This window comes from Scleropages formosus, chromosome 3, assembly GCF_900964775.1.
Source record: "Scleropages formosus chromosome 3, fSclFor1.1, whole genome shotgun sequence".
Classification (NCBI taxonomy): Eukaryota; Metazoa; Chordata; class Actinopteri; order Osteoglossiformes; family Osteoglossidae; genus Scleropages; species Scleropages formosus.
This window is the reverse complement of record NC_041808.1, coordinates 11,041,717-11,612,392: the sequence shown is the minus strand read 5'-3', so window position 1 is coordinate 11,612,392 and position 570,676 is coordinate 11,041,717. Positions and strand designations below refer to the sequence as shown.

The following is a 570,676-nucleotide window of genomic DNA, read 5'->3' as shown; positions in this document are numbered from 1 at the left end:
TTATTTGATTATCCTCTTACTTAAGAAGCCATACTTCTTCCCATTCCTGCTAATACTTACTATACTCTGGCTCATCATGCTTTTTAAGTAACTGGGTGCAATAATTCTTCCGCGGCTTTTTGGCAGTGTGGGACTTAAGGTATAATCGTATTTTATCCATGACCTACCTTTCAACAGGAGCCAAAGCACTATCTGCGGAAGTGGCTCTTCGTTGCATTAGCGGGGTCCTACTCCAGCCGCCAAAAAAGTTATTGTATTTGCTGAATATCCATCTGCTTGGCCATAAACACATCTTTTTTTTGGGAACAGCTTCCCTGATGCGGTTCTGAGGCGTCCTATTTGAACAGTGTTGACATTCCTGCAGTCGACCGCTGTGATCTCTCCTAACAAGCTTCTCAGTGTCAAATTAAACCCGGAGCTGCGATGCAAGCAGCAGAACGGAGGAGCAGCCGCCATGCTCGCAGGCTCTGATCACAGCAAACAAGGCCTCATTTGATCCTGTCACAAAGAGTAAAAAAGTAGCTCAACTGATCTTTGATGAAATTCACCTGGCGGTCCCCTACCTGATGTTCTGGGACTTTTTTTCTCCATGACAATATGTTGGAGAAGAGAATTTTACACCCAGCTAAGAACCTTCTCATACAACCTGACTCTCGTTGTTGTGTCTGCATGAAAATAAATGATGTTGGGTAACTGCGGCTCTAATTATGGAGACAAAAATCGCTCCAGCTGAATATGATACTGACAATGAACCATTCTGAGTGTGTCGTATTCCTATCTGGTCAGTGCCGGTGTGCAGCTTCCAGGTCCCTGGGTGTGTGCATACCTGTCAGTGTCGTACACCAGCATAATGTTGACCTCCAGACATCAGCAGACCCCTCTCATAGTGCATCTGCTTCATGTAAGGCCATGGTGCCCATTTGATGTGGATATCAGGATGTTAGTAGCACAAATGGAACAGTGCCGCTGCCAAAGGCTGTTGAAATGGGACAGCCTGGCTGGGCCCTGTCACAGGCCACCGAGTCGCTAAACTGATGGTGCTCAATGTGATCTAGCAAAGAGGGGAGAGAGCAGACGGGAAGAATTGAGCATCAGCTTAAAAAATAATAATGGCATCAGCAGCCAATCAAGGGCGAGATACTGGTTTAATGATCAAGTCGTGGCATCGGCAAGGAAGCAAACACAGGGAAGAAGGATGGAAGTCTTCTTTAAGAGGGAGTCAGATTCATTTCTTCGATAGGGAGAGTGGAGGACAGCTGAGAGGAAGCCATGGAGGATGCAAAGGAGGCAGACGGCGTGAAGTGAACTGCTGGAGCGGGGGTGGCGACTGGAGAGGCGGGGGTGGGAGGGTGGGGGCGAGGTGCGCGAGCACGAACGATGCAGCGATGGGAGCTCATTATCCGGGCCAGGGAGAAGCCTCCGTTGTTCGTGCGAGGACTCGAGGACTCGTGTCAGGCGACGCCCGCGCAACTGTAAACAAGCCGTCTGCCTAGCTACCCACCCACTACCCCCCCACCCAACACCACCCCCACTCCCACCTTCACTGCCACCGTCTCCCAGATCTCAGCTCAGACAACAAGCTGTCCCCTCAGGGCCTGCGGGGCCCCCGGGCCCTAATCGGCACGGCGAATGACACATGAAGCCTCTGCCAGCCCCCACGGACTGCCTGGCCTGGCCCGCTGCGTCGCCCTGGACGCCCTGGCATGTTGACTAACAAAGTGGCAGGTTGGTTCCGGCCTGGCGCAGCAGCTCACGGAGATGCTGCCTGTCAATGACGTGCACGCTGTACAGCATGTCCTCCGGTGTGTTAGATTTCAAACCGTCGCTTCTACAGGCAAGGTGTTACTACCTTTTTGTATTGGATGACTTACACTTGGTATTTTAGAGGTCACGCAATGCAGAAAGCACCGGAAAGGCACCAGCACAGATCTGCCTTATTTTAAAAAACAAATCCCAAGCTGTGTGTTCAAAGAGACAAGAGCGAAGGCTACAAAGACCTCACAAAAAGGTCCTGTAGCCAAGCACAGGACAGACACCTCATAGCAAGGCAGATTCAATTAAAAGAACGTCGGCTATAAACATATATTCCTCGATGCATGTGTTTGTTTCTCATTGTTGTACAAGAAGCACCATTAATAGATTGTATCATCACTAACAACAGAGTTGTTGGCATCAGGAGAGACTAAAGTCAACTGTAAAAAAATGAATCACAGCAGCTTTTAGCTGTTTAGTTGTGGTCGCTCTCGCCACCCACACAGATCTTCTGCTCTCTGACAGCAGGCAGAAAGCACACGTCCATTCCGGTGACCCATCCTCCCGCCCTGCCCGCGGTGCGGCGACACAACGCGGGCTGTCGGATGCGTTCAGAAGTTTCATTGCGTGCCATCTGGTTGCGTTCCTGAATGTCACAGGCAGTCAGGACAAAACAAAAACAGCTGATTTACTGTCTTGTACCGATCGGCCGCCCACCCCTTGCGCCCCTGGGGTGGCCAGCGGAAGTCTCACAAACCCACCAGGGAGAGAGTGAGAACTTCCTCTGCAGGCGAAACTGCCAAGAGCGTCGACGCCGAAGCTCGCTCCCCGCGCCGGTCCTGTGGCCCACTTGATCGTGCCCCACCGAGGAATATGAAAGTGTGTCGCATGACATCTCGCAGCAGGTCCGGAGAGATACGCCGATTCATTCCGCAGCCGGCGATTTGACAAGCTAGACTGCTCCCGTTGAAAGGCATCAGTCAAGCTCTCCGCTGTCGCCCAGGCTTTTCTCTGCCCTCCCTCTCTCCTCTCTCCGTTCTTCCTCGCAATCTTTAAGCCTCGCCTCTTAAAATTGAAAAGGGTTCTAGCCGATGACAAAAAAAGGAATGAAAAGAAAGAAAAAAGGTATAGCACAAAAAAATGAAGGCAGTTTTAAGTATTGAAAATAAAAATGATAAGTGCAGAATATGGGGGCTACCGAAGATAACATTGTGGATATTACAACAGGACCGGAGAAGGAGAACGGGGGTGGGGGGGAAGGGAAGAGATTGGTGCCTTAAGCTCACGGCTGAGCAGATGACACTGCCACTAATACGAGTGTTTAAATATTTGATGCGCCGGGATAAAGGAGGATCGCCTTTGAATGGAATTGAGTGTCTGGAGGAGAATCTATTACCGAAAATCTGGCGTGATTTGACAGCAGCAAGGCAGGCCCCCGCGTGTTATTCTTCAGTAGTTCCTGCAATCTCCTCTCCACACTCCACTTAAATGTTCCTCTGCCTTGCTTGAGTAAACACTGATTATCCCTCCTTTAGCAGGAGGGCCAGGGTAAGAGAGGAAAGGAACTGGGGGACATGTGTGGGGGGGTTGGAGAACGAGATGGGGGAAGAGAAGAGTCTAATGGTGGAATTTTGGCCCTTATGGACCTAGAATGAAAGCAGGAGGCATAGCTGAAGTGCTACTTTTAACACTCCTCCAAAACATTTGCTCTCTGATTGGATGATGGAATCGCACGATATACATTTTTGTTGACCCAAGTAAGGGGCGCGATAAGCAAATGATTAAACGTGAATATGACGTAATGTAATGCAATGTAAAATCAATTCAAAAGCCCAGGGATGATTACATTGGAACTGATGCTACCAAATTTAAACCACATTTCTGCAAAGGTGGGGAATACATCATCTTCACCGCCTGTAACAATTATGCCTGTGCTACTGAAAGTCCATTAGAGTGGGTCATTGTGATGCCTGAAGTGTTTCTTTTGTTCATGTCCAATGGTCGGGGTTCTACATATACTTCATGTGCCCTTTCTATTGCAGCAGACATCAAACAAAAGAATTAATTTAGCTTTTGACCTGGACCGAAATGAAGCTGAGACCTGAAAAGGTGAGAATTTAACACAAGAAAACAGTTCCTCACCCCCAGTAAATGAAGGTACATTGCAGGATCAGCTTCGTTCTTGGTTTTCAATAGAGGTTTCCACTTCCGTGGGGTTAAAAACACAGAAGTCTTTGTTTCCAGCAGACACAGCCATGGCTGCGCATTTCCCACACTCCACTAATAGCCCTTTTTGCGGGTGATGCCGCAAAGATAAGTTAGTAACTTAACAGTCAGCTCTGACATCACTTCCTCTCCAGACAGGAAGTGTGGACGTTAACACCTCTGACATGGGAGTTGTCTGCATTTGAGGGCTTTTTTATTTATTTTTCGTTTGGTCCTCCAAAATTCTTGTGATTTTTTATACTATTAGTCTCTCATCTACCCCCACCCCCCACTCCTGGACCTGTTTAGTCATACACACATAGTATGTTTCTAGAGGGAACTTATATTTATTCAGCTGACATCTTCCTCCAAAGTCTACCTATACAGCTGGGCAATTTTTACTGGAATCACTCAGATTTAGTTTTTTACTCAGTGGTAGTACAACAGGAATTACACTTGTACCCTGTGTCAGACTATGCTTCCGGTTCATCTGGTAGGGCCTGAAGGGGGCTTTACCCATTAATTCATTACATTTATTCATTCAGCAGACACTTTTCTCTAAAGTGACGTACATTTTCGAGTGCAACGCAGAAAAGTGCATCACACCAACAAAACTTTAGTTTCAATGGCATATGAAGCAAAGCTGAAATGGCCTCATTTGACTTGTCTCGAACACTGAGGAAATACATTCCTGTGCTTATTGAAAGAACTCGGCTGTGGGATGGAGAACACCTTTGGTTCTGCTGAGACCACAGGAGACCTTAGCACTTCAAGGGGTGCCTCGTGTGGGGTCCATGGGCTGCGATCACTCATCGTGTCTTTCCCCTGACTACCAGCCCACAGTCCAGGTCCCTGCTTGATACCGTCGTTGTGTCCGCGCCAAGCTGGTGTCCCCGTGCGGCTGACGCGTAGGTGGCCTCATCCCCAGTGGATCGATGGCCGCTGGCACTTCCCTTCCACCCGCCGAGGAAAAAACAATTAAAACCCATCGATCCCTCGCCAGCCCCTCACCATGAATATGCAAGGCGCTCTCCTTGACCTTCACAACCAGGGAAGGCCGAGTGACATCATTCCTCATGTCGCTGGTCCTCTCCCTCTTCCTTCTCCCCCCGTCTGCCTGTGTCTCTCACAGCTCGCCCTGCTATGCAGTCATACGTGCTTATTGGAGAGTTAACAAATATTACAACGGGTCCGCTGTCAGTGCCACATGACACCAAGGGGGCTGGAGCGTAGTCTTTATCGTATTCCACGTATGTACCTTGTCTGACTGATACACATTCCTGTTTCTGCCTCTTAAAGCATACTAATTGGTAATCAGTGACACACATGAGGTATGATTTAATTTCAGGGGGAGGTTGCTTTGTTTACATTTATTCATTTAGGTGACACTTTCCTACAAAGGAACTTATAACGTTAGTCTACCTGTAATTACTCACCCCTTTGTACAGGTGGGTAATTTTTACTGGAGCAATTTATGGTAAGTAGCTTGCTCAAGGGTACTACAACTGGAGGTGGGGACCAAACCTGCAACCTTTTAAGGTCAAAGGCAACAGCTCTAACCACTACACTACCAGCTGTTGCTTTGTTCAGACACATTCCCAGAAGACCACATGTGAAGACCTGTTATGATGCAATTGATCAGGTGCTATTATTGAAGTGGACAAACAACTGCATTGTCATTTTAACAGGAATCATGCACTTCTATGCCACAAATGCAATGAAGACTGTGAAGTTTTACATGGATAAGATGATGTTCTCTGATTTCTGACTGAAGTTAATTTGATCTGGTGGTCCTCCAAGAGCGCTAGTGGGGGGATACTGCTTACACACTGCTTACTGAACAGAGACACACACACACACACACACACCCATGGGAATCCCTCCAGCCATCTCCAAAGGTCAGCCCATAGCCCAACTTTCTCCATTAACACATGCTCTCCTGCGTGCGTCGATTTTGTTTTTTGCATATCAGGGATGAAAAGAGGACCACTCTAATGCACCTCACTGTGAGGTAGCTACCCAAACTTTCCTTGAATTATTTAGGACATTCCATATTGTGGTGTCCAGATGTTTTTCTTCCATGAAATTCATCGTACCTGCAAAAATTTTAACTTGGAAGCTGCTGATATTTTTTCTTCACGGAATAGTTCATTTGAGATCAGACCAGTGAAGGTGCTGTAGTGTTTCGGGCACCTCCTGTTGACTCAGAGGTTGTAGGTTTACACTCCATATGTTGCTGTATTGACCTTAAGATATGTATTTACCCTAAATTACCCAATTAAACATTATCCAACTTTATACATGGGTAAATCATTCAAAGTGTCTTGACACCTTAACTTTTGCTTTAGGGAAAAGCATTGGATAAATGAATGAATGTCAAGAAACCAAAGGCTTTGACACAGTTTGCACAGTCAATCCATCTGCAAACATGTTATTATTAGGAAATTATAAACTGAAGCTATATGAAAGCTCCGAACAAAGTTTGCAAACATCTAAAAAATTAAATGTTCATTCTTTTAAAGTATTATGTGGCAGTTTCCTCAGGTAGTATTTTTAAGCATGAAACACCAACTCAGTGGCTGTTTCCCATTTTTTGAGTACGTACTGGGCCCCTCGAGACTGTGCCGGAGGAGGTGTAACAGTGATCCGACATGAAAAGTGTGTAAAGCCATCTGTGTCTCCAGAGTCTCACCATCAGAAGAGATGTTCAGGTAAAATCAGAGATTGCAGTAATTCCCAAATACATTGTAAGTGTGTTGTCAAGATGTGCCTGCAAGTTTTCCGTCCTGGTGTTTACAGGTTGTGACCGTGGGCAATGTCAACTGTACTGCAGGGAGGGGGGCTTACAGCACCGTGGTGAAGAGGATGGGGGACGGGGGGTAACGGCGAAATGACAGGACTGTGCAAGGCGGGTATCTGTCGAGAAGCGACGGGGTGCAGCTGTGCGAAGAGCAATGCACGAACCGGGCGCAAGCTGCCATTTATCACTTTTTCTCAACATCCATTGTGGTCCTAGCGTTGCTGCCCTGTGCGCTGAACAGATTAGTGGGGGCTGAGGGTGGTATGAGGAGGTGGCGTGGGAGAAGGTGTGGTGCAGGGTGGTACGGTGACAGGAGAGGTGTGTGTGAGACGGAGTGCCTTGAAGGAGTAAATTGAGGTGCTGTGGTGTGGTATGAAGAGGAGCAGTGTGAGGTGTCAGGTGTAGATGTTTTAATACATTTTTTTATGTTGCTGGTATTTTTTATTACAATTATATTTATTACTTAGGGGGGCGCGGTGGCGCAGTGGGTTGGACCGGGTCCTGCTCTCCGGTGGGTCTGGGGTTCAAGTCCTGCTTGGGGGTGCCTTGCAGCGGGTTGGCGTCCCGTCCTGGGTGTGTCCCCTCCCCCTCCGGCCTTACGCCCTGTGTTGCCGGGTTAGGCTCTGGCTCCCCGTAACCACAAATGGGACAAGCGGTTCAGAAAATGTGTGTGTGTGTGTGTGTGTGTGTATTTATTACTTTGAATATTACTGGGCTCTTGAGTTCCTGTTCAAACTCCAAAGTGTTACTGCCCTAAAAATCATAACTAAATGGTACAGGTGAAACACACACACACACACACACACACACATACACACACACACACACGCACAGGCATTATTTCAAGAACATACCACTCCCTTCTACAAAGTAAGTAGTAGTTCAAAAGAAAGACTTCAATTTGTCTAAATCCAGAATGAAGAAGATATCATTGCAGGAGCAGCTCTTCCAGAACAGACTCAATCATGTAATCCCCACTATCAGAAGTCATATTTCATTTTGCGTCACACAGCTTGACAGCGCAACCACGGAGCATGGTGGCAACGGCGTGTCTGGGAGCTGAGGGCGCCAAACCTATTGGAAGTCTGCTGGTCAGGCCATCCTGGAATGTGTCTAAATCACGTCCGGTAGTGGCAACCCTAATGAGCCCACACATCAAACCCAGGCCCCACCGGCAGTCAAACAGATCATTTGACTTGTTTAAACCTCAGCTCCGGACTGGCGCTGTAAACATCGCTGGCGTGGTCGATACTCCTGCAATTCTTGTCGTGAGGTAATTTCTCCTTGAGTGGCCTAGGTCAGGCGATTCTTATTCCGTCCCATGCCCTGCCTCCCCAAGTCCGGAGTGCTGCACCATTCAATATTAGTGGAAATCGATGCATATTGAACTGGTCGGACGTACGGTTTCCAGTGCTTTCCCATGCGCAGGTGTGCACTTCCTGCTGTTCCCGCGGAACTCCCGTGGGCCAAAACCGGCACTTACTGTGTTTCTTGGCTCCGTTGTCCTATGTCCGAGTTGGCAGCACTCAAATTGTTAGATAGCTGCATCTGAAGGATCGTTTTCACGGAAGCATCGCCTATCGCATCTTTGGTAAAATTCCTCAGGACTGTCCGGCATAGGACGATGACCGTGTCGCACGAGGCATGTCGGTCGGTGTGTCACATGGCACGCAGTCCAGAATCCCTGTCTCATGCAGGTGTGCTGACCAGTCTCAGGCTTTCCACATGGTCAGGAGATACACTGGGAGTTCCTGCTAAATACTCCCTGACCACAGGCATATCAAGGTACTTCTGTGTAACTGCAGTGGGCGTGAATGTAAATATTTTTGTAGTCCACGTCACCATGTTGTTATGGCGCGGCATTGTTTATTACTGTCTTTTAAACCCATTAGACAGTTGAGCACCGTTGCTGGTCTGGATAGACATTTTTTATAGTACTTAAAAATTCTTTCAGTGTATTTGTGCAATAATAACTGAACTCAGAAATATAGAGCAGCACCCTCTCCATAATCCAGGGGGTAATCCCAGGGTTAAATTGGAATTTTATGTTCCGAGTAGTTTTATTCTTACGGTTTTTAATATTTAATTTATAAATTAATTGCCTGTTATTACTATAAAGCCCTAGTGACTGTAAAGTATTACCAGTTCAATTCAGTTGTACAACTTTTGTTGCTTAATAATTCATGTCAGTATTTTGGAATTATTGGTTTTGTGGAATGAGGTCTTTTTACTGAGAAGAGCACAAAAATGACTTGTTTCTGCAAAAGTGGCGATGTGTAATATGATTCATATCTGGGAATTTAGAGTTTGCAGGCTGCACAGAGAGAAGGCAAGGAGAGAAAGACTCAAGACAGTGCTTCCGATACAGCAGCGATCACTGAAACAGACCGTTCGATACTGAGACGTCCACTCAATAACAGGATGGTAAGACTCGCCGGATCCAATTCAGAGGCCGACGGATGAAGAGTTACCCGTGACACGCAGAGCGCTCTCGCAACACTGTCAAATGTTGTAGGAACATAATCCGGTCACTGCAGTATCAGAGCAACTAGTGACTTCAAATTATTTTTTGTTGCATATGAAAGAGTTTCTGAGACACCAAACAGCAAATCCTACGAGTTTGGCTTGTACCATGTCGAAAGAGGGCATATACCAATGGGAAAGGTGTGTGAACGTACTTCGTGCCCTGTGTGCGTGAGTATGAGCGTGTGTGTATGTGTGCGTGCCCGTGGGTGACTGCAGAAGACCGCTATCTTTCCAAGAGATTCGGTTTTACAGCTCAACTCATACCACTGAACTGACAAATCAATATAAGTTAAAGAGATAAATTATTTAAAGGTAACTCTAATTAGTTAGCTACTCCTGCGCTATGGATCCCCCTACAATATTGATGGAGTTCTGCTTTATGGCAGGATCGCAGCTCGCTTTCAGTGCTGCACAACTTTGATTGTTTCGGAACACAAATCAACAATTCCTACCGAGCCGCAGACAGGCAAACTCGCATCTCCGGCCGCCTCCTTCACTGCACGTCTGACCGAATTTGTCATTCGTGGAGCCGCTCTGGAGCGCAAGCTCGAGCTCTTACCTCCAGTGAACTTCTTAAGACCGCGTTTTTACAGCCCCTCGGAAGATATGTGCTCTAGGGGGGAATGGTGCTCTTAAGCTTTATGTTCCCAGTGTTTGTACCTGGTCTCAAAATTCACTCTTAATCTATTCCAGTTTTTATTTCTTCTGTATTCTGGTTTCCTTGTTTCTCAAGTTTACCAAATGTCATACGGTGTGGAAAAAATGTCACGCATCATATGCAAGATGTATGATACATACAGGAAACATGCAGAACGTGATGTGTTATTTATACGAGTACTAAGACACGAACATGTGGAATACGACAGATTTTTATCTAAACGAGTGATTAAGACGATAATGTGACATTCAGAACGGTCTTAGTGAATAAATCTGGAGAACGTCTGAATGCTTGAAAACGCACGTTAAAAAAGAATATGTAAATGAATGTGGTTCATCTAGCGATGGTTGTATCGTTTCCTAAAGATGAAATCTGGCATATTTCCTCCTGCCTTCCAGGAAGCCATGTCTTCTTTTGTCAAAAGACAGCACTTCTCTGCAGAAAAGACTGCGTGTGCCGCATCATGGGAAACCTCTTTCGGTAGGACACGTGAGGGGCAGGTATCACGAAAGCCTCGGAGAGCACACGACGTAGACTATTCTAAGTCAGGTTTGGGCTTCCGTGCAAGTGTACTTCCGTTAGGCCCGCAACCGGCCCTCGCGAGGCCGTCCTCGTTCTCCCCCCAAGCCTTCTCCAGCCCCCATTGCTCCGAGTGTGAGCGGGAGCTGTTATCAGACAGAGGTGGAGACTATTGATCATCTCTTTTAATTACCCTCAGCACACCGAGAGGGGGTAAATTAACTTCCCTCTCTCCTGAAACGCTCATGAATATTTCAGCAAGACGAGCCCATTGCCGTGTCTTTCAGATGCGCTCTGGTCCACGTATCTGGGTTATTTATCTTCCCCCTTACAGCAACAAACATGTGAGGAGGGGACAAGGAGCCGGTGCGAGGTTGTCCCCCCGCTACTTAGGGCTATCCGAGGAAGGAGAACACAGGCACATTAGCCGCGTCTGTGTAACAGGCTCTCGGGTTTGTCACGGCCGACGTGCTCGGTCTTCGGGGAGAGGCCCCCCGGTAGCGCGGTTTGGCTGAGGAAACGCTGCTCTTTCTCAGCATCTAAAAAGAGTGTTTAGTGGGAGCAGACGAACCCCTAAGCGAGACCTTCCCTCCTAATTAAAGGCATTAGCAGGGAAGTGTGCATGGGTTCGGGGATGGGAGGGGCCGTGAGCTGCTTCCTTGCATTAACTCACTGTCACGCCGGAGCCCGTGGCCCCTGCCAGGCCTTAGCAAGGACAGCTCCGTCCCGCGTCACTCAGCATTAGGGGCGCAGTCGGGGCCGGGGCCGCCACGGGGGTGTGGGTGGGAGCGTGGCGGTGCCAAGGCCCTGCCGATGCTGCTCGGAGACAAGTTTCCGACGCACAACCTCGGTCCGTCCGCTCCGAGGGGAGAGATATCGGCGAGAAAGCCGGAGAGCCCTCGACAGCCATCGACTTCTGAGCGTCGGGGGCGGATCGCTGGGGCACGTTGCATCGTGGGACGCGGCGGTGACCCAAACAGACGTCTTTCGCAGTCGCGGCCGCTGTGTGAGTGAACAGCCCAGGCAGAACACGGTCTGCGTGGATCATCTCGCAGAGCTGACAGAGATGTTCGGGAAAGCTCAGAGGCATCTTGGGTAATTGATAAGAAAAGAACATCTCTAACCTTTAACTTGGAAACTGTAATTAATTGGACAGAAGTAGATTCTGGCAATAAGACTGTTATAGCACACGGCATAACAGATACCACTTGTATTCAGCTGTCAAGTGTCCCTAATTAACTTCAGGACGGAACATTCTTGTACCGCAAATGAACAAATTACAGATTAGTGTACTTGACAACTTGAGGTTATCCTGTGGTCAAATGAAAAGTTTGGCATCGAACCCCCAGCCGAATGAATGTAAAGTGGCCATAAACTGTAAAACACAAAGATATCGCAACCTCTTCCATCGGCAGCTGTTTACACACTTCCCAAACATTGCTATTATTATGACTCATTCTGAGATCCTTTCGTGGTTCCTCTGTCTTCAATAAATTAAAAACCTGTTTTTAAAAACCAGTTATCATAGTCATGCAGCACAAACTACAGGTGTTCGCATTACTTTCCCTCCTCTTTCGTACCCTCAGCGATCCGTACCCTGTCCACCTCTTCATTTTCCATTCATTGATTTTTGGAATGTGGACCTGCTCCAACTTAGAGAATAACATTTTTCACCGGAGGCCATATTTCAAGTCCTGTGCTCGTTCTCACGAGAAACTCAAAGATACTGATGGGATTTTCAAAAAAAGGTTAGGATTCCGTTTAACAAACTGGTTATTTTCGCCGCAGCCTTCATCGAGCCGCAGGAAAAGCGCGAGATTCACGAAGATGATTTAGACTGTAGGTTCAAAGCAACATTAATCAATAATGAAAGTACTGTAGGTGTAAAACACAGTCCACTTTCCCTTTTTGCACACATGCTCTCAAGCAAAGGAAAATGAAATTACTTTTCATAATAGATTTTATTATAGCATTTTCATTTACGTATTATATTTCCTGAGGGTAAACCAAAAAGGATCCGCAATAATGTTTGTAAAAAAAGTGAAAACATTATGCCAAATACTTTTTGACCCACCCTCATATGTATTTATTCTTACGTACTTTTCTAAATGTGATTATTTCCTCGAGTGAAATGCTGGAAATTTATTGTGGTGTAGCCTGATACAATTCCCATTAGGATAACAGAAGTTCATCTTTGAAGGGTCAGGTCTCGCTGAAATATGTTCTTATGAATTATATTTGAAATCTATCTATCTATCTATCTATCTATCTACATCCTGTCTCAAACAGCCCAGCGCCACTGATTTCTTCTTTTGTTACTTTCACAGAGGTACAAAACAAGGTTGATGGAGAAGAGTCAAGGGAGTAGACAAGGACACAGGATGGCCCAGCCCCGCATTCGATGCAAGTGAACACGGGATGGGACCAAGCGGGCTCCGGCTCTTCTCTCTGCCCTCTAATTGAAAAAGAAAGGAGCGCGGGGAGGTGCCAGGGCGAGCGGCGCTCGGCGGAGTCAGTCAGTCAGTGCATTATTCCGCAGTGCTGGCTGGCCTCTCCCGCCTGCCGTAATTTGAATGACTGTCAGGTCAGCGCCGAGCGAGGCCCCTCTCTCGCGTTAAAAGGGTGGCCGCCGCCGCCGTCAGAGCCGCGCCGCCGCCACGCTGATTGTCTCCCCGGACGCGTGGCAGGAACGGCAACGGCTGTCACCCCGCCGGTCACGACGCATTTACTTAGTGACAGAATTCTAATTAGTTGCCAGAGTGGTGTCACCAGACAGTGAGACCAGGAGAGACAGAGTGGAGAGGGGCATGGGGGAGCCATCCTCCTTTCTGTGTAAAAATAGAGGCTGCGGTCTCATCTGGGTCTGTCACAGGACTTCCTTTAAGTACAATTCTCATTGCCTCAGGCCACTCTATTCCCTATAGCAGGCCTATTTAACTGGACCCACCGCTACTCAGCAGGATCCTCCGTCAAATAGGGCTGAACCCGCCCCAACGCTTCGCTTTCTCGGGCCGAAACGTGCGCAACATAAAAGCGCGCGCGTTGATTTGCTCCCGTAACGTTCGTGACGCCGAAAATTCAACCCCATAACAAAAAAACACGTTTTGAACCTTCTGTTTTCCCACCGTTCCAGCACATCAGGAATATCTTTGTACAAGTGCTTTAAGGACTGCGCTTATTTCAGCAACAAACACTCGGAATAAATTGTTTTTTAAGGAGAAATCGGAACTCTTTTCGGATTTCCGAAGGGCGCGGGTGCACATTTTTGTCTTTTCGCGTACGCTAGCCATACAGGTTGGTTTGAAGGCCCCCGAGTATTCATTTGAGGACAGCGGCTACCTTCGGTTTTAAGGCACCTGAAAAGCTAAAACAAGCTGTCTTTTGGACCATAAGTCATGTAAGAAATGAGCTTCCATCCAAAGGAAAGAGTGAAAAAAGATCTTCGGAATCCAAATTTAGAACTGGATCAAAAAAAACGTGTGTATGCCCAAGGAGCCGGCCTGGCGCAGGCTTAGACCACTTGAAGCGGAGAGAGTGTTCATTCATGAAAAGAACCTGCCATGAGTGGAAGAGTCTGTGAAAAGCTTCCCAGATTGCCTGCGATGAATGCCATGCTTGTCAGTGTGGCTGGCAGTTTCAGAGCTGCGTGTTTCCTTGGCGGTGGGCAATTCGGGCGAGCAAGGATTTCAAGACCTTCAAGCTGTGCGGTTCAGGTCCCATCGGAGTCCCCGAGAAGTGGGCCAACAGTCCTTCGGAGTGGGTCGGACCTCCTGGAAAGTAGGCGAGGGAGGCTTTTTCGCACGTCCCACCGGCCCCTCAGCGCCCCACGAGTGCCTTGGCGAGGGTCCCCTCCAGGAGCGCCTGACCGCACGCTCGAAAGGGTCAAGCAGAGCGCTGGCGACGGGCCACATCTGTCGGCAGCCCCGGTCACAACACATTTACTCGGTGACACCGTTCTAATTAACAGCCGCAGTCGCGCCGCCGCGCCGCAACGATGGGGCCGCGCAGGGGACAACACTGCAGGAATCTCAGACGTGGCCGTTCCGCCTTCCCCGCCTCCACGGCCTTTTTGTTCCTCCGTTCCTCCGTTCCTCCGGCCCCCGCTCCTTCTCTCAGCTTCCCATTTCCTCCGCCGAACCGAGTTAAATGAATTCAATTCAATTCAATTCGGTTTCGGTTTGATCAAATCCTCCCCAATTTGGTTTTGTTTGATTCGGTTTAATTTAATTGAACAAAATTTAATTTGGTTATATTAAATGATTTTTATTTATTGATTTGGCAGTTACTGTTCTCCAAACTCTAGCGCATAGCATAATTACAAATTACAGAAAACGCTAACGTACATCTTAATTATTGCATCTGTATATGTTTGTACAGTACGCAATATTCGTACAAAGTTGCTCATTTATAACTCTGTAGTAGAAATTACAGCAAGTATTTAGAATTGTTGCATATTCAGATGATGGGGGTGAGCCACCAATAAGGGCCCGGAGATGGAGATGAGCCCCCAGGGCAGTGCAGCGGTTGGGGACCGGACAGATGGTTGCTGGTGCTGGACAGGAGGGACCCCCAGGGTAGGGCAGTGCCCAGGAACATAGAGGTTTGTCTCAGGTGGGACACCGGGGCCGGCTGCCCACATCCCCGCGGTCCGTACCGGACCCTAACTGCGTGCTCCCGTCTCCCCTTGCGTGGTCCTCACAGCAATCATTTAGTCGAAGGCATTAGCGTGTTGCAACGAGAGCTCAAATCCCACCACCGATGCTGCCCTGGCCACCCATCTACAAGAGAAAGCGTTGCCAACATTATGACAAGGAAATCAGAGGCAAGATCAAACTGGGTCGAATTAACACTCGCAGGACTGGCCATTCCAGGCTGACCCCACTAGATCCGTGGGGAACGTGCCGGCCACATTATGTTAATGACTTTCTGCCCAGAGACATGACCAGATGGGATAATTGTGTGTGTGTGCGTGCGTGCGTGCACGTTGGCGTGTGTGCATGTACACGTCTGTCTGCAAGGGAGGGGAAGCATCTGATAGACAAGGCTGATAAGGTGATGTACCAGGATTCATTTGGACTTCGGCATGAGGATTAGGAGGAGAGAGGCTAGAGATGGAAGATAATTGGACCCCGTCTAAAGGTTTTCTCTGTCCCTCTCTCTCCCTGTCCCTGTCTCTCTCCCTCTCTCTCTCTCTTTTAATTTGTACATGTGTCTTGTCCTTCTTCCCACCCCCTCTTTTTTTCGTCAATAAGTGCAAGTCATTAGCAGACCGACAACCGGTTCAAGGTTAGAAACAAAGTCACCAGGAAAAGATAAAGGCTTGGGAAATAACACAATAATGGAAAGCACAAATTAAAATAACTTAAGTCGAGTCAGGGGATGGAGGGGGGGGGGGCTCGGGGAGTGGGGGGGGTGAATGAAATGGGCCCTTTAATGAGAGAAATATGGCCAACAGTTTGCGAAAGGGAGGCTTTTTCAGGTCTGTCCTTTTGAAGATCATGTATGAATCTGGACTGAGACCCAGAGATGAAAGCATGACTGAAAGTTTAAATAGCAAGTGGCAAAACACTGGGTGACTTTTGGAATACGAATTAAGCAGTTTATACTTGGCTAGCGGCTACAGCACAGCATCGCTGTTGACTTTCGTTGAGCCACCACCATCTGCCTGGTTTACATCTGACCATGCAACTTAAGGAAGTAGGTCAGATTCCACTCTCACAACCAGGACCGTTACAATTCTGTTGAAAAATAGCATCTCATGTTTTTTCTCCACGTTGTCATGGAGATCGTTGCCACACGTCTAATGCAACTACTAAAAGATTTGGAGTGGATGCGATTTATAACCTCAACAAACGCAATGAAAACAAGCAACCGTCTCGAGAAGGAAGAGACGTGCAGGTGACACTGCAGCCGCGTTCCTGAAGACGTGCTAGAAATTTATTTGAGTGTTTTTGTTTGCGAAAACAAAGCTGGAAGCATTAATAATATGGAGACAATCATGAGCTATTGATCCCCCGTACAAGGAAATAGCCAATCTAGGAGTTAATCTAAGACTGCAGCTGCTTGGCAAGATTGGACATGTCCCATCATGACCTGCCCTGATGATAGGTCTCCATCAGTGAGGAGGGTGAATGACGTGCCAGAAAAGCAGCAATGATCGCACCTCTTTTTCCGGCTGAAACTGGTCGTGCTCCAAGGCAAGACGATAAACCTCCGCAAGGGGTATTTAACAGGAAGTGGTAGGAAGGTGCGAGAGAGCTCCCCCTTAAAAGGGGGCACCGCGTTCCAGTGAATCCAGTTCATTAGCCTGCCCCTCCGTTTCCACGGCCTCCTCTGCAGCCTCCTGCCTCCAGCCATGGAGCGATTATCCCCGCGATAGTGCCGCCGGGCTCGGGATCGCCGGTTTCCGCGAAGACCCCCCCCCCCGCCGCCAAACCCGGTTGGCCCACGGCATCGCTGCAGGTGACGACTCAAGCAAAGTGCCGAGAAAGGCGTGGACGTCCCCGTGAGGGTTCCTCCGGGACCCGAGGAACGGCGGGTCGGCGAGACGAGGCCCAGATTGCGATCGGTCGTTGACTTCTCGATATGACAACAAAAGGCCGTGCGGCACAGCAACCGCAGGTAAAGTTCAGAGCTGCTTGGAGGCTTACGTACACCAGCAACGCTTGTCACTTTTCATTTTAATCTCGAGCGCTTTTAACCAGCATTAGCATCAATGTTGTTGCTGTAATGTGAATATGGCCAAGGGTTGAAAAATAGATGCAGTTTATAAAAATCAATGAAGCTCTATAGAAATTAATACGTTTTGTTGAGCTGGTTCAATCTCCATCGAATAAATATTCAAGAAGTGAGTTGACATATAACGTCACGTCCCAGTACTAAAAATCTAACTCTGTTGTGTTTTACCCTGTTTTCAACCTGTGCATCTCCTTTTAGGAGAAAACAGTCTTCCCACGATGCCCATTAGCCCCTTTCAGCTGAGCAAGGAACCGTCGGAAGGACACCGCGCGTCTTTCACCGTGCCTGCAGAGAGCGCGCGGACTCGTGGACGTCTGTGTGTCACCTATTTTACGCCCGAGAAAAAAACGAAGGAGCGATAACAAAGGCGGACGGTGAATTCTTTTCACAGCCGTCCCGTTTTAGCCCACAGCTGTCTGTTTTTAATGAATGGTTTTCCGAGTTCCTCACCGGCCCTGCCTATGGCTTAATTGGAATACGTCTGATTTTTTGACCAATTTATGCTATTAGGTAAATTCCAGAAATAAATGTCAACATTCATGTTTAGTTTTGGTAGGTAGTTAATTTTTTATTTTATTTTTTTTCCCCCCCCCTCTCTTACTTCACAGGAGCGGATGAATCCTTGTCGCGTTCGGTTCCGGAGCCCGGCGCGGAGGTGCCGCTATTTGTTTCTAATGAGAGGTTGGCGCAGGAGCTAGTTAGCACGGAGGAGTGTTTGGGCAGGGGAGAGCGGGCCTGATTTAAGGTGGGGGGTCAGGGGGCAGTCCAATTACGGCCGCCGAGAGCGCGCCTCCCGCTCCTTTGATTTTCCAGTTCTAAGTGGCAAGTTGGGCACCGGGGGCCCCGAGGCAGCCGAATTAAGGGGGTGTTAATTTGAGCAGGCTGCTTTTTTTCCCCAGGAAACGATGGGGCCGCAGCGACTTCCTGGTTCCTGTGTGTACGCTCCCTGTCTAATTGCAGGGGCGCAGAAGAGCCCTGTAAATGCGCTACAAGTAAGTCTTGCTGTGAAGAAACTGGCCACCGCCATGCAATCAGGAGTCCGGTCATCACAACATGTAAATTGTCATAACTATTATTATCATTGAGGTTTTGCCACTTATACTGCTTGAAATGCTACTGAAACGGCTCACGCAGAAATGTACAACAGACGTTTTTCTTCGACGCGACTTCCGATGAACTCTATGTAGCGTTACCAGCCCACACACCTTATTCACCGTGGTGACTTACACTGTTAGATACGCTACTTACAACCGATCACTCATCCATACATCAGTGGAACACACTCTCTCTCTCTGTCACTCACTCACTTGGGGTGAACCTTAACAGCATGTCTTTGGAGTGTGGGAGGAAACCAGAGCACCCAAAGACTTACACTGCTAGATACACTACTTACACTGGGTCACTCATCCATACATCAGTGGAACACACTCTCTCTGTCACTCACACACTATGGGGGAATCTGAACAACATGTCTTTGGAGTGTGGGAGGAAACAGGAGTACCCATTGGAAACCCACGCAGACATGGGGAGAACATGCCAGCTCTACATAGACTGAGTAGAGATAGAACCCACATCCTCTCGCACCACCCAGGTGCTGTGAGACAGCAGCATTACTCACCATGTCACGCTGGTATAAATAAACAATTTATACCAACAAGGATCAGGTTAAGGTTACAAAACCATGTCTTTAACCACTGTCCTTTCTGCCATCCTACTACATACTGCAATGTCCTGCCCCAATGTGTAGGTGGACGGCATTTGGTGAGCACCTTAAGAAATACTGTAGCTCCAGTTCCCAGTAAAAAAGCCATATGCCTGTGGTTGGAACCAGCATAAATTAAAACATAAATTTGGCTTCTTTTTTTAAAATTTGGATGCAAACATCAACTGATGTAGCACTTAAATGACTGAACCCTTTGACCCAAAAATTCCAGATTGAGATTTACAGAGGTAAAGCGCCGTTGTGCCTTTCAGCAAGGCTCCTAACATGTTTTGCCAGAGTGAAAATGTGCACAATTATGAGCGTACACTGCTGTAGATGCAAACCTCTGCTAAGGAAAATGAATAGTATTAATACTTGTAATGTTATTTCCGGGGGCCGTGTGCAAGATGCGAGGTGTAGATTTGGACACATTAAGAGAGTTAGGAGAATTCGACGTGTGTGGAGCAGAGTTCTGGGGCCTACAGTCTGGTCTGGGCCTGCAGTCAAGGGCACTCACTCACACACACACACACACACACACACACACACACACAGACACACACACACACACACACACACACACACACACACACACGCACTGCCCTACACTATGGCACAGTGTTACCTCATTGTGCCGGTAATTAGCTGAGCCTCCTGCTGCCCCCCTCCTCTGCCACCGCAGACAAGCTGTAATGTTTAATTAGCAACTAAACGGCGGTCAGGATGGCATCACGGGCCGCCTGTCGTCAGGGCAAGATGAAGCTGTCAGCTGCACAGGAGCCAGGCCCCTGCCAGCAGGCATCTGGAGCAGCTGCCCATGTAGCTGCGCAGACAGCCGTCCGCCCACAGACGTCTGCACAGGTACACGGGCTGCCATGTGTGCGCTGACTCCGACAGCTTGTGTCATGATGATGCAAGAAGGACCAGCGTTTGAGGTGCTGTTGCTCCTGTTCCTGGGTTCCTGGGTTTCGAGCCTGGATGAGACGCAGCGATTCCCTGGCACGTATCGCGGAGGAAACGGATCACATCACAGCGGTGAAATGTGAGTGTCGGTGCCATAGCACAGGCAGTGGTCTCAGTGTTCAGCTGTACAAAACTGCAAGGCTGTAAGCTGCTGGAAATGAGTGAAAGGCATTGATTTATAAAACAGGGAATGCCAGATCATTTCCCAGTGTTTCCTGAGTACTGTGAAAAAAAGACGTCAGATATTAACATTATGCCAGATACCCAGAGACTGGTTCCTTTGGAAATGTCCACACCGTTCACATTTTATGTGGAGATTTAGTTTTTGAAAGTCCATCTACCACAAGAGTGTAACCTGAAATGAAAAAAAAAATTGATTTATATTCTCAGATATTGGCTACCTCTGTATACAAGTGCGACACGGTTCCTCTCAGAATGTCCACCCATACACACGCGCACACACACACACACACACACACACACACACACACACAGCAATTCGGGTGAGATGAAGTATCGAGCTGCCAGAATTAGACAGTCGTGGTACATTTTGTCTGTCATAAAGCATGTCCTCTTTATTGGCCAAGTCCCCGATCCCTGTCCAGTCCTCTTTAATCCAGTGCTAAGAGCAATCTCCCAGGTTTTGACGTGCCGCTCCTGTAAAGTGTGGCCCCGGATCAATGCTTGTCAGGAATGTATGTATTCAAAGTGCAAAGCGGCAGCACTGATAGGAGGGGGTTATCTGGGGGAATTTAGCGCCCGCGATCGGGCTATTGTTGAGTACGGTTTTCACATTCCCTGTCAGAGCTCGTCGGACTCGCGATTTCTCGACATGCCTTCTGCTTTTGTCTCAGCGGACAGTCGGCGTGTGAAAGGCGAAGTGACCGTTTGAGCCGGTCAAGTGAGAGGCACTCATTACGGGTTAAAATCACGAAAACCCAGGGACCGTGTCACGCTCCTAAAGAGGAGGAACAGACGGAGAGGAGGTGAACCCAGAGCTAGCCAGGAGGAGGCGAAAAAAGAGAAAGTCAAAAATCGGCTGAGCAAGAGGGAAAGGAAGAGGGCCGCCAAAAAGCAAAGAAGTGTGGAGTAAGAGTGAAAACGGGGGGAAGGGCATGCACAACGAGTAAGAAAAACTATGTAGGGATTGAAACGCTGGGAAAGCGGCTGCGGGAAGAAGGGAAAATGAGAGCAGGATTTGAAGAGAAAATGAGAAAGACAGAAAGAGATGGAGAGCGAGAGGAAGCACTAACTCACACTCAATTCCGCATTTGTGGTCACGCCGAGCTCGGAGCGGCGGGCAGACAGATCGCTCTTCCCCCCGGCCTCCCCTTAAAACGCTCGCTATTCTTTGAAATGATTCAGCCCTCTTGTCCACCTTTGAAAATGAGCGCCTGAGCAGAGCTAATGCCTTCAGTTTTTAAATGTATTCTGCGTTATTGGGTAGCAGAAGACATGTGCTACAATAAGTGTTTGCTGAGGTGAAACTTGATTGATCAAGCCTTTAGCGAACAGCGCAGCCAGCCGGCCGGCCGACGTCGTCCGCAGGTGTATGCCTTTCTGCTGAAAAATACTTGTATTAAACTGTTATTTATCTTTTGTAAAGCTGCGGTCGCTCAACTGGGAAAAGAGTGCGTGGGGTGTTTGAAATTCCACTTGCAACATAACACGGCACTGTAGTTAAGGGTATGATGCCCTTACTAATGAACCCCACTTAATGCATTCCTGGTTACCACACTGTAAATTTGTATTCATTACTTTTAACTTTAAAAGAAGAAGCTGAATCATGCTGTTATGTGATTAAACACACTCTCGCAGAATCTCCTAGTTGTTTGGCTGTCGGACACAATTGTGACTGGTTTAGGATGTTTTTGGATCTTGCCTTAGATTATGAGCATCACGTTGCGACGTCTGACATTGATACAATTCGTTTTATTCAAAATAGAAGAATTACCCCTTATAATGCAGAATATGGGTCACGATGACCCATACATGCTATATGTTTATGTTTTGCTAAACATGGCATTTAGAGAGCGAGGTGGTGCAGCGGGTGTGGCTGGGTCCCGCTCTCTGGCGCGTCTGGGGTTCGAGTCCTGCATGGAGTGCCTTGCAATGGACTGGCGTCCTGTCCTGGTTGTGTCCCTCTCCCTTCCAGCCTTACATCCTGTGTTGCCGGGTTAGGCTCCGGTTTGCTGCGACCCCACTTGGGACAAGCAGTTTCAGACCGTGTGTGTAAACATGGCATTATACGTTTTTTTACTGGTCTGTGGCCCTTTAAACAAAGGAGCATACAAACTAGCATATTGCAATGAATATGTGTTATTATTTTGCAGTTATTCTTCTTAAAAGCATGGAATTGCCTGTTTCTGTGTTACAAAATATGAAATTTTATATTTTGTGATGTATCACCCTAACCATGTACTTAGGGTCACATTGACCAAAGTTATGTATCTCCAGTACCATAAAAAGGAAAGCCAATCTTTACTGTGAAGAAGAGATGTGCATCGCTTTGGAGAAAAGCGTCCGCTAAATGAACAAATGTAAATGTAAGCGTTCCATAAAAGATATGTTTCCATAATCCATTCTCACAAAAGCTCAACTCTGAGGTCTTTCTAATGCCCACTTGTAGCATCTCTTACCCTTCACTTGAAGATAATCTCCCACTGGATTAACGTGCTAAATCTGGTTTTATCTCATCATTCTCCTCTAATTTGTATCTTTAGAGATCCCTGCTCTTGTTGAGACACGAAAGCAAGCACAGGGGTTCCATTGCTGCATCCATTTAGCTCTGTCAATTTCCCGCTGAGCAACAGAAGAGCAACCAGCCCTAGAGAAGCCTCTTCTAGACATCTGTGTTTTCTTTGCTCTGTTGTATGTCTTTGCTCTCATCTTGGTGCTATCAGTTGATGGTCCGTGTACCATTCTTCAGGTGTGTCTGGTAACCTACACAACATACTTCCATGTGATGTGTTGATTTGCCCATGATTTTACTTGCACATGATCTCTCTGGTTTCACAAAAGACACATCACCCTAGCATCCAAAATGGCAACACCTGGCTAATCCCTGTGGTAACATCTCACCATGACTAGAAGGATATGGTATCCGTCAAGTGGATATGGCCAGCCAATCTTCTCAGATTGCGAAGTGTATGTCTTGGGTGTCTCATTAGCTGCTTAGCTTGTCTTCTTAGCAGCTATTTTCTGTCTTCTTCATTGCTTTCCCCCACATCCTCTCTTAGAAGCATGTGGTTACAGAACACCTTCCACCCATAAAATCGTACGGTTCCTCTTTTTTATTTATAAAGCAACGGACTGGTTTGCTTTAACATCTTTAGAAATTCACATTGCAGAGCAAGCAACTTGTGTAAAAAATGGTCTTTGCACTTCATCTTCACTGTGGCTCTTTTGCCTCTCCTGCCGCTCCTCCCCAGCAAACACATAACACTTTCACAAGGCTCATGTGGCCTTGTACCTGCTTATTGCACTCTTACAATATCAAAGCTGTGTTAAGTCAGCTGGTCACAGCCTGCCGTTTACAAACTTGAGCCTCTAGCCAACAGGCAACCAGCAATTGTGGATGAACTGGACCATGGTGGATACTTACTTTCGGAGAAGTGGAGCATGAGTGTGCCTGCAGATCGATAGCGAATTAACCAGTGCAGTGACTCTGGAGAGCAAGCACGGCAAAGTGTTGATCAGCTGCAGTGTTAGGAAAGGCATGGGCACTGACAAACACTATCTTCTGTCACTAAACCAGTGTTCTGTGGCTCCAAGGTCCCAGAAGGACCAAATAACCAGCATTCTTCTTGGTTTTCACCAAGCTCCTCTAGCCTCTGTAGGAGTTAGCAGGAAAGTACCACAGCAGACTTAAGCTATGGTAAGATGTTCCAAGCTGCTTCCTGAAAAAATATATTGCATAATGTATCTCACTCGCCCACACACACACACACACACACACACACACACACACACACATTGTCTGAACCGCTTGTCCCATACGGGGTTGCGGGGAGCCAGAGCCTAACCTGGCAACACAGGGCGTAGGGCTGGAGCGGGAGGGGACACACCCAGGACGTGATGCCAGTCCGCCGCAAGGCACCCCAAGCGGGACTCAAACCCCAGACCCCCCGGAGAGAAGGACTCGGTTCAACCCACTGCACCATCATGCCCCCCTGCATAATATATCATTTTGTTTTATTGTGTTCTATTGTATTTTTGTATTTGCAAAGGCCAAAAGTCGAAGCTGATTTTTGGCTTCTGAAGCAATACTGATATTGCACAAAAATTCTGTTGAGCCTGCAGACATAGTTACTGTTCCGTTCGGTCCTTCATAGGTGTTCTTTTCCAGTACGTGTTTTTTTGTGTAATAATACAGCCTAGTTTTAACTTCGGCAAGATCCTCTAACTCGATTTAATGCTCTGACTGAATGTGCCGCCACATCCCAGAACGCTAGGATGTTTTTCTACTCTCGCATCTGAAAACTCAAGTTGTTGAGCATGCAGTACAGCAAGGAATATGGCTAAGAACACTTTCAGTTTTAAGTTTTATGAACGACAACATTGGCTCTGAGACATGTATAACATTAAATCGGTAAAATCTACAGTTGAATCCACATGTACAAATATTCCATAAGTGAGACCCCAAAATCCAGGACTGTATCCAGTGTTCTGTTACACTGCTCACGGAACACTGCTCCAACGTCGCATCTGCAGCAGTTGCCTGACTCCCAGCATGAAAAATCTCGTCGTCTCTTATGTTGAAGCAGCCACCAGCAAGAGATCCTCCTCTCTCCGTCAACCAGCTGGTCGCACGAGCACCCGCCCGATGCCCCAATTGTTCATCCCAGCCCTCCCCTGGTCCATGGCCCACGCCACCTGATGGATGGCCCTGGTTGCCGTGCCGACACCTTGATGAACACTGCACCTGAAGACAGCTGGGGAAGGGGGCCGGGAGGCGGTTCTCCCCAAGTCAAATCTCTTTCCAGCAACAACCCCCCATCTCGCTAACACACAGGCACACTGCCGCACCATGTGATCTATACCTCCATCAATCCTCAAGCTCTGTTCATCAATCCGCTCACACCCTTTTTGTTTATTAAGCGAGACAATAAAATAAAACAAGGCGAGGTGTCTCATCCCCATGAGGTAAAACAGCAGATTGTGAATCACCACAGGCAGTTATACATAATACAGGAGGTTACACAGTGAAGATAATTAAAGCTTTTGAGATGGACGTAGGCGACAGCCTGGTAAATATCCAACTTGGGCAAACTTAGTTTACATTCTTTGCTATAGTGGAAAAATACTTCTGATATACCGAGTTACTGATAATGCAAACACTCATGAGCCATTAATGCATTTTTAGTGTACGTCTGTCTGTGTTCAAAATTTACCATTGATGTCAGCGTGCACCAGCACACATGACAGTCTGCTGTAATGGCTCCATTACCAGCTTATAATGGGTCGAATTGTTCCTTTCCTATGGTCTTGATCTTCAGTACGGCTTGACTGGTAATTTGTATAGGCTGTGTTCAGTCTCCAATTGGTATCTTCTCTGTTGTCAAGTCTCAATCACTGCAGAGGGTTTCTTGTAAAGTCAAAAGTGTGAGCACGCTTGGGGAGAACTGTTATTTTTCTTCATGAGGTTTACAAGTTGGGATCAAGAAATGAGCCATTGTGTCTTCTCAGTTCTTCTACAGCAGGTCCCAGAGATGTAGGATGCTTGTGGGTTGCTTTGCTTTCACTCTTTGTCTGTTCCTCCCATACACATACTGTTCATAATGCCTGTGTTTACTCCACCTTTTCATCAGAACAGTAGGTCAGCTGAAAAGGACTGTTATCATAGGAAGGTGGAACAGAGCTCAGAAAGCCTTTGTGAGACCACAACATTTAAGTCACCGTCAAGTGCAATTGGTTTCCTACGATGAGGAATTGGGTTTTTGGCAGTTTAGAAGTTTTTGCCAGGTATGATGCGGACTGGGCATCTCAAGCTCAGTCCCTGGTAAACAGAGCCCTGTTGCGAACTCATAACCCGCACATGAGCTCGTTGATAGTAAGTCCCATCTTTTCGGCAGAGGGACAAAAATAGGATCTTTCAGTACCACGGACAGCAATCTATTCCTACTGGACCTTCTGGACAGTAACAAATACAGCATTAACTGCCTAAACAAACACTGAGAGTGGAATTCTGTAGGCCAAAAAGCGGGTAAAATGTTACCATGGTTAAGCATCTGAGAAGTTCAAACAGCTTTCTCAGTACTGAGGTGCCATCCCGCTGCTCTGCCCGCTCCTGCCGGATCGTCTCACGGATCAGTCCTCCAAAGCAGAGGGGCCCGGCAATCAGAAAGGAGTGAGCGCTCCAGTCTTGGAGAAGAAAAATCCCTGGAGTGTAGCTCAATAAAGGGGAAAGTGTCATGTTGACAAATGCACACGCTGAGATATTATTTATAACAGACTATGTTAAACAGCGAGTGTTTGTTCTGTGTACTTTTCCCTTTAAAAAACGACTCCGGTAAATCTTCTCTGCGGGCAGTGATAAATAAGGGCAAGGAGACCGCGGCGGCTCCCGTTGGGTGTTGTTGTTGATGTTCGTATTCGTTTAAACACCCCCCAACCCACCACCCTCCCACCTCCTGCCCTCAACGCAGCCCTCCTCTCTCCATCAGCCCGAGCAGTAGGGAACTACAGGAGGAGCGGCAAATGAAGGTGGTGGTGGTGGTGGTGGGGAGTGGGTGGGGGGGGGGGGTTGGCAGCTGACAGAGATCGCAGGCTTTAATTTTGTCTCGGGGTCCCTTCCTGCTTCTGGAACGAACAAATATTTGTCCTCATTACTAATTGAAGAGCAAGCGGAAGAATAAGGAGGCAAATTGACAACCACCGCCACCCGCCCCTTTCCAGAAAAAACCACCCCCCTATATGATTTATGGGCCTAGTTCCACACGGGCCCAGGCCTCTGCTAGCTTGCTATTCATAAACAAAATCCCACAGATAATGAATGGCCCCGGCTGCTTGGCTGCCCTGCACGGAGCTGAAATTAATAGGGATTAGTACGGAGGAGTCCAGCAGGCTTCGTGCGAGCGTCTTGTTTATGCGTGTGCGCGAGTGTGTGCGGGTGGGGGGGCATCGTTTATCATCCCTGGGGTTGCTTGTGATGTCTTATGTACCCGAGTCAAGTGGCTGCGGGGATGCGAAGCCTGGGTGTTCCTGGATTGCAGTACATCAAGACCCCTCCCTCGGTATTACCCCCACCCCACCCACAGCCGACATCATCTGCTGCGAAGAAGGACACGGACCCGTTAAACTGGACCTCTCGTGAAAATGTAGCATAGAAACAACAACTCTGAGATATTTTAAGGATGAGACTCGACGAAAATCGTGCCGAAAGTATTGACGGGAGACAAAGGCAGTGAGAGAAGCTCCCAAAATATTTGATATGAGAACCCAAAGCTTGTTCTCACCGGCCATTCTGTCCCACGCTGTGGGATTTATAGCCCACGCTACAGGTGAGAAGGATTAGGGAGCTACTGCAATCGGTATCTTCTGGCGCACGAGAAGGAGGAAACTACCCGCGTGAAGGGATAAGGAAAAACGGTGCAAGCAATAAACTTAAATATTAATTTTTGGCAATGCTGTGAGCTTATGAAAACTGAATTTTGTTGTATTCCACCCTGAGCACAATAGTAATGCAGCCCTTGTTTGAGCGTGAAGCCCTGTGATCTAGAGAGTTTAACTTCTTTGCAGATCAGCCGGTTCAGGTAAAGGGTTAACCTGCACCCTGTCCGCCGAGGGCCGCCCGGAAGAAGCCGTCGCTCCGTGACCGAAGCCTGTTTCGAGGCTAAGACCTGTCAGGAGAGCGAAAGGTCAGCGGGCTGCATGATCTAAGGGCCACCGCTTGACACCGGGGCCTTGGGGAACGCGGCTACCGTCACGAGCGCAGACGGCGACTCCTTGGGCCGACGCGCACCTCTGCATCCGGGCGAGCTCGTTGCTCCTTTACAAATACGCCTTTCTTTCAGGCGCGTGTCTGAAGCGGGTGAGTGTATTTACATTTCCGGTAGCTCAGGATTCCTCTCGCGTGCTTTTGCGTCTGTTGCGCGAGGTCGTCCTTTCCGTTTAACGTCCCGGCGTACGGACACCCCGTCAAACACGAGGCCGAAACCCGAGCGCACCGGGAAACACTCGCACGCGCGAACCAACGTGGAGAATGAGACAGCATAGGAGCCCGAAAAGAAAATCTCAGCCTTCCACAGTCAATAAACAATAACGCTGGGCATTGTTATTATGAGGCAAAAAATAACTACAACCATCAGTTAAGCAGAGCTGGTCGTAAGTCGACTTTGTCCCGTTATGCTCTACTATATGAACCGTAAGGATATGCCGTGTAACCATTTAAAACGAATGAATCGGACGTTGGAAAATAGGCCTGTTATATTTTTTCAATAATTTCTCACGTTATTCGTGTGAAATTAATTCTATTAAAAATTAATCCTAATATAGAATACTAATATAAATACCATACAGTATTATAAATAGGGGTGCGGTGGCGCAGTGGGTTGGACCGCAGTCCTGCTCTCCGGTGGGTCTGGGGTTCAAGTCCCGCTTGGGGTGCCTTGCGGCGGACTGGCGTCCCGTCCTGGGTGTGTCCCCTTCCCCCTCCGGCCTTGCGCCCTGTGTTGCCGGGTAGGCTCCGGTTCCCCGTGACCCCGTAAGGGACGAGCGGTTCTGAAAATGTGTGTGTGTGTGTGTATTATAAATATATTTTCGTGCCAAATCTGTCTTCATCTTTTTTTTTTTTCAGCATCGCCGGAACACCGCTCTTCACTTTCTGTCCAAATTAAAGGTACCTTAGAGGTAACGACAAAGGAAAAGTTCTGTGAACGACACACACAACTGCTTCTAGACACCCAAAGAGCGGCTGAAACCCAAACAACGACAGACGCGGCTCAGCGTGGCGGCAGGCCCGGCCGACGCTGTCGCACGGCGGATGGAGCGATGCCCGTTGTTAGGTGTCGCGACGGACGAAACGTGAAAATAACGCAACGAAGTTAACGGGGCGGCCGTCACTGTCGTCCGACTCGTACGCGGAGGACTACCTGTACTACCCCAAATCGTGACAACATCGCCGATGTGCAAACTTTATCATTGCAGGTATTTTCTTTCTTGTTTTTCCAACCCGTTTATTGTGTCACGGGTCCCGTTTGAGAATGTTTTTTATAAGCCGAGAAACAAGTTATATACTTAAACGAGAATTACATTACCTAAAGGGCAACAACCCACCACAGTTCCAATTAGCAGCCATCAGTCTAAGCAGACCCCCCCCCCACAGCACCCCCCACCCCTGCCATATTGTTAGGACCCTCCCTGTCACTACCTATTGTGACACCCAGAAGATAGCAAGCAGCCCCAGGCTTTGCTTTCACCTCCGCTGACATTTAACTAAAAACCCATCTGCCCGTCTGCATGCGCTCACCCTCACCTGAGGGGTGCTGTGTGCGCGCGTGTGTGTGCCTGTGTGTGTGTGTGTGTGTGTGTGCGTGTCTGTGTGTATTTTGCAGGTTGGTAGAAGAGCTCTGTAACCAGAGGAAAGGGGGGGGGGTCAAGGACCTGGATACCAGGACATCATCATCTCCATCTTATCAGCGCTGTAATAATTTGACAATAAAATAAGATAAATAATAAAAAACACCGTAATCCCGGCTGCCTGGAATTGGAAACTTATACAAGGGCGAGGCGGATGATGCCCTTGGGCCTCCCTGGTGCGCGGAGGGGGCCGGGGCGGCCCGGCGAGGGAGGGGAAAAGCCCTCACGGCACCGGCGGGTCCGATATTGCGCGGCATGTCGGCCCTTTTTTACAGTCCCGCAATCTTTAGCGTCTCGCAGAGGGGTCTCAGAGTGCAGGTTAACTAGTAGCCGGGGGCGAAAAGAATCCCGCATGACAAATGGTATAGTCAATTGGAAAGGTAACGGTTGGTAGCAGGAAAGGCAGGGGGTGGAAGGGGGGCTGAGAGGGCAGGGGAGATGGAGTGGGCAGATCAGTGGCCTGTCATGAGGGGAGCTGAGATGGAACCCAATATATCTTTCCAGTGGCAACAGCAACAATGAGTCAGATGGGGTGGGGATGGGGCAACGGTCGGGGCCTCGCCTTCGCACCGGAGGCCGAAGTTCCAGCAACGGGGCGAGCGAGTCGACGCTCGCGGCGCCCCGGCCGGCGGCTCCCGCCGACTGCGCCGCGGTGTCGGGCAAACGCCCCCTTTCGAACGGGATCCCAGTTACAGCCGCTCCTCGGACTGCGCGTTCACCCGCCGCGGCGCCGATTTAATGGCCCTCGGTCACTCTTAATCGGAATGAGCTGAAGTCAATCAGAAGTTAATCCTTTAGTCCACCCAGCGTTTGGTCACCGCGCGTGAGACGCGTCTCTGCCGGCCACCAGCTCTGCTGTACTGCGGGCCCTTTACGGAGCTAGGACTGGCACGCCTCTGCCGAAGACGTGGTCAAGGAACCGAACGTGCGAACGAAAGGGCTGTCGGCTCAAAGCCCAGGTTTAAGCATGTTCTTACAAAAACTGCTTGACATAAAAAATAGTTCTTTGTAGCGTCATTAGAAGACACGCTTGACATTGCTGTAGGTCCCCAGGTGACATGAATGCTTCCAGGTCAGGTCCCATGAGGAGCCCTGCTGTTATACCCTTGAGCTTGGTACTTAACCCGAATAGCTCCGGTAAAATATCCGGTGGGTCGCTTTGGATAAACGCGGCAGCTGAGCAACTAAATAACCATAATAACATACTCAGGGGGCTGTTTGAAGGCGTTGGAGTGCTGGGTGGAGATCCTCCACCCCCACGAGTACTCGACAGCGGTCACACGAGTCCCCTTGAATAGCCCCACGTCGCTCATGTGAAGTTTTCAAATATCCTTGCCACCTCGTTCTGCACTCACCCCACCCCCCCCCCACACCCCGCTTCACAAATGCTTTTGTTCAATACCTCCAACAAACAGATTAGGGCCCTCTTATCGGAGACAGGGTGGACGTGATAATGGTTTTCACCGCATCCAGGCCCCGTCACAGATTAAAGCAGCCCAGCCGGAGAGTATTAGCAATCTGTTTTTTCTTCTCCCCGTTTTTGTCTCTTCATGCCATCGGATTTCCCGGCCAATCTATTGTAGCAGGTCTGCTAAAGATACAAGGAGAAGTCGGTTCCAATCCGACAGGCGATTGTTTTTTTTTCTTCTCCCCATCACCGATTCCCGGTTCCGCCATCGATCGTGGCGACCCAGGCGCTCGTCACCTTGGTGCGACTGTGTGCGTGTGTGTGTGCGAGCGTGCGCGTGAACGTTAACTTATGTGTGTGGCCGCGCTCAGATATGTGCGTGTGTGCAAGCGTCCTCTTACGCGCATCTCAGGTGAGGTCCCGTCCCTCAGCTCAGCCTACAAAGCGCCAACGCGCAAACGACGGACGGCCCATCCGAGGGCTTTCCCTGCGCCGGTATTGGGTCACGACAGCCGCACCTTACACCACACCTCGGAAGCTCTTCACACACACGCAACTACAGCCGGTGTACAGAGTCACACCCAGCGCAGGGACGGTCGCTGGACAGGACCTGCAACGCAATCCTCGTCACAACGATGGAGAAACACATCTCTTTCTAGCAGCACTATTAAAGCAGAGCATCCTCAAATAAATGCTTAATACAGTCCATTGTGCTTCATGCAGCCTTACATGTGTCATAAAGTCTTTTATGAACAAGTCTAAGGTCCAAACAGACATATGGCAGCGCTGGAGAAGATCCGCGTGTACAGAAGGACGGATGGGCCCGGTGCGTTCGGATGTATTCGAGAGGGTAGCTCTTTAGATGTTTTGGCTTAATTACAGCTCCCACTTTTGATGACGACCTCTTTCGGGGAGGGCGAAGGTGCCGGAGTTCTGAGAGGCACCTCAGAGCAAACGCTGTGTCCTGTCCGGTAATTTTATGTGTACGGTCTCATCTTCCTCTGATCACCTCAGCCGTGTCGGAGGCAAGAATTTACTGCCGCCAAATAGGCCTCAATATGCAGGCAGGGTGGGTGATGAGATATACATATTTAATGAACTGAAATGAAACACGGGCAAAGGCGGTTGGTGGGTGGGTGGTGGGGGGGGGGGGGGGGGTGCCCAGACCCCGTTTGCTGTTTTTATAGACTTGTCCCTTACAAAGCAGCAAATGTCAAAGCTGTTGTTAATCCCAGTACAACTGGACTAATGAAGCTGTACTCAGACAGGGTGGGAGGACAAGGGCTGGGGGTGGTTTAAAGGAGAAAACTGCTGGTATAAGTGGTTCCGCTGTATCCCCAAAGGGGTTTTGGAGACCTTGTTCTTTTTATCAGTTGCACAGATGATTATGTTGTGGGGCCTTTCAGCAAAGCGGGCTTCTAACTCCCAAAGGCAGCCGGGACCCACCTGGACCCTGGGGCTTCCGGGGTCTGGTGACTTGGTTTTGATGACACAGAGAGGCAGCTGGGCAAGCTGGGGACGATCGCAACCAACACAGCTTGAGCCTATCCCCTTTTTCTCAGAACCAGCCTCTCCGAGGCCCTCGGCCGAGTCGAGCCGGGTAAATGTGGCAAGGCAAGTCCGCATCTGGTAGGGACGCGTGAACGGCAGACGCCAAGCCCCCCACGCTTCGTAAGTTTGTCCGTTCTCAGTGTAGATCGCCGTGTCCTCGCGCTGGGGGTGAACGGGAATTGACACGAGCTCGCCGCCGGCCGCGGGTCACCCAAACGAGTGAGTCTGGAATACAAATTCCCCCTAACGACCGAATTACGATTTGATCTATTTTTTGCGGTCGCCCTGTGCGGTTCTCGCCTGGACGGCGAGCGTTGGAGGGTCATGCGGGGCGGGGCTCGAAACGCTTGTTCGTTTGTGTGCGAAATAATTGCGGCGTAGTGGGGAGAAGACGCCCGGAGAGATTCAGACGAACGCCGGCCGGTCCGGCCCTGTGTGTAAATCAGAGGGAAAATTGGATCCCTCCTGCCTGATTGTGGTGGTAAATGACTTGGGGAGGGGAGGTGGTGCGAAGGGGTGGGGGTGGAGGTGCAGGTGGGGGGGGGGGGGGTTCGCTCTTTTGTCACAGCAAAGCGGAATCTATAGCGTGGACCCCGGCGCCTCTGTTCCTCATCTGCCCTGCGCCGGCTGCAATGAAAGCCATCATTCTCTCCATTTTTCTTACGGATTCATACAGTGGCGAAGGCTCGGGAAGCTCAGTACCTGATGCGAGCTTCCTGGGCGCCAGACTCACTGCCCCCAGATTGATGGATGGCAGCTCTGCTTACAGTTCCCAAAATAAAAACCATGAAAAATGACCGGGACTCTACACGTATCCCCTTCCGCCGCCTCTCGGCCCGCTCCCGTCACGACGACGGTGTCCGTGACACGGACGTAATTTCGATCCGGAAACTGCCAAGTTCATAATTGCGATCGCTGCGGTGACAGACACATTCGTTTCTATTAAAATACAGACGCAACACACGCGATCCGTGGCCGGCTCCGCCGTCGTTCGCCGTTCGGTCGTCGGCGCGGTTTGCTCTCCGCACGCCGAGGCCGCAAAGAGGGGCGTCGTTTTGCCGCCCGCGGAACGGGGACAAACTTTGCCCGAACGGGACGCCCCAAGGGCCAACTTTTATAACGACCCAAAGTGGGATGTTTGCATGGAGCCTGGCGGGGGGAGGGGAGGGGAGGGGAGGGAGGGAGGAAGGTGCCGAAATGAGCCGACGTTACGGCCCAGACGACTGACAGCGCCGCCTATTACCCCAAGCCGGGGGCCGGCCACGGCGCCTTTGTCACTTCACTATTATTATGAATAGTGAGCATAATACATAGCCGTATGAATAGGGTTGTCGGCCTGATTGTGATGTATAGTTTTTCATTACCGCTCCTCTGCCCCCGCCATTCCGCATGTGGAAAACTCTATTTATCCCCTAATTTGTAAAAATCCCTTCCCTGTCTGATAGCAATCACAGAGCTGTAATTGTCTGTGCAGCTCTGACGGCTCCGGCCTGATGAAGAGCTATGTGCACGAGCGGGCGGTCGCGGCCGGCCCGGCTAGCTGTCCCCCCCACGGCAGCCCACCCCACGCGCGCACCTTAACGCCGGACCGCGCCCCCCACCCACCCACGCGCCGCACACTGCAATTAATACCTATTTGCAGGCGGCAGAAGTGCGACAATAAGGAGAGGGCGGGAGGCGGGGTGGAGGCCACGCCCCCCGCAACAAGCCCCGCCTCCTTCCGGCCCGGGTCGGCTTCCGTTTCGCCCGCGATGTCGGCGAGGCGAGGTCCGGCAGCAGCGCGCATACAGGTGCGAGAAAAAATAGGAAGAAATCGATAAAGGCGGACAAGAAATTGGCATGGGCGCGCGCAGGGTCCCCGTCCCTACATGAGGTGAATTAGCTTGGTTATTCACAATTTGCAAGAGCGCTGGCCTGCCTCTCCAGGACGGAGCAGGAAACAAAATAACATTTTAAGTACCTTCATGAATTATGATTATTATTTTTATCGAATCCCAATGTTAATTTTCTGCGAAGAGGACTGTCAAAGAAGCCGGGCGGAAGATCCGGCTTTGTTGTAATTTGGCAAATGAGTCCATCTGTCAGGCTTCGCGGCCTCTCAAGGTAAAAGTAATAAAAACGCGAAATAACATCAGCGCGCGCGTGCGGCAAGCAGGTCCTTTGCTCCCGCCCCGTAACTCGTTTGAGTTTTAATAAGCGCGCGGCTAATTTGAGGGGATAGTGAGAGATTTGCTTTACATGTTAACTCGGTTATCTTGATTTATGACGCGACCTTATGCAGATATTACTAAATCATTTCTTTATTTGAGGACCACCATCAACTCCCCCTTCCCCTTTCAAATCTGCAGCATATTGCACTTTTTTTTGCGGCCCGTGCTGTTAACTAGCTTAGTATTTTATTAGATCCCTTTTAAGTGGACGGCTTTCTTGACAAACACTTTATGCATATCATCCCGCACTTGTATGCTGGCTGTGGGATAATGGATGGCTAATTGACTCATTTGGATGCTTTTGTGCCTACAGGAGGGCCTAGCATTAAATGTTTGATTGCCCTAATTTCCAAACACATCATTAGGTCCATCTTGGCCCTTCCTAATAAGGACTTTATGAGGCTGTTTTAAAAGTCCTCGGCTCTTATCTCTCCGATTCCCGCACATAATTAAGTCAAATATTTAAAAATATGGTAATGCGGACCTGTTTGAATAAGTGCTCTCTATTTCCATAATTTCATTATGATGTAAAAAACACTAATTATTTGAAAGTATTTGCATTGCAAGGCAGGAGCTGTGGCCTAATTAGAATTAAAGTGGCCTTCGGAGGGAGACGATGTGTCAGAAACCTCTCCGGGGTAGTGAAAGTTTGACAGGACCCGTGCCGCGGACAGGGGTGTACGTCACCGTTCGGGATCACGTCGCGGACAGCGAAGTTCGGCGCTCGCCGGCCCCGCCCGTTTCCGCTGTCGCAGCCACGGATGGGTCTCGCAGCAAGATCCGGCGCGGTATTTTCTGTCCCGGCTTCTTCCCGCCTTCAGCAGAGGACGTGGGGAATGTGCTCGGCGGGGCTTTTCTCACGAGGCTTCCCCGGTCGGATGAGTAGGACGGGTCCGATGCGTCGGCCCGGCACGTATCCACGAACCGTCGCTTCCTAGCCACGTAGCACCGCAGCCACCCCCCGCCCCTCTCCGGACGCTTCGACAAGGCGCGCTGCCGCTTCGCGTCACTCGGCAGCTGCGATCAGGGCCCGCGGTTCCCCCGCCGTACACACTTCCTCTATCGGCAGATGCCCACGTCCCGAACGTTCCATCGTCCGTTCGCACGTCGTTACTCCACGGGACATTTCTAACGTTCTTTTTCGCCTCTTTACGTTTCTAGCAACGTGCAGGAAATAAATGTATTCGCGAACATCTTGTAGCTGTTCTCCTGTGGAATTTCCACCCTCTACGGTCTTAGAAAAAACAGCTCGGCAACAGTGACCGTGAAGTCCATCAGCTTGGTACCGCTTGCCGGTAGGCGTCGCTTACGACTGCGAAATACCTATGTCAGCGGTGCCAATGTTTTCGCCAGACATGCCACCTGCGTCAAAGTGCTTCCCGTCCCCATCCTGACCTTCACCCAAAAAAGCAACGGAATAAACACGGAGAGAGGTCACTCATATCTCTCGTAAACCTCCTTCTTTGAGTTTTTTTCAAAGGAAGAAGACCGTCGCGTCCGTTATGCGTTTTGCGGGAGGACGCGACGCTCGGAGGACTCGGAGGCTGGCGAACGCGGAGCGGGACGAGATCGATGCCCGCGCCGCCGCGGCGGGGGTCCTCCGCCCGCTCGGCCTTAATCATCGGCGACGCGGCGTAACCCGAGGGCCGCGTTTCTCACTCCGGGCCCCGTGGACGGATGGCGCGACAGAACAACGGAGGCCTCCCATTAATTCCCTCACATGTAATGGACAAGTACGGATAAAAGTAATAAGACACAACAATCAGGTGTGATTTGTAATCAGCGGGCGATCCTGTCGCTCCGTTCAGCTTGCCGTTACAAAAGCCGCGTCAAAACATTTTCGCTCGGCGGCAAATGGGAAAGTCGGAGCCTCACGGCCCGCGCATCTGTAATTAACCTTGAGGCTCCGTGCTGTTGTTGCCATTGATTTTCCTGTTCCATATGTGGGTGAAAATTGCACTTTAAGTTACCTTAAGTGCTGAATTAATAACGAAACCGCAAGAGCGGCCTGTTCCTCTGACTTCCAATTAGCGCGATCGGGCCTGTCGCCCAGCGTGAGAGATGAACTCTGGCTCGGCGGACACGCGGGCCGGAGGTGGAGGAGCACGCGATCGGGGTCGCGCGGGGGCTCGACCGAGCTGGGCGGCCCTCGTACGCGACCGGAGGTAGGCTTGCGAAGAAAGGAGGCGGAGGGCGGGGGGGAGGCGGCGGCGATGGGGGACATAAACAATGGGTTTCCGGAGGAAACAGGTGCCGGCTGCCTCGTGTCATGCGCTCGGGAGAAGCCCTCGTAGGCAGTCGGTCCGCAGATGCATCCGACCGGGGCGGCCAAAGCGTTCGCCGTCGAACCCGCGCGCAGCGCACACGTGACCGGGATCGGGGCGGCGGGGGGGGTGCTGCTGAGGAATGAGTACAGGCAATTTTCAGAAGGTCATATCCACACCTGGTATTGGACCACTCTGCCAAAAAAAGCAATGGGACCAGAATCAGAAAGATCTTAACTTCAGTATAGTTTTTCAAAGTCCTGGAGTCGGAACGAACCGTCAGACGTTGTCGTCACGTGTGGAAGTGCCGAGAAACCCGCGAGCTGAGTCACGGTCACGGTTAAGATTTGTGCCGCCGTCTGAAGTCGGCAGTGTTTAGCATCTGATGGCTTCCCCTTCCTTCTCCAGGAGCTGCACGGAGTTCAGGAGCGCTGACTGGCACCGTGGGGGGTGGGGGCCATTGTTCTCTCCGCTTGCCGTAAGCCGGGAGGATGTTTGCGACCGAGGAGAACCCTCGACTTTACACCTTTGCTCCCCTTGTCAAGCCGTGCCAAGGGAAGTGCCAGCGCGGTGAGGTCATGCTGTTTCCCAGAGGGCTACTGAGCGCTGCGGTTAAGCGCGACACAGCCACCGTGGTAATTATGCGCGCGGCGCGTAATGCGTGACGCGGAAGGCACGATGGCCGGGAAGAGCGACGTGGCAAGCGCGGCGGACGGTCCTGCCGGTTGACCGGCCGTTCAGAGGGGCGGCGCCCCAACAACACAACGGCATTTCTCTCCTGCGTTCATTACAGGCCACCGGTGCTCTCGTAGGGAGCGTGTTCGGCGCTCACCGCTCCCACGCTGTGTCAGGCGATCCTTCATCCCGCTGTCGAACGGCACAGCGCTCCTTCCCTGTCAACGTACACGAAATGAGTCCCCGGTCCGGATGCTGCGACCCATTTGCTTAAGGGTGAGTGACATCTGGTGGCGGGGCCCGTCTCGAGATGAGCGCGAGCGTCCGTCATCCTCACGGCCTGCGGATTCGCTCACCTCTGCCGTCACCCCCACCGGACCTTGTCTAACAAACCCCCGCCACGGGGCAACGCAGCCAGGTCCGCGCTGCGGGTCGGGGTTTGATGCGTCGCCGCGACGCCCCGCAGACGCGCGCCTGTCAGCGAGAAATAAATGTTCCTTTGGGCTCGGGGACGGCCCCTGAGTAGCGCTAACGTGATTTAGGGTAATGATGGGACTTACAGCGCATATTGCGCCTCTGCTTTGTCACTTTCGATTGCTCTCTGCCCCCACCGCAGGACACATTAGATAAAAAGCCCTCGCGCCCCCCCCATCCCATCCCCCCTGGGGGCGGGTGGGATTTCTGGATTGATGGGATGCCAAGCCCGGTGCCCAGGGCCCTGCGGTGGGACGATGTGCGGGAGCGCAGCAGACTGGCACCCCCTGTTGGAAGCCGAGGATCTCGAGATCCTGCCTGCAGACGACGCACCGCGGGGCCTCCGTTGTCCACAGGCGGCGCGGCGTCGGGAACCGGGACGGGACTGTAAGTCTGGCTCTTCCAACCCGTCCGCTCAATTCCCCACGTTTGGAAGGGCGGGAGAACCCGAGAACAGGCAGGCGAATTATACCGGGAACGAACGTGGAGGTGAATTCAGATGAAGGGACTCTTCATGCAGGTATCGGATTAGGATATTTTGCCCTCGACTGTCTTTCTGAATCTGAAACGATTATTCAGCTGAATGGTATTTCCCCATGCGACCCTTTCCTGGGATATGAACTACCAACCTCTTTTTGGTCATTCGAGAGGCCACCAACAGTCAGCACCTGAGGCTCAAAGCCAGATGAGCTTTTTTGTTCGTTTTCAGATACGCGAAAGGTGGCACGTTTATGTCGGGGGTTGAGTTCGGTGTTCGGGGGGGCGGGGCTGTTTTCGTGAATGCCCCTCCTATCGGACAAATTCGCCGAGCACAAATATCATTCGTTAACAGTAATCTGCCATTTTAACGCTGATATATGGCCCCCAGGCGCTGAGCCGCTGCCCTGCATCCAGGGCTATAAAACACAGGGACAGTTTTAATATGAAATCAGACCCCCCACTCAGCCTGCTTGCTTTGCCTGGTGCCACACTCTACAAACGAATGCATTTGCGACACCTTCGCCGCTGCAATGCGTCCCACGGGTCGATGTCCGGAGCTCTTCTCTCCACGCTGCCCGGAGCAGACGGGGAAGCGAGAGGGTCCACCTCTCGTCCGAGGGAGACGTAAATGTCAATGTATGCAAAAACGCAAAATCTTCAATAATAGGAGCATAATTAGAATACATGTAAAATGCACAGCAGCGTGTATTTCGAAGTAAATGTATTATTTCTGCTTTCATACAGGTAATTCTGCATTTACGTTTGACAGAGCATTTTATTTCATTGTACGTTATTGTTATTTACTTATGTGCATAAATACTTGAAAATTAGAGTCAAATGCACCTCAATTTATTGATTCTCAGGAACCACTTATCCACTTAGGGTCGTGGTGGTCCACAGTCAGTCCCAGGGTACATCGGCTGAAAGGCAGAGTAAAGCGCTGTTTCACACACACACACACACACACACACACACACACACACACACACACACACACACACACACACACACACACACAGAGTCAGTCTGTGACTTCAACACTGTCACTTTGGAAGGTGGGAGGTTCGCTGACATGACAACTTACAAGGGAGATCAGGTCAATTCAAACCCGCAGCCCTGGCATTGAGCCCCTTCCCCAATAAACTGCATGCACCACAAATATTTTGCTATTTTGTACGTGCTGGTTTGGATTCCATGCAGCTGTTAGTGTAGAGCTTAGCGCTGCTACCTTGGGATCCAAAGGTTGGGGGTTTGATCCCCACCTCTGGCTGTAGTACCCTTGAGGAAGGTACTTACCCTAAATTGCTCCAGTAAAGTTACCCAGCTGTATAACTGGGTAAATAATTGTAACCTTAACATTATATGTTGCTTTGGAGAAAAGCATCAGTTATAAGTAATACGTCCCTCTGTATGGACATCTGTTAATTGTATATTTTTTTCTTCTCATCTACCATATCAATTATTCAAGCAATACAAGCATTAAGTTTCCATGTACAGTTCACAGGACTGCTGGTGTTAAGGAATAACTTAGTAAGAACTGTTGAGGTTGTGGGGGTGCGGTGGCACAGTGGGTTGGACCTGGTCCTGCTCTTCAGTGGGTCTGGGGTTTGAGTCCTGCTTGTGGTGGACTGGTGTCCTGTCCTGGGTGTGTCCCCTCCCCCTCTGGCCCTATGCCCTGTGTTACTGGGTTGGCTCTGGTTCCCCACGACCCTGTATGGGACAAGCAGTTCTGAAAATGTGTGTGTTGAGGTTGTAGTGCTGCAGCAGGTTTGGCTGGGTCCCACTCTCTGGTTGGTCTGGGGTTCGAGTCCCATTCATGAGACGGACTGGCATCCCATCCTGGTTGTGTCTCCTTCCCCTCCAGCCTTGCACCCTGTGTTGCTGGGTTAGGCTCTGGTTTGACACAACCCTGCTTGGGACAAGGTGTGTGTGTGTGTGTTCATTTAGGCGCGGTGGTGCAATGGTTTGGACCGGGTCCTGCTCTCCGGTGGGTCTGGAGTTCGAGTCCTGTTTTTGGGGTGCCTTGCGACGGACTGGCGTCCCGTCCTGGGTGTGTCCCCTCCTCCTCCAGCCTTACGCCCTGAGTTTCCAGGTTAGGCTCCAGTTCCCCGCGACCCCGTATGGGACAAGTGATTCAGAAAATGTGTGTGTGTATGTATGTATTCATTTAGCAGATGCTTTTCTCCAAAGCAGCACACACTGGCTGAAGACACTTGTCCCAAGCAGGCTTAGGGCAAACCAAAGCTTAAGCCGGCAACACAGGGCGCAAGGCCGGAGGGGGAGGGGACACACCCAGGACGGGACGTCAGTCCATCACAAGGCACCCCAAGCGGGACTTGAACCCCAGACCCACTGGAGAGCAGGACCCGGTCCAACCCACTGCACCACCACACCCCCTATCTCATAGAAAATACAATGTGTGCATTACATTAGCAAGAAGAGACACTTAGATGCAGACACATGATTCTAACACTGTTAATTTGTTACTTTACTACTGTAATTTGTTTTTTTGATTTTTAAAAATCTATGTTGGGGTGTGGAGGGGGGTGTGGTGGTGCAGCAGGTTTGGCCTGTGCCTGCTCTCTGGCGGGTCTGGGATTCGAGTCCCGCTTGGGGTGCCTTGCGGAGGACTGTCATCCCGTCCTGGGAGTGTCCCCCGTACCCTGTGTTGACGGATTAGGCCCCGGTTCGCCGTGACCCCGCTTGCGACAAGCAGTTCCAGACCATCTGTGTGTGTGCGTGATGGAAAAAAAAAGCACCAAGCCCCCCCCCCCCCAAATTTACCACTCAAAAAATGGTTTATTTTCGCACTGCTGAGCTTTTTCCCCTCAAAGATTCGTGGTTCCTTTTGCATGAAAGGAGCGGTGACTGCATGCCCGTCTAGTTTACGGGCAGCAGCTGAAGCCTGGGGAGGGATCAGTGACTGAGGGCTTTAGCCTCGGGCCTTCCGCGCACTACGTCCCCACACTTGCCCCGCTTTATGGCCATTCCATCTACACGTGCCGTGAGACTGTCAAACAAAATGCCCAGTCTGGTCTGGGCAAGCAAATCCCACTTTTCCCCTACGCTCTCAGCGCCGCGTTTCCTTGCCAAGCCTCTGTTACACAGCCTGTTGTAATGGGCTTTGGTGTGGGAGGAGCAACGGTGTTGCTGGGGCTGCTGGGGTACGTGGAACACAGAGTAATCAAACGGATCTGCGGATGGTATTTGGTGATTTGGATGATGAAGTTCTTTCCCTAATCCAAAACAGTGTGGTTATAGTTTTTTTTTTACAGAAAAACTGAGTAACAGGACTTGGAATAATTCTGTAACATTTTTAACCCTCTCCTTTTTCAACCTTTGTAATAGTTTTTTTTCTTATTCTTTCTCTCATTATTATTATTATTATTATTATGGCTGCTTTGTTGTGTTTTTATTCTATATTGCTTAAAATTATTTTACGAAAATTATTGTTTAGATGGGGGATGCGGTGGTGCAGTGGGTTGGACCACCGTCCTGCTCTCCAGTGGGTCTGGGGTTCGAGTCCTGCTGGGGGTGCCTTGCGACGGCCTACCGTCCCGTCCTGGGTGTGTCCCCTTCCCCCTCCGGCCTTATGCCCTGTGTTACTGGGTAGGCTTCGGTTCCCCGCGACCCCGTATGGGACAAGCGGTTCTGAAAGTGTGTGTATTGTTTAGATTTACCATGTCTAAGTGCAAGTAATTTTAGATTTGAAAATCCTGTAATCGAGTACATAATACTTTATAATACTAAGTAAATATTTGCGAATGACGGCTCTCTCTGTGTCCGTAAGAGTAGAAGTGGTGTTTTGAATTGTTGATACTGTGCTCGGTGAATTTTTGTGTTCATAAATACATCTGTAAATGTTTCCCTGAGACCCGTATTGAATTCTGCATTTGGGCTCCTGTACCGCGGTACCTGTGCGGCTGTGTGGTGGGTTCGTGCTGCTGAAACGGACACTGAAAGAGCACTTTAAACAAGCACACCTGTCAGTTTGGCTGAGCCTCGAGTCGATGCTTTGTCTCGTGGATCTAAGGGGCTCACTGGGTGGGGCCGGGGCAGGTGTCACTCACGGCTGTGTGATTTCGTGGTTTGCGTGACGCGCTGTGACTGATGGCTGCCTGGTGCGCTGTCACCGCGGTGCTTAGGGGGGTGCTACACCCGGCAGCCCCGTGTACATCACAGCCGCTCTCTTTACGCCGGGGTTCCGGATAGTGGCGTTATTCCGTTAACGGCCGTTTACGTCCCCCAGGAAAAGTCAGCCAAATGAATAAGAGAATAAAGGTTAATTTCTGTTGGATTGTGAACAGTTCATTGGATCGAGATTGGCTTTTCAGGAATTTCCAGAGCGCTGATGAACTTGGCGGATAAACATGACCGCACGTGGCAACTCTGAACTTGAATCCATTGTAACGGTCTCTCATTGTGTCGGCAGGATCGCAATGGGCACAGGGGCCACGGGCAGGTAACAGAGTTGCAGGCGCTCCGGTAAAGCATCCTGTGTCGGTGGCCCATGTTAGAATTGATCCTTTTTCGGACGGTTCGAGGGTCTCTGAGGTCTCAAAGATGAGGCGCAGTAAAGCTTAAAAATTGTTCGCTACACTCCTGCAGAAATCTCGCCAGGTGTCATCTGTCACAGACAGACAGCTCTGCACATCTCTTCCCTATCTTTTAACACTCCCGAAGGTTGCTGATCTACCCGTGCCCAAAAAGAGACAATCCGAAGTATCCCTCATCACATCTCAGTTAACAGGATTTCACCATTAAGTGAGGTGTTTCCTTCCAGAACCTTCTAGAGCAGGTTATATCGCAGACATATTTGCACCAAAGGAAAGAAAAAGCCTACAAGTAGTACCTAATGGGGCAAAAACAATAAAGGACATAAAAATGAGTCCCATATGGTGAATTATATCATAAGAAAAAGTAAGTGCACTCCAGCGCTGGGCCCACGTCAGGATCCGCTGCCCAACACAGGTCTCCCTCCCTCCAACCCGCAGTCCTGGTAAAACCTCACCGCTAGAATGAATTAGTCAACGTTTTAATCAGTTTAGCTCCCGATCGTTTGAGGTAAAGATAAATATCGCTATAACACAATACCGTCTCTGTGCCCTATCAGTACAGCCTAATAAAGAGCCTCACGATATCGGCAATGGCTTGTGGGACGGCAGCGGTCACGTTTCCCCTGTCGATAGGCGTTGCCGAAAAGGGGGCACCACGGCCAGGCGATTTGCCCTTTTTTAAAGCATTATAACGCATCATTCATTGAGGTGCAGGAAGATGAGGATTGATGAAGTTAGCGCTAATCTTCCTGCTCCCTTTTTACTGCCGCCATTGTGCTCCACGCAGCGGAAATCCATAGCCGCTCATTGGGCAGTTTGTCCTCATTAGACTGCCATTGAATACAGAAGTACCATGTTTGTGTGGGACACCACGTTAATCTGATAACGCAGTGGCCGAGAGCAAAATCGATGCCCCTGACAGGGGAGAGCATTCGGAGACAGTGGCCCCCGGGTTCCGGTATGAGACAGGGATGCTCCGTTGCCATGGTGAGGGGTGTGGCCCCTATGACACCACACAACCGAGGTGTCACCGTGCTACGGGAACACTCCCCGGAGAAATAAATGCACCAGAAATCTATCAGATCCAACAATCCAGTTTGGCAGAAGGAGCTGCAACACACAATATCAAAAATAGCACTGTTCCCAGCCGTACACTAGGTTTATATTTACTCATTTAGCTGACAGCAGACAGTTTCTCTAACAAACACAGTACCGGCTGCCCAAAAGATCGGCAAAGCTATATTGGTAATTGTTTCTCTTCGTCTTCTGCACCCGTGCTGCTGCCGCGTGTAGCAAATGACTGTGTTCTAAGCATTCGTACACTGTTTTTAATCCATTGGATCTTATCCCTTTCCCTGTCTGGCCAAGAAACCATGTTCAGCAAGACAAACTGCAAAAACCTGCATGAAAAATGTGAGGGGTACTCCTAATAAAATTCGAATAAAATGGCACCAGTCTTTGCTTCCTTTTACTTCCAAATTGCTGGAGTTTCAAAAGCAGCTGAATCGAAAGGTTTTTCATCCGTAATGGTAGCTGTCGCACGGAACCGAGGACGCCGGGATGGCTGGACCCAAGTGCAGGATCGTTCGTCTGGAATCAAGGGGTCAGGCGAAGGGTCGGTCGATCGGCGGTCGGAGTGAGAGCGAGGATCCAAGGATGGGGTCAGGGGACGAAGCGAAGGGTCGAAAACCGGAGAACGGATACTGGAAACAAGGGATGAGGAAGAGCGAGACATATCGCAAGAGGACGGTTGTCTCAAATGAGATTCCGCAAGTGTCCAGGAGCTGAGGAAGGTCTTTCAAAGGTGAGTGGTTAGTCAGGTGCTTGATTGGTGTCAGGTGCTGTCAACTGAGGTGCGGGCGTGGACGTGACAGTAGCGGAACACCTTCGGGTTTGGGAAATATGCACCGCCTTAACCACCGTACTCCTGACACACGTCCCATTTCCCAGAATTCCCGTTCCGAAATGAAGTCGGAGAAAATGTGCTCAACTAAGACCAATTAAGTAAACGGGCTGGGTGCTCAGAACACCCTAGATTTACGTGAAACGAAGCAAGGATGGGAGAATGCACAAAAGCTTAGCGAAAACTTTTTATTTTTCGGGACGGATGCGTTTCGGCAAGATGTCTTCATCGGAGTTACTCGGTAAGCTTCAATGCTGTCTCCCATCGTTCCTTTACTTTACGTTCCAGAATGAATCAATCGTTGCCCTCCCACATACAAACGCATTGTTATTCCAGTACCGCAGTAACTCGGCACAGCTCTCAGCGGGCTAATAGCTGCAGCATCACAAGGGCTCTGAATCAACAGGAAGGAAAGAAGGGCACGAACCCAGAGCTGGGTGTCGACGTCAGGAAACAAACTGCAGGCTCCTCCATCACCCGTGCATCGCACTTCCCTGGAGTGGTGAGCGGTGATGAATACCCCGGTGTCGGCAGGATAATTCGGCTATTGTTCGTCGCCGAAAAGTTTCGCCACAGCACCGCTACCCAATTACTCGGACTGTTCGGGAGATCATCCCTGGCGCAGGCCGAGTCCGGTCGCCTGGACCGTAATGGGAGCCTCGGCCATTTCATTAAGCCATTAGCTGTGATTGTTCCGCCAGGCCTTGCTGCTGAGGAAAACACTCGATGGCGCTACTTAACCTCTTCCGCAGAGCTTAGTGCGTAATGTGTGGAACAGCGATTACGGTAAATCAGTTCCTGATCAGAGCGCTGGAGGTTCAAAGAGAGAGTCAGACCATCTACAGTCACTCAAGTAGGAGCACGAATCTGTTGCTGGTGTTCGGGCGAAAGCGACGGGGTATGAAGTTAACAAGGGGAAGGGCAAGATGTGAAGGCAATGAGGACTGCAGCCCTGCGGGGCCACTCCACCGTCCCTCGAGGCACCTCAGCTACCCGCTGGCCCCGCTCCTGGCTGCCACTCAGCTACTGTGACAAATCGCTCGCAGAATTCCCTGCGCGGCACGTGGTTAAGGTGCGCCGAGCTCAGCTTGGCTTGAGGACAGGATGCGGACAGGATGCGAAGGGACTGGTGACCCGGGGTGAGAGGACATAGGTGGAAAAGCAGAAGGAGACTAAGCCCGTGGGCAGGGTGCCCTCCAACTGGTGCAGAGTAGCCTAATTTACTGGAAATGCTGCCTCTGATGAGGTCAACAAGAGAGGGGCAGCGTAGTGGTTAAGGACATGGACTTGTAAGTGCTTCAAGCACCATGACGGGTCCTTGCTGTAGTGCCCTTGAGCAGGGTACTTAACCTGAATTACTCCTGTAAAATAATTCAGCTGCGCAAATGGAGGAAAACTGTTAGCTGCTCATGGATGAAGCAACAAAATAATAACACTTTTCCACAAACAGCCTGGTACACTTCACTTAATGTTGTTGTTTTTTTTTTTTCCCCCCCTCTCTTTCATTTCTTCCGCAAACAATGTTTATGCCTCCATTGATGAAATCTGTATTCTAATATCCCTTGAGCTCTGCCCCTAACTGCCTTATTAAATCAATCGGGGAATGATCTCACATGAAATCAATGTCGTCCCGTAATTGCATATTAAGAGGTTATTTTCCGTATTGGCAGCGATAATGTGCGTGTTTACATTTCGTATGATTAAAATCAATGTGGTAAAGTAAGTTATTGCACTCCCCTCTGAAGAAACACATTTACGGAGCACGGTTAATAGGACGGCTGATGTTCCGACCATCTTCCTTCACGGGCTGGGGGGGGATCTAAGAAGTACCTAAAATGCCACCACCTCACCACCTCACCCCCCCGCCCCTCATCCCCCACACCCACAGCCGCACGCTAAGCTACATTGCCATTCATTGTATGTCATTGTCTCTCGAAGCCCAGGTCTTTCTCAGCAGAGGCGAAACACCGAGGCAGAGCCCTGATCACCTTGCTGCAATGTCAAATCGTTACTTGCAAGCTATTTGTAATTATTATTATCATTTGAGCTTCGCAATCTTCTTACTGCTCTGCAGCCTCATTTAATCAGGACACTCCCTCTTGTTTATGCGCGGTATGCGGAATAGGTATGCGAGGCCAGGTGATGATGTCGCAGTCTAAATGCGGACTTTAGGCTGATCATTCCATCGGAAGCTAAAGCGCAGCTGTCAAACTCAATTCCGGACGGGCTGCGTTTACACAGGTGTTTGCTCAACCACCTTTTTGATAATTTTTCAGGTAAAAAAATATGTCATGGGGCAATGGGTGGCATAAGTTTTTGAGCCTTTACCTTTAAATCGGCACGGTGATGCAGTGAGTAGCACTGCTGTCTCACAGCGCCTGGGTTGTGCAAGAAGACACGGGTTCAATCCCTGCTGTGTGGAGCTTGCATGTTCTCCCCATGTCTGTGTGGGTTTTCTCTGGGTACTCTGGTTTCCTCCCACAGTCCAAAGATATGCTGTTCAGGTTCCCCCATAGTGTGTGAGTGACAGAGAGAGAGAGAGAGAGAGAGAGAGAGAGAGTGTGTTCCACTGGTGTATGGATGAGTGACCCAGTGTAAGTAGTGTATCTAGCAGTGTAAGTCACCATGGTAAATAAGGCGTGTGGGATGATTACACTACATAGAGTTCATTGGAAGCTGCTTTGGAGAAAAGCATCTGCTGAATAAATAAATGTAATGTAAATTGAAGGAGCTGGGTTCAAATCCCACCACCTGTGGTAGCACCTTTGATCAAAACACCGAAGCTGAATTGCTCCAGCAAAAAATTCCCAGCCTTATGAAGGGGGGGAACGATTGTAAACAGCTTCATATACAAAACGGACGTCACAAGCGTGTTCGGAGAGAAGCGTCAGCAAAATAAGTCATTTTAATGAGTAGCGCAACACATCAAAAAACGTCAGTCGCGTATTAAGAAAATACACGAAACGTACGGATAAGCGCACCGTGCAGCGGATGAGGTCGCGCATCTGTGACAAAATAGCAGAATGTTCAAATATCCAGACGGGATTCTCGCGTGTTGCCCTCGACTCCACCCGCACCGCTTTGGAAAATACACAGCTGTAGAAAACAAGCGGCTGCTTTGTTTAAAAGCGGCTACTAACTAATAAATAATGTAATGTGTTAGTGAGTGACACACCGTTGTCATCTTGTTCCCCGTGTCTCCTCCCGCCGGGGGATCTGAGAGAGACCCAGCTTCGGAGCAACACGGGCTCGGCGTGTCAAACGCAGCGTCGCTCAAACAGCATCCTCTTCAAAACAGACCCGCGCTTCATTAGGGAGACAAGATGAACCAAAGTTCCTGCTGTCATTTCCAGCACTGCTGACACTGTCAGGAGGGATTCGATCTGATCACACCTGTGCTGGAAACAAAAGCCAAAGGATACTTTTTTTAACCGTGAAACTGTACTCCGCTACTGTATAGAAATATAGGAATATATATCGATCATCAAAAATTTTCACTGACTTAATAGGTGCTTGAAGTTGGATGCAGGATGAAGGCTGGGTGATACCAGTTATTTTAAGCTCCTGACATATTACCTGGAATTTTTTGTATGTCTCCGAAATGTCAAAAGCACAAAGTTTAGGCCATTTTTAGCAATATTTCAGGTTTCTGGCTTGTATCAGCTGAAGGGAGGGCAGCGCGGGAAAGGAAAAGGAGTGCGGCTGGACGTTGCGAGTATGTCGTGTGAAAGACAGAAAGGGGAAGTGTATCATGACGGAAAGGGGAGTGTGAGATCATAATGTCACGGGGAGAACACCGGACCTGTGTCGGTTCTGAACTGTTAGGGCACCGGCACCTCCTGTCCTCCACCCAGCATGTGACCAACTCAGCAGGCATTACTAGGGCAGGGATATAACAGGAGACACCCTTTGGGGGGTGGGGGTGCAGGGGGATTCGCTCATCTATATATTGAGCCGTCCGTCCATCGCTGGTTATTGGGGACGTAACCTCGTCCATTAGCTAAAACTCGAGGAAATTACTCCTGCTATCCGTCGGCTCCGTGGCTCGACCGCGGGGGGGGGGGGGAAGGTGCAGGCCAAGAAACGGGGAATGCGAGCTGTCAGAATTCGACTAACCTTCCCCGGGCTGCTTCCGCGGGTTCCAGGCAAGCGGTGGAGCTTTAACTTTAATTAAAAGTTTTCTCTTTGTGGGTGACTTACACTGCCAGCCTGGGAGAGGGAAATTCAGGGCGAGACACAGTACTTATTACAGGGATGGCTGGGGGGGGTAGAAATGGAAGTGAGGGAGAAGGTGAGTGTGGGGCGCCGGTAGCGGGTGGATATCTCACTATATTTGACTACAGAAGATTGTTCTTCGCTATGAGGGCGTCAGGGTGTAGCGGCCGACGCAGGACGGGCATCTTCATAAACAGAGGTTTACTAGTGCCTGCCTTCATTTGTGAGATGCGGTGCCTCCTTTTATTTGCGCAGTCAAATTGTGTTGCGAACTGTCCTTGACCAACTTATAGACACAAAAAAACAGATGTCGACACGCTCAGGGCACTTCATTTAAATTTCAGAAGACACAATCCTGTCTGAACTGGTTTGTACCTCTTGCTTATTTTTTCTGCTTGTACAGCTTACCCCTTGCTGCCCATCAAACATGCCAATGAAGCAGCAGCACAAATATCTAATCCAATGGATATGAGCACCTGGAGCCTTGGGTACAAGGGGTACACCCTGGACAGGCCACCAGTCCATTGCAAGGCTAAACCCACACAGACGTGGGGAGAACCCATAAACTCCATACAGACTGAGCAGGAATCAAACCCACGCCCTCTCACACTACCCAGATGCTGTGAGACAGCAGCACTATTCACTGCACCACCACGTCATCCTTGCAGCACCCCTATGAACTACTTTAAATACATTTCATGGCTACAATGAAGGCCGATAAGTGCCGAAAAGCCCGGATTTCTTTTCCTCCGTTAGCGTTACATCAGGATTCCAGATGGACTATTTAAAATAAAACATTTCCCCGGACATTCAGACGAATTACACTGTCCCGTGCAGTGTGTTTTTTCTGAATTTGGTGCCAAGGAGGTGTGCGCGCGAGCCGCCGAAGAGCGTCCCAACTCCCCGCGTCTCCCAGCTGAGGCCTCCTCCTCCCTCCGCTCCGCCCACGCTCAATCACTGCCGCTCCAGCAGGCCACGTCCGCCGCCAGCCGGGACCCCGGACAGTGAAATATGGCTACAATTAGCCCCGGCCACAGTTCAGCGGCGGTAAAGAAGATTCGCACCCTTTAGACCGTGATTAAAAGGGCCGCCCGCCCCGCCTTTGATAGAGAGAACTCGTTTCCCATTATCATCACCGCCTCTTGATAATGAGGCGGCCTCCCCTCCCCATCGCCGCCGCCCAAACTCTGACGGCGGACAACGGGGAGGTATCTTTATCATTTACACATCAGCGGTGATGTGTGGCCCCCGGGGCTGCACCATTGAGCCAGGCTCTTTCCTTGCCACGGATACCTGTGCCTCTCCGTCTTGATTGCCCTCGGATGGCGGAGCGGCGCTCGGCTCCGCCCTGTCGCCGCAGGACCCTCCCACACTGGCATTAGGTGCACAAGCTGGGGTCTGGTACACCAGCTCCGACATCGGTCCCCAAAACCGCAGCCCCCTCGACCGCCTTCCCTGCACCCACCAGCCACACACTCACACCACCTCCCAAACATCTGCATGAGCAAAGTCACCCCTTCTGGTAACGGGCTACAGGGCTGATAAATGGAAGGGCAGTAATGAAATGGAGACATCAAGGAGCATGAGGAGGAAGGGGGGTTGGGGGGGGGCGCAATCTGGGAGGAACAGTACTGTCCTCTGAATGGAATGGGTGAGAAGAAGAGGGGAGCGACGGAGAACTGAAAAGAGGCAAAGAAATAAGAAGGATCGCCTTTCGCCTGTGTTCCATCAAGGGAGAAATTACACATTTACCAAGGTTTTTTCTGAGGACGACGGCCCCCATAGATCAAACCGCTGGATTTACGAGCCAATTTTCAACATGAAATATAGACACTGGGAATCAATTTTACCTGTGTTTTTTTCCCACCTCTTCCGACAGAACACTGCTCCTGGCTCTTTTAAAGAATGCATCTCACCCCACTTTGTAATGTATTACCTTGTCAGCGCACACAGACTGCGTTATCTACTGATTTGTTGTAAGCATGCAGGATTTATTGATTTTAAATAATCTATATATACCTTCTATAGGTCTTTATTCTAAATTTTGAACTGCGGGAGAGCCCGGCACCCACGGAATCACACGGTATGGCACAGATAGTCTCACATGACCACTATTTCAAAATTCTGCTCTCTTGCTTCTGGTGACATTGCCCATAATTCCTTCTGGTGTGGTGAAAGAGATAAGCAGCACAGTATGACCTCAGATATATTTATTAGCGAACAGGCTCCGGTGTTCCATTTGATGTGTATCGAATTAGCCAATAAAGCATTTTATCATGAATGGAAGCAGTGCCATCATTGAAATCGATAAGCTGTAGGATTCTATATCTGCGGAATAAAGGATTTGATCCTCTCCAAGTGTCACCTTTGATACAGTTGATCATAAGATTCTCCTGCATCTTCATAACTGAGTAGCGAGCCAGTCTCCGTCGCATCTAATGCGGTATCCATCATAAGTAAAATCTATACTAATATTACACGCTGTGTTGCACAAGGTTCTATCATTGGCTTTTGGGTAGAATTATCCATTAACATAGTGTCAACTTCCTCGGCTATGCTAATGATACACTCTGAAAGTAGGGGTAGAGGCCATTAAGGATGCAGTTAATAGTCTGGCCCACGTAAAAACTGGGTATCCAAAAATAAATTAATTAATGAAAAGGAGATTAGACCACTTTCATTATCAGTTTTAATTATTAAAAGATCAAACTTAGAAGTGATGTCCTGGCTTCTACTGTCAAAACCGTGGCAAAAATCCATTTGGTCCAAACTCCGAAACTTAGTTTGCAGTCGCACCTAAAAAGTACCGAGGCATCTTAATCATAAAACGATTGGCCCCGAGCCGTGTTTTTCATCTTAAGAAGTCCTTGATATTTATTTACTATTCAGGTGCATCTGTTTTATCCACAAGGATGAGCATGGCTTGCACTCCAACGCGTGTAATCATTTACGGAGCGTTAGGCGGACTGCTTTACATAGGAGTACATCTACAGGGACTTGACTCTGCAGCCGCTTGAACACAAGGCCAGAAGACTATGATATTTTATCGCGGCCTAAACGCATGCATGAAGCTCTTAGATTTGAACGCTCCAGCTGTCCCTTGGCTGTCCAAGCCTTGTCACCGACAATCTGCAAACTTGCGCAGGCACAGCACAAGCGCAAGGCTGTCAACATAAACAACTAAATACTGCATACATTATCCCCTTCTCCAGCTCTTCAGTACTGGCTGCTGCAGTATTTAAAGCGTATTTCGTCTTAATATAACGTTCTTAAGTTTGCTTCGTCTATTTCAAGTACGTAAGGTTGTAAATAATTGAAAAATATTATTTTATCATCTCTTTTTGTGCTGAAAAGCCTTATAACGTTCAAACGCTCTTGTCTGCTCTGAACAAAAGGGCCTCTCTTTACATATTTACATAGAACTAAATCCAATTAAATGTTTGCCGACGGTTTTCATGCCTCATAATCAAACAGATTCTGGCATCCTGTTGTATCTGGAGAGAACAACCAACAGGATTTGTGTCGTCCAAAAGATGATTAAAATAAAGATGCTGATGCAAGAGGCCCATCTGAGCCCAAAAGGAAGAAAAAAAACTTTCAAGACTGTTTGGGAAAGGACGGACCCAGCAGGAAACGGTTCCGGCGATGGATGGTGCGGACTGGCTGAGAGCCCTGTGGGTCGCGAAGGGGATTGTTACGTGAAAGACAGAGGACTGTGTCACACAGATGGCTTCGCTTGTACTTGGAAGCCAGGAGAGCCAGTGCCTGAAAGAGCAGGGCACAGATGTGGGGAAAGGGGTGGCATCGCTCCGATACTCCATGGATCGTCGCCCTTTGGACATCCTGGGGCACTGGAACACCGGGTCCAGCAGTATCACAGCTTGATAGCAAGCCAGTCCAGCTGGCAGCGCAAGGGCTGCTGAACTTCCCGTAGACTGAAAGAGGTCAGGTTCGAAGAAGTGTGGTGAAACACATATTAAGATATGATTCATGTGGAGCCAGAGACTCCTGCAAGAATCCGCAGGTAGGAACACAACAGAAAGACAATCCCAGACTGATTGTTATCCCATTTTCCTATGTGCGCAGCATCAAATACTGTCCGGACCATAACCGTCACCACTGTCACGAATACAAGGATACATACAAATGAATTTCGGAGAATCGCGGTCGGGAGAGAGTGGCCCGTCTCCGTCTGCAGCTCACCTATCCGGGGAGTACATGGACTAACCTTTCCGCCGGTTCCCTGAAATTACTGATAGTTGGAGACAGACAACGCACATCAACCCCTGGCCTCGCCATAGGAAGGCTTAAATCTCAGATCAGAGGCACTTTTCTCCTGATGTTGGCCCAAAAACACACCCGCAGGTTAGGGATGTCGCACGCAAAGTCTGCACGCAAGCTGTGGAAGTCGGCAGAGAGGCTTCAAAAGCCACCCTTCTTCCATGCAGTCCGTCTGAGAAAATCTATTTGTCCATACCTACGCCCAAGCTCGGACAGAACAAACACGGCCGAGTCCAAATTTCCGACAGTAACGGCCAGACCCGCAGAAGGGTTCTACTCCAACTGATGGTCCAAATGAGTTGACGAAGTCAGGCTTTGCACTGTTTTACATTTATTCATTTAGCTGGCACTTTCTCCAAAGCAACTTACAATGTTAAGGTTATAAGCTTACAACTAGACTATAGAGCTGGGTAATTTTACTAAAGCAATTCAGGGTAAGTACTTTGCTCAAGAGTACTACAACCAGAGGTGGGGATTAAACCCATAACCTTCAGAGCTAAAGGGAGCAGCTCTAGCCACTACGCTACCAGCCATCCTTTCACTCGGTCATGCGGGAGTCCATGAGGCCAGGTATAGAGATGAAGAAGACTGCAACGAAAAGCAGGTTTCTGGCATTCTAATGTAGAAATGTGTTCTCTGACATCTACATCATTGTGAACTGGTCTTCTCTCCATCACACAGTCCCTCAGCTCCAGGTTATATTTTGCAGATAGTCTGTAACCTGCCATGTCTGTGCGTGCTGTGTTCTTTAACCTTTACCTCGACATGCTTTTAAAATGTAGCCAACATAAGAGTGTTTTATTCGCCGGCGGAATCACCGGAGATTCAGCGGAACGGCGGTTCTGCGGTGCGAACGCTTTGGTGGGTAAGAGGCGAACGCAGCCACCGTGAGGAAAACGTCACCGAGATTCAGCTCTAATGATTGTCACAGTCAGAACACAATTATTACCGATTCAGTCAAGACTTGCCGTAAGTAGGGGGTGGATCTTCGTGTAAAATTCACTTAGGCTCCATATTTTTCTTGCTCGACAAGATGAATTGCATTATAACCTGTTTCGAGAAGAAAAATAGCACGTTGGCTGTCCCGCTCAAATCCTCGGCACACGCCGTCTTTTTTAATAGATCTTGCAAAATTGAGGTTAAGAGGGGATCCCGGAGGTTGTCTGGATCTCCTCACGGAAGGGGAATGAGATTGATGCGTTAAAGAGATTGGTATGGGAGGGCCGTATTCATATGGTAATGCTTCCATTGTTTAGGACAGTCTGGGGTTTTCACAATCTCAATCTTGGCAGAATTCGCACTTGACCTCCACTCCCGGCGATGTCGGGCTGTTAGCAAAAGGGGGCGACTGGGAGAAACTGGCGAAACTGGTCCGTAACCCCCATTTAATCAAAACATCGATTTGCATGAAAAATGACAAACCGTGACGATTCATTCATCATGTAAAAACTTTGCTCGTTACACGAATTACCGTATCCTCTAGGGACCTTTACGAAAAACCACCATGAAATAAAAAAAAAAAAAAAAAACAAAAAAACAAAGAGGAGCAGGAAGAAGCAAAACGAGAAAGAATGACCAACATTTTTGCCGTTTTGCACGTATTGCCGCAGAGCAAACCGTCATAGCACACTGGAAGAAGTTTAACTTGTTTAGTTAACCAACACGGGGTCGGATGCATAGCATCACTGCCCCAAAACAGCAAATCTATTCCACTACGGTCCTCACATGATGGGAGCCTCGGTGTCAGTTAAGAACGAAAGGTGCAGGTGACAGCTGACATAACCATAGGCCACATGTGAGCTGTTAAAATAGACGCAGAAACGAAACTTCGGCGGAAACCAAGGGTTATATCACTAGAAATATTTCTGCACGTGACACGAACAGCCCAGCGAAGGGAAGGTGCCGATTATCACACCTCTACAGCGGGCACAAGAAATCTGTCTGCTCTTAAATGTTGCACTCTGTGTGTGCGTGCGGGCGGGCGGGCGTGTCGAGTGTCCTTCCGGGGGTTTCATTAAGCCGACTGCAGTGTTTCTGACCGCCGGTCTCTCCGTAAGTGGCCATCAGATTTTTGTATCCTAGTGCTTGTGCGTGCGTTTTTCTCCATATTATCCGCACACTTCTCTCGCCCTAATCGATAGGCATATTAATCATTTGGGAGAGGGGGGGGTTGACAAACCAATTATTAATCTGCCCTGTCAAGTCCAATACAGTAATGAATTTACTAAAAATGGTCTCAACTTCATCCATTCATTAACTGCTGATGGGTGGCAGACTTCACAATGTCAGTGGATGTTCTCCATTATTGACGCCGGTGCTGGCAGCTAATTTACAACTGTGCTTCTTGGGCAGAACCGTGCGGCACGCTAATCAAATGGAGCCTAATAATGGTTTAGGTGCTTGACAGAGGGGAAATCAGCCTGCCCGGGCGTGCGTGCGGCTGGCTTTCACCTTTAAAAATAACTTCATCCGCTAACAGGGCACGGCGGAATGAGTGACGGCTCGCGCCCAAGGCATTCAAACCCCCTCGCCCCCTTTTTTAAATATTCCAGCCTAAAAAGTGCTCAGCGCGGGTGAGCGAGTCTTGAACGGAGCAGCCGCAAAGTGAAGCTGTAACAGCCGTCTTCACGAAAAAGTGCGGGGAACATGCTTGGCACATCCCTTCAGAAAACACACGAGGGGAAAAGTTTTTTTTAATTAAAAACTCAGGGGGGTCGCAGGAGCAGCGTGCCCTCGGTCAAGTTCCTTCCCTGCGGGTGTCAGAAACGAAAGCCTCGTTTTACGTCTGAAAACAAACACCGAGGTTAACCTCTGGAAAGCGGAAGCGTTGCGGAGAGCCCAGGTGGCGGCACCGCCGAGAGTGACAGAGGGCCCCGGGTTCGTGCGAAACCCCCACCCCTCCCCCCGCTTTCCAGGACGATATTAGAACCTGACGCGGCTGCGGTCCAGAGCAGGTGGCAACTTCTGCCCGCAGCTCGAGCCCCTTTGGGCCCTTGGCACACAAGGCGTCCCCTGTCCCGCCCGCCTCCACCAGCCCTGGCAGGCCAGAGCGCCGAGGGGCAGGCGGACGAGCAGGTGACCGTGTATGACGCCCTCGTTCACCGACAGCTTCGGTCCAAACTTTATCTCCTCCTCCTCCTCCTCCTCCTCCTCCTCCTCCCCTGGCCTCTGTAATCCCGCGTCTTTGTTCGCGGCTCAGCAGAGAGGAACGCTGCGACTCGGAGCCCGTCGCCAGTGAACGCCCTGCTGAGCACAATCCCACACGACACTCCATTCTCGCCATGTCGCGCATGGAAAATAAAGCACACTGCCTGTTGTTTAATGCCCCAAGCCCTGAGGATTTAGAGCATCCTGGGCGATGGCGAGCCGGACAGAGACGGCAGCACGTAAAGTCGCTTCTCGAGGGCACGACGACGGGATCGCCCCTACTGCGTCGCGGGGCACAATATCTCAACATCTGTGTTTTACTATTATTATTATTAATATTATTATGAAGCTGCGGGGGCTTCATTCAGCTCCCCTGAACAGGACCACAAGAGGGCACTGTGCCTACGTCTGGAATCCCCGATCACGCCGTTCCGTGTGACCGATCGCGATATTGACAAAAGATCAAAGCGTGTTGATGCATCGAGAAAACATGCACTGCTCCCTTCTCCTCGGGAACTGTCGTTTATGATCGCGGGACACGTTTGCGGGCTCGCGCTCCGCCGGGTGACCTTGCGCGTTCTTGTCCGAGCAGGGCCCCGCCGGGCGACGACCGCTCGCGACCCGCGTTTAACGCGTCCGAGAATGCGGGGGAAAGCGGCGGAGGGCCGCGGAACGGCAACCTCTTTCAAATCTGAAAGTCAGAGTCTCGCCAGCAACAGCGGCAGCGGCAGCGCCGGCTTCTCCTCTGTACTATTTATACATCTTGTGTTGTTGAAGGGAGAGCCTTTTCGCCTTCTTCCTCTACACCCCAAATTTGCATACAAATGAAGTTCTAAATGGGCTCAATGACATAATTGACTTGCAATTAGAAATATTCTTGAGACTGGTCACTTTACAGTGGCCAGAGCAAATATAAAATGGGGAAAAGGCCTGCTTAGCATATTAATGAAGCTTGTTAGCTGTCACTTAACTGCTCTGACAAGAGGACTTGTGCGCGCGACGGCCGAACGCCTTCATTTGAAATGGGAATTCTAAACACTAATTGTTTCTGAGTACATTTGGCCTAATTATCATAGGAAGGGTGTTTGTAAGGGGAAAATACAAAATATGAAAATGGCAAGCCAATTAAATTATTCCATTACTACCTCCTCACAGACGTCGCCAAAAGACCGGTCACGGAAGCGTGCAACTCTGAGCGACTCGGCCGAGGCCTGCAGACGGAGGGTTCCGGCGCGACCGCCGATCCGAGCGAACGTGAGAATGCTCGAAGCGTCACCGAAACAAGGGAACGGTTGCGGCACCAAAATAGGGCGCTTCCCTCAAAGAGCGAGAAATGCTGCACCGAGAGCCTCGGCGCGCCCTAAGTCGGGGATCGGGGCTCCGGTCCTCGACATGCCCCGGGAGCACAAATCGGCCCGTGCTCCCCAGGCCGGCCCACGCGGCCAAGGTCCTCTCCCTCTCCTTGTTCCGCGTGACACTTAGAGTGAGCCAGATGTACGGAGGGCTGCATGTGGAATACGGTGAAGAGCCTTTTCCTCCAAGAATTTAACCTCGCTCGATAGCGGGCGGGGCTCCGTATGACTTTATTTCTAGTTTGCACAAGGGTTTTTACAGCAGGAGGTGGGATTCGAACCCAGGTCAGCTAAACACAAGGCAGCGGCTACCATGGCGGCTGCTCCCCCAAGTCAGCAGTGGGCATTTTCTGTTTCAGATGGGCACGCAGGCACTGGGTAACTGGGGACTGCCACTGGTTCCCTGGGCAAAGGAGTTTACCTGCATGTACGCGAGTAATGAGCGAGAAATCAAGTAAAGAGCGAAAGAAAACGGGATATGGAAACTGGAAGGGTGAAGGGCAAATAAAAACACGTTGTTAAAAACCTGTGAAATACAGCGCGATACGGAATGTGGGGAAACTATCTGTTCATTTTAACAACTGGACTTTGCACCATTTCCTTTTTTTTTTTTTGCTAAAACATAAAGTATTTTACAATATCTTTTGAAAATCACTGTAGGGAAAATTTCCCTCCAGATCACCGATGTTTTCATTTGTCTGTTTATCCGAACAATTAGATTTTCAAGGCATTCTTCCAAAAGTAAAGAATTTTCGATATTTACCCAGGTGGGGGGCGAGACTTTAATTTTTCCTCGGAGCTACTCGGAGCAGTCGGGACCCGGCCCCGGACCCGCGCTCGCAGGTTCCCCAGCTGCGTGGCGTCGCCGTCCTCGTGTCGGCGGGATGTTTTATCGGCGGGACAGCTTTAGCACCGGCGCACTGTAAACAAGGGCCCCGGCCGCTCCTGCCGCTTGTTAACATCATCTCCGTCACTCAGCCCGCCGTTACTGTCAGGCCTCTCGCCGCGCGCCGTGCAATCACCATTAACCATGTCAGGCCCTTAATGGGAGGGCCGTAAAGCAGCTGACAGGGCCCGGGCGCTCTGTGCCGTGCGCAAGACAAACTGCCTCGGTAAGCGCACCCCCCCCGTGCCCCCCCACACACACAGCCGCCCCACGCGCACCCCTCCAACCCGCAGGTCCGGGCAGCGGAGTTCCACTCGCAGGAGTCCGCAGGAGAAATGGCCTTGTCAGACGACTAAAAACAACTACTCGGAAATGGTGATTTTACAAATCTCCACATTTTTTACGTGGCGGACTGAGACGACAAGGTCACCGCCTCTCTGCTGGAAAAAAGGTTTTTCTTTTTTTTGAAGAACAAATAGGCGTTGTGTGTGCTGCAGTCAGGCTCATATTCACCGAGCTCGTTGTGCCGCCTGGGGTTCGACTCTCCCATCGACACGGCGGTCCCCGCACCATTAAAGGGCTTTGCCTGCGCCCTCGTACATAAATAAAGGAAAACTACCAAACGCAGGACCGCAAACACAAAAGACATTTACTCCAACTTTGGTGACTAACGTGATATTGTCGAGATGCAGGAGCCAGAGTCTGATTCTGTGCGTGTGCGTGCGTGCGTGCGTGCGTGCGCACACCCGCCGGGCGACACCGGGATCGGGGCACGACTCTGGGGCCGAAGGGGCGGAGCGCGGCAGCACGGCCCGACGAGAGGCCACGCGCTGCTCGGCAGCCCTTCCGAGCGTCGCCCCTCCATTTAAATGAGACGGACAGCTCGGCTCCCCGGCTGCCGATTAGCTCCCCGGCGCCAATTTACCGTCCACGCGACTTCATTTCGGCAGCGCCGGTTTACTGAGGGGCGAATAATGGAATGGGGTGTCAGTCAAGGCGGTCCTTGCGCTGCTGGTCCGGACGCTTCGGGAGGGTGGGGTCCGGGGTGGCCGTGACGCGCGTCGCTCCGCGGCCACCGTGTCCGCGGGGCCAGAAACACGAGTAGCTAGTCCCTCGGACGAGGAGGAGATCCGTGCTCCGGGAGGCCAGCCGTCGGCCGGGTCGCAGCGAGCGCTCCGTTCCCTGTCCCTCCGCTCAAACCCACACCCGGCTCTCGCCGCCTCGCTTTTCTTGACGGATGAAGAGCTGGAGCCCGACTCTCTTCGTTTCCGCCGCAAACGGCGCGAGAGCATAAGTGAAATGTCAGCGCCGCGTTCCCTTGTTGCTCTTGTGCATAAATGAGGCTACAAACTACGGTGGCGTTATGAAGCACTCGCAGCAGCGCTCGGCGTTTCATCACTTCGAGGCACCTTTTCCGCACGGCAAGGTGGAGGCGCCGGTAACGGCCGCGAATGTAAAATCCGACCTCGGCGCACGAAGATGCTCCCGGACGAAGAGTCATCCATGGGGAGACTAATGAAAAACAGGGGAACATGCGGCCGATCTGAGACGCTGCCCTTTGCGCAAATGGCTCTGGGGGCGCAGAGGCTAACTGCCTCTCTGTTTCCAGCCGAGGGCTGGATTTCAGTGGCTGCCTGGAAACAATCTCTCCCAGGTAGACTCAAATGGCCACAACTGTGAATGCGCTTGACCTTTCCCTCCCAGGACTAATCTGATTGTGCCTCCTTTATGTAATCAGCCGGTAAAGGTCGCCGCGCTATTTAACATGGGGGACCCTATAGCTATGGAATTTGCCTTTCAGTAAATTACCTTTATTATGTTTCAGTCACATGTTATCCCTACTGAAGACTGTTTAACTCCTTTGGTGTCAATGGCAATTTGATGGATCCTTGACAGTTAATTGCGGGGGCCGTAATCTGCTGTAACTGGAGGTAAATACCTTAATGGGCTCAAAAGTAATACATAAGTAGTTGCATAAATAACCAATTTGCATGAAAAGCTGTTTTTTGCGGGTCCTACGGCACAAGCGAAGCCACCCGCTGAGACCGCTTGTCATCGGGGCAAGAATTCTTCTGCATCCGTCCTCCCACCCCCCCACAAACGGAGCCCGCTCTTAAAAGGCCGGACTGAAAGATGCGTCACCCTTCAGTTATGGTCCAACACTGAAATTGACAGATGTAATCAATGCTCGGTCAGAATGTTTTTCCTTTCATTTATTATGGTCACTGATCAGGTGAACGAAGACAAGGCTTTGGGCAAATAATGTCACAATGAATGCATGCTGCCTTAGCCGGTGTGGACAAAATGCCAAGACCTCGGTTGCTGCACTGCATGCGTTGGCCCGAAACAAAAAACGAAACTCCCGTCAGATAATTCGGAAAAAGCCGCTACCGCAGCCACACATAAAGCTAATCTATGGAGGCACATATTACTTGGTGCCATTAGAACTTCTGCAGAGAAATTTTGCAAGCATTAAGCTTCGTCTCAATTATATAGTGGACATGGCCCTCGGTAGCAGCTTTACTGTATGCCACACACACACACACACACACACCACAGGAACAGAACATTTACAGGGTTTGTTCCACACTCCTCACCTGCTGTGCAGACAGAAAAATGAGCAAAACACTAAAATGATAGGGGGCAGCGGCGAAGGGCTCAAGAACCCCCGGATTAAATAACCCGGCCACGCGGTTTCCGACCTGTTGCCATTTACACGGCTCAGCTTTGTGCACGGGTGAAGGGCATCGTCCGACCAACTCCGAGGCGCATGGGAGAGGGCCTCGTCCGGCCGTGAGAAAGCGATCGGTGGGCGTACCGGTCCCTCGGAAAGGACGCCTCGCCCCTCGGGCGCCCGAAGCGAGGCCCCAGGGATGTGCGAATGACCCACGGTGAGGAAATTGAAAATCGGCAGAGGATCACGCTCACCCACTGGTGCAAAGTGCTACCCCGTCGCATGACAAATGGACCGAAACCGCACTTTCGATTCCGCTCACACAGCTCCGAAAAATATCCCTGAAACATTACCGCAAAAGTGCACTAAATGTTGTTCCGTATGGCCCTTGTTTAAAAGCGGCTGTGAAATAAAGCTGAGGTTACAACAAATATAAAAACCGACATGGTGTGGAAGGTCAGGTGAGAGCTTAACTCATTTGTCCTTCAGGTTGTCGCTGGTAAAAAAAGGTTCGAGTTCACATTTACTCAGTGCCGCAGAGTTGCCGAGGCAGTAAAGACAGTGGCTTAGCGCAGAGGCACCTCTCTGGGTAAAGTCCGGGTTATGTCATTAGCTAAATGCGACCCGAAAGCGCACCGCACTCCCCCAGTGTAGGAACGGAAGCAACGGCAGGTCGCCCACACTTACCGGTGTAAAGAAAGTGTTCGGCCCGGGGGGGTGCGGGGCACACGCCGAGGACGGCTAAATTTGAAACATCTCGGAAACACTCAAGTGGGGCGACAATCAGAGAGAGAAAAGTAGTCACTCAATCTTCAAATCGAACCCTGTCCTCAGATGGAGGTATGAAATGAGGAGCTCGTCTATGCATGAGAGCACAATCACGGCCCCTGAAAACAATTGCCAGCGATATAACTCACGTCTGCCTGGTCTGAGCGGGAAAGCATCGTTTTCTAACAGAATCATATTTCACCGGGGCTAAAAGCCTCCCCAAGAACAATTAAAGATAACAAATGAACGTGCCTTTGTTTGAACAGTTCCCATATGCTCCCATAATTCTCAATTGCAGAAATTGCAAAAATGGGCTTCTTCGGAATGCGCTGCAATGTTTAATATAATGTTTTAGAGCCATTAGTCAAGCGTTAATGAGATTGCGGCCGTGGGTGCGGATCTGAAAGGAGCCTCGTTTGCTCAGGTTTTTGGGAGATGAACGTTTTTACGCTACAGACCAGAACTCCCCTTTGCCACTGAACCTGGACCAATGGAGAGGCTCGGTAACTCAAGACATGCTTTGGCATGCATTAAATACCACAAGAAAAATCCAAACAAAATCATTTGTTGTAAAACATAATTAAAATACTCAACCGGGCATTCTGTACAATTTATATATATGTAAAAATGTGTATGTATGTGTGTGTGTGTGTGTGTGTGTGATGATGTGTAAATGTTTTATTAAAAAAAACACAAAAAATGCATAGAAGTTCCAGACAGGACTACAACCTAAAATAAGATGTGCATATTACAGTTAACAGAATTTAAGTTAAAGAGGCATAATAACACAATTTTGGGAATGATTTCCACTACTGCAGTTGTAATTGCATAATACAGCACAGGTTAGATGGCATTTTAATATTCTTTTGTTTATTAAAAGATCTAAATCAGCTTTAAGCAGCCTTTATTTTGAAGAGTTTAATTTAAAAAAATATATACAGTGGCCTATTCGTGATGATGTAGACGGCAAGACGACAATGGGGAACATGTTGAGGAACCTCCTCAGTATTGCCAAAGGAGACACTGGGACTTGCTGAGTTGGGCATGAGAAGCACTCTAATCACATTGATGACCTGCTCCTTGGTCTCTACTTTCACACCTTCAGTCCCCAGCCCAGGCCACCTCTCAGCTCCTGGGTTCCCCCCAAAGGGTGCGCAGGGTGGGCTCGCGTTCAGCAGGGCCTCGTATGGATGTATGAGCAGCTGTTCCTTCTACTCGCAGTTGAGATGCACCTGCCTCATGCAACAGGACCAGGTCAGTCACTGTGCAGCTCACCGAACATCTGACCTTCCTCCACCGTGTGCATGGGGTTCAGGTCTACAGGGAACAGAGAGGAGCAGAGGGATAGAGGGCAGTGAAAACCTGGAGTTTGGAAAAGGAGCTTGCGAAATTTAATGTGATAATTATTAAATATTAATTCAACAAATTCCTCCTAAGGTATCAACCAGGGCTCTTACAGTCCCTCCACACAGCATTGCCTGTGTGCCAATTTTTCATTCTAACCTTTTTCTCTGGCCTTATTGGTCCAATCAGTAGTTAATGATACCGATTCCTTCCACACGTTATTGCTGAATTTGCAGTCTGGGCCACATCTGTAATCACCAGGTAAAAATATCTAGCCGACTGTGCCGACACAGTAAATAAGAGAGGCATTCACACTGCTTAGATCTTCCACAGGGTCAATGACAAACAAACATCTGGTAGTGAGATACCGAATATTAGTTGATATTAGTATTAGTGAACAGATGTTCAATTGTTCCTTTAAATTTACAGTCACCTCTCCACCTAGAGGCTGGTGAAAAATAGCAACAACTGAAAACTTAATATTAAGCTGTAAAGGTAGTAAATACAGTCTCAGGCCATTTCTTTAGGTATACCTGGCTGTATTTGCAATTATACACATGGTTGTGACATAAAGCATGCAGACATTTATTCACTTTCCTTCAAAGTGATACCAATGAACTCTATGTAGTGTCATCAGTCCACACACCTTATTTACTGTGGTGACTTACACTGCTAGATACACTACTTACAGTGGCTCATTCATCCATACATCAGTGGAACACACACACTCTCTGTCACTCACACACTATGGGTGAACCTGAACAGCGTGTCTTTGGACTGTGGAAGGAAACCAGAGCACCCAGAGGAAACCCACGCAGACTGAGCAGGGATCAAACCCACGTTCTCTTGCACCACCCAGGCACCGAGAGACAACAGCACTACTCGCTGTGCCGCTGTGCCACCATGTCACCCAGACAAATAAAGAGTTCAGTTACTGTTCAAATTAATGTTTGAACGGACAAGACGTGATCTATGAGATCTCACTTAGGGTGTCGGTGCTAAAAGTGGTGGTTCTAGCATCTCAGAAACAGCTAAATTCCTGGGATCATCATCCACTGCAATCTCAAGAGTTTACAGCAAATGGTGAGATCAACAAAAGACATCCACTCAGCGGGCAAAAGCACCTTGTTCATGAGGGAGGTCAGAGGAGAATGACCAGACTCATTAAAGCTAACAGGAAGTCCACGAGAAAAAAAATAACAGCTCAGTACAGTCAACTCCTGTCAGCTAAGAAGAAGAACATGAGGCATCAAAGGGCACGTGATCATCAAAACTGGATGAAGGAAGAGTAGAAAAAAACATTCTTTGGTGTGACGAATTTCAATTTCTGTTGCAACAAGTTGGTCGCAAGATCAGAATTTGACATCAACATCACGAATCCATGTATCCATCCTGCCTTGTGCCAAAGGTAAGAGCTGGTAGTGTACCAGCTGAGCATCGTTTGAATGTCACAAAGTACCAAACCATTGTTGAGGACCAGGTTCATCCCTTCATGGCCACTCCAGCCTTTCTCAAATTGATACTTCCAGCAGGAGAATGTGCCATTTCACAAGACTGATTCCATAAACATCGCAGAGCTTTTACTTTACTCCAATGGCCTGCAGAGTTTCCTCCTCTCAGGCAAAGAGAGTATCTTTGGGATGAGGTGGAACATGATATTAGCAGAATGAAAGTGCTGGCAAAAAATCTGTAGAAACTGTGCAGCTCTCAACCCTGACATGCAACCAGAACCTTGTTGGTGAATTCATGTTGATCTGGAGAAAAAAGAGGGTCTTGATAGATAGGGGTACATAAATAAGTGGGTAGTTAGAGTACATGAACAAATCTGAGGCTGATGATGCTATGTTTTCTGGATCCTTCAGAAACCGTAATCTGAGCCAAGAAGTGATCACAATAATAGGGAGACTTACAAACTCAAGTTGGAATTTCATAATTTTTGCTCACGTTACTGATTTGACATTTTTACACTGAATAAATCTTTTCGGAGAACAGAAAAAGTTTTACAGAAAGGTCATAGAGCCACACCAAGCCATTGCAGTCTTAATAAAAACACAATGAGCACTGACCAGTGCAGATCAACAGAATGATAGCCACAAAAAACATAAAGCTTACATGTAGAAGGTTCAGGAATGTGTATTAGAATACTAATTGCCAAGATAATTAACCAATAATGCGTGCTGGAATGAGGCTTACAATTTAATTTAATGATGCCGTTTAGTCTCAGTAGGACGACTCTTCCTCGCGGCTGGTTTGAGGACTTTGAAGGTTCCGAGGACGTCTCTGTCACAGCTCTCAAAAACGACACCGAGTGCTCTACGACGACCACGTTTCACAACGTCGCTTTCTTGTTTGACCAAGATTATCAGCAAGCTTACAATTTGTTCCTGCATGTCTGGAAAGTTCTGAAAAAAGTATTATAAAAAAACCACACATGCTAGTCTGAGTATGATCATATGAAAGTATAACAGAACAGCTTGGTTACAACACAGCATGGATATAAGACAATGAACAAATGGAAGAAAGCTATTTACGGAATGCAAACTTCTCCAAGTGCAATTTGGAAATAATGTGATCCTGTTCCAAAAATTCAGACTTGCACACTGCATGTATTTCATTTGGTATTTAATTTTAATCTGCTCTACTACAGTTAAACATGGCAGTGGAAAGAAGCATTCCAGTGGGACAAGGGTTCTATGAGATTGTAAAGGTTGTAATGCTAGAAAAGAAGTTGGATGTTATAAGGAATTTTGACAGAAACAAAAGAACAAACATTACAAACTGAGCATTCTTTCATTGTTTTAATTTCCTTTGTCATATATTTGCTATACACTATGCTTTTGGTAGGTTTTGCACATTTCATTTTGGGTGTGCTATGAGGTGTTAGGAGGTTGTGTTTACTGAATTTAATCTGCTCTGCCCCAACCACATTTTCCCCACTAAAACGTATTTCCATTATGTAAACTGACATAATGCAATGTTTCATAGGATCACAACTATTGTGTTGTGGCAAAAGTTACAGTACTGTCATACCAGCATGCCAGATCTTCACTCCTAGAGAAGAGACTTTACAACCATAAGTGGTTTTCCTATCCTTTATTTTACCTCCTACAAACACACACAGGCCGAAGCAGCTTGTCCCAAGCAGGGTCGAGGCGAGCCAGAGCATAACCCAGCAAGACAGGGGCAAGGGACACACCTAGGACGAGACGCCAGTCTGTCAAAGGCACCCCAAGCGGGACTCGAGCCCCAGACCCACCAGAGAGCAGGACCCAGACAAGCCCGCTGCGCCACCGTGCCCCCCTCCTACAAACAAACACACATTGTCTGAAACCACTTGTCCCATACAGGGTCACAGTGATCCAGAGCCTAACCCAGTAACACAGGTTGCAAAGCAGAAGGGGGAGTAACTGTAAAACCTGATGAAAAAAAGAACAAAACATATTATTGTAATAGAAGAATAATACTTTAATTTTAATTTTTTTTTTAAGAATTTTTTGTGGAGGGATATGCTGCCATCCCAGGCAGGTTTCATTTAGTTACACTCATGAAAAGAGTAAACATACAGTGACGCCCGAAGGCGTGTTGCTGTGTTCTGAGAAAGGCCTGCTACCAAGGCCAGGGAACCCAATTTTCCACCTTGTGTAAAGTCCAGATTCTGGGCACAGCACCAGTCCCAGGCCCCACATTTTGCATTTCAATTGGGTTTAATTGATGCCTTACATGTGGGGAGGCAGTGGCGGGGGTCCTGTGGTACTGATAATCTTTTTGCTTTACAAGAGAAAAATCGTTCAAAGCCAACGCTACGCTCCTTTATCTGAACCCCTCCGACAGCTTCTGCGCTTCCCCGAGAACAGCCCTTGAGGAGCTCGGCTTAATTAATCAAAAGCAGAGAGCAGAAAACAAAGGCCTGCCTAGGAGCAAATGGGGAATATCCTGTATGGATGTCGTGTTGAACAGCAGCCACCATTTAACATGAGCACACAGCCTTTGGAGATCACGCTCTACTGGTGCTCCCTTTCCCAAGGTTCTGCTCTGGGAATGTGTGATGAAATACACGTTATTTCAAGCCTGGGTTTGTCTTTTAGTTATTTAGCTGACACCTTTCTGCACAGTGGCTTACAATGGCAGGTTTATATAATAAGTTCCTACTGATAGTTTACACATTTATGCAAATCAGCAAAAGTTCATTGATCAAAGGTACTACAGCAGGTGGGATTCAAATCCAGAGCCTTCGACTGCAACTCTTAACTACAGGTGGTACCCGATTTATGATGGGGTTCTGTTCTGCGAAACCCATTGCAAGTCAAAAATATTGTGGCACGCAGCGCTGTGGGTTTGGATGGGGCGAAAGAGGACGCGGAGGCAGCATTCATAACGAACGGTTTATTTGAACACCAGCACAAGGGAAATAATGCTCTCGGTCCAAGGACCCCTTTTCCTCCAGGACCTGCGCTGACAGACAGCCCACCTTAGCACCCCTAAACTCCCCCTAACACAGTGGGGGGACACAGTCAACCCACCATTTCCCCCCGACGTAGCCCCAGCGGTTACGGACATTATTTACAGATTTCCCATAATGCAACTATTTACATTAAATCAATAAAGCGGGTCGTTACAATATCGTAAGTCAAAAATACATTTCATACACCTAAAACACACCTGTGCGTGACAGACTGGGATCACCAGAGAGTTTCACATGGCATATCGCTTGCCCAGGGAAAGAATCAAAAATCACAATTCGAAGTACGGTTTCTACTAAATGTCTATCGCCAGCTCATCATCGCAAATTCAAAAAAATCGTAAGGCGAACCATGGTAAATCAGAGACCATCTGTATACTATTTGCTGCCTCCTTTGTTAAAACCAAAAGACAGCACTGTATCCTTCATTTTTTTGGTTTTTAGACTGAAGATCACCGACCTCCAAACTTTCAGTAACCCCAAACTTTAATGACAGAGTCTTCAATCTCGAAAAAGCAGAAGGCAGTCATGATGTAGAAAGTGGATGTGCATAAACTGACAAATCATCAGACTTCAGCGAAACTATGACAGTCAGAAAGTCTCATTTAGTGCCCGATGGAATAGTTCCAAGACACATAATGATGTTTTTTTCTTTACCGACTCCTTCACAAGGCAGATGGACACAGATTTCCTTCTTCTGTACACACTCCAGAGTTAACCGGTGGTGGAAAGCAGACATCCGGTCCTTCAAAACGTAAGGAAAGGGTCAATGGCATTCTACCCATGTTTGAGCCCGCAGGTTAAAGAAATCAAATGAAAGCATTTCAGGAATCCTGACGTCCGGACGGGCCTACGGATTAGGCCAGCTAAATCATCCAAGCAAACCTTGAGCCGTTTGAAGCAAAATGTCAGAAACCAACTCGTAGCCTCCTGGAGGGAGCTGCCATTACACTGCAGACGTGAACCTCCGGATCACTTTCCGAAATGAAAGACAGACTGAAGAACTCTAGTTGTGGGGCAGAATTTTAAGAAGATGATGGGGGGGCAACCACAATTTGTTAGGGGGTCAGGTAAATAGTGTGCCGATTAGGTAATGAAGCCCTAATATTTTACAGATCATGTTGCTATTATTTAAGTGTCATCTGTGTGAGAAGGAAGGTGGGCTGGCAGCTGGCGGACGGCCGAACAAGGTGATTTAGTGTAATGGGAGGAATAAAGCATCATTAGTGCAAATTAACTTTTGTCTGCAGAGGCAATCACGCTGGATGCGACCGCCACTGGCAGCCGTACAGGTCGCAAATTACGCTGAGGGCTGGCGGTGAGAGTGGGGGGTTAGGGTTAAGTGAGGTGCGCCGGGTGCGGCGTGTGCCTGGGAAATGGCACCCGCTGTCGCCCGGCGTATTTTGAGTGCAAGCCGCGGAATGAAGGACGCCTATGTTTAATTCATGCCGAACACATTTTAATTCAAGGCCGTGGAAAAAAAGTGAAGTCCATTAATTAGTGATGGCAGCTATTCCAAAATCAAATCTGCATCGTAGGGGTCACCTGTTCAGAAGGGCTGGACTGTAGGGGTTCTGCTGCCTGTCCAGTTGATCGCCCCTTATACTCTCTGTGAGGGAAAGAACCCAGGGTGCCATTTGAAGGATGCTCCAAATAGCGTGGTGATGCTTAACAAAGGAAGCATGTCTACCGGGGGGAATTGGTCTTCTGCGACACATGATGGGTCATTATTTAACTGCAGCATTTTATTCTTCTGACAATATATGAATAACAATATATATACAAACAGTAGAACATCAGCAAAGGCTACGGCACCTCAGTTGTGTTTCGCTCCATGTTTTGTCTAATCTCGTGAACTCCTTGCAGATTTATTGACTGTGAGAACATCCATCGCCAAGAGAGTCCAAAAAATGGTGGCTATAAGGAAAGAGACCCCCAGTGGAGAGGAAGTAACAAGTGTCCCCATGGCGGAGAGAGGCTGTAACCAAGAAGACCCCCCATGGATGGCAGGTTCTAGTGGACAGAGGCCAGTGTCAACGTTCACTGGTACCTGGCTTTTCAGTTTCCAGCTCTGCATCTGTGTATGCCCCGTGTACAGATGCTCTGTCTCCAGCTGAATATTCACCATCTCCCTGCTCCATAAAAATTTGCTCCGTAGCTTTGACCTTCTTTTGAAACACTCAGCTGGGCAGCTTCACCACAAATGCAAACAAACAGAACTGTCATAGAGAACAGCTCTTCAGTAAACCATCAAAGTACCCATATACAGGTAGTCCTCGACTTATAACGGGATTCAGTTCCGACAACCTCCTCATAAGTCGATTTAGTCAAAACTCCTCTTATAATAAACTATGCAAGCCATCAGGATATATAAACAATTAATACACTTGAATGCTATGTTGTATAATACACACACACACACACACACACACACACACACACACACACACACACACACACACACACACACACACACACATTTTCTGAACCACTTGTCCCAGACAGGGTCGCGGGGAACTGGAGCCTACCCAGCAACACAGGGCGTAAGGCTGGAGGGGGAGGTGACACACCCAGGACGGGACACCAGTCCGTCGCAAGGCACCCCAAGCGGGATTCGAACCCCAGACCCACTAGAGAGCAGGACCCGGTCCAACCCACTGCACCACCGTGCCCCCTGTTGTATAATAGGATTTCGCAATAGAATTTTTCCCAAATTTCAAACATTCATTCATGTTAAAATAATACTAATGTAGAATAATAGTAATATAAATACAGTATAGTATTATTATTATATTTTCATGCCGCACTATTCTTTTAACTTTCATTTCTAAATCTGTTTTGTTTCGCATTTTCTTTTCCGCACCACCATAATACACACATGGGACAAGCGGTTCTGAAAATGTGTGTGTGTGTGTGTGTGTGTGTGTAAAAAAAGGACCTCAAATGGAATCACGGATGAAAAGTCCTGTTAGTAAAACAATGTTTTTGTGACTAAAGTGATAGACACAATGACCGAGTAAATAAACATGGGTGTCTTGCAACAGCATGGACAGCTAATGTTTTCAAACAGCAGAGGGAGCGGTCGTTATTAGACCTTCACGACCAAACGTCGGGACTCGGAAATAGCATAATAAGGCTGATGGGATGGCTATCGCAAGTCTGGGTCATTGTAAGTCGCATGGGTCGTATGTCAGGGACTGTCTGTATGCAGGTGTCAGAAAAGACCCATTCAGATAATCAAGCTTCTTCAGCATATTAAGCACGCTTGTACACACAAAAACTAACATGCATTTTCACCCACTCCTAAAGTTATACTTTAAAAACGAAATGAGAAGACATGAGCTAAACGAAAAGGGTGTAACTGCATTTCAAAGACCCATTTTTTCTGAAGAGCGATAACAAGACGACAATCAAACTGCCTATTTTGCACAAATTCTTTTAACATTTTTTCATCCTGAGCAGCAATAAATGTAATGAACTATTGCACGATTTAAAAAAGTAAAAGAAAAAAGGCTCAGCAGTAAGTTATGAAGATGGACCACCCCGGCGAGGCTCTTCAGGAGCGCAGCCAAATTGGAGCAGAGGATGTAAAGTACCATCCATCCCTCGCCATATCAAACAGGGGACATCTTGCGTCAAGGAATTGGCCATTACCACAAAGGAGCCCGTGGACCTTTGAAAACGACTTAGGCGACAGCGAGGCAAAAAGGAAACACGGAAGTCATCGGTTTAGGAGAAAACTTACTGCACGCTACAGTATTCCTCCTCACTATTTCAACAGAAATGTGCTACAAAAATTGAAGTAACTGGATATTGGAAAAAAATCTCGACATGCTTGCATATTTCAAAAATGCAGCAGAAATGTATCTGCAAGATCTGTTTATGAGGCTTTCAAAGGGCGCAACGGTGGTAGAGGAAACGCACAGATTGATAATAAAGTGGAAATTAATTCTATAGAAAGAGGAGGTTAGGAAATGAGCGAGGTGGGAGGGGTACTTGCAACCACAAAGTTAATTCCATGTAATGCACTCAAGAGGCGGGGCTGTCACCATGGTGACACATCTAAATCTGTTTAGTTAGTGGGGTCTAGCAAACGAATAATCAGGCAGATTTGAGTAATAGACTCCTCATTTAGCTCTAATGCGTTTTGCATTGAGAGCAATCTGCCCTCATCACTCTTTAAGATAAATCGGCTTCCCGGGCTAAATTCTAACGATATTAGTCTGCCGGCAACTGCATAAATCATAACATTTTACTAATGAGCGCAAAGTAAAACTCACTCCCAGCCTTCTTAAGCGCGCGGCTGGGATGATCGTGATGTAATATTTCTGTGTTTTTAGAGCTGATGCCGGCTGCTGGGACAAACTGCTTTTGAAAGGCGGAAAGCCCTTTGAGCACAAGACCGGATCCAGTTCCCCTTGGCCTTCCTCTGAGTGAGAAAACAATGAATGAAGAAGTGCGGCCAATCAGTTCACTGGGATCCTCAACTCCTTAAGGTCTGTATTTGAGAATGAATCTCTGAATTTACACTTTTTCCACTTTGTCTCTTTGTCCCCTTATTGGTTCAGAAGGACAAGTGCATGTAGATGATAGAGGCAGCCAATAGTGTAGTGGTTAGAGCCATTGCCTTGACTCTAGAGAACCTGGGTTCCACTCCCTGCAACTACTGTAGTGCTCTTGATTAATGTACTCACCCTAATCTAAAACAGTACAAATAAGCCAATTGTACAAGTAAGTAAATAGCTTTCAGTAATTTAGCATATAAACCTCCCATTGTAGGTCACCTGAGAGAAAAGGATCATCTAAATGAATGAATGCAGGAAACCAATGTCAACTGAACAACTTGGGGCATGAAGGTTTAGGGTCCTTCCTTTCAAAAGAGCAGTAAGCTTAACTAAGCACTAGCTGAAATGCTACCTGATCAGGTGACCCGGACCTTTTTTGTTTCCATGGCCACCATACAATGACTGACACTACAGAGGGCTGGTGGAGCAGAGGGCTTGATCAGCGGGCTGCAGTTCACGGCCTTGTCCTGACCCTCTGGCTGCGTACCGTAACGCCCGCGGACTTGAAGTCGGCGAACTTGCAACAAGAGGTCTCGGGGAGAGATGTCTGCAGGAGAGAGGACAAAGGAGTGGGTCAAACAAAGGGGACAGGGTTAGCAATACTAACATCACACTCCAATATCTTGCTAGTATTTGAATATCATCCATGTGCCTAGGAAGCCATGCCACTGGGCAGCGGTCAGATAAACAATGAAGCATTAACTGTTTATATTTTTAGATATAACTGTACAACACCTTAAATATTTCCTTTTTCTCTACACTTTTATAAAGAACATTTCACTGTGTCCTTACTGGTGTCCTTATTTTGAAAATCTCTTGACAAGAATCCGTCACACCAGAATTGCTCCCAGCAGCAGTATGAGCAAAACGTGCCGCTCCAATGGCAGCCCACCACCGAAGAAAATCAATTGTGATTCTGACAGCTATAAAATAGCCTACACAAAGAGATGTGTTAGATAACACCGAGAACATATACCCTGCACATGTTTTTAGCAATGACACACTCTCATGGGTGCACGTGTACAAAACACCTGCACTCAACGCTAGCGCCGTGATGTTGTTCTTAGAGCTTCTTCGGTCCTTGTTTCAATACTTCTCTGAATGATGACGGAGAATCGGTACGAGCACGTACGTGTATGTCACGGTTACGCTGCCAGCAAACTTGAAAGGAAGCAGAACCTGGAGGTGTGTTTAAACCCTGCTGTGGACAGGCCCGAAAAGCAGATGTCTCGGCTAATGACGAGCGCCCTTTCCGGCGCCCGCCGCACATCTTCCACCCTCAAAGACATCCCCGAGGCCGGGCCACTTCAGGCCTCCTCGGGATCTTCGCTCCACACCAAACTTTTAATTGCCCGGTCGAATCACGCGGGCGCCTGGATGGAGCTAATCCCCTCTGCCTGCTCTGCAGAAGCAAGCGAGGCAAAGCGACACAAAACGCGCATAGGGGACCGGAGAGAGGGACCAAGGGTCGCTTTCATCTCGCCTTTGTGCCGCTCGGCGACGAGACGAGGATTTGGCACAAGCCGTGGCGGCCTCGCCCCAGCCGGAGGACCTGTGGGCCGCCCGCCACCGGCCGCTTTAAAGGCAGAATCTTCAGATAAGGAACGCTCTGCTGAGACCTCAGATTCCCACTTGAAAAACCTCCTCAGCACAGGGAGGTATTAGGACTTAAAGCACGACGGTGGCCCTTTGATGGCAACTCCTCCGACTAACGCGGGACGGCAAGCGAGTGCGCGGGGGCCAGCACGCCGCAGCCGAGGGCAACGTACGCAAGGACGGGCTTCGCGAGCGGAGCTGCACCACCTGCCCCAAGCTTGTGTTCAAACACACAGGAAATCAAGTCAAAACTTGTTTCTGCGGCCTTTTTCGCGCAAACTGAACGCCGTAAACAACATCATTTTGTTGAAGCCCAAGCGACAGCTGGTGAAGAAAGAAAGGAGAAACAGGAAAAAGTCCAAGAGAAAGGGTTTCAGTAAAAATAAAACAAGTCAGCACTGAGGGGGAGCCTTTCAAGCAGAGGCCCAGGCGATGACGCCAGTGCTTGCATCAAAGGGCCCCCCGGTTGATATCCGGGGCCTCCGCGGAACTGCGTGAGCCCTCCTCAGGAAAGCTGTCAGATTCCCTGGCTCAGTCCCCCTCATTAGCACAGCCCCGCTTTCTCAGATCCCGCCCCGCCCCCAGCTCTGAACCCGTGAGATTAAACATCCCCCGACACACATGCACGCGCACACTGGCCCGAGCGCAGGGATCCCACACTGACGCCACGGCGACGCGAGCCCTGTTTTGTACATCTAATTTGACAGCCTGTCAGGGACCCACTGCTCACCAGACGCGACAGCAGCCGAGTGGGAGGTACTCGTTTGAAGGCGTCTGCGAGGGGCAGGGGTGGGGGGCGGTGCTTTGAACCAAGCCCACTCGGTGCTATGCGTGCACACCGGGCTTCTGTTCTGTCGCCTACTTTCTCTACTTCTGACTAACAAGAGGAGGATGGTGTCGGGGGTAGGCCTGGGGTCTGATCAAAACCAAATATATGGTTTGATTTGTAATTCCCCACTTTAAACGCAGCCAGATCTTCTCGAGTCACTCTTCGGTCCCGTGCCCTGACTCTGCCAACAGGACAATCGACACTTTGCAGAGAGTGAGGGGTTACGGGATGACTGGACGATGTAGCGCAGGGCGAGGAAAGGAGCGCGACATCTGCTGGAGACCCCTTTTCCAATGAGTTTGGCAACCAAGTGAGAGGGCACTTCACCAGGACTTCCTGTGTGCAGAAAAAAGCACGGCAGGTTCGCCATAAACAGAACCGGGAAATGCCAAGGAGGCGGGGGTTACCTGGGAGGACAATCTGTTTCCTGCCTCGTGGAGAATCAAGGCTGAAAAACAAAAAGCCCCGCATGCTCCGAAAGCAGATGGACAAATTTAGAGAACGGGGCGACCGAGCCCAGCAGATGAAACTCGACCTTGAAACCTTAGAGACTCTTTAAAAGCCCGCTAGTTGAGGCCCAATACTGAGACTGGCGCAAGAGTGCATGAAGCACCTTAATGGGTGCACTGTAAGGAGATTATTGCATTCTTGTTGTAGTACTAAGTACTTCTTTTAATCTTATTAGGAAAGTGAGAACAGAACTTGGCGTGGGTTCATGTATTTGGTCCTGCAATACCCATTAGATATTGACCATCTCCAAACAATGACTCAGCAGTAATGCGTTTTGAGGAGTGCGATTTAAATCCAATTAGACTCTTCCCATCTGAGGCACATAAAGGAAAGCGAACAGAGTGAAATCGGTTGCACGCGAACCCAGGCGGCGAGACGTTTGAAAGAACGCCTAGTAAGATCACTTGCCCCCTTAGGAGGCTTTATGGTTAGCTTGCCGAAGGGGGAGAAGAGGATTACATTACATTAGCGCAAAATTAACCTTGGATGTTGTAATGACATTCAACATGAGAGCAGGCCACAACACGTTGACTGCGTAGACTCTGGAAGTGTTCTGTGTCAAAGCTCAGCCTCGATACCGAAAGTGGCGGCTCCAGCCTATCCTACTCCGTGAACCCAAATTCTGGCTATATACTCAGCTCTACTGGGCGGAGTAGCATTGGCATTCTCCAGTAGAGCTTTCATCCTCACTGTCTCAAAGAAAGGCGGTCAGCCTCAGTGAAAGGGCCTTATCCAGAGTTTGACAGATCCTGCAGGAGCAGCGATAATGACTCGGACCCCATGGGGCATCTCCAGCCTAAGAGGATGAAAGCAGTGAGAAGGTTGGCTGGAAAAGCAAGAGGAGGCTCCAAATCTAAGAATCATGTGCTATGACACTGTTCACTTGGCAGGCCTTCTTGTCAGGTTCCTCACACAAGACTCCCTTGTTTTCTCACACTGTTGTCCCGTACCTGTGCACACCAAACTAAGAGGACAACACTGAGGAGAGTAGGTTGTGCGGACGTGCAAAGGTAGCTTCCAGTGTACGGCGCACAAACCAATGAACAGTCCTCCAAACCAGACTGAAAGGCACTCGCCACCACTCTGCACGATTCGTCCCCAGAGGCAAAAGGAGAGAGAGAGAGAGCAATACAAGTGTGTGCACTTGGATCAAAACAGTGCAGCAGCTAAGATCCAGACGTTGAACATGCATCATTATTCTAATGATGGGGAGAGGTGTCAGGTGAGGGTCTACCTTCAGGGTCCTGCTAATTATGAGTGTGTGTGAGAAAGTGTGGCAACAGGATCAAGGAGATCTGGGCTGATCCATGGGCTCTAATTAGAGCCATCATGTTTAAACGAGAAACAACAAACTGTCTCGGAAAAGGACACCTGCATTCCAGTGAAAGCCCGGACTCAAAATACGGTAGAACGAAGTTCACTTCCTCCCAGCCTATACGTCAAGGTGTGGAAAAAAAAAAAAAAAAACAGAAAATATATCCAGTAGAAAAGGTCATACCCCAGTGAATACTTTAACAAACAAGGACCTTCTCCAGAAAGGCTCAAGGCATCCATTATTTGTTTTTCCTCCAAATATGACCGGATATAAATGCAGACTGAATGCTTGTGGGTTTCTCTTCCTGGAAAGGTCCCTGTGACACAAGTAAATCCACACCACAGCTCTAACCGTTGTATCAGCTAAACCAGGGGATGGGGATTTACATTTACATATTTAGCAGATGCTTTCCTCCAAAGCAACTTCCAATGAACTCTATGTAGTGTTTGTTATCAGGCCACACACCTTATTCACCGAGGTGACTTACACTGCTAGATACACTTCTTACAATGGGTCACTCATCCATACATCGGTGTAACACGCTCTCTGTGACACTCACACTGTGGGTGAACCTGAACAGCATGTCTTTGGACTGTGGAAAGAAACCAAAGCACCTGGAGGAAACTCACACAGACACAGGGAGAACATGCAAACTCCACAGAGACTGAGCAGGTCGCAAACCCACAACCTCTCACACCACCCAGGCACTATAAGACAGCAGCACAACTCACTGTGCCACCATGTCACCCATATAAGTAGGGGATGGGATGAGTACCAGGTGTGGACAATGAAGCTCTGAATTATATAAGTGGACTTCAGGGAGAGGTTTCTTATTTTGGTATATGTGATTTATGCTGCAGCTGAAAGCTCATTTTTGTTCGATAACATTGGAATTTCTGCACTGCTTGCTTTAAGTTATGACAAAATTCTCCCTAATTCCACGCTATAAAATGTATTCCTAAGCTATAAAATCGACATCCATTTATACAAAAATATCGCCAAATGCCATCAAAATGGGCACAACTGCTTCAACAGTTAGCATTAATTATCATAATGAATTATTACAAGGCAGTTTTCCTTCATTGATTACTCTGTAACACTGTATGGCTGCCTTCGTACGTTCATTCAGTTCTTTTGTTGGCGTCACATGCCATACACTTAACACTAGCAAAGAAAACATACATATGATACTCAGTGTTTATGGATCATTCAACCTTTAATGCAGCAACAGAATAAGAAAGAGAAAAGAAATCAATGAACACAATGCAAATGGACTACACGGCTGGACATGGGTTCAATCCCTGTTCAGTCTACACACTTTGCATGCTCTCCCTATGTTCATGTGGGTTTCGTACCACGGTCCAAAGATGTATTTCAAGGAAAATGGGGAATATAAAATGACCAGTTGTGTTGGAGAGTGTGTGTATGTGTTACATTGCTCTGCTGTATAGTAGATTGAATAATTGTAGGGAGATCAGTGCTGTGTGATTAGCGCTATAAGTCACCCTGGATAAAGGTGCCAGTTAAACACTACATAATAATCACTGTATGTCAATTTCAAGACAGATGCCGACGAAATGATTAAATGTAAATATTGTATCTTGCATTGCTCAACTGCTGCAAGACACACAAAATCCAAATCCCATCCTTGTAAATGTGCAGAAATGCCTTGCAAGCCAAAGTATGGGTTGAACTGAAACTTCCTGTAAAGTCAAATATAGCTCGAGTTGGTGTATCTCAGGCTGTAACTGTATATGTAAATTGACAATAATGTATAATAATGGTTGGGGGGGGCGCAGTGGGTTGGACCGGGTCCTGCTCTCCAGTGGGTCTGGGGTTCGAGTCCTGCTTGGGGTGCCTTGCGGTGGACTGGCGTCCCGTCCCGGGTGCGTCCCCTCCCTCTCCGGCCTTACGCCCTGAGTTGCCGGGTTAGGCTCCGGTTCCCTGCGACCCCATATGGGACAAGCGGTTCTGAAAATATGTGTGTGTGTGTGTGTGTATAATAATGTAGTAGGACCATTGTCGACACATCTAAATATCTAAAACTCTGTTAAAGCTGTTCTTGTGGTTGTTTACTTTTCTCCTTTATGCAATTGAAGTAATCCACATTAAATACCTTACACAAGGGTACAACAGAGAGGACCACCCCTTGGCCTTGAACCATTTGGTTATAAATCCATGCCCCATAGGACTCACCCATGACATGGACCTCACCCACATGAGGTAAAGACTTCACCAATACAGTAATATACTACAGCTGCCTCTGCTGGGAGCGGGGAGTGGATGGTGGCTCACCAGCCTCTACGCCTCGCTACCCTATGACAGCCTCCTCTTGGTGACCCTCTAGTCAGTCCAGGGCATCTCCCTGCTGCTTTCGCCAGCCATGATGAGCCTCTGCACGTCTTGCACCTTCAGCTCGTGTTCCTTCTTGCGGCTTTCAATACCACACAGCTCCTGGATCGGGTACGCCTGCTCCACCACCTGCAGGCGAGAAGGGGAATCAACCCAACCGCAGGCAGAGTAGGACGCGGTCGCGCTCTACGCCCTGTTCGATCGCAGCCCTCAAGCTCACAGATATGCAGCTCCAATCCAAAGTCACAAGAATAGCCATCATGGTGAAAAACTATAATCAAAGATTTAAGACCTAAAAAAATAAGTACCAGCTTAGTGCTGTATTAAAGGCCCTTTGAGATGAACTAGAAGACGACAAACCTGGACAGACCCCTCCTATACTGTTACTGCTACCATGATTAGGAACTTGAGTCAGGAGAAACTGCCCAGTCAACCTATTTACCTCTGACCTATTGACATCTCAGTTTCAAGTTCAGTTTTACCACTATGGACTGATCTTACACCCTCATTTGGAGGCGTCTTGGACTCCTGGAAGAACCTCAACAGAGAAACCCGCAGTGCCAGCATCATACCTACACCGGACACCGGTTTAACGATGAGTGAACAGTGCTGCTTACTGGATGTCACACAGCAATAAACAGTTCGCCAAGATGTTCCCTGGAAGACACCGATATATTTAAAAAAAAAAAAAAAAAAGAGACAGTTATAAAATCAGGTGTGTGTCATATGCCCAGAAGCTTACTATGGTGTGATTGTTTCCTGGGATTTTAAAAATAAATTCTGTTCATACAAAACATGCCCGGTCATTTAAAAATGAACCGGCATTTTGGCATTACTACAAATATTTTATAATTTTCGTCAAGCCGGTCCCTCGCTTTTACGGTTAAATAATTATCAGACTGACACTGATATTTAACAATAGGCATTTCAAAAGTATGCAATAAATTAGGAAAGACAAGGCTTCAGCTTGGAGTTATATATGTCAGTTCCATCACAGCGGAGCCACTGAGCTGAGACAGGTGGTAAAATGCTGATGGAGGCAGTGAGGGTACAAGGACTGACACAATGAAAAGTCTTCCGTCTCTGCAGTCAACTGACACGGGCTCTTCTATTCCTGTCCCCACCTCCACGGCTGCCAGGGCCTGAGGTTCGAGTCAGCAGTGGCACAAACATACAGAAAGACAACAAGCAGGCTCACAAAGCTCTCCAAGTCCCAGAGGAAGACCACCTCGCTTTAGTGACACTAGACTGCACATGGCTGTCGATGGCAGACGGGCGGCGCAGCGGTTGAGCATCGCAGACTAAGACTGCCCTCTTGAGGTGAAGCAGCAGGACCCCCGCGAACCCGACTCCAGATTCGCTTATCTCACATAAGGCTGACAAAACCCTTTAACAGGTTCTCATTTATAGTACATTTAACCCATCAATAGTCTAATTATGGAAGCTCTGGAAACCCACTTTAAACTGGTCGTGTGACGACCCTTTTAAAAAAAAACCCCAGTGTTCTGCAGGCCTGATGGGGCAGCAAGGATGAATTTTATGCCATCGGGCAAGTATTTTGAAAAAGTGGAAAAAGGAGAAAAAAAGAAAAAAAGAGAGGCAAACAAAGCAAAGCCTGCAAAACTCTAAATTGTGGTTAATTTACCTTTCGGAATAAGTGCCTGAAAACAGTACAGTGGAGATATAGGAAGAAATAAAAGGGTAGTAAACGCTGTTTCTAAATGCATGCTGTTTACCACCGATAAAGAAGTGACGGTGAAATAAATGTGTCAGGAGCCCGGTGTTATTTTTCCAACAGCTACTTCCAGAGTCAGCTGGTGGGGTGGGAATAGGCCTGTCCTTGTGCTGCTATCAGACAGGAAGGAAAGGGCCAGGACGGCAGGGAAAAGGGCACACCTGCTCAGGCCTGCGGTCAAACAGTCTCTCCAGCTGGTCCTTGCTCCGCTTCTCGTGTTCCGTGATCCTGGACTTGCTCCCATCCGCCACGGTGAGGGCTTTGTCCAGTCGAGCACAGACATTGTAGAAGCTCTCTTTCACGTCCTCCATGGAATCTTTCTGAGCACATGGGACGGGAAGACTAGTCTGTGCTTGAGGACAACAGCCACATCTCCCTTCTCCCCAACCCCCTCGGTGCTGCTGCTGGTCACAGCGGTTGTGGACTATGACTAACAGAGGTCAAACAGGTGATCCGTTGTGGCTTTGGTCCAGCTGTCATCACAATGGTACATCTGCTACTTCTGCTCCAAGTCCAGCAGAACCTGCAGAGTGAAAAAGTAAGAATTTACAGAAACCTTTGGCTGCTCATTTAGCTTAGAAAGTAATTAATAGAAGAGTAACTTTCACAGCTCCCCAGCAGTCATTCACACCAACCATTCATCTAAGACCTGAATATCAAATTAAGGTCCTCTCGCCACTGCATGAACACCGTGGGGTCTGTTTGGAAACAGAAGGATGCTGAAATGACTACAATGCTACATTTATTAATTTAGCTGACACTTCTCTCCAAAGCAACTTACAGTTTTAATCTAACTACACTTATTTACCCATTTAGACAGCTCAGTAATTTTACTGGAGTAGTTCAAGGTAAGGACCTTGCTCAAGGGTACTAAAGCTAGAGGTGAGATTTGAACCTCTACTCTTTCAGGTCTAAAGGCAACAGCTCTAACCACCCCAATGAAACCTGCACTGTCAAGTCAGCCCTGTTCTTTTCACAGCCTGGTAAATTAAGCCTAGTTGTAATGGTAGAAATACAGGTGGTGCTGCAACTGAGTTCCTGAACCGGTCAGTAGTTACTGGCAAAGAAGAGCAGAAGAGAGTGTCAACCCCCTGCATGAAAGGTGGTGCCATTGCATCGCACAGGGTCGGTAAAAACATTCTTGCAATCTAGCTTAGATACCTAAGGGTCAGTAGGCATTGAGGAGGTGTCCCTCAAAAACAAAAAAAAAAGCTGTCTGAGCTAACCTCCCAAACATAACTGCGTGTCAAAGTGGTTAAGGATAAGGAATCCAAAATGTCTGTTCAAAACCCAGGAGGCTCTTAGAGTGGTTGCTTTAGCAGGAATATAATATGAATTCAATCATCCATCCATTCATACATTATCAGAAATAGCAAATGCAGGGTTATGGTGATCTGGAGTCTATCCCAGAAGTAAAGGGTGTGGTGCAAGGCACACTCAGGATGGGACACCAGTCCATCGCAAGACAATTGCACGCACATTTATTAACACTTAACCGCCAAAGGCATATGAGAGTCATTAGTTCACCTGAAACCCCTACCTTTAGACTGCAGGAGAAAACTGGAGCAACACGGGAAGAAACCCATGTGAACAGGGGAGAAACACACAAACCCCATACACTGAGCTGGGGAACAAACTGACGTACAGTCACACAGCCCACTATGCCCAAAGTGTGCGAGTAAAACACACACACTTTCAGAACCGCTTGTCCCAGACGGGGTTGCAGGGAACCGGAGCCTACCTGGCAACTCAGGGCATAAGGCCAGAGGGGGAGGGGACACACCCAGGACGGGACGCCAGTCCGTCACAAGGCACCCCAAGCGAGACTCGAACTCCAGACCCACTGGAGAGCACGAGCCGGTCCAACCCACTGCGCCCCTTGTGTGAGTAAAACATCCAGATGTATAATGTGTAAAAATGAAAAGTTGCTTGGAATGAAACTGTCCTGCAGACAGTGAAATAGAGAAATAAAAATGAAGCAAAAATAAGAATATAAGAAAGTCAAAGCAACACAGAGACTAAACCCCTTTTTAGTGGAAATCCTGGTTTTGCTGCACAGACATCCTTCCATCCGTGCCATCGTGGTACAGCAAAGTGTCACTGCCACATAACACATAACTGCAGTACACACTGTCAATAGGACTCACAGCTAATCTAAGCACAGCAGGGAGCAGACCTCTTGATGCATTCTCTCCGGTCGCTTGAACGCTACCGTTTCCGTAGACTTTGCGGCCTCTTTCTAAATGAGGAAGACGAACGAGGATAAGCGAACATGCTGCAAAGCCTGAACTGGCAGCTATTGGTCACAGGTTGAGGTCCATGCAGCTCTGCTGCGGGTTCTTTCTCTGCCAACCTCTGCTTGCTTTCAACACAGGGAACACACAAAACGAAAGCTGCCAGAATGAGCCCAGAGGTAAAAAAGGTACTTGATCAGAATTTTCAGTCCGGCTAAAACCGTGCAAATATTAATCTTTAGTTTTACACTAACATAAATGATTTTAACAAAATCAAAAACCACATAGTTTCCATCCACTTTCTTCCATCCATTTTCTCCATATCATTCACACAAATCAGTCGACTTGTCAAATAAGTACGTTATTCGTATTTCGTGTTTTATTGTCAAGAGAAAAACAATATGGATGAAGTCTCTCTAGAGATAACCATGGCTCATTTTAACATATTGCAAAGACCTGCGTTACTGAAAGTTTGAGCGGGAAAACGATTTATTGTGAATAGTTGAATTGTGGGTAAAATGGAATAAAGTGTTCAACCGCGGTAGGGACTCATGGGGAATATAAGGGAGTGGATGTGTTGGGCAGCAAAAAGGGGAGTAAAAAGCTTGAGGGGTGCTAAGGAGCCTGGCTTGAGATACAAGTTAAAAAACATCTGAAACAATGCATCTAACATCATTTGGTACCTGTGTGTGTTTTTTCTTTTCCTATAAGAACTAAAAAAGGTTGTTTGTAACTCTAAACCTCCAAGCAGGGTCAGTTGGGTTTAAACCAGGCCACCTGGGCAATTGTTTTCTTTCTTCTGCCACTGCGGTGCGACTCGGAGACATACGGCCGATCAGCACACACTCCGCTGAGCGATGAGCATCTGCCTCAGCAAATCCATACACTCCCCCTTCTCCTTTTCTTGCAAGTGGCTCTAAATGATATATGAAGTACCAGGGCCAGCTTTCTGGAGAGACAAATGCCAACGACTCGCTCCCAAATGTCAAATATGACAGTCAAGAGACATTCGATAGAAATCTCTCCTTTCGGGGCCCAACCAATTTGAAGCACTGGTGCCCACGCAAATGCTGCCCGCGGAGAAAGGTAAAGGCTAGCTTCGCCTGTCCAGAGGATACATTAATGTCTGAGACAGGGGAAAGGTAACTATTTACAATCCACCTTTGCTCTATAAACACTGTGGCTAATGGAAGACATCTCTTTGCCTGGCAGGCACAACTGAAAAGTTGGCCTCCAATGTTTTTTCCTGGAGCAAAGCGATGGCAATTCTCCTGGACAGTTATCCATTTGCTGATCTATCTTGGCCTTGCTTGTGCCAGATGTCTGAAACACTTTCGGCTCCTTGTACATCACTCGTAACAGATATCGGGTGCCCTTTTCAGAGCATGTCCCATTCTTTCAGCCCACTGTGACCATATACGCTGTCAAAAGACGCTCGGATACATTGCATTTCCCCTTGTTCCGCTCTGTGTTGTGACCAAAAACGGGATGTATTACTTTAATGTAGGGGAACAGAAAAAATCATTTTCTAAAACATGTCATGTTTACAAAAAAAAACAATCAAAAGCTAGTCTGCACAGCCTACGGAACTGAAGTTTGAAGGGATACCACTGTCACATTATTTGGTTCTATCAATCATATCACTGCTTCACATTTCCATTTCTTCATTTAGCTGATGTTTTTCTCCAAAGTGATGTACAGTGTTAAGCTCACAATTATTTACCCATTTATACAGCTGGGTAATTTTACTAGAGCAATTTAGGGTAAGTACCTTGCTCAAGGGTACCACAGCTGGAAGTGGGGATTGAACCTGCAAATTCTGGATTTTTAATTCTAACCACTACACTACAAGCTGTCCCTAAATGTTTAAAACTATACTATCATAATTACTATAGTATATGCTGTCCTATAAATACTACTGTTATAGCATCAACTTGTGTTTACATTCAATAAAAAGGATGTTTATACTTATAGTTACTATTTAACATGCTGGCCTTATAATATTTTATTTTGTTTTCTTTTTGGAGGCTTCAGTACCTGTTGTAACAGCTTCTCATGCATTTTGGTGAGCGCATGTTTAGCTTTCCGTTATTATACTGTTACAACTGTTACTGTGACTCTTAACGGGGTCAATGATGTCCTCATTGGCTTAACATCACTTTAACCTCCACCCAAATCCCAACTCTGGCATCTGCACCCATTGCCATCGGGAATGTCACGAGAAAGAGCCATCCAAAAAAAACAAATTACATTCATTTTTCTGTGTTGTTACCATATTTTGCATGTCGCTGCTGTTGCCATTAAAAAATTAAATTGACTTAGTTCAGGTTCTTTTAAGCACTGAAGCCCATAATGGATTGTAGCATGATGTAGCATAAAATACTGGGTTTAAAACTATGTTGCTTTTATTAAAATTGGTCAGACAAGGTAAAACTAGATTTATAAAGAATTTCATAAACAACTACTATATAACGAGACAACTGGAACAAATAGTTGGATAAGTGACAGGTCACAGGAACAGAATTCATACAGACTTAGGTTCATTTTCACAGTAAGAACAAGTGAAAGGATAACGTGATGGGAAGGGAAGTGCGTGGCTTTAAAAAATCCTTAACACAGATCCACTTTGATTGAATAAGGAATCAGTTGTGAGTCAGTAATTCGAACTGAGTGTAGGTCCGAGACCATTTCAAATCAGGATCACTTTCCAACGACCCGCTAAGTCTGAAGTCTCTATGGCTATTAACATCGGGTATCAACCAGAATTTAATATAAATATGCGTAAATGACGATCGCTAGATTAACGAATTAAAGTAGATATTCTACCATGTACCCGTTCGCAACGAGGCAGCGATGCAAGTGTAGTTTTAAAGCTACGTTCGTTATTAAACTACAATTCACTCCGTCGCGCAAAGTGACGTCACTAACCCCAGCCTCTCTCTTCAACAAACGATTCTATTCAGCTAAATTGGTTAAACCGATTTTACTTTAATTCACTACCTGAATGCATCATATTACTTACAATTTAATTTTAACACGGCATATTTCATTTCCTATAATCCAGAATTTTATGAAAGGTGTAGATATACAGCAGTTCATAACTAAGATGTACACCACAAACAAAGTCACAAATAAATTGTTTATTTCTAAAGACACAGGACAAACAGAAATCCTGTGAAACTTCTGTAAATTAAATGAACACTTAATTTTCTAAAGAATACAATTTCAAGTACAGTAAAAGTTCATTTTACAATGACTATTTAGGCATTTATCAACATTTACATTATGTGTCACGTTTAACCATTACCCAGAAACATTTCCAAGGCACAGGGTTCAGTAGTACATTCATATATCAAAACATTACAGTGAATTACAATGTTTGGCTTTTGGACCCCATATCTGCCACTGTGTAACTTTAAGATGGCACAGAGAGACGCTTTTTTGGTCTAGTCTCTTCTCTCATGCAGTTGCCAAGAAAAGCCAGACATCGACGCGGGTACTCCTCCGGAAAGTCTCGAAAAAGACACACATGAGCAGAAGTATCAAAAGCAAAGCTCTCCACAGAGATACCCTTCTCCTGCACAGCCTTCACCATCTGCTCCACATCCTCATGTTGGATGATGTTGTCCGCCCTTGAGTAAAGATACAGCTGAGGCCAGGTTGCAGGATGTTCTCGCATGGCATCGTAGTGGTTCTTGTGGATGTACCTGGTCAGCGGGTACAAGATGATCCTCAGGAGGACCACCATGCAAGCAAACAATACCAGGAGGATGTAGACCAATGCTGCATTGGACTTGGGTCCCAGGGATGCAACAATCGCCCGCAACGCACCTTTTAAGTTCCGGTTACCTGGGCCACTGTCCATCACGGCACCGACAACCCTGAGGGTGCGGAACTGAGCATCACTACGCAGAAGTTCCACCATGTACCGGTACAGCATAAACCCACCATTGCTGAACACATGGAAGAATATGGGGTTGTTCTCCACCTCATATTCATACAGCAGTTCAAGCAGTTTATTGGCAGTAGTGCGCAGCTCCCTATATCCCAAAGATTCGGAGATAAACACCGATCTCAGGGGCGCCGTGTAGCGAAACGTAATGCAACCCTGTGTGGTTTGAGAAAAAGGAGAAAGAAGATCAGTTACTCACACTGGTAAACAATGTACAGTATATCAACGTGGTAACACCCAAAAAAAATGCTGTACTCAGACCTGCTCATTGTATATAGAGCTATACTTCACCAGATGTCTATCCTTACACCCAGCCCAACCCAGTAAAATGACAACTGGTCCTTGAGATCCCTTCCAGTGCTTCTCTGGAAAAGAAAGGGGGAATAAAAAAAATTTAAAAAAAGAAATCACACGTAGATCAGGGTGCGTCCTTTTCATACACGTATTTTCTACAAGCTTATAACAAATATAAAACTATACAATTGATACCAGCAGTGTATTGTTAAGTACTACTATTATTAAAAAAAAACCACACATTCAGTCACTGTCTACAAATACGCTTACCAATACGTCTTTTGTAACGTTTTCGGTACAAGGAACAGTAAAGCTAAAGGCCACTAACGATTACATGTCATGTACCATATTATTATTTCAAAAGCTTACACGCATGCTGATATGATCGGTGATTTTCGCGCAACTCGTGCGACTTACCAGAAATGCTAGACTGGGGAAATACGACATTGTAATCAAGGCAGACATCCCCCATATTTCCGTAGATTAAAACACTTTCCTGAAAATAAACACTTGCTGTCAACTGACGGACTGATCGCGTGCTCTGTGTCTCACAGGGTACAGGTTTGTTTACTAATGACCAGTTACCAGTGTAGAATGAAGTGGACAGAAGGGATGCGGTACACTTCCGGTGAAACAGTCACTCGGAAACGGGAGACTATTTTTCCCAAAGAATTTGACAGGAAGTGCGACAGATAGTGCGATATGGTGAACCCATCGTCCCATTGCGCCTCCATTTCGCATTTTTGATCGATTGGATAGAGAAGGGATCTACTTCCGGGAGCACTTCCGGTGCAACTTCCGGTAGCAACAATGATCTTTTTATGAATAATCAACAGTTAATTGAATCGATTAACAATATAAGCAAATATAAATACATTCCCAACAGTTTTTAGTAAGATGTATCATCATTTTTATGTGTTTTTTTCTTTTTATAGTTTTCCTTAGTTATTTCTTAGCCAAAAAAAGTTTTAAACTAATATACTTTTTTAAAACTTAATCTGCTCTCATTGAAAAGTGTTTGTTGTTTATCTTGACTGATACAGCTATAGCTGCTCCAGGCACTGAAATGAAACAAGTGTTTTAACATGTATATATAACAGAAATACAGCTGTGTCAAAAAAAAAAGTCCACAGGAATGAAAATTTAAAAAAATGGTTATTTTTCTGTCACGCCTAAAAATTGGACTACAAGTGAAGTGTGACCAACAGGAAAGGTCCTAGGAATTTAAATTATCACTGATTCGCAGTTTTTCATTCGTTAATTTGTATTATTATTACAAATTAATTTAGCGGTGAGCTTTGATTAACTCAAGCTCACATTCCTGTTAAGAGAAGATAAAGTCTGTACGGAATAAACATTATAATGCCAATGCAGTCCACAGAGATGATATTTTATGTTTTCCAAGTAAAATTATGGTTAAAACTGTCCTTGTTACAACTTTGCAACCCCGCTCAGTCATAATAAGAATGCATGAAAATATGGTTGTAGACTCGTATAGCATAAACCCTGCTGTTAAACTCATTTCAGACGAAGTTCACCTGCATTTGCGTGCGCAAAGAAGGACGTACAGATGCTGTCAAAGAGAAAGAAAGAAAGAAAGAAACTGCATTTGATCCAGTTTTTTTAATCAAACTTTAATACCATAAGAATACAAATACTCAAATTAAAAATCATAAAGACACAAAAACATATCCAGACACAATCATTACACTATTTAAATGCATTATATTATCATTAAAATCTCTCATCATAAGCATGACAGATCATTCACTCATCTAAACACCATTTTACGGTTTTTCTTCTAACATTCTTAGAGCTTAAGGGTTTTAAAGTCCCAAGTCTTGTCTTTAAAGTGTATGCACATAGGTATTACACATAAACTTTCGCGAAAGTTGGGCAGGTGTTTATTACTGTAATAATAATGCCGTTTTATTTTTAAACAGTAGGTGGTAGTAAAGACAAACGTTTGTTGTGTGCAAAGGGCGTGACTTCGGTGACAACATAATACAAAGTAAACTATATTTATACACATCCATTAAAGTAAAGCCACTATACTGTATCTACTCTTTACTCCACTGAGAAGGCCCTTAAAGAAAGACTCTGTAGATTCTTTTTACACTTATGTAAACAAGCAATGGGCAGAATCATTTCAGTGCCATCTTGCTCTTGCATATTTACCTCAAAGAATTTAGTTTTCTCCATAATGTTTCAAAGAAATAATACTTTGAGCCAAATCAAAAATGTTATCATTAGAGTATTTTTTGTCTCACAAGGGGTGAATGTCTCAAGTAGTGTCTGTTTAATAAGTTTTATTAGGTAGCAGTAAAGTTTAGAAAGTTTTGCATGGTAAGCTAGATATGGTGTTCTATTATAACTTTGACCTGTGATATCAGCTGCTCGACCTAGAACTGCTTTATCTCACCCTTAGTAATCAAATGATGAACCCAGTGACATTCCATTTATTCAGTGAGCTGATGCTTTCCTTCAAAATAACTTACAATGTTAAGCTACTTACAACTGTTTAGCCATCTGTACAACTAGGTTATTTCACTCACACAAATTTAAGGTAAGTTCCTTGTTTAAAGGTACTATGGCTGGAGATGGGATTCAAATCTGCAACTTTTGGGTCCAAAGGCAGCAGCACTAACCACTATGTTACCAGCTGTCCCTATACTGTATGTTATATTTCATATTAGCATAAAATTAAACAGACTGAAAGATAGATTCTTACCTCACTATTCAAATTGCGTATTTTGTCCAGTGCATGAAATGTTGCAAAAGAACGTGGCCCTGCCTCATTGCACCTAGGCCGATCGGACGTAGGTTCAAATCCAGCTAAGCCTGTGTAGAGTTTGCATGTTCTCTCAGTGCCTTGGTGGGGTTCCTCCCATGTACAAGGTGATGCAGTTCAAGTGAACTGACACCACTAAATTGCTCACATTGTGTATAGGTGAGTGTGTGTGTGGTTACTCTGTGATGGACTGGAACCCCATCCAAAATCTACCCAACAGCATTGCACCCAAAGATTCTAGGATGCGTTCTGGACCACCACAACCCTGCCTAGGACAAACAGCTACCAAAAGTGGGTGAATCAGGCCACTGGCATGATGGATAACGCATCTGCCTATGGATCAGAATCTCTGTATTAACCGATTACTTTTTTAATCAAAACCTGAATTTCAGTTATATGAAGTGTATAATTATTGTCGTAGCTATTAAGTGACACAGTGCTATAGTTTTCGCTATAGTTTGCAAACATTCCTAGATGTAAAAGTATTTATAATTGTACTACTATATATAGCAGTGAAAAAACTAAAATTGTGTCCATTTAGTAATCTGTATGTCTAAGCATTTTTTTAGATGATATAATTTGTGATGTTTTATTATAATCCACATGAGGAAAACGTTGGTATGGCAGAGAACAAAGTAATATTAGATGCTTTATCTTTTATTAACTGATACACAGAATAATTCATACCGGGACAGACATGAGGATAATGACAGACTGGTGAAATCCTTACAATAATAAACAATGTTTTCGTTGTCTAAGTCAGCGATGGTGTAAAGCAGATCTGTGATTCGTTTACATTAGTGTCACTCATATGGGCCTCTTCAACCTCATTTGGCAATATGTCTGTGCGCTGACGTTTGTGCTTACTTGATTGGTTATACTGGCTGCCAATCACGAGCAGAGTCAAAGGCGGGACAGGCTGTGAGCCCGCTCCCTTGGGAGAGGCAAATGTTTGGAGAAGGAGGCTGGACGCGACGTTTTTGCCCGACCAGCGGAATGGCGAAGCGGACGGAGATGGACGGTACGGGAACGTCTCAGTGTTTTAGTTGAACATTAATGCTTTAACACCGAAGTGAAAATGAGAGTTTTTGTGGGAAATCGCACAGCTCTGCGCAGGGTAGTTTCCCAAGAAGGACAGAAAAAAAGGCGGGTAGTAACTAAGTCCGTGTTGGACATGTCATGATGAATGCGTCGGTCGCGACGTCGTGTTTTGTTAAGATTTTAAACGAAAGGTTTTGTAGCTAAAATGTCAGCAGGCGACTCGTTGAAAGCTGTCCTGATGATGGGCGTAAGTTGTGTGAACTGGACGATTTGAATTCCCGATACATAGCTGGGCCAGCCAACAATATTTTGCCTGTTTTTTTACACGTTTTTTTTGTAACACTACCGAACTTGGCTTTTCGTATTTAGGCACTTAATTCGTGTTGCCGGAATGTTTTTCAGTCACAGTGTTTTTGTTGAAAAAAAATAAATAAATAATAAATAAATAAATAAAAACTACTACTAGTTACTAGTAGCTGACGAGATTGCGCCGTGTCGTGTGTTCGGCGATTCGGAAAGTTCTAGTGCTCCGGTTAAAAATGTGAATTCGTTCATGTTACAAACTATTTCCTCCTTAGACCCTCCTTTTAGAAAGTATGTATCAGAGTTTTAATATATAATGTTTTATGGAAAGGCTCCGTTTGTTACTCTTGGTAACTGATACAGGACCTGCAGCATCCTCCAGTTGTACCCATTACAGCCGTCACAGTTACCGTGAAACTGATCCAGGGTCAGTTCTCAGTGCCGTCTCTTACCAGGACACACCTTCGCTTCGGCATAAAATGACGCGCTTGCTTTTTTGTTTTCTAAATACAACTCTGCTATTACTGTAACCCTTTATTTATCTGGAACTTTTGTTTAAGGCCACTGTATCAATTCAGGGTAAATGTATAAACTTCTAGCAAAACAGGCTAGCTGGTAGCATAGTGGTTAGAGCTACTGCCTTTTGGACTCAAAGGTCATAGGTTCAATTCCCAGTAGTACCCTGGAACGAGGTACCTGCCCTAAAATCTGACAACACATTATTGAGACACCTTGCAACATGGCTTTATGAGTCACATATTTTCTTAAAAGATTTTCCTGGGATGCATGGGCTTTGTAGATTCCCCCCCCCCCCCTACTTTTTTTTCCTCCCGTAAAGGTAAACACTGGGTTTGTGTGTTTTTTGCTAGACGGTGTAGATTCACAACAGTCTTAAAGCTGAAGATGTAAGAATTAATATGGGTTGCAATATTTTCTCAAAAGCTTCTATTAAACCTTGGGTTTCCCTCAGGTGATGAGAGATGACACTGCAGTCCATATGTTTTTACTTTCTGCAGCTCCTTAACTGAACTTTTGTCCAGTTAAGACTTTTCTGTTATTGTTGTTTGCAGACTGGAACAGTGAATCCCACACTCATCCAGGTCTCTCTGCTCTATATTTTCTCCTGTTGCTTTTAAAGATTCATTTGTTTTTGTGGCCTTGGGCATCAGAAATTGACTTTCCTCTATTTGTAATGTTTGTGCCTTATTTGAAACAGTACATTACTTGGAACTTTAGTATTTGATTGGTATTCTTCTGCTGTACCATTATTTGCTTCCCAGTATCAGTGGGGGCTGCCTTTAGATTGATGATCAAATATGTTGCCCAACACTGTTCCCCAGCCCTGATCCAGATGTAGTAAGTGGAGATGCCATTGACTTGTACTACTGGTGGTTTTAGCTAGCAGTCTGGAATGTAATCAGTCTTGAACTGCAGTCGTTACTATGGTTTGGTGGTTGTGTTGTTGTTATGGCACATATTTGGATGCATCTTTATTTTAAAAAACCGTTTCTTGAGAACGAAACTGTGGATAATGGCAGTGCGGGGTTTTCTGTGTGTAAACCACGTGCTTGTCTGGAACAAGACGGTGCACGCAAAAATGTTTTCTCTTCAGGGAAGGCACCTTGAACTTCAAATATGAATGTCTGCCCTGGTCATTATTTCTAATCTCTGGAATGTCAGGCATGCAGTTTTGATGTTCTTTGCACAAAACCATCTCGACTGCCTGTTCTTTGAATTGCAGATAACCAGCCTCTTTCAGTAATGAAGGGAATGCATAGCTACCCTCTTGGCTTCTGTGATTTCCTAAGACAAAGAATTGTTTACCCTTTATGTAAGGTTTTTAGCCATACTGGTATTTGAGTTATACAGTACCTGCAGCACACCAGATGGCCATGATCTATGTCCAGCAGGTTGCATTTACCTGCTGTGTAGAGCTCGATCCCTGAGTTCTGGCAGGAAGGCCAAAACAGCTCCGTGCTAGAAATAGCCACAGTGGAGGACCAGGAAGGAATTGGGGCAAGAGCTCTCAGGCCTTTGCCATTTGTTTGCAGGAGCCAATCTTTCTTTTTGATAGCGCTTGTTTTGCATTCAACATTGTGCATTCCTCCGCAAAGTAATATTACAAAACAGCAGGACTCGTGACTCCGCCACTTTTATTTTTTTAAATAGTTTTGGCTGTGATATGATGTTCCGTTTTTCACATTAATCTTATAAGACACATCAGCATTTTTGACTATCTTCATCTTCTGTTTCACAATTTGTGGTGAGTGTCCCGTGACCATCAAGAGTGCTAACTTTCATTGCCTTGGAGACATTTAATTTTTCCTTTGACAGGTCTGAGTTAAGGAGATGTGCATGTACGTATAACAGGAAAGTGAGAACTCATGTTGTGTGGCCTTCCCTTCTTAGTAAAAATGTTGCAGTAGATGACAGATACTGTGCTCCAAGTGTAGTATGTGGAGAAAGATCATTTATGGAACTTCTGTTCCCACATTGTTATGATATACTAACCTAATCATGGTTTTGGTAGCCAAAAAATAAATGCCTGAGGAGAAAAGTTCACCCCAAGTAATATTATTGTTTTAATTACATGTGTTATCCAGAGTTGCTGTGTGCGTGTTGGGTCTTGTTTTGGTATCTTCACAAAAAAGTGTAAAATTTTGGCACATATCTTAGCTGCATTTGGGTTCTCTCCAAACCGGTTTTTGGTGAAGATCTAAAATAACCAGAGTAAATTGCCAAGCATGTTTCATCCTCTAGTTGTATTTTTTTTCTAAAGGCATGTGAAAGGTGAAAGATCTGCTGTCCATCATTGTTCTTCATCCAAAACATTTGGGTCCTGTAGAAGGAACAGCCTTCAGCAGCTGAGGATATCTTTGGAAGGCTGCCAGGTGGAACACCTCTGTTCTAACTTGAGCTCACCCCATTTTTCCCTCTCCCCCACTGCTGGCCAGTTGAAGTGTTTAATTTTCCACAGCTGAAGGCAACATTGGAGAATCCCGATTTGTGAAGGGGGGGGTGTTATGAATCACTTACTTATGACAGGCGTTTAAATTACTGATCAGTCGGCTCTCAACATTCGCGGGGATTAGGTGCGAGGGACCACCGCGAATGTGGGAAAAACCGTGAATATCTCTGGGTGCCCGAAACCTTAACTCTTAATACTGTTCAACATATTTCACACACAAATAAAGTAAAACAATACACTGTACTGCAACAGTATGTTTTATATGTTGGGCATCCCCAAAGAGAGTGCGTAGTCCACAGTTCTTTAACGCACTGAAATTTTTTACAAAATGTAACTTTTTATAATAAATTTGTGTGTATATTTATGGTAGTAAATGATAAAATAGATTAATACATATATTTTATGCATTTATGACTTACTAAACTGTAAGCGAATAATCAAATTCTTGAGGTTCAACTGTATATGTAAATGAAAGCTTGACATGAAGATGTTTAAGTTCATGTACGTATGTTTTTATCCAGACTTTTCAAGATCGAGTTCAGTAATCTTGAAATTTCCTTTCCAGGGTTTCCCCAAGCTATGTGTTGTTTTAGTGGTATGCCTCAATTTCACATCCAGTCAGGGCAATGAACTTAACAAAAAGAAAGTGCAGCTTACTTTATAGTTGGTTTACAAAATGAACAAAGCAGTCAGTGGAATTTTAAACTGTAATTATAGTACAAACCACGTAACGCCTCCATCACTGCTGACATCTGTTTTGCAAAAGTCTGTACTTTTGGCTACTCCCGATTACAAATGGCTTATGACAGTAGCTGCCTCCAGCTATACATTGACCCTCTCTGTACTTGAAACGCCCAGCTCAGGGAATAGCAACGTTCAGAGTCTTGGCAACAGGAGACTTCAGAGCGCAATGGCAAAATGAACTGTGGATGAAAAATACCCTTTTAAGGATTTTCCTGGGGCTTCAAAATTTCCCAGAACAAGTCTAATCAAAGAGTTGGCATGGTGTGTTGTATATGGGGAGGGTTTTTTTTGCAACATGTATTTCTGTTCACTTTTTTATTGAAGTTTAACTTATCAACATTTCATCTGATAGTTTTTACATTAGTGTTGACATTCATTTCTACATTGTCTTTCGAACCTTATTTGCTTTTTTTCTTTGTGAAGTTGCATACTGCAGACTGTAGTGCCATGCAACAGTCTTTTGTTTGTGACAATGTTTGAACTACAGAGCTAACATTTTTGTAACCTTTAATATTAATTGTATGTGAAGAATAATGGTTGGCTAGTTACTCATATGTTCTGTATGTATTGAACCTGTTTCATGAGTCTGTTGCACAAGAAGTGTAGAGAAGTGACCAAAATCTTGAAATCAGTACAAATGTGGAAGAAATAAATTTGGCACAGAGCCAAACAGATTATCTTCCCTTGATACTGGGAGCATAATTTCTTGTTAAAAAGTCACAGCACTCAGCTTCTGTGCCTACAGGTTAAAGTTTGCATGATAAAGATTGAGGAACGCAGCAGGCTTGTATAGGTTCCGATCCAGAATTTGTACTCTCATCTGATGGTGCTGCTGCATGAACGAGAATAGCAGAGGAAGGATGTCATGAAGGCTGGATGAATTGGGGCTCTGTTCTATAAAAAGCTTGTTAATGAAAGTGCAGGGGCCACGAAGGAACAGTGTGGCTGTAACCAGGTCACTATGCCCTGTATGAGTCACATGCAGCAGTAGCAGGAAGCCCTTGAATTGGAACATCAGTAGAGAACCAGAGTCACAGGCACAGTGTCCTGTGTGAAAAGTCAGCCACATTCATCCATAATGCACGTTGGGAAGCATGAAGCAATTGTTGAGTCTGGAAGCTGCTCGGTTTTCTGTAACTGAATACAACCTGCATTCTTTGTTATCCGCCACAGTCTGGCTGATGGACTCTTTACAGGGAGCCTCGTGCTGCCACCTCCATCTGTTTTTGCTGTCATGGCATCTGGTGCTAGCTGAGTTACGACCGATAGGCTATTGGTTTGGCCTCCTTTGTTTTTTCTGACATGTTGAAAAGGTCAAAAAACTTTTTGCTCGTCTGCAATGGGCAGATAATATCTGTGAAACTGTAATTTTAATCATAATAATGGATTAACAAACTGTTGTTCCTTAGAGAAACACTGGAATTGTGGAATTAAGGAGAATTTCAGAATTTAAACAAATACTTTTAGTTTGTATTTGTTTATAAGTCAGAGTAATAACATTTATTTTTTTCCCCAGGTCTGTCAAAAATTGTCACACACACATGCCGAAGATGTAGAAGGACAACTGGCTGTTCCCGTCCAGAGTCCATTGTGAAGAAGTAAGCAAGCTGTTGGGATGGACCGGAACAAGCGCAATTCTATCGCTGGCTTTCCCACCCGGCCTGAGCGTCTGGAACACCTGGATGGCGGGGGTGGGGTTGGAGGGGAGTCATCGAACACCCAGCTGGGCCGTGTCTGCCCGTCTTCCTACCGGGCGCTCATCAGTGCCTTCTCCCGCCTCACACGCCTTGATGATTTCATCTGCGAGTGGATTGGCTCCGGCTTCTTCTCTGAGGTCTACAAGGTCTGTGGCCTTCAGCCTGCTTACAGATGTTTGCGCAGTCATCTTGAATAACAATTCATGGCAGTGGTATGGCACTTGACGAAATGTTCTTATAACCAGAAGAGCTGTAATTTCAGGGCCCAGAAGTGGCCCTGCGATTGTACTTTGGCATGGGCACTATTTAAATTGCTCTATAAAAAAAATTCCAGCTGTACAAATGGGGGGAGGATTGCAAGTAAATTTGGATGAAAGACTAAAATAATATTGCGTACTTGATTACTGAATACATTATTTCTATATTCGAGCTTATTACTAGAGCACAGCATTCTCAACAGCTGTAGACAGATATACCAATTCCACTTAGCAAGTGGGTTTAAATATTCTTTGTATGTCTGTGAATTGTACTGTGTTGAAGCCCATATCTGTCCCATCAGCTCAAACAGTTCATCTACCGGGAAGTTATTTTTTACACATCAATCTTAACTGAAATAGGAAACAGTGTGGTTCAGAGCACTTAAGCAAGCAAGCAAGCATGCATGACTTGTCTGTTTTCAGGTGATTTTTTTTCTGTTGAATTTTGAAATTGAACAGATATGTATGAACATACACAAGTCAACAGAGAATTTGGACTTGCAGAACCTGCAGCACTCTGAGGATTGTATGGTTACATTACTGATGATATTTTTGTCATTGTGAACCTTTCAATTTTTGTTTAAAAAAAAAAGTTTCACTCTGCTGTAGTTACTGAGTAAAAAGGAAGTACTTTCCACGAGTTAATCCTAAAAGCTATGAGTGATCGGTGTATTTCGTTTATGCAAACATTCGCAGCTACACAAATCAAGAGAGCAATAGGGGATGACTTTTGCCTTTAAAATGTCTGTACCTCTGCCTGTCTGATATGCAAAGGATTTGATAGAGAGAGCAAATCAATCATCTTTTAAAGCTCTAGGCATGCTGTGGAGACAGTGGAGCGCTGCAGAGGACTCGGGCCTGCCCATTAAACTGGCTCCCTGCCCAGTGGCTTAATGGTTTTTGCTGTAAGAAGCTGAAAGCTTGATGTCTTGTTCATCTCTTCTTTCTGAAGCAGTGGTCATCTTCCCCTCTCCAGGTTGTCATCAGGATGGATATCAGTTGGTCTATCAGTCTGTTTTTAAAAAGAAATTAACTAGTCTTTCTGGAATTTGTGTCCAAGGTTCAAATAAGGAATACTGGGTGTAGATGTAAACCTTCTTGTAACCCTATTTCTAGCTTTAGTTGCTATAAGTGGCCGTAATCTGCCCCAAGATGACTTCATGTTTTTGTGATCATTGATTTTGACATCCGTTTCAAGTAAACACTATAAATCATGTTTCCAGCCTGGCTTGGCCCGATAATCAGTTGTTAGATTATCAGAGCCGTTACTTTGCACAAGACACAAAATTTTATATTTAGCTTTATCCTTAAATCATTTTCATGGAAATTATGCTGCCACCGTTACAATTTTGTTTTAGAGAAGTCTGACTTGGTATGTGCTGCAGCAATGCAAATCTTTTGCTTCTCTCCCCTGTAAGTCATATATAAAAAAAAAAAAAAATTGCTTCATCTGAAGTCATGTGACAAGTTATTTCTTCCCTTTGTTTCTTCTGTTTTTTAGTTTTATTTTTTGCCGATACTGCCTTAACTGTGATACTCTTGTCTGATATGTCAACTGTGTTCAGGAGCTTAGAATTTGAGGTCAGAATGGCCTAGGGAAGTGGTTTCCCCACCTCATTGGCCAGGGTCATTTTCACAGCTCAGTGCTTCAGCAAGCACTAAAAGCCCTCAAGCAAATGGCTAGTAAATGGCCTGCTTCCGACTCCAGGAAGAGTGTCATGCCTTCACTGAGGTCAGTTGAGGTTGCTGTAATATTCTGGGACACGGTTCAAACACTTCAGCTGATTTCATTATTACACCAATTAAATGCCAGCGGGATCTACTATCAGTCCAAACCATTTAAGATCAAATCTCTTGAGTTCTGTAGTGCTGCGCTTGGAGAACATGTCTCCAAATGCTGTGAGGGGGTGTTTTGGCTGTGCTTTTCCCTTAAATTAAAAATAAATAAGATAGGCCTCCTTTTGATCCCCTGAACAGTCATTCCTGCAGACCAGTGTGTTGAAAATAGTTTATGATTTTAACTTCGTTTATTATGTACTGTTATGTTCCTGTGTTAATTATTCATGACAGGCCAGATGTAGCAAGCTGAAATCTGATTAATTGGCTTTTATACTTTGTACCTCGGTTTAACATGGTGTTAAATTCCCTTTCTGATCACTGAACAGTTTGATTTATGTTGGGAGAATGATTCTGATGATATGACTCATTCTCAGCATTTTTAATGATGTTACACTTGTTCAAATAAACAGATAAATTGACCAAGGTTAATTATATAATTCATTTTGTTGAAGACATCCAGCTATACATGTTTAAGAAGGTCATACTGGAATTAACCAAATACAAAATGATTTTGGCATTTTTAACCCTCTCTTTTGCTAAATTTAAGAAATGCCTTGTTCTTTCCAATGCAGATTTCAACATTTGCAATGCTGATTAGAAGTGGTGGGCTTGGAGCCCAACCCTGTGCTCAGTATGGCATGAGAACAAGTAATGGCACTGATGCTGGTGCTGTCTTCATCACAACCGCAAAGCATCACTTCAGTGTTGATGTGAAATTGGCACATTGACTGTCCGAGCCCATTAGTGTGTGGCTGTGAGGGTGTGCAATACCTAAAGGGTAATTGTCGAAGGGGAGTTGAAGGGGAGGGTCACTGCTGTAGCTATACAGATGCAAAGTCATCTTTGCATTGATGTGAAAGAAAAGGCTATCATTTAAGCATTACTTTGGGGGTATTCTTAAATTCATATGAAGCATACTTTTAGCTTTCAGTTTCAGGCTTTCGGCAGTGTTTAACTTGTGTGTTCCTGACAACGGGTAGTATGCACGTGTAAGAAAGATGGTATTGCTACTAAAAGCACTGTTTATTTTTAGGTGGCAGATGTTGCTTTAGGCTGTCAGCCTGCGTTCTTTTTTTCTTATTTAAACAATGACCTTCTAAATGTGTAGTCATTTACATAATTGCAATCAGCACATTTACTGTGAAAGTTTGTTAAACTATAACACTAAAACAGTACTGTTTAACTTCATTGGAGTTAATATAAAATTTAATTACTAATAATATTAACAATATTTTTTACTTTTAAAAAGTAAACTAATGTGTTTTTGGTCATTTACATTGAGTGCAATGTGAATTAATTGTTTTGTTACCAATAATCCATGTTCCTTCCCAGCCTGCATGGGTGGGGGTTTGGAGGTGGGGTGTGTGAGTTAGTGTTCAGAGCAGCCTGTGTGCTTTCTCTCTCTCTGTGTGTGTGTGTGTGTGTGTGTGTGTGTGTGTGTGTGTGTGTGTGTGTGTGTGTGTGTGTGTGTATACACACACACATATATACATTGTCTGAAGCACTTGTCCCATACGGGGTCACGGGGAGTCAGAGCCCAACCTGGCAACACACGGCATAAGGCTGGAGGGGGAAGGGACACACCCAGGAGAGGACACCAGTCCATTGCAAGGCACCCCCTCAGACCTACCGGAGAGCAGGTCCCGGTCCAACCCACTGTGCTCCTCGTGTGTGTGTGTGTGTGTGTGTGTGTGTGTGTGTGTGTGAGTGAGAAATTTTATAGAGGCGTGTAATGATGTAGAAAGGAGGGAGGTATCTGTAGCAGGAATGCACAGCACAGAAACATCTCTTGCGCTTTCATTCTGGTGCACTCACTTGCACATCTCTTTAGGAGTTGTATAAATAATTGAATATATGAATAATTTTCCCTGCTCCCCTCTCTTCATAAGCTGGATGTTGTTACTGAAGTGACTCAAGTCTCAAGATGGGTGCCTTGAAGAAATGTCTTGGAGCCACATCTGGGACTTTAACTGCCAACCCTTTGGTTAACCAGCTCTTTACCTGCAACCAGATGCAGATGCAAATCCTGTAAATTTTCAGCCCTCATTTCTTACCCAATTTAATTTTTCTTGACTTTTTTTTTTTTTAATTTTTCTTTCACCTTCCTCTTCACCACAAGCTCAACTATCCACTCCTTTTCGCTTACACATTGGCTGCTACGTACTCTGAAAGTGAACACTGAACAACGAGATCAGCTTCTGTTTCCTGTCATATAGCTTCATCTGCAGCTCTCTGACATCACTGATATTTGTTCCTTCCTCCTGGCCTTTTATTGTGTAGCAGCATTGCTTTGTGGCACCTGCAGGGTTCTGTATCGTAACTTTTGGAGGAAGTTAGCCCAGGCAGATAGAACAGGACATTTTTTTTTTCTCTCTTCAGAACATGGGCTTCTTGTGGTCATGTTTATTTTTTAAGCTCTTTGCAAAAAATGAACTGTCACTGCTGTAATTACCTTCAGAATCCAGTCCTGTTGCATAACTAGGTACATCTGTGTCCAGTTTTCTTCCGTATTCCAGTGTAGCTGCATGATATGTATACTCACCTCAGTTTCACGTGACTGCAGTGTATCATTTTTCTTCATCGCTCTGTGTAAGCCTCTGTGAAGCTGTTTAACCACTGTTTACCTCTGTTACAGAAGTGCATGCAGCTGCTTTTATTTTAGTTTTGCCATGAATGGATTGGCCACATTTTATTGAATATGACTGCACAGTTAGTGTCTGCACTAGTAGGGGAAGAGGGGGTGTAGTGAACGTGAGCATGTGCATGCACGTACTTTCAACTCATTGACCACAGAAATGTTACCATACCTCCTCTGTTGTCTGCAAACATACGTTAATGTAGGCCTTGTTCATAGATACAGCAAAATAGGCCAGTTTAACTCTGTTTTTCAACTTTCCCTGTGACAGTTTGAGGAGATTGGATGAACTGTTGCATGAGTTTAGTGGTTCTATTTAATCTCAGCTTTAACAGCCACCTGCTGATGAGGCTATTTAAGGGCTGGTTGGACTGAGGTATGACTGGAAGCACCCTTGCTGCATGTGATGCACTATGAGGTCCCTGTCACATTGTTCTGGTGTCTCCCTGCTGTCTAAAAGGCTTTTTTGTGGAAACAATGTACATGTAAATGAAAAAAATATTAGATTTGCATTAATGTCATTGTTTCACTCTATTCATATACTTAAGTAATATTGCTGCTAAATATGTACTTTATATTTTTCTGTGATAATTCATTATTCAGCTTATACCCTTCTCGGAGGTGACTTAGAATTTTCGGTTTGTCTGCTAAGCTTCTTAGAATCATTTACCCAGTTAAACAGCTGGGTAATTTTTACTGTATCAAGTAAGAGTAGATATGTTGCTTAAGGGTACTACCATGGGAGTAAGGATTTGATTCTGGGGCTTTCAAGGCAATGGCTTTATCCACTATGCTACTTTCTGCTTTGAAATGAAATGTTTTTTATTATTATTGTTAATAATAATAATAGTAGTAACGCAGTGGGATGACAGATGTCTTCATCCAAAGCCCCATAAGCACAACAGTTTTTCACTTTAACCATTAGTAGCACTTGACATTTTCCAAAGTACTGAAACACTAGTTAAATATCTTGTCCAAGGGCAATAGGTCACCAGTTACCAGTCAAAGTGATTTCTATGACAGATCCCTCCAAATCAGCCTGCGTGGTCCTGTTAATGAGAACTGTGACCTGGGTTGACGGTGGAGGCATCAATGGAGTATTCCCTTTCAATGATCACCACTGACATTCCATCACAGGTGCGCCACCGGGCCTCAGATCAGGTGATGGCCCTAAAGATGAACAAGACGAGCAGCAACCGGGCCAATATGCTGAGGGAAGTGCAGCTGATGAACCGACTGTCGCACCCTAACATCCTCAGGTCAGTGCTACCCTATACAAATGGCCGGGACCTTATTGGCATGCTGAAATTTGTACATGCAGTCATTACAGAATGATTTTAGGAGTTCAAAAGTATCATAGGTTAGCTGTTGCAGAAAATAAGCTGTGTTGTCATTGATCTTAATGTCCTTATAAGTAAAAGTGGTGCGAGTAATATGTTTACACCATCCTTGTTTGACTATTTATGAGGAGTGTTTGCCTTCCAACTCAGCACTGATGTCTCTGCCTGTTTAGCTCAGGGTGTCTGAAATGTCTCACTTTTCTGTAGAGTGATTGCTTTAAGACTAACGAGAATACACGAATTATAGGTTTTGTATGTTATGAACAAAATATCCTACAGAGAATGAACTGGTAAATTCCATATATACTTGAACTTTGGTCAGTTTAACTCTCTTCCAAGACTAAATACATAGTGAAACTGAAATCAGTATGACCTGTTGGCAGCTTAGGATGACTCAAAATGGGCTTTGGTTGAAGTAAGACTTGTATTTCTTTAGTTTAGTGGTAGCTTTATTGCCACTGTAATTATTCAAATTATTTCTTAATGGGGAAAAAAGTTTGGTAATTTTGTCAGTGGTACATTTTGTTAGCTTGTAATACTTGATACTTTTTTGAAGTACCTCAGTGCCACTGTTATTTCTAGGCCTTTTATTGCTCGGAGGCTTGTCAACACTGCTTTCGCTGTAAGTCATGTAAGTGTCTTTGTGTAATGGAGATGTCTGCCCCAACTCGCTTCCTGAGCCTTCTCAGAAAACAGGTCAGATGCCCATTAACTATGGATCAGTTGAATCAGTTTGAAAGCTTAGGTTTTCACAATGTCTGTCTGTTTTCACTTTTCTCATAAGTTTCTCGTCTCCTTTTTCTTGTAAGCAAATTTGTTGGGTTAATTGTCCCTCCTTGTTTCGTTCTGTTATTGTCCAAACTCTCTCTCTGTGTGCAGTTCTAATCTGTCTGAGCTGTGGGCTGAAAAAAGCCAGAAAACAACCATCTAAAAGATTCAGTGATGTCGAGCGTGAGCTTTTGTTTGAGCAGTGCAGTCTCCATAGGTTCACATTTACATGTTATCCCCTGCCTCCAAGTACCAGTGTCTCGCACTGCCCTGAAGTCAGCTCTCTAGAAAGACTTATTGAAAAAAATAAACATAGGAAGAAAAAAAGTTGCATTTTTCCTTAAAATGATCAAATTTGTAGCATTTCTGTATGTGCAACTCATGAAATGCAGTCTTTGAAGAAGAGATAAGGGGTCATAATCCCCATTACTAAATCTGTCATTGCAGTACCAAAGGTGAAGCCTCCTCTTGCTGTGGAGTGTTGCAGAACTGAAACTTTATCCAAACAATATTTATAGTGTTAGTGTTTTTTGTAACTGGTAGAGCCCCATTAGATATCTGTGGTTTCACTCAGCTTTGGGCTCTGGAGAGGGACTCTGGAAATGGCCATCTGGAGTCTGCCACTCCAGCATGTTTACCCGTTGGACTCTCAACCATAAACACTGAAGTGAAGCGCTCAGTTCTCTTCCCTTGGCTTGCACCGGTTTGACCCTCCGACTGGAGTTCCAAGCAAGATGTCGTCATTCACTTCTGACGTGTGTGCGCGCACCTGTGGGGGGGGGTTTATATGTGAAATGATCACTGTTGCATTTGGGTCAGTAGAGAAGCAGTTAGTTCTGAGAACCCTGCTGTGACAGGAATACTAAAAAGTAGTTTTATGCACATAAACTTGAGTTCTGTGTGAATGTTGGTCTACATGACTGGGTGTTTTTAAATTAGTATTTACACTCAGTGTTTATTATGTGACCCACTCTCTGCTTGATTAGTAAGCAAAAAATAGGTCAGGAGGAAGCAGACTCTTATATATTCCCTCTTAAAATGGCATTTTTGGACAGGCATTCATCTGTGGGGGAAAAACTTAACTGTCTGGGTGCAAAGTACAGCACCGTTTTGCCCATAAAAGGAAAGCTAGGCTCAATATTTTTTTGCACAGCATGCTCTCATGTCTTACACTGAACAGAAGTACCTCATCATTCTGGAGCAGAGTAGAACTGTGTCTCTGAGCTCTGGGGAAAAAAAGTATTTGGACCTCCTTTTTTGCCTTTTTGTGGAAGCAGATTTGATGTGATCTTGTCTGCTACTGTATCATTGAAGCCTAGGAGATAAAAGTGGCACCAGTGTTGTTTTTTTATGCCATTTCGTTGATGTGGAAGTTTATTAAATGTGCAATCATAGGTGTGATGCTCTCTATTGTTAGTCACCCTACTTAAAGGGGTGATCGGAATCATGTGTGAATACAGTTTGGGTATGGTTTAGACTAGCATTATCCAATATAATTTTCAGTTCCTTAAACCCTTTCCAGTGAATGTGAAGTTTCCAAACAAAGATTTATAGAGATATATCATGCTGCAAAATAGAGAAAATTGAAAATATTTCACCACTGTATAGCTAGCATCCATGACTAACCTTGTGTGATCAAAAGATATGCATTTGCACATTCACTGCAAAGCACAACCTCTCATTCTCTATTGCTTGTCCATTAGTGTATATGTATTTACATAAGTGGTAGAAGATAAGAATGCAGTCTCAAGATTGTGTGCACACAGCATTGCCCTGCACCTTGAAATTCATCACGTTCTGTCATGTTTTCTTTAAATGCAGATGAAGCCACTAAACAGAACACGGACAGAGTACTGAATGTTCTTGTTGCATTTTGTAATTTGGAATTGGGGAAAGTCTCAGTAGAGCATTTTGGTCAAGAAAACCCTGCTGGTTTATCAGTGTTCACATGCTAGATGACTGATATTCCCCTTTTCCTTGCTACTAAGAACCAAGTGGTCTGCATACTCCTACAGAACTACAGTGCTTTGAGAGGAGGGGGAAAAGGCTGGAGTGGAGACAATGGGAGGAATGAAGAACACTTTGTTGCTAGATATGCATGGTTTCTCATGCCTCCAAACACCTTTTAAGTCCATTTTATACCATTTCGAAAACACACATATTTTAAACATCGATTGTAATTGATTAATGGAGAGACATCCTGTGTTGAAATTGTGATATGCCCGGTGCTTTCAAAAATGGCCAACTTGATCTGATATGGAAAAGAGGAGTTATGCACAGTGAATTAGCATTGAGTACTTCTCTGCTGTTTGTGTTGTTTCTTGCCTGTGTCCTAGAAAAAATGTCTGCTTGCTTAGCTGAGAGTTATCTTTAAAGTGCACTTATTCATGCTGTTTGCACTCTTGAGGGTACAAAAACTGGAACCCCTTGAAGTAGAGTTCAAGTTGCCAGTCTCTTATTCACTGTGCAACCAGCATTCCTATATGTAACTATCCTGAGCAGCTGTAAATGTGCAATAATGCCTGTCAAGGCAAAGCATATTTATTGCTGAGATGTCTGTTATCTTGCCAAACTCACTTCCCTTTCCTGCCTCTTTCCCCCCCTTAACATTGGTGCTTGATTTTGGCTAGAAAGTTGTCTCTTTCTGTGTGGTTGACATTTTGGCTGTCACGTCCCCCATTTACACACAGGTCTGTCAGAAGCTCTTAACTGCTTAAATCCTTATTTCCGTGAGCCATCCAGCAGTCTTGCGACTTGCAGTTAGTCTTGACAGAAACGTAGCCTGTGAGCCAGTCCCTGGATTTGATCGTGAGCACTTGTTGAAGCGGCAATAAGCCTTGGGAAGCATTTCCGCACACATGGTGGAGGGATGGGCTGTAAAGACAGCCTGATCTGAGACATCACAGTGGCCCAGCAAGTAATGCTGATGACTCGCAGCAGTTGGGTTGAGGGTTTGGACATGGGTTAAAATTCAGCACCGTATGTGTGGAGCTGTCATGTCCTTCCTGTGTTTGTGTGATTTCCCAGACATAAGTGTCAGATGAATTGATGACTCCAAATTGCTCTTTCTGTGTATGTGTGAGTGAATGAGTGTGTGATTCTGCTGCCATCATAACCAGGGTGTAAACTGCCTCAGGCCCTATGCTTCTGGGATAGGTTCTGGACCACCACAACCCTGTATTGGACAAGTGGTTGTTGGTAGTAGATAGATGGATGCTAAATAGTGTGTGCTCAGTGCAGTGTTGTCAGCTTACAAGTGCATGCATGGGGGCTTTAATTTGACCAAGATCTATTCTGGTTATGATTTTAATTGTCTTCTTGAGCTTTGTGAAGATTTCCTTCTGGTTCTCTGCTTTTCCCTCACATTCCAAAAACATGTTTGCTGAACTGGTGACTCCAGCATCTATGTGAATGTATTAGTGTGAACTTTTGTTTAAATGGTTTAAGTGTCTTGCGGTGAAAGTGTCCTCCTCTGACCATATTCTAGCCTCTGTGTGACTGTGACCTTGACTGAATAAGGAATTAATGGAAATGGAAAGATGATCATAAATATTCCTGGAACATATGGAGACTGCATAGCACATACATTTAAAACATTGTTCTTGTCTAACGGTATGACTTTCTCTGTACATTTCAGGTTCATGGGTGTCTGTGTTCAGGAAGGTCAGCTTCATGCTTTGACCGAGGTAAGAGAAATTCTTCATTCCACACCACTGGATAGGACCTGTGCTTCTTAGAGACCATCTTCAAGAAGTGCAGATGATGAATTTTGGATTACGCTGCACTTGCTATTTTCTGTTTGGGGAAAAAGATGGCCTCATCAGTTTATTTGGTGTTTTGTGAAATCCATTAGAAATGTTATTCCAAACTTGTTGTTTAGAGGTTAAAATCAGTTTTGAAAGCTTTTTTTATGTTTCATATAGAGAATTTAGTTCTTGCAGGCAGTGGTTATTTAAAATGGATACCCACAGCTGCAAAGATTTCGTATTTCCCATGAGGCTGTGGTGAGCTGCATTTTGTGTTTTGAGGTTGTCTGAGGAATCTTCCCTGCATCCAGTGCCTTCCTAACAAGGTGAAGGTGAAGACTGCAGAATGTTACACAGGGTCATTGGCTTCAGGCAATAGTTGCCTCCAAGGTCGTGTAGCACTGTAAAATAGGGGGTCATGCAGGGACTGTGGCTGCTGTTAGGGAGGGCAACAGTAGTCAAACTGGTCCAGTCTCCAGATTAACACTGGGTTGATGCAGTTTGGGAGGTTTGATGGGGTTTCTTGTCGCATTGTTTACATATGGAGAAAATACAAATGTCTTGTGAGACTATGTATGAATTATCTTGTACGTACCAAGCATATACATATTTCAGGCTAGTTTTCACATGCATCAGTGTCCTATAGAAAATATTAGCATACCTGCTGAAAATTCTAGCATCAATTATTTTCATCTGTATTTTGTTTTATAACTCATTTGTTTCCAGCCTGCTTGCTTGTTTGGTTGATTTTAATGTTAATCACTCTTGGTCTTGGTCATGAGTCAAAAATATACTGGCTCAAGCTAGAATAAACTACTAAATTATTTCAGATTATTGCTAAGTTTTTGGTTTAACTTTTAGTTTTTTTGGGGGGCAGTAGACCGCTGTTACTTCCTTATTGGAACTTTGCTGGTTTAAATCCTTGCACCTGCTGCAGTACCCTTGAGCTGCTGTTAGGACTGGCATAGACATAGACATTTATGAGGACACCTGCAGTTGTATTTTCAGCATCCAGTGCATATGGGGGCAAAGGGTGCTTTCAGATATTCATCTTCTTTTGCTTCACCCTTTGTAACAGTTCTTGCAGGAAAGATATGGTGTAGGCATAGGTGGTACTTCAGTGATTCAATGTAATAACATACATACTGCCTACAACCACTTGTCCCGAGCGGGGTCGTGGCGAGCCGGAGCCTAACCCGGCAGCACAGGGTGCAAGGCTGAAGGGGGGGGAGGGGACGCACCCCGGACAGGATGCCAGCCTGCCGCAAGGCACCCCAAGCAGGACTCTGAATCCCAGACCGATTCAGTGCAATTCAGGTGGTAAAGTCTCTCCTCACTCAGGAGAAAAGACACGGTGAAAGTGAGGCACTGCAACTGAGCAGACATCTGTTATTGTGATCACATTGAAGTCTGGAGCCTTGTGTCAAAGCCTTGAATAGGCTGCTCCCATAGAATATTGCTCTACATAAGAGAAAATCTCTGGGATACAGCCGACAAGTAACTGCCCTCAGTCTGTTCCCAAAAGTAGCGTTCAGAATGTCTTAGATGGTTTATTGTTTGGAATCAAGACAAAGGACGTTTAAGTGGCCCATTGTGGCCAGCCAGCACCCTACACAGTTCCAGAATGTTTGAGTTTTTTTCTAAAATAAAGGGCTTTGTAAAACTGTCAAAGTTCACATTCTAAAAAAGCTTTGACTCAGTCTTCTGATGCAAGCTATTATACACTATGGTTTTGGTCATCAAAAAGTCCAAGTGTTTTTCACCCACATCATTTGTTGGGTTATTCTTCTCTTTGTCTTCCATCCTGGTTTTTTTTTAGTTCTTGTCAACACCCCCCCCTCCTGAAATGCTCTTGTCACCACGCTGCCTGGAGCAGATCCCTGAGTCTGTTGCAGCAACACAACCCTATCTGTTTTTACGGGCGTCCCTCCTGTTCCTCCACATTGTTTTCTGTTTTGCGCCTGTATTTTTGGCCTCCGATTCCTTGCTGTCTTTGTTGATAATGTTGCACCCCATCCCATCCACCCCCGCATGCTGACATGACATGATGACAAGTGTCAGGGTGGCCGTGTACGCAGCTGCCCTCTGCTGGTGGGGGTGATCAACTGGTGGACTGGTTAATCTTCAGCTGTGCACTGGGTGTGGAGGGCATTTCTAAAATCCATATTTTTAAATGTCTAAGAAGAAACTCATCTAAAATCAGCTCTTTAAATGTGTGTCTGAAAACACGGAAGTTTTTGAAGTCTATAGTGTTAAAATGTTGCATATTAGTAAAACATATGCAATTAATGGGTTTTTTTTTCCAATGCAACAGAGCTCTTAAAATTAACAAAACATACTTTGTCTGCTGCAACTTCAAAATGGATCATTAAATGGCAGTTGCCTGGCTTCCAGGAGATACAAGATCATCTCTGCGATTTCACAAATTTTTAATTGTGTGTTCATTTGTTTCGTGTTCTGTGCTTTTTTTTTTTTCTCTGTTCTGTGTTAAACTGAAGTGACCCAGTGTGATCACTACTACTGAAAAAAGTTGAAAATTGAGTGTAAGCAAGCTATTCATGACAGTTTCTGAAGACAGAATGCATATGTCTATGTTCTCAGTGTCCATGCCCTTTCATCTACAATTAGTGATGATTTACTTGGAGATCAGCTCTTAGGATGCCTAATCTTAGCTGAGCGGATGATCGGGGCTGGGGGGGAGGGGTTGTGGGAGCAGAATGTCAGCAGCTTTATGGAGTGGGGCGAGGAGCAGGATTCCTCTCCCTCACTGGGAGTTGATCTGCCAACGCTATTTTGAGGACACTTATTTACTGTAAACAGTTAGTGTCCTTCAGTTTGCATGGCTTTTTTAACTTGTCCTTTCTGTCACAAAGGGCTTCATGCTGCTAATGTTTGGAAGAAGCATGTTTTTGTGAATGCAGCTACACAAAGTGGATCACATTAAGAAAATGACCCCAAGCCAAGAGGTTGTCTGTCACCTGAACCGCAGTCACTGTTTGGTTAACTGATAGCTATTACTGTAGGAAGGGTTGTTCAGTCGTGACCTTGGGTAATGAACACCTTTCAGAGGGTTACACTGTTATGTTCAACTTTAAACTTCCCAAAATTGTTTCAAGTTGAGAGGAAACTGATGCATAGAATTAGGCATTTTGATGGCAGTTTTAACAGCTTGTTATTCCACTGAGTTCATACAAAATTGTTACAGAAACTGTATAACTGCAAGTGACTATAGACTTGTAGCACAGTTGCCCATGTCCCAGTCCTGCCTGCACAAAGTTGGCTTTTGCTTTTTCCTCCATATGTGGGTCTTTGCCATGTCACTGTGACAGTCTGTACAGGTAATTTCCTGCAAATTTTTGTTTGGAGGGTTTGGATGGCCAGCATGTGTTTCTCTCATTGTTTTGCCTTCATTGGTCTGCAAGATGCTAACTTTAATTCCTGTGAGGGTATTGGCAGTATAAATAACTGAGTGGCAGCAGTGAGCATCAGTTTGCAGGATTCATTCACCAGGGTGGATTGGAGTTACTCTGCCACACGCTTGCTCCAAGGGTCTGCAACTCTGGGAAATCGATTTGGTTGGCATCCAGCCATCAAAGACTAGACCCAGGATTTGTCTGAGCTTTAGTTCATCTGGAATGGAATAGGAGGCAAAGCAGCAGACAACAGATGCTGTGGAGGAGAAGTTAAGGCAAAGATGTGCTAATCTCCTCCCAATTCTAGGAACATTTTTGGAAATGGCTCCAGTACACAGACCACAAGAGAGCAGTAGAGTAGACAGGAATGACAGAGTCAACTTTGACCACAGTTAAACCGCACACAAAAGAGCCAGAGTTTCTAACCAGTATTGGCATTGTAAAAGGTTGCATTTTTCATGCATAATCTGGCCACCATCTTGCATTTGGGAGACAAGTTGTTGGCCTTTTTAGCCCTGCATGTGATCAGCATAGTAGACATGAACACACCCTGGAGTACAGAACTTGGGGGAAAGGGGATGTGTACCTCTTGTCCTCTACATTAAGACTGACTGTGTTTGGAAGCTCCTACCCACATCTGGCACCTGCCCTACCCAGAGAAGAGCCATCCCTCCACTTCAACATGAACACTCTACTAAAGCCAAAGAATGTGAAGAAATGTGAATGTCAAATAAGCAGGCAGATTACTGGTTAATGGTGCCAACATACCTAGCTGTAAAAATGGGTAAATCATGGTAAACAACATTAGAAGTTGCTTCGGAGGAGAGCATCAGACAAACTGTTATTTTCAGAAGGGTTTTTTTTTTTTTTTTTTCCCCCCTAGTCCTGGGAGGGGATCCTGTTATTGCACTTGTGCAAGATAATTAACTGGATTACTCCAGTAAAGCACCCAGCTGTACAAATAAGCAAATAGCTTTGTATAAAGTCATTGGTTAAGCAGCACTTCTGAACTGGTTTGGACTGGTTAATGTCACTGTTGCTGGTAACTTAGTTTAATGCTAAAAGCCACTCAACAGCCACAAACAGCAAAGCCTCGTAAAAGCTATTGCACATTTCCCCCCCTGTGTTTTGCAAAAGCCTGAAATGTGCCAGAGTTTCTGTTTTCTGCTTTTTCATATTCTGGTATTAATGGGGAATTAATTGTGCATATGTGTGAAACATTTCAATCTTCTATCCTAACAAGCCTGTGTTTGAATTGGACTTTCATGGATAAGATAATTATGCACTACAAGTACAAAACAACATGTAAGTTTTTGGCTAAATAATTGTGTGGTAAAACTACCCCTGTCTTTTGTCAAATGAGTTTCCACCATCTCCCTGCATGATGAGATTTTGTACCGTGCGGAGATGGATGTGCAGATATGTTTGCCTGTCATGTGGCTAAGAGCTTCAGCATGACTTTAGTCTGACATGCTAATCCAATTGGAAAGATTAAGCATAAAGGCTGGGTCTACACCATAGGGCAGAAATCATGTTTTTTGTGCCTTTTTTTTTTTTTTTTTTTTTTTTTTAAAGATCTTTTGTCAGGTTTTGTTCATCCTTGCATCTGCATATGACCCCGATCCAACTTATGTTCACACGGATATGTTTTGAAATGACAGGTGTGCCCAGTTAACCAAAGCATAGATTCATGATGACACAGAATACTCCCATAGGACAGCATAATCTTCATGAACAAATGATTCAAGGATTTTCATTTATTGCAATTACAGATATCGCTTACATACCTTTTGGCAGGGCATTTTTCCTTTGGTAATGTTTAATTTTGGTAACATCCCTGCACTTCCGTTTTCAGAAGCACCCTAATGGGGGAAATTAAAGACACTTTTGGTGTAGCTTCACTGTCCTGGGTTGTCAAAGGTGTTTGCCATTCTGCCATTGCAATTTGTGTTTTGAATAAAAAAAATAGCATATTTAACCAGCCATGTTGTATGGAGGGTGACAGTGGGGGAATAATTTGGTTGCCATCTGAGAATCTAAAAAATCATTTTGGCAATGCAATTCAATTTGTCTCTCAGTTCCCATGTATAACCTACATATGGGCCGTTTTACTAATTAAACTAATTCCATGAGTTCTAAGTCTGAGTAAGCAGCTGATTTTTTTTCCTGGTTGGATCTGTTAAAGAAATAAATGTCTAGCATCTTTGTAGTTAAAATGCATGTAAAAGTGTGCGAAACTTGGTGCATGAGGTCTCTAAATGCCAGGTTGTTGGCAGCATGTTTGGGCTGTCATGCTGTGATGAATGCGAAAAGACATGGATCTTTAACATGCATCGTTACTTTTAAAGTTGCTAAGTAAATTCAAAGTGTTTGCTCGCTCGCTCACTCCCTCCCAGCAAAGAGAACAAGGTGATGTTTGTAAAATGCCCAGAATAGCTCTGTTAATTTTATAAACCAGCTTTGCCTTAGCCTAGCATCTCAAACCTTCTTAAATGTCAAAAGAACACTTAGAGGAATAGGTGTAACTCTTCACCGGACAGGTTTGTGAAAGTTTGATATGAATGTACAGTGATTTCAGATGTCTTCTGGTTTGTAGTTTGAACTCTTAAATGTGTTTACTCAGTGATCATTCTCTCTCTCAGTACATCAATGGTGGGAACTTGGAGCAGCTGCTGGACAGCAACAAGCACCTGAGCTGGGCGGAGCGGGTCAAGCTGGCATGTGACATCGCCATGGGCCTCGACTACCTGCACTCCAAGGGCGTGTTCCACAGGGACCTCACCTCCAAGGTGGTCCTTCGCCACATATTTAACAGACTTGTTCAGGCTGGTCCAGAGGGTGGTAAATGGGGTGTTGCAGGAGTGAAGAGACTCAGTGCAGCTGTCATATGACCTCTGACCTGCCTGCCATAATTGGTCGGTAAAGTTTTACACCACTGGTTGTATGGTTGCTGGTTTAGTAATTGATCAGCTGCATTTAGTCATGTTCTGTGTTTAGGCTGTCAAACCTCTATTCAGTTTATGTGTGGAAACACATAATTAATGGGCAGTGATAAAGTATAAAGGTGTAAGGTGACAGAAGCCAATGTGCTTTTAAAGCTGTAGTTTTTGCAATGTTGTTTGTGGTCAATGGACATACCTGTGATCCATTTGTCCACAGAACTGCCTGATTAAGTCCGATGAGAGTGGCTACACAGCAGTTGTTGGGGACTTTGGCTTGGCAGAGAAGATTCCCAGTGAGAAGTGAGTCAAATCCTAAAGATTCAAAAAATGTAACCATAACAAAAATCATGGAATTAATGTTGTATTGCTGTTATATTGCAGCATTTCACTGCTTGAAGGATGAAAATAAAGTTGTGGAAGAGCTGGTTAACTTATGAAAACCCATTTGTTTTATGTGAAAATTAGTATTGGGAACAGTGTCAGTGATGCATCATGCAGATTTGTAATTCAGTATGTTGGTTTTACTGTCAAAATTTAATTTTTTTTTTTTTTTTTTTTAAAAAAGCTGAATAAATGCCGAAAGCATGCAAGTTGGAAGAGAAACCATCTCTGCATGCTGTCACGGTTCAATATTGTCAAGCACCAAATTCATTTTAAGTTTTAAAAATATTTGTTGTTCTCTAGTTTACCCAGTATACATAAACACATTTTGTAATTAGTTTTGAGTCATATTTATCAAGAGTGTATCCTATCCTTAGCTGTAGTTTACTTGTAGCATTAATATTTGCATTAGAATGGTTATTGCAAAGTTACCAGTACTGGGTCGTACTCTGATCGTTGAACCTGAACATACATACTTCACATGAACAAAGTCCCAGAGCCAGAATCAGGAAGATGCTCGAGCTCCCTGCCAAAGGATTGGAACTCTTATCTCGGGGCCCAGCCCTAGATGACGCATTCTCTATGTTCGTGCGAACATTAAAAAGGATGATGGAAGTTAACAATCTGTCAGCAAAATCTTAGTCCTGATCTGAATTCATGCATTCAGTCCTTATCACAATGCTTCATGAAAACTCTGTGTGAAAAGCAGAGGAAGGGTGGGCAACATAGCAGAATGGGGGGAGAGACCTGTGAAAGCATGCCAGTTGGGGTAGGTCTTCCATGTAGTGAGGAACATAGCGTTCAGCACAGAGCTTCAGGAGTGCTAATGACACCAGGGCTGTCCCAGGGTCAGCAAGTCTCCCGGCACACCAGAACCTGGCAGCAGACACACTCCTGTCTATATGAATGTTTTGTTAGTCACTAATGTGTATGTTACTTATGGGTAAACCACCACCACTGGGGTAACGAATTGTTTAAAAACAGACTGTTGTTCAAATCCCATAAGAAACGTGTTGATTGCTGTGCAAATGGTGGAACACGGACACTAACACCTTTCTGCTGCCGAGTTTTGTTTCAAATGAACCGACTTTATAAACTGATCATTCTTAATAGTGCTTAAATTTGTCAGTCTGAATCAGGAAGGGGGATGGGCACTGAGACATCTGATAGAATTTTGACCACAGATTTGTCAGTCTAATTGCAGTCAATTTTGTTGTATGTGAGAGAGTAGTAGAAATTAGTGTTTTGGAGGTGGGGGGGTGACATTGCTATAAGGTCTGTTTGCCCTGCTTCTTACTCTAGCTCTGATGGAGATAAGCTGGCAGTGGTGGGCTCCCCCTTCTGGATGGCCCCGGAGGTGTTGCGTGACGAGCCCTACAACGAGAAGGTAAGTGTCACGTGAGCGTGGGCCGTTGACTGAAAACATCTCACTGTGTTGGTACAATTTAAGTCCATCAGTAGTATCCTTTTCAGAAACAGCTACTGTAAATGAACAAGGAAGACAGAAAACTTGTTCCTGTTTTAGGTGAACAAGCTCGCAGAATGGCACTTCAGTTTTATGATAAAACCTTGTGCAACTGTTTATATGGAGCTTTAGAGTTGCTGCCTTTTTGGTATTTATACACTGTCTGCATTACACATGGACTGCCCTTTTGTGCTGTTATGAGACACCCCTGTGCACAGTGTATACTCTGACAGTTTACCAACACGTTGATCAGTACGTACTTTCCCTCTCAGGCAGACGTCTTCTCGTATGGGATCATCCTTTGTGAGATCATTGCACGGATACAGGCTGATCCAGATTACCTTCCCCGCACCGAGGTGAGTCTTAAACCACACTACTGCTTAAGCAAATCTGGACATAAAAGAAAGCCTGATTGTTCACATTCACCACCTTACAGATTTTAAGCACTGGATCGTGCTAAGCCTGAAAGCTGCACCGAAAAAGATGCAAGATGGCTAATTTTCTAAATGATTACTTCAGTCAGGCTGTCACCAGCAAACCCTCTGGCCCTCAGTGGAATGGCTCAGCAGCTCTTCTGTGCAGTGACATTTTATGTTTCTTCAACAGCCCAATAGAATAAATCCAGTATAAGACCTTTTTCTACTCATGGATCCAATCATGTTTCTTGACAGAACTTTGGCCTCGACTACCATGCCTTCCAGAACATGGTCGGAGACTGTCCACATGATTTCCTCCAGCTGGCCTTCAACTGCTGCAATGTCAGTATGACCTGGATTGACACACAGCAACACACACAAACGTGGTTCATTTACAGGCACTGGAGAAACGGGAAAGCATGAAGGAAAACGGTTTCGTGTATGCTCACTTTAGAAACATGAGCATGGGGTTGAACACTGTGCTGTCACTGCACAAATAATTAAATGATGTAATTCTCTGTTCATATTTAGTGTTATAAAGTGCTTTAATCCAAAGTCTGTGGAAGCTTGCTCTTCAGTGGCTGTTCTCCTCAGACCTTTCACTCATGATGTGCGTTCTCCAGATGGACCCCAAGCTGCGGCCCTCGTTCCCCGACATTGTGAATAAGCTGGAGGAGATCCTGGCTCGGCTGCAATGCCAGGAGGTGGAGCGAGAGCGGATTCACGCGGGGGTGGCGGACTCTGAACGAAAGGCGGTCTCCAAAGGTGCACCTGCCCCACCACCCCCTTTGATTCCCCAGTTGCCTTCTAGCTTTTCTGCAGCTACTGAAGGCCCCTGCAGCTGCATTTGTACAAGTAGTGAACTTTGCCTCCCCTGTCATTTGCTGCTCACAGTCCAAACAAAACTGGGGGCATTTTGGACTTCCCAGTTTTCTCAGTGCTCAGTTTTATCATTCCAGTGTTTGTGTGTTTTAGTGTCTCTGCACTTAGTACACTACTCAGTAACATGTACTTTTGTTAATGATCATTGGCTGTTTTTCCTCAGTGTCTCTATAGCCTTAATTTTCATTCTCCCTGAAGTTTTTCAGTTCATGCTGATGTGGTATTGTAAAATGTTTGTTTGAAGAAGTTGTTGGTATGCACCTTAAGCATGTGTAAAACATATTTATAGGTGTATAAATTCAGTACTTGGCAGACCAGTAAGGGAGTGTTTAGTTTCAGCTCAGTCATGCGTGCGGGAGATGCAGGAATGTGCATATGATCGACCTGCAGGCCACACTGCTCCAGGGGCTGTAAATCATTGACAGATTCACTGTTTTTTTTCCATCCTTTCGGCTACATTTCACTGCTGGAGAGCCGCTATTTTTGTTTCAGGTTACATAGGCCGTATAAAAGCTAAAATTGTATCAGTGCTCAAATGGGACTCCTAAACATTAAGTTACTGTTAAAGTTTCCATTTGAGGGAATTATATTTGTTTTTATTATTACCTATTTTCAGTTATTAGTTTGCATTTTAGTGGTTACCCTGTTATATTTCACTTCTGGCCTCTAGTGGAACTATGTTTCCTGTACACCAAGGGTCTCAGAGTCCATCTTGGGGGGGTATGCTCACATGCTGGGTTTCATTCCATTCATTTGTCCTTAACATCTGTTTCTCTAGAATGAAGTATTTGCAGCTGTAATTGTTAAATGCATTTTTTTCTTTAAATTTTTCATGTCATAATGAAGATAGAGGTTGGGGTAAAATCTTCCACAAGTAACGGCTTTCTGCGATGGTTTCTCTTCTCTGTGCAGGCCCCAGCGAAAAGATTCCTGGCATGAAGCGATTGAACCCCCTCGGCCTACAGGATGACAAAATCCCACCCAAATCTCCCCGCCCCCGTCGCAACATCTGGCTGTCACGCAGCCAGTCGGATATCTTCTCCCGCAAGCCCAGCCGCAAGGTCAATGTGCAGGACCCATACTACAACCCCATTCCCAGGGTAGCACCAGGAGCTCGCAAGATCAACCCCTTCAATGCACGCGAGGACCTCAAGGGTGGCAAGATCAAGTTCTTTGACGTTCCCAGCAAGTCCGTCTTCTCACTGATGTTTGACCTGCATTCACCCTCTGGTATGGCCACCTCGCACCCCTCGAGCCACTGGCAGCTGCCTGGCCGCCGCTGCCGTTCACTGCCCGTGTCCCCCCAGTTGTCTCGCCTTGACCGACTCTGCCCAGCACCAGGACTCCTCTCATCCTGCTGCTGCGAACAAGCACAGCTAGTGGTGGAAGGCCGGCCCAAGGCACTGGCCGGCTGGGCCGGGAAGTACGCTGTCGCAGAGATCCCACCCTACCGGTCCAGGGTGGAGGAAGATGAGGACAGCTTGTCCCCCCTGCCTAGCGACCGGGGCGAAGCCATGGACTGCTTCAGCAGCCGCGGAAGCCCCGACAGCAGCATCAGCCTGGGGGGCGGGGAGTTCCATTCGGCCGATGTCCACAACGGCCTCCCTGAGCACGCCTGGGCCTGTGAGGACATGGATGCTGAGGATCAGGAGACCACCTTGAGTCTCTGCCTCTCCATGGAGCCAGACAGCTCCCCGACTCAGTCAGACTTGGGCCCCATTGTGTTGGCTCCCTGCATGGGCCCGGGGTCGCAGGCCGTCCCCACCAAGTGTGACATCTAGAACGCTCCAGCACATACAGCTTAAGCAAGAGAGGCCATTCCTCTGCTCCCAGTTGAAACTAATATGACCATTTTAATGGACAGCTTGCAGACACAGGATTTTAGTATTTAACATACAGTGGAAGATGTACATTTTGTGTCTTGAATGGAATAATCTCATAACTTTAAAAGCTGGTGTTCAAGAGAGGAAAAGCACATAGGGGAGAAAGGACCCAGCTCAAAGTGTGTGGAACAGATTCTGGTCTCTTTAAAGGGCTATAATGGGGGAAAAAAGAAATTGCCACATGGATGTGACTTCAAGTGGCCAGATTTAAAGAATGTATTCAAGAAATGCATCTCTCTGTCACGGTGTGAACACCCTGATTTAGCAACCACACCTGCAGATGTGTCCAGCGCTACATGTACAGTATTTAGTTTTTTTGGGTGTTTAGTTTGAACGCAGTGGCAGTCATCACATCATCTTGGAATTGTGGTTTGAAATGCCTGTCTTGTGTCCACACAGCAGCACACAGGTTTATTTCCCTTAGAGGCATTTCGACTGAGCGCAAAACATTCAGCTGCTGCTCATCTTAATGTCTTGTACCCACCATAAGTTGAAAGGAGTTATCTTGTCATTTTTATGTATCCCTAACGGAGGTTTATCCCAAACAGGCTATTGAACACTCTTAGCACACAAAGAACTGTGAAAGGCACAGTTGTTTTTCTTTATACTGCTCTATTGACAAAAAATCTGGTTTTAAAATCCTTTCTCTCTTCATGAATGGTAGGAAAAGAAATTTCCTTTACAGGATAATGGCAAATAAGCAAAAGAATAGGTGATTGTTGATTTTGTAGCTGCATACTGCCATTTTCTGCCCTTGGAATTATAAATGACTAAAGTGTTCAAATGAAATGACACAAGTTTTATAAATTATTTTGTAAAATGTTAGGTGCACATTCCTTAAACTTTTAACTACTAATGGGGTTGTCTTATGTCATTATATATGGAATGTTTTCAGCTTCATAATTTATAATATCTGTTAGGGTGGCATATGTAATCCAAAACCTTTTACAATAACAAATTTGTGTAAAAACAAAACTGTAAATCAGGGCAGCTCAGCTATGGTCCAGAAGGGCAGAATCTGCTTACTCAACTTAAGTGCTTAGAATGAGAGATGAAACAAGTTCATTCAGGACAGTAAGCCAGCCCTCCTGAAACACAGCTGACTTTTTTTTTTTTTTTTTAAGAGTATTTTAGAGATTCATATTACATCGCTCTGGTTTTATCGATTCTAGAGGACAGAGTAACAGAGGAGAAAATCAAGATTGAAACCTTAGTTATTCCATTTTCAAACCGTCTCCACAGCACTGCAGAAATACTCGTATACATTGACGTGTTCATTTCCAGGCTGTCTAGGTAGAATCATGCGCAAGGGGATGGGTTCAAGTCAGTATTTCTTCATTAACCTGTTATGCCCTAGATCTTTTTCACACTTTGACAAGCTCCTCATCAAGCACACTGAAGGCTACCGAAACACCCAAGCCTTTTACTACTTAAATTGCACTTGACAGGGAAGTTTAAATGTGTATTTAATCATGTCTGCTTTCGTCCAGTTTGTCACTACGTTTCTATGCAATAATATAACTGCAGCAGGATATTTGACTTAAGAATTATACAGAGAGGATCTATTTTGGTATTTATAAAGTTTTGCTACGTCTTATTTCGATTATTGTTCAGAATGTTTTGTGTTTACTTTTTTGTAGAATGTTGTCTGCTTTTGGAAACATGTCTTTGGTAGTTTTCTCACCATATTCCATGCAATTCTTTGTTCTGACGTCCTGGTTGTTTTGGTGAGCACACTGGTTTTAATATGTGCCAGAACAAGTGTATATTCAAACCAAAGACGTAGCAGGACAAAAAATTCATACATCTAGCTTTTCACAAATTTTTTTTTTTTAAAGAAAGTTTAAGCAAATGTATGTATTCAGTTGCTTTGAAATAAATTGAGAACTCTTGTCTAAAATTTGTGGTGTGTAGGACTGGGCCTTTTGACAGCAGTTACATTCATTCAAGGCCAAGTTGACCTTCGGTGCAGCCATTGTTATTTGCCACTGTTTCATTGTGGCACCTTCTCACTGCTGCTAACTCTGTCCCCAGCTGGATTCCACCTGTGGATAAATGTGCGTAAAATGTTTTTACTGCAATAACACTTCAGTAAATGAAGACTAAGTGCAGCTGTGTATTTGACTGCTAAGAGAGACTGCTGTGTTCACTAATGTCCATCTACTTGGAGTTTGTTGTAGGGATCAGATCTACGCAACTCACGATGGTCACCTAAAGGAAACTGGGGCAAGTCTGTTTACAAAACAGATTTGTGTTTCTGCAGAAGCAGCCAGATTGTGGATTAGTATCTGTCTCAACACTTTGAAATATACTCCCACAAAAAGTTTATTACAATGTATAGAAATCTCACTCAAAATGATGCTTACAGTAAAGAACTCATCAATATGGGAAGGGACCATCTTTCATAAGAATTTCATAGTCACCACCCTTACAGTTGACCACACAGCCAATGTAGAGATGACATGATTGTCCTTAAGCAACAGAGAAATTCTTCTAACTGCTGCTGGGGAAAAAAGTATTGCTTGTGTACAGCCATACTGCCAAAGAGCAGTTTCCTTTGTAGGCAGCACATTTCAGAATCACTGAGGGCTACTCCTTTCATTATTTCACCAGGGGAAGGGATGGAGCAGCGCTCCACTGTACAGGCACCTTCTCCAGTGTTGTATGGGAAGCTTTTCAGGCCAGCACAGTCCCCTGGTCCACTTTCCCCCACACCAGCTCCATCTTGTGTGTGTGGGCCTTAGAGGACTTGGAGAAGGTGCTCTTGGTGACATGTAGGGGGACAGTCTTGCCGCTGAGGTAGAGCTTATTGAGACAACTAGCCTCAGCATTCCGCTCACCCGGCTTGCTCTTCAGGGTGCCAACGTATGAGAATATGTAACCTGTCATGAAGGCATCGAACCCTGCACGGTGCGTCCCACCCTCAACTTTCTTGACTTTGGAGTCCGTCTTCCCCGCCGTGGGCACAGAGTCCGAAGCCCCACCCCGCGGGGTTCCATTCACACCACTGCAGTCTTCTGAGGTAGTGTGCTTATCAAGCCCCTCCACCTGATCGGGAGACAACACCTCACCCACCTCCAGACACAACTGTTTTTTTGAAGGACCATCTTTCTCACCAGCCTCTGCTTCCCTCTCAGCAGCCTTCTGCTTCTTCTTACGTTTTCGCTTCTTCCTCTTGTCCTCCTTTGTCTTCTCATCCTGCTGGATGATGAGGTCGGTGTTGTGTGACATGGGGCACGCAGATCCATTAGGGCACCAGCCATAGGCCTGTCAAACAGTACATATGAGCTGAACAGCTGCAAACAGCACAACGTTCAAATAGCACTTTTTCCACCCATGCTGCTCTCATCTATGTTGACTGTCCCCTGAAGGACGCAATTTACAATCCCTGCAACTTGTTGGATCCAGCAGGTGGTGTAGTGGTTACAGCAGTCACCTTGCACTCAAAACATGACTTGAATTCTACCTTTGAGCAAAGTACTTGCCCAGAATTGCCTCTGGAAAAAAACCCCAATTTTAAGAAGCTTAACGTACGAATTTCATGGTAAGTTGTTTCGGAGAAAAACCCTTCAGCTAAATCACACACACACATTTTCAGAACCGCTTGTCCCTTATGGGGTCACGGGGAACCGGAGCCTACCCGGCAACACAGGGCGTAAGGGGAAGGGGGGACACCCAGGACGGGACGCCAGTCCGCCGCAAGGCACCCCAAGCGGGACTTGAACCCCAGACCCACCGGAGAGCAGGACTGCGGTCCAACCCACTGCGCCACCGCACCCCCGTTCAGCCAAATCAATTTATTATAATAATGTCGGTTTTTAACCCAGAAGGTCAATAAGACTCCAGATCCTGTAGAGCTACAGTATTCATAGCTTTTCTTAATTATCAATCTTAACACTGAGAAAGTTCAAATTTGTTTATTTAAAATAATAACTGCTTTATAAACTGGTAGTGTTTTTGTGGTCAGAAGGAAGAACCTGCAAGTGTTGCCACCCTTTTATTTAACCACTGAACAGTGATCTTTGAGATGTCGCATTCCCCTCAAAAGGTCACGAGGACAAATGCTCTCGCATCACTCACCGAGAAGCGCTGGCAAATGTTCTGCAGGGCCTCCTCACCAGACTCTTCTGAGCAGAACCGGTAGTCCACATAGGTGCTCAGTGGACCTGAGTAGCTGCAGAACTCCAGAAACAGGTGAGCACCACCCTCACCAACCTCCTTGGATCTGGAGTTCTCCAGTTTACTGTACAAAAGGACAACAACCAACAAAGCCTTTACAAGGGACCGATTACAGGATTTACTCAGCATTTATAGCTAACCTTTTTACAGGAAAGACGACAAAATGGTTAGAACACCTTGAAATACTGCTGATCCCAAGAGGTTAACAGGGTCTTCAACAAAGCCATGGCCTCTCATTCGACAGAGAGTCACACACACACAGACTGAAACTGCTTGTCCCGAGCAGGAAGCCGGAGCCTAACCTGGCAACACAGGGCGCAAGGCTGGAGGGGGAGGGTACACACCCAGGACAGGACGCCAGTCTGTAACAGGGCACCCCAAGCGAGACTTGAACCCCAAACCCACCAGAGAGCAGGCACAGGCCAAACCTGCTGCACCACCACGCCCCCCTCCAACAGCAAGTACTAAAGCTATTTTAATAACATGGACAAAAGCTCAATTGAAATTTCAAATCACTACAAAAAGACTACCTTCAGCTAGTGGTTGAACATTAATACCGTTTCTTACAGGAATCGACAATGAGCTCCAGATCACTCAGGGTATTCCAAGGAACCATATGCACCCACCACTTCTTGTAGGCATACTCCAGGTACGAGGCAGTGAAGCGCAGCTCATACTCGGTGACGTACTTGGTGTCAAAGACACCGGCAGGGAACATCTGCGAGAGGTCAGCTGTGAAGGTAGCCAGGCGCTCGGGGAGGTGGGCATAAAAGCACTGGTACAAAAAGACCATGTCGATGAGACCGTTGTGGACCACCAGTGGCTTGCGTGTGCGCAGCAGCTCCAGAAATAGTGTCCGCACGTTCTGTCCGTGGGCATCACCACCCTGGGGAAGGCAGGGAGGAAACCCATGAGTACAGACAATGAACAATCTCGCTGAGGATTAGACAGGAACAAGATTTAAGCAAAACACCTTCACCTACTGAAAAAAGGTACTAATCAAGGAGATTGTTCCCACTTTTTAGACCACACAATGCTTAGTAAAACTTGAGAAGAGACACCGCCACGAATACAGTGTGAAGACCCTATATTATCTGGTGCAGAGAAGCACATTGTCCTACAGATAAGTACTGTGCTCTTGGCAAGATAGTATCAATTATCTTACCTTGTCATTGCCCTTATAGTAAGGTATGCCTTGGGCGTACTGTTTGTTGAAGTCAAACCCGTGCTGAACCAAAAACTGCACAGACTGAGGTTCAATGATGTACTCCTCCATGCAAAGCAACGTCAGGTTATACACTTGTACCAGGTAGGTATAATCTGGCTGAAATCAAAGATCCAGACAAGTGCAATCTTTAAAAAACAAAATTTAAGTACAAATAAACATTGTGTGTTATCCTCTTGACTTTCCTAATTTTAAAACACAGATGAAAACTTACCTTATCCTCAACTTTCTTGTAACACGCAAGTCCTAGCGATAGTATGGAGCGCGTTCGAGCAGCGTGGCATATAGCTTTGTACCTATCTTCAATGGACCTGAAACAGAACGCTAAATTGAGGTGCCTGTCAAATGCGTCAGCAGCTGCAATTTATGCACATCTCCATCAACTGTGCAAGAAAAACATTTAATCAATCCAAGGACAGCAGGTGGCATAGTCTTTAGGGCTGCTGCCTTACAATCCGACAGCTCCCTGTTCAAATCCGCTGTTGCTGTTGAACTTCATCGAGATACACCCTTGTCCTTGTAGCCAAACCTACTTTGTTCCGAAAAATTAATCGGCAAGGAGGGGAAATGCTCCGTGGGGCCTGAAAATGTAATGGTCGCTTTCGTTTACGTTACTTCACTTAGCAGATGCTTTTCTCCATAGCGACTTCCAGTGAACTCTATGTAGTGCTACCAGCCCACACACCTTATTCACCGCGGTGACTTACACTGTTAGATACACTACTTATACACTACTTACTCATCCATACATTAGTGGAACACATTTTCTGTGGAGTGAACGTCAACAGCATGTCTTTGGAGTGTGGGAGGAAACCAGAGCACCCTGAGGAAGGCCACACAGACACAGGGAGAACATGCAAAGCGGCCATCGAACCCACGCCCTCTCGCACCACCCAGGCGCAGAGACAGCTTAACTTCTGGCTCCGCTCCAGATGTTTCACACATCTGGATAACTATGAGGTGGACTCCACAGCAGGGTAAGGAGCGGAGTGCACAGTGCTAGGCTGAATAGATGAATATCCATAAACAAGGATCTAGTATGAAGTGGGGAGGAGAGTACCTTACATCTTAGCTGAACTGGCACAGTAAGAACATCCTGAAATTAATACTCGCGCGCGCGCACACGAATGATGAACAGGAAAAAAGTAGAAAACTCACTCTGCAAGCAGCGCTTTTCTGTTTCCCAGTCCACTTAGTTCCTGCGGAAGAAGAAAAGAGTTTTTTTTACACGAATTAAGTGAAACGCCTGCATCCAAAGCGTGCGCACAGCAGGGAATTGGTGACGTGCCTCGTTTCTCCGTCTCTCCCACTCTCTCACACACACACACACACACACACACACACACACACACACACACACACACACACACACACACACACACACACACACACACACACCGTGTCCAGGGCGATGAAGGACGCGCTCTTCACAGCCAACACCATGGCCGGCCACAGCTCCTGGAAGTTATTAGTCTGAACGTCCACCACGGGAACGGTGATGGACCGAGTCATTCTGTGAGTCAGCGATAAAAAAAAAATATGTATGATAATAATATTAGGATGTAAAAGGGAGAGCCGCGCTCATACACAGAACTTCTTCGTGTGAGCTAAGCTACCGGGCTAACACCACCCACCGTAACCGCTGCTAGTCTGCGCCTAACACATTAATAACACAGATACACACATTAGCTAAAAGAGCTATTCCATCGACTTTTTAGATAAGGGATATCTACACTATTCCGAGTTTCTCAAAGCAAGCTTTGCTTTCAAGTTTACCCAACCTCACGATACAGTATTTGCTAGTTTGTTTGACCTTTTGCAATTGCGCAGCCGGCCGGGTCCTTACACAGTGGTATCCAACCAGGTTGCCTGAATTAGCTACACGAAGGAATGCATTTTTTTCTGATGTCATGCAATTTTAGAATGTGGGTTTGAATCGTGTAGGCCTTCGCAGTACGAACAGAACTCTGCGTTTTAAATACAACCCAAACTGCATGTAGGTAACTTCTCGATAGCGCTCATTTCACACTGGCACCCAAAGGCGGGGGCTCGTTCTGATGACGTCAATAGTTTACCGTTTCGAACACAATCGCCATTTTGGCTCAAAACAAAGTCATGTTTTCACCGCTTTGCTATTAGTGATGTTTTTTGTCCGAATACATTTTTTGTACACACTTCCGCGGACACGGGGACTAAACGGTGCAGCTGCAATACTTAGTGTTTGCTCCGAACTGAATTTGCGCGCAGCTTCATAAAGGAAGACGCGAGGGACGCGGCAGAGGCGGTTAGCTGCGGCGGCTAGGAGGAGCGCCGAGGCAGAGCCAGAGCAGAGGCCGCACTATGGGAGGATGCTCGGCTCCCAACTGCTCCAACTCGACCACCATCGGCAAGCAGCTCTTTCGCTTCCCCAAAGACCCGGTGCGCATGAGGAAGTGGGTCGTTAACTGCCGCCGCGACTTCGTCCCGACCCCGTGCTCCAGACTGTGCCAGGTCAGTCAGTCAGTGCGTCCTGTCAGCGAAGTGAAGGAGAGAGAGAGAGAGTGTGTGTGTGTGCGTGCGCGCGCGCGGCTCAGTCCGTCCCTCATCTTCTTCTTCTGTTCTGGTGTCTCACATTTGTGCTCGTCTCTGGCGAACCGGGCGCGGGCCGCCGCTGCTCAGGACCACTTCGAGGAGAGCCAGTTCGAGGAGGTGGCCCGCTCGCCGGCCGGCGGCAGGAAGCTCAAGCCCAACGCCGTCCCCACGCTCTTCAACGTGCCCGACCCGCCGTCCCCGATCGGCGCGCTCACGCTGACACACCCCAAGCGCGAGCAGGGTGAGCCGCGCGATCGCCTTGCTTGCTTTACCGCCTTGCTTTACCCGTGATTGACCCGCCGCCGCCGCTGCTACAGCCTCAGCTGAGCTGGGCGATCTTACTGTATCGGTTTCGCGGAGCACTGAGTACCGTCACGCGGTGCGTCACCGCGGCGGGATTCGAACCAACAACCACCGTCGTCAAGGCGACCGTCCTTATCGGGACACTGCCTCCGGGCTCCGACCCGTTTCCCTTCGGGACAAGTGAACAGGTGTCAGAATGGTGATCACTGCATGTCATGTCAGACATTGGTGTAAAGGTCACTGTGGACTCTGTCTCACAGTGAGTCACAGTTTGTTCATGCACAGGTTCTTCTCTCCTCGCCAGGTTTTCCAGGGTTCTTACAGTGATCTCACAGCTGGGTAATTTTTTACCGTATCGGTTCAGGCTAAGTACATTGATCAACGGTCTGCGGCAGGAGTGAGATGCGAAGCCGCTGATCTTCGATTTCTCGGCAACAGCTCTAACGCTGACGCTACCTGTATGACAGTGTCATTTATTATTATTATTAGGATAACGTGGTTAGAGTTGCCCCCTTGCACTCGGAAAATTTGGGTTTGAATCCCGTCTCCTGTTCCCGTACCCTCGATCCGGGTACTCGCCCTTAATTGCGCCACTGAAAATTAGCCGGCTGCGGAAATTTTTAAGTGGAGTCCTCGAAAGTCGTTTCGGAGGACAGCTTCAGTCGAGGCGATTAAATGCGAATGTTACGAAGTCTTGATCGTTCTCTCTGAGCTCGTTTTCCCGTGTCTGTGCAGTTGAGAAGGAGCAGAACGTGGGCGATCATGGCTACGCCCGCAGGCAGCCTCGCGGCGAGGCGGAGGAAGGCGAAGGTGGGCAGCGGCCCGACGAGGAGCGCTCCTGTTCCCTGTGTCAGCAATACAAGGCACAGCTGGAGCAGCAGCAGCAGCAGACGGCGCGGCTGCAGAAGGAGGTGGGTCCGCGGAGGAAGGGGGGAAGAGATCGGTACTTGGCCGATCTGTTTCGCTGTTTCACGCTTTCCTTCCTGACCCTTCGCCATCGAGCACGACTGACTGAAAGCAGTGTAAGTGTCACACACCGCCAGCGATGGTTCTGCACAGAACCTGCAGCCAACCCTGGTCTGCTGGATTTCTCGAAGAAATTGAGTAACATTAATGGTGGCTAATCGTGACAAACTGTCTAAACCACTTATGACTTGAGTAGGATTCGAACATGGGTCCAAGGCAGTGATTGTAACCACTAGGCTGTGTGTTGTGTTTGAAAGCGACGCCAAAAACACACCAGTCTTATCCTCGTGGTTTGACTGCTCTTTGTCGAGAGTGTCGTCTTTGTTTGGGAGACACTCATCCCTTTCTTTCTTCTAGGCCGAGGAGATGAAGAAGAAACTGCACAAGCTCAACAAAATAGAGAAGGGCCTCCAGATGTTTCTTTTCGAGGACCAGATTCGGGCCCTGACTCTGGCCAAGCGGTCACGGAGGGCCGTCTGGTCCCAGGACACGGTGCTGACGGCCCGCAGGATCCGGTGCGCCGTGGGCGTGAAGGGCTACGAGTTCCTGCGTGAGCTGGGCTACCCGCTGCCCTCCTACAGGACCCTGTGCAATCGCTTGGAACCCAAAATCATGGTGCCTGCAGCCATGCAGGAGGAACTGGCCGAGCTGGGCCTCGGCATCATATCCACCTGCGACAGTCCTGAGGAGAGCGGCCCCGGTGACGATGCCCTCCTCGGGGTCATCTCGTAAAGCGCGGGAGGACTGCTGGCCTCGTGGCTTCGGGAAGCACTGTGAGAAACCCGGGCTGTGGGTGGAGGCGCTGAACTTGCACCGGCTGCTAACGCGGCCAGTTAAAGGTCCCTTTGCATTCAGGACGCCATGAAAGTAACGCGTTACAATAATATTGAGCTCCGCGGTTCGAGCGCTTGTACCCTTAACATGGCTTCTGAAGGTGTTTCCTAAAGACCGTATATTTGTATCTGTGCTTAAAAGATAAGATATTTTTTTATGACCGGGAACGTTCTGAGTTCCCTTGGTAAACTTTGTTTGCTTTAGTCACTTTTGTTTCCTTAGTCTCTTTCTTAATTCAAGTTTCTTAGGGGGGTGTGATAATGAGTCTGATCACATGTGTCAATTTGCATAAGAATATTTCACATCATCATCTTGGATAAATAATAAGAGAATAAGTCGGTTGTTTGATTACTGTGAATGTGTACAGCATTACCAGTGTGTTTTGGAGATTCCGTAAGGAGCTGCAGCGCTACAGACCGAAGTGCTCGGATCCAGTACGTTAAAGGCTCCCGTATGTTGAACACTATGTTACTTGTTGCAATATGTCCCCCCCCCCCCTCCTTTATTTAGCCTCTTTTGTTAGAGTTATCCAGCACAATGTTGTTTGTAAATAGTAGGACTGTCGATATCATGCTCATTTAGGGTAAAAACACTTCTCTCTGAGTTCTCCTGTGTTTCATCTTAAGTCTGTTCATTTTTCTGCTCGTCTGTGTGGGCACAGGTAAGGTAATCCAAAGTGAAAAGGTTATGGAAGACAAACATTTTGCAGCAGGCTTAACAAGGAATTATACTGTGCAGAGTCAAGCATGTGGTAACAAAAGCAGTGGTAGTGTATTCAATGAAAAATAAAATCTACCTTTGACAGTGGTGGTTTTTTTACCTTTTACCTGTGATAACTATTTAATTGATTTTAGCATCTAGTGACAATGTTATTAATAGCTGTAAATTGACTTAAGTCCCTTTTTTTTTTTTTTTTTGAAATCTAGAATGCCCAGGAAGAGTGGGCAGCCACTGGCACTTGGACCCCTGGAGGATTTTTTTCCTCCCTTGCCTTTTGATTTGAAATTGTGTATTTTTTTTTTTTTTTTTTTTTTGGTTCCTTTTCTCCATGGCCAGTAGGCTTCCTTACAGCTTTAATAATTGCATAGTTACTGTAATAATTTAATGCATAGCCAACCTTTTATTTGTATTATGCCTTTGATCCTTTGTTCAGCGCTCTGTGTCACTGAGAAGAGTGCTCTATAAAAATAAATTGAACTGAGTTCATTCTTGCCAAGCAGAAAAGTTGTTTCTGCATTATTTTATAATGAAAATATTATATTGAATAATATTTCTGAAGGTCACTGAAAGACAGCGACAGATGGAATTAGAAGCTGAGCTGAAGCCGAGCTTCCGAATTTAACAGCAGCATGAACAAACAGGTTTTTAGTATATGCAAAAGAAAAGTAAACCAGTGCTTTGATTTATGTGTTAATAGATGTTTGCTGCAGCACAAAAAAAACACAAAGTTGCATGTTATCAATGGGTTGCTTTGGGCAAATAACAGGAGGGCCTCTCCAGTACAGCATTTTCATACGCAATGGGAACTGTAACAGTTCCAAAAGGAGCAGAGAGGTGTGAGGGTGGGGATGGTTCTTAATTTTAGAACGGACAGAGTGATTAGACCATGGAGGTGCCCCCCCCATAGACCTCCTGCAGAAATAGTATGTGCTGCTGGGGAGGTACAAGACAAGGTAGCAGTTGGACTCCAGGTGTCCTTTGGGCTCGTAGTGCAGTTAATGTCCACTGGAGGGCAGTGTAGTATTACTGCACTGGAGGGAGAAGAACATGTCAGTGTTGGTCCTCATTGAACCATTGAACCCCAGTGTCTCACACTGCCATCTCTGTATGAAGAGCGCCTCTTGGATCCACCATGTCTACAAATAATCAGCATTGACAACAGGATGTCCTGTCTTGGTTTTGTGGAGTTATTCGCCTTTGGATGTGCACCTTTTCAATCCAGCTGCACACTTGGCTGAACGTTTGCGTTCACCGATCGAACCGTTTTTCCGTGATGGAGCTGAGGTTGCTGGCTAATTGAAGAAGGTTGACTCTCCACAGCAGGGCTGCTGAGGTCAGTCAGGGTTCTGCTGATCGTGTGTCGCCAGGGCCAGTCGGAAGCCTTCCAGCCTTGGTTCCTTCTCAGAAGAGAAGAGTGTTAACCAAAAACGGTGCCAAAATTACCCCATTGCTGTACGCGTCCAGCAGGGGCACGCAAAGAGGCACCTGCGCGGCTTGCAGTTTTACCGTAGTCTACGGTCGGGGTACTTTTTCCATGATAAAATGAATGTTAATAACTGCACATAAATGAGTGTGAATTATTCAGTGGAGACTTGCCAGAAATGTATTCTTTCAGCTGAACCACCTGGCATTCCACCCATTTTTTTTTTTTTTTATTTTTTTTATTTATTTTTTTTTTTTTAAACCCTTAGAGCGCTTCGTTTAGTTTTGAAATTAGACCTTTGTAGCATAACCAGGGAAGTCAAAAGAAAAGTAGAACAACCAAAAGGCGTACGAAAACGTCAATGTTTCCCCAGAAATGCGAATCAGTGTTTTGCAATCACGTTCTCCCGTCCTTCTCTCCCAAAGTTGGGTACAGGAATCTACCGTGTTTGTTTCACCCAGACAGGTCAGACAGGTTATCATGGGCCTCAAAAATCGATATCCGGACGCAAGGTTGTATAAACAAGGCCGAAAACGAGACGCGCTTTGAAGTGTTCTCAGTTTTCAGCTCTTGCCAACGCTCTAGTTTTCATGGCTTTGCCAGAAGAGCCCCAAAGAGGTGTTGTTTTGATGTCAGTTGGGGTCACCAACGCGTACCTTTAACTTTTGACCCTCTTTCTCGAAAATTCAGAACCACAGTCAGCGAACTTATGATCACGTTAAGATTTTGACAAATGCATCATTGCTTTTCTGTGTACCTTTAAATGTCAAAACAGACAAGAAGTTAATGTGAGGCAGTAGCTTCCCTTTTATTATTATAGTTGGGACAGCTGGTAGCACAGTGGTTAGAGTTGCTGCCTTTGGACCCGAAAAAAGGTTGTAGGTTCAAATCCCAGCTGTAGTACCCTTGAGTAACCTACTTACCCTAAACGTTGCTCCAGTAAAATTACCCAGCTGGATAAATCAATTATTGTTTTGCTGGGAATTTTATGTAAGAAGGGTTGCAATATTTGAGCCATTCATGCAGGTTGGTATTTTTACTGGCGTAATCTGGGGTTATTAGTGTTCTCAAGGATATCACAGCAGTGGTGGGAGTAGGACACCAACTCTTGGCGTTATAAGTCAACTGCTGTGCTATAACTGAAAGTATGTAAGCAGGAAGTGCCGGTGTGGTGTCGGTTGGTGCAGTGCTGAAAACGAAGGATTAAACGGAGCGTTTAAAGCGTTCGTTCAGAATTCCATGCTGGATCGCATCACGCAGACAGTTCATTCTGGGGACAGATGGTTTATTAACGCATCACGGAAAGACTGGGCTCCAGGTATTGTCCGAGACGAGCGACTCGTGTAGCGCTTGGCTCCTGTGTGAAAACATGCAGAAAGTACCAGAAACAATGCCCTGTAGACAGAGAAACTCTTTACTTCCTTATTCTTTCATTTGAAAGGACACCGAACCAGCGCTATGACTCCATGGTACCCTTGTCTATTGGTCACAAATAGTGCCCATCTTAAGCTGTTGTCATGGCAACTAGTCGGCTTCCCAGCAACAGTGCACAAGTGCAGAAACGTCGGGAGGGGCCCCGTGTGCAGCCAGTGCCCCGGGTTCGGGTCGCTCGCCTGCAGGAGGTGAATAACAGAAATGAGTAGAAGAAGAAAAATCAGAAAGGGGAAAAGATGCTGGCTGTGTATTACTCAGTAGACATTATCATCTTTGTGGCCAGTGCATGGTGACATTTCAGTTGTATCTCAGTTTGAATTCCATGCTTGCTGTAGGACCCATGATCAACATCCTTAACTTGAATTAATGCTGTAAGAACATTTTGTTGTATAAATTATCTTACATTACAAATCACCTTGGACAAAGGAGTAAATGATGAAAGTTAATAATAATAATAATAATAATCAACAAACAGATGTAGATGTCTGGCCATCCATCCATCTCTATATGTTTGGTAGCCACTAATCCGGTGCAGGTTTGGGTGGTTCAGACCCTAATCCCAAGAATCATAGGACGTACAGCATAATACCGGATGTACCTTCTTTATATTCGTTGGGTGAAACGTGTCTGTGATTCTGAACTTAAATTTTGTGATAATGTCTAGTCAGTAGCTTGTTGTGTCATTCATAAATGCCGACCTGCTACTAGTTAAACAACATTTATTCATTTAGCTAATGCTTTTGTGCAAAGCAAATTTTATAATTAGTTACCCATTTATACAGGGGGGGTAATTTTACTAGAGCAGTTTAGGGTAAGAACTTTACTCAAGGGTACTACAGCTGGAGAGGGGATTTGAACCTCCAACTTCTGGGTTCAAAGCCAGTAGCTCTAACTAGTACTCTACCAAGTGTGGTTCTGTAATGGGATGTTCTAATTCATTTGCCCATTTCACACACAGTACATCATCAGCTCATGCTACAAAAGACCGGCGTGAGGACGCCGTCTCTGACCCTGCGATCTGTTTCGGCCGCTGCGACGCGTTACCGTCCAGCACGAGGTTTTCGCTTTCCATCGACGGAGCCTTACTAAATGTTACAAATTGCTGCTTCGAGCGAGGTTAAATCCTGAAGATACGTGCTGTCATTTTATCCCATTTAAAAATGTATTTATGAATAAATACGCCATTCTCTTATTCGTGTTAATTTTAGTTTCACCTGCTTGTTTATGGATGCACGTAGTGTATTAAGCATGGGACTGTATTTAAAATTTGCGATGCAATCTGCTTTCTGTAAAGTTACGTTTGCGTGGGTGAAATTTGCTTTGATTTTGTTTCCAGCGCGGTGAACGTCGGGGGATAAATGGCTCTCGGGTGGGAAACGGAGGGAACGGGTTGTGTCGGTTTGCCGCCCGACTCCTGTAGGCCAAACGCTGCTTGCCGGGTGTTGACGGTGAGTTCGAGAGCCTTGGTCTGTGCGGGACGTTGCGCTCTTGGTCAAGCCAAGTCGTCAAAAGGTGTGCTGTGGAAGATTTTCGGGTGTTAAAGCAGCGGAAAGAGTTCAGTTTGTTGTTTCCTCATATTCAGGGAGACCGAACCCCTGGTCAGGTGCGAGGACAGTGAGGTCAACGAACCCTTCCCAACAGCGCTAGGCTGTTTTCATCAGAGCTTTGTGTGTTTTAGTGACTAAATAACTCCAGTATTAACAGCAACTAAGCAATATTAATAAGTTCAGGCTGTAATAAAACAGTTTTCAGTGCTATTTTAGTCTGTTTTAGTTTTAGTCACTTTCAGTCTGTTTTAGTCTGACCTGTTCACATTATACAGCTACCACCACACAGCTGCTGTGAGGCTTGTTTGCTGTTTTTTTTTTCAGCCTGATGGTCCATGTGAGCAAACAACCATCCATCCATCCAATTTCAATAACAGCTTGTCCTGAGTAGGGTCATGGTGAACAGGAGTCTGTTCTGGGAGCACTTGGTTCAAGAGTGAGAGGGGTACACCCTGGATGGGATGTCAGCCCATCGCAGTAAGCAAACAACTGTCTATATTTAAAAAAAAAAAAAATGTTTGGTACTGAATACTAAAATGTAAACAAAACAATTTTAAATACCATTTCTTAAAAATATGTACTTCAATTGCTCAGTTAAAATGTTCAATGATATTTTTTTTTTTTTAACAAAATGGAAATTGCACTGAGATTTATGCATGATGTGAAACGGAAAAAAAAAAAAAACACAAATGAATTGCAGCTTTGTTTATCTAGCCTTTGTAAACATGCAAGAGGATTTTTTTATAGGAGCTTTTATTTGTACTTGCTGTGCGGTGCCCTTTCTGTGGGCTTTTAGGCTGGAGAAACATTCCGAGTCAAGCTGCACTCAACCTTGAGCTCACGTAGGTAGCTCATCTTTGTTCGAATTTGCCTTTTCAGTTGGTCGTGAAAGGGATTTTACACAAAATAAAGAACGCATAAAGAATATATTTTAAACCCACAAACAAAACTGTAATGAAATATATGAGCGTGGATCTTCATTTCGGGAATATGTAGCAAGTTGAATTGGTGGCTTTTCTGGCTGGAGAAACAAGTCTTGTGCTGCCTTTCACTTGTGTGACAGTGTAAGACCCCATTGAAAGTGTGAATTACCGTGGTGAAGGCACAGTGGTGTAGACAGGGGCTTTATTGTATGCCCGTCCTCTTTACTGCTGACACTTGTGGGCAGTCAGACCACCAGCGTGACTTCTGATGACCCCATGGTCTCAATAGGCCTCTGTCACCTCCACCAATGTGCTTGTAGGAAGCTGCGGAGACAGATCAGATGAAATGAGCTGAAGACCGAGGCCTCGAAGTGTGTCCGCCTGTTTGGAGATGGTCAACAGGGACGCAACCGGTGTCGCAACTCAGCTCCCTGCTGTATCCGTCCCATCCGCACGTTGGGTGTGTGTCCCAGGTCCCGCTGCTGGCCTTGAGCACGGGAGAGGTCTTTGCCCAAAGGTGAGCTGTGTGTGAAAAACAAAAAATAAACGTGACCTCGCATCACTCAGGCTCGTTCCATCAGTGTCCCACTACAAGTTCTGCACCTGGCGGCTGCAAAGATAAACCTGCTGCGTTATTCCTGTTTTGCGTTACCCTTGGATGGGCCTTGTCACTGTATTTGTCGACACTCATTAGCATTGTTTCAACATAGCCTTTCTTCTTTGTTATTCACAGCCACTTTGCAGGCGCCAGGACGTCACCAGAGACAAGTGGCGCTGACAGCTGAAGTGTTTTGGGATACTTTGACTGATATACCATGTAAACTGAACAAAAGCTTGCAGTTTATACATATATATTTTCCTTTTGTAAGTAACCCTGGTATTTTCTGCTCAGTGATATGCCTGGTCCATTTGGTTTGAGATGCAAAAGTGAAATCTGTTACAAACACAAACTGATGCGGTGCATTCCATTCACATTTACATCACCCACTTTGTTCGGTGCAGGGTCATGGTGGCCCAGAGCCTATCGTGTAAACTAAGGGTGTAAAGCAGGGTACACCCTGGACAGGACATCAGTCCATCACAAGGCAATCGCACACACTCGTTCACTTCAAGGGAAATTTAGAGTCACCAGTTTACATGAAACGCAGGTGTTTGGACTGCGGGAGGAAACCAGAGCACCGAGGGGAAACTAAAATGAGATCGTGCCACACATTCGAAGTTCTATCTGAACCCATAGTCCAGGAGTTCTGAGGCACTGCTGCTGTACACCACAATGAAATACAGACCTTCAATAATCACCTATTATTGTGAGTGACAGAGAGAGAGTGTGTGTGTGTGTTCCACTGATGTATGGATGAGTGACCCAGTGTAAGTAGTGTATCTAGCAGTGTAAGTCACCACGGTGAATAAGGTGTGTGGGCTGATAACACTACATAGACTTCACTGGAAGTCGCTATGGAGAAAAGCATCTGCTAAGTAAATAAATGTAAATGTAAATTATGGGTTGGAGGCACAGAAGTTGCAGTCTGCCAGAACAGAGTTGGTATCTAAAGTGCCCTTTGCCCCATCCTCCACCCCCTTCAGCCAATTGGCCTTTCCCACAGTGCGAGGGTGGCGTGTCTGGGGGAGGGCTAGAACTTAAAAACAAAGTAAACTGTAGTAATAGTACTTTCAAGAGAAAAACCGGGAGTAAAAAGCAGAAAAGCACAGGTAAGTAGTTTAAATCTGTCAGTAAAGTCCAGTCCATCCATACGTAGTATTTTACGTGAAACGCAGCTCAATCAAATCTGTACGAAAAACTCTTTATAAGCCCCAGCTAAGTATCTCGAATTTTTCTAAATGTTTAATCATTCCAGGTGTCTTGTGTGGATGGAGATTGCTGGGGATCCCCTTGTAGCCCACTGGTCCACCTCTCTCCCCAGGTCAGAGGTCACTCCAGACCATGCAGGGTCTCGGGACCTTGTGGTTCTCGGTCCTGCCAGCTCTCTTGACCGCATCTTCGTTGTTCATTGAGGGCGACAGGGACCCCTCGAAGATCTGCGAACCCCCACCGCAGTGGGAGATCGACGGCCGTGCCCCCATGCAGGAGCACCTGGGGAACGTTGTGGTGGTGGCCCTGCTGCAAGCCAGCTGACAGTTCTGTCTCCAGCAGGCCGCCAAGTAAGAGGTCCGACACGCGGACCGCCGCCCGGGAGGCTTTTTATTTTCTGGTAGTAGCGGGACGAGAAAGCTGGCTGGAACTTCAAGCGTCGCGCAATCCGGCATTAATACGCTTGTTACTTTTACAGCTTCGGACCAGCTGGTCTGTCAGTTAAGCACACAGCTGTCTCTGCGTATGCTGGCCCTCGGTGGGTCATTAGAACAAGAGGAACAACATTCATTATTCAACCAAGATGCTGCAGACGGATGTTCGTAAATACACTTTGGATTCCAGAAGTGACACTTTAGTGTTTCACATTTCCAGCTGAGTGCACTTTTTAGCGTTATAGCCACGAACCAGGCATAAAAATCAATCAATGCTTTGCAGAGACTTGATATGACTGATACTGAGATACTGCAGCTGAGTCACACATATTGACACTAAATTTTTATTACTTGCTGCAATAAGCCCATATCAAGAGCAACTTACAAAGTGTTACACTAAACGGAATGAGGGCTACAGTAAAGATGAACCATATGGGCAGCTGGTAGCGTAGGGGTTAGCGCTGCTGCCTTTGGACCCAAAGGTTGCAGGTTTTATCCCCACCTCCAGCTGTAGTACCCTTGAGCAAGGTATTTACCCTAAATTGCTCCAGTAAAGTTATCCACCTCTATAAATGGGTAAATCACTGTAAAGTACCAAAACATTGCAAGGCGCTTTGGAGAAAAGCATCAGCTGAATTAATAAATGTATTGTAGGTAAAAACATATGAGTCACCAACCAAGGTGAGCTTTCCAGAAGAAAAGTCTTTCATTTTAACTCTTTTTTCTGAATTAATTGCTTAGTGGAGATACCACAACTTTGTGCTTATATCATACGGAACTTTTTAAATTACCCAGAATACATCCAGTGCTTTGCAATGTAGTCGATCCATGCATCTAGTTTTTTGACATTCGGTACCCTGTTTCGGGGGGGTGCGGTTGCACAGCAGGTTTGGCCAGATCCTGCTTTCTGGCAGGTCTGGGGTTTGAGTCTTGCTGGGGGTGCCTTGTGACTGACTGGCGCCCTGTCCTGGGTGCATCCCCACCTCCGGCCTTATGCCCTGCATTGCCAGGTTAGGCTCCAGCTTCAGCCTGTGTGTGTGTGTGTGTGTGTGTGTGTGTGTGTGTGTGTGTGTGTGTGTGTGTGTGTGTGTGTGTGTCTGTACCCTTTTTCCACACAGGGAGGAAGAGTGACATCTAGTGGCCGGGTATGAATGACACTTCAGGTTTCCACCACCATTTATCCTGGAGTGCTGCTTTGTATCCTGGCTTTTGTTCCAGCTAATCTCTTTACAAATTACATCTGTCACAAAATATTGATCTACAGCTGTACTAACCACATCTATTAACCGCTACAAGTGACATGTCCTTAAACTCTGACAGATCTGTTTGCGCTAACAGAAAAGCAACGTCTTTTACCTCAACGTGATCCGGTTAATTCATGCTCCTCAGACGTGATATTAGAATTTATAAATACGTTTAATCCACCAGTTACTTATTACTTACTGCTTAAGGACACAAGTAAATGAAGGATAGCAGAAACACGTGTACTTTAACTGTAGGTACAGACAGGACTCCAAAAACACGAACACAGGAGTGTTGGGATTTTCAAATTGCGGAAAATAATCTGTGAAATTGAGTTTGACAAACTAAGATGGATCCAAAAGGCGTCGCAGTAAATGGGTCCCTGTGACCAAAGTTGTAGCACCACTGATTTACAGACAAGCGTACCAGAGGAAACACAGAGTCTTTATAGTCTTCTCTGAAGGAAAGAAGATGTCAGGATGGGCCATAGTTGGTGTGTGACCCAACTCTGATGATGCTGTTGTGTCACCCGGACAGTATGGGAGTCTTACGGAACAAGCTCTTGAGGTATGGCCTGCAGAACGTGAGCTATCTGATCGTCAACCAGCAGGACATCTCGTCCAGACGCCAGTACCAGGAGCTGAAGAGGAGGGCACCAAAGGAGATCCCAGTCTACCAACAGGCCCCTCGACAGCAGAATGTCTGGAAGCTCCTGAACGGCGCCAAAGATGACTTCCTCATATACGACCGGTACAGAGCCCCTGCTGCAGGACCGTTAGCTGTTGGCGACCCCTTAATGAGATGGACCGCTCACTCATTTTAGAGAGGACATCCCAAACCAATGAGTCTATCTTCACCAAAAACCAGTATGTGGCATCCAGCCCATAGCCACAGCCTATGTATCTAAAAGGAATAGGTAATTGCTTAATCTTGAAAGAGAAATATATTTCCCTACAGATTCAGCAATCAGCAATTCAGTAGGACGGGTGACTTCATGCAAGTTTATTATAGATAAAATTCAGTAGCTGGTATGAACAATGTGCGATACTCTAATTGAAAACCATATGTAAGGTTTAAACAGGCTCTGTGGCTTTATTGGAGCCAAAGGTTGTAGGTTCAAACCCCACCTCCAGCTGTATACCCTTGATCAAGGTACCTACCGTAAATAGCTCCAGTAAAATTACCCAGCTGCATAAAGGGGTTAACAACTGTAAGTAGCTTAACACTGTAATACGCTTTGAAGAAAAGCAACAGCTAAATGAATAACCTAAAGCCTCCTAAATAACCTTTGACCTAAAGTGGGGTTCCGAGGCTTCGGAATCGGGGCAGCGCAGCGCCAGCCACTGACCGAAGATCTGGTGCTCCCTCCCACAGGTGCGGGAGACTGACCTTCCACATTGTCCTTCCGTACACCTTCCTGCAGTACCCCTACGTCGAGGCGGCCATCTGGGTGTCCTACCGCAAGGACATCTGCGGCAACTGCTCCGTGAGTGACGCTGCGCACTGACGCCACCGCACCGTCTCCCGATACTGTCAAAAACACTGGGATGGGATGGTATAGGACTCTAACTGTCAGTGGCCATATGTTCCTGCACATAAGTACTCTACCGCAGTTCCTTCTCCAAACATCCAACTGTGTAGAAGGATTACAAATTAAAATGTGTAAGGCTGTAAGACACTTCAGCCACATTTTCTGTATTTGTTAGGGGTGTAACCTGGTAACCTGAAGATCCCTGGTTCTAATCCCACTCCTGCTTTAACACCCTTGACCAAGATATTCACTCTGAATTGACACAGTGAAAGTACCGGGCTGTATGAATGAGTTGTAATTCATACCTTGCATGGGTTTCCCTCTTAAACACATGTTGTGCATGTTAAGAAATGCTGAGCCTGCATTTGCGTGAGCATGTGTGTGGTACTTCACGTTTTCATGAGTGTGCTCTTCTTACAGTTTTACTCTACAGAAGCAGAAAGCTTGAACGGCACCAAACTGACAGAGAATAATGGCACGGCTAACATCACGACCAACGTCACGGCCGACGTCCCGGGTGGCGACGCTGCAGGGGAACCTAATACTGAGATAGAGGAAGGGGACACGGAAGAGCCGTTGAAGAAGGGTTGGGCTGCTGAAGTCCCTGAGGGGCAACACCATCATCCACACAGCCATGGGAAGAGGCTACAGAAGCAACATCTTCCACATCACCATAATGACCGCCACCACACCCAGGGTGGACACTAGACTCAGGGAAGATTCAATTGCCTCTCTCTCGGAAATATCTAAAATGTGGACCATGGCGTCCATTCCATTATCAGAGTCCATCAGAGTACCCTGTTTACTGTGAAACTTTGCTTTGCTGTAGTTCACCATCTGCTCTCTCTTTGTTAGTTATAATATGCTAATTCCCCTGGGTGCCGATCAAGACCATGGGACGGGAACTAAAACAAACTGCAAAGATGTAAAACACCCTAAGTGTGCATGGGATTAGCCTTTTCATTCTTCATTAATGGCAACCAGAGCAAAACTGGGTAGCTCTGGTATCTCACACCTCCTCAACTGTGCTTTGAACATGGGTTCCAATTTGGCTAGGTGTATCTGGAGCCTGCTTATTCTCCCCATGTTCACATTTACTCTGGTTTCCTCCCACAGTCCAAAGATGTGTTTCAGGTGAACTGGTGACTAAATTGCCCATTGTATGTGTGCGTGTGCTTACCCTGCAAAGAACTTTTGTCCCAACCCAGGTGCACCCTGCCTTCTGAGATGCAAATCTGGGAGAAAAATTATTTTTATTAGATGTATAACTTCAACCACATATCTCTTATCCTAAATATTTCTTTAAATGGTCATGGATGTATGAAATACTTGTAATTGTCTATATGATACAGTACTGTGCAAAAGTTTTAGGCACTTGGTTGTGGAAAAAAGCTGTAAAGTGAGAATGCTTCCAAAAGTAATGCTCTTAATTAATAAACTTCCTACAAAGCTTAGTAGCCATCCATTGTCAACAACAGCTTGGCACAGCAGGTTTGGCCGGGTCCCGCTTTCTGGCGGGTCTGGGGTTCAAGTCCTGCTTGAGGTGCCTTGCGATGGACTGGCGTCCCATCCTGGGCATGTCCTTTCCCCTTCCAGCCTTGTGTTGCCGGGTTATTCTCCGGTTCACCGCGACCCCGCTCGAGACAAGCGGCTTCAGTATGTGTACTTTCTTTAACAAAACCCTTACTGTAATACTGTAACTTTTTGCAAAAGGAATGCTTGGAAATCTAAAATATGCTCCATTGACACTAAGGCAGAAGACATTAAATAAGCATTTAAAACTAATATTTTTGTGAAACATCGAAGTGCCTAAGACTTTTGCACAGTACTGTATGTAATGTGGGCTGTTTATAGCACAACCCCTCCACCTCCCAGTAGCTGCTAATAGCCCCCCAATCCTTCACTCCTCATTTGGAACCCCAAAGTAGTTGATGCGCGCCCATTAGGGTGTTGGGTTAGCTCAGTGATCTCCTGTCCTCTGCTTGAAATGAAATCTGTAGTTTAAACCGCACTCAGGAGTCTACAGACGGATGCCCAGCGAGACAAGAGTTGCAACATGTAGCACAGCCCAGGCCGAGCAGCACTGAGGGAAACGGATGGAGTTGGAGCGGCGGGGGGTCTCCCAAGTGACCAAGTACAGCGGCCGTGATGTGTCCCAAAAACAAGTCACAAATTCAGTTTTAGAAGCAAAGCAGGGAGCCTCAGATGTGTAACTGCTTTTCACTACACTGCATTATTCTCAGACTTTTTGTTCTTTCTGTCAACAAGCAAAGTTGATTTTCTTAAAAGCTTTCTCATTTTCAAAATCTATTTTTGCAAGGACGATTTTTTTTTTTTAGGTCATTAAAACGTAATCTGTTCAAAACATGATTATGATTTGTGACATAATGAGAGCTTAATAAACATGAATAAAAACTTCTGCAATACACTCAGGAATATAGACAAAGCGTGGCAAGAAATAGAATTTGTTGCAATTCAGTCTTTGGTTATATCAATGTTTGTCTTTGTTTTATATAGATTTTACGTCATCTATTGAAACTTTTTCATTTCCGAATCTCTTTTCCGACATGGAAGAGAAGTCAGCAGCTAGAAAATCTATCCAACGTGGAGAAATTTAAGAAAGTGTTTTTCAAGCTGTTAATTGTAGGTTCTTGAAGAGAGCATCCTGGCGATGAGCTGGACCTGAGTCTCTGAAAATTGACTCACACTTTTCTCTCTTACAAATCATACTGACCAAAAATAAGTCCCACCACTTAGCTTATAGTCTGATATATAGGAGTGTTCTTAGAAGGAAGTATAAAAACTGTAAAGCACCTTGTCCTCCAGTCCTACACAGTGGCGTAGTGGGGGTAGAAGGTAGTGGTAGTATTTAAAGCTGTTCCCTTATAATCTGACACTGGACAAAAACACACACACACACACAGTCTGAAGCCACTTGCCCCATACAGGGTCACAGGGAGCCAGAGCAACACACCCCAAGCAGGACTCAAACCCCAGACCCACCAGAAAGCAGGACACAGTCCAACCCACTGCACCACCACACCCACCTTGGACATTTACATTTATTCACTTAGCAGACACTTTTGTCCAAAGTAACTTACAACAGATACTATGTGGCATTCCTAGCCCACACACCTTATTCACCAAGGTAACTTACACTACTTACAAGGGGTTACTCATCCATGCATCAATGAAATACACTCACTCTGCAACACTCACACACTATGGGGGAACCTGAACAGCATGCCTTTGGACTGTGGGAGGAAACCAGAGCACACAGAGCAAACCCACATAGACACAGGGAGAACATGCAAACTCCACACAGACTGAGCAGGGATCAAACCCATGTTCTCTCACACCACCCAGCCACTGTGAGACAGCAGCACTACTCACTGTGCCACCGTGCCGCCCAAAACAGCTGGATAAAAACAGATAAAAAAAACAGTCAGATAAAAATGAGTATGAAACAGTGAACTCATTAAGTAGCCTGTGCAGACACATTCAGTCATTTATGAACAAACAATGTACATTATTATTTTGGTGTCAGACAATCAATGAGCTGTTCCTTCTTTTATATAGTAGAGTATTCTTTCTGGTTGAATTCATGGTAAGTACCTAAAGCAAGGACAACACAGGAGGATGGAGGATTCGAACCAACAACCTTCAGACTACCTGGTGAAAAACACTTACCACAGTACTACCTACAGGTGGTAGTAGGAGAGAACAGTGTAGAGCGGGGCGGTCAGTAGGAAGGAAAGGCATATAGCAGGGCGGTCAGCAGGAGTAAGGGTGGTCAGTAGGAGAGAACGGCATAAAGTGGGGCGGTCAGTAGGAGGGAAAGGCGTATAGTGGGGCGGTCAGTAGGGGGGAAACGGTGTAAAACGGGGTGGACAGTAGGGGGGAAACAGCGTAAAGCAGGGCGGACAGTAGGGGGGAAGAGCGTAAAGCGGGGAAAGGCATATAGCGGGGCGGTCAGTAGGAGGGAAAGGTGTAAACAGTGGGGAAAGGCAGGGCGGTCAGTAGGAGAGAAAGGTGTATAGTGGGGCGGTCAGTAGGGGGGAAACAGCATAAAGTGGGGCGGACAGTAGGAGGGAACGGCGTATAGCGGGGCGGTCAGCAGGAGTAAGGGTGGTCAGTAGGAGAAAACGGCGTAAAGTGGGGCGGTCAGTAGGGAAAGGCGTAAAACGGGGTGGACAGTAGGGGGGAAACAGCATAAAGCAGGGCGGACAGTAGGGGGGAAGAGCGTAAAGCGGGGAAAGGCATATAGCGGGGCGGTCAGTAGGAGGGAAAGGTGTAAACAGTGGGGAAAGGCAGGGCGGTCAGTAGGAGAGAAAGGTGTATAGTGGGGCGGTCAGTAGGGGGGAAACAGCATAAAGTGGGGCGGACAGTAGGAGGGAACGGCGTATAGCGGGGCGGTCAGCAGGAGTAAGGGTGGTCAGTAGGAGAAAACGGCGTAAAGTGGGGCGGTCAGTAGGGAAAGGCGTAAAACGGGGTGGACAGTAGGGGGGAAACAGCATAAAGCAGGGCGGACAGTAGGGGGGAAGAGCGTAAAGCGGGGAAAGGCATATAGCGGGGCGGTCAGTAGGAGGGAAAGGTGTAAACAGTGGGGAAAGGCAGGGCGGTCAGTAGGAGAGAAAGGTGTATAGTGGGGCGGTCAGTAGGGGGGAAACAGCATAAAGTGGGGCGGACAGTAGGAGGGAACGGCGTATAGCGGGGCGGTCAGCAGGAGTAAGGGTGGTCAGTAGGAGAAAACGGCGTAAAGTGGGGCGGTCAGTAGGGAAAGGCGTAAAACGGGGTGGACAGTAGGGGGGAAACAGCATAAAGCAGGGCGGACAGTAGGGGGGAAGAGCGTAAAGCGGGGAAAGGCATATAGCGGGGCGGTCAGTAGGAGGGAAAGGTGTAAACCGGGGAAAGGCAGGGCGGTCAGTAGGAGGGAAAGGTGTAAACCGGGGAAAGGCAGGGCGGTCAGTAGGAGGGAAAGGTGTAAACCGGGGAAAGGCAGGGCGGTCAGTAGGAGGGAAAGGTGTAAACAGTGGGGAAAGGCAGGGCAGTCAGTAGGAGGGAAAGTGTATAGCGGGGCGGTCAGTAGGAGGGAAAGGTGTAAACTGTGGGGAAAGGCAGGGCGGTCAGTAGGAGGGAAAGGTGTAAACTGTGGGGAAAGGCAGGGCAGTCAGTAGGAGGGAAAGTGTATAGTGGGGCGGTCAGTAGGAGGGAAAGGTGTAAACCGGGGAAAGGCAGGGCGGTCAGTAGGAGGGAAAGGTGTATAGTGGGGCGGTCAGTAGGGGGGAAACAGCATAAAGTGGGGCGGACAGTAGGAGGGAACGGCATATAGCGGGGAGGTCAGCAGGAGTAAGGGTGGTCAGTAGGAGAGAACGGAAAGTGGGGTGGTCAGTAGGAGGAAAAGGCGTAAAATGGGGAATGGCAGGGCGGTCAGTAGGAGGGAACAGCTTAAAGCGAGGCGGTCAGTAGGAGGGAAAGGCGTGAAACGAGACGGGCTGTGGGAGGCAACGGCGTAAAGCGGGGCGGTCGAACCGGCACAACCGCTTTTACATTCGCTCCCACTGAGTCCCATTCACTGCGCTGCCTTCGCTTGACACAGTGAGTGTCCCTTTCGAACAATATCGCTGTGTATAAAACCGTGTCGCTCTCCAGTTATCGAGGAAAGAGATGCGCCACGGAACAACAAGTTTGAAGTTAAACCTTTCAAATTCTCTCCGTCTGGAAAAGGAATAAGCCTTAAGTAACTATGTTACGTATGTAACACTGAACCAAAAAGAGTCAAGTACATGATCTGAAACAGCCTGTTTTGTTTCAGGACGAAACTTAAGCCTTAAGGTTTCAGATGTACTTGACTCTTGGTTCAGTTTTTAGTTTCTCGCGGCTCGGTGTCGCTGACAGTTAATGTTTCACTGGGTCCCGCACATACCTGCCTGGTGACCTCTGCTTGCGTAAAGGGATTTCTGCTAAGACACTAGACTAGGAGCTCCTAAACCACTTATCTGTCCTTAAATGGCATTCTGCCTCTCCTCTCCTCCCCTTCAGCTGCCGTGGGACCGTTGAACTTTGCTGTTTTTCGGCCGCAGACTGAGGCACAGCGAGGCGGGAGGTGAGGAAGCGGCGCTGCTTGTTATTCCAGTTGAACCTCGAACGGAATGGACTTCTTATCTTTCTCTTAGCTCAAATGACATCATGTGAGGGGAAAAAAAAAAAAAAACCTCTCAATTTCTCTTTCATAACATCAAACGTAACGCTTATTTGTGCCATTATAATTCACTATATTCAGTTTACTCATCGATTGAACGCCGGCGGTTATTGCATCGTGTTCGCACTCACGGCGTGTACGAATGGCTTTGCTGACAAAAATGTTGTCATCCAGCGCGTGTCGCGGGATCATTTACGTGCGTGCAAAAATATCACAGCTTTGTGGTGTGACTTTTGAGATTTACACCCCTCCCTCACGTTTGCGTGCGCATCACACGAGCAGAAGGAGGGAGGCGGACGCTGACACGTGATGCCTGAGTTTTTTTTATATTAAAAAAAAAAAAAAAAGGCGCGAACGTTCGCTGTGCCGTGACCCGGATTCGAACCGGGGTTGCTGCGGCCACAACGCAGAGTACTGACCACTATACGATCACGGCGAGCTACAGCTCTCGTGCTGCGCGCCACCTGCAGGGTCCCCTGTTTGTGCGAAGAAGAGCCGCGCGCGGACCGGCGCGCGCTCCCCCACCGCAGCCCTTGTTTCTCATGGAGAGAAAGAAATACCTGCTTCACATCACCTCACCTGAAAATGAAAACAACCAAATGCGAGTAGCCACACGTGGTTTTGTGCCACACGATAATGACACACAGTGCATTTTTTTAGTATTTTAATTAAAAGCAAAAAGTGAAGTACTAAAAGTATATTTTTATTGTTTTTTTTTTTTGTTTTGCATGTTTGGTGGTGTAGCGGTTGGAGCGGCTGTGTTTTGGACCCAAAGGTTGCAGGATCAAGTCTTACCTGTGAGTAAGGTACTTACCCTAAATTGCACCACTTAAAGCAAGTAAATGTAAATAGTGTAACATTGTGAGTCATTTAGGAGAAAAGTGTTTGATGAATGTGAACAGAAGAACTGGTAGTACCATGGGTAGAGCTCCAAAGGTTGCATGTTTGAATTCCTCAGGGTAAATGTTCACACAGCTACTCCTGTAATGTAAATGTTTATATATTTTTTTTTCTTTTTTTTTTTTTTTTTTTTTTATTTATACAGTTTGGGGGGTGCGGTGGCACAGTGCGTTTGACTGAGTCCTGCTCTGCACTGGGTCTGGGGTTCGAGTCCCACTTCGGGTGCCTTGCGACGAACTGGTGTCCCGTCCTGGGTGTGTCCCCTCCCCCTCCGGCCTTGCGCCCTGTGTTGCCAGGTTAGGCTTTGGCTCCCCGTGACCCCATATGGGACAAGCGATTTCAGATGGTGTGTGTGTGCATTTAATTTACTAGAAAGGAATCATCGATATTCGGATAAAGTTTCATACAGCTACTCATGTGAGGTACTGTACATTGTACAATCGATAGAAATGGTGGTAAGAAAGTGACGGCACTTTAGAATCACGCGTCCGCATCTAAGTCTCTCTTCCATCTAATGTAATGTACACAGTATTTTCTATGAGATGTACGTCGCTTTCGCAAAAAGCTTCTGCTAAATGAATAAATATAAATGTAAAACCCACCTGTAGTGCCCTTGAGTAAGGTCCTTACTACAAATTGCTCTAGTAAAATTACCCAGCTCTACAAATGGATAAGTAGCTGTAACTAGCTTAACATTCTGAGTTGCTTTCGACAAAAGTGTCAGCAAAATGATTAAATGTTACAACTACATTCATTTTCAATAAATGTAAAGTGAACTCATAAAGAGCAGGTTGACAGCCACTGTTCTTTACTGTACCTTGGCCGCCAGTTCTCGACCTGGTCATCAGTGAGGAATGTGGACCTTTTGTTTCCAATCTGTGCCTCTTTCTATACTGTTTTATGAGGTGAGTGCTGATATAGAATAAACTATAGAGAGCAGCAATCACAAACCCTGCTCACGAAAATCAACAGAGTTTGGACACATTGGTCCCAGCCCTCATAAAGGAATTTGTTGAACATGTGATTATTTTCTTTGCGTGCTGCAAATTTAGAATACCAGTGATTTAAGTTCTGTATAAGAAAAGCAGCAGTGGAATGATGCTCATGAATATTATTTTATCAGAAATGTAATTGCATTTCCTGACAGTGTCTAAGGAGGTAGGTGTTGGAAAGGCAAATATTAGTTGATAGCAACTGACTTTTGGCTCGTAAAATGTGTAACTTGGGGTCATCGTGGCTGGCAAAATAAATATTTGAATACAAGGCGCACAACACAATAAAATTAGAAATGCTGGACCAACTTAGAAGGGATCTGCCAAATGACCAAAATCTTCCCACTGTCACTGAGTATTAACAAACCAGTTGGTGGGTAGGTAGCTAGGTCAACACAGTGAGGTTTTTCAGTGGGTGGTCTACCACAGCCGTGTTGGAACTGCTATGATCTTAATAAATATTTTCAAAATGTTGTGAAATGTACAAACATTAACAATGCATATTATCCCTGCATCCATCCATCTGTCCATCTTTACACTTGTCCAGTACTGGGTCAAGGTGGCCCAGAGCCTATCCTGGGAGCATAGGGAGTGACAGAGAATACACCCTGCATGGATGCACCAGTCCCTCACATACACTCCCACTGTGACACAAAGACACACTGAGGGCAATTTAGTGCCACCGGTTCAACTGAAACATTATATTTGGACTGTGGGAGGAACCCAGTTTGAACCCATGTCTGAACATGCAGTCCTAGAGCTGTGAGGCACCAGCACTACCTACTGTGGCACTGTGCTACCCACGTTATGTGTTATGATCAGTATAATTCTAAAATAGTTTAGGGACCCCCCGTGCATAGCTGTCATTGTGTACTAAAGTCACAGTTTGTTCATCCCTTTTCGTTGCACTCAACACTGTAGAAACTGTACACTGAACGCTAGTGTACAGCCAGGGCACATAAAAGAATCTTCAGTATCAAAGAGAAGCACATACTATTCTTAAAAAGCATTTCAATGAACTTGTACTTGATATTTTGATAAATGACAGCAATAATTGAGAATAACAACTACCCACAAACAATAAAACTGGTCTAACTTGATCACTTAAATCATTAATGAAGCAAGCAGTATTATAATCGGATAGGGCATTAATAATTATTTGGGAGAAAGTAGGGCAGTCTTCAGCATATTAGTATGCAGGTTTGTGTTTGTGTGGCATTTTGACAGCAGTGTATTAAGGGGTGTAACAGCTTCATTCATTTTTTTGCAGCACTTTGGAATGGCGTTGCTTGCTCAGAGGATCCAGACCTTTTACCAGTGGGTTCTAGACAATGGAGGTAAATATTACACTTTGAGTCTGAATCTCTTTCTTCCCGAACCTCTGCATTACACACTTACTGCCATGCATTTTATTAAAGAGACTTTGCACTATACACTCAACTCCTAGCAGACAAATTACTATGACCTTTGAGTATATAATGATGTAATGTACAGTAATGATATACATGACAATATTCCCAGTGAGCAGTCATACTCCTGAAAGCTGTCTTTGATCAGTGTTCAGATTCAGCTGCATGAAACTTTTTTTGGGATTACATGTTGCCTATAGTGCGTGTTTCAGACCCTTCCATCAAATTATTGCTGAAGCAGATACACACACACACACACACACACACACACACACACACACACACACAGTAGCAGATCTGCAAATGGTTAAGGTCACAGAGCTGTAACCTGAAGGCTGTTGGTTTGAGTGCTTTAGTCTAAGTTTTGGCTAAATAACAGTGTAATAAAAAAAGTTGTTCCTTTACACCATTGTGGGTTCCTTCAGGGTATTACTGCTCCCTGGTTGGACACACAAACTAATTTCTCTCACTAATCCAGCCACAGCATGGCTTGTAAGGATTGTTACATACCTAAAGTTTGATTAAGGACATCCCTGTTTTCCTCAGACAAGAGGACGGACTCATGGCTGCTGGTTTACTCCCCAGTGCCCATCATCGGGATCTTCATCCTCTACCTCCTCAGCATATGGGCTGGGCCCAAGATCATGAAGAACAGGGAGCCCGTGAACCTCAAGGGTGTGCTCATAGGCTATAACTTTGCCATGGTCGGCCTCTCGGCTTACATGTTCCACGAGGTAAAGCAAGTGGACAATGGAGTCGGCTACTGGTCATCAGATGGGGTGATGTAGGGTCCAGACTCAATGAGGCGGTGCTGCTGCAGTAACATGGGAAATACTGATTACACCTTGAGCCGGTTTCCATGATAATTCATAACATGTAGAATAAAAATGAGTAAAGCATTCCATATAGAGTCATGCTGTTGTACGTCTTCGTATATCTTATTAATGTAGAATTTTTTTTGTTTTACCAGTTTTTGGTGACTGCCTGGCTGGCAAACTACAGCTTGCTATGTCAGCCAGTGGACTATAGCAACAGTGCTCTCGGCATGAGGGTAAAACTCAACTCACTCAAATCATTACACATCTACAAGAACAGCATTGTGCATTACACTAAATGTTTTAAATGTTTTGTAATTACAAAGGGTGTAATTAACAAGAAAATCTCTTTAAAAAAATGTAAAATGTAATTTATTTGTACTTCTTAATTCGGTGTCTTATTTCCTGTAACTCGTGATTACAAATTCAGCTAAAGATTTTGTTTTCTGAACTTTAACAGATGGCGAAAGTCTGTTGGTGGTTTTTCTTCTCCAAGGTCATAGAGCTCAGTGATACCGTAAGTTCACTTGATTCTTGATTGCCCAGTGTACCGCAGTGTGTCTCTTCTGACCAGATGTGTGAACTGTGGGTTTCCCTGCAATTCTCCAGTTCTTCTTCATTCTGAGGAAGAAGAATAGCCAGCTGACTTTCCTACATGTTTACCACCATGGGACGATGATCTTCAACTGGTGGGCCGGGGTCAAGTATGTGGCAGGTGGTCAGTGTAAGTCCTTCTTCTCTTCAGGGACATCAGCGACTCTGTGGGCATATATTGAAGCTACGTTAGGAACAGACTGGTAAAATTAATTTCCAAAGTACTACAACCGTGTGGGGGGCGTGGTGGCGCAAGGGGTTGGACCGGGTCCTGCTCTCCGGTGGGTCTGGGGTTCGAGTCCCGCTTGGGGTGCCTTGTGATGGACTGGCGTCCCGTCCTGGGTGTGTCCCCTCCCCCTCCAGCTTTATGCCCTGTGTTGCTGGGTAGGCTCCGGTTCCCCGCGACCCCCCATGGGACAAGTGGTTTTGTAAATGTGTGTGTGTGTGTACAACCGTGTGTGTTAGCTGGGAAGCAGAATGAGAGGTAACTCACAAATGCCGTTCAGTGTTTTTTACCATTTTAAAATGCTCAGAATTCCTGCCATTCACTGCTGCTCTGGCATGTTTGCACTGCTTTAAAAATTCTTCAGCACAGCTTTCTGTTTGCCTTTTCTTTTTTTGCATGTCATGGCAAAGTCATCCAAAGTATTCAAGCCTTTGTGCTTTTCATCCGTTTAATAGTATAGCTGTGAAGAGGGCAGTAGAGCAGTATGTAGTGTACCAGTTAAGGACATGGACTTGTAACCTGAAGGTTGTTGTTTCAAGTCCCACTGCGACTGTAAGACTTAAGAGCAAGGGATCGATGGTCCTCTGCTTACTGCTGACTTCATTGCTCATTGACCATTCTCTTATATTGCATTATATAAACAACATGGATGAATGCTATGTTGTATTACAGGGCTTTTTTTAAAACTAATTTCACACATTATTTTGTTAAAACTAATACCAAATAGTAACAATATAAATAGAGAACAGTAATTCTAAAATGACATACAGTAGAGGTAATTGTGAATAATGTAGTTAATGCCGTGTAGTATTGATTAATGAATAATGAACACTCACTTTCTTGCCTTCTAACCATTTTAAATAAAAAACAACTTAAAGGTAATCACAAACAAAAAGTTTTCTAAACAAAACACAATGGCTTCTGGGCACCCAAACACTCACTGAGACACAAACAATAAGTAATGTGACTTTCTTGTGCAGCCAGATGATATTATCATACAGCAGGTGGAGCGGTTCTCATTGGACGTAATGACCAAATGTCGGAACTCAAAAAAAAAACAAAAAAAAAAAAAAACAAAATAAAGTTAATGGGGCAGCCGTTGCAAATCTAGGTGGTTGGCATATGTCATAAATCGAGACTACCTGTACTTATCCTGAGTCACTCTGGTAAAATACCCAGCTATATAAATGGTTAAAATTGTGTAAACTGCCTTGGATAAGAGTGTAGGCTAAGGGGCAAGTTGAGAGGGTATTGAGTGAACTGTGTTCAGCTAGATCTTCTGTGTGTTGTTTGCTCCACAGCATTCTTCATTGGTGTGATCAACACATTTGTGCATGTGATCATGTACCTGTACTATGGGCTGGCTGCGCTTGGGCCTCACATGCAGAGGTTCCTGTGGTGGAAACGCTATCTAACTTCCCTTCAGCTGGTGAGTTGCCCTCCTCATGAGCATGTAAGCTTTGGTAGCACGGTGGCACAGCGAGTAGTGCTGCTGTCTCACAGTGCCAGGGAGGTGCGAGAGGATGTGGATTTGATTCCCACTTAGTCTGTGTGGAGTTTTCATGTTCCTACCATGTCTGTGTGGGTTTCTTCTGTGTGCTCTGCTTTCCTCCTGCAGTCTAAAGACATGCTGTTCAGGTTCACCCATAGTGTGTGAGTGACAGAGAGAGTGTGTTTCACTGATGTATGGATGAGTGACCCAGTGTAAGTAGTGTATCTAGCAGTGTAAGTCACCACAGTGAATAAGGTGTGTGATCTCATAACACTACACAGAGTTCATTGGAAGTCACTTTGGAGAAAAGAGTCTGCTAAATAAAGTAACGTAAGTGTAACCTTAAGAGGAGGACTGCATTCTGGATTGTGACCTCGCACAGGGTATCACCACAGTCTCAGCGGACAACTTAAAACCACATAGATGTGACATGACATGACCTCATTAATGCAATTTAACAGAGCTCGAAAAACACTTTTTTCCTTTTGAATAGCCTTCAGTAGGGAAAAATCTGAGTGAGTGATTGTATTAGAGCTGGAAAATGAGGGGAAAAAAAGACCTTGCAAGGTTAGTAAAGGTTATAGGTGTGATGGACTAATTGAATTCCAACCAGAGTCACTGACATGTGCCCGGGTCACTTTCCTACTCTGCGTTCTCCTCTCTTCTCTAGTGCACTATTATGGATTCCATGGTAGTCAGATGTGCTGTGATGTTAAAATGATGTTCATTAAAATGATGACAGCTGAGGACTTTCATGTTCTCCCAGGACAGTGCTCATATATTAAATAAAAAGGAAACGGCTTGAAAGGTATGCCTTAGAAACTTCTTTTTTTCCTTGTGGACTCGATGAATACAAAACAGAATTGCACAGCCCGAGAAGGAATATTTGAGGCGGTAAAGGTTGATTTTTTTTAATGCTAAAGGTGAACATGTGTGAACCAAGGCTTCTTGTCCGCTTCCTCGCAGATCCAGTTCTTCATTTTGACCATCCACACGGGTTACAACTACTTTGCCGAGTGCGACTTCCCTGATTCCATGAATGCCGTCGTCCTCGCCTATTCCATCAGCCTCATCTTCCTCTTCAGCAACTTCTATTACCAGAACTACCTCGGCAAGAAAAGCAAGAAGACATGATCACCTGCAGTGGTTGCACTGTTTTCCTGTGGGATGTCACTCATTTAGGACGTCCCACCTCATGACAACCACTACAACTAGATGGAGTATTCCGGTAGAGACTCCCCCATCCCCCCTATCGGACTCAATCATGGCCTTCGTGTTTGTCTCCTTTTCCATTTCTGAGGACTGTCCCCCTCCTCCCCCCCGGTCATTACAGGTTGGGTCCTCGACATGCTCTGTAGATTTTGCCAAATTTATATAAACCGGCCTGGGCCTTTCGCTCTCTACTCTACTTATTTATTTAATCTCCTCCTGTGGCAGTTCATTTATCTTATAAATTACTGGCTGCACAGCTGCCAATGGCTGGTCAGCACACGCCTGCGAAAGCAGCAGATCGACGCCCACAGAGACTGCAGTAAACCCCCCCCCCATGAGTCCAACGCGTTTGCAGCCTTCCTCCCATGGGGGGCAGTGTTGAGCTGCTGCAACCATCAAAGGGACTTCACTTCCTGGAATGTATGAGTTTCTTTCCCAACAACTAGCAGCCTCCTCATGTGTGTGCCATGAGTCAAACATGAATTTTTAACTGCACGTTATCAGTTTTTTGTGTGTCATATGGTGTGTGCCCCCGCTGAGTGTTACGGTGCCAGTGTTTTGCGGGACCATCCAGCTGTCACATCCTGCCCCCTCTTCCTCACAAGCACCACTTCCAGATCGTCTCATTTTGTTATTATTCAGCAGTCCCTCTGCACGAGGCACACAGTTATTAAAATGCAGCTTTTTGATACGAATCATAGTCTCATTCGCATTTCAAAGCCACATTTTATGTTGGCTGGTCTATTGTAGTGGGGGAAGGGGATGGGGGAGTAAAACAATTGCTGACTGTGTAGAGGAGGATCGCTCTCTGAGTGGAGCTCTCGCTTTCGTCACTCCGTCACCACGGACCCCCGCAGGGGAGCTTGTGTCCGGCCGTGCCTGGACCTCCCACCCTCTCTGCCCATTCCGAACATCGGGCTCCCATTCACCCTGGCACAAATGGATCACCGCAGGGCGGGCACAGTGGCGACCGAGTGGCAAATACCGTAATGAGGGGTGAGACAGAGCGGCTTTGTGACGCTTCAAACTGCACACGCCGGGTTTCTCTATCGCGCCCACTTGTAGGCAGTGGCCCATACCATAGTGGTCATAGGCTGGAGAGCCCTCTTTCAAACTCACCGGGCAAGACTAGCAGAGAAGTAAGCAACATTTTCACAGAACTGCAAAGTGTAGGCCCTTATCCAGAGCTCTTTATTTAGACAGATTGAGACCTCAGAGTTTTCTCCCTTTTGCGGACGGTTATTTGGCAAACGAAGGTCAAGAGTATAACATCTGTGTCGTTCACAGGACTAATCCAGCAGCTTTCTGCTACGGAAGCTCAGTTCCTAAGCTCTATATGACTCGATGACCGTTACTCCGTTAATAATATTTCCAAGCTGTGTGTGAAATTGAACAGCCTTGAATTTATTTGTTTGGATCTGGTCGGTCTCCTTGTCCTCCGCAGACAGTTTCTCCCAGTCACGGAGACAACAAACAGCTTCTGCGGCACAGAGGCGGGCGAGTGCTTTTCGAACTTGTCTAAACAAGTGTCATCCAGAGCTTTATGCTTCTGACTGAATGCCGTGGTCACAATGATTTACCGCAGCACCCCCCACCACCACCACCCACCTCCCATCCAGTTTTCCATTGTCTTCTGCAGCCAGCAGCTGACAGTTCCTCCGCGCACCCGGTTCAATGTCACTCCCCAAATCGGGAGATGAAGGCCTTCCTCTGCCATCGCTGTCACTTTGAGTGCGGCCAGCCTCCTCAGCTGATGGCAGCCGATAAGGCTCGCAGAAAGCGCTGAGCTCTTCAGGATGAAAGTGGCAGCTCCGCTCAGAGAGCTCAGCGAGATAGGAGGGCTGTTATTTTGTGTCAATCTTGATCATTCTCAAATAAGAGGCCCCTGTTAATGCCTTATGCTCTAGCAATGTGTGTATCGTGCTCTGGCTGCAACAGGGGACAGGAACAAGCGTTTGAATAATCGTTTCCATGGCATAAATTTAAAAAAAAGAAAATCTTCATTGCATTCTGTCATTGCAGTGGTTAAAGTACAAATAGTCCCATTAAAGTCACTTGCCAGCCACTGAGCAGGCCTGTGCTCACAGTATGACTCCCAGTTCAATGGCCTTGAACATATTTGCTCAAGATGTAATATGCCTTAACCATAAATTAATCACCTTTTGAAAACCTATTGACAGAGCCCGTGCGGTCATCGTATGTGCCGCCCGCTGCCCAGAAGGTCCAACCTCCCGTCGAGTCTTTCCTGAACAGAGCTAGGAACCAGTCAGCTCTGTGCCTTGTAGTCACAGCGCTGGCTTGAACCGCATTTTTTTTTAAAAAGGAAGATTAAAGTTTTCTTTGCACAGTCAACAAAGCGAGTCAAAATGGTTTTATTCAGAAGTCCACAAAAGGCCCACAAAACCCTTTAGTGCCTTGTTGGCTATTCACAGCATCCATCCTCCACCTCATTCCCACCTCTATTTTGTGGTTTGAATGTCCGAACAGTGTGATCCGTCCAGCCGACTCCGAGCAGTTCCTCAGTACAATACCCTGGATGAGCATTAGCATGCCCACATATCTTCTGAATGCTGAATTTTGAGTTCGCTCACAACTTAAGGTATTGTGTGGGTGGAATGGACATCAGGAAGCTTCTGATTGTAAGTCATTATTTGAACAGAAATATTCTTAGCAGGCATTGTAAGATTAGATTCTTTTAGCTTCTGCTGGCTGTTGTGAAAGACCTTGTTCACATGGTACTGAATATTATCAGTTGAAGATAATCGCATGCAAAATTTTAGCCAAGGCAAGAAGTCATGTGTCTTGAAATGGCACCGTGCCTCGAATGTGAGACAAGTGCAATGTGGCAGAAAGGAGACCTGTGTTTACAGTGTTTGATAACCTGGAGTTTTCACAGGCAGATAGGCAAAATGTCTTTCAGAATAGCTTAATTTTCTCTTTGTTGAGCCTCTACAGGCCACAGCTGAGGGGAGGAGCAGCAGGTCGGAGTCGTGCCTGGATTATATCACGGGCAGGAAATCACAGGCAGAGGTTTCCAAGACAGCCATGTTGGCTTTCGGTTCTGGTTTGCAACATACCTTCTCTTTTGAAGAAGAGAAATCTTGCCGCTGAACAAATCAAAGGCAGGATGGGGTGTGTGGGTGGAAGGGCGATGAGAAGGGAAGTCCTGCGATACACTGAGAGCAGGGTGAGGGAGAGCAGGAGAGAGGAGTCAGTCGGAAAGCTGTGAAAAAGCTAGGAAGGATGACTGGCCAACTGCTATCATTTACTTATTTTGCTGACACTTTTTTTCCAGACTGTTATACAGTGAATTACACATTCATAGAGCAGGGTAACTTTTACTGCGTCAATTTAGAGTACGCGTCTTGCTCAAGGGTACTGCTGCAGGAGGTGAGATTTGAATCTGGGCCCTTCCATTGCATGGTGGCAGCTCTAAACACAACACCGCCTCATATCCCGTCACTGAATTGGCTGCACTGAATGCATTGTCTTCCATCAGAACTGCCGAGTCCCCATCAACATTAAAGAAGAGTTACGAAACACATGTCTTTCGGATCCACTTCAACAAATAACCTTGCATTACATCACCCTGTCACAGTCATTTTTGTATTTGCTATCAGAGTCAGTTCTATATGCAACTACTCTTCTAAATGTGGGTCAGCAAAAATGGTGGTGTTGGACAAACTGTGCTTACAGAATTGCATGTTTGCATCTAGAGCTCTTTGTTCTCAAATACTGTGTATACTCTGAGTTACGTGTTTCTTTGGGGAAAAAAGCACCTGCTAAATACACACACATTGACTGAAACTGCTTGTCCTGAGCAGGCTCGCGGCGAGCCAGAGCCTAACCCAGCAACACAGGGCAAAAGGCTGGAGGGGAAAGGGACACACCCAGGACGGGACGCCAGTCCATCTCAAGGTACCCCAAGTGGGACTCGAACAGCAGACCCACCAGAGAGCAGGTACAGGCCAAACCCGCTGCCCCACTGCACCCCCACATGCTAAATAAATAAATGCAAATGTGATGTCTCTGTGAGTGCAAGGAATAGGCAAATATGCTGTTATGATTAGAGAAAGTATCATATTCACTACTGATAGATGCCGTTCTAGATATTCACTTGTAATCATTTCATCGTAAAGACCTGAGATTTAACAGCTTTTAGTCTGACTACAGCATATTTGAGAAAAATAGGAAATAATGTCATACACCGGGTGTTCTAGGACATTGTAGCAACTTGCAGATATCCTCAGTGGAAATTACAGATGGTTTCAAATGGATTTTGAAACCAATAAATCTCTTGCTTTGGACTATGCTCATGAGCTGGATTATAACCAATAACTGTACTAGTACCCTGTTATTAATTTGTTGCTTAGCTGATGCTTTTATCCAAAGAAACTTGCATTATTGTGCATATTTACTGGGTATTTTTACTAGCGGTTTAGGGTTCAGCAATGCTTTGTTCAAGTCCTTACAGCAAAAGAAGGGACTGGGCCTGAAACAAGCAACCTTCATCTTTCCAGTGCATGTCTTTAACTGCTACACTGCCAGTAGATTTGTTAAAGGTAAAAACTAGCTGGGCTGCAAATTCCAGCGCTACTTCCAAGTTAGGGGTTTCCGCACGCGCTGCTTCGATTTCACCCAGCTGATGTCCTGGACGGGACTCGTTCGCGTTCAGATCTCACCTTCGGTGACGTCTCCACTCCAGGGTAGATGGAAGGGGTGAGGCGGGGGGGGGGGGGGGGGGGGGGGTCATTTTTGAGGCTCATCGCTCATCTATTGATCATGTATCTCAACAGCACGACCCCTGGCTTGTGCTGGGGGCCACAACTCATTTGTAAAAGAGGGAGTCACCATCTGGTAGAAGAGCCCACCCATTAGCAGGGACATTGTCTTCTGCCAAAAGCGCTGAGGGAAAAAAAAATCACGAGTCATTGTGTTTGGCAAGTGGAATCTCCTCAGTCCCTATGAGTAGACTCCGGGACTGAATATTGGCAGTTTATTGAAAGCTTTATCACTCGCCTTGAGAGCTGGCCAAGTAAGATTTATGTGCTTGGATTTTTGTATTTCCCACACTGGGGGAGAATTAATTAAATGGGAGAAGAATGACATTTTGTGGACCAAAACACGTGAAAGGGCCAGGCTTTATTGACAAGGCTATCTTCCAGAGACTGGCTGGGGCAGACAGCCATATGAATGTCTTTTGTGAGGCTCTGTCTCGGCGGCCGAGCGTCCCTTTATGCGTTTACCTGCCGTTTCCGCCACACAAAACAAAATGGCTTCCCAGGAAGCAGAATTCCCTCGTGCCCGAATTCGGGTGGCAATATCGGGGACCCAGGGGCCCCGTTCTGTGGAACTCCCACAGTGAGAGCGTGACGGTGTGCGGTGTTTGAAGTCTCAGCCCTGCGCCCGCACCCTCACCTCCACCCCCCCGCCCCTCACAAAGACAACGGGGAGGGAATTGACCTTTATCTGGGGCGCTCTAATTCGGTGCACCGGTCTCCTGATGTGTTAAAATTTTCATCAGCAGATGCGCTGTCAAGTTCAATTCCGACGTGCACATGGACTGCCTGCCAAACGCCCCCCCCCCCCCCGCCGCCATCCTAGTCCCCGCCCCGCTGCTCCTGCAAGCACACGCACATATGTGTTTCAGGCACTCTGCATTCAGACGCACATATAAATAAATCAGGCTCACATGCAGGCTGTGAAGCAACAAGGCCCAACTTATCAAGTCACAAGGCCTTTTTATACAGCCACACAAATGCAGACAGCATGACACCATTATGTTACCGCATTCTTGCCCACCTCACAGGTGCAAGAAGAGGACATCCCCCAGCCCTTGTGCGTGAACACTCGGAAACACCCAGCCCCCATGTTGGAGAACTGGAAAATTAATGCACAGTGAATTTATATCTCTGAAAGCACCTTATGCCTCTGACGGGAATTTACCTCATACTTAACTGTTCGTAATGGGTTTTTACACTGAAGTTGCTCTAGGACTTCTGATGTCTGGGCCTGTACTTTGTGGTGATTCAATTTGAATTTGTGGTTTGTGCTTCCAGTGTGACTCCTCTCTTGGTCATTGCCGCATTGCAACTCCTCTGCAGAGCAGGGTGTCTGCATCATTTTGGAGGCCCAACTTATCAAGCCTAAAAAATGTCCCCTTACTGCACGGTAAATGGCAGGAGAGGAATGTGAATTGATTTACGGACAGATACGTAAAATGTCTTGCAACGGGCCCTCAAGTGTCAGCGCAAAGAAGGTCATCAGAAGGTCAAAAAACCATATAACCGCTGCACCGGGATCCGAGGAAAACGGTGTTCCTGTTGGACAGGATCCTGGATCTCACCTCGTGATCTCTGTGCCATTTAGAGAGGATGACCGTTTCATGTGCATTTAACTGGGAAGCGCTAAACCAAAGACCAGAAGAGTTGGTGACATGTAAGCCATTTTGAGGAAACTGCTCCTGTCACTAAACCGTTCTGCGAAAGCCGGCTTCCCTCTCGCCCCGCCTCTGCCACAAACTCCTTTCCATTATTCACCATGTCTGAAATTGCTAAGGCGCCACATTTTCGTTTGCTGAAAATGGGTCCATGGCATCCAAGCGCGCTGTTCGGATGACACAAAAGACAAAGCCCTCTGCACGCAGGTCTCTCCGCCGGTCCCATAGAGTATTAAATATTAATGGATGCATAATTTCTCAGCCGCATAAGGAGCCTGCAAAACTGGCCTTCCCCTGTTGAGTGAACATTGACTTAGTGGAGACCGTGGAAAGGAAGTCCTGAGGCCCAGATGCACAGCAGCAGAACGGCGTGTCCGTCCGTACTACCGTATGACGGGTAGGAAAGCATTACACCAGAGCAGCACTTCACGCTTAGCTGCACTGTCAGCCCCCTCCCCGCCTCACAGTGAAGCCACCAGCTCCCATCACTGTGGACAAGATATAAACTCATTTTTTTAATTCTCTTGCCCTCATCTGTGGCGTCAAGTGCTTCCCTTGTCACTCCCTGGCCATAGTTGCCCCCCACACTCCCCCCCCCAAGGGTCACCTAAAGCTTAAAATAACCCAGCCGAGGGGCCCGACGGGCTCAGCCTGTGATGGAAGTGAATTACGGAGCCGTTCCACGTTATTAAACATGACACTCAGCGCAGATAATGGAGCCTTTCTTCATCTCAATTCAAAATCCTAATCTCATCTCTTTGATTAATAGGCAGAGATCTGCATATCAAGGGCCCTTGTTAATTTACTCGGGCAAATCCCTTTTTGTGATGCGTCTGCGGAAAAAGATCTGTCTTCGCAATCTTTTCTTCCTCTTCTTTTCCTCCTCCTCCCACCCCCTGTGTGGATGCAGCTGAAAGGAGAATGTGAAGGAGAAGGCAGGAGAGTCGCAAGAGGTGCGGTGGGGTTCGCCAAGGAAAGACTCCGCCCACTGCCGCCCGGATGACCAATGGGAGGCAGATCAGGTCCGACAACGTGGAGTCTCTTGGAGCCTGCTGGGGGTCGCTGTGAAGCCCGCCATTCCTTTTTATGTGCCCATCATTGATGCCGCATCCCAACCCTCTGAGAGGAAGGAGAACGAGAGTCAGACAAAGGACACTTCCCTTCATGCTTTGTTCCACCTGTTCCCTGAATGCAAATGTCCTCCTCAGAACTCGTCACCTTCCCACGTGCTCCCCAGCTGCGTCCCCACGGCCCTGCTTCTCCTCTCCTCTCCTTCACGTTCACCAAGTTGTTGTGCTGCTCTGCAAGGTGGTCAACACGAAAGCCTCGATATTTTTTTTTTTTTTTTTCCCCTCTCCTTACCATCTCGTATCCCGTAATCACCTCATCCTATAATTTCCCTTCTCTGTGCCTGTAGAGCGAATTTGTTCTGGGCACGAGATTTTGTCACTATTTTGCCCCTGCAGACTGTTTGAAGAAGAGGAAATGTGAGGTCTGCTACCCTGCAGACAGGATGAGAGACGTCTGGTCAAGGCAGTTCAGGCTATAATGGGCCCTTCCTGCTCCGAGCGCCTGGCATTAGCTGTCTGTTACTCTTCCTGTGTGCAGTACTTCCAGGTTTCCATGCCAGGAAGAGGAAGAGTGGACTGCAGCTGATTAGATCCATGGGCCACCTTCTGTAGCCACCGGAATCCATAAACATATCACTTTCTCACTGGAGTAGTAACCCGGTGTTTTTTGTGCCGAGCAGCGCTGCCTGTTACCATATCTGATTATTTTTAACAGGCAGTTAACACTGAAATGAGCCTGGGAGGGTGGGGGGGTTGGGGGGTTAGGGAAGCTATTTTTCAGCCTGATTAAGACCCGCTTTGTCAAGCCCTTCGGAGCTCTGGGAGGCGCTATTTACCACTTCACTTGCACAATGGAAGTCTGCAGCGTGTGCAAGCCAGCAGAAGCGAGGCCTAAAATGTACTTCGGAAGAGTGTGTACCGATGCTTGCTGGTGCTGGAGATGTGCTTCAAAGGGGAGGCTGAAGATCTAGGAGGAAAAAGGGGTTTGAAGAAGTCAGTTGTCCCCTGTCAGCACTCTGTCATACAGATTATTCTATCTGGTTTTGTAGATCTCTCTCAGTCCTCACATGGCGATTAATCATTCCCAGGATCCCCTAGAAACCTTCCTCCTGCTCTATTCACGTGAAGAGAGTGACGGACCAGCGTGTGTGGTGAGCGCCACGCCCGGCTGTCCATGGGTTCTTTTTCTGTCCAAGGCATGATTGATAGCTTAGTGGCCCCGCCCACTCCCTCCCGCAGCATTGACCACACCACGTCAAGCACTGTTTCTTGACCTTTCCAGCCCAGCGGAGGCAGCCAGGAAGCTCCCAACATCCCACCACCACCACCTCCCCCTGCACACCACATCTTATCTCAGGGAGACATACCCACTTCCTCCGAGGGGTGGGGTCGGGGTCATTATTTAAAGTCATCACTTCTAGGGCGGGGCCTTACTCTGTGGAGGGATAGTTATGTGTCATTGTTACCCTATTGCCCCAGGTCTCTAGGCTCCCAAAAGGCATATCTGGTATGAAGTTGGTGGGAAGGGGTGGTTACTCGAGAGATTTTTGGATGGGAAGGGAATAAGTTTACCACCCACCTCCCATTGCTTAATGTTTAAGAGTAGGGTATGTACTGAAGTCCATATGGCTGTTTGGTCATCCACTCCACAAGATGCTGTTCTCAAGTTATTTCTAGGAGAATGGCCACACGTGGCTTTGAGACAACTCCAAATGGCATGAAGAATGTGTCAGATTTTTCTATTTTTGTCGATTCAGAGGTCGTTGCAGAAAACTGAATAATTCACATAGCAGGAAGTTTTTTGGCTCTTTGGAGGTTAACAAATTACAAAATGGTTCAGTTGTTTAAAAGGGCTTATCAGTGACTCCAGTCTTGAATGTCCTGTCTGAAGGACTCTTACTAAGAAACGGTGTCACGTAGATCAGTAAAGGAGTGACAGACCTACCCTAAATAATTCCATTATATTGTATAAGGAGAAGGGGGGGCGCAATGGTGCAGCGGGTTTGACCGGGTTCCACTCTCTGGGGGGTCTGGGGTTCGAGTCCCGCTTGGGGTGCCTTGCGACGGACTGGCGTCCCGTCCTGGGTGTGTCCCCTCCCCCTCCAGCCTTGTGCCCTGTGTTTCCAGGTTAGGCTCTGCTTGGGACAAGTGGTTTCAGACTCTGTGTGTGTGTGTCTATAGGAAGACCCATAAAACATTCCAAAGTCAATGGTGCTGTTTGTTAAAAACCACACACACACACACACACACACATTTTCCGAACCGCTTGTCCCATATGGGGTCACGGGGAACCAGAGCCTACCCGGCAACACAGGGCGTAAGGCCAGAGGGGGAGGGGACACACCCAGGACGGGACGCCAGTCCGTCACAAGGCACCCCAAGCGGGACTCAAACCCCAGACCCACCAGAGAGCAGGACCCGGTCCAACCCACTGCACCACTGCACCCCCACTGTTAAAAACCAGTCATACTCAACAAAAGATAGAAAATTATGTTTTTCCTGGTTGTTTTTACACTGACCACTTAAAAGAGTAAAAACGCATACATTTTTACAAACAGCGCAGCCTTCTTCATGTGAAATTGCCAAGTCATGTTTCAAATGACTTCTCACAGATAATAGCGCTGTCCAGTTTGCATGCTTTGGCTTATCGTATTGCCACATTTTGCACACGAGAGCTCAGAAAAGAATTTCACAGTGGATTACAGAGGAGGCAGGTGACAGGTACAGCCAAGCCTGCTCCAAAACGTCACCGCGACGCTCTCCCGGTGGGAGTTGCACCACACACACCCTACACACACCTGCAGGCTCCCTGATTCTTCCTTGCACTGTTTGCCCCGGGTATTCTCATCAATACGCTCCCCAATCAGAAATCAGCGAGGCTTTCTGTTCATCCGCCTTAACGCCGCAGTCAGCACGGAGGGAAGCTCTCAAGTCCCGCTGTCTAGCTGCGAAGGAAAGAGGCGTTTTTCTCCAGCGCAGCTCCAACAGCATCTTATGATCTGTGGCGCGTGGCCAGCAGCGCAATAAGTTAATTAACCAACTAATTTCCAGTGCACCTCCAAGGAACTTAAAAAGCCTGCGCTCCCTAATTTATGGGTTAATTAATAAGACGGGGAGAAAAAAGTAAACATTTTAAGAACTCATTTGCCAGCCTAGGAACCTTCGGCGCACACTCCGGGATTGTCAGTACGCCAGTAGCCGGGGAGCTGTAGCCATCGACGGCGCAAGTGAAGCAGTCGCCAGCAGAGCTCTCGTCGCTGTATTAATTTCGTTCTTCCTGGCTAACCATGTGCAGAGCGATGGGAACACGGCTCCTGCGCTGCTCGCTGAGATGCAGAGGCCGGGATCTTTTCCAATCCCGTGTGATCCGTGCTGTGCCGAGCCGCTGGTGATAGCGTTTTCATTGTTTTATTAAGTTATGATGTTTGGCTGGGTCCTGCTCTCCGGAGGGTCTGGGGTTCGAGTCCCGCTTGGGGTCCCTTGTGATGGACTGGCATCCTGTCCTGGGTGCGTCCCCTCCCCCTCCAGCCTTACACCCTGTGTTACCGGGTTAGGCTCCGGTTCACTGCAACCCCTCTTGGGACAAGCAGTTTCAGCCAGTGTGTGTGTGTGTGTGTGTGTGTGTGTTTAGCTCACCCTTTTGTCACGTTACATTTTCATCCAATCACATAACTGCATCTTTCACTGGAGGAGGCCATATAATGTGTCTTACTCAAGATTACAACGGGAGGGCTTCTGTTCGTGATCTTAATCATTTAGCGATCATTTATCTTTGTAATATTTTGTTTCATTAGATCCTGCCTGTCTCATACGGGCCTGGAATGCGGACGTGTCGGAGAGCTTTGTCTGATGTAAAGTCGGGCCTGTGAAAAATTACTCGATGGTGTCGTTCCCTCCCGGAACTGCAACCCCAGTAAAATTGCTCCGGCTGTTCTAATTCCGGGCCTCCTGAGGATGCTTTGTCAGGTGCTGTCTAACTGCTTGGCTCAATCCAGAGGGGTGTTGGCAAAGGAGCCACCTTGCCTCCGCGCCGGACCCTGCCGCGACGCAGTAAGCACAGCAGCCTGTTTGACGCACTGCCCGCTTTCCCTGAACTGACAATTCAATTTCGTGATGAACCACGGGATCCAAATTGTGATTACAATCATGCAAGATAAATCACTTTGCTGTTGGAGAAAATAGCCGGGCTAAGATAATGAACGGGTGAAGCCGTCGCCTGATTGGCACTCGGGGCATAAATAACCTGAAATTATCCATAATAACCATGGTAACAGAATGGTAATTGCCAGAAAGTTCTCTTGTCTCAAAAATAGCGGGAGGAAAAAAGGAGACAGAAATTAGTCCTTGCACAGTTAAAACTCCATTAATTGTATGCATTGTGTGCATTTATTTATGTAACAAAGGACTGCGCGGGGTTCTTTCTGTGAGGGTTTCTTTCAGTTGCCCAGAACAGGAACAATTAGCGTTAAGGCATGTAAAATGCATTTTTCTCTTTGAAATAAGGGAATCCAATCCCAAACAAATTCGCCGTTGAAACCTTACCGTGCTGTTGAAATGATGGACTCGCGATACATTTAATCCTTCAGAAAGAACCAGTCCAGACCACAAAAGGCCGCCTTCCCATAATGCGGCGCGGCACCCTTGTCTCGGAGTTCAGCTCGAACACGGAAAATTTCCGCTTTCGAGCGCACGGTTTTGTTTGAGCCTGGGACAAAATGTCTCACCTGGAAGGGCCCCGTGCAGTATTACGCCATCCTGGTGTCTACTTTCTCTATACTAGAGACATTTGCCTGTGGGGTACTTGAAGGGAGGTGGATGCAGTGGGTTGGACTGGGTGCTGCTCTCCGGTGGGTCTGGGGTTCAAGTCCCGCTTGGGGTGCTTTGCGACGGACTGGTGTCCCGTCCTGGGTGTGTCCTGTGCCCTGTGCTGCTGGGTTAGGTTTCAGCTCCCCGCAACCCCATATGGGACAAGCGGCTTCAGACTCTGTGTGTATACTTGAAGGGATCTATAACATCTTGCTTGGTACAGTCAGTGTGGTTACGAGAGGCTGATTCACCTGCAGTTGCAAAATTGACCCGGAATGTCCTTTTCTCGTCCTCGGGGGCAAACTTATGGTGTTCTTCCTTATTAATAAGGCCATGACGCAAGTGTGCATTCCCAGTCCCTGTTCCAGCTGCACCGGGAACGCCCGGCATGTGGGGAGTGGGACTGGAATGGAATGGTGGAGTGGGAGGGCGGAGACTGGAGGAGGGGGAGGGGCCAGACATCTGACATATTGTCTCTAAGGCCCGGCCCAAGCGGTGATGCCTGTGTTCTTGTGCATACATTATACATTGATCTTTGGAATACTAATCATGCTACTAATAATCAGAGCTTTCATGGAGCAGGAATGCGGTAGTATGCAAACGAACGCAAAGGACTTCGGATCACAGTAGCGAATTGTTCTGGGCATTTTCTGCTGGAGAAGAGCTCTGAGATGAGGAGAACAGAAAGGAGAGGTAGCGCGGAGGTCCTGTTAAGTGTGCTTTGCCGTAATGGTGGTTTTTGCCTTACTGCCGGGAGACCACCCTCATCGCAGCCGCGCATTTCAGAATTTTTCTTTCGGCGAGAACAAAATCGCACGCTTGCAGTAGAGCGTTTGTTTGTTGTTTATAGTTATTGATTTGGGATCCAACCCAAGAGGTGGACCCAAGGACCGGAGGCCCATCGGCGTTATCCGTCCTCAGAAACACACTGCTGTCAAGGATCCTTCCAAAGCTTGAAGAAGAAGAAGGCCTTTGGTGCAACAGCAGATATGAGAGCAAGTGAAGTGAGGCGTTTCTGCTGTTGTTTATCTGCTCACAAAACGCATGCTTCTAAAATTGATGCAATTAAGTAGCAGCAGAGGCCTTTCAAGCTGCCATTTGGGATGAAATAATCTATTTTGCCACTCAGGACCAATTTATAATAAACTTTGATGTTTTTTTTTCTCTGGTTTCTTTGTTCTTTATTCTAATCCAGCCCCCACCCCCCGCCCTCCTCTCGCTTTCCACTTGAACAACACCGTTATGAAACTGGGTGCTTCTAACTGCCATGCCAGAAAGTTTATGCCTGGCTTTTCAATCGTTCCGCGGAAGAAAAAAAAAAAAAAAAAAAAAAACAAAAAACAGCTTGGGTGGTTAAAAGACCGTGGGGGCACATCACGTCTGGCACAGATTCTCCGCTGAGTCAAGCCCCTCCCCCCCTTATCCACCTCTTTCTGCTGAAAACAACAGAAAAAAAGGAGAACGCCAAACAAACAGTGGAGCCAGGGGACTGCAACTCACGTCGGCCGGGGAGCGGAGATGAAGGACCTACACGCCTTTGCTCAGACACAGCCAGATGCCAGATGCCACCTCTCAACCCCCCCAACCGAAGGCCGTACCTGATCCGCGGCCGCGCGCCATCGCCTCCGGCTCGACTAGGAGGAATGGCGGCAGCGAACATGCTGGGCCAAGCTCTCTGCTCTTTCCTTCCCCTTAACGCTCAGTCTAGTTATTACTACCCTCCAACACCCCCGCTCCAAAGTCTGGCCCCGCTTCCCCCCCGAGCCCATCGCCTCATACTGCCCAATATGAGAGGGGACACTGAGTCCCATGCTTGAGATGTGCACGGTTTCCTCAGCGAAGGACAGTGGGGCACATTGTTCCCGTTGCCTCCCCTATGACTCCATGGGTAATTCCTCACATTCTCAAAGGGACCAGCGTTACCCAAGGGAACAGCTCGTCTTCGGGCGGCGTGGGAGGGGTGTGGTTTCTTACAATTCTCTGCATTTATTACCAACTTTTCCCCACCTTCACGCGTCCCGCTTCGCAGTTACGTCGGCTTCTGATCCCTCGACAGAAGTTCTCTGAGCGAGCGGACGTATGAAGGCTCCGCGGTGGGTTCGCGCTCCTCGTCCGATGGACTCAGGCTGCACGCGTGCTCGGTCCGCGACGGCGAGGGTGGGGTCTGCGATCGATCCTTGCCGGATCCGTGCAGAGCCTAATGCTAATCTGTGCTAATCGGTGTTAAATCTGCACTAGTCTGAGCCGAGTGCGTGCTAGACATAGTCGGTGCGATTATAGGCGAGCATATCCTCATCTGACTTATCCTCTCTGAGATCTGGCCCCAGCAGTCATGCCTGTGTATGAGTACATACTGTTCTGCGCTAAGTCTCTAATAAGTCAATCCTGTATTTGTGCTGGTCTGTGCGTGCTCCGTGCTGGCCGCGTGCTCCAGGTACGATAAGGGCCGCGCCACAGCTCTGCCCGGTCCTTCCGAGACATTATGCGGGGTCCTCAGAGAATTCTCCGGGAGCAGACGTTCGGAACATCCTCTTGGCTCGTCCATCAGCATTAATGTAATTGTGTCCCAATATCAGCGCGCAGAAAACCAGACAAGAACATCTGCAACACTTGGTTACCTGCAGTGTATTACGGACCCAGATCAGGAAGCAAAAAGCATAAGCATCAGAACAAAGGCCAGAATTTTGAACTGTAAGATGATAAGATGTGTAACTTGCCAATCAAGCTTTCAGGGTGATCATTTGTTTATGTGCTGTAGTTAATATGTGCAGAGCACCAATTAAACAATGTAACAAAGTGTTATTATGTTGATTTTTTTTCTTCGCATTTTCCATTCAGTTTTGTTAGATTAATCGTACTTTTTACGTTAGTTCGTGCTATAAGTCAGTTTTTAGAAAAGTATTCCACATGATTGAAATAAGCAAATTTTCCTGAATTTTGGCATCAGGTTCCAAGCTCTGAATATTCCAGTACCTTTTAGGATCTGATGCTTTCTAGAATGTTCTGGTGCCTTCTATAATCTTCCAATGGGTGTAAAGTACCAAATTAAACTGACACTCTAGAAGAACTAGGGGTGTTTTTGTAATCAGTAAACTTCAAGGAATCATAATCAATGCAAAAACCAACATAACTAAGAACTCTGAAAAATTTTCTTGTGTTATTGTCACTGTCTCCTAAATAGTCCAAATTACTCTTTACTAAGTGCTGTCAGTGTGATTATTAGTATTGTTGTTGTTAAGCAAAGTTGCATGTGAAGATAACATATTTAGTGCAACCGCTTAAATTAAGGTCTCTAGTTAGAAATAGATTCCAATTAGGAGGTGGCATGGTGGTGCAATGGCTAGTGCTGTTGCCTCAATGTTCCTGAGATGTTCAGGTCTAGGTTCTAATCTGCCTTAGTCCATGTTGAGGATGAATGTTGTCACCATCTCTGTCTGACTTTCCTCTCACAGTTCAGACTGTGCATTTCAGGTAGACTGGGGAATCTAAATTGCCTGTAATGAATGTGTGAGTGACTACCCTGCAATGGACTGGCATCCTATCCAGGCTGAACCCTATCTAGCCTTGTTCCCTGTGCCTCTGGGATAGGCTCCAGAGTGCCTCAACCCTGACTTGGGCAAGTAGTTAATGAAATTGAGAGTGATTACCACTAGGAAATTCCAACATGTGGATCTTGAGTTCCTCTGCGGAGTGAACGAAGCTCACGTGGCTCAAGTCCACTTCTAGATGCTTGATTTAGAGTAACAGGAGGATCCCCTTCCCATTAATATAATGAGTTTGGGCTAATCGATGGACTGTTGGGTGTCAGAAATGTGACTGAAAATTTAAGTTAATGTTAGTCTTAAAACTACAGCTAACTTTGCATTTGATTTTTTTCCTTCAAGCTGTGTACGTAGCTACAGATGGACAGTGAATTGGACCGGGTACCGATGAAGCGAAAGCGGGTACGTCGCCTCTGCAGTGACTAGAAGAGCTCTAGCTGTGGGCTTGCTCTGGTTTAGCTGCGCTAACTGTATTTCTCTGCATCTGAGAGCGTGTGTGGGTGTGCAGGGACGCCGGGGGAATCCGATACTGCTTCCCGTTGACTTTGGTTGCGATCCCTATCCAGAGAAATTGGAGCAAACGCGTCGGGATCAGCCCCGGCGAGCTTCTGAAGCGTTTGTTTAATGGAAATTCGGTGTATGGTATGGCTCCCCCGGGGACGCAGAGCCGCCACGGATCGCTGGGACCCACCGCTTCAAAATAAGAGGTTTACCCTCCGCTGGCACAGCAAATCACTCGCCCCGGGATCTGCGGGTGCATGTAGGCCGCCTCGACCCTCCTCCGCAAGAACTTGTTCCACGTTCCTCCTACTTTCTAAGTCCCGTTTGGGAAGCTTTACGTACGTATGCGGCGCACGAAATAACAGCTATCGACTGACCTGAATCTCAGCTCATTACAGACGATTCTTCAGAGCGCCATGCATTATTAGCCATAGCGAGGTGCTGCTGAGGAGCCTGTATTTGTACACGGGAAGATCCAGCTTCACGTGTGAGTAGCTGTGTGCCGGGACAGCTACTGCGCTAAGGTAGGGCCTGCAAGTAAAGCGGTGCTGGTCAAACAAAGCCACGGGGCTTTGCGTAACAAGGCCGGGAGGAGGACAGGTGCTGGGTCTGGTCGCGCTGCCGCACAGCAGCGCGGTGGGTCGGCAAGCCTGCTCGCGTCCCTCTCGGGTGGCAAGAGGCTGCTCGCGGCTCCAGATGGGCGGGTCCTCCTGACGTGGACAGGAATGAGTTCCGACAGCTAGATTAAGGACGAAGGAAGGAGCCTATTTCACGGCTGATTTGTTTTAATATCTGAGCAACAGCAGGAGAGCGCAGACGAGCTTACCCTCCAGCGAGGGAAGGAGGGCGGAAGGGAGGAGGGAGAGAGGAAAGGCAGGGAAAGCAGAAACGGGAAAAAGAAACAACGAGGAGGAAAGAATGCAGGAGGAAGGGAGGCCGCTCTGGTAAGACGTTCCGCGTGAAGGTGTGAATGCGCTTCGGATATTCCCGCTCGGACCATGGACGAGACGAGATGCAACGCGGTTGAAATGTGAGGAAATGATGGGCGAGGACACTGATTTGGCTCAAGGCAGAGAGATTTGGCGCTGGGTCAACCCTGCATCGTGTCAGCTTGTCACTGGAGCATTTTGGCTCTTTGTCTCTGAGTGACAGTATTCCCCTTGCCTCAACTCCTCTTCACCACACTTTGTTCTCACTTGGAAGTCTTCAGCCTCCTTCCCTCTCAACACCCCCATCAGGTGCTACTGTACAAGCAGTATCTCCCAGCGGCTTGACCCCCTCGCCTGACACTGGGAAAAGGCTGTTCTCGGTCCTAAAGTCTCTGCGTGGTGAATTGGGGTACGGGGAACCCTTCACGACTTATGCAGACCCCTCAGGGGTTGCCTGTCTTGCTGAACCAGCAGAGGGGAGCCTACCAAACCTCAGGCAGCTCCAGCAATTCTGCAACTTGGCCCATTGCACCTGTGTAAATGTTTTGGCCCCTAGAGACAGTGTGGCCTTTCACTGTTATACTCCTCCTTCTCTTAATTCCATATGAGCAAGTCCATCTAACTTATCCCTTCTTTCTTCCAGTTTCTCTTCCATGCTCTGCAGCGCATAAGCAAACCTGTTGAAGACCACATTTGGCCGTTTAATGTGCCAAGCCCTTCAAACATGGCAATCAGAATACTGATATGAAGTATAGTACAGCAGAGCCTAAGTGACAGGCTTGTTCACAAACAGCCCTCAAAAAAGCTCTATAATGGAGGGAGCCGCAATACATAACCCTCTCCAATCACGGTCCAGTGCCATTGCTGTCAGGCAGATGCACATGTGAATTCTATCACATTTTTGGGAGGGAACAGGGCTGTACCATATTGCTGTGTGTTTTTAATTTTACTTGGCAGAGGAATAAATAGCTGGAACACGGCTGCACGCGCACTTATCGTAAAACGATGGCGGAGCCTCGCTCACCTTTTCAGCATCGCCAGTCCCACCAACGTGAACCGCTGAGATTCTGCGAGATGTCGTCGGTAAGAATCGCTTTGAAGAAGTCAAAGAGAACTGCAGCCCTGAGGCTTCATGCAGTACACTGTCCCTTCTCCTCGCCCCGTCGCATGTAGTCTCCCCAACATTATAGGGTTTGGATGGAGAGGATGTGAGTCATTGTACAGGGGTGGGGGTGACGGGGCTTAAGGGGCTGCTTTGTGTGTAACTGTTTTCTCATTGACAGCCGCGGAAATAATTACCTCTTTTCAAGGATTGCTGAAAAAAATCGCTTAAGAACTTTTTTTAAAAGAAATTGCACAGTACAGCAGACTCCCCTCTCCCCCTCAGGGTCTGCGTGGCTCATTGCGGGAATCGGCACAGAAAGGTTAAAAGAGCGGGGAGGCTCGATCGGGGGGGGGTGTCAAAGGATATGGGGGTGGGGAATGACATCATTGGTCCTCCTTTAGGAACTCTGAGGCCTTTACACTGGTACTTGTGTCTTCCGAAGGATCCCGTTACGCGGGTCGTCTCTGAGGCCTAACCACAACAGGCGGTCGGAAGGACCGCGGGGTGAAGTATGGGTGTTAAGTGGACACGGAACGAGAGCTAGTCACCAAAAAGGCGCCTTGGTCGTGTTGTCGTCGGTGCTCCAGTTAGCTAATCATCCCTGCATTCGCCCTCGGTGGTGTCATTATAGAGCATTCCACATGGCTGCTCGTCTAATGCACGTACTGCAGAGGCATTAGGGAATTGCAGGCATGGAAATGCAAACGGTTTTGCTAGAAGTGCTCAGCATGAGATGGTCCTCGAGCTTTTTTAGATTCTGAAAGTTTATCCGATCTCAGCAGTCAAAAGAAAAACACCCTGTAATACCAAATATTTTAATACGTCCCTGTTAAATAATTAAATATCCCTTTTAAATATTGACGAGATTTTCGCTTATAATGACCGAATAGTAATGTAAAAGGCTATGTAAAGTCATGTAAAAGGACTATGTAAAGCACAGGATTAATATTAATATCACACTTAATTTCTCACTGTACAAACAACTCTCGTAACGCACTCGAGAAAAATGAGCAAAAGTGTTTACTTGACATGTTAATTTCTTTGAATTGCTCAGTTGCTCAATTTTATTGAATGAGCTCCAAGGAAAAAAGAAAAAAAAAAACATTGCATTGTACATTTCTGAACAGTTAATATGCAGTGAATGAGGTGTGAAAAGGCATTCTTGTGATGAGTTAAATCACTTAAATCACTGTTTCGCTTCAATTTCAATGTAATATTTGAATGTGACTTTATATCCACTTTTATTTGGTTGAAATTGGGTTGTTTGGTTTGGAGAAAAGGTACAAGCCGATTAAAAGTGCTACGCAAAACGTCCGCTGCCGGGATCGTACAAATCCGTGTGTGTCCTACACGCCGAACGTTAGGCGCGTATCGAAGAGGAAGAGCAAGAGTAAAACAACTCCTACATCAGAAGGAAAGAAACTCCCACACGGAGCCCTTGTTCCAGAACTGGAGGGGCTGAAGTCGTATTTCTAAACATATGTTAGTTTTTTATCAGTAAAAAAACTAGTTATTCTTGTTACGACTAAAGAACCATTTGGGCGCTTTTTATAGGACGCCTCCAGATGGAGGCTCTGTGAAACATTGCACCAGTAATGAGGCGACAATGTAGTCATTTACTTCTGTTAAGTCCAGTAAAAACAGTGCAATTTAACAGATGGAATCCATCTCTCCCCGTTCTCCATGAGCCGCACTCCCGTCTCTCCTGCGGGATCTCTTCATCGCGTCTCCCGCGCTTCCAGGCCGTTTGTCGTGAGGCCGGGCTTTGACCCAGGGTTCCGCGGGACGGCCCTCCTCGCGCTGGGGAGGCTTGTCGGGCCTCGGGCCTCGCTGACAGGACCCCGCGGTGCTCTGTTTGCCGTCGAGGCGGCGGGCCATCTTTCACTCCGGCGTGCTGTTTATGTTCGCCACGGAGAAGGGGGGCGAGCGCCCTGCGGTGTGAAACGTCTGCGCTGCGCCAGGACGTGGCAGCCCCCCCCGTCACTACCATGCCTTCGTGCCTGCCGTTACCAGGGGGTAACGCATCATTTCCAGCACGCATTCTGAAGGGTTTTGTTTTTTGGGTTCTGCGGTTCGGCTTGTGCAAATACTGTAGAGATGGTTCACTTTGAAAAGAGAGCATAACAGAAGGATCCCCATCTACGCGTTCCTGAAATCCAGAACTCACCGTGGAGTCTAAATGCTACGAAAGGAACGTCAAGAGTGGAGTGCGTATGAATCAATTCAGGCAATCTGAGGCTGAAACGGAAGTACAAGAGACCGTCGGGGTTTAAAGGAAATACGTACGCGCACGCAGACCGAAACCACTTGTCCCAAGCAGGGTGCGGCAAGCCGGAGCCTAACCCGGCAACACAGGGCGTAAGGCTGGAGGGGGAGGGGATGCACCCGGGACAGGACACCAGTCCGTCGCAAGGCACCCCAAGCAGGGCTCGAACCCCAGACTTGTCAGAGAGCGGGACCCAGCCAAACCCGCCGTGGCCTCCTGTTGAGGAAATACAGACCAGTTATATTGCTGTTCGCCGAGATACTTTATGTTTTATATTACCCGCTGTTGAAGGGCTCTGTAGAATGTAGAGAATTTTCTGCTGTAATGTTCATGCTGCCGATCGTTCTTCGGCGATCACGCCTCCTGCCTGTGAAGCCACGGCACCGGAAGGCCCTGTGAAGCGATGACCCTGCAAGGAGCGGTGGTGTAGTAAACCTGTAGTACTTCCGCGCACAACCGGTTTGGTGAATAAATAAGGATGTCCTCTGCAGCGCTCAATAATTGACTTTAACCTTAACTGGAGCTTCAGACGCAGCGGCAAATTGCCTTTGCCGTCCATTGATATAGCCGGAATGGAAGAGCACGCCGAGATGGGGTCAGGGACTTAAACTGTGTCTGCAAACACACAGAGCCGGAATAGCAGCTATCTTTGTTTGCGGAGTGCTAATGAGTTTGGTTGCAGGTGGCGCCGACCCCCTCGGACTCAGTCCCCACCTCTCGGTAACCTGGAGAGCCGATCGATACGCCGTTCCTCCTCTCACGACACCAAAACCAGACACCCTGCCGGTGGAGAGCGGCCAGGGAGTCAAGTTAAATACCATCCACGGATTACCCACTCACCCCCCCAGCCTGCTCAGTTAATTAAGTGGGGTCAGGCAGCTCTCGACCCCCAGCTCCCAAGAGCCTCTGGGTGGACGTGGAAAGGGAGTCTATGTTGTAAACCCAGATGAGGGCCTACCATACAGTAAATTCACTGGGTAATTAGTGGGGTCAAGTTCCATAATTCCATAGCCACTCTAATGTTTTGGTAGGATTATTATTGGAGGGATAAGCACACAGATGTGCGCGCACCCCGTTGCTTTTGGTGGTATTATTGTTTTTATTATTAGGGGACCAAACTGCAGAGGAGTCTGGGCACCCTACAGTTCTTGGTAGGATTATTGTTATTATCAGGGGCTAAGGACTATAGGTGCTTAGGCGCCCTATTATTCATTTATTCATTTTTCAATCCGCTTATCCGTTGAGGGCTGTGGTGCACCATATTGAAGTTTTAAACTGAACTTCGGGAGAGTATTAGACCGCCCCTTCACTTGGTGAAAACCTGTCCGTCAAAAATAAAGTATTTTAACGCTAACAAACCTTTGCAGTCCTGAATACGCCGCTCATGGTCCTCAGCCTCATCATTTCACCTCCTTTCTTGGGTCCAAGATGGCCCTGTGTTGGGGGGTGGGTCTCATATACCTTGCCCAGCTGTGAGTTGGAGGCCTTCAGTACATTCCGATCTGAGTGTACTTCAAGCGTCCTCCTACATCCAGTACCAAGGTTTGAATTGTTTTCATACTATCTTTAAAGCTCCAACAATTACAGGTTCTGTAACTGTAGGTTTCTAGAAAAAAATCTATTGAACTATATATCCGATTCAAATGAAATTTGGAATGCACACAATTTTGTTCAAAACCGTCTGCAATGAGAAGGAAATGATGTACATGAAAATACTATGAATTCATACTGTGTGATTATCAATATGCATAAGAAGAGCTTTAAATATAGCAGATCATATAAGACAGGAAGAGTGTTATAAATCTCTGGGACTTGATTTCATGACCAGGCCCCCTGAAGGAAAATTGCTCAGGCCTCCTATTGTTTGGGTCCCAACTTGAAGGAATATGCAGCTATATAACTTTGATCAACTGAATTTGCTGATGGGAAAAGCTTCCAGACAAGGGGGGGCCTGTTGAACAAAATCACTACTGTATAATTAGATAATTTGTAGGCCCCCTCTAGAGTTATCCACAGCCCCGCACATGACTGCCAAAATTTAAAGACACAAGTGGACAAAATGGGTAAAATGTAAATATTGTGTCAACTGTGTGCCAGGAAAATATTTGATATGATTGATCCCAGCTTAACCCTTGAGCCTTATTTTAACATCCCCAATTGAAATTGTTTAAAAAACTGATTGTACTCAAGAATCATATGCCAGAATTGAAATCTCTCCTTTTCAGCTGTAATGCACTTTAGTATTGTTTTCTGAGATGTATATTGCTTTGGAGAAAAGCTTAATTTGTACATGTAGTGTAAATATACCAGTAGCATATTACTATGTAAATAGTGTCCATAATAGTATGTCTCGGTTGTATTTCCAGCATTTTAGAATGGGATCTGCTGTCACTGTCTGCATACAAATTTAGCAAACACATTGGAATGCCAACAACATACTACTCCGTAGACATGACCATTACGTACAGGTGAACATGAGTGTAACTTGGCGTATAGTCATCAAATACGAAGGACTGTTCCTTGAGACAGTGTCTCCACGCAGTTCTACAGATTCATCACGTTAACAAAATTTAGTGATCTACGAAGGATGGGTATGTTTGTTCTCGTGCTGCCAAAAACACCCACTGATCAACATGTGCCCTGCAGACTTGTGGAAATCCATCATCGAGGAATGAACTGACCCAGTCCGCAATTGCAAAACTGGCCCGGCACCAGCATGAAGCTTCGGGAACACTTTTCTGCTGAAACCGGACACTTGGGTGAATCTCTTTGTGACCACATCTGCTAATGCCCATTTGTCAAGAACATGAAGACAGATGCCTTCATCAAGCTACATTGCTCTCTTTCACTGCTCACCATTTCCTTTGTTTCCTTCACCACTGGAACCAGTAATGACCACAGCCAGGTAGAGTGCGTACTTCTCCTCTCCTCTGTTCCTACCAAAACAGAATCCTCATCGTCCACATTTGATTTTGCACAGTTTTTTTGGGCCACTCTTTCAGTTCAGTTTATCATAGTTCTGCTTTTCGGAGCCTTTTTCCCCGATCATCACTTTTCTATGTGTTCACCCCAGGATGACATTGCCATCAAGACAGTGCCATCTGATACATTAGCAGCTTCCGCAGCCACTGGAACATCTGCCAAACATGCCATCTGTACACCCTGTTCGATGCACCAAGGTCTCGGTTTCACGGCGCATGCATGTTTTAAGGCCCTTGTGTCGTGGCGTTTCTGCTGTTTTGTTTTTACCAGAATATTCTGCGACTCATCCTGTCGGCATCCCTTGTCAACTTCGTTCAGCGCTCGGGAGAACTGGCTTAAAAGGCGAGTTCATGTGGGAGTTGAATGAATGGGATATAACAGTCTTCAGGGGATGTAATGTCTGAGTTTGCGATAGCTGGGTGTGTGTAGGAATTGTAGACAGATATGCTCTCAAACTCAAGGTGCAGTTGACAACAACAGTGATAGGAAGTTGATTCTTGTGCAAATTTCAGCTCTTCCAACAAATGATCCATTCATCCAACATACGCAATGCCTCTTGCGTATGAAACGGAACAAGCTGGTGACAGCGGTGTGCAGCGGGTTTCTTCCATATAGCAGGTGCACCAGCACTGAAGCTGAAAAACAGAGACGCTTGACACTACGTCAAATACTGAGACTAACTGGTCTGTGAAATCTTTTTCACCGCTCAAATGACAGAAAAGCAAGAGAAAAAGAAAACAAGAGAAAAAGAGTTGCTGAGACAGAAGAAATAGGACAGGTCTCTTGACCCCTGGCTAACGCATAGCACATTAGCATGACCTTCTGGCGACATTGAGAGAACGTTGACAGCAGGGCCTCGGCTGGTGTTCGCTCATCCTCGGGAGGAGCACGCAGCGATGTGTCACAACAGCACAACACGCGGGCTGAGCACGGTGGGGGAACGAAGGCAGGTGTAGCGAGGGCCTAATTTTCCATACCTGCCGCAGCTTGTGCTCCTCCACCGGTCAGCAGGAAGCCCCTCGCATCTCCACTCCAGATCTAAAGTACTCCGTTTCTTGATACACGGTGTAGAGATAGAGAGATTGAGAGAGAGACAAGGAAGGAGAAAGGGAAAGGAGAGAAGGGAGCTTGAGATGCGGGCACATATAGCAGAGAAAGTCGGAGAAACAGGAACACTGCAGTTTAATAAGGGATAACATTATGAAAATTGAGTTGTCTCTCATCTCAGTTAATAAACTATGATTAATAGCTATATTATGCTTTTATGTTCTGTAAATATTTCAACCAATTCAGAACACCAGCTCTATGGGTAAAGTCAAAATGATCAGATATTGCCTTCAAAAATAGCTTAGTTTACACAAAGATTAAAAGCTGCATAAATTCAAATATGAAATGCAGTTAAGGACGGTGTTGCCTGGCCATTGACCGCTGAGGAGTGCAGGTTGAATAGACAGAAATGTAGATTAATGTATAGATGATGGACACAACAGAGTGATGTAAAAACAGTTGGACACTAGACTTACAAACTGGTAAGTGGGCACTGAGGTGTGATATATGAGTAGTTGCTCAGTCTAGAGTGATGTATGGGTAATGGATAGCATAGAGCGATGTATATGTGTAATTGGAAACTGAGAAGTGATATACTAGCAGTCTTGGCACTATAGAGTGATATACGAGCCTACGAACAGTGTAGGGTAATGCATGAGCCCTGTAGAGGGCTCTATGAAGAGTCAGGACATTACAGTGGAAAGTATGTGCAATCTGGACATTGTACAGGCGGTCTGGATACTACAGAAAAATTTCTAAGCAGTCTGAATACTATAGGGGAAGAGGTAGGCAGTCTAAACACAACAGAGGGGTATATGTGCAGTCTGAACGCCATATTGATGGTCTCAAAGCGATATGGCCAAGGCCTGGTAGTCTGGTTGCTTTATGACATTTACATTTATTCACTTAGCAGACGCTTTTCTCCAAAGCAACTTCCAATGAACTCGATGTAGTGTTATCAGCCCACACACCTTATTCACTGCGGTGATTTACACTGCTAGATACACTACTTACAATGGGTCACTCATCCATACATCAGCGGAACACACTCTCTCTCTCACTCACACACTACAGGTGAACCTGAAGAGCACGTCTTTGGACTGTGGGAGGAAACCCACACAGACACAGGAAGAACATGCAAACTCCAGACAGACTTAAACAGAGATATGGTGGCAGTCTGGATACTGTATGAGCAGTGTTGGCCCTGCACAACAATGGATGTGTAGTCGGGTAATATAGCAGTTGGGAGCTCCATGGTATTATGTGGAAGCTCCCATTTCCCCGTGTGGCGTATGAGCATTTCAGTTCACCTGCACATCATCCATTCTTTGATGTGTCAAGTAGGTTAAGGGCCTGAATGGAGAAATTTCTGGTTCTCCACTCTTGGCCATTAGCACCAGCACTGCGGATCGTACGGGCCGTGACCCTGCGTTGATGTGGGCCGCACTTCTGCTTTCTCTCCTCCTTGTCGCCCTCAGACTTGCTTTCTCTCTCCCTCAGCCTGGGCTTTGGGGACAAACGTCTTTGAAAACTTGCCATTTCTGGAAGATTTAAGGCTGAACGAGCACTTTTTTAGAAACAGGAACAATTGATTGCTGTTTGAAAGAAAGCGCAAACTGCAAGCCATATTGTATGATAGGAGGAGCGGAAAAAATGCATTCTTTTGATCAAACTTTGTGTTTTTTTCCCCCAAAAACGGTGAAATAAAAGCCTTTAAAATTGTGTTCCTCTTTTATCTTCTTTCTCCTCTCATCCGTCCTGTGTTTCCCTCTTTACTGTATCTCCTTCACCTTTGGCTCCAAGCAAATCCTGTTCGTGTCACGTCATGTATTTTTGTCATGGAAATGCAGCTGAATAACTCTCATGTTACACAGGGTCATTCTTTCTAATTGGAACAAAGTCTTCTCTGTTAGCTGGCATTCTGGGGTTAAAAACAACGGACGATCTCTGGACTCATATTCACTCTCTTTTCCCTTTGTTGCAGCAGACAGAGCAGAGATTTCAGCGGCCTGAATAGGAGACTCAAGAGGCTCGGGTGGAGCAGACTGAAATCTTCTCTTCGTTGGCTGCAGGACACCGGGGAAGAAGTGTTAAGATGATTTCTTCAGATGGAAGCAAAGCTGAACGTCCTGTTCAGTCACCATGAGCACCGCTTAGGCCGAGCCTTTACCCTTCAAGACGTGGTGCAAAACCCCACTTTCAGGTACTTTAGCATTTCCAAGCCTGAGTTCATCAGCAGCTAACGTGCTCTCCGGCCCTGTTGACAGTCATAAAATCAATTTTCCACCAATTCCCAGAGAAGCTTGTCCTGGCCTGAGAGTAGAGGCAGAACCCAGCTGGTGCGGAGCAGAGACAACGACCCAATCTGAGACAGCCGCACGCTGACGGAGGGAGGGTGACCCTGCTCGGGTCTCCCCCTAATAAATTGGCCACAAGCCTGCATCTTATCTCGCTGCTCCACCTCCTGCGGAGGACAAGGTACATTACCTTCCGTGGAGAGCCTTTCTGCAGCTATCGCTCCTCGTTCCATTAAAGGGAGTGTGAGGGCGGTCCTGTCGGGCTCCGATGCCCGTTTGATTTATGAAAATTGATTCATGCCCTATTCCACAACGTTAAACACATGGGAAGGCGTTCTTCTGCGGAAGAAAAAAAAGAATCACGGTAGCTGCTCGTTGGTCGCCACGGTCCTCGCTGTCCCACCGTTGGCAGTGGCGTCTCCACTGTTTGTCTCAGTGCGGTCTCTCATGCAACAATGCACTGTTGGTATGTGGCTTGTTGAAAGTTTTCTCTTTCCCGTAGCATCTGCTGGAAGGCAGAGGAAGTATTTGAGTCCAATTTGCTGGAATTATGAATTATTTAGGAGTGTTGTGTTTTTCCTTAATGGAATAATTTTGGACCAAATATCCACGTTTCTGTTATGTTCTTTCAGTGCACAGAAAATCATAACTGAATTTTCCACTGATGTAGTCATATGCATATCAGAAAATAAGTGTAGTGGGATACTGGAGAATCCCTTCTTGGTGTTGGGTGAAGTCATCCACAATGAGATCTTGTTTGTTTCTGGTGTTCTGCCCTCTGACCTCAGTAGGAATCTGGCCCGTAAGAGTCATGTTCTTCTGCTGATAGCCGGAAATATCACTGCCTGAGGAGCAAAGATATGGCAGAAAAAATCGAGATAAGTACCCAGGAACCTCGACTTGTGGCCCAAGCTATTTATGGCAACAGAGAGGGGAAAATGTGGGTAAACTCAGGTGAATTCTAATCCTCGAATCACCATTTGCTGAGGATGGAACTGGGCAAACCTGTTACTCCCACTGTGTATTCTGTGATGCCCCTTCTCCGACACTTTGAAACCATGTTTATTCAAGACTGCTCATCACTGCAAAACAAGACAAGGCGCTAATACTCCTGTCCCTTTTGCTGTGGTATGTCAGAGGCATAACTTTTGTGCACATAGGCATTTTAAAGAACACTGCCCAAGAACATCCTGATGTTTGAGTGGAGATTCCACGTATATATACAGTATGTTGATGTAATGCACTCATTGTATTTCTCTGTGAGATGTGCATCACTTTGGAAAAAAAGCATCTACTAAATGAATAAATGTAAATATGGACAGTGATTTCGGTAGCATCTAAGCACAAGGCCTACATCGACTGACGTTCCATTCATATTTTCTCTGGACATGCTATATAAAGCATATTTTTGTTCTGAATGTCAGTGCTGTGAGCCACTCGTGACCTTGTATAGGATAACAAAACAGGACCACCATACAAGCTAAAAATACTTACTCAGGCATTTCATATCAGTTATCTCTCATTTGGGTCTGTACAGAAAACACAAAAGCACAGACACGTATTTAATAACTATATGATGACAGATAGTAGGTTTCAGCAGACATATTCTAGCAATTTACCACCATCACTGGATCTGAACAGGGTTACACTTCATCCTTGAACAGAAACTGGGACACATACTTAGGGGAACTGGATATCAATACAGAATCTAAAAGCCATACTTATGGAAGAGCCTTTTACTAGCTGAGCTCATGCAATACCGCATTTTTGCAATGTATTATTTATATTTATTTATTGGATGGAGGGTGCGGTGCTGCAGTGGTGCAGTAGGTTGGACCGGGTCCTGCTCTCTAGTGGGTCTGGGGTCCGAGTCCCGCTTGGGGTGCCTTGCAACGGACTGGCGTCCCGTCCTGGGTGTGTCCCCTCCCCCTCCATCCTTATGCCCTGTGTTGCCGGGTTAGGCTCCGGCTCCCCGCAACCCCCGTATGGGTCAAGTGTTTCTGACTCTGTGTGTGTGTGTGTGTGTGTGTGTGTATTTATTGGATGCTTTTATACAAGAAACTTTCTCTTTTTTATGCATTTACATTGCTGAATATTTACAATGTTAAGTACCAGGTAAGACACCTTTCTAACTACATTTTGAGTTAGCTGGGTGATAATTATGTCCAGTGGAATATTTCCATTACCTGTACAGCATATGGGTCAAAGACATGGATTTATAACTTCATATACAACTAACATTGAAAAAAACATTGACTTATTAGTAAAAACAATAATTATAACATCCTACCAATACATCTTTTTGGAATTTAGAAGACATACAGTATTATTTATGCTGTATACTTGAGTCTCCCATTGGTTCGATGTCGTCTTAAAGTACAGTTTCTCTTGTCTTCACTTTGCTGTGTTCTGTTCGCTTTAGCTTTATCATTTGACAACACACAGGGCAATATGGTCACGCCAGTCAGGAGGGGAGTGGGCCTTTACATCACTGGAACATAAGCATCCTGTTTACAGCAATCAAAATTCCTCCCCCATTCACAAGTCGGTGGAGCTGCTGTACAGTAAATCAGCTCTAATGCCATTAGAGACATCCCACCAATAAGGCCCAAAAAGGCCAGGGACAGAGAGTAGGACCAAATGAACCCATTAACCCGGTGAAGATGCACGCCTGCTTGCAGATCATTTAAGGGCACCGCTGGAATAGTCCATCTTGAAAGATGCTGGGGAGCTTGCCTGCTATCTGCATTGTCATGACCTCGAAGCTACATATTTCTTCTGTGAGCGTGTTTGGGTCACGGAGAAACAGATATTGTGCCAGTTCTTTTCTTTCCATGTCCTCTTACTGAGGTCTTGGAGAAAAAGCTGGACGAGTGAAGTGCTGGAGATGTCCTACCTGCAACACAACCCTATGGCCAGCTGCTTCCTAGCCCAGCAGCTCACCTGCTACTGCTGGCCACTGCTGCCCCAGAAGACACCTCAGTGCCTCGCCTGTAAATTCAGCTCTGAAACCCAAATGAAAGCAGTGTCCTTTAGATAACACCCATCCGTCAACAGAGATTACTCCCAGCGACTGGATTGTTTGCACTCGGTCCTCTCCAGGGAGATGGCCAACCCTCCTTCCTTTAAAGAGCTCTGAACCACGCTGGAGGTGGACAAGAAGGTGGGATGAAGGCGAGAGAGAGAGAGAGAGAGAGAGAGGAGGAGATTCAAGAGTCTCCGGTACAGTGCCGAGGGAGATGGACAGGAAGAAGAAGAGACAGATGGGGTTCGGAGGGAGAGATGGAGAGACACAGTGGAATGGGAGAGTGAGAAAGAGCAGGAGGGGCTGTGAGGAATGGTTAAGAGCTTTGTCACCTCAGGTGTGAAGATGCCGAGAAAAGGACGTGGCCATGGGTGTTTCAGGGGGCTTCTGCATTGGCAGCTCTAATAGAGGACCAGTGGACATTCCTCTAGGTTTACACACCAATGTGCTTTCATAGGCATGTCACCCTGATGTGCAAACACGGTTCACCTTCACACTCTGGAGTGCTGGGGCGCTGGAATTCAGTCAGCCAGTCAGCATGTGTTTAGTATGGTAATGTAGATATGGCATATGTTCTATCATTGATCTATTGAGATGACCACTTAGCACGGTTTTCTTCAATTCCAGTCCTGGAGACCCCAGAGACCACACATTTCTATGCTGGGTCGCGATTCATCTAATCAGGGCTTCATCTGACTGAACTTATCAAGGCTTTGTGATTAGCTGACTGGCTGAATCCTGAGTACAAGCTGAAAAAAAAAATCTCTGACTTAGGAGATGTTTTCATCCTTATATTTTTTTTTCTTAGACGTCATACATTTACAGCTAATACAGCCGTGCCTTTTGAGGCACTCCAGGTTAGGCAGCTCTCTCAGGGGTCTGGGAGTAGTGCGTCTCCTAGGCCTAAATGGTGACCTTTTGATTACAAGTCCGGGTCCTTACCCACCGCACCACCTGCTGCCCATATAGACCATTGACTGGATTTATGTGTTATATTGATCAGATGGATCTATGTTATAGTTCATCGATTTCGTCCCTCGAGATGCCCTGCGGCGGACTGGCGTCCCATCCAGGGTGTGTCCCCTCCACCTTCAGCCTTGCACCCTGTGGTGTCGGATTAGGCTCCGGTTCGCCTTGGGACAAGCGGTTGTAGACAGTGTGTGTGTGTGTGTGTGTGTGTGTGTGTGTGTGTGTGTGTGTGTGTGTGTGTGTGTGTTACCTACTCCTCTCAGAGGGGGTCCACCAAGGGCTTGAACTAACAACCATCAGGTTTCAGTGTCACATGCCTAAATATTAACTGCTGCAGACAGTGCGTAAATCAAAAGTGGACCCGCCCCCTCTCCCCGCACTCGCAGCTGAGCAAAACCATGCCTTCAAAACTGTACCCTTAACCGTCGCAGTCTGACCGATGATCGGGGCCCGTTGCGTCTTCGTCTGACTTCCCGTTTCGTGCTGAAACATTCCTAGGCCAGAAAGTGCTCTCCGTGTTCAGCGGAGCTGGCAGAGGCGCGGAAAGACAGGGCCCCCGAGCGTTTACCTGCAAATAGTTTCGGCTCCGTGCGTAAAGAGTTGGGAGCAGGATTAGGGCTTGGTTAGCTGATCCCGGATCAGCCCCAGGGGTAGTATCTACCCGGAGTGTTTCTCAGCGGCGCGAATAGTGGCCGCATTCACTTTTGTCTCCAGCTGGAGCGCACCTCTTTATAGAGGCTGTTGTGCAGTTGCTAAGCAATGAAAGCTGGGGGGCTATAGCCACAGCCGAGGACATTGTTGTGCTATAACAACAATCATATCCAACCTCCAGTCATGTGGGAACACGGCACCAATGTAATGGGATATGTTGCTGGAAAAAAGAAGCATACCCTTACTCGGATACTACAATGGCCTTCTTTGAATTACCCTATATTAGGTACACATGCATCGTTGGATACGTGAAGACCTGTTCCTCCTTAAGGGAAAAGCCAGGCTTGCAGCAGCCATGAATGGCAACACAGTGCAAGCGCTCAGCCAAGCATTGCGAGACAAAAGGGAGCAGATAATTCCCCCTTTTTTTGTTTGCGCGGGGGAGTCGCGCTCCCTTCCTGTGAAACTCTGACTCAGTCCGTGACAGGCTAAGCCTACCGCCGGCGGCTCTCCGGATTGGCTCAGAGAGCCCTTGAGGGTGAAGGTGATGGGGGTGGGGTTCCTCTGGTGCCTTTGTGATAAGGATCAGGCCCTACAGGTAGAGCTGGGTGCCCGCTCAATACCTGCATTGTTCGGTCCCGCCATCTAGAGCGCTGCACAGCGGCACCGGCCAGAGGAGAGCTGACATCACGGTGCGGCCAGAGATGTCGGAGACAACGCTTCGGCGCTTCGGCACTCCGGCACATTCTCAGACACAGTGTCAGGGGCCCGAGAGCTAGCGCCAACTAGCGCCAACTAGCGCCAACTACCACCAGCTCATGCTCGTCATGGGCCAACGGGGCAGCTTCTTTACGTCCTCTGCGATCGGACCGCTCTCGAAGTGGTAGACGGCGGAGGGAAATGTTCAGTCCCCGATGGGGGGAAATGCGGGCGTGAGTCAAACGTGAGCAACCATTGATCCCTCGAGCGCAGGTGACAGCGAAAGGAAGCAAATACCCGAACGCTATGCCGACTTGAATGCGCTGCGCTCGTCACACTTTGGCCGGCAAGTGAATGCACGTCTCAGCCCCAGTGATTCAACCCGCTTCTTCCTCGCGTTTCTACTCGGACCAGTGCCGTTGAGAACGGGCACGGAGGGAGCCGGTGAAACAGCCGCTTGACTCATTAACCCCCGAAGGCACCCAGGCCTGTTTTCTCCCGAAGGCGCACGGGCCTGTTTCACGCGCTCCTCTCGGACGTGACCAGACGTGCGAGCGCACGGGAGGCTTTCCTTCCAAATTCGCGTCTCCGTGACGACGACGGGTAGCCCAGCCGTCCACGCGGCCCAGGGACTTCTGTTCTCCGTGACCCGATTCCGAGTCGCCAGCAGTTGGGGGTCCACCAGTCTGCACCTCGGCAAAACTACAGCACACCATTGCAGGACTGCGATTCCTAATAAGCCCTTCTCCTTTACATGGGCTTCTCTGCTCACTCGCTGCCCATCAATCTTCCTCCAATTACCTGTCTACACCCCCCCAATCCACCAACCCGCTAAAATTCATCATAATTGTTGCCCCGGCAACCAGATGGTCCCCCACCACAGGTTGTGTCCGATATCCACCTTCTGGCGCGGCTGCGTAGCCACGCGACTCGATCTTGCCCAAGCAACCACATTAAATATTATAGGCCATTGTTTCGTTTCAGACACAAGGTGTTGTTTTGGCGATAAATTGCTTTTAAATAGGGAAGGTCTGTAACGCGTGCATCCTTCAATCAGGCAGGTAATATCACAGCGAATCGCGATGCTTCAGCTCAACGACGGACTTCTGCCACACAAGTGCGCCGTATCTCTGATTGTCGTAGGACTTTGGAGAACAAAATGATGGTTGATTTGGTCAACATCGCCTCGAGTGCTTTTGTAGCTGGGTGATTGTCACGGAGGCTTTGGATGAGGCTCTGTCTCCGCCCTCATGACGGACGGTCTCCGCGGGGAGATGGAGCCTGTAGCTGTTGGCTTCCGAGGAGCGAACGGGGTCGTGCGTTCCCAAACGGCGAACTCTGAACCCAAAGAAAGGTGTGGCATTTAGCTCATTAAACGATGAGCGCACGCATCCTGGACATGCGACGCCCTCTTGTCGAAGGCAGCTACTTAACCCATGACATTTGCTGCACGGCATCCTGGGAGACGGCATTCTGCAACCAGCACTCTTGAATGGACAATCAAATCCCCATAGAGTGACTCCCAGCCAATTACAAACAGGGCATCGGGCACTGAGAGTATAGCGGCGATCGCACACTGGGCTGCACTGCAGCCTATTCTCCCGTGAATAGAAAATCAAGTGCCATCGGAGTGGAACGATTTACCCCCCCCCGCACCCCCCCACCATCCCCTTTTTCATTTTCCTCCCTTCATGCTCGCACCTCTCAAATCAGGGGGAGATTCTGCACTTGAATGGATAGTTAGCTTGCTGTTTTGTCTGTAATGGAGGGGGTTCCAGATTGTCTGGGGGGGAAATAAGGCCAAAATGTTAGTCGCATTCATCAGGCAACAATTTAAAAGGGTTTGTCTGCCAGCGGCTGTTGCGCCTTAGGCTTCCCGGTGCCCTGTGAGGAATTGTTGATCAATGTTTTCTTTTACCTATCCCTACTTTTTTGTTCAAGTCACCGTGTTAGTGCGTGCGCCGCTTTTGTGCTACGTGGCCTAGGAATAAAGTGGTGAACTTGGGTGTTCTTGAATGACCGCACATGTCTAAGTGGTGGGTATGGCTGTCAAGCACTGATTCACGTACTTTTGTGATTAACGTATAGATGTCATTGTGGCCCAGCCTGTAGCGCTGGTGCTTCGCAGCTTCTGGGCTGTCGATTCAGACATGGGTTCTAACGCAGCTCGGTCTCTCTTCAGTTTGCCCGTTTGCGTTTCTGCTGAAGTAGTGACTCTAAATTGCGTGTGTTTATGTGTGCGAGTGCCCTGTGATGGACTCGTGTCCTTTTTGGGGTGTACTCTGCCTCACACACCAGACCACCCAATCAGAAAAGCCATCATTGATGAAGGATAGATACCTTTTTAAACAATATTGTCTTTTTATTAGGGGGTACGGTTGCGCAGGGGGTTTGGGTGGGTCCTGCTCTCTGGTGGGTCTGGGGTTTGAGTCCCGCCTGGGGTGCCTTGTGATGGACTGGTGTCCTGTCCTGGGTGTGTCCCCTCCCCCTCCGGCCTTACACCCTGTGTTGCCAGGTTAGGCTCCGGCTTGCCGCGACTCCGCTCAGGACAAGCAGCTTCAACCAGTGCGTGTCTTTTTATTATTAAAATTAAGACTGTAACCATACAAACAAAACAGCCATGATCCTTAGTTAAGAATTTTATGAACGAGGTGGAGGAAGGCACTAAAGAAAGAAAAAGAAAAAAATTGACAAATTAAGGGGGTTGTACAGGTGCAAACCACAATCATGACTTTAATACATTTTGGACTTATCTTGCCAAAAAACGCAGTTCTGAAACCCATTGTCCATAAAACTTTGAGGTACGTGGGGAGAGGGAAGGGCTGAACCACCGAAGGAGTCTGAAGGGTTGGATCCCAGTTCCTACCAGGCAGTCCAGCGAGAGGGGCTGCAGACAGGTGCTGCAGACAGGTGCTGGACGATTCCGTCTCACACTGGCACATAAGTGGTATCGAATAGAGAGGCAAAGTGCATCCCTCAGCAGTGTGACAGAGGACACTGGCCCCTTCGACTTGGGGCAAAGCGGCAGAGCATGGGAGGGGGCAGAGAGAAGGGATCAAAGCTGGGCAAGGTGCGTCGATCCCAGGAGCTCCCCCCAGACCTGTTGTTCAAGTGGGCTTCGAGTTGCTCCGTCAGCCGCCAGCGAGATCCGAGTGTACTTTAGGGGCTCCGGGAGAGAAAGAGGGAGAGGAATGCCAAGGCCGGGCTATCTCTCCCTATAAAGCCAGGCAAACAATTACCGAGGCCGACGTCTCTCAGAGGCCGCGTCTGCTCGGAATGAAAGGAGAAATGACAATGCCAGCATCCCTTATTGACACTGGAGTGTCTATCATTGTCTCTGGAGGGTATGAAGGTGAGAGGGTTAGGGTCTACCCACAAATGGCGTCAGCGGTACGGGCGGATAATTTGACCGTTCTCCCTGCATGTGTGTACAGTGGATGCGGGGGTGGGGAGCAATGCAAGGCACCTTTCTTCTAGCACCTTCTTTCGAATTTCAGTTTGTAGAGATTAGCGCTCTGGATGTGTGGCTGTGCGACAGAGGAACGGCAGTGGAACGTGAACTCCGGGGTTGCGGTTTTGTGCAAGTTCATTTTTTTGGTAATTCAGGGCTTCGCTTCTCTGCCCTAATCCCACTCACAGTTCAGATAAGTTCTTTCATTATTTAAGGCGCCGGGGCAGACCGTCTGAAAAAAAAAGAGGGAGGACGTTGACATTCCCTGCTTTTCATCACAGACCCAATTAGTAACATCCTGCCTTTCTGAGGCCCCTGTGAAATATTTAGCAACGGGAATTGATGGGAGGAAAGCACTAGCCAAAAGTACAGCGCTGATATAATGTAAAAGTGTGACTGACTGTCACTTGAGTTCTAGCTAGAATACACCAGCCTGACATCGTGGCCGTTCTTCTTCAGTTTCCTGGAAATTGGTAAAACGTTGAAAGGAAAAGTATAAGCAAGTCAGAGACTGCTCTGCATAAAATTATGGACATTCACCATCTGTAATGCCTCCATGTGACTGACAGTTATTAATATGGTTATGAATTATGCTGCAGCAGTTCCCATAGTGGCCAGTAGGAGGACACTTCACGGAGAGTCCAGGGCCGAAAGGATGACCCCAGTGAGGTATCTGTTCCAGGGCTGCTCTGTCAGGAACCGGCTATTGTATTTCCTCGGGCGAGCCCTGTGCGGTAACAGTTGGGAAGCCGAGCTCCCTGAATAGCCGCTTCTCCGAAATCTGCTCCTCTACCTTCATCCGGACCAAAGGAAGACTCAAACGCCTGCTGTCCATTAACTATTGATGCCGATGCAAATTAGAGCAAACAAACCCCACTCGGACGGGGAGCAACTGGACTTGGGCGACACGTTTTCTCAGCAGTTTCTGTCAGTGAGGAGTTTGCGTGTGCTTTGTGTGCAACAGATCCAAGCTAGCAAAACCTCTCCTGAACAACATGGGGTGATGCGCAGTATTTAGGTGTGTGGAGAAGCAGAAAGGGCCAAAATGTCTCTCTTTATGAGTGGAGTACAATAGACAGTGCTCTTGGACTGCTTACATTCACTCTTTCACCTTTTTTTCCTGTGGAAAACCTGCTTTTTATAGCTTTTAGGTTAGCTCATCCCAGACTTTCCCTTCAGGGCATTTTTTTTGTTTTTAATAACGGTCCCCAATGTTAGCCCGTCACTTCCCAAAGGAGTCTCTCTCCCCCGTTAATGGTTTATTTATTATTGGGTAATAAATAAAATGATTGTCTTTTGAAAGACGTGTTGTATTCCTGTATACCTCCAAGATGTTGTTACTCAAGTATCTTCGTCAATTTGCCTTTTACAGCTAAGGATTTTGGGCGCAGAATCTAGGTGCAGACATGTTATGGTGATGGTGCCCTGAGCCCACAGAGACATTAGAGGTGCACCCCATTGGAAACATCAGACCATCATACATTACCTATGACCAAAAGAGTGAGAACAAAGTATTACTAGTGAGGAAACTTTTTGCCCACATACCACAGAGCAGGAACAATGGCAACATCGCAATAAGATTTTATAACAACGTTCATACAATCAGCCCCTCACAACTCGGACTCACACTCAGAGAAAGAGCAATAAATCTGCTTTTGCGTCACAAGCTGACTTGTGAATTTAAGTCGAGGTCAGATTTACTGCGTACCATGTGTCCGTATTAAAAGGTTTGCAAAGCGATTTGTATTAACTTGAAGTTGAGTTACTTCAGATGGGTGCAGAAGGTAATCTCTTAACATCGTTGCTTTGCAATGTGAAGGTATTTGGTTTGAATCCCACTCATGCTGTAGTTCCCCTGAACAAAGCATGCGCGCGCACACACACACACACACACACACCATCTGAAACTGCTTGTCCCATACAGGGTCGCAGGGAGCCAGAGCCTAACCTGGCAGCACAGGGCATAGTGCTGGAGGGAACACACCCAAGGCAGGACACCAGTCCGTCGCAAGTCACCCCAAGTGGGACTCTAAATTATTACAGTAAAAATACCTGTGTATAAATGAGTAAATCACTGCAACGTTGATTATCTGACATTGTAAGCTGTCTTGGACAAAAGTGTCAGCTAAATAAACACTGATAATGACAACAGCTATATAAGTGAACTGTAAGGTTATGAAGACACACACACACACACACACACACACACACAAATACAAATACAAATACAAATAAGGCCTAGGAAGCGCAGTGAGATTCAGAAAAGGTCCATTAACACAACAATGCCAACCGACAACATGGGAGACAGTTCAGGTGAGCTGGTTCTTTTAGCACGTGTATTGCCGCTTTTCAAGAGCCATTTTAAACTAAATGGTGTGAAAGGGACGTGTAAATCAAGAGCTTTGTGATTCCAAGCCACTTCAATAAGCAATAACAACTACGAAAAACATTTCTAAGTCAAGGAACCAGGAGAGCCAGGCCTGTCGCTCTTGTTGGTGCAGCAAAGGGAAAAACATCTCACCTGTGCCACACTGTGCCTTACAGAGAAAACACTACAGCTTACATTTTTACTTTTCCAGTTCCAGCACAAAAATAAGTATTACATGATTATTACAACTTATAATATGAGCTATAAGTTATTTACCCACTAAGTGGGTCAGACAGAGTAGCAAAAAGAAACGAATTATATAAAAATGGTAATAATTCATTCTTAATAACACGATTATCGATAACTTCCCGCCAGTACTACTTTGCAGACCATAAGAACGACATCGCCTTTTTCGTCGTACAGTGCCAATGTAAAATGTACGATGCGCGACTTTACACGCCGCCACCGCGCGCGATGTCCGTGCACAGTAGTGCTGAAGTTCGCGCGCCTCTGCTCCATATTATTCTCCCCTGCGCCGACGCTGCGCTGCGCCACCCCCTCCCGTCCTGTGAGCTGCTCCGCGCGTGAGTGTATCTCTCGCTCTCTCTCTCGCTGTGTATCTCCGTGCTTCCCGAGCCGCTCTCTCCTGCTCAGTGTTAGTCTGCTCGCCATGGCGGAGGGACGCGGAGAGATACCGCCTCAGCCGCCGCTTCACTTCTCCTTACCCCCGGCCAGCAAGCGACCGTGCTTGCGCCCCGCTCCCCGGGGGCCCGGTCCGGGGCCGGGGCCGGGCTTCCCCAACCCGCGGTTCCAGTGTCCCGAGTCGCTGCTGGACTGCGCGGCTAAGGCCGTGGCGGAGAAGTGGGCCTTCGAGAGGGTGGAGGAGCGCTTCGAGCGGATTCCGGAGCCGGTGCAGCGACGCATCGTCTACTGGTCCTTCCCGAGGAACGAAAGGGAGATTTGCATGTATTCGTCATTTCAGTGCCGGGGAGCCGGCGAGGACGGTCCGGCGGCGGGCGCCGGGGCTCCCGTTGGATCTGGGGCTGTCCCTGGCGGGGTGTCCGGCGCTGTGGGGAATGCGGTGGCAGGAGGCAGTGGAGAGGGACTACCTTTCCGGAGGGGGATCCGGCTCCTTGAGAGCGGATGCGTTGAGAACGTGCTGCAAGTCGGTAAGTGGACCGGACTAAACGGGACCGGATGTTGACCGGACCGGACCGGACCGGAGCGGACCGTCCCTCCGTCGTTCCCCTTCAATTACGAGCCTCTGCTGCGCAAACTTGGCTTTGTTTCCCAACAAACACAACTTTGTCGTATCACACGAAAACTTTAACGTATTTGGGACACCTTCCCATATTTAAACTCACTTAATTTGCTCAGAAAATGCGCCTTGTCTCAGTTGTTTCCCCGCGAACACGTTAAATAATCTCCTTTAAATGAGCGCAGCTCGACGGCGCTGCTTGACAAATCTGCTTTTTAAATTTTAAAAGGCTCTTTTCAGATGTGATTCGCGGTTCCTAGCTTTGGCCACAGGAACGAACTGCTTTTCAACTCACTTATTCGGAGATTGTATTGTGTTCACAGGAGTACCTCGCATTTTTCTTTTTTTTTTTTGGTTTTTGTTTTTTGTGAATAAACTAGCCGGGTTTGTTTTTCCCCATTTCGGGGTTTTTCCTCAGTCTCCTCGCTCGGACGCTGTAACAATAGCGCTGTAATATCGTTATATCCCCTTTTTTTAAACTTAATTTTGTATACACAAAACGAATGTGGCGTTTTAGTCGGCGTTTGCTAGGGTTTCAGGGAAAGGGCCACAGTTTTATGTCTTTATTAAAATTAAACCCGTGTAATCCGCTTTGATCTCTGCGTGTCCGTCTTTTGTTTATTTGCTCTTGTTAGACGAAGACAAAGAGAATCACGTCCCATTTCAGTCCCTCAAACACATGGCTCTTACCTGGCCTCTTAAGTTACGAAATTGTTTTTTTAACCTCCCTTTTTGGGATAAAAATCGCATTTTTTCGCCTATTTTTGTGTTTTGCCCACAGCTGACAATAGAGCTACTTAACGACAAATGATCGACGGTCCGACGGTCGTCTCTGAGGCGAAAACGGCTCGTCAGGCCGTTTTAAAGACATATGATATTTCACTTAATCTTAACATTAATTTCTTCTACGTTTTATTGTGGTAAAGATTACGGTTTCCTGTAAGATTATTACCTGTGAATTTCTGGTTTATGTACAGTGACAAACTAAAAAATACTTGGATCCGAAGACGGTCTGTGGTTACAAAAATATGCTCGAAATTCTATATTTTAGTTGGGGGAGGCGGGTGAATCTGACGAGAAATGCATTATATTTCGTATTGTGTCGTGTTTTGCAGTATTATCTCCCTTTAAGCAGTTTATTCGCCTTGTGTGTGTTCATGGGATGATTGATTAAACCAGCGCGCGCGCGCACACACACACACACAGCAGTACCTACAGTTCTTTCTCAGTCTTAATGTGTAACTGACGATCTGTGAAAGCGCAGTACATATTTTTCCAAACAATTTACTGACTTTTATTAAACAGCAACCCGCAGAATAGGCCAGATAATCTCCCCAGCCCAGCTGTCTGTGGCTCTTGTTTGCCAGCATTTGTGCTCTTAAAAAAAAAAAAAAAAAAACTTTCCCGTGAATAATTATTTTGTACATGTCAGTACACCTCACAGTCCTGAAGAAGTGCTGCACATGGAGAGGGAGGGCAAAATATACGTATAATCTAATAATAAGTGCCCATTTTGTAGGCACAAAGATGCACTGTGGCCCTTTGCTTTAAAAGGCTGCATTGGCTGAAATGTGATAACTTGGCTGTAATGAAATCACTTGGACACACATTTAGAAACCTTGAAACACTTGCCTTATGAAAGGGCCTTCTATCTCAGCGTCTGGATTAAATTTAATATTTAAAAGCTTATTTTCTCCACCAAAAACTTGCTCACCCTAATAATATAATTTACGGCGCAGGCGGGGGGATGAAAAGACATTCCCCTTTTTGGACATTGGTACGATTATCCGCAGGAATACTAACAAAACCGTGCGAATAGGTGGCTCTGAAGAAGGTTCCACTTTGCTGACGTTTTTTCTGCTGATGACCAAGTTTTCATGTGTCAGAATTGAAATGCATACTATTTTGATTTTACATGTGCTGTCTTTAGTGCTCATTTTGAGAAGAAGCTAATATGTTTAATACGAATTAGTAATTAATATGTAATACGAATTAGACATTCTTTCTTTCTTCATAGGCGTTGTGGGGAAAATCTCTCCTTACATGAGCTGCCATGTTGACGTATCAGTCCTCATGTTGCGTGTCAGCTATCTGATTAGTTAGCAGTTTTAATTCCTTTCTGTTTGATTGTAATTGGAAAACTTTTGTGTTGGATATTCATTTTGTTATTATTCCATCTTGCTTTATTTCTGGCCTGTACTTACCTTACCTTAAGTGTACTTGCTAATGCACATGAGTGGTCAGCTGAGTCTACTGGTGACGTGGTTTAAAAAATAATTGACAGGATGACATTTCATTGGTTTTCCTGGAGTTTGTGGCATTGTCCACGTTGGTAGCATGGAGCAGATTTAAGTGTAGATGGGAGGCCTGCGGAGTGCGCTTCGTCAGTGTTTTATTTCATTAATACTGAAACTGTGTGATTATCACACGAATATGTAATATTCATGGAAGGTTTTATGACTTTAATAGAAGGACATGGCTCCGTATCTTTCAGTTTCCCATTTCCTGGCCACCAGCCCAGTCACAGAGTTACATGAGTAGAAAAAATATACAAATAGCATGTTGCCAAGGTCAATTGGACTGCAGAACCCTCCCAAAAATGTTCCATTTGTAATGACCAAAGCGAAAAGCAGGTTAATCCTGTGTGTGTATGTGTCATCTTGTTTCCCATAACAGCTGCCTCACCTTCCTAACTAGGCTAGACCACAGAGGCCTTTTGAAGATGGTGTGTACAGCACATGGCCGCGAGATGAAGCAGGAGAGCCAGGGACACATGGTTGCCTTTAGGCCTCTATTCCCCAAACTAGTCTTTTGTTTTACTTTTAGTGTTTAACTTTCCAAGCGGTAACGTTAGCTATGGATGGCAGGGGCTTGAGCCATGCGTTGGGAATTTTGACAGGAAGTGGTATACAGGGCTGGGGGTGTACCCAAGGGTATGTGCCTGTTTGAAGTCAAATTAATAGGGAGGCATACCCCCCCCATGCGTTTCTGGCTTTATATTCCGAGGGTCTGACCACAGTTTTTTTTGGTTATTCTGACCCTTCAATGTGGCTTCTCGACATCAGTAGTTTCTTTTCTGGATTTGTACTTTACCATTTCCCAAAAGTGAATAATGCAGATTGAAATGAATAGCAAAAATGTCTTTTAGTCAGTTGGAGTGAAATGTCTTTCTCTAATTGGCAATTATGGTTGCAGTTGCAGCTGGAATTGCATACTTTTAATGTGACATATAAAAGAGGGTGTACCAGTGTTTTTTTTTTTTTTTTTTTTGGTTTTGACAGCAGTGATATTTCCGTAAACCTTTACACAGAGAATATGGATTGTGCTATTAGAGGACAAATGAACTGGAATTTGTCAAATGCTACTAACAGCGCAGGCCTGTACTTACATTTCTGATATTTACAGAGATTTTCAACTTATCAAGTTCAAGGCAACGTATGTTTTCACAAACGTCTTTCTTCTTTCGCTACCTTTGCCAATCAGAGTTTAACAAGTAGTAGCAAGTAAGAAGTAAGTTGTGTTGTGGCCAAACTGCATGTCATATTTTGCCGGATAAACCAAGTTTCAGGGGAAGAAGCAAGTTTCAAACTGTGTAATTGGGAACTCTGTAATGGCCGGTATGTCGGAGTGGTTATCATGATGCCGTTTCTTTTGCATATCAGCACTTTGCTTATTTGTAGCTGTGAAAATGACTTTTATGCTTTTGAGTCACTTTGAAATGTATACATAAATTAAGGAGGTGCTGTATATTTTTTTTGATTATTGATATTTTCATAGTGCAGCGTGGTTGGATAGTGAGTAGCATTGCTGCCTCACAGCACCTGGGTGGTGCGAGAGAATATAGGATCGATCCCTTCTCAGTCTGTGTGCAGTCCGTATGTTCTCCCCATCTCACTGTGGGTTTCCTCCCACAGTTCAAAGACATGCAGTTCAGGTAAATTGTTGACTGTGTATTGCGCTTAGTGTGTGAATGGATGTCTGTGTGTGTGTGTCTGTGTGGGGCTGCCTGTAATTGACTGGTCTCCTGTGGAGATGTACCCCTCTCATACTTGTACCCAGTGCTTCTGGGATAGGCTCTGGATCACCACGACCCTCCTTAAGACAAGAAGTTATTGAATGTCCTATTTCCATATATTAAACTTTCAAAATTTGAAAAACACTGCATACACTGCACAAACATACCGCAAAAGACTTGAGGTTGTATGTCCTGCAAGACAGCAACCAAACATTAAAAGACAAAGGAGAATGAATAATTGTCAAAGCTGAACTTTTCAGTTTTGTATTTATCTACTTTTATACAAGTGATCATACGCCATCATTATATTAAGTATGTTTTGTTAGCCATATAACTTTGTTATAACACAGCAAACTGCTCCCACTGTACCTTCCCAAGCTTGTAGACTGACTGCCACATTAGGAGCAGGTCAAGAGTTGTGAATCTTCCTAAGAGTCTGGTGGCTTCGTTTTATTTTAGGCCTGGATTTGACAAGCAACAAGGAAAACAATGCTGGCTGACCTCATGTAATTGCTTTGGCCCCCCTCTGTTAAACATTGCCTTCCCATGTTCCTCACAAGGTTAGTTAAATTACAGACTAACAAAACCAAAGACAAAACGTTGAGCTCCTTGGCGCAGCCGTGGGAAGGGAAATACAGGCCTTATTACGGCACAGACGCAGGAGAGGACATGCTGGAATACATGAAGGCTTAAGGGTCTTTTCTTAATAACAGGGCTCTTCATATTGGCTGAAATTAACAGTAATTTCTCGCCACACCTCTCCCTTCTTCCTTTTGTTTAGTGACTTTTGTTGGAAAGTGTCAAAGTGTGAGAACGAGCCTATTTTCGAAGCAGTGCTATGAGGGCTCTGCGTGAACCGTACACACTTTATGGCTCTTCTGGGGACGGGCGCTGATGTGGAGTAAGGTCCATTCAGACACGTGTGCGCTGCCGCTGTGGGTTAACGATACTTTCCGCTCCTGTTGAGTCATAAATGAACAAGTGGCGATTACGCTGTGGATCTTTCGTTTTTCTTTTCTTTCTTTTTCCTCTTTTCCCCTTTTTTGTTTTATCCAACACTAAAGAACTTGTCAGAGATCTGAGTGGGGCCTGACTTTAGGGATTCCACCCAATACATCAGACTTGGGAGAAGGCATGACTTTTTTTTTTTTTGCCATCGCCTCATGCCGGTACTCCTTTGTCTTGAAACGACTGCAGTGTGCGCCGGCTTAAAGCCCTGCTGTGACCTCTCTGCCTTTTCACAGTGTGACAATGACTCCCGTTGGTGTAAATGCTTGTTTAGATGCCAGGGATTACTAAGTAAGTACTAAACTGAGGAGCTTGCAGTACTGCTGTTATTTCTCATCCACGTGTAGTATTAGGAAAGCCTTAAGGTGTAATGGCTTTCTCAGGTACATTGATATTATTGGATGTCTGCTATTTTGTGGGAAGTGGTGCTCAGGATCGTAAACGTTTTGAGGTTATCACAACAACTCCGATTAAATGGTTGTCCAACCTGGAAAGGACTTATTATACATCTCATGCAGTATCACGGTACACCCTCACCTCTACTGTATCCTCTGCTGCCCTGACACACGCTGACCCGCGTGAGGTCATGCGCACGCGCGCACACACACACACATACACACACACACACACACACACACACACTCACTCACTCACTCACTCACAATCTGCTTTGCCTTCACTCTGCACAGACTGGGCTCTTATGGAGTCTTCAGAGAGACACTCCTAGGTTTGAGTCAGACTTCAGGATTAGTGGGTCATGCTCTGCTGGACAACAGTGTCCTAAGAGAGGGGTGGGGGCTGGGACTTAGCATTGCTTACCACACATTGGGAGAAGTTTGGTGGCCCCTTAGAGAAGTGCCTAACTTTAGGGTCAGACCTTGAGCACCTCCCTCCATGAGAAGGAGTTACATAGTGGAAGCCCCAGGGTGTCTCCCAGCCAGACAAGCCTCAAATCAACTGCCCATTGTCCTGGATTGCTGAGGCCAGCGGAAGACTTAAGACTAAGAATGAGAAGACCTCACCTGGGCAGGCCTTCTTCGTTCCCACCTGTCCACATGGGCTCTTGTACAGCATCGGTTTCAACACTTTGGCACCCCTCTCTATAGCCTTTCCAACAAAGCAAACTTACATCCTGCCCTTTGAAAACGTGTTGGAGTAAAATCCCAGTTGAAATATTTTTGGTTTCTTAACATCTGGTATTGCTCCCCCCCGCCTTAGACACGCCTGTGCGAAGCAAGCGCTCCAACTCTAGGTGCTCGACACTAGTTTTCACATTAAGGTAAAAGACCTTTGAGATACAAACAAGATAAACTGCTGCATTTCACTCCCCAAGCTTCCCCACACATTTTTGTTAAAGGTGAGTGCCAAACAAATGAAAATCAAATCCATTTGTTGTGTGTTTGCATAGTGCATTTGCTTTCAGCTTTTATTCATAGCACAGGCCTTGCATAGTCAAATTTTATAAAATGCGCACCTGGCCTCACACAGCCAGTTTTACTTTAATTTAAAAAAAAAAAACAACAATGCACCTAATTAGATATTCAAGTTTGTAATTGGATATTTTTGGTTGTCAGATCAAATTACACAATGGTGCGGATGAAAGTGGCTTCATCCGGAAGAGGGTTCCACTTCATTACGTTGTTATTGGGAACGGAGGGAGGTAGCTGGATGGTCGTTCACGCCGTCGCTAGTGAAAGGCCACAAGCCAGGAGCTTGAGATTCATTGCGGTGTATAAAAAAATATGTATATCTTCTGTTTGCAGCAACAGTGCCTCGTGAGGTTTTTCTGTTGCGATGTGGCCATGTGGTTCTGTACTGACCCCTATAATGCAGGAGCTCTCATGTTCCGGTTTGTTGGGGTTAAAGAGTAGATTTCTGCTGCAGAACGAGAGCGACTCCTTTGAGAAGAGTGTGCTGGTCCAAACCAGGTAAACAGACGAGCCTTATTGCACTGTCCAAGATCTTCAGAGAAGTTTATGTGAAGGGAAGGTTTTGTAGCAGCTTTGCATTTTTGTCGCTGAAAGGTGTCCTCTCATGTCTCGCTTGTGGAGTGAATGGAAGGGTGTCGGTTACGTGCCTGAAAGGGCTTCCTTTGGCACTCCGCATCCAGAGGCAGTTGTGGGGAAAAAAAGATATTTCAGGCATGGAGTGCTTCGAGCGCTAGTTAACCCAGGCTGACCTGTGCACTTATTCCCTACTGCACTCTTTCAATGGTCTCATTCACAGAAGACAATTATCGCTTCCTATAAAAGTGGTTAATAATTTCTTTGCCCCTCATCCAACTTGGCTCTGTGTGGTTCTGCATGGCTTGTGGTTATGGATGTCTGCTGCTGCTTAATCCTGGGGGGCATTAGGGGCCATTATTTAACATTCAAAGGTGAATGTGCCCCTTACTTATTGTTTTGGTTTGATGTGGAGGGTCTGTGTTTAGCAGCCAGCCATTGTTACCATGGTACCGAAGAAACACCTCTGTGCATGTATTTTGTCGCTCATTTTGAGCATTGGCTTTAACCTCGTTTATCCCAAATTGCGTACAGTTCACGAGCAGGAAAATATTCAGCCCAGTTTATACAGAGAACACCAGTTGCATTCTTTCTGGAAGCCATTAACTTGGTCAAAAGTTAAATGCTTTCTCTAACTTAAATAGTTGGGGCCCCTACTGTTGTAACAGCTTCAATGCCTCAGAGAAAACAAAAGATAGGGTTTTGTAAACCCTTCCCCCAACATTCATTGCGAAAGCAATTGTTATTAAATCTGTTTGGTGTGCAGGGTTCTGCTGGGGGGGTATAGCATCCCATCCCACTGATTTGCCATATAACACCTGCTATTGTTTCTGGATGCTAAGATGTGGCCCCAGCCCTCGTCACATCCTTCCCCCACCTTCCGACTCTACTCCTGTCTCGCTTTGCAGTGCCGAGTTTGCGTCTAACGGCAGCCTGCGCTCGACAAGCTATGAGGCCAACCTCAAAGCGCCTGGGGGGGGGGTGTCAGTGTGTCACTCCCGTGCCTCTGCAGTGCCGCTACCTTTTTTTTATTTCCGCCGGCAGTCTCCCACAAATAGAACAGCGGTCTTTAGAGTCAGAACACCACGTCCATATCACGTTCAGGCACTGCCTGAGTCCACCGCGCAAACACTAATTCTTCTCAATCTTTCATTGCCCAGACAGACAATATTTAATCAAGGTAATTAATTCCCTGCCAGGAAAGCTCAAAGAAAATCAGTAAAACAAATCTTTCATTGTTCCCACATATAAGCAGCACCTGTTCTGAAGGACGCTGTCATAAAACCTTTGTTATGTTGGGGGAGACGTACGAAAGGTGGGCGTATGAGTTGCTCTGGGGCGAAGGGTGAACGGCAGCTCTCCCTTGGCTCTCGGCCACATGACAGTTCCGCGGGGCTGAGGGGATACTGTGTTTTGGCTCAGTGATCACACGCCTGTAATCTGAGACTTTTTTTTTTCCCCCTTCCAAATCTTTGAGACATCAAGGTGTTCTTGTTTGTTGTAGGCTACCTGGTGGTAAGCAGGTTAGGCCCTCTGCTGCTCTCGCCGTCTCTCTCACACACACACACACACACACACACACACACACACACACACACAAATAAATCCTTCTTCCTCCACGTGGCGGTGTCCCATCCTTACTGTCACCTGCTGCATTGCACCTCCGGCCCAGTGCTCTCCGAGTTCCGCGCACAGCAGTTTACGAAACCCAGACAAGATGGCGGCCTCCATTTCAGTGCTCTGAACTGAGCGGGAAATGAGTCGAGATTGATGCTCGCGTATCTCTGCTTTGTTTTATTCTGATTTGTGGTGAAGCAGTTTTTATGGGCAATTTCATCAGGCTGGGACAAATGATCGTTCCGGGGCTCTGGCGGGTTTCCAAGGGTTGGAAATCAATGGCACCCCCCCCCCCCCCCCCCACTTTTGGTGCATTGCAGCTTGATACCTTCTGATTGAGTTTATCAGTAATTCAGTTAGGATTCCGCTTCCCCTGCCTGTCCTAGGAGTGCAGGGGAGGGGATGTTGGGGGTTGGAGCAAGGCTCATGGGTGGCAGCAGCAGCGTCTTGGTTTAGCTGTCACGGCCTTCCTCCATAGTGGCAGCTCCCCCCCACCAGCCGGGGGCGATGTTCCCCTCCCCTGCCTCCCCCTTTTCTGCAGTATCACACGTGTCAGTACTCCTGTTGCCTCTGATCAGTGTTCTGTTGCCCGCTTGCCGAAATGGGCACACGCCCCGTCTCCTCGTGTACCGGACAAATGCGCTGTCGGTTTGACACGCGGCGGAGCTCACACCCGCGTGGTTTAACCTCCCCCCTTGTTTCGTTCCATCTCATAAATGAGGCATATCACCCCTTTCAGGTTGAGCCACTCCCTGGTTTTCAGTCTCATAAATGAACCACGACACCCCATCCACTCTTACACGCTAATCTGCTGCTCTGTCCAATGAGCAACCAAATCAGAACTTTACGGTTGCAAAGTCTTGAATACCATGAAGCAGGACATGTGCATCCAATTTGTTTTCTCAGTTTTACTCCAAAGCTAGTGATACAAGACCCCCACATATTCAGACACTGTTTATTTGCTTGTTGGCTTATTTCCTTATTTAAATGAGTACAGATCAAGCAGCCTGGTGAAGCTTGATGATGTGTGGTGGCTGGAGTCATGCTTTTTTGCATGAGCTCTTCATCTCTTTGGTATTCACTTCTTCATGAATTCGTGCACATTGTAAGTGGATGAGTTACTGAGGAGGGTGGACTGGGGCTCAAAGAAATTGGGATCTCCTGCTTACATTGTAGTCCAGCGAAACGCCTGACTAAAAAAGGACTCCAGTGGGAACGGATCGGGTCTTGTTTGGTTGTAATTGCTTTACAAATGCAAAGTAATGTCACAAGAAACATGAAAGAGTGGTAAAAATAGAGCCAGTCAAACAGCAGGAGCAGAAGAAAGCTGACTGTGAGATCGAGTGGACAATGGGGATGCCAAATCACATTATGGTGGCAAAATTGTGTTTACGCGTGGAAAAGGCCAAACACCCCCCCCCCACCTCCCCCACATGCAGGCATATTGTTTGGAATGTGTATCACAGAAAGACAGATCTGGGGGCAGTAACACTGTGCTGGTATGGCAGCAGTTACTGACAACCAGCAACTGCCCCCACCCTCCAGAGTCTTTACTCTGCTGAGATTCCATACATGGGGAAGTGGTGACCAGATCACACGGGGGAGAGTCTCTCATTGAGTGTAAGAGACATAAGGTGTGTGTTCAGGGGGATGGGTGATGGCATGCTCCCAGAAGGCAAGTCTCATTGAAAGGCCTTGTGAGGGAAGCAGTGTCTGTAGCGGTTGTTTTTCCAGTTGTGCACAGTCCTTCACTGTGTTCAGCTGCGCCTTGTCTTGTTGTGCTGCTGTTCTTCTCAACACTTATGGTTTATTCTTTTTCTGCATTGATTTCAGACCCATCTCATTCTACCATTTCATCGTGTTTTTGAGTAACAATATGACTTTTTGTTTTATTTCAAATGGTAAACAAAGGACACCACTCTCCCAGGATGGCCGCTGGTGTTGCTTATTTTAATTCTGGCAGGTAGTACAATGAATTTGTATGAATGAGACCTTAGTTTTTACTTTGAGAATAAAACATACTTTAAACATAGAGACGCGTGACGTGTCTAAGAATATAACTCATTTTTTGTCTCGATTAATGCCTGACAAGTAATAGTTAAAATGCTCTGCATTTCAGAATGCTCTTTGATGTTGTGATGTGTATGTCTTGTCTCCTGGTGAACATGACAACATATTAAAACCAGGGAAGAGTCACATCTTTAATTTTGTGTTCATTGCCTTTCTTGACCTTGGCATTATTTGTCAGGGCAGCTTTGGCAACCCTGTCGTCCCTTGTGGAATATGTAGGCTTCCCCCAACATACTCCCATCCAACAGACAGTCCAGTGAGGAATTAAACTTTGGTCATTCTGTTGTGGAAGGTTTAATGAAATAATTGAGTCTTTCGATTGGGAGTCAACAGAAGCAGCTGTCGATCATGAAGAAGTTCCAGCTGGGAGGAAAAAGAAACTGTAATAGCTTTGGGAAGAGCTGGGATAATTGAGGGCTTAATCTTTATGCAGCTGAGAAAATGCACCTTGGAGATGTAGGTTTGATCAACTTCGAATAATAAACATTGTTGCAAATACTCATAACGCTTCTGTACAGCTTTTGTCGTTCTCAGTTCAATGGTGTCTTAAGTTTATCTAATTAAGAAGGTGTATTTTTTTAGTGAGATGTGAGTAGTGCTGGGGCTTCAGCTCTTGGGGCAACGGGTGTGGAATTCACGTGTCATGTGGGTTTCCTCTGGGTGCTCTGGTTTCCTCCCTGAGTCCAAAGGTATGCTTCAGGTGAGCAGCTGACTCTAAATCGGCCATAGGGTGAGAATGTGTGAGTGAATGAGTGTATGTGATTGCCCTGTGATTGACTGGTGACCCCTCCAGGTTTTACCTTGCTATGTACCCTGTATTTCCTAACTAGGCTAAGGGTGTGTGGTCGGCCCCCTTAACCACAGTTCTGAATTGTGTAAGCAGGTATTGGTAATGACTGAATGGATATTTCAGTGAAACGAAAGTTAAGGATAAAGTTTCAGGTCATCGTTGAGGGCCCGAACACACCTTCGGGCTTTAAATGTCACTCTGGGTTGTTTTATGTACCCTTGCCCAAAGAACAGCAGTTAAAAACCATCAACAAGGTCAGCCGGGCTCTGTTCGGCAAGTAGCATAATCTCCGTTGATTAACCTAGATGGACTGTTGTCATAGTAGCAGTGGAACACAAGCTAGTATGTTCCATGGCAGCAGCCATATTGGTGGCGGTGAGCACCATGCCCGTACTCTGATAGGCACACAGATGGCAGAGGTTCGCCCACATTATGAATATATCAGTGGCTGCAAGGAGTGCTCAATTAGGCTGCTACCCACTGTGTCAGGTTGGGGCTCGGGGTTGAAAATACAATGTCTGATTTGATTAAAAAGAGACTGTTAATTAATTTTGGATGCAACCCCCCCCACACACACACACACACACTGGCTGGACCCCCTCAAGATGCTTTGCCCCCAATTTAAGCTGCATCAGTGAGGCGTGCTGCTGAGGAGCTGTCCACAGGCGCTGTGTCCCAGGTCTGGAGCGCAGCCCCTTAAGAAAACAGTTTCTGATTCTCTGTATGACCTCTGTTAATGGGGGGTTTTGTGCTCCTATACTGTGTCGCTTATAATTACCCATGTTTACCCTCCTTGTTCTCCGTTGCAACGTTTGCCCTTCACCCCACTGGATCTCTTATTCACTGTTGATCTTAGCAGTTCTGTTGAAAAGGCAGAGCTGCATGTGTGTTTTTTTTTTTTCTCTCCCTCTCCCAGTTGTGCTTGTCAAGAAAGCGAAAGAACAGTACTGTTGATGGAAATGCATATACCTGTGTTTCTGAATAATTAGTAGAACAAAGTCAAATAAGTTTTCGTGATATAAAGTTTTTGGTAATGTCGCAACCATTTTCTTACCATTTTGGGTAAACTGGTGTGGAGCAGTTGCAGAAATGCCAGTGAGCTCCTCCACTCAAGTAAGGGGGTCTGATTTATGTCTCCAGCACCAGAGGCATTACCCCGTATCTGCTCAGCCGGCAGGGCTGACGCATGCCACGCTACCATGACCCGATCTTCTCCGAGCTGCTTCTGCTCCTTTCGATCCTTTGTTGTGGCTGGAAGGATGTGAGGGGGAGGAGAGGAGCCCTATCCCCCCCCCCCCCCACCCCCAGTGTGCTGTTCTCAGTCATTGAGTCGGCAGTTCGTCTGGGCTGGATCAGCTGTCTGCCTGCGACTGCTCGCTGGGCTCCAACTGGGGGGTTAGATGTGGGTGGAGGGGAGGGTGTGATCACTGTGACCCAGATTCCGTATGGACCGAGGGGATGGCTGTCCCCCATACTTCCCTCCTGCTCAAGTACCCCTGTTCAGGCTTGCCTGCTCATGTCACAGAGCAGCAGCCAGGATTGGGGAAGCTGGCTGGAAGCTTAGAGGACATTCTCTACCCCCTCCTCCTTTTGAAGTACAAACTGCATTTCAACCTGACAGCCGCGATAGGGTGAATATTTCACCAGGCATTTTGCTTCAACAATTCCCCCCCTCCCCTCGAGTGTGTCCAAGGGTTACAGCGAAATATTTTCCTCACGTTGAAAAATGAATGAGCGCTTTCCAAAAACATGTTTGAAAATCTGTTTATCTGTCCGCTACCAAGAGATGACATTCCTCGACAGCTGAGAGGGGAGGAGGGGGGGGGAAAAAAAAAAAAACAGATTAGTGGATTTGTGTAGACCAACAACTTTCCACACGGGGCCCTGGAGCATCTGTTCAAACAAGAACCAAAGTAGAACTGGGCCGTTCCTTCTTGGAAAATCCCACTCCATAAGGTAGTCTCAAATCACTTGCTGCAAGTTGATACGGCCGCACCACCCACAATACCTCGCTGTACATGGCCATTTCACCCACAGCTGTTTTGACGCAAGACGTGGCGCACGTTTCCCAATATTGCAGCTCTTACAGCATCTAATTCACGCCTGAAACAAGAGAAACCTCTCATTGTGGCTTTGGGCAGGTGTGAACACTAGACATTGACTTTTGAACCCTGGCAAGGCCTCAGCTGGGCTGTGAGTGTTTCTTATGTGTGCTGGGTCTCATCGGAGTGCAGCCTCTGCCACCGCAGCCTGTCACGGCCCGTGCCCGGAACACAGGATTTCTGCAACAGCGCCGTGGACGTTCCAAAGAGGAACAAGGCATTTTATTTATAAACCTCCCAGTGTGTGTTAGGCAAGCGGCACATCTCCGGAGAGGCCAGCGCATGCATGTTATTGCTCAAGATCACAATAGAGTATGCAGTCACCGAAGGTTTTATTTTCCACCCAGCTCGCGGAACGGTGAGTTTGTGCCTAGGCCTTTCCGCAGAGCTGTCCGTACATGTTGCATGTAAAAAAGCTTGGCTTTCTACGTCGTTTGAAGTCTTTGCACCCAAAGATTTTTGTGTTGAGACCCACAGCAAATCGAGAACATTTAAAGTTAGCAGAAGGGATGCCGTGAACGTTACCAAGGTTAACCGGGTGTTTGGATCATGGGAGCTTGCGGTGGAAGCGCAGAGTCTCAATGTTTGGAAGTTCTGCAGTGATCATTTGGTATTTCTGGAGATCAGGGTTTCCACCAGTCCAGTATGGGACTTGGTCATGGGAGACAGGATATCTGTTCAATCTCTGTCACGTCCCAGCAAAAGAGATTCCTCATCTGAAACAAAGTTAAACTCTTGATATTAGTAGTCTTTTTCAAAAATACTTTTGTTTCGTGCAAACAGAAATGATGTCGCATGTTAAATATTCATCTTTTCTGGAACTATTGTGATCTGGAAGCACAGAGGATATTTTTGTGTGGAGGACTTCTTTTCAGCTGGCCTCTTTCTAACAAGCACGCACAATATAAATATCAATAGCGCAATCCCTCCATGCCTCCTGGCTCTCCATTTCAATATGGTATCGTAATGACAGGCCTCTATTTCCCTTCTGTGGCCATGCTGATATGGCCCATTAGGCAGTGGGAGCCATTTGGTTCTTTCAGGCAGCTGAATGAACAGATGACTGCTGGGAAAGCGGTAGGAGGAGGGACTGGGGGGGAAAAACAAGGGTTGGTGTGGAGGGGGGTAGCAAAAATGAAGCACACAAACATAAAACAACCTGTCACCCCCCCCCCCCCCCCAACCCCTTCACAACACGCAAGACAGAGAGGGGAGGTCAGACTCCTTCATTGGTCTTTTAGAACTCCAACACGCAGCATGATGAGGACCGTGCAAGTGTGGCCGCAGACATGCAAACATGCTGGGAGGGGCCACCCCATCCCACCCCCCCTTAGAACATAATTAATGTGGACAGCAGCCATGGGCAAGGGGGAGCGCTTAGTCTCCCTTTTCTGTAGCCTGTGTCTCCCCATCCCCCCTTCATACTTTGTGTTGTGTTCCTTGTCTGATTCAGACAATGCAAGTGGGGGAACAACTGTGGAAATGGTCCATGGACGTACCGCCTTCATGGTGGTGCCTGTACGCTTAGGGTGTCGTGCACGTGACAAGGTAGGCGTTATTCACTGATGGGGTATCGGAGGGGTGAGTCGCTGCATTCGTTGGCAGCCTTAGTCTGTCTTGTTTTGAAATGAACTGCTCTCACTGGTTCTTCTGTGGGTTGTCTTGCCCATCGCAGCAGATTGTGCCTCCGATGCATGATTCCGCAGGTCTTGAACGCTCCCTTGTCTGCCTCTCGAAGCCCCCACCCCCACATTTTTTCATAATTTATTTTAGATAACAGCAGGCCACACCTGAAGGCCATGCAGTCTGGTGCACTTCAGCAGAGCGCTGCTCTCACTCTTCGTTTTGCAACACTGTGGCCGCGTGACTCATTTCGCAGCATCACATTACTGGCAAAATTGCCACCAACCCCCCAGCAGTCAATACCGCCCACAGTAATTAATCAGGCAAAGAATTGACATTTCTATGGTTTGGATTTCTTCCGCCATCCACACAGATTGTCAGCGATGCTGTCATCAGTCTATTGACTCCGTCTCCGCGAGCATCCTCTAACTTAGCAGCGACAGAAAGGTGGCGCTCTTGATTCTGCCTGGTGGTGAACTATACTGACGTACACTTCAGACTCTGTCCTTCCTCTCCCTCACCGACCTATCTCTCTCAGCTGTAGCACTGGGGCTAATGTAAGTACCAGTGATCAGGTAAAGACTAAATGTACTTTTTAATAGCCCAGCTCAGCATCCGAGCATCAGCAATGGGTGGACTCAAGATGTTGATAACTGCAGGCTTTTACAGTCCCTTTTGTGGGAAGTGCAGTCATACAGTTAGTGCTGCAACTGAAAAAGGAAGTCCTTTTATGTCTGCGCTTCTAGACGCGACATCATATATCAGTGGTAAGAGTTGATTCTTGGAACGCTCCTTCCGCCAAGGAGGTCTGTACCAAGAAGAAGAGCAGTTTTACAAAACTCCAGAAAGACATGTGCAAGTGCTAGAGGGGGTGAACTAGCCCACCCCCATGCCCAATTGGAGGGTTTCTTCTTGGCGGTCACGGTGTAACAGGATCGAGGGGTATGGCAACACAGACTACGTGAGCCGGCACTTTTGTGACCTCTGGGGAGCAGCGGGGAGGGTGGACCTGGTATGTCCGGTTAAGATGTCTCCCACTACTGGCCCTCTCTTGCTTTGACAAGCCCCCCACCTGACACCCCATCCATCCATCCAACGACCCATTTGCAATGTGGTCAATCGCGGACTCCACGGCAGTATAGAGGGACCGAGGTAGAGCATCATTACAAAACCTGTAATGATTTCTGCATCGAGTTGTGCTTGTCCAGCAGGACAGTAGGAAGAACTTCACTCGTTTGCACCGTAGATCTTTTCTGGAAGTGACTTGCGTTGCTTACAGGTTTACACTTTACTCGGCTATACAGTTGTATATTAACTGAGGCAATTCAGGTTAAGTGCCTTGCTCAAAGGGAATTTTAGCATGGCTTGTTCCAGTTAAAGTCCAGCCCCAGCACAGCTGACACACTTAAACAGTACTGCTATTAGTGTGTATTAGGTTGATGGTACTGTGAAGCAGCCTAAGCTGTCGGGAGGGTTAAATTGGAGCGACTGGTAAAGCAAAAGAACTGGGGAAACACAATCGCATCAGAGAAGAAGAGAAAGGAGTCCCCACCTCTTCTCATGGCATTATCCCCTCATTCTAATTCAAGAGCCTCTAGATCTCCACCAAGAATGCTCCCTTCCCTGAGCAAGTTCCAAGCTGGTTAGCCCCCCTCCCCTCCTTCCCACTTATTCTAGGTTTCTTTTTAAATTCTCGCCTCCTACTCCAAAGGAGAAGTGGCTTAGAAAGTTTCTCCTCTTTTTTGCTGCCACAGCAGAAAGCGGGAGGTGTCTTGAGACAGAATTCCGGGTTTCATTGCAGCTAGCCTTCTAGGCTGGAGCTCACGGGGTGGTGAGGCTGCCTGGAACCTTCGATCTGGAGCACATTATTTCCCTGATTTTGTGTTTCCTGTCCAGTTTTCCTTGTACATGGTGTTACCTGGTGTCCTTATGTGAATCTGTTTGGAGAGTACTCTGGTATACAATGCCTTCGTAATGTCAACTTCAGTTGACTTACATGCTGGGAGTTAGAGAAGCTGTCTGTCATGCTGGGTGAATGCCATAATGCAACCATCATGTAGATTTTCTCTCCTTGGAGAAGTTTAAGTTTTCCCCTGACATGCTCCATTTACATCAGCCCAGAGGGGGGCGAGGCTAAAAGACTGCCCCAGATCTGCATCACTGTATACTTCCTATTTACCAAATTTTAGGGTTCATAACAGTATGCATGCCATGTATTAATGCCTTGACATTTCTTGTTTTCTCAAATGTACAGCAAGAGAGACTTCATAGTTGCTTTGTCATTATTGTTGGCTTTCTATTCAGGTGTGCTCAATGTTAAGGTCTTTTTAGAGTTCTTTAACAGCAAAAAATGTGCCCTTGTAAAGGAAAGCAATGCTTACACCGATATGGTATACTCAATACATTTCCATGAAGAAATGGTTAAGCATAGCCCTGCTGTTACCAGATGTCATATTTAGTTTGGAAATTGTACTGTTGATCCGATGCAATGCTGAACTTGAATGTGATTCAGTTTGGTTTTGGGGAGCTATGAATGACAGCATGTTCCTAACACAATACAAACCTAAAGCCCAGCTAATGAAATGGTGCAGCAAGGGCTTCACTCACTCTAAGAGGCAGGTGTCTCTCTCTCCCTCCCATCGGAGGTTTAATTTAGAAAGTAATTTAAAAGAATATTCATGACGTCCATCTTTCATCGTTTTTTTTTTTATCCCTTGATTCAGGGGGCTGAGGAAGGTGGGGGGGGGATTTCTGCACAAGTGAATGGGTGGGTGATTGAAGAGGCCTTTGCTGGATAATTCAGTGTGATTGGAGTTTCGCTCTCTCATTACCGGCCCTGAACCGCAGGGGAGGGGGGGTTTAGGCCCTCATGTACGCTCATGGAGCTCCTGGGAGTGAGGTGGGTCCCCCACCTGTATGTCCCCTCAATGGGTTCCTAATCCGTGGCCTCTACACAGATAAGAAAGCTGTGATTTTTGCCAGTGATGTACGAGGGGTGGGAGGCAGCTTTGAGTACATTGCTTGGGCAGGGAAATTACATTTACATCCCAAGAGTGCCCGAGAACACGGCTTCACGTTGGTGTTTTACAGCCATTCTAAGAAAAGGAGATGATTTTGTTTTGTTATTTTTAAAGTCTTTCTTTGTGTTTTGTATAACACTGTTTCTCTAGTTGATACCTTATGGATATTTTCAGCCAGTCAGGTGCATCTTAAGACGCAAAAGTCCAAATTAGTTTCTGAGTATAGAGAGATGAAGTAGGTACAGTGGCTTTATGATGTATTTTTTTTTTTTTTTTTTTTTTTTTTTTTTGCTGTTTTGATTGCATTGTTTATACCAGATTTTGCGAAATGTCAACTCTTCAAGCGACAGTGGTCAGTGAAGAGGTTTGTTGACAGGTACATCACAGCGACCCTTCACAATGCAATCCTACGATGTACCAGCTTATTTAGGTCCTTCAATTTCTCTTGTCTCCCAAGAACAATACAGTGGGGTTACACTTATCCAATTAAACAGCTAATTAAATCAATTAGACAATTAAAGTCTCAGGTGGAATTAGAAGCAGACAGCTTCAAGCCCTCCAGCATGGGTTGTTCTAACCGCATATAGAACGAATTGAAATAAGAAATTAGTGCTGCTATCCTTCAAGTGGTGTCCTTCAAGTCGTCTGTTGTCATCTTAACTGAACCACTTTTCCCCTTTGTGGGACAGCCTGACCAATCAGGCACCAGGACCAGTCAGGGCCCTGTCAGCATCAGGCTCCCTGAAGTCTTGGGGATGCATAACCTACCTCCGTGTGGCCTGGCAAAGAAGCAAATTTCAAATCTGACTCTGCTTCAGCCTGTCGTCGTCCCACATTTTACTTTCTATTTGCTGGGACAGGATTAATGGAACACTTAGTGGTACAATACATTGCAAAGCTAGTGGCAGTATTTCCTTACTTCTAGTGTTCATTGCATTTATATTTTTATTTATTTTTTTTTTTTGCTAATTAACACTTAACAAGTATCCCTAAAAGATGTAACATGACAGAACTGCAATGTAAATCAAGAATGTTAGCATGTACAGCTGTCTTTTAGGTTTTCTGGTTCTGTAATCTCTGCTTTAGACCAAAATCTGAAGTTTGGTTTGCCTCGTCTGAAAGGGGCTGGATTTATGTTTAAAGTGGAAAGCTCACAGACAGTCTTTCCGTCTGAGTACATTGCAAACACTCAGCCGCCACCCTTCTATGCTTGGGGTTGGCAGGCACACCGGAGAGACCGAATGGGATGCAGTGCAAAGCGAAACAACCAAAGGAACATATTTGGCTACTTCCTATGGCTCCTCAACCAGCATGCACCTGGACATCAGCTGCTGTGCAGACGAACCAGTGTTGTCAAGACCAGTTCAGCAGTTTCAAACCATAGCCGGTTTGGACTCTATGAAGTCTGGCTGACATTATGGAAACTATTCAGTTGTAACTTTACCAAAGAGGTGGGGGTTTTAGGGTAAGTAGATGCAAAGTCCAAAGAGAATGTAACTGCTAACTTGAAGTATGGGTGCCACACCTGGTTAATGATGGTAGTTAAACACAGTGGGATTCTGAGCACAGAACACAACAGTTGGTGTTATTAGTAGTGGTTTGTAGCTGTGCACATACTTGGTTGCACAAGTCGTGCTTACGGCGGGTTCACAATTCCAACACTGACGCATGTGACCTTTTTCATGTACTCTGCCCACCACAAACACTGCACTGTCAGAGAACAGTCTTAAGACCAAGTCCTTGTGTAGTCGTTTTAACTGAATTACAACTGATTGTCAGTGTTTCCTTGCTTTAAGGTAACGCATCTTTTGTAGAAATTGACACCTCTTTCACATTTTTTTATTTATTTTTTTTTAATGTACATGTGCACATACACATGTGCACACTCACATTCTCCATTAGTTCCGTCAAAGAGAATTGCCAGCAGAAGAAATTATGTGGACAGAAGCGGAGGGAGAATATTTCTGTGTGGTCACAGAGCAGCGAGATCTGTAAAACGGGTTGACTTTCCAGCCGCCCCCATCGTTACCTCCAGCAATGATTCAGAAGGCCTCAGCCCAGCTGCTGTGAGCATGGAAAGAGGTGTCAGGTCTGCACTGCTGACTCAGAGCCTGTTAGTTTCCACACATCACAGGAAGGTGGCATTTTTTTGTTTTTTGCGTAAAAGGCCAACTGTGATGGTATGCTCTCTCTCACATGCCCTCTGTATCATACACACATACAGTATATACAGTTTTTACGGTAAAAGTGGTAAAGGGATTTGTAATGTGCCTAATCGGTAATCTTGTAGACTGACTTCATTGGAGCCTGTAAACATAATTTCCAAGGCATCTCTTATATTGCCTGTGTTCCTTTGGTCATTGTGGCTGCAGTTAATCTGTCAGTCTGTCGTCTTTCCTCCTCAGTCTTGGAGCAATGGAAATTCATGCATTGGAAATTAAACTCGAAATTGGGAATTTCTGTCATTCATCAGTTCTAAAAGTAGATATACTGTTATGCTGTTACTCAGATGATCTTTTGGCCAACCCACTAGTCTTAAAAAATGGAGAGATATCATGCAAGAGATCCCTGTAACACCTTTACAATAGTAAGTGAGCTATATTACAGTGATAAAAATGTATGCGGTTTCGCCCTCAAACACTTACTTAAGAGCCTCTCTACTGCTTTGTGTGTCAGTGTGTTTCGCGTGCTGCTATAACGAATCAATTCTCCCTGCTTCCTAAGCAATGAGATCCTAATAAACCATGAGAACTATTTTAGGAAAAAAGGCAGAAATAAATCATGTCTTGGAAAGCCTTTCCAAATGTAGGGTTGGAGTTTCTTTCACCTTCATCCAGCCTTGTTAAGCTGGGGATTTAGTTTGAGTTCTCATGGGTGGAATTTTTTTTTTTCTTTGAATCCAGTTTTAAAGGCATTCCAGCCTTGGACCATGGAGAGAATTACAATAGCTAGTCAACGGGGGCTGAAGACAGAGTGTAACCTCCTAATCTGTTTCAGCATTTTCCTCATGGGCTGGCCTCCCTCGCTCCCATTCTGACCCCGGACAAGGGGTCCTCCAGTGGCATTTGGACTCGGAGGACTCGGGAACAGCATGCCCGTTCTTTGAGAAGACACCCAGTGTGGATTTCAGGGTTAATCAAGTTAAACAAGGGCCTTACTTCTGTGTAAATTGAGACTCAGTTTTTAGAGTTCATCGGGTGCCTGGTCATTTCCTTTGTGGGTTTGGAGAGGTTGGGGGTTTCATACTTTGTAACCCCTTTTATAGCCCATCCTGCTATGCAAGCAGAATTTTCCAGAAAATGTTGTGCATGTTAGACCTGCACCATATATAGACATGTGTATTTTATTAAACTGTAGGTCACATGTTAATAAAATATTAAGTTTAGATGCTTTCTGTAGTATAGAAAAAATGTGTGTTGTGAAAAAATCATTCTCTGGGACCACGAGTTAATGTGTTAAAATGTAAGAATTTGATCAGAGAGAATATTTCCTGAATGCGGTTGGACTGTCAGGAGTCGAGTCTGCTCACCAAAGCAGCATTTCCAGTCATATAATACAGCGTTTCTGCTGTAGACCAGGCACAATCATCACCTAGACCTCCTGACATTTCAAGCATACATCAGGCACTCAAAGCCTTCAGACAGGCGTGCCGGCATTCTGGCCGAAAGCACAACCCCTCTCATAGACACACACACAAACACACACACCCGCTTGTTTGTGCTGACGACCTGGAAAAGGTCCCGTGCATCTGATCCCGCTATTTATGGCTTCGTGTGGAGAGGCTCTCCTGCTGGATTATTGACGACACCTCGTCCAATGAGGACGGATGAGCCGGCTCCTAGGGGCGTGTGGTCAGGTGAAAGTCCTTATTAGCATATCTGATGGATCTGCCTCCACGGGCTGATTAAACCTCCTCCGCCCCTGCAGATCCCTGGGGCAACTTTAAAGGAAAACTGTGCAAATTAGACCCATATATCACATAGTGCCTCCAACGATGACCCTGCCAACCCCTGAATCTCCAACACCATCACCGAGAACCATACGCTGACTGCCCTCCCTCGGTTGCCCCCAATGAATGGTTTTAAAATGCATTTAAGTTGAGGGCAGTTGCATGACAGGACTAGTCTTCACTGTGAGAGGGAGAAGGTACTCGAGGAGACCTCTTCCTTAGTTGCTTTTTTCTGCTTAAGGAGACTCCAGGGTCTGTTTGGCCCCTCTGGTTTCTTTGTCAGCTCGTTTGAAGTTCCAGGTGTTGTGCCGCATGGGTCTACCCCAACTAATGAAAGCCCACCAGCACCCACGGGGGGCGGCAATGTACACCCAATTATTACTTCGGCACCTCATTACAGTGGTGGGAGACAGCCAGCCTTACTGCTCCTTGCAGGGGGACTGGCACCTTGATCGCTAATTTATACCCTTTGGTGAGGGCCAGCCAGAAGATGTTGGTTTAGGGAATAAGGAATCTCCCCTTTCCTGGAGTTACAGCAAGCAGAGGCCAATTTGTGGAGCCAGAAGGATGTTGTATTTGCTTGGGAGTAATTGAAATGAAATCGTGGAATCCTGGTTTATAATGAATAACAGCGTATGGCTGCATCTGTAAGTGAATGATTTTCCAAAAGAAAAGAATTGGATGTCAGTTACATCAATTTCTCCTTTGCTCGCGGCCCTCTTTCTCTGTGCAGGTTCCCGTCGGCTGCATTTCCGCTCTCGGCCGAGGCAGCTCTGGCACTTCTGCTACCCCTGTGTGGCAACCATTGTGCCATCATTCTTAAACTACTACATTTTAACCAGAAGCCCCCACCCCCCATTTCCCCATCGGCCTCCCCTCCAACACTTTTTTTTTTTTAAACTTGGTGTTGTAATTCCAGAGTTTGGCTCGGTGCCCGGCTGCTTGCCATTGATGTCTGTGTCCCTCCCTTTCTCTGTTCCTCCGCATCTGCCTTTCTCCTCTTCTCTTCTTCCAAGGGAGTTATGTCTGTGTCTGTCTCCTTGGATTGGGCTGGCCCCTCCCTCTAACCAGTCTCAGCGCTGTGGGTCATTGTGTTTGGCACGTGGGTGGTAGATTGGGGGTTGGGCCAGGGGCATCTACCTTGGAGGGGGCTCAGATAGGATTGTCCTGACTACCGTCTCCTCTTGTCACAACTGATAATTCTCATATGCTGTCTGCAGTGGAAGATGTAGCGGTGTGCAGCAGAGCAGTGATGTGCATTTGTCCCTGTAATAAACATCTCTTACCATCACTCCACGCTTACTTTGTGATCCCAAGACAGGCCTCCCATTGTCTTAACGGCAGGACAGTTGGGTGTCACCTGTTCACCCATGGCTCCCTCTGAAACCTTCATTGCGTTCCTTTTCAGAACCATTTTGTCTCATTGCCCCTTAGCTTTCCAAAGGTGAGACAGATGACCTTTCTTCTCTGAGCCGTAGTTTTGTAGCCTCAGCACGAAGCACCAAATAGTTTACATTGGTGAGAGGGCTGCCAGACATTCCAGCCCGCTTGCGGCCGGCACAGTGAGGGAGCGGCCGCTGGGAGCGTAACTGGGGTTTCTGTGTTGTTGCTGGAGTGCCCTCTGTTTGCCTAAGTTACCGCCAAGGAGCGCAGGACCCCACAACCCAGAAAGCGGAGGCTCCAAACCGCACTTTTTTATGGGTTAGTGTTGGTGATTCCCCCTCCCCCCTTAAGTTCACTTTATTTATTAATTTATTTCTTTTACTCACTGTTCGTGAGCATGTATTTCTCCCATGGCTGAACCAGAATTGAGGCTAGTTGTCCTTCCCTTCACCACCGCAGCCTGTACTGCAAGGATGCTGGTGCAATGTGCCAGGTTAAGCGGATCCAGCTGGCACGGCCCTGCTGTTTTGTTTTGAGGCGCTCGGTATTCAGGCCACGGCACGTGCTGTGGAGTTTGTGCCCCCCGTGTTTCTCTGCGATAGTGCCGTTTCCCCATGCCTTCGTGGAGAAGGTGACACATTGCTGCCATAACTATCCACATCGGCCTCCTGTGTGTCCGTGCCACTGTTGCGTGGAGCACGGGGTTAGAGGATCTCGCATTAATTACCTTATCGACATTCCTCAATGGTTCCCTTGCGTGCTGAATGGTGGAAGGTGATTTTTGCAATACATGAGACATACTCAGGCGCTCTACCGCCTCTTACCCAGAATCCCTTTCCAGTAGTGGCTGTAGACCAAGGGTCTTTTTGTGTTTCGGGGCAGGAGGACCACGTCATGAATATTCACACCCGAGCAGCCGCCGTGACCAGCACAGCGCTCAAATCTGCATCATTTGTATTTAAGGGCCATTCAGACGGCCTCCTCTTCTGTGCCGCTCTCTGAAATGTGGGCCTCACTTATTAATCAAGCCCCTTTAGCGAGAGGAACCAGAGGGGCCTAATAGCTACTTAAATGTTCCAGCCAGACGGAGGCAAAGGCCAAGTTTTTAAAGCACCTGTATCAATTTCCAACCTTTTAAAGCAACATTTGATGAAGGTTTATGTCTGCATTATGGAAGTCTTGGGAGAACAGAGGGTGGCATTTGCACGGAGCAGTGCCGGTTTTAATTACCCATAAAAATGCTTCTGACATTCTGCCTGGGCCCACGGTCGCGGGGATTTTTTTTTTTTTTTATATCTCTCATCTGAGGCGCGCACACAATCGCCACAAATCTAAAATGCGCTAATGCGAATCTCACGCCCGACCTAGAGGAAATTATAGCATGCATTCTAAATGAAGCAGTTTTGCTTTGTGTTTTCCCCCCACTTCCTTGTCTCCACCATCCTCTCACACATTTGATGTGGAGTTGCTGTTGGTTTGGGGTACTGGTGATTGTAGGAGAGGATGTGGTGCTTAAACCGAAACCCAACTGCAGCAGGGTACACTTTTCTAATAAAGCTGTTTCCACGGTTTCTTTACAAAGGCAGAGCTGGACTGAGAGTGGATATGATGCGGTCCCACCGTGTAGCTGTGTTATAAAGGGCTCCCTTCTCTCCACAGAAAGTGAATCTCCACTGTGGAGTCAACACATGCTGTCCCCAGCCTAGTAACTGCAATGTGACTGGAAACTCTGGGACTGAAGGCAGCATAGTGTCACAGCAGGTAGTGCAGGTGCCTCACAGCTCCTGGGCTGTCGGTTGAAATCTGGTTCAGTCTGTGTGGAGCACATGTTTTCTCTGTGTTTGCGCGGCTTCCCTTCGACAGTCTAATGATGTGTTTCAGGTGAAGTGTTAGCTAAAAAGTGTGTCTGTGTGTGTGTTAGATTGCTCTGTAGTGTGGATTGTTGATAACTGTAAATAAAAATAAGAATCATAACAATAATAACGTAGGCCTTGTGTCTGTGGACAACTCTCATTCAACGTGATCTTATATGCAGGACCCAAGGCTTTCCTGGGCTGACAGTGGTGATGGAGCACCTCTACTTTCCTCGTTTTAAAATAGTAAAAGCCACAGTGATGGTAGAAGGAAGTTGGAACAATAGAAATCCATGTGGAAGGAAATCCTGGAAAAAAATCATGGATATGTCTGAAGAGGGGGTTCTGGAAGTGAGGTTCAGCAATTGGTTGTCACACTTGGAGTGTGATGCGCTGCTGCCACACCCAGAGTGAGCTGTTCGAGCTGCAGTCTAACACCTTTTTGTCAGTCGCCAGTCATACTCTGCAAACCTTGCCTTGAAAATGAGATGCAAATCCAAGAACCCACCCAGCCACCAGCTGAAAGGGGATGGCTTGTCTCAGCCCCTCCTCCTAATGCCTGGGAGGGGCCCATGTGGATCCCCTCCTTAGCTCCTTTCAAATCTCCCGATTAAGATGGCATGCACATCCCCCTTCCCCTCGGGGACTTTGCAGCCGCGGGCCACTGCTTTATGCGAGTCTGTCTCAGAGAGGGATCTCCTCATGGAGTAGACTTGTGATGGAACCCAGTGACTAGTGCTTATCACTACCACTAACGCCTCCTTAAACTCACTGTGATGCTGTTCTCCTTCACATAGGAGAAGGAAGTAGGTTAGGGTATGTACCGTCAAGTCAATTGTGACTCGTTGGCAGCCATCGTATGATTTCCGTCGTAAGGAAGTATATGGAAGTGGTTTACCATTGCCTTCTTCTGCATATGTCTGGATTGCAAATACAAGGAGAATATGCACATTCAAGATTCCACACACCCTGAGCCAGATTCGAACCTCCACCTGAACGTGCAGCCCAAGCACTGTGAGGCAGCAGCGCTATGTTCTTTGTGAAAGAAAGATCCTGAACCCAAGCCAGATGATGGCAGCTTCAGCCGTGTCTCTCAAACTCCTCTGTAGAGGTGGGTCTACTTGCCACGTTAACTTTTACACAAATGCAGAACTTTACATTTGAGCTGTGATCTCCTTTCATCCTGTTCAGACCAGCATTCCTATGCGGTGACCACAATGAGATGTTTTTTAATAGCGCTCATAAGGTGACATCCAAGTCCTCAAGCCATCCCCAGCCCACTTGCTTTGTGTGTCCTTCGTATAGCGCCGTAGAGCGACTGTCAGTCAGGGATACTGGTCTTTTCAATGCATTCAAGGCCTGTGAATGAACAGCAGCCTGGCTGATGTGCCTTTTCTTTATACACAGAGCCTGCTGTGGAACGCCCGGCGGTGTTATATAACCAGCGTATCCCCTTTCCCTGATTGCGTGCGTGTGCGTGTGTGTGTGTGTGTGTGTGAGCGCTCGCGCGCACCATATACATTAGATGGACTCAGCCAGAAGTTACTTTCAGTTTTACTACGTTATGCAAATGGTCAAGTTGCCTGTTTTTGAATAATTGTGCAAAGAAGTTCAACCATGCCAATGCAGTACAATGTTCATTTGCAGGTGTCCATATATTCCTGCATACAGGTTTATTTATATCTGTTACTGGTTTTATATTTGTTTCGCTGGTTAGATGTATGTTATAGTAAACAATTTGCAAATTAGTGTCACAGTGACCCTGTTATTTCTGCCACAGTTTTGCCAAAAGTGGCAATTTAGCATAATAAGGCAATGTTTATGGTACATTCTAGATATGTCAGAAGGAGGTTCTGGGGCATGAGAACATTTCCCCCCCCCCCCCCCACAAAAAAAAAAAAAAAAAAAAAAAAAAGACGAGTTGTATGTCATTGTTGTAAAACACATCCCAGGACTAAGTAACCATGGGTGATCATTCCCAAAGCTGCCAAATCTTTGACACCTCTGACATCTGATTGCCTCCCTTGCATCTTTCACCTGCCATCCTACACACACACACACACACACACACACACACACACACACACACACACACACACACAAACAAAATTTTCTCCCCTTGAGCGCTTCCTATGCAGGCAGCCGTGGTGTCCAGAGCCCCGCTTCCAAGCTGACGCCTGCTAACCGCTGTTCAGCCTTTGTGGGCCACAATGGCAGGCCAGGCCCCTGCCTGAGGCCTAGACGGACCCGCAGAGAACAAAGGGGGCCTGTGAATCCGGGGCCCAGTGGGCAGCCGGTGTGGGGAATAAAGCAGGTCACGGGCAGATTAGGAACGAGGGAGGGGACTGCAACGCGAGGGCATGCCAGCTCATACGCTGCCATGTACGAATGGAGAAGACTGGGTCCACTGGGGTGCTTTTGGGGAGCGTAGCAGCGGGGGAAGGGGGCAAGGCTAATATGGCTGCCGCCGATGAAGCCACAACGGAACGCGCCGCAGGTACTTTGTTCTCCGATGAGGCCGCGCAATCCCCGTATCGATGTCTGCGCTCTCGTTCAGTGACCGGGACCGTGCGCTCGGGCAGAACGATGCGCATCCCGACCACAGCGCGGTTAAACACGACCGCTTTCCAGACCGGGGAGAGAGAGAGAGGCCACCATGCTTCGCTTCGCTTCGCTTCTGCCAGAGGAGGAAGCGGCGATATGGGAACGATGTTGGGACAAGCCCTGGGTACATATTGACATTGTTTAACCTTGTGGTTATACACAGAAGGAGCGCACCAGAGCTGCGCTTTTGCAGCGTTTTTCGAAAACTGCTTTTTTTGAAAGTCAATTTTTATAGCTTAAGGGCATATTTAGTCCAAAAAAAAAATATCCTCACAGGGGATTGTTTGAAATTGTAGAGGAAGAAAGGCACATCAAACGTAAATAAATAAATAAATGTATGAATAAATAAAGCTGAAGTTGCAAAGTGCAGTACGTCACGGCGCCAAAGCTGAGGAGACGAGATTCTGTAGGGAAAGCCGGTTGCGAACGCCACGTTTAGCATAGCTTTAAAACGTCAGTTTGTTGCAAAGGAGCCGCATCCTAAGCTTTTTAATTATTATTTTTTTAATACAGCCTTAAACAGCATTAAGTTCCCCCCCTACCCTCTAAAATTTGGTTGTTTGATGTGAGTTGGTGGAAGAAGTAAGCCTCTTACCACACACTTATTTATCTCCTTTCACAGGCGTGCCTTTAAGAACAAACGTGCCTAAAAGAGGTATTATTTTTGCTTAGTCTGTTCCTTTTCACCCGCCAGATACCAGATGGGCTCATGCATGCCCTTGGCATAAAAAATGGCTTCGTTACCACATAGAACACGCAGGCATCAAAAGGCTGTAAAAATGACACAAAACACCAAAACGCCTTAAAAATGAAGAGCGTGCCAAAGCCGGGACCTTTGGTTCAGTCGAGGGTAGAGGCGGGGAGGTGCAAATGCACAATGACGCGCTGTCCTCGGTCTACCTGTCTGTATGGCGACACACACACACACTCTCAGCTCTGTGCCCTTTCTGTCATCTCGCTAACAGGAACAGAGTCCCATGGAGACCAGGAAAATAGCACTATGCAATAAAAATAAAACAGGAACCGACACCAACCCTTGGTCCAAACAGTTCCTCTTACAGGGCCAGCATGGTGAACGTGCTGCATCCACACTCCTGCTGCGTGGGGTTTTACTTCCTGTGAGAGGTGTTCCGGGCTACTGAGAACGATCGGCTGTGGATGGAGCTCTCACTGGAAGGGCCTTTCTTTGTTGGGGGCAGAAGGGGGTGGAGTCAGTAGCACTCTTAAAGGAACAGCATGCAGCGATGAAGGCCTCGTGGCTTCGCCAAACACTTCGCTGTTCATCCCATATTATATTATTCGGAGCCTTTAGCTGCATTCCGGCGTCACATCCAAGGCCTTACGTGACGTGGTATTGAACCTTTCACCAGAGTGTACTTGTGCATCTGTGGTTCCGCATTCTGTTCGCGCCCGTGGGTATTCTGTAAAGGACATTCAGCCAGCAGTCAGATCAAGACCTATCAGAACTTAGGATACGGCTGACAAAACGGGCGATGTTGATGACCTCCACTGTACTACGGTACCAGTGTGTTTCTGAGTGTGCATACTGAGTTTTGAGTTTCTTTTTTTAAGTGGCGTTTGGTACCGGCAGAAGTACACTGCACATTCCTGGTGAACGGGAAGAAAGGAATACCTTATCAGCCCCTCGACAGTGGTCCACCCTGACGATGCATGTGGAGGCGGGCCCTATTAGAGCCAGCGTCTATCAGCTATACCGGTGGATGCCAGATTATTCAAATGGGCAGGGATCAGTTTGATGGGATCATGCCTCGGTCACATAATGAAGCTGGAGCAATGCCAGTGATGGGGTCCTGCATTAGCCAGTGAGCGTGAGGAAGCCTGTCCCGAGCTGTGGCCACTTTGTGTACCGTGTATCTGCCGAAGAGGATGACTGCTGGAGCATTGTGTGAGCCGTAAAGTTTTCCCACAATGCCGTGTTAACCGTAATGACGCCAGAACAGATGGAGGATGGGGGAGGACCGCCGTGCGCTCTGCGTCAAACCCAGCCGTCCTCAATAAAGAGTCTGGCCCAGCCTTAGTGGATCATTAGAGGTTGATGGTTTCGGGGCCTGGGAGGAGCTTTGCTGTGATTGGCCGGCCGGTTCCCCACTGGGTGTTTCCAGTCAGAGAAGCAGATGGTTCCTGTAGAGGCACACGGAGATGGAGAAGGACCCCAGGGCTGGTAGGGGGCTCAGCACAGGGGCCCCCAAGCCTTCGTCACACTGTCTGCAGTTCTGCTCTTTGCTGATGAGTTAAGTTTTGGAGGACCTCGTGTCTCCTCACTCAGACAGATGGCTGGTAGAGACTAAATGGCTCTGAAATGCTGGGCCACACCAGAGCGCACTCGCGCCACACAGTGTCATCCACAGATTAATTTAACGTATAAAAAGCTTAAAGGGAGACTTTGGGGGGGGGGGGTCTGAGCCACACCTGAGATCTCTCTGCTTCCTCTGGCCTCTTGCAGCACTTTTTCAGTTACAGCTGAAGTCAAGAGCGATCATTACACCGTTTACTTGTCTGCGCTCAGCTCTAACCCGAGGCCTTTCGAAAACCCATTCTCTCGTGGCTGTTTTGGCCTTCTTCCTGTGAAGACCACCTCCAGATAAATAGGTTTTGTAGGGGTGATGAATTCTCAACCTTCAGTGTCACAGTGGGCGTTGTTACGTGAGCACTCTGAGCAAACAAAACTGATAGACTGGTGCGTCTTCCCGTTAGGGTGTTCCACAGCACAGCGTTGAAACGCATATTTGTTATGAAACCTTCCATTGTAACACCGTTGCCAGTAAAGAGAGGCGGAGAGCACCTCTAACAGTCGTCTTTGCGTGACACCAATACTGTTCCTGCCTTCACCACACTGAGGCCAAGGAAGGGGCTCCAGTAACACATTTCGGGGTTGAAGCGTAGGCCACCGGCTGAGGGCAGCTGGGTCACTTCCCCTCGCTACTGGAGCATCATCGCTGCCCTCGTTTTCCTTTTTTTCCTCAGTCGTCATCTCAATGCGGTTTCAATTACCGCAAGCTTGTGTGAATTGAGCAGGATGCGCTTCTGCAGACTGTCATCCCCAGCCCCCCCCCGCCTCCTACCCTGGAAGATTTGTCCTTTATTCCTGCTTTATCACAGCAGGGGTGCTTCTACAAAACAATTGTGTGAACCACATTAACCAAGGCGGCATGGTGACCCCCCCCCACACACACAGATACACACACCACCCATCCCCCCACCCCTCTTTGGGATTTTGCCTTGTGGCTATGAGCACCTCCCCATCTGCCTATGACATGTAGTCTTCTGCACTCCTCCCTGTTTTGCCTGCCCTCTTCACTGGAGGTCATCCCCTGACCAGGTGACGATGCAGCCCTATTGGATAGGCAATGCTTGTAGTGAGAGCATATTAGAGGAGTAGTCTGAGGGCAGAAAGCTTCTCCTTGGTGCTGCGTAAGCCAACTTAGCGGACGGGGGGGGACAGATGGGGGCTCAAACCCTTCAACCCCATCAGCAGCAGATGCCCTTGTCTCCTCTGCTGCATTGTCATATGCAGTTGAGTTCAAGAGTATCCTTCTTATCCCACCCCCCTGCCCTTTCCTGTCCACATCGGGTCAGATGGGATAACTGTCAGCCTTGACCTCTGCCATCAGACGTCTTCCACTCCCCTGGCATTGCAGAGTCACACCAGCTCTTTTTGATAAGCTTAGTGATACTTTTGCATAGCAGAAGGAGGAAAGAGCAGTGTGTTCAGTCATGCTCGGTCCATGAGAAGCTCTGTTTGGTTTCATTAAGGCACCAGAGTTAATAAAACACACATTCTTTAGTATTCAGAGCTGCTCCTTGATTTTCCTGTCCCACGATAAGACTTCCATGTGTTTTTAAGGAGAGTCTGTGCTGGGTGGGTGCCCTCATCCAGAGTGCAAGTGTGGTAAACAGCAGAATAAGTACAGTGACTCGATGTATGTGCCGATTGTCCTGGAGCTTAAAGCTAAAACCTCGTAACACCGGTCAACAGACACAACTGTGTGTCACGTGATTAATAGGAATCAGCCGGAGCTCCATTTTCTAGTGACTCCACACAAACGGCAAAACATATTAAGTCCAAGCATGACAGAAAGTCTCTGTATGCTGGAAACTAGTTTTCTTTGGCTAGCACATTCGATCAGGACGTGAGGTGCTGTGCCTTCCTAGGATTTCTGCTGTAGTTCCTATAGATGGAGGACGCTTGAGGTCTTGGTTTGCTTCACTGTTTTTTCCTGTCCATTTCACCCCATACAAGTGTTGCCCAGCTTGCCTACATGTGCTCAGACTTTACACCAGTACTATAGATGTAAGACAGCTTACTTGTCTCGGGATTCCACAGGTATTTGCAGGTATACGCTATTTGCTGTCTGCATCTGTTCCTTTTTGAAGAGGATGAAATCGTCTTCTGCTCTCTGCGTCACTGAAAGACTTCCCTGCAGTTTTTCTTTCAGTCCCACTCAGAGCTTTGTACTTTTAAGATCTGATTAGTCACGTCCAAGATTAATTAAGGAGGGAAAATGGGCAGTCAGCTTTTTTTGAAATCATTTAGCCCTCCTGGATCTCAGGCTGGCAGGTGGATGGGAATGATTTTACACTGTTCAGTTATAAACTCCTTGGAGACAAGGAAATGTCCTCATTGAGGGTACCACTGTCACACACCCTAGGATTCTTCAGTCGCATTCATTACCCTAGGAGGACAGGGTCATGCATATTGTCCGCTCCACCCCCATAGTGAACAGGGCGTGTAAAGTGAGGCCTCGAGTTCTGACCCAGCCATTTTTGGGAGGGGGGAGCCAACGACAGCCAGATCTTTTTACACTTTTGAACCAACTTCACTTGGAAAGAAATACTGACCCCAAAACTCAGGTTTGCTTCGTTTAGCAGGCTTTATTGGGGCAGCACCGTGGTGCAGCAGGTAGCACTGGCACCTAGCAACAGCTCCTTGGCTGTAGTTTAGACATAGGTTTGAATCTGGCCAGCCTGTATAAAGTTTGCATATTCTCTGGTTGTGTGGGTTTCCTCCAGGTGCTCCAGCTTATCTCACAACCCAAAGATGTGTTTCAGATGAATTGATCACCGAGTTGCCTGTAGTGTGTGTATATGTCCGTGAATGAGTGTGTGTCAGATTGCCCTGGTGTTTGGTGTCTTCCTCTCCTGCTGGGAGGATGGGGGTTTGTTGGGGGCAGCCATGTGCACTTCCCACGGATGCGCTGCATTGTGTCAATAAGTTGCAGATGTTGGATAGGATCATGGGGTTCCTTATCAAGTTATCATCAAGTGGGAGATGGAATGGATCTCCTGCAATGGCAATTGCAATCATTTTTCTGCATTAAAAAAAGACAAACTTCCCCTGCTTTTTGTTGCTGTCAGCAAATTTACTTTGAACTACGCTTTGTGCCGCGACTAATTCACAAGGCATTGGGGAGCCCACCTCTTCTTTTCTTTTCTTTTTATCAAAATGAAAACAGACATCACCATAAACTCCCCGTAATCAGATGGGCCTGAGGTTTTGGCTAGGCCTGAAAGGTTTTGGCAGTAAAATGGAAGTCATTTTCCTTGAAGAGGAGAAAAAAGTGTGGGGGTGGGTTGGGGGTGAGGGTGGGGTGTCTCGGCAGAATTTGTCTGGAAAGCCTTTTGTGGGGTTTGGCAGCGGGATAGACTGCTTTACACACGCTCACTACATAGCCCTGCCCTGCTCCCCTGACCCTCTTAAAATCATAATCACGCCCGAGCGCGTGTGCAATTGCGGGAGATCCTTTTGCACGTGCCTCATCGTTCGACGTCTGCGGAAAGTGACGTCTGTCTTCATTGTGTCAACTCATGCCGCACAGGACGCAAAACGAATGTGTTGCAAAAAAATGCTGCTTGCTGCATGTACTTGATATGGAGTTTTTGGTATCTTCCTGTAGAGATTACCCCCCCAGGCTTGTGGGTGACATTTGGACCAGAGCATCAGTGCTCTGGCAGACGGTTGAGCAGGATGGTGAAGAACCATCAAGGATATTACATGTACATGATGAGAGAAAAACAAAATATCGGGCTGCATGATATGATGTGCTCATCTATGTATTAGCGGATGTGTGTCAATTCTGCCCTCGGTCACCTTCAAGGCCATTGGCTCAGCTATATGCCCCCACCCTGCAACAAAAAAATCCACCCCCACCATTAGCAATTGACTACTTCAGGCAGTGACACACACTCTCCTTTGGACACAGTGGCTGCCCTCTCCATCTTGGCTCAACACGGTCCACTTCCTCCTTCATGCCTCCTTTTACTTTAATGTCTTAAATGTTTCTGAAATTAGCTGGAAAATTCCCCTTTAATTACACCCCTAAACTACTCAAGCACAACCATAAAATAATTGCTTTTCTCTTTCCACTTTCAGAATTATAACCCCCCCGATGGGTTGTTTCATATCTCACTGAAGCCTTTTTTTTTTTTTTTTATTTTAAATCTTCATTGTTGACGTTGGAGGGTTGTGCAATATGGCTGTGTATAAATATAAATATCATTATGTTGAGCCTTTCTGTAATGTCTTATGCGTTCAGGAGTGTTTTGTTGCGTTCTGTGTGGATAGGAGATTTGGCTCAGTACTTTGCAGTCAGAGAACCAGGGTTCAAATCTCTACTCGCACTATAATACTCTTCTTACCCTGAATTGTGCCAGTAAAAGATCAGCTAGTTGCATAAATTGGTAAATGATTGTAAACAGTTTAACATATAAACTGTACAAGGCTTCTTGATGTATTTGATTGCATCATTTTCTTCCTTGACAAACCTTCTTAAAGAAATGACAAACCTCAATCATATTTTTTTTAATTCTGCTGCTGTATCCTACCTTTATGCTCCATTTGAATTTAATGATTAGTCTTTGTTTGTTAAAGGTGATGTTCATTTTGAAAATACTTTTTATAAATGTAAATTCTGAGTCCAGCACACGAGATGTAGTGCTGTACAGGCATGTTGGTGTTGAATGCATTTTCACTAACTGGTCATTTTCTGTCTCCCTCTGTGTCTCTCAAGGTTTCCACCTCAGTGGCACAGTAACTGAGCCAGCCTCTGGGTCTGAACCCGAGACCACCCACAAGGTGGCTATCAGCTTTGACCGCTGCAAGATCACGTCTGTGACCTGCGGTTGCGGAAACCGTGACATCTTCTACTGCGCCCATGTGGTGGCCCTGTCGCTGTACCGCATCCGCAAACCCGACCAGGTCAAGCTGCGGCTGCCCATCTCAGAGACCCTATTCCAGATGAACCGTGACCAACTGCAGAAGTTTGTACAGTACTTGATTACAGCTCACCACACTGAGGTCTTGCCCACTGCACAGAAACTGGCAGATGAGATCCTTTCCTCCAACTCTGAGATCAACCAAGTCCATGGTAAGCAGGTGGCCTGGTGTGTAGTCATTGTGTCTAATGATATGACCAAGCAGGATGACAAGATTATAGACACCACTGTTGTCATTAATTGTAGCATTCCATCATGCTGTAGTAATCTCAAGTGTTATCAATAACTTACTAGTAGTTATTGGGGCAGCTGGTAGTATAGTGTAGTGTAGTAATTAGAGCTGCTGCCTTAGGATGCCAGACTTGCAGGTCTGAATTTCACCTCCAGCTGTAGTACCCTTAAACAAGGAACTAAATTGCTCCAGTAAAATTGTTCAGCTGTATAAATAGGTGAGTAGTTGTAGAAAGCTTAACATTGTAAGTCATTTTGGAGAAAAGGTGTCAGCTATATGAATAAACATAAGTTTAATGCAGAGTCATGATTGATGGGAGCCTATCCTAAAGCATGGGCTGTGCGGCAGAATACACGCTGGATGGGACACTAGTTGCATCACAGGCCAATCACTCAGTAACTTACACATGCAAACTCAACACTGACAGCAAGATTCATAGCCACATTGGAACACACAACCCAGGAGCTGTGAGGCACCAGTGCTACCTGCTGCACCAGTGTGCAGGCTTCTTTTTCAGTAGATGTACCTAACTTGTCTTTTCTCCCTGGTGTTTGTTTTAATTGCACTGTGCTAGGTGGGCCCAGCCTCATGTAGAGTAGCACTCCTAGTTACTCAACACACAGGCCCCTTTCCTCTCCTACTTTTTCCAGCACCTTGTCTTATTCCACCTCCCCCTTTACTCTTATCCTCCTCTTGCTTCTTGCAAGCCTTATAAACTACAAGGTGCGCTCTGCTTCAGCTGTTCTGATTGTCTTCTCTTTTTTTTTTTTTTTTTTTTTTCTTTTCCCCCCCCCCCGAGCAGCGAGTAGGCTTCAAACACCATGTTTGATGGCTAAGTCTCTCAGCCTTTGCCGCGTTTTGCATTTCTGAAGGTCGGAGAGGAAAGCCAGCCAGGGCCGCCTCTGCACCACTGCCTCTTGAAAGCTGCTCTAGCTATATTGCGCCTCGTCTGCGTTTCCAAAACCCCTGCCTTGAGTCAAATGCTGTCAATTAGGCCCCAAAATGTTTACTGAGGCTGTTTAAAGTATGGAAATGCGCACTGGTCATTGCTCTGCAATGTTTGAAATCGCTGGTTGGTGGGAGGATGGAGGTGGTGTTGGTGAGTTAGAATTTTAGTACAGCTGCCAGGCAAACCTTTGGCACATGGGCTTCAGAAAGACCTAAAGAGCTGTGGCTTCAGTGGGAAACTTGGACTCTGGTCCTGATGGTTTCTATTGTTGGGGAAGAGAAAATTCCATTATGCCTGTCAATAGACATGTCATACCTTTTCCAATTCATTATTAATATGGATGGGATGCTAAATTTCCCATAGTGTGATTGTGTGAGTGTATGCTTGCTCCTGCTTTGAAACACGTCTTTGGACTGTGGGAAGAAACTAATCGGAACATTGGGAGAATCTGCAAACTCCACACAAGCTGAGCAGGATTTGAACGCACAGCTCAGGAGCTGTGAAACACCAGTGCTACCTGCTGCACTAACTGTGCTTTTTTAAATACATTTATTAATTTAGCAAACTCTTGCATTCTGAGACACTTGAACAGTAGTCACATACAGGCAGTCAGGATAAAAGGTGACCAAAAACAGTAGTATCTGAAAAATAAAAGTTCCATAAAATGCTCTGTTGCAACTCTCGCTGCTACCAGAGCGGGAAGAGATTAGAGTTTACCCCTCAGCAGTGTGAGTTTTGAAAACGCAACATCAAAGGGGCAGCATCTTCGGCCCGTTTCCAAGCAAATGGGCCTTTTGACAGATGCTGACTCCAGTCCGTGTGGTACTCCACGCACAGCTATGTTCGCTCTGCTCGGGTGAAAAGATCACATCTGTGTACCCTCGTTGCATTTTAGTCACTTTTTAAAAGTTAGTTTTAATCCATCATTGTTGAAACGTGTCCTCTCGCTCTACACAACATGCAGCTTAGGACGATGTTAATCTCGCGCAGATACAACTCATTATTACCCCTTCTAAGTCCTGCCGAGCCTATTAAGATATTATCTTTATAGCAGGACTGCCTCTAGAATATAACACAGCGCTGCGATTCCAAGGGCAGTGTAATGCTGAGGGGGCATGCCACGTCTGCTCCTGCCTGTCAGCTCTCCTTGAGCACCTGCATCTGTAATGGCCCAACACTGAAGGTTATTGTTTTCGATCCCTCGCCGCAGCCCTTTGGAAATCATATTTGCTAGTGTGTGTGTGTGTGTGTGTGTGTGTGTGTGTGTGTGTGTGTGTGTGTGTACATGTGCGTGCGTGCGTGTGTGCATGCGTGTGTGTTTTAAACAGCTCTTGTTATTCAAAATGTGCTGAGGTCCTGAGTTCTCCCCCTCGCTCCCTTTTTCGCTCTTCCTCTCTCCTCCTCTCTCTCCCTTGCTCCCTCGTGAGGGGCGGGCGACCGAAAGAGGATTTTCATATCAGCACTTTTGTAAGACCTTTTGCAGCCAAGTGATTCCTCCTAATGTATTCCTATCTCCTTTTGAAACGACGGCATGCCGCACACCAAAATTATCCAAGTCAAAGCCCAAGGATATGAGGCCGTTTGAATGCATCTCTGTTGATTGTAGATTTCACATCAACAGCTTTTCATCTTTAAGAAATATATCAAAGTTTATGAATATAGCAAAATAGCCCCCCCCACGCTCTTTCTCACACGCATACGAATGCACACACATTTTTTATGTCTGGAAAGGTTTAGCTCAAATACAGATTCGTTTTGCTCCATTCCAGGTTTTATTATTAGTATTATTATGATAACAATATCCAAAGCTACTTACAATTTTATCCATTTATACAGCTCAGTATCTTTTGACTGGAGCAATTGCCTGGCGGACGGGTACAACAGCATGGCCCTTGATAAGCCTAGAGCTGTCACCCTTCAGTGTATATCTCCTTGTCTCTAACAAGTATGCTCCCTGATGCTGTTTTTGGAAGCATGCATTACTATTATGAAATCCCACACACTTCAATAGCATGAAGATTGTTTCAGGTGGGTTTTCACACACTAGTGTCGTCCTTCCAGGCTCACTGTGTGTGTGTGCGTGTCCAGGTGCTCCAGACCCCACAGCGGGTGCCAGTATTGATGATGACAACTGCTGGCACCTAGACGAAGAGCAGGTTAGGGAACAGGTCAAGCAGTTCCTCTCCCAGGGTGGCTATTACGGCTCGGGCAAGCAGCTCAACTCCATGTTTGCCAAGGTGAGCAACAAACCCCACCCATGGCAAAACACCCCCCCTTCACTCAGCAACCCTGATAGTTAACCTCTCACCCATGCACCTCACTGCATGGGTATCTTTGATGCTCATAAGAGTTAATCAAGTAATACTTCTTTGTAATTACACCCCAGGAATGGTACCAGCAGTTTTCTGCTTCCAAAAAGCATGATTTCCAAATGACAATTTTAATATTGTGCAACATCAGAAAAAGGCAACAGGATATTGAGCTATGTAATCAGAATATAACCTGTCGTGAAATTTGAAATTACTTGATATTTCCTCACAGTGGCATCAGTGTTTAAACTCATTAACATATTTCAGGTTTACATCTGCTGGGATGGACGGGGCACTCCAGCCCTCAAATCACTTCACTTTTTGCAAACTGATTGTTGATTATAAAATTGGAAGCCTTTGCTTGGATTAGTCATGTAAATTGACTGGTTATGTTAAAATGACTATAAATGTACATGGATTCCCCCTGGAAACTGTGATTGGGTCAGCTATTGCTGTATCTAAGAGCTCCGTGAGCATCAGTGGCAATTCTAGAAGGGATGACAAGGCTCCATGTGTGGCAGGTGCGGGAGATGCTGCGGATGCGGGACTCAAACGGGGCAAGGATGCTGACTCTAATCACAGAGCAGTTCATGGCAGACCCCCGCCTTTCTCTGTGGAGGCAGCAGGGCACAGGCATGACGGACAAGTGCCGGCAGCTGTGGGACGAACTGGGTAAGCGTCCTACCGCTGAAACCTCACCCTGACCCCTGTAGTGGATCCTGGTACTGGAAAAGAGAGACACCACTTTTGCTGTTCGTGAATATTCATGTCATGCAGGCCTGAAGCCTGTTTTAATTTTGGACAAACTGTTGTTATTACAGCTTTAAAGCTTTTTTTGGGGGTTGCAGTTATTATCCAACCAACACATATGATCATCCCATTGACATATTATTCTTGTAAGCTTTTGACCCCAGTGAAACCTTTTAGGTTCATCTCTAAAAACAAGGACTCTGCTTTGGTGACTCATTCTGGCAAGCTGTGTGTGTGTGTGTGTGTGTGTGTGTGTGTGTGTGTGTGTGTGTGTGTGTGTGTGTGTGTATATATATGGCCGAACACTCACCTTCGTTAGGACTGTACAAAAGGCTTTGATCGATTCAGCTTTTAACCTCGGCAACATCGATTTGCCTGTTTGAACAAATCGATGAGAGAATACCCAAAGGAGTTTTATATGGAAAAGTCCCGGGCAGCTGACTTTGGGTGGAGAGTGCACCCGTAGGACAACAATGCAGAGAGGTGGCTGCCATAGCAGTTCCCGTGGCCTGCCATACGCATCCACCACTAAGTCGGGCTTTAAATGACAGCAGGGAGGAGCCGCTCACAGCCAGGCCATCTGGTACCTGGCGGAGCCAACACCGCACCCAGCCAGTTTCCAGCATGGTGTGCCAGATCCTGCTGAGGCTAGTGGCATTGTCAAGAAATACTGTGCTGCTGTTGAATACCTTCAGCTGCATCTGTATTCAAAATATAGTCTATATTAAGTTTATTCAGTGCCTCTTCCTTTTTGAATTACCCTGATAGTGGTCAGGAGATATACTTGATCTGAAGAGTAGTGTTTGGATTAATGCTTGGTTGATGCTGTCTCAGGGCTCTGGCAGGTAGAGCAGTCTTGCTGAGAAGGCTTACTGCACCCCTCTTGACCTGGCTTGGACCGTTTCCCTCTGATCTCTTCACCCCACCCCACAGGTGCCCTATGGGTGTGCATTGTGTTGAACCCGCACTGCAAGAGTGAGGAGAAGAGTGGCTGGCTGCGGCAGCTCAAGAAGTGGAGTGACATGGACGTGTGCCCCCTTGAGGACGGGAACTATGGCAGTGAACTGCCCAACATCACCAATGCCCTGCCGCAGAGCAACCTCAACCAGGGTCAGTCCTCCCTTATCTCTCTCCCCTTTGTCACGTTGTCCCTGCACCTCGTGCCCTAACCTAAGCTCCACCAGGATGAATCCTTATCATTATTTTTGGTACTTAGATGAACCTTAAGAAGGAGATGAAGGCAAGTACAGCAGTCCACGGGATTCCTTCGACCAGCCAACTGTTACAGTTCCAGGCTTTGGTCTAAACATGGCACAAACTTCAAATAATGTAACTCCACTGATTCCAGATTTCTTATCCTTCAACCTGGTCACACATACACTGAGGATAACCAAGGTCTGAGACATTGGGTTTTTTGGGTTGTTTTTTGCTTATCCACATTACAATGCGTTATAATTAGCTGTTAAATAGGTTGGAATAAATAGAAATCACTAAAACATTGACCCTGTCTTTGTTCTAGACTTTAAGGTCTGAGTCATGTAGGTTTTCAGATTCAGTTACTACCTTATTTAGAACTAAGGTGAATTAGTGGACAGTATTGGATTCAGCAGGTTGTGGTTAGAGCTGTTATCTTGCACTTGAAGCACCTTTGTATGAGTACCCCCTTCCACTGTGGTTACCCTTGACCAAGGTGCTTGCCTTGATTTGACAGAGTAAAAATTACCCAGCTCTATTAATGGGTACATAATTAATAGCTTAGCATACAGAAAACCACCTTGGACAAAGGTGTCAGCTACATAGCTGTTGTTGTTGTTGTCGTCGTCGTCACCACAAATAAGAAGAATACAAATTTTTGAGTAAGAAGTTGCATGCATGGCTCTGGAAGACCATTATGGCGAGATGTAAGCAGAGGGTTTCGCACACCCTTGGTCTTTAAGTGTCAGGTGTGGTAATTCAATATAAGAAGGTGGTGATTGCCTGACTTTACCTGTCTATTTCTACTATTTCTTCATCTGGGGCTCCAGGTACAGCAGCTGGCGATACGAGCGACCAGCAGCAAGAGCCTAGTATGCGGCAGATCTGCTGCCAGCTAAACACTCCCACGTCATCATCCATCACTTTTTTTTCCTATTTGTTTGTTTTAATCGGAAGCTCCAAAATCACAAATAGGCTTTAAGTGCTTTATTTCCCTAGCCTGAGCCCCCCCATCTTCCCCAGTCGTTCCAGCAGCAGCCATGTGGATACTTTTCTCCTGGAATGGGCTGGGAGTGAAACTGAAGTAGACCTGCCACCCTCCTCCATCTGCTATGCTCTAATTGGCCTGCAGTGAATACGCCAGTCTGCCTGAGGGGGGCGGTGGGGGGAGGTGGGTTAGCGGTGTACCCAGAGAGAAACGCTCTCGTCTGGGGCAATTATCCTTGTGTGAAGGTGCCCCCTCTCCCATGTGGGCTGAAGTGAAGTTCTGTGGTGGGGTGGGCGGGGTGGCGGAGCTGCTTACAGCGGGCTGTAGCTGACAGCTCCTCACAAACAAAGGAGACGGAAAACGGCTTACAGGACTGTGTTATGGGAACAGCTGATGCGCTGTTGGCTGGGTGGGATGTTTAAACTGGACCAAGGCTCTGACTTCTCTCCCACCCCTCCCCAGACTCACTGGCTCGACCTAGGAGAACGGTCTTCACCCGTGCCATGGAGGCCTGCGACTTGCACTGGCAGGACAGCCACCTGCAGAGGATCATCAGCAGCGACTTCTACATGTCACCATCATACCAGCGGGAGGGCGAGAGCCTGCTTTTCAACCAGCAGGGCCTGCCACTGTGGCTCGGTGAGGAAATGCAGACACACAGAGGCTTCTGTACCTCGGACTAGTTAGCATGTCTTACCATGGACCTAAAGCCCTGACAAGTAGGGTTTGCTGAAACCACATCTGTAGCATTTTTGATCCCCCACTTTCTCTGTTTACTTCTCTGGTTGCAAAGGGTCACTTTTTCCTTTCAGTGAGTGTAAATCTGATGACCCCGCAATTTTAGCAGGCAGCAAAGAAAAGTTAATAATCTAGCTAGCGTGCCCCAGTCTCTGGGAGGAATTTCCTTTGCTGTAGTGCTGCTAAGCTGTTCAGCATTGTAAGCTCTCTAATACCACTTGGACAGGATCTTGGATCTAAATTAAGCAGTCTTTCTGGAGATTTGTCTGGCCCCTGTAATTTACACAACGTGCCGGGCTGTCAAAACTGAGACGAGGTGTCAGTCACCAAACGTGCTAAGGTGCAAGTGACTTGGACAATCAGCAGGTTGTCCCAACGTGTTTCGCGAGGGGTTGAACTATTGCTGAAAACGGAGCTCTGCTGTCTTCCAGACCATGTGCCCACAGCATGCGCACGAGTCGACGCCCTGCGCTCCCACGGTTACCCCCGCGAAGCCCTCCGCCTGGCAGTGGCCATCATCAACACCCTGCGGCTGCAGCAGCAGCGCCAGCTGGACATCTACAAGCACCAGAAGAAAGGTGAGGTCTCTTCACTCCCTTTCTGCCACATGTGGCATTACACTTTCTAACAGTTCACGAGACTCCACAAACCATGGGTGTCAAACTCCAGTCCTCACATGTCATGGGGGTTTGCTGCTTTTGCCCAGCCTTCTCTCTTTAGCCAATTAATCAAGCAGTTATTTTAAGACTACATTAGTAATAGATGTAAAACAAGCACTTGTTGAAATGTATTTTGAAACCTGCCGGACTGTATTCCTCTTAAATAGATGTGTTCTCTTCCAAAACATTACACACTTGGAAGTCCTGTGAAAAAGCTTAGTAGCACAATTAAAGGGAAGCACATGTATTGGAGAATCTGCTCTTTGTTGTATTTTTTTGGCCTCCTTTAGGGTGATGATATGAAGGAAGAGACTCATACAGTACTGTCCGTCTCTTGGGTCCCACAATGACAAGCGACATGGCCACTTAGGAAAAGCATTTGTTTATTCACACGTGCAGTATAATTCAATATTTTCCAATGGTGATTTGGCAAACATACTGGTTGGAACACAAGGCTCTGAGCTGTAGCATTGAAGAAACTGACACGTATGATAAATGTATCAGTCATTATTTCCAGTGACAAAAAAAAAAACGCTCTTGATCTCTGCTACCGGAAGATAAACCAAGGATGTGGATGGCACGAAAATGCAGCGGATGTCAGAGCATTGCTGAAGAGGGTATTCTAATCAGTCGGGTGAAAAGGCAGTCGTGAGGGATGAGAACGGACATGAGAGTGTGTGTGAAATGACTGCTGCCTCCCATGCCTCTCCAGCAGCAGCCCCCTTGTTTAACCTTTTCTCCAGAGTGCCCCCAAGGATGGATCGTCACATCAGTATACAACCATACAATCATGACATTAACAAAAGCAAAATATCCTGACATTTCCTGCCTTGACATTCTGGTATTTGAGTATTTGACAGCAGTTTGACATTAATCCTTTGGATTTTTCACTTGCGCAGGGTGAGAACTCGGATTGCTTTCCGAAATGGGCGAGTAATTGAAAGCCAGTCCTGTAATCAAGGCATTTCCATTTAAGCTAATTGTTTAGTAAGGAGGGAAGGTAATTTTCTACTAAGGCAGTGCTCACTCTATAGAATGCAGTATGGTCTCCTTTGTTCTGATGGATATAATTTTCCTAGCTGAACTGGCTTTAGGCGGTGTTAAATGGTGAAACTGTGTGCGTGTGGGTGTACTTACGTGGGCTTGCATGTGCATTGTGAAAAACGTCCAATTTGATCCAAGCACATGTCGGCATGGAGAGGTGACTAAATTGCTGGCTGCTCATTGCAGAGCTGCTACAGAGAGGTGTGACCACCACCACCAATCTGGAGGGCTGGGTGGGCCACCCGCTGGACCCCATTGGGTGCCTCTTTGAAACCCTGACTGAGACCTGCCGCCTGGAGGACGACAACGCCATGGATACAGGCGGTAAGCTCCCATCGCATCGCCTTGTTCTTGATGACATCCAAGGCTGCACCATTTCTGCCATGGACAGAGAAGACAGACAAATATGGCAGCCTGTCACACAAGAGCACAGATAATTTAATTTACACTTGAGTGAATAATTGAACAAAACTGAAGTTGTTAGGGGGGGCATGGTGGCGCAGTGGGCTTGGCTGGGTCCTGCTCTCTGGTGGGTTGGGGGTTCGAGTCCTGCTTGGGGTGCCTTGCAAACGGACTGGTGTCCCGTCTTGGGTGTGTCACTCCCCCTCCTGCCTTGCGCCCTGTGTTACCGGGTTAGGCTCCAGATCACTGTGACCCTGCTTGGGACAAGCAGGCAGTATGTGTGAAGTTGTTAGTTTACAAAACATGACAGCGTCAGTACACCGTGCTTCTTGTTTGACAGTCTAGTCAACGTCGAGGGAAGGGCAGTTTTATTTAATATGAAATGCATTAAATCAATATCACAATTAGTCTGTCAGTCAGTCCTCGCTCCTGACCGCCCCCGGAAAACTGACAGCTGGGATGTTGTGTCCCTTCTGCGTGCAGCCCACAGGCTACCAGCATGCTGTGGAGGAGTCCTAACAAGCGGTACCCACATTGGATAGCCAGACTGGCACAAAGTTCTTGCCAAGGACAGCTGTAAACATCTGTCTCTTTCTACCTCAGGCACAGCTGACGGGTCTGAGCTTTGTGCCACAGCTCGGTCCCCCCAGTCAAGTTATTATCAAAATCTGACTACAGAGGTAACAGAGTTGGAAGTGAAGAGAACTTAAGAATGTTGCTGCTCTCTGTGGGAGGGGAGGTTGCCTCTGTGGAAAGCTACAGTGTCGTCCATCATGGGTCATTTGCCCTCATGGTCAGAACAAAAGCCGCTGACTCCCAGCAAACTGGGCATTTAAATTTTTTTCTTTTCTCATCTGTGTACAAGAATAAATCCCTGAAACAGAATTACATATAACCTTTGAAGACGTTTATAATCAACACGGATGTTGAATCAGCAGGAAAGGTGGACTTTAGTTCAGAGTTTTTGATATACTCTACGGTTATGTCACACTTTTGCTTTTTATTAACCCCGTAAGTCACCGTGGGTAAAGGTGTCAGCTGAAGATTGATAAATATCTTTTGAAGATATATTAAGAAAGTTAAGCCTGATCCTGTGGTGTAGGGGAGCACAAGCCATGGTGCTTCCATGTTGAAAGGAATTCCAGGTTGCGATTGGCTGGCTGTGGTGGAGGACTTCTGCTTCTGAAAGCAGGCTTGAGGCCCTGTTCTGTTCTGTTCCTGTTTAGTCAAGGCTGACCCTTTTCAAATGCATTTTGTGTGCTTATAAAGGCAACATCCCCCTACCTCCCCCCCGCCTCCGATCCTTCCCTCAAATAAACAGGATTGCCAGTGGATAATTTGCCTAGGGGATTTAAGCGCCAGCAGCACCAAGTCTTAGTCCTCGTCGGCAGATGTTGGTGTTTTTCTCCTAGTCCCCTACCCCACCCCCCCCAAGCACTGGCATGCAGGCCTTCCATCCTTTTTCGTCTCAACGACACCCATTCCCCCCCCACTGCTGTCCACACTAAACACTGGGGCATCAGGCTGTGTGCAAATCTGAATCCCAGTGCCTTGAACAACAACTGGACTGGTTTGTTTTGAACATGTTAAAATGTTAGGGTGCCATGTTGGCACAGCAGGTAGCCCCTGGGCTGTGAGTATGAATTCAGCTCCATCTTTTCATGGGTTTTCCTCCCAAAGTCAACAGATATGTCTCTGGCAAAGTAATGACTCTACCTTACATTTGGTGTATGTATGTGTGAGTTAGTGCATTTGGTACATTGCTATATAAGTGGGTGAATGATTATACAGATATCAGTGTAGTATATCTAACATTGTGAGACACCTTGGACAAAGGTATCAGCTAAATACTAACGAACAATAATTCACACACAAACACACATCATCTGAAACTGCTTGTCGCATACGGGGTTGCGGGGAGTCAGAGCCTAACCAGGCAGCACAGGGCAAATGGCTGGAGGGGGAGGGGACACACCTAGGACGGGATGCCAGTCCATCACAAGGGACCCCAAGCAGGACTTGAACCCCAGACCCCACTGGAGAGCAGGACCTGGTCCGACCCGCTGCGCCACTGCGCCCCCAACAATAATTCATAACAAAGTAATGAATCTTAAGGCCCTCCTTCAGTTACACTTTAGGTTTGTAATAAACCAGTACTGTTCTCTGAGAGAGTAGTGTATTTTGAATCATCAGACATTTAGGTTTATGAATTACAGAAATTGTTTTGCTGTGGACTGCCATGCTAGCTTCCTCGGGTATAATGTGTCTCTCCTATAATAATTGAGTGCTGATTCTTAAAACGATAAGCATGGAAAGGTCAGTCTACATCATTGTTTCCTCTCCTGAGTCCTTGTTTCGTCATATGCTTCCAGACTCTGAGCCCAAACCGCCCGTCTACCATCACGTGCCCGTGTGGGGCAGCCCGGATGGCGGGGAGTCCTACCTGGCACTGGCCCTTGAGGTGGCGCTAATGGGCATGGGGCAGCAGCGCGTGATGCCTGAGGGTCTGTATGCTCAGGATAAGGTGTGCCGCAACGAGGAGCAGATTGTGGCCCGCCTGCAGGAGATGGAGCTGGACGAGGTGCTGGTTCAGACGCTCCGCAAACAGGCCGTGCTCCTCCTGGAAGGTTGGCCCCGCTCTCTCACCCTCTTTCCTTTTAGTTCTTGTACATTTCCTTTTACTTTTTCTGTCTATCCTACCTCCATGTCATACTCTTGTGCACTTGTTCCTGAACCCCTCCCCCAGCCCAGCTCCCGATCTCTGTTCGTCCACTCCCCGAAAACTGATCTAAGTCCTGCCCTTTCCACCATTTCTAACCTCTTTCCCAAACTCCCACCCGCAGTCTTGACAGCACATTATCTGTAACCCAAGAACAGTACTGATGGCATGAAGAGATGGATTCTGTTAAATCTCAGGAGGCTCTCTCTCTTTATGCTTTCATAGCACCCTTGACTGCCCCCTTCAGGTTATCAGTTGACATGACTTCCTTATGACACAGTCAGGGAACTGACTTCTTTATCTGGCCAGTAGTATTCTGTGTGCTGTGGTGGTGGTGGTGGTGAGTAGTATCCAGATTTCTGTTGCTCTGAAATGAACTTATGGATCGCCTTTGTGTTTGAGCAGGGGGTCCCTTCAGTGGCCTAGGTGAGGTCATCCACCGAGAGAGTGTCCCCATGCACACCTTTGCCAAGTACCTGTTCACTGCACTGTTGCCGCATGACGCCGATCTGGCCTACAAGATAGGCCTACGAGCTATGAGGTAAGACTGATCACATGATTGCACCAAGTCCCCCTCCAGAACACCTTTGTTTGTAGAGAAACCTTTCAGACTGCAAAAAAATCTGTACAAATGTTCTCATTAGGAGGAGTGTATGATTGATTTTTCCTCTTGCAGCATTTAATGGGACATTGTCCTTTGACTCCATTTAGATTTTCTTGATGAGACCTTTAAGACTGCATTAAAAATGACATGTTTAATGGCATTTTGGAAAATGTCAGAATCCTTAATCTGAGACAAATTTTCTAAATTGTTTTGCACTCTCAGGAGTGTTCCTTTTAAAATTATTTTAAAGAAACAAGCCTTTATTTATTGTCAAGTCCACAACAAACACTCTTGTGTAAATGTGTGATAATCCTAGCATGAGAGAAGTAGCACCACCAGCTCCTCCTGACCTTGCAATATCTACAGAATGAAGAAACTTCATTTCATGACCTTCGAGTTACTCCCTAGGCCCTACCATGCAAAGCAACAGCAAAACGTTATTGCAGTGTAATCCCTGTCTGAGCCGAACCATCATCCCTGCAGGGTTCCCGGGGGGTCTGGGTAATACGAAATCAATAGCCAAGCTTTAGACCCCACGTGAAAGAAGCAGTTCTGTCTCTGTAACTGCAGGGGTGGGCAGTTTTAAAGCTTGCTGCCAGTACTTCATGTCACATGGAGACCTAATAACGCTACACTTTCTCATTCTGTGGAGGATGGTTCCTATATGGTGGCCTTAAGCTCTTGCAGCAAGGCAGTGGGAATTACAGGTCTCAGATGAGCAACTGTGACCCTATTTTCTGGGTTAGCAATGCTGGCCCAAGTAACCCAGTCAGTTCTCTAGTGCTGTGAGATGGATACTATGATCAGATGCCTGCTTGCTTTCCTCAGGTTGTTTTAAATAGGAGAGTCAATTTCCAACAGTGATGTCACCGCCATAGACTCCAGAGATCGATCAGTTACCTTAGAATGGGATTTAGGTCTTTTAGTGATGCAAACATGTCGTGTTGCCAATATGTTATGCAGACTCTGTGGCTGCTGCAAGGATGAGCTCAACCCACGGTTTGGTGAGCACTTGTCATTTTGGTTCCGTGACTCCGTCGCTGAGGATGCCTGAAGGTCAGCGGAGATCACTGCAGTGTCTGGAAGGATAGCCAGCTGAATGAGGATCACAACCTTCGTTGTCGTTTTCCTGCAGGCTTCCCGTGCTGGAGTCAACAGCCCCATCAGGCGACGTTGGCCACCCGCACCACGGTATCTCCATTGTGCCCAGCCGCTACCCGCGATGGTTTACATTGGGCCACCTGGAGTCACAGCAGTGTGAGCTGGCCTCCACCATGCTGACTGCCGCCAAAGGTGAGGCCTCGAAATAGAAATGAGGTTTAGCTGGAACTAGAGAAAATGTGGCACTTTTTCTTCTCTCTCTCTCTCTCTCTCTCTCTCTCTCTCTCTCTCTCTCTCTCTCTCTCTCTCTCTCTCTCTTCCAGTTCTGTGAATGAAATCACTGAAAACACATGGGACAGGTGTTTAATCCTGTTGGTTTGAAGAAACTTCAGAGATGAGGTTAATGTGCTCCATCTGGGTTCTGACCTTGCAGGGGACATGCTGAGGCTGCGGACTGTGCTGGAGGCCATCCAGAAGAACATCCACTCCTCGTCCCTCATCTTCAAGTTGGCTCAAGATGCCTTTAAGATCGCCACGCCTGCTGAAAACCCTCCGGACATCACGCTGCTCAACGTGGCATTGGAACTGGGCCTGCAGGTGGGTGGTGCTTCCGCCAAGGCCCCTGTCTTTTGTAGAGGAAAACAAGAGGTGTGTGTGTGTGTGTGTGTGTGTGTGTGTGTGTGTGTGTGTGTGTGAGAGTACCCCCCCCAGCACTTGTTTACATTTATTCATTTAGCAGACGCTTTTGTCCAAAGCAACGTACATCTCAGCAAAAGTACAATTTATGCATTACATTGAGAGAAGACATAGCTGCAGACATGAAAGTCTCAAGCAAACCTAGTTTGTTCCCTACCACTTGCTGCACCGAGGTTCATCATTCAAGTAGGTGCATAAGACACAGACAAATCCCGATACCCACACCAATTTTTTCAAAATTTTTTTTTATTTATTTTTTTTTTTTTTTTTTAAATTAAATATTATAAGATACACAAATGAGCAGTACAATACCAGAGTAATGGCTGAATAAAAGTTGTATCTGGGGATGCTTCTGGAGTTACAATGCGTGAATGGTTACGCCATAGATGATCTGAAGAGATCTTGGGCAAAGTGGATCTGGAAAAGGTGGGTTTTCAGACCCTTCTTGAAAACAGACAGAGTTTCCGCAGCTCTCAGTGACAGGGGAAGGTCATTCCACCACAACGGACCCAGAACTGAGAACCTCCGAGCTTTGCCTTTCGTGCGCGGGACCACCAAGCGAGCAGAAGTAGATGAGCGAAGAGGCCTGGCTGCGGTGTACCGGTTGATCAAGTCCTGTAAATAGCCGGGAGCAGTTCTATTGATGCATTTGTACACAGTTACACAGTAACCAGGGTTTTGATTTTGATACAGGCAGTTATAGGAAGCCAGCGCAGAGAGATGAGTAGAGGAGACACATGGGAACGCTTTGACAAGTCAAACACAAGTTGTGCAGCAGCATTCTGTAGAAGTTTGATGGCATTAGCCGGAAGGCCACGCAGAAGAGAGTTGCAGTAGTCCAGATGGGAAGTCACCATGGCCTGGACAAGTAGTTGGGCGGAGTCAGTAGTGAGGTGTAGGGACGGATCCTACGAATATTATGCAGGATGTATCTGCAGGACCGGGTTGTGGCTTCAATATGTTGAGAGAATGACAGACTGGCAGCAATCATTACTCCCAGACTCTTAGCAAAGGAGGTAGGCGAAATGCGTGAGTTGGCCAGTTTGATTGTGAGGTCATGACAGGAGGACAGGCCAGCTGGGAGGTAAAGAATCTCTGTTCAGGAGAGGTTGAGTTGGAGGTGGTGATCATATATCCATGAAGAGATGTCCGACAGACAGGCAGCAATGCATACGGAGATGTCTGACGCACCAGGTGGAAAGGAGAGGAAGAGCTGGGTATCATCAGCATAGCAGTGGTTGTTATCAGCTTCACTGTCAACAACCTTTTGTGTCTCCACAGGTGATGCGAATGACACTGTCCACACTAAACTGGAGACGCAGAGAGATGGTCCGCTGGCTGGTTACCTGCGCCACCGAAGTCGGTCAGTATCAATCCTCCCACACATCTGAGAGCTGCACTCATCTCACATCACATTTGCCGCAGTGATGTATGAAAATGCTGACAAATATGGAATGACAGGCTCAGTTGGTTACAGTATTTTTAAACAGCAACCTGAGCTAAAAGCGTTTTTGTCAGTTATCTTACAGCAGTTCAGAGGAGTGGTCAGTGGAAAGCCCTATTTAAGCAAATACTTTGGTAAACAAGCTGAAATAGCCTTCTGCTTTCCAGGGTTTGGCCAGTATGGTAAAGCTCTGCGTACAAGTGTATCAGCTGGGTGACAGAGGAACGGACCTTCTCTATTGATTTTCTGTGAATGGCTCTTTCCCCTTCAGGCCTACGTGCACTTGTGAGCATCCTACAGAGCTGGTACACCCTCTTCACCCCCACTGAGGCCACCAGCATTGTCGCAGCTACCGTCATGTCCCACAACACCATCCTGCGACTGAGCCTGGACTACCCGCAGCGTGAGGAGCTGGCCAGCTGTGCCCGCACGCTGGCCCTGCAGTGCGCCATGAAGGACCCGCAGAACTGCGCCTTGTCAGCCCTCACGCTCTGTGAGAAGGACCACATAGCCTTTGAGACAGCCTACCAGATTGTCATCGACGCGGCCTCCACGGGCATGACCTACTCACAGCTCTTCACCATCGCCCGCTACATGGAGCACCGCGGCTACCCACTGCGAGCCTTCAAACTGGCCTCTCTTGCCATGACGCACCTCAACCTGGCCTACAACCAGGACACACATCCAGCTATCAATGACGTGCTTTGGGCCTGCGCCCTCAGCCACTCCCTGGGCAAGAACGAGCTGGCTGCCATCATCCCCCTGGTGGTGAAGAGTGTGCACTGTGCCACGGTGCTTTCGGACATCCTGCGGCGATGCACCATGACAGCACCGGGGCTCGCCGGCATCCCTGGTCGGCGCAACTCCGGGAAGCTCATGTCCACTGACAAGGCGCCACTGCGACAACTGCTGGACGCCACCATCAGCGCTTACATCAACACAACCCACTCCCGCCTCACACACATCAGCCCGCGGCACTACGGCGAGTTCATAGAGTTCCTCAGCAAGGCCCGGGAAACCTTTCTGCTGGCTCAAGACGGACACATCCAATTTGCCCAGTTCATTGACAACCTCAAACAGATATATAAGGGCAAAAAGAAACTGATGATGTTGGTGAGAGAACGATTCGGCTGACCTTTCTCCTCCCACGTGGTTTGGTCAGCTATAGGGGACAATAATATTTTAAACATTTATTTAACCTTTTCCCTCTTATTTTCTTCGGGAATGGCAGTTCTTTGAAAAAGAATCACTTCATTCTAATGTTCTAAAATTAGAGAAAATTGAACAAGTGAAAAGAATGGATGTGTTTTTATTGTTTTCTTTTAATAATTGAAATTGAAAAAAGTAAAGTGGCACATAAAGAAAAACCAAAATAGTTTGAGGGGATGTGGTGAGCCAGGGACGGCTCTCCCTCGCTGATAGAAAGCTGTTTCAGGGGGTTCGTGATCGACCGAAAGTTGTCATACCAAAACCTTGGCGGGCAGAGCACAGTCGTCATACCTCTATCGTATTCCAAGGATCAGCTTTAACGCTCAGCCGAAGGGCCAAGCCTCGGCACGACGCGCGGCCTGAACGAGGACCCAAAACCACGACACTTCAACGCCTTTACCACCAATCCCCGAGTACGTGCGACCTGACCTGCAGAGATTTCCCCACCCTGGCCCCGGACACCCAGCCAAGCCACACGTCAGAATTGTTGTTTTTACTTTTATTTATTCTAGATCTTCTGTCTTTTCTTTTAATGAAGGTACTTTTCAGAAAAGGAAAAGAAAATGGAAAAGGAGTACCGTATTACTTCAAATTAGCACCTCCCTTGAATATGTATCAGGCCCTTGAGGGGACAAGTCCCAGCATCCCCTGTGTTGGCGCAGATACAGCAGGTCCTAAGACTGTAAAATTTGAACAGCATTGGATGGAGGTTGTAACGATGTCTGAGTAACTGAAGACTGAACAAGAAAGTTTTTTTTTTTTTTTTTTTTCTCCCCCCCCCCCACCTTTCCCCTCCAACTGGTTAAACATGACATGCTCTTATTGTGTACTTATTGTTTTGGAGGATGTAACTTCTGAGCTCCGAGCTTGAAGCTAATTATATGCAATCAACCACTCAGATTTAAAATATTGTTTTATATTGCTTTGTGCGGAGATTCCACTTTTATTATTAAGTGATGATTGATGATAGCGTTAGGGAAGAAAATAGGAGTATTTTGTGTTCCCCAAGCACTTCACACGTTATGGTCATGAATCCATTTGAAACTTAGTCGAAAACGCAAGTATTTCTGCTCATTAAGCACGCAAGCATAGTTAAGTGTGGTATTCTTCGTACATAGATTGATTTTTTTTTTTCCAACCCCAAATATATATATATATATATAAATATATATTTTTTGTAATGCCACTGATGAGCAGTTCTGTATTAGGACAGCTACACAGATGGTAACTGGTTTCATGAACATCAACTCCATAGAGACCCCATCCAGTATGACCCCTTCATACGTGTGCATGCCACAGCCTTCGTTTGAAGTAATACGGTAAAAGCGAAAATGAGAATAAGAAATGCTAAAAACTCCGTTCTCAGGGAAACGCATAAAGAAACGAAACAAAAAATAGTAGCAAAAGCATTTATGATATTGTAAATATGAAAGTGTCAATTCAGAAAATTGTAAAGTTATAATTATTTATAATAACTGTATGTCTTTTTTTTGGGATACTTGAATTTGTTGTGAGCTGGGAATGTGACAACATTAAGAGGAAAGATTTCAAGACATTTCTCAGGTGCTCCTGTGTTCATTTCTTTAGATTCAGTTTTTTAAATATTTTTTTTATTATTTTAAATTTTTTTTGCAATATTTTGTGCAAGAGGAAGTATGTGACCGAGATTGAGGAAGGAGACGTTAAATAAACAAAGATGAACAGAAAGCACCAGACTATGCAGAACCTCTTAGTCTTTTTGGATGCTGACCTTAGTCGCCTCCCCCAGCCGTGTCGCGCAGAGCGGCGCCGGGGGCCGATCGACCAGGCCAACGTACTACATCCAGCCGAAGACGGGCAGCAGCAGGTCCGTGTGTGTGTGTGTGTGTGTGTTTGTGTGTGTGCGTTTGTACATAGATTGGGTTAAAGAGACAGGAATTGGTTTTTTGTGACTTTAGGCCTTGGCTTTTTTGCCCCCCACCCCTCAAAAAAAAGTTTTGCAGTACAATATGCTTTTGGGCTAATTACAGAACTGAGGTCTACCAAACACTTTTTTCCCCCTTACGCTTGAAGAATAAAAGAAGATCAGAGACTGACACCCACACCATATTGTCCTCGCTGTATTGGTGCCCCTCTGCAGCATAGCGTTCAGGGCAGTGACTGCGCAATCGAGAGAATTCGCTCCTGGGCTCATGCTCTGCTGACTGGAGACGGGATCGGGAAACCCAGGGCAGCAAATGAGGATTTTTCCTTACTCCGCACCCCCAAAACGTGTAGCTTTTCCTCTTAGTTCCCCACCCTCCTTACCGTTTTGTTGATGCTCTTGATGCACACTTTTAAACACTTCATGCTGTTCCTATCTAGGACCCCATCCCTGCCTTTTTTAATTTTTTTATTTTTTTAAAGTGTCATGCAGTTGCTGTTTACTCTGCCATACACAAGCACAAATGACACTGCTACCAATAGAAAGGGGAGACCTGCTAGCAAAAGTGGGAGGAGAGGAAAAAATCTTTTTGTTTGTGGGAGGGGAAAAGATATAAAATCTTGTCTTTCACAATCAGCATATGACGTAGGACTTCCCGATTACATAAAGTCAACCTCGGCAGTCCTCTTGCTACGCTTCCTGTTTCGCCGTCAACTTTCCGATAACACTGCAAAAAAAAAAAAAAGAGAATAATTCCTTTTCTCGTGTTTTGAGTTTTCTCTCCCACACCCTAAGTGTCTGTATGTGTTAACTGTACCAGTGTTTTTGACCTGTCCCTAGAGTTTAGACAGAAAGCATAATGAGCGCTGGTTAGCGGTTGTTCACTAGTTTATCTACTGTTTTAGAGTTTTGATTTAAGAGAAAAGTGTTTTGCCTCTTTGTGCTACTGACTTTTTTTTTTTTTAAAAAAAAAGGTATCCAGTATTTGTTGCCACAGAAGTATCGTTCATCAACACTTTTTTTTGTTTGTGCAACCTCTTGAGCAAATGTCTATGAAACAAAACTTTAATACTATTTATGTAATGCTACTACCATTTTATATGACTTGTGTTGAAATCTCAGTGCTTTTCTATGAATAAAGTGTGAAACACAGACTTGCCTTGTCTTTCGCCTCAGACGGGAGACCTCTCTTCCTACTTTGTGAGCCACGAAATGCCAGGATCCACAAAGTGCTGTACGTTTCAACCACGTGACCGTAAAAATGTATGAATTCGATCAGTCGTTTAGCCGACACTTCATTTTTCTAACTTCCACGCTGGTATTTTTTTCTGCGAAAAGCCTTGTATGTTTTGGGACAAAGAAACCAAGTGTCTCAAACCTATAAGGTTTTTGTCCCACAGTGGTGTCAGTCTAGCTGTTTTCCTTCAATTTGTCACACTTTTGAAATAACCAATATATTATCTTCCTTCTGAACCAATCGTAGCCATCGATTAAGGTAAATCTAATATTGCAATGATGTTAGTTCAGTACTGTTACTTTTCTCAAGTCGATTCACGATGTTAAGCTGTTTTCAACGATTTACTCATTTGTACTGCTAGGTGTTTTTCTGTATTAATTCAGGGCAAGTACCTTGCTGAAGGGTACAATAGCTGGAGCAGGGATTGAATCTGAAGGCAACACCCTAACCACTACACTACCTGGTGCCCCCTGCGGAGTTGGGCCAGGTAGGTTGGGGCCTGGAGCTGGACTTAAGGGAGGCTTGGAGGGAGTGCGGAGCAAGGAGCATCAGCATGGAGCTCCACACACTCTCCTCCCGCTGAGCCCAGGCAGATTGATTGCTTCTGTAAATGAGCCCATTAATTATCTGAGCTGCAGCAGCCAGAGAAGCCCTGGCTCCTTCCCCTCCCCCCACGGTCTGCTGATGTTTGTGTGTATCGCAGGAGTCGCTGGGCGATGCTATCTGTCCTAATCGAAGGGACAGAGAGCAAGGTCTCCTGGGAAAGGAGAGCGACTCAACTGGCACAGGTATGTGGGTTTGGATGGAAAAGAATTAACCTCCCACTTCAGATACGGAGCGCCGTGTGAGAGAGAGAGAGAGAGAGAGAGAGAGAGAGAGAGAGAGAGCAAGTGAGCGTTCCTTACTCATGGCTGAAAAATGATCATTTCAAGTGGTATAATTATTACTAGTGACATTATGAATGGTTGTGCTCATTCTGCAGTTTGCAGGCTGCTCGTTCTGAGCCTACAATCTTTTCCTTGTGTCAGAGTCTTTTATACGCAGCATCCCTCAGAGCGCGGGTACTCTCAGGAGGGCTTCGGAACAACCCTACCGTAGTGTTTCGGGAACGCCTGCCCGTGTATGGACAGAGGGTGACATGTTGGGGCAGACAGGTGAGTAATTGACTTTTACACCTGTTTCCACTGCTCTGGGCTGCTGTCGCAGGGGGGCGGCGGGAAGCCAGAGCGTACGGATGCCCGGTCGGAGCCCAACGGGGCTGGGGGCTTTTTCCTTCTTTTCCTGGCAGCACAGCAAAAAGCCTGGGTGGAACCTTGCCTTTGATGGAAGGTTTGAGGCTCTCGTCGTGGGTTGCTATGGCGATAACGGACCCCAGCCCCCAGTCCCCAGTAGGAGGCCGTCCATCTGTGTCAAAGCCAGCATCGGCCTGCCAAAACGGAGCAGCGGAAGACGACAGCTCGCCTGCACGAGAGCCTCGCGAGGAAGTCCTGGCGGCACCTGTGAAGGGCAGTTGTCCTGTCAGCGCGATTATACGTCCCGCTCTTCAGGGAGCAGCTTTCCCAGCAGCCTCTGGGATGTCAAGACAGACAGGACAGGAGGAGCTGTGTCACAGGTGGATCCCTGAACCAGATGGGTTTATACATAATGCCTCCCTGCTTTCCTTGGTGTCTCTAGGTGAGTCGGAAGGGGCTCCTGCCCCTAGATCCCACGGCTGAGGTTGAGCTGATGTAACTAACCAGCAACGAAGGTAATTGTTTGACGCCCACTTTTCTGGCTGTGTCACAGAAAGTTGGTCCCCGTGTGACCACTGGCCAAGGTCTTCAAGTCCTCGAAACAGTTCGGTATTCTTTGCCGTCAGAAGGCAGCCAAACAAGGCGGGCCCTCTGTGACAGACATGCTTTTTATTAATGGCTTTCCGGTGTCCTGCTGACGGCTGACTGTTGTGCTCGGTGTGATATAAGGTCTACAGCAACATCCATATTTTCTACACAACCCTGGACACTTAATCACTAATTGTCGAAGTGGCGACGGCCATCGGCCCCTGAAAAAACACTGCGTTCGAATGGGGGCAAGGTCATGCTGGACAAACTGTGCTCCTATGTATGTTGCATTGAGCACCGTTCACCGTTGTGATTCTACGTGTCGGGTGTCATCGTTTCCACTCTTCTGGCCATTTCATCCTCGCTTACCCGCATTCCCTCACAGAGTGCCCTGTGCTCCTTTGTCCCGAATCTACATCGCAGGCAGGCCCTACAAATCTCGCCCGCCTGGCGTTAATATGTCCAATCAATCCCGGTCAAAGCCCCCAAACCCCCTCCGTCTGATAGAGCAGAGATAGCGGCGGCCCCTGACAAATGATGTACGGCCGCCTGTCTCCAGGAGCAGATTGGATTTTCAGGCCTGCTGATTCGCTGAAAGATTGAGGCTGATTTTGCTCCCCCCCAGCTCTCTCCCCCTCCGCATGTTTTTTTAAGGAGGCCCCAGGGAGTTTTAAAAAAATGCATTTAAAAAAAAAAAAAGTGTGAATTCATTGTTGCAATTAAAAACATCACCGTTGAGGGAAGGCGTCTCAGGCACAGAGACGGCAGTCTGGAGAAGCACGCGGCCGCAACTCTGCTTTACGCTCCGCCAACCGGTAAAGACGGAGCGGAGCTTTAAAAATCCCAGAACGCCAACTAAATTGATTGGAGTTGGGTGGGTTTCCGTGGCGTACGGAAGCTCACGCTACAGTGAGAATGTGTTCTAGCCCGTGTTGAGGAAGCATACTGCTTGTGGATCAGTAGAAGGCAACAGCCGTGTGCAGGACAAACACACATATTAGCACTGCTGGGGTTCGAAATGCCAGCATTACTTAGATATTCAGACGAGGGGGTACAAATCCTTTTCACCTGACATAAATGAAGGATGAACAAAGGATGTTTCATGAAGTATCCTGCCTCACACAGGCAAAATAGCCAGAGCAGGATGGTTAGGAGAAACAGGTACAAACCTGTAGAGACGGGCGTGCAACAATGTACCGATCTGGACGCAAACACCAACTCTCATGAACTATTTTGTTTTTGTCAAATCCCAGCACTATCCCTTAAGCACAAACGCAAAGTCTGGATTTAGATGAATCTACTTATCTCAGCTGCTTGCTTTCCACAAAAACATCAGACAGGATTAAACTTGTTTTGATTCTGCTTGTGAGATACAGCAAACAGTGGAAGAGACAAGAGATTTTCATGGGAGCCTAAGAAATGAAAAAAAAAAAAACTGATTTCCAATAAATTGCCCCTGCAGTGGGAAAGAAAAACAAAAGATGGGCCTTCAGCAAAAGTTTCCCCATCTAGAAATGTAATGTTAGAAATGTCATACTGTTTTAGGTGGATGTTTTTACAAGTTGTTTTTTTAAAAAAAAAAAAAAAACAACCCTGTCCAAAATAATTTATTCTGGTAAGTATAAAATTTACAATGCACACATGCCACACTCATTTTTCACTCACACTAGAGCAGAATGTCAGTTAGTCTTGAGTGTATCAAGGTGCCTTTTTTTTTTTTTTTTTTTTTAAAAGATGTACCAAATAAATGCTCCAAACTGCTGGGAAGGACAGAAATGTGCTATTGCTCTCATTTGTGTCACAGAATAATCTAAAGACAACTAGTCAGTTACATCCACTAAACAGTCTTGCTGTGTTGCCAACAAGTGGTTTATCACACCCTTGGCAAGCATGAGCTTTTGGTTGTTGACCTGAGTGAACAGCAGCTACATGGGTTTTTGACCTGTCTGGTGGAGATCGTGTGGACGAAGTTTATTTGAGCTTGAGGAGCCGCTGGGAGTGGGTGTGGACGGCTTCCACGAAGGCCCCCACGTGCTCCGGATCCATGTCGGGATACAGTCCATGGCCCAGGTTGGCAATGTATCCGCGGGTGCCAAAACCTTCCAGCATCCGTTTCACAATCTCTCCAATCTGCTCCTGCATTCACACATTTTTTTAAAAAAAAAAAAAAAAAAAAAAAAAAAAAAAAAAATCACCGTTGTAAAATTCAGATTGTGTTGCCAACAAGTGGTTTAATCACACAAATTCAGATTGTGTTCAGCTCATTATTCATAATGCTGTACACTGTCAACTTACAAGATCTGTCTTTATAACACAAAAATCTACATTACAACAATATGCATTTTCTCTAACCTTCACAGAGCAGATCTTAAACTGAGAAGTGGATAAAATAACAATGTTTTCTGTCACAGGAGAGGTGCTGCTGGCATGCCTTTTGAGTGTTGAACCTCATTTGCAGTAAATGTACAGCTGTATTAATCAAAAGGGTGAGAGGGTGGTGCAGTGAGTAATGCTGCTGCCTCACAACACATGGGTAGCCCAAGAGGACATGGGTTCGATCCCCACTCACTTTTTGTGGAGTTTGCATGTTCTCCATGTGGCTGCGTTGGTTTCCTCCCACAGTTCAAAGACATGCAGTTCAGGTGAACTGATGACTCTAAATTGCCGTGTGTGTGTGTGTGTGTGTATGTATATATATATATATATATATACACGTACTACCCTGCAATGGCCTGGCATCCTATTAAGGGTGTAACCCCCCCTTGCAGCCTTGTGCCACATAAGCTCTGGTTCACATGAGCCCACTCAGGACAAGCAGTTACTGAAATTGGATGGAAGGATGGATTAATGGAAAGCTATAGATGTTGACTTGGATAAGCCTGATCAGCAAATTTTCCCTTCCATTACAGCCATTTTTTAAAAATCAAAAAGCCACTAAGAGAACATGAACATTATTTTTGTGATAATACAAAACAAAATGTATTATGCCTTAAAGGCCTGAAAAATGTTTTCCAGATTAGTTGCTGCTTTATTTTTTTTTTTGTCATCCTCCCAGCTGTAGCTTCCATGCCAGACTATAAACATGTGGTATATATCAGGGGGCAGGTGCTGACCTCCTCACAGCAAAGCTCAGCATTGGACCACAGCATGCACACACAAATACACACACTTTTCTTACATCTTCTCATGAATAGCATTTCCATGGAAATAGTGTCCATGGAAGCAGGCCCTTTAAGCACCTAATCTGCTACATGAGTCATTAATGGAGGAGATGAAGCACAAAACAACCCAGGGCTTTGGAGTGGCACAATGCTTCCACTGATGTAACCAACGCATTAAATCCATGACAGACATTTGATCAAGATATCCACTGACTATCTGAATTTCATCGTTTTCAAATATCCTTATTCCTGTCATTCATACTTATTTGTGCAATATGCCTTTAGAACCATAGGGGGCACATTCTTACCTTGGGGGCATAGAGTGCACAAGGGTCCATGTTACCCTGCAGGCTGACTTTCCCTCCTGTTCGCTCCCTAAAAATAAAGCCAGAACACAAGTTGGAACTGCCTTCATCATGCTGAAGCGCTGCAAACCAAACAGTTGAAGGCAGTCCATGCATCTCTGGTCAACACCTTCCCTGTAACCCGAGCAACAGTCTCGCATGGAAAGTGCTCATTTCCCCAGGCAAGCCTCAGGAGCTTTTAATTATTTTCAACAATCTCCAGTTTTCTGTAAAGGACAGATGGGCAAATGACAGATTACCTTGCTGACCGAGGGTCAATGGTCCAGTCCAGACCCATCACCTCGTAGTGCGACTCGGAGAGGTCCTCCAAAGCGTAGTGACCATCCTTTGCAAACACAATCTAAGACAAACAAAAGAAAAAGGACAGCAACAAGAATGTAACATACAGTACCTTTTATCTTCAGCCTGTTGCTTAGTGCCACTTTCTGGTCATATAGTGAATTGCAGTACCATACACTGGCACTTTATACAGCCCCGCCTCAGGCTACAAGTTATACCATTTGGAATAAATGGTACAGTATACAGTCACTTAGAGACTGCATGAAGCCCTCCAAGTTTGCATGGTGCTGCTCTCTGAACCATGTAATTTGATGGCGTGAGGAGCACTAAGACCTTGATGTGTTCAGCACCCAGTATTACTGGATCGTGCTGCTGGATCAAGAGGTGAACCCTACCATGGGTACATTGTCCAAGCCTGAATCCTTGAGTTTGTCCTTAACTCTTCGTGCAATATCACGAAGATACGGCAGGGAGAATTCCTTGAACTCTGCAGGCCCCAAGCAGCCTGTATGGGACTCAAACACCTGCAAAGCCTGGGACAAAACAGAGACCAGAGTCCATTTAATGAACTAAAGAGACCCAGAGTACAAACCTTCCATGATTCAAAAATGTGCACATCCATACAGTATGTATGTAGCACACTAAGCACAACCATCAGCTGTTGGATCTGATTAGTGGTTAACAGGCTCCAGTTAAACTGAGCTGCATGATGACAAACTAAAGAGTCATCATAAAGTTCAAGTTTATCATAGATAAAAGTATCATGAAATTCTTCTTGAATGCTAAGGAGTTTGTCTCTCAAATGTACATGATTCTCCTGATCATACACATAAAATGTCTTCACCTTATCCCATTAATATTTATTCATCCTTTACCAGTAAGTTCTTGTTCAATGCATGATTGCACAAGTCTGCAGCCCAGACACACCGTAGGACTAGAAGTTCAAAGACTCAATGCTCTCCTCACTTACCTGTGCCCCAGCTTCCACCTGTCCCAACAGGTACTCGACAATGATGTCTGTCAGCTGCTTCAGCAGCTTGTGACTGGCCTCAGGGTAAAGGTAAAGCCAACGCTTGGCCTTGGAGTGGGTGGTGGAGCCACCCCCTTCAATCATGTAGGTCATGAGGGTCCACTGCAGTGGTGGAAGAGCGATGCATGAAGGATCCATTTATGCAGCATATGCGGTTTATGAAGAACAGGCAGCTTGGACCCAAAGGGGGTCTTAGACAAACTACAATTCCAGACACAAGAAGCATGTATGTGAAAAGCAGCTCGAGCATCTCACCGGTGCACCAGTGAAGCCAATCAGTGGCACCTTCCCCTCGATCTTATGCCGAGTAAGCGTGATGGCCTTGAAAACATAGTCTAACTCAGTGGCCACGTCCACCTTGGCCCTCAGGCGCTGAAGGTCATCTGGTTCCTTCAGGGGCTCTGGGAACGTGGGACCCTTTCCAGGGACCATCTGGACGTCCATCCCCATAGCCTGGGCAAACACGTGAATACATCCAAGAAACTTCAGCAGAAACATACCAAAGATGACTAGCTTTTATTTTCCTTATAAATTCTGACACCGACTGCCCTGAAAACAGTTCTGCTTATGAAGTGCAAGTGTTGCGTCTCCTGGTGTCCGAATACGAAAGCAATCTAACATGAACTGGATGGGCAGAACAAAAACTGAACCACAAACTCGCCTCTCTATACAAAGAACCATCACCTGTGGGACCACCAAGATGTCAGAAAAGATGATGGCAGCATCAAGCGGGAACCGTCTCAGTGGCTGCAGTACAAGAAACACAAGTATAAGAATGGGCACTTCTACTCTCCAGTTTGTTGACAGGCTGCCTCATGAGACAAATGTCAATCCAATGTCCTTCTCTGTGCCTACTTGCAAGGTGAGCTCACAGCAGGCCTCCGGCGAGCGACACGTCTCAAAGAAATCCTTGGCGGCCCTGGTCTCGCGGAATTCTAGAAATGGACATGATTCAGATTAATGCAATACAGAGACACCTCATTATAAAGCTGGGGTTTAAATTATAATTAAGGCACACATTTGTCTGTCCCAAGAACAGTACACCTGTTCATCTTATGAGCCAGAACACTGTTTGTAATGCACTTCGTCACTTTTACCAAAATCAGTAAAGCATCTTTTTCTTGAATTAGGTTTTATGAAAATCTCTGCTGTAACAACAAAAATTAAAAATGACCCCCAAGACTATTTACATTTTATTATTTTAGAAATACTACCTGCATTAGAATTTAAAGTTACTGATAATACATGGGGGGGGGACAGCAGGTTTGGCTGGGTCCTGGTCTCTGGCAGGTCTGGGGTTCGAGTCCTGCTTGGGGTGCCTTGAAATGGACTGGTGTCCTGTTCTAGGTGTGTCCCCTCGCCTTCCACCCTTGTGCCGTTAGGCTCCGGTTCGCCGCGACCTCACTCGGGACGAGCGGTTTCTGACAGTGCGCGTGTGCACGTGTGTGTCTGAGATAACACATCGTCTCCCTAAACTCATATTCAGTCCCTATTGTTCACAGTTTCATCCCATAGGAATGTGCAGTCTTCATCTCTACTTTCAGTTTTATTCATCTCCATTATAGTCTCCATGGTAACAGCTCAGGTAATTTTACTTGCACTATTAGGATTCTTTACCTTTACGAATACCACATATGGCAATTAAGCTAAAGGTGTCCTATGCTCCACTGCAGTTTGGGTGTGCTGTTCTACCATCTATTGGCTTGATGGGTGAACACAGATCTTGTGTTACAAAGAAAATTTTTAGAAAACAGATCGTTCACAACTTGAAAACTCAGGATGTCTTTCATTAATCAATGGAGCTGTAATAAGGCGTGTGGGCTGGTAACACCACAAAGTATCTATTAGAAGTCATTTTGGAAAAAAATATCTACTAAATAAATAAATGTAATCCCATACTTACAGATGCCTCAATTTTTGAGCAATATATGTGTGCACGGGAATTTGAGACTGATAAGCTGCCTCCCATTCAAAGCACTGCCGGTATGTGTGCTGTCATTCTAAGCAACGGTGCAGCATTTAAGGTGGGCAAACAGACCCAGAAGAGCTTACCGGGCAGGTAGCGTCCCGCCTGCCTCATGCACCACACAGGCACGTGCTGGGTCTCTTCGCCACACGCGGCACGTAGGAACGAGTCGTTCTTCAACTCTGGGAAGTCCTTTGGCCTAAAAGCAAGAAAGAGGAATTAACCAAACTGCTCAGTCCATCTGAAAATGTATCACACTTAAGTATCTGAAGATGATTAATGTCATTTTAGCTCCTGAATACTGTTCTAAGATGGTGAAGTGATTAATACTAAGATGACTAAATGTTAATCAATTGTACAATGATTTACACTTTTATACAGTTGAGTAATTTCAGCAGTTAGAGCTGTTGCCTTTGCACCCAAAGGTTGCGGGTTCAAATCCCACCTCCTGCTGCGGTACCCTTGAGCAAGGTACTTACCGTAAACTGCTCCAGTAAAATTACCCAGCTGTAAATGGGTAAATAAGCGAGTGCCTTAACATTGTAAGATGCTTTGGAGAAAAGCAAGCTCAGTGAATAAATATAAATACCTTCATCAAGAGTACTACCGCAGTAAAGTTACTAATAAAGCAACAGATAGCCATCTGCATAATTATTATTAAAAAGAAGCCCAGTAAAGTGGGAAATAAGGTTATATAGCTCTTGAAGTGCAGCTATAAGATTAAATTAATAATCGTCATTTAGTTCTGTGAAACAGCAGTTTTAGACAGAACTGTATAGGAATTATATGAATAAAGAGGCAGACGTTTTATCAGGGCTCCAAGTAAGAAGAGCCCTTCCCTTCCCCTGCCGTGGGGTATCACCGTGGTATCAGCAGGCAGTGTGGTATCGCTGGGGTGTCAGTGCCCCTCCAGGGCCGCCCAGTCCCCCCCCCCCGACAGGTGATCGCCGCCGATAAGAGCACAACAACCGCCCGCCCCTCCACCACGTGCGCACCGACATCATCACTAGTATTCGCACATCTGGAAAAGTCGAAACTCTAATATGGCTTAAAAACGGCAAGACTTGATTTCCTCATTTCGTAAGAAGCAGCGAACCCAGCCACAGTGACTTGATTCACTCATTTAGCGGGGCTACTGAGGACAAGCGGTGCCTCCATCAAGGCTCCTACAGCTGGGAAGGGGGGATTCGAACTGGTAACCTTCATCATGGTGAAAAGCCTGGCAGCAGCGCGAACCACTACGTTCCCAGATCATGTGCGCTTGAAAGTGTATTATACACTGCAAACTAAAAACGCTGGAATTAAAATACCAAGAAGATCAAAACTGATTTAAAAAAAAAATAAAAGAAAGACTAAGAAGACCATAAACAGCACAAGAGAGAAGCGATCCGATCCGACCGATCAACAACGGAGATTAAACGCAGACCCACAGACGACGAACATGAGCGTAAGCATGTCTCTAAATAGGTTACTTAGCACCACCAAGTTCAACAATATTAATAATTCTTACAGATACAGGCTGTCCTGAGTCATAATTCTGCCGCTGGCCTGTGACTCGACGTTCGTCTTTCTATGAAGCTGCTCACCGTTGGATGAGTCGTTGTAAGGTTTCCTAATTTAAATACCGTCACAGATCGTCCACACCCCTTTTTCACCGCCTCCTTTATGTGCGCAGCCATATTTCCGAAGTCATATGACCGGTGGAAAAGGCCCCCATTGGTGCCTTCGTAGTTGCCCGTAGGACCCGCCTCAGTATTTCTGTGTGTGTTACGGTGGCCTTAATTACTGAAGTATGAGGACAATAGAAAATTCGGGACTACTAATGGAGGGACTGTGCAAATCCCAAAATGTACATTTTACATATAAAGTTTATAGGAATTGCTATATGTGAAATTGAATGTTTAAAGATTAATGTGCAAAATAATAAGGATAAGCTAAGCCCATGTGTATAAAAAAAAAACTGTAAACTGGCACTTTAATGGGGAAGGGATCTGCCAGAGCAATGTGAGAAATGTAAATACTCCTGCCGGAGGCTCGCTGGCTGCCCTGTAATGAGGAGTTCCTGTAAATGACACAACGGGCGGGCTGGACAGCTGCGCTCTGCGGGGCGGAAGTCCAGCGGATCCGAGCGAAGCGCGCTGCCGAACAGAACGGCGCTCGCGGACGGCGGGTACGGGAAGTACAGGGAGCGGAGCGGAGTAGGGGGCGTGTGGGCGGACCGGGTGGACGGGCTGCCGCTGGACACGAACCGTGGAATGTTCTCGGTTAAACTCTCCTCTACTGTACACTTTGGAAGACAATTAGGGGCGAAAAAGAAAAGCGTAGTGGGCTTTTGAGGAAACAAACAAGGGAAAGGAAAGAGAAAAAGTGTCCTGTCAGATCATGACAGCGGGACTGCTGCTGCGGATGTAGCACAGGCAGGCAGTGACGTTACGTTAGTAGCTCGCTGCGCTACTTAGTTCGCGAGTTCAGTTAGTTTCGCTTGGGTCGCTCGGGGCGAGTCGGGAGGCGGTAGTTTAGCTCTTTTGCTGGAGTCACTGACTGAGTGAGTCACTCGGAGGCCATGTCTCCGGCCGACAGTCCCCACGTCCTCCTGGGGCGGATCCGCTTCCTCAACGAGTGCATCGAGTGCCTGCGGAGCGGCGCGCCGCTGCCGGAGAGCCTGTGCTTCGTGCCGCGCCAGGTGTGTTACAAGATCTGCAAGGACTCCGCGCACGGTTCGGCCGGCGCCGGTTCCGGTTCGGCCTCCGGCGGCGGCGTCGGCTCGTCTGGCAGGAGCCCCGTGTCCGTGTGGGAGAGTCCGTGGCACGCAGCGCAGGGCAAGAGACTGTGCAGGTTCACCCTGGAGCCCCGCAAGGGGACGTGCATCCGCACCACCGGGGAGGAGTACTGCAACAGCCAGGGCCTGTGGGTCAAGATGAACAGGGTATGCAGCTCGCGTGTGTGTGTTTGTGTCTGTCTGTGTGAGTGTGAGAGAGAGAGAGAGAGAGAGAGAGAGAGATTGTATGTGGCACTGTGTATCAGTCCCTCTGTGTGGGGGTGGGGGGACACTGTGTGTGTATCAGTCCCTCCGCACGTGTGTGTGGCACTATATAAACATGTGTGTTTGAATGGGGGGGCGCAGTGGGTTGGACCGGGTCCTGCTCTCCGGTGGGTCTGGGGTTCGAGTCCCACTTGGGGTTGCCTTGTGACTGACTGGCGTCCCGTCCTGGGTGTGTCCCCGTCCCCTCCCCCTCCGGCCTTACGCCCTGTGTTGCCGGGTTAGGCTCCGGCTCCCCCCGACCCCAAATGGGACAAGCGGTTCAGAAAATGTGTGTGTGTGTGTGTTTGAATAGGCCAGCAGGTGGTGTAGTGCTTAGATCGCCCATCTTTGGACTCAGAGGTTACCGGTTCAAATCCCTGCTCTTACTGTCACACCCTTCAGTAATTACCTTAAATTGTTCCAGCAAAAATGACCCAGCTGTGTAAATGGGTTGATAAGTGTGAGGCACTCTAACACTATGGAGAAAAGCATCATCTAAATGAAGACATGTGAGGGTAAATAAATATGTGTATATATGGAATGTTTATAACTGTATTTACTGAAGAGCAAGTTCCAAACTCTGGTCCAGTCGAAGAGCCCTTCTGGAACGTTTTTATAGCTAGTGCTATAACAATTTACTGAATAAGTAACATACTGACAGACATTTGTGAAACAAAGCCTGTTTTGAACACTCATCTTTACCTGCAGTCTAATGTATGTAGTCAGTGGTTTTATTATTATTTATTTTGCTGACACGTTTGTCCAAGGGAGCTTAGTGTTAATCATCTTTACAGTAATTTAACCATTTGAACCGCACTGTATTCTTACTGTATCGATTCAGAGCAAGTGCTTTGATCCAGCAACCTACAGCAGGAGTAGGGTTTGAGGTCAGAACCTTCAAATTACAAGGTGGCAGCTCTCACCACTGCACCACATACTGCTCCATTAAATCTTTCCTGTTATACATTTTACTAGTTTTGCACCCCTTCTTTGTTAAGAGTTGCATTGCTCTCATGGGATAGTGAAATAAGTGTGAACAATACTGCGTGTGTTTGGAAGTAGCCTTGTCACCTGTTGTCACCTAACATCTCAAAGCTCGTCCTTCATTCCACTTATACAGGAGCAGCTGGAGGAACACCGCAGTGGCCTGGATGTAGAGGAGGGCTGGATCCTCGTGTGCAAGCACACGGAGGGGGGCGACAGGCTTGTGCCCGTCGAATCTGCCGACACCATCAACAGACAACAGCAGCTCTTTGGCTATGACCACAAACCTTGCACCAGGTTTGCATGTTTTGTAGATTTCTGTCAGTGTGACCTACTGTAACATATGCGCCACTGTAGTTACAGTCAGTGGCTGTCAAGTGTGTGACATATATTAGCTGTTAACAAACTCTTGAGATGACATCCTGAAGCAATTTGTACAGAAATGTGCAGTATTTAAATGTGCACCTATTCAATGTTTACTTACCTCGTACGAAAATATTTCCAAGGATTACCTTAATCAGTCCTGTTCTTTTACCCCAGAGTTATCAGGGGAAATCTGAATATGAAAACTTTTGGTTCAACTTATTAGATGTGTTTGTCTTCACGGTGCTCTCACTGTTCCATGGTAGGTGGGAGCAGGTGGTTGATGCGGAGTACTCCCTGCATTTAGGCTCCAAACCCAGGATTGCAGAGCGTGATGAAGCAGCTGTTCAGAGACTCAGGTGAAGTTCACATCATGTCTTTTACACCAGATTTCTGAATCACAGCACAAAATATCGCTGCACTGTGGATCACTGTAGTAGTTGTAGTTTACGCAGCAGACAAGTAAAATTGCTTTAACGCTGGAATAATATAAAAAGGATTCTATTGTATATGAATCAATTCAGTAAAAATTCAGCTCTAAGAATGGGAAGTATGATAAATAATTAACCTAATATGATCTCCATCAGATATGTTCCACCCACATGGACATTTGAGTGTGATGAAGACTTGGTTCACTACTATTACGACCACATAGGGAAGGAGGATGAGAACCTGGGAAGCGTCAAGCAGTGTGTGATGAGCATTGATGTATCGTCCTGTTCTGTGAGTCAAGGATTTACTCCTCCTTCACCCACTTCACAGGCCAGGGACACACACATTGACCTGTGCCTTGCATTTCAGAAGTGACACGATATGCAGTTGATTCTTAAATGGGGCAGTAGGTGTTCCTCCACTTAAAATTACCCCTCAGTATAAATGGGTAAATCAGTGTAAGCAGCTTAACATTGTAAGTCACGTTGGAGAAAAGCATGAATGAAATGAACGAAAATGTACTGTAAATGATGGTTTGTGCTGAGACCCAAATTCATAGGAAATGGGTTGAAGGAGAAAGAGATTCCTTTACCACCCACAGAGGTGATAAATAAGAGGTGTGAGGGACTGTTTGTGCCGTGACTGTAGACATGATGATTGTCTCTCCAGTGTAGCTGAGCCCACATGTCTCTGTGTGCGTGCCCTTCATTGTTTGCTCACGCTTGTCTCTGCCTGTTTGTGTGTGCACAGGAGGACCCCAGCGGTGGTGCAAGCTGTCTGACAGATGGGGACACGGACACGTACTGGGAGAGTGATGGTATGCAGGGACAGCACTGGATCCGCCTGCACATGAAGAAAGGAACCGTGGTCAAGTGAGTGGTTGCATCAGTGGATGTTAGAGGGCCTGAAGAGATATGTATCTGCTTAGGTTTTAAATAAACATTACACAATTTTTGGTGATTTGATGCTGCAGCAGATGGCACTGTGGGCTCAGACATGGTTTCCAGTCTGTCTCAGTTTGTGTGAAGTTTGCATGTTGTCCCTGTGTTCCTGTAGGTGCTCCGTTTTTCTTTCACAGTCCAGAGCCATGTTTCCAGTGAAATGGTTACTCTGATTGCCCTTTGTGTATTTGTAAGTGAAAGTGTGTGTGACTACCTTGCTGTGGATTTATATCCCCCCAGAGTGTACCCCACCTCATGCACTGTGTTTTCAGATTAGGCTCCAGACCATCACGGCCCTGCATTAGGACAAATGGTTGCTGCCAATGAATGAAAAAATGAATTATTGAGTTTTGCACAAATTACACTGAGTACTCTTGCAGATGTGGCATACCCTGGTATTGTCAAAACTATAGTTTAGGCTGTATTAACGTGACACCAGAAATGATGCCGTGGACCCATGATGGAAGATTTTGCACTTCTAACAGCGTGGTTTTGTAAATTGTACCGAAGAAGGACAGTGTTGCTCTTGAATGAAGGTATGTTTGGGGGTTTGTAATTCTCTGGCGATGTAAATTTTTTGCTTTTCTTAAAATCAGGAAGCTGATTCTGACGGTGGATTCGGGAGATGAAAACTACATGCCCAAAAGAGTCACAGTGTACGGTGGGGAGGGAGACAGTCTTAGGAAACTCAGTGATGTCACCATAGACGAGTAAGAGTCGGACAGCCAAGGAGCAGAATGGTCCTGGCTTGTTATCATCCTTGTGAATGTTATCACTGTTTCAATTATTGTGTGATTACTAGTCAAGTTACACTTTTCCCAAGCCGTAGTGTAAAAACACCGTTAAAACCTGTTTATACGTGTCTCTGGGAACTGAAGTTCTGCAGTCAGATACAGAATTCTGAATGTTTGAGGGCTGAATATTGGCATGCGTTCATTTCCATTTTCTTTTTTATTCGGTCTTTACTCAAGGAATTTGATCGGAGAAGTGTGTGTGCTGGAAGACATGACATCACATTTACCAATCATTGAGATCAGGATAGAGGAATGCAGAGGTAAAAAAAAAAAAACTTTGACAGTCTAACGCTTTTTGTCCGACTTCAGAAAATACTGATATGAGTTGCATGAGATATATATTAAATTATAACTAATACAGTCATGCGCCACTTAACGACTGAATGCATATACAACTGTGGTCCCATAAGATTATAATGGAATGAAAACTTCTAATCGACTAGCAGTGCCGTAGCGCAACGTGTTACTCACGTGTTCGTGATGGTGCTGCTGTAAACAAACCTACTGCTCTGTCAGTCGTATAAAAGTATTGCACATACAATTATGTATAGTACATAATAATTAATGATAATAAACACCTGTGTTACTGGTTTATGTATTTACTATACTGTACTTTGTTATCCTTATTTTAGAGTGTCTTCTTTCTACTTATAAAAAAATGTACTGTAAATGTACTGTTACGCCAACAGCAACGTCATAAATCTCGTGTTTACCGTGTCTCTTGACTGCATAGAGGCTATACCATCGAGGTTTATATATTGTAAGTACACTCTATGATGTTCGTACAACGACAATTGTCTTACAACACATTTCTCAGAACGTATCGCTGTCGTTAAATGACGCATGTCTGTATATCCAATTAAAATACCATGTTTTCACAGTAGTTTGTTGTTAGATTATTTTGTTTTTTGTTTGGGCCCATTTAGTATCTTTCCTCATCCTATGCTGCGTGTCACAGATGATGGCATTGACGTGCGGATACATGGGCTAAAGATTAAATCATCCTGCGAGCGAGACTTGGGCCTGAACGCAGAAATGTTCCAGTCAGCCAACCTGGTGCGCTATCCACGTCTGGAAGGCACCCCGCCAGATGTTCTGTACCGTCGAGCACTAGTCACCCAGAGGTACAATGTGCCGCGAGCAACAGGACTGGGATCAGGGCCTCAGATGGCATAGTGGTTAAGCACATGTGCTTGCTGTTGTTTCATGTTGTTTGTGTTTTTTATTGTGTTCCCCACTGCAGTATACAGCTCTTTTAAAGTCCCTCTCTTTACTCTGTAGGTTTATCTCACTGCTGGATAGTCTGCTGCCTCACCTGGTTCCTGCTTGGGACTACAGCCTTGGCACCTTCAACCAGATCAAAGTAAATTGAGTTTTCCATCTGTCATATTGTGAAGCTGTGTGGTAGCCTGTGCCCCACTTCCCCTCTCTCTCATGCTTTCTCTCTCTTTCACTACCCAGCGCGTGAAACAGTTCCTGCTACTGTCAAAGAGACGCTCAGCCCTGATCACCCAGTGCCTGAAAGACTCAGAAACAGTGAAGCCCAGCTTCATGCCCCGCCTCTACATAAACCGCCGACTAGCTATGGAACATCGTGACAACCCCTCACTGGACCCCACCTGCAAAAACACAGTCTTCTCCCAGGTAGTCCTTGGTTCTGTCAGTAGATTGTTCTAACCTGCGTTCTGCCTCTTTCTTTTTTAAATTGTGCTGTATCATACAATGGCACTTAGATGACAGAGCCAGCTATATCTAAATGTCTTTCTTGTTATGAAATGTGACCATTTTAAGTCAGGTTGTAATTTTTTTTTCAGGTATATGAGGGCCTGAAGCCTTCGGATAAATATGAAAAGACTCTGGATTACAGGTGAGCATACCTGCTTCTCTTGAATTTCTCAGCAGTTTTGTGGGGTCTTGGAAGTGGAAAGTGAGAAATGTGTCGTGTCCCAGGTGGCCTGCACGATATGACCAGTGGTGGGAGTGTAAGTTCATTGCAGAAGGAATCATAGATCAAGGTAACAATCCAGCCATAAGAACTGTGCTGGTTTCACCCGCTTTTCAGTACTGCCAGCCATTCTTCTCCTTGTGTCAGTCTGTATTCTTCTGACCTACCCATGTGTTCTCCTTCGCAGGGGGCGGTTTCCGTGACAGCCTTGCCGACATGTCTGAGGAGCTGTGCCCTAGCTCATCCGAGTGTCCAGTGCCTTTGCCGTTTTTCACTCATACCTCCAACCAAGTAAGCTGCTATCAGTCTTTAGAGGACCTAAGGAATCATATACCCATTCTCTTGTGTTTTTTTTTTTTTTGTAACGTCCTCTACCCAGTCTTGTCCAGTCCTGTGCTAAAATGTAAGTAATCACTGTACACAGAACATAAAACTACACAGTCTGCATGTGGTATGGATAAGATCTGGTTTTACTTCGTAGCATTATCCCATGTGAGACCCATTATTGGTATTAGTTTTTTGTGATGTGAAGAACTCTTCTGTCCGTATGTTAATATCTGCCATGTTGTGCTGTCTTTCTAGGGCACAGGGGAGGCCAGGGACTGCTATGTACCGAACCCCTCCTGCAGAGAATTTCAAAAGTATGAGTGGATTGGTCAACTCATGGGTGCAGCTCTCAGGGGAAAAGACTTCTTGGTCAGTGACGTCCTGCTCATATTTTAACTAAGTAACAATTTATCAAGCACCTTGCATTTGAAGACTAACAGTATTGAATCAACACATTCCTCAATGCGAAGTATTCATTCATTCTGCAATAATAACCCTACTTTTGGTGTGTGTGTGTGTGTGTGTGTGTGTGTGTGTGTGTGTGTGTGTGTGTGTGTGTGTGTGTGTGTGTGTATACACACTATTTATATAAATGCAGGTTGTATATTAATGACCACTTTGATTATTCCTTTTTCGGGTGTGAAACCCCTGTGCAGTGGTGACCAAAATTGGCCTGCACATGGTGTGTAGTTCCAACGATGAAGAAATCCTACTTTCTAAGGTACTGACTTCTCTGACAACTGATTACTCTGATAACAGGTACTGGCTCTGCCCGGGTTGATATGGAAGCAACTCATCGGAGAGGAAGTCAGTTGGAGTAAAGACTTCCCAGCTGTGGACTCTGTGCTGGTGGGTCCTGAGCTCATAAAGTAGAAAATATCAAATCTGGTACCCTTATACCACCTTACTGGGCTGTGGGGTTTGGCATCATTTCATGTTTAACAGCTAATGGGTTTATGAGCCTGAAAAGTGAAAGTCAAATAAATAATAAATTCGGTGTTATTCCATTTCATGTAGTTGTGGTCTGTTGACTTTACTGCTAACGTAGAAAATGGGAAATGGTAAAATGTATAAATTGTCTGGTTAATGTGTGAACAATCTGGCTAAGTTTGACATAGATTGGTATTGTAATATACAACCACACAGTTCTCCATTGCAGCTGACAACAGTTGAGGGCTACAGTTAAAATGTTGGTTTACACTGGACAAGGCTGCAGATGCATGGTAATACATATCATTCCACGTGGCCTTTCAGGTGAAGCTGCTTGAGGCCATGGAGAACATGGATAAGGAAACTTTTGAGTTTAAATTTGGCCAGGAGCTGCGTTACACCACAATGCTGAGTGATGGCCGTGTGGTAGAGCTCATCCAAGGAGGAGCCAGCACTGTGGTCAAGTACGAAGACCGCAAGGAGTTTATCCAGTTGGTGCAGAAAGCCCGCCTGGAGGAGAGCCATGAGCAGGTGAGGAAACTAACCATGTTTGGCAGTAGTTTTAAACAAGTTTTTGAGCCAAGTTTAATCAGAGCTGCACCCAAGAAACATGACTGTGTACCAGAAAGTTAAGAGGAAAACAGTTGCCATAGGGTGATCAATTTCAGTTAAAGTAGTTTGCCTACAAGCAGCATGATTACACTCTCAACTGTCTTTGTCTTTTGTGAACAACTTTGAGTTTTGCAATACACTTCGATTTGTTTTTTGCATAAGTTAGGGTCAAAGTACTGAAAATGATATGTATATTTGGGTATGTGTGTGTGTGTGTGTTTCAGATTGCAGCTATGCAAGCAGGTCTAGTGAAGGTTGTTCCACAAGCTGTTTTGGACCTCCTTACCTGGCAGGAGCTGGAGAAGAAAGTGTGTGGTGACCCAGAGATCACTGTGGAGGCACTGAAACGCCTCAGTAAGTCCCCAACACTGCAACTTTTTAATCTATGCCATTCACAGACAAATATAATGGATAGCAACACATATTACTGATTCTTTTTTTCCCTACTCAGCACGTTATGAGGACCTGGAGCAAACAGACCTTCGAGTGCAGTACTTATGGGAAGCCCTGACCAACTTCACAAATGGTCAGTGGGCATTGCTTCCTAACTGCTTCATTCTGCTGAAAGACATACATATTTCCTGCCCTGCCTGTATGCTTTGATTTTAACTTTCCCTCTATTTCCCACCCAACCAGAGGATCGTAGCAGGTTTCTGAGGTTTGTGACCGGAAGAAGTCGTCTTCCTGCCCCAATCTACATCTTCCCAGATAAACAAGGGTAAGACTCAAGAAGTCATAAGGTCTATTTTGCAGTATGATACATCACAGGAATTAATCTACATTGTGCGTGGTTGTCATTGTGACAGTTCTGAAACGACAGATGCACTTCCGCAGTCATCAACCTGCTCTAGCACTCTTTACCTACCCAACTACCCTAGGTAAGACTGAACTGACCCAATATGTACACCACATGCTCAATCTTGATATGTTCTCTGTAGTACATTTGCTGGAAAACTATTGGGGAGCTTAACAACAAAAGAAATGTCACTCTAATGCTATGAAATTAATATATCTAGATACTTTTTATAGTTTTCCAGTTGCATGCCTCGTATTACCATATCAATGGTGATTATTGTTTGGACAGCAGTTAGAGATATGCTTGGAAAAATCAGCATCCAGACAAAATGTAAAAATGTGACAGTTCCAAAGCTTATATGAAACATAGTTACACAAACAAAGTTTGGTTTCAGTAAAATTGTCTCACATAGCAAATAAATCTTAACCATTTTTAATGTGGTTTGTTTATTAAAATAAAAATGTGTATTTTGTTATAGATTTAATATTTGGTGTTTAATCAGACACGAGTTACTTCTGTTTAAAGTGCAGTGACCCTGAATGACTCACAACAAAACAATCACGTCTCTTTCAATCACTGTCCACAGTGCAAAGGTCTGCGAGGAAAAGCTACGCTATGCTGCATACAACTGCGTGGCAATCGACACAGATATGAGCCCTTGGGAAGAGTGACTCTAACCCCCCTCCTGGAACACTCAGACATCTGGATTTTATACTCACTAGCTGTGTCTAATTCTGTTCACACAAATACAGAGATCCACACTATTGCCAATATCGCCAATATATAACTGTATAATAAATTTGTGCGAAGTTACACTGTGTTTTTCTTTTTTCGGAGCTACAGCCGCTTCTCTTTCAAGGGTGCAAATTTAAGCTTTATTTCATTATAAATTCATCATTGAGGGCCACTAGATGCCACCTGTTTGAGGTGTTTCCGATCAATAACAAATGCAAAACTTTATTCTTTTGACCCACAACCCTTAAGCCTTAAGAATTTTCTCATCACATTTTCCAGGAATGGCTTGATAATAATAGTAGCTCAGTACTGTGCTTTGTTTTGTAGACAAACATCAGCTACATGAGAAATGTAAATGTAGCTGCCAATGAACAGTTAATTTAGGTGTGCCATTCCACTTGTGAATCTCCATGATTCAGCATTTCTTCAAACCGGAAAGGGGAAGGTTGTGTCCCCTGATAAGAGTTCTCTACTTGATGGGTTTTATTGTTAACTAGTTAATGGAAGAGCGCGAAGTGGCAGGAAGCCAGGATATGACACATTCCACTTGGCTGATCTGAGAGCCCCAGAATGTTCCATACAGAGCCCAGTTTGCCAGGTTATTGTGCTTTTGTATTTGTTCCTCCTGAATGCTGCTTATTCCTCTGTTAAAACATGTTTGGCTGCTAACCTCTTGTGAGCTGATTCTTTCAAAATGTATTACTGATCATATACTTTCAGTTTTAATTCTTTAATGCTGTATGCGAAAGCATGGGACTGTGCAAAGCCAAAGGCCAAGTAGCATATTAGAGAAATAATACCAGCTATATAACAAAATGGCCATATTATGAATAGAACGTCTAACTAGAATGTATATTTGCTCTTATTTTGTATACGCTGACAATATACATCCAGGAAATCACGACACAGAAAAAAAAAAAAAAGAAAAACTGTTCGTGTTTCAACGTGAACTTCACACTCTGCCATTGACTCTGTACCTACAGCACAGTTCACTGGCGCCTCTAACGGCCACGCTGTGAGATAGCGCCATCTCTTACCGCTCGCACTAATCTCGTGTTTTCTCGCGATGAAAGGGTTCCTCAAAGCCGTTCGCGAGCGCTGTGGTGCTCTCTTTGCTTGAAGGTTCTGCCGCGGGATGTCGTGTTCGTCTCTGATCTCCAAATTAGTAGGTACGTGATATTAAGAATATGAAATCAGACGATGATTAAAAATAAAACGTATATCACCAGTTTTCCCAGTATAGAGGGACACATTTTTTTTTAAACTTAAGTTAGCAAGCATAGCCGCATAAGCTTACGGTGAATTTCTTCTATTTATGCATTCGTCGATCTTGCTGTGCAAAGGATTTTGGATGTGAGAAAACAAGGTTTGCAGAATTGATGCTCCAAAAAAAAAAAAAAAAAAACGTTACTTTAGCTGCACGTGGCTGCACGAGTTATCCACGTGGAGATGATCCGTGACTTCCGGAAACTGCTTTATAGTTTGATGCTGAGGAATTGTAAGTCTACAGTATACAAGCCAGGGCGTGAAGTATTTTCCCCCAAGTGCGGGTTGGTGTAGGTCTGTGGAGTGTACATGACTTAGTTAATGCAGAGTCTGATACAGACTGTGGAGGAACCTTGGAGAACTGAATACTCCCTCACCTCCTGTACACACATGTACTTTACTTCCATGCATATGCGAATATACCATTATCTCACTTGTCTCTCTAACGTTTCTCATCCGTTTTTCCTCAGGTATGTCAAGGAAGTGGTCGAATAGCCACATCCAGTGGCAAAGAGAGCCTCACCCTGCAGGCCTGAAGGTGTCCTAGTGGAGCAGGTACTCTGTCTGTCTGTCTACAGCCCTCTTACATTGTAACCTGAATTTTGGGCTTTACTGGGCAAGCACAGTGTGGATGATGATGATAACATGACCTTAGGTGGGTTTGTTTTGACTGTTCTGAGTCGATACTTGGAGCCTACCGGTGCTAGGACTCGTCATAGTTACCCTGACACATGTCCTTGCTGAACTGTAAAAACAAAAGCAGCTATATGGAAACTCCAGTGGTGGTGGTCCAAGTGTTGTGATGGGAAATGATGGCAGCTTCTCTGTAATCTTCGATAGCTACTTATTGATCTTATGACCTGTTTTTACCTTCCTAGGTGGCTGATGGATCCCAGAGCGACACATGGGTGATGAGTGCAAGCATGCTTTGAGACTGCCTGTAGGATGGGTCCCCTGGATTGCAATGCATTAATAAAGTAAGTCTGTTCTGCCTTGTTTTTAAGTTTAGTTTGAATGGCATATTTCTATGCACAGAAGTGCTATGCATTGCATTGATACAAAGTCTTTCAATGATGATAACTTTCCAGTTCTGCTACTGAATGCAAGTGATGTAAAGTGAAGACTGAGAGAGACTGATGGACATGTGTCTGTGGATACTACAACTGGGAGGATAGGGAGATATTAGATTGTCCATTAAATTCTTTCTTAGACCCGCCATGTGGTTTAATTTCAGCTCATGGAGAATGTGGCATCCAGGGCAATATGGCTTGATCCTATGAAAGGACACAAGCATCAAGATCTGAAGGAGTAGTTGCAGTAGGTTTGCTCGGTAAGTCTTTAATGTGTAGATTTGCAAAACATGTTTTCTTACCCTACTGTTTCATCAGTAATGTCTTATTTTCCATTCTATGCTATGTAGCATGAACTGTAAATTATGTCAAGCAAGGGGAATGCACTGTAGAAGGAGCTCTTATAATGGGGGGAAAAAATTTTTCTAAAGAAAATATCATAAAATTAGATGATTTAAATAGTTATGAACATTGTTCTTCCCTTCCAGACTCAAGACTGAAGAGTACTGCAACCAGAATGCCTTAATTCTGCCTGAGGAAGACTGACTCTAGGCATAAGTTGTACAAAGTTGACAGGAAAATAAAAGTTCATTAAAGAAAAAAAAACTTTCATTCATATAATTGATTGTGGGGAGTCTGTTATAGGTTTAATGTCTGTTTAACTGCACTGTCAAGTGACTGAATGGCTGTTCAGTTGGCTTTTCGGTCTCATTCCAGTGCTAGATCAACCTCAGTTTGCAGAAGGACTGAGCTAGACAGCTGGCTCCTTCCTTTCGAAGGCTGAGCACAGATGTTTCCAATAAAATCACTTTCCTTGAACAAGGAAATACACATTTGATTGAATGAATCTATATTAAGCCCAGAGGAAACTTGTATATGAAGGCATCAGTGTACAATGCACAACATGCAGTGTATTGATTTAGTGGTATGGTGGTCATGCAATTTTTTTAGGAAATTAATCTAGCATTACTACAAATAATTTGGTCTAGTTTTAAAGTTTTTCATTGAACCTTTTGCAATTTTGTGTACATTTAAATTTTTAATGCTATGAATGAGAACTGAAAGGGTCAGATTGTATAACTGCCCCTTCTTGCTGCTCCTTGAAGAGGTTAAGGACTCAGGAGATGAACATGTACTGCAGTGTTCTAGGTGCAAACACTTACTAATCTATACTGAAATGCTGTGAAACACAAGCACATGTAGGTGGTCCCTGAATTCCTAAGAAGCCCTGTTAGATATTGACGTACAAACAGCTGATCATCATTAAGCTTTAAAAAAAAAAAAAAATGCAATATTTAATATGAACTGGATTTCCTCACATTGAATGTACAGTATATGTCACTAACCAAATGACTACTGTTAAGCAGGCAAAATGTTGACATACTTTTATGTCATGAGACTTTTAATAGTGGGTACATAAATACATGTGAATTATTCACAAGTATGATTAAGGCATGTGTATGTTCAACAGCAACCCTTTATTTTCTTTTAAAAGAATATTGAATAATATTAGTGATAGTAACTGTTTAGACTTTTGCAGGTATGTTTAGTACATTACTGATCACTGATTTTTTTGTGTGAATCCATCTAAACCAGGCACTTAATGTGTTCATAAAAATGAAATTGTGACCCTAGCGACAGAATACTATTTGAAACTAACCTGGTGGTTTCTTAATCTTATTCTTGTGTGTTGTATTATATGTAGTTTTTCTAGGAGTGTTGAAACTACTGACCTAATTTCTGGAAGGGGAATAGTATATTGTACTGAATAAATATATTATCCCAATTTGCATAAAAATTAGTTACAACATAAGATTCTCAGCCTGGGCAGCACAATGACTAGTGCTGCCACCTCACATGCCTGGGTGGTGCAAGAGAATGTGGGTTCAGTCCCTACTTAGCCTGTTGAGTTGGCATGTTGTCTCTGTGGCTTTCTTTCTACAGTCTGAAGACATGAAGTTCAGGTGAACTGGTGATGCTAAGTTCTCCTTAGTGTGTGAATGTGTGTGTGACTACCCTGCGATGGACTGGCGTCTGTAGGATGTACCCTCTTTTGCCTTGTGCTCAATGCTTCTATGAAAGGCTCTGGTTCACTGCAACCTTGCTCAGGGCAAGTGGTTATTAAAAATGGATGGATACTAAGACCAGAAGTCAGCAGATTGTTCCATCTGCTAGAACAAGGATTGAGAACCATACATCTTAACAGCCTTGTTATGAAAGGAAGCTAATAAAGAGATGTTTCTGTTTCGAACAGAAGTGGGCAGGTCTTATGCTTTAGTTCTGTATTCATGTAAACTTTTTAAATATTTTAAAGCTCATTTTATGTGATTTATTCATTTAGCTGACACTTTTCTCCAAAGCAATTTACAATGTTAATCTACATATAGTTATATACCCATGTATACATTTTGGACGATTTTACTGCAGCAATTTAGAATAAGTACCTTGCTCAAGGGTACTACAACTGGAGGTGGGAATCAGACCTGCAACCTGGATCCAAAGGCAGCAGCTCTACCACTACACTACCAGCTGTCCCCTGAGAGTTAATATATAAGTTAATAATAGTCTCTTTACAATCATTATAATATTAAGGAAATCTCCACTATGTTATTGCTGAGGAACCCCACATGAAGAAGGGAAGTTTGCAACCAACCAACCAGCCAATGTCAACAACTGCTTGTCCTGAGTGGGGTTGCGGTGAGCCAGAGCCTATCCTGGAGGTACAGTGCAAGGAGAAACATCCTGGATGGGATGCCAGTCCATTGCAAGGACTCAAACCCTGGGCCCACCACACAGGAGGCACTGACCAAGCTTGCTGCACCACCACATCCCCCCTAGGAAATGTGCAGACGTTGCAAATTTTATAAACTTGTGTAGTCACTTTCAGTCTGTTGCTTTTTGGTTTTAGTCACTTATAGTCAGTTACTTTTCTGGAGTAGACTACAGAGAATTGAGCTCATCACAACTAGGTTGTTGTGGTTAAGGAACCTTTCATTTAGTTTCAGTTTCATTCAGTTTAACATGCTCTTCTGAACAACAGTGATGGATAGGCATCATATCTAGGGTGTACCCTAAATCACATCCCGTGCTTCCAGGATAGGCTCCAGACCACTACAACCCTACATTTTACAACCATTTACTGATAATGGATGGATGGAATCTTGCAACAGTGACAAAAAGCACTGAACAAGAGAGCACAAACTGTTATGGCCACATATAAAGGGAAAATAAAAGAAATCAAACTAAAGAGGGGAAAGATCTGCCAAATAAATAAATAAATATAAAGGGAGAGCAATTTGTGTACTGTTCTGAATTGAGACTTCTGGCAACTGAGAAAAGGAAAAAAGAACTCCCAGGCCACAACAATTCAAGCAACTTGAATCTGTTCCCCCAAATTTAATGTACAACTACACTAAGAAGTATCGCTACTTCTCACTTTCACTTGTCGCTGTCTCACAGCACCTGGGTGGTGCGAGAGGACATGGGTTCGACCCCCACTCTTGTTGGTGTGGGATACCTCTGTGTGCTCTGGTTTCCTCCCATAGTCCAAAGACATGCTGTTCAGGTTCTCCCATAGTGTGTGAGTGACACAGAGTGTGTTCCACTGATGTGTGGATGAGTGACCCGGTGTAAGTAGTGTATCTAGCAGTGTAAGTCAGCTTGGTAAATAAGGTGTGTGGGCTGGTAACACTACATGAAGTCGCTTTGGAGGAAAAGCGACTGCTAAATAAATAGATGCAAATGGGACTATTTTCTCTACCTAATGCATGACAAGTTGTTATGCTTCTTCTTTTTGTAAAAAAAGATAATATATATTAATACACACATGGGAAACTACAGTTGAACCTTTGAACTGGTAACTGCTGTGCACGTAACTAGTAATTTTTATAACTGACTTTAGATAAACTGTAGCCTACTTTGCTTTTATGAAATTGCAACAAATACAGTGTCATTTTTGTGCCTCTCAACTTCCTTTTTATAAACTTTACTGACAAAAAACAGTAATTACAAAAAAGTCAGGATCACAAAGAAAACATGGAACCAGGTCCAAATATTACAACAAACAACAATGCCAGGGAAATAAAGAAAGAAAAGAACATTTTAAAATAAATAAATAAGTACAGAAAATAAACAAATTAAAAAGAAATATAAGAATATAAATATGCAGAAGAAGTAAATAAAGACTTATCACAATTGAGGTAAGACGGCAATAAAAGCACAGTTCTCACAGCTTGGGGTTTTTAGAAAGAGAATAGTGTTCTTATAATGTTTAATTTCTTTTAAAAACAGGGGAAAGAAAGGCTTTGAGTTACTAAATTTACACTTATGTATATAATAAAAGACAAGGTTAATTTATGGTATCGTCGTCTCTGTCACATTTGATTTGTGAAATCCAGGCAAAAAAAGGATGTTTAATGAAAGGTAAAGGAGAAATGAGAGGAAACCAAGTTTCCACTCAGTGGATTGAGAAGCTCCGACCAATATTTTTGTACCTATCGACAGAACCAAAATACGTGGAGAGCTGTTTCTGAAGGACATTCACAGTTCACAGATGAGCGCCTCGTCTCCTGTTGATGTCTTTAAGTCCTTGGATAATAAAAAGCACTTACGATTTTGTGACTCATATCCGATTCTCGGCAATTCTCGCGATGTTACGTCCATTCAAACCTGTCCGTGAGCCTTTGCGTTTCCTTTCTCCAGCCAGAACCTGAGAATGGGTATGTGTTTTTTTGGCAGAGCTGGGTTGAGAATCTGTGTTCATCTTTTATTTTACAACGGGAAATGGTACTAAAAGTATCCGTACCTGTACTATATGTTTTTAAAGACAAGTTTTTCTCACTATTGGACTCTCTCGTTTGATATTTTTTCATTGAAATATAGTATTTTAAATTGCTGAAAGCTGCCATGTCCCAAAATGGCCGCCTGCATGCATTGCATTGCTTATGTATTTCATATTAAATGTGTTCTTAGCCCATTTAGCTTTATTTGCCTTTAGTATTTCTCTAAAACGAGATTATTTTAGGAACATTTTATATACGTTTAGTCTGCGTATTCGGTATTGTGACATTTTCGGTATTGAAGCTAGGACACTTGATCACGACCTAAACTAGGTTTCTGCCCTCGATTATTATGAAGGTAGTAAGATAGCCTATCATCGAATAAATTTAGAGTGTAATTTAACTCTTCTTTGTTACGTTGCTACGTTCCTCAGCATTTATCATACACTTTTGCATGGAAATTATCGTGATCGTGGAGGAACACGTTGTTTTTTTTCCCCATGACCCTGGGCTTTCTTGTAATATGATTATGTTACTGTACTTGTTACTAAATCTGCACATGTATTTCCATGTTTGAGTGTGTATGATGATGTTATGTATTATCTGATGTTAAACTGCAGATAAATCACCTTGGAGAACTGAGCACTCAAACTGGCTACTTATTAGTTTCATTTATTGTAGAGAATGTGTAGTCCACTAACTTGTTGTCTGTTTGTCTGTCTCGCAATCTCAAGGTATCTCCAGGGACAACTGGCATAAGCGCCGCAAGACCGGTGGCAAAAGGAAGCCTTACCACAAGAAGAGAAAGTATGAATTGGGGCGTCCTCCTGCCAACACCAAGGTAAAGTGAACAGAACATGTGCCATCAGTCTGTTGTCTTTGTTTTATTATTATGCATCATACAGAGTTGAAGATGTGTGGATGATGAAATTATGACCTTAGGTAGGTTTGTTTTGGCCGTTTTGGCTAATGCTGTGGACCTGCCAATGCTAGGATTTGTCATAGTTACACTGACACATTTCTGTGTTTATTGAAGGTGTTTGTATATTCTGTTAAAGTGTCTAATTAAAACCTCAAATTTGCTTAATTTTTGCTACAGATTGGCCCTCGTCGTATCCATACCGTGAGGGTACGTGGTGGGAATAAGAAGTACCGTGCTCTGAGGCTTGACGTCGGAAACTTCTCTTGGGGATCAGAGTGTGAGTTCCTGGCTGCATTGTTTGAGTTCTCGTGATGTCCTGATGACAAGGATCTGAAGTTGGACTTTGGGATATATGTGAAATTAGGGTATACCCTGCAAGTGTTGGAATCTAGGAGGCAGCTGGTAGTGTAGTGGTTAGAGCTGCTGCCTTTGTACCCCAAAGGTCACAGGTTCAAGTCTCCAGCTGCAAGTACCCTTGAGCAAGGTACTTACCCTGAATTGCTTCAGTAAAATTACACAGCTGTATAAATAAGTACTTGTAAGTTAACATTGTAAGTTGATTCGGAGAGAAGTGTTAGCTAAACAAATAAATGTAAGTCTTTCAGTGATGATAACCTTGACCAGTTCTGCTACTGAGTGCAACTGATGAGATTTATAACTCTGAGGAAGACTTTACATTTTATAATTAAAGTAGTAACAGGAAAACTGTAACAGTTGTTACTCTGGGAGGCATTGTATGTTAATTTCTACAGAAAGCCTTTTGCTTGTGAAATGAAAAATGTACTAGGTGTTTTAACTCTTGGAAATGGCATTGAGGTTCACAGGAAAGCACTCAAGCATGAATGCCTTTTTTGATTTTGCAGGCTGCACTCGCAAAACCAGGATCATTGATGTTGTGTACAATGCCTCCAACAATGAGCTGGTTCGAACGAAGACCTTGGTGAAGAACTGCATTGTCTTGGTTGACAGCACCCCTTTCCGGCAGTGGTACGAGGCGCACTATGCAACTCCCCTTGGCCGTAAAAAGGGAGCGAAGCTGGTATGTATTTGATATATGTACACGAGATTCAACTTTAATGCTTTGCTTTTTCTTAGAATAAAACTTTATATGTTGATAGATTTTCTGTTTCTGCTATTGAATGCAGCTAATGAGTGGCAGCTGCTTTAGGGTGACCTGAGTGTCGAGCCGCTGAAATAAAGTGCTTTAATGATGCCTCTTTGTTTTTAGACTCCTGAGGAAGAGGAGGTTCTAAACAAGAAGAGGTCCAAAAAGATCCAGAAGAAATATGATGAGCGCAAAAAGAACTGCAAGATTAGCACCATTCTTGAGGAACAGTTCCAGCAGGGCAAGCTGCTTGGTGAGTTAGTTTTGGGTTTTGTTCTGCTGCTGAATGGCTTTGGGCTTTTTGGGAATTTTGACCCTTGACCTTGATGCACAGATTTCTATAATGTACATGAATTATTTTTTCTCTCTCAGCTTGCATTGCCTCAAGACCTGGTCAGTGTGGCAGGGCAGATGGCTACATCTTGGAAGGCAAGGAGCTGGAATTCTACCTGAGGAAGATCAAGGCCAAGAAGGGCAAATAGATGTACAAAGCTGTTTTCTTACATCAATAAAAACATCTGTTAAAACTTTATTGTGTTGTCATTGTTCTTGGTGTACTTTAGTCACTTTTCTTGGGGTTGAGAGACATTTTAGGAAGGAATAACGTTTGCAGTTACACCAGTTAATACAATTTTGTTTAGATGTTTAATATCACTTTTGACATTTTATGTGTTCAGTTGCAGGATTTTCACAAGATTCCTTGTGGAACATGAAAAAAATTTTGAGATGGAGTATTAGATTTAGGCTTTGTACCAAATACTTGAGTAAAGATTGAGAAGTGTAGTAGGCATTTGTCTTAAACTGGTAACATTGGTGTCCAATTTGGTTACATGCTAAACTGCAATACAAGAAGAATCAGGTTTAGTTGAGTAGGTTGAGTAATTCAGACATTTGTCTGCTGACTTTCATCATTGGGGGGGTCACCTGTAATATTAACTTGTACCCCTTCCCGCTTCTTCTGCTGCTCTGAGGCCTCCAGGCGCTTGGGCTTCTGGGGAGCAGTGGTGAGTTCCTGGTTTTCCTTGGCTTCGTCCTCGCTGTCCTCATCAATGCGCTCTCGATCCGAGTTAAAGCTCTCCCCTCTGAGCCGCAGCAGCGGCTGCCCTCGCCCCCCACGTGCAAAGCTCTTCAGGCTGGGGGCTGGCGAAGCAGCAACGGCTTTGTAGTAGCCCATCCTAGGCGTCTGGATGCGGGGGGTCATGGGAGTCTCTACCATCTGGTGCTGAGCGGGGTCCTCACTCATCCTGTTGTGGAAAAGTAGAGAAAACTAGCCATAGCATTCATGTAACAGCACTATCCACAGCAGGAAAGTTAATATATGATGGAGTTTTGAGTCTTGGCCAAGACTTGACCAGAATGTTCAAATGCATGTCCATAGCAGTATTGTGATCTAAATAACAAAGCATACTCACTGGATGGGGTGTGAGAGTCTGAGTTAGCTAGTTAGAGAGCACTGTGGTGCCTCACAACTCTTGGGCTGTGGGTTCAGACATGGGTTTTTAAATCTGGCTCTGACTATGAAGTTTGCCTGTTCTTCCCATACTAACTTGAATTTTCTCCAACAGTCCAAAGGGGTGTTTCAGGAGAGCTGGTAAACAAATTGCCTTTAGTGTGTGTGAGTGCCCTGTGATGGACTTATATCCAGTCCAGGAAGTGTGCTCCCTGGAGCCCTGTGTTTCCAGGACAGGCTCTGCACTACCGTGATAAATTGCTGTGACTAGCTCAGTACCTCATGTCAAAGGCTGAGCCCATGAAGGCAGGCTTCAGGGTCTCTTTGGCTGTAACTACAGTGTATGGCAGGGCAAAGCACTCCTCTGTCCAGTATTTGTCTTTCTCAATGGAGGGCAGGTTCTGGTGCATGTCATCTACAGCCAGCATTGACACCTATGGAAGAGCAGTAGGTCCTTAACCTCACAGAACATAGAGGCAAAACTGTCATCATTTTCCCCTGTGGAGCATTAAAATTTACAAAGTGATTCTGATTCAAACCTGAATGTTTCGGTCAATCAGTTGATTTGTTTCAAAGTCGTCATCATCCTCACCAAAAGGATTGATGATCTGTTCCCCAACCTATTGAAAGAAAACACAACAACACAATGTTTAAAAGGTTTCTCACCAATTTTTGATGGGTGAAAACTTGATTTAACAGCGTTTTAGACATACCTTAAGCCAGCCAGCATAGAAGAAAAACTGCAACAGTGTAAAAACAGGAACGTACATGTCCAGATCGTGACCTTTGTAACCTTTACTGGGGTTGAGAAATTGTCGCCCTATCAGACAGAAAGCGAAGAAGGAGTAGACTGCAAGTGTAACAACCTGGAAGAGAAGCAGTGGTGTCAAAAAAACAGGAACCTCACAGAGTTTCACTCAAGATTACTCATGCATACATCTTTTACATATATTTAAGGTCTATTCCTCTTGCATTTACATGTATTCATTCAGCAGATGCTCTTGAGTCTAAATTGGGGCAGGTTTTTATGAAATCAGGATGAGCTATTTCACAATACCTGAGTGTAGACAAGTGGAATACTGATCCAGTCATAATGGAAAAGCAAGCTGCACTTAGCTCTGTAGTTATTCAGTTCCTGGGGGAAGGAGAAATGTCTTCAGCAGCAGGTAACACTGTGAACATATCTACAGCTAAGCACAAGCTAGAGATACAGGAGTGGTGGAGGAGCAATGGCTGAGAAACAGGATTGTGAATAGTTTTAAATTGCTTTATTCTTTTCATTGACTAAAACTTGTAAATAAACATCTTCCACAAATCAAGTACGTATAATATTTGGGGGCCCAGTGATTTTATCAGTACTGAAAAGTCCTGCAGTGGTTCCCCTGATTTGTTCTCAAAGTACATAAGCTGAATTGTTTCTATAAAAATATACAGCTATATAAACAGATAAAATGGAAGCTGAGCAAATTAATATATTGTGTACAAATGATTAACTTACATCCATGAGAAGTCTCAGAGCCACATCATCCCTCACGCGTCCTTCTTTACGTGCCTGCGCCGCAAGGTTTGCAAACCATGCCAACGGCATCCAGTACTTATTGAAGTCCGAGTGCAAACTGTCCAACTTTGTCTGCTCTTCTCGTGTCATAAAGCCTGAACGTTGAAGGAATTCATTTCAGCTTTAGATAATACATGTCGGTTAATCACACAACATCAGTTCTACCTAAACGTATGTCAATCATGAAGGAAGAGTTAAAAGAATTAAGGGCATGAAAAAAACCGTGTTCACCTGCATCCACTACATGGTCTAAAGTAGGGAAACGCTTGCGCACTCGAGTGCTAATGGAGCGCAGGATGAGGACGGACGACAGGTTTGCATATCTCATGAGCGTGCGGCGTAGCATGCGTCCTCGCTCGTCTGTTCCGTGCACGTTCCCAGACACAACCATCATCAGATTGTCCGGCAGGGGAAAGCTGGTGTACTGACCCCACCAGCGATTAAAGGCCAAGGTGACATAGAAGCCTAGAAAAAGAACCCCCTGAGATGTACTGGATCTCAGAATTGATCAACAAAATACGAAAGACAATTACTGATCTGAGGTGAACCTTCAAATTTTGTCTTACCTAAAACAAATGACATGGGAATAAGGTTAGTGAATTGATTGCAGTAAATGGCCGTTTTCTCAAACAATTCTTGCTGATATGAATTGAGTAAGCACCTGTAAAGTTACCCAAAGTCATTTGTAAAAGCCTTTCATCACAAAATTTCATATCTCTATATAATAAAAGGGGAAGTTTTTACCTTCTCCTTTTATTATATTAAACACTTAATAGCATGCAAAAAAAAATATTACACAACCTGTATACAATACTGAAGAAGCCATATAGGAAACTGAAGACCAAAAATTCCTTGTACAGTAACTTGTAGATGCTCCCTTTCCACCTGAAAAGCAATTTGGAGAAGCCAGCAAACCTGGCATCTGCCACCTCAAGTGTGTAAGAGATTGTCATAGTTCACAAACACACGGGGTCCTGTAAAATAAAGTGTCATCATCAATACACTGAATTCATGAAACATTAATCAGAGTCAATAGCATGTTAAAAGGCTAAGATAGTCAAAATTTGAGCCTGTGAAAAACTCAGGACTCTGGCTCAGGACTACCAAAATTGTCGGCACTGTCAATTCAATTACTTGTAGCCTTTGTCCTTATAAACTGACACGTTACAAAATACTCATTTTCAAACGGTCTGGAAAAGCCTCCATGCACCATGGTACAATTACTTACCTGCAAGGATGAGATAATCTAATGTTCTCCCCTTCCCATTCTGAGGTCTTTCAAGTGGAACTCTTTCTCTCACTTCTGCTTTTCTCTCTGTCCTTCACGCAGCTGGAATTCATCACTCTTGATTTATGGAATGGGAATGTTGATAGTGCTGTAAAGGCATTTGAAAATATAAAGATACCAATGGTCGCTAGCTTTAGGGAACAATGTCCAACACCCTGTAATGACACGGTCCACTTTCAGTTGCTGGGAGACATTTTCATGGATATTTTCAGATGAGCATTCACCTGTGAAAACATCCACAAACTCCGGAGCAGGAAACCAGTTCAATGTAAGGAACATCTACAGGCCTATGTCATTTAACAAAAACTTGTGTCCTGTAACCCTGGACAGTATAAAATATACTATTGATGTGTTTGCAATACCAGAGTCCACAGATTTTCCCTGTGAATATAAATGAAACTGTGAACAACTGCATGTTTCTCCATGCATTTCTTTTCTCCCAAGTCTCAAATATAAACAACATCCTTAAAGAATGTTTTAAATTCTAGCCTTTAATATGGAAAATCAGTTTAGTTTCCTTGTCATCAACTTTGTTCTCTTTGCTAGATGTAGGATTTACTGACATTATGCAATAGCTTGTTCTAAGGTGCATAAACCTGACAACTTTAGGAGATACTTATTTATTACTGTGCACAGTAACTAGATTCTCATTGAAAGATATATTCAAGTCTTAATAATTCTGAGTTAATTTCTGATCAGACCGGCTGGAAAACTACATCTTTCACATATGCTGAAGTCCAAAAATTACACACTTTTAGTGTTTTCTCATTTTCAGACTATTGATAAAGACAGACGACACATCTTACAATATCACTGAGATTGGAACAAGGCAATATCCACAAAATGAGGAAGTATGATGGATGCTAGAGGTTATCACTAAAACTATCAATCACTCTTTTGAATATTGCATTCAAATTCACAAGAGCCTTAGTGAAGGATTCTAGTTTGTCGCATAAAACGTAATTGGCAGAAATGATAACATCTTAAAGTGAGAAATACCAAATACTCGTCACTGGCAAGAAATTAACTCAGCGTCACACAGTGCCTACATTTTATATTTTTTCATTAAGCTGATGCTTTTCCCAAAGCAAATTACAATGTTAACCTACTGACAGTTATTCACCTATTTACACAGCTAGGTCATTTTACTGACGTAAAAGGCAGAAGCTCAAACCACTATACTACCAGCTGCCCTTAAAAAACTTTTAAACATTGTTTAAAAAGGGCTTAAACACAATTAAATGTTGAGACTTCTTGAAAAGACTATGTTTTAATACACTTCAATAAACATTTTCATGTCACCGTTTGTCACAGAAAAAAATGATTAATTCTATTATTGGTAAAGGGGGGCGCGGTGGCACAGTGGGCTTGGCTGGATCTGGCTCTCTGGTGGGTTTGGGGTTCAAATTCTGCTTGGGGTGCCTGGTGAAGGACTGGCATTCCCATCATAGGTGTGTCCCCTCACCCTCCAGCCTTACACCCTGTGTTGCTGGGTTAGGCTCCGGCTTGCCGCGACCCCGCTTGGGACAAGCGGCTTTAGCCAGTGTGTGTGTGTATTAGTGGTAAAAGGATTCCACTACCCATTTATGCAAAAAAATCACAGAATTTTAGATAATCTCACTGTCAATTAACATGCACCATTATATTGTCCAAATTGCACAGATCAACCTTGTACATTCAATATTTGTTTTGTATCAGTAAAAACAAAGAGCAATAAATCCATTGACTCAGCATTTGCAAAACTACATAACACCTACTGGATTCAAGTCAAACTTGTTAATTTTTAAATGAAGTGATTTAGTGAAGAGATTTAGTAAAATAAAATGGAATTCTCAATTTATTGCTCTTGGAAAGGGGACTCTTTTTATGAATCAGGAGTAAAAACTGGAACTGCTTAAGTGCTGCACTACCTTTCAATACATATTTACTCACACTCCCTGGTCAACAGGGGGCACCAGTGATCAAGGTCTTCCCACCACCCTGCCCAGCCCATTCCTCAGAGCTTCAGGAAGCCCAACACGGAACCCATTTCCGCCCATTGAAGACACAGCTTCTCATCATGTTTTCCAAACGTCCTACCAGCTCTGCAGTACTGCTTCCCTGAGCTGAACTCCTTCAACACTCTGCATGACTGCATTTAAGTTGACGCAACGCAAAAACAGACTTTTCATAAACATTATTTGCAAACACCCATTAACTGTTTAACAGTATAGAAATACAACTGGCAGGTGGCCCATTGCAAAATCCCATGGGCTTCAGAGGAAGTGGAAAACTCTGGGGTCACAGGAAGCTATGCAGCTGGTCTTCTAAACGTTCATACAACAATACAACAACGTTATGTGTTCCTAAGGACCTTCAGAAAGAAAAACATAATAAACTAACTAAACTGCAGTTTAACCCTTATGCTGTGTTTGAGACAGTTTTCTATTTTTGGTGTTCCCATCCAAAATTGGGTAGCCCAATGTAAGTGTTTATGAAGCAGTCCTAAAACACAGACTATTGCTGGATGTTGTTGTACTTCCAACTTAAATCCTACTCTTTGTAACAAGTTAGACATTTCTTTCTGGAATTTATCATCTACAGATCTGTCTTGTCACAGCACAGGTGTACAAAATTTGAATAAAACACGTAACTCATTCATTGTATGTGTTCAGATGCATAATATGAGGGATGTCATAAAACCTTTCAGTAATCAGAGAAACTATACTTAGCCTACAATATGTAAAAGTTGTAAATGGATCAATTTTCACCGGAACACAACCCGAGGGTTATATTACAAGAGTTGAGAAAACATTTGGAAACGGCTTCTGTGGGACATTCCTTAAGACTCACTGTTCCTTGGGGAGGTTGTGCTGGGCCCCCATTGCCTTTGTGTTTGTTTACTGGCATTTTGGGTGGTGGGCACTGGGTGCCAGAGCGGGCAGGGGACCATGAAAGAGCGGTCCATTGTGGGAGGTAGACACAGAGGTATCTCACACAGGGGACCCACACAGGAGATGGGGATTCACTCGAGGGTCGGGGAAGAGATCACTGTTACAGGGGAACAATGGCAGGTTTTCACAGTAGCACCAGCCATTAGCAAGCCTGGACTTGCAGGAAATCGCTCGCCAGACAAGGTTCAAACTTGTTTCCATTGGCTGGGAAAAATGTCCCCACATGGCTTGTGCTGCCAAGAGTCGTTTCTTGAACTTTCTTTAACGTGCCAGCGGCTACACCCCCGCACTTTAGACACAAGACTCACAACTGAGTTTTTCTCTGCAGCAGAAAACCTGCAGCAAGGCCAGGCACCAGTCATCTGCTTAAAGCCGATGGAGCAGCATTGTTAGCGTGCGCACATCTATTGAGGAGAGGGAATGCACCTTAAATAAATATTTTCAGATGTTTGCTGCCTGAGCTAGGGGGTGTGGTGGCGCAGTGGGTTTGGCTGGGTCTTGCCTTCTGGCGGGTCTGGGGTTTGAGCCCTGCTGGGGGTGCCTTGTGACAGACTGACGTCACGTCCTGGGTGCGTCCCCTCCCCCTCCAGCCTTATGCCCTGTGTTGCCACATTAGACTCCAGTTCACTGTGACCCCCCCATGGGACAAGTGGATTCAGTTAATGTGTGTGTGTGCTGCCAAGCTAGGCTTTGCTAGGCCTTGTTGTCAGAGCCACTGGCTCTTGATTCCATCAGACAAGCTCAGGGAAGCAGTTTCTCTGTGATTGCTGGGTGAATCAACTGTAAATGTCCTTATTGGTGAAAAAAATGGCATTAAGTCAGTCTCAGTGAGGCAGAAAGAGGCAGGACAGTGACAGCCCCTTGACTCAATCTCATCTCCTTCTTCCCCAGCTCCCGCTTACCTCCAGCAACAGTGCCCTTATCCCCATCTGCACCGTGTCCCTGTTAACGGCTGATTTCATAAGGGCTGGCTCCTTTCTTCAGTCCTTTATCTGCACTTTAATGAGCACCTCTTTGTCTCAAGTTAAAGCAGAAACAATCAATTTTTGCAATTTCATCATGTTCAGGAAAATTCTCACATACTTTTGCTTGGATCACAACAAAAGACAGTTTACATGTGTTGTTGTATCACTGTGATCACAGTGACCTGAAGACTCAGGTCAAGAATGTGACAAACAGCAGAAGTGTCTCCCTGCAGACAGGAGAATGTGCAGAAATTGTCTGGCTAAGTGACATGTGGTTAACGCAGTGGTATGTTTATTAGGAAGGCAGTGTGTAAAGAAAGCTGCTCGACTGGAAGGGCCCAGGCATCTGGTGTGAATGGAGACAGTGGAGGTCTGTAGAGAAGTGGGTGTCCAACAGTGAAGACTATCCTGAAGACAAAAAACAACCAAAATGCAAAAAAACCATCATAAGGAGCATTTGCAAAACTGGCACTGGGGCAGTTCCAAGGTTACAAGTAAGGTGCAGTAGCTATGGTTCAAGATAAACACAAACATAAAAAAGTTAACTCAAATACTGTAACAAAATATACATAAGTCTATGTAAATCTGTTCAGTTTTGATAATATTGCTTGTCAGTAAACTAAAACAGTTCTCAAATCACGGTGAAAGTCGCACAGAAGAACCAAGAAATGCAAGAGCTCATCACAAATCACAAATTTAATATGAATTTAAATCTCATATGGATATTTAAATACCTATAGTTATGCGTAATGGTAAGTATTGCCGATTTAACGAGGAGTAAGTCGCACACACAGATTAAAAAAATGCGGTAAATGTACACAGGCGTAGCGTAGAGTTTGGCGTTCGCTCGTGGCGGCAAACTGGCGCTCTAGTACTCGACGCCCTTTGGAGTGTTTTCATTTGTCTGTGTTTCGACACTACTGTACATTAAGAGGACCGAACTTCACGGCTTCGATTAACTACAGCATCACGTGCTCAACCAATAACAATTATTTTTGTAGCACAACAGAAAATAAACTGTGAGAAATCGCACCGCTCCTGCGCACGAGGCTGAGCCAGTGTCCGCGCGCGAACCGCCAAGAAACGAGCGCCATCATTTGCGCGGGAATCCGGGATCAACTGTCCCGGCAGAGCGAAGGACGGGCGCCCGTACCCTGCTCTGACGTTCTTTCTTCCCCCCCAAAACATAAGTACGGTGCTGTGCTCATTCGGCTGCTCGGCAAAACCTGAAATACAGGACCCACCTTCAAGCACAGACTGCAAAAGAACATTAACCGCTTACTAATGTGTCACACACAGGCTACTACTGTGCCTTGTGCTGTTGCAATTCGCAGCGTCCACTAGACCCCTTTAATACATTCCCTTGACGTGTCAGTCTACAGTGTGCACGTTTCAGTGGAAGAGACATGTCAATAAATGCAAAAGCATGTGTAATTATAATACGTACATACAAATATCACTTGTGCTGTTTGTAGGGGGGGCAGCTTCACGGAGCTCTACAAGCAGAAAATTTTGTGAAGAAACGTTCACCAGATTCTAGAAACATCTATGTAATATGTATTTCCATTAGCAAAACATGAAAAGTGCTTATTTTTCAGTGGTGTGTCTGTTGCAATCATTGTTCTGTTGCAAAATCACTGAAACTCGCCTAGCCCTTGGAACAGGATGACTCACGTAGATGGATGAAAAAGTAAACTTTTCCTCTTAAAGGCTAAAGAAACTCCAAAAGGTTTAAACAAAGAGGATTTGTAATTATTGCAGTGCTATTCTATATCAAGAGGAACGTAATTATTGGTTGTTGCTGTACATCGTCCCTGAGATACCGCAGTGCCACAAGTTACTCAAACCGCTCATTAGTTGTGTCACCTAAGCCGCTTTAGTTCTAATAATTAATAAACTGGTACATCTTACCACACAAACTCTACATTGTGACGTATAAATAACTCAGCTGTACTGTACTGCATTTTCTGGTATCAGGCAATCTACATTAATGATCACTACTCATTAGTGCATGCAACAACTTAATAACAGTCAAAAGCTGCAATAACATCGCATTTAGAAAACTTTCAGAATCTGTCCAGTTTTATTTTCCTTGGTGCATTTTTGCGACAAAAGTGTACATAAGAAAATCCTCCAGTGAGAATAATACTAAACAGCCTCATTTAGCACAGAAAAAAAATCTGAAAGCAATTCCTTGACAGTTTACTAGGTACAATGAAATATTTTAGCACATTTAAGAAATTAACATCCATTTAAGTCTTTAATAGATAGTAGTGAGGGGGTGTGTGGTGGCGCAGTGGGTTTAGCCAGGTCCTGCTCTCCGGTGGGGCTGAGGTTCGAGTCCTGCTTGGGGTGCCTTATGACAGACTGGCATCCTGTCCCGGGTGTGTCCCCTTCCCCTCCAGCCTTGTGCCCCGTGTTGCCAAGTTAGGCTCCGGTTCGCTCTGACCCCCGCTCAGGACAAGTGTGTGTTGTAATGCAACACAACAATCTTGGATAAACTGAAGAAAGTTTTGCAGTTAACTTACAAAAACAATGGAGTGGCACAGCGAGTAGCATGGCTGTCTCAGCACCTGGGTGGTGCGATAGGATGTGGGTTCGATCCCTGTTCAGTCTTTGTGGCGTTTGCATGTTCTCGACAGAGTGTGTGTGTGTGTGTGTGTGTGTGTGTGTGTTCCACTGATGTATGGATGAGTGATCGGTTGTAAGTAGCATATCTAACAGTGCAAGTCACCACGGTAAATAAGGTGTGTGGGCTGGTAATGCTACATAGAGCTCATTGGAAGTTGCTTTACAGGAAAGCGTCTTAAATTTGAATGTTATCCATTTTGTGTTGAAAGTAATGAAATTTCCATGTGTTGATGGGGGGCAGGATTCCAGGGATAAGAATTAACCCTTTGTTATGTGTCCTGTCTAAGATGTATAGCGTTTGCATTTTTATGTCCCTTGATAGTAGTGCTATTCTATGTGCTTAGTTATGTGAGGTAGTTTGCTTGGTTTTGTTAATTAACAGCTGAGTATAATCACTGTAACAATGAAAGCTAACTTAATATTTATGAGTAATGTCCACATCTCCCAGCATTTATATAGAAAAGCACTAAACTGTTACACAAACAGGTAACTGACAGTTTAGTTTTCAAATATACACCAAAAAAAAAAAAAAAAAAAAAAGTCAGGATCAAACTTAAGTTCCATATGCAGTGCTTTTTTACAATAATCCAATGAAAAAGAAAATGTTCATAGAAATCAGTTCTTGGATTAAATCACACATATGAATAGGTCTAGTTAAAATCCTTTTCCATCCAAGACTGACAGGTTTAGACCTGTGTCTGGAAATCTGTCCCAAAAGTGAGGTTTTAAATTTTAGCAATCACATTTTAATATTTTTTCATAGAATATGGGAATCCTTCATAATCTTCAAAATGAATTTTATCCAGAACATAAAGTCTTTTCTATTAAATATTATAGAGATTACCTGAAATTTCTAAGAACGGGAACATTTTTGCTCTTTTATTTACTTTCATTATTCATTTTTCACAAGGTCTATAAGTGACTTTTGTATCTTCAATGGAAATGAAACTACAACAAATGGATTCTCCTGCCTGACAATTAACTTGGTTATTTTCACATTCTAGGAACTTCCACTCCCTAACTGTCCAGTCAAATGAGTTTCCAGAACATTCCCCAAGTTAAAGGGCTCTTCTGTCTCAAAGCACAGCACAGCCGATGAATGCTTGACCACCTGTTTCCTAGGAGGTGACATTTGCTGATCGAAGTTCCAGTGATGCAGAAACATTTTTGTTTACCTTTTGAGTAGGCAGGTACATCCCTTTTCTTTGGTGCTTTATCTTCCATCGGCCTTTTCTATTCTTTGCATTTCAGTCAAAGTGGACAGAACAAAAAGATTTTGTCTCACGTTAGCAGTGAGAAAATTGTGATATTCATATTGCCCTTTCCTGTCATTTACATTAAAACAACTAAATCCACTAAAATATAATTACATCTATGAATGTGTTTTAGTACAAAATTATTCACGCTGCATTTTAAATAGGATGTGTATAAAAACAGGTTTGTGACTTACAGCTCAACCAAAACTGGTAGTTTTTGCTAGAACAACAGTCTTAAATATTGAACTGGCAGCAGGTTAGACTGCTTAGATCAATCAGTAAAGTAATCCACACTGTGCCATGGTAAACCGTGCATCTCAAAACTTTATCTCGAACGGTCACGTTATTGTTAAATTTCACACAGCACACTTTCAGAGTGTTGATGTGAAATGATAAAGCTGTTCGTGGTCCTGACAAGCAGTAGGAAACACAGGTTCAGTCCACCAAATACCTCAGTGTTTTCACTTGGACGTCCGCAATACAGAGTTACGGAAAGGCAGCCGTCAGCCATCATCAGGAGAGCGGCACACTTTCGTACTCCCCGTGGTCCGAGTCCTCCAGGTCCATCCCCGGCACCAGGCTGTAATACTCTGTGCTCTGTGCGAGGTAGGCCTTCTCCCGATTGGTCGAGTCCTGCATCACCTCAGTGACGCTCACCGTGTCGAGGTCGGCCTTGCCGTCCTCTGCCCCCTCTGCCTCAAGCCCAGGGTCTGCAGGGGGCTCCTTGAGAGAGGCTGGGGCGAGGGAGCCCTCGGAACCCACCTGCACTTCCACTTCCTCGTAGAGATCCCGGCTGCTGCCCAACAAGGCAGAGGAGGGCCGTAGCATCAACTGGTTCTTCAAGAGAGCATCTTTCCCGCCCTCAGCGGGCTGCTCGGCTTGGTGATGCTTGGGGGTATGTCGCCGGTCACGTTCTGCCCCTCTGGGGCCACTTGCTGGAGGGGATTGCAAGGGCTGTTTGGTAATGTTGAATTTGCCCTCCTTCCTCTTCCGCTTCCTGCCACAGCAACAGTACAGCACCAGAGCCAGGAAGATCAGTAAAGGCAACAGGACGCAGAGGGCAGTCAGGCCAGGTGACCAGCAAACCTTGCTGGGCAGCACAGACCACAGTACCTGACCGGCAAGGCTCCTGGGCGAGGAACACGTTGGGTTTCCCACCTGCCAGTCAGTGCTGTTTGCTAAGGAAAACAGGTGGCGCTGTCCCTCCAACCCCTGCATCAGGACACAAGAGCACTCCCAGGGGTTGTTTGACAGATCCAGCCTCTTCAGTCTCATCTGGAAGATGGAGTTTGGGAGGGTGGAGAGCTGGTTGGAGTCCAAGAGAAGCTGCTGGAGGAGAGCAGAGCCTTGCAGGAAGTCCTCAGGCAGCCTCTCCAGTAGGTTCCAACCCAGGTCCAGCAACCTCAAGTGCGAAGCATTGCGCAGGAAGCCCACCGGCACCGCCCTCAGCCTGTTGGCCCCCAGGTAGACCTCCCGCAAATGAGGCGGTGACGCCGTGTCGCCCAACACCTGGCTGATGTTACAGAATGACAGATCCAGGATTTCCAGGTCCCTCATGGCAACAAACATGGTCCACGTCACACTTTCGAAGGAAGAGCCAGAGTAGTTGAGGCAGCAGGTCCCAGGAGGGGCCGCTGAGGGCAGCTGGGTCAAAACTGTAGCCGGAGGACACTTGCACCCGTCAGCTTTCCCATCCATCACAGACACACGGCACAGCATCAGGAAGAGGCACAGAAGAGCAGCTCCTAAAGGGCAAAGAAGCACGACATAAAACCAGAGAATCACTATGTAGTGACAAGTTAGTGACCTGTAGGCCAAAACGATGGCCGTGGATCTGCATCAAGACGGCGGTGAGCTTTCTGTGGCATTTACAGAGACCTCTGCCTCCGCACAGTCTCCAGATACCTGCAATTAGTAACCTCACCAAAGGTGTCAACAGACCTTGGTGCCTAGCAACCTCACACAGGTTCCCGGGCAGCGGTGCCAAGCTTGGGGCAGTTATCATGGCAACGCTGAGAGACCGGGGTCAGGGCTTTCCCACCTGTCTGTCACAGGCCCCCGCAGTGCAGGGGAAGCAGTGACATTGTGTGCAGCACAGCACAACTGCAGAGAGGCCTGATGGGTTTGACTGCCGGCCCAGCAGCTACCAGGTCCTCAAGCCATCGATGATCACACAACAGTATAGCACTTTCATTCAGTTTCAACACCAGCCCCTGGCAGCATCACCTCCTGTGACTGCAGGCTTCATAGACTGTTAAACGGTTTCACACTATCCCTCTACCGCTCCCCCATTCATTGTTCTGCCAACCGCTTCTTACTGTAAACTATGGTTATGGCACCTTTTCACAAAGCTCTTTAAATAGCTTGCGGTCTTTGTGGTTTTTTCCCCTTCTGCATTTAACAGTATCCTTGTCGCACCTGTGAATGCATTATGATTATATAAATACTAAGCTAAGATGAAGTGAACATCTATCGAGCATATAGCTTCTTAATTAAATGATAGGCCTAGAAGTCAATGTAGTTTACAGATGAGACTGGAAATATTACTAACTGTATCAGTAGCTCTTATACGAGAGTTCTTTGCATATTGCACTGCAACGTATTTGGATATTGTATTGCTCGTTCATTTCCTTCACGTATACCAAAATTTGCATTCATATTTCATTATTTTCTCTCAAGCTCATGCAAGGTGTAAATGTTCATGCACCGTGACTTTATGGTTATGCCCAGATAAGCCTTTACACAGTAGCTACTCCTGTATTGTACGTAAATGCTTGTTTACCTTTTTTAATAAAAAAAGAAAAAAAGTAGGAAGGTGATCAGGATTAGTCTATCCTGAATTTTATGCACCTACTCATGCAATAAAGATCGGTGCATAATGGGGAAAGAAACAAACTAGGTTTACTTAATCACACATCTGCAACTATTTATCTTTCTCCTAATGTAATGCACAAATTGTATTTCTCTGAGGTTTACATCACTTTGGAGAAAAGCATCTGCTAAATGAATACATGTAAATGTAAATTTTGCGGCCCTATGGACACAAGTAAACCAGAGAGGGAAGGTAAAGACGGAGATCAACAATAAAAACACCATCAGTCCGTCCGGTAAAACGTACGGTAGGGTTTTCTCCGAACAGTGCTAGAAAAATTGGAGAGTGAGCTCCTGATTAAGTTCAGGAAATGTACGATTAAAATGCAGCGATGAATAGTACGGCACACAACAGAAATACAGCATTAACAGCGATAGTTCTGCAATTAGTGACAAGATAAAATTGTGTTGGATCCCAGAGAAAAGGAACCGATGCAGTAAAATCGTGGTAAATATGTTGACAGCGTACAGGGAGAAAACATGACCGGGACCCTGAGCAAACTGGCAAACGCTGTTTGGGCTCACCAAGCAACGACGCCGTCTCACGTGAGGAGGAGGTGAAACCCTTTCGAAGCCGACCCGCAAGGGTAAATGCGGTCCGTTTGTAACCATGGTTTCCACGATCCTGCTCCATGTAAACGAACAGCTCACGAAACAAAGAGGGACTATTGACTCGTACACAAATAAACGGTGCGAGTCTGAGAGAAGCCGAGCGGACGGCAGCTCAAGGTTTGAAACGCGACGCCGAAGCCAGGATGAGGTCGGGCCGCCCTCCCCCCGCCGGCAGGCCGCTTCCACTGACTTCCATCTAGGGCAAAACTTGGGCATCCACAGCGGAATGTGGGGGGCGCTCCAGACAGCGCAGGAGGTCCACAGAGACACTGGCCCAGGAAGCACCATTGCTACATATCCACACTCATCCACACACCATCAACGCTCCAACAGCCCATCAACGCACCACCTGCGCTCCCTCAGCACCGACTTCCAGCTCAGAGTGTAGCTGTAACCACCGACGTTGGTGAGCACGGTCTCTAAAGGAAGGAAGGAAAGAACAAAGAATACACCTTTCCTCGCTACACAGCCCTTATCTAACGCACCCCTCGCGTGGACGTCTCAAGGAAACGGCAGCAGCACGAGGGTTTCTTTTTCACGTTTTATAAGAGGAGCAACGGAATCGAAGAAGCAGCGGAATGTGGAGCCCTGCTTATGGACCTGAACCTCTTCCAGTGTGGAGCAAACCTTCTGAAGCACCTAGATGTGTCGCAGTCCCATGGTGCCGTTTGCTCCGTTGCTTAAAAAAATACTGTGCCTTGGCAACTGAGAAAAGGGTGCGACACAATAAGGCTGATAAAAGAAGTTACATGTCTGAAAATAGTGTTATCTGATGTGGCTACTGATCATACTTGAATGAAAGACTTCACACCCATGTGCTGCTGCTGAAGGCTGAGCTCCAAGTCTCAGGCAGCGCACAACCTCAGGCTCTATTTGCTCAAGTCTCACAAAAACAGACATACAGTGCTTTTTATGCATAAGGAATAACAATAAATCTAAAAAAAAAAAAAAAAAACAGGGCAGCGCAGTGGCAAAGAGTGTAATGCTGTCGCTTCACACAGCGTGGGTAGTGTGAGAGAATGTGGATTCAATCCCCGTTCAGTCTGTGTGAAGTTTTCATGTTCTCCCTGTGTCTCTGTGGGGTTTCCCCAGGTCCTCTGGTTTCCTCCCTACAGTTCGGGTATGTGGGAATCGGTACGTCTAAATTGCCCTTAGTGTGTGTGTGGCCTTCCTGTGATGGACTGGCGTACCGCCTGAGGTGTACTCCCCTCAGCCCAATGCTTCCGTGACTCACACACTATGGGGAACCTGAACGACACGTCTTTGGACTGTGGACTGGATCGCTGCAACTCAGACAAGTAATGATTGAAACTGGATGGATGGAAGATGATCTAAAAATGCTTCCGTCATGGTCTAGTTTACAAGTTGGCACTGCGGCATGGTGGCACAGCAAGTAGCGTTGCTGTCTCACAGTGCCTGGGTGGTGTGAGAAGACATGGGTTTGATCACCGCTCAGTCTATGTGGGATACCTGTGTGCTCTGGTTTCCTCCCACAGTCCAAAGACATGCTCTTCAGGTTCACCCATAGTATGTGAGTGACAGAGAGAGTGTGTTCCACTGATGTATGGATGAGCAACCCAGTGTAAGTAGTGTATCTAGCAGTGTAAGTCTTTGGGTGCTCTGGTTTCCTCCCACACTCCAAAGACATGCTGTTCAGGTCCCCCCATAGTGTGTGAGTGACAGAGAGAGTGTGTTCCACTGATGTATGGATGAGTGACCCAGTTTAAGTAGTGTGTCTAGCAGTGCAAGTCACCGCGGTGAATAAGGTGTGTGGGCTGGTAACACTACATATAGTTCATTGAAAGTCGCTTTGGAGTAAAGCATCTGCTAAGTGAATAAATGTAAGTGATTTAGATGTTGCTATTGGCTATGGCCTTTTTGAGGTTTCTCATCTGTTAGACGCTATGGTATTAAATTGGGTTTCACCACTTTTTATAAATCTTTAAATTTATACCATGAATGTTTCAGGAAGAGGTTGTTTTGCCCAAATGGGCTGGTTTCAGTTAGCGTGGGAACGGTTCATTCATTTCAGTTCTACTGTAAAAAGAGTGCCGGAAAGTCGCGTTCTGAGCCAGATGATGTACTGTTTTTACTCCGTTCTCACAGGACCAGAACATGGGGAAAGCGAAAATATCAACAAAGGATGCAGTTTGGAGAGAAAATCTGGAGCATGTTGCTAATGCAGGTGCATCTTTGAAACACTAACAAAAATGTAAGCAGCTTCCTCAGGAAGGACTAGATTTATAAATAATAACGAAGTAATAAGGCCAAATGGGAATGAACGTAGAATGAGGGGCACATGGGTTGAGGGGGGCATCCTACAAGTTGTCCAACACAGTGCAAGGATATCAGGAGGAGGCCAGGCATGTTTTACCTCTGAAATGTTAAGTCCTAATAAAGCATTTCAAAATTATCAACGTGTGGAAGTTGTACAATAAGAGACAAGCTGAGGGACTGTGGAGACAGAGAAAAGTGACCCCTTGATAATTCTTCCTGCTGAATCCCTACAAAGGCTCTACTTCTCCTTCCACAGATGGAAGCCAGTTCTCAGATTGGTTATCATTCCTATTCATGACCCTCTACCCAACATCCACCCTTTTCGGAACTTTCAAAAATAACAAATTCAGGAGTGAGTTACTTTGTTTTTTCTTTCTTAAATCTCACTGTCCAGACAGTAAATCATTTTTATTGCGTTCTGACATTAACACTTCTATTTCCGCACTAAGGTTCATTAAATTCATCTCTGAAAATAACATGCCATCAGTTTAAAAAAATTACTTTTTTATTTAAAAAAAAAAAAAAAAAAAAAAAATATTCTCACAGGCAAGTTGAACCCACATCCCTGAAAGCACATCTGTGTGACCACATGAGCACCTGATCGTGTTCCTCCGAACCCCACACGAGTGGAGAGTCTATTCGGAGAGCCGGTGTGGAGTCCGAGCCCACGATCAGTCCACGCACACACTTTTCTCAGCAGGTGAGACCTCAAAACACACACACACACAAAGCGCTACGACCGAACCAGTCCCTCCTGGAAGGGATTTACACTATTTACCTACCTTGTGCTGCCATGACTCTCACCTGGCTGCTCGCTCCCCACGCAGGTGATCTGCGTCTCGAGGCGTTCAGCGCAAACACCCCACGCCTCGAGATTCGAAATCACAGCCCCGCCCTCCAGCCTGCTCCGGGGGGGGGGGGTTGGTTGGAGTTGGTTGTGTGGCGGAGCTCAGACGCAACACGCGAGGAATGTGTGAGTTGGACCTCCGACCTCCGCGTGTCAGCGCCGTTTTCACACATTGATAACAAGATACGACATAAATAACAAGTAAAAAGTACCACAATAATGAATAACAAGAAACAAAAGAATAACACGAAAAGAAACCCTCTGAGCGGTGAAAGTTTTGAGTAGAAAACAAACGTATTATTCCACTTCTGTTTCTCATTACAAAATGGTAAAAATCCACATGTAACATCTATACATAAATTCTGATTTTTGAAAAGTCGTACAAAGCATTGATGAAGTTTAGCTGCTTCATATTTGTATATTAACAGACTATTATTTTTTGATTTATTAGTCCTATAAAGTTAGTGAAAGTAGTAGGTTTATTGTTGGGGGAGAGCTAATAGTGTAGTGTTAGCGCTACTGCCTTTCAACCGGTTGCAGGTTTGATTCCCAGCTTGAGCAAAAAGACACCTCCCTTAAATTGCTCCAGTTAAATTATCCAGGGGCATAAACAGATAAGTAATTGTAAGTCGCTTTGGAGAAAAGCGTCAGCTCAATGAATAGCTGTAAATTTTAATCATATAGTGCAATGATTGAGACATCTTGAGAAGCCGACATTAATAAATAGTGTCTGAAGGTCCAGGTCGCGTTGGACTGAGTTGTGTTTTACGGCGGACAATAGCGCCACCCAGTGGTTCTTTACTGCAAACGCTTTCTCAGCGACGCTTGAAATGACGCTGCTCTGCTTTATATTACTTCTGTTTAGGTCTAAAATGATTTTACCGTTTCCTTTTGAAGGCGCGTGCTTACTCTTTTTCAGCTACATTTAAAATTTTTATATCGGGTATGAAATTAAAAATATGTGAAAGAATTAAGCCTGAGCATACTGATCATTTTAGAATATGCGTTAGGCTTAGCGTTACGCTGTAATAAAATAAACGTTGACAGTGTTTTGGAAATTTAAAATATTGAACATATTCTGAGAATGCTAATTAAAGTTTAAAATAAATTGCAAGTTTTAGGAAAAATAACTGATGTTTCAAAATATAAAAGTTTAAAAATACTGAATGACGAAGAGCGCGTCTGCGACAGAATACCTGTGTAAACTGGTGTAAATTTTGAAATTTGTACAAATGAGTATGAATCTGAAAATACAATGACTAAAGACTGACAGTATGAAAACTGAGCTTGATATTTACTCAGTGAGGTTTGAAAATACTGACAGGATTGGAAATGTTTATTAGGGAATATTTTGAGGGATTGTTCATTGACTGTAATTAAGTAACAATCGAATTCTGAGACTATAAAGTGAAGATAATAAGGAGGCTCTGCCGACTCGCACGTGGCTTTCGGGGGGGGCGTTACGGTTACGGTTATCCCTTTACACGCAGGTCTTTATTAGAGGGTGGGAGGAACTCGCGTGAACATGCAAACTCCACAGAGGCTAAGGTGAATTCGAACCCACAGCCTACCAGCTGTGAGGTACCAGCGCTACCCGCTCTGCGCCACCGTGCGATGGAAAGCTAAGTATGTATTTTGAAAATATAGTGGAAGTTTTGGTTTTAGCTTTTAGAATATTCTAAGTTTGAAAATACACAATGAAATTATCTGAGAGTTTTGTTTGAGGTTTGGGAAAGCTGGTCGAAATTTAAGAATGTTAGAACCCATGAGGCGTGATTAAATTTGGATACACTATATTCACATATGATATATATGTCGACTATGTTCACATGCGATGTGATGTATGTCAAAATATCCACTTATCAGTTGTTCCGATAAAATTCTCTCTCAGTAATCAATAATTTCGAATTATTCAAAATCATTTTCGAATTCCATTCAGTATTTACCATTTTTAAAGCTCATTTAATATTTTCAGTTCATCCTAAATCTTCCAGTGAAAACCCAGGTCTCGAACCCAAACCATTTTGGCCCATAACTTCATTCAATGCTCCAGGCTATAACCCATATTGCACTTAGACTGCTCTGTGTTTCCAAGCACTCGTGTTACTGTACTCCTTTAGTACAAGTAGAGATCCTTAAAGATTGCTCCTGTTCTACTTTTACACAGCAGTTGGGCTCAGAGGTTGCATTACTGCCCATACCATTGAGCAAGGTATGTACAGTAAATTGCTCCAGTAAAAATCACTCGGCAAAGTGGAAAAAATGGAAGTTCACCGGAAAGCTGTGATTCGCACTACTTTCCGCTAGATGGCAGCATTTGCAAGAATAGACACTTTCTCCTTGTACTTTGTGTCAGGTTTACATTTTTTTCCACTTATTTTTTTTTAACCTTTCATATTAATAGAAAGTACACAGTTTTATTCCAGAATGCAAGTGTAGGCACACTTTTGCCATTACTTGGTCTGAAAAACATAAGTTATATTGCATTCGAACAAGGGATAGTTTGTACCTACTGGCTGTAGACAGATGATAGTCTAGAGGTTGGTGTTGCTCGCTTTGGCTTTTAGGGTTGCAGGTTCAAACACCACCTACTGCTCTAGTTCCATTACCTTAAATTCCTCCACCTATATAACTGTAGGTTGCTTTAGAGAAAAGCATAATTTGAACAAGTCATTGTAATGCTGGAGTTTGGATACAACTGAGCTCATGTTGACCCAAGTGTAATGAATTTGAACACCGTGCATAAGGAATGATACTTCTGCATAAATTCCTATCGGTTTCTAACATTTACAATCAAATACGTGCATTGAGACATTTTCCAAGAGAGATCTCTGGTTTTTGGAAACATGATTCATAAGACGAAGAATGAGGTGTAAAATGTCTGGTACCGCAAGCATAATACAATACTGCACAAAATGAGCGGAACCGATTGATGTTTTTGAATAGGAATTTATTTAAAACATGAACATATATGAACAATTTAGAATAAATGTTTTAAACAAACTGTACATTTTTTACACTTTGTTTTTGAACCTTGACCAACATGACTGAGTAGCAGTAATTGTTTCCTAAAACCACAGACTTCCAATTTCAGCTCTGCAAAAACAAAAACTGTATTCAAAAATAAAAGTGTTACAACAACGGAATGCAAACACATCTTTCTTCATCGACAAAAACACAGCAAAATGATAAACTTTCAGTACGTACACATGCAGTAGTTCCAAAAGCAATGGGAAGACTGGAAGAGGGGCGAAAGGAGAGTAACATTGCTGGCATGTGAAAACAAAGTGAGAAAACAAGGCTTTTCCTCTGGAGACCATGAATATGTGTAACCCTGGACCCTTACTGGGCCTCATGTCTCTGTGTACACCGAGGACATCTGGTTCAGGCAGCGGTCGAAGCTGCCGACCTGGAAGAAGACGCTCTCCTCGGGGCTCGGGGAGAACTCCTGGATGTCCTGAACCATGTTGAAGCCTGTGAAGGTTGTGACAAGGAGCAGCGTCATCCGAGTAGTTGAATTTGAACATGTACTCTTTTTACAGAATGAGTTCATTTGTAAAAATAAAATTCAGTTTCTCTCACTTTTTCAAGCTATTTCAATACTTCTTACATTTTGCGTCGTTATTTTAACAGTATCTTGTTGCTTTCGCCAGTTGAGACTTGTTGCTGTTTTTATCCGTTTTGTTATTTTTTCATTTACACTTGAAAGACTGCACTCCTGATTTCCAGGAGGGATCCATTAAATGACAAAAGTAACTGTAAACTTCCAAAACATGAAACGCAGGAGTCCACATTTGATTTTTTTTTTTTAAAATTTTTAAAATTGTTTTACCATCGCCCCATGTTTGGCTGCATACGCTCACTGTTTTCACCGTGGGCTCTACGCTGTGGTCCACAGGCTGCCACCGTCCACCCATGTATCTCACCCTAGACTACATATCGCACCCAGGTCACGAAGAACAAAGGTACATTTGCTAGATGTACAACAGCGATGCAGGCCCACTCTGCGTGATGCAATATTCAGAACAAACTGAAACTCTGATCCTCTGAAAGCACGACAAGCAGAACCTGTGCAGCTGTCGTGGGATACATGGGGGGGAGCAACAACCGACCCAACCAGAACCATTCTGCCCAATGCAGATCTCATATATGTGAGTAACACATGGTATATATACACACACACACACACATTTTCAGAACCGCTTGTCCCATACGGGGTCACGGGGAACCGGAGCCTACCCGGTAACACAGGGCGTAAGGCCGGAGGGGGAGGGGACATACCCAGGACGGGACGCCAGTCCATCGCAAGGCACCCCAAGCGGGACTCGAACCCCAGACCCACCGGAAAGCAGGACTGTGGTCCAACCCACTGCGCCACTGCACCCCCTATGGTATATATATTGTTTTCTTTTTTTTTAAAAAAAAAGGCCTCAACTTTGAATTTTAATACTGATTTTCTTGGATACATGGAGATCCGGGGACACTCAGGTATAGGAACAACTCCCCTAACCTGCAGAAGAGCTGGTGGAGATGGATACGGGATACCCATTCTGCCGATGCGGATTGAAAGAGTGGGAGTCCCCAGATAAATGGAGTTCGCTGACAGACTGTTCCATTCTGTAATTGTCTCCGTAATGGAAGCAGCTCTGAAAGCTGCCTTGGTAACCTGGGGAGGAAGATGGAAGGGACAGAGAGAGACACAGAGATATGAAAAGAAATGATTGGAAACCACGAATAAGTGGCCACTAGGGCTAATATATCATTTTCAAATATTTACACACAGCAAAATTGAAGACGCAGCGGTCTTCACACACAAACTCTGGTCATATTCAAATTCGCTTTCCACATTCGGAAGAGCTGAGTAAAGATCCCTGTCGTCACACGTGCTCCAGTTTGAGAAGGATGTTCACGCACTGTAGGGCTTCTCTGGCCATAACTTGTGCCGCTCAGGCACGGCTGAGGTGCTGTCGCAGGTGTGAGTGGGACATGCAGTGAGGAATGAAGGATCTGCACATGAGTATGGGACTCGGTTCCTTCTCAGATGAATGCAGTCCAGTCTGGGGAAGCCTTCTCCTGTAAACAGGAGTATGGGGGTTCAGCCGAGTTTGGGGAAGCGTGCTCTTGTACACATTAGCAAGAACGTCTATTCCTTTGCTGCTGAGGGTAATGGCAGTAATGGCAGTCAAAATGATGTAAATCTAAAAAGTACAAATAAACAAAGAAAATGCATACAAATAAACGAGAAACTCTTGAAAAAAACATTGCCGAATTTCGTAATCAACAGTTAAAACTATGTTATGTTGCTTTCTAATAGAGAACATGGAGAGAAACTTAGTTTGTGTTCCAGCCATTGTAGGTGTTACCGGGGCAACCGAAGGCCTGTGCAGTCGCGTGGAGATGTGAGGGGATGTTTATTTTGCAGTGTCGTGAGGCAGGGCAGGCACGTGAAAAACAGTTTCCACTGCCGCACATCACCCCCCCCCCCGCCGACCCCCCACCCCCCCACACACGGCTTAAAAGCACTGGGCCACTGCCAAGCTCTGTTGCAAAACCCAACCCTCGGAGTCCAGGCTTAGCGGTTACGAAAGCCCCCTGTAGCCCTAATGTTGGCCCAGAGGTCCCCAGCCTGTGTTGTATCTGTGTGTATGCGTTTCATGTGTGTGCACGCCTTTGCTGTCCAGGAAACACACCACCCTGCGGTGAAGGCCTGCATTGTCAGCACCTGTATCCACACGGAGAGCGGCCTTATGGACCAGGAAAGCATGACAACGGTCACGAGACTGTAAGGGAAACAGAGAGACCTACTCTGGGGCCATAGATTAATACATCATACACATCATCTCTATAAAGCGCAGATGATCTAATGAGGGATCTTTTTTTTTTTACAAGTAACACGATAGCATTCTTTAATATCTTGAATATCCCTCCCAGAGAGCTGCCAGAAATGTAATATTCTTATTATGAGATAAGCACCTCTTAGCTTATTTTGTCCACATTACGATCTTTCAACACAAGCGCAGAGTGTGAGAACGCATTCATGCATCACGGTTCTGTGTGTACGTGCATCTTCGCGACCCTCGGTGAAGATCGACATCTTCGCAAGAGGTCACTGGGTAGCTCTCATGCAGACAGCCTGACTCTGGCGCACATTTCGGTGGCTCCTACTGCAGGAGCGCCCTATTTCCCTCCTCTGATCTGATGCGGCAAGATCCTTTTCACATGCAAACGTTTACAAAGACCCTCGATACGGGTTGGGGGGGATCCGCATTAAATGCTAACAGGAACAGGTTGAAGCCATTACCCTGATTCGACCCATGTGCATTCACAATAGGAATAACACGGCAAACACAATCATAAACGGTTAATAAAATAACAATAGGCTACTTTGTGGAGGCCCACTTGCGTAACTGAGGGCTCGGTGACAGGGTCTGTAATAGCGGTTAGCCGAGGTTCTGCCAGGGAGACAGAACGGGACGGAGCCTCGAGCGGAAGTTTCCTCCGTGCGTTACGAGTCTGCACAGGACGCTGGCCGCCGCAAAGAGCCGTCTTTCAAAAGCGTTACAAAACGGTCTTCATTGATACAGGAAACCCCAGCCCCTAATGCCTTAAACACTGCTTCCTCTTTTCAGTATGAATACTCACATTTTAATGTGGTTTGTGTGAGCTCCAAAGATATAATTTGAGTTGAAAGCCATTTCTTTCTAACAGGGTTCTCCTGCCTTGGCCATCTGGGGGGGGGGCGGAGGTGCTCTATTTCATGTAGTTTAATATATCACCTTAAACGGTCCGTTCCTTGGCTACCGGGACCACCTGTCAACTACTGACAATTCAAGAAGTTACTTGTTGAACTTAACCGGAGCATTTTATTAACAACACCAGAATTACATTCAGATGTCCTTCGCCCCCAATGCTCCAAAAATCCACGTAAATAGCAGTGATGAACAGGTGGCTCCAATCTTGCTGAACTTTGTCTGAAGATGCAGTGTGATGTGGACCAACGCGTCCCTGTTGGCCAGGAGAGACGCACTTCTTAACTAACATGTGAAATGTTCTGCACAATAATTCTGCAGTGTTCATCAACAACACCAGCGCTTCATATGTAGATCCTTCGCGTTTTCCAGTATGGTGGATTCAGATTTTTTTGAGCAGTTCTACTATTTCATTCAGGAATTGTAATGGGAATACATTGAGCACTGCACACGTCAAGCACTCTGCTATATTCCAGCGCACTCTACGTATCCTGACAATAACCTGCCTTGCACTAGTCATCCAATTAAAGAACTACGGTAGAAAATGAAGATTGCTATTATTACTTTATCGGATATTAACAAGCGGCATAGTGGTGCAGCAGGTAGGCCTGGTGCCACGCAGTCCCTGGGATGTGGGCTTGAATTGAGACAGCCGGTAGCGTAGCGGTTAGATTTGCTGCCTTTGGCTCCAAAGGTGGCAGGTTTGATCATCACCTCTGGCTGTAGTACCCTTGAGCAAAGTACTTACCCTAAATCGCTCCAGTAAAATTACCCAGCTGTGTAAATGGGTAAATAATTGTAAGCTTGTAACTGTAATAATTGTAACCTTAACACTGTAAGTTGCTTTGGTGAAAAACTCAATGAATAAATACAATGTAAATGACTCCAGCTTGGGTGGTGTGGAATTTGGGTTTATTCCAGGTGCTCTGGTTTCCAGCCATGGTACAATGATATGATATTTAGGTGAACTGGTGACTAAATTGTCTTTACTATGTACAGTGTATGTGTGAGTGATTTAGTGTGTTATTGTCCTTTGTTACACTGGTATCCTATCCAGGATGTACCCTGCCTCATTCGCTATGCTTCGAGGTTCCAGGACAACCAGAACCCTGCACTGAACAAGTGGTTGTATGATAATGAATGGATGAATTAAAAGATAACATTTGCAAGATCCAGTGTGAAACAGCCCAGCAAACAATCAGAATATATGAAAAATCCACGTGGAAATGAAATTTATATTTTGACAGCATTTAAAATACTCAAGTACAGTCATTTCTGCTATTATACATTTTAATCATGACATTTGTATATAACACGTTAAATAAATAGAACACAGTTTACAGAACATAAATTTTGGTGAGACTAATGTAATCCCATTCCAAAAATGTCTTCACAATTCAAATTCAGCACTTGAGAAGCTGGATGTTATAAAGAGCTTTGAAAGAAACCAAAGAGCAAAGAGTCAAAGGCTATATATTCTTTTGTAATTTTCACTTGATTTATGATATATTTGCAACAGATTATGTTTTTCGTAGGTTTTGCACTATTTTCTAATTTAAATTTGGGTGTGCTTTGAGTTTTCAGTAGAGGGGTGATTACTGTAATTAATCTGTTCTGCCCCAACCCAATTTTTTCCATTGAAACATTATTTTTATATGATGTTTCATAGGACTACGCTCATCGCGGTATAGCAGAACTGACTGTACGGCTTTAATGCTTGCTTGTAGACCTTTCCCAGAGCGACGCCCCATTTTCCCGCTACCTTCGTGTGCGGGTGGGTCGTGGAAGTGGGCGTAGGCTTTGTGGTGGGCAGGGAGGTGCTGCTGCTCAACTGGGGAGCCGTGTTTATCCAAGGGCTGCGGAGGAGGTCCCGAGGTCCTGATGGACCCGATCCCTGGGGACAGGATGGGGGCTCCCAGCCTGGTAGAGAGATGAAGAGGTGGGTTGTGATGAGGCGGAGGAGAAGATTAATTCAGCACTCAGTGGGGACACTGACAGCTTTGCCTCCTCGCCAGAACAGCTGAAAAGTCGGTTCTGCGGACATCACAATATGGATCAGACATGCAATTAAATCTTCTTTCTTCTTCTGGATTCTGCTGTTTTACTTACCACATAAAATTATCATATTTTGTATCTCACATTCCACATCTCACAGGGAAAAAACAGAAAATCACGACAAAATGGATCAGTTGTTCTTCTATGAAAACATTTATGTTAGGGATCTGGATTTCTTCCCTAAGGCAGTAAATTCCCACAGCTCCTCCACTCACACTCATTCAGTCTTTTTGCACACAGTGTCAGCACCCTCCGTGGGATACCATACTGAGGTACTGTCACACTCTGCAAGAATCACCATGGGATGCTACACTAGTGCATTGTCACACTCTGCTAGTACTATTATGGGATAATACACCAATCAGCCAAAACATCAAAACCCCATGCCTAATATAATGTAGGTTCCCCTCGTGCCACCAAAACTGCTCTGACCCGTCAAGGCGTGGACTCCACAAGACCTCTGAAGGTGTCCTGTGGTATCTGGCACCAAGACGTTAGCAGCAGATCCTGTAAGACCTGTAAGTTACCTCCATGGATCGGACTTGTTTTTCCCAGCACATCCCACAGACGCTCGATTGGATTGAGATCTGGGGAATTTAGAGGCCAAGTCAATACCTTGAACTCTTTGTCACGTTCCTCAAAACATTCCTGAACAATTTTTGCAGTGTGGCAGGGCGCATTAACCTACTGAAAGAGGTCATTGCCATCAGGGAATAGCATTGCCATAAAGGGGTGTACATTGTCTGCAACAATCTTTAGGTAGGTGGTATGTGTCAAAGTAAAGTCCACATGAATGCTAGCACCCAAGCTTTCCCAACAGAACATTGCCCAGAGCATCCCACTGCCTCCGCTGGCTTGCCTTCTTCCCATAGTTCATTCTGCTGCCATCTCTTCCAGGTAAACAATGCACACACACTCGGCCGTCCACATGATCTAAAAGAAAACGTGATTCATCAGACCAGCCCACCTTCTTCTATTGCTCCATGGTCCAGTTCTGATGCCCACGTGCCCATTGTAGGCACTTTTGGCGGTGGACAGGGGTCAACATGGGCACTCTGACCGGTCTGCGGCTATGTAGCCCCATACACAGCACGCTGTGATGCACTGTGTGTTCTGACACCTTTCTATCATGGCCAGCATTAAGGTTCTCAGCAATTTGTGCTACAGTAGCTCTTCTGTAGGATCAGACCAGACAGGCTAGCCTTCGCTACTCACATGCATCAGTGAGCCTTGGGTGCCCGTGACCCTGTTGCCGTTTCACCGGTTGTCCTTCTTTGGACCACTTTCAGTAGGTACTAACCACTGCATACCGGGAACATCATACTAGAGCACCATACTAGCACACCATATTAGAGTACTCACACTCTGCTAGTACTACTATGGAATACTGTTGTGGGCCACTGTCACACTCTGCTAGGGTCATTCTGGGATACCATACCATACCATACCAAACCATACCATACCATACCATACCATAGTCTCACACAGAGTAAATATTACTAAGCTGTCATCTACTATCACAAGCTTGATTTTTTCAAGCAAGAAATATGTATTTTCAAAGTTTGCTCTTAATTCTACGTGCATCATGTACAAGCCAGAGAAATTCAAAGAAATTCAAAAAAGTGCCATTATAAAGTACAACTCATGGTGGAAAACAAAGAAACACTTTTCTGATCAGCGATCTGGGTACTTTGAATAATCTCTCTCGCATCAGACACTTGTGGCTGAGTAACTTGCATTACACACACACACATATTCTGAACCACATTAATTAGAAATAAACACAAACTGATGAAATCTGTTAAATATCAGCTACATTGTTCTGCATTGATCTAATGCGTCTAGCAGAATTTTGTATTGTTCCTTTGATGGAAAAAATCTAGTATCGTAACTCTTAAGAACTTGCACTATGCCAATGTTAAATATAAAAAAACAGGTCCCTGTTTTATTAATAAAAGCAAATACTGTAACTGAAAACAGTGATTTTATGTATTAAGCACTTCTTTGAACAATTCTACATTAAAGCAATTTCTAGTTTATAAAAATATTCAAACTGGAAAAAGTTTTCCAAACGTCTTTGAAGCTAAAGGTTTTGCTAGATGACGCATAAGCAATGCACGCAGACTCATGTGGTTTTCGAAGCTCACACTGCGCTCCAGCAGACAAAGACATCATTCATTTCCTCACACAAGTAAGATAACCTCGCAGCCTTCGTTGGCATATTATAGCTCGTTCGAAACGCTGCTTCGAAACCACAGAGAACGTGTGACTTGCAGCACCTTGCACTGAAACTGTGTCGTGGAGAAGGGCTGTCAAAAGGGATGGCATTCTGGGAGAGCGAACAGGTACTGGCACTCCAGTTTCAGCCTTTGAAAGGGTGCACATCGGCGTCATATGTGAGGCGGAGACCCTCTAAGGACCCGAACGGGGACTTCCGTTAAGGGGTTCTGGTTTCGTTCGTCAACAAACTGGTTCACGTCAGCAGGGTCAAGCTGCCTTGTGCAGACCCAGAGATCCAGGCCTTTCTCCACGAGGGCTCTTATCTTACACTTGCCACATCAAAAGATTATAATTTGAGTAAAACATTCCACAATTCATAGGGAAAACAAAACAAAAACAAAACAAACTGTGATGAAGCAATTTTATGTCTTTAAAGAAGATACATTATGACTAACAGATGGGAGCTTGTGGCATCAGAGGAGAATTATAAAGCTGAGGTTTTGCACAGTGATCTCTGTTACAGAATGGTTGCTTAGCTTTAATATTTGCTTCGTGAACATAATCATTTTTTTCCTCTCAGTTTTATTATTGTTGTTTTAAGCCCCATGACACCGTTTGGAAAGACTATTACTAATCCAAGTCAAATCTGTCAGCATTTGAGTGGTAGTCACAATTTCAATTAGATTTCTAAGCCTTAGCGGAAACTTCAGCTATATTGGAAACACACATTATACAAATTGACCTTGAACATTTTGAGGCAAGTTTCAACTTTCAAAAAAAAAAAGAAAAAAAAGAAAGTGGCACTCGATAATTTTACTACGTAAAACCGACAGCAGCTAAATGCTAAAACTGTCACGGCGTCACGGTGACATTACAGCGGCGTTGTGTTCGCCGGCCAGTCCTAGCTCTGACTCCGTGTCCCTGCAAGTGTGGCTAATCCTGCTGCTGCTGGCGGGGGCCCCGAGCCCGCTGCCATGTATTTCTGCGGAGAGCTGAGGGCCTCCGGGGAGCTGCTGTCAGCACAAACTCAGGAAACAGTTATACTGTTCATATTTTTACAACTAGCCTCTATATGCAGCTAAAGTGAATCATAAGCTAATCACTGCCAGCTGCCCCGCACCGAAGCAGTAGGAATGAGTGGAATCTTTCATATGCAATATAAATCCTGGTCGAGGTATTTACCTAGCTGATCATCTTCATGTTTTACAGCCCTGTTCCAACCTAGTCCCACTGACAAGCAGCTTTTGGTGCTGTCCCCTGCGAGGGGTTTGACGGCTGGCTCGGTGTGCCAGAGCTGGTGTGCGGAGGCAGTCAGAAACCTCTGCTGCCGCAAGGGGGTGGGTTTGAGAGCCCACCGCGCAAGTGCCTTGAGGGCCATTAACCTGGAGCTTACATATGTGCTCCAGCCCTCTGAATTTAATGAGAGGGGCCATTTTGCTTCACTCAAACAGCCCCTCGTGCATCTCCCGTCGGTTTCAACCTGACATCTACGGACAGTGAGCAGAGACACTGATTAAGGTGCAGCGGAAGCCTTCTGTATCTGTATGACTGCAGACACTCTGCCTCTTTTAAAGAACGTGACATGAACCAGTACTACAGGAAAAAAAACAGTGTATAAAAAACATGCTGTCTTCAATACTAAAAGGTATCGCACAATACCCCTTGCTTTAGCTTCAAGTGTGTTTCAGTGCAACACTGTGGCCTACTGATGAGGGCACTAAAAGGGACCTGCTGTCGTGTCCTTGATCATGCCACTGTAATATACCTGCGATGTTCCAGCAAAACCCAGCTGCATTAACAGGCAACGGAAGGTGCAAGTCATAAACGCTGGAATCTGCCCTGCGCGAGGGGTTCTGGTAAGCTCATATTATGTCAGCAACGAAGCGCTGCTCCGTCCGCTCCATGCTACATGTTTATGTCAGATCAGCCTGGCCAAAGAATGGAAGAGCCAGACATGCTAAAGCAGAATCTGCTGTAGGTGGAAGATTCATGAGGAAAAGCACTCAGATCCCCATCCATCTTCCTTCACCTGCGCATCCTGGTCCTTTGGGCCTGGCCTGCTGGAGCTCTGGGATCCAACCCTTCGACAGAACAGTGATAAAGTCTTGGCCTGAAGTGGTGGGAATATTTTTGCTGGGGTTGGACTTCTGGTTCTGCTTAGTGAAGCAAAGCTCTTCAGGCTTCGGTGAGCTAAGTCTGGGCTCAAGGAAGAGAAAGAGGAACGAGAGAGCCGCCTTTCTGAGCAATGGTCACAGAACTCCGGATCTCTTTTCAGATCGTTTTTGATTTGGGAATTTAACCTTCAAACGGATAACATAGAGTAATACTTCTTTAGTCAACCATATATAACATTTATCCCTCTTTTTCCAGAAAAACACAATATACGTGATGGATAGGGAAGGCATGGAAACACTTATCTCTCACTTAGCTGACCTAGAAAATGGCTAGTACAGTGAGGAATTAAAGAAAGGCTATGTGTTCAGTACTTGTTGAGAAACATGTCTGACTCTCCAGCAAGAGCCAACATAATAAACAAGGATTAATACAGGGTTTATGAATGAATGGTTTATTGCTCAATTTAAAGTTGCCTGCAATTAGGGCAACCGGTATGCTTATGAAATGTGAAAATAATTTGAGGTAATGGATTATAATCTAGGAGAAATTTCTGCATTTCCATCCACGTGATGTATATACCTCTCAGTATATCTATTTTTAACTCCAGATATAACACTAGTCCTTCTCTGGCTGATGTTTTTTGAAGATGAGTCTTCTTTAGTCTGAAGAACATGTATAGAAGGTGCAATTCCTGGTGGGAGGCCCAGTCCAACTGATGGCTGAATTTACCTGAGTGACAACTAAAGCACAGGCGGTTTTTACCCAGCATCCACAACACAATGGCTCAAACCAACTAGATTTAGCCCCGGACAACACCAAGGATGTTTGAATGAGGTCAAGAATCAAAGGTGAAGGGTAGCGCAGCGAGTCAGCGGTATAAGGTGGTAAGCAGATCACAAGAGGGGTAATATAATGAAGACTAAATGATAGTCTTTTTTATTTTTTATTTTTTAACTGTCAGGCTAATGTGTTGACTTAAATCTCCAGGCAAACTAGGACCCCGTGCGTTATGTATAACTGGGCTGAATGACATATGACCTTTGTGCATTCAAGGACAGAACATATTTTAACAAACCAGACAGTGAGTTAAAAGGAGATATTGACTGTAAGGGGCCTTACATACAATAGAGTACCCATAAAACTTCTACTAACTGCCCTGTACTATTTTTATATTTACTCTGTCTGACATTTGTACAGGAGTAAATGGTGAAGCTTGGCAGTTCGTACTTCCTTTATTGTACAACCACAAGTGGGGCTTTTGTTAAAGTGGGCATTTGGTGCCATGTCTCAACATGTTGACCCATTCCACATTTATCTAAACATCATCAATGGCCTGTCAAACGTCATCTATAAAAGATTGCTAAAGTGAGGTGGACTGCTTCTCTTTTCCCTAAACTAGAGCTGGAACCATAAAGATGATTGCAGTCCTGTCAGCGGGGCCATTTCTAACCCTCATCTTGCTGAGGTTAAAGACAGCAACAAATTACATGCCTTTTGAAATGTCAAAATTAATTAAACTGCAGACCTGGAAAGCATTATAATACAGTAATATATTCTACATATACTAAACCAGAAACATACGATTTTTACGGTTTTGAAACACTCTGCAGGAGTTGTGGGCTACGCTGTGAAGCAATTCCACATAGCAAAGTGGCATTTGTTATGCATCTTGTAAAAGTTAAAAAATGGATGCCAGGAATATAAAATAAAATAAATGGATGCTGGTATGTAAAATAAAAGTTACACTAATACTATGTGTAATGCGTGACAACAGTAAGATAAGTGGCAATGTGGGGAAAAAGGTGCGGAGAAGGGTGCTGTAGACATATGAAACGAGGTTTGGTTTCATTTACTATAACCGATAAGTAAGACTACGGGAAAACACATCAGGGAGGTCCTTACATGAATGCTTCTTGATTTTTCCGATATACCGAAGAATTTGTACTAGTAATCTCGTGGAAAAATAAGTTTCACCCTTGAATTTTTGTTTCTTGTGTGATTTTATTTGCAGTTTAAAGTATATTCTTTGTATCACCACATTTAAAGGATATTTTGTGTATGTCACGTTTGCCGAGACCCGTCTTACATTGGCACACAAAGATACGGTATCAGTGAGCTGGGCTGAAAGTCACTGCCACAGGCAGCTGTCCCGAGTGCAACATCATGGTCTAAAACTATTGCTCACTGAGGAAAAGAAAAGAATGACAAGAGCCCAAAATTTAGATTAGTAATGTACAGGGCGCTGACATATGCTGATGCAACCTTTAATCAGTTTAATGGTTAACTCCGCAAAGACAAGGGAGGGAACGATTCATAAAGCGCAACATTCTCCAGATAATGTCTCACCCTGGTTCTTTTTACAGCGAAAAAGTTTGCAATTTGCTGAGAAAGGGTTTTAAGGGTTATAAGAATAGATTGTTAGGGGAGGTTCAACTCTTCTCTAATTTGAAGCATTAAGAAAGCTCTGGCCTCTGTGAAAACGGGGAGTGTGTTGCAAACTCTGGGGCAAGAAAAATGTTTTCATTGGTCACGATAAACCATCTGCGTGACAAAGGAGCCACAGAAAGCAATGGCAGAATTTCTTGACTGTTTACATCAGTCAGTGTACACCAAGGCTTCAGAAATCGCCAATTTATATAGCACGTTTTCATAAAAGATTCACAGCCTGAAGCCCGTTCAAGTCTTTTTTTTAGGCTGAGCTCTGATGCATCATGCTGAGAGTGCCCCAACCCCCACCGCCACCCTCGATCCTCTGACCTCCTTCCTTTCCCAACCACAGATCATACCTGCCATACATCACAAATATTTTTTAATGGGCACATTTCAGTATTAGCTTCAGAAATTACTCTACTATTTAATAAGTAAAATGACTCTAAATGGCTCATTTCAGCCAGGGTAAACACATTTAGCAATGAGGTCAGATCCTGCTGGTTCATAGTCAACTTAGTTAGATAATTTTGTCAAAATGTTTAATGTCTTGCTAAACCATTTGGGAAAAACAAGTGCTCAACTGATATTGACTTTGGCAGGAGGGAGTACACCACAGGCTTTAAACATTTAAATCAAATGCTCGATCTACAGGCAAATGAAAGTAGACGTTTTGTACCTAGCTTGTTGTAGGTCCTGGCACAGCACTCTCGTAGATTGCCCGATAAAGCAGACATCTATGCTTAAGTACATTTTTTGATCAGGCACATCACGCTAATGGAATTCACAAATACGGAGTGACGCGGTTCACTTAAAGCAGTGTTGTCATCACGTCTCTCCGTTTTTCCCCTTTCCAGTTGGAAATTCCTCTGAAAAATCCTTGCTGAAAAGTTTGTGATGAATGGCAGGGAGACAGTTGCGTTCAGCTGCTTAAAAGCAGTGCTTCGTTTTTCAGGGGGACTAGTGTATCTTGTTTTAATTTGAGTCTTTCTCTGGAAAGCTATTCATGGCCTAAATGAAAAGGGATATTTTTTCCAAAATTCATCACACTCCCCTAAAAATTGTTTCACAAGTGACTTCGACCCAGTAAACTTAAACACAAGGTGAGTGAAATCTATGTGTTTTAGCATTACTGTTGCTTTAGGGTTCCCCTTTTTTTTTCTTTGCTGTTTGGTTCTGTTGTCGTGTCAGTCTCAGTGGTGACTGTTATGTGAAGTGAAATGGGTTGCCGCTCGGTCTGAGCTCCGCAGCCGCTGAGAAAACACGCCTCGCTGCCCGCTGCCACAGACCAGCTCATTTCTCAGGACAAGACAAATAGCGGTTGCTCCAGCAAATTTTACTGGTGAGGTTCCATATGTCTAGGCACAAATTTATTTGGTTTGGAGGCCAAAATGAACCCAGCTCAGTTCAATTTTGTGACATCCCATTTGCCTAGTTGATCATAGCCATAAAATACAGTCAGCGGCCATAAGTGCACCATCCTAACATCTTGTGAAAAGAGCTTGTCCTTACTTGATTTTTTTGCTTTTAGGACCTCACTGTAAAAAAAGAAAAATATCTTAATATTAAATTCCCTTGAAATATTTCTTGACAGGCTTTTAGGGAAAAAAAACACTGATCTAATCCAATTGTGACTCTGTCAGAAGAAGGAGCCAAGGGTGTAGGGTGCACACAGATTTGTGCTTCAATCTGTTACAGATGGCTTGACAATGACACAAATGCGCCACTGGCCACAATGCCTGGCACAGCTGGCACCATATGGACATAAAGAACAAACAGTGCATGTTTTTTTATATGCTTGTAATGTTTACCAGAGTTGATGATGGACCACTAAGAGGCAGCAAGCTACTGGCCAGTATTCTGACCGTCAAGTGGATGCCCCACATCTGGGTGTCTGAGGTGAGGAGCAACTCCTGGTGTGACCGAAAATGGGGAAGCCCAGGTATGGGCAGCGAACAGCCTCCACAAGCCTGAAACCTAAATATCTGCACAGAGTGCACTCCACAGTTATGGCTTACTTTTCAGTTAAATGACTACAAATGCCTATTTGGCCTTTCTAGCAATCTACAGGTAGAACTGGTGTTCTCTTTGCATGGCTGCCTTAACTTTGAAGGTGTAAGTTTATAACTCTTATGTTCTATCCATTTATAATATTGCACAGCAGAACAGCAGGATGCCTGGAAAGTGCTTAATTATCCTGGAGTTGTAATCTTGTAAAATGTTGTATTCTCGAGTACTTAACCCAAAATACTTCAGTAAAAAAGAAAAAAAAACGGGGAAGGTTTACTATAGCAAGTTTAAATATTTATGTCATTATGAGTTAAAGCCTTGACTAAGCAACTGCATTAGACTGTAAATGGCAGACAATACTGCTATACTGTCGCACCCCCTGACTACACCCCAGTCGGACGCATCTGGCAGAAACCAGCAGGGGCTCGAGTGTAAAGGAAGCCACACCCCCACTCCCAGGTTGCGGAATCTCCGTGAGACAACAGTCCCTTCTGCGCTCACTTACTGTATCCTCGACTTGCCTGACACCTTGCTCCAGATCCTGCTTCCTCATCCCAGCCCGACTTCCCCAGCTTTGAACCAGGCTTTCTTTGCCCTTCGTCAACAACCTCGGATCAACCCCAAGAACAATGTTTGCTCCTTGTTTCTTTGACCCACGCCTGTCCACGACCATGACTCCTGCCCTTGCCCGACGGAGAGAAATAAAAGATCCCGCACTTGGGTCCTACCTCCTCCTCCTCCTTGTGCATGTTTGAAACATGCCACTTTGACATATACCAACCTGAAGAAGCGAAACTTGTTAAAAAGGCATTGAAAAAAGGACCGTACACTAGCTAATTTGATGTTTTTGGCAGGAAACAGTTAAAAAATGAATAATCATTATCTTACTTGGGGTTCATCACCGAGGCACAGTATTTAAACTCTTTAAGTTCATTCTTTGCCACGTGTAATGTCTCCCCACGTAAACTGAGTCAGTGACACGTAGCCGACCCGCAGCCATAAATCCGGGGCTGCCACTGCTCTCATCAGATCTCTGAGTATGTGAAACCTTGACCACTTCCGCATCCCCACGGAAAAACAGCAACTCAAAACAGATGACTGCATATGACCACTGCATACACCCACCACCCGTCGACAGATCTAACCAAGGATGAGTCAGAAGAATTGGGTGGGGGTCCCTATGGGAGTCCCCGGAACAGGGATGGACTGCCTGAACCTTGTGAACCCATTCAGTGCCTGGATCCCATCCCCCTGTCCCTAAAGACACTGCAGTGCCTGAGGAAGTTGCCAGTTGTCCTAGTATGGGAGTTAGGGCAGAGCGACCTACAGGACTATTGATGCATTGATGACTTTATCCTGACACCATGTCCCCAAGGATACGTCGATGCACAACTCCTCCCTAAGTGGCTGCTCCAGGAGGTTCATTTGGTCTCGCTTTAAATAGGAACACAAAATAACGACTTGGGCCAGGGACACTCAAGGGAGTAGGAACACATTCGGTAAACTAGAAACTTCTGGATCAACTGGCGCCAAGTGTCCATGTAAACATTGGCTGTCTTTATACTGGCTGCAGTAGTGCAGGTTGAGCCAGGGGTGGGCTGGGTGAGGTGACGACACCATGATGACCATGAAACCTGAGTGTCAACTAGGGCCTGAAGAGGTGATATTAAACTTCACAGTTGGAAATGCTGTGTTTTGTGAAGTAAAAACTCTTCTCTTCAGCACGAGCTCTGTAGATGGGGGCAAAAATGAAATCTCTAATGTTCATTTAGCATTTCAATTTAAGAATTCCTTCAACCTCCATGTTAAAGACTCAAGTGTCATGAAAAAGATCCATACATGAATTCGATGCTACCTTGATACCAGGCCATGGCTATCATGTGGTAAATAAACCATTTGTCCTGCTGTATTGTGAACATCTACTGTGGTCTGGGCAACACTCACCCCTCCCGGCTGTTTTCAGCAGCAGACATGGGGGGCAGATGGCTGTGGGGGGCGCCGATGCTGGTTTCCAAGCCCTGCTGCCCAGCGGACAGGTCTTGTGTGGGAGGGAGGAGTCCAGATGTGGCTCCATTCTGGTGGCCACTGGAGCCGACATACATCCCTTAAAGACAAACAAAACAGGTCGGCAAGGCACTCCACATCAAGTCTGAGGCCTCCTCGCCCCACTGCCGCCGTCTCCACATTGGCTAACCATGGCGACAGGCTGTTGTTATGACATTGGAGAGTCGGATTGGACCAATCGGGATTCTTTGAACACAAGAAGTCTGTGTTTGTTCTGTTTACAATCTGCGGTGCATCCTTATAATGGAATGCATAATTGGATCAGGCCGGTCCCAACCAATTTGGTGACTTTTAACAACTGGTTTTGCAGAATTGTATTATTATTATTATTATTATTATTATTATTATTATTATTATTATTATTATTATTATTATTATTGTCATTGTTGTTGCTACCACTGTTCTGAGACCACTGGTAGTGTAGCGGTTAGTGCTATGCATTTAGACATAAAGGTTACAGGTTTGATTCCCACTGCCTGCTATAGTACCCTTGAGCAAGGTACTTGCCCTGAATTGCTCCAGGAAGATTATTCAGCTGTATAAATCAGTACCTTTACATTCTAAGTTGCTTTGGAGAAAAGCATCAGCTAAATGAATAGATGTAAGTAAAAGTTCTTTAAAATGCTCATTGCTGCATTTCTGTACACTGAGGTATGACTCAATTAAGCTCAAAATACATTCATTGGAATCCACTCACTCAAGTTTAATACACAATTATGTCACTGCGGTTGACATATATTTCTATAAATGATGTCAGTTTCAGCTGTCTGAGTAACTTGGACCACTGAGTCAAAATGGACTGACTAAATTCCTTTTTTAATTGATTTAGCATGTGGCACTGCAATAGTTCTTTAAAACTGTACTGAGGTGTAGCTTCCCAAAGCTATAAAACAAGCAAGACAGACGAGCCTTAATTATTTTCCATGAATGGAATGTACTCAGGAGTCCAATATTTTGTCTGAATTCTTCAGAATTTCGAGAAACCAGTAGATGTCCACTTCCCTGTCAATCAAACACAAACCATCAAAGCCAACTTGAGGTTTCAGCATTCTTTAATAATCAACTAATGGCTTAAGAGATGAAATAACAGCAGATGTCAGCACAAATTAATACTTAAGATAATTATTTAAATAAAATGGTCATTCTGTGTTAAGATACAGTGTAAAAACTTCTCAATATATATACGAACATACTAATTTATTTTTTGCAGAAGCACCTTATTCATCTAGAGCAGGGGTTCCTATCCTATGGTCCACGGACACCTTAGGCACCTATGGACAGACTTTAGAAAGGCTTGCACACACATTCTGAAACCACTTGTTCCGAGCAGAGTCGCGGCAAACTAGAGCCTAAACCAGCAACACAAGGTGCAAGGCTGGAGAGGGATGGGACACATCGGGATGGGACACCAGTCCATTGCAAGGCACCCCAAGTAGGACTTGAACCCCAGACCCACCAGAGAACAGGCCCCAGCCAAGCCCACTGTGCCACCTCATGCCCCACACAAGTGTGCTTTGAAAATAATGCAAAATAAAAGTTAAAAATAAAATAAAAGTATTACTATCTTGTTACTGACATAATTCCATGTAAAGGATATCAATTTTCAATTTTTTTTTTCTATTCTGAAATGCTCTCTGTGCATTTTGAACACTGCTTATAGTTATAAACATAGAGTGAGAAAATGTGTTTGAACATAGCCTTTGCTGGACACTTCAGTGCAGATACCTATACTTATTCTTCAGTAAATCTGTTATTTCTAATTTTTCCTGTAACTTCTTTCAATCTTATTCCTGTGGGAAATTTGCTTGCTGAAAGTCCAAAGCTGTTAGTTTTGAAGGTGCTCCTGGTTTTTTCATTCTTGCCAGCTGTTTGCCAGCACAACCCATGTCTATCTAGCCTTCTCTGAAATGGCCACAGCCATTCATCACCCAAAAAATCATCAATCAAAACCTCTAAATGCTTTCCCCTTTAGCCTTAACATCTGCTTCTAAACCAGCAACATTCTAACAAACAATGGCTGGGATTGCTGCAATTTAATAGGTTACTTTGTGGAAAAAAACGGTCTGGCATGGGGAAGGAAAAAAAATGAAGAGTTTGAGAGACAGAGAGGCACCAGGCTGAGAGACCAGTGCACAGGGTAGATGCCCGCCCGTATAGCCCAGATTCCACTGAGCTACTGGGAGAAATGCAGGACCTATGTTGAGCAATGGTGGGCAAAGCTGAGATGTGCATGGGAGTGCAAAGGCATGGGGAAAGAGAGAAAGGAATAACAGCAAACATAAAAAACAGAAAGAAGAGAATAAAATGATAAAGACAAAATGCAGGAAGAACAGATAGAGAGAAGTACTGAAAGAAGAGAAAGACTCGAAACTATGGAGAGATGCAGAGATTTATAGATGGAAACTAACAGAAAGAAGGAAAAACGGAATAAAAAGAGACAAAAGTGGGAGAAAAACAATAAATAGATGTAGAAACAGGACAAAGGGGAGGGGAGAGACATTTAGTATGGGAAATTGATAGAAGGAGACAGAGAAGAGAGTAGTATACTACTACCCAGTAGTATATGAGTGTCTTCTTCCTATCACCTGCCCCATACATATCCGTTGATACACCTTTCCCCACTCAAAAAACCAATAATCTTCTCAACCAGTCATTAGTAAACGGCCTGGAAGCCAGAGTGCTTCTGTGGCATCAAAGCAAAAATGTAAAAATGACAAGAGTTTTTGTCCTCTCTTCCATCTCAACAACAATAACAGCAGAGGGTCTGAGCTCGATTTCAAGTGAAAGCGACTGCCTCCACCGCTGTCCGTACATGAACCACAGTTTGCATTCCTTTCAAACCGCAGTGAGAGCCACGTCTGTAGAGATCGCCGGACGCTTTGTTTGTTCATATATGTATAACACGAGATGTACTGGATTCATGTCAATGGAATCAAACTGTGATGGAACTAACGTTGTCCGTGTGTCAGCATTAGTGTGTATGTGTGTGGCATAACCCGTTTTTGTGTGTGCCGCTGTCCATTTGCGTCTGCGATCTGGTCCGGTTGCTGTGCAACGTAATCGTTCGCCCAGTCAGGTCTGCTTCCACATGCAGTTTGGTGTAATTTGGTCAATTAAAGTTCTGTAAGAAATTTTAGAGACCCAAATATTGAAGAAATATTTAGAAATATTATTAAGTTATATGGCCATATGTTTTTTGTATTTAGCATGTGCTAACATAGGAATCTCACCAGGGGTGCAGGCAGTTAAATTCAGAGCATTTGGGTCTGACTGACTGGAATGGAATGTGATGATTGATAAAACAAAAAACGTAAATATGAATTTTGTGGGCTTAATATTCACTTGATTACAGTAAACCAGCTGAAGGATGTGTTTAAGACTGCCAGTTCCTTGAAATATAACCAAGAATCTGAAAGAAATCAGTGGGACTAAAAACAACTGAAATTCAACATTTGGCCCCTTTATCAGAAGTGAATTGAAAATCACGTGACTGGAAACATTTCCAACACAACAGACAAGCAACGGCGACAGCCATACTGGACCGAGCACTAAACTGGGCGGACTAGTTGGAGGTTACCCTACCTTCCCTTCCCTGACCCATATGTTCTCCCAAATGGGACATGATTATGACAGGCACTGGTCCTATCCTGCACCTGACTGGCTTATCGCACATAGGGACTGTAAGGCAAAGAATTTATTATTACTCCTTCATCTAGCTAACACTTTTCTTCAAAGCATTTCACTATTGGAGGTTTGCATGCGGGGGGCGTGGTGGTGCAGTGGGTTGGACTGGGTCCTGCTCTCCGGCGGGTCTGGGGTTTGAGTCCTGCTTGGGGGTGCCTTGCAGCGGGCTGGCGTCCCGTCCTGGGTGTGTCCCTTCCCCCTCCAGCCTTTCGCCCTGTGTTGCCGGGTTAGGCTCCGGCTCCCCGCGACCCCGTATGGGACAAGCAGTTTCAGATGATGTGTGTGTAATGTGTAATGCGTGAGGTTTGCATGCTATGCTATGCTGTGTTACTTACCATGATTTACCCATTTAAACAGCTGTGTAATTTACTGTAGCAATTTAAAATAAAGAGTTCTACAGAAGATTGTGGGAACTGAAGATGACAGCTTCAACCACTATGATACCTGCTGCCCCAGTACTGACTATGTAGCTTGTCAGGGAGTTAACACTGCAGGCATGGGTTTTCTAAAGTTACTCAGCATCAACCGAAAAAGTGCATTTTTGTTCAGGCTTGTTGAAGAGTTGTGGGTTTGCTGTACTGTCACACTGGCAGAAAAATCCCATGCAATGGCCAAAAAAGGGCAAATGTTTGCCAGAACCGCAGCCCACCAACTACACCCCCCATGTCTCCTAAAGCATACTAATCCCTGTAAGCTCCGTTTGCATGGGAAACCATGTTTAAGCAATCAATTAGATTAAGCCCGACACGTAACGAATATCTGTTGTCGAGCGAGTCCATTGTTTGGACAACAGGAAATCAATCCGATGTGAAATGTGAAAGCTTAGTGGCGATCATAGAGCTGGTAAGGCGAACCCTTGGTGCGTACCTGTGAAGATCTCGTGGCTCAGCCCGGGGGACCTGGCTGCCTTCCCGCTGACGAGGTGCTGAGATGGGGCTGAAGCGTGGAGGTGCTGCATGGCCAGACACTCACTCAGGACATCTGATTCCAGGTGGGAACAAGAGCGAAGCTGTGTGATGAAACAGTCACCATCAGAAGGGGCCAGGAGGGAGAAAGAAAGATGCAACCATTGAAAAACCTACTCCCATGCTTAAAATTAGATATTGTTGTTGCATCATTCGACATTAGGGTTTCTAGAAAGCTGCAACCCCGAACATGACCACTGGTTATGTAACTGCAGAACCATGTGACTATTTGTGACTGTGCTGCGACACTTTATAGAGACAGTATCTAGGGCCAAGGCACTTAACAGGAATATTATACTGACCTCATACCTCAGTCTTTGAGCTATTTACTACACTTTTTTCTATGAACGACTTATTTCTGCTGTATCATTTCTCCCGTATCAAAATCCAGCCTTTAAAATTGCCCTGTTGCTCCAGAAAGGACATCCTGACCTTCCACCACACATTTCACATTAAGTACCTGTTTATCTATGGACTAGACATGGATTCGAAACCTTGGGTGGGAGAACAATGTCATTCCAATATATACGTGTCATTCGAATAACAGCACTCCTCAAAACTCCAGAAAGTTGACTCTTGCTCCTAGATGGAGTTTGTGAACCAATGCTTGACTTCAGCTCACGTTAACAAAGCAGAAATCTATTTTTTAAATTATTTGTCTTTTCAAGTGAAACGGATGCCTTTTTTCAGAAGTAGAAGGAGAGGATGAAAAAAAAAGCACATTTGCGTAAACTGGACATGAACCAAACACACATTTTAACGAAATAAAAAAAAAAAACGCAACAATTCACGCAACACGATGTCCTTCGGAGGAAATGGCTCTCAGAGAAGCCCGGTTCAGAACCACAGGCACCCATCTTATTGGAAACATGAGGAAGACTGGGATTAAGGAAACCAGCGTCCTGCTATTTACAGTTCGGAAAGAAAGCGGGGAGGGCCAAGGATTTGTCATTGTGCATCGCAGAGGTCCCAAACTGTGGCCACGCGTGCTGTTTTGCCTGTTGCCGATGCTCTGCTGACAACAGTACCAAGGGAGCAGCGTGTTTACTCTGTTTGTTGTGTCCACACTCATACCGACCGTGTGAACCCTTGCAAAACTATTACGCATCACGGTTTATACGGAACTGACTTGAATTCTACGAACTCTGTATGGGCAGCATCATCTGGTGCTGTGTGCAATAAATGATATGACTTCCTTTGAATTACAGGTCTACTGATGTCTTTTGGTCAAAGTGGCTACATTTCTGGCAGCTTTCAGTGTTAATGACTTTTTTCCTGTTTTCACTGTTAGTCACCCAAGCTCTTACTAATCCAGTGTAGTCCAATGTCATTACTGGCCTCTGACCTCTGTAACACTATGCATCACTGGAGTCATACTATGTTTTCCAGATGGACAGATTTTAAAGCTTTCTTTTTAAGACTCCAATAGCATTGTACAGTACGCACTTTAAATAATGAGAAAAGTAAAAAAAAAAAAAAATCTATCTATCTATCTATCTATCTATCTATCTATCTATCTATCTATCTATCTATCTATCTATCAGTTTAGCTGCAGCAGTTTGAGCAGTTATTATGTCTCAGATGATACCTGCCTCGGCTAAAAACACTCACACATCTCCTCCTCTGTACACCTGACGCATTCTACTCCGCACCACTAAGCGAGGTAATGTCCTAGGAAGGGAGTGGTGTTTGGTCAGCTCCACCAGCTCCACCAGCTCCACCAGCTCCACCTGCACCTCTGTCCATTGCTTGTCTGCTAATTACTGAATAATTAATCAGATTAATAAAGACAGCGTCATGCTCTGACATCCCACGGTGCTGTGTATCCTCTGAAGAGAACAGGAAGGATGCCAGAGCCGGCACAGTATCAACAGCTTTCGGAGCTCTTTCGCACTGTTTGTTATAACCCGCATGCTGCAATTCATCGAATGTAATTAAACTCTCTCTTTTGGGATATTACCCTTGTGCACATTTTCTGTTCGGAGATGTTGAAGGGGATTGTTTGACATTTTTACGCCACATCTGGCCCCCGGGGGATTCCGTACCACAGCTTATTAACACTGTTACAACCCCACATGTGTTTCTGTTTACAGCACAAAGCTTGGGAATACATGAAGGACTACATCATCCGTCTTTAGTACGCGATTAAGTCCAGCACAACAATGGGGCTTTTCTTTTGATATTTAGAAGGCCGGTACAGTGAAAAAAAGCAAATGTATTTCACCACTCGCCCTTCAACAGACTTTCAATCTCATTTAAGAAACTTGGTCAAACTTTTGGCATTTTTATTGTTATATGTACCAGCTGAATGACTATACAAATAATTTTTATCGGAATTAATTAATGAGGTATGCGTTGAAATAATACACAGACACACAAAGATACACACATATGCACGAACAAAAATTAGAAAAACTGTCCAGGTGTGATCTTGTCATTTCTCTTTTCTCAAAGTTGTACAACATAACAAAATAAAGCATACCAGTTGGAAGCAAAACTCCACTGAACCGGACTTCCTCCTGCCAGGCAGGAGTACTGGGTGGTGCCTTACCTTTTTACGCACCTGTTGCTCTTTGGCGGAGTGGGCCTTCACGTGCTTGCGCAGTGAGCTGGGGTCCGTGTAGCGCTTGGTGCAGCCGGGAATCTGGCACGCGTAGGGTTTCTGTATACGGGTCACGGATGGAAAAAGAGCCTTCACTGAAGCGCAGCGACAAAGACCACCTACATGCACATGCTGGAGGATGGTGTTTGAGGAAGCGCTGCTCTGATTATTCCCATTTCAACTGCTATGTCCTGGTTCTTCATGAACCCACTGGTTATAGACCAGATTTAATTTCTATATTGTGCATGAAAAATATCTATCGATGCTACGTTTAATATCAATTACTGCCCACTGATTTACATCAGTGAACCAGCTTGTAAAATGTTACAGTTGATATTCCTGATTTTAAACGTTCTTTAACTCGTTGCTCAATAAAAAAACTCAACTGCCGGAAAATGGTTTCTGTCATAAATCCACAGAGTAATCCTACAATGAAGCATACATAAGTATATCCAACAAATGCAATTTAATGCAAAAGCTCTGGTATTGTTCACAGTCATGGCACTTAAAAGTGTGGTAAAAGCCAAATAGCACGCACAATAAAAACGGGAAATCAACAGTTTGCTGACAGGCAAATGATTGATCACTTTTCGTTGCACTTTCTTTGGAGTTCTGGCCGTGACGATCCTCTCCCCGGCGTGGTGGGAGGGGCACGTGCAGCCTTGGGCCACGAGGGGGTGGGTGGGTGGGTGGGTAGAGGGGGAGAGGGTGGGGTCCCAGGGGAGGCCTGCGTGGATTTGCAGGCCCCTGTAACGCAGACTGCACTCGAAAAACAGCTGTGGATGTGTATACACAGAGGTGCTCGTGACTGAAGTGTGAATGGGTTGGCTGAAACTTGAGCGACGAAGACGACACTCAGGAGAACCCATGGCCTAAAGTGGTGTCTTCCACATCGCAGCTATTGCCCATGCACAGCTTGCTAAGCATTTCAAAACGCAAGCTTTCACTTATGCACAGATTACAACATTCAGCATGATACAATCTGATCGCTTAAATATTTACATCTCCCACACGTAACTTCTGGTTATCCTCTGGAGGACAGCTCAGGTAGTGTGCTGAATGTATGGACTTTGTACAGACAGAAATCAGAGAAGGTCAATGTAAAGAAAGCCAAGCTATGCGTTACTCAAAAAGCACAAAGTTAATACTGTACCTTTCAGCTGAACAGTCACAGAAGGATGGAAGAAGAGAGAGGAAAGAGAGACAGAGCAGTTAGCTCTTCGGAAACATTTATTTGTAATGCATGCATGTTACGCTTTTAATGTGTGCAATCAAACCGCAAACCACATGATACTGAAGAGTGAGTTTTAAAGGGAGTGCAGTAGTGTGGAGAAAACAAGTGGAAGTACATTTAGGATGTCTTAAAATTGGACCCTTCTGGTGCTTGCTAAACAAGTTATATTTATATTAACTTAAATATAACTATATTAATTTAATATAGTTAGTTATATTTAAGTGGAGTGCTTGGTTTATGATCTTTTGAGTTTAGTGATTTCTTAGTATTTTGAGGTTGTTTTAAGGTTTGTGTAACAACTAACTGCCTCCTTTCCTGTAACACAGAAGTTTACAGTTGTCACAATAATAATACTGTACTTCTACTATTATCATCAATAATAATAATAATAATGACAAAATTACAATATATGAAATTGTGAATAATTGTGGGTGAAATGTAAAAAAAAAAAAAAAAGTCAGAAATATAGTTAGCTGAGTAGTCCAGCTGCAGCCAAAGTCGCACAAATAGCAATGAAGGGTAACCAAGGCCTGGTCCACACCACAGTAAATGCTGGTGCTAACAAGATGACATTCCCCCTGTCTTTTTGTAGGCCATTAAAGTGAAAGTAGATCCTGACGCATTAACAAGTTTGAATTCCTCATTCTGACTTTTCTGTAAACAGGACAGTGTTATTGTAGAGAACTCTTGGGACTGGAAAATGTGAGTTGCTCAGTCTTGCTACTTGTTTGTTTTCCTGAGCCAACAGTACGCTTCATACATTCCTCCATAAGGCGAAATAGTGGGGGGGGAGCGAAAGGCAAGCGCGGCTGTCAGAGGCCCCGCACCATCACTCTAGCCTCTCTGCAAGCGCTCGCCGAAACCGCAGCGGGGTTGAGCCGAGCTGTCGCAGAGATCTAAATGTGCAGTGACTGGCATCTCCAGCGCCAGCTTTATTAGTGGTGTCAGGGTGGAGGGTAGCGGTGAAGCCATGCTGCTCGTGTGCTGAAATATGAAGAAGTCAAACTTAGCAGTGGGGGTCAGTCAGAGAAGTGTGTCGAACCACAGAGCGAGTGACAGCTCGCTCGCTGCTTGGACAGATCGAGCTTTCATTTCTTCTACGGCTGGAATGCACTGGCCACCTAGTACAAAACCTCAGCAGATCTTCATGTTGGTTGTTCTAATTTTCTAGATTCTAATTTGAGGCATTGCATGGAATATCTTCCCACGAGATATGTGCCAGACCCATTGAAGAAATATGTAACAGTTTTGGAAAAATGCACAAAAAGTCTGACTTGATGCTTCCCAACTGCAGCAACGCTGCTGCTGCCAGGCAATATCTTCCGAAATGATCTGCCAGCTATAATTAAAAATCGGTCTGTTCCTCAGAGCTGCTAAAATAATCCCGCTTTTCACCACCAAGGCTATCTGTCACAGAGTAAGTCCTCTAAGCGCAGTCTATTCTCAAGAAAAACATAAGTAACAGACCTACTGTACACACATATAATACCAGGACTGAGTACTACCCTTATGTGGACATTATCCACCGGTTAAAATTTGGTTTTGTACGGCTAAGATACGGATGACTGTGAGAGGAAACTGCAAGAGTGACCATGAGCCGTAGGTGTCAGAGAGTGAGCGGGCCCTCCCACTGGTAACGTACCGTGTCCAGGTGTGTGCGCTGGTGCTTGGCTCGGTCGCTGGAGTTACTGAAGGCCTTCTGGCATCCAGGGTGCTGACAGAGGTAGGGTTTCTCCCCCGTGTGGCTGCGCAGGTGGATCTTCAGATTCTCGAGCCGGGAGAAGGCCTTGTTGCAGCCTTCAAACTGTGGTGGAACACGCAGAAGCGTATGCGCGCGCGCGCACACACACACACACACACACACACACACACAGAAACACTAGGGTAAGGCTGCTGTCATTACAGTGAAGTAGTGTATTTCATTTTCCCACACACACTGTGGCTCTGTGCCACAGTAATGCAGTGTTTTCCAATGTTTTTCACACCCAGTGTTACTCACACAAGTCCAAGTAATCTGACGGGTTACAAAGCACAAATGGTTCTAAAATGTTTTCACTGGAAACCCATTTAAAACAATTAATGAAGGAAACTAGGCAATTTGTCATTCTCAATTTCTGTCTAGTACATTTTTCACTTTCTATCGGATATTTGCCATTGGTATTAAAATATTTAGTCATTTAGTCATTTGAGATCAGCAACTGATTTTTGTCCTATTACTCCAAAAACAAGCAAGACGCATAAGCTAAATTATTACCAAAGTTCATATATATATTTTTAGATGTTTAAAATTATGACCTGGCTGGCATCTCGAATGTCATCCATCATTCAGGCATCCCCGTTACTGCGTCACCTGTTCGTCTACCGTCACTAATGTCAGACCAAGAAACCCCCTGTATCACCCTTGTATACACGTACATATACCCCTTGAGATATGGGAGTATATCTCTAAAAGCAAAGGAAGGGGGAGGAGGAGGCTGAGAAAGCATCCTGATTCCATCCTTCCACATACTCGATTATCATTCAGTCACCTGTGTGGCAAGGGAGGCAGAGACTAAAGAAAGAATGAATATCACACCTGTTTGGAGAAATCTACTTAAATATCAAAAAATTTAGCATACAAAAATAACTTATGAGGAAGCATTTTAGCTAGAAATCTTATTTCGCAATAGGGTACAGTACTGCACTGGTAGAAAGTAACTAACCGTGCTTTAGAAGGCGATTAGGAATCGTCGCTATTCAGGCACAGTTTTATTCAGCTACTCGCGTGATGTGCACTGGTTCATATGGTGGTAAGAAACAAACTAACTGCACATAGGAATCACACGTCTGCATCTAAGTCTCCCTTCCTGCTAATGTAATGCACACATTGCATTTTCTGAGAGATGTACGTCGCTTTGGAGAAAAGCATCTGCTAAATGAACGCACGTAAAAGTAAATGCTCACTCATTTCTGGTGACACAACGTTTGCCCATCCGCCTGCATATCAGATGTGCATCGTGTGGATCGACAGCTAGCAGGTAAACCAGCAGCCACACAGTGAGGACACATTCACACATGACATCCCCAGGGTGCAATAAACCATTTTAAAGTAAGAAAACAAAAATCCAGGCCCTGCAGGTTAGGCGCTGGTGTAAGCACAGTATTAAAGACGTGCCATTTATAACTGTCCCCCAACACCAAACTAAATGAAATGCCATAAATTAAAATGCTTGGAAAATAGCAACTGGCTATAAAATAACAAGTACCTGCATTGCATGTGACAGAAATATCGTTTTAAAAGTGTGAGAAAGCAAAAAGAAAAGTCAGTGCCAGAGCAGTGTTACTGCAGGCCCAGCACCAAAGTGTGTTTATTGTGCCTGGCAATTTTTCACAAGGAAATAAAGCTGAAATCAATTTTACGCCAAAGGGCTCCGAGCATGACTTTTCGTGAAAAGGTACAGTATGAGCGGTAGAGCGCCTGCAACGTAAGTGGCCAAAAGGCAGGCGCAAGGTGAAAAAGCTAACTGTCTCAAAACCAGGCTAATGCTACAAGCACAAATGCTGAGTTTTTCAAATGCAGATGTTTACTGAGGATGACCTTACTGGGAGTTGGGATACGACAAACTTAAAGCGAAGCAAGAAAAGCAGCAAAACAACAGGGTAATTTTTGTGATTTTGCGGTTTAAATTTGGTGCAAGAAAAATCAACGAAAATAATCAGAAAATAAAAAACAAGCAAAAGGACAAGTAAAAGCAGGTAGGTATTCAACTGACAGTTTGCACGACGAATTCCCGTTCGTTTTATGATAACTAAGCATAATAAATGGAAGACCTGGTCATTCACAGATTTCTGTGAACCTCAGTTGCATACATATCCATTCATCAGACTTCATCTGTAACGCTGAATTATTAACATTATTTCTACCAGAGTAATATTCTGCTTATTATTGTGAGCTGCTCCAGTGTGCATGTATCAAGGTGAATTCAGCCAGAACATATGAAGTGCTTCTCTGTGTAATATATACCTTCATCCATTAATCCCCCTACAATTAGATATGAGGAACAGCGGCTGCAGAGACTGACATCAATACACAAATGCAACCAGGCTGCTACGGCTGGAACAATACGACTGAGGGCAGCCAATGAGCAGCGAGAAGAGGCTCTTCTCTTATTATTACTACTGTCATACTATCTCAGCTCTTTATCCGCCTTTATCCGCAGCTCAAAACTGGGAGACACACTGAGCTCAAAGCAAGCCCTACCGAGGACTCCATTTTGCTTTTACAGGTGAAACCTGACATTGAATGGCTGTTTTTTTGTTTCCCGGTGCTCAGCGAATTCTCCTCCTCTCCTGAGATCAGGTTACGATCCCGCAGTGGGGACCATTCTTCGAGCGGCCTTTCACTGTCCCCCGCTATTGCCTTGCCACTTGGCTTCATCTCCCTGCTTGAAGGGCCCTCCTTTTGACACCTGTCTATTCGATATGGGGCGAAAGCAAAGCCCAGGATGGAATGGTTGGGTTGGGTGAACAGCAGCGTGCGGGCCGCTGCCAGGCACGTGTCACCTCGGGCCCTGATGAGTCAGAACCCTCAAATATCCTGGACAGTACATTAAAAGTCACAAGGCCTGAAAGGTCTTCTTGTCTCACTCAAGACGAAAAAGCTTGCTGGTAATAGCAGTTCACATCCTTAGTTCAACAAACATGCAACCGCTTTCTGCCCGTTTCTTGTCATTGTATTATTCACTGAAACAGAGCATGCTAACAAGACAGGAATGCGGCGAAAAAGAAGGGAAAAGGCCAAAACGAGTCATCTCAGAGTTCAGACTTTCAGTGCAACGTTCCGCAAAGCAGTTTGTTGACATGAGAGGTGACAGAACCCATTTAAACAACAGCACAACTAAATTAACTCCAACACACACAATAAACAAAAGTCATGTTTCAGCGATACATCATTAGTTATAAACAGCAGATGCTTCAATGATTACAAAAATATGATCAAGAAAATTATACCTCACTAATAAAAACCATCCACAAGGTACCAAGGCACCAAGAATCCGAAATGAGGTGTTAATGAATAGGTGAAAAAAATCCTTCTAAGCTGCTTGATTTCACTTAAGAGACTGAAGGTCATTAATGATCTCATAAAGAAGGGTTTGCATGAGGCAGTCACACACTCCATGCGAGTGCTGCAGGCAGAACGTACCAGTGCACCGGCCCTAGGGCTGCAGGACCTGAGGGTCCCTCCCCTTCAATATGTATTCCACTAACGCACATCTGTGGGTGTTGCTCCTGGATACTCTCCAGAACAGGATCTAATTATTTCGCCGTCAGCTGTACAGTAGTTGTCCTGTAGTTGGTCTTGGAAAGGAGTGAATTACGTTATGCACTGACTGACACAAGATTCAAAACGATAATCTTGCATCTTAATTAGATGAATTGATGAAGAATTCCTCAGATTGTCCTGAGAATTCCTGCATTTTGTCCGGCGAAGGAAAGTAGGTCTGAAAAAAGCATTCCAGAGGAGAAGCCATGAACCAGAGGCACCAGGTGGTGAAGAGTGGTGTTGCCTTGCTGCTAGCCTTTTAACCGCAATTACTTCAATTGCATTAAATCTACCTTTATAAATGATGAAGACACGGGTTGCCCAGGATGAAAGTGTCAGCTAAGCCATGAAATCCTACTGTCCAGCTGGTCTTTAAAGTGCAATGTGACACATCCTTTTTTTTTTTTTGAATACAGGGAGGGTGTATGGACTTGACTTAAAGCATCCATTCGGTCCAGAATGTTTCATCATGCAAAACACTGTGGCTTTAGGTATGAAAACAGTTCAACGCTTTCTCTTTTCACTTTTGCAAGCCAGATGCGGAATGACAGAGTTTCTGATGCACAATAAGTTTTTTTTACACAATTCCATTTGGACACAAGCCTGTGGCTGGATAAAACTGGGTGGGACTGTCTTGCTGTGGATGCGTCGACACAACAGAAAGACTATAGGCTCTAGCTTAACAGTAAAAATTATTTGTTGGCAGCAGTGAAAAACATCTTGGACATGTCGAATCGAAATTAGATCTAGTTTCACGAGATACTGGAAATGACATTGCCGGCACTAAATGCCAAAAACAATGGCATACAAAATTAATTAGTGCTGGGAGTGGTAAAGGTATGTGTCAGACCTGGCCAATATGAATGTGCTTGTTTTTCTCCTTAAAGTTGTGGCTGGAGTTACCATGGCAGCTTAAAAAATGTCAGGTAGTGCTGCTGTGTTTATGTTAATTAAATAAATTTACTGATTTTTTTTCTTTCCTTTTACTGTTGCAAATTATAGCCCCAGTTGGTTAATTTATTGCATTTCACATTAGAGCAGCTGTAGGCTGCGTACGGCTGTCACACCTGATATACCAAACGCCGTTCCGATTAAGAGTGTGAGTGAGTTTCCATCAGCTCTAAAAGAGAATTTCTCATGAAAAACACACTCTGCCAGCAGCGTATCACTGACACACCTATTTCGTCCACTTCAGACACAATTTGGCAATATCGGAGAGTGTCACATTCTAAAACGCTCATACCTGTCTATTTGCAGGCCGTTGCATTAGGGGGAGGTTAACTCAAAACCATACACTGTGAACCTTATATTTGCAAGTTCTGCACCCTTTTCCCTTCTCAGACTAGAGTCAAAAATAGTCCAGACCCATAAGATTTTGTGCAAAAAGGGGCCTTCACTGTTTTGCACCTAAATGGCTGCAGTGTGCCTTTAAAAAACGCTCATTAATATCTCACTCGAGCGTAAGATCATTGCAACAAACAGCTCATTATGTCAGGACGATGGGAAAAGCGCGGGTCATATTAGCCAGTAATATCACAGACAGGCTTCTTGGGAAAATAGCGACTGGGCCACAAAAGGTTTTACACCATCGTTCGGAAACCTCCTGTCCGACCCTTGCGCCGTCTTACAACCCTTCTAGAGCACCATTTGCTCCCCGAGTTCAATACCTTTTCTGTGGGGATTTTTTTTTTTTTACCCAAAGAGCCAGCGGTTTTCCAGCTGCGCAGCTGACACAGCTTGTTTCAAGTGATGTCTTCAAAAGCCAGCGCCATTCTGCTCAGCTTGGCCTTCCGCTGCCAGCTTCCCGGGGACAGTGGGAAAAGCTGGATTAGACAACACTTAAAAACCGCGGACTGCTAAGCGCCGCTATGCCAACAATAACTTGCATTCAACAACTGTTTGCGCGATTTTCCTAATTCCGTCTTTCATTAATGAGGCAGGACGGTTAGTTTACTCCAGCGTAAAAAACGAGGCGAACCGTGTGCCAGCCCACATTGGTTAATAAAGATTCTACAGTTTCAGTGTAAACCTAAGCCTTTCTAAATAAGTTTTTCTTTTGGACGAGCGATTTCGAATTTGGCATAGCATAAACCTTTGAAATATGTTGATGATGACAAAATAATGGAAGGAGTGCGCACTTAATAAATAAAATCAGTTCAGCTTGGAGAACCGTGTATGTGAAATAGTTAAACACTTTGGCACCGAAGCACATTTTTGTTACTTTTGTGCCTATTACAAAAAAAAAAAAAAAAAAAAAAAAGATTTTAAAGCGTCCTTTTAAACAAATGACTAAGCAATGATTTATTTAATCAGCTTACATTTTATAGCTTTCTTTGGCATTATAAAAACATTGGGCAGTAACCTTTGCTTGATGGAAGAATAACATTGTTACCTTTTGTGATTATTCACAAAAAGATAAAACTTCAAGTGTAGCTTGTTCATTACCAAATGCCTAAATCCACTGGCCGGTGAGGAAAACCGCAATCACCTCTGGTACCTTCTGTGGAGATTTTAAAAGGAAACATTCAAATGGCAGGAAGGACAGCAACATGTGCATTTAATCTTCCTGGTAACATATGCCCCGAGGCTACCACAGTAAAGTTCAGGGGGGAAAAAAAGAGCAACATAAATGGATGAAATTATATCCATATCCACGAGACAGCTAAGGAGAAACACGTTTCTCATGTACTTCATCAGTGACAAAATGAAACACAGCTTTGTCTAAACATTCAGATTAAATAGTTTACACATATCATTTCCACATCCAGCCAACACTTCTTTTTAGCGGCCCATGGCATCTGTTGCAAATAAGGCCCGCTTGAATCAAATGCTCGCTGCGCTTTTTGCCATTTTGCCTCAGAGTTCGCCGGGAATGAATTTATGCAGCTATGGAAGTGTTGGGAAGCATTCTTTCACTCTGTTTTGTTTCTCCGAATTTCAAAATACTGGCTTTATGGCCGGTTTAAGTGAGACAATAAATACGTAACTTGCTGAAATACTTTCCAGATGGACCCCCTTGCCAAAGGCACAGTGAGGGTTAAACCGGCACATGAGCAAGGGCAGTAGTCCTTCAAGGAACATATCTGAAACAGTACCCCAGTGAGCTGCCATCTTCATGTTAAACACACATTTCTGCATCTGCTGAAAAGCTTATCGGTATGTGTGCTGTACAACAACAACAACAACAACAACAACAACAGCAAGTAACGATATGGTTCCTGATTTAATAGTATTACGTAAGAGCCTGTCAGGGGGCACGGTGGCACAGTGGGTTTGACTGGGTCCTGCTTGCTGGTGGGTCTGGGGTTCAAGTCCTGCTTGGGGTGCCTTGTGACAGACTGGTGTCCCATCCTGCGTATGTCCCTTGTGCCCTGTGTTGCCGGATTGGGCTCCCGCAACGCCATATGGGACGAGCGGTTTCAGATAATGTAGTATGAAGCAATAGCCCCGTGGCAGGTTTTTTCTTTTCCGCATTTATGAGCTAACAGTTTGACATAGATTGACCGGAAAATGTACCACTGACTTTGACAAAGGTATCCTGGCATTATTCCTGGCATCAGTGTTATGGAACCACAGTGCTCTTATGCACCCATGGTACTTTGCCAGCCAAACCACAGTGTATATGCCACACATGCCCTTGCGGCTGGTGATGGCAACATTTAACTTGGCGTTTATATTTTTTTAAATTATACAATGCGTGTACAAATTGCTCTCAACCTCAGACTCTGTTTTAGTCCCCAAAATTGTGCTCCATTCATTAAGAAGCCATAAAGCGCCGATTGATTTTGTGTAATTTCTGCACTGCTGCAAACTGGGCAACAGCAGGGCATATATATCTGCCAAGGACCCCTTGCCTTCGCACTGGGATTAGACGCAAAACGTGTTTCTCCACTTCTTTTTTCTCTGCAGCCAATCCCCAGTCATGAACTTTCCACGGTTTTCTCTGACAGACTAGTGAGTTTCACCGCATTTTCAGTACAAATCCTCCATGTCCCTCTTCTGTGAGCCTTCCAGTTTCCAGCACCTGGATTAAAATGGAATTCATGCATGGAGCGGGGAAATCCACGGCAGGATTCCCTTTGGAGTCTGGGCGAACCAGGTCCATGTGTGAGGCTTGCGACCAATAACATATTTCCTTTGCATCCGAAAATCCAAAATGGCCTGTTTATAAATATCTCAGCAGCTCTTACTACCTATTGCTTTTGGTTTGTCTCTTGCGTACCAAATGGTGCATTTAGTGTCTTCTCGCACAGTTCTATGTGTATTCATGAACTCCAGGGCTATTGGGGAGGCAAATCAGTCCGAGGTCACCTAACTGCTTAAGTGGCCAGGATTACACAGCTCAGGAGCCATCATCACCAGCATTCCACAGGGACATGAATTATATAGCTCTCCCTCTAAAACCAAATACCCTGCTAAAATAACCCCAGTTTGGGATGCAACAGAAACCCCAAACATGATATGCACTTGAGTGTCAGGGAGGGGAATGATGTTACTTAGGCCTGACACTCGGCACCCAATGTGTCCGCACTCTTCTCTCACACCTGCTTCCCTTCTCTCGGTGTTGCCGTGGGGACAGTGGAGCAGGAGACAGCTATGTCGAAGCATCATCAGACACTCGGTGGAGAGACACTCCACAGCTTAACACTCGGCAGAAGCCATTCTTTATACTCATCAGACATGCCTTTAGTTGACACGCAACCCCATTGTAGTTCATATTGCAGAGGTGCTTTTCTTCTGCAGCAAGTCAGAAGCATGGCTCTCCATTCAGCCACAGGTAGGCCGAGTCCGTCGGGAGCATCCTTCACCATCTTTGAGCTATCACGGGTTAAGCTACAGTCAATGGACAACCATTTTTAATGGACAAGGGGTAAAGAGATGAAGGGCAGTGAAACATGTCCAGTGAAGGCCTGCAAGCAGCACTAAAACTCCCAAAATCCTGTGTATCCACCAGAGACCTAGTTTCACTGAGTCTGATAAGACCTCAAACACTGAGCTGCATGTTATGCCTGAGAAGGTTGTCATATGCCTCAATCTGAAGCATCCTCTTCAATCAGGCTGACGGGCTGAGTGCAGACAGCAGCGAACAGTGCTGGTGATGTGTTAACCGCCTAGGAGAAAACTCTGGAAGCTGTCATTTCACACCTTCCCAACCCTTCTTCTGACCAGCTGACTGAGCCCCACACTCAACTTCTGCAATATTCCCCTGGAGCTTGCTGCATTTTTTTCTCTTATAAAGGGTGAGCAGAGGCAGTGCAATGGTTACGGACCAGAAACTTTACCCAAAAAGTTGCGGCCACAAAAGTAATCCTGCCACTTGACCCTTGAACATGGTAATTAGCGTTAATGCTTTAGCAAAACATTCAGGTGTACATAATCTTTAGTTCCTGATAAACGACTACAAATGCTCGCAAAAGTGAGAAGTTGAAATGTAAGAAATATAAAACCTTATTAACAAGCTCACATCTCTTTATTGTACAGGAGCTATACGTACAAAAGCTGTTCATGTATAACTGGGAGAGAACTTGCATCAGTACAATTATTCATGTGAAGCTCTTTAAAGCATAATTAACCACTGGTACAGATAAACACCTGTGATGTCATACTGAAACAGAGTTTGTGTTTGTAGCAGCCCCCCCCCCCCCCCCCCCCCCCCCCCCCCCAATACACATATGCTCTTCATCCAGGACTTTGGCAAAGTTACATTCAGACATGTTTTTTAAATCAGCTGCGTGCATATGCCAGTGGGGAGACTTATCAGTGTCCTTATGATGAGAGCTGCAGTGTTCCCTACAGGGTTTCCCGACTAAATACCTGGTCCCACATCCCCAATGTCACGTGGGGTTCGGTGGGTTTATGGATCCCCTCAATAGTTCACCACTATGGTAAACAGGAAACTGTGACCATAGGAGAAAAGCCAGCTGATGAAAACTGAGCATTATTCGGACTGATAGTATCAGACCCCCAATCTGAAGCTCGGTGGGCAACTTCTCCGAGATGGGCGTGGCCACCCCTTGTGCATATCGGAGTTCACCTTGGCAAGAGTTCCCTGCCACGCAATCAAGAGCACGGAGAAGGAGCCAGGGTAACACAACGAGACCTTGTGTCATCGTCACCGCTGATTTGGGTGGGCGCTTTGACTCTGTCATTTCATGTATAAAATGGCTATTTGACTTTTGTTTATGCTTCGCAGTGGCAACTAAATGAGCACTGTAATAGACAACGTCACTGCAATTACCCTCCATGTCAGAGCTACACAGAAACTTGTGGAGCCGGTTTAATGTAAACACCGCAGCACTTGAGTGCTATCAGGTCGTTTATAGCAGGTCACCAACAGGACATGTACTTTAGTTACATACTTGCGGAAATTTGTTTATTCTAGAATTGAAAAATTACGCACTCAGCTATGTGCACCTATAAGCAAAAAGCACTTGGCACTAGATTAGAAGAAAACAATAAAAGTTGCACTTTTAACACACACGGTCTGAAACCGCTTGTCCCGAAGCGAGCCGGAGCCTAACCCGGCAACACAGGGCGCAAGGCTGGATGGGGGAGGGGATGCCAGTCCGTCCCAAGGCACCCCACACAGGGCTCGAACCCCAGACCCACCAGAGAGCAGGCCCTGGCCAAACCCGCTGTGCCACCGCACCTCCCTGTGCTTATAACAGTACTACGGAAAGCATTTTGCACTTCTCAACTTTTCATCTGATGTTTACACCTTCAGGTGAGAATACTCCGAGACAGCATTATTATGTGATCACGGACTGTGATTAGTTTACCTGAGTGATCAGATTATCATTTACAAGCACAAATTAATTTCACACCAATTACTGCTCAACTGAAAACTGCTCTGTTCTCAGAACTTACATGCATGAGGTTTTGCATGTGTCATAGGGTTAGGTTCATCGTACAGACAGCAAAACCATGCCATGAATGACCCATTGCATAAACGAACAGCTATTCATGTGGACATCTGAGCTGTTACCCGAATATTGTTGCACACAAAGACAAAAAAGAACTTGGAAGAAAAGCAAGACATTTTGAAATAGAACAAAGGGTCAAGGTGACATTTGATTCAATACCACCCAGGCCTCTTGCTCCAAGAGCGCCAAGTGTAGGCAAACCTAGTGAAATTGCATTGCTTTCGACCACACTCACCTTAGTGCCCACTAGGGACCTGGCCTCCTGCTATTATGTCAAGATTACTGCAAGTGTATCCCTGCTGCTAAGACACAGCATCGCTGAACTTGCTTTCTCCATCAGCATTAACTTCTGACCTTAAGGCCTAATCAATTTGATTTGTCTAACTCCCGTGAAATTCTACTAACTAAAGTTATGAACAGGCAATTTTCCCACTCACAAGAGTTTACTGTCCGAAAACAATTAAGGACTAAAGCATAGACTGGGAAGTCTGTTTTCCTTCACAACTCGTATACATAGATTCCAGGCCTGTAGGAGGTCATTTGTATTATTTGGAATATCACCGGGCATCACATGGCAGAGATTTTGTTTTTATTAGGAATTCTACTAGGAATCTGAGCCACCTTGATGATGGTGAGCTACAAAAGTCATGTTTGGATGCATGGCTGAAAGTATTATTACAGTATATCCTTATGGGAAACTGCTGGAGTGTATATGCAGCTCACATTGCAAAGTAATTGGAAGTAATATTTTCTTTATTTATAGATTCTTTGGGGTTTCTTCAATCCATGTGAAAATATGTAATAAAACTGTAATAAAAGACTGGAACGTAGGGGTCAATAAACCAAAATGACAACTGAACTTTAAACAAGGAAAAACATTCAATGACAATATTAAAGCAGCATGTGATATTTTTATAGATATCCCTAAATGTTCAATTTTAAACAAACAGTGTCAGGGCTGAAAATAGTATGAACATGCTGTTACTCTAGTGTTTTAAATTTTTTCAGAATTGTGAAATTCTACAGTCTCCATAAACTCTTCAGAACATCAGGTGAATTCTAAATTCTTACTCTGGTATCTGAAACTGACGAAATTCTGTTCCTTGGACTGTACTCTTTAGCTCTTCATGCATTTTGCTTTTATAATAGTATTATATTATAAATTACTTAAAATTGCATTTCATGAAGATCGGCAAAAAAACGAGTAACCAGGTGTCTCTCCTCAGGTTCCATGATGTACAAGGTATCTTGATACAATGGGTAAGAGGATTTTGCATCAGATTAGGTAAATGAACTTTGAGTAAGATACATAAAAACAACCTATTTGGGTTTTTGCTCACGAAACCCCTACGGTCAATGGTCCAGGGCCAGTAGTATCTCAGTAACTAACAGCGACTCAGCTGCCTGCTGGAGGCATAAAAGTCCATAATGAACCATGGAGAATGTGAGAGCAATGCGTTTTGGACTATCAGTATGGAGAGATGCTACAGCAGGGACACTGTTGTACGGGGGCTTTGAACACACGCCTCTTGAACCTGAGTCCTCACCCCACTCTTAGTGTTCCCGCCACCCTCATTAGCAGCGTTGGCAGGACAATACGATCCCTCATCATCTCTCGATACCCTTTTGCTCAAGCACCGCTTTCACCTTTGGCATTTGACAGACAGGCCACACTGCCCCACTCCGTTTCCATCAGTGTCATTTCCGTTTCCACAGGATTACGTTAGGCAAAACGGCGCTGCCAGCTGCTGAAATAATGTTTCCATCCTGCCTACGTTATCTAGTCTCCAGTTCCAATATGACCATTCCGCACATAGTCAAAAGTTGAAAATGACCTGTTCATATTTATGGAATATTTTCCTTTGAATTGCTCATCTGGCTGGTGTTTACCTTAGCAATAATGTAAGTCTGAGCATGGCACTCACTGGCTGCTCTGTGTTTGCCAAAGAGTGTGCTGAATGCATTACAAAACACTGTTTATTCATGTGCATTCATTTCCATCAATGCACCAAACATGACATAATTTCAGTTTTTGGCTTAATATTTTGTAATATTTAATACCCTCATCTGTAACACCTACTTCAGTTCACCATTTACCTCATGGAGTATAAATTTCTAATAGAATTTAAATGGTCTTCTTCTTCACATCCATCAAAAATTCACTGACAAAATTGTAAACATATGCAGCATTTCTGCACTGAATTTCAGTTTGGAAGACCCTTGTGACAAAAGTGCTGTAAAAACAACAATTTATTTCATTGTTCTCTAAAGAAAAACATATTTATAAAAAAAATACTTCACAGTGGCACCATACCCCATGCAATCACTTCACATGCTTATTTACTGTGTTTCTCCAGAGGAATATAAAAGTTATATAACTCTACAACTCCAATATATGTAGTATTAACAAACTGGCTTTGATTTGTTAATTATACAAGCTTTTCTGCTGAGTTTTTTTTTAATACAACACACAACAAGCTTTTCTTAGAAACAGTAGAACATGCTTAGGAGTTTTCCTATCATTTATCTGTTTTCCTGTCATTCCTAGGAAAAGGGTCATTATTCACTACCAGGAACCATGAAAAAGAAAAAAAAAGATTTTCCCTGAAGGACTCCTCCAGGAGTAGAGCACTCATTTCCACTTATTGAAAAATGAAACAGTGAGAGGATGAACAGATAGTTCAGCACATAAGGTCTTCAGGGTGATTTCAGGCAGTTTAGCAAGGGAGAGATTAACAAATGTAACACAGACAGCAGGTATCGTGTTTTTAAGTATGTGGACTTGTAACCTGTAGGTTGAGGAAAGGGTATTGCCTAAACAATAAAACACAAACAACAAGACTACTGCTATGGTATGACAGGTTGCACTGGTGCCTCACAGCTCCTGGGTTATGGGTTTGGACCTGGGTTCATCTCCTACTCAGTCTGTGTTATGTTTGCATGTTCTATCAATTTTCACATGGGTTTCCTCTGGGTGCTCCAGTTTTCTCCCACAGCCCAAAGAAATCTGTTTCAGATGAATTTGGTGAGTCTAAATTTCCCATAGTATAGAAGTGTGTCATGTTGCTGTGTTGTATAGATGAATAAATGATTGTAAGTAGTTTTTCATAGCATATGTAGTTAGTATTTACGATTCCTGTATCACTTAAATATAACTTAATAAAAATGTAGCCAACTCCCATCTTATGAAGGCAATACGTTCCTGAAAAAAACCTTTGCAGGGTGAATTCTCAAAGATATAATTACCATTAGTCTCAATGGGAAAATCTTTATATGTTCCTAGACCCCAAAACTGACACCCATTAATGCTAGAATACCACCACAGTTGCTTCAGTAGTTTACCTTAGTTATCATAATATTGCAAGGCAGTTTTACTTCATTGATTACTGTATAATTCTGAATGGCCGTCCATCTGTGTTCTCATAGCTCTTTCGTAGCTATTACATATAGTACACTTAATAAAAGATAAACAGAACATACATGCATTAACATGATACTTAAGGCTTGTGCATTTAATGCAAAGAAAAGAACTAACAGAACAGTAAAAACGAAAAAATTATCAAATTTACATTCACCAACCAAGTTGAAATTATGTCTCACAACAACTGGGCTATGCAATTTGATTCCTGATCACGTGAGGTTTCCATGGGTTTCTTCCCAGATATGTGGCTCGGGTGAATTGGTGAATCTAAATGGCCCACTGGCGTGTGTTTGTGTGTTTTTGTGTGTCATGTTGCTCAACTGAATAGACAAGTAAATGGTTGGAGGGAGTATAGTGCTGTGTATCTAACATTTTAAGTCACTATGGATGAAGGTGTTAGTTAAAAGTTAGTTAATAATCATTGTATGTTGCTTTACAGAAAAGCATCTGCTAAACGAATAAATGTCTTCTGCCACTCAGCTGTTAGGAAAAAAATCCAAATTTGATTCTCATAAATGTGAAGAAATTCCACGTAAGGCAAAGTAGGAGTATTAAAGGAAACTTCTAGTCAAGTCAAATTCTCAGAATTCAAAAGGATGTATTTCGGTTTGACTGTAGTGCTTTCCAAAGTTCATAAAAAAGGTTTTTTTTTTTTTTTTTTTTTTAACTGTGGTGTTGGGATGTGCTGCAGTGACAGATGACCTGCTTCTACGGGTGCTGGGGAAACGCCAGGCCAGAAGAACAGTACTGGACAAGCACGAGCCAATAAACTGAGCCTTTATGGAAAACACAGATGTGCACCTTCAGATTCTTATGACGTGCACACCTTCTTATCACGTGTTTACCACACTGTGAAATATCAGGGTCTCTTTCCCTTCATTTTACACAAAGAATCAGGAAGCCGAGCATAACAGCAAACTACACATACTCCACATAACAGCAAACAGAACACTACTGCCTGAGTTGTGTTTGACTTGCTGGAGTGTTCCCATCTATCTCCTCTACTTGTTTCTCTGCACTGGCTTCCCATAGCTGCCCAGATCAAATTTAAGACCCTGGTTATGGCCTACAAATGCATCATTAGAACTGCTCCCAGCTATTTACAAGACTTGATCATTTGCTACACCCCAACCAGACCCCCATCTGCCTGCTTGGTGGTCCCACGCACGAAAGGTAAAGCACGAAGGTTCTTGGTTCTGGCTCCATTGTGGTGGAACGACCCCACCCCCCCGCCCCGCAATCAGAACTGTTGAATCTCTGTCCACATTTAAAAAGGGTCTTAGAACTCACCTCTTCAAGACTCACTTCGGCCATGATCTCTTAAGTTCATGTAAGGTGTAAATGTTCATGCTCCAACTTTAAGATCATGCCCGGATAAACCTTACGCAGTTACTCCTGTAATGTAACGGAAATTTTTATATGTATCTCCAAAAGAAAGAAAATACTAGGAAGGTGATCAGGAATCGTGAGTACAGTACTGCTCTGGCAGAAAGTAACTAACTGTGCTTTAGAAGGTGATTAGGAATCGTCAAAATTTGGATAAAGTTTTATGCAGCTACTCGTGTGATGTACATTGGTTCATATGGTGAAAAGAAAAACTAACTGCACTTAAGAATCACATGTCTGCATCTATGTTTCTCTTCCTGCTAATGTAATGCACACATTGTATTATGTATGAGATGTACGTCACTTTGGAGAAAAGCATCTGCTAAATGAAGAAATGTAAATGTAAATGTAAACTAGATCCCCCTGTGACATCATAGTAAACTCTGACCATGTGACCACTAAAATGACCATAATTAGCATGGTCAGCGACAAATCACAAACCATGTTTCATAGGAGCAAATTTATTAAGCAAGAACAGAGGATTTTATGAGTCTTTGGCCTGAGGAGGCGGGTCCATCAGCTGCCTCTGGAAAGTCTGTATAAAGTTGGACCGACTTCTACAGCCAGCGAAAGAAGAAGCTTATTGTTGAAATGTCAGTGTCTGTAACAGTGCCTGTGTGATGCCAGATCTGGGCTCCCAATTAGGATGTGTTTAAGGGCAGCACCGTGAGGCTGTGAAATTGTTTTTGGCTGTTACGCCACTGCCACCCCCTCCCCCAGCTTACTCCAATGTGTCCATTGAGGTGATGTGCCACAGGTCCAGGCTGGAGAAACAGCCCACATAAATCCTACGGGTTCTGAACCAAGACATGGCAGGAGAGTGGGGCCTGTGCCACCAGAGGCCCAATGGGGAAACTCAGGAGTGCTCACTCCAAAAATTGGACCAAGGAGTTTGGCTGGCAGGCATCTGCACAAAAGTGAAAGGGGCAGGGTGAGGGTGCGAGATGGGAGACAGGTGATGAAACACAGAGGAAGGGGCACCACAAGGCATGAGTGGAGGCAGGTGACGAAAGACATTCTGTCACTGTTAAAGCTGTTGGTACAAAAAAAAGACTAACTCTACAGGGCCGCTACTCTGTCCACATGCTAACTTCAACCCAAAAACGTTGTTCCAAGACCAGGTCCAGATCTCCCAGAATAGGCTGACCCAACAGAGCACAGCACTCGGGTGGGCGGTTTATTAAAGGGCGTCTTGTTTGGTTGTTTATCGAGAGACGCTGGGCAGATGTTTTCCCTGGTGCACCTCTCCTGAAAATTGTACTTGCTTTTTCCCCCTCTTGAAACAAAGCAATCCACACATCAATCCTTTAAACCCCAACCTGGGTATTGCTGACAGATTTACTTGAGTTGTATACACAGTGAGCCATGTATGAAGGTCAACAAATCTGAAGCACTGGGGACTTCAGATGTGTTGTGGATTTATTTTGGTTACTGGGGGTCTATGTTTGCGGGTGCTCTACGCCAGGCTTTTGGGCGAGCTGACAAGACCAGCCAGGCCATCACCTCACCGAATGGCTAAATTCATACCCTCTGTCCTCCAATATCACATTTCCCTCATGATCCCAGAGTGATTTTGTAGCAGTTTTTTTTTTTTTGTGATTTCCAAAGGAAAGATAAATAAAAGTTGTTGCAAAGGCCTTGTAAAATCCCAGGGTTAGTGAAAACAGAATTGCGCTGCCTGTTACGACTAAATCAGGAGCAAGAAGAGTTCATACGATTTCAAGCTGACCACTGGGAGATTCTCCCCGCCTGCTCCAATTCTAAAATTATGCAGCAAAGGAACATCATAATTTCTGTGAAAATGCAATTTTGCCAGTTCCCTGTCGACAGTGTTTGTTAACAAGAAGAGAGCAGATCTGTGCTTAATCCTTCCAAAGGCTAGAATATTTGCTGTGCAGATACAAAATCGTGAACATTATTTTTTGAACTCACCCACAAATTTGTACATCTGATCTGTGCATCTCTGAAGTTAAGATAAGTTCTTGGTTAGGGGCAGATATAACACAATAACAATACGTGGCTGCGTTAAACAAAAAACATTCACGTTACTGGTTTGGAACTCGTGCTGAAAGTCTGCAAAATTACAAAGACAAAATAAATAATTCCCAGAGAAATGGATTTAGTGCAGATTAACAGATTCACAATTTAACTCAAAGCAGGGTTTGGTACTTGATGAGGCAGTCAGCAGAATATATAGAATACGCACTTATAAACTACTAAAAGATAAGGCTAAGTGCTTGGCACATGCATTTTGGCATTTTTTCTGAAAGGCAAAACAAATGTGAATTGGCAAAGAAATACAAAAATTGGCAAGCGAAGAGATATTCTGAGGCGGACTGTGAAATGCTTTTCATCCCTAGTTGAGGACATGTGTCCAATTCTCCATAGACTGTAACAACAGCGCTGTGGATCTGCTCTGTGACATGAACACTTATGCGAACCATGCAGTGGGGAGCCACCTGAGGCCATGAGTCTGTCAATGTCCGTAGAGCATCTCTCCGTTGGCAACCAGGGCACAAAATACATCTACAACGACAACCAATTCTCTGCGAGATCCTTCGCAACACCACACCGTAATTTTCTGGTCTGAAAGTCAGATTAATCTCAGCAATCCTGAAAAAATGGCACAAGTAATTGTGAATATAATTCACCTGAATGCTCTGGTGTGGAGGAGAAACAGCCACGGTGTGAAATTTTCCAAAGATACATTTGTCGTGACAATAATTAAAAACGTTAAAAGCTGGATGTAAATTTGTCTCAGATGCAAGAAGAATCCCGCACGAATCTGGGGCCGCTGCTCAGCGCAGAGAGAGCGAGGGAGAGAGACTGGATTGCGTTACTGTAAAGATTGACTGGATAACACGGACTGCATGACAAGATCTTGGCTCTGCCGCTCTGACAAGAAAAACAAGCAAGCCCCGTGCATTTATAGGCCTTTCCTCCTACTGCCAAAACATCAGTCTTCTGACAATCATCAGACATTTCCTGCCAGCTGCTTCATCATTTTTGCATATGGAACAATCACATGTGGTCGGCATTTAGCTGTGACACCCGTGAGCCGACGAGGTGTACGCTACAGGTGAAGAGAAGTATGTTCTTCTCTAGGTTTCAGGCCATTAGCATTTTTCACCAAGTTACACAGGTTACCCTCTAAGGCCTTAGAGAACGCATCCCGAGAAAGCCGTAGAGTTTTCCATGATGTGACACCATGGAGTGATGTCGCTTGTTGCAGGTGGACGGGTGGATGATGGTGCTGAGCTAATAGGCGCTGACGTCCAGCTCCTGGAACGGGCCTCTCCCACGCCAAATTCCGTGCCTCATCGACCACCCTTAATGAGAACTGTAATCGAACATGACGGCTCCATACTTGCCTGGAATTGATAGAGGTGGGCTACGCTTTTCCACTGATTTACACTTTCCATTTTGGTGGCCCGTGGCTGAGACAAATGCCAGCTGTTGCATGCACATTTGCATAGGCCTAGCTGCAAAACACAATGTTAGTCTGCACAGGTGCATGCTTAGCCCTTACATACTGGTCTGTTGTTCCGTTACAAAATTAAAGCTGGGATTTCAGTTAAGAAGTAAATTTTATGTATTGCCCTAAATATCCAGACTGCACATTTTAGGAATCTTATGTTTTTCAGCAGGAAGCTGAGAATCAATTTCAAGCTGGTATTATGAGCTATTTAGAGCTACTATGAGTGCATTATGGGTATTATGAGGTCCTATTACACATGACATCGACGAAGACAATATACCTCACCGTTAAAATCTTTTCAGATTTTCATTTTTGAAATACAGTGTCTTGACAACCTAGTGGCAATTGTGCTACAGTATTGGTGTTTCAGTCTGGTATACAACATACTAACGTGTTTTCACTGTGTTGTAAAGTTTACAGTAAATCTATTAAAATGGTTAATTTGCAAATGGGTAACTCACTCTTTAATTTTTTGACATTTTTTGACCAAACATCCCTATAAAATCGTACCTGTACAGTAAAACGATTCCCAGTTTCACAGTATGCAGGAAAACATTTTCACAGATATATTTCTTACCTTTTGTTGAGGAACACTGTAGAAACTTTAAAAAATACATATATTCACTTATTTCATCCCAGTGTCATTCATTATCGTACCAGACTTTTGCACTATTTAGGACCTTTTCTTGATAGAAACATGTGAAAGTGCTGAAAAGTAATTCTTCATAACCAGTGGTTTCTACCAGATGGGTAAATGTAATTGGTAAGCTAATTTGTTCAGACAGGGCCGACTGCAACCATGTTATAATGATATAGACCCATTAATATCAACGTCGCTCATATTGTTCCCACAGGCCTGCAGAGAACAGTACGATAATAAGTAGAGATCAACTTTAATAAGCTAACAACTCCTGCGGTTTATTTTCAGCACCTCAACTGATTTTTTACCAGAAGCTTTATTTACTTAGGTTTCTGCAGCATTCTCCATTTCTGTAAACCCACTCTGAAACTGCAATGTCTGTTGGCCCCGGGGAGCTCTGGTGTTCCCTCGAAGGCAACGTAATAATGGCCTAATAGATCTGAAAATACATGCATTCACTTGTTCCACCCCTGCCAGCAAATTTATTGACATCATACTGCCCGAAATATTAAATCCCATGATTTACTCTGACTTTTCCTTTCCTTGATGCAAGGCCGTGTGCGTTTGAAACATGAGGTGGCTTGACGCCAGGCTGAAGAGTTGCCGTCCACCAGCAGCCACCCCCTACCCCCCAACCAGCAGAATGTGTCGACTTGTGGAGTGGGAGGTCCTGTCCTTTTCACAGATTAAAACCCCCTAAATATTACCCAGACTCCATGGTTTAGCACCTCAACTTTTCAACGGTGCAGAATGACACGATTCCAAGTTGGCCCAAACAATGTTATATCTGGAAAAAAAACAGCTCCTTAAAAATTTAAACATTCTGAAAGGCTTCTACATATATTTCCACATAGTAAGATGTAAAGCAGGATACAACAGGCATGATCTCTACAGATCATTTTGGTCTGGAAAGGTTGAATAATAAAAATAGTATGATTCCAATATTTTGACTTGGAAAAACTAAACTAGAGGCTCGCTGAACTAGAATTTATGAAAAAACAAACTTGCCTTTTAACATCCTTATAGTATTTAAAAGCAACTATGAATACTGTAAAGGACAGTGCAATATGGGAAAGATGGAATATAGAAAAATGTACATTTCAGTTGCACTGCATAAGTCAAAGTTACAATTCTATGATGCATGCAGAGTGATTGGCCAAGAGCAGAGTCAAGTTCCCACTAATTGGCTGCGAACACGATCAGGACTCGTGTGATTGGCCAGGGAGAGGCCCAAGGCCCCTGTAATTGGCTGGGAGAAGAACACTGCATCATGGCCTCCAGGAGTAGGAGGCAGAATGGCAAACAAGCGCTTGCTGCAAAGTGGTGCATATGCAGAAGACACTAACCAGATGCTCATCCAGGAACAATCCCACTCACTGTTGTAGAGCCACTGGCTATTATCCCAGGAAAGAGTGCACCCGGCGCACCCCACCCCCTCACCAACTCGCCACGACCACCTTGTCCAGCTCACCAAAGAGTAAGGACAAGCTTGAGCTATAATCACGCCACAGTATAATTATCATGACAACAACTCTGCAGCTAACTGGCAATCAGGACGGTGCGAGTGGGCTGTGCCCTGTTACATGACTGGCCAGTGGAGACGCTGGTGCGGTAATATCACATTAGAGGTAAATGGTCAATGTCCAGCAAGTTCATTGTATAGACAGTCCCTTTGAAACCTGTCATTGGAAATAAAAGACAGAGCACTCCCCGAACGAAAAGCCCGTTGGACAGACTGCACCGTTCTGCATGAGCTTCTACTGGGGCTTGTCCATAGGCACAGATGGGCTGCTTTTGTGAGAAGGCTTTTTGATTAGTTTGGAGTTCAGAGTATTTCCTAATCCGAGCCCTTAGATACTGCAAGTGAGTCAGCGCAGGGACATGTGCGAGTGTTTCCAATTCAAAAGCTGAACTTTTTCTCTTTCTTTGATGGGTTTGAAATGTGACCGTGCCTATAGCTGAGTCAGTGACACTGGACTTTTGTGACTGTTACTTTGAGAAAGAATTTCTTGACTGTGTTGTGTATCCATGTGTACGTGTGTGTGCGCGCGCGCGCGCGTGTGTGTGTGCGTGCGTGCGTTTGCTTTAACAAGAGAAGCTGTGCTGCGCGCCTGCAAACAGACAAAGGCATTCCGGAATTTCAGCTATTTGCACAGAGGAAGCGGATGAGACGTCTTGATTTAAAACCAAACGCTCGACCGAAAGCCAGTTAAGCCCTTTATTATCTTTCCAGCAGCAGTTTTCCACTGTACACTCATGAGGTAAGCCCACTCACGTCCAAGTGTAACACTCCCCCACCACAGCTGCCCCGCATTTGTTACATGCAGCGATTTGGCAGGAAAACCTCATTATCAGCAGAAGAATTACGCCGCCCAATCAACGGTCACCGACTCTACCTGTACACGTTTCATGCAAATCACATAAAAACCTCCACATCTGTAAACATTAAAGACCATTTTCTATTGACTTCCAATTAATGTATGCTCGGAGCTCATTTTTTATGGAAGTAGCTCAAGGCAGGGTGAGTAGTTAAAAGGAAACAACATAATCTCCCCGCAATATCCTGTTATGTTTCATACCTAATTCAATTGTTGTTTTAGTTTATTACATTCTGCTTTTTGTCTACATTAATATTAAAAATATATCCAACAAAAATAGCCCTGGAATAGGTCTGAGGTTTTGGTGTCTTAGTGGCCCATGTAAGGAAATTCTGTGGATTTGAAGTCTCAGACTATTCAAATCTGTAACCTGAAGTTCACGTAAATATTTATCAAAGCTTTGAAATCCTGAGGTCGGTTAAACAGGCGGAATTTGCATACGGGGGGTTCTGAGTCCAAACTGTGGGCATTTCATAAACCAGACTTCCATTACCTCTCCAATATGGTATTCCCCGCATTTTCATCTGGCTTACAATGTGATATCATTCATGGGTTTACCTTGTTGTTCGGGTATAAATTGGGGAAAAGGAACCAAGTCGGAAGTTGAACATTGCAGAGGCGAGGAATGGATATCATAAACTGACTAAAAGAGAACTGGCATGTTAGGTTGTTTAAATACTTTATAGTTTATTACCTTGAAATTTGGGAATTCTTCAAAAGTAGATTTTACTAACAATAGCTAATTTATCGAAATAATCCCACGTCGTTACTTTAAAGTATGATTACATGTAGGCATATGGATGGTTCACAGTCACAACAACTAGGGATGAGGCTCTTTCAAGCTTGAGGATACAAGTAGAGTACATAACATTCTGGAGGCACTCCATCTACGTGATCACTAAGAGTAACATACACTCCATGGCTCTTAGCAACAGCAGCAAAACTTGGAGCACAATATTTGTGTGGTTTGTACTACAGTATTACATATGACTATGTCTTCCACATTTCTGTTACAGCTGTCTGGGTTTCCCTAAAACCCCAGAAGCACATGGGCCCTTTTTGTCACTAGTCTACATGACGGGTGACCAAGCTGCTGGCAATCCCGACGCAGGGAACCAACGTGCAAATGTTTCAAAGATGCTCGCTGTTTTCTGACATTTTGTTTTTGTCTTCTGGGTCCGTGCAGGTGTTTTCAGTTGCAGCAATTGAATTTGCAACACCTAACAGCTGTAGGAAACAGAAATAGATCCTTTTCTCCTCAGTGTTTGCTGAAAGATGAAAGACACGGACACGGACCTGAGGCGTGTGTGGGGAGGACGTGATCATTCATCTATCTCAAGCCTCATTTAAGTCCCCAATTATTACATTACCCGGAGTGGAGAGTTGAAAACTAGGTCCAACTGACTCAGTCTTCGAAGTATTGCACACCATTCAGATATCCAATTTAACTAATTCATCATATGGTTATGTCAACCACATGTGCTTTATTGAGTTGAGTTTTTGGAGATGTAAATCAATTCTACATAAAACAGGGAGGCAAGTGAAAATAAATACCAGGGTCCTTTTCCTGTCAATGCTTCATATAGAATAATATTTGACTTGAATCACTAAGACTTTCACTGTTTTTTAAGTACTTTATTTTCATCTGGTTGGGAGTCATAAGGTATAACCTGCATGTGTATTTGCACGTTGATTGAAGGAATACGATAATCTCACCCACAATGAATGAAATGCACGCTGTTCCATTCTCAGACAAAAAAACACTTCTAGGATTGATAGCGGTTGCTTCAAATTAGGCTGGAAATGTCCATATGCCTGTTCCCCCAATAAAAGCCATTTTTGAACCGTCACATTTCATTTAGAAAGCAGGAATTTAGCCTAGCTGAGCTATGCACAATGTCGCACTCTGTTTTATTAAAAAGGCGCGCCTGGAGGGCACCGGGTGCACCGTGTTTCCGGTGGAAAATTCTAACGTTTTTGCTTTCTCTGAGTCTGTCCTGCCCTGGAATTTCTCATGGCAGGCCGAACACTTGCGAACTTACGGTAGTGGCGGGCTAACTCTCACAGTCAATCCCAAGCCTAACTTAATGGCCATTAACAAGCTTGGGACTGATTCCAGTCAGTGTCCATAAAACAGCGGGACGTACTCTGGCTGCACAATTGTCTGCCTTCATTAATAGGGCTCTTAGTGAAAAGCACTCCATTCTGTTGCACTTCATGGACCATTCAGGTTAGTGGAGTCAGCTGAACACTAGCGCCCACTAGAGGAAACTGCCCATGTTTACAGTGGTCGCTTTTTCAGAGGTCAGTCAAATGTACACTCATATTACCCTTCCTTTGATGTTACATTATCAACATATATATAGGCAGCTTACAACAAATACATCAGCCTGATCTGAATTAGAGAGTACTCTCATACTCTACTTTTACTCCACGCAAGTTACATGTCTTGCAATCTCTATACCTTTATCCACATGATACAGTGACTGAAGCATTTCACTTTAAAGGATCTGCTGAGCATTGCAAAAGCAGGACCAGCAGCCTTTTGGTTGTAAGTCTATTGCTTGTGTGGCCTACTTCTTATGCTGCAACTGTGCAAGTAGGCTTAACTTTTAAGCTCTGTATTTCATCTACCAGACTTGTATCAGCCAGCTAAGGTGACTCACCATGCATTTGTTAGGCTTCTCCCCTGAGTGGACTCGCATGTGGATCAGAAGCTTGTAGCGAGCGTTGAAGGGCTTGTAGCGGCGGACACAGCCGGCCCAGAAGCAGGTGAAGTCCTCACCCTTGCGCTGGTCAATATGCACCTTCTCGATGTGCCTCACCAGCTCCTCCTGCTGCTCATAGGCAGCGCTGCAGTCAATCCAGCGACACGCCTGCTTGTCTGTAATGTCCTCACGCTCGGCGGGCCCGGAGGAGCCCAGGGCCTTATGGGCCAGTGGGGAGGAGGCCGGAGGCTGGCCCGGGAGGTGAACCAGGGCCCCTGTCCCAGGGCTGAAATACTGATGCAGGTGGTAGGGCGGTGGGAGGCCTGGGCGCAGAGGGTGGTGCCGGTGCTGCGGGTGCTGAGTAAAGAGCTCCTCCTCGGCGGGTGAGAGCTCATCAGCAGGCTCCTGTTTCAACGAGTTGGCTCTCTGACAGCCTTCCAACAGCCCCTGCTGCAGAACGCTGTTGACCAGGAAGCTGAAGCCCTCAGCCGGCTCGGGTGCCGGCAGGAGAGGGGGTCGCAGTGGCGGTGGCTGCTGCATGGGGAGCAGCCCCTCGCAGTGGCTGCGCTCCGGCTCCCCAGGGTCTGATGAGGTGGAGGACGAGGAGGAGGCCGAAGACCTGAAGGACAGCAAGCAGTCGGCCGGCGAAGGTGGGTGGCAGCCCTCCTCGGAGGGCTGAGGGCTGTGAGCGGGCAGGTGGCGAGGAGGGAAGGGGGCGGCGGCGGGCGAGCCGGTGCGGAGTCCGTTGACGCAGGCCACCACGGACATCTGGGATGAGCAGATGATGGCGGTGACATCGATCCCCTCTGTTGCTCCAGTGCCCGAGCCCATACTCAGGCACCGCCTCTTCAGGCTGCCTCCATGGAGCAGCCGCGCTGAGTGACGGGACCCGTCGGGGGACAATGGGTCAGGGGAGGAGCCGCCTTCATTATTAAAGGGGCACGACAACAGCGTGCTCCTATAGCCACCATGGCCATCCCGTTCGGATGGGGGCAAGATCACTGGGCCCACACTCTGCTCTGTACACCCAGCTCTGCCATGGACAAGTTCTGGACCAGGTGGGATGCCCAGAGCGACCTTGTACCGCTCCTGCTTGATGTGCTGCGGTAGACAGGCCGATCCATTTAGGCAGCTGTCGCACGACGAAGCGAGCACGTCCGTGAAGCCGGAAGATCTGCAGGAAAAGGCGGAGAAGAATGTGGCCAGTATTAGCTGTCTTCTGTTGATAGACAAAGCCCAGGGCCATCAGGTTGCTGCCAACTTGTAGCTCCTACAAGGGTCACTTTCAGGCTCGCTAAACAGGCAAGCTCTGTGTTGCTGGAAATCTGCGTGCTATCTGCTGAACCCAGCAATAAATTAAATGTCTTACGTTGGCTGACGAGCGTTAGGAAGACGGGAAATCGGCAAATAAATTTTCAATTTATTTGTACATATTCACATCACAGTGATCTGTAGCATCACATCACACAAATGAATATGAGACAACAAATAGTTTGTATTTGAGTCCAAACATTGCCACGGCATTGAGAGTTTACCCATCGTCGCTTTCGTACACTAAACCTAGGTTGTTTGAGTACGAAATGTATTTTGTTCTGTGGTTTTAACTGCTTGCTTCGAAGCACCCAAAGGACGATCCTCCAGTAAATAAACCAAAGGTTTTTCAAGAAATAAATACATACATACATTTGGTCAACTTGATGTTCCATTTGTTTCGGGAATGTTGTGTTTGCCGTTTGTTTATCTACATACTCATGTTTGGAAAAAGGAAAACCAATAGGTAACGCTATTGGAACTATATTCAAGCCCGTTTTTTCACTGGAAAAATTTTACAAGATAACAGAATAAATGAAAATTGTAAAGAACAGTTATTAGTTAATCTGAAAAAGAGCACATATGACTGCCTTGACAGGACTGATAGCCTTAGTGATGCAAAGGGGTTAAACACAAGAATTACATTGCGCTCACATCGAAGTCATCTGGTCTGTTGGCATAATGGCGCCCTCTGAGGCTATGCCACGCACAATGATCTGTATTATTGTGGGAATCTTCTCAGTATGAATGGGCAAGGAGTTCATATTTCTCCATGTGTTGCTGTGATCTTTTCCATAATAATCCCTGTCAGTTCTCTCATTATAGATTGAGCGCGAAACTCTCGGGAGATCCAAGAAGGCCCCCTCTGTTCGTCTACGCTCGTGAAAGGATTACCTTTCTTTCCACCCCCACCCGTGCCTCCCACTCCCTACTCCGACATCTCCCTGCACCTGACAGAGCTGCCAAAATGGTTGCTGTGAAATGGACGGCCATCCCCAGTGAAACGCACTGATCTCGCATATAAATGGAATTAATAAAGCTTTGATTTAAAATCTGTACTAGTGCTTTGGCCCCCTTCGTGAGACAAAACCGTTACAAACAGAAGGCCATCCAAAGCCCTTTGAGTTGTGCAACATAAAGCGCTCAACTTTGGTGTGTTGGAGTTTGTCAGTGTGCAGAAACTCTACAGTTGGAAAAATTAATGGTAACAAATTTCCTGGCAATGGAGGAAACAAACAGAAACTGGAACTAGCTTCTTTGATGAGTCTCTATGAATAATTTAAACCATACTGAATTACTTTCAAACTTGCATGCAATGAAAAACTAACTCATAAATGTAATTCAGTCGATGGTACGACATGCACATAAAACTTGTAGACTGAATTATAAACATATATAGCATGGATTTATAAAAAAACCAGAGCATAAGTTTTCATTTAAAGTTCTATACAGTAAGTATATCTATTTAACATGTATCTTGGTTGTTACTCAGTGATCTATGTATCACATTATCTAAATATAATCTGTAACATTTCAAAATACCAAAATAAAAAGTTTCTACGCTGGCTCTGTGATGAATACCTCAACTTCCTTCTCATTCTGGCCTCTCATAACTGCACAGATAAATCAGCTTTACAGTTCTGAGAATGAAATGCTGAGGTAATATTGGATTATGGCCTTTTTGCAACCAAAGAAAGCCTGGGTTCAGCTGAGCCACACTGGGACAACTCAACCAAACCCAACCCAGGTGAGCTCAGCCCACCAGAACGGTGATGGATTACCTTGCATCATGGTGTTGGTTGCTCTGGAGACAGAGATCCTGTGAGGAACGGTCACAGGAGGCCACAAAGCGTTCCTCTGCACACTGGCTTCCAGCACGGTTGGGCCCGCAAAGAGTCAATGCACACTCTCCAGCCGTCGTCACTGCTGCTGTCGTCCCCACAGCTTCCGGCCCACCCTTCTTGCCAGGGCAGAAGGGGTTGCCGCCCCCGTTAGCTGGAACAGGAGATGGAGCAGACTTTACACACACCATTTACTGAGCAGAGCCGGTCAGTGTTCCTGGCCCCCTACCACCCAGCCACAAAATCTGCCCGATTACCACAAGGGGCGGACAAGCTCCACTCTGTCATCGTTAACTCTCTTAAATGTATTTAAATATGATTTTCTGCCTAAAATGTATATTTGATTTTCTTCGGTGTGCAACATTTTCCTGACACCAGGCCTTTGCGAAGATCGCTAAGGTTCCTGGGTCACTGAAGAGGAACAGACTGACTTTTGTAGAACCGTCAATCTACTGGAACCTTGATGGTGGTCCTGGAGCCGCTACACGACGAACGGGGAAGGACCCCTCCATCAACAGCAGACAGAAGCACCAGCGAGTCGTCTTAGGGTAATAAAACCAAAAGGTTTTGCGCTTCTGCACAAGAGGGCTGGAGGGCCATTTTTCATAATGTCTGCTTCGTTTTCTTTCAAAAACCAGATTTTATTGTAACAGAAACGTTGACAACAAAAGCACACACAGACACACACACACACACACAAAACTGTCAAAGACAAAAGTCGGATATTGCATTTTTCTACATGAAATATTGAGGGCTTGATTTAATCAAAGATGTTTGGTGTCCTAACAGCAAACAAAAACAACTCGTTCACAAAGCCCTCTCATATGTGCACAATTACAGCGTTTGCCCACTTCAAACGACCGCCAGCGAGAAATCAGAGTGCAGTAAGAGACAGGCCCTCTCTATATGCAGACTAATTGTCTTTTAGCATTATTCATTTTGATATGTTTTTTTTTTTTATTGCTGGGGGCGAACTGTGCCGAATTCACAAATCCATGGAATAAGGGAACCACAGAGCCCTAGAGGGAAGTTCAGTGCTGTCCCCGTGCCACTGGTACGTGCCGCTCTCAACCTCCCATTAGCAACTCGTGGTTAGAAAGAAAGAGGGATACAAATCAAACATATGGACATTTACTGTATCCAGTTTCAGTGCCGAAACAAAATATACCAGAAGGTTTGCTGGATCCCGATCGAAATCTCCGCTGCCACTATGCAAAAACACTTTGGTGCAATCCTCCGAAAAGATGAAAGAAATGGGCGGGAAGGGGAAGCGGAACTCTGCGGAAAGAAAGGTGATATCTTGGCAACGCTCAAGGTAAAATGTACCATATGGGTTTTCCAGATCGCTTAAACTCTGTTTCATCTAATTCAATTCTCTTCTTGTAATGATTTTATCAATGGTGGCATCACACTGATGTAGCTTCATTAATGCAAGAACCCAAACATTTCTTATCTGATCTGAGGCATGCTGCCGATTTGCTGTGTGCCATGCTGCCGCAGGGGCTTGTGCTGGGCTGATTCACCATGCCTTCCCTGTAAGGGGATAAGCAATAACTATTAATGAAAATGCTTCTGATGTATAAGGGGCAGCAGGTGACGTAGCAGTTAGAGCTGCCCTTTTGCACTCAAAGTACCTGCTATAGTACCCTTGAGCAAGGTTTTTACCCCAGAATTGCTCCAGTAAAAACAACCCCCTGTATAAATGAGAAAAACACTATAAGTACATTTCACTACAGAGGTGTGTACATGTAAGTTGCCTGCAACACTCCTGAATTGCTGTTGCAACCACGTGATGGAGCACTACTAGCTAATGAGTATTTGCTACCAGTGCTACCACTTGCCTGAGGGCTTTGTCAAGGTGTGTGCCAGTGCACTCTTCACTCTGTCTTTCTGGCATGGCATCTGGCAAAAATCAAGGTGTCTCAAAGAGAAGGGTGCCCAGTAAGTTGAACATCAGGAAGGTCACTGTAAACCGATAGCTGTCCAAACTCTGATCCATGATAAAGATCAGTGTTCCTGTCAGTCAGAGAAGTGGCCCACACTTGAAATCTCATTACAGCTGTATTTGAGCCTTACCCAGTGTCCCCAGGTCAATTTAATCAGTGCACCAGGTCATAGGCACAGCAAGTTCAAATCAGTGACAATAAGAAAGGTTATTTATACCAAATGAGATTCAGGACTTATGTCGTTATTGCTTCCTTAAATTGTATTCAATTCTGTTACAGTCCCGTTATTTTAATCCACCAGCTCCTTAAGAAGAAGTCTTTTTTCTTTTCTTCAGATATTTTTCAAAATTTGGCAACCTCAACTGATCCTCCAGTCACAAATATATATTTCATTTGAAGCCTTCTGGAAGCAGGGAACGAAGGTACTTAGTATGCACCTACTCGAGAGATGATCATCGGTGCATCACGTGGAAAGTAACAGACTAGGTTTACGTAAGAATCATATGTCAGCAGCTATGTCTCTTTCTCTTAATGTAATGCAAAAATTGTATTTTCGCCGAGATGTACGTCGCTTTGGAGAAAAGCGTCTACTAAACGAATGAATGTAAATGTAAATGTACATAATTTCCATCTGTTGCAGTCATGTTGCGAGCAAAGAAACAAAGGAAACCTTTGAGCTTTCGTTTGAGTCATATCTGCCTGTACTCTCTACGGGAGACCCTGATATGTCAGCTGATGTCCACCTCTGAGCCTCTGAGCCTCTGTTTAGTTCCCCCGTCTTGTCCTAGAGTGTAAGCAGGTGTGAACAGGTGCAGCACGATGCAGTTGTGCTCCACTGTAACAACCTGCCAACACCGCTGCCAGACTGGACACAGTGGAGATGCTAGCAAGATAGGCCTGGAAAGCTGCCCGGTGGAATACAAACCTTTGGCCAAGACTGCAGTACTATACTCCCAGTCACATACATGGGAACAGTACCGAAACAGTGCCCTTTCTTTGTAAAATATTTATTATTAGCTTTTACACATTGTCAAATTTCATTAAGGTAGACTAAGTAATCACTTATTGCAATGAAGAGGGAATCAGTGTGAAATTCTCCTAATGACAGGTAAGCAAAAGTGTGTGTTTGTGAGAGAGAGATGCTAGGAATTTTGGCCTTCATAGGGAACTAAATAAAACATAAGGTTTATTGGAAGCACATATATGCAATGGTGTAATTACTGAACACCCAGCGTGCAGTGCAATGCGTTCCGGTTCCAGAGATACACCAGCTAAAATAATGTTCCCACAATGCCACAGCAACGTTCCGGACAAACTGTGAGCCAGCTAAGATTACAACACTACAGACCAAGCGCATAAAACCTTTATGGAGTTCCACATGGAACATTAAAAGAAAACAGCCCATATATTAAAATAAACATTTCCGTCTGAAAGAAACAGGACCTTTTTTCACTTTTGAAGTTTGCTCAGCTTGGCACAAAGAACATGGCAGTGCCCATAACATCTGGTTTTCCGTATGAATATTTATTTCAAATCGCTGTCATCGGCATAACTGTGAATATGTTGAAATGCAGAAATCGTATGGCACTGCATTTATGACCTGACCAATGAAAGCAACAAGCGAAAGCATTTTAATGTTGTATGTAAAATAGCGGGTGGCACAAGTGAAAGCCATGTGGAAGAACGACTCAAATTCAGCCTTATAAGGCCCCAGGATCTCATGAATGAGAGAGCAAAAACCCCCCAAAAAAAATCACTTTAATTCTCATCCATGTGTATGAATTCTTCAAATCAAATTAATTTCTTCCTTACTAGAACGCTACTAAGTGCTAAAACATCTCAAACACATTTTAAGCCATTAAACGGAACAAGAAAACAAATTTAAATGATTACTTTTCTAGTGAATAGTGACAGTGAACTCAGTTGTGCAGTATAATTGCCAGAAATCAAAATTCACATAAGATCTAGTAAATGTAACCCAGAACTGAATAAGCACAACCTTTGTATCCTCCATATAGATGCAGTAAATGAAGTGACACCCTATGTGTAATCGTACATAGTACATCCTCTGTAGTTCAATCAAGTACCACTTCTGTAGGCAGCAAAGCGTCCTCCATCCAAAAAGTATAAAAAGCATCAGATTGCGTTTTTGAGACACTTTGCATTCACATGCAAGAATAAGTGCTTCTACCACTGAATATGGAAAACTGATGACCTCAAACTTTAGAAACTGAGTGAAATAGAGTAGCAGCTAATATTTGACTCTGACAACTATATGATTTACAAGTTTACAAATGTTTAGTTCTCTAGAGCATTTTTAGTAATGTGACGGAAAAACGCAAGGAGGTAAAAGCACAGGAAAATAATATGCGAGTCAATGCAGATTAGCACACGAGCAAAAATGTTCCAGTGACATTTGAATTCAACAAGTACTTTAGGGATATGATGTTTTAAATGCTTCAGGATCAGCCCCCAGGTTCCCTGCTCGCTGTGTCAGAGATGAGCTACACACTTAAGCTCTGAGCAGGAGGTATGAAAGACTTTGGAAAGTAGAAGTATGAAGCTGTACTCAAAGAGAGAGCTTCCCACTAAACTCCACCAGTTCCTATAAGGAAGGCAGCTCTTCTCAGAACAATAAACCCAAAGCCACCATTATCATCCAAACCACGAATCAATCTGCAGGATAAATATTTCCCTGTGCTATACACTGTACTGCTAACAATTTATAGCTTAGCTACATTAACAGTATTAGTCACAGTCAGGCAGGAAGAAGGGGTCTTTTTAGCATATGGTGGCTTGGAAGGCAACCAGGATTAAATTTGGTTTGTATTAAATGGGCTACAATAATTCAGCGTTGAATATTTCATTACGTGGTGAGCACTGCCTTGGTGGATGGGTGGAGGTCTGCGAAGGCCGGGCGGCCAGAGACAAAGCTAAGGAGAACAGGCTGCAATGAGCAGGCAGATGGGTTGGACCGGCGGGGGCCTGGACAACTGTTGGGTGGCACGTTAATAATTGACTGACAGCTGGAATTGACCACTTTTTCAGCAGTATGCTCCCGCGATACCTTATAAAACGCAACACTAAAAGTTTCGAGGTGCTCTATTTTGTTATCAGTCCATCAGTTTTCAATAACTGCTTGTCCAGTGCATGGACATAGCGGTCCAGAGTCTATCCTGGAAAACAAGGGGTATGAAGCAGGGTACCACACTAGTCAGCCACAAGCTGTTCACACACACTCACACTACAGGCAATTTAGAGTCACCATTGTACCTTAAAAATATTTTTTTGGAATGTGGGAAGAAACTGGACCACTTGAAGGAAACCCAGCTGAACATGGCAAGAACATGCAAATGTCACACAGGCTGAGCCACATTTGAACCCGTGATAAATCCACAGCTCAGGAACTGGGAGACAGCAGCACTACCTATTGTGCCACCATGCCATCGATTACATCTTTACTAGGATATTTCAGTTCAGCAATTCATGTTAAACAATCCTTTTCAATAGTACAATAGCAGGTCCTCCGCCTAGAACTTTAAAAGACAGTCTTTGTGTTAAAAGTCATGTTTCCTTTGCCCACTTGTTGCCCTAATAGACAAGTACGTACACACACACACCCACACACACACCCACACACAGAAACCACTTGTCCCGAGTGGGGTCGTGGCGAACCAGAGCCTAACCTGGCAACACAGGGCGTAAGGCTGGAGGGGGAGGGAACACACCCAGGACAAGGCATCCCAAGGGGGACCTGAACCCCAGACCTGCTGGAGAGCAGGAGCTGGTCAAACCGCTGCGCCACCATGCCCCCCTCTGTATGTGTATGTGTATGTGTGTGGGTTTTGTGAAGAAATCTAAAATCTAATGCTCCTTATTGTGAAATCCATACTTAGTTATCCGGTTACTGTTAACTTTATTACAATTCCTCCAACAGTTAATTGCCATTTCATGAGCATTTTCAAAGCCACATAATATGTGCCTTATACAGGCTGCTGCGGTTTGTTTTTAAATTGTACGCACATTGAGCAAAGAATTGTAGAGGACCAGTCATTACAGGTATATCATCAAGAAGCAAGCAAACTCAAATTGTGCCTTTTAAAATGCACACAATGGCATGTTTTCCATTTACAACAACATTTTGAAAGTAAGAGAACACGCAAGGAGAGCTGTTGTTTGCTTCACGTTTTTCTAATCAAACGTTTTTTTTTTCCCCTGATCAGCGGAAGATTCCCCCAAGGAAACAGTCCTTTCTTGGGAAGGCTGTGGAATCAGCCATAAGTGGTCAGAGTCTATTAAAAGTGATGATCGCGGGAGCAAGATTTAAAGGGAACGGGTGCTCTCCAGTGCCAGAACCACCGGGGGCTACTGATGTACGTTGGCCAGGCAGAAAACGGAGGCGCCGGGTGTTCCGACAAAAACACTGATTGTTGTCAAGTGCAACATCAGAATGGAAGAACTAAGATCCAAGAAGACTCCGCACACGAGGTTTATCTGTGGATACCCTTCTCAATTCTCAGACTCTTGTTGACTGGAGAAAAGTAGAAGTGCTTGCTTAATTCTACAAAAATGCACCAGCAATGCTTTCTTTGCTGACTAGCCAGACCCCTTTTAAACCATACAGCAAAGAATCTTCTGATTCTGCTTGACCAGTGTGCCGGGCCTATGGCAAAAGGCAAGTCTTACTGCAACAGCACCATTCTGACTGGCTCTCTTGCCACTATTCACTGGGTCAGGTTTGAAGGTGTGAAGTCCTATTGCCTTTGCCAGCACCATTAGGGTCACTTACTGCTGATGTTCTCGTCTAATTTCTCCCAGATTCCAGTAGGACAAGCCTGCCATCACCTCCGGCTCTTCACAGGCCTCCTGTCAGGGCAACGTGCAGTCAAACCAAGGATCAAAGCAATCACGAGTGCCCATCTAGCACAGGGAGAGGAGGTAGGAAGGCCCTAGAAAACAAAGCTATCAGAGAGGTGCCTCCTTCTTACGTGCAAAGAAAGAAGGCCTAAAGAAGGAAGGATGAAGATGAGGGGTTCGAGTCAAATGAATGTGGGTGGAACACAATCATGGAGAAGAGAAACCCAACCTGGTGTTGAGAGTTCAGTCTTTTCAGAGCTGAATCTTACTCTCCTCATTGTGAACCAAAGCATGGGACAACAATTTAGGACAACCTTGACCAAAGAAGCCTATTCGCTTTTGTCACAAACATTGAATAACAGTGGAAAGAAGGTACCACAATTCAGATGAAGGGTTACATTAACGAGACATGGGAGTTGATCGAGTGACCAAGAAGTCGCTCAATGTGACACAATGTGAATGATAATTACACGAAACCAGAGATAAACAGATTGAGGTGCACGAGAACTGTCTGCCCCACTACTGAGACTATAATGACGGGCTTCAGTAACTACATACCATGACTAATGTCTTAATCTTGGAAAATTGACTGCTAAAAAAACATCTATTAGCCCAAAAAATCCTGAACTTCGGTACTGTTCTTCAACCAACCTGCAAGGTCCTCGCCATACTCTCCTCTGTGCTCTGCACTGTTATTTCAGTGGGTCAGACTCTCCCCCCATTAATCCTTCACCTCACCCCCCCACCCCCCCCAGTCCCCCACCATTCCCGCAATGGGACCTGTGCATCTGATGTACAGATGGTCTGCTGTTATTAAGTGCAATTGGTGGTAATCTCAGGTGATCTTTTATTTCGGTGACACGTCATTTTCTATAATTCTCGCCCAGGCCTTTTAAGTCACCTAAGCGTTTGTGTTAAATGCCGCTGGTGAGTCTCTGCCTGTGTGCCAGCGCTTAATGTTTTGGGTTTTTTTCTGAGATGCGTAAAACACAAAGCAGATGTGCAGGCTTGATCGTTTTGTAGTATACTGTACATGCTTTTTTCTCTTTTCTCCTTTTTAAGGGACGGTACTCCCGGTCCTGATGTACGTCCAGCAGCTGAACTCTAGGTTCTACAAGCTGCCAAAACCTAAAAGACAGATGCTGTTGGAAATCCATCATGACACATAAACCGGAGCCACTTCAGGCCCATAAATCATATGATCAGTGTTTAAGCAGTTAATAATGATCATATAATTTTTTCCCCTCTGCTCAGCATGCGCCCCCCCCCAATACAAAGCATGCTTGGCCGACGTCAGAGCTGTGGATTTTGCAGAATGCTCTCTGTCCCTCATTCCAGTGTAATTGTTTTTTGGGGCATATGTTGCGTGTTATCTATAAAACTTCTTTAATGATCCTTCATTTTTCTGAGGTCTCTGTAACACTAACATTAGTTACATTCTCGTGGTGGCTTTTAACAATCATTTGTTCCCTTCACAAAAAGCAGGAGAGAAAACAAAAGCGGCATTGGAAATCTTGGGGGAAACTGAACTGCACCAAAGGAAAATTTAATTTCAAGTGGATTTGTTAGACGGGGAAGAAACAGAGAAGTAAGAGATGGGTTTTCTTCAAAGAATTAAGAATCATTTGTTCTAAACATTAATCTGTATTTGTTTTAATTAAGGTTCGTAAGCCATGAAGATGACAATAATCAATTAAGAGAAGAGGTGAGAACAAAAAAAGTATCTAGATCACAAAGAATTAGTTCAGCAATCACTGTGATCTGAAATTCAATATATTCCAGAATTAAATCTAATCAAAAGCATTTTTTTTTTTTTCCATAAAAATGAGTTCAGTAAACACAGCTGAGGAGCTCTAGGCAAAGAGATTCAATATGTCTGGGTTTCCCTACTAACAAAATATCACGGATGTTTCCTAATGGTTTTTGATAATTTCATTCATTACAGATAAATGGCAACACTTTCTTATTTCAAGTCGAAAATCCTGGCGCAAAACGGCCTGAAGATTGCTCCAAGCAGGCTCCAATAAACTTGCATTGAGTTTACACAGTGAAAGCCTTTTTATGTGACATTTAAGCCCATAACTCATGTCTATATTTGTGTCTGCATAGAAGCCCCCGAGTTTCGCGAAGAATATTTGTTTTCTTAGTAATGCATTTATCATTGAAAACCTAAGGGCAAAAGTAAATGAAAAATAGCAAAGTCTGGAGGAAAAAAAATGCTTTGAACAGGTGCTTGGCTGAGAGGGTCATCAGTAGGAACAGCAGAGTGCTGTGGGGAGGGGGACTCTCAATTAAACCACTAAGCCAGAAATGTTGGTTGCCTTTATGAAATTATTAGTAATACTTCCCATAAATTTTTATGTGAAAAAACAGTTTGCAGCAGCCCTGTTTGGGCACGGTCAAAAAGAAATAGCATTCTTTGGATAGCGCTCTGAACTTCATGTTACTCTAATTAATAAGGCATTTTATTGGGATTTTTTGTTTAGTAATTGGTCCCTAAGAGCATTGAAAGGTTTCCATCAAAAGGGTAATACTGATATATAATCTGTTATCAAAATGGACTCCAGGACCTCATTGATTTCAGATGTAATATCTAATAAAGAACAGTGATTGACTGCCTGTGGCTCAAAATGGCACCAGAAATATTTTGAGAAAGGGAAGCCTATAGAACATGAAACTAAGCACTTAATCTTAAAGATCCACTTATCTTTGCAAAAATGAATTTCATGTGTTTCAATGATCAGACCCAAAAAAAAATGACCTTCTTATAAAACAGTCGACATCTGACCCAGCTTTAAGTGAGATTAAGAACTGGGATAAAATTTAGGTGGCGATTTTCCATAAATGAAAACTTGTAATTTACAAAAAAGATATTAATGTAGTGTTGTTTTGGGAAGACTGAAATTTTTATACTTGTGCTGTTACCCACTACAACTTGTCCTTAGGACCAGTCTACAGCCACAAGTATATCAGATGGTGATAGGTTTCTTCCAAGCATTTTAAAGATTGCGATATGACAGGACTTTCAAAATTTCATAATCATTTGCCATAACTTTTGATACTACAATCGTTATGTTCCTCTACTCACATTTCAACTGTAATGACACTTTCAAAAATCCCAAAGCAAGCACTTTTTATGTCTCATGTGGGACGCTGATCTTCTTGTTGTGTTTCACGCTCTGCTTGACTGGGCGTGAATTTCTCACATACTGTGACTGTGTTCCAACAGTCTTCCAGTAAAGGGCGGGCTGCCTTGGACTGTGCCAACAACGTGGAGTGCCCTCACCATCCCGCCCATCCATTTCAACAACAAATCAAAGTGTCTCACTAGTCCAATGACAGTGGTCCTTTTAAGTCAAGCAATTTTATATCCAGCACTGCACATTACAAAGGACAAGCTCCAAGCAACACAAATGGATCAATCGCTGGCTGATGGGAAAACAAGGGCTGACCACAGCCTACAGAAGACCACTGCCCTTTTGGTTTTGGTCAACTTGGGCCACAGAGCAAGGATTCCAATGTTGTTCTGTAACCTTGGTCCTCAAAGCCCAAGTTTCTAGAGCTGTTTCCTTCTTCAGATCTTTCAAAAAGCTTGCTACACCAGGAGGTCTCAAGTTCCTCCAAAGGCTGGCACTGTGGTAGGCGCCAATGGTATGTCTTACCTCCGTTGGAACGAACACTTTACACTGGCACATGTCACCACCTGGTGGTCACCAAATGTTATTGGTGGTCTCCTGTGAACTTATTTGACAGTTTCATTGAGTTTCATTTTTTTGATGTGCCACAGGGGAGAGTCTAACGCAAGATCACTAAGAAACAACATCCCCTGCTCTGTTACCATTTGCTACAGGACACAACCTCACCTTTCTTGTATTGATGCAGGGACTGTGTTACAGGGTCAGAAGACTTCCAAGCCCATTTGAAGAACATTAAAAAAGATTACATTTTAGAAATATGCAAATATGGCATGGCCTAGTGTCCTTCTAAGTTAGTTGCCAAGGCAGTGCAAGGAGAGATCCAAGGCAGGTAAAAACACACAGATATTATCTAAGAAGGATCTACATCTTCATCCTTCTACTGCTTTCTCATTTTTCACAGGCCTAAAATGGCAGCTGAGAGTCATCTTAGAGCTGATGCCATGTTTCTGTAGAGGAAAAGCACAGGCCTCGTGTTCGGTTGGAGTCACAAGAACAGTTCACACCGCAGAGCTGCTGAAATGCACAGTTGTTGCTCCAACACAGGGGAATATAGCTATCTATTTTGGAAAAAGTGAAAATAAACAGAAGCCTGAGATGTAGTGCTTGAAGCAGGAGAGCAGGCTGGATCTGGCGCTCAACATCCTTCCCAAAAAAGACTGCTTCTGAGAAGAAAGAGTTGGGTAAGGAAGCTACACAGGCGTGGCTGCCCTGGGCTCATGGCCTTTCATGTGTCACACTACTGCACAGTCCTCAGGCCGCAGGCTCCCTGTAACAGCAGTGAATCTTTAGCTTCTTGTACCAGCTCCAGGCTCCCCACAGAAAGCAGTACATCACGGTATAGTACCCTTGTTCCACGAGCTCTCCACCCCTCACTGGACCTCACGGGATAAAGAAGTGGGTCTCAGAAACTGTCACGCCCACGTGCTCGAGCCAAATGATCACACCTGCCCTGAATCAGAGTCGCAGGATATAAAAGACGCCATCCCAGTTCACCTGGTTGAGGAACCTCATTGAGTCAACTTCTCCCGCGATAGCAAAAGAATCCCATTTACCTCCTCATCCTTCCACTCCCTCTTTGCCCTTTGTCTTTCGTTCCCTGTTTGCTGCCTTCCTGGTTTCAGATCTCCTGCCTCACCCGATCAACTTAGATTCCTGTCTCGTCCCAAGAACGATAACCCATGCCTGTCCCTGACTACCATCCCAGATTACTCCTTGTCTGTACCACAATAAACAAACCCGCGATTGGGTACACACCAACTCCTCGGTCTCCCACCCTCATCCCCGTGACAGAAACACAGTGATTATATATGAGGAGAGAGTTAGAGGTTGAGACTGGATAGCCATGACCTTAAATCAAAATACATTGTTTTGTTTCTTTACACACCTGCAACAAAGCTCCATTACCTTTCCCATTTGCACCACTAGTGGTGAATAACCAAATAAGCACCAGATTTGTGCATCAGGCTGATAGTATAGACAATAACAGCAACAGAAATGTTTATGTCTTGGCTATGTCTTCATGCCACACCCATCGACACCCGCAGAGTAAGACATCAAATGCTTCTGATCTACTGTCTTTGTACCTCAGTTAACAGTATATTCAGTTAAACTGAGCCACATACCAGAAATACCAGGGTTGTAATATGAATAACCATAACCTAAGAATCATTTAAAACATTGCCTACAGATATAATTTACGCTCAGAGCAACAGTTAGTGCCAATATCTAAAAGCATCTTGGACCGTGGGTTTGGACGTGGGTTCAAATCTGGATCAGTCTGTACGGAGTTTGCAAGTTTTCTCTTTGTTTGCACATGTTTCCTATACATGCTCCACTCTCTGCTCACAGTCCAAAAACATGTTTCTGGAGACCTGGTGACTCTAAGCTGCTTTTTGTGAGTGTATGTATGACTGAATGAGTGTGTATTATTAACTTGCGATGGAATAGCGTCCCATCCAAGGAGTACCCAACCTCATGCCCTATGCTTACAGGACCACAATAGCCCTCCACCGGACAAGTGCTTACTAATTGTGGAAAATGGAAAAAAGGGATGTACACAAATCAATGTACCAAGCTTTAAATTTTTATGTGATTGAAAGGCAATATATACATTTACTTACATTACGGATTCTCGATCCCTGTCAAAAGAATTTAATTGCACAACAGAAGTGGGCAATTCTGGTCCAGTTTCACAGCTAGATGATGGCCTGAATAGTTGTGCTCTTCCGTACATGAGCTGAAGCTGGAACGCAGACTCAAGACAAGAACCGTCTCCTCATTGCTGCACAAACAGACAGACACTACAGGAAGTTGAGAACAATTTCCACTATACTGAGGTCATCACAAGCCCATTAACTATTTATAAACCACTGCCAGCATTCCTTTAGGAGCCCAGCAAGAGTAAAAGTCCTGCCATTTTTATTTGTTTTGTTAAAGCTTTATGAATACGAGTCTGCAACAGGGTGTTGAATCTTGTTGAAAGTAACCACTGCAGACATATTTGCTATGACAAAATAAATAACTCCACACTTTCAGCAGAAACACAGCTCACCCCTGGAACAATTGCCCTCTGTTACTCTCTGAGCCTGGAACAGCACTTTAAACACCCTTCATATTCCTGCATTCACTGATTAGAAATTGGAGCTGTTTGGCAAATATAATCATAGATCTCTTTCTGTTAGTCAGAAAGGCAGTAATGACAATAATTATATAATGATATGTATACTGGAGCAATTGTCTAGCACTACCTTCTTTGGAAATGATTGATTCTGCTTTGGACACTGAAGATGAGTTTCTTTTCAAAGGGCCCCATTGACAGCATCATGCTGCATCTTTGTGAATCTCTGCTCGCTGGGAATCTCACAATGACGGTGGAAAGTGCAAGTTCCAGTCACCCGCCGGCTCATTGCTTCCATTATTGTGTCACACAGGGGGCTGAAGGAGGAACCCACCGAGGAAGCAAAACTGACCCATAATCTCCTGGCCCAGTTTCCATCTCTGCTTTGAGTTTCCGATGGAGATATGGCCCCCTGGTGAAAGGTGGAAGCTATCAGGAGTAACACGTCCTGGCTATGTGAGGCCAGGAGAGTGGCGGAGGTAAACAGTTCCGCATGCACACGGTTTGTTTTTTGATCACCTAAGTAGCACTGTAAGAGGGCAGCCGTAAACTCGGCCAGCGGTGTTAGCAGATCGGCAAAACTGGGCTATCGCTGAAGAGCAACCCCCCAACCTCCCTCCTTCTGCCAGGTCTCAATATTTACAAGAAAGCGCAAATCTGTGAGAAAATTCGATTGAACGCAGATGGCAGGAAATTCCACTGAAATGACAGTGGCCAAATTCAAACCACAAGACATGAAAATAACCCGGCGTACCAGACGCGCCAGGCAGATCCTATGGATTCCTTCCTTATGCAATCTGGGAGCCTGCCACTGATTATCACTTTGACAAGTAGGCAGATTTATTGAACTTCTGTAAAACAAGTAATCAATTTGCGACAAATATATATTTAGGAGATTCATAATGACGTCGTGTGAAATATTATGTTTGGGAGCCTCAGTCATTAAAGGAATTTTCCTGATGGTGCTCGACTCAACACAGACAGCCTGGATTTAAGTAGTTGTAATTGCAATGCAATTAAATGGAAACAACATTTGAAAATGATTATTTCACTGCCAGAGAATTGTAATACCTTCGGCAATCCTCAGTGAAATGCTTACTAATATCCGACAAAACAAGCAGTTTGCATCTTTAAAAGATACATACATAAAAACTGCACTTATTATTGCGACAGTTTGAGATTCATGGAAAAGAAAAAGCCTCCTGCAAAAACAAAGTACTCTCTCTAAGTAATGTTGGCAGAGACAAATAATTTACATCAACTATATAGATTTTTTTCCATTGTTAAAATATGCACATATTTATATTGCACTTGAATTAATGACTATAATGACTAGTTAGATAAATTATAATGCAAACAGTGTTTAAACATATGTTTTCATTAGTCCCTTCCACTGAGTGAACAAAATTAATGATGGATGACCTTTGATTAATAACTCCTTAAAACATCCCGAAACAATTAATTCAATTAAAAGGCAAAAACACTGAAAAATATGGTAACGGAGGTGTTGTCTTGCTTTGATAAGTTTTATTTACGTGAAGTATCTAAGAATTTTGATAAGACTTAAGTTGCATGTACTTTATACCCTCAAATCATCCAAGTTACCTAAGAGGAGATTAAAGCAGAAAGGATGTTGCTGAGGATGTTGGATGATTTTGTCCAAAGAAAGGAAAATTGTTTAAGACCAACTGTTTCTCATAACTCTTCCGAAATAGGGAGCTAAGCTATTATACTGTGGTTGGCAGTTACCTCATGCACCATAGATTAAATAGGAAAAGGGGCTCATGGTGTTTTAGCTCCAGGGATTCCAATCATACATAAAAGGAAGTCGTTCATAGGGTCACTGCTGTTGTCATGGAAGAAGCCCACACTCTGAGTGCCTCCTGACTAGAGCATCCTTCGGTAACCTGAGTGGGGCAGCAAGACAGACAATATGTATGATTATACATCAGGGAATATAGTAGGATACACTAATCTTTAGTGAAAAATGTACAGTCTACATCAAAACGCATCTATGACTGGGAAAGCAGGCATTTCAAAACACTGACTGCAAAATGACGGTATTGTTTTGGAAACTCAATAGCTGGGGAATGTCAGCCACCCATAAAAAATATTGAGATGGTTTAAGGCGGTGCCCAGCAGAGCTGATCACAGCATACTCAGTCTGAAAGTAAACTTATAAAACATTATGCTAGTTTGATCTACAACAACAGAAAACCACCCAGAAGACAGACTTGCCGTCACTGTGCTTGAACGAGGTAAGTGTTAGCAAGGCTTTGAAACACTTTATTTCTTTTATTGCTTGTTCATGTAATTTATTACTACGTCATACTTCTACATGAAATTCCCTAATAACTTTCCCGCACACAGGCACTGGAGGCTGAGGGGGCTACAGGTCTGAGTTCTCAACAAGTGTTCAAAAGCCCAGAGGTGAGCACACATGTCAGGGGCAGAGGTGTCTTCACCTGTGTCAAACCGTTCATGAATTAGTCTTAAAATCTTTTACGGAATACTTACTTATGTTGCAAATTTGTTAACATTTACAAGCTCTTATAAAATTGTTACCAGATTGAGTGTGCTATGGAAAACAAAAATAGGTTCTCTTGACTTTGTCCTATTTTCATTAAAAAAAAAAAAAAAAAAAAGAGTATTAAATGTTAACTTATTCTTTTATTTCTTTTTTTGTGTTTTTATGCCTTTAGTTGCTTAATTATGCAAGTTTATTAATGTACAGAAGCAAGAAATAATATATTAAGAAACAGCTCTACTTAACAGTATCTTAACCACTACAAATAAACCACATAAATATCTCTCACAAAGAACATGGCAATGGAAAATGAGAAACATTACAGCCAGAATTCAGCGAACTGCTCAATGAAGTCTAATGAAGACCTCAGCTTGTAGGAAAACCAGCATTCACAGCAAATCATAAACTAGTGAGACTCCAGCTGCTTTACTATGGAGCAGAAGAAAAAAAAAACCCTTCAATATCTGTCTGGACACAGAATGTATGAATCATTTTTACACACACACACACATTTTCAGAACCGCTTGTCCCATACGGGGTCACGGGGAACCGGAGCCCACCTGGCAACACAGGGCGTAAGGCCGGAGGGGGAGGGGACACACCCAGGACGGGACGCCAGTCCGTCGCAAGGCACCCCAAGCGGGACTCGAACCCCAGACCCACCGAAGAGCAGGACTGTGGTCCAACCCACTGCGCCACCGCATCCCCCTCCACACAAGGACAGAAATGTGAACTCATTTTTACATATTTGGCAAAAAAATGTATTTCATAGCAATGGTCCACACCAGAAGCTCCCTCCAAACACCTATGGTTGACTCAAGTGTTTCACTTTCTTCCACTAGAAAAGTTAACCTTTGAACTGCATGACAACTCAGATGAATGTTGGACTATTTTGTTTATTTTTTTGGAACTTCTCAGATACTCTTACACAACCATTCCTGCAAAACATTGTGATCTTCTGCCCGTGTGAAATTTTTATTCGTATCTGTATGTATTTGCATTTTCTGTATGTACTTTTCGATCCGGTGTTACCCAGTTCTGTTCCGCTGCTAATTAATAAAACAATGAAGCAGTATACCTACGGATTTTGTTGAACTCAGTGTCTGACTTCTTAACCGCACGAATTTTTTAACAGCAGGCCTGTACAAGAAAAATGTGTCACTAAAAAGTAAAAAAGTAACTCATACAGCTGATGTGTCTATTTTCCCGTTACAGTAGTCACAGTTTTAATCAGCTTTAATTAACTTCTTCTTTGGATTGCTTTTGGTGGATCGGACGCAGTGCAGACTGACGCACGCATTTTCCGGCTGAATCAACAGCTTGGATTGCATCAGACAGGACCTTGCCATCCAGTTCAAACAGTACGAGCAGTGTACGCGTGACGCATGCGACAGGCTTTCCCACGTTCAGCGAGAGAGGCTTCGGCAACGGTCGAGAGCGACTAAGGATGGCCCCTAGTACTCAGCAGGTCGAATGTATTCTGCTGATCGCTCCACCGTTTCTGCAACTCCCTTTGAACTTTGTGTGACAAGGAATTTATTGCATTAGCAAAAGCTTCTAAGCGCACTGATTCAAACATTCAGAACATGACTAACAGCGCATAACATCTGTGAAATGGCATTAGTCACCAAGAAGAAACTCCGTGTACCAAACCACCAGCCATTAAACCCCTTTTCCTATTTACAAAGAGACCATTGACAAGGAGTAAACAGCATTTCTATAACACTTATTAGCAACCAAGCTGGCCTGGGTGAAAAAAGAATGCGCAATGATTTTAGTCTTAGTCAGTGTGCATTTCAAAGTGTGTTCGGGAGAGCTTTAGTCCTGAGAACTTACACACAGGCCTTGTGTTTCTTTTCCAAAAACAACATTTTATTAAAAAGTGCAATGCTGAAAAACTCCAGACTGAACACAGAATACTTTTAGGGCTAAAAACAAGTGTATCCATGAGCTGGAGGTCCCCCTACAAAAATCATGCCATGTTCCTCAAAGGTTTTAACCACATAAATTAAAATTCATCTGCTGGCTTGTTGTCGAGGGCTAATGGTCGCTGGGATGTTTAGCGAGAAAGTTCAGCAGCAGTGTTGGAAAACCATTCCGAACACACTAGACGTGGAGACGAAAGCGGGTTGGACAACGGATTTACAGTGACAGCAAGACTGAAGCAAACACAATTGTCCCCTTATGTGAATGAAATAAATACTCATTATGTAATAGCTTACTGAGGCAATAGCCATAAATATGTTTCATTACTTTCATTAGGCATACATGGTACAATTATATTAAAATTCATATTCAGACTGGTGAGCAGGATGGTTTACCTCAGCACTTTTAACACCACCTCAGCAAATACAATAAAGGTCATGAAAATCCAGGAAAAACCTTTTAATGAGGAATAAAATTTTATTACAGTAAATGATGAAGAGGTGCCTCTTTAGAGAGGACAGGATATAATCTGGGAGGAAATGGTGCACATTAATTGAGCCTCCTACGTATGAGTCATCATAATTTTGTCTGGTTTCATGAGCCGTCGGGGTCCTCTATCTGTCCGCTTGTCTGGTTTGTGTCCAGCACGCCTGCCCCTTTTAAACCACGCTGATTGGCATTTATGGCAAAGTACTTTCTCAAACTAAATAAAAATCCTGTCCATTCCTGTACGAGAATGTTTTCCAATAAGTGCTCCAAACTTATAAAAGGCTTGCTTTTCATTTTACTTCATATAGGCAACTTTGAAGTGTAAATGCATGTTTACTTAGGAGGAAAATAAAGTGAAAGGAAGATCTTAAAATGTGAAATTGTAAGCATAATCTCCTTTTGACACTGGATACCATGTGACATAATCCATTGAATAAACAGAAAAAAGACCTGCTAGCATCTGGTTTAGGGCATTATTTTTTGCTTGTGATTTAGTGTACTTTGCCTAGTAGTGGTGTAATTGTGATTTATCACATTACTGGGTCCAGTGTATGTTTTCTAAATCCTTTACAGTACCAGGCAAATACTTATTTGTAATATTGATATTGCAAATTAAAATCATGTTCAATCAAATGCCCTGATGCTCCCCATGATATAAAGAAGCAATTTAGAGACTGTGCTTGTTTTATTCAACCCTCCCTCAGTCTCACCTCACCTCACCTCTGGTTGTGTGAAGATTCTACTGCGGCAATGACAATAAGACGCCTACACTGTCAGCCCCAGGTACGCAGGTCTACAGCACCAATCTGCAATTCTTACACATTATACAATTTATGGTTTTATTTCAAATACAGGAGGGTGTGGTGGCGCAGTGGGTTGGACCAGGTCCTGCTCTCCAGTGGCTCTGGGGTTCTAAGTCCCGCTTGGGGTGCCTTGTGACGGACTGGTGTCCCGTCCTGGGTGTGTCCCCTCCCCCTCCGGCCTTACGCCCTGTGTTGCCGGGTAGGCTCTGGTTCCCCGTGACCCCGTATGGGACAAGCGGTTCAGAAAATGTGTGTGTGTATTCTGGGTCCTCATCTTATTTTTGTGCAATCTGCAGGCTACCGTCATCATTTTTTTTTAATGTATCTTTGTGTCAAGTGACTTACAAAGTAAAATCTGTACAATAAGCAACATAATTATTCACCCCTTTACAGAGCTATGTATTCTTAAGATATCAGTTCAGGGCAAGATTGTTGCTCAAGTATACTACATCAGGAGTAGGATTGAAACCTAGGACCTTCTCATTACAAGGTCACAGCTACACTACCCACCTATAATGCAGCATACCTGTGTATGTAATGTGTAAAATACTTATTGTAATATATATGTAATATATGTATTTAATATTTGTAATAATTTTTTCTCATCCATTTCTTGAACTTGTTACAGTACCATTTGAGTTTTGGGTTGCAAATATGTAAGCACATTAAGTTAGTATTTCGAAAGGCAAACAGCGCAATTTCTGAAAACCGCCGAGCATGTCCAGTAACACCATCTGAATCTTTTTAAGTAATTTTACCTGAATTTATGGTATAATAGTCATGCAGAAGACCTGGTATACACCATCAGTGTGTCAAGTGACAGTGACATCCACAGCCATTGACATTTCTGAAGTGCAAACTTATTGCTTATATTAGAATTCCACATCTCTAGCCCCCAGCCAATCCACAGAGTCAATCATAGCCTTTTAAAGTGGAATTCAGCTTAAACTATATGGTCAACTTAATTGTAGTACAAAGTAGTTTGGAGATGCGGCTAACCCCATGTACACCATGAGACCATATCAAAAAACAACCCCAATTCACAGACATGCTTAAAGATGTGGTTTACAATGCATTTTTCTCATGTTGAATGGAAAACATATCCCATAGCATTGTGGTGATCTAAGAAACCATAAAGGATTTTCTTTGGGGGAGAAGAAGGAAGGCTACAAGACATATTTTTTCAAACTGAGCACAGAATTGTCTTTCATCAAGTAGGGCCATCACTTTTGATGACAGCTGGTTTCTTTCATTCATATTTGAAGTGCTGAGCTGAATGGGAGAGTCTCTAGAGGAGTACTAAGTGTATCTGTATCTTGTGATATCGAGGAACACAGAAAAGGCCTCCACAAATATGTCCTGTGTTGTGTTCCTCACTTCAAAGCCATCTAGGGCTGGTTTTTTTTTTTTTTGAAAAGTGGAACAAATGCAAAAATTTGTAAAGCTGATTGCACAGTGAATATGCCATTAGTTATGAAAAGTCTCTGAGGGGCCTCCGAGGTGGCATGCACAGGCTTGGTGTTAATAGCATTGGAAAAGCGTTTGGGATTAAGAAAAGCCTGACATAATGGCCAGATGACACTGCGCACACTCCAGTTCACTGGTTGTCTGGCAACCAAAGACAGAAAGTTAATACCCTTAGGAGGGGAGAGATGGAAACAGAGCTCCGACTGCCGGTGCCACTTACAAACCCGCTCTGTAACCTGGCATCGCCTGATGTCAGGATCACTTGGACAGTTCCTGCTGGTCAGGACCCTTGCCGGTAATTCCAGCCCCCAGGTTATAACATCAGCGCTATTCCCCAGCGGAAAACATGCAAGCAAGGAGCAGTTTAAAGGCACATAATTGGATCACAGAAAAAAAGGTTCTTTTACAAGGAAAATACGGCTGTCAGATGGTGGTATGGGCTTGAGCTGAACGTTCCTCACGTAGAAGAACTGCTTGTTGGGTCAGGGAGACCTCCTCCAATTAAAATGTGTTTGGTTTGAGCATTTAATATTTTCCAAACCATTATAATTGCTGTGCGCCCATTTCCAAAGGCCAGGGGCCCCACCCTCTGCCTCTCAGATTACTTTATTATAATTAATACAGCCCAAGGCAAGCAGCAGTGATGTAATTGAGTTATTCTCTTCTTTCAAAAAACACTCACTGTAACATAGTGGAATTCCCCTAATCTATAAACCTAATGTTAGCCAGTAACAGCCACCATGCTAAGCTATGCCTGAGCGCAGGAATCAGATCAGTTTTCTTATCCAAGCAGCTTTGAAAAGGAAAAGAGTGCAACCAAATTAAAAGAACTTTTCATGATGAAAATATGCGGCACCAAATGACTATATTTCGCTGAGGATGTAGACTTGTGGGCCAAAGCATCTGCAGGGGAATAGATCTCACCGGACATCCACTGCACAGCTAGATCTATACTTTTAGATGATTTGTAGCTCTTGGAAAGCCAATGAGAGATTTAGGGGAACAAATCTTCTTCATAGCAAGCAGATTAAAGCTGACACTTCTGCATTGACCACTGAAATGGATTAATGGCTAAAAAGCACACTCCATCCCTGAAATTATCCTTCTGCTCTGTCAGATCAATTTGTAACAACACAAGGTGTGCTTGGCCTGCACAAAGTCGACTAGGCAGCCAGCCACCTGTATTGCCGTCACTCCCCTTTTGCACAGCAAACACCAGACACATGTCCAAGTCAGCAGATAATCTTTCCTAGGCCCATCTCCTCGAATCTACCTTTGGGCAGACACAGAGTACAGTTCAATTGTAAGTTTATGGAACTGGAAGTCATAGGCTGCACGTTTGGGGGATGGGGTTGGGTGGTTTTGAGGGATTCAGGAGAAAGGGGATCTTGCCACAGCAGCAGCAGGGCCCCATTATGGCCCTCATCTGGACCAGCCATTCCCCATGCACAAAATGCATTCAAACTTAGGAGGCTGTTTTGACTAAGCCGTCCTCCAAAGGGGGCTAAGCATGGAGACTCGCAGCATTTGCTAAAGATTAAGAGACCCTGACCCTGGTCTCTAATGCTCGGGTCAGAGAGAGTGCATCCTGCAAGCCAGACGAAAGCCCTACACTCGGGCTTATCTCCCAATCTGTTAGCATCAAAGGAAGACTGACTTCCATGTACATAACTGAGGCCTGCAACACAACACTCACAGTAATGGGAAGCTTAATTGAAACAAAGAGCTAAGTATTTCGTTTTCGGAAGCAACATACGTGAGATCCACAGAGGTTTTACACATGGTCTACCTTGCCAAGAGTGCAAGCCAAACACTTGACAAACTCATTTCGAGATGATACCTCACTGGATTTTACACTGAATTTCTTAACTGAATATGGTCCATTATTACATTGTGGGGGTGCGGTGGCGCAGTGGGTTGGACCACAGTCCTGCTCTCTGGTGGGTCTGGGGTTAAAGTCCCGCTTGGGGTGCCTTGTGATGGACTGACACCCCGTCCTGGGTGTGTCCCTTCCCTCTCTGGCCTTACGCCCTGTGTTACCGGGTAGGCTCCGGTTCCCCGTGACCCTGTATGGGACAAGCGGTTCTGAAAATGTGTGTGTGTATTACGTTGTACAAAGTGTGTAGTGTTTCAATTTTTACTTCAAGGATTCTAAGAAAAGGGCAACTTTTCCATGTCATGTCCTGATGCAAGCAGTGTTTGTGAAAGCAGCAGTATATTATTTATTCCTTCTTGAGCATAGCTCTCTTACTTTATCAGAAGAATCAAGAATTTTTAGCTGGACTGTCATTCTGTACCAGTCATTGTTCAGGATAGGAGTGTTCTGTAACACAGAATAGCTTTGCACACGCAGTTTAATCTATCATTAGTCAAATGACTAAATGAAAACCAACTGTGCTAGAACAATAAAATAATTTGTCTTGGGAAAAAGATGCAGCTAAAGATTTCCCAGCTGGATCCAGCTGCGAAGCCCAGAGCCAATTCTTTACCACCTGGCTGTCAGAAAAAGCTTCTTCCACTTATTTTGACAAACGGGCAGAATCTGATAGCAAAGCAATCATTTCCATTATGCACACTAATGACACATATTTTATGCTAATGTTTCCTGCATGTTTTTAAACGCAGGGCAAATGGTTGGATCATCTGTGAGTGGGATGTTTACAGCATGCAGTGGATTGCCTGCTAAACTGAAATTTCCACTCAGAAATGAAATATCTAGAAAAAGCCCAGAGCAAAAAAATGGGATGTGTAGCCTGTTCACTGACTGAAGAGCCTTCTCTGCAGTCTGATCTCACCCACATATGAAGGAATTAATGGCACTGATTCAGATTTCAAGCAAATCTCAATTACTAAAAAGCTTTTAATTTCTTTATAGTTGTCCTAAAAGTGGTTAAGGACCACTGGTAAATGTCAGAAACGGCCTGTAGCGCAGTGGTTAAGAACACAGAGTTGAAATCGGAAGAGGGCCCTTCTGTAGTGACCTCAGTTAAGAAACTTAACCTGAACTTCTCCAGTAAAATACTCAACTGTATAAATGAGTAAAACTGCGAGTCATTTTGGATATATGTGTTGACTAAGCAACAAAGTAATAATAAAATTCCAAGCTTCCCTGATTTCTCCAACAGTGTGCAGTTTGCTTCTATTATCTGCCACCCAGTTTCTTCCAATTCTGGTAATCGACTCCTCCTCAAAGCCCACGCTGGTGCCAGTGCAGTACTGGCTGGGCTAACACAATGTGACGGAAAAGAACAAAGTTAGCCGAAGGCCGGTGCCCTTTCACTATGACTCGCTGCCTCCAAGCTGCCTGAGCTCATTCACACACCTATTTGGCCTCTACTGTTCTGTCTGATGTTTATGTACAAGCGTCATGTCGTTTCACTGCTTGACTAACAGAGATAAATTTGAACCAAAAAACCAATTAGACTGATGTCATAACCCTGTGACAACCCATGACATTCAATTAACTCAGCAGGAGCAATCTGACCCCTGGACTGCAGACAGAGGGCTAATCTAAAAATGCAGGGGGAAAACAAATCCTAGGACTAAAGAACTAAAACTGATTCTTATTTCTGAGTCATGTATAAGCACAAGATATTGATAATCCTTCCTGATCCAAACCAGAAGTCAGGTTGAAATGTACCCTAGTCCCCTATGTTCTATTAAAAATAGATAAAGACGGTATGAAATAGGGGGGAGCACAGTGTTACATGAAATACGTCTGCCGCCATAAGCCTCCTCCGCAGTAAATTAGAATCGAGCTGAATTATTTCCTAAGGAATCCTGCAGTCTCAGAAAAACTTCTTCCCCTCAATTACAATGGTGGGTGCAGGTCGCACGTTCACCCCCATGTAGACACGCAACGTACCCTAGACCCTCCAGCAAAGCACAGATCCACAGCAACCTGCATTCACCAGTGGAAACTAGTGGACAAAGAGGAGATGAGGATTCAGAGAAACAAGGAGATGTTTCAGATGTTGTTCGGAAGTCCACTAACCCAGTAAATCTGGCCAAGATTTACAAAGTGAAGAGGTCACGCTTTCTACCATGTCATCTCATCGTTAGATGGGGTCTTCATCTCATATTTCCCATTATGAAGCAAAGTTTCACCCTGAAGCAGTCTATACTGCTTTAATGTCCTAGGGATTATATTAGAGTATCTCTTATTAGAGAGGCTATTTGAATCTGAGGTCCACTTGAAGCAGAAAATTTTGAACTGGTCCTCTACAGCAGGTGCTCAAAAGCCAGCTTTTTCTAATAGACCTCCACTAAATGTGTGGTGCCCCGAAATGGTACTGCCATGCTTAAGGCTATAGAGACCCCTGTTCTCTGGGGCCATCCTAGACGTGATTGGATGGGGTAAGGATGCAGACCCGGGCCGTGAGAAAGCTTGGAAACCCTTATCATCATCACAGTTCCCCCTAACTGGATCAGTAACCTCCACACAAGGGCTCTCATCTCAAATGAAATATAAGTCTGTAAAAATAGCCCAGAGCTATATGGGCCTGGGAGATTACAGTTCATACAGTTAGCTCCTACATTTTATTAGCAGCTAATGTTTCTCTGGCATGTCCTCGCTCATACAAAAATGTCTCATAGGGCTACTGAAAAGCCTGTAGAATTTGATATTGAATTGGCTAAATCCTGCAGTAAAGTGGACTTTCTGATGACCAGCGTCCTCCCTTCTATATGCTAAACCCAGATCTCTGAATGCCAAATGTGGCCATACAGCGAAGTCACCTAAGCTGTAACAACATGAATATTTAATAGTGGTAACAGTAGCAACACAATTTAAGCCCTAAAGCTGTATGTAAATAAGTGCCTCATTCACATGCCACAAAATCATCTTTGCAGCAACTGAGAAATATCTCTGACTCAAAGCAGAACTAAAACACTGAATCTGATGAGGTTTTGTCAGTTCTTTTCAGGCAAATCAAGTATTTACTCATAATCACTTAATAAATGAGATGTTCCGTTGCTTAAGACTGCGACCGCAGCCTTAATTCGGTATAAGTGAGAGACAAACCCAAACTGACAGTGATTTCGCCAAGTTCTGATGATCTTCTAAAAGCCAATTCCACATCACATGAATAATGCACTATAAAGCCTGAAACGCTTTAACAGGGTAAAGAAAAACAGTATTCTCCTTAATTTTATGAGAGGAAGTTTAGATGGCAGATTGTTGCACAATGCAAAGACGATTCACCATCAGTATTCTGTTTCAAATGTTCTCCCTTTGATTTTCTGGAATTCAAAACAGAAATTCAATATTAGTTTTCTCTTTGTTTACAGGGGACAATTGCTCAGTCAGACCATTCAAGAACCCTGTACAAACTATTCCTCTGTTCTCCAGAAAAGTATACTCATTGTTTTTTTCCAACAAGCTTGAATGTGCATTTCCTCATAAGTGGTTATTACAGTACGTTAAAGTTCCAAGATGAAAATACCATTGTATGGTGGCTGGATTTCATCGTTGAAGAACAGGGAACAACTAATTCAACCAGAAACCTGAGATTTTTTTTATTAATGACCAGTAATAAACTTTATAAACCATGCTATTAGACTTTATAGTGTCTTTCATAGTTGTTGGGATTGGTGCCAGCCAATCAGCTTGCCCGCTGAGCGGGCACTGCCTCACGGGCAGCGTCCTGGAACAATTGCAGCGGCACGGCAAAGGGGGTAAAACAACCGCTCGGCTGTTTTTCCGCTCTCAACTAATGAACATACGAGATACTGCTATTTGCCAGTTTGTCCTCAGAAACTCATACAAAACAGGCAAAAAATGCAAAAATGTGACTCTTAGCAATTTGGTAAGGATATGTTCAGAACATTGACACGTATTCCTATTGCCTGTGTATTGCTTTTATTTGTTAAGTCGCTCTGACGTGGAAAACATGCCCAAATTCTGTTAGGCGTTAACTTTTTCTTGATGACTCTGTACCAAAATCACAGGATAACTCATTTAAGTGTTATTCTGAATGGTGAAAAGGAGTCAGGGGAGGGGTTCCGGAAATTATATTAGGTGAGGGCTGATGCGGGAAGTTTGATTCAGAAATAAAAAGCTCATGATTCCGGGCTACTGATGGAGGGAGGGACTACACAGTATCGCTAAGTTCTGTGTCCATTGACCCATGGGTGAGACCAAATTGACAGTGACCCACTACTGTCTACCACACCTCTACCAGTTCAAAGCTCCCCTAGCACCCTTTTACTGGAAAAGACACTCAGCGGGGCACAGCCGCAGGAAAGACAAATTGTTCGACTTCGCTGGGTAAAGGCCCAGCTCTCAGGAACGAAAAAGTAAATCTAAAAGTGGCCGGACTAGAGCCAACTCCAACTAGAGCAAAAGACAAGGCACCCCAGGGACCTTGGCTTAAGTGATATCAGCTCCAAAGATCAGCAGCCCTTGTGGACAGGACATGCAGCGGGGTATGCATTTCACAGCCACGCAGAGGATTTTTCTTTAATGATACAAGCTGCCGGCAGGGCCAAAGAAAGCAAGTGCCACAGGCGAGATGTAAATCAAAAAGCACCCCTGCACACGACTTGCCCCGCCGCACCAGCGGGCTCCACACCCCCGCTGAATGCAAGGAGTGCCCTAAAACTGCATGAGTCGATGCCATTTCTGGAGATGTGGCCCATGTGCTGCCCCCAACTTCTCTCCCACAGAGGAGGAGGATTAGCTGCCCCGTGCGCTGCTCCCCCCACCCACGCGCCGCATTTCCGAGACCAGTCAGCAACGAGTTAACACAATGAGGCAACACAGAAAGAGCCTTTTTTTCCCCAATGAGGAAAAATTTCACTCTCAAATCAAATGCAGGTGAAAAGTTACATGCAATTCACATGCCAAGCCTTAATCTAAAAATATATTTTATTACGAAATTCAGAAACGCTAGCTTTACTGTCTGTGGTACTCTTGGCTGTCATGTTCACGGCTGTGATTCGGCAATTAGTCGTACTAGTTTCAACGACAATGGCTCAGCTTTCAATGTCTCAGCATTACTTTCGGGTTATAAAAACAATATAAATAATATATAAAACTTTCAAACGTTTAACGTAAACCTCCCGTCTTTTATGAATAATTGTTTGTTTATTTTGAGAGCATTTACTTTCAAACACTGCTCAGCAGAATAGTCATCCATCTCCAGATGCAGCTTATTAATACCAGGCCATGCGTAATGAAAGTGTAGAGATGAATGCTGAGTCAAAATGCCCTTTTCCATTTATGCATCTGGAAATTTACTGAGGCAGTTCAGAGTCAATGTGGTCAACGGTACTACAGGAGCTCTCCATCGGGAACTTTAACCTGCAGCTCTGCTGCCTACGCGTGCAGCTCCAAAAGTCAACTAATAAAATAAAGCGAGAAAACAAATTAATGAATTTCTTCTTTTGTTTGGGTTTATAGCTTTCAGCAGTTCGCTCCTTAAATCCTTTGCTGTGGTTTGACGTAAAAACAACAGCAACAGCTCTCAACATAACACACATCAATTTTATGCTTTTGCAAAAACCGCGTATCTGCAGATGGGATCAGTGTGAAGATTAAGAACACTCCATCGCCAAACTCAGGGTGCATTCTGTGGCTGAAGGGAGAGCATTTATTAGAAAACAGACATTCCCCATCCCGAATACTTTCCTGCTTAGCGAATGTGCTTTTTAAAAGCGGGGGCGGGTTACCACACCACAACAAAATGGTCTTCCCAAGTTATGAATCAGTGAAACGTCAGAGTGTGCAGGCGCGATCGAATTATCCATACCTCATTCCTGAAGTCATGCACATCAGGGGAGCAGCTGCGCAGGCTCGGATGCCGCTGCGTAGCCGCAACAAGGCGACTCGCAGCTCCAGCCTGTTGGCTTGGAGCTCCTCGGGCAACACCCAGTCACACATCTATCAGCCAATAGGACAAAGCTGTGTGTTGTTTTTTGCTCTCAGGCAAAACAGATATAGTGTGTAGATAAAAGTGATATAAAGATATATCACAGGGCCAGCTAGGGGCATAGTGGTTAGACTGGCTGCCTTTAGACATGAAGGTTGCAGGTTTGAATCCCACCTCCAGCTATAGTAACCTTGAGCAATGTGCTTACCCTGAACTGCTCCAGTCAAAAAATGCCCAGCTAAATAAATGGGTGAACAAGTGTAAGCAGCTTAACATTATAAGTTGCTCTGGAAAAAGAAAAAAAAGCACCAGCTAAATGTAAATTTTATGTTTTTATGAGGAACAGCAGACAACATGGTTTGAGTCTCTGCCTTCTCTTCAAAGTATGCAGGTTTGTATCCTCCCTCCTGCTGTCATACCCATAAGCAAGGTACTTACCCTAAATTGTTCCAGTAAAAAAACAGCTGTATAAATGGCTAAATGTTTGTAAGTAGCTTAACACTGTAAATTGCTCTGCAGAAAAGAGTCAGCTAAAAAAAATTTTTGTCTACCTACAAACTTGCAGTCAGTGACACAACCAGGGAGCTTGTATTCATACTAGCAATAAACTGAGACTTATCCAAAGTGAAAAACAAATTTTTATCCTGTTATACAGTACAGTGCTTTACTGGAGGGGGATGCAGTGGTGCAGTAGGCTTAGCCAGGTCCTGCTCGCTGGTGGGTCTGGGGTTCAAGTGCTGCTTGGGGTGCCCTGTGACAGATTGATGTCCCATCCTGGGTGTGTCCCTTCCCCTCTCCAGCCTTGCACCCTGTGTTGCCGGGTTAGGCTCCGGTTCACCGCGACCCCGCTCAGGAAAAGCGGTTTCAGTCAATGTGTGTGTGTGCTTTACTGGAGCAATATTAGGGTAAATACTTTACTAGTGTATCATCATGATCAATCTAGGCAATACTTGCATGGGTCAAACTGGGAAGAAGAATGAAAGCAAGGCAATTCACATGTTCTATGTATCTGAGGACAGCTGCAGAAAAGCTGGGAAGACATGTCAGCTCATGTCCTGATCAGGCCTGTAATCCAAATGCCTTGTGAAAATGGCAATTTCCAGGATGTGAAGTCAAAGTTTTGACTGGTACTATACCTTAGTCCAGGGTGTTAAAACAGTGTAGGAAGTGCAATGTAAACGGGTAGCTTTCGGGTTAAAATGACACGAGCTTAACTATACTATCTGCTGCCTACTTGCGTGAAATTCTGCTTGCAGGCAACAGTATTATCATTACTCCACAGCTATAGTCAAGAAACCATAGTGAAAGCAAAATTGTCAAATTCTTGATTGCCCCTCTGAGCAGAGATTTTTTTGATCTCTCCCAACAGCCAACTGTCAGTTGTATGCACCGACCTGCAAACAACTTCACAAAAAAAAAAAAAAAAAAAAGAGTCTGCTAAATAAATTAAGGATTTGCATGGAAATCAGATGAGGACAGGGAGGTTGAGGAACGAGGTAGAGCATATGCAGTGCAGTAATGAATGTTTCGGATGATGACCATGAGTGTTGGAGCTCATTAACCTGGTCCTCTGGGTGTCCTAACTTCTTTCAACCTCAGGAAAGACCACAGCCTCACATGACCACCAATCCCATAGTTCTCTCAGTTTTACCCCACTTTCCTTAAGAAGCGCCCAGAACACAGAGGCTGGTGTGAAACACAGGAAACTGAGGCAGCTGGGGGGAATTCAGAAATGATGCCAGTGCCTCTTTATGGCGAATGACCAAACCAACTTGTTTTGAATTTCTTTGTGAGTGTATGTGTGTGGAGTGGGGGGTTGCCATAGCAGTTCTCTCATTTAGCCTCAGCCCATGCTCCAGAGTCCATTATTCATCCTTTCAAGAGGTGACTGTGCTGCCAAATTTGTACATTTTATCTGAAAGGGTGTGGGAGGGCAATTTATGGAACATGTCTTCATGCTGACTCCCTCAAAGAGTCTTGGCCGGAAATGAATTGCAAGGGCCAAAGTGATTCAGGATCTCGATATGGTTTGTCAGCAAATTTATGGGAAGTGGACTCCTCCATCCGGCCTCCCTGTCGAAGTACCTTTGAAGCAGGTGAGGAAAGAGAGATGGTGAAGAAACGTTCTTTCAAGCTGGATATTTTTCCTCAGTGAGGAGACGTGTTTTTCTTTCGGCATTCAATATTTTCCTTGCTGGTGGGCACACGCATTTATTGGGGTGAGGAGCCCTCTCCCCACAACACCCCCCTCCCCTGCAAAAATATATCGTCTACCATTACACAAGCTAAAACATTTCCAAAGTTTTACAGGTTCCAAAGTAAACCGTCCCCCCGACCCTTAAGTGGCCGAGGCAACAACTGGGATTTCTATTAGGGACGAGTGTTTTGCGGCGTTCAGTGCCTGCTCAGCTCTGAGGCAAACCGCCTTCGAAATGCAGCCAAACGCCCCAAACCTTGAGGGACGCTGGCTGTCGTCAAGGACACGCTTGGACTGCGCACCTATTCTCCAGCACCATTGCATGACACCTCTCTCAAGGACAGGAAAAGCTTAGTGCGCGTGTGTCCGTTTTCACCAACGAGCCACAGTTTCTTTTGCACAGGAACCGGCGCAAAATTGGGAAGCATCATGCTCAGAGTTGGAGGGTCATTACCAGGTTGGCACAAGCTTGGCCAAGAGAAATTAAGTGGTTATGACCCAGACAAGCAGGTCTGAGCTCTGGTTCTGCTATAACAAGCCCCATGTCGAGGTCTCCCAATCACGGTGACGTTGATCCCTGCGGACATGTGAATCAAGAGCGCCTGCCCCAAAATGTGCAAAACACATTAACACTATCAAGCAACAAGGCAAAAGACATTTCCCTTTTCAGCATGTCATAACATATACCCTTCTTACATTATTGTATTAAACTCATATTTAAACAACAGTGCCTTTTATTGGTTTATCTTTAAGTAAAAGTAAGCTTTTGTCTACATTACACTCAGCAGAATGTTTTTAATACTCATTTAAAAACAAATAAAGTTTGTCATAGGTCGGGGAATTAAAAGCATTTCTGTTCTATTTATTTCCCCAGGGAACACTTCACTCCAAGATTTGCTGAGAAACACCACTACCTTTTATTTAAGAAGCTTGGATACATAAAATGTGTCCTGATGTTCCAGAGACAAGGTCACATATTACTAATAATATTCATGCATCTGTACCGTGCAAGGCTTAGCCTTGTTTTTTGCATTAATGTGTGTATGCAGAATTTGTTTTTCACAAACACACATCAAGAGGAAAATGTCAATTCTGTAACCAGGACGGAAAAATGAACCGACCTGGACCATGGTGAGAACTGTCCTAAAATATATGACTAAAGCTAGGGACAGTTTTACGACTGGCAAAAAGCCACGTTTTTGGCCGTAGAGCTTCCAAATCAAACAGCGGGCAACCTGAGCCCAGACCGACCGCCCGCTCTGTCTGCCGGCCCAGACAGCAGTGGAAGAACCAGCAGAGTGTCCAAAGTGTTGATGAGTCCAGACACACTCACTCACATACACACACACACACACACCTTCACATGAAGTGGGTTCGACTCTCTTGATCAGACCAGACTCTCGAGGCAAATGGTATTAATTTCAGTTTAGGGCCTACTTTAGTACACGACACATTCGCACAGATAAAAATAAGGCTGTTAAAAAAGGGGAAAAAAATGTATCTTTCTATCTCTGGACAGTTACATAAGACACATGGAAAAAAGAAAACATAAAATGCTAAGGCCAAGTCATATGAGAAATGTTGTATTTTGCAAGATTAACCTAAAAGACAAAAAAAAACCCTTTCATGTACACGTGTGGTCAGCATAACTTCAAGAATTTCTGTCTGTGCTAATCTGTTGCTTTAAGCAAAAACATGTTTGATTTTATTTTCACAGTTTTAACCAAATTTATGATTATCATTCATTTAAATTTCTTTAATTAAGATGGCAATCTCTTATGCATTAAATGGAACACATACACTTTAATACTAAATAACAGCATTAATTTTATTAATCTATGTATTCCACCCATGTAATATCTGCCATGTACTTTTTTAAAAATTTAAACATTTAACCATTTAAACAGTAGTAGCAGACAGTATAGTGGTTACAGCAGTTGCCTTCAACACAAGAAACCTATGTTCAAATCCTCACTCTCACAATAGTCCTTAATTAAAGTACTTACCCTAAATTGCTCCAGTAAGATTTACTCTGCTATATAAATGAGCAAATAACTGTAGATATCTTAGCATACAACCATAACACTGCAAGCTGCTCTGGACAAAGGCTTCAGTTAAAATGAGTTAATAATAGCATAGCAGGTAAATGAAATAGGTCATGTATTAGAAACTAAATGTAACTACATACTGATTCAGCTCCAGATTTAATACTGTAACAATAGTGTGCTTTTGTTTTCTCAAAGTATTATGTTTATTGGGAGAAAACTGTCCGCTAAATGAATAAGTGTAAATGTAGTAATTTAATTTGCTTAATTTTATTCCTGTATTATATAGCTCCCAAAGTTATTCTATTAAACCACAAGTGGAGTTTTTTCTATACCTACATACATTAATTCCTTTCATGTTAATAGTACAACATACAGTAAATTATTGCGGAAACTAGGGCAAAAATTTTAAAAGGAAACATATTTTCAGTTATTTCCTCACCATTAAGGACATGACCAAAAGCAGCACTGTAGATTAAAGTGCACCACAACTGCTCTTCCATACCCAAAATATGCATTCAACCCTTAATTACCATAAACTGTACACTATCATACCAAAATAACTATGTGAAATAATATTACACTTATCAAAACATGACTTTACGATATACACAGATCATACAGAAAATAGTTGGTCTTACTTGTGTGAACAATAAAAATAAGAAAAAGTACAAGTTATGTGATGACAACCTCACCAATGACTGAACTCTTGTATGAGCTCTTTGAAAAAATTTGCTCTCTTTATCTGAGAAGTCTAATGAGACAGAGTATTCAGGTTTTAGTAATGGCTCTGTCAGCCATTACTCCAGCTGTGAAGTACAGAGCTTGGAGGCAGGACTCCTTGCTACTCTCTCCTTGCTCCTGTCAGTTTTTTTTAAGTTAATCTCTTCGGCATGGTCGTGAGTGACCCAGCCAGGTACCAGGAGGACATCTGGAAGTTGCAATGCTCAGTTGTCAGCCGTGAAAACAGCCACAGCATTGTTGTGCGGCTTGTCCAGAGGTGCCAGGACTATCTTTGATAAACCCACAGCCAACCTGAGACCTTTGAAGGTCTGGCCAGGCACAGTTTCACAAACATGTGCCAATGAAAATGGTGCTGGGCACTGTGAGTCCAGCAGAAACTGGTAAGGAGACAATGAAGAACTTTCCATAACCTCCTGCACTGCAGTCTTGATATGGACACCTAGCAGAGTGCACACTGGGAATGCTGTTTCACAATGATGAACACTGAGGCCCATCTTATTTTCTGCTTTTATTATACCGCTTCTCATATTCAATTATAAAAAATGAATTTGACCCTTGGGATGTTGTCCTCTGCATTGCAACACGCCAAGCTGTTAAGACAAAATTAAAAGCAATATCCCACTGTTTACATTCATCTCCCAATCAGCTGAGCTAGAAGCTATCAAGTCATTAATTCAAAGAACTTAAAAATTACTTAAGCAATACAAAAGGTAAATATAAATAGCGTAAATTACCAAAGATTAACATCTGCTATACTCTTGACCGCACAAAAGCATTTTTCTTCAAAAGAAAGTAGTAGTAATAATAATTATAAAAGTAACATTAACAAAATTACAACCCTCTCAAGCATCTGAGCTGAAAAATATATAGATGTTCAAATTATATATTTTAGTTGGAAGCCCAGGAATGTTGTAGGTCCAATTACGATGCACAAGCTTATAAATGTGGTATTCCCCTACACACACAGACACATGTGGCTCGCATTTCGACTGGAAAAAAATAATAATCAAATCCACTGAGCTGCCTCTCACAAAAGGCACATGTAATTACTAATATGCTTTGTGTAATTACCATTTAGAACGGAAGAGTAACTACCACCTCTGTGATCCAGCGACATCTCCACTAGCCATTGGGAACAAGGTTTTTCGTCTCAGAAAACAATTTTGCTTTGTTTGACTCCAACCATACCCCTCCTTCCCACCCCTGGTCTGGCATACAAATCAGTGCATACGTTTAGTCGAGAGACAAGACACAAACCATTTTACAGGCGTAGCTACCTTCTCTCAGGGTATATTGCTGTGACACCAGCATACACACGTCAGTGGGAATCCTCCGCACACTTAGCAATGGCACGTAAAATACAGTGACCTATCCATTTACATTATTCATTTAGCAAGCGCTTTGGTCCAAAGCAAAGTACATCTCAGCAAAAGTACAATTTATGTATTACATTAAGAGAAACAGACATGGCTGCAGACATGTGACTCTCAAGTAAACCTAGTTTGTTACCTTCCACTTGCTGCACCGAGGTTCATCATTCAAGTAGGTGCATAAAACACAGGATAGACAAATTCTGATACCCTCCTACCAATTTTTTTTTTTTTTAATAGTATAAGATACACAAACAATCACATACAATGGCAGAGTAGTGGATGAATGGCTTAAAATATAATGTCCAAAATTCTATAAATGTCATGAATATTAATATTGAGAACATAATAATACCCAAAATTGGGTTTAAAATATACAACTTTTATTAGATAACAAATTTTATAAATTTAAGTAATCCATACATTTCCCTATATATTTAGAAAATACTGTATAACTGCACATACAATATGCAATTGCAAATGCAATACATGAATGTGGCAGTTATTGATAATAATAGATGTGTAGTAAAATCAGTGCTAATTCAGCACTAATAATATTTATATCTTTCTGGTGTTGCTAACTACCCACACAGATGATTTAACTCCGTTGACATACACTGATGATTTTACAATGTCAGCACTACATTTTAATGTGCATCATAATATACTGGAAATGTTTATTTTGTAGTCATGGGTAAACATTCAAAAATAGAATTTGGAATGTGATGCAGGTATTACCTTTAAGGTAATCTTAAATTACCTGAATTTTGAAATGTTACATTTACAGAGACAAAAGGAAATAATAGAAAAAGTAATTATGAGCAGGTATGGTGCACTTAATTACATATGAAGCATAAAATAAAACTACAAACTATGTATAAAATCAAAGATGAATATAACAGCAATGAAAACAAGTAGCCCAAGAAACATAATTTTCACCACTTTAAATATTCCAGCAAGCCAAGTTCAGAAAATCAGTCTCATTTTAACAAATTCCATGAAAATGTAGGTTAAAAAAGAATAACTTTCAAATAATACATCCCTTGATTCCTATTTATATTTGTTTAATAATTGCACAATTAATTTTGCAAATAGACAAAACTTAGAGGGAATAGTGAGTAAAACCTTTTATCGAACAGTAATTTTATCCTTAATATGACTTTTCCGGCAATCTGTAAATTGACAGTGACAGACACGCAGTAACACACATATTACTATATTTTACATGTGTCCAGATAAAGCAGGTTATTGGCTTTCTATGTGAAACACTGAGAGCGTGTTGGATATGGAAGCTGTGACCCAGCAACACAATTCACACCTCCAGGTGATTCACCTCTCACAGCAGCAAATGAAAACGGGTGCGAAAATGTCACTGATGTGCTGTGTCTATGTGAAAATACATCCACTTCACGCTCCGATGTGAAGAGGTACAAAAAAACAACAGAAAAATATTACTGAAACGGCAATTGATAGAAAACGCGTCTTCTGTTCCAATATTTTAACCATGAATAAGTGGCATTAAAATTTCATTATTATTTTTTCAGTAACAGTGATATGAATGCACTCAGGAATTACTCAACTCGGTTTGCAATTTCGTATGCACTTGCGAACAGACCTTAATAAAAGGGATATTAAAGGAGGACATGATAAGTTAAGACACTAGACAGGGATGTGCTGGAGTGGAGGAGCGAACTGCCCTGTGTCCGCAATGCCGCGCAGCACAGGTGAGGTGAACCGGCGCGGGGCCCCATCATCATGTGTGTCCGAGGGCTCGAGAGCCGCGGGTAGCGCATTCTTCCCGTGAGTGTATTATTTACTTTCGCTTCGCTTTATCTGACACCTTTACCCGATGTGGCAAAAAATAATAGATAGATATGACCTAAAATAATAGATAACCAACCCTCTTACGAGGACCGACTCGAAGCCAGTAGCGGAAGGCGAACAGAACCACTGAGTCTGAGGAGAGTATCTGCTGCCCCGTGTCGTACGGTACACTAGTACTACTCTAATTTCCCTTCCGCCCTTCAACAGGTGTGCATCACCGCCACAAACTTAAGTCAGTGTCCGCTGAGGGCGAAAGTTGTTTAAAAAGACAATTAATTAAAAGAAAACGATAGGGGTGGCTAAGTAAGTGCGAAGTGTCCGGATTTGAGACTCACCTGGCTGCGCAGACTCGTGGCTGAAGCGCTCCTGCGGGGTCCTCCTCGCGCGCTGCTGGCTCTGCGGCGGGACGGCCGGTCTCCTCGCGCTCGGCGCGTGCGGGTCGCCCGCGTGGTCACCGGGGCTCGCGCTTGCCTCCGCTCTCCTCGCGCAGTGATGCGCGGACACGGAGAAGCTGAAGCCGGCGAAGTGCGCGGGAGCCTGATGCTGACCGAGCAGTCCTAAGACGGAGGATGACTTCTGCATGGAGACCTCGGATCTGCCCGTGTGCATCGTCACTCTTCCAGAAAGCCCCCCGCGTGACCGTCTTCCTGCAGCGAAACGTGAATTTTGACCACCTATTAATGCATGTAAGCACTGCCAAGTAAATCCCACCAATTTAAGACAATGACAGATTTGTACAACATTTACACTCCGTTTATGTGTTCTGTAGAACTTTGTATGAACGCTATTGCTGCGCGTATTGTGAATGATGTTGCAGTGACATGATTTGGGTAAAAATGTGGATTCTTCAAAAAAAAAAACTAATTTTCTGAAGAAAACCTACCTTATCAAACGCTTGGACGCGGTGAGGAAAGGAAAAAGGTAAAAGAAGCCGCTGTAATAAAAGTCTTCCCCGTCCAAAAGAGTGTAAATGTTTTGCGTCTTTACGCACAGCATCCTTTCCAGCTTCAGCGCTCATCATCCTCACTTTTTGGAGCATCAATTTCTAAACTTTCAAAGCACGCGTTTTTTTCCTGCTGACTGACACCTTTCTCATCCAATAAACGGAGAGAAGCAACGGACTGACACGTCCTTGGCCCAATCAATGATACTCACTGACGGAGAAGGGCGGATCGGCGAGAGAAGGAGGGCTTTTGTGCGAAAGCGCAGTCAATATGTCATTTAGCACACGGTACGCCTGGAGCGTTTCCTCGTGAACTAATTGATAAAAACTAGCAATAAAAGCAAGAATATACGCAGATGTGACAACTGAGTAACTGCCAAAGGCTTATTATTAAACCGGCATTAATTATTTGCATAATTTATCCACCATGGACGATTAGACAATGACATATCATCACGTGCACTGTGGAATAAATTCTACTAGGTAAGAATGAATGAATACGTTTTTATCGAGCACCTATTCATTTTAAATGGTCAGAAAAGAAGCATGTTTCGCCTGATCTTTGTTTAATTTTAAACCACTACATTGATAATGTCATAAATTGTGCGCATGTTTAGAGAAAAACTCGATGTTTTAATATTATGTCCTAATGGAATACAGTGGACGCGCTGGACTCGATTCCCACGGTCTCTTTCCATTACCATCAACACAAAGCCATCCTGAACCACATTAAAATATGAAATAAAGACGCACATTCATGGGACTGTTTGTTTTCCTGCGGTCCACGTTGTGTTTTGACATGACAAAGCCCATTTCTGGTGGTTTGCTCCAGTTATAAACACAGAAAACGGAACATTGCGCTGAAATGTGGCTTTTATAACAAAATCTTGTTAAAGGGAGAACAAAAAAAATAGATTGTTCATAATTTGTACGAACAATACGAATCTAAAAAGTTTATTTAATGAAGGACAGTCGGCCTTAAGCATAGCCCACTGTACTGGAACAAACTGTTATTTTATTAACAGATAGTAGGCACGTAACAGGAGAAAATATTTTAATTACTTAAACTGAATATATTTTAACGTATGTCTAATCATTACAAACAGCAGATTGGCGTAAAAATAGACTCCATTGGAAAAAAAACGAACTACAAAAATGGTTACAATGGTACAAGAGGTAGAAAATGTTTGAGTAAATATATATTTAATACATTTACATTTATTTACTTAGCAGACGCTTTTCTCCAAAGCGACTTACAATAGATACTATGTAGCATTACTAGCCCACACACCTTATTCACCAAGGTAACTTACACTGCTAGATACACTACTTACAATGGGTCACTCATCCATAACATCAGTGGAACACACTCTCTCTTGTCATTCATACACTTTATATTTTTATTAAGGTTTGTAATGGGTAATTTCCCGGCATTCACTTTAATGTAACATTTGCAGTACGTAAAGAAACTTGTTGCAACTCTTCATTTATCTCACCGTTTCCCAAGGCAACTTAAAATATTAGTAAATTTTACAATGATTAATCTATTTATACAGCAGCGAATTCTTGGTAACGTACATCAGAGTAAGTACCATGATCAAGCTACTACAGCAGAAATAATTCAAGTTAACAGCCTTCAGAGTGACGGTGAGAGTCCGGAGCAGCGCACAACCCGGCGATTATCAAATACTTGTCACCACATATGGATCAGAGGACCTTTTGAGACAAATGTTTATTGAATTTTTGTTTTTTTGCACTTTAAAGGTTTTCGTGTGCGTACATTATCACGTGGCTCGTTGGCTGTTCATACATGAAAGGATGACAGAACGAGCTCAGCTTTTCACGTTTCACCCTCACAGTTGTGTGTATCTACAGCGCCCCCTGCTGTCCCGCAAAAATCCCCCGCATCCCTTCGTGAACACGGAGGTAGTGAGCGGGTTAGAATTCCTTGTAGGTGCAGCCGAAAATTAAACAACTTGTAAAATAATTAATACAGACAAATGGACTGACTCATTCGACAATGTGTAAGGTTGAACGATGGTAAGAAAAACACAGTTTAATTAAACAAACATACACTGTACTTCATCAATGACTAATCCTTGGTTTCAGTTAAAGGCACCTACATTCAGGCCTCTTTATGGAGGTGTAAGCTACCACAATGAGGAAAAGTACTCTTCAGATCATGAATTTATCACAGAAGGAACGCAAGAGATATTACTCCATTTGCATGTTCAACACCTTGTGAATATTTATAACATGTTAAAATCCATTCCTCCTATATTTTACAAGAACTCTGTTAGAAAAACATTTTCAAAAAGACCATGCAATCCAACTGAACACAATACAACAGCCTTTACTGACAGACATGTTAACTGTGAGAAAAAAGATAAGCAACCCATGAAATTTCCAGGGAAGACTCCAAAAAAGCCCTAGACCCGTTAATGTTCTCTGATGGCAGAAATGATTCCCCTTAAATGTCGGGAATAAGTCCTATGGTAAATATGCACTGAAATAAACCAAATGTGTGTATCCCAATGCATACTTTAACAACAACCATTCTCACATACAGGAGGAAAAAAACCTCTCAAAGGCAACTTTTAATTTGTTCAGATACAAACAATACGCATTTCAAGTTGCTGTTTTCTTACTAAACAAGGTAAGTGAAACTCAAAAATCCAATATATGCAGTATCACAAAAATGCTCCAAAAAGATGTCACACTTCCACATGTTAAGTGTGGTCACTTATACTGTTCAAGTGTAAACAAAAGGTCCACAATATAATAAATTTCTTAGACAGTTTTAGCCTGCAAAATGTATTTTAAAGAAATGTCCATTAGGCTGTACCTAACACTTAAAAACATTTATCTTGCATAACACTTGAAGAGCTCCACCTACAGTTTTATTCATTATATAAAACATGGGATATTTAGCATCAGACATCCTTGGAACAAAAATGTGATATTTCCAAGGCTTATGCATATGGAAACTTTCAATGCAATGGAAATTACCACCAAACCTCCATTATGAAGTCAGTTACTTCCAATAAAAAAAAATCTTTTCGTGTCCAAGGACTAAAATCTGTGCACAGGTGGTTTTATTTCAGTATGTAATTAAGAGCCTTGCTTTACAGCACAGTTAAGGCATATATTGTGAAGAGCACCTTAGGAGAATCCCAGGACCCAAGATCAGATCGATCACCCATTGCTTCTGTAAGACACCTTTGCTGTTACACAACAGGTAACCTCTAGCAAGACATTCCCAAGGAGAATTCCTACTGCACACAGGAGAAGCAGCCACATGTAGTCAGGAAGCAAAGGGTAAAGGGTGCAAAACTAGCTGGGGTCCACTGTTACTCTTTGTACTCCATGAACTGCTGGAGCCTCTTGCGGTGCTCGGCTGACATCTGTACAGAACTGCAGAAACAAGGGGAAGGGAAGACATTGCACATTAGAGTAAAGAAATGATGCATCTGAAAGGTCAGTAGGTACAATCTAGAATGACAAGTTCCAGAATGTCATGCCTCTCAAAAAATTAAGATTACAATTACAGACTACAGGGTATAGTGGTGGAACTGGATCAATTACCTTTAAAAAAAAAAAAAAAATGCAACTATGATCTTAAGAAATGTAGTTGGCCTGAGTTGCTTCATTAATTACCCAGCTTCTCATATGGGTAGAACTAAAACATGAAAGTTATGCTGGACAAAACATTTTAAGAAAAAAAAATTCATAACATGCCCTTTTATAAACCATTTTCACCTACAGGGCAACAGCAGACCTGAATGGCAGCAAATGAGATAAAAGGTTCTGGAGAGGGGAGCCTTACTGTAAGTGCTCGCCAAAGGTGACCGTGATCCTGTACATGGCCGTCTTTAAGGCAGCTCGGAGAGCGAACCTCAGTGTCTTAAAGGTGGAGTCCTCCAGGCAGCACGTGGACCTCACTGGTTTGCTGGAGGCATGAGGCAGCTTAAAGTGCTTGTCAACAGCCTGTACACACAGAAGCAAAGCATTGGCCTTAACCAGGAAGAAGTCCTGACCATGTCCAACCTGACCTCAAAGTATGGCTCAAATTATTATTTATGTTTTTTTTGAAAGCTTACCTCTTGGAGTAACAGCATAGTACTAAGAATGCTAGGTAGCATGGTCTGCACAACTCCAAATCTGTCTTCTTTATATGAAGCAGCCACCAGATTTGAAAGTCCTACAACAGTTTGAAAATATGAATAAAATACTTACCCAAACTGAGAAAGAGAAAAAATGACATGAAGCAAGAGTTTTAATGTGAAAGGAACTAGAAATGCAAAAGAGTGGGAAAAAAAAAAAAAACAATGAACAGAAAGAAAATTACAACAATAATGATCTCAAAAGGGCAAAGAAAAGTAAAAAGAAGCTTGCAAACCTTAAAGCAGTGCCAAGTAACATAGTGGCTAAGCGGTTTTTAATTTCTAAACATGCAAAAACAACTTGGAGACTGGAGTAAACATTCAAACATTTATTTAGAAGCAGGGACCCAACTGGCATGGCCTGGTATGACAAACTGTTACAAATTGCTTTCAGACCTTCCAGTGCCCAAATGTGAGCTTGGCTGTCAGCAAACAGGGCCTGGCTGGAGGCTTCTGGAAGCTGCAAGGAAAACACAGAGAATCCCAGTCATCAGCTCGTTTATTTTCCTGAACGGAATGGATTGAAAGTGTTAACCTGATCTGAAGGGGGGGGGGGGGGGGAGGAAAAAAAAAAAAAAAAAAAAAAAAAAAAGGCTGGCAGAGCAAATTTCAAAACAGAAATGACGGAGCAACTCAAATATTTGTGCTATAAACACACACTTTTTTGAAGTCTGGCATTTTTTGGTTAGAGAAGTAAAATGTCAACTTTTCACAACATCTTTTAAACTGTTTACAGCCTCGTCCTCTAGTGAGATTCCATGGAAACTCTCAGGAAGAGCCAAGTTTTAGGGAAGATGAAGAAGCAAACTGAGATTAGTGGTATAGATAGAGGAGAAAACTTTAATAAGGTTTAATAAGGAAAAAAACGGGCCTCAATTTAACATTTCCACTAAAATACTTCATACAACAAATTGCAGGTGATTAGGACAAAGGTGGAAACAAAGAATTTAATCTTATGCTCAATTATATGTTACTGCAGCAAGAAAAAAATTAAATTTGCACAAATAAATTTGTCACCACAGCACATGCTGATGAGAATGTACAGAAAAGACACACAGAGCAAATAAGTTTATGGTTCATTAAGATGCAATTGTTTGCACACACGAGATGACAGAGAGAAACTAAACCAACGTAGCAGAACTAAATCCAAAACAGCCCATGCAAGGGCCATACAATCAAACCAGACAGAAGAGATTTCAGCCTGAACTCCTGTCAGAACCTCTCAAGCCTGCTTCTCAAAGTGTATCTAAAGCAGTAAAAAGACCATGGCTTTGCTTTGACACATATCCCCCCCTTCAGGCACTTTTAATTTGAGTGGGGGGCTATGATAATGGATCTTGGCTAGATTAGTAATTCCTGGCTGCTGTGACGCAGCAGCTTTGTCCATTCGAGGACTGAGTCACACGGATTCTTGGATACAGGAATTCAAGCTGTCTGAGGTCAGGTCTACACACCCACCCACATGCACTTTGCCTTACCTTATTAAACAAATACATTATCAGCACCCTCCTAGCCAAGAAATTTTTGACCTAGACAAAAACAATTAGGAGTGCAAAAACAAATAAGTAAAATGTCCTACTTCATTGCAGCAACACAACTGTGCATTTTTATTGTTAATATTCATATTTACCTGACATCTTTGTCCAAGGAAACTTGCAATGATACATACACTAAGACACAATTATCTACCTACTAACACAAAATAGCAATGTTACACAGTTATACTAAGAGCAACAGAGTCACCAATTTACCTGAAAAACGGGCTGTGGCAGGAAAATGACACAAACATTGGGCCCCACATAGACTACACTGGCCTACCCCACTGTCAAGAAGCAGACTGGTTACAAGAAAGCCTATATTTTAACATTTTAACTCTAATGCTATGGCTAATGACTCCTTGAGAACAGAAAGATGCGTTTTAGCACATGTAAAGCAGAGAGCTTGCCACACACAGATCAGAATAACGAGAACAAACCTGCTCCTGCCGATTCTGAAGCCAAAGTGAGAAAAGTCCCGGTTTCTGGGCAGCAGGCACTGGACTTGGTATAGTTGTAGGGGATGGTGGAAGACTGCTGCCAGGAGGGGACCCTAAAACCAAACAGCAGCGTGCCTTTAAAAATTTCAGCTTTCGCCTTATAGTGCAGAACATGTGGAACACAAATGAAAATTTTTCTTTCACCCAACAGAAAGTGCAGATCAACCTAGTATGCAAAACTAAAATAATCAGTACAGAGCATAGTTACAGAAATTTAAATTAAAATTTATGAGAAGAAATTGAGGTTGACATGTAGAATATGCTGAACAGCACGACAACATGAAGTCTGCTTGCAAAAAAATTAAAGAAAAAAATAATGTATTCAATTCAGTTTCATCAACTAAAAAGACAAAAATAGCATTTTTAGCATTACTTTCAAAAGGAAAAAAATTGTTTAAAATCCACTATTTAAAATATTTGTGCATTTCTAGAACACGACTCTCATGCAAATTGAGAACCCTCTGTATTTAAAAGTCCTTGTAAACATGTTACTGCAGGTGATGCAACAGAACATGTGCAAACTTTAACCTACCTGTGGAGGCCGTCCACAGTTTAGGACCCCTCCTCATCACATGTGGGCTCTGCACCGAGCCATACCAGGGAGACGAGGGATCCACATTTCCCACAAAACGATTTACAGATGAGGAAGAGAATGGACTCTCCTGGCGGGGGGTGAAAGGTGCAGTCATGGGGGTATGCAGTCCCAACGACGTGGAGCGCAGGAACACAGAGGATGGGGTCTTCAGCCCAATACTCTGTTGTGGTGTTTGTAGTTGTTCCTCCGTCCCAGAAGTTACTGCAACAACCCAACACTGTCACCGTGACTCAATGGACAAAATTTGCAAGCTCATTAAAGAGGAGATAATTAAAGTGCTGGTAGACTCCTGCACAGAGAAACCATAACACGGGAAGTACAAAAGGCAATATAACTCAGGCACACCACCACTGACAAGCTCTAGTAGTAACAAGAACCTCATACCCAAGGTTTCAGAGGAAGTGGATCGCTGGTCGCTGTGGGAAGACAGGGGTCGGGCTCTCCCATTGGAAGCTACCACTTCCTGGTACTCAACCAGCCTCTGGGACAGGTCACTTAGCAAAGACAGGCATTCCTTGCATATGGCATTCCAGTTGTGAGGGTGGCCTCCTGCCAACATGATATAGAGGGAAAACAACATGGAATGTCTGATACTGATAACGCAGATTTGGAATCTGTTCTTTCATTTATAATGTTATATTTTCTTGTGACTATTATCATTTAAAAAAATTTTTTAAAAAATCACTTTCTAAAATGCATCCAGTTACATAATTCTGAAAGTTTCCTTAAGGAGCATAACGATGTGTATCTATAGTAGTGGCACTTTTGAAAGAACATATTTTAATCCAGCACTGCACTAATAAATACATTCATATGTACAGAGAAAATTATTAAGTCTTGGCTAAAATGGAAGCAACCTGTGTTTAGAATTCTACACACAGAAAATCTACTCCTAACTGAACACTGAGTCTACTTGATTGAGCACGTACCAGGCTGACTGAGGCTGAACACTTCCATTCTGCGTGACAGGGACTGCTGGGACAGCAAAAAGAGATCTTGCAGAGCTAGGAACTGATTCAACAGAAAGGTCACTGTGAGAGTCAGGTACGTAGTACAGATTGGAAATAACTGGAATTGCCAAGAGTTGTACAAGGTATTTTTTTACCTTTAGAATCAGTGGTTGTTTCTCACTAAGGACTTTTGGGAGGCACTGACTAACATCTTCAGAAAATGAGGACTGCACGGGGAAGCTGTAAGCCTTTTAGCAAACAACAAAAGTAACTCCTCAGTATATTAAAATGCTGGTTTGCTGAATTAATATTTATCCCAGCCCTTTTTTATAGGACTGTTATGTTAAATGATTATACAGTACATCCTCTGATGTCAATTTCAAACAATCTACCAGTCAAAAAATCTTACAGCAGTACAAAACATGATGCCAATTGCACAAGAGAGTAAAAATAGTATGTGCAGTTCAATGCCATGTGGTCTACTACTGTTCCTTGATGGACAATAGACTCTCAGGCAAATGTAATTGCAGCCAAAGAACACATTCAAAGTTGTGGTGAATAGGTCTAGCAAACCTCAGTTATGAAAATCCTGAAGAGCAGCAACGTGATGTGCCAGGTAAGCAGGAGAAAGGTGCCACTGAGCCACAGGTGGTAAAGTAAGCGGAAGTCCAGCAGACCGCTCACCGTGTCTAGTCGGTGCAGGGAGCTGTGTTTTGTGTAAAGCAGCAAACAATCTGAACTAGAGTGGGCAAATACCTATTCTAAAAAAACATTTCAATGAGATTCTAATCAAGACAGTACAGACTGCCTCAAACTCAGTCTCTGGAGAGCAAGTGTACACGGACATTTACTCCAAAACATTTTTCTGGTCAAATCAGTATTACAGTATTATGAATTAAATTTTTCAGTTAATAATATGTACCCCTTATTCCTTTACCTTTCTTAAAAATACATTTAATTAAAAATACAGTGGTAAGTGTGGAACACAAAAATCAGACGATTGGTCAAAATATTAAATTTTGCACAGTGATGATGCAGAACAAATGTTTAATACTTATGACAAAATCTGATGATCATTACTAAACTATGCTTAATAGTTCACCTGTCTTCATGAACGTTTAGTGTCGTGCAGATCCATGCCCTGGGAATGTATCCTAAAGAGAAGAAAAAGTAACAAAACATGAGTGATCACATTTTATTCATACTGTGAAGCACCACGAAACAGAGCAGTTAATGAAAAAAGTCATTTCAAACAACAGTGGAGAAAACAGGATATTGAGTTTAGCCAACTGTAAAATGCCAAAACTGTCTAAAACACAGAAGATAAAAAACTGCTCCTTACCAAAAAAGAAATAAAAAAGACAGTAGTTCCGCACCGAGTACAGCGACTGAACTGCACTGTATCTCACCACCTGTGGCAACATCCCCTTGAAGCGCAGATATTTACATTGCTAAAAAGAAAAAAATGTTATCCAAGTGAATTTAAGAGTTTTGATAGAGATTTTATCTGGACTGTAGGTGATGAAATGTTGCACACATATTCTGACCCTAGTACTAGACATCAATTTTAGCAGTCCTTAAAGTGCAGAAATAGTATGGTACCTGTATGGTTTGAAAAGACACATAGTTCATGTTTCTGACCACTCCAAGGAGGCTGTAGCTGTAGCCCATGAAGGCCCCAGCCAACAAGAAGAACAAATAGTACTCATTCAGACACATCTTTTGACCAGTGACACTGCAAAAAAGAAGAAACCCAACACAAAATTTAAAAAAAATTTTACCTCATTTAGAAACAAACAGGATAACTTCAGATACAAAATCTGGCACACTTAAGACTTCAGAAAACTCACCCCTCCTCTTCACTGCATGGGGCAGCTAGGATCCAGTATCTGCCACCAATCATGGTGGCAGCACACCAAGTAACCATAATTCCCATCATGCTGTGCACCAGTGAGTGGACAGACTGCTGGGGGTGGAGCACCTTTCCCAGGAGTGCAATCTTGGTGCAGGGAACAGAGGGCACCACTGAAAGAGATGCCATCCAACACGGGCAGGTTTAAATGTGATTAAATTTCCAGAAGAAAGACACACTTGCAATTTTCACATTTTCTCAGCAACTCACCTGTATAATATTCCAGATTGAAGACACCAACAACCAGAACAACTCCACAGAGAAGAACGAGGGAGAAAATCACATACGACCCATACAGTAAGCTGAAGGATTCTGAAACAAGTGGAAAAACAATATAGTTTCATTAACAATCAAAGGAGTACTGCCTAATACTAAAAAATAAGCCATTGTACCAAAGCAAGTAGAGTCATTCAATAAATATTTGCCCACCTGATATCCATTGGATAGGGTGAAATAAACTGAATCTGCTGAGGAATGCAAATAGTGCAGTGGTAACTGGAAGCAGCAGGACTGACCATGCAACTGAGGCTGCAGCTCTCCAGAATATCACCTTAAAACAACATGTACAGAAACACTAAGAGCTCACATATTTTGGGAGAATGCATTCGAAATATAGGTGTAAATAATGCAGCTTTACAAGGAAAAAACACAGCAGAACAACAGCTACACGAAAGATCCATAACCAAATCAATATAATGACACTGCTGAAGAATCTATGAAGAACAGTTACCAAAATTACCTATTAAATTGTCTTTTGGTAACTGTCAACATTGTTTTAAATTCAATATACACCACCCAGGTCTATATCTTCAGAAAATTTTTCATAGAGCTACCTGAAGAAGCATAAGAATTCAATGAGTTCCTCAACAGCAATAACAACATACTGACATTAAAAAATTTAAATCGCCTCATGGCCAATACCGTTCAATACCACTAAGACGTTAAAGATCAATTTAATGAGGAAAGCAAGGTCATAAAAATGTAACTACTAGTGTTTACTTAATAATGACATTGGCAAAGTAAAAGTTATTTCAGTACTGTCAGTAGTATTCTCGCTACTAAATCATGATTCTACCCGAGACCGACTACTAGTCATGTGTAAGGAGGTTTTCTTGGGAAGTCTTTAAATGAGCAGACTAAAAAAAACAAACAAAGACTGTTTTAATAACTGCTTCAAACTCAAAGGAATAAAACGGGAAAAATTTTAGTTGACACTATAAGAGTGTGAGTCGTGAATCATGGTGGTGACAGAGAGAGACGCCGGGTCCGCGACATGGCAACTACTAGTAGTGCTACGTTCCAGTGTGTATAAACACAGCTGTGTCGCTTGTTATCTTACCTTACGAACGAACCAATGGTTTTGTTCAGAGTTAAACATTTTAATACACGTTTAAATGTTAAACGAAGATATTATAGGCAGCAGGTTCTTCTTTCACAGACTCCAGTTTCCCATTGCGCGCCACTCGCACGCAAAAGACCTTCCGAGGACCTTCAAGCACGGGACTGCCCTCAATACTGCCTGACTCAGGGGGGAAAAAAAAAATTGAAAAAAAACTTGTACATCAGACATGAGAATAAACTGTGCAATTTTAATTAAAAATAATTCTTTCAGATGAAGAAAAAACGTATACCAAACTGAAATATCAAAAGTAACTGATGTAGGTTTCTTTATCGTTATTAAATAAAAATTCTATACAGTTTTTACACAATTAAATCTCCTGGTGTAATTAAGAAAAAAAAACAGAAATGCGTTTCGGTCTATCCATATGTTTATAACAAATACTATTAATAAATAATCGTCAGAAACAATTAAAAAATGCTAAATGCGCAATTAATCATTTATATAGATCTTGAAGATGAATAAGTCGAATGCACCAATTTCAGCAGTCAATATTTAACTCACGACACGAGTGTAAATTGTCATTGACGCGGAACAATTTTAGATACAAATACAACAATGTTATAATATTTCAAAAATAGTTAAAATATTTTTTCTGACTGGCATCAGAGTGACCATCTCGTAACCATCGACGGCGCTGGGAAAATGTCTTAAATAAACCATAATGGAAGCCAGTGTGCAAAATAATGGATTCATGATGATTCTATCACGTTTTTCCCCGCAAGTGACTTGGTTAAAACAGAGACGGTCTTGTCCACATAGCCCCCTGCGCTCAGCTATCTTTAAATAGATATAATAATACACACACACGCTTACAACACAAGGTGACACAGTAATAGTTTTGCAGTTTATTCCTTGAGTTACATTTAGTTAAAAACAGTCCGGGGGTGTTGTGACACTGACACAGTGCCTTTTCCATGAGCTAAACTGTGCAAAAAAGACTACTACTTCTTTGTATTTTAACTTCCAGTCAGTTTTGCAGAGGCTTGTGTTCGTACTGTGTCAGGGACGTCTTGTCTCGATAGATACCATTCTGTAGAGAGTTATTAATGCCAAGCTTGTCTAAAGTTGACTTGTTCCTCTCACTTTCCCGCCGATACGGTTTGAGTTCGAACGCGGTGGGCGGTAACTTGTAGGCGGCGCCGATGGACATGTCGGTCTGCACGGCTTTGTGCGCAACAACGGGCCGCGTCCCGGGTCTCTGCGAGATGGACGGGAGGAAGAGCTGCTCCCTCTGCACCCTCTTGTCCTCCCAGAGCTTCAGCAGCCTCCGCTGATTGTTGGTCATGTCCTTCAGATTCTGCTGCAACGACTGCATCTGCTCCTCCACAATGGCTTTTGACGTAATCGTGTTCGCGAGCTGAGACGCGAGCTCGTCGATCCTCACACTCAGCTTGCCGTTTTTCTCAGTTAAGGAGCTGCACTGGTGCTCTTTCTCCTGCAGGTCGTTGACGATGTCCTTTGTGGTCTTGCCCTGGAACTTTGGACTCGACTCCAAACCCAAGTCCGTGCGAAGGCTCTTCACCATCCTCCTCAGCTCCTTGTTGTCCAAAGACACGTGCCTGAGTTTCTGTCTTAGCGCCTCAGTGGACCTCAGCCTGGACTCATACTGCTTCAGTTTCTCTCTGAGCTGAGTTTCTCTCTGTACCGCATCATCTCTTTCTTTCCTGCATTTCTCCAGAAGTTTTAAAGTGTCAAACTTTGACATTTTCTCCACGTTACCTGTTGATGTGGCCATGATGCTTTCTCAGCGAAGATGCGCTCACATGAAAACACCTGCAAAGAGCTGATTTCGGGTTCCCAGTCGAAATGCGTGGGCCGTTCCCCGATGCAAAGTAATCTTTGATCGAAAGCGTACCCTACGTCGATCGGATAAATCCGGTGGTGCACCCAGTAATCCAAAGGTTAACTCTTCTTTCCAAAATTCACATAGTACATGTCTTTTATAAGCAGGACGTATGGCACTGACAAGAAGCGTTATCAAGTGGACAACCAATACCTGTGTAACTCTAAGCTAAGGCTAGAATAACCATTAATTAGGGCGAACCACATCACCGAGTTTCAAGTGACAATTTGTCTATTTTGTTAATTTGTCCATCCTTTATTTTAGATCACGCACTGTGAAGAACTGGAGATGCTAGCCCTAGCCAGTACTCTTAATTTGCCTACTTAAACGTGTTGAAACTGAACGGTTTAATCAGTTTTCCTGTCGTCAGCATGCTACACATAATACTTTCCGTTGAACCAGATCAGGCTAGCAGTACATCACTGATACCAAAGATCTGCTGTACACATCTTAATACTAAATGCCAGACTGATACAACTAATGGACAAAGTCTTCTGTGAGAAAAATAAAACCATGTCTAGTTGTCTGGTTGCAGTGCAATTACTTGAATCCATATTGATTACATAGTTTTGTGTAAATATTTTATCAAATTGTACAGCTATATACCATCTTACAGCATCAATATCGAGACCATATAACAAAAGTGCTGCTTCCTCAGAGGAAGTCTCTTGTTACTCGGGCCAAAGGATAAACTTCATGTTTTGCATCATTTGCATATTTTCTGCTCCAATTAAAACAATAAAGTCCAATCAATATCCTTAATTCCTTGCAAAAACCCATATTATCATTATTTACACACACACTATCCAAAACCACTTGTCCTGAGTGGGGTTGCAGCGAACCAGAGCCTAACCCAGCGACACAGGGCGCAGGGCAGGAGAGAGAGGGGATGCACCCAGGACAGGACGCCAGTCCATTGCAAAGCACCCCAAGCAGGACTCAAATACCAGACCCACCAGAGAGCAGGCCCTGGCCAAACCCGCTGCGCCACCGCACCCCCTCCATTACTATTTAGTTCATGTATTAGTGGCAATCAGCTGCATAAATTTGCCTTCATCTTTCACCACAGGTTCTACCATTGTTACATTTTGAATTTTAACTTTTATATTTAAAAACAGATTTGTCTTGAACCCAGTCAACATTATTAATAAATTGTACAGAGTTCCATCATACAGAAAGCATTACTTTATTAAACACAATGGAAACAACCTTCTTACATAAATAATATGCTGGAAACTTGCTCTGAAACAGAAGTAACTTTTAAACTCCCATTAGGGAAACTGATTTTTTCGGATATAAAAATAGACCCACATAATTAAAAAAAACCTGTAGCAGACTGTGAGAGCAGCTAGTAAACCTCAAAGTTTAATTTTAATTAAATAATATTGAGAGTATAAAATAAATATATCAATCAAAGCCTCTGTGAAAGTAAATGATAGGAATAGTGAAATGTAACATAAGAAAGTAGCAAAGGAAAGGGTCTATTCTGAGTTCATCCAGTTTTAATAACATGGATTTTCTTTTTTGTAGAATACATTACCGTCACATTTTATTTGACACCCTATGTAATATAGTTTATTATATTTCATTAAGGCAGTTTAAAATCATATTAGTGGATAAAATGTACATGTTAACAATCTTCCCTTCCTGAATCAGAGAGCAGAACTCAATGGTTCACGGTTTGTTAAACCAGTCTTGCTGTGGTAACTTCTAAAGACCCATTGTCTTCATCAGCACTTCCATCTGACTCCTTCTAATAAGGTAACAGGAGAACCTGATTTTAAAAAGAAATAACCCTTAGTTTGTGAAGGGGAAACCATGTTCAGGAAGTCAGTGTCAAGAGTTAAATTACATATTGTGTTTCACAATATAGCCAAATGTTCTGACTGAATACTTTGTAAAATCTACTCTTCAAAATATTAATAATATAACAATAGCCAGTAGATTTGTAACAAAAAGGACCAAAAATGTAACCTACTGTTAATTATTAAATGAAAATGCAATTAAATTTAACAGGTAAAAATATCAGACAATCAATAATTGTTCAAAAAAGTTAAAAAGAACCGGTGTTGGTTATCTAAAACAATGTTTTTTTTTTTTTTTTAGAAAAGCAGTTTTCTTCTAGACGCTCACCTCAAGAAGCCTTTGCTGTTGGCAAGGTTTTATTCCCTGTCAAGGAGGCTACAGTTTCAGGTGTCTGTGTGGTGTCTTGTGCATCAAAGAAATACTCCTGTGGAAATTCAGACAAGTGACTCAGATCAGTTCGGAACTATTTACGATTGCATTGAGAGTTACATAATATATTACCATCACCTACGTTTATTCACATCTTACAGTATTAAATCTTTACCTTACAACCAACTGCAAGCAGTACGTGAAAAGCAACAATAGTTGACATGGTTGCAATGGCAATTCTGTGGTGGTCATCTCGAACAGCAGGCCAAAATGTTAACACAAGGACAGATCCAGAGAGACACATGGCAACTACAATGGAGATCCATCGCACTGGCTCATTGGGAATAATCCACAAAACCTGCAATCCACAGTACAGGGTGAGACCTTTATTTTACCTTATTACTTTGTTGTAAATTGCTTAAAAATAGATTTGTAATTAAGGGTATCAATATTACAGTACCGAGAAACCATGTTTCTGTAAGATTATAAAATAAATAAGACATTGTAAAATCTACTGTGTAGTTTTCCTCAGACTCAAATCAACTACAGCTCAAGGCCCTCCCAAAATATTTCTTCACTTATATCGTATGGTACAGCTGGTATGAATAATACTCAATCATAGAGAAAAAAAGCATATTTCACAGCTTTGAAAAGCGGGAAAAAGCTCTTACCGCAGCAGGGATATACACGAAAAGGGAATAGCCGTAAACACAAACAATCTCCAGAAAGGAATACGACACAATGTTCATGACCTTAGTATTCCGCCACAGGAGGAACCCCCACAGTGCAAGTGGAACAAGCCAAGCATAGCTATAGATAGCTGTAGCAGCTATAGTTACTGGAGAAGATAAAATCAACAGACATGGCATTAATATACATAAAATAGTTATATCCCAGTTAGAAGATTTAGTGTTACACTGCAACTGCCTACATAAACTTCAGTTAATTGCCTGCTCCCTTAATATTTTTAGCAATCTAAAACCTAAATCCCATTTTTGAAGTCATTTCTAAATATTTTCAAAGCTTTAAATAAAAATACATGGTGACTCCAAAAAACAGATTAGTAATTACGGTTCTGAATATTTATAACTGACCTTTGTGGAACTCAGGCACATAGTGTTTGGAAGGTTTGCCAAAGTGGGCAAGAAATTTTGAGATATTTCCACTTATGGCAATGGCAAACACCAGTGTGGCACAAATCCAGAATGGTCCTGGAAGAACAAAATATAATTAAACAAAATTAAAGGCTGATATTTATCTTTGTTATTTTTATGTTTAAAAATATATACATTTGTTAGTGAAAAATTTCACATTTTTCATCCCAGTTACAGGGAATTATAAATAATGTGACAATTAGTTGAAATAGGCATATAGCTTTTCCAAAAATAATTATAGTTTCAACATAGCACACCTAAAGACTGTGAGGTTATCATACTGACAGGGACGTAGCTACATGGTGGCCACTGCCACTGCTGACTGAAGCTCAGCCACCCCTCTGGCCACCCCTGTTGTGCAAAGCACTCTGACCACACTGATAGGTGACTTTTTTCGCCGCTCAAACCTGTAGGACACACATAATGTGCGGCGCTATTAGGCTGAAGAGCTGTGAACCGCCCGCACGACACAAACCTTAGTGTGTAGGAGGGAGGAGTAGGAGCGGTAAAATTCAATTTTTGGAGTAGCGTTACTCCAGCCAAGTCCAGCGCAAGTGAGCAACGCAAGAGGATACGGTAATCAGGAGAGTAAAATCAGTGTTGTTTACCTACATTTCACTACTATTTCGTGGCAGTTAGTTAAACTTGAGGAACTGTGATGTTTCATCATGAAAAAATGTTACCTTACCATTAGCATTAATAATATTGCATAACGTAGCTAATGTTAGCTAAAGTTAATGCAGCTGCTAGCTCATTTTTAAAAATAGTGTTACCACATCATACCCTTACATTATGAGTCTGTCAGTGTTTTTTATAAGTAGCTATTCAATTTAATAATAATAAAAGTGTTTCTTGACAGATGTGTTTGTCTAAACTGAAGAGAGCATGATGAAAAGGAAAGCAGGGGAAGACAGGAAGATACTTTCCTTTTTTACAAACTGAGGACTAGTAGCAGTAAAACTAAAAATGAGAAAGAGAGAGGCAGGGGAAATGAATGCTACAGAGAGGGAAGAAGAAGTAGGGAAAATGTGTGCTGCTAAGAGAGACAAGGAGGAAGCAGAGATACAGTCCGAGAGGGAGCTTGTGTGGAGAAGCTCTACAGAGACAACACACGTCAGACCAGAATCAGAGATGAGCAAAAACACTCATGTAGTCAGTCATTGCCCACCAGGTATGTAGGTTACATCAATTGTATCTGCAAACATAAAAAAATAATTTCCAATGCCCAATTTGCATCATTAGCATCTAAATATACAAATAATATAGAATAAGGATCGTATTAAAATATATTATACTGTTGTTACAGACATTTCTAAATACTGCCACTGTAATTTCTTGTGTAATTTGTAATTTATAGAAATTATACAATTTGAATTTATAGAGTTTCTGTCTGTAGAATTTGCTTTTGGTACAGCATGTCACAGTCAGTTGTGATTTTTTTTTTTTGGCCATCCCGATGAAATCACCGGGTCTTACTTGGCCACCCCGGAAAAAAGTTCTGGCTACGCCCCTGCATACTGACAACCTTGCATTATAAATTTAAACAAATTATCACTTCAGGTCAGTTTTTGTTACACACAAAACTTAGACAATGACACAACACTAATCACAATATCTTGTTATACTCTTATAATTTAGTTTTGTTACCATAAAGATCTGGGTTGCTCCGGATGTAAAGTCGAACAAAGTTTTTTCCAGGCCATGGTACAATTGACCCCTTAATTCTATCCAGTACCTGATGAGATAATAATATTATGATAAAAAAAACACAGATTAATGGCTCAATCACAAGTTATGATTATATTCTAACTGATAATGCATGTTATGGAAAGAAATGTACAATTGCAAATAAAACTACCTGATTTGTGTCTACATCAAAAAACGTTTGATAATATTCAAAAGTCCAAAAAGGGGCACTTTTCTTCTGACCAACCAGCAGCTAGAAGAAGATCACAGAATCTGTCAGAAGCCATTCATACATACTGCACCAATTAACACAACTTTAATAATAAATTCTCAATGTCCATGTAACAACCTCTGTTTTGTCTGAGTCTCCATTCCCCAGAAGGTCATCGTCATCCTCTTTCTGCGTTGCCCCAGTAACTCGCCTCTGTTTTTTGGGTTTGTTGTTGGGATTCTCAATACTGATAGCTGTGGCTTCCCTACTACTGGCTGCCAGCAGGTTGAGGTTCTCAGCATCAAATTCTAAAATAAAAGAATTTATTAAAGAACAACTGTTTCTTATAAGTATATGAATAATCAAATATAAATAAAGTATCACGTATAAGAACAAAAAATGTTGAATTTTGTTGACGTTTTTTGGCATGGGTTTCACTCACCTGGAAAATCATGCAGATCATCCGCTGATGCCATGATTATTTATCTCTGAATCCACCAGTAGAGAATACAGAGCAATAACTAAACAACAAAAAACGAGCAAGTCGTAAAGTTTGCAATCAAGAAGAGTTCATATCCTGCCTTTATATTTCGTTGTTATTGTGGTTTTTGTGCATTGTCGCTACACACAAAAGCTACATACATAAAACTAACACTTAGAATGTGTAACGTCACCATGCCGGACACAACACAAAATCATGAGCACATCGACATCGCTGCCTGTTGTTGTTGATACTATAGACACACATAATGTATTATTTTCATTTATACAGTTAGACAGACAGGGAAAAAAATGCATGTGTTGTTTATAAATCTTCCAAGACATTTTCAAAAAGTTTTTATTGGTAACTGTACCTTGTTACATTTCACAGACTAACGTTCACGCAGTCGACAACAAACGGAGATACTTCCGCTTGCGTCATCGTGACGTCACCGAGTTTTGTTTGGCAAGGGAGGTTGCTGAGTTTTGTGTGTCATATGCAAGAAAAAGGCAAAAATTATTCTCTTTCAGGGGGGTGCGGTGGCGCAGTGGGTTGGACCGGGTCCTGCTCTCTGGTGGGTCTGGGGTTCGAGTCCCGCTTGGGGTGCCTTGCGGCGGTCTGGCGTCCCGTCCTGGGTGTGTCCCCTCCCCCTCCGGCCCTACGCCCTGTGTTGCCGGGTAGGCTCCGGTTCCCCGCAACCCCGTCTGGGACAAGCGGTTCAGAAAATGTGTGTGTATGTGTGTGTATTCTCTTTCAAACTTTCAGATGATAGTTTCCAACAGAATATAAGAAGTACCATGGTGCCAGTGTCATAGCATGAAATAACTTACTATATAATTTGCAACTGCAATTAGAATATGTTTAAAATATGAATTTTATTAACGAAGTTGCTGTGTAGTTTCCTTCGGGATCCATAAAGTTTCTATCTATCTATCTATCTATCTATCTAAGAAATTGGGTAGTTAAAAGACATTTGATTTGAATAATTCATGGGCTTATAGTCTTATAGCATACACACACATCATTTGAAACCGCTTGTCCCATGCGGAGTCGCGGGAAGCCGGAGCCTTGCCCGGCAGCACAGGGCGTAGGGCTGGAGGGGTAGGGGGAACACCCAGGACGGGACGCCAGTCCGTCGCAAGACACCCAAGCGGGACTCGAACCCCAGACCCAGCGGAAAGCAAGACCCGGTCCAACCCGCTGCGCCCCCCCCCCCCTGCATATTTTATAAAATTCTAATTTGTTATTTATGCATTACATAATACGCGATGCAATGAATGTAAACTTTGAATTCTCTATCAGTATCACTAATTCTACACGAACACATAATTTATTTAGGAATGTTAAATAAATATTATTCTGTACAGCAGCCAGGCAATTCTCTAAGTCTATGGGTGGGACTGCAAATCATCATGTTATTCTCATCAGTCATGTTTTCCGGTGATTTTCAGAAGAATACGCCGTTCTGACCCCATTTTGCGACCTCAGCAGCATACGTCACGTGAAAAATGAAACTATTTGCATTCGTAAAGAAATTCATCTATCAGCACTTTCACTGCCCTAACAAGACATGCGTGTCGAAAGCGAGCTTTGTGTCACCAAAATACATCCGGAGTACTTCAATGAGCAAGCTGAAACAACTGTTCCTACAAAATCATTATGTGCTATACTAAAAAACTGGTAGATACGTATCGCTCTATATCAAAAATTAAATTGCACACTGTTTAGTTGCATTTAATTGCTAGTGTTCACTATGTTATTTAAACTACCTTCCTATGCTTTCAGGTTATTTGGAGCTGGTTGCACTCCGGTATGTAATTCACAGCGGACTCATTATGAAGAACGGGACTTGTGGGAGTCCTTGTAGGCAAACTGTAGCTCGACTGCTTTACTCCTCCTCTATATACTCAGTTTTCTGCCTATTTTTTCAAGGTATTTGCTTGTAGTAAAAGATAGTGCCACCTTTTTTTTTTCTTGCTGACCAGACCTAGCTAACTTTAATCGTCCGCTGGGTGAAAGTTGGAATGGCTAGTTAACCAGTCAGTGTGTGTTTACAACAATCAATGACTCTGACGTACTGCGGTTATAAAGTTACCTTGCTTGGCTTATGTAGTAGAGGAAGTGGCCGAGATGCTTTCCCGCGAAGACGCCGCGAGTGACAACGGCACCGTATTTATTCGGGAGAATGGTGAGCTCCGCTGTGTAAACGAGCCCACTAGTAGACCTGTAGCCGGAGACGGTCAGTACGAACGGACGAAACGATGCCGGCTGTTCGACAGGAGCTTCTCTGTGAAGCTGTGCATGGAGAACGTGTGTGACGCGCAGTCGTCGGGCGGCGCGCGCAGACTGGAGCACTTCGTGTTCACGTACACGAAGGAGGGCAGCCTGCGCTACTCGGCCAAGTCGCTCTTCAGCATGTGCCTGCTGTTCATCGCCGACAACGTGCAGCACGTCGATTCCCTGCTCGGCTTCCCCGAACAGATGGCCGAGCGCCTCTTCACAGCCGCGGAGGAGAAGCGCAAGTTCTCGCACGGCGACACTGGCTTGAAGGCTTTGCAGATCTTCACCGAAGCCTACGGGGACCTGGTGCTTAAATCGTTGTGTTTAAGGAATAGGTAGGTAGGCAGGTGACAGTGCAGCCTCCATCCATCCATCCCATCCCATCCATCATAGTCATAACCACCCCACTGTCATCATCATCATATGCATATGGTTCATGGTGGAAAGAAGCAAACTAACTCTACTTTAGAATCACGTGTCTGCAAGTCTCTTTCTGCTAATGTAATACACACATTGTATTTTCTATGCCAATTTGGAGAAAAGTGTTTGCTAAATGAATAAATGTAAAAGTCATTACATTTACTCATTTAGCTGATGCTTTTCTCCAGAGGAGCTTACAATGTTTAACTTACAGTTATCACAAGCTTACACCTATTTATACAGCTTGGTAATTTCGCTGGAGCAGTTTTTAGGGTAAGTACCTTGCTCAAGGGTACAGCCGGAAGTGGGGATTGAACCTGCGACCTTTAGATCTAAAGGCAGTAGGTCTCACCACTATGGTGCCAGCTGCCCCACCGTTATTATGGTGGTCCAGAGCCTGTCCCACAAACATCGTGTGTGAGGCAGCGTACACCCTGGACAGGATGCCGGTCCATCACAGAGCAATCACACCCACACATTCGCGCACACAGCACGGTTTGGAGTCACCAGTACACCTGAGAAATGTACCCTTTTGATCACTGTATTTCTTTAAGGTTTCTGCTGGTGTCAGAGAAGCTGGAGGAGATTAAAATGTTCCGCAGTCTCCAGACTTTGGACTTGTTTGGTTGTAAATTGGGAGACAGTCATGAGATTCTTTCACACCTTACTTCAGAGGCCATGTCCAGGTATGGAACAGAAATGCATGATAGAGAAACGGCTAGAATTGTTTCGGAAGAGTATGTTTAAATCACAAACCACAGAATAGATGAGTGTTTTTTGAGTGAGATAAAATGTTACACATTCTCAAAATAGTGATAGATTGTAATTCCATTTGATATTAATTTTCTTGTATAATTATCACCGATCTCCGATGTTATTTAGTTGGGGAAGAGTGAGTCGGACATAGTCGTCTAAACTACATCCAAATAATTTATGTTGGGTTTCTCTGTTCATTTCTCCATCTTACAGCCTGACACAGTTATATTTAGGCGATAACTGCCTTTCGGACAGTGGCCTTAGAAAGCTCACCGCGCCGGTCAGAGTAATGAGGAGAGGACTTGGAAACCTACAGCTCCTGGACTTGTCTTGTAAATTCTTTTTATTTACATCCATTTTCCTAATGAATATTTAGTCAAATCTGTTTAGATGACTTCCGTTTTGTTAGGTCAAGCTGAATTGTATAATCCCCTCTCAGATAACCCTATCAGTGAGGAGACGGTTAGATATCTGTCGTGCTTCTCAAATCTACGAGGGCTGGACATCTCGGGAACTAAAGTGGAGGTGATACCGCCGGAGAGTTATCAACTCAATGCTTCTGAAGAATATAGAATAAAATCAGTTCTTTGTGAGGACAGGTCCATTTTAATGTTTTACTCTCCATTTCAGCTTGGTGAACTTGTGCATCAGATACTTCATGACACAATGGGATTTGTTTTCTCTGAAACTCCAATGAAGGATTTCTGTCATTCATCTTGTAAAACACAGGGCTGGGCAGAGCAGGTATTGACAGTTTGAATATTTTGCATTTTACCACATAATGCATGCTTGGTTTTTGAATGTCAAATCCAGAAATTTTAGACTAACCTTTTCAGTGTTATTGAAAATGTGACAAAACTCCATCCAACACTAATTTCATAAAATAAGTTTCTCAAATTTGATAAAGATGTAGTTTTTTTTTAACCATTAATTTGACATTGTTGTAAACCCCAACACCATTTACTCTTACATCAGTGTTAAACATAACAGATGTAAAATGATGTGGTTTTTACCAAACAGCTAAATTACAAAACAAGAATTTTAATATGCTCTAATAATTATTTTTTCAGGTTGTTAATCAGTGGGAAGTTTATATGTCCGAGTTATCAAAGCCAAAGAAGGGTCTTCAATCAAGGACAGATGCACTTCGCTTTTGTAAGTCTGTTGCAGTAGTGGCACATTTTCATGTCAGGTAAATCTGTTCAGTTCTATATCATTTGCATTTTCATACATATTTATTCCCTCAATCTTTTTTGAAGATGGAAGAAAGTTTTTCCATGAAAAACGTGAAGTGCCCCCATTGAATAGCAAGATCAGTGATGGCACAAACAAGAGGATTCAGTTTTACAAACCTATTCCTAATGGCCAAACGCAGCCCTCAGCAGATACCAAACATCTTACAGTTACAGTGTCACACAAAAAAAGGAAAAGAAGCTTGGGCTCCAGGCAGAAGGACTTTGCTGATTCAGACTGCAGTGGAAAGCACCAGTCAGTCCTTCCACTCACTGCAGAAGATTGGGATCTACTGAACAGTTACTGAGAAAGGCAGAATGGATACAGGAGCACAGATAAACAGTGAATGTCAGAGAAACCATACATGTTATCTACCAGGGCAGAAGAGATGATGAGGATGAGCTTCTGATTATATTTCAGATGAACTCTTTGGTGTAAGAAACTTTAGAGCACATTATTCTTGTGTAGTTTTCTCACTTTTTTTACTAAACCAGTGTTATATTTACTTTGAAGTGTGAATAATATTGAAATGTGTATTTATAATTAAAGTTTTTAAATGTTTTGTAATAGCTTTATATAATACTATATTATAGTCCATAAAGAAAGCAGTGGAATTATAAGGCTTAACCATTACTCAAAAACATAACTCTCCACGGCACACTCACTACTTGAAGTAAAGACTAAAGTAAAAGAGATGACCCCTAAAAACCTATTATGAACCAGCACTCCTCTGCAATTCCTCAGATATGTCAGGAAACACAGGTGTTGTGCTGCTACTGGTGCGCAGGCCTATCACCCTGGGCTGCACAGCATGCAGTCTGCATGTGTGTAAAAGGAGAGTAGCAAAATAATCTGCCAAGGATGGATTGCTTGACTGAACCTGTAGCATTTTGCCTACAAAGTCATTTCCTCTACTTTTTTCTCTATTCATTAAAATGACTAGCAGGGGAGCTAGCCACTAATTCTTTGAGGTTTACATAAATGCCAAAATGTCAGCATTGTATTTTTGAGTTACATGTAGCATTACACTGCAAAAATCACACCAATGATGTAATTTGGTGAGGCAGAAAATTGTTATGAACAGATCTTGTTGGATCTTATTTCGTCCCAGTTATTGTTCCTTCTATGCATTCACTATTCATCACTTTGCCATGGAGAAAAGCAGGAAGCAGAAGTCCTTGCTGCAATAATGTCACATGGTTACTACAGCAGCCATCACAGACGTGCCCAGTAAAGTAAATAGTGTTGTTCCCTGTTAAATGCATTGCCTGCCTGGATGGAAATCAAGTACCATGTTTAAATTTGATCAGAAGACCAGATCAGGCCTTTTAAAAAAGTATAACTTTTGTCATTTTTGCCACTTATTATTGAGGAATTAAAATGTTCCCTGATATCCAAAACAATCCAAATAATTAGATCCAATGCCAAATTTTAACCATTTTAATGAATACAAATACAAGAAAAGTTACAAACCCCTATGGTAACCTAAAATAAACAGGAAAGCGTACGTGCCCACGTTATTTCAAGTTTCTAATATAGTTAAAACTGGGCCATTTGTAAAATAAGGGAAAAACAGGAGCAATGTAATCACTCATTATCAGGATTAGAACAAACATTACATTAATCCATAGTCAAATCCCAATACAATTGTTTAATCACTGCAAACATAAACCCAAAACTGTTTTTCAATTTTCCAATATAGAAAAAGGTTCCACATAATTAATCTACAACAGCACTTCACTATATATTAAATGGGCCAGAAAGACACCATAGAAAAGGGACACAAAGTCTGGGATCATTTCCATAGTGTTGTGCAACAAGACTGCAAATGTACTGTACAAAATAAAGCCTTATCATCCCCTTTGCATACCTGTCTAACAGAAAAGGTGGGGTAAATGTCTGAAAAGTACTGAAAGCAATTACCTTTGCAGTGAGGAAGATGAATTCTTCATACCTCTCAACTCTTTGCACTTCAAACTCTAGAAATCTAAGACCAAAGAGTAAGACTATAACCACCCGCATCTCCTACTCATTCATGTCTAAATATTGGACTGGCCCAGGTTGACTTTTGATGGCAGTGGGCCAGCCTCCTCTTCAGCTGCTGAGCTGATCACTACCAGCGAAGATGGAGGATAAGGAATCAGCTTCTGGTCTTTCATGTACTCCATGTCTCCATATATGCTTAATTTCTGCAACAAAAGATACATTGTTAGTAGGTTCACCTTTGTGTTTATCCAACACAGTTTAGAAGGTCCCCAGATTATGTTCAGATTCATGTATTTTCTAAATATCCAAAGAACTTTTTAACCCGTGACGTATGAAAGACAGTTATGGGGACATGGAGGTGGTAAAATTAAGAAGAAAATGAGCACAGACGAGTTTACCAAAATCATTTTTTAATTTGTACAGCATGAGCCTGTTTGGGCAGAATGCCTTGATTTTGTGTTGTGCAAATTAATAATTGAATTCCGTAAGCTTCTTCTGATAACTTTGACAAGGAGATAACACTCACCTCTACAGGTACATACTGGTCCATGGCCGTTGCCACTGTAGCACAGCAAATCCAGATTAGCACCAAGGCAGAGAGGACAAGGGTAGTGGTCAGGATCCATCCTGGCAACCAGGGGTTCCTGCAGAGGTTAAAAAGCAAAAACCAAGTGACATAGATCATTTAAGAATTTAATAAAAAAAAAAAAAACATCAGACTGAAAATGCACATAACCCTTCACATATAAAGAACTACTAAATGATCAACATTTTATAAACCACTTGAAAAGACAACAGGGGCAAAGTAAGTGCTCACTATCAATGTACTGCTGTGTTGCACTGCCAAATCTGCAAGTTTACAGGTGTAAAGATGATTCCAAATAATACATACCCATCCCCCACAACATCAAAATATTATCCACAGCTAATCTCATTTTCACAGATGTCAGCCATCTTGTGCGTAAACTGAAAATTCTGATCTGGATGACAACCTCTGGCAGCACACAGGTTTTGTAAAAATCTGAACAGACCTCTCAGCAGTTATGTCAGGAGACCCACATAAAATGTCAACCTGCCAGCCTCCTCTAATCCCATTAAGAGAAGGCTCTAATTAACATGTTACTTGCAAGATGTTTAGAAATGCCAAATTCACAATTGCTATACATAGCCAAGTTAAAGGAAACCTGCCTAAGTATGGTCTTAAATAAGCAGGACAGTACATCTACGAGTACCTGAAGGCAAGAGATACCCGACACCTACATGTAACTTACACCTTGTTGTAGAAGCACAAATCTCAAAACTGACCTTGACAAGCAACTGAAGAGACTGTAGTCATCAGAATCATCTCGGTCCATCGATATATCCCTATCACGCTCCTGGATGAAGGGCCTCTGGTAGTCTTTATAAATAGGGTCTGTTTACAACACCAACATAACTGTTTATAACATGATAAAAAAAATCAAAGCATAATGAACACCACTCACACAGGAAAAAGCCGATGGCAAAATTGCTGATAATTGAACTTGCAAGGCAAAAACAAAGAAACACCTTATATGTGGCCAGACTTACATAAACCCTCTGGGTGATCCTTCATCTCCTCTTTCTGCAGCACAAACTGTGGGATGAACTGGATCTGTGGTTCAGTCTACAGGTTGAAAAATGAAGACCTTTTTGGTGTTATTCCTGTACAAAACATTTCCATTCAAAGACACATTCAGAAAGTTTTGGCAAATACACTGGCAATGTTGTACTTCGCCAAGTGAACAAAATTTTTTACTTAAATTACTTCTTGAGCTAATACATGCATTTCCAAATGCCTACTGCAACTGGTAATTCTGCAGGAATGTGAGGATTTCTGCCCTTCTAGATGATGTAAAGGTTTGTCCAACAATCTTAAGTGTGATGCTGAAAGGAAAACAATGACTTATTTCATTGCAAAAACACACACACTGAAACCGCTTGTCCCAGGTGGGGTCGCGGTGAGCCGGAGCCTAACCCAGCAACACAGGGCGCAAGGCTGGAAGGGGAGGGGACACGGCCAGGACGGGACGCCAGTCCGCCACAAGGCACCCCAACGGAGAGCATACCCTGGCCAAACCTGCTGCGCCACCGTGCCCCCCTCTCAATGCAAAACAGGTATATCATTAAACATTTCCATTTTCGGTGCTACCTGGAATACCACAACTTTTCCATCATCTGCCTGGAGGTAGAATGTCCAGGAGGAGGAGATGAAGTTATGGGCAGAGCTCATTACATCATCCCAGAATCCTCGCACAAGGGTCAAAGGGTAAAGCAGGTGAATCCTGGGCATCATGGCCAGCAGCTGGAACACCAACAAAGGGCATTTTTTTTTTTTTTTTTTTTAAAAAAACCTTGTTAAACAGAGCCTCAGCAATAAAAAAAAAAGCCATTCCTTTAGTTATGCATCAAATAAGCTTTCAATCACAAAAGCCTAATGTCCAAGATAGTTTAAAAACATTTCAGTCTTTCCAACACATGAAAATGGAAGTGATGATCTTTAAATAGGCACTTTATCTAAAGTACAATTAAAAAAAAAAAAGTGCTATTGGCATTCTACTTTGCTAGAAGTATCCTGCGCCATTGGCTTTGCTTAGTTAATCATCAGTCAGGAACTGTTGAATAAGAGCTGAACTGAGGAGAGACGGTGCTGCTCTACCTGCTCCTGCCTCTCCTCTGCAAATGGCAGCTGGTTTTGACAGCCCAGATTGCAGGCATACTGTTCGTCTGTCTGAACGTAGGCCTCGAGGCAGGCTGAAGGAGAGCAAAATGCAGCTATTAGAAAAACCAGACTTCCGGCTGTGGAAGATGAAACCTTACAGCTTACCCAGAAAATAAGGGCAAGAGCTCTTCCCATGTATTGTGTTCCCCCTCATTATTTTGCAACAACATAACTGCACATTAAATCCTTGTACAAACAACCGTTGGAATAGGAAATAGAAATCGGTGATGACTTTTGCTTGCTGACAGTTTTTACTTTATTAAAGCGGCGAGGAAAGTACCGGAGTCGCACTCAGACTTGGTCTGGTTCAGGTCTTCTCCTTCTCCCACAAACTGGCAGATGGAGAAAAGGCGACACCCTCGTTGACAGGCGTACAGCTCCTCCTCCTGCACAAAAACAAACAGCTTAAAATATGGTTGAGAAGAGCACGGGCAAACCGCGTAATTCCGCACAGGCAAGTGCCCGCGACATGGCGGCGGGGTTACGCGGTACCGACCCGAGGGTAGGTGTGCAGGCTGTAGGTCAGCTGGCATGTTTTATGGCATGAGGCCGTGCTCCCCAGAACACCGTCGAACACGTCCGCAGAAGCCACGGCGCAGAGCAGCAAAAACGAACCCGCCGCGCAAACCCGGAATTCGCAGCCCTTCATATTTGTATCGGGCTCTTTTTGTTTTGTGTGGGGTTTTTTTTTTTTTCTCCCCCTCTCTCTCGTTTGCAAAGTCAAAACAAACGCGCCTCGCTTCTCCTTGCAGAACCTCTGCTTCCTCGTTCTTGTTACTTACGGCGTCTCGCGAGATTTCTAATCGAAACGAGATTCCTGCATATGGGCCAGTTGAAACGGATGTTAGAGGTGCAAGATGACGCGACATTTTAAAAGATTTTTTTTTTTTTTTTTTTTAATTATCTTACTTAAGTTACAAAACGACTCATAAATGACTGGCGTACAGGTTTTCCTTACATTTTACTTTCGCATACTTCCTGAAAATTTAAAACTACTATTTTGTATCCAGTTAACCCAACTAGCGAGATTACAAGAAACTAAGTGACTTAGATAACGAAATTGCCATAAACTGACACATTAAGTTAACTATAATAAATATAATTCAGCTATAATTATACCATACGTTACATTTAACGTATATAAACTATATTTCATGGTATACTATATGTTCTTTTGTAAACAAAAAACACGTTCATAACATCATACCTCTGTGTTTTTCGTTTTAAAACATGTAGTGACGTCATACCATAGTATCAGTTTTGAGCCAAAATGGCTTCCATAGCTCATGGTATATGTGGTTCTTAAAGTCTTCCGTACCGGCTTCGCTCTGGTATTTGACGTCGTTGAGGGAGTATATTCAGAGAAGCTTTTTTTTTTTTAAAAAAAAAATAAACTGCTTTGAAAAATTGCTACATGATAAGTTCCAATGAATGAGGCACCCTCTTACTTGTAAACAGAATGGAAAGCTGCAGATGGTGACACAACCCGAGCTCGACGATCATGGACAAATTTGTTGTAAAGCTACCAGGGGAGCCCAAGAAAGAGATCAATCCTGCAGAGAAAACGTACAGACAGGCCACAATCGAGTCATTACGGGTACGTGTTTTCTAATTATAATAACAGTTATTTGACAGAGTAATGCAGAATTTAAATGCTAAGACTAAAAACTGTGATTGCAGAGAGTGGTGGTGATAGAGGACATCGAGAGGTACAAGTCTATGCTGGAATTACCTGGACAGACTGAGGAAACCATGCTGATGGCTCTCACGGAACTCCGCAAAAAAATCCCGTCAAAACAAGTGCTCAGGTCCACTAAAATAGGTACGACTTGACGCTCCCCTTAATGCTCTCCCAGATGTCACAGTTATAATCAGCGTGGTATGAAAAAGCATCATATACCTGAGACAGCAGGTGGCGTAGCGGTTAACGCTCTCACCTTGCAGTTGGAAGGACCTGGATTTGAGTCCCCACCTTGTGGTGTTAGGAGCATCCTGGTGCATTTGGGAATACCTGAGTGACCCGGGAAGCCCGCATTTGAACAAATGTACCTGCCTGATGGCCTGAGTTCTGGATCCAGATCTCCAAGCAGTCCTTGGAAAGAGAATATTTACTCTGGGAACCCATCCTGTTCGACCCAGGAACCAACAGTAGCTCACTAGCCCCACTGGACCAGCCGAGACCAGGACTGCTGTCTCCTGTCTTGACCATTGTGCTGATTTTTTTGGAATGGGTACATGTACGTAGGTACTCATATTAGAATTTCCAGCAAGGGTGGGCAGCCACTGGCACTTGAACCCCTAGAGGTCTATTTTTCTTCCCTTCTCCATAACTAGGAGTTTTTTTTTCTTTTCCTCTTAGTTGCCAACTAGCTTACTTGTCCAACTTTGCAATACAATATTGCTGTTTGTGTAACAGTCCTGTTTATGTCTATTGTTCAGCAGTCTGCGTCACTGCTGAGATGACAGCTCTGAAAAAAATTTATTGAATTGAATGGTACCCTGGAGTGAGGAAATTTTGCTAAATTGATGCTTTAACAATTACCCAGCTGTATAAATACGTGAATAATTTTAAGTAGCTTGGTGTACAAACCAAACAAATTGTTTTGGAAAAGTTGTCAGCAAAATAAAGAATCATAGTGAAAAAAATCAGTTAAATGATGGTGTTTTATTTTTCCATATGTTATGCCATACTTTTTAATGTGAACCGATAGCAATGAATCTGTCTCGACTTGCAGGACACACAGTTAATAAACTGCGCAAGCATGGCGATCCTGAGGTGAGCGCTCTAGCGAATGAGGTGTATACCCAGTGGAGAACCTTCATTGAGGAGAATGCCAACAAGCCCTCCATAGAGGTCCGGTGTGACTCTCAAACGCAGAGCCTGAGAAACAATGCCAGGAAACTACTTGCAGATGCCATGGGACTAGAGGTAACCTTTTCATAACCTCAGTAAAGCCACAGCACACACCATTAATTCACTCATTATCAGTAGCTGTTTGTGTATTGCTAGGTTGTGGTGGTCTGGACCCTATCCCAGGAACATGGGGTTGGAGCCTAGGAAATGTGGCACTAATGCTACCTGCTGCAACTGGCAGTATATGTTTGCCTCTGTGGCTTGACTATTTCTTATGACATTAAGGTTTAACACCAAATACATTTATATTTACTTATTTACATAATGCTTTCTTCTAAAGCAACTTAAAATGTCATTACTTTCAGTGATTTAGCCATTTATACAGCTGGATAATTTATGCTGAAACAATATATGGTGAGTACTTTGCTTAGTGGTAATACAGCTGAACATGGGATTCAAACCTGGGCCTTTCTAGTGCAAAGGGGCAGTGCTAACAACTGTGCTTCTGGCTGCTCTTGGTTAAGGTATACTTCAGCATCATTTGCTCTAGGAAAGCTGAAACAGGATCCTTTGAACCTTCCTGTTTTTCTAATGTAATGGCCTTCATTACTCATAAGCATAGCTGCTAAAGAAAGATCTTTTTTCCACGGGGAGGATGGAAAGGTTATTTATGCTGGACTGCAATGGGGTCATATTTATTATGATGAATTTGTTTTTCTTTCATCCTACAGGCAGGTCACGCCCTCATCGAGAACATTGAGAGAGAGGTCTTCCATCAGTCCTCCCGCCTTGTTAGTGGCTCGTATCGGCGAACTGTCAGGGCACTCGTCTTTTGCTTGAAACACAAGCCTGATGTCTGCGCACAGGTGAAGGACAGCAAGATGCCAGTGAACCAGCTTGTTACCAAACACAAAAAGTAAGCTGAGGCCTTGAATCTCACTTACTTTCCAGTCACATTGATATGGACAGGAACAACAATTTTAAATGACCTCATCTTTCCATCAGTGATTTTTGTAATTTTGCTTTTATTGAAAAAATAAATATTGTTTTCTGGTGTGATTTGTCTTTCCAGCATTACACTGGTCCTTCAGTTTCCTCTGAAAAACCATTGAAAACAATAAAACATTAATACAGATTTGAAGATAGGCCCAGAACAATTTACACTGAAATAGCGTTTTACCTGGAAAAAGAATTATATGGAAAGAGGGCAATTTATTATACTTTTCTGTTTTGTCTCCAACAATGAACAGTGCCAGACAACTGGAAGACTGAGATTCTGAAACAATTACGTTTAGATAACTGAAACCTATGGAAAAAAATTGTGCTTCAGTGTGATCCAATTAAGTTTGAAGTTCATCTGTAATAATGTGTGTTTTCAGTATGTGATTACTCATTGAAGAGCATTCAGTTTTACACCCAGATCATTTTGGTTTTTTATTTACAAAAAACAATTACACCCATTTTGGATTTTTAACCAGTGTAGCAGTTCTCATGTCCTTAAGTGGTGTATGTATGCTAAAGCAACACCAGCCACACAATGGCTATCACCATGAGGACAATGGCCAGCACACAGATGCTGATGAAGACAATGTCACTGGTTTCAGGGGGCTCTACAATTTCTTCCAGCCCGTCCCCACTGTTGGCCTCCTCCAAGCGTCGGGCCAGCTCATTCAGCCGGTTGCGTTCCTCCACAGAGACGATGCTCAGAGAAGCCACCTTCCGCTGGGCATCACATTGCACCTCGTACTCCTGCACGTTCTGCTGCTTGCTGTCCGAAAGGTCGATGTAAAGGGTGTTGAGCAGGACTGTGATGTTCCTACGCTTCTACAAGGATAAAATTGCTCTTAGACATAGTTGCTTGCACTCCATAGCTGTTGGATGGGGTGACACAATCTCGAGAGGCTTGAAAAATGCTCCTCTATAACCTTTGAAAAGCCCTTCTAAATGTAAAAGTGGAGAGATCATGTGGGTGTGTAGTGGTTTTTACCTGTCTGGCTCTGAAAAATATGGCCGTGAAGTGGCCATACACACACCGACTGAAACCGCTTATCCCAAGCAGAGTTGTGGCAAACCAGACCCTAACCCGGCAATGCAGGGCATAAGGCTGGAGGGGGGAGGGGACACACCCAGGATGGGATGCCATTCCGTCACAAGGCACCCCAAGCAGGACTCATACTCCAGACCCACCCAAAAGCAGGCACAGGCACAGGCCAAGCCCACTGTGCCACCACACCCCTACTATTGGCCATATAGACAATCTCATTTACCTGGTTGGCAGTGCCACAGTTCACAAATCGAGCCAGGATCTTATATTCAGTGGCAGTCATCTGGGCTGAGCAGGATGGGTTCCCAAGGTAAATGTTCTCTCGATCCAAGTTTGGCAGAGACTGCTTGGAGATCTGGATTTGGAACTCAGTCCTTGTGCAGCTGACATTGATGGGCACCACTTGAACCCAAAAGAATGCATAGGTGTTATACTATAGCAATGAAAAAATACTCAGTACTAGTTCATATTTATATTTACATGAACTTGTACTTATCTGTGGACTCACAGTTAAGGGTAATGAAGACTAATAAACATTAACTGAAGAGTGAGTAAAATACTGACTTTATATTGATTTTATATTAGAGGTTTACTGAAATAACACAGATGTGCTTGTGATTGTTTGAAGGAAATTAGCCATATACAATAAAGGTAACACAAGTGAGAGCATCAAGTCAGTATAGCTTTGTAGGGCATCATGACTTCAGCAGTACCAAGCCCTGTATGGACACCTACCCCCTACATAGGAAGCGCTAAAGCCTTTAAAAGCTGAGTTTCGGTCACTGCTGAGGATGACCAGCAGCTTGTTGCCCTTGGAGAGCAGGGATGGGGGCTGCTCCGAGCTGCACCAGCTCCCCAGCAAGGGGTCTGTCTTGCTGCCCCCATCGTGCACGACAACCGAGTCATAGTCACACTCATCTGTCAAGCTGTTTCTGTCCTCCAGCTCCATGCTATTGAAGTATAACTTGATCCTATACCCAGCTGCCAAGGTGATCATCCAGTGGCAATTGATGTTATTGGGGTAGATGCTGGGATAGTGAGGACTGGTAAAGTTCCCTCTGATAGCTGTGAGGACCTGCTGGCATTCTCCTGGAGCAATAAAAAAACAGGGCACAGTGGTGTGAAAATGCCGTTCTGTTACTGGCTGAAAAATACTGATGTGAACAAACAGTATCTGGACTGAGAGTCCTGATGTAGAAGCAGAATTCAGACTTGTGTTCTTTGACTGGAAGGCAATGGTTGTAAGTACTATACCACCTGCTGCCCCACTGTTGACCTAATCTATCCCCAAATATGTACATTATTACTTTGAATAAGAAACATTTTCATTGCCATTGTTTCTTGTGGTCTATTTTACCTGAGTAGTAGTAAGCCTTAAATCCCCTTCCTCCAATGTTGAAGTCTGACCTGAAGACCACCAGAAGCTGGTTGGAGGTGGTGACAGTGTCAGGTGGGAGATCATTACCACAATAGTTCCCCAGGTGTCTGTGGGTGACAGTAGGCCCATCAAAGAGGGCTACAAAGTCAAAGTTGCAACCTTCATTGTTCTCCAGCTGGAAGTCCAGGAAAACCAGGGTGACCACAGTGAGATTGGACACGTGTATGGCCCAAGAGCAGTCTGCATTGTTGCTGTACTCAGTGGGGTAGCCTGGGCTGGATATGATTCCTGAGAGGCCAGTGAGGACTCCGCCACACATGTCTGAGGAGAGGAAGGCAAAGTCCAGATCATAAAAGAGTGTAGGTCTCATGCTACAACCCAGAAAGGCATGCAGCTTCTCCCCTGCTACAATGGCTACAAAGCTGACCATCTGGTCTCCCTAACCTGTTTGTTGGTCACGTGCTGGATTACCTTTCCTGTACCCTACGGAGAAGCCTCTGTGAGCCACATGGCGATCGGAGCGGAAGATGATGGACATGACGTTCCAGGACGATGTGAACTGTGGGGGTGAGATGTCCCCACAGAACTTCCCAAGCAGGTTGCCCTCATCTTCAGAAATGCCATTGTAGATCTTGATATAGTCGTAGGCGCAGTCAGTGTGGAATTCCAGCTCAAAGTGGTAGAAGGTCAGGAGGACAGAGGAGCCCTCAGACACCACGATCAGCCAGGAGCACTCAGTGTCATAAGGGTACAAGCCTGGGAAGTTGGGGCTGGTCACGTTTCCCATGGGAGCGGAGAGGATACCCCCACATTTAACCCCTCGGGAGATGAGAGAGCTGTTGCAGGACTTTGGCATCGTGCACATATGAATAAGCTTTAAAAATGAAACCTGGAAATTTACATATCTTTGAAATGTTGAGTGAGAAAATGAAAAAGCATTTATCGTTAACAGAGATACCTATACATTCTGATTTCCACCTGGTAATGGAAATTTAAACGTAAAACCTCTACGACAACTATATACATCAATATAGAAAATATTCTATCTGCACATAATCTATTCACACTTCTCAGTGCTTGTTTTTGAGCACAGAGCAACATGATTACATATAGCATTTAAAAAATGCAATTTAAAATATTTTCATGCATCCTCTAAAATGCGTCAGTAAATAATGCATGTCTTGAGGACTGAAGTTGGTCAATAAGGAGAGGATGCATAGGCGCCGATGAGCTGGCGCACTTTGACCAAGGGCATTGTTTTCAAAAAATTGACCCTAATTGTTTCCACACTCCCAAAAGAGGCAATTACATGTAAAACACGGCACTCATTATCTCAGACAGTTCCTTAACGCTCATGGTCACAGTTTGTCAAACTGTCCCATATGTGACCAGCTGAAATCTCACACCATTGTGCAACTCTCTCTCCTCTCCTTGATGAAATAAAATATCACCCATAATTTTAATGTTTTTCCTATTACACAAAGGGGAAACATTTCAGGTTTTGTTGACCAAAAACTAAGTATGATGTATGTGTGACTGTTTCATATAACAATAAAACCTTATCTCCAAAAGTCTGCATTGCATTAAATGTTCCACTTCCATATGGTTTAAAGTTATTTATTTGACATGGCAAAATTGGCATGCAGCTGAAACCCACAAAATAGGAATTTCTGACATTAAAATCAAAATTCCAAATATTCATCCATGCACTTACTGTATAGGATAATGATCTTCGGCTTACCTTTTTTGGACACTGTCCTGCCAAAGACATAGAGTAGATAAAAGAGAATAATGATTCTAAAAGCCATTATGCTGTTGGTCTTTGTCAGCCTTCAAACACAATGGCCAGGGTGCTAGAGGGGGAATGACAAGGGTAATGTCAATGTCTATGGAACTGCGATGGGGCCCAAGGGAAGGTGGGGAGGGGAGTGTAGTGAATTTAATAGAACGCTGAATAATTGAACCCTGACTTGAATGAGGAATCCGATAGGCTGGCCCTCGTCTCCTTCGCTAAATTTTAATGGGCGGATCGAATGCCTGCGCGTTTTACACGTGTGCAGCCCGCTTGTCAGGACACTGTTTGGAAAGAAGGTATCAATGTTTCATAGTTGTGACAATTGCTGACATCCTCTGTACTGCGGAGCAGATAAAAGAGCCAGCGCTCAGTCTGTCCTGGGCACGAGAATGGGGGGGTTGGGGGGATTGGGGGGGTGTGATCATGGCTTGTGCTAGTTTAGGGTCAGCTGTCATGAGAAGAAGGCAGCAGCTCAGCTGCACTGAAATACTGAATATGTTTGCCTGCTCCGGTGGGTCTGGGGTTCAAGTCCCGCTTGGGGTGCCTTGCGGCGGACTGGCGTCCCGTCCTGGGTGTGTCCCCTTCCCCCTCCGGCCTTACGCCCTGTGTTGCCGGGTAGGCTCCGGTTCCCCGTGACCCCATAAGGGACAAGCGGTTCTGAAAATGTGTGTGTGTGTGTGTGTGTTTGCCTGGTTTTGCAAGGAGCCACAGTGGCTGACAGAGGGCAGAATTATAATTGTTATTAAATTTTATTTAGATTTACACCTTTGCTCAAGTTAATTGCAGGGTTAAGGTATCTACTTTAGAATGATGCACCAATTTATACTGCACGGTATTCTTACTGTATTAATTCAGGGTAAATGGCTTCATGAAGGGTCCTATAAGAGGAACAGAATTTGAACCAGGAACCCACACACACTGGCTGAAGCTGCTGCAAGCCAGAGCCTAACCTGGCAATGCAGGGCATAAGGCTGGAGGGGGAGGGGACACCAGTCCATCAGAAAGCATCCCAGGCAGGACTCAAACCCCAGACCCACCAGAGGGCAGGACCCGGCCAAACCCGCTGTGCCACCGCACCCCCCTCGAACCAGGAAGCTTCAGGTTGAAAACTAACAGCACTAATCATAACAGCACCCAGTGCTCCAAAGCACTGTTTCATCATCAGTATCAAGTAGGATTATATCACTATCGCCCAAAAACAAGGGGAATTATGCATTATTTTTGTTAATGTGTTGCTGAGGAAATCCAGTGTAATTTAAAATGTTACCTGTGTATAGGAATACAGCTGGATATTTTACTACAGCGGTTCTTTTTACGTATCAAAAATAAGAGTCTTGGAGCATCGACTGATAACCTTCAACCTGTGACCTTCACAGCAACGCTACTAAGGAAAAAATACAAGAATAATGAAAACCACTACACACTGTAATTTCACAAGTATCCTATACAATTGCCAAATTCCTGAGATGCCTTGGTACTCCAGCCGTGAGATGGATAACTTTCCTTCTACTGCAAAACTATCTTTGGAGTGGGGGGGGGGGGGGGGGGTCACACTGCTGGACAGTTAACGTTTGCGAAGATTCCAGCATCACACCCACAAATGCCTGTGGTCAGCACTGCGGGGGTGTGTGTTAAAGGTACCTGTGTGAAATAAATGAACGGAAAAGAGCACACCTGTTCGATCCCTAAGCTTAAACACAGATAGATAGATAGATAGATAGATAGATAGATAGATAGATAGATAGATAGGCTACCTGTGCGCAGGAGTTCACGCGTGGCTGCCAGGTGCCAGCCAGATGTGAGTGTTTTTGCATTTCCCGATCCGAGCTGTGCGCCTGCTCCTGGCCCTGCCTCAGCGACAGCGCGGCTGAAGTATGCAGAGGGCAGATGGTTTTGCTCATGCCAACCACAGCATTACTTCACAGCCTCGAGCCCGAGGCCAAACGCTCATTTAAAGTCATGTGTAAAATGTGAAATATTTGATATTTGACTCATAGGGACATTTGGTCTCTGTTTTTGAGAGCAGTAATGAATCTCTTTGTTATTTCAGCTTGCATTCTATGTGAGGGGAAGAAAACAAAACGCAACTGTGAGAAGAATCCATGTGGAATGGTTTTCTTCTGACACTGTGTTACAGCAATGTACTACAGTAATCCTAGATGTGCTAACAAAGAACCCAGTGGAACTGTACAGTGAACTATAATTTTAAAAAATATTTGCAGCCATAAAGATATAAATAAATATTCTTCAGCAGTTTTTTGTTTCATAAATAGTAACGGCAGTAATTTCAGTTGTAATACAGTACAACTGTACAACAGTACAGTCCATACAGTCAAGCTTATTGTTTTCACGAATGTACAAAAGAAAACAAAAGAATAAGTAATTAATGTAACTGTCTTCTCCACGTACTTATTTACAGTACGTTATTTTACGTAAGCAAGCAAAATTAAATTATATTTATTTAGCACACGCTTTTCTCCAAAGCAACTTCCAACAAACTTTATGTAGTGTTATCAGCCCACACACCTTATTCACCAAGGTAACTTACACTGCTAGATGAACTACTTACAGTGGGTCACTCATCCATACGTCAGTGGAACACACTCTCTGTCACTCACACACTAGGGGTGAACCTGAACAGCATGTCTTTGGAGTGTGGGAGGAAACCAGAGCACCCAAGCCCCCCCACAGAGATGGGGAGAACATGCAAACTCCCCACAGACAGAGTGGGGATCAAACCCATGTCCTCTCACACTACTCAGGTGCTGTGAGACAGCAGCGCTACTCAGATTCAGTATTAGATTTAGATGCAGATGATTAGGGCAAATTTCACCCCCAGGTATTTCATTCTAGTGACAGTGCCTTACACTTGGCATTGGATTAATGTGGATTTCCACAATATTCCAGCAATAATGGTTTTTTTTTTTTCCCATTTACATCAACCACTTTTCCATTGGAGAGTTTAAGTGGTCCTATACTGGATGTGTGAGCCTCTCTCTCTCTCTCTCTCTCTCTCTCTCTCTCTCTCTCTCTCTCTCTCTCTCTCTCTCTCGGAGCGATGATGGCCCAGCTCTTGTGCAATACTGCCCTCTGCTGGTGAATATATCTACACACTAGTATTTTCAGTGAGAGGCGTTCAAGTATGACAAGAATTTTTTTTTTTTTTTAAATTACTATACATGTCATGTAAGGAAATATCTTCGGGTCAAAACATGTTCTTGGACAGACGTTTTCAAAAACTTATGAAGAAGTACTTATTTTGCTAAATGTGCCTCAACATTACTTATTGATAGTCATCTTTGCCAGCAAGGTACACAATAAACACTACAAAAACAGCAAAAGCCTGGAGGCATATCATCTTAAGAAAGAATTTTTCTTTTCGCCGAAAACTCAAAATTTGATTTCAGCTTTGTCTGTCAGTATTTTCTTACTGAACCGCTCATCTGGACGCCTTAGTTTAGGGAATATCGTACAAGTCTAATTAAACTTAAATTAAAGTCTAACTATGGTCATTCGATGAAGAAACCTATCCGAATCACCCACGGAATTGAAAATAATTAAACACTTACACTTCGTTTACAGTTACTATTACGCGTAGTACGCAATAATTTATGACATAGTTGTCAACGTCTCTGAGAAAACCTGAAGTTGTAAGCGGTGCCTTAGGACTGAATACCCACAATTCCTGTCGACACGTTCCAAGATGGCCGCCTCCTGAGAGTAGGAGCGTCGCAAAGCCGGGGTTCAGGACATGCCCTACGCGTGAAAGAAACTTAATAAAACACCCAGCCCGCGTGTATAGTAATGTTTTACAGAATGGGCACAATAAGGCCTTGCAGTCTGTCTCTTGTTAGAAGCGCGGAACGCTGCGGCAGAGTGTCTCAGGACCCCGCTGCGGCGCGTCGTTGCTTCTCCGTGGCTCGCTGTCTGCGTGCCCGGCCGCCGACGCACAAGAAGAAGCCGCGGAGCGTGGTGGAAATCCCGGGCCTGGAGCCGATCACGTACGCGGAAAGGATGCACTTCGTGCCAGGTCTGGCCAAGCCCACGTTCCCGCCGTGGCAGCGCGGGTGGCACGACCCCCGACACGCCGTGTGGCCCAAGTACGAGGAGATGGAGCCGCAGAGAGAGAGACCGTGTTATGTGTTCCACCAGAGGACGGCTGTGCTCGAAGGTACAGCCAGTAGCGGCAAACACAGCAGGGATGTGAAGACAATTATCAATGTAACGGTTGGCGTTTTATGTGATACAACACAATCATCATCATGTCTGATTAAAGTCTTGAGGAACCTGACACTGGCCAGCAGGTGGTGTTTACCAACTGTCACCTGAGGTGGTTAGAAGACTGTTGGTAAGAATAAGAATACTCAGCAGTATAAAATGGGTAAATCAGTGTTAAGGTGATTATCTTACACTGACGAAAGAGAAGCCATAATGAATACATAAGAAAGAATAACGAGGAACCACCGTTTCATCAGAATAACTGTGACATCATGATGATTAGTCAAGGGTTTCAGAGACACCTGGACATTCCTGACTGGCAGCTGTCTGCGTTTTTACTCTGCCCTTTAGCTTAGTTTCACTTCTGTCTCACTACAGTTATCAAAACTGGAGCCCACAATCAATTATTCCATATTCATTTAGCTGACACTTTTCTCCAAAGCAACTTACAGTGTACTTAGAATTATTTGCGCCATGTATACAACAGTTTTTTTTTTTTAAACTAGAGCAGTTTAGGGTAGATACCTTGCTCAAGGGTACTACAACCAGAGGTGGAAATTGCATCTGCGATATTTCTGGCCAAAGGCAGTAGCTCTGACAACTGTGCTACATATAGCTGCTAGACTGAATGAAAAACAATATAATATAGTGTCTTGGATAGGAGGGCTTGGTGACGCAGTGGGTTTGGCCTGTGCCTGCTTTCTGGTAGGTCTGGGGTTCGAGTTCCACTTGGGGTGCCTTTCACGGCTGTGTCCCCTCCCCTCCAGCCTTATGCTCTGTGTTGCCGGGTTAGGCTCCGGCTTGCCGCAACCCCACTTGGGACAAGCGGTTTCAGACTCTGTGTGTGTGTGTGTCTTGGATAGAGGTATGTTGGTTTGAAGGTTGAAGGCTGTTGGTTTGAATCCCCTTCCTACTATAATACCTTTGATCAAGGTACTTATTTTACCAAGATATAGTAAAAAATACTGTATAAATAACTAATTTTAAAATGTATTGTCTGACAGTGAAGTGGCCTTGAACAAAATCTTAAAATAGTGATTAGTAAGATAATGTGATTTTCTTAGTATGAATATCTTGCTTTATAAATTAGTAAATATGTGGTTTAGAATACAAACTTAACATTGACTCCTTAGGCAAAGGAAAGCGCTAAATGAATGAATAATAGCAGTTATCAATTTTTTGTATCTTTTTTTAAGGGATGAGACAAGCCTTATGGCTTACCAAAGCCGTAGTGAAACAAGGGCTCCCTCCTCAAGTCCTCTCATTGGCCGAGGAAGCGGCCAATCAGATCGAGAACCAGGATGAGCGCGTTCTGCATGCAATCCAGCACTCTCGCTTCTGGGACAGCACAGAGAAGAAGCCCTCGAGGGAGAGGTTCTGGTGCGTCTTCCAAGTATTGTAGAACAGGGCTTCCCAAATCTCTCCTCTATGTATTTGATCTGTTCCTCCACCAGAGTACATGATTCAGTGAATAAAATATCTCTCGGTGAGTTGTAATGCAGAGCAGCATGGTGGCGCAGCAGGAAGTGATGCTGCCTCATGGCAGGAGCTGAGGGTTTTAATTCTGCTGAGTCTATGTGGAGTTTGCCTGTTCTCCATATGTTTCTGTGGGTTTCCTCCCACCCTCCAAAAACATCAATTTCTGGTAAACTGTTGACTCAAAATTTCCCATAACGTGTCACTGTGTGATGGAGGGTGTGATACTGCCCTGCAGTGAAATTTTATCCCATCCAGAGTTTACCCTGCTGTGGGACAGGCTCCAGACCATTGCAACCGCGCACTGGTTTCGGATTAGGTTCTTCATGATTGATAGATGGATGATTGTAACACCCTTGATTAGGGCAATGAATTGTACATGTGGTATTATACCAAGAGACAGAAATGGCTGTGTAACCAGAATCAAGAAACTCCTGTGGTTTTTGGGTAATATTTATGCCCCTTTTCAAGGTTAGCTTTGTTTTTTTGCACAAAGTGTACTCACTTTATTATGAAGCCATGAAGCCAACAAATCTGTGTGCCAGGTCAGCTGTCATACTGTTTTTCTTTCCCAGCTTTTCCTTTCCGAGTCATGCTACAGTTAAAGTGTATTTAACTTATGTTGATAGGAAACAGGAGTTGCCTGTGTAAGTCTCACGTTTGGATGACAAACTCACATTGGTTCTATGTAATGAGTGATTGACTATGTTTTCATTTTCATCAGCTGCGTGTCCTAATGCGGGGTTGCAGAGGTCTGGGGCCTATCCCAGAAGTATAGAGAGCAAAGCAGGGTGTACCCAAATGAGAATGAATGGGAATTACAGGGGAATCTCAGACACATTCACTCACATTTACGCACACTAAGGGCAGTTTAGAGTCTCCAGTCCACCTGAAATGCACATCTTTGATCTGTGGGCGGGAACCAGAGCACCCAAGGGAAACCCTTGTGAACCTAGGGCGAACATACAAAATGAACCTCGGTGCAGCAAGTGGTAGGGAACAAACTAGGTTTGCTTGAGACTTTCACGTCTGCAGGTATGTCTCCTTCTCTTAGTGTAATGCATAAATTGTACTTTTGCTGAGATGTACGTCGCTTTGGACAAAAGCGTCTGCTAAATGAATAAATATAAATGTACACAGACTGAGCTGTATTCGAACCCTCAGCCCGCAGGATGGAAGCCATTTCAAGAAAATGTACCAATTTGGATTTTCTCTTCTATTCATTTCATTCCATAGTTTTGCAGTCTGAAGCTTTGCGTGTATCAGGCGGTTTTGATGCTCATCAACACGGTCATTATTAGCAGGCATAACCTCCTATTGAAGGTATTGCGTACCCTGGTCTGCTAGTCTGCTTGCTCTTTAGCCTTGCTATTGAGAGCATATTATTAATGCCACAGCTTAACTATGGAAGGTGACATTTAGCTCTGCAGGGGATATTGACAGCACGTTGAATCTAATGGCCATCAGCGAACACGGGCCAGTCGTCCTCACAGCGGAGACTGTCCGAATTAAGCCCTTATTAATTAATCCAGCCCTGGGGAGTCGGGGATCTTTCTGCCTGAAGAGGCCCCGCCACTGATGTATCTCCCACCGTCTGCCAGGGCTTTGATTTCGCTCATTACACTAGAGAAAGGATGCCCTTTCCGGCACAGAGAGCCGTCTTTTATCACAGAGGTGTTGTATTGCTTAACATTTCTTTAACTGGCGCCTTCAACTTCCAGCAAACGGTGGAACCGCAGCACACGGGCTGAAATGTCACCACCCGGCTTTGTTCGCATAATGCGTGGACTTTGATTGAATAGAAATAGCCAAAGTAGCCCCTTCTATAGTTTTTTTTTTTTTTTTAATAAGTCAACTTCCCATAATTCTGACATAACTGAAGGTATTTTTTGGTGAGTCTGTTCATGAAATGAAACAACACAAGAGGCCATGTTAAAAGCATCAAAGCTTTGAAGTGCTGATTTGTCTCCAAAAATGTTATTTAAATTTTATCAAACGGAAATCTCTACAATTAGCTGTTTTTTTTTATTATTTAAAATTAAACCAAACAGTAAAAAACTTCCTCTGGACTGCTGGAGGGGAATTTTTTTTGGATATGGATTTTTTCACCAGACAGGAAATGCTTCAGCCCAGCCCAAACACAGTGGGAGGAAAGTAAACTCATTCCATTGCCCTTTCCGTCAGCATGTCCACCTGGTAAAGGGAACACAGGAAATGGAAGCCCCCACTAAGGGGCTTGTGGCAAAATCCACAGAGGTACTACACTTTGATCTGAGCCAAAAGACCGAGAAGCTGTGGGTTTGGGGGGCAACCCCTCCGTACGGATATATCCTGTGAGTTGTTGGGGTATGAAGCACGGTTCCTTGGTCATGGTTCGATTCTGATGCAGTGTCCTGTTGTCATTCTAGCCCGGTTCTGCTCCGAGACTTGCTTCACCTGTGTGGAACCCTGCAGGTCAAGTACCCAGCACTAGGCAAGAGAATGCTGGCAGAGAAATACAGTCTTTCAACCTGTTGGACCAGAGGTATGACCAAAGTCAGTTAACCTGCTTCTTCACTGGAAAAGCTTCAACCTGAAAATTGGTTAAATACTTTATTCATGTCCAATGTAATTGCCTGAGGCCCAGCCATTCATTTTTGTCCACTCTGGAGGACACAGGTTTAAGTGTATCTCCCAGGCCATACATGTGAAAATCCTGAATCCTAATTCAACTTATACAAGAGATTGTAATGGTACCACATGTTTGCGGGGTGGGCCTTAGGCAGCTTCCTATAAATCCTAGAAATATATCCAAAACCATTTTATTTCCATTTGAGTTCTGTGCGTATGACCTGGTAACCTTCTTGGTGTTCATAAGATTTTCATAAAACGCTAATGTCATATATAATGACACAGGGATAACTATAAAGGCTGTCTCAGCTTTAAAAACATTAGTAAATCTTTCATAGATAAGAATTTCAATTAACTTTACAAAGCTGCATAACCCTTGACAGATCATGGTTTTGACTGCAAGGATACTTTTGTGGAACCTTGTGTAAGCAGGGCAACTATTACCAGGTCTTAGCAGTTTTATAGTGAAAGCTAGTGGTGGTTCCCAGAACATCTGCATGTTGAAGACATTCTGTTCTGCTTGCTGGTGCCCAGGTGGTGACCTTTTCCAGGTACGAGGCCAGAACGGGCTGCTTTTGAACAGCGCGTTCCCCATTCCTGTGGTCGCTGGGAGGGAGGAGGTGCTGAGCTCACAAGACCAAGCTCTGGAAACCTTCTATCCGATCTCCCCCACCATTGACCTGCAGGTCACCAACGTCTACTGGGAGAAGACTGACACGGGTAGCTTTGCTATTTTTGTTTTGCATTTCTTGGCTCACAAAGTAAAATAAAATGCACCTCTGCATTCTGTTAGAGCCAAGATTTACCTTCTGTAGTGTCTCTCAGTATTTATTTTCCCACCATTGTTGATGCATTCTTAGACTGCCACACGTCTCACAGTATGAGAGAATTTTCTCATCACTAACCCGTCTCAGAGTGTATTTTCTCACCATTGTTCACGTCCTCCCAGATAGTCATATTTCACAGTATAAGAAAATTTTCTCACCATTGATCACATGTATCCAAATTGGCACATCTATCACTGAGAGAATAGGCACCTGCCATCATCGAAAAGTTCCTACATTGCTACCTTTGCTTGTCGGTCCTTACACAGGTTTCCGAGAGGGCTACCCGTATCCCCACGCCCATACTCTGTTCATACTGGAGTCCGGTGATGCCCCCAAGCTCCGGGAACATCAGGTCTGCGCCAAGATGATCATGTTTGCCTTTGGAAATGCTCTGGCCCGGGCCCACACTCTGTATGGGGTAAGCTACAGCAAACGAAGACAGGGTGCCAGATGTAGGCGCTCACATTAAAGTCAGAATTCAGCTAAACAGTGTGCTGCACTGTATAGTATCACTTATGAAAAGAGTCTTATTTGTTTTTGTGTTTCTGAAAGGGATCAATTACATACAGAGTAGTTTGGAGAGTTGTTTTATTTGTACTTTGTTTGACCTTGTGATCATAGCTGTTGTTTACAAATGTAACCCAGCGAAAATGCAAATGTTGTCTGTGTCTAGAAGGAGCAGTCTCAGCTACCAGCCTGCCTTGTTGTGAAACCAGGGACTTTGGATAGAGACCTTTTTTAGCATGGGATTAAACAGAAAGACTTGGCTGCTGCCCCGGACAGCTTGCGAACGCCTATTGTGTCCCTGCAGACAGAGCCCCGGGTCCTGGACCAGCCTGTGGTGGTGCAGAGTGTGGCCACCAATGGCCGGACCTTCAGCTTCATTGTGTTCCAGCTCAACACCACTGACTTGGATTCGGACACTGGTGTGAAGAACCTTGTGTGGCTGGATGCGGATCAGCCCCTCTATGAGTACGCCAAGATCCGCCCACTCATTAAGAAGAAGGTGGTCCAGGTAAGGAGAATAGGAGCATAATGTGAACAGGTCCGTCCTTAGGGAGCAGGCTGGCAGCTTGGTGCATCGTGCTTTCATTCTAAATACTTAACGGATCCAGTCTGTACAGCCCGCCTGCATTTCTGGGCCTGAGCAGGTTACCCCTGTCCTACAGCCCCCATCTAATGAAATCAGTCTACTGTTTGGGACCTTTTCTGGTCCTTCCACTTTTGGTGTGGTGATCTTTTTCAGTGGGCTTTTGCATTTGTTAGGTACTCCTCTCTGGGGCGAAACTGAATTTGCATAACTTCACAAATGGCATCTCTCCTGCTTCCAAGGTTCCTGCTGGTGTGGCCGGATACCAACCGGAGACCTTCAAGAAGTTCCTGGCTCTGTACTTACATGGAGTTCTGTGACCTGCCACCGACCTCGCAGGCTGACTGATATCCATTCCTGTTGATGGATCACTCCACCCCGATGCTTAGCTAATGCTGTTTGTGTTGAACACTTTGAAATAAAGAGGTGATACCTGAAGTGACCGTTGTCTCACCCAGGTACATTATGGGGTACGCAAGCAACTCATGTGCCTTACCAACACAACCAGTATGCAGTTTAGTATGATACATTGACATGGAGACCCATATTAAAATGGATTACAGCGCATTGATTTGATGTCCTACTGACCCATTTCTAGCACACCATCGAGAGACATAGTCCATACTGAAATAAGATGCCGTATAGGAAGATGTATTTGATCACAGAGCTATAGTACCAGTAAACTGCTCTTCCCATGTACTGGATTCATACATGTACAGCCTTGTATCAGATGCCACTTTTGTTCTCATGGTTCACATGCCCAAAGCTGTAATGTTCATATTCACAAAAACTAATGGAGGTGCCACAAAATGAGGCATAGTTCTTATGTTCATGGGATACATTATACCCTTAGAGCAGCCTTGCAGCAAACAAATCTTAATTAAATGTCTGCAATTGTGACAGCAGGACAAGCAATACTTGCATCACCTTTTAGGTAGATCTGCCAAAGCCAATCAGATTACTAAATTCTATATTCTGTGACCCAGTTGAGGAGCTAAGAGGTTCTCCACAGCAGCTGTAACGGGATCCCTGCTGGTTACGGTCCCAAATTTAAATACCCCAGTTGATGTATTCTTTCTTCAGCCATTGTAGATTTGTAGCTTCAAAAATGGGGGAAAATCAGCTACAATCCCCTATTGCAATTAAATTTTGTTGGGACCAAAGTCACTGAGTGCATACCACCATCAGATGAAAAAATTTCACCTTAATTGAATAAAATAGCCTTTCCATAAGGAGTTTACCATAATAGCAAAAGGGGGTCCTGAGCAGGAAGGATCCAGATATTGCTCAACCTGGAGGCTGAAGGTTTGCATTTCAAAATACAAGATTGAATGTTGTGTCCTTGGGCAGAAATTGTTGAATTCTTTCAGTACAGGTTCCAGCTGTATTGATGGGAATTGAAATCCCATGTAACAATCAACAGAAGCCCAGAGACCAAAAGGTACAAGAAGTTTTAGGTTAATATTTATTACAGTGTGGGAAAAGGGTGGGAAAACCCCATCATTCATTAATCCCATAAAGAAAAATAATTTAGTTATTGTAAAATTACATTAGCACGTGATCCTTTTCACTATGCCTTAAGGGGAGGAGAGCGGTGGCGTGGAAAGGAAATCATCCTGAGGACACAACGTTAACTGCAACACAAAAAGAAACCCAACTTGCCTATTCTTTCTGCACTTCTATGTCTACCACACTTTTTTTTTTTTTGTAACCCTAGACTACACATCTCGAGCCACGTCAAAGAAAATCCATAAATACACGTCTTGAAAATTTCACTTAAAAAAAGTATGATTTACACTTAATGAAGTGCAGCACGTAACAGCCAAGCGGAACAAAAGAAAATAAGCAAATGCAGATTCGAGGAGAAAAAGAAAATCCCTTGATAAAACATTAACAAATATTGAACTACAATGTATCCATTTTTTCATTATAATCAGACTACATGGTAAGAAACACAGAAACTGCTACAATGTCCAACAACCAGCACAAAGTTATGCCGAGGCAAGCCATACTTTATACATTACATGGTACATTTTTAATAGAAGTGGGCTTATAAAAGAGACCATCTACAGGTAAAGTGTGGTGCACAGAGCTGTATCTCCACACCGTATATCGCTGTACAGCTGCCTGCATGTCTGGCATCACGGAGCGTTTTTTTTTTTTTTATAGATTTTTTTTGTATTTGTTTTGTGTTTTTTTTCCTTTTCGTCTTTATTTTCTTTTTAAACAGCATGTCTACACAACAGCAGTCATTTACATTTTTAATACACAAATGAAAACTGACACAAAACGCAGTGCAGGAATAAATTCGCCCACTCCACGTTGGCCTTTACCCAAATAAATATATTCCCCCTGTAACAACAAGTCAATGCAGGCTTGTGGAGGAGTCGCTGAAAGCATCAACCGGTGCTGTCTGAGGAGGTTCACAAAAACATGCTCTTCGTTCTGTGCATCTGATCCTTCTCTTCGGATTGTCCTTACCAACGTAAAAACCTACCGTACGCCTTACGCTGAGACTTGCAGGAGGGCTCTCGAGTAGCTACTTCTATCATTTGAAAGAGATTAAGAAATCAAACAAAAATTAATTACACCCAATAAAAGCAACAGTTTCTCTCTGGCTCTCTCCAGCCCACTGGATCTGCCAGTTCAGTTAAAAAATTAAAATGAAAAAAAAATAAGATTAAAGTAGTAAGAGGTCCACCAAGTTCAAGGCATCTTCTGAGAGTTCCACGGTATATTGAGTCAGAAAAGTTTGCTGAGACATTTTGTAGCTAGATGAACAAGCCTTTAAGAACAAAAAAAAATAAAAAAATAAAATAAAATGGGGGGGAGACCTTACAGCGCCATTTGTCTTGAAATCCAGTCCACAGTGCATGAGTGTATTGTCCAGTTTAGGAAATATACAGGATCATTTTCATTTTCTGCACTGGAATCAGTGCAGGCACCACAAATACACTTCCAAGGATGAAAGCTACGAGGGCCTGGGACTTTCTTGTAAGGGAAAAAAGTTCTTTACATATCCAGTCCTTTATGAAGCTGGTTTTGTGTCATGAGCTGGGAGGGGGGTATCCTTCATGTTTTTTGGATCTAAAGTCCAACCACTTGAATTTCATAGTAAGTATCATCTTCAACAGCCGTTGGTGTCACTTGCCATTACTGCATGAAACTAAACTGAGGGACCCTCTCGGTTTGTCACCGAGCGTGGCTGCTCCCTGCACGTGTTCCTGGATCTTCTGGAGGACATCAGAGTGTGTTGCTGTGTCCTGAGTGGGGCAGGGGGCATCACACACTCATCGTCATGGTGGGGGAGTACTGAAGGAGAGCGAGAGAGAGGAAGAGACTCAAGAAAGCCGAACCGCACCGAAGCGCATATACTTGCGTACGAAGAAGTGATTCCCCGGACCCGTCCTCCCAGCCCCGATTTCACAGCTCCTGCCCTAGGCGCGTCTCAACGGCAAGCTTACGTTCTCATTCTGGAAGGAGTGCAGGAAGTTCCCCCCCAGTTCTCCATCGTCTCGTGGAGTGCCGGGCGGATTGCTAATGCCACTTAAGTTGTTGGGAGAATTCTGCATATAGAGAAAGACGACAAAACCTTCAGCACTGGTTCCAGCTCACCTTGAGGTCAACGGCAACACTTAGGGAAAAATCATTTCATGAAAGCTATATGCTTTCTGAAGACAGCGTACTACAGCAGGAGGTTAGAATTGAAACCATTGCTACAGGCAACAGATTGTAGTAGTTTAAGCCCTTCACTGACCACATGAATGAGCAAAGGAAAATCAGCAGTGTGAAATCAAGCATAATCACCTTGGGAAGTCCGTCTATGTCACCTGACCCTGTGAGAAATGAACACAAACGTTAAGCTTGGAACTGTTTCATTGAGTAACCACCATGGGGGGGTCTCTGTTGCAGGGATCAGCTACATCAGCAAAGAGTTTAACAATCAATGGGGTCGACAGGGCTTACCTAACGATCCGTTCATGTGGTGCGGCTCCATCCCTCCCATCCCCCCCATGGGGCCGTCGGAGCCAGGGCCCATGGGAAACTACCGGAGACAGGAGCAAGGAGACGACAGGCGGTCACACACCAGCGCACGGAACCACATGACAAATGGCCCAGGATGGTGGTATGGGACTGGAGTTCAATTAAACAGAGTAGCTTAGGGAATTCCATCATCAGAACAAGGGGGTGGAGGCAGTGAAAGAAAGGGGGACAAAAAAAACACCTCTGTGGGATTTTTTGTTTTACATAACCTCCCATCCCATTCCTGCATGTAGTGACCCATAAACTGATAACACTGACATGCTTCAGGGATTCAAGGTCCCCCCCCCCCACCCCATGTGGCTTCATTCCCCATTTGGGAGTCAGTTTCAAAAGGACATCAAGCCACACTGATGTCACTTTCGTAATAGACTCTATAGTTCATGATCATGTACAGATAAAACACAGATCCAGTAACTACGTTGCATAAACATGCAAGAGTTCTAGCTTCTAACTCTTTGCATAAAAGCCGGTTTCTGAGTATTGCCCGGTGGAAGCACCGAGTATACGGGTAGCTGCTATACATTTAGCAGCACGGTCGGCTGGGTGCACGGAGACTCACGTTAGTCCTGTTGCCTCCTGGAGGCACCGTGTTGATCATTGTGTACAGGTTGTCGCTGGAGTTTGTGGAATCTGAAACATTACAAAAGCACCGTCAAAACGTACGGCTTAAACCGCAACAACAAACCTCGATTTAAAAAAAAATGAGCACAGGGACCGCAGTGGTCATGGTTTGTACCTGCTGGGCTTGGCATGATGGGTGTACCTGGTGGACCTCCACCTCCAGGCGGACCCTACAGGGGCAGAAGAGATCGTTTGACTGGTACATCAGAACAAACACCGTCGATTTTGCACAGCGGCTGTCGGCCAGGTAGCAACTTTGCTCGATCCCACCTGGCAGCATTTCACAGTACCTCACTGCAGGAGGGGATTAACATTTCATACACATACATATATGAATCTTTATTTATATATATATATATATATATATATATATAGATGCCGACATTAATCGAGGCCCACCGATTCGTTAATTAGTCTGATTCAAATTTGGACAATTTTGGCCACAATGCATATTATTCTTGGCTCACATTAAGAACAGGGAGAGACAAAGTGGGCACCGATATACATTAATCCACACCCTCAATATTAATTCCCTCTCTGATTTGAAACCCAGCGACGGCTGTTCCAACTGGGAATATCAGCGCAGCTGCCAAGAGCCATAACATTTTGTCATCCAGTCAATCGAAATAGATGGATATGTGGCACGGAACTGAAGAACCAGAGAACGCTCCTCAAAAGTATCACGCTGCATTACCGCGGTAAATATTAAGCTCTGTCAATGAGTAATTTATGGGCAGCAGGTAGCGCAGCGGTTAAGCGCATGGGTCAAAACGTGGGTCAAATATGGCAATTCACTTTGCATAAAAGCATCAGCTGAGCAACAAATTAATAATTAAAGGACCCGACACGGACGTCCAGATGTATTAAAGTGTGTGCACAAGGTATGTAAATCAGGCAGAACAAAAAAAAAAAAAAAGGGGGCAACATCTGCAAAGCTATTGGTAACAAACAGGGTGTTGATGTTGGAGGTCCTGAAGTCCAGCTGTTGACTGCCAGGCAGAGAGGATTGTGGGAGCAAAGCCACGGGAAAGGGTAGCAGGGTGCGGCCGAGCAGAGCGGTCTGACCAGCTGGGCCGGTGCCACTGGTTTTGTTCTAGTGAACAGTGGCTGCCAGCTCATGGAAGTCCTTCCCATCAATGGGGTAAAGTCATTTCCCTCAAGCTAAAGGAGGCTTGAACCAATGCCCAGTGAATAATTTTTGCAACGCAAGTAGTTCTTGAAGGGCTACGCTTACTGCATCGTTCTATTTTTACAGTATTTTATCTCCATGTGATTTTCACTCCAATTCAATAACTCCACCGTGGCTGTTAATATCACGCCGAAGCTGAATTGGGTTTACTTTGTAATGTAATACAAAAAGCATAATAATGTCCTGAATTAGAATTTCTACCCAAGTGAAAGTGGCTGGGGTCAGTGAAGATGAGCTCATTTATTGACTGCCCGATGAATAGGGTGATGAATAAGGCTTTAAAAGATCAATCTCACCACATATGAGCCAGGAGAGGAAGACGAGTAAGGAATCTGCAAACAAAGCCATTTTTTTTTAATTAGATCAACTGGTTAAAAAAAATACAGCAGAAAAACCTTGAAACGTCAGTTTGAAAATTCAATAGCACACATCCTTCAGCTTTGAGAACATGCTTATTATTTCCAGAAAGTCAGCATATCAAAGTGGGGGGAGAAAGAAAAAAAAAAAAAAAAAAAAAAAAAAAAAATAAAAACACAACATGTTTATTCCCCCCCACCCACTCACCGAGTTGGCATTGTTGGGATTGGGCCACGGTCGGCCGGCCCCTGGACCCCTGCAACAAAGACCCAAGAGTCATCACACGACCGGAGGGCTCAAGACCAGACACGTGAGATCTCATTATGGTTGGAGCGACACCTTACATGTTTATCCCCGGCATGCCAGGCCCTATGGAGTTGGGTGGAGGTCTCATCCCGCCGCCATAGTTCTGCAATGATAACCAAGGATCAGACTACCATAACCAGAAGACACCCAAGAAGAGAAGAGAGAAAAAGAGGATTAGTTGAAGGGAAATGGCACCGGGGCTGTAAAAAGATGGTGTCAGACAGCAGACCTGGCTGCTCACACAGAGGGACGGGGTGTTGTGTGTGGGAGAGCAAACAACGGGGGGAGTTTATGTGACAAGTTAAATGATGGTGGGAAGCAAATAAGGAAACGGAGGGGGTGGGGGGGCTGGTTGCGATGAAACAGAGAGCACAAACCATAGAAAAAAAAAAAAAGGTGGAGTAAACAGACACCAAAGGGGCTCTGGCTCAGACTCTCAGTGGCCCAGTAAATACTCATTGCAACAGTGTGGAGGGCTACACTCTCCAACTACACTACACCGTTTTGTAGCCCTTTCGGAAATAACCAGCATGAGAATGACGTGAGAATAAGAGAATAATCAGAAAATAAATGAGTCAACATGGCCTTTGCATACGAGTTTACAGGAGGTGCCTGCAGTCCTCAGAGAGGAAACCAAGTAAACATGGCTTTTGCAATCATAAAGAAAGACAATTCTTGAGTGAAAAGCAAAGATTTGAGCCATTCAAACATGGACGCTGCAGTTACGTTCATGTAAGGTGTAAATGTACATGCGCTATAACTTTTAAGATCACAACCGGATCAATACTTTACACAGCTACTCCTGTAATGTAACGTAAATGTTTATGTGCATCTCCCAAAAAAAAAAAAAAAAAAAAAAAAAAAAAAAAAAAAAAAAAAAAAACTAGGAAGGTGCTCAGGAATCGTCAATATTCTGATAGTTTTATGCAGCTACTCATGTGATGAACTCTCTCTCCTTCTCTTAATGTAATGCACAAATTGTATCCTCTGAAATGTACATCGCTTTGGAGAAAAGCATCTGCTAAATGAATAAATGTAAATGTGATGTGTAGAGCAGGGGGGTCCAACATGTGGCCCTAGGGCTGCACGCGGCCCGCAGGGACATTTGTAAAACTATCGACAAATACCATCTCTACTATAAATGCTACAAATTCTGTTCGGTCACAGATGACACACACACACACAAATAAATAAAATAAATTATTTCTCAGTATAGAATATTTATACTCCATATGCCACCTGATATGATTTTTTTTTTTTTTTAATACATGTGGCCCTCAAACCAGTTCACAATTACAACTGTGACCCTTGTCCAAAAAAGCTTGGACACCCCTGTTATGTAGCACCGACTGATTCATTCAACTTGTGCCAGTGTAATTATGAAGTGACTCAAGCAGACAGGTATACCTGGGGTCCTGGGCCCATGGGGCCCATTCCTCTGGGGGGGTTCATCCTCTGCATTGGTCCCAAATTAGGATGTCCTGGAAAAGAGAGCCAGTCAGCCCACAGTTGGGGAGGTTTGGGTCATAACCTCAAGGGACTCGCACCCTCAGAAAGGACTCAGCTGTGATATTTAGCTCAGGTGAACAGTGGAGTGATTAACAAACTAGAAGCTTCGGGTGAAACCAACAAAATTACGGCAGAAGTTTGGCTCAAGGCTTAAAGACTGAGATGAGTCAAGGCGTGAACCCAAGGGAGCGTCAAGAACCCCGAAGACGAGATACAGCGGAAGGCCTCATCTGACAGCAGGACAAGCGAGCCGAGCGGCCTCCCTCCAGCAGGCTCGCGGCCCCCAGCCGAGGCGTCGGGCATACAAAACGCGTCACCCGCGGCCTCACCTTGCTGCCTCGTGTGGTCCATTGAACCGGGGAGCAGAGGCTGGCCACCTGGAACTCCTCCTGGAGGCTAGTGCAGGAGAGACAGGAGGACGGAGAGATGGCAGATGGGAGACCGGGGGGAAGGGAGAGACCAAAATATGTCACACCTCTGCAGCACGCAACAAGATTTCAGACGCGTCTTCAGGCCCAGGCATGGGAGGACACCACCCGTACCGGCCTCACGGCATCTCAGCGTACATCAGAGCGATCGCTCAACTAAGTATGGCTATGTGCACGACTTTCCCTCCCCCCATCGCTACACTTGCATTACGACAAAAAAAATTCCCTAAATATCTTTTTCTTAATATATTACGAGGGGAGAGTTCATGACGGGAATTTTTTTTGGAAAGGTAAAAGGTTTAGGTCACAGTATGGACCATGCGAAGCAGTCGAAACACACCGGTCCCGTCTGGATGCAAGTCAAACACCCCCCCGGCTTCCATTAGCGACACAAAATGAGCGAATCCGTATCTAACGATGACACTTGCAGAAACTAGTTGGTAACAGCGATGGATAATAATAAAAAAATACATATATAATCAAGTGGTGTTTCTGGTGTGTAACTGGAGCTACCCAGGAACAAAGGAAGGTGTTTAGAAAAAGAACAAAGATTGGGACAAAGGACCCTATTCATTGTGATCAAAGCCTTGCGTTGTGTTTATGACCATGTCCACAGGTCCAGACAGGTCTGGCTTGACTGCGCGCGCGGCAGTACCGCGCTAGGAGCACGTCCGACACGGACCCCCATGCCTGAATGCGGAAACTGGCTGAGCGCTGAGCGGACAGGACGAAACCAGCGCGAGAAGCATGTGGCTCACCGTGGTCCTATTCATTCTCACACTCAAAATTCCCACCAACTCATTTTCAGGACCAGGGGTGGAGGGGGGGGGCGGGCTAGCTCACATGGGTGGAGCAGTTTCTTAGAAACATTTAAAAACATTTTAGCATGAGATCATTACTGGAGTAAATCTCCATAGGCGATGTTCTACAAATGGCCCGACAAATAGGCCATTTTGCTTATACCGCCGTATATCAAACCGCATAATGGTTTAATGACACCCGCCTGCCGCCCCTCTGTGGAAGTCCACTCAATAATTTATGGCATGTGTGAGTGCGAGAAGGGGAGAGGCAAGGAACCTCACGTCAGCCTCGGCTGAAACGAGACACCTGCCCGGGTGACGGATGGCGGGCACAGGGCCCCAGATGGCCAAGCGGAGCATTTTGGTGGGGTTGAGCGAGTAGGTCAGATGGGTGGGGCTCTGGAACCCTACCTGGTTTCCCATCCTGATGGGGGGTCTGGGGCCTCCTGCGTACCGCGGTGACATGAAAGGCTGGAAAAACGGAAGCGGTTAGGGACACAGACCACTCATGTTCCGTACTCTCTCCGCTCTAGGGATCCACATTTGACCTTAACAAGGTGACTTCAACCCTCCACATCAGACAAGTTTGACAAGTTTCAAGAGCACCATAGTGGGGGGAGGGGAGGAGGAAAAAAAAATAAATAAAAAAAAAAATTTAAAAAAATCATCACCTTTTCAACAGCAAATACTGCATGGATTCCTGCGGCGCAACGAGTGCCTTTCATACAGGTTAGTCCACGCACAGCAAACTGTTCATGCAGGTTGACGGGGAAACGCATCTCAAGCAGTAGGTAAGCAGAGGCAGCCAGGCAATATTAAAATCCCATAACCGATATATCAATATCAATGTCTCATGTATAATGTATATGAACAATGTCTCATATTCTATATGTTCTTCTATACAACTGAACTGTCAATGTTAAACTGATGTGGACCTGTGTGCATTATTTGACACCCCTGCGAGAAGAAATCCTAAATTTTTGCCTCAATTCCAAGGTTCTCTTTGAGGGCCGGGGCTGGGGAGGCTCATGGGCATTACCTGGGTGTGGGGTCCCATCATGTTGTTAGGGTTGTGAGGTGGCGCTTGAGCATGAGGGGAGGGCTGGGAGCCAGGTGGGCCCTGTGAGGTTAGAGAGAGGCGGAGTGAAGGCGTTGCAATAGTGTCAGCACGGGCAGGCGGGGACAGACAGGAAGAGGAAGAGGAGCGTGTGACGGAGGTACGAGTACACGGGATGTGGCCGGGGGCGCAGCAGCAGGAGCGACACACAGATCACCTGGCGCACATCTACAGGAAAAGTTTGTTAAAGATACAGGAGACGGAGCAGGCGGTGCAGCGCTCGGGGACACGGAGACACGGAGACATGGACCTATAGCTTCTCGGACGCCACATCGTCACCTGGGAAGTCCTGCATTGTGGTACAGTTGAGGTGCTTGACACAAATAGCTCGGGTAGAATATCCGGCTGTACAAATGAGTAAAACTGCAAGTATCAAATACAGGTTTGAATCCCACTCCTGGAGCTGTACCGCTGATCAAGGTACTTACCCTGAGTGGATGTAGTAAAAATTACCCAGCTGTATAAATGGCAAAATCGCTAAGTTGCTCAGAGTACAAACCTAACATCGTAAATTGTTTTAAATTACATTTTTTTTATTTAGCAACACTTTTCTCCAAAGCAACTTCCAATGAACTCTATGTAGTGTTATGAGCCCACACACCTTATTCACCAAGGTGACTTACATGCTAGATACATTATGTACACTGGGTCACTCATCCATACATCAGTGGAACACTCTGTCCCTCACACACTATGGGGGAACCTGAACAGCATGTCTTTGGACTGTGGGAGGAAACCAGAGCACCCCAAGGAAACCCACGCAGACATGGGGAGACTGTGCAAACTCCACACAGACTGAGTGGGGATTGAACCACTCAGATTAAATTAAATTAATTAATGTAAATTAAAGCACCATGTAAACCAATAATCACATTAGTAGATTATTTTAGATTACATCTTTAGCTGGACAACAGTAAGATACAGGTCTTCTGACAGCCCACCTCCCTTCTAAAGAGGAGGGGTGTTGTCCAGTGGGTTTAGACCCGTGCCAACTCTCTGGTGGGTCTGGGGGTTCAAGTCTCGCTTGGGGTGCCTTGCGATGGACTGGCGTCCCGTCCTGGGTGTGTCCCCTCCCACCCAGGCCCTGCGCCCTGTGTTGTCGGGTTAGGCTCCTGCTTGCCACGACCCTGCTCGGGACAAGCGGCTTCAGCCTGTGTGTGTGTGTGTGTGTGTGTGTGTGTGTGTGTGTCTTCTGACAGCACATTGGCTGTATAGCCAATCAAAATGCTGCATACAGAAGAACCCCTCCACCCTTTTTGTTAAATACATTCAACTGATGTTTTTCAAAAATTTGCAATTATTTACCCATTTATGCAGCTGCGCAATTTTTACTGGAGCAATTTAAGGTAAGTACCTTGCTCAAGGGTAGCACAACTGGAGGTGGGATTCGAACCTGCGACCTTCGGGTCCAAAGGCAGCAGCTCTAAACACTACGCCACCACTTCCGGTGTACTATGCCGTCCCGGTGGTTTACGAGGTCTGGGTGCAGGACGAGAGCAGTGCGAGAGCAGTGCTTTGGACACTTTCCCCGCCGCTCCCGACGTCAGGAACGAGCCGGTGAGAGCGCCTGTCTGCAGCACCGCACCGCTGCCAACCAGGCGGCCCAGCCTCTGCCAGCAATTTCCATCATCAAAAACACGCTAATTAGCCGCTCCGCCACGCGTCGACACCGAAACGCACATACCGTCGATTAAGAGGTCGCCCTAATTAGCAAGACAGGAGCGGGGAAAATTAGAGCGGCGCACGTCGAGAGGGGAGGGAGAGAGCCACGGAGAGGCAAGCGACGCTTGCACCTGCTGCCCCTTTGTGCCGCCGTGAGGAGAGGGGCGGAGCCGCCACGTCGTGTGGGGAAACATCTGAGCGGCGCTCCTTGGCAAACGCGGGCGGCTCGAGGAGGAGGAGGCGGGGGCACGGGGGTTCTAAACGCACGCGCCGTGCACGGCGACACGCCACAAGGTGTACGTTCAGCTGCACGTGGGAGGGAGGGCCGCCCCGGGTAAAGGGTTAACCGCCCGCATCGGCCCCCCCAGTCAGCCGAAGTGCCGGTGACTCATGAGCAGCGCCGACCGTCCGCTTGAACCCATCGAAAAGGAAAACGGCTCACAAAAATTTTTCCGGAAGACCCACCGGTAAGTTCAGCCAGCGACTCGCAGTCATATTTCCACTGGAATATGAACAGGCTGTTCTTTCTGGGATGGACAGATCAAATTCACTGATACAGGAGTGGGGCCCACGCCAGGGAATTTCCCAGAATTCCCTCTGCCAGAATGGGTCCCGGGGTTGGGGGGAGGGCAGCCGATGACGGGCAGATGCCGGTGCCCTTCCGACACGCTCATTGTCCTTTGTGTTCTCGCTCCTTTGTGCGGCGACGGCAGCCGGACAACAAGTCAGAGGACAAAACCACCTTCCGCGGATATAAAAAGTGTTGCCGCGAAGTTCCTGGGATTCCTGGCGTTCGCGCCGCACCCCGGCAGGCGTTGCTTTCCGCGGGGCCCTGCAAACTTCCCCTTTCGGCCCCGGGGTCAGATGCGAGGCGGCGCTCCAAACCCCGGGGCCTGTAACGGAGCCGAGCTTCCGGCAAGTCCCCGCAAGCGTATCCAGGCGGCTCCCTTCCAGCACGGGCTTCGCTTCCTGTTTGTTGGGCCGCAGGTCGCAGGACGACGCCGCAATAGCGGGCATGCACATCAAGAATGCGGACGCTTCCTCCACGGCCCCCGAGAGAGGGGCGTCAGGGCGGAGACCCCCGGACCCGAGCGGGGCGTTCGGTTCCTCCTGACGTACGTGCCGACAAGCCTTCCTGTTACAACAGGATGCGGGTCCGCTCGAGCGACTCGGGAAAATGGAATTAGAGGCGATACCGGGAAAAACACGTGGAAACAAGTGCTTGACCGTGAACTGCGACACAAGGGTCGCCTCAAAGCGCACAATAATCTCCATTTTCATGTCTCCGCAGAGACGCGGCAATCCGTTTTCCTTGAACGGTGCTGGAAAAAAAATGCCCATCTATAATTCAGTTAAGCTGTTGACAAGGATGGTCCTTCTTGTGACAATGTTCCTAAATAAATGTGTTTCCCAGGAAACTTCTGGTTGCTCTCATGCTAGGTCACGGGTCAGCATGCGATCATTCCCGCTGACCGCCACCCCAACTCTCCCCCCCCGCCGGCGTGCTCTGCCGACCGCAATGGCTGCTTCCCAGACCGTTTTGCGCACGCTCCACTCTCCAGCCCTCCGGCTGCTTGGAGCGCAGCGGAAAGCCGCGGAAATCCGCCAAAAGCCAGCAGCTTGGGTCTCATGCTAGCACTGAACCTGGATGACTGCATTAATAACTGCTGTGTCCCGGGGATCTAAAGGTTCCGGATGCAACCGGCCCCCATAAAAGCGAACGTCGAAAGCTACGCATGTCGGCGGTCAAATATCGCGCGGAAAAAATTTTCCTGCATAATGTCGGAAATGAGCGGCGGAACACAGCGGCGAAGCGGGACCGACACAAAACCAACGTAACAATATACTGGAGGGGGGAACCGCTAACGGCCGCTCGCGGGAGTCACTCAAGCAGATTGTGTATGAACACAGAACGTGGCGCAGGAATTATTCATGGGCGTATCGGGCATTCGCTGGCAGCGCCGCTGCGCCGCTATCGTGAGGGTAACTGGAATCCTTTCAGATCACGAGTCGACATTCTCCCGTTGGACACCGGCACGGACGGCACAGGCCACCGGTGGAGCTGTACGGCGGGCAGCGGGGACGCGTGCGACGGCCCGGCGACACTAGGGGGCAGTGCAGCCTCAGACAGACCTACCGGGGCGCTTTGTTATCGAACATATTTCACACTAACTGCTGATGCATGGCTAAACACTGGGGTAGAAGACATTGATTTATGTGCGACTTTCCATTTCATCTGTGCAGGTTAGACCTCACCAGTCCCCCTCCACCCACCGCCTTCCCCAGACGAGATGCAAATCCTCGAATTGTCAAGGCAGCGGCTGGAAACGGGTGGCATCAGGTTGGAAATGTGGACCGCGCTGGCTGGCGGCCGTCGCGGACCTTGAGACAGGGTGCGAGAAGCTTTCGACACCTGCTGGGTTTCACGCGCCCGCCAACACAAAGGCAGCCCTGCACAGCGACCGCACGCATGGGCGTCAAGGTTTTGTGCAGACGACCCCAGAGCACGGGGATGCAGGAAGCGAGGGGCGTGGCCCGGAGAAACCTCGCCGATGGCGACGGTCAGAGCTCTGAAGGCATCAGCTCAACAGGCGAGAAGGAAAACCAAGTGCTCCCCGTGCGTGGCAAGGTGCTTTGGTTGCCACGTGTTTGTCGGGGAAATCGGACATGCGGTGACCTGCGCGGGCCGTGCAAACCCGGGGGCACGTGGACGAGGAGCGGCGGGCGGTGTCTCACCTGGAAGAATCCCGGGGGGATCTGTCCACCAGGCATGCCATCGTTGGGGGGAATGTTACCAAGCACGGGGCTCGGCGCAGCGGCAGCACTCTGTGGAAGACAAAGAGAGGCGCTCAGGATGGGGGCGAAGGAATTCGGGCTGAAGACGGAACACGCGGCAGCCAGCCCTTGGTGTCCAGAAGGAAGGGCGCAAATCGCTGCATCAGTGCTCTGGCATCTTCAAAGATCCAGTTGCATTTAAACCAATTTACTGTCATGCAGATGTTCAGTGGCTGAACCCCTCAGACGTGCAAGCGGGGAAAACACAGGCATGCGGGAAAGGCCGTGCACTCATCACACCCTTACTCACGGTCAAATTGGGGGTCGAGATCAGGATCAAAACATTCAAGGACATAACTGGGCCACAGAAAAACTATATGGAGATGAAAGTTGGGGCATTTTTATAGTGCCAATTAAATGTTTAGCAGAACCAGGGACACACCGGGCTCTGAAGACCTCCACCCCACCCAGCCAGGCAGCTACAAAGGGGCCATCTCCAGGGGAGGCTCACTGAGCTGCCACCGAAATTCACTCAAGTGGAGGCAAACCTGGGCTCTGACATGATTCATTTCCTCACGTGGTATCGCCGAAGTTCAAAACGTGCTCTGCTGTTCCTCGGGGCCTAACCCAGAGGACCGATGGCTGCTGTACACGATCGCTTCCTGTGAAGCGTGTCCTTGCCATACTCTTGGAGGCCCTCAAAAATAACACCACAGTTCATCAAAAGGGAACTTATGGATTTTTGAGGGTGGGCTATTATGTGTGTGATGATGAGCAACCGGTGATGCAAAACATCACTGCCGTTTTGATGTGACGTGCCATTTCACCTGCATCAAAACCCACGAAAAACCTCTTCCCGCTGTACAGATGTCTCCTGTAACTCGTGAGCACAGAACTCTGGCTGTAGGCGGATGCAGGGCATCTGCTCATCGCCCACTGGAAATACTGGCTGGGTCAACACATGATGACGGTGCCCTCGGGGTGTCCTTCTGACAGACAGCAGTTTCTAAAAGGACTTTTAGGCGAGCAGGACTTGGCACGGGAACCGAAGCCACCAAAGCCGCACTCACCGATCTGTACCAACCAGGTCTTACAACGTTGTGCACGGTGGGTGTCTGACCCAAAAGAGAGCACCATGATGTGTTTGGGTCATCAAGGTACAAGTGCTCCATCAGGTCTACACCAGGCTTCATCTTTGTAGCAGAAACTTCCCTTTGGAAAGAATTGCCCCACTCCCCAAAGAGCAGCTGCCCACCTGGAAACCTGGTGTTATGGGGTGCTTGAGGAATTTGTTCTGTAGACCCTCAACATGGCAGGGCACACCCCCATTACCCAGAAGCCACAGAGGTGTTCTTCTCCCTGTCTTTCTCCAATGGTCCTATGCCAGGCTTCAAAAAAAGGCATCTTCAAGCCATAGATCCCGGTAATGTTTGCAGGATTCTCATCCATCTGCCCCATGACCTACTTTTCATCCAGAAAGGTCTGGCAGAATCAATGAAACCCAACCCGATGAAAAGGTCAAGGGTTTTATAAAGGACATGAGGGTTTCCCCAAGATATCTGCTGCGTCAGGGTTGTGAGATGGCGAGAGGCTCCAGCAGGTGCTCCTCACCTGTCCAGCCACCACTCCTCCTGCCCAACATCCCACCTGCTGTTCCAGCCACAGCTACAGTGTCGGTTTACAATTACCCCTCATCACGCAAAGTTCATATTGCACCTCTTGTCTAATGAATTGGACAACCCAAGATGTCTAATCAAATCAATGCCTAAGGTCAGAAATCTGAAACCTTATTCTTATGTCAACTGAACAATTGGAAGATATGAGAGAAACAATATTAAAAATATGAACCACAACAGGAGCCACAGGTGAACTTTAAAGATGAGTGATGGAAACAGAAACTCATATTTCCACTCGTTTTTGTACACGCCACCTGCTAGGTAGGCCAGCTATGAGCAGCAGAGCCACCCATTACTGCGCTATGACAGAATGACAGGACAACCAGGATTTTTACACTTATTAAAGTCTCATAAGGCCACCAGGGCTGCAGGACAGAAGCTGGAGATTCAATCCAGCAAAGGCAGCTTGAAAAATAAATGTGAATCACAGGGAAACGGCATTTATGAGTCTCGTAAAAAGCAGCAAGCCGCATAGTGGTTAGAACCATAACCTTGCACTCTAAGGGCCTGGGTTCAAATCCCCACTCCTGCTGTAGTAACTGCTGTGCATTGAGTGTTGTATAAATTCAAGGATAAGTGTTAGTGGGACACCCTGAAGAGTAACATGGGTTAGAGTTTGGTTGGCCAGTGATGTGTACCAAAAAGAACGGGAGTTGTTGCTTGCATGTGGTTTAGTAAAAAGAAAGAAGAAAACATGACCCATCGCGTCTCATCTTTAGTCGTGTTCGTATACAATTGATATACGAGCAAAACACGACAGTACCTTTGGATCAAGGTACTCGCTCTACTCAAAATTCAGCCGGATGTTTTTAAAAAAGAAGGGGGGCGAATGTCACCTGCTTAGTATACAAGCGTAACACGGAAAGTCGCTCTGGAAAATGACGTCAAATGAATGAAAAGAGTAGACAAGTTCTGGCCTTAAATTTTAGCTTAATCTCCACTTGGTATCACCATGGAGGCACACAGGTGCATTGTGGGTTGGAGCTGGTCTACAGCCGCATCTGTAAAATTGCAGTACGTCCCAGATGCGGCACTCGGCGGTTCCCCCTTCGTGCTGCTTAATGGCTCCGCTGTGAGCTGGTTTTAACGTTCACCAACGATCATGACATTCCTATAAACACGTACGGTCGACGTGACAAAAAGCCAATACGCGTAACCCTGATTAAAAAAATGTGTAAATAGAATTATACGATGAAAACAAAAAAGGGAGGAGACACCGGACCTGAGATTGCATTACCAGAACAACGCAGCTGTTATTGGCATCCGTTCGTGGTAGAAAAGCGATACCGGGGGCTGGCTGCACCTTCCCTTGGTTGAACGTGAGGGGTCACGGTCAGAAAGGCTCTTCAAGGGCTGAAGCCAGGCCTGGCCAGTGGCCCCTCGTTTTGCTCAGCTCGCCCGCCGTAATCAAATCTGAAGCAGGCCTTATCGTTTTATTGTGACAGCCAGCTCCGAAGCAGGACTTTCCACAAACGCTGGAGCTGCTGGAACGGAACGGACACGGCCTGAAACCCGATTACGCCGATAAGAGGCACTGCCTTTCTGCCGCCTACAATCGACGGTATTCAGAACCACTCAGGATGGCCATTTCTGCTTGGTTTCAACGGTTTTAAATGATGTGTGAAGACATTTGCGTTTGATAGTCATCTAATAAATATCAAATTGCAACATAAGCCATGTTACTCGGAAAGCAGGTGGCGAGCTTGAACTCTGCTGACGCTCAGCAACTTCAAAAGAAACAGCAAAATGCTGAAGGTTTACTCCCCTAGTCCACCTTCCAAACTACGGGCTCTTGAGTTGAACATTATCTAGTCCAAAAAAACCCACGTGCATCGGCAGCTAATCGTGATCCCGGGGAAAATTTACCCAGACACTCCCACACAAAGGATGCTCCTGCATCCTTTTTGCAAGTTCCCATTATGATGCTGCATAACCTTGACCAAGACGCTAACGGTAACGCAGGACAATGTGCTTATGAAGCAGCAATCCTATTATGAGTCTATTACCTTGATCAAGCACTCCAGGGAGGCTGCAGTCACCCTTTACCCCGGAGGAATAATACTGCATCTTGCTGAAGCTTGTGTCTGTCCTGGTACTGGTCAGTTCGGGAAAAACCACAAAAATCCTAAGAAAGCGTGGTCATCACGTTACAATGATCAGCACAATGGCCCCATCTCCGCTGGCAATTCCACCATTACCACTGTTATTCTTTGCCTTCTTTGCAACACTGGAGAATCTTAACCACTAGTGCCAACCTCAATTAAACAGTGAAACAACTGTTTGCAACTGATTTTGAAGTTGGCTTCACTGGTGCACCTGGATCCCTAGCATAATGTTATCAACGGCAGCATGTTGTTCCTCTAAGTGTTTCAGAGGACGGAAACAAGGATCTATAACATGAGTTGAATACAGGTGGTCCTCAACTTATGACAGGGCTCCGTTACGACGGCCCCGTTGTTAAGTCAACTTAATCACCAGTATGTCCTTATGATGCATATAATCAGCATCCTCCTGATACTTATTATATCAACCATAAGAATACATATAAATGATTGACGTGCAGCAATGATATGTTATATGATAGGGCTTTGTCGTTTATTTTCAGTTTAGCACAGTTTTCATGAAAAAAATACAAATATGGAGCAATATTAAAAACACACACACACACACACACACACACACACACACACACACACACACAACCACTTGTCCAGAGTGGGGTCGTGATGAGCTGGAGCCTAACCCAGAGGCACAGGGCGCAAGGCTGGAGGGGGAGGGGACACACCCCGGACAGGTCGCCAGTCCACCGCAGGGCACCCCAAGCGGGACTCGAACCCCAGACCGCAGCAAGCCCTGGCGAAACCCACTGCGCCACCCTCCCCCAATATTAAAACAGAAAAATTTTAAAACCGTACTATCTAATTTCTAAATCAGTTTTCTTTTGCTTATTTTCTGAATAAAATGTATTTGCTCTGTTGACACACTGAGTCAATAACAGATACGAGTGTCTCGCGGCAGCATGGCCAGCCAATGATACTGAACAGCAGATGGGGCTCCTGTCGTTAGACATTATGACCAAACATTGGAACTCAGAAATAATATAAGGTTGATGGGATGGCCTTCATAAGTTTTGGTTGCTTGTCGTAAATTGTGCGCCAGAAGTCGGGCTAGCCCTCTATTCTCAAACCGTTAAGACTGTACAAGGTAACAGTAACTAATTACTTCATTCATTCTTTCAAGGTAAGGTCATTGTGCACTAAACCAGTACGTTATACAATTGTGACGAGTTTTTCCGATGCAGCAAAGTCATACACTCTTGTACCTAACCTGCAGTGGCCCCTACAAAGTGACCAGTTCCTTGAACCCAAAGCTTCCCATTAAGCCTGTCTAAACACTTTCCTTCCTGCTACTGATAAGTTCCTACTTACAGACCGAAGGAAATGAAGTGGAGGTGTACAGAATAAAACTCACGTATTCCAGAAGCGAAACAGAGGATCTGATTGGTGACCGGACACGGCAGCATTGGGACAGGAGCGGCGGATGAGGATCCAGAACCGGGGGATTGGACAGGGGTCAGCCTTGGACGCTGCAGGTCGGTCTGGACCGAAAGGCCCGGAGTTGTGCAGCGTGACCCGTCCACATTAAAGCGATTTGGCTGCCTGGTGAGCCGAAGCCGTGCAGCGCTGCACCGTGCCAGGAGCCCCGGCGGCCCACCCTGGGAAGCCGGCATCACGATTTATGACTGCAGTTACGGTTCCTCGCGCCGCAGTGGCCGGATCACCGAACCATGCACCCCCCCCCCCCCCACTAGTGTGGCCGGGGGAGACAGCAGGGCCAACTGGGGGAGGGGATGTTCACACACAGTGTGGCGCAGGTGTGCGGGCAGAGATGAGAAAGCTTCAGCAGGACGAGTTCTCTCTCTCTCTCTCTCTCTCTCTCTCTCTCTCTCTCTCTCTCTCTCTCTCTCTCTCTCTCTCTCTCTCTCTCTCTCTCTCTCTCTCTCTCTCTCTCTCTCTCTCTCTCTCTCTCTCTCTCTCTCTCTCTCTCTCTCTCTCTCTCTCTCTCTCTCTCTCTCTCTCTCTCTCTCTCTCTCTCTCTCTCTCTCTCTCACAATGGCATGGGGGAGGATGGAGCGAGTCAATGATGCTGACAGAGAATAACTGATTACTACTCCAAGACGAGTTGTATCCCACTGCCCGTAAACGGGGGGGGAACCACACACACACTTTATGAATATTCTCAAGTTCAGTTAAACCCTGGCGCTGTTAGAAAGTGTAAAAACGATTTGCTCTTTTTTGATTGAGCCTTTTTGACAGCATTGGCACCTGTGAGAAAACTACTTCAAACTGGACCACTGTGTTCACTACATTTGTAACTTCCCTTTCAAAATAAATACACCTTTTATTGTATGTTGGCAGCTTGAACAGGGCTGCGCAAGTATGAATACACCAATCTATTAATCAAAAAAAAAAATATTAAATTTGGGTACAGAGCATCTCATATCCATAGTTAAGCTTCAAAACACTGGTTTCTTATTGTTGGTAGAAGCAAAACCACACTGGGCCTCCCTTTGCACTGGCCCTTTCACCAGTCTCTTAAGATCCTGTCTGTCTCAAACAGTTTTTCCTGCTCCTAGACTGTCCAAAATAAATTTACCAGCTGACATGAGATGAATTAGCCTTGAGTGGGCCTGGAGATTACAAGAAGATGTGACTGGGACAGAACTCAAGGCACAAAAAAAAACCATTTGGACAGAAGTTTTAATATCGTTTTATCCCTGCAACTGTTACGGGTTCTGGTGACACGGACAACGCTGTAGGAGGAGTGCACCCGGAGCGCTGCGGGAAAGCCACACGGTGGATTGCATCAGTCCGTCTTCCACACAACCGCGGTGACACGTATGACCGGAAAGCTGCGGGGAGAGCAGTAAACCCCCCCCCCCCCCACTCAGAGCTAGAACTGAGCCACCGGTGACTGGGACAGACTGGGAACTCCCCGCTCTCCCATAATGCACTAGGCCGAGTGCTGAGCCGCATAAGGCCGAGGCTGGAAGAGGCCCTTATCGATTTTTCCCCCCTCATCACACCTGCTTGGACACGCATCATCTCAGTGTGGGGCTCAGGGAGGAAGGAAGAAGCCACTGCAACGGTTCAGCATCCAGGTGGATCACCATGCAGAGGAGGGAGCTCAGAACCCACGATAGAACATGTTAGGCTTAACCAAGCATGAACTGGGATGGGAACCCCCATACGTCTGTTACCGTAAGACCATGACTCATTTAGTGGGGCAGCAGCCTCTGCCTCCACACTTGGAGGTCGCAGGTTTGAATCCCCCCTCCAGCTTTAGCACCCTTGAGTAAGGTACCTTGAATTGCTACAGTAAAATTGCCCAGCTCTATAAAAAAGAAGCATAAATGACTGTAGCTTAGCAAGGCTAAAAGTAGCTAAAGACAAGCGTCTAGTGTTGTGGGCGTGCTACTGACCTCTTATTGCTCGACTGGAGAACGAGTTGTCTGTTCTGGTTGTGACATCATTATTATTATTATTTTTTATATATGTTTTGCTTATTTGCATTGCTGTCTATTTTTACACTATTAAATCTCCATTCCCGCACTTTTTATTTACTCTTATGTTGTTTCAGGGGCTTCTGTCGCTACTTGCTGGGACAGCAGAAAACATAGCAGCTAGAGCTCCCACCTTCGGAACTAGAAGGTGCAGGTTTGTATCCCACCTAATGAGGTAGTATCCTCTTTCCTAAACTGCTCTATTATAAATAAATAAAGATAATTTAAAAAAAAAAAAAAAAAAAAAAAGATGTATAAATGGGTAAATCATTAAACCGTTTGGAGAAAACTGTCAGCTTTGTGCACTTTCCTTCAGGATCAATAAAGTTTCTATCAAAATATTTATTAATCATACATTTAATGCACAGCTCACACCTTCCAGCAGTCAAGCAGGAACGCGCTGCGTAACTCCAGATCATCAACAGTGGACCTGACGACCATGCGGTAATTATATTCAGATGCACTGGAATGCCGTTTGAATTTTGAGCTGTTTATTAACAAGTTCAACCGTAACAATTTACATAGACTCGATTTTTGATTTTTTTTTTTTTTTTTTTTTTTTTTAAAAGTTAGAACAATAGTTTGATATGAAGACGTGTTTTGTAGCACCGCGCCATGCCCCGTTTCCTTAGCGATGGCCCGCTTGGGGCAGCGGACGTGACCGGTGTCGCACGGTCCTGTGTGTGCGCCAAGCCGCCGGCGACCCAGAGCCTGTGTTGGAGCTCATTAAACCCCGCCCACCCTAACAACGTTAACTGTGGCCGCTCGCCCCCGCTGACCGCCTGCTCGGTCTCCCTCTTCCTGCCACGCAGGTTCATAAAAGCTGATTACCAGCCAAGTCAGGACTTAACAGACAAGAAGCAGGTAAGACGGCATCTTTAATTGGAATACGGCTAAGCTGTTCATCTCATTACCGCCGCTCCTGGGAGGTGGGATAAGTAACGTTGTGGTTACAGAGGACAGCCACACCGAAGAGGCCGGATTGCCACACTTCACTTGCAGCTCGAGTGCCAAAGGCCCCTCCCACACTCCCATAATACACTGCAGTCCACAACAAAGAAAAAAAAAAAAAAAAAACAGGAAGCTGCGCTCTTATCTGGACGGCATGATGGTTAAAACCCACTGTGGCTGAGGACGATCTTATGAAACAACTTGCATTCAGATCGAGCTGAGAACGGTCACAGTCTCGATTGCCTTCGAAAATCCGAACGGTTTCTTCCCCGCAAGACGCGATGGGTCGCCCTCCGAGCCAAAACAAAGGGCACCGCGAACCTCGCAGAATTCCAATATCTATCATTTAAGCATCACCACTAACAAGCCCAGAGCATTTCCAGCAGCTCAGCAAATCTCCCCTTCCTGTTCACCTCTTCCATCCTCCACACTTTTCAACACCAAATAATCCTCTCAGGTTACTAAAATAGGCCAGAAGGACACAGTTGTTTATTTCCCTATTTGTGTAAGCAGTAATCCCCTTTGTTTGGAGCTCCCAATCCAACAGCGGGGGGCGGGACGGCGTATCTGCGCGTTTGCGTCTGTGCTCCTGGCAAACTTGCCAGCGTGCGTGCGAGGGTGTCAAAAAATTTGCGTGCCAGTGTTACGGTTATTAAGACCTTGCAGTTCTGACCGCTGAATTAAGACATTTGGTTTTCAACTCTCAAAACGTGATTAAGCATTAGGACTGTGATGTTTACCTCAAAAGATTTTAATCAAAAGTGCAGAATTTTTTAAAAAAAAAAAAAAAAAGGCACACCATTAGATTTAATTTCATCAAGGAACTTACTGAAAACAATACGACGTGCTGTCCAAGTACGTCTCTGCGAACAGCGAAATGTCTCCGACTGGACACAACGGTACCATCACTTTAAATCACAGCCTCCCAACACTTGCGGATGGATGTCCAAGAGGAGACCAGAATAATAGAACCGGACCAAGAAAGTACCCCGTGTGCTGTACAGGGGTATAAAGTTCTCTTCCCAGATCAGGTTCAGATCACTTTATATACACATACATTTCATAGCTCTATATGAATTGGATCATTGAAATATATGAAATCTATATAAAATTAAAAACTTGCCCCCCAACCCATTGCTCTTTAAGTATGAGGATTGGTGGAAAAGATCCCTGCCAAAATCTCCGAACAATAGGATTGCTGAGTTTTAAGGAGCCCCTTTGTTTGCGGCCCAGGAAACCCCTCCGATCGTTAACATTTCTGCGAGCGCGGCTTCGGCGGCGCTTCCAGGCGGCATCTGCCCTCGAACAGCGATCGGGCCCTGACCCACCCCGGTGCCGGTGGCAGCTTTGCTAAATATATCCGTGCTAGAAGGGAGGGATTGGGAGCCACCGTGAAATACCGCAGTCGTGAGGGAGAGCAGGAGAAGGGGACCCGAGCGAAGGAGGACCACAACGCCTCCGCTATAGGAGGAGGTGAGGAAGTAGGCAGGAGACAGGCTCTGCACACCACCCCCATGCAGGTTTCAGCACCCACCCGTCACAGCCAAGGCCAACGTGCTGGCCAGACCACGTCCATCAGCAAGGATGACCTGACGAATTGTTCCCGGTCTGACTGAACTGGGCCCACATATCTTGCCAGAGACATTCACAGAAATTCGTCCCTTTTCTGCAGCTCAGACCTGCTGTCATCACAGCTGGGGCCCAGATACCCCTTCCCCCCAAGGTACGAGCGCCCATCCTCCATCCCCCATCCCCCCAGCCTTGCGCTTTCCCTTCCGGAGAACCTCAAATACCTCAGCACCCCCGAGGGACACCGGCAGCAGAGGCTGAGATCTTGCAAGAGATCCGGAGCCCCTCTGCCCACACAGCATGTGAAAAGAGGAAGGCCTCTCACGCACAGTCCTGCAACAGCGACTCTCCGCTTGCAATTTTTTTTTTTTTTTTTTAAATATGAGGGTTGATGCTGCTGCCGCCAGACTCGCACCCAGGCATGCTCTCCCAGGCCCTTAGCTCCACATGCTCGCTCTCACTGGCCCCACACATGTGGCCTGTTGAGAGCAAAACTAGAGATGCAGAGCCTTTCCGCAAAGCAAGAGCATCCAGGTAAACCCACAACTAATACATTTACATTTACTTATTCGGCCCATGCTTTTCTCCAAAGCAACGTACACCGTTTAACTACTTACACTAATGTACCCATTTACACAGCTGGTCACTTTTACTGGAGCAATTCAGGGTAACTACCCTCCCCCAGCAGGAAGTGGCAGCTCTAACCACTACGCCACCTGCTGTCCAATAAAGTGAACAACAGTGTCTCTACCATATTTGTTCTCCTCCAGCAGCAAGTCGTCCATCCAAACTTTTCTTTGTCCCATTTCTGGACACTAATCGCCTCCCGCTGCACTGAAACCATTTCCTACTGCTTTGATCACGCCAAAGGGCACAAGGAGGGGATGGGTGGCAGGAAGCAGCCCTGAGCCGCTCAGAAGGCCAGGCCCGTAGGCTGGACCAGAAGGATTTACAACTGCTGTTACCCCAGCTGGCCCAGTAGAGCCCAGCACTAGACAGCAAAAAACAGGAATTTCTCAAACCTGGAAAATTAGCTTTTCTATCATTTTTGCTAGCTTTAAACTTTTTTTTTTTTTTTTTTTAATAAGACATGCCATAGACTTTAATCTGTACCCACTAGATTATGAGGCCCCCTTGACTCATCATTAGCTTGTGTCTCCCTGCAGTTTCCTCTTATTACCACATGTTGAATAGACAACGTTCATACACAGTGCAATTCTCTTCAGCTTCATATAAATAAATTGCACAACACACAATAAATACTTATAAATTAATACACCCGACAAGAGGAAGTTATTCATCATTCACTGGTAAAAAGGTGCAAGAACCATCAGCATGTGTGACACCGACTGCTTAGCCGTTACTGAACAGTCACGAGAGCTGAACTAAGCCCAGGTTTAATGCGGTCTGACACGGCTTCGCGTTCACATTTACTCGTCTAGCTGACGCTTTTCTGCAAAGCGACTTACAACATTAATCTACCTACAATTCTCCCATTTACACAGCTGGGTAATTTTATTGGAGCAATTTAGGGGAAGTACCTTGCTCAAGGGTACTACAGCTGGAGGTGGGATTCGAACCTGCGACCCTCGAGTCTAAAGGCAGCAGCTCTAATCACTGTGCTACCAGCTGCTCCACAAGAGCCAATTCAACCTTAAGAGTGACCCCACCAACACTCCACGTGCCAAGGGGGGGCAGGGGATTGTGGACAGCCCATACTTAATGTCCACTGTTCTTTTATCGGCCGCGCTCCCAGATGGAGAGGAGCAGAGGGGTCTCAATGCGCTACGAGACAATTTAAAAGTCAAAGCGCTGGATTTGCTTGTGCCGCTCGCGGGACAGGTGTTGCCGCTTTGCTTATTCATACGTTTACTTTCCGCATCGCAGACGACCAGCGGTCCAGGGACGTCTTTGCTGAGCGACAGGAAGGGAGGACCATCTGCCTGGAGATGGAGCGCCAAGGGTTTGAGCAAGACAAAAAACAGGCGTCGCTAAAGAGGAGCGCGCCCGCGAGCTGTGTCAATAACACCGTTCGCTCGCAGAGCCGTGGAGAGGGCTGGGGGTGGAGGGGCAGGCTGTAAAAACACCGCCATGGAGGCAAAGACCGCTGTTAATCACCACGTGGAAACTCAGACATGCAAGAGAAGACTTTTGTAGTGATGCAGAGCCATCCTCAAACTAATACCCAACATATTCTGTTCTGACTGATGTATTGCTGCGCACTTGGGTTCAAACCTTCTAAATACCGTATTAAATAATCACGGGAAATACTCCCGTAACATGCAGTTGGGTTTCAGCTGGTGGAAACGACCAGAAGTCATGCGTATGATGCGGCAGGCAGAGGCCCCATCTGAGAACCAGGTGCAAACTTTACACAGGTGCGAAAGACCTGTAGGTCAGCTGTCCACTGCTGAAGCCATATTAAATATTATCTAATAAATATATATAAGCATGTAAAACCACGCCATTCCAAAGATACAGCAGACCACAGGTGACTCAACGGCTGCATGTGGCTTGTCATTTCAGGTAATGTGGCTCACAGCAACATGTCTAAAAGGAATAATTAATTTTATGTTATTACACATAAAGTAGGGGGGGTGCGGTGGGACAGTGGGTTTGGCCGGGTCCTGCTCTCTGGCGGGTCTGGGGTTCGAGTCCCGCTTGGGGTGCCTTGTGATGGACTGGCGTCCCGTCCTGGGCGTTTCCCCTCCACCTCCAGCCTTGCGCCCTGTGTTAGGTTCCAGCTTGCTGCGACCCCACTCAGGACAAGCAGCTTCAACCGGTGTGTGTGTACACACACACACACACACACACACACACACACACACACACGTAATATGTAACTACAGTATACCTACCATAAACACCAAAAACCTGATTGAATGGTAGGCATTTGAAATTCATTATGTCACTTATGATTTTTTTTTACATGCGAATCTCCGACTGCTTCAGCAAGGCCTCAGGACAGCGGTCACAACCGCTTTTCTACAAAGCGACTTCTAATGAACTCTATGTAGTGTTAACAGCCCACACACCTTATTCACCAAGGTGACCAGTACGGAATAATACTACAGTTTTAAGACGTGGCGACTGTAAACATCCATAGTGCGTGAGTGAGTGTATGAGCGAGTGTATGAGCATGTGCAATTTCCCTGCGACAGGCTTATGTCCTGTCCAGGTGTATCCTACCTCACGCCCTATGCTTCTGGGATAGTCTCTGGAGCGCCACGGCCTTACATAAACATTGATTAAACCAATTAGAGACAAAAATTAAACTGATTTAATAATGCATTGGATTGGGACGTTCATTTAAAAGCTAGTATTTTAAATTAGACCGCGCTTTTTGTCTTGCAGCTTTAGTTAACAGGGCCTCAGCGTGAGACTCGCCGAGCGGCCCTGCAACACCCCGTCAGTGTTTTTCAAAAACACTGAATGACGGGTGCTGCGGCAGTTTCCGCCACTTTTGAGTTCTGAAGTGGCTCGATGCGATTCTTGAGTTGCCCTGGGCAACTCTGAAGCATCAGGTCCTGTAAATATGTAACAGGCAATATAAAAAGAGAGGGGGGTGGGGGGGGGAGCGTAAGGAAGGAAGCACAAAGGGCCGGCCCTTCAGACGCAGTGTCTCTCCTGCGGGCTGTTCTCTGTCCCGGCAGCCTCCTGCTGCTCTTTGTACACTTCCCAAAAGGGTCGTAAAGGCTTCCCGTTCGGGGGGCGGAGGGGACCCCAGGGTCCCGCCTGCGGCAGTGCCTTTTGTGTGCTGTCTGCCACCCAGGCCCCGCGTGGATTGAGAATGGTTGATGGAAATGTACCCACACACACACACACACACACACACACACACACACACACACACACACACACACACACACACACACAAACTCAGCCCGCAGGCGAGAGCGCAGAAGTCGACGCTTCTTTTACAGGGGCTGTAAAAGCAGGGGTATGAAAGGACAGGCTGTAAGCACCGGCCAACGGGTCACCTCCACACTGGGGTTCGGGGGGGGAGTGGGGGGTCCTTTATTCGGGATGGCCGGGGGACCTTCAGTCTCCGTTTCGCTTTAGAAATTTAGGGTCAGAAGTCTTACTCTGCATTTACAGGCTGAACCGGACCTGAGAGGCTATCCCTGAACCTCCGAGACCGGACGCACGTGGCTGTACGCAACCCAAGTGCCGTAGCGAAATCCAATCAAGTTCTCAAAACGCACAAGTTATTCATTATCCGCAGCTCTGAAATTAAATAAATTAATAAAATATGGCAATTATCCCCTGAGTAAAACGGGAAGTCTGATGAAGCCCATTTTGAGCAAGAGTAACACTACATTTAACACAGCAGGAAACCTTCACTTTCAAAAATAGCCACCCTGCTGCCCTTACTACAGTTAACGGGTTAAGGGCACAGTCCCATAACACGAATATTGCCGGTTCGAGTCACCGGGGGGCCCACGCACCGTATCGATGAACACAATTTAACCTGGACCGCTCCAGTAATCTCTCTCTCCGTAGACGAGAGGAAAAGCTGCTACCTGTGTCAGAATCACAGCCCAAAGTATTAGTCTAACTTTCTTAAAATAACAGCCGTGCACCCCACATACTGGAAGTACAATTCACCGCAGTCAATTGTTTACTTTTTTGTTCGACAAAACACTCATGTGCACCCCCCCCCCCATTCCCATCGTGCTTGGCCTTTCACCGCTCCCCCCCACCTTCACTCCACTCCTCCCCAGTCAGTAGACATCTGTCGTTCCCCTTGCAATCTGTGTCCCCAGATCCCTGACAGCCATCAATCACTGGCTAATACTCAGGCTGCGGCAGAGGAGAGGGGCGTGGGGGTTTGTGGCCGTCTCAAACGAGATGGGGACAAAGGTGACACATCTCGTGGAGCCTGGGGCCAGGTTCTGCAGTTTCATCCATTAAAACATGCCACTCCAGAGAGGGGCAATGGGGAGGAGGGTTTTCCCAGCACCTGAGGCCCCCCGCCCCCATCTGCCCCCATCAGATGACCTCAGCTGATGTAACACTGCAGTGTCGGTGCCCCGTCAGCGAACAAACAAGCGACGTCTGAACTGCGTCAGGGCGCTGCTTGCCAGCGTTCCCGCCGATGTCAGTGTTTACACAACTGGTCCTTGCCTGCTGAGCATCCCAAAGGCCTTCTGCTATCCCCAAGACCCTAACAGCATTCTGACAGTACTGTCGAGAACACTGACGCTGGGGCTGCTGGCCACACACACAAAAATGAGTCAGCAAGGTGTTTACGTGGAGACAAGACGTTGCCCTCGGCCAATCCGTCTTCACGCTAAAGAGCACCCGGCCTTTTACCACAGAACAGGGAGTCTGAAATGTCGCTGGCTGGTGCAGCCTCGGAAGGGCTCCATGCAAGGACCTGACTGGCGCGCGCTGACGGCAGGGTGGGAAAGGGCAGGCGCTAACGTCCTCCCTCCCGTCCGGGTGCTGACAAGGAGGCGTTCTTTACCACCTGATCGCAAGTGGCATGGGGACATTGGCCCCAGAGCAAACCTTCTCAAGCTGGTCTAGGCAGTGTTCAGAAAAAGCATCCATAAGGAAAGTAGATCCTAAAAGACACAGGAAACGAGACCTGAAGTTCGGAGAGCTTAGTTTTCACCATGTTGGGAGCTCCACTGCCATTTAACCTGTAGACTTCAAGAAGATCTCGCCACCACCCGAACCACGATTTCATTGAGATTCGCAAAGGAAGCCTCAACAGAGCACAATGACCCACAGGAGTAATTTAAATGAGGTTGTTATTACTCTCTGAGAAAACCTTAATGACGTTCATGTCTGCGATGCAAAGGTGGCTATTACTTATTCATCTGGAAAACGCCCATATCCAGTGTGACGCAAGAGAAATGAGAGATACGGCTGCAGAGAATCGCATGAAACACACGCCAAATAAAGAAAACCTGAAGTGCCACATGCAGTACTCATCCGGTACAGTCAAAAAGACTACTACCTGTAATAGGCTGAATAAATAATTTAGTCCAATTACAACTAATGCAGTCCTTCTTGAAGGGAACTCTGTTAGAGTGACAATGCGTCTGCTTCCGCATTGACTAAAACCACTTAACGACTTTCAGCGCCAGGGTGCGAGCCAATGGTACGGCCCCTTCGCTTGACAGACAAGTTTTTCTGACCGTGCCTGCCGGATGGTGACCGAGTATGAGGAAAGCTCATCTCCAGAGATGATCGTGCCTCATTTGCATAGGGAAAGTAAAACATGAAAAACAATTAAACATACCAAACAAGACTACGCTGCGCACGAGTCAAAGCGGCTCAACGGAACCGGTATATGGGCGTTGCAACTGCTACGCTGTTGACACCCTTACTTCCAAACACACAATGTAGTATACTTTCTTAAATGAGAAGTCAAACTTATGAAGCCTGTCAACTAAATAAGTGAGAATGTTGGCGTAAAACCCTACGTAAAGTCGACAAAAACCTTCCAAAACACAGCAGATCATCTATGCGTTTTGCTTCAGGGACTATATGCCTTTATTTGTGAAACTGAGGCACCGCAGCTAGTTATGCCATGGCTCTCCCGTGGGCATTTTGATATGTTTAGTACCACTAGTCAACTAGAGGAGAAGCATTTACGTTCCTGAAGTCCAATCAAGTCAACGTACACATTAAGGTCTGCTTGAGCAAACGAGACCTGCTACTTCACCCTGGATAACCAGTCTTTCCGCACACGGCCCTTTTGGGCCTTGGCCAGGCATGAGGCCGCCAGTGAACCTCATCCATTCACGCAAAAGCAGACAGTTCTCTGGCATCAGTCTTGGTGGAGAACTTGCTTTAATTGGACTCCAACTCCGAAGCCAGGAAGCAGAATCTCATGCCTGTCACTGGAGAGCTGCTCTGAATCGTCAGTCAATTAACCGAGGCGAGTTAACCTGACCAATCCCACTCCTGAAGTTCATGCTACCTGCTGCTCAAAGTGAACAATAGTGAGCTTCCCACAGTGGCTGTTTCCATAGACAGCACACCCGTCTCCACCTTTGTCATAACATTAACACAAAGACACACGTACAACATAATATGTTGTAAAGACACCTATGGCAGAGTCTCTTGTCAGATTAGGGACTACTGTCCATCTGTGACAATAACCATAGGCCCAACACAAAATTAACCCTTTATACAATACATTGAAGATGAGGCCTCTAGAGCCCATCCTGGACTAAGCATTAAGCATTAAAAGTGAAGAATGGAGGAATGAATCCCAGTGGGGGGGGGGGGGTGTTGTTGCTTCTCAGGACCAATGAGCAGCTGAGCAGACAAAGGAGACCCATCTGAAACTGCTCTTTGGCTTTCACAGTATTTTAACAAGGGGAGCGGAACCACTAGGAAGAACTTCTTTTGGCCGAAAGGTTATATATCATCTCATTGCAAGTGTTTGCAAAGAAGGATCTTTTTGGTCCATTTACAATGACATGGGGGTGAAAATCAAACTAGCACAGTAACAATAAAACAGTAGCCCTCAAACAAGGTATCTTCCAACCTCGGTCAGCTATGCAGCAGAAAAAAGGTGGCTAAAGTCCTAACCTCACTGCAGTTTTGAACCTTAACAGGAAGGCTAAACCTTGCTATGACAGGAGCTGCCAGACCTACTTGGGTTAATAATTCTTTTTATGAGATTCAGGTTCATGCTGCCATCCTCATGGAGAAAATTAATAAATCATAAGCGCGACAAGACGCCTCCAAGGTTCCTCCAAGGTAGGAATTTACTGCTCCCTGGTCATGTCAATCAAAACCGACAACCTCATGGCTGAAGGAGATGACAGAATGAACCCCCCCCAGCCCTTTCCATTTTGGTAATTTCATGCCAGTAACTCTACAGACCACAGCAACAGCGTCAGTGGAGTGGGGGGGGTGGGTTGGGGGGGGGACCAGCTGGAGAGACTCAGCCTCTTGAAATAATGAAATGCCAGAGCGAGCCCTACATCTTCGCCAGCCTCCCAGGTCACCTGCCAGATTAGGAGGGCTGTTGCCAAGGCAACCATATCTTGCGACTGCAAGCTGAACCCCCCCACCCCGAGGCTTCTTAACCCTTTCAGTTACCCTAGGCCTCTGACAAAGAGAGCACTGCGAGGGTGTCACTCAGCTTATTTTGGAGAAGTTAAATGTTGATTAAAGGGGGCCTAACTCAATTTTACAACTGTTAGAATTTCCTGATATTAATAACAGGTTGAAAGCATCACCTAATGGCTCACCACATTAGGTGTCAATATAGAGAGAAAGTAAATGCGGACTGTAAAAAAAAAAAAAAAAAAAAAAAAAAACATAAAAAGATGAATATTATGACAAAGACTAATCACTAAAAAGGCCAACACAGATTCAAATGAACAATGAAATACAAAATGGCAAAGAGCCAAAATGAGATGAGTTTTTTGGCAAATTGGACAGAGAGTAAAGCATTTTCCCCCCCTCTGGTCCCATTTTTTTTTTTAAATGTGGTTTTTTATCATAATTAGATAGCCCTCTCTTGAACACGGCCAGCGTTCGGTGCCCCACACTGTGTACACAGTTGTCATCTTCATAAAAACCACAATTTGCATAGGCTGTTTCCCTAATGAGTGCAACAGCTCTCTGAACAGAAAGCAAACACCGAGATCCCCGCGAACTTACCTTCCCAGCAGATATCTGGTCAGCTTTTCTAGGGCCGTCCCCCCACGGCCGTGCCAAAAACGTTTCGCAAGATTAACGCCGAGCGCAATTTGAGATGCGTCCGGGGGGAAGACTGACATTTTTGCCTCAGGTTTACGTGACAGAATCTTTTATTATGGTTTTTAAAGCATTATGAGTTGTTGGTGAGGATGAGATAAACAGCCGCCTGGCAACGTTCCGGGTGAACGGAACAACGCGGCGCTCTAAGGCCACACGCTCCCAAACGTGAGGAAACATTTCCATTAAGAAGTTAAAAGGTCACTTTCCCCCCGTCCTTTCCCTTTGCCAGCACGACAAGTACCTTCTTAGGAGTCACAAGGACTCACTCAAATCAGCCTTAATGATGAATAATAAGAAGCAGCTGTAATTACATACGTTAGAACGAGGAGTCATAAAAAAACCAAAGCACACTTATGTTCGCAATGTTAAAAGGCTTTAATGAGCAGCATATGGCTGCCAGTGTTTGATTTGAGCTTGTACACTGCATACGTGTGTGTGGGAGAGAAACGCACAAACACGGGACGGGGTAGAGCAGTGCTTACTGCAGTCTCATTTCAAAACGACCCATGTTTGAACCCTCCGCAACACCCTTGAGCAAACCATCTACACCGAAACGACACAGTAAAAATTACCCAGCTGTATAAGTGAGTAAATAATTGCAAGGAGCTTCGTGTACAAACTTGACGTTGCAATTCACTTCGGAGAAAGGCATCAACTAAATAAGAACAATAATATGGGACACTGCTAACTGACTTCGCTAAGCGCTACCCATCGCGTGCAACGGTGGATCGATGCACTCAACCGGGACCACAAAACGTATTAAAACTACCAAGTTTGTTTTGGTATGAACCCAGGGCAGAAAACAGGAAGTGTACACGTTCAAACTCCGAGAGACGACTGTAGAAGGGAGGCCGGGTGATCTTTAACCTAGCTACGTTTACATTTTCAATGAGCGTGGTAAGGCCTAGCCCAATCGGTAGCTAAGCTAGCCTGAGATGCAGGATACAGAGATGGAGGGACTACTTGCATCCCTGAGATGTTGGTGTATTGCGCGAGACTACACGCAACCCGCGATGTACCAGAGCGCGCGCTCGAAAGGGCAAACTTGATACACCGCTGACAAGTAACTGGCCGCTTCAAGCGGGTGAAATGAAACCCTCTCCTCGTCTGTTTGTGGTCAGGCCCGGCCGTGCCAAGGCTGGCATTGCGTGGCGCATTGAAACACAGCCACCCTCCGATAAGGCGTCCAGGCGACCACTCGTCTGCAGAGGCAGCGTGGGGTGGAGCCGGCTGGACTGTTTGTCCTGAGGTCTCGGTCACGCTAAGCAGCTCTGTGTTCAGTCGATAGCTGATGGGGGAGAAGGTTTCACCTCGTGGCTGGGGATAAATGAAGATGCTTTGCGCTATTTCCTGCCACCTGCTGTGGTGACGATCCTGACTCATCTGGACTCATCTCTGACCCCAGGAGGCCAGGATCCCTGAGCCGGCAGACCATAGAAGCAACAGATCACGCCGTCGCTACCAAGCGCTGCTGCGCAATACGGCTGAACCGAGCGCTAAGGAAATTAACTCCACTCCCCACGTACCTCCTCCGCTCCTTGTCAAGAGCCCCACGGTAACTACTGCTTAACAGCTATTTAGCGAACCCCGTCTCCCACCCAAACGGGCGAACTCGCCCATCCCCCATACCGCCGTTGCCACCATCTCCGCCTTGCCGGAAAAACTGAAGTACACCAAATTCCTGCAGAAAAAAAAAAAAAAAAAAACACTTGAGGAAATTCCTGAGATAGTTCAGATGCGGAGGGTTCAGGCAACGCCTTTTCCCCGAGCATGTCCAAACAAACACGATACGACCCGATTCGCCGTCCCTTATCAAGAAACGACTGCGTGGCTCACGTGCCCAGGAGCGTCGATACAGCAACTCAGGGCTTTATTGCGGTCAGCAGACAATTATATCCAAAGCTACTTAGCTGACGTTTTACTCATTTACACATCTTGATACCGAAGCAGTTTAGGTTAAGTAGCTTTTCGACAGGCTGACCAACGCAGAGCGCTACTCAAAAGCGCGAGTCCACTTGCTGGAAACTAGTTTTGTTTTTGCGAGGCCCTCCGATAAGCGATCAGGAAACGAGAAGCCTCGTATTCCCAGCTCTTATTCTATTCCTGCAGATGTAGAACTCTTCTGCGTTGCTTTGTTTCGCTCTTCCGTCCAGTTTGTCCATTACAGGTACCGCACCCAGGTTGCCCACACCTGCTCCAGACTTTTGACCGACTCTCTTCATTAATAGCAGAGTGGAGTAACAAAGGTTGCGAGGGAATGTCTTAGAATGGGGGACACCGACGTGGTTGATGCCCAACTGGATACTTTTCCCTGGACGCGATCATACCCATACAGGCCACGGTACACGTTTACTGAGGTCACATCCCAGCTGCAGCCCATCACATCAGCAGTCCTATGGCAATGTCACTCCGCCAGCCCTTAAACAGATTCCATGTCCCCAGATCTCCCTCTCTCTCTCTCGCGCACACGCGCGCACACACACACACACACACACACACACACACCACTTTGTCCTCCCAATCAGAAACAAGCGAGTGGTGTAGCTCTCGCCGACGAGGCCAGCTTCACCTCTGCGCGCACAGAAACGTGGTCGTCTATCACTGCCCCAGAGCTTCGACCAATGCCCCGCCCCCACCGAACTGTCGCGGAGACTCGCAGATAGACTAGCGGACGGGCAAAAGGGCAGGCGCACAGGCAGTCAAACCCTTGCCGCAAACCCTCGGCTTCCTGCTGCCTCCCTTCCGGTGGAGGCAGGGCGTTTTGCTGGAGGAGCCAGAGCGACACGGCACCCATGTTGTTTGCGTGCAGTTTCCCCGAGAGGCAGACAAGCTCTGGGCAAACCAGTTATTTTCTGCAACACCGGCTCCTCCGCCGCAGGAACCCACAGAGAACCGCAAAGGATCTCAGCGCTCCTCACCGCTTGTGTCAAGCTCAGTTGCAGGAACCACGAAGCCCATCATCTGCCCTGCCACCCCATCAAAGCGAACCCGGTCATCCGCCACACATCTCCCGTGGCCAGAGGATTCCTCACCTTGTTATGCGAAGTAGCCCTCCAAGCCCATAAGTGAGGCAGTGGACACTTTGAGGAGAAAGGGTAGATGAACGTCCAGGATAATGACCTTGCTCTGGAATCTGACAGGCCTGATTGATCAGACCCATTCATACCCACTAATGGAATTACAAAACAGTCATCCTGTAATGTGATATGTCTCACACTCCCAATACCCAAACAAGAGGAAATTGCTGCTCTTTGATCAGTCAGATTCAGTGGAAATCTCCAATCCCCCCCCCCCACCCATCCCCAACAACCAAGCAAAGGCCTGGACTTAATTTAATAGGTAAAACCTTTAACCGATGGCACAAAGTTGTAGCTGTAAACAGGGTACATGCAAACAGCCTGTGGACCTCAGCGCCCGCACCAAGCGCCACTGCCAGAATCACAGGTTTGTAGAAAAACTGGATGCAATCGGGTTTCCTATTGTCATGGAAACCTATTTGCGTATTTGTGTGTGTGCTGGCGCTGGGCGGGGGGCAGCTGCAATGTCACACGCTGATGTCAGTGTCGGCCCACTGCTGGCACAGACAGAACTCAGCTGCATCGGTGTCCATCCTGAGCACCCATTCCTGCACCACCCCCTCCAGAACCACCACCAAGTGGGATTCGTCATGGCAACGGGCTGCACATGCAGCAGAGGGTCCAGGCCCGGCGGTACCACGGAGCAGAGGGCAACGAACCGCCGAGGTTCACACCGCAGCGTCCAAGTCATCGCTAAGAGGGTGAGCCTTCTGTCAGCTCTTCAACCCAGCAGGTCACCGGGTCTGAACTGAGGAACAGAATGTGCTCCAACGGAGGCAAGAGGGGCCTTTTACATGGAGTGTGTTATTTTTGTATCAAAAGAGATACACGATATGAAGCACTCACCTGCATTGTGTGGGGCGGTAAAGTGCAATCCCCTAAAACACTGAAACGGAAGAGCCAGACCCAAACTGACCAACGCTGTCCCCTAACTGGAGTTGCCTGCTGGGCCAAACCCCCCTCGTATACAGCCGTCGTTCCCTGGGGGGTATTTCCCCCTAACAGGGGGTGGGGGTGCGGGTGGGAAAGGAGGCGGCAATGAGCTCTCACCTCCGTTCCTGCTGCGTCAGGGTTAAAAAGCTAAAAGCTGAGCGTTAGCCTTGCTACAATCCACTCCCCACAACCCACACACACACACACACACACACACACACACACACACACACGGGTGGCCGCCCCTCCCCCAGCCCCACGCTACACCAGGAGCTATTTCCGTTTTAAAGGGACAGCACCGCCCAGCGATGTTCATCTTGTTAGTAACGTAGCACCGATACCATGCCCCCCTCACCCGCGTGCGTGCGTGCGTATCCGGGGGCGTCCAGTTCAAATAAACAGAACACACATCTCGCTGGATCCCGACAGGAAAAAAACTAATGGGATGTGGTGGATTTAATGCAACTTCCCATGTGCTCCAGTTAGTAATGTGTAAATGTATAATACAGGCTATGCCATAGGACACAGGAGCTGATATTATGTGATGGTGCATTACAAAAATAAATCCTTGCAGCTTATGCAGCTTAATCCACTCTAAGAACACATACAGGAATTTAAACTCCAGGATTTAAGGGTGATTTAAATAAGACTGAGCTCAGTGTCAAGCATCTAGACGTGGGCTTTGTACCCCTTCTATGCAAACCTTTGGCGGAACATACTATTGGGAGGGAAATGTGCAGAAGACTCCTTGCTGAATGGAGCAAAGAGCTTCAAACGTTTAGCCTTTTAGACATTGATTCCATCCAAACCGTCTTCCAGAACTCAACGGGTTCATAAAAATGTGCTTTTACTGGAGCGAATCCATGTAAGAAAAGGTGATGTATGGAAAGACCTCGCAAAGCTTGAGCTGAAGGCCTTAGCCACCGTGATACCTGTGGTGATGACCGTGTCAGTGGATGGCCCTGCTCAAAACAAAGACACTCAACCATTCTGGGGCTTCAAACAACAAAATGTATCATCAGTGTTGAGCAGAGAAGGCAGAGATTGTCCATTCTGTTGAGGGGAGCTTTACACAGTTCAAGCTTTATCGTCCCCTCGGGGGAAATTTGTTTCACAGCACAGCCCAACACAACAGCGACAGACAAAGAAGTAAAAGGTCCAAAACACTTACGAGTAAAACTTTAATCACACATGCAAATAAAAGAAATGCGTAAAGAACCTGCAGTCCTTTCGAACCCCCGTGCTGACCCTTGTTTCCTGGGCCTTGGCCCTCTCTGTGAGGGGGGAGGAGGAATGGAAAAACACCAGGGTGTCACAGCCTGCTGGTGTTTACTCATGGCTACAAATTTGTCACTTAGACTTTTGCCAAATATCTGCCTTCCCTCAGTGGCAACGGGGTCTTGCGTAGGGGTGTGGGGGAGGGGGAGGGCGGGGTACACACTGGGCCCATGTGGCAGACTCGCACCGTGGCGAACAATGACTGTGCAAACAGACAAAGGAGGGGAGGGCAACGGAGCCGCAGAACAAGGGGCTGCGGGTGGGGGGGCTTTCACACGTTCAGTCCATCGGCGGTCATGGCTGCCGGCGGTGGGGGCAAAGCCTTGGGAAATCATCTGCTTTTGGGGCCTCCATTTTATGCGAAAATTAAGACGGGCATTGACGCACGGGGCCACTTTTTGGAGGGAAACGGACTTCCACGGGGCGTGGAAACTGTTCGCGTAGGTGCAACCGACAACTCTTTTTCCCCTAAACCCATTTCACCAGGGGCTCAAATGTAATTAGACCTTTCATTAAACGCAAGTCCATCAAAAGAAATAAACCTCTTAAAAGGGTAGAGAAAATCCATGACTAATTTGAGCTATTGGGAGAATGTGGAGCACAAGTGAATGACAGGTACGGAGGCGCTCCGCGCGAGCGGCGACGGCTTTCCCCGGAAAGTGCGCCGAAAATCGGCCCGCTCCCAGCCTGCCTTGCTCCCATTCCTCAAAGTCAGGGACATATGGGAAGTGCCTATTCCTGTTGTTCAACTGTCAGAATTAGCATTCTGTAATTAAAACGTGCACACCCCCTTTGCCTTAATAACCAACTCAGCGGGATACAATCAGGTTGTGCCAACCATTTAATCCAATTGACTAATTACAGATTTCAATTTTAGCCGACAACAAACAACTGTTGACAATTTGCCTTCATTAGGGACAGGGGCAGCATAAATATTTAGAGCACTCTTTTCCACAAGAGTGCCTTTTCCAGGCACTTGACCCGGGGATAATGCTTCGTATTAGGACTTGCCACGCACATCGGAGCACCCCATTAACCCAAGAACGAGCATTATTAGCTTCCCCGGCCCAAAGGAGGGATGGGCGCAGGGCCGCGATCTGCCTTGTAGAAGGCCGGCTCTGATGATGATGGAGCTGCAACACACACCTGCAAGAGTCCTCACACATCCCCAGCGGGGCATCGTTTACCCAACCATGCACTGATGAGGCCTGTGCTCAACCACTGGAGCTGTACAGGTGGTGGACTGAGATGCAGAGTGAACGAACAGGATCTGAAGTTGGGCTGTGGGGCTGGAGATGGCTGGATCCATTACGAGTGGATAGAGGGCAGAGAGATCAATGCAACGAACACAGGAACTAGCTGAGGGGCTGGGACGCAGCAGGAGGCCACGTCCGACACAGTCATAGAGCGCGTCACGACATCAAAACACGCACGTCTGAGAGGACACATAGCGGCGTTGGGGGACAAAGGACCAAAATTCCTCAGGAACTACCAACACTTCATTTTTTGAACTGCATCAGAAAGTCATGGAGATGAAATAAATAAGAATCAACGCTAAGAGTCTGTAGAATGGGATGTTTGTGGCAAAGAATCATTATTACCAATAAGATCGGCTGTAGAGCCTCGCCGCTGCATCTTCCAGCCGTTTACGTAACGTGAAAAATCTTTTGTTCTAGTCGTCCATTAAAAGAACACTTGACGAAAATGCATCAGTGCCAACCGCAACTTGATTACTGTGCCTCCTTCATCTTTCCTCCATAAAACCCACAGACCGTTTATGCATAAATTCTGAGCTTCAGCAGTAAACTGCGACTCCCATCAAAGCCATGAAACTGATGAGGCTACGCAGAAGGATTACACTCTCCTAGTCAGGGGCACGGTTAGTTAAAAGTGACCCCACCCTTAACCAACATCCACCTGCCGAGGTAGGAAAGCACCAATCTGGACGCCTTGTAGCTTGCAGCTCTGAGGCTCAGTTTCAACCGTTTCTAGTGCTGGCCCGGTGTGGTCTGCGCCGTGCCGATATGCCGAGCCGCCCGGGCGATAATGCAGGGGCGAGGCTTCCTGTCACCAGGGGAGCAGAAGCCTGAGCCGTGGCTGTGAGCAGCCCTGCAGAGAGACAGCTCCTGGCAGGGGCGAGACAAATGCGTAGCGGCGGGAAACTAGATAACTTCAACACTGCCAACGGTGATAACACACCTACTGTAAATTCATCCCTGATAAGATACCCCAGCATTTCAGATCCTAGCGTGGTCGAAAGATGGATTACCACACGCATCGGATTAAAACTCAGGGTTTATGGCACCATACGCCCTTCCCTTGCAATCTTCAAGACATCACCAATGTTCTACACTATCCAAACCCAATGCTGAACGGGGGACTGAATGAAGATCGCGTAAATAATAGCTGCCTTTTCATCTTGCAGTCAAAAGTTACACAATGCAAAGGCGTCAATCCTACACACTGCTCTACTTTGGGTGGCCCTCAGCTGTACATGCAGTCCTACACCCATATTCTCAGGTCAACACGAGGCTGGACTAGCCCATCATTGTCCATGTGGGTACAAGGAAATGGACCATCATGCTTACACAAATCCTCCTGAACTCACCCCCTTCTCTCCCAACACTACAGAAGGGCAACAGACAACGCAAGCACTGGATTAAAAAGTGGCTGAAGGTCCCTGGAAAATCCTACACGCAAGCACCGAGTTGAAAGGGCCACTCATCCACTCATCCCGTCGCCGGCTTTACCGCAAACGTCACTTGTAATAAACCAAAACGCCTAAAAGAAAACTACAGCAGCAGCCTTGTTTGGGCTAGTCATATTAAAAGGTTATAACCCAGTTAAAAATGGAAGCGTCTTGAGGAACTCCATCATATATATGATTACACCCATCGTCAAAGAAGGCAGGACTAATGTACACTAACTACATCACTGAGGTCATTTCACTCAGTAGAAATATGCACAGGTTCTTTAAGGATATGGGCTCATTTAGTCATTGTCAAGAGAGCACACATTATTGCCAATGTTCCAGAAGGTCAAGTACAATTAGATTTCAAATCTCCCAAACCCTATTAAAAACAAATGCTCATGGCTAGAAGCCAGACAGTACGAAATATGTACAACTAGTCAAAGTGCCAAAATTAAACATCATAGACATAGAAGCCCATGCAGAAGAGGAACCTTTATTCTCAAGACCCTTAACACACTTAGACAAGTACAAAGACCTGTCCACAACACTCAGCCACTGTCCTGCGCTGATCCATTACACTGCCACATCCCACAATACATCGCAAGGTGTGTGTGATGGGAGGATAGTTGGGAAGGTTATTTGCATTGGTCTGGTACAAACGGATCAAAGTAAAAGGCCTTCAAAGAACAGCAGACTACCTGAGCACCTGGGGGTTGGAGACACCTCTTCCCCAACAGTCATCGCCAAAGTTTTAGGAATGCTCAGCATCTCCCCAGCAGACACCCCTAGCAATTAAATAAATATAAATAGTTGCTTTGTCTTAGCTGACCTTAACTTAGATTCTTCTGCATTCAGAGCTTTTGATTGCCTTGAGAAGAACACGAGAGCCACAAGTCTTTACTCTCCAAAAAGCACTTCCAACTAATTAACGGGGCAGTCACACCCAGAGGGAACCTGCAGAACTCAAGTTCTTAGAACACACCAGTTTAGTTCTTCCGCATTCCAGGTTTTAAAAGGAACACAACCGCAGCACTCATCCTGATAGAGTACAAACACATTTGTACCCATTATCACATCAATAATAAATGCCACCCCTTGAGAGGTCAAACTCCCCCAAACACATTCTCCTCTATTCCCCAGTCCAAACATAATCTCATTAGGTTGATACCTTAATCTGTTTTCCTCAATTCATATTTGCATAACGGAATGCTGAGGTAGGCGTTGAAGAAGAAGAGGGGGGAAAAAAAAAAAAAAAAAAAACATACTATCCCAACATTCTCACATTTCAACAGAATAAGGAATCGTACAAAAAACAGAGCCAACGCAACAATCAGGCCATTTCCCTCAAAAGTACAACCAAGGTAACCCAACGCAAGGGGTTTACTTTCATGGAACACTGTAGTCAGAGCCCAGACCACCATCCAGAAAGCAGTAAACCCAAGAGCAGCTTATTTAAAAAAAAAAATAAAATAAGAAAAAAAAACGTTACTCACATAGTCGTGAAAGGCTTTCGCTTCACTTGAGTGTTCACAAGTGTCTCGTCTCTCAGGAGCAGCACAGTATAGGTCCCAAAATACACTGCGGCACACAGGAAAGGGCTTCGTGTTAGCAACCATCAGTGTTTCTGAACGCAGTCCTCCAACCGTGGGATCTTCATGAAGCTGACCGCGTTGATGGAGCCTACACACTTCCCCCTTCGAAGCGAGCCGGGGAGGTCTCGCTTGGCCAAAGTGGTCTAAACCCCACTGGCCTTCCACACCCAGAGCAAAAAAAAAAAAAAATGCATGTACCTATAGGATGTACCGGGAGTTTGGGTGGACGGCGTGAACCGGGCTTGACCTTAAGCTCCCCTCTACGGAGAGCAAAGTCTTCCTTCCGAATTGAAGGCATGTGGATATTTCGCCCAGTGAACGTAGACCTCAAAATTTCAACAGTGATAAAACCGTGTTCACCCGTAGACACACCAGTCAGCGGCGACGTGCACGCTGCGTGCGGAGACCGGCGAATACTCACCACCACCAGGAATGCAAGAAGCCAGGCGGTTCCCCCAAAGTGATGTTCTTCTCCCACCGGATCTGGAGGAGGGTGGAGGGAATAATGGTGAGAAAGGGGGTGGGGGGGGGTGCAATCCAAAATGGAGGGCACACACACTCCACACACAGAGTCCGAAAACAAAGGCTGTGTGGCACCAGGGACAGGGGGTCACCCCCACCCCCCCCCCAACCCCCACGCACAAGGAGGAGCGCAGACAATGGAGAGAAGCTCACCTCCGACAGGAAGGTCTGCGCAGACTTCTGAGCCCCGACGTGCAGCAGATACTCATAAACATACAGAGCTAATCTGGGGGGCAAGAACACATGGCACATCGTATGAGCGATCATAATTCAGAAACATCATAAACACGCACAACCCAACACGTTCCCTGTCCCTCCACGCAGCGCGCGGGCGATGGACGGTCGGGTGCAATCTGTTGAATTTCGGGAGCCCCCAGAAATTACACGCTTTTAAACACGGATCATTATGGAGCTGTGTTAAAGCCCGAAAAAAATTATTAAAAAAAAAATATAATAATAAATGATGCACTGGTTCGTTCAGAGTTTGTTAGGAGAGGCGGTGAAATTAAGGAGTTTGCGAACAAAACAATGTAAAGACTAGTAAAAGAAAGAGCCGCTCGAAGCAGCAGCAATCTCGAATCTAAAGAAAAGTGAAGTCGGTGTCCAGAGGAGCCCAAACACACGATGCGTCCTTTCGTTTTACATAATAACTTTCGGGGTTTCTGCGCGTTCCCCCCCCAACGAGCGCAACTTCAGGACATTTCAATTAGAGCAAAAAAACTGTGGAGCTTTAATTTCCTTCAATTGGACTGAAGCTGCTTATTTTGAAGGGGACTTTCGCGGAGCTCCAGAACTTGTTGGTTTGAGGCGATCACCATGCGGCGCGCTGATAATGATCAGCGTGGTGTGAACCTTCGATGAACCTTCTGTCCCGTCAAGGACTCGCTCGAACGAGACAAGAAGCAGCAGCAGAAGAATCAATGTATCAAGACAGAAGTGTTGGAGAAACCTTACTTTTCACGAGCTTGCCCGTCCGAGGGCACCGCGGAGCCTTTTCCTTTGGCGAACATGGTCTTCCGTGCTGAAGAGTCTCTGGATCTCTGGGTCTCTTATCCGTCCTGTGCTCCAGCTGTCAGAGCGCCCAGCCCGGCCGCGACCCCATCACACTGCCGCCGCACCGCTCAGCTCGTCCTGGTCACGGCATGGACGGGGGGCGGGACGAAGATCTAGTTGATGGGCACGGGAGGTGACCAATGACAATACACGAAGTGAGATAGGGCCGCCTCCAGCACGGTTAACGTCATCCCTGCGACCAATCACAAAACGCGTGTCCTTATACATATTTATAAGGGTGGTTTGCGACTGCCTCGTTTTAAAGGTGGCGCTCACCCAGAACAAAGCTTTTCGGTGTTGTTGTATTGAAACTTTAAAATAATATTGTTGCATAGCCTGCTGCGTATTATGAACAATCCTCCGCATACATTTGACAGAAAAGACCCACAGTTGGGTCTTACTTAAAAGAACTGCATCAGTGATTTAACTCTCAAGGACTGAATAAAACACGAAAATGAGAAAAGCGATTCAAATGGTCCGAGTTCTTTATTGGTGTTATAAAACTTCAGTTGTTAATGAACTGTTTCCCTTATTGTGACACGCTGTTATTTATGTTTTAATATGATCATGTGCGCTGTGACGTACAAGGAATCATTATTTAAAATGATTTACAATTTCAACAGACGCATGTTGCGCTGCAAATAGATTTAAGATTGACATTTTAAAACACATTTCAGTCTGCAAAACAATGCTGTCGGAAGTTCAGCACCTGAACATCCTGAGAACTTTTACACCGGGAATTATCTATCGGGGGGATAATTTAATTAAGCCTCGAGACACACGTGTGAACATCGCCACCAATTTGCACCAAAAACAAATGAGTGTGTTTGACACACTGCTATCAGGTAGGATGGCACTCCACCCCCCGCTCATCCCCAGACCCCCCAGGGTGAGCTGCGGGATTTAAACTCATCAAATCTGACATATTTGTGTGCGCTGTGGAATCAGCACCGACAGTGCTACTTAGAGAACTGCAAGTCTTGTCTTAAGTTAAAAGAAATGATGCTTAACCTTTACGATCAGAATCATTTCAATATTATCTTTGTACCATCTTGTCTAATTTGGCCCTCATACAAATCAGTCCTCAACACGCGGCGCGTCGCGTCGCCGATGTGACATTTGGAACAAAGGGCTGCGCGTGTTTCTTTAAATAAAATAAGAAAAGTTGTCTCGTTCTGATTGGTCGATGGTTTGGCTTCGGTTTTCGGGGTGCCTTGAAACCGTTGCTTTTTCAAAAAAAAAAAAAAAAAAAAAAAAAAACCCTCACGCTCTTCCAATAACCGAGTAGCACACCCTCCTCCACTGGCATCCACTACAGAGAAGATCGAAACCCCGCCTGTTCTCACGTAAACAATGAAATGCACCGCATGTTATGTGTCACTCACTCATTTTTAAGAATGCGTTTCCCGTGTGGTCATTTGAAAAGCTTTGCTAAGGAATGTGCGCGCTGATTATTGCCGCTGATACAGCTGAATCAGTAAAAGTAATTTTAAAAAGTTTTGATTTGTATCTGCATATGTGACATTTAGCACTGTGATCTTGCCAAGCTTGTTCTGGTGCCTTCTAACCATTTATCACTCACCAACATTTGCTATTTGTCCACATTACAGGGAGATTTCCCTCTTTTGGGAGGAAAGATGCACTGGTGTTCTTGTTCTTGCAATGATCCAGCACTGAAGGTGTTAAATATAGTGGGGGGGGGGATACAGTAAGGGTACACACACATGCATAAGATCCTACAACAATAATCACAGTTCTGAGACACAAGGAAATGCCAAAAGCTGGGATGTGTCTTCCAGTCTTGGTGAATTGTGATCTTGTGCCTGTTTTCCCAGTTAATTTCCATACTGTACGTGAGATGCACTGTGGTGTCAGAAGAGACTTTGCTGTTGTAAGCGATCGCTGCGATACAAAGTGCACAACATAACAGAGTAACCTGCTTTATTACTGCTACCAACCTTTATTTTGCTTAGACACCTTTGTCTGTGTTGCGCAATCAGTTTCATAATGATTTACCAGTTCAAACACACACACGCACACACACACCCACTGGCTGAAGCCGCTTGTCCCGAGCGGGGTCACGGTGAGCCGGAGCCTAACCCGGCAACACAGGGCTGGAGGGGGGAGGGGATGCACCCAGGACGGGACACCAGTCCATCACAAGGTACCCAAAGCAGGACTTGAACCCCAGACCCACCAGAGAGCAGGACCTAGCCAAGCCCACCGCGCCCCCACACTCCTGCCCCGTCCTTTACTGCAGCAATTCAAGGTTAGAACCCTGATCAAGGGGACTGGAGCAGCAGTGAGATTCAAACTAACATCCTTCAGACTGCAAGGCAGAAAAGGACTGCAGTACGTACTGTCTACCCGTTGCCCGAAATCAATCGTATTGCGTTTACATCAATTCGTTTAGCTGACGCTCTTCTCTGAAGCGACTTACCACGTTAAGTTGCTTACAATTATTTACCCTTTTATGCAGGTGGGTAATTAATTTTACTGGAGCAAATTAGGGTAAGTACCTTGCTCAAGGCTACTACATATATTGGAAGCATATTGCATGCAGTGGTGCACCAAGTTTACCTAAGATGTGAATGTAGAGGCCTTGCAGGGTGATGTATTGTCCACAGCAATGGACTGCAGATCTACATGTTGTGAGTCTGGAACTGGAAGAATACATCCTGCAGTGGGACAGCGCTTAACTCGCTTACCCTTGTAAAGTACACCATACAGTATGCGTAAAATGGGGTGGAGAACGGCTAGGCCTCCTGAACGCCATCGAGATTGGCGGTCGCTGATGGAAACGGCAGGGGGAAACGAGCTGCGTTCGGTGGCACGGACCACGGGCGCGAAGGTAAATCCGCCGCAAGCGTTTGCAATGACAGCAGTTCATGCGGCGTCATGCGGCACATGGAGATGTTCATGGAAAAGGCACACGTCTGTGAACCTCACCGCTTGGCTCTTTTCTCTGTAGAGGTAGAGTTGCATTTCCCATGGTGCCTGCTGTGAATCAGTGCTGCTGAAACCGCTGTTTTCTCCTTCGCAGCGCTGCTGGGTTAACGCATCTGCATGGAGCAGCAGATTTTGGCAGCCCGTGTGTCAATCTTTCGCAAAGCGCAAGGACTTCCTCCTTGTGTAAACAGGAAATCCACCACTTAATTCCCAGTATGTCTTCGCTGCAGGCATGTTTTGTGCTCTGCCACTGGACAGTCCTGATCACTATGTTTACATGTTGCGCTAGTGGTCTTGGGCGTCCGGTCCTTGGTTGTCGGCCTGGGTTTGTCCGGCCGCCCAGCCGTTCGTTGGTCACGTCAAAGAGCTCGTGTTTCACCCTGAAAAGCTGGGGATTATGGTGCTTTATCAAATCATCCTCAGAATCGGTTGCTCCTCTTACACCCAGCTTGTTGGTTTTGTTTGATCACCAGTACACCTGAAACGCATGTCTTTGGACTGTGGGAGGAAACCAGAGCACCTGGAGGAAACCCACATGGTCACGGGGAAAATATGCAAACTCCACAAAGAGTGTACGGCACCTGCACTACTCTCTGCGTTACTGTGCTGCCAAAAGAAAAATTACTGGCAGTAGTATTATAGGTTTTTTTAAATATCAAAGGGAAAAATCAGGTTTTTTTGCACACTGGTCTGTGATTCTGCGCTTCAATGGAGCAACCAGTCACTTTGATTTCTACCATAATTCTACTGGGGGGGAACTTTACATAACACTATGGCTAACGTCACACGGACATCACACTTTAATCAAGGCATATCACATCTCACTTCTGCTTGAGTTAAAATCAGAGAAGTTATGGTTTCTCTTAACTTCTCAAAAAATGGGTGGCACAGCAAGCGGCGCTGCTGTCTCACAGCACATGGATGGTGCGAGAGGACATGCGTTTGATCCCTGCCCAGTCTGTGTGGAGTTTGCATGTTCTCCCCATGTCCGTGTGGGTTTCTGCTGGGTGCTCTGGTTTCCTCCCACACTCCAAATATTTGCTGTTCAGGTTCCCCCATAGTGTGCGAGTGACAGAGAGAGTGTGTTCCACTGATGTATGGCTGAGTGACCCATTGTAAGTAGTGTATCTAGCAGTGTAAGTCACCACGGTGAATAAGGTGCGTGGGCTGGTAACACTACATAGTATCTGTTGTAAGTCGCTATGGAGAAAAGCACCTGCTAAATAAATAAATCTAAATGCTGGTTTCCCTCTTATCCTGTACTGTACTCCTGTGATGAGTGCATGGTTGTATCCTAATTTACAAGTTAACACGTTTAGGTCCACGTGATACTACAGACGGACCAACAAACTGCTTTTGAATATCGCACATCGAATTGCATGCACGAATGGTGACATTTTAGTTAATGAAAATATACCATTTTCCTGTAACATGGCGGCCCCGGGCAGCACCGATACATTCAAAACTCTTCGAAAATGTCTCTCCTTTTTGGACCACAGTCCAGACATGTCCATCCCCATCATCACAAGGACATCTCTACAGGGACAGTGGAGTCACTCTCTCTGGAAGTTGAGAAAGCGAATATTGTTCATATTTGCTTCCCAACGTGTTGATACCGGGGGGCGTGGTGGCACAGCGGGCTTGGCCGGGTCCCGCTCTCTGGTGGGTCTGGGGTTCGAGTCCCGCTTGAGGTGCCTTGCGATGGACTGGCATCCTGTCCTGGGTGTGTCCCCTCCCCCTCCGGCCTTGCGCCCTGTGTTGCCGGGTTATGCTCCAGTTCGCTGCAAACCCGCTTGGGACAAGCGGTTTCAGACAGTGTGTGTGTGTTGATATCCAATGACATTAATATGTGTTTCTAATTGCTCCACACACACAAACCTACACAGGAATCGAAGACAGTGCACAGGTAGCCGCCTCAAAACACGTCCAGTATAGCATCCTGCATTAAGGTCCACAATATTTGGGTCGATTTACACAGTAAACGTTTCAGTGTGTACAGTATTAGGAAGTACAGCACGTGCACACAAATAAGAACTGGTTTTACAAGAAAGGAGCAAACTGGGAGCCACAATCGAATCGGGAGAAAAAAAAGCTTCACTCACAGTCACACTTGAGTCATAGTTTAAATGTTTAGGTTCATTACCAGCATTTCATGATTCCAAGACTATTGAGACTACAAATACACACACAACTGGAAGGTTTAAAGCAAACAACCTAAAAGCTTTCTCGCAAAAAGTTTAAAGCTGAACTAATGATGCATTAACTTCGGAGCGAACGCGTAATGAAACACTGTCGCAGCACTTGCGGTGCGTATCTGCGCTACGGACGTGCAAAAACACAACATCGTCAAGCGCTCCGGGTTCGGAGTGTCCAGGGTTACACGGGCACGCGCGCCGTAACGTCCCAGCGTGGATGGAGGGGTAACTTGAAACCGTCTGTGAGAGTGTAACTCATTGGAGGAGCGTCGTGTCAGAGAATTCCGTCCACTGGCCCGCGCCCCCTCCGCGCCGTTTGTCCCGGAAGGATTTAACTCTCCTGTTGCTTCGCTCTGAGTTTTTCCTGCACGCGGAGGCCAGAGCAGCAGAACAGAAGGGTGCGAAAGGAATTGAAGCCAATGTTTCCAGCATTTTTTTTGGTAAATTATTTTTGTGATGCATTTCAGCAGTGGCACTGACTGAAATGTACAGCAGGCCTGTTTTTGATGAGATTGTGTTTTGCACGTGATTGCTGTGCAGTTTCTGGAATGCTCTCAGTCTCCAGTATTCCTATGAATGGGATGTGTTTAGGCCATGTCAGCCTAATCAATACACACATTCATATAAAGTCATCTATTTACGGTTAGAAGAACTTTATGCTGACATGTACACACAAACGCACTCCACTGTTCGGGTTTGATCATCACAAATTCCATTTCTTCACCTGACTTTCAAATATATGAATTCATGTTACCAAGCGATGCATCAGCCTAACAAAGCTAAGGGATGAGCTCTGTTACATAGAGTAAGAGGCAATTTTTCATTTGACACTTGATTTCCCCCCCCCCATCAATACCGGACAAGCGCACAAAGAATGCTGCCATGCCAGATCATGCGCTGGAACAGAATCTCACCTGTGCCAACTTGTTGAGCGGCAGATGTGCGCAAAATACTCTGTCTCGACGGGACTAAATGTCATTATTTCAAATGTGACGCTTTCAATCTGGTATGTGTGCAGCGAGTGCTAGTCGAGGTATTTTTTACGCTGAACTTTTTGTACTTGAAGGAAAGAGTCACACCGTGAAACCTGCATTTTGATCTTTTTTTTTTGGCCTTTTAAACCAAATAAACTCCGGCTACTCGCACTTTATAACTTGCCATGCCACCTCCAGCAATCCAAAAAAGAACAAAGGAATATATGTGTGAGTAAGAGGGAAACTAAAGTAAAACTAAGCACAATATAAAGAACATAGGAGTAATGCATGTTAAATGTAAGAGACATGTTTCTGTTATGTGACTGAAGACCTGTAATTTTCTTAAGTACTTTCTTGTATTGAATTGTTTTTTTAAGGAAATTTAGTCCAAGTCAGCTCAAAGGACTTTCACATATAATGTATTTTTAACATGTATCTTCTATGAGTACATATTATATTTTAAGATATTTATGTGGTGTGAATTATATTATTTACATTTATTTATCTAGCTGATACTTTTCTCCAAAGCCACTTAGAGGGCTGAGGTTACAATTATTTAACCATTTATAAAGCTGGGTAATTTTGCTGGAGCAATTCAGGGTAAGCACCTTCCTCCAGGGTACTACAGCCAGAGGTGAGGCTTGAACCTGTGACTTTTGAGTTCAAAGGTAGTAGCTTTCACCACTATGCTACCAGCTGTGTAGTTACTAGTCTAGTATCTTGATTTTTTTTTAGGGTTAGAGCAATACCATACAAAATAAATAGGACAACTACATTGAATCTCAGCTAATTAAACTGAGGTTTGTAAAATGTACATTTCTATGATGGACAACGGGTTATTTAAAACGGATGGATGGATGTTTTGATGATCTCCTTGGAGGCTTTTGAATTTAAGCCCACGGTAAAAAAAAAAAAAAGAAAAAAGAAATAAATAAAAGAAACGCACATGTTACACTTTTGTTTTAGTTATTATCCTTGATACTCATGTTAATTGGGTTTTTCTCTGTGCAGTCGGGACAGGTTTTAGAGAATACTTTTTAATTAGTGTACTACTGACAAGCGAAATACCAGTTGGGGCAACTTAACTGTCTCCCTAATTAGTTCAATAAAGCAATTAAGAGGCGAGGCTGCGCAAAACCCGGCACCTCCTGTGGGCTCAGCGCGGTGCGCTGATGTACTAATACTGACTACACTAAAGGGCGACCTCTAATTGTCGCGTCTCAGCAGAGGAAATGCAGCCAGTCTCTGCTCTTTTTCACGATTTGACCACTAATCTCAGTCCCACACGGCGGTTCCACCTTAAGCGCCGCTCCGCGTTGAGAGCGGGAGGCGTGTCCGTTTCCTCCTCAGGGTCCCGCCAGCGCTGTAGTTTCTCGAGGTCTTAAAAACACGCGACCGCGGCGTGCGCGGCTGTAGCGCGTGCAGGACGGGCTTGCACGTGACGGTGTTACGTGAGAACGGCCTCGGTCGCGCGGTGGAACGACTGCTCGTCTGAGGTAAGTGGAACTTCTCTTAGGAGACAAGACGGAGGAAGAGGAGGAGTGTAACGGAACTATTTATGTCTTCTGACGTGTCACTCACTGTTGAATGATGGTATTGTGTGTTGTTTCAGTGCAGAGAAGTGTTGCTTTTATCAGGGTGCCCAAAACTGTTGGCGCTGCTGTCTCCGAGAGGACGTGGGCGTGGCTTCAGTCCTGTGTGTGTGTGTGTGTGTGTGTGTGTGTGTGTGTGTGTGTGTGTTTTCTCCCTGAGTCTGTGTGGGGGTGTGCTCTAGTTTCCTCCCACACTCCCAAGACATGCTGTTCAGGTTCCTCATAGTGTGTGAGTGACACAGAGAGAGTGTGTTCTACTGATGTATGGATGAGTGACTCAAAGTTCTGAGTAGTGTATCTAGCAGGGTAAGTCACCTTGGGTGTGTGGGCTGATTACCCCACATAGTGTTCAAAGCTGCTTTGGGAGAAAAGTGTCCGCTAAATAAACGTTTCCTGCTGCGCACCTCACCTGCTGTATCTGGACAGTTAAGTGAGTGAAATGACTGACGCACAGATGCCGCATAACTGCGATCTAGTATGAAGTAGCGCTGCAGCCTGTCGGTGTTCTTTTGACACACATCTGCTTGCTTTACGTGTGTGTTCGCATTGTTTGGTGAAAATGTAAGTTGAGTGGTTATGATCTTGTGTAAGTGGGGTAGTTTAGGAAAAAATGCATTAACATTATCACCAGAGATTGACTGTAAGGTGTCATTCATGTTATGTTTTGTCTGACAGCTTTGGCCAAGCTGATTTTGAATTACTTTTTTTCCAGGCACTGGGTGAGAACCATCAGGGTACTTTTGAGAGGAGTGGGATTGGAACCAACCACCTTCAGATGCTGTGGTGGGAACCCTAAGCAGGATTCTGTTTGCTGGATCTTGTGTCCAGACCTGTTTTATGTGTATTATGTCACAGGAGTCAGACCTCCTCAACATAACAGAAAGGGTGTAACTTGGCAGCTGCAGTGAATCGCCTGCCTTGATGTGCCCAGCCAATGACTGTGCCCATACCTTATGCTAAGGGCAAAGGTCATGTGGTTCTGACATGGTCTTAGAAATAACCTGTATTCAATCCCTGAAAAAGATCATTTCAGTAAGTAATATTACAAGTTATGTGAATGAATAGTAATCGTTAATCTACTCTCGGTACTTTAGGTGAGTTCCAATGGATTATAATGTACAAAGTTATCCGATATACATTTCTACATGGAATCTGCACTACACTGATTTTCAGAAAACAAGTGGTTACATAGAACACTCAACTTTTGAAACATTATACAGGACAACATGTCAGTCTGGCTCCAGTTATTTTTATCATATCTGTAAGTGGGCAGTCCTAATATTACCTTAATGGTGCACCTTCTTGATAGGCAGTGGAATGGGAATTTTGTTTTCTTGTGCAGCAATTCACTTTTACTTTTTTCCTTTTTTAAAAAAAAAAAAACCATCACAACATGAGGTGGATGTAGATGCCACCAGACCAAAAATCAATACTGGTCAATGCTGTGCTGTACAGGAGCTTGACAGTTCTTGCCACTACTTGAGCACACCAGTTAGTTTTATCAATTTGCATTTTATTGGTCACATACTGACTTGGACAGTAATTTCTTTGTAGCTAATGGACATGAAAGGGTAATGAATAACTGAATAAGATAGGGGAAATGGTTTTTCTTTTCTAGGAAAAGCTACAGTATTAAATCGGTAGATAAGAGAATCACACCTAATCATCTTTGACTATATGTATTTATTGGCCTACATCAGTAGTGGGCTCCACCTCTTTCTAGGAAGTGTTTTAGCTTAAGCCATGAATATTTTTGGTGACCTTTTAACCCATTATTAAGGTAGTGAGGTCTAGTAGAAGTTGCCAACATACAAGCGACGTACTCACAGCCACATTGTTTGGACTATATCTGTGACTAGTCAAACGTCAACAGGTGACAATCAATAGTCATGAAAGGTTATGGGCTTCATTATGGTGTATATGTTTTGGGGGAGGAGGAGCAAGCGATCAGTGTGTATGTTGTGTGCTGCTTTCATTGGAAACTTGAACTTGTTGGGAGATTATGCAAAATGTTTTCATGTCCAGTGCCTCCAGGTCCCTGGATGAGTTTGTGCAAGGGCTGGTTTGAACGTCATTGACTGTTGTCATCCACTGAGGTAAAGGGAAGTCTGGGCATTTGCCTTCCTGCAATGTGAGGTTAAGCAATGGAAACTTGCAACCATGTGACTTCAGAGCTGGCCTCTACTATGCTGTATTCTAGTAGACTCTGGAGTTGCTGTTACAGTATCTAGAGTCCTGGCTGGTGTAATAGTGGCATCAGACAAACTGACAGCACTTTGAGAACTGCATGTCTGCAACAATATCTCTATTGAAGAGCCCTTCCATTTCCTTGGAGTCGTTTGTTGCTTTGGAGAACGGTACCTGCTAAATTAATGTCATTGACATTACATTTCAATGTTTTGCAAGTCTTTCTCCAGTGTTTATGATCATTTCATGCAGATATTTATCTTGCTATAGAAGTTTTGCAGTAATAAAACTGCAACTTATGGATTCTGTTCTATATGGCAAGCATGTAGAACATGGTGGTCAAACCTGCTACCTTCAGCTTGAAGAACCCATCTTTGAGTCCTTGCTCTTGCTGCAGTAGCCTTGAGCATGACACTTGCCTGGCATTAACACAGTAAAAATGACCCAACTGGACAAATGGTGTAAGCTGTGAGTAGCTCAATATACAAGTGTAACATTAAGTTCTTTTGGAGAAAAGAATCAGCTAAATGATTATTAAACAACTTAATCATTTAGCAGATGCTTTTTCTCCAAAGCAACATGTCTCAATTTGTGCATTACATAAGAGACATGGTTGCAGATGTGATTCTTAAGTAAACTTAGTCTTTCTTTCCACTATATGCACTAAAGTTCATTGCATGAGTAGGTGTGTAAAACTCAGAACAGACAATTCCTGATCACAAGACATGTTTTACAAATTGAAGCTTGGGATCAAAGGTATGGCACTAAGATGGTTTGAGTCCTACCTCTGACAGATCCTATCAAGTGGTCTGGCGAAGCTCTCATTCTTCTCTGCCTCTCATCTGGTGTTCCACAGGGCTCGGTATTGGGTCCTCCTCTTTTCTCCATCTACACCTCCTCCCTCGGTCTGGTCATAGCCTCCCATGGATTCAAATACCACTGCCATGCTGACGATACCCAGCTCTTCCTCTCCTTTCCATCTGGTGTCAGACATTTCAGCACGCGTTGCTGCCTGCCTGTTGGACATCTCTTCATGGATGTATGATCACCACCTCCAACTCAACCTCTCCTGAACAGAGATTCTTTACCTCCCAGCTGGCCTGTCCTCCTGTCACTGTCGATTGATCAAACTGGCCAACTCACTCATTTTGCCTACCTCCTTTGCTAAGAGTCTGGGAGTAATGATTGCTGCCAGTCTGTCATTCTCTCAACGTATTGAAGCCCCAACCCGGTCCTGCAGATACATCCCGCATAATATTCGTAGGATCCGTCCCTACCTCACTACTGACTCCGCCCGACTACTTGTCCAGGCCATGGTGACTTCCCGTCTGGACTACTGCAACTCTCTCCTGTGTGGCCTTCCTGCTAATGCCATCAAACCTCTGCAGCTTCTACAGAATGCTGCTGCACAAGTTGTTTGATTTGCCAAAGCAGTCCCATGTGTCTCCTACTCATCTCTTTGCGCTGGCTTCCTATAGCTGCCTGTATCAAATTCAAAACCCTGGCTACTGTGTACAAATGCATCAATAGAACTGCTCCTGGCTATTTACAGGACCTGATCAACCGGTACACCCCAGCCAGGTCTCTTCGCTCATCTGCTTCTGCTTGCTTGGTGGTCCTGTGCACGAAAGGCAAAGCTCGGAGGTTCTCGGTTCTGGGTCCGTTGTGGTGGAATGACTTCCCCTGTCACTCAGAACTGCAGAAACTGTCTGTTTTCAAGAAGGGTCTGAAAACTGCTTTTTTTTTCCAGATCCACTTTGCCCAAGAGCTCTTCGGATCATCTATGGTGTAACTGTTCACTCATTGTAACTCCAGAAACATCCCCAGATACAGCCTTTAGTCAGCCATTACTCTGGTATTGTACTGATCATTTGTGTATAATATTAAATTATTGTGGGTATCGGGATTTGTCTCTTATGCACCTACTTGAACGATGAACCTCGGTGCAGCAAGTGGTAGGGAACAAACTAGGTTTGCTTGAGACTTTCATGTCTGCAGCAATGTCTCCTCTTAGTGTAATGCATAAATTGTACTTCTGCTGAGATGTACATAGCTTTGGACAAAAGCATCTGCTAAATGAATAAATGTAAATGAAGGTAGTATTGCTTCTTTCCAAGTGATCACTTGGAACTGATTAGATTAAAATGAATGACTAGATCACAAATGGCATGCTACAACTTCTCAGCTCAGATTTGCAGGGGAACTGCAGAAGTCTAAAAAAAAATTCACCCTCACTCACTGCAAGAGCTGTTTGAATTACTTATGGAACACTGGAGTGTTATTGACTGACTGTAAACATGGATGAACTTTGCAAGTGTGCTCAACACACCCAATGTTGCATATTCACTTGCAGTCTGCTGTGGGTGCCTGTGAACCTGAGCAGGGTGGGACTACTCTAATAATGCCTGTCTATGGCCAGATTGTTCCTCCCACACCATGGCCTCAGAGGAACCAGAAGTGGGGCTCTTCATCCCTGAGAGAGCAGAGATGTACCGGAACTCCACGGAGGTGAAGATGAGCCAGATCGTCTTGCCCTGCCATGCCAACCATCGCGGGGAGCTCAGCGTGGGCCAGCTTCTCAAGTGGATGGACTCCACAGCTTGCTTATCTGGTGAGCTTGGGCACAGAGGTTGGCACTAGGTTTGCAGGGAGCTGGGTCAGGCTTGAATTGCCTCCACTGCTGGTGGAGGGTTTGTAATTTAAGTCTACAGACCATTAAGTTTATGCAGTACTGGAGGAAACTTCTAGACCCATAGATACTGGATGATCGCAGCACTAGCTGAGTGAAAGGCTTTAGAAGTCTTGGGTAGCTACTCTGAGAAACCCACCCCCGGATCAACTCTTGGTTTAGGACTGCTGCCGTGGAGGGTTTTTAAGGTGGTGTGTCTCAAATGGAGCAGTTTAGCGGTCCCTTCAAGCTCCCTTTTCTGGGTCTCCTCAGAGGATTTAGCTACTGATAATGGCTTTATTCATTTCAACTAAACCATACGTTATTCTTCAATTTAAGATCATTACATGGGCAAGTAAAATTATGACAATGGCACCTTTTGTGGTTTGTGCTTGTGTAGTCACTTGTCCTTTTCTTTTTCGTTGTAGCTGAAAGGCATGCTGGGTGTTCCTGCATCACTGCTTCTGTTGATGACATCCACTTTGAACACACCATAGGGTAATGATCTCACACTGTGTCAGTTAAAAGACTAAATTTGTCTTTTCTCTTAACGAGCCACAGGCTGTCTGAGATCTTCGGTATTCTAATGAACGAGTCATAATAAATTGGCATGCTGGGTGAAAATGCATATGTTCTCCACCTAGGTCATGGTTTCTACCTGAGAAACCATTGACTCTTCCTCTTTTCCTTTCACCAATTTGAATAAATTTTCCAAAACCTTTAACTTCTCTACATAAATTTTTAGAAAAATCCAATTGCATTTTCAAGCTGCTCTGCAGAGACATCTTTGCTGTGGAGGCAGATCCCACTGTATTTGTTTGAACACAGAGAGGCAGTTTTATAAACTCACCCTGAATCCACTGTCCTGAGAGTAGACTGCAAGCTGATGTCTTCCCACTGAAGCGTAAAATAAACAAATTAATGAATTCACAAGTATCTGTGGACACTGCACCAGTGTTCCTGCCACAAAGTGCTCCAGTACCAATAAATGGGGTGCTTGGAAAGGCAGTGAACAGTGCATAATTTTTTTTTTTTTTTTTTTTTTTTTTCCTCCTCTCCCCTCAAATTGAGGCCAGTAGTAACAATCAAGGTACTGGTTTCCTTCCTCAAGGATCTCATGCTGTGTGTCTGGGACCTCACCAAAATTTAGATTCTACCTGCAAAATACCTGAAAGTACTGTAGATACATCTTATAAAATGTCTCTTAGAACACCAAACTCCTTTGCCCAAAATATTGTGTGGGTTGAAGAGTTAATGATAAAAAGGTATTTTGCTAGCAAGTTAATTAATGGGTACTATTTATTAGTGGTCAAATAATATTAACATTGGTACTTCTTGGTACAGTGGATGCACTGCACATGGACAGTGCAGTAGGACATGGATTTGATCCCTGTTAAGTCTAAGGTCTTGTTTTCTCTGAGGTACTCTGGTTTCCTCCCACAGTCATGTGTGTTTCAGGTGGCTTGGTGTCTTGACTAACAATAGTGTGTGTGCATGTGCTGCTTTGTGCTGCTGTACAGATGGGTGAATGATTGTAGTTTAGTGTGTGTGTGTCTGGAAAATTAAGCCACCTTGAAGAAGCATTATGGGTACCTCCTACACAGTAATCAGAGCAAGTATTTCTGTGGTGAAAATCTGTTAAATAAATGGATCTAAATATTCAGCTGCACTACTGCCAGTTTTTGTCACTGCCTTTTGACCATCTGACAGTTTTGAATAATACAAATGCTGATAAGCTGAATGGATCCTAAAGCTCTCACATCCCTTGGTACTCCCCCATTATTCCAATTGGCCACAATGACTGGGTTTGGGTATTGTAACCCAAATCCTACATGTAGTGAATTTTGTACCACTCAAGCGGAAATTCACCGAGCAGCTTGTCTAGCAGCTGCATACATGCAGGGGTTGTGGATACAGCAAGTGTGAAACCTGGAGTGTTCACAATTGACCTTGAGTTTCCAGTGCCTGCTGCCACTGACCTTTGACATCTTCAGATGCCCAGTTTGTCAGGTAGCAGTGCTGTAATTACACCAGTTTCATGTCTTTTTAGTCTTCCATGCTGTGGAGTGTGGTACCCTGGGCTGATAATTTATTACGGCCCCCCACCTGTGCTTGCTGAAGCTGTCGTTTTGTTAGGCGGCTCAAGCAGGAGAGGCCACAGACAAGGATGCCGCAGGATCTAATGAGCCCTCTGGAGTGGTGTAAAGCAGGAGTGCTCCTTGTTAATTAATGTAACTGTTGCCACTCACGGCGCTGTTAATTACTGCTAATGGAATTAAATTAAAACAGTCTTGCTAAGAAGAGCAAAGCCAAGACTTGCCCCTTTATATGCTATCCAGCATCCTTTCATTTACTTAAGTCAGTGTTGACTGACAGTCTGTGGTACGTTGTTTAAAGGACAGATCAGGCCCAGGCCAGTCTTCCTGTAGTCTTGTGAAGAGGCTTTTTTAATCTTAAAATTCAACTAAGAAATGCCAATTTTATTTGTAAATCTCTAGACTCCTGGCATGTCCTCAGTCCCCTTGTGACAGCTGCATGAAGAGCTGCATAGTTCCCAGTCTCCCCCCGCCCCAGTTTTTAATTCACACAGTGGAAATTACTTGTGATTTTGCTTGTAAACAAATTCATGGTATAAAGTGGATGAAGGCTTGAAGCATTGAAGTTGTAAACTGTTTCTTAAAATTCCACTTTACATCAGTTTTCACTTGCTATAAAACTTTGTAGTCAAAGCAACAGTAAAATAACAGATGTGTCCATATTCCTGTAGTGTTGGACAAGTGGTCAACATCAAGGCTAAGGTCAACAGAGCCTTCAACTCCAGCATGGAGGTAGGCTTTCAGCCACTTAGACATGCTGTCTTAAGTCGTTTTCAATATCCACTTTTTGCTTCAGCCTTCTAATTTCTGGGAAAAAGTCTAACTATTAACTTGCTATTCTTCCAACAAAACAAACAATGGACATTAAAAGGGAAACAAGGTTGGAATAAGTGTACAGTGAGCTCTGGTTGACAGGTTTTGTTTCCTCAGGTGGGCATCATGGTCAGCTGTGAGGACCTCTTTGCTAATCGTCAGTGGAAGGTGTGCAATGCCTTTGCCACCTTTGTGGCCAGACACACAGATGAAGGGAAGGTGTGTTCAGGTGCCTTTGAGCCCAGCAGACAATGGACAGTTGTAGTTTTGTGGGGTGTAGTCACCTTTACATGTCTGCAGGTGCAGCTGAAGCAGGTGATGCCTCAGACGCAGGAAGAGCAGACGGAGTACAGCGTTGCTGCTGAGAGGAGGAGGATGAGGCTCCTTCACACAGAGATCATGAAGGACTTGCTTGGAAATGGCCCAAAAGGTAGGGTGGCCTCTATATTCTAAACCTGGATGTTCAGGCAGTGCTATTGGCTGTGTTTGGATTACACAGAGAGGGTGTGCAGTCAGAGTAGTTGGTCTCCATTGCAGGAGATGACTGCCAGGATTTTGATGATGCGGTGCCATCAGAACGGACACGGGTGGAAAGCGTGGAACTGGTGCTACCTCCCCATGCCAACCACCAGGTCAACACATTCGGGGGCCAGATCATGGCCTGGATGGAGAATGTGGCCACCATTGCTGCCAGGTGGAGTGTTATTCCATTAGCACCATTATTATGGCCTACATCTGTCTAAAGCTATTTCCACAGATTACTACTTGACCCTTAAACATTTATTCTGCTGTGTTGTCTCTGATAGAATTGGCAGCTACTGATGAAATCTGAACAACCAACATTTTAATGGCAAATCTTGTTTATTGCTACCTCACACTTGGCTGCCCTTTTTGACATCTTGTAATGGAAGTTCACTTTTCACTCAAGTTCTTGAAGGGACATGGTTTTCCTTCAGCAGACTTTGACAAGGAAGTATGGACTACTTGTAAAATGATTACAGATGAAGATATACCTTATGTGTATGTATACCATTTCATAGCTAATGGAAAAGTCAACCTGAGACTTATTTCATGAACTAAGCTTAAACCTAAATGCTTAAGATTTCAGAACTCACAGCATTAAAGTTTACTGAAATGCTTATGTGAGAGGGGGTGTGGTGGTGGCACAGCAGGTTTAGCCAGGTGCTGCTCTCTGGTGGGTCTGGGGTTCGAGTCCTACTTTGGGTGCCTTGTGATGAACTGACGTCCCATCCTGGGTCGGTCCCCCTCCAGTCTTGTGCCCTGTGTTGCTGGGTTAGGCTCCAGCTTGCTGCCAGCCCACTTGGGACAAGCGTGTGTGTGTGTGTGTGTGTGTGTGTGTGTGTGTGTGTGTGTGAGATTTCATGTGAGAATGAAATGACAGTACATAGCTGTGAATAGTAATATTATAAACAAGGTAAATTTAAAATTAACTTTCTTACACTTAAAGTTCTTATTCCAGTTCAAGACCATAAATGCAGTACTGTCGCATGAAATTCTCTTGCTGTACATAGCAGTCATTTGTTTACCTTTCCTCAATTCTGTGTGTGTCACTCACACACTATGGGTGAACCTCAATTCCTCTGCAGGTTACCTTCCAGGTGCTCCAAGTAGCCACTGGGGGGTGCTGACTTGTTGCAACAAGGTGTCTGTGCTTTACATTCTACAGTAGTGGCTAAAAAGTATATAATCATCCTAATTACCCTTTCCAGCCGCCTGTGCAATGCTCACCCGACCCTCCGGACCATTGATATGTTCCACTTCAGGGCACCATCCCAGGTCGGGGACCGGGTTGTCCTGAAGGCCATTGTGAACAATGCCTTCAAAAACAGGTAAGCTTGTTTTATGGTCATCTTGACTTCTGACATGGCTAATCCCTCTTTCAAATTATTTAGCTACTTAGTCACTTTAATCCAAAATTATTTAATTTTACATTAAAGGCTATCCTAGGGCTTTGTTCAAGGGCACATTCTGGGATTCAAACCCACACACCACTTTTTAAAAACCAAGTACATATCAGGCACAACACTTGAAGTGGCTCCAAGTCATGGGGCGGGGGGAAGTGTCTCAAGACTGGAGACACACATGAGGCCCAGAGGGCTGTTCTGTACCAGAAAACACTATGGGGCCCATTGTTTTGTGTGTGTGTGTGTGTGTGTGTGTGTGTGTGACGCACCTTATTGCTTTCATTTCCAAAGGCACATTTCCCTGCCATCATCCCATACCTGGAAACAAAATACTGTGGTGGTGGGGGGGGACTGTCTATGGGTTGTGCAATATGCTTTAGTCATGGGTCCTACAGCAGAGCTGGTCTTGTATGTTCATCTCCCCAATAGTTAGTCTATATCCTTAACCACTGTGCTGCTTACTGCCCTGATCTTTTTAAAATCAAGTATTACGGTTGTCTCAAACATTTTCATTTATTTGGCATGTTGGTGAGCTGGCAACTGATGGTGGCATTGAGGTTTCAGGTTTGAACCCCACCTCCAGATCTATTATCCTTGAAGGTACTTACACTAAATTGCCCCAGTGAATTACCTGACTATATAAATAAGTAGTTGTTGGTAGTTTAACATTGTCTCAAGTGACTCGCAACCATCAGCTAAATGAATGAATGAATAAATATAAATGTTTTTCCTGGAACTGACTGTGCTGGTTCTAAGTCTCCCCCCCCCCCCCCCCCCCCCCCGTAACATGTCTGAATACCTCCAACATGCTTTCCTCACTGAATTCAGTACATGCTCATTGGAGCAAGTGAAGTTACTGAAGTAAATGCCTTGACCTCCAGGGATTTGAAACTGCAGCTGTGGTCCCTGCTGCTCCAGACTGCTTTTTGTATGTTTTTGGACTTTCTTCATAACAGAAAATGAAGTTGACAGCAATGTGGTATCATTTAGCCACAATCTTAAGAAAATCTATTCTGTGGGCAATCTTACAATGGGTTTTTTTGGGGGGTGGGCAGCACTTCCATTTTATATCTTCCCAAGAGCCACCAAAATAACTTTGAATTTGTCTAGAATTCATAACGTCACCTGTAGACATGGACAACTACAGAATGTCCTCCATTAGGTGTTGGGTGTCTGTGTATTGTACCATGTAAAGTCTGGGAAGATACAGGTCAACATGTCCCCTTGAGTGGGTAAAAGCAAACAGCTTTGTCTTGGTAGGAAATTGGTGTTCTCAAGTCTGAGTGCCACCTGGTGGTAAAATTTGAGTGAGCAAATTTTGAATTGAATTCTCCTTTGGATTGACACCCCAGGTTGCATAGTGGAAGATGGTTTTTATAGTGCTTCCTGGGTAATGCTGTTCTGTCATACCTCTGTGATATCACAGCATGGAGGTGGGTGTGTGTGCAGAGGCATATCGGGGCAGGGAGACACCAAGGCACATCAACAGTGCCTTCATGACATTTGAAGTCCTGGATGCGGAAGGGAATCCCCGGAACTTGCCTCGGATTAAACCAGAACCACTGGTGAGAATTGCACGCGCCCAGAATAAGAAAATACTGGCTAATAGGTTAATAAAAGGAGCGATATGAAAACTAAAGCATCTGCTTTAAGCATTTTGTGCACTAAGCAGTATTCAGACACTTTCTGACTTTTTGAATCTTCAGTTTTTAAGAATCTGTCCTATTGCAGTACAGTACTATGCTACATATGTTGATAGTGTTGTGACTATAGTAATGCCTTCCAGAGATCAAGCATGACCGTACCAGTGGGCTTTTGTCTCCTCCCGTACTTTAACAGGATGGGCCAAGGCGGTACCGAGAGGCCATTGCCAGGAAGAAAATCAGGCTGGATAGGTGAGATGCCAAAGTGACTGCATAGTACTGGTTATTTCTCTGAGCCCAAAGGTTGATTCGTATTGATATTAAGTAATTTCTGAGTTCCAGGCTTTCTGTTTAGTGTTGGCTTTTTTTTTTTTTTGTATTAAAACCTAACCAGACTTTTCAGCTAATCTTTAACATAAGAGACGTTCTCCCCCTACCATTTAAGTGGTGTTACCAATGCCACATTTGAATAGCCTGAGTTCTGGAACATTCTTGATTCAGATGTTCTGAAGGGGTGGAAATAAATAGGTTGGAAACTCACTTGGACTGTAACTTCTGATCTCTGCTTGTTCTCCAGGAAGTACATAATCTCCTGCAAGCAAACAGAGGTGCCCCTGTCTGTGCCTTGGGAACCCAGCAACCAGGTATTCCAACCTGTCAGTGGGCAATCAAGCAATGGGTACATTACTAAACACTGCAACATGCAGGTAGACAGCAGTGCAATAAAAGCTGATTAACTGGTTGTACTTGCATTTCTGAACTGAACTACTCTACAAAATAGGGTAAGATTTGCCAGGGCTTGGATGCTCTACTGCTATGATGTAATGGGAGACTATATTTACAAAATTGGTAGTGGTGCATTTGAGATATAAATCTTTTTAAATGTACACTTTCTACCTGATGAGTGGTTTAGAATTAATGTATGCATTGCTATTCATTGGCAGGTATACCTCAGTTATAACAATGTGTCTGCCCTGAAGATGCTGGCTGCCAGGACCAACTGGGTTTTAACCTCTGAGAAAAACAAGGTCTGTATGAAGGTCTCCTTGAAAGGAGATGAGCTCCTCCATCCCTGCAACAGAGTTAGGGTGGCAGTATTAAGGGCTGATTTAAGGTGTTGGTAACATGTTTGAATCCTGGTAAGTATATGGTAACAGGAGTTATATGGTGGAGATGGGTGTGCATGGTTTTGGTGGCTTTTTCATGTGCTAAATTCTATTGCCATAACATCCAGTCTTTATCCCTTCCCAGAGCTATTGTGGTATATCTGTGATGTGAGCTTGTACCTGTTCTGAGATATGAAGCACTTGATCTATGCTGCCCCCACCCAGGTCAATCTGTACACCCTGGAGGAGAACCAAGTGCTCTGCTTCAAAGTGGAGACCCATGTGGACATTGCAGCCAAGCGGGTCTTTGCGCTGCTGTCAGATCTCACCCGAAGAAAGGAATGGGACAGACACTACAAGTATGCCCCCGCCCCCCCCCATTGATGACCTACATAGTCACATGTATTAGATAAACATCTTCACAAATGGTATGAAGCTACTTGTCTACAACAGAACAGATGTGTAGATTATACCACTCATTAATTCTTAACAGCCTTAACTTTGAGGGGATTTTTAAAACTTCCATTCACTAGGTGTTAAATACCTTGGTCTCCTCCTACAGCTAAGTTTTTAAAGCCTCTGTATTCAACAGAACAGGTTGTAGACCAGTCTTTACCAGAATGTAATTGTTTTAACTTGGACTAGAATGTAGCTGAGAATCATTTAAAAACTGGAAGCTGAATGAAAACACAGTACAGGGTCTCAGGACTGCTGTGCAACTTATTTCACACGACTTGGCGTTAATTGCTCTGGTGCAATCTGTATAGGCACTGTGAGATGATCAACCAGGTGGATGAGGAAGATGCCATCTACCACGTCATCACTCCTTCAGTCAGCAAAACCAACAAGGGGCAGGACTTCATCCTTCTGGCTTCCTGCCGGACACCCTGCAACTCTGGGTGAGCAAAGCTGTCAACACTGGGGCCTGCTAGTGCCCTGTCCTGTACTGTCCATTCTGACTCTTGTTCTTTTTTTTTCCTGGTGCTTTCAGAGACCCCTACTTGATCGCCCTGCGCTCCGTCACCTTGCCCACGCACCCCCCCACAGAGGACTACATCAGGGGAGAAATTTTCTGTGCTGGATTTAGCATCTTGGAAGTTTCTAGCATGGTCTGTAAGGTACACTAACATTATACTGGTATAACTTGTCTGCAAGTCATCTTATTTTTTCTGTTGTTATTGTCCTGCTCCTGGAAGATCTCATTGGTGCAGTGTATTGAACACTTGAAGTAAGGAGATTGAAAAGCTGACCCTGCTTCTAGGCTTAAAGTGTAATGGTACCTAGCCAGAAGGTCTGGACTTTTTTAAATTTTGTGTAACCTAACAGTTTACATAGTTGGCTGAGTGATGTACTTTCTCCAGTATAGCTGATTTAGGATCACATTACAATAAACTTAATTTCTGTTATCCATTTTTAACATTCAATTCTGCTTTTGCATCAGGTTTTGCAATGTTACTCTGCTTCATTCTCAGGTCTCCTACTACAACCAGGCCTCTCCAGGAGTTCTGCCCTATATCTCCAATGACATTGCAGGCCTCTCCTCTGGCTTTTATAACAGCTTCTGCTCCTGCAGCAAATTCTTGGAGGAGAACAAAGAAAGCAGGGCTACTGCAGACTCCACTGCATTCTGAAGCCTGGCTGTGAGGGAGGCCTAGCAGGAGTGGTTCTGGGGGAGCTCTGCCGGTCTGCTAGTAAACAGTGGGGGGTAATATTTGTGCCATTCCCCCCTCCCCCCAAATCACTCTTGGTATTTTGCTGATGTACAAATTTCTCTATTGATGGTACAGAATTTTGACCTTTCAACAGTCTTCTGTTTTGCTCTTCTGTCAGAACCTGCTAATAGGTTGGACAATAGTTGAAATGGAACAGTTGTGGTCAAATATTGCAAGTAAAACTTGGATATTTATTTCTGTTCATTAAAGGATGGTATATATGGCACTAGACTTCTCACTGTGTGATTTTTGAAGGAATAATTTCCAGTGGTGCTTTAATTTAATCAAAATTGTGCTGCATTAAAGTGCACCAGCACATGTGGCAAATGGTCAATAGAATCAGCAAGGAGGATTTTAATATGCATAATATACAATACATGTGCACTGTTTTTAGTTGAAATCTAAATTTCTTGTCAACTGTAATTGTGGCAATATTTAAGGGGAAGAAATTCTGTGAAAATCACATGGTCTCCTTGTTCTAGAGCCCACCACTGAATTTTTGACATTACTTAATTCAGAAAGGATTTTACTATGCTTTTTTACATACATTTTGAAAGTTACCACTTAATTGTAAGTTATCCATTTCCTCACTTTAATGTTGCAGCAAAATTTTAAAGTGGACCCATAATGAGGTTATTTCCTCCAGTTCTCTGCACTCATACTCAGCTGCAGTAGTTTGTGACTGTCACTTTAAAGCATTCTAGGAACTTTATTTGATCAAGTCTGAATTTCAAAGGAGGTCTGAAATGGCATCTTGACTGTTTTTGAGGAGGATGTGAAGGTTTGAGTATTGCAACTAGCAACCTTGCCTTTTAAGGTGCTTTTAACTTAACATTCTTAATGTTTACAATTACACTGGAACATGTATTTATTGGACAGATGCTTCAATCCTGGTTTGTAAGCTTACAGGTTTGATACTTTTATTTAACATGCATAACTTGATGGCAGGCTGAAAAGTGTAATTTGATTAAGAAGGTCCTTTAAAAGGACTATGACTTTCAGCTTTGACCCTCTATCTTTTGTTCTACAAACTCTTGTATACAACTTGATGCTTGTGCTTCTGAACAATCATTGCCATAACAGCCTCTTGCTGGACTCACTCTTTCAGGTAAAAGCTCAGTTTTTGCAGTTTTGGAGTTATTTTGCAAGTACCTGTATTAAGGAAATAATTCATGGAGCATATTATGTTTTGGGTCCAATCCTTTAAGGACTACCCAAAGTCAGGATCCGGACAAAAGATTCTAGGACAAAACCCCCCTCTTTTGGAACACTTTTTATAGGACAAAACCTTAATTAAACTTAGATGGTAAACCCTCCCCTTCTTTTGCAGCTTAATGCCATTTAACTCCAACTTGTGGTATATATTTAATACTGATGTAATCCTAAATTCTCTTCCTCTGTTAGTTCATTTCTGAATGGTGGACACAGCATCAGGTGGTAAATTAAGTGTTGATACTGAAATTTAATGTTTTTAATATTGCTTTCTTTTTCAAAGTTATGTGCTTTTAATTAACCTTTGCATAAATTATGTAAAGTTGTAAAACTAAATTTATAATGCAAGTATTAATGTCTTCCTATACTTATGTCTTATTGTAGCCTCTGAATTGTAAAATGCATTATATAATGAGAAGTATTCATAAACTATAAATCCAAACAAAATTTGGCCTGGGGGTTTTTTCCCCTACATTCACCCAAAGTCAGTGGGAATTACTGTGCTTTTCCATGTATCAACTCTAAAAGCATATAGAGGTGAAGATGATATAAACATTCAGGTCCTGTAATTGCATGCTCTGCTCTTATTCCTGCAGAGTGTGGTGTGAGGTGGGGGGGAAACCTCTGGTCTCAGTGCAGAGCAATCAAAATAACTTCTTAGAAGCAGACATGACTTACAGCTTATAGACTGGATATAAACTTTTGTCAGCTTATTTGGCACCTTTTTTTATGAACGTCATTACTTTTCATGTATCATCCTAGCCTAGCGCTTAGTGATTCAGGGATAAGCTGGGAACCATCATGACCCTGACAAGTAGCATGCGAGTGAGCAGATAACTGGTGTCTTAGTTTATGCAGGAGATTCCTGTGTGCTGCTAGGTGAGAAAATTCTCTATCCTGGCCCTGTAGTCCCTGGGCATGTTGTAGAAAGACCGGCGGTTGTCCCCTTGCCTAATAAATAAATTTAGGATCCCATCATAGTAATTGGCATTCTCTGGCCTCTGCACTGTAATTGAAAAGCGAGGCATGGCCCTCAACAGGGCCTCTTGACCCTGGAAAGACTGCATATGTTCTACTAGTACCTGCAAAGACACATTTTGCCAAGTGTTTTGGAATAACTGCACCATGTCATCAATTAGAGGTTTTGTGTAGCCATTGTGCAGAACTTCTTGAGGCCACCCAGGGGCCAATGTGACATAAGGAAAGATCTGATTGATGGTGTCCAAGAATTCTTGGCCTCCAATATAGCCTGGTGTCTTGAAGGCTCCGTGGGATAGTTCCATGTTGATCCAGGTGGGGTTATGCAGGATGTCACTGTCGTATGCCTGACTAAGTAGCTGAAGTGTGGAGGGAAGAAGGTTGTGGTCTTTGATCTGGAAGTAGAGGCCCCAGGGTTTGGAGGATGTAAAGATCAGATCTATGCACTGCTGGAGGGTGATGTCAGAATCCGAGTTTTCAACCATTAAGACCCCAGGTTGGCCGTCTTTAGACCCCACTGGAATGACCAGCATCCCGCCAGTGCTTTCTGCAAGTGAAAAGGCATTTTATGAATGATTTGCATTAGTTTCAATCTGATTTCTCTCCTGCTGATCTATGTATTATTCTTAAGTGTATCACAGGTGATCAAAGATCAGTAATGATCAATTATAAGATGTTTAAGGAACTTGAGTCTGATTACCTCTGAGCACAGACAGTAGTGATGTCTTGTTTGTGATGAGTTCCCATTGGATAAAAAAACCATCATTGTCCACAGGCTTGAAATATTCAATCAAGTCTCCTCCAGGGTAGAACTGTTTTGGCCGGTGACTGAGCCCTGTACAATGCAAACAAGACGACGAGAGAAATGCAAGATGACTTTTGTTGTACCTATCAACAAAATAAACAGATTCTGTTCTCGCTGACGCAAATGGAACAGGCTTCTCGGATGAAACCCATAAACTGTAGGTAAAAAAAAAAAAAAAAATTGAGCAAGGGTGGAGTAGACTAGTGTAGTAAAGATTCTGTGCTTACAAATAAAAGGCTGCTTATTGAAAACCTAGGAAGGTCACAGCTGAGCATCAATTCAGCACTGTGGATCTTTGCTATGCTGGGGTACCCACTTGCAGCCTCCTTGAAGTGGGACAAGACGGGTTCATAGATATCGTAGTACACTCGCTGTGGGTGGGTGTTGTCCCGGACGAACAGCAGGTCGTTCACGGTGGGGTTCTCCTTACCCTGCCACAGGGTTAGACTAAACCTGCACCACAGGATTTACAATACTGTAGTTGTAGCTGGTTTTGAGTCTGGTCACACCTTTTTGTATTTAAAGCTTAGGTGTACAAAAAAAAAATCACTTTCCCTAAGATGAACTACATATTCAGTCAGACAGCATAAATTTCCAGCATCTCTCCACTGCTTAATATTGGCAAATATGAACTTAATGTGGAAGTATTCTTTTAATGCATTTACATGTCATGTTGCAAACATCCAGGTTAAATTCAAACATTTACATTTTTCAGTTTTAATTGGGATTGTTTTGTTTTGGATTGTTTTAATTGAATATCCACAATTGCAGCTATTTTCTAGAATGGCCTGCATTTCCACCTCCTGCCAGTTGATGGAAGTAAAAACACTCAATTGAACCAGGGGGCAGTGGCAAGGGCTGCTTCATAGACTGAATAGCCAGAACACTTCATTCTATTTCTATATCCCAGACTAAAAGTGGTTAGAAGTATGCTTCTACAACTTTTTTTGACTGCAAATTTTTTTTTTGACCAGATAATGATCATGTTCAAGTAATCCATTGGTCCCTTTCTTGGGGCCTGTTTTAGGATTAAAGTGAGACACTTTAATTTGAATTTCCTGCATGAGCCTGTTTTCTCTACCCCTCTGCAGCACCTGAGGGAGGTACATTGCACAGTCTATAGTGCATAAAGCAGAACACCCCATTTGAATAGTTTTAGCGTGAGATGGCGATCGTCATTTTAAGGTAAAAACATTAGTTTAACATTTAGAAACTAACTGCACCATGGCGCTCAGAGGAGAATCTACCTGGGTGACTGGCTCAGCAGCCAGCTGAAGTGGGGCCAGGCCCGCTTCACCATAACTGCCAGTACAGGGAAGGTGACCCTCTGTGGAACATCCCGGATGATCTCGTACATTTCCTCCACCATGGCGCGACTGTATGTTGCGTTGGGGGTGAAAGCGAAGTACTGCACTTTCCAGCCAGGAGAGATTGTGGCCTCTGGGAACTTTGTTTGAATCAATTCCAAGAATCTGAATCCACAAAGATTATTTTGTTAATTTATTTCATTAACCTAAGAACCTTTGGGTCATTATGAACAGAAAATAATGAACAATGCCCTTTTGCTCTGTGTGTATATCTGCTGGAGGAAACCTGTCCACTCACCTGGTCCCGTTGACCAGAGGCCAGAATGGAGGCACGTTGGGGCCGTGGAGAATGTCAGCATTGAGCCACACAGGCCTGTTAATGCCACTCTGGTTTCTTATCCTCAGGATCTCCAGAGAAGGTTCCACAGATTGAATGCTTTTAAAGTCCAGCTTTATCCCTTTCAAAAAAAAAAGTTGAGAAACAAAAGCTGCACCCAGCACACTGTCCTCATTTATCACCCTGAAACCAGAGATGAAATTATTTTTACATATTGCAGTTTGGATATTAGTTTTTGCACCTTTTTTAGTCTTGAGCACACTGTCCAGCCACTGTTGGAGAGTGTTGTCACTGTAGATGTTGGGAGGATGGGCCATGATGGGGATGTTGGTCTCGTTGATGGTGTTATGTCCTTCCACATTCACATCAGCCTCCAGAACCATGGCAGCGCCTACGAATCATCAGTAATTTTCAGTATTATCTTGCATTTCATGCCATCTGTAGATAAAACTGCTGTGAACTGCTCACAACTGACATTTGCTTTACGTTTTAACCTCGGAACACTTTTTTAATCTGCTTCTGTTATGCAATACAGTATGTGCACTGCAATCCCTTAACAGGTAGTATGATACTAGTATTCCTACTGTGTCCATGGAACAAGTCAAATTGTGTATTTTGTATCTAAACAGTCCAATGGGTTAAAAAAAAAAAAAAAAAACTTCTCGTTATCTGCTACACTAGATTACCAGATAACTGTTACTAGATGTAATAAGTGTCACTAAATGGCTTCAGTTTAAAGTGCAGTCATTCAAAGTTTTCTATACTATAACCTATTTTACAAATAAAAACAATGTAGTAAAACTGGCTTTTTAGATCCCAAAACAAAGTAAATATTGCTCCTGTGAGAATCTTGCCAATAGCTTTAATCGCAAAACTGAAAGCAGGACTAAAATGCGTTTCGTGAGATTCAGGAATATATAGAAAACTACATTACTTTTCAGGGCTTGTTCCATTTCTGACTTGTTGTTAGCAGAGTGGTACCAAGTGACCTGTAATCCATCCTTCTCCTCAATATTACCGTTCTGGATGAGATAGTCCAACATGTCCCCACCCGTGGGAAAAGGTACCACAACATCTGTACATTCAATGAACAGAAAAACCCATAGTGAAACAGCTCAGATTTTTGAGTGTAATGCACAAATTTGCTGAGATGTATGTTGCTTTGGAGAAATATGTAATATGAGTATTATGGCAATGCTTTAATTTATAGCAATAACCACAATCAACTGTAAAACATTGTTCCTAATTGTACATGCATGTAATGTAAAATATTGCCCTTTTTCCACAACAGGAAGTATACAATGAGTAGGCAAAGCACAGTTTTTCCAAATGCAATTTTTTTTTCTTTCTAAACATAGTACTTATACCTAGAAAAATACAGCCATCATAAGTAATAGCAACGCTTACCTGATTTTTGACTTGTGACGACAACAACCACAACTATAAGAATGGTGAGAAGAGCCAAGCCCAGGCCAACGCCAAGACTCGCTAAGCCCTTTCTGGAGAAGGTACCTCGTTTTCTTTGTTCTTCCTTCTGCTTTCTCTCCTTCCCGTTCCCTTTATTTTGTTCTTCATCCATGATTTACAGCCAAGGCACAAAAATATAAGGAAAGTAAATTGAGTCCAACTTAAACTGGGGATGTCTCAGCTATCCTGACTGGAATTTACCCCTGTGTCCTCTGCTCCTGAACATTAAGCAATAACTTTGGACTCCAGCCCGTTAAGGATCTCCACGGGAGATAAACCTTTGAGTTATCGTTCTCTGGCGCACAATCCCGTTAATCTATCTTTGGCTGAAAGACAAGCGTTGCCTTTTAGGTCTAAATTCGATGAAGACGGTAATAGCAGTAAATCTGGACCCCACAACAGGAAGGCTGAAAACTTTTAAAATTCCTTCGACTTAAAAAGTACAGTACTGCAGAATACAGACCTATCAGCTTTAGCTTGGGCTTCTCACTTTTTACTCTTCTCCTGCAGTTTGGTATTTCCCCCCAATTTTTGATGACGTGGTGATTTCTCACTGAAGGATTTCCCTTTTTTTTTTTTTTTTTGTCCTTACACTGACTTCAGTGTAGCACTTTTCCAGTCAGGCTGAGCATTTTATTTGCTTTATTTTACTTTTCTATTGAGTTGATTTCCTCACATAAGTTTCAAGTTTATTGTCATAGATACAAGTACCTTGTACAAGTATCATAAAATTCTGGAATGGGTGAAATTCTAGAAACCCAAGGGTAACAGGGACAGCTGATAGCCTAGTATTTAGAACTACTGCCTCTGGAGCTGAAGGTTGCAAGTTTGATCCTCACCTCTGGCTGTAGTACCCTTCAGCAAGGTACTTACCCTAAATTGCTCCTATAAAAATTACCCAGCTGTATCAATGGATAAATAATTGTAAGCTTGTTATAACTGTAACCTTAACATTGTATGTTGCTTTGGAGAAAAGTATCAGCTAAATGAATAAGTGTAAAACTGATTCACCTTAAATTGACAGTAAAAGCAGTTAGATTTACAACATCTCACTACATGTTGTCATTCTAGGCATTACTGCATTATCTCAGATCTGTGACATGTATCTTAACAGCACCTGAGATTGTTTTTTTTTACGACTGGGTATGATTCTTGATATGGCACGCTCACTTGGGATAAGTTCAAGGACATCATTCTCAATTTGGTTTTCTGTGCTCTTCTCTTAATGAGACTTTGTTAGGGTGTAGGAAAGAACAGAGGGAAATCAGGATCCAGCAACAATTTCCAAAGTGTTAGATATATATCTTTCTAAATCTAATCTGTGGGAAAGTTCTTAATTTTCCATTTCGGCACAAAAATTAAGGAGATATCCAAATTAATGATTTCGTCTTTGAGTTGTTTTTAAGATATTGTACTCCTACTTGAAGGCAAAATATTTGTTTTGTTTTTCTACTTTGCTACACATAAAACTTTTCCGAGGGCGCTAAAATTCACACACTTTTAAGCAGCACTCATGAAAGGTAAAGCACAGGGGTTCATGATTCTGGCTCCGTTGTGGAACGACCTCCCCCTCTCACTCAGAACTGCTGAATCTTTGCCCACATTTGAAAAGGGTCTGAAAGCTCACCTCTTCAAAACTCACTTCGTCTATAATCTCTTAAGTTCATGTAAGGTGTAAATGTTCATGATCGTGCTCAGATCAGTCCTTTACAGAGCCAGTAATGCAATGTGATGTAAATGTTTATGTACCTCAAAAAACTAGGAAGGTGATTAGGAACTGGTGATATTCAGGTAAAATTTTATGCAGCTACTTGTGTGATGAACGTCACTGCATATGGTGAAGGAAACAAGCTAAGTTGCTTTGGAGAAAAGCATCTGCTAAGTAAATGTATGTAAATGGAACTGTACTTAAGAGTCATGCATCTGCAGCTATATATCTTTCTCCTAATGCACAAATTGTATTTTCTATGGGATGTATGCTGCTTTGGAGAAAAATGTCTGCTAAATGAATACATGTAAATGTGAGAGTGAAGAGGCTGCAGACATCTCATTTACATTTGCTTTTTTTTTCCTCACTGATTTGTTGAGCATGGAACCTGAAGTAATGCACAGAGAAAAATGTACTGTTCCACTATCAACACAGCGGGGAGCCACAGACAGGGCTGCTTGAAAGTATGTGAACGCTATAGGGATGCTTAGAGTTCCTATACAAAATACTGGAGGTAAAATGAAAATGATTATCACTTGCACACTTGATTCTACTTACCTAGTGGTGTAACCGATGCAACCTGGGCTTCACTTACTTTTGCATCTGCACTACTTGTTTGTTTCTACAAACATGATTTCCTCTAACCTCACCTATGGAATTGATAATTACACACTGGTATGTCAGAGGAGGAAGCCTGCTTCTCATTAAATAAAGATAATTTTTTTTTTTTGGTCAAAACTAAGGGACACGGGTTCCCGTACTTTTAAGCAACATGAACATTTTATGGATGAATGTGGGGCTGTGCAACATATTTGACATGTAAATCAGTGAAAGCAAGTGCTGGAACAGTAATCTCTGAAAAACATTTTCTACTCTCAGCACACATTAAAAGAGAAGAATATGACCCATTTATACCTATGACTCAAAAAAAATTCCAACTAACATCAACAACCCCTTGTTCTGAGCGGGGTTGCAGCTAGGCGGCGCCTAACCCGGCAACACAGGGCGCAACGCCGAAGGAAGACGGGGGACACCCTGGATGGGATGCCAGTCCATTGCAAGGCAGTTAGGGGAATGTGAATCTCAAAAATGTCACTCTGACTCAGTGACAGCAGAAACTTTATGTTGCCTGCTTGGGGTGCCTTGAGACAGACTCATGTCCCCTCCCGCTTCGGCCTTGCACCCTTTGTTGCCGGGTAGGCTCCGGCTTGCCACGACCCCATTTGGGACAAGCAGTTGTAGACGGTTGGTTCGTTGGTTGGTTGGTTGGTTGGTTGGTTGGTTGGTAGGTAGGTAGAAATCTAGTTTATTTTAACCCTCCTACAACAAAACAGTCTTCATCACATTTAAGAGTATGAGAGAAATGTCTAGGATATAGTAATATTTGAAAATCTCCAAAGCATGACTAGGGCACCTATTGCGATGGTCATAATCTACAAGTTAAATATAGCCTTGGGTGAGAGTGGCTCAGCTATTCGGGCTGTTGTCGTAACCCACGATACTGCAAGATCAGTTGTCATTGTTGTCGGACATTCCTTTCTGAGGCACCTTATTTTTAGCCCACGGCCAGAATGCCAAGTGTATCATTTGTTTTGCCTCTGTGCAGGAATAAAGCATTGTATTGTGTTACTGTAGTTTGTGTTCTTCGCCACCAAAACGCCAAAAGTGTCAGCAAAGGACAGCCCTGATGGGAAATTATAAATCCAGGCCAACGCAGACATGCACAGGTAATCCATGGGGGACCATTGCGGGAAGGGGGGGGGCTTCATGGGATAGGTGGACGAGGGGCTCCTCCAAAGAGGAAGCAGCTGTTCTTCAACCATTAATTCATGATTTTACTAAAGGAAGAGAGAACTTTGATACAATACTGAAAATTTCTTATAAAGATCAAGTTTTTACTAAAGCAGGAAGAGTAATGCTTGGTGTAATTTTTCATGGACGCTCCAACAAAGACCACAGTGTGTGACGCACTAATAGCGGGTGATTTCCTTCTCTCGTAAAGATGAGTGGAAGAAGAAAGTGAGCGAGTCGTACGCTGTGATAATCGAGAGGCTGGAGGACGATCTGCAGATCAAGGAAAGTGAGCTGAAGGAATTGAAACACGTGTTCAGGTACTGGGACAGTACTCATATTGTACTCAGTTCCGCATCTTGCATATATTCAGTAAGTTTTTTGCAAAATAACTTACTGAATATATGCAAATAAATAAATTCCTGCAGAATAACATTTTTCTCAAGACATGAAGAACTCAAAGGTCTGAGCTCTGGGAAATGAATGTTAACTTTTCTAAACTTTTACACAGAACATGATATATGTCTGTCTAATAATGGATTAAATATTTATTAGTGTTGCATTTATACATAATAGTAGTGTGTTATTGTTTCCGCTGCAATGCATACACAATCCAGATTCATTTGTGAAACAGTATAATAAATCATGAATAATAAAAAGAAAAATATAACCTGGCATGACAAATGAAAAAGCCCAAATGCTAAATCTGTTATCTTTTGATGTGTTTGCAGGTGAAGTGTTAATATGCACTAAAATAGTCAAAGTTGAATTAATACTAATGACTGGTTCCTACCTATTTAATTGCTAAATTTCATAGCTCAGATGAAGCTTTCAACAAAGTGAACTTGAGTTATCGTACAGAAGGTGGATTGTCTTTGCTCCATCTTTGCTGCATATGTGGAGGTACGTGAGGGTCACCTTATTTCTATTTTTCTGCAATCGTTGAAGAAATCCAAGAAAAACACTAAACACCAAGCGAATTTATTGAAGCCTGAACAGTGTAGTGTTTTCCATTTATTTTGATATGAAACGATTATATATACTGTATGTGTAATTTAGGAAGAACATCCAATGCGCTTATGACCTTTGAATTGCAATGCATATTTATATATACACACAGTATATCTAAAAATATATAGCTTGTCTTCTGTCTACTTTCGTGTGAAAGATTAAAAAAGCATAAACTACATAGCATGACTTCATCTAAATCATTGCAATCCAACTGTCTTACGTGCATCAAATGCTCTTCCTAAATTATCGAATCGTTTATGAATTATCAAAATCCTTAGGCTTCCGCGGTTGGTGTCAGCTGACTGGAGGTTTTGTTCCTCTGGATTAAACCGCGTATGGGACATTGGTTCCAACGTTTCACTTCTCTTGTTGGAAGCATCCTCAGGGTGTGACCGCATCTTGTAGAGGTTAAATGTGACAAATCACATTTAACGGATGGTGAAACGTTGGAATCGATGTCCCATACGCGGTTTAATCCAGAAGAACAAAACCTCCAGTCGTTTATGAATTCTGAATTTATGAAAAGTACCTGCATTACCTTTAGTAACTTTTTAATGACCTTGAATAGCCTTTGTCACTATTGCTTACAGCTGTTTCATGACATGATTGCACTTAATTTTATGCAGTCAGGTAAAGAAAGGTACAGTAATTAAATCTGGCTTTGATATGATAAGGAAGGGTTGTTCAGTGGAGCTCTCTTGCATACTGCTGTGGGGGGGTCATTTCCTGTAATAACATTGTGGAATGGCATGGCTACAGGGAACAAGAGCCACATCCGGAGCCTCATGCTGAAAGGACTGCGTCCTTCCCGACTGACGCGCAATGGGTTCACCGCCCTCCACCTGGCCGCGTACAAGGTGGGCCGAGAGTGGGCCGCACACCGGCTCGGACCCTGAATTTGGCAGAATGGTAGAAGGCACACCTGTAATGCTGAGGGAGAAATTATTGCGAGGGATGATCTTTTTACATCTAGGAAAATTTGGACAGAAAATAACTGGAAATGTCCAAAAGCGAGTGCATGTACTGCATGTTGCCAGTGGCAGTGAGTTCTGTTCATTAGCTGTCATCCCTGTTACCAAGGTAGAGTGCATGATGATGTGATGTTGCATTATGGGCTATGAAGTGTTATCAAATAAGCCTGTGATGATGTGTGTTTGCTGGAGGAGGAGTAGAAAAGATAGTTAAAAGAGGATGTCAGAGCCCACCTATATAGTAGAAGAATAGCATGTCTGCGGCTCCTGGAAGCGACAAGCCCCCCGGGGTGAGACAAATGGTGACTGTGCTGCAGGACAACGCAGAGCTGGTGACTGCCCTGCTTCACGGGGGTGCTGACATCCAGCAGGTGGGCTACGGAGCGCTGACTGCCCTGCACATCTCCACGATCGCGGGGCATCACGAGGTGGGTGCTGCCACTCTGTCAGGCTCTCGAAAAGCCACAGTTCGAATATCTGTGAACGTGTGCAAAAGATGCGCTTTAAAAGATTTTTTCCACACACACTGATACCGCTTGTCCCAAGTGGGGTCGCGGCAAACCAGAGCCTAACCCGGCAACACAGAGCGTAAGGCTGAAAGGGGAGGGGACGCACCCAGGACGGGAAACCAGTTCATCGCAAGGCACCCCAAGCGGAACTCGAACCCCAGACCCACCAGAGAGCAGGACCTGGCCAAACCTGCTGCGCCACCGTGCCCCCTAATCAGTATTACTTCATTCAGTCTTTCTTATCAAAAGACTTTGCCATGAAAGCAATGAAATTAGTCCATTTTTAATGGACCAGTTCACCAGTGGAACCTGATACTCTATTCAAGGCCGTGGACATCCTGCTGCAACATGGGGCGTACGTCAACGTTCAGGATGCCGTGTTCTTCACCCCCCTACATATAGCAGCCTACTATGGCCACGAGCAGGTAGGGGCAGTTAACACTCTTCCCTTCTATCGTGGGTCTCTGTCTCATACAGCCAGGTCCCTGAAGCTTCTCCCCCTCATTTCTCCAGGTGACCCGACTGCTGCTGAAGTTCGGGGCCGATGTGAACGCCAGCGGGGAGGTGGGAGACCGACCCCTGCACCTGGCAGCTGCAAAGGGCTTCCTCAGCATTGTCAAACTGTTGATGGAGGGCAGCAACAAAGCTGATGGTGAGAGGTGGTCCTTCTGAGATAGAGGTTTGAAGGCTCTGGGGGTCTGTGAGGGAGGGGTAGCACAGTTGAAGGGTTTACGCCATACTGATCGAAGCCCCACTACTTATAATCTTATTTGTGTATAATTTATGTTATATTTCAACGGGACAGTGTGGGATCAGGATAGCAGGGGACAGCTGCTAGGATAGTGGCTAGTGCTCTTCCCAAAGGTTGGACCCAAAGGTTAGGGGTTTAAATCCGATCCCTGACTGTAGTACCCTTGAGCAAGGTACTTACCCTGAAATTGCTCCAGTAAGGTTACCCAGCTCTATAAATGGGTAAGTAATTCTTAATACCTTAAGCACCTTACAGTGATTGGAGAAAAGTGTTGAGTCAGTGTAAGGCTGACTTCATGAAAATACTTTGTTTCCAAATTTAGAGATTTAAATCTGCAGTCCCATAGAAGATTAACAAAAGGAACAATTTTATTATTGTTTCCTTGTACGGTGTGTTGTAGTGTTACAATGTGATTATTGCATAATGGCTAGAGCTGTGAGCTTGCATTTGGAAAACTCAGGTTCAAATCCCATCTGCTGCTGCAGTTCCCCTGAACATGGTACTTTACTCCAGTGAAAAAATACCCAGCTGTATAAATGGGTAAATCATTGAAAGTTGCTTTGAAGAAAAGTCTCAGATAAATAATTCAACATAAAAGGGAAAAAGGTCATTATGATCCCGATTTTCCGGTCTCCAGCCAGGCTATGGAACACAGGTGTGGTTACGTACATCAGATGTTCCAGAAGCCATCGTCCGATCCCTGTCTCTGTTTCACCCCTTGCAGTGAACGCTCAGGACAACGAGGACCACGTGCCCCTCCACTTCTGTGCACGCTTTGGCCACCACGAGGTGGTGCGTTTTCTCCTGCAGGGAAACTTTGAGGCGCAGCCGCATTCGGTCAACATTTATGGCGACACTCCACTCCACCTGTGAGTATGATCCGGGTTAGGCTCCTCCAGCAGAGAAACACCTGATGAAGTGAATGTGCTGAGAAATCATTTCTCCCATGTTGCCTCTCTCAGGGCTTGCTACAATGGCAAGTTTGACACGGTGAAGGAGCTCATCCAGTTTTCGGGCACTGAGAGCCTGTCTAAAGAGAACATATTTAGTGAGACAGCCTTCCACAGGTATCCCAGCAGCAGTGTGAACCTCATCTGCAATTTTTAAGCCTTCGTGCCTATGCTAGTCAGATGATCATATTTTGTCACTTTTTAAGTGCTTGCACCTATGGAAAAAGCCTGGAAACCGTCAAGTTCCTCCTCAACCAAAATGCCATGAGCATTAATCACCAGGGCAGGGATGGGCACACAGGTAATACGAAAACAGTGTTTGAATGTGTAGTTAAGTGCAGAATTTATACATTGCTGCACGTATAAAAAGTATGCATAAAAGAAAAGATAAAGATGTACACTGATTTTGTGTAAGGGGTTAGGACAGTGTTGATACAGTAGATGCTGCTACATGCGTCCCTTTCTCCCTCCATACAGGACTGCATAGTGCTTGTTTCCACGGACACATCCGACTGGTCCAGTTCCTGCTGGACAGCGGTGCTGATATGAACCTGGTGGCCTGTGATCCGAGTCGGTCCAGTGGTGAGAAGGACGAACAGACATGTCTGATGTGGGCCTATGAGAAAGGTGGGTCTGAACCAGCCTAAGGGAAGGAACACAACTTCATCCCTTGATCCTGCTGAGACTTGGAAGTAAACAAAATGTCAGCGTTACCTGCATGAGTTTTTATTTTGCTAAGAACAGGAGATTTTCCAAAGTGAGAGCTGGGACAATCTCAGAATAGTCGTCTTTCAGAGGTGCTTGTTGGGAATAACCTCTCGCTCTATGTCTGTGTGTCCACTGCAGGTCACGATGCCATTGTCACCCTGTTAAAGCACTATACGCGTCCACAGGAGGAGTCACCCTGCAATGAGTATTCCCAGCCTGGAGGAGGTCAGAAGTCATTTGCCATTCAGTGGTGTGACCAGTGTGTCTTTGAAGTGTGTACATGTCTAGACTGCCATATTGAATGTGTATTAAACATGTGTACATGTGTTTTAAAATCTAACATTTAGGTAGACACAAAAGCTGATCTTAAGAGTGATCTGTATTACTTAGAGAAGAGCAAAAAGGTTATAATTTGTAGCTGTACAAAAAACAGGCTAAAAACTAACTGATTTAAGGCGGCACAGTGGCGCAGCAGGTGACGCTAGTGTCTCGCAGCTCATGGGTGAATCTACGTTGCCCTGAGTGCGTGTATATGTGAGAGACTGAGTGTATGAATGCCCAGCAATGGACTGACATCCTATCCAAGGTGTACCCTGCCTCAAACGCTATGGTTCCATGACCGCTGACCTCGGCAACCTTGTAGTACAAAAGTTGTTATTAATAAACAACGGAAGGAGGGATATTTCAGTTCAAATCAACCCATGATTCGCAAATGCTGTGATCATGTACTACTTTGCATTCCACAGATGGCTCTTATGTCTCTGTACCATCCCCTCTGGGAAAGATCAAAAGCCTGACTAAAGGTAATCGCTGATTAACCACAATGTACCTGTGGACACTATCAATGTGAGTGACTGCCTAGACTCAGTCCAGTTTGTCTCCTCTTCCAGAAAAAGCTGACATCCTGCTGCTCCGAGCCAGCCTCCCATCCCACTTCCACCTGCAGCTCTCTGAGTTGGAGTTCAGCGAGATCATAGGCTCAGGTTCTCTCTGAGGAGATCTCACATTGCTTTCTTCTGCTGGGGAGTCGAGGTGAACTGGGACAACATGGACTCTGTCTTTTTTCAGGGTCCTTTGGAAAAGTCTACAAAGGAAGGTGTCGGAACAAAATAGTGGCAATCAAACGGTAAACAATTTCCATCTGACCAAATAAGTGAAAATTAAGTCTTGAGTTGAGGAAACCTTATTCTGCATGTTGCCATGTAGAATGAGACATGTAGCTCGTAGAATATTTGTCCATTCTACAAAATCAAACATTTGCTAATGGTGGACGGATGGAGTTTCCAGCTGACTTTGGTGTGACTCTACCCACTGAGATCTTGTCCGCTCCGCACATCTCAGGCAACATGTAGAAGTATGTTCCCTCAGCTTTGGAACCTAATGGGTATGGAGACCCCTGTTGCCCCTGCAATCTCACAGCCCTGATGTGGTGACCAGGTACCGTGCCAACACATACTGCTCCAAGTCCGATGTTGACATGTTCTGCCGAGAAGTGTCCATCCTCTGCCAGCTCAACCACCCTTGTGTGATCCAGTTTGTGGGCGCTTGCTTGGATGATCCCAGCCAGTTTGCTATCGTTACCCAGTATGTCTCAGGGGGATCCCTCTTCTCTCTGTTGCATGAGCAGAAAAGGTAAGGAGAACCCTCCCAGCTAGAGGTCATTTCAGGGTAACATTCAGTTGTGTGAGATCTGATGCATCTAATTATAGGGTTTATGATATCATTGCCTTAAAACTGGATTAGACCAAATTTAGCATGACTAATTTTGGTAAAGCCAGATGGGTCATACCTGTGTAGAGAAGTACATTGTGTATCACACAACGCATGACTGCAGTGGATTGCTGGGGCAGGAGGTACAGGAGTAGTTAGTGCTGCTGCCTTTGAATCCTAAGGTTGCTGGTTTGAATCCCACCTACTGCCGCAGTGCCCCTGAATAAGGTATTTACCATAAAGTTGTTCTAGTGAAAAGACTTGTGCTCCCAGTTAAAAATTCTTATATCTAAATTAGGACAGCCCACATATCACAGAGCTGTCGAGGAAGTAAGGAGGTTATTGGCATATTACGTTTTTCTGAAATTGAGGTTTATGGTCTCCTGATGTTCTTTATATGTTGTCATGTATTGTGGTTACACTAATTAGAAGACACTGATAGACAAACTAGAACACTATTTGGCATTTGGACAGATAACATCGTACATCATAAATCAAAGTGAGAGCACACTCTCTAATGTGGCTTTCATTTGAACGCAAGGGCAACATTAAAAGCCTTCAGTTCTGTAGCTCATTCCCCAACATTAAGCTTGATGTGGTGGTCCATGTGGGTTTTTCACTGAGCTATGCAAAGTGTGGCCCTAATGACAGCGCAATGGACAGGATCATCGACCTGCAGTCCAAACTCATTATCGCCATTGACGTGGCCAAAGGCATGGAGTATCTGCATAACCTCACACAACCAATCATTCACCGGGACCTCAACAGGCAAGTATGGCTGTCAGAGCTTTACCTTCACCACCAGCTTTTCCATCATCACCGTACTATCACTTTACTTCTGTTATTTTTCCTATTTTAAGCTATGTCTGGGATCATTTTTATCAAATTATCTCTTTCCCCGAGACTTCCTTATTTCAGTCAGTGAGAGAGAAAGTATGATCTTTTTAAACTGATTGTAAAATCATACTAATAAAATTTGTGATTTGTATCTAGATGAAAACATTGATTTTGGCAGGTGTGTGTTAGTGGCACAATTAATATTCCTTTATTTCAGAACCTTTACATCATTTAGCCAGATACCAGGAATGCTTTGGCATTTACACATTTTTAAAGACAGAAAACATTATTCAGACTTCCTTCCAAAATACCAGACTCCCTTACGAAGTGTAATGTTTCCTTTGAACCAAACCAACCGTAATATTATCTCTGACAGTCACAACATCTTGCTCTATGAAGATGGCCATGCTGTAGTTGCAGACTTTGGAGGTAACTCTCAATTTTGATTACGCTTAGCAAAGTATGTGTATGTGGCTGTTGGTAAGATTACATCATCACCCCATCTTTCCTCCTCTGCAGAATCTCGCTTCCTGATGTCTGTCGATATGGATAACATGACAAAGCAACCTGGGGTTTGTTTGCCTTTTGTTGTATTAGCATAGGAAAGTTTCATTTATTAGTTGAAAGGTATGGTTTCCTCATTAATTTTCAGGCCAGTTTAGACTTGAAGGGACTAATATGCAAACATGGCATATGTGCGATAAATAAGCTTTTACTGTATTTCATTCGGGGAACAGGAAACATTGTTTTTATTTTACTTAATAACAGCTTCTTGTGCCATCTTCTGCTAGACACTACAGGATAGGACAGGATAAGATGGTACTTTGTGAATTTCCCTGCTGGGATTTATAAAGCCATAAACCATACTGCTTCCTCAGTATGTTACGCTCATGCAGGATGGTAATATCCATAGAGGTGAAACCAGGGCATTTGCTGGGTCTCTCAGAGACAGGAGAGCGTAGGAAACGTTTGAGGAAGCGCTATGGTGATGCTGATTGTCATGTCTTGTGGTTGACATCCAGAACTTGCGCTGGATGGCCCCTGAGGTGTTCACTCAGTGCACACGCTACACTGTCAAAGCTGACGTATTCAGTTATGCCCTGTGTCTGTGGGAGCTTCTGACCGGAGAGATCCCCTTTGCCCATCTCAAACCAGGTACCGCTATAATTACCTCCACCCCGATAAAGCACCCACACCCACACCACCCTTTCTGTGCCCTTCATTGCCACCAGCTGTGTAGTCAAACCAGTTAAAATGACACATCACGCTGATTCTTGGAATTTTATTCTACTCTGTTGGCATGAATTGGTCTTAGTTCTCATCAGTGGTCACCTCTGTTCTCTCCCTCTGCTCCGTGCAGCTGCAGCAGCAGCAGACATGGCGTATCACCACATTCGGCCTCCAGTTGGCTACTCCATCCCCAAGCCCATCTCCTCTCTGCTAATGCGAGGCTGGAACGTCTGCCCAGAGGTGGGATGATATCGCATTGCGATCACAGTGTGTGATTTAAGGCCTGAATTATTTATTATCTTAGGTTTACATCACAGCCTGGTAATCCTCCTTGATGCAGACAAGTCACTCATTCCATCTGCCACGAATTTAATTGGCATCGTGTCTTTATTGTCACATACTGGAGTTTTGACAGGTTAATTTCTGGTGTTTCTTTTGTAAGCAAAATACAATATAGTAAAAACACATTGGCATACTGGAAGACAGAGCCAACATTTAAAAATATGCATGTAGTACAGAATAAAATGTGAGTTACATTATGCCTCATATAATACCTTCGTATTATTTTATTCCTAGTATGTTAAAATATCTGTGGACTTTTAAACTATATGAATTTTTTCCTGCCACAGACAGCCTCCTGTAAAGGTCCACCTCCAGCCTGTGCCAGATCTCTTGAATTACAAGTCCCTTAGGGCTTGGTGCTCGTCTGTCAGAAATACGGCACTTAACATTTGACTCTGTATTCAGATTAACTTTCTGAGGTCTACTGTAAGTGGGCCTATCGTATTTTCTTCTCAAGCGCCGTCTTTGGTCTGTCAGTCTTCTCTGGAAGAATGAGGCAGATCTTTCTCTTAGGCGAGCCTTCTCTTGAAGGCACTTGCTGCTCTACCAGTAAAGGCCCCAAGGGAGCTGGGTCCATGCTATTGTTGTTGGAGATGTTCTCCCCTTTGGGAGAGTCAGCAGACACCCGGGAGCTTTCTTGGGCCCCGTCACGATGAGGGCCAGTGATTGGCTCCACTGCTGGAGGAGCTTGCAAGTACAGCGGCTCTGCGATGTCTGCCTGCAGAACCGGAGGGGCTACCTTGTCTTGCGGGCCTTGAAATTGAGGCTGTGTGAAACTGTGCCCAGACAAGCCACCACTTGGGGAACCATCCGGAGCAGTAGTCTGCCTGTTTTCAGTTTTGAAAGAGTTGACAGAGTCCTCCTTGGCTTCATGGAAAATGGGTTTTGGAGATTCTGGATTTACACTTTGCCCCATTTCCTGAATTATCCCAGTGACAGCGTTTTCACCTTGAGGTACACTTTTCAGGTCAAGGTTTTGACTAGGGTACGTGTTTAAGATTACCTGGCCTTCCTCTTCCCCACCGGCTGGAATTTTTTCAGTTTGGTTCATTACAGATTGAAGCTGAGATGAACTTAAAGGAGTTCTCTTCAGTCTCATAGAAGAGCCGTGGTTGAGCTCTGTATCGATATGTTGATCAGTTTCTGTTCCTGCTTTACCATGTTGCTTAAGTAATTCTAAAGGTATTTCGCCTTGTGGGCTCTGTGTTTCTTCTTTTGGTCTAAGTTCTAAACATTCATTTTGATCCTGACTGGTTGATGTTAAAATATCTGATGACAGTGGTATTTTCTCTGTTTCCGCTGAATAGCCTCTGGCTGTATTGGTATCTTCTGTTCCCTGCGACTTGTTTATCTGAAGTTCTTCTGCATCATTCTCCAGAAATGTATTATGCCCCTGTTTGCTTTTCAGGTCAAATGTTAATTTGGGGATCTTCTTTTCATTACTTTCACATTCAACTGGCTCTTCATGTAGAGGCTGCTTTGTAGAATCCTGAATTTTATTCATGTTTTCAGAATTGTTAGGCCTGGATGACTTCACTTGCTGTGTTGACTGGTCATGTGATTTTTCAGTGCTTTGGGTTTGGCTGACTGTCTTTTCTCGAGCAATGTGGCTCTTTGATTTCTTCCTCTTCTTATTCTCTTCTTTTGGCAGGATAACGTTTTCTCTTGTCTCGGAGACAATGGTTTCCTGATCACCTTCTTTCATTTTTTTACTTTTGACAGTCGTTTCTAGGGCTTTCTTCTCCGGGGACAGCTGCATCTTATTATTAGGATGGATCCTGCTTTTCTTAAATGGGTTCAAGTCAATTTTTACTTTCAACAACCTACTTGATTGTCCTTTATCTTTGTGTCTAGTTTTTGGAACCAGCTTAACCCCTTTATCACTTTTAAAAGTCTTTTCACTTCCATTCCATGTCTCTTCATCTTGAAACATTTCCCTTTCATGGTTTTTTACCTTGTTGTGAGACCTCTTTTTTTTGTGGGCATTGACCATGTGCATTTCTGACTGTGTCAAGTTAAAAGTCACATTTTTTTGGATACCAGCTCTTTTTCGCAGATGCTCTCCACTTTGAGCCATCCATCCTTCATGATCATTCAAAAGATTCAAGTTGCTCTCTCTGTAAAGTCTGGACTCTGGGTTGGAAGGTATCCGCATATCCTCTATGTTCTCTTCAGTGTTGATCTCCTCAGTCCTACTACTGTCTTTGCTCACTTCCAATATGTACTTATAAGATTTCTGACAGTGCACACATGTCAATGTGAGACAATCTGGTACCTTAGGCTTGAAACCGTTATTGCCACTGTGACTTTCGTTGGCTCTCCTGTCCTTTTCCAATTGGGTCTGAATGTGCTTTTGATAGGGGGACAAGTTGCTTCTGTGATCCTGAGGTCGCTCAGGTCCATTTGCTCTATCCAGGTGATGGGATTTGAGTAATGACTCTCCTTGACTACTTGAGGGGTGCTGCAGAGTTTTTGAACTCTGATAATGGCTTTGAACTCTGAAATCTGAAAAAAATAATAATGCTATCAGATCCAGAGACACAGTATTACTTTAAGGAAACAATGTTACTCTGTTGTAGCAAGAAGAACATTGTACTGTTACCTGCACTTGCTTTCAGTTGCGGTTGTGCTGTAGTTCTCCTGTTTTCCTCCATCGCAGTGAGCCTACTGCGAGTGTAAAGTTCTCTTTGACTGGGAATGTCCAAGAAAATAGCTCTGCTCACATCAGCTTCACTGCCAGATTTCATACTCACTGGGGCTGAACCCAGCGAGCTGCACTGGTGGCAGGAAAAGTGGCGCTCAGGCCTGGAGACCCTTGCGTTGCCCAGGCCCCTGTCTCCCAGATTGGCCCTGGGTTTTGCCTGCTCTTTGCTGTTTGGGAACATCAGTTTCGTCTCATGTTCTGGGTGAGTGATGGTCAAAATCTGAACGTCGCTGTTGCCGGAGAAGCTGCAGCGAGGAGATCCCCGATTCTGAATTTCCTCCTGTTCCTCATCGCAGTTCCAGCCCCTCCAGTGTCTCAGGCTCTTGTTCAGCCGTGGTTTGGAGTAAATGATGTAAATGATGGTCACGGATAGTCCCACACCCCCTGTAATTCATTAATTTGGGTGGGTCACTTTATTAATGATTGTTGTACATTGTTTGTAACACTTTATCATACCTGAGCAATTTTTCAATAACAATTCTTAGCATTAAATTTACATAAGAACAATTTTTATTTTTTTATTTTGTGTGTTCTATACAGATTGTTCTTGTAAAACTTCCAGGGCTGCTGTCTTCACCTCTTCCAGCAGTTTAATTTCTTATGTTGAACTCGCAAATACTGGTAAAAAATGTTGGTATCTTGTAGGAAAAACTCATTGTTAGTCAGCAACCAGGAATTATTATTATAATTGATCATAACAAATCCTCCTTCTCAGTACACCATAAAGTATAATTGAATTATCATCATAGGAACTTACCAAAAAAGAAGAAACAGGCAGCCAAGGAGATGTCCCTGGCGTAGTGTTTTGCACTAATACTGTTTTCAGCCTTCACAAGCACTGTGATATTCTGGTTAGGTGGCACACAGTTGGCCTCTGTGAGCTGCAGGACAGTCTGCACGGCTGGGTTGGCGGTGCTCAGACAGACCATCTGCCTGCCATTGTACAATACTTTGTCTGGGGCCTGAATGTAGCTACTGAGGAAGGTGGAAAGCTCATGCAGCTCACATGTGCAGTTCCACTCGTTCAGGTCCAGGTTGAGGGCTGACAGCCAGGACAGATAAGAGAAGGCATCTGGTGCACTGCGCAAGTTGTTCCTCGACAGATCCAGATTGCGTAGTCGAGGTAGTCGGTAGAAGCTACCCTTTGCCAAGGATTCAATGAGATTGTCAGACAGATCCAAGGTCTCCAGGTTCTCCAGGTTAGCAGATTGAAAAGTGTCAGAGGTCAGCCTGCTAATGAGGTTTCCTTCCAGATGTAACACCAGGAGGCTTTGTAAACCCTTGAACCAGATGCCATTAATATCTTGGATTGCATTGTTGCCCAGCTGCAAAATCTCCAAATTCTGAAGTTGCGTGAAGGTGGAGTTAAGGATGGAAAAGCTAGTAATGTGGTTGTGATCTAACTGTAGAGTCCTGAGGAGAGTTAGGTTATTGAAGGCATTCTCCATGATTTTAGAGATGATGTTACCGCTGAGCCCCAGAACAGTGATGTTTGAGAGGCTGGATAACGTGCTGTTGTCTATCAGTTGTATCAGTCCGTCCGTGAGCATTAAGACCTTGGTGGTGTTGGGAACCTCTGGAAACATCAGAATGCTAATGATTACACAACTGCTGAAACATGAGAAGGCCTACATTTTCACGTCTTTACTGCGGGTGTGTGGATGCTCACCGATGACGCTGGAGAGCTTGTGGCAGATAATGGCATCCTCTGAACACACCATGCATGAGGCGGGGCAGGAAATGTTCAAGTGTGCATGCGTCAGTATCAGCAATACAATGAGAACACCTGAGGTTTGCAAAGAAATGTACAGACAGAAGGTTAGCCTATGGATACGACCACTTCCATCCACTCGACTGTAAAAAAAAAAAGTCTTTCACGTTTAACTGCAGTGTTTCTGTGAGAGTATTTTTTAAGGACTTATTGCCATGAAAATAAAAAATTATTACACTGTATGTTTACCAGTACTGTTCTGATGTGACTGTTGTAACTGATTACTGTCTGCTGTACAACGTAATGATACTTTTTACTGGCAGTAAAACACAATCTCTACATGTGCACTCTTGTTTACTAGACCTGGTCGATGTAAGTGCATGTCAGCTGGCACTGATGAGAACTCACTTTTCATGGTTTGTTATTGAGAAGGTGGCATGCTGGAGTGCTTTTTCTTCCACATCAACAGGAGCTGCCTTTGCTCTTTTCCTTCTGAAGCAGCATGCATCATCACTCTCCGTCCTGGCGATATTCCACATGTGGTGTCCTGTGGTGTGAACAAGAGCATAGGTTTCAAAGGTTAACCAAAAACATTCTGTTGTGTTTACTTGCTGATCGGGGGCTTTGTTTTGATCTCATTGTTGAAATTTAGGAGGAATTATGGATGGTTATACCTGATGGTAGAGTATTTAGCTCTAGATTTCAAGGTTACCTACCCAGCAGTAAAATATAGAATTCTGACTTAAATGATAATGTAAAAGTATCTATTAAATAGAGCATTTACTCTGAACTACACACACACAATGTCTACAAGCACTTATCCTGGCTAACAGGACCCTAACCCAGCAACACAGGGCGCAAGGCTGGAGGGTGAGGGGATACACCCCAGACAGGACACCAGTCTGCCGTAAGGCACCCCAAGCAGGGCTCAAACCCCAGACCTGCCATACAGCAGGCTCCACCCAAACCTGCTGCACCACCACGCCTCCACCACTCGCTGAACTACTCCTGAGCTAAACTCTAATTGCCAAGCTTTTCTTACAGGAGAGACCTGAGTTCTCAGAAGTTGTTGCCAAGCTTGAAGAATGCCTTTGCAATGCAGAGGTAAGGGCATTTTGCTTAGATACCTCTGATGGTGCCTTGTTAATCGACTTTAAGTAAAACCCTAGAGTATTTGAGGATTACTGTAAAAGTTTTGAGCCTCACTGTACTACATGTGTCCTATGTGTACTGTAGCTGTGGGGAGATCAAGGTCAATGCATTTTGACTTTCCTGTAATAGTAGTAAGGACCAGATTCTGTTTAGTCCTTCAGTTGTCATACCCACTGATCTGACCCATGTATTTTGATGGTGGCTACAATTGGTATTTCTTCAACTATGCAACAAAGATGGTCCATTGAATTTTATGCAAAGCTTGGGAGGGGTGGTCAAGCTTTTAGAGACAATGATTACATGTAGAGTCTCAACATTTTTCAAATCAGCTCGGGTATTTTAAATGGAGTACACACACACACACACATTTTCAGAACCGCTTGTCCCATACGGGGTCACGGGGAACTGGAGCCAACCCGGTAACACAGGGCGTAAGGCCGGAGGGGGAGGGGACACACCCAGGACGGGACGCCAGTCCGTCGCAGGGCACCCCAAGCGGGACTCGAACCCCAGACCCACCGGAGAGCAGGACTGTGGTCCAACCCACTGCGCCACCGCACCCCCTTAAATGGAGTATTACTGTGAAAAGCATCTTGTTATTTTTGTATGTAATTGATGACTGTTTTTAAGAAACACCTTCATATCTGACTTGCTCCTGACAGCTGATGTCCCCAGCATCCAGCAACAGCAGTGGTTCCCTCTCCCCATCGGCTTCTTCCGACTGCCTGGTTGCACGGGGAGGACCAGGCCGCAGTCATGTGGCTGCACTGCGATCTCGATTTGAGTTGGAGTACGCCCTCAATGCTCGGGCCTACGCTGTGTGGTCTCAGAGGTAGGGGGGATTCTGCCAGAACAGGGTTGTCATCAGTGCCTGGGTTCCAAGCCAAGGGTTTCTGATTCACCTTAACTTAATGACTAAATGCTTATTAAAACACAGTGACTTCCTTGCTTGCATCATAATAATCATACATTTGCAGTCATTTCATGTCGTCTTCGGACTATTTTTGTTGTTTCCAGGTTAATTTGCCTAATGATGTGCATGAATGCTTTTCTGAATTTACATTTACATTTATTCATTTAGCAGACGCTTTTCTGGAAGGAAATGTTCAAGAACTTGCTGGATGAACCTGGGAAACAGAAAACAATATAAAGGCAGATATTAAAAAGGATTAATGGAAATGCCAAGTTTGGACCTGCCCCAATAAAGCACACCTCAACACTTGGACCAATGAACCAGTCCCTTGTTTGCCAAACTTTGCATCCAGGGAGCTCAAACTCTTCCATCAATGCAGAACTGTACCTATGTTGCCAAGCAACAGAGAGGAACAAATGCTTACAGAGCACATGTAACAAATGATGTATGATGATCTGTTGACCGCCTCCCCTGGTTTCTGATTCTCTGTGTACGCAGAGTGTTTATGTGCTGAGGCAGCAGGAGGGTATTGACACCAGTTGCTATGCACGTAGTAATGCCAGTGCCAAGAAACCAAGTGGCTGAAGAAGGGGACATGTGGTGAAGGTCTAGGGTTTCCATTCTGAGCAAAAGCTCTCAGAAAGATGTCACCCTTCATCCCCTTCTCTGCCACCTGGTGGGAGAGACAGATGTTTGAGGAGAAGGTATATAAGTCAAAGGGAGCATGCAGCTTCCACCAGAGTTGCGCGTGAAACATGCCAATGCATACATACTTAGTGGTAACGCCAGTGCCCAGAAAGTAAGTGCTGAGAATCACACAATTATGTTCAGTTCAGAAAGATCAAGAAATACATCCAAGTAAACTGGTGTGGGATGTAGTAAATCCAGGTAAAGATTAACAAACTTATTAGAGTTAGAGTTTGTGTCTGCTTTTGGCTGATAGGAGATTCACTCCTTTCGGTCTTTTCTTGTCACTAGACCAACAGAACTTTTTTCCATCATAAGTGCACTGTAGAATATACAGATTGAATAATTTAATTTTCACTGAGTGAATTTATAAATTAAAACTCACAGCAGTCAGGATAGCTTTACAATGTTGTTATGTCTCTCTGTATGAATACAATAAAACTGATGTAAAGTCACATTTTCAAACTCCATGAAGGAAATAGAGACTAAAGAGATGTGCTTCAATGTATTCACATTTTTATTTTTCAGATAAGTTTAAAATGCTGTTACAGTGTATAAACGGGTTTTGCAGACAGGAGTGACTGTCTTTGTCACGTTAAGATGAGCAGAAAGAAGTCGTCCCAGAAGGTACACCAGACCTACCTTAGAGTATGCTTCAATGGATCAGTTACTTCGTTCACTTGCAAAGCTGCAAGTTATACTTCCCGTCCACAAAGATTGCTGCAACCTTGGCTGTTTTTCAGATCTTTCTCAAGCGGTCCAGTTGCTCTCCTGGTCACTGTTAACAAAAACTACTTTGGACCTCGGCAAGAACAGGCTGTGTGTATACCTAGTATAAGGTTACCAAGCATGCTCAGTGTAGGGGTCCGTTACCTGAGACCATGGATACGCGGACGTTGTAGTTGACCTCTGTTGTGGCTGACTGGCAGTCAGGCCAAGATTCGTGTGCAGCTCACCCAACTCCTCATCTATTAATCATGCAAGCTAAGGGAACAGAATACCATAACAATTCCCTATTGGCAGTCTGTACAACACACATTTTAGATGGGGAAAAATAAACCATAAGGCCATATATCAGCAACTGTGTGCTTCTGAAAAATTGTCCTCCTGTCTTCCAGTGCTGAACGTCGTTCCTCCCAAGGCCTGTCTTTGGATGAGTTGAGGAGGAACATGCAGTATCCACCCATTGACAGAAACGGTGTGTTTTTCCATTTATGACAGTATGGTTATAAATCTGTGACCTTCTGCTACTCATCAGGAAATATGATATAAGTTGCTTTAGCCTGGTCAAGGTTGCTCTATAATAAAACTCAGGGAGCAAGACTTGATGATAATATTGCGGGATGTGGTACAAACATTCATGTTTGAGATTCAGTGCCAGCTTATTTATTGTCAGTCACAAGTTTAGGAGGCTGTTTATTTTTTTTTCTCCAAAGGGTATGTTTCGGATCCCATGAGCACAATGCGCTTCCACTCCTGCAGCAACAATGGCAGCTTCGAGGACAGCAACTGACAGCCTGCCAACCTAGAGTGCTGGGAAATGGCTCAAAAAAAGTGCCTACAGAAAAGTTTAAGCCACTATAAAATCTGGCATAGTACAGAACATACTAGTCATAAAGCAACAAGCTGAAATACAATGCTTAACTTACTCATCATCCCATCTGAAGGTATGGTGATATTTTTTAAAAGATACCATTACAGGGAAAATGAAAAACATGTTAAGCAGTGTAACTCCAGTTTTCTACGTTGTTTTATTGTGAAGCTGTCCATTGAAATAGATTTAAGATGCTATTACAATGTTTTACAGTGATTTTCTTCTGCAATTTATAAAAGTATTATCAGATTAAAAATCACATATTGAAATACACATTTTAAGTTCCTTGAATCTCTTTTATTATCTAATAGTTTTCGCAAGTTTTATGAACCTGATAATGGACAGAAGCATACAAACAAAATCACAGAAACCTCAGTTTGAGTACTAGATTTATTGCGATATATAGATTTATTCAAAAATAATACTTATTTGTAACACACTACATGACAAATTAACCAGATAAACCAGATAAAACTGGAAAATAGAGTGAGAATTTTGTAAAGAGGAGTCTACAGTGAACATGTGAAAAGTCTACTGACAATCTCCTTTGTTTCCTGTGTAAAATGTGAAAATAATTTGGCTCTCTACAGATCATATAAGCCTTTGTTGTAACATGGTTATCTGAGCAGTAGTTGAAGAACAGAAAAATTTTCTACATTTGTTTTGAGTTAATATACTGACAACTACCAAATTCACAACAGAAAAAAAAAAACAAAAACAAAATCCTCAGTGTTACATATGACCAGCTTCATTTTATTGAGTTGCCAGCTGAATGGGTATAATTCATGTTTATATTGTGACATGAAGATGAAATACTTAAGCAATATCTAACTAAAATGATGAGTGATGAAGTTCAAACACACCTTATTACAAGAAATATAATTCTTCCTTTGGAGGAACATTTAAGACATAGAAAAATAAATATTTTTTTCCGCTGGACAAATAAATTACCTATACTGATAGACCCTGGGTGTATAATTTACCTCAAATCCCATTAGATCCACAGCCAAAAGTGCAAATATTAAGTGCAAGTGATTCATATACTTTTTGATGGATCACGCAAAGTTTTCATTTACTATACCTGGTTCAGTAGCAACACACTGACACCAGACCTTGACAATAGAGGTTCTTGAGATAGTGACATTGTGTGGTACAAACGTAAGACTGTGTGGGTAAGGAAAAGGATGTGGGTAGGGAATCATATTCTGTTGTTGAATTATTTGAGATGAGCTGTGTGGCCTGTGTGCTGTCCATTTCAGAATAATAACTAGACCTTCTGCAGGACTCTTAGAAAAGATGAGTCTGACCACTGTCAAAGTCTGTTACGATGGCAGGGAAGGCAATAATCAGAATGCCACTTACACCTCAACTGCTAACCACTTTGCAATATTGATCATGAGTCTCCATTATCATGGGAAATAAAATAATTGATTTTTCCAAGAGTGCAACTGATTGAGAGCTTGGCTCTTATTTTCACTAACAGAAGCTGTAGTGTTTGAATGTTGTGCTTGGACATAGACACCATGACTTGTGAATGGTTTTGCAGCTTACTCCCACACTGATTCTGATTCAGCACATGAGCGAAAAGCAACCAAAACTACACATAACAATAACTAACACAGAATTTAAAGTAAATTCTGCTCCTTATGTCCAGGACTCAAGAGTCCTGTAAAGACAAAATTCAAGAATAAATTACCACCTTATGAATTCTTTCTTTTGAGTCTAAATTTTACAGATTAGGAAACCATCCTATTTCAGTTATTTTAACATTAGCGTAGTAGAAACAAGCATCTGTGTGACACAATTATGGAGTTCTTCATATTACAATGTAAATATTTTCTGTGTATCCTCTTGTCTTCAGTTATACTACTAGGTCCCCTTGAACTATGGTTGAAATGTTTTAATTCCTCCTTAGCAATTGTCAATAAAGCTTTCATAGTGTCAGCATAGAGAAATGCTTACTGTGTTTCGCCTCTATATTCTAGTTCAGAGTGGGACACTGAACTTTCAACTTTGTCTTTGCTCTGGTCTTCAGTTTTTGGAACAGCCTCTGTACTGTATTTCTCTGTATCATCATCTGACATGCCTTGAGTAGCCCTTAATCCTCCTGCTTCTTCGTCTTTGGAGTGATTGCTTCTGAGCTCAGATGTATCCTCCCCATCTCTAGGTTCTGTGACCAGGGGCTGAGAATCAGCTTTGTCCTCATGCAAGGATTCCTCTTCATAGCTAGGCACTTCTGCCTCTTTGTCTTCCAAGTTAGTCACGTGATCCTTGTCATCCTCTTTAGCTGTAGCTTCTGCATTTTTCACATCAGATGTAGTGTTAAACACATCATCATCAATTACAGCTTCTGGTTCACATTCAGTATTCATGAACTGACCTACAGACTGTGTTAACAAATTGGGTGTACCATGGGTATCAATGGTCTCTTCATTCTGTTCTGTTTTTACTTCCTCCTCAGATATGTCATTGAAATCATTCAATTCTGATTTATTCACTTTTTCCTCTCTTTCAGCTTTTCTGCTCTCGGTCTCATTTAACACGTCTAGCTCTTCAATCACTGTAGGCTCAGTAATCTCCAATCTGTTCTCCATGATGTCTGATTGACCTTCTGCTATTACTTGTTCATCTCTGTTTCCTCCATCAACCATACAGTATTCCTCCACATTTGCTTCATTTTCATAGTCTTTCTTCTTAGCTATGGTGGGATCCCTGCCATCATTTTCTGTGTCTAGCACATTGTTGGGATCACTTTCCATTAAAGGTTGCACCTGATCATGCTGCTCATCTTGTGCTTTCAACTCAGATTCAGCCTCAGTGATGTTTGTATCAGCCACATCTGTTGGCCCTTGTTTATTTATGCCATCAGTGCTTCCTTCAAGTAGATCTTGAGTCTCCTCATGTTCTTCTGGTGATGTCTTAGTTTCCTCATTTTCATTTTCTATGTTTGCTCCCGGAATACCCTTTTCTTCACTTTCCAGTTTTTGCTTTTCGTCTGTTTCACTAGCATCATTCTGAGGTTGTTCTGTATTACCTTCTGACTTGACTAATTCTGCTTTTACTCCTTCTTCTGTCATGACCAGTTCTGCTTTGGTTTCCTCCTGTTCTTCAATCTCAAGGACCCGCATCTCTCCATTTTCAGCTTTCATGCTTCTTGGCATTACCGTTTCTGCTTCTTGCTCTTTTTCCGATTCATTGCTTTCAGCGTCCTGGCCTTGTAGATCTTTTGTTCGGCTATGACTTTGGTCTGCATCAAGGAAAACACTTCCATTATCACCCTCACACTCTTCTGCTTGAACTCTGTCTTCTTCTACTGTATGTGATTTAACAACTGTCTCTGTTAAGTTTGATCTGTCATTCTCATTTTCAACTACAGTCTGCTCAACTTCAGTCTCAACAACTGTCTCAGTTTCACACTCTAATTCTGTATCCATATTCCCATTCACCATCTCAGTGTTATTTTCTAGTTCTATTTGTTCTTCCACATGCAGCTCATCTTTGGATCCCATTTCCTTAGGTTCTGAATCATTTTCCTTAAGATCTATGTCTCCCTCTTTTTCATCCAACTCTTCATTCTTAGTCTCTGTTTCTACTGTCATTTTGAGTAAGTTTTCAGACTTATCCTCATAGTCTGGGGGTTTTTGTTCCTCTTTAACTATTGCTGGCTGATCTGTGGTTGCTTCCTCGTCTGTTGCCGGTAGAACCATAGTACTACTGCTGTCCTGTTCAGCTACAGAGTCTGCTTCTTCTGTTGGCTCCTCTTGTACCTCATTATTGTTCTCACCTATTGCTACCATATCTGTATTGTCTTCATCATTAACCTGGTTCTCCTGGGCACTTGTTTTTTTAATATTAAAATCATCATCTTCCTCCCCAGTCTGAGCTTTATCTTGCTGAATGGTATCATGATTTTCTTCTTGCTCTGTATGTCCACTTCCATCTTCCAATGTGCTGAGCTTGTCTAAGTTCCTTTCTTCTTCTGTAGGTGCCTCTAGTTCAGCCTCTGTCAGTTCATCACTCTGTCCTATGGTGTCATTTTTTTCATTTGTCTCTTCAGTGTCTCCTTCTGTAGTGTGCTCTAGAATTTCTCCCTTTTCGCGGCCACTGCTTTCATTGTGTTCTGACGCATCTGTGTCACCTTCCTCAGTCTTGTTTGCCTCCACTGCAGTCCATTCATCCTCAGCTTTTGCCTCATCATCATACATGTTAGATACAGCTACCTCCGCTGCACTTAGGTCTCCTCCATCTTCAGTTCCTTCTCCTCGAGTCTCATTGTCTTCGGCATTGTCATTGTTTTCATTCTCCTCTGCTTTGCCTTCACACACTGCCATAAAATTATAATCTGTGCCTTCAGCATGGGCTTCACCAGACTCATCTGTCTGGTTTTCCCCTGTCTCTGTGGCTGCCATCTCCATTTTGTTCTCCTTTACATTGTTTTCACTTTCCTGCAGGACCTCCTCAGAATTTTCCAGGACCATTCTCGAAGTTTTTTGTTCCTGAAGCTCAGTTTTTGTTGAGGTTTCCTCCATCTTTTCATCTTCTGTTTCAAAACCTGGCTCCTGTGCCTCCTGAGGCAGCTCTGTGGTATCTTCTACTTTCTGATTCTCCACAAAGTTAGCATTCATCTCATCCTCAATGTCCTTTACAGGAGCTTCTCCTTCAGCGCCCACTGGTTGCTCATCAGTGACCTTGATCTTTGTGCAGGGTAACTGTGGAAGGGCGGCAGTGAAATTTTCTTGTACCTGCACACCTAGAACACACAACAAGGTAGTTACAGCAAGCAGTTTTCATTAAAAAGAGCAAAACAATATAAAATAACCCTTTCTTACTAAAGTGTTTAATCCTGCCAAGGACACTGCTGACAAAAATAAATGATCCATTAAGCACGTACCATTTGTTCTGTTACATACGCACTTGTAAGTGGCAAACCAGTACTATCGTAAATGCAGGCAGAGCCAGTTACCAGGGCAGTTCTGTTCCTCCTCTTCCTCAGTGCTGGTGTCACTGAATTCTGGTTCTGAGTCACACTGGGCCTCCTTCATTATGGCTTCAGCCAACTTCTCCTGCACAGACTTGGCTTGATTTAGGCACGCAGAGGACACACACATGTGGAGCAGACAAGATGTGAGCGACTTAACTGTAAAAATTTGCTATTCAAGAAGTTTACAGTGATCACAGAAGCGTTTCAATCCAAATGACGTGAAGGAAAGTCTCAGAAAGAAAAACGTTAAAATGCAAGACACTTATTTGAAAAAAAGTGCAGTGGAAAAAAATAAATGGAAAGGTGAATACAATGCATTTATTCACACAATTTTAATGAAGGATGTTTTAGTAGGTTACAGAAAACAGAAAAGCATCACTTTATGATATCACATTGCAAAACAAGTGACATTATTTAGTGTTTACAAATATTGAAAAAATATAGAAAACAGTATCTAATGTTAACGTCTGCATTCTAATTAATTTTACATAAGGTATATCCTGCTGCTTTCCATAATTTTATAAGAAATTTTTTTCCGAAATCTAAAAAAAAAAAAATTCATGTTACAATTAATGATTTAATTCTGGATTTCACTATACACAGTTACTGATAATTTTCCATTTTTTTGACAAAATGGTTGTTAAAAATTTAACACAACATAACCATAAAATATTAATTGGAAATATTGTTGGAATAAATTAATGAGTTATGCAGCACACAGAAAAGTATAAACCTTTTTCCCCATATCTCAGCGCATAGCAAATGAAGGTACAAAGAAGTTATCATGAAACTCAGTTTTTCCATTTTTCCAGAAAGTACACATTTATGTTTTCTGTAGCATTCAGAAAAAACCCAAATGCTGTTTACTGTGAAAACACTGAATTTCACATAATGAATGAATATTCATATAATTGTTAATGAATAAACAAACATCAGACTATGAGAAAGTTCATCAGATCAACTCAACCGTGTTCCTTCATGCAGCAGATATAAACTGCACACATATATATAAAAACAGCGCTGAGGGGGGCTAGTGTGGATTAATGCAAATAGTTGGTGTTAGTGTCTCATCCTGTACATAGTCCTGTGTTCCTTTCTGATTGGCTGTTATATTGCTGATACTTAGTGAGCCACAGGGAAATTCTGGGGGGTTCAAGTGGTGACGCCCTAACCAGTGTGTGACCTGGGGGAACTCTCGAATGTTCAGCAGACTGTCTCGTACTTTCTGTGGCGTCTTTGTCAAGACTGCTGTTGAAAAGACATGTATGCGTTGCATAAAGAGCATTTTCCTAGAATCCTGTCTCCTGAACCAGTCTCCAGTAGCTCCATGGGGAGACACTGCAATATATGTGTGTATATATCTTGATATTTCACCCTAATAGCAAACGTAACCTCTTGGACTGAGTTAAACACTGTGAAGTTTCTTAACAGTTCTAAGAATGAAAGCACTCCATCTCAGCTCCAGGAAGTACTGTTTTAAACAGGCAGATGCCACGGGGGAGTTGAGCTAAAGCAGACTTGCATTATAAATCTAAAGGCCAAACTTCAAAACAAAAAAAGCTGAACAAGAAGAAATGCTGTAATCACAAGAAAACTCTAAAAATGAATAGCAAACTCAGCATTTCAAAGGAAAAGGCAGCATGCTATAGCAAGACCTAATCATCAAATAACACATACCACAGAAGAAATGGTATCACAACCACCACACAAGCGGATGACAGAAATTGCCCAAGATCATGGAGTATGGCCTTGGTCAGGCTACTCACCCCTCTCAGGCTCCACATCCTCAACAGTTTCCCTGGTGCTGGCCTCTGTATCATCTCTGGCAACACCTCCAGTCATACCTGTCTGCATGTTACTGAGAGAGCCCTCCAAGCTGGCCCTGTCCAATGCACTATCTAGTGGTTCAAGGCCTACGGCCTCCACTGTTGGTGTGGTTTTGACGTTTGCATCAGAAGTAGCCTCGTCGTTATCTGTAGATGCTGCTTTCATAGGTTCTTCAGAAGCCTTCAGTTCTTTCAACCTACCTTGTCTGGGATCATCTTCACTATGCTCCAACTGGATATGCTCCTCTACATCTTGCCCTGTCTTATCATCCTCTGTCCATTCTACTTTGGAGATAGAGCTGGAAGCTCTATCAGGCATGGCTTCCTTCATCTCTTCTGCTTCACTCTCAGAGTCCTCATTGCTGTTGTCTGAGGAGAAAGAGGAAGTCCTAGAAGAGAGAGAGGGCGTTGTCTTCTTTCCTAAAAGAGAATTAATTGAATGGGAGAAACAAGTGATTGAATGATGGTATAATTTTCTTTCATGGAATACTCTTGGTTGACTTTGTTATTTTTAAAAGCCAGCCCTTTAACATTTTCAGTTTACTTTACTAAAGATAGTTCTGGAGGAAAATGAATACTCCTATTTGTTCTTTCATGGTTCCATTTGGTAGTTCTGTTTCATCCTGAAGGTCAAAGGAGAACGAGGCTACATTACTTACTGATTTTGTCATCTTCTTCAGCCTCACTGTCAGTGTATATGTCTTTCTCATTGTCCTCACTCTCTTGGTTGTCAATCTCTCTGTCTTCTTTGCTTTCACTTTGAAAATCCCTGCCTTCATTAGATGGAGAAGAGGTCTCTTTATTCATTGCATGAGGTTCTGACTCATCCCTCTCATCATCTACTCTTTCGTCATCAGCTTCAAAGTCCTCGTCGTAGCCTGGACAACAAGAAGCCAGCTCAGACATCAGAACAAAGGCACAGGCTGGAAATCTGTAGTAGAAGCTGTGAAACTGTAGGGGATTCAGGGTACAGGGCTGTCTGAACATTTACCATCTTTTGCTTTGTCCTCCTCCTTGTCTTGTATACTATCTTTCTCCTCAGAATCCCTGTGGTTGCTGTCATGTCCTTGGCTGGATTCTGCTTGCATATTGCACTGACTATCCTCTTTGACATTTTCTTTCTCTTTGTCTCTGGAGTCCTCAGTCATCTCCAGGGAATTACCAAGAAAGCCTTCTCCTTCTGTGTCCTGCTGTCTTCCAATTGGGGGAGGGGTGGGCTTCTTGTCTAGACCCATAGCAATGATACACCTATGGACACACAACAAGACATAAATGATACTGGAGGGTCGTATGACAGCAGATGACTGCAATAAAAATTGTGGTGGGACATTGATATGGTCTCTGTCAGCAGATTAGGACCTTGAAGAATGAATGGTGTGAATATTAAACTGAAATTCATGTGTAATGAGAATGCAGACATGCCCAGTGAATCTAAATATCCACTGACCATATAAATAGGCTAAAGACACTCCACCCAAACCATTTTACTTTCCAAAAGGTACTAAAAGCATATAAACAATAGCACAAACAGTGGATATTCCACTGAAACGCTGGCAACATGCAAGTGTACCCTTGCAATTCTGTGAATTGTGCTGGGCCATAGAACAAGAGCTGCTCACTTGTAGCATGGAGAGGCCCCATCCACACTGACAAAGCTGAAGTGGCCACGCTTCCCCCCAAGTCTGAAGCCCCTTCGGTGCCTGAACTCACAGCAAGAGCTCAGGCGTTCCACCTGCAGGCCATTGAGGTAGAAAGTGAGACTGAAGGGGAAGCCACGGTGCCGTCGCGAGATGAACCGGAAAGGCTCTGAAAGGAAGGAGAGGTATGCAACAAAACCACAGACGTGAACGAATTCAAATAAGCAACAATAAACCAGGTTTCTTTTCTAAATCTTAACAAGAGTGCTGGAAGGCTGCACAGATAGATAAGCTTGGACAAATTGAGTCTGAAATTATATTATTTTGCTCCTTCAAAGAAGGAGTAACAAAGAAATATGAGGGATTTTTATTATTATTAAAGAAATAAAGGTCGAGGACTTTGTTCAAAGGTAAACAGCAACACATCCCAATGGATTTTAATTTTATGACCAGTGAAAAGTTCCTAAAAAATGATCCTTCTTTCTGTTCATCATTCTTTATGACTTTGTAGAAGAATTGCAAGGTACAGCTCACTGAGTGGGTTTTTTCTGTAGTTTGTAGTGTGTTCAATGGCTGACCTCCCTCTCTTAGCTTCCCTTTGTACACGCAGATATTCTCCCCTCCACAGTGCTGCTGGAAGACCTTCACCTCATGCCTGAGGTCTATGTCATTGTGAGAAATTCTCAGCGACTTGCAGTGAAGCACCATTGTTACTGACGCACTGCTGTGTGTCGACATCTTATGGAACTTGGACTCCTGCAAGCAGATGCAACTTTAATTCTTTTTCAGTACTGCGTAATTAAAAGAAGTTAATCTTGCTTCTGTTTCATTGGAAACCCTTACAAATGGCCGACAGATCAGATTTATTGTTTTTCATTGACTGCATAAAATGCAGTGACTAGCCATCCACAAATCACACTTTGCTTTTCTCGTTCCACCATTGAGGGTAGGAGCAGCGCCTGACCTTTGTGACCGCGGGAATGCTGGGAGCTGTGGTGGGACGCAATTTTCTTCCCCTCATAGTTCCATTGGGGGTGCTTTTAAAACTTCTTGCTTTTCTTTTGGATGAAGGGGGCACTGGAGTGACAAAATTATTGATGACCGGAAGACAATAAGGAGATATCCCACTGGAATACTTGCCCGTTGCCACATGCCTCACGGGATCTCGTTCCAGCTAGAAACCAGAACAAAAAAAATAAAAACTCCATTGTGATAACATTATGAAATTATAACATTATATTACAGTAATTGCACATGTATGATAAATATTCCCCATTAGTAATACGTTCTATTATTTTAGGACATTTACAATTCTGAAAGTTTTAAACCTCTTTCTTTTCAATTAACTAATTAAAACATGAATTTATTCTATTTAACAAATAATCAAAGTATATTCTTGTTTAAGAAACTCTTACAATTATAACTTAAAAAGAACACTGAACTGTGACTGTGCTCCAGAGTACTATTGATTGAAAATTAATGGTTATTGCTGTATAAAGCCAATTTGGACATGTTTCAAGAAACAAATTGCTCTTCAGCTGAAGGATGATGAACAAATACAATCTAGGATCTGGGAGTTACAAACACTTGTCTCGGTGTTTGCCGCTCACGGTCCCCTGTGGTTGCCAGTGCTCCGGAGAAGAGAAATGGTCAGAAGACCAGGACTCACCACAGTGCTGCCAAGCCGCTCCTTGTCCCCAGAGGAAGTCCTGGGGCTGGAGGACTGGGATGGCCTGTGGGTGGAGCCACTGTTTATGGGCTGGAGCCGGATGGGCCTCTGAATTTTCTCTGGGGCCGTGTTGGGCCGAGAGGAACCAGGCTGAGTAGCATTACACAGGAAAAGAAGCAATAGCCATATGGTCCAGTAGGGATACTACAAACATGTCTTTGGAATTCTAAAGCAAAAATCCTCTTGAAAGTTAGTGGAAGCGGGAGAAAGTTTGTATCATTTCCTGGACATGCTGACATAATTTATTTACACGGTCAGGTCAGTGTTAAACTGTAGTAATTGCCCACAATAGAGCAGCTATTTACAGTGAACAGCTGCACTGCCTGACGAATGGCCAAAGAAGACAGTGTGCGCTTGACGTGTCTGTAGAACACATCATGAGTGAAAACGTGGTGAAATCTCCAGACTGCAGCAGAAATTACCAACACAGGGCTTACAGTCCCATTTGTCATATGACCAAATAACACTAACAGTTGTGGTGTAATAGTCCTTTAGCAGAGTAATTGCCCAACTTTGCCGCAATTAAAAAATGTACACTTAGTAATGCCTACAGATAATTTGCTAAGTTCAAAAATTTGTTACAAGCATAAGCACTATTTATTCAACACTAGTGTTTCGTTTTAGGAAATAACAACATATTCCAGAGTGTAACACTGTACTTTCAGAAACATGGATTTTTTTCAGCCGTAATTTCTGCAGTTTGTCCCAAATCCATTGTAAACCCTGTTAGCTGGTCAAGTTAACTCACAGATTCAGAGGACTCTGACGGTTCCACTTCTGGCCCAGAATGCCAAGTATGTCCATTTCTGGGGCCTGACGGAGGCCTCGGAGAACGTAAAGGAATGATGTCACCATTGTATCTTCTGGAACGTTCCACCTTTAATGTGTTGAAATATTATCTTAATTTAAATTTCTGTTAAGGGCACTCATACTATGCTGCATATTAAATTAGTATTATATGAGAATCAGTATTATATTAGCATTATAGTAGTCTTAATATAGTGCAGAATGAACGGTATGTACAATATTTACCTTGATTTTATTCACACGTTCCCTTTGTGCAAAATCCTCCAGTTTTTTCTTGATTTGTATATGGTGGTGTCGCTAAATAACAAAAGTAATGGAATATTTCAGCAAACTGAGAACTAGTAAAGAAAGATAGACATTTCTATGATAGTCTGATGTCCTCACCTCTATGTCCAACACCTTGTTGAATATGGCTTGGGCCAGACATTCACGCATGTGCCTTTCATGGTATTTCCTCATCACATTGTACTTGTACTCCTTATCTGGGACAATGCTCCCACTCCGTGTGATCTACAACCACACAGTCCCCTTGACTTGCTTACCAAATTACACTGCAACTGAATCATGTTAACCATGCAGTAGCTTTCAAAGCAATAACAGTAAAGCTGTATGAACAAACTTTAATACCAGTTTTTTTTTATTTCTCAAAGGCTGAAATTTCTTTAAAACAGGAATATACCAAGGACATAATAATGTTCTGTAACACCTGTTAATAACTGTTAGTATTAATAACATTTTTTTACATCTTTACTGCTTGTGCAGCTTGACATACCAGCCCTACTTTCACCAGGTGTCGTCTGATCCGCGTGTTACTGAAGTATCCAGCCAGATGTTTGTCTGTAAGGCTGTTGTAGGCCGACAGAAGACTGAGGACATGGAATGATGTGTTAGAGATGTTTTATGTATCTCAAGCAAGAAAATGAACTAAGGAGCACCTCCTCACCCTTCTGGCATGCTTTATAGCCCTGAAGCTTAGTAACAGTCCCAATGTGAACAATAGGTCTCCCAGCTCTAGTTACCCCACTGGGCCTCCTGAACAAGTGTTTTTTTCTAATGAGACTAACTAAATCTCTTCCATCGGATCTCAGGTGCTAAGCAAGGTCACTGCAACAATGGCATTTTTCTAACAAAGCCTACAGACAGACATCTAACAACAGATAATTTTGTCTGCTGTGTGCCGTTATGTGTCATTGTTTTAATCACTTTAATTAAATGCTGTCAGTAAGCGTTCCCCGTAGGAGGGCAATTCATCGGATCACCGTAAACACAAGGAAGGTGAACAGCCTGGCAAGTATATTGATACTTGGTACCACGCTCAAGTAGAACAAAAAATATTATTCAGGCTGTCCTTCTTTGGGGCTCCATTTACTGTGCACTTGATGTTGTTTAAGGATGTTGCTGGGTTTACAATTACACCCTCGTAGCCAAGCAACTGTGACAACATACGAGTATTTGCTGCCATCCAATTTGTCTGAACTGTGCGACGACGTTGCGGTAATGGCTAGCGAATATAGCAGGCAACAGTATCTTTGCTGTAGTTTTTTCACCTCTACAGTTACTAGGTCTGATTGGCCTCATTATGTCTTATTGATAAGGGGTGAACCTCAAAATGTCATTTTTTACTCTTCTACTTATTTCTCTTCCTGCCCCAGCAGATATCAAGGAAAATACTATTCCGAGAAGGTGACTATGCAAGAACCATTCTAAACATTGATTTCCTTTCTACTTAAACAGTTATTATAAGCACCTAGGCTTTATTTAACATAGAAGACTTTATTAATACTCAATAAAATAAAATTGTTTCTAAACACGCTTACTTCTATACACAGTCATTTGAAGAATGTGAGCAAAATACTCTCTTGCACCAAACAATATTATAAGGCACTATGACAGCTTATTTATGTTGACATTTCCCAACTCCCTGAGCGCTGCACCAAAATCATTTAATGATTTTTAAAACAAAACAAAAACATAATTCATTATGGCTAACACTGGAAATTTGCATAAATTTAATTTAAACAGGGAGGTCTGCAGCATCACGCATATGTTTCTGCTTTAAAATAAAGCACAGGATTCGATCAGATTCTCATAGCGGTTGCTTCAAATGACATATATATCGTGGGCTGTCATAGCAGGTGGAAAAGTTTAAAACTAAATGCTGAGAAATAAAAATGAGAGGTCCGCATAACAACTTACCCGGCATTTAGGTGGCTCATTTCGTCTCTTGCGTAATTATACCGAGTAAAATTTGCTGCAGGCGCTCTGAAGCGACTATTTCAATCGTATCATCGCGACAAAAATGGTGAAGGTCGGGACTGAACGATTGTTCCCTTAAGCCGTTTGCAGCTCTCGGGATTCGCACGCAGCACTTCTGCCTGCTCGAGCCTGATGACATCCACGGTTGCTAGGTGACGTGACGTCACTCCGTCGAAGAGGCGGGAAGTGGCTGCGCTACCTGGCGCGGACTCTAAATGTCTTAACAGTTTCGCGCTTCGTGACGAGAGTTCTGCCAACGACAACAGGACTCGAGCCAGTTACCTGCGCTTAGTGTGCACTAAACTCACCAGGCTCATACACTTATTTACCCATGTAGCCATGTTTGTGTGTTCGAGGTATCAACCGCTTTTCCCAGGGTCTACTGAGCCCAGTGGCGCTCCAGCAGTAGATGAGTGGTTCAGCAAGAATTTATGGCAAGGAGCTCATGTAGGGTTAAGGAGCGGTCATCCATAAATAGAAGATTCAGACAGATCGGTGACATCAGACAATCCATTTCAGTCCCAGTCAATAGGCATGGTGCTCCACCGAGGTGATTGACGTGAAACTTCCCTGGAGGAAATTGTCTGTTTAAAATGATTGTTAGAAGACTAAAACCTTTCACTCATTGCCTGCATGTGCCCTTGTCTCCTAGCTTTGTCTAAGCTGAAATCAGTCATTTCGAATGGTCTTTGAAACGCATTTTCATCCGAAGAGCCCCTTCCCAAAGTGGAGGGATCCATCAATGATGGAAGAATTTTGAAAGACCACCTGGACTGCCGTGCTGTTCAATTTACAGGTCATGCTGTACGCTGGAAGAATGTTTCAGGAGCCACTAATGGGGATGAGATTTGAGATTGAGATTTTATTACCGATGGCTTCTAAAAGGCCGAGTCTGGAACCACAGCATCATCATACAGCAGCCAGTCTTACAACTTCAAGACTATCAAGAACAAGGATGAATATTTATCAAATACAGTAATGATTAAATAAGGAGGGTGCAATAAATGTGATATATTTGATGAAGCATTTCTTTTTTGTACCTCTTGTTGGTTGCGTTGTCAGTGGTTTGTGTTGGATGAGTGTGCTACTAGCACCTGTCTTGCTATTTTTCCGCAGACTGGTTTGTTTCGACCCCTAAGGTGTCTACTAGGGATCCTTCAGGTGATGTTGCTAATTTTTCAGCAAAGATGAAGTGCCACAACATTACATTGGCGACAAAAATGGAAAGAGTAAATGCTGTTAAGAAAGGTCAGAAATGCACAGATGATGCTCAGCTTAATTTTAAAACAAATTTGATTATTATTTGAGGGGGTGCGGTGGCGCAGTGGGTTGGACCACAGTCCTGCTCTCCAGTGGGTCTGGGGTTCGAGTCCTGCTTGGGGTGCCCTGCGACGGACTGGCGTCCCGTCCTGGGTGTGTCCCCTCCCCCTCCGGCCTTACGCCCTGTGTTACCGGGTTGGCTCCGTGACCCCGTATGGGACAAGCGGTTCTGAAAATGTGTGTGTGTGTGTGATTATTATTTCTTGAGCATTAGCAAAGGGTGAAGCACTGATGGGCAAGGCTCTGACAGTAAAAAAATAAATCTTTATTACTTGGTTTTAAAATGTTTGAACCTTATTGATAAAAACTCAAAGCAAACATTTTAAGTACAGATATGATGTAACGTGTCTCACGTTAACACACTGCAGGTTGAAAATCACAGCACACATCCTCCTACAAAATAAATACATTTTCACTGTAAAAATAATATGAAATGTTTAAAAAAAACACTGGCATTTTGTTTCAAATATTTATGCTTTTCTGTACATTTAATACAAGAATGATTTCGTGTCGGACATGATATTTGCATTGTATAACGGAGACCTGTACTCATTTTTTAACTCAAGAGTCTAACTGTGAGCATTACAGCAGAGCACTTCAAATGTGGGCTCAAATCCAGCTCAGATTGTGCAGTGTTTGCTTGTTCTTCTTGTGCTTGCATGGCTTTGCCCCAGGTGGTCTGGTTTCCTCCCACAGTCCAAAGATATGTATTACAGGTAAATTAGTGACTTAAAATTGCTGTAGTGTGTGTATGCGTGTGTGAAGCAGTGTGTGTCACTGCTCGGTGATGGACTGGAGTCCCCATTCAGGGCGTACCGTGCCTCATGTGCTGTACTTCCAGGATATGGTCTGGTGCACAGCAACTGTGCTTTGGGCAAGCAGTCATTCATAATGGATAACTCTTTCATGGTGCACAGACACAGAGGTTTGGAGCATTCTGCTCATGAGTGGGACTCACGGCCATCACACAGTGGTCAACAGAACTCACAGGAGAATGAGATGGACAAGGTCATGGGTCTGAGCCAAGATCAGGTAATGTACTCCTTTCCAGCCCTGCCTCCTCAGGACTCTCCTCTGGGGTGGCCTCTGTGCAACCTATACTTGTGCTTGTCTGCAAATCACCAAAACACTCTTCCGGACTGGGCCTTCCAGAAGCACTGTCCTGTAACCTGTGACCTTCGTCCTCTGAGTCCTTACTGCTGCTGTGTGAGGAGTCATTTCTTTGAGAGCATGATGATATCCTCTTCTCCACTGAGAAACGTGAAGATAAAATGAAAAAAAAAAAAACAAGCAATTTGAATACGATGGTGTAAAATTTCGACATATTCTCTAGATCGATATTTGGTCATTTTAAATGCCAATGTTTTGACAGTTTCAGCTTATGTAATTGAAGTATATAGCAGAAGAACGTTGACTGTCTCAATACTCATTTCTTTATATGTTCTTTAGAACTTTCTTAACTTTATTACAGGGAGAATCACTATATAAACTTGTGACTACTCATACATTTTTCTTGAGATCATCTGTGACAACTATTTTTGATTTCATCAGCAATTTCACAGGAGAGTGCAGCAACATTACTCACTATTCATGTCCTCTTCTGACTCACTGTCTGCAAACACACTTGTCTCCTTATGAGAATAACTCCCTTCATTAGATGAGGAAGAGGACCTCCTATACCTTGCTGGACGAGATTCAGCGCCCTCCCTCTCATCATCTGCACTCTTGTCATCGGCTTCAAAGTCTATAACAAGACATCAGTTTCCTCTTCAGGACAAAGACCCAGGCTGGAAATTTCTGATACCAACGTTACACCTAAGGTATTAACTTTGACAGTGCACAAACAGATGGTTTCGAAGCATGCTGCTTGTGTGTGGGGGCTGACAGGCATCACAAAGAAGTCAAGAGAACGTAAATTGGAATGAAGACATGAGCTCTTGGGGCTTAGGCCAAATCAGGCAGTTTACCTCCCCCTAGCTCCGCCTCCTCAACATGTTCCTCATGGATGGTTTCTGTAGTTTCTGCATCCTCTTTTTGTGTACTTCCTGCTGCATTTGCCTCCGTGTCACTGTTATACCCCTCCAGACTGAGCCTTTCAGAAGGGCTGTCCTGCAACCTGAAGCCTTCCTCCTCTGAGTCCTTAGTGAAGCTGTGTGCAGAGGAATCACTTCTGGGAGAGCTGGATGGTATCCTTTCCTCTGCTGAGAGACAGATGAATTGGATGGAAAGATCAGATAACCTGAATAGGACAATACAATTTACCTCTAGCACATAAAATCATCTAATTTTATGTAATATTAAATCCCAGTCATTTTACAGCTCACTTAACTCTAAAGCATTGCAGAAGAAAGTGAATAGCCCTGGACAACTATGTTCATTAGAGCTTTCTTTAAATGTTGATACTGTATAACAGAAATGACAATGTCCATATATTTTTTTAATGGTTTATCATTTTTTTAGTTTCATGTGCAAGGTCATAGGAGACTGAGGCAAGGACACTCACTTGTCTTGTCCTCTTCGGACTCGCTGTTGGAGAACACAGTTGTTTCCTTTTGGGAATAACTGCCTTCATTAGATGAACAGGATCCCTCAGTCTCCGTTGGACTGCACTCAGTGTCCTTCTCATCAGCTGTGGCCTTGTCATCAGCTTCAAAGTCTGTAAAAAGGTCCCATGTCAGAACAAAGACACAGGCTGGGAATTTCGTATATAGATTGTCTGTGCTAAATTATGCACTAGTATACATGATTTCACAAATACGTTGCTTCATGTTTATGTCCATATCTTGCCAAAAGACTATCATCGCAAACACCTTGCTAGACCTACACGGGGTCACATTTTAACTTCAAATGGAAAGTTAAAAAAGGACACAAGTGTTTTTTATAGAAAAATTCTTATATTAAAAGATGTCTTTTTTAAAAAATACTGTCTAATACATGTTTTACTGGACAGTACTACATGTGTTTTCTACACGATTCAGAAGATTGTTGTTGGCTCCTGCTATTACTGTGGTGTATTTAACTTTTGTACTCTAATTTACATACAGCATCTTAAAAAACTATCCAAATACATTAACTGGTAAAAATGACAAAGAATAAGGATGACAAGGTGTAAAATTTAGTACTGATCAGATATGAAACATAAATATCATATGTAAATGGTGATGCATTTTTTTTTTGGTTTACACATCTCACGTTGTTCACTTTGTATTTTGGATTAGCGTTTCTTCACAAATTGTTCATAATTCTGACCCCACGATATCTAGATATCTACGAAGTGTTTTGCAGGTCATATTGCTAGTGCTGCAGAATACAGAAATAATTAATGCTGTTGAGAAAGGCAAAGAATTCTGCTGTGTTTAAAATGTTGGGATGTTATGGCTGGAACTTTTCTGTACAGACTTGGGAAAGGTAAACATTTGGTGTCAGACAGGATAATATATGGGACACTTTAAGGATGTTTTCCATTATTTCTTATGTGGAAAAATCATCAATTTGAATGATTTTGATATACTCCAAGACATTTTCGGTTTACTCCAAGACATTTTTGGTTCGTATTAAGTCATGTAGCAGGGACCCGCTGTACTGCATTTTGTATTTAAGACATATATTGTCATGGTGTGCAAAGAAGATTCACTGTAAGCACACAGTGGTCAGCAGAACTCAGAGTGAGAAGAAAAAGGTCATGGGGCTTAAGCGAGGTTGAGCAACTTACCCCCCAGAGGCTCTGCCTCCTCAGGGTGCTCCTCAGGGGTGCCCTCCGAGTCCTCACTGGTTGTACTTCTTACTGTCCCTTTGAGGGTGTGCCTTTCAGAAGCAATGACCTGCAACCGTAGGTCTTCCTCCTCTGAGTCCTTACTGCTGCTATATGAGGAGAAGGAGGTACTTCCAGGAAGTGACGGTGTCCTCTTCTCTACTAAGAAAAACATTAATTGGATGTAAAGAACAAGTGACTTCAATATGAAAATACAGTTTACTTTTGGTACATGCTATTGATTTTGGTCATTTTAAATCCCAATTTGACATTTTCATCTTACTTAACTGAAGAGCATTTTAGAAGAAAATGAATATATATATATTAAGAAAAATAAAGTACAGTATTGTAACGAACCACGTTATTGTGTTTAGGCATGAAGCTGTGTTTGGTGTAAATAGTTGCATTGTGGGTAACTTGTAAATAACGTGTGCAACCAGTGGGGGCACTTCTGGGGGAAATGATGGGATGACTATGTCTATCAATGTGTGAGAGGAGAGCCTGGGGGTGTTAAGCAGGCTGAGAAGGCTCACTAAAAGTGCAGATCCAGGAGTAAATGAGGTCCTCAGACTGAGCACATTATTTCCACTGGGTTATAATAAAATGCTTAAGATGAATGCTACTTTTGCGTCCTTCTTCACCCCATCTAAACCCACGGCACCACAGTATGTTATAGATTAAGTGAATAGAATACACACACACATTTTCTGAACCGCTTGTCCCATACAGGGTCACGGGTAACCGGAGCCTAACCCGGCAACACAGGGCGTAAGGCCGGAGGGGGAGGGGACACACCCAGGACGGGACGCCAGTCCGTCGCAAGGCACCCCAAGCGGGACTCGAACCCCAGACCCACCGGAGAGCAGGACTGTGGTTCAACCCACTGCGCCACCGCACCCCCTGTGAATAGAATATTTTAGCTTAATATTTATCTTCCATAGAGCTTGCTTTAAATGCTGGTGTATAGAGTACCACAAATGAATGTAACAATATGCACACACTTGAGATAATTTATAACTTTTCATCAGTAAGGTCACAGAAGACAGCGGCAACATTATTCACCTGTCTTGTCCTCTTCGCCCTCACTGTCAGAGTACACGCTAGTATCCTTGTGGGAATAACTGCTTTCATCTGACAGGGAAGATACATCCTCCCCATCATCACGTGCGCTCTTATCATCGGCTTCAAAGTCTGTGTAATAATATGTTGGCATCCACATCAGAACAAAGCCGCAAGGCTGGAAATTTCCAGTGCTGAATTTTCAATTTAGCACTGATTTCACAAGCAACTTTTTGATGTTTTATAAACAGATGGTTTTGGCACATGCTGGTCATCAGTGACATTCAGCCATCACACAGTGCTCAATAAAACTTATAGTGGAGGGAGATGCACAAGACCATGGGACTTAGGCTGGATCAGGTGACTTACCCTTCTCAAGCTTTGTTTGCTCAGAATGCTCCACAGGAGAGGTTTCTGAGTCCTTGCTGCTTGTACTTTTCGCTGTATTTGTCTCCATGTTACTCATAGACTCTTCCAGGTTGGGCCTTTCAAAAGCACTTCCTTGTAACCTGAGGCTTTCTTCCTCTGAGTCTGTACTGCTGCTGTATGAGGAGAAGGAGCTACTTCTAGGAGAAGGTGTTGGTGTCCTCTTGTCTACTGCAAAAAAGATGAATTGGATGAAAAGAAGTTACTTAAATATGACTGCATAATTTACTCTCAGAATGTGCTATTGGTTGAGTAATTTTAAATCTCAGTTTCGGCTTAATCAACTGAACTAATTTCAAAAGAAAGAGAATATTCTGGATATTTCTGTTATTTACCACTTTCTTTAAATTTTGAATTCTGCGTGAGAAGAACGCTCTGTAAAAATAAATTGAATTGAATTTAACTAAACTGTTAAGGTTGAAAGGGTACATCCACTGTCTTTATGATCTAGTCTATCCATCCCTTCTTTGTCCTCCAACTTTTCTAAGAATTACCATCTTTTCAAGGGAATCCAGTCTTCTCATGACATGTCCAAAGTATGACCTCAGTTTCTTAATTTGTGCTTCAATGGAAGTTTGATTTGATTCAAGATCCATCTGTTTGATTTCCATCCATGGGATCTTTAAAAGTCTTCTCCAGCAACACAATTCAAAGGACTCCATGGTTTTCATGTCCTACTTCTTCAATGTCCAGCATTCACATTGTGATACACCCATCCAAGGAGTGGACTTACCGAGTTATAAAATAAAACTGTTGTCATGCAAATATCAAATTAACCAAAAAACTCCAAGCTTACAAAACAAACAATTGTATAAGAACACATAACTTTTGACAACAGCACACTCAGCCCAATATTTTTGCAGTCCAGTCTAAGTCTGTCCCATAGTCCTTCTAAAAAAAGCTCATGGTTCCTTTAGGCACACTTGGTACATGTTTTCATCCCACAAAGATCTTCCCAGGTGCAGCTGCTACTTCACAAGGTTGGGGTGCAATCTGTGATTTTGCATGCCACGAACATCTTTATAGTGCATTGTAAGTATCATTGCGTACCATTGCAACTCTAACATTCATTCTGGTGAATGCACTTTGCCTGTTGTCAAGGTTTTAGTTTTGGTCAGATTTAATCATCCCATTTTTTACTCTTCACTTTTACACTTTTTTAAAAATAAGGTTGATTCTTTTGTTATTTTTCTTATTGATTTCAGCATGTCTTTTTGATATTCTCATTCATGTTGTTCCTTCTGCCAATTCTGAACCCATATTTCTCCTACTAAGGCTTCTCTTATTATGTTCATCATAGAAGTTAAAAAAGTCAGGAAGTATTCGGTTCTCGTTTACCCTTTTGCCAATCGGAAGCCATTCTTTAGTCCTTTCTGTGCTATGTTTTAAACTAAGGCCATCTCTTCAACATACAAGGTCTTCACCAGTAAAATCCAAATGTTCTCCATTTTTTGGAGTGCCTTCCACATTTTGACATGGTCAGCACAATCTAAAGCTGAAATTAAAAAAAAAGACATGGAGCTGTTTGGTATTCTCTGCCTTTTTCAAATATCCATCGCATGGTAATGCCTTCTGTTCCCCATCCTTTTCTGAATCTGGCTTGTACATCAGGCTATGCTCTTTCCATGTATGGCTGTATTCGATGTTGAGCATGACCTTGCTGGAAAGTGAAAGCAGGGACATTGTACATTATTTTAGACACACCATTGTGTCTCCTTTCTTAGGTACTAGGAAGCAAACTGATCTTTTCCAGTCTGTTACCCACAGCATTGTTTCCCAGATTTATTGGCATGAATTGGTTATCACCCAAATAGATTCTTATTCTATTACTAAGAAAATGTGTGCAACAATCCCATCAGTTCCAGTGTCCTTTCTCTGGGTAATAACTTCAGTAATGAGTTTCCGTCATTTTAAATTATTAAGAGCACTTGTTCGTAACCACTGTGTTCTACTGTATCTTGGATATTGATTGCTCTGATTTACAGATTTCAGTATGTTCTTTCTGTCTCTGCTTGATCTGCTTAAGTAATTTTCAGACTGACATATCAGCACATTTAGTCCAGGGAGTGATTAGCAGTGAGGCAGCAAAGTGTGGATTTAGTGGGGTTTTTTATTACAAAATAAAACTGCAGTCACACAACATTGGCTGAATCAAATCTTTTGACTGCACCTCAGGTTATTCTGTGGTAATCTACCCTACGCTCTCTCTGTAAGGACGGCACTTTGTGAACAGCAAGTACAGGTGACATAGACCCCTCAAGGATACCGGCTGGTTGCAGCTCCACACCTCAAGTGTGGCACATAGCACCAGGGTCTCCTTCTGAATATTGGCAGCTGCATTGCATATTGGAGCCCTCTTGGCAACACACAACGCCAGGGCAATGTGGCAAAGTGGACTCGGGCAGGGGCTGTGGAAAAGGCTTGGGCACGGCTACTGTTGCTGAGGTGCTGTTGCAGCAGTGTAACACAGATGTCATCCTGACCAAAAATGCTCTGCATCACCACAAAGCTTCCAGCAACAAACCTGCAGCACGACTCAGTACAGCCCATCTTAGTCGCTCCCACAGAATCTTTAAAAAACACTTGGAGGTTCACTGGCCACTCTTCGTGCTCCTTTTTTCCCTGCAAGCTTTACCCCATGTGTACTGACTAGTCTAGGAGCATGGGGTGTGTTCTGTGTTCCTGTGTGCCATATGGTACATTTGTAGCTCAGAGCATTCCAAGACGAGGTTGGAACTTCTTGATTTTGCAGATCTTTTACAAAATTGCCCCTGTTCTTCCACATCTGTTTCCATTTTTGATTTCAGATGTTATGCTTCTTGTTTCTTCTGGTATCTCTTTGAAGTCCTCAGTTCAGTTCTTTCATAATATCCTTATTCTCCTGAGCATTAGCTTCTCGTGTTCTGCCTGAATTGTACTGTGTGGTCAGCAATCCGTTTACATTTCTTCTGCCTTTCAACATCCTGAAGTTCCTGTTCATTTTCATTGTTGAGCTTTTCAGTTTTTGTCCAAAGTTTTGATTCTCTGACAGTGAAGTGCAGGGTCTCAAAACAGTTGCTCACATGCTCCTTGAAAGTGTCCAGCATACCTTCCAGATCACATTTTCAAAGGCGACTGTATATACCACTCCTCTTCACTTTGATTTGGAGCTTGCATATCAGAACTTTGTGGTCAGTTCCACAGTCTGCTCCAAGACATGGTTTTGCTGTTAAAATCAAACTCTTCCTCCTCTTGCTGCAAAGGATGACAATATCCATACAACACCCACACTTTTTTCGAGGTAACTGGTGATAACTTTTTTCCAGTTTCAACAGCAAGGTCATAGGAGAGAGCGGCAACATTACTCACTGATCAGGTCATCCTGTTCATCCTCACTGTCGGAGGAAACACTTGTCTCCTTGTGGGAATAGCTGCTTCCATTAGAAAGGGAAGAGGAAATCTCATTCCCTGATGGACTCGACTCAGTGTCCCCCCTCTCATCATCTGTATTCATGTAGTCAGTTTCAGACTCTGCGTAAGAATATGTCAGCTCATACAATGGAAAAAGACAGAGGGTGGGAATTTTAAGCAGAAACTAGGGATTTGTAATGACTTCATAGCACTACACTGTTTGCACATTTACCATCTTTATGTTTGTCCTCCCTCTCCTCGGAGAGTGTGTCCGTCTCTTCAGAGTCCATGCTATCGCCACCAACTTGTTTCTGGCTGGAATCTGGCTGTATACTGGACTGGTTGGGTTCACGGATGGACTTCTTGTACAAACCAAAGGCAAGGACACATCTGTGGACACAGAACAGGACACAACTGGCATTAGAAGCGAGTGTGAGGCATGGGACAGATGGCTGAGTTATGAAATCCAGAGCAGAAAGTTGCTATGATTTTCATCAGTAAATTACAGAATCTGAACTGTGAACACTGTCAGTATTGAATTGGTATTAACATCTAATGAAAGAAAGATACACATCCCAGCTGGATCAATCTTCTGCTAAATACGCAAAAAAAAATTCAAATCAATCTACTCTCAAAAGTAATTAAAAGGATTGGAAACAATGTATTTTTACATAGAACCACTCAGTCCCACCGAAATGCCAAAATGGAACTGTAGCGCTGTAATTCCCATAAGCAACACTTAATTAGATAATGATGGGAGCTGCTCACTTGTAGCATGGAGAGGCCCCGTCCATGCTGATGAAGCTGAAGTGGCGATCCCTACCCTTGGGCTCGGACCCCTTCTGGTGCCTGAATTCGCAGCAAGAGTTCAGATGCTCCACCTGCAGGCCATTGAGGTAGAAAGTGAGACCGAAGGGGAAGCCACGGCTCCGTCTAGAGATGAACTGAAAGAATTCTGAAGGGAAGGAGAAGCATGCAAGAAAATCAGACACCAGAGAGAACAAATGGGCCCCAAAAATGTTTTTTTTTTTTCCATACGATATGTGATATGAGCATGCTCTGGCTGACCTCCTTCTCTTAGCTTCCCTTTGTACACGCAGATATTCTCCCCTTCACAGTGCTGCTGGAACACCTTCACCTCATGCCTAAGGTCTATGTCCTTAGGAGAATGGTTGACCGACTTGTGGCAAAACACCATTTTTATTAACACATTACTCTGTGCAGGTGCCTCATGGAATTTGGACTCCTGCAAGCAGACACAACTTACGTTCAGTTTCTCATTTCCTTTCTCAGTAAGACTATTTTGATTCAATTTCATTAGGAGACGTTAAAAAAAACCACATAAAATGCATTTTTCCTTCATTTTTACATCAACATATGATGAGTTAATAAATTATCAGCAATCCCCAAATTTCTTTCTTATGTTCTACCCTTTAAAGAACTAAGTAAGCTCTTGTAGTACCTCACCTTCTTGACCCCAGGAACACTGGGACTCACGTAGAGGTGAAATTTTCTTCCCCTCACAATTCCCTCAGGGACACTTTTAAAACAACTCTCTTTTTTCTTTTTTGCAGGAGGAACCGGAGTAACAAAATGACTCATAACTGGTTGTTCGTAAGGGGAGGTTCCACTTGAATACTTGCTCATCCTGACAATGCCCATTTGGTCTCTGTCCAACTACAAACCAAAAAGTATAAAAAAAGGGGAAACATTAGTATCCTCTAATACAGGAATTTCTTTCATACTCTTACACAACTGTAACTGAGAACTTCACTTAAGTTGTGGTTGAGCTTGAGAATATTAATAATTAATTGCTCTGAAACATTACTCCTCTGAATAAGCCGATATGAGCATATGTTCAAATGAACCGGGGTTATGCTTCTGCTAAAAGCCCCATAGACTTGATTTTGCAGTGGGATTATAAAGCGTAGCCTTTCAGAGGTATGAAAGTAACTAATTTGTATGTGTCGGTAGGGTCCTCTGCAATTATCTGTGGTCCAGACAACAGAGATGACCAGAATTGCAGGACTCACCACACTGCTACCAAGCTGTTCTTTGTTCCCAGAGGAAGACTTATGGCAAGAGGAGTGCGACGTTCTGTGTAGAGAAGCACTATAAAGGGGCGGGAACTGGACAGGCTGCTCCATCTTCCCTGTGGCCAAGTTGGACCATGAGGAACTACTAGACTGTAGAGCATTACAACAAAGGGGTGTCACGTAGTTGAGGAGTACACCACAAACCATGTGTTCTTCCACTGACATTTATTCATTTAGCTGACACTGCATAAACATTCAAGAGTACTACAGTAATGAAATTCAAACCAGCAACCTTTGGATCCAAAGGCAACAGCTCTAAACTGTACTATCACTGCATTTATAAATTTCATTTATACAGTGTCCTCATAAACACCAGTGGCAGAGATAAAAAATGTTTATGATTTTCGGGGGGGGGGCGAAGTGGCGCAACGGGTTTGGCCGGGTCCCGCTCTCTGGCGGGTCTGGGGTCTGAGTCCCCCTTGCGGTGCCTTGCGATACACTGGTGTCCCGTCTTGGGTGTGTCCCCTCCCCCTCCAGCCTTACGCCCTGTGTTGCCAGGTTAGGCTCCGACTCACCGCGACCCCGTATGGGACAAGCGGTTTAAGACTGTGTATGTGTGTGTATACATGTATTTACACTGTTAGGAAAGAGTCATAGTATATTTCCCTCAATAAGACAGCCTTTTACAATGAATCCACATATTTGATATTACCATGAGAATATGTTCCAAAGTGTAACACTGGAGCAGAGATTTGTTCAGCTACATTTTATGTGATTTGTAACTGATGAAAACCCTGCCGATAGTGGTCACTCACAGATTCAGTAGAGTCTGACAGCTCCACTTCTGGCTCAGAAAGCCATGCGTCTCCATTTCTGGGGCTCAGCGATCGTTCCGGAGAACGTAATAGAACGATGTCATCATTGCATCTTTTGGAACGTTCCACCTTGAATACATTGAAATAGTTGTCTTCATTCCCATTTACCGTTAATGGCACTGAGATAGTATTATGTACCAAATTAGAGTTATGTGGAAATCTAGGCAAACACATGTACGCATGGTATGTTGAACATTTACCTTAATTTTATGCACATGTTCACTTTTTGGAAAATCCTCCAGTTTTTTCTTCATTTCAATCTGGTGTTGCCGCTACATAACAAAAAAAGATGGGATATTCTCGCATAGTGGAAATTTTTCAACGAAAAATTATTGACATTTCACCACCTCATGTCCTTACCTCTATGTCTAGTAACTCGTCAAAAATGGGCTGGATCAGGAATTCCCTTGAGTGTCTTTGGCGGCATTCCCTCATGAATTTCAACTTGTTGTCCTTGTCTGGGACAATGATTCCGTTACGGGTGATCTACAGGGACATAATCCCATGCACTAGTTGAGTTGCTCTTCAAAGTGCTTTTCACTGTAACAGTGTATTTTCATACAACAGCTGAATTATTATATATGAATAAATTACATGGAACCTAAAGAACAAGGGCTGGTGCAATGTTCATGTCGTGTATCTCATGGCTTTGCTCTTTACCATTGTGTCTGACCAGTGTGAGATTTTTTACAGTATTACTACTGGTGAAGCTTGACATACCAGCCCCACTTTCACCAGGTGCCGTCTGATCCGTGCGTTATTAAAGTATCCAGTCAGATATTTGTCGGTGAGGCCGTTGTAGGATGAGAGCAGACTAAAGACAGAGGATATAAAAGTGAACTGTTAGACATATCTCATACAAAAAAATATAACTGGGAGCCCTCCTGCTCCCTTATCACATGTTTTTACAACCTGGTTTAGTAACAGTAACTGTAGAGTTACTCTTTTTAAAGTAACCAAATCCCTTCTAATCTCTTTTCCTATAAAAATGTCCAATAACTTTTAATGTGAAGAGCTAAGAAATATTTAGGTTTCTAACCTTATTTTCATTTTTTACTTCCAACTGTTAATTTAATTATATCAATTTAAAAACACAACAAAAATTATTAATTGAATTCATTTATTTCCATATTATCATTTTGTCATTTAAAAACAGATACATGATTTCCATAGGTAATAATAATCAGTTACTGGACTTTAAGCAGAGAATAGGTCTATAACTCTAAAAAATTTTCTTTGAATATGTTCACTTTCATAAAACAAAATGAATGCCAATTTTGGTATCGTCTGAAATTCCATTATCTTCAATTAAATATTGTTTGGATTTATATATGGCATAGGTTGTCACGTTAAATGCGAAAAAAAATTAAAACTAAATGCTGAAACCCTGTCAAACAGTATATAAGATAAAGTACCTTGGATTTGGGCGGCTCATTTAGTAGAATTTGCAGCATCAAACCGCCTGCTTGAAACCCACCTACCGCACAAAATTCGGAAAATTTGTCAAAGTTAACATTAAATTATTCTGTTTATAACGCATCTGCACCAAAGTTTGCTTGCTTTCAAAATCTGCAGAGAGCAACTGCATCAACAGAACATTTTTTAAAAATATGTCACAGTTGCTAGGTAACGCGACAATTTTGTTACGTCTCAATACTTATTACGTCACCAGGAAGAGGCGGGGCCACAATCAGATTTGGTTGCCAAGCATACGGTACACTGGCTTCTGAAATTGCGAATACAGCTGGAATCGGAAAGGTCTTGGTAACCCAAAGTCACTTGTTATTATTAATCAGTTGCTTATCGCTTTATTAATTTACTCATTTAAAATACAATCTACATCGTTAATGATTCTTCTCATCAGCGTGTGCGAGTCTCTTGTACCGTCCACTTTTATTCCGTCATCCGCTTTTTTCTCCGCCGTGAGGAGTTCCACGGCGTGAATCCACATGTTCGGATGATAACCAATGAGATTCTAAAAGCTTGTATAAGAACCAATGAAAGTATCGTTAACATCTGGGGAGGATGAGTGCACGGGGTGGTTCTGAATGTTCGGTTCATAGCCAATGACGTTCCAAATGTTCGCCTAGTAACCAATGAAAATGTCCGTTACATTCGTGGCGTTCTGCGTGAAAATCAGCAGAGGTAAAGTAGAAAAGGCAGAAGCAGAAATACGAGCTGGAAAAAGTATTTAAACAAATTGGCGGAACAGACGGAGAAGAAAATAAATGGGAAGTGAAAACGAATCACTTAATCCCATCAGAATAATGGCGTTAATTTACAAAAATTTTTACAGAGTGGTAACATGGTGCAGACGGTAGCTTGATTCATACCAGGCTCGAGTCTTGAGTCTTGCAGAGTTCTTGTCCTCCCCGTTTCCTCCAGCCAGTGTCCCCCTCTACTCCTACAGTCCAAAGACCTGTTTCTGTAGAATTGGTGACTTTAAAATGCTGTATGTGTGTATCGGTGGATGAACAGGTGCCTGTGTGTTTGCCTTGTAATGTAATACACTGGTATTCTATACAGGGTTTAACCTATCACACACATGAAACCACTGCAACCTTGCCCTGGATTACTGGTCAGTGATAATATTTTAAGTGGTAATTAATTTTTATTTTAGGATTGTTCAGTCCTTTCAGTATTGTTTTATTCATTATTCAGTTATAGTGTTCGTTGCAGCTTAGTCCCCCCATTTATTTTCTTCTGTTTTTGGATTCCTTGTTTGCTACTTACAATGAATCGTCTACTACACCTCAATAAACATTTTAAAATAATCAGAAAAAAGGTAAGACTACATTAAGATTATCAATAAAAAAATGCATTTTTTAAATGGGAAAAAGTCAAATCTTTGAAAATTTGTCACTCTACCAATCCTAAAAAACATTAAATTGAAAGTTATGATATTACACTAAGAATACAATGAAATACAATACAATGTTTTCATTTCAAAGTAGTCTCAGCTGTACCCCAAGTAAATATATGTTGTCACAATCAAAAATGTCAAAAATTTTTTTCCATGTGCTTTTATTCAGTGATTTCAGTTCAGTTAATACTCTGTAAATGTCTTGCCTTTGAGGCTTTGATTTACTGCACAAGGTAAAACTGAGAATCACATGGCCAGTAAACGATATCATGGTCACATGATCAACACCATCTTTCCAGTGGCTCCAGGGCTGTTGATGATGTTCTCGTGGGCTTCCGCAGCCTTGTCTATAGTATACTGAGGTCCAACAACAGGCTTCAGCCATCCAGCATCCATTCCAGCAAAGAGGGCAGCAGCACACTCTGTCTTTTCCTCCTGTTTCAAGACCAAATATTTTGTCACATTGCAGTTATACAGAAAATCTCAATTATATTGAATTTGCTTCTTCTTACAAGAAAATCAACCAACATACCCTGGTTGATGAGAACAAAGCAACTCCAATGATGCTTAATTCTTTGAGCATGGTGTCCCTTGGATTGATTTCAATGGTTCCCCGGGAGCCCACAATCTGAAACAAAAATGGATAGTGACTGTGTATAAACACTTGAGATGTTCTCTGCCATCACAGATGACCTTGAAGTATGAAATACTTACAGTTACTCGGCCCCCATATGTCAGCAGCTCCAAGTCGTTGCTGAGATTCACATTGGACAGCATTTCAACAATTACATTCACACCTTGTCCATTTGTAGCCTCCTAGAAAACATTTACATTTATTCAGTTAGCTGACACAGTTCTCCAAAGCAACTTACTGTGATAAGGTCACAGTTGTTACAAGGTTACATTTATTTACCCATTTATACAGCTGGGTAATTTTACTGTAGCCATTTAGGGTAAGCACCTTGCTCAAGGGTACTACAGCAAGCAGTGGGGATCAAACCTGCAACATTTAGAGCCAAAGGTAGTAGCTTTAACCACCATGCTACCAGCTATCCTCAAAACAACATTCAATATGATATGTATGAATCCACACAATACAATGGGGCCAAATGTCTTGTCAATTTTTTAAAAACATGACACAAAGTCTCAAATAACTACAGATTAATATAACAGAAAACAGGTGTATTTTTACATTAGTAGTAAATTTTTATACAAGTGTACAGATGTATAACGTACTAAAGGGCAAAATTACAGAAATACATGAACCATGACTTTTATATAATGTGTCAAGATTTTAAAAATCAATGAGAATGAAGTAGCTTACAGTTTTACCTGATTCATACTGCTCTTATTAGACTAAGGGCCCTCTTCGTTCCTGAACCACCTTTAACCAACAAACTACCTGTTAGTACAGAAACAACCAGCCTCACCCTATTAGCGTGCCTTGAAGCGCACCTTGATTTTGTCAATGTATCCTTTTTGTCTGTGGTTGAAGGCCTGGTGGGCACCATTCTTCAGGACCTGCTCAATACCCTCCGGAGTGCCCGCTGTTCCTAACACTTTCATCCCGAAGGCCCTGGCCATTTGGCATGCTGCAATGCCCACCTAACAGAAGAGATCCAGGAGATTGTTCCAACTCAAACCAGTTAAGTGCAAGGTGAAACCCATCAGCACTACTACAGTACGTGTTGGCCACTCTTACCCCACCACTTGCTCCATGGACAAGAACGGTTTCCCCTGCTTTGGCATGGGCCCTGTAATGTTCAAGTTTCACAAGTATCCTTAGGTGTTGTTCCACAACCCTTCTTACATTAAGGTTTCATTTTGATAGTCTATACGTATCCATCTTGGCATTTTATATAATTACCATTAGTCACCATTAGCAGTTAAACAGTTTTACATGTCTGAAATTTAATTGTGATACAGCAGTCTGTGGAAGTTAAGCTGTATAATATGAGCTCTGTCTACGTCCTCTTACTTTTGAAAGAGAGCTCGATATGCAGTAAAATACGGGATTCCAATGGCAGCTCCTTGTGTGAAATCCAAGGAATCAGGCAGTCTGTGCACAGTGTCTTCGGAAGCTACACTGTACTCAGCATAGCCTCCTGTCTCACTGCCAGTTGTGAAGACTCTGTCGCCTGCCTATAAGAGCAGGAAGAAATATTCATTCATTTATAAACACTTGCCGCTCATAAAACCTGACCTCTGACAAAGAACAACGTGCAGCAGGCCCTCCTCTTGAAAGAATGCGCATAAGAACACACGACCGCAGCGAACCTTGAAAAGGTCAACGCCCTCTCCAACTTCCACGACCACCCCAGACACATCTGATCCTGGGGTGTAAGGCAGCCTCGGTTTCCGCGAGTACGCTCCGGCGCGTATGTAGGTCTCCACAGGATTCACTCCGCAAGCGTGGACTTGGATCAATACCTGAATGCAACGGTGCACAAGGACAGATGCGAGAAATGTGAAAGGCGCACCCTATCCCCATTTGCACCCAGAATTAGATAGGAGTATCATAAATCCCGGCACCTGTTTCTGAGCTGGCTTTGGGACAGGAACGTCCGTGCAAAGTTTTAAAACCGAGGGCCCCCCAAACTCCGACACTCTGATGGCTCTCATCAGTTTCAACGTTGCCATTTTCCTTTAACAACAGACAAAAAAAGGTACAGCTGTATGCAGTCGTTCCTTTTCTTAAATAATGTCAGAGTACAGCCTGAGGATCAAGGTCTGGCATAAGCCACACTGATCCAGTTCATATGGACTTTGCTCACATTCAATTGCCCAAGAACTAGGACATTCGTGCTGTAGTACTAGCGTTCTCCACATGTACAAATACAGCCAACTAAACCGCTATTACAGGCGGTGGCGGAAGGCATAGCGCTGGTGTCCCACAGCTCTCGGGTTTGTGGTTCGGCCGTGGGTTCGAACTCGTCTGTGGGGAGTTTTCATGTTCCTCTCGTGGGTTTCCTCCGAGTGAACTGCTTAGTTTCTGCCACAGTCCAAAGACAACATGCGTTTCAGGTGAACTGGTAAACGGCGTGTCAGTGTTGGACAGGCCAGGAGGGATAGACGCAGTTCGCTCGAGCCTGCGATGGACAAGTGTCCCGTCCACTGCTGTGCAAGTTCAAGTTGCCCGCCTCAGCCTCACACCACCACCGCGACGAGACACAAGCCGCCGGCGTTATTTGACAACTGAATGCGATCACAGGATACACATAATAATTCCACAAATCAACTGCTTGTTGGCCGTAAGTCTGTAAGAAATGTAATATATTTCAGATTAATACACACGGCCTAGTAATTTACTAGAACGAGCGGCGGCTAGGCTAGCATACTAACTAAACACTGTCAGTGACAGTCAGTATACGTTACGCCTTCCGGAAGTTCACTGTATGTGTTTGACTTTTCGTTATGTAGCGTAAAATAAAATGAAATGAGCTACTTCTGAGTTCAGAACACTGCGAATTTGAATACGTACCGAATTACAAAACTTTCGCGAATATCACTACTCTCCACGCACCCACTTGGAGGCGTGTTCAAAAGAAAAGCCAACCTCGCTTTATTAATACAGAACCAATTGGGCCACCGTAAAAGCGAACGACAATTTCATTTGTTGATTTCCTGACGGATAATGTCTACATCACGTGACGCAAGAGGCCCCTCCTGATTGAGTAATCCAGCTGGGCCACCGTACAGTATAAGCCAATTATCTGGTTGTATCCAAGTAATGTTGGAACGTGTGAAGGTCACGTGATTTAAATGTGCTTTTCTTATTTATGGTTCAGCTGGGCCACCGTATAAGCGAATTGTAATTTGCCGTTGTTGTAGTTCAGAAAGGCGTGTGGATCATGTAAACCCTAGGTTTTTCCAGTTTTAAAATAATTAGGTTTTCCTTCTTTTTCTTGGATGTTTGGAAGTGAATCGTCGTGATGGATGACTGTGGAAGTAATTTTGCGCAATGGAAGAATCAATGCTTGGCTAAAATGGACCTGAGTAAGAAGGGCAGTATAGACGAGGACATTCAGGATGTGGTCCGTTTCATTAATCTTTCCGAGAATTTCTTCACAACAAGCTCCTGCTCCGGACGAATAATACTTATAGACGGGGTAAGGGTTCATCCAGACCCAGAGATTTTTTTTAAGAATAATTCTGGCTAAAGCTGCGCGCGCAGAGCGGTAACGTGTGTTCCGTCACGTCACGGCACGGCACGTCACGTGATGTGACGTAACATTTCTTGTCTGGTATTTCACATTTTCCTTTATTTCTTTTTTTTGTTTGTGTTTTGCTATTAAACAAGCATAGAGTAGATGATTTCTATTTTTAATTTTCATGGGTTTGTTATTCAGCCAGCAGATACAGTAGCCAGTAGGTTGCAGCAGGTTTTGTTTTTCTGACTTATATCATGTACAACTTGAAATTCATATATCATGCTGCTCTAAAGTATCTTCTCATCATAAACACAACACTTTTTTTTTTTTTTTTTGTTCCAAGGCCTCAGACTGTCAAGATGTACAGAAGCAGAACTGCTCCTGGCTTTTTGTCACACACCAGATGTGCCATAAGTGTGATGTGGTGAGAACTTCTGCCCACACTTTCTAACCCTTACTGTACACTGTATTTCCAGGTTGGGGGGTGATGTCCAGCAGGTGGCGTTGTGGTTTAAGGCTGTTTCCTTCCCATCTGAAGGTTCTGTCACTGATTATTAAACTTTTTTTCAGCACTCTGTGTCACCTTGGGGAGAAAAACGTGCCATAAAAATGAATAAACTTGAACTGAATACTTTTTCCTGCTGTAGTACCCTTGGTGGAGGTCCTTGATCTGATCGAAAAGAGTACTGTCCTGTGTAAATGGGTAAAGGTTACTAAAATGAGTTGCACACTTTGCATCCTTTGCTGCTGTCATTGATGCTGTCACCCTGTCCAGGTCTCTGGGCTGGAGAGGTCGCAAGGAGATGCAGTCTTCAAGTTTGAGCCCTTTGTCCTCCATGTGCAGTGTAAACAGCTGCAAGATGCACAACTCCTGGTAGGAAAATCTAAAAACAAGTGTATGTTTCTCAAAACACACACCTACTAAGAGCCACTCATTTTTCTTGCTATAAATGTTGCTATAAATATGGCCCCTGCCATAGTTGTTGACATTTACCCATGTCTCTTTTTTTTTTTTTTTTTTTTGCACAGCACTCTTTGGCAATAAATTCTGGCTTCAGAAACTCTGGTATAACCATTGGCAAGAAGGGTAAAATTATGATGGTATAGTATTTCCAATTTTCAAGATTTAACTAGGTTAGAATGTTTTTCTGAAAATATGACAGCATTTAAGTATCTATATCTGTTTTGATAATACACTGGCTTAAGTTATGAATTGTCAAATTGTGAACCTTCAAAGATATACAATTTTTTTTTTTTTTTTTTTTTTTTCCTCCAGTTAATATATTTTTAATAGCATTTTCTTTAGGTACAGGTATCCCTCATCATATGGACCTAATTTGTTCCTGAAAACAGTCCGTATACCAAGAGTCTTTGAACTGGGAGGTCCTTCCCTACTGTTTTAAATGAGAAAAAATTATGCCTTTCTGGACTTTTTGGACATGAAATATTCTCAGAAACACTTCAGAACAGTCTTAGTATATACTAATCAGAACATTCAGCTGATAAGATAATAAACATAATTAAGAAGAAAATTATATTAAGACTTTTTTTACTAAACTACTGTACAATAAGTACTTGTAATTATATGCAAAGAGGCATGCAGTACACTTATGTTTATTAATTTAGCAGATGCTTTTTTCCGAAGTGACGTACATCTCGGAGAGCAATAGAAAAAGTGTATTACATCAACAGGAGAGATTTGGATGCAGGCATGATTCTTAAGTACAGTCAATTTGTTACAAACTACAGTATAAACCAGTATACATTGCATTAGTGGCAGCGTGTAGGCGTTTCCATTATTAAACAAAGTATTAACAATTTTTAAACCTAGCATTTATAGAGTGCTTACAAGATCAGTGGAGAAGTGAGTCAGAACCCTCTTGAATGTAGAGGTACATGAACAGAAAACATTCAGAAAGGAAAAGAAAATATTCCTTAAAACTATTTGAAAAACTAAATGCAAAATTAAAGAGATGTTATCATACATTGTTGAAAGTCTGTGCCTGATTGGCTCATGACCTCTATATCATCGGTGAAAAGTGTGCCTCAAACACCAGAAAAAAGTACGTAACATCGGAAGCAGTTGCTTTATATACTGAACATGGTTACAACTTTCCTACTGCTCTTATACTGAAAGTCTAAACCAGGAGTCCGTGTACCGAGATATACCTGTGTTTTACTTTGTAGATCAGTGTCCCTAACCTGTATTTGCCCACCAAACCAATAGATGGCAGTAAAGCCGCCCAAAGAGACCAGTGTGGTGCCAGTTGCGTTCAACTTCATTCCACTGTGTCTGTTACCTACAGTATGTGTTACTTTGTGAATGCGGTGATTAGTATTACCACTGAGAAATCATGTTGTTAGCACTGAGACTAAAATATAGATAAGAATCAAAGTGGCAAGAAAATAAGCGTTGCAAATCCTATATGGGGTGAAAAGGTCAGCAATTGGCAGCAGATAGGAGTTTGTGGTGACAATGTATTTTTGTTCTCAGTAATTTTAAATTATAGTAACATTTAAAATGAAAAAAGTAAGTATATTATATCATGTAAGCAGAAGTCTAAATTTATATATTGTGTACAGTATATTATGAAATAAGTCACACTATTTATTGTAGATATATTTAGTGCTTATTCATATCAAGCAGATAAATGAAGAGACCTTGGTATTCTTAAGGGTTTATTGATTGTGACTTTTGAGTTGTGAACAACCCTTCAGTACCAGTTGTTTTCATATGTTTAGAAGTTAGTGATATTGGGGGGTAGTGGCACGACGGGGTCAGCCGGTACCTGCTGTGTGGTGGGTCGGGTTCGAGCCCTGCTTGGGGTACCTTCTGACGGACTGGTGTCCCGTCCAGGGCGTCCCTTCGGCCTTGTGCCCTCTGTTGCTGAGTAAGGCTCCGGCCAAGCGGTTGTTGACGATGGATGGATAGAAGTTAGTGTAGTAGACTTTCTTAAATTAAACCCATGTCCCATTTCTGAGGTAACGCACTTTTCTAATGCTCATTTTGTGCAACGCACATAAAACATAGAAGTACACATCTATAGTAAAGATGGATTTAATGGACTGTTGTTTAGGCTGTGCGCAGCACACACACATTGGAGGTTCCAGTGAGCCACAAAGGACAACAGCTCGTGGATGACCACTACATTGACTTCTTGGTGGAGGTGGCCAATCAGAAAATGCAGGAAAATCTCAGAAGAATTAAAAGGTAATGCTGTTTCTTGTACAGCCATAGCAGTGCTGAGTGCAATGTGCATTGCTATTGACAGTAGAATTATGATAATTTTGTTAGATTTTTTTTTACAGTGATGTACAGTTGCACACTTTTTTTGGTTGGTTATTTTTATTAACGCCATTCAGGTTAAGGCCATAGTTTGAGTACTGTATCAGCATGTATTCCTGGGACTTTTGTCTGGTTTTATAGTCCTTTACTACTGCCTGAAAATACCAAAGTTTTTCTTGTCTCCAGGTTCTATGATAGCTTAAAATCTGCTATGCATCCAGAGAAACTGCACAGTGAAATGCCAGATGTTGCAGAGAAAAAATCGGTCTACAAGCGAAGAAGGAAAAGGGCCCAAGAACGATCTAAAGCAGCTTTGTGTCAAAATATCAAAGAAAACACTTCATCTGGTGAAAGTGATGGACTTGACAGTGGACTCGATCTGTTCAAATAGATGCTCTCCTGTTTTTGAGGTTGTGACACTGTAGCCTGAAGTTATATTTATTTATTGGTAACCCAGTATGCTTGTTCATATTTGGTGGTTTTCTAAAACTGTACAGGAGATAATGGGAAAACTGTACATAATATTTTTAAATATTCGATTTTGCTAAGTTTTTATATAAAACAAGTTTGGTGACTTCTCCCTAAACCTTTTTGTTATGAAGGTTTTTAAAATAAGGTGACCATACCCTTTCAATTTTCCGGTATTCTTATCTTGTTTGTTTTTTATTTCCCCGTCACCAAATTTAAAGTTGGAGACATCGGAAACATTAAAATTTTGCATTATATGTTTAACATATGAACTGGTAGTGTATACAGCTGTGATCATACTGTCTAGTGATGTAGATATCCCTGGGACTCTTCTCTAGGCTGTTGGTTCATCTGGTAAAATTTAGGTTAAAATACATTACATCCAGCTACCACTTGTCCCCAATCCCAGGAGTAAACTCTCGGTATAGAGATCTGTCTTCTTTTTTGACCAGATATGTTTTCCTCTGGCAAGTTTTCCATGATCTAGAGCTAAGTCTTACCATCAGACGAGTACAGTACTTGAACACGTGTCATAGAGAGATGCCGACAATGGTATATGAAGTCATAAAGACAGGAGGACCTGCATACTAAATGTAAGGGGAAATACAATAGCATGCTCACTCATATCAACTGCGCTTGCACACTTATTAAAGATTAAGTGTTCTATCACACTGCTGTAAAGTTATTTACACCCTTTCTATTATAGAAGTGAACAGTAATTGCACGCTTGCTCTTGAAGCCTGGAACGACTCTCCACTTCACTACTGTTTGCTCTCAATCTAAATGAGTACTTTTATGTCAATTTTTAATGGCTAAATTGCCTGTTTCTGCTTGCATTCACAGGGCATGAAGTGAGTAGGTATAAAAAGACGTCGCGATAACTCATCGAAACTTCTAAGCCTGTAACACAGAGAGCAAAAGGGGCCTCGCTTCGTGGCGTGAGACTTGTTGGTGTGTTATCCATCTCTGACAAGCTGTCTTTCCTCCAACAAGAACCCTTTGAATCAAACGCTATTACTTCTGGACCGCTCCTCCATGCCTCATTTAGGAGCCTTGCCTCATTAGCTGCTACATACTGCCCACGCTTCTAATTTGCATCAATTAATATCCATTCCACATCTTACAGCTCGGCTGCGTGTGTATCTTAGATTACACTTTTCCGTTGCAATTTCACAGTTGATGGTCTATTAATATTTTAACAGTACACATTTTCCCTCTGGGATTTGTTTCATCTACATTGTTGCCATGAACGTAATCAACACCAACGAGTTTATCGGGTGTATAAGACAGTAGTAAACATTGCTTTTATTGGTCTGTGTTAGCCAGCCAAAGGCTTTTAGTTTACATTCAGTTGGCAGCAAGTTTTTTTTTTTTTTTTTGATGTAGTGCAGCACATGTTTGGTCCAGTAGATGGAGTACCTGCCCATTTAAAAGGTTCAGAGGACTCATAATAGCAAAATACAAAATTACAAAAACAGTTTGCGGTGCAGTAAGTAGTACATTACACTGTCACCACTAGATGTGTGTTCTTGTTATCTTTGCATTGCATTCCTGCAAGACTTTTTTTTTTTTTTTTTTACTTATTCATTTTAAATGTTAAGGTTTTTTTTTTTTTCCCCCCTGATGCTCTGTAGTGTCATACTAATGAATGTATTATGATGGCACAATAGCTCAGTGGGTAGTACTGGTGCCACACAGCTTCTGGGCTGTGACTTTGGGTTATGTTTTTAAATGATCTCAGTCTGTGTGGAGTTTGCATGTTCTCCCCATGTTTGTCTGGGTTTCCCTTGGTTGCTTTGGTTCCTCTTACAAACCAAAA

The 570,676-nt window shown here is 44.7% G+C and overlaps 28 protein-coding genes, 2 long non-coding RNA genes, 5 other non-coding genes and 1 pseudogene across 53 annotated transcripts; 18 read left to right on the top strand and 18 right to left on the bottom strand.

Annotated features, from left to right (window-relative positions):
- Positions 1–79,220: 79,220 nt before the first annotated feature.
- On the bottom strand, positions 79,221–85,286 carry LOC114910183 (DNA methyltransferase 1-associated protein 1-like; annotated as a pseudogene).
- A 1,187-nt stretch (positions 85,287–86,473) lies between these two features.
- Positions 86,474–88,209, bottom strand: tmem53 (transmembrane protein 53). 2 transcript variants are annotated; one of them, XM_018753356.1, is made up of 4 exons: positions 88,057–88,209; positions 87,889–87,967; positions 87,439–87,542; positions 86,474–87,333 (listed from the first exon to the last, which is right to left on the bottom strand). In XM_018753356.1, exons 1-4 carry the CDS (start codon positions 88,192–88,194, stop codon positions 86,641–86,643), a joined length of 1,014 nt encoding a protein of 337 aa, XP_018608872.1. In that variant the 5' UTR covers positions 88,195–88,209; the 3' UTR covers positions 86,474–86,640. The 2 variants fall into 2 exon arrangements, with proteins under 2 accessions (XP_018608872.1, XP_018608873.1); XM_018753357.2 differs by having other exon boundaries at positions 87,889–88,209.
- Positions 88,210–91,186: 2,977 nt separating this feature from the next.
- Positions 91,187–120,979, top strand: tesk2 (testis associated actin remodelling kinase 2). The gene is made up of 11 exons (XM_018753496.2): positions 91,187–91,283; positions 96,835–97,161; positions 102,884–103,005; positions 107,492–107,540; positions 113,656–113,802; positions 114,173–114,255; positions 115,639–115,723; positions 116,074–116,157; positions 116,473–116,559; positions 116,841–116,982; positions 118,012–120,979. The coding sequence occupies exons 2-11, from the start codon at positions 96,934–96,936 to the stop codon at positions 118,878–118,880; spliced, it is 1,896 nt and encodes a 631-aa protein (XP_018609012.2). The 5' UTR covers positions 91,187–91,283; positions 96,835–96,933; the 3' UTR covers positions 118,881–120,979.
- Positions 120,980–121,190: 211 nt separating this feature from the next.
- toe1 (target of EGR1, exonuclease) lies at positions 121,191–127,043 on the bottom strand. 3 transcript variants are annotated; one of them, XM_029250076.1, is made up of 8 exons: positions 126,998–127,043; positions 125,785–125,899; positions 125,545–125,585; positions 124,601–124,697; positions 124,327–124,485; positions 123,788–124,047; positions 123,063–123,225; positions 121,191–122,249 (listed from the first exon to the last, which is right to left on the bottom strand). In XM_029250076.1, exons 2-8 carry the CDS (start codon positions 125,896–125,898, stop codon positions 121,659–121,661), a joined length of 1,425 nt encoding a protein of 474 aa, XP_029105909.1. In that variant the 5' UTR covers position 125,899; positions 126,998–127,043; the 3' UTR covers positions 121,191–121,658. The 3 variants fall into 3 exon arrangements, with proteins under 3 accessions (XP_029105909.1, XP_029105911.1, XP_029105908.1); XM_029250078.1 differs by lacking the exon at positions 126,998–127,043 and adding an exon at positions 126,200–126,217; XM_029250075.1 differs by lacking the exon at positions 126,998–127,043 and having other exon boundaries at positions 125,785–126,201.
- Positions 126,309–129,955, top strand: LOC108935153 (THAP domain-containing protein 2). Of its 2 annotated transcripts, none has more exons than XM_029250080.1 (4): positions 126,309–126,876; positions 127,045–127,198; positions 127,996–128,171; positions 128,584–129,955. In XM_029250080.1, the coding sequence occupies exons 1-4, from the start codon at positions 126,727–126,729 to the stop codon at positions 128,956–128,958; spliced, it is 855 nt and encodes a 284-aa protein (XP_029105913.1). In that variant the 5' UTR covers positions 126,309–126,726; the 3' UTR covers positions 128,959–129,955. The 2 variants fall into 2 exon arrangements, with proteins under 2 accessions (XP_029105913.1, XP_029105912.1); XM_029250079.1 differs by having other exon boundaries at positions 126,685–126,876; positions 127,996–128,282.
- Positions 129,956–136,719: 6,764 nt separating this feature from the next.
- On the top strand, positions 136,720–141,537 carry selenop2 (selenoprotein P2). The gene is made up of 5 exons (XM_018753169.2): positions 136,720–136,817; positions 137,030–137,267; positions 139,131–139,343; positions 139,968–140,079; positions 140,545–141,537. Exons 2-5 carry the CDS (start codon positions 137,050–137,052, stop codon positions 140,830–140,832), a joined length of 831 nt encoding a protein of 276 aa, XP_018608685.2. The 5' UTR covers positions 136,720–136,817; positions 137,030–137,049; the 3' UTR covers positions 140,833–141,537.
- Positions 141,538–146,690: 5,153 nt separating this feature from the next.
- trnah-gug (transfer RNA histidin (anticodon GUG)) lies at positions 146,691–146,762 on the bottom strand. Its single transcript has one exon. It is a non-coding gene; the product is annotated as a tRNA-His (tRNA).
- A 728-nt stretch (positions 146,763–147,490) lies between these two features.
- On the top strand, positions 147,491–154,619 carry elovl8a (ELOVL fatty acid elongase 8a). The gene is made up of 8 exons (XM_018753319.2): positions 147,491–147,522; positions 149,489–149,555; positions 150,174–150,361; positions 150,598–150,678; positions 150,903–150,959; positions 151,052–151,166; positions 152,564–152,691; positions 153,721–154,619. The coding sequence occupies exons 2-8, from the start codon at positions 149,498–149,500 to the stop codon at positions 153,886–153,888; spliced, it is 795 nt and encodes a 264-aa protein (XP_018608835.2). The 5' UTR covers positions 147,491–147,522; positions 149,489–149,497; the 3' UTR covers positions 153,889–154,619.
- A 37,867-nt stretch (positions 154,620–192,486) lies between these two features.
- Positions 192,487–246,430, top strand: zswim5 (zinc finger, SWIM-type containing 5). The gene is made up of 14 exons (XM_029250357.1): positions 192,487–193,282; positions 228,437–228,793; positions 231,911–232,059; positions 232,653–232,803; positions 233,815–233,991; positions 235,526–235,702; positions 236,233–236,379; positions 237,691–237,828; positions 240,279–240,533; positions 241,031–241,166; positions 242,365–242,522; positions 242,764–242,927; positions 244,308–244,389; positions 244,742–246,430. Exons 1-14 carry the CDS (start codon positions 192,556–192,558, stop codon positions 245,602–245,604), a joined length of 3,681 nt encoding a protein of 1,226 aa, XP_029106190.1. The 5' UTR covers positions 192,487–192,555; the 3' UTR covers positions 245,605–246,430.
- Positions 246,431–252,192: 5,762 nt separating this feature from the next.
- Positions 252,193–259,063, bottom strand: urod (uroporphyrinogen decarboxylase). Its single transcript, XM_029250645.1, has 10 exons — positions 258,951–259,063; positions 257,527–257,639; positions 256,330–256,409; positions 256,159–256,221; positions 255,730–255,927; positions 255,415–255,576; positions 254,840–254,977; positions 254,405–254,505; positions 254,109–254,175; positions 252,193–252,775 (listed from the first exon to the last, which is right to left on the bottom strand). The coding sequence occupies exons 1-10, from the start codon at positions 258,971–258,973 to the stop codon at positions 252,611–252,613; spliced, it is 1,110 nt and encodes a 369-aa protein (XP_029106478.1). The 5' UTR covers positions 258,974–259,063; the 3' UTR covers positions 252,193–252,610.
- A 429-nt stretch (positions 259,064–259,492) lies between these two features.
- hectd3 (HECT domain containing 3) lies at positions 259,493–269,491 on the top strand. The gene is made up of 21 exons (XM_029250644.1): positions 259,493–260,366; positions 261,583–261,743; positions 262,076–262,168; positions 262,397–262,532; positions 262,992–263,113; positions 263,779–263,892; positions 264,154–264,236; positions 264,935–265,100; positions 265,258–265,339; positions 265,438–265,620; positions 265,791–265,843; positions 265,927–265,991; positions 266,109–266,212; positions 266,504–266,617; positions 267,008–267,097; positions 267,503–267,709; positions 268,015–268,144; positions 268,242–268,316; positions 268,427–268,508; positions 268,597–268,668; positions 269,173–269,491. Exons 1-21 carry the CDS (start codon positions 260,004–260,006, stop codon positions 269,255–269,257), a joined length of 2,580 nt encoding a protein of 859 aa, XP_029106477.1. The 5' UTR covers positions 259,493–260,003; the 3' UTR covers positions 269,258–269,491.
- Positions 269,492–270,431: 940 nt separating this feature from the next.
- On the top strand, positions 270,432–272,273 carry LOC108935108 (uncharacterized). Its single transcript, XR_001966182.2, has 5 exons — positions 270,432–270,490; positions 271,058–271,142; positions 271,466–271,564; positions 271,822–271,917; positions 272,146–272,273. It is a non-coding gene; the product is annotated as an uncharacterized LOC108935108 (long non-coding RNA).
- On the top strand, positions 271,653–271,720 carry LOC114910296 (small nucleolar RNA SNORD38). The gene has a single exon (XR_003797598.1). It is a non-coding gene; the product is annotated as a small nucleolar RNA SNORD38 (small nucleolar RNA).
- A 46-nt stretch (positions 272,274–272,319) lies between the features above and the next one.
- On the top strand, positions 272,320–272,449 carry LOC114910303 (small nucleolar RNA SNORA35). Its single transcript, XR_003797605.1, has one exon. It is a non-coding gene; the product is annotated as a small nucleolar RNA SNORA35 (small nucleolar RNA).
- A 3,872-nt stretch (positions 272,450–276,321) lies between these two features.
- On the top strand, positions 276,322–278,994 carry rps8a (ribosomal protein S8a). The gene is made up of 6 exons (XM_018753281.2): positions 276,322–276,375; positions 277,170–277,276; positions 277,535–277,634; positions 278,221–278,396; positions 278,586–278,715; positions 278,835–278,994. The coding sequence occupies exons 1-6, from the start codon at positions 276,372–276,374 to the stop codon at positions 278,942–278,944; spliced, it is 627 nt and encodes a 208-aa protein (XP_018608797.1). The 5' UTR covers positions 276,322–276,371; the 3' UTR covers positions 278,945–278,994.
- Positions 277,350–277,455, top strand: LOC114910297 (small nucleolar RNA SNORD46). Its single transcript, XR_003797599.1, has one exon. It is a non-coding gene; the product is annotated as a small nucleolar RNA SNORD46 (small nucleolar RNA).
- Positions 277,957–278,026, top strand: LOC114910295 (small nucleolar RNA SNORD38). Its single transcript, XR_003797597.1, has one exon. It is a non-coding gene; the product is annotated as a small nucleolar RNA SNORD38 (small nucleolar RNA).
- A 148-nt stretch (positions 278,995–279,142) lies between the features above and the next one.
- Positions 279,143–282,423, bottom strand: best4 (bestrophin 4). The gene is made up of 9 exons (XM_018753373.1): positions 282,272–282,423; positions 282,037–282,131; positions 281,702–281,935; positions 281,411–281,565; positions 280,970–281,047; positions 280,626–280,778; positions 280,452–280,532; positions 280,192–280,346; positions 279,143–279,706 (listed from the first exon to the last, which is right to left on the bottom strand). The coding sequence occupies exons 1-9, from the start codon at positions 282,421–282,423 to the stop codon at positions 279,346–279,348; spliced, it is 1,464 nt and encodes a 487-aa protein (XP_018608889.1). The 3' UTR covers positions 279,143–279,345.
- Positions 282,424–286,920: 4,497 nt separating this feature from the next.
- LOC108934970 (leucine-rich repeat, immunoglobulin-like domain and transmembrane domain-containing protein 2) lies at positions 286,921–297,147 on the bottom strand. 2 transcript variants are annotated; one of them, XM_018753217.2, is made up of 4 exons: positions 297,086–297,147; positions 290,995–292,288; positions 290,463–290,525; positions 286,921–287,064 (listed from the first exon to the last, which is right to left on the bottom strand). In XM_018753217.2, exons 1-2 carry the CDS (start codon positions 297,096–297,098, stop codon positions 291,057–291,059), a joined length of 1,245 nt encoding a protein of 414 aa, XP_018608733.2. In that variant the 5' UTR covers positions 297,099–297,147; the 3' UTR covers positions 286,921–287,064; positions 290,463–290,525; positions 290,995–291,056. The 2 variants fall into 2 exon arrangements, with proteins under 2 accessions (XP_018608733.2, XP_018608732.2); XM_018753216.2 differs by lacking the exon at positions 286,921–287,064 and having other exon boundaries at positions 290,170–290,525.
- A 2,982-nt stretch (positions 297,148–300,129) lies between these two features.
- Positions 300,130–392,009, bottom strand: glis1a (GLIS family zinc finger 1a). Its single transcript, XM_029250042.1, has 11 exons — positions 391,928–392,009; positions 391,380–391,691; positions 354,604–354,817; positions 351,470–352,685; positions 326,918–327,079; positions 323,991–324,101; positions 321,342–321,483; positions 316,671–316,830; positions 305,662–305,819; positions 301,661–301,816; positions 300,130–300,624 (listed from the first exon to the last, which is right to left on the bottom strand). Exons 2-11 carry the CDS (start codon positions 391,651–391,653, stop codon positions 300,503–300,505), a joined length of 2,715 nt encoding a protein of 904 aa, XP_029105875.1. The 5' UTR covers positions 391,654–391,691; positions 391,928–392,009; the 3' UTR covers positions 300,130–300,502.
- A 1,657-nt stretch (positions 392,010–393,666) lies between these two features.
- ndc1 (NDC1 transmembrane nucleoporin) lies at positions 393,667–403,112 on the bottom strand. Of its 2 annotated transcripts, XM_018753196.2 has the most exons (18): positions 402,982–403,112; positions 402,072–402,192; positions 401,853–401,954; positions 401,581–401,755; positions 401,333–401,465; positions 401,073–401,181; positions 400,833–400,884; positions 400,304–400,436; positions 399,886–399,978; positions 399,710–399,791; positions 399,165–399,329; positions 398,718–398,981; positions 398,126–398,238; positions 397,629–397,679; positions 396,547–396,610; positions 396,088–396,188; positions 395,814–395,974; positions 393,667–395,401 (listed from the first exon to the last, which is right to left on the bottom strand). In XM_018753196.2, exons 1-18 carry the CDS (start codon positions 403,018–403,020, stop codon positions 395,338–395,340), a joined length of 2,022 nt encoding a protein of 673 aa, XP_018608712.2. In that variant the 5' UTR covers positions 403,021–403,112; the 3' UTR covers positions 393,667–395,337. The 2 variants fall into 2 exon arrangements, with proteins under 2 accessions (XP_018608712.2, XP_018608713.2); XM_018753197.2 differs by lacking the exon at positions 397,629–397,679.
- A 778-nt stretch (positions 403,113–403,890) lies between these two features.
- Positions 403,891–404,779, bottom strand: LOC108935021 (uncharacterized). Its single transcript, XM_018753271.1, has one exon. The coding sequence runs from the start codon at positions 404,777–404,779 to the stop codon at positions 404,012–404,014; it is 768 nt and encodes a 255-aa protein (XP_018608787.1). The 3' UTR covers positions 403,891–404,011.
- A 1,343-nt stretch (positions 404,780–406,122) lies between these two features.
- yipf1 (Yip1 domain family, member 1) lies at positions 406,123–411,044 on the bottom strand. 2 transcript variants are annotated; one of them, XM_018753286.2, is made up of 10 exons: positions 410,968–411,044; positions 410,556–410,634; positions 410,252–410,421; positions 410,075–410,155; positions 409,864–409,951; positions 408,157–408,273; positions 407,734–407,900; positions 407,238–407,420; positions 407,021–407,117; positions 406,123–406,661 (listed from the first exon to the last, which is right to left on the bottom strand). In XM_018753286.2, exons 2-9 carry the CDS (start codon positions 410,587–410,589, stop codon positions 407,022–407,024), a joined length of 936 nt encoding a protein of 311 aa, XP_018608802.1. In that variant the 5' UTR covers positions 410,590–410,634; positions 410,968–411,044; the 3' UTR covers positions 406,123–406,661; position 407,021. The 2 variants fall into 2 exon arrangements, with proteins under 2 accessions (XP_018608802.1, XP_018608803.1); XM_018753287.2 differs by having other exon boundaries at positions 410,556–410,601; positions 410,968–411,018.
- Positions 411,045–412,394: 1,350 nt separating this feature from the next.
- lrrc42 (leucine rich repeat containing 42) lies at positions 412,395–416,632 on the top strand. Of its 2 annotated transcripts, XM_018753756.2 has the most exons (7): positions 412,397–413,209; positions 413,849–413,980; positions 414,264–414,382; positions 414,490–414,575; positions 414,681–414,794; positions 415,121–415,205; positions 415,310–416,632. In XM_018753756.2, the coding sequence occupies exons 1-7, from the start codon at positions 412,725–412,727 to the stop codon at positions 415,588–415,590; spliced, it is 1,302 nt and encodes a 433-aa protein (XP_018609272.1). In that variant the 5' UTR covers positions 412,397–412,724; the 3' UTR covers positions 415,591–416,632. The 2 variants fall into 2 exon arrangements, with proteins under 2 accessions (XP_018609271.1, XP_018609272.1); XM_018753755.2 differs by having other exon boundaries at positions 412,395–413,209; positions 414,490–414,794.
- Positions 416,633–416,768: 136 nt separating this feature from the next.
- tmem59 (transmembrane protein 59) lies at positions 416,769–420,792 on the bottom strand. Its single transcript, XM_018753757.2, has 8 exons — positions 420,506–420,792; positions 420,290–420,395; positions 419,947–420,041; positions 419,440–419,592; positions 418,839–418,914; positions 418,575–418,683; positions 417,796–417,913; positions 416,769–417,472 (listed from the first exon to the last, which is right to left on the bottom strand). The coding sequence occupies exons 1-8, from the start codon at positions 420,656–420,658 to the stop codon at positions 417,323–417,325; spliced, it is 960 nt and encodes a 319-aa protein (XP_018609273.1). The 5' UTR covers positions 420,659–420,792; the 3' UTR covers positions 416,769–417,322.
- A 416-nt stretch (positions 420,793–421,208) lies between these two features.
- tceanc2 (transcription elongation factor A (SII) N-terminal and central domain containing 2) lies at positions 421,209–423,858 on the top strand. Its single transcript, XM_018753759.2, has 4 exons — positions 421,209–421,606; positions 421,690–421,831; positions 422,745–422,938; positions 423,595–423,858. Exons 1-4 carry the CDS (start codon positions 421,511–421,513, stop codon positions 423,781–423,783), a joined length of 621 nt encoding a protein of 206 aa, XP_018609275.1. The 5' UTR covers positions 421,209–421,510; the 3' UTR covers positions 423,784–423,858.
- Positions 423,859–424,378: 520 nt separating this feature from the next.
- cdcp2 (CUB domain containing protein 2) lies at positions 424,379–428,093 on the bottom strand. The gene is made up of 6 exons (XM_018753754.2): positions 428,027–428,093; positions 426,757–427,104; positions 426,265–426,606; positions 425,643–425,996; positions 425,131–425,309; positions 424,379–424,687 (listed from the first exon to the last, which is right to left on the bottom strand). Exons 1-6 carry the CDS (start codon positions 428,091–428,093, stop codon positions 424,379–424,381), a joined length of 1,599 nt encoding a protein of 532 aa, XP_018609270.1.
- Positions 428,094–431,753: 3,660 nt separating this feature from the next.
- Positions 431,754–438,741, top strand: mrpl37 (mitochondrial ribosomal protein L37). Its single transcript, XM_018753307.2, has 7 exons — positions 431,754–432,251; positions 433,495–433,678; positions 436,183–436,298; positions 436,919–437,104; positions 437,478–437,629; positions 438,023–438,226; positions 438,544–438,741. The coding sequence occupies exons 1-7, from the start codon at positions 431,885–431,887 to the stop codon at positions 438,619–438,621; spliced, it is 1,287 nt and encodes a 428-aa protein (XP_018608823.2). The 5' UTR covers positions 431,754–431,884; the 3' UTR covers positions 438,622–438,741.
- Positions 438,742–439,969: 1,228 nt separating this feature from the next.
- Positions 439,970–482,842, bottom strand: ssbp3a (single stranded DNA binding protein 3a). 4 transcript variants are annotated; one of them, XM_018753482.2, is made up of 18 exons: positions 482,653–482,841; positions 481,852–481,924; positions 481,598–481,659; positions 481,078–481,162; positions 453,071–453,160; positions 448,595–448,675; positions 447,967–448,026; positions 446,657–446,723; positions 446,226–446,299; positions 444,857–444,945; positions 444,720–444,768; positions 444,452–444,487; positions 443,082–443,136; positions 442,905–442,975; positions 442,268–442,346; positions 442,109–442,137; positions 441,766–441,867; positions 439,970–441,613 (listed from the first exon to the last, which is right to left on the bottom strand). In XM_018753482.2, exons 1-18 carry the CDS (start codon positions 482,706–482,708, stop codon positions 441,584–441,586), a joined length of 1,188 nt encoding a protein of 395 aa, XP_018608998.1. In that variant the 5' UTR covers positions 482,709–482,841; the 3' UTR covers positions 439,970–441,583. The 4 variants fall into 4 exon arrangements, with proteins under 4 accessions (XP_018608998.1, XP_018608999.1, XP_018609001.1 ...); XM_018753483.2 differs by having other exon boundaries at positions 444,857–444,921; positions 482,653–482,840; XM_018753485.2 differs by lacking the exon at positions 448,595–448,675 and having other exon boundaries at positions 482,653–482,842.
- A 7,372-nt stretch (positions 482,843–490,214) lies between these two features.
- Positions 490,215–504,833, top strand: acot11a (acyl-CoA thioesterase 11a). 6 transcript variants are annotated; one of them, XM_029250280.1, is made up of 18 exons: positions 490,216–490,365; positions 491,174–491,180; positions 492,487–492,557; positions 495,068–495,259; positions 495,745–495,814; positions 498,084–498,144; positions 498,343–498,444; positions 498,526–498,655; positions 498,763–498,919; positions 499,956–500,075; positions 501,577–501,715; positions 501,990–502,045; positions 502,371–502,437; positions 502,738–502,821; positions 503,125–503,258; positions 503,667–503,798; positions 503,891–504,017; positions 504,372–504,833. In XM_029250280.1, exons 4-18 carry the CDS (start codon positions 495,085–495,087, stop codon positions 504,528–504,530), a joined length of 1,713 nt encoding a protein of 570 aa, XP_029106113.1. In that variant the 5' UTR covers positions 490,216–490,365; positions 491,174–491,180; positions 492,487–492,557; positions 495,068–495,084; the 3' UTR covers positions 504,531–504,833. The 6 variants fall into 6 exon arrangements, with proteins under 6 accessions (XP_029106116.1, XP_029106113.1, XP_018609125.2 ...); XM_018753609.2 differs by having other exon boundaries at positions 491,174–491,244; XM_029250283.1 differs by lacking the exon at positions 492,487–492,557 and having other exon boundaries at positions 490,215–490,365; positions 491,174–491,244; positions 498,532–498,655.
- Positions 504,834–504,920: 87 nt separating this feature from the next.
- Positions 504,921–510,670, bottom strand: fam151a (family with sequence similarity 151 member A). The gene is made up of 8 exons (XM_018753272.2): positions 510,658–510,670; positions 510,185–510,325; positions 509,492–509,641; positions 509,212–509,371; positions 508,854–509,078; positions 507,923–508,059; positions 507,502–507,636; positions 504,921–507,348 (listed from the first exon to the last, which is right to left on the bottom strand). Exons 2-8 carry the CDS (start codon positions 510,291–510,293, stop codon positions 506,699–506,701), a joined length of 1,566 nt encoding a protein of 521 aa, XP_018608788.2. The 5' UTR covers positions 510,294–510,325; positions 510,658–510,670; the 3' UTR covers positions 504,921–506,698.
- Positions 510,671–514,112: 3,442 nt separating this feature from the next.
- Positions 514,113–531,915, top strand: tnni3k (TNNI3 interacting kinase). Its single transcript, XM_018753608.2, has 25 exons — positions 514,113–514,152; positions 514,428–514,536; positions 515,034–515,119; positions 515,987–516,084; positions 516,516–516,626; positions 517,034–517,132; positions 517,221–517,359; positions 518,183–518,327; positions 518,421–518,525; positions 518,615–518,709; positions 518,886–519,035; positions 519,255–519,341; positions 519,863–519,919; positions 520,007–520,099; positions 520,185–520,242; positions 520,554–520,748; positions 521,490–521,594; positions 522,040–522,092; positions 522,183–522,235; positions 522,686–522,818; positions 523,024–523,133; positions 528,695–528,754; positions 529,465–529,634; positions 531,521–531,600; positions 531,839–531,915. Exons 1-25 carry the CDS (start codon positions 514,113–514,115, stop codon positions 531,913–531,915), a joined length of 2,508 nt encoding a protein of 835 aa, XP_018609124.1.
- Positions 531,916–532,389: 474 nt separating this feature from the next.
- On the bottom strand, positions 532,390–545,358 carry erich3 (glutamate-rich 3). 2 transcript variants are annotated; one of them, XM_018753194.2, is made up of 14 exons: positions 545,173–545,358; positions 543,749–543,842; positions 543,361–543,486; positions 543,202–543,273; positions 542,918–543,046; positions 542,110–542,259; positions 541,405–541,614; positions 541,019–541,196; positions 540,423–540,609; positions 539,795–540,051; positions 539,463–539,681; positions 538,744–539,223; positions 536,960–537,073; positions 532,390–536,746 (listed from the first exon to the last, which is right to left on the bottom strand). In XM_018753194.2, exons 1-14 carry the CDS (start codon positions 545,190–545,192, stop codon positions 533,955–533,957), a joined length of 5,028 nt encoding a protein of 1,675 aa, XP_018608710.2. In that variant the 5' UTR covers positions 545,193–545,358; the 3' UTR covers positions 532,390–533,954. The 2 variants fall into 2 exon arrangements, with proteins under 2 accessions (XP_018608710.2, XP_018608711.2); XM_018753195.2 differs by lacking the exon at positions 543,361–543,486.
- Positions 545,359–558,829: 13,471 nt separating this feature from the next.
- On the bottom strand, positions 558,830–560,012 carry LOC108935120 (uncharacterized). The gene is made up of 3 exons (XR_001966183.1): positions 559,974–560,012; positions 559,505–559,566; positions 558,830–558,903 (listed from the first exon to the last, which is right to left on the bottom strand). It is a non-coding gene; the product is annotated as an uncharacterized LOC108935120 (long non-coding RNA).
- A 1,096-nt stretch (positions 560,013–561,108) lies between these two features.
- Positions 561,109–564,577, bottom strand: cryz (crystallin, zeta (quinone reductase)). 2 transcript variants are annotated; one of them, XM_018753312.2, is made up of 10 exons: positions 564,434–564,577; positions 563,813–563,944; positions 563,485–563,596; positions 563,230–563,382; positions 562,931–563,094; positions 562,655–562,706; positions 562,408–562,557; positions 561,667–561,768; positions 561,485–561,580; positions 561,109–561,387 (listed from the first exon to the last, which is right to left on the bottom strand). In XM_018753312.2, exons 2-10 carry the CDS (start codon positions 563,902–563,904, stop codon positions 561,226–561,228), a joined length of 1,083 nt encoding a protein of 360 aa, XP_018608828.2. In that variant the 5' UTR covers positions 563,905–563,944; positions 564,434–564,577; the 3' UTR covers positions 561,109–561,225. The 2 variants fall into 2 exon arrangements, with proteins under 2 accessions (XP_018608828.2, XP_018608829.1); XM_018753313.2 differs by lacking the exon at positions 563,813–563,944 and having other exon boundaries at positions 564,434–564,576.
- Positions 564,578–564,746: 169 nt separating this feature from the next.
- Positions 564,747–570,406, top strand: tyw3 (tRNA-yW synthesizing protein 3 homolog (S. cerevisiae)). Its single transcript, XM_018753280.2, has 6 exons — positions 564,747–565,061; positions 565,447–565,527; positions 565,879–565,977; positions 566,133–566,204; positions 568,181–568,314; positions 568,576–570,406. Exons 1-6 carry the CDS (start codon positions 564,885–564,887, stop codon positions 568,778–568,780), a joined length of 768 nt encoding a protein of 255 aa, XP_018608796.1. The 5' UTR covers positions 564,747–564,884; the 3' UTR covers positions 568,781–570,406.
- Positions 570,407–570,676: the final 270 nt, after the last annotated feature.

Coding starts and splice junctions, on each gene's coding strand:
- tmem53 (XM_018753356.1), bottom strand. CDS start 88,194: ATGGGACGATGGGTTCACCATATCGCACTATCTGTCGCACTTCCTGTC. Junction 87,968..88,056: donor GTCCACTTCATTCTACACTG/GTAACTGGTCAT, acceptor GTTTATTTTCAG/GAAAGTGTTTTAATCTACGG. Junction 87,543..87,888: donor TCCCCAGTCTAGCATTTCTG/GTAAGTCGCACG, acceptor TTTCTTTTCCAG/AGAAGCACTGGAAGGGATCT.
- tesk2 (XM_018753496.2), top strand. CDS start 96,934: ATGGACCGGAACAAGCGCAATTCTATCGCTGGCTTTCCCACCCGGCCT. Junction 97,162..102,883: donor TCTTCTCTGAGGTCTACAAG/GTCTGTGGCCTT, acceptor ATTCCATCACAG/GTGCGCCACCGGGCCTCAGA. Junction 115,724..116,073: donor ACGAGCCCTACAACGAGAAG/GTAAGTGTCACG, acceptor TTTCCCTCTCAG/GCAGACGTCTTCTCGTATGG.
- toe1 (XM_029250076.1), bottom strand. CDS start 125,898: ATGACTCGGTCCATCACCGTTCCCGTGGTGGACGTTCAGACTAATAAC. Junction 124,698..125,544: donor AGAAAAGCGCTGCTTGCAGA/GTGAGTTTTCTA, acceptor GTTCTGTTTCAG/GTCCATTGAAGATAGGTACA. Junction 123,226..123,787: donor GAGTATGCCTACAAGAAGTG/GTGGGTGCATAT, acceptor CCTTTTGTACAG/TAAACTGGAGAACTCCAGAT.
- LOC108935153 (XM_029250079.1), top strand. CDS start 126,727: ATGGGAGGATGCTCGGCTCCCAACTGCTCCAACTCGACCACCATCGGC. Junction 126,877..127,044: donor CGTGCTCCAGACTGTGCCAG/GTCAGTCAGTCA, acceptor GCCGCTGCTCAG/GACCACTTCGAGGAGAGCCA. Junction 127,199..127,995: donor ACACCCCAAGCGCGAGCAGG/GTGAGCCGCGCG, acceptor GTGTCTGTGCAG/TTGAGAAGGAGCAGAACGTG.
- elovl8a (XM_018753319.2), top strand. CDS start 149,498: ATGGCGTTGCTTGCTCAGAGGATCCAGACCTTTTACCAGTGGGTTCTA. Junction 149,556..150,173: donor GTGGGTTCTAGACAATGGAG/GTAAATATTACA, acceptor TGTTTTCCTCAG/ACAAGAGGACGGACTCATGG. Junction 152,692..153,720: donor ATCTAACTTCCCTTCAGCTG/GTGAGTTGCCCT, acceptor GCTTCCTCGCAG/ATCCAGTTCTTCATTTTGAC.
- zswim5 (XM_029250357.1), top strand. CDS start 192,556: ATGCGCGACTTTACACGCCGCCACCGCGCGCGATGTCCGTGCACAGTA. Junction 228,794..231,910: donor TGAGATCAACCAAGTCCATG/GTAAGCAGGTGG, acceptor GTGCGTGTCCAG/GTGCTCCAGACCCCACAGCG. Junction 235,703..236,232: donor GGGCCTGCCACTGTGGCTCG/GTGAGGAAATGC, acceptor GCTGTCTTCCAG/ACCATGTGCCCACAGCATGC.
- urod (XM_029250645.1), bottom strand. CDS start 258,973: ATGACTCAGGACAGCCTGTATCT. Junction 255,577..255,729: donor TTGGCTTCACTGGTGCACCG/GTGAGATGCTCG, acceptor CCACCACTGCAG/TGGACCCTCATGACCTACAT. Junction 254,506..254,839: donor GCTTGGACAATGTACCCATG/GTAGGGTTCACC, acceptor TGTTTGTCTTAG/ATTGTGTTTGCAAAGGATGG.
- hectd3 (XM_029250644.1), top strand. CDS start 260,004: ATGTCTCCGGCCGACAGTCCCCACGTCCTCCTGGGGCGGATCCGCTTC. Junction 260,367..261,582: donor TGTGGGTCAAGATGAACAGG/GTATGCAGCTCG, acceptor CCACTTATACAG/GAGCAGCTGGAGGAACACCG. Junction 266,618..267,007: donor TCAGGGGAAAAGACTTCTTG/GTCAGTGACGTC, acceptor CTCTGATAACAG/GTACTGGCTCTGCCCGGGTT.
- rps8a (XM_018753281.2), top strand. Junction 277,277..277,534: donor GTCCTCCTGCCAACACCAAG/GTAAAGTGAACA, acceptor TTTTTGCTACAG/ATTGGCCCTCGTCGTATCCA. Junction 278,716..278,834: donor CCAGCAGGGCAAGCTGCTTG/GTGAGTTAGTTT, acceptor TTTCTCTCTCAG/CTTGCATTGCCTCAAGACCT.
- best4 (XM_018753373.1), bottom strand. CDS start 282,423: ATGACAATCTCTTACACACTTGAGGTGGCAGATGCCAGGTTTGCTGGC. Junction 281,936..282,036: donor TCCCATGTCATTTGTTTTAG/GTAAGACAAAAT, acceptor TTCTTTTTCTAG/GCTTCTATGTCACCTTGGCC. Junction 279,707..280,191: donor GGCTCAGCCTTTGACATGAG/GTACTGAGCTAG, acceptor TTTCCACAACAG/GATGAGTGAGGACCCCGCTC.
- glis1a (XM_029250042.1), bottom strand. CDS start 391,653: ATGCACACGGGCAGATCCGAGGTCTCCATGCAGAAGTCATCCTCCGTC. Junction 354,818..391,379: donor CCACGAGTCTGCGCAGCCAG/GTGAGTCTCAAA, acceptor CTCCTGTTCCAG/CTAACGGGGGCGGCAACCCC. Junction 327,080..351,469: donor AGAAGCCTAACAAATGCATG/GTGAGTCACCTT, acceptor GTTCCACCACAG/TTTGAAGGCTGCAACAAGGC.
- ndc1 (XM_018753196.2), bottom strand. CDS start 403,020: ATGTTTAACTCTGAACAAAACCATTGGTTCGTTCGTAAG. Junction 401,756..401,852: donor CAATCTGGAATATTATACAG/GTGAGTTGCTGA, acceptor CATCTCTTTCAG/TGGTGCCCTCTGTTCCCTGC. Junction 396,189..396,546: donor TCACATTTGGGCACTGGAAG/GTCTGAAAGCAA, acceptor AAACTGTTGTAG/GACTTTCAAATCTGGTGGCT.
- LOC108935021 (XM_018753271.1), bottom strand. CDS start 404,779: ATGGCCACATCAACAGGTAACGTGGAGAAAATGTCAAAGTTTGACACT.
- yipf1 (XM_018753286.2), bottom strand. CDS start 410,589: ATGGCATCAGCGGATGATCTGCATGATTTTCCAG. Junction 409,952..410,074: donor TTGATGTAGACACAAATCAG/GTAGTTTTATTT, acceptor TTATCTCATCAG/GTACTGGATAGAATTAAGGG. Junction 407,901..408,156: donor TGTGCCTGAGTTCCACAAAG/GTCAGTTATAAA, acceptor TATCTTCTCCAG/TAACTATAGCTGCTACAGCT.
- lrrc42 (XM_018753755.2), top strand. CDS start 412,725: ATGCTTTCCCGCGAAGACGCCGCGAGTGACAACGGCACCGTATTTATT. Junction 413,210..413,848: donor TCGTTGTGTTTAAGGAATAG/GTAGGTAGGCAG, acceptor TATTTCTTTAAG/GTTTCTGCTGGTGTCAGAGA. Junction 415,206..415,309: donor GACAGATGCACTTCGCTTTT/GTAAGTCTGTTG, acceptor TCTTTTTTGAAG/ATGGAAGAAAGTTTTTCCAT.
- tmem59 (XM_018753757.2), bottom strand. CDS start 420,658: ATGAAGGGCTGCGAATTCCGGGTTTGCGCGGCGGGTTCGTTTTTGCTG. Junction 420,396..420,505: donor GCCTGCACACCTACCCTCGG/GTCGGTACCGCG, acceptor GTTTTTGTGCAG/GAGGAGGAGCTGTACGCCTG. Junction 418,915..419,439: donor GAAAAGTTGTGGTATTCCAG/GTAGCACCGAAA, acceptor TTCAACCTGTAG/ACTGAACCACAGATCCAGTT.
- tceanc2 (XM_018753759.2), top strand. CDS start 421,511: ATGGACAAATTTGTTGTAAAGCTACCAGGGGAGCCCAAGAAAGAGATC. Junction 421,607..421,689: donor CCACAATCGAGTCATTACGG/GTACGTGTTTTC, acceptor CTGTGATTGCAG/AGAGTGGTGGTGATAGAGGA. Junction 421,832..422,744: donor GCTCAGGTCCACTAAAATAG/GTACGACTTGAC, acceptor CTCGACTTGCAG/GACACACAGTTAATAAACTG.
- cdcp2 (XM_018753754.2), bottom strand. CDS start 428,093: ATGGCTTTTAGAATCATTATTCTCTTTTATCTACTCTATGTCTTTGGC. Junction 425,997..426,264: donor TAAGGCTTACTACTACTCAG/GTAAAATAGACC, acceptor TTATTGCTCCAG/GAGAATGCCAGCAGGTCCTC. Junction 425,310..425,642: donor TAGCGCTTCCTATGTAGGGG/GTAGGTGTCCAT, acceptor TTTGGGTTCAAG/TGGTGCCCATCAATGTCAGC.
- mrpl37 (XM_018753307.2), top strand. CDS start 431,885: ATGTTTTACAGAATGGGCACAATAAGGCCTTGCAGTCTGTCTCTTGTT. Junction 433,679..436,182: donor CCCTCGAGGGAGAGGTTCTG/GTGCGTCTTCCA, acceptor TTGTCATTCTAG/CCCGGTTCTGCTCCGAGACT. Junction 436,299..436,918: donor TTCAACCTGTTGGACCAGAG/GTATGACCAAAG, acceptor GCTGGTGCCCAG/GTGGTGACCTTTTCCAGGTA.
- ssbp3a (XM_018753482.2), bottom strand. CDS start 482,708: ATGTTCGCCAAAGGAAAAGGCTCCGCGGTGCCCTCGGACGGGCAAGCT. Junction 481,163..481,597: donor TTCTTGCATTCCTGGTGGTG/GTGAGTATTCGC, acceptor TGTGTGCCGCAG/TGTATTTTGGGACCTATACT. Junction 444,946..446,225: donor CCATGGGCCCAGGACCCCAG/GTATACCTGTCT, acceptor TGGTTATGGTAG/TCTGATCCTTGGTTATCATT.
- acot11a (XM_029250281.1), top strand. CDS start 495,085: ATGGCCTCAGAGGAACCAGAAGTGGGGCTCTTCATCCCTGAGAGAGCA. Junction 495,260..495,744: donor CTCCACAGCTTGCTTATCTG/GTGAGCTTGGGC, acceptor TTTTCGTTGTAG/CTGAAAGGCATGCTGGGTGT. Junction 504,018..504,371: donor TTTCTAGCATGGTCTGTAAG/GTACACTAACAT, acceptor CTTCATTCTCAG/GTCTCCTACTACAACCAGGC.
- fam151a (XM_018753272.2), bottom strand. CDS start 510,293: ATGTTGGACTATCTCATCCAGAACGGTAATATTGAGGAGAAGGATGGA. Junction 509,372..509,491: donor TGTGCTCAAGACTAAAAAAG/GTGCAAAAACTA, acceptor TTTTTTTGAAAG/GGATAAAGCTGGACTTTAAA. Junction 507,637..507,922: donor CCACTTCAAGGAGGCTGCAA/GTGGGTACCCCA, acceptor TGCATTGTACAG/GGCTCAGTCACCGGCCAAAA.
- tnni3k (XM_018753608.2), top strand. CDS start 514,113: ATGGGAAATTATAAATCCAGGCCAACGCAGACATGCACAG. Junction 516,627..517,033: donor CGATCGCGGGGCATCACGAG/GTGGGTGCTGCC, acceptor ACTCTATTCAAG/GCCGTGGACATCCTGCTGCA. Junction 518,526..518,614: donor AGTGAGACAGCCTTCCACAG/GTATCCCAGCAG, acceptor TCACTTTTTAAG/TGCTTGCACCTATGGAAAAA.
- erich3 (XM_018753194.2), bottom strand. CDS start 545,192: ATGAGCCACCTAAATGCCGG. Junction 542,260..542,917: donor CGTCAGAGTCCTCTGAATCT/GTGAGTTAACTT, acceptor AATGCTACTCAG/CCTGGTTCCTCTCGGCCCAA. Junction 540,052..540,422: donor GGGGCCTCTCCATGCTACAA/GTGAGCAGCTCT, acceptor GTGTGTCCATAG/GTGTATCATTGCTATGGGTC.
- cryz (XM_018753312.2), bottom strand. CDS start 563,904: ATGAAAACTCCCCACAGACGAGTTCGAACCCACGGCCGAACCACAAAC. Junction 563,597..563,812: donor TATGCCTTCCGCCACCGCCT/GTAATAGCGGTT, acceptor CTGTTGTTAAAG/GAAAATGGCAACGTTGAAAC. Junction 562,707..562,930: donor TATCGAGCTCTCTTTCAAAA/GTAAGAGGACGT, acceptor TGAACATTACAG/GGCCCATGCCAAAGCAGGGG.
- tyw3 (XM_018753280.2), top strand. CDS start 564,885: ATGGATGACTGTGGAAGTAATTTTGCGCAATGGAAGAATCAATGCTTG. Junction 565,528..565,878: donor TGTGCCATAAGTGTGATGTG/GTGAGAACTTCT, acceptor CACCCTGTCCAG/GTCTCTGGGCTGGAGAGGTC. Junction 565,978..566,132: donor TGCAAGATGCACAACTCCTG/GTAGGAAAATCT, acceptor TTTTTTGCACAG/CACTCTTTGGCAATAAATTC.